This window comes from Carettochelys insculpta, chromosome 20 (genome assembly GCF_033958435.1).
Source record: "Carettochelys insculpta isolate YL-2023 chromosome 20, ASM3395843v1, whole genome shotgun sequence".
Classification (NCBI taxonomy): domain Eukaryota; kingdom Metazoa; phylum Chordata; order Testudines; family Carettochelyidae; genus Carettochelys; species Carettochelys insculpta.
In genome coordinates, this window is record NC_134156.1 from 18177188 (window position 1) to 18679855 (window position 502668).

The following is a 502668-nucleotide window of genomic DNA, read 5'->3' on the forward strand; positions in this document are numbered from 1 at the left end:
GTATTTCCTGGGCAGCTGATACCGGCTAGAAACTGCTAGCATCCTGCATCAACTACAGCACATTTTTTCCTCTAGAAATTTTTTTTCTCCATCTACAAAAATAAGAGCTAGGAGTGTCCATGATAGTATATCAGCATCTTGTGTACCCTCCCAGAGCCAACCTCCCTATTTAATTTAAATTGCAGGTGTTGTTGGTCATGGCATCTCCACAGATGTACCATTTACCCCTACTGTAGTTCTTGACTTTGGCCTTGTGTACATTGGCAAGTTACAGCCTAGTAAATCAACTCCCATTGCTGTAACTACCAAGGCACTTGGTACGCTGACTCTACAGTTGTTGAACACCAGGTAAACCACCTCAATGAGGCATAGAGCTTGCTGTTCAGTTGCTACCACTCTGGGGGCGCCAATGTGGACAGCATGGTGTACAGTACTACTGTGCTATGACAGCCCTGCAGTACCTGCCCCACAATGCTGCTTGTTGTCTCTCTGGCCAACTGTTTGAATTCTACTGCCCTGCCCTCATGTGACCAAGCCTCAGATCCACCCTCTATATTCCTTCAAAATTTTGAAAGGCCTTTTCCTGTTTGCTCAGCAATGCATGGAGAGCTCTCAGTGCATCTTTCCAGGTGACCCTGCCTTCTCCATGTATCAGATCTTCCCAACTTGGAGACATGCTGAGGTGTTGGACCTTGTCAGCATTTGGAAAAAGCAGGCTGCCCAGCCGCACTCCAGCCATGTGGTACCTACAGACATGTTAAGATCTATGACCAAAAGGGGCCATGTCCACGATGCACTGCTGAGTCAAAGCAAAGGTGCTGCAAAATGCCAACCAGGAAGTGTGGGAGGCAAATCTGCCACTCCAGTGCTTTGATCATAACTTGTGAGTTCTACAGAGAGCTGGATGACATGTGGGGGTGATCCCAACTTTGCTCCAAAGACCCCCAATGGATACTTCAGGGTCCCAGAAACCATCTGGAGTGGATCGATCCATGAGGAGGCTAGGTGCTGAGTGAGACTCAGAGCCAGAGAATGACTTGGCATTCACAGAGTCATGCAGTCAGGAGCCATTTTCAACCTCAGAGGGTGTGAACCAGTCACAGCAGTCAGAGGTTGGGGAAACAAACCAAGGATGCACCTTTTAAGTGGCTTTAATTTCTGGAAGCTCAAAAGCAAGTTGTTGAGGATCAGAGGGTTGCAGAGACCAGGCTTGGTCTATGTGGTGCTAGTACCCACAGGGCTAGTCTGATGCAGAACAGCATTGATGCAGTCTCTCACCTCACAACCATTGGCTTCACAGATGAGGGGCTCAGGGATGGGACAGAGGATTGGGGTGCAAGAGCTCAGGCTGTGGGGTGTGGCTAGAGCAGGTGGTGAAAGGGAAGGAAGCTCCTGAGCCAGAATGCTTGCAGGAGGCAGTGGGCTATGACAGGAGATGTCTCACGTGGGGGTCCAGGCTGCCTCAGCCTCCCAGACCGCTCCAACCACATCTGGAAGGAGATTGAGTGGGAAGAGAGGGGGCAGTCTGGAAAAGAGAGTGCTAGTGCCCAGGCCACTCGAGTAAGATAATTGGCCTCCAATTCACAAGCTCTACACCTTTAATAGTGCTGTGCATACATGGCAGCACGTAGCCATCTGCCCCCACCCCCAGTGGAACTATACTACATATATGCCCCCTCCCACCTAGAACCCCACAAAATCCTTCCTGCACCCTTAGAGTACAGGAGGAGGCTATCAGCTGCCCAGTCCTCAAATTTCCACGCCCCAGTAACCCCCTCCCACACACTGAACCTCTCATTTTGGGCTCCATGCCAGAGCCTATGGAGGCCTCACAAAACCTTTTAGCCCCAGGTCACCAGAAGAGTTAATCTGCAGGGCCAGTGGGGAAAGGACCCTGAACCTTGGTACTCCCCCCTCAAGGGCTGGAGTTAACGGGAACACCAGCACCTTCAAGTTGCATGGTGTTCTTCCCCCTCTTCTCACTTGAATATGCCCCAACTTGTTTTTCTATAGGTCAGTGCCCCTCCACCCCAAGAGGTTAAGTGACCCCTGCTATAGAAGCAAACATTGTCAGCAGACTTTTAAACAGCCAAAAGCACACTCCAGTCACTCTGCACCTGCTCAGGTTGTTGAACTGCTCCTTGCTGCCATCAAGGCTCCCAGTATATGACTTCATGAGCCATGGCATTAAGAGGTAGGCAGGATCTTCCATCATCACAATAGGCCTTTGACTTCCCCTACAGTGGTCTTCTGGTCTGGGAATAAAGTGCACACTTGCAGCTTCCTGATCAGGTGAGCGTCCTGAAAGATGTGCACATTTCTGGACCAGGCTGTGATAAATGCTGATGACACTAAGTGACTGAAGAACCATGGAGAAGCACCCCTCCCAATTAATGAGCTCAGAAACTAGGTGCACACATTCAAATTCTGGCAGCAGACTACCCTCTATCACCCTTTCTGCAGTTAGGGAAGCCCCTCTGAGCACAGCCAGCCAGAATTTCTTGCCTGTTGCCCAGAATCACTCTTTCACACAAAGATACAATTAACAGTTCTTTACACTTCCTAACAACTCCAACAGTTGATTTTATCGTGGAGAGCTACCAATTAGCTGCCAATGAGTGTGGAGCAAGAGCCAGCTTTTACAGTGCAATCATCATGAGTTTTTCCATAGGCAGAGCAGCTTTCATTCTTGCTCCCTTGCACAGCAGGGTGGGGGTAAGCTCACCACAGTCCCATGAAAATGGCTTTCCTCATCTACAAATTCTGCAGACTCTGCTCATTACTCCAGACTTGTATGACAGTATGATATGAGCACTGTGAGGCGGGATCACTAGCCCCAAGTTGCATTCCACCATGGGCAGCACCTTGGTGAATGCCACAAGAAGCCAGCATGAGTGGGTTAAGTTTTATTTGCAGAAAAATTTTGTATTGAAGTCACTAAGGAGCAGGTTACTTGTTTTAAGAATTCAAGTCAGCTCTCCCCATTCTCCCCATCGCCACCATCTTGGGAGTGTTATAGTCTACCCAATGCACTCAATTATTACCTCTTTTAGAGAAGAAGGTTGAATAGAATAAAGAGCTCACTCTTTAGTGGATGCTACAGCTCATTCTTAATTCAGGCTATTTCAATAACAGGTTCTCTTCCTCAGACTCAGAAGGCCAAGGAAGCTATCATCTGGCTGGCCCTCCCATCCTTCTCTCAACAGCATCAACATGAGCCTTTTTTAAGGAAGCCAACAATGACCACCACACAAGGCACATCAAGAGATTAATTAGAATGGAGGATTCCTAAAGTCGACTTCCTTGAAAGTGTGTGTGAGCCAAATGATGAAAGTTGCTGTGCTCAAAACATGATCTTATGCACATGCAAAAGAGATTACAGGCAGGACAAGTCGATCTAGTTACAGATGTTCACCAACCAGTATAAGAGGGTCTGATGTCCAACTAAAAGAAGAATCAAGTCAACATTACCAGCTTTGCAGAATTACTATTGTACAACTTCCCTTCCCATCCCCAAAACCACATCTGGGGTTTTTAGTAAGCATCTGGTCACAGGCTGCCACTGCTTCAGCACCATTTCTTAATGCTGAGAGTTGGAGCCTTATGGTATGTCTCTTCAAATAGGACTATCTTTGGGGCAAGCTCACCCCCACATTAGACAAGAGGAAGTTACAGAGCAGCACTTTGGTGTGAGTAGCAGTATGCACTGATGTCATCTGACATGCAGGTAGCAGTTATGCCTGCTGGTATCTAGCATCTCATTACACTCTTGAAAGGTGCTACTGGACAACTGAGTGAGTAGCAGCAAACAAGCAAGCAGCATTATAACAGTGCCACATTATGCAGTAATATCTGTCAGCTACAACTGTCCCTAGGATTCTAGCCTCAACTACTCTGAAGGTTAAGTGCCCTGGATTCAGGCAAACAAAAAACAACCCTTCCACAATTTAAGGCTTGCATTCATCTTGTGGGCTAGGAACTCTCTTCTACTCAGCCACTAAGAGTGACAAACTGGTTGATTAACAGAATTATTACTTGTCCTCTTTCATACATCTTGTCTGTTACATTTTTCCTTTGAAAATAAAGAGCTGGACCATTTACACTGTGTTCTGATAGCATTTTATTAAATTCCGAACAGTCTTTAAAAACCCAATTCACAGTCCGTTGATGACTTCACTGCAATGGGACATGCATACACAGCAGTGGTTCCTGCTCTGAGAAGGCTGCATGAGTTCACATGTACATAGATGTGACATCAAGACAGACAGTCCTGCAATTGTGCCATCTTATCTTAAACAGCATGAAGGGTATAGCACAGGCCTGCACTGAAATCACAGTAAGAGTCAAGAAAGAATGGAAGGAGAGTATTTACATGTATATTTCAGTAGAAAGATTAAGATTTACAGGTAGTAATTCACACAGTATGTACAGTTTTCAACTGTTCAAGTATGTTTCAGTTATACAAAGTGCTGGATTACAAGTCACATAAAAACAGTAAAAAAGATAGTAGACATTAAGACAAATAGAAGGCAGTACTCAGAGGAGTACTAAAACTTTTGAGGCTGTCTGGAATGTATAAAAAGTCTAGAAGTTGAATGTGTCAGGAGTACTTCCCTGAATCTGGAAGGTGTAACTATCAGCAGTGGAGTCTGGCAAAACATTTTGGTCTTCCTCTTCCTAAAGAGATGGAAAGAGGTTTGAGAAAGAAAGATGTTAATATTTCAAGCTTTAGAACACTTGATTGTATTGAGTGGCAGAGTCAAAACCTAGGTTCCAGGTTTAGACCTTATAAAACGACAAGGCTCTTCCCCTGTCCCCAAAAGCAGGCAATGTGAGCACCAGCTACTCACTATGGTTGGTGGCAGGGAGAAAGCCCCAAGCCTCTCTGGCAGCATCAAGAGAAGCTGGAGCCTGTGGGCTCTGCCTGGCACATAAAGGAAGCAGCTTTGCACACTGCAGGGCTCCCACTCCCTGCCTGGCTTTGGGTGGGGAAAGAGAGGGAGAGCAGTGCCAGCCTAAAGGTTTTAGCTCCCCATAGCTGTGATTCTGGCAAATGGGAGCAAGGGGAGGCAGACATACCCGTGCCACACTGGGAGCTGTGCAGGTAAGCAACTTGCCACCCCCTCCGTCTCATGCACCCCTCCTCCTGCCTAGATCCTGTACACCTACTCTCAGCCCATTCCTGCACACATGCCACCACTCCTCCAAGCCTACTCCCAAACACACTGAACCTATCCTTTTTTGGCCACACCCCAGCCATGGGGGGCCCACATCACTTACTAGCCTGGGCTCCTAGAACTGTTAGTTGGGTCTGGCACGTGGATGGAGTGAGATGTCTCAGTCAGGGGCCAAGCAAGTGAGGGAGCAGAGGAAGATTCCCCACCCATTTTAATCCTTTTGTTTACTCACCTCTGCTGAGAAATACTTCTCAATCAGGTTTGAGGAGGCCTTATACACTTGTTCATTTTCATGGGACTGGAGAGCTTCAATTTTGTCTAAACCACCACACTCTTCAATCATAAGACACAGTCTTTCAGTCTCACCAATTTTCTCAGCAGCCTGCCAAGAACCAACCATATAAGGTTTGTGCTTTGAGAGGTTTGTTTACTTACTGGAGCACCACACATTTACCACACAGTGACTAAACTCTGCAAGAGCACTAATGGTTTGTCCTTGCTTGGAGCATGTAAACTGACATTTTAAGAACCACTAAAAGTAGCTGGTTAGGCGTACAGATACTTGGCTACTGAATCTACTAAAATACAAGGTACTGCAGCTAAACTATGGATACCAACAATTCCTGGAAGCAACAAACACTTGAGATTCCTGAAACGAAACATGATGGGAATGTTGGCAGTAAGAAGCTCCCTTACAATCATTGGCTATTCAAGATTGGTTACAGATCATTCTTGCAAACAGTGGCACAAATCTTTGCCTACTTACCAAAAAAATGTTAGTAATGGCATCCAGAATAACCAGCACTGTTTTGCTGTCCTTGGCTGACAAAAGGTTCAATAAGGGCTCTACAACACCAGCCTGAACGAGGTATACAACTTGCTCTATTGTTCCACCACTGGTGTAGTTGGTCACAGCCCATACAGCTTCTTTCTGTGATTTGAAGTCTCCCTACATTAAAATAAGAGCAATTTATTTCAGCATCAGCAGTAATGAGCAACCACTGACTAGTAGGTCAGAGATCTTCTATACTGAAGATATATATGTGCTCGTTTCTATAACTTAACCTTAATTGCATGAGCAAAGTTCACAGCCTAAGAACACACAAAAAGCACATTAAAAAAAGTCTGTTGGAAACGTGCTTCTATATTAAAGGCCTGAATTTTCACACTTGATTGCGGAACCTCTGGGCGGGGGGTAATGTCACAGTGGTGTGTGGGGGAGAAAAGACTGAATTTTTACCTTTTTCAGTATTCCAATGAGATATGGAATCAGCCCATGATCCACAACTTGCTGGATCTGGTCCCGACGGCCAGCAGTGATGTTGGACATGGTCCATGCTGCTTCTTTTTGAATGTTATTTTTGTGGTGAGAGAGCAGGCTTGGAAAGACAGTTAGTGCTCCTGAATCAATAACAATCTGTGTTTGTTCATCGGTCCCAGTAACAATGTTTCCTATAGCTCTTAATGATGGAGTCTGAAAGAGACCGTGCAAATGATCAGTTTAGGACATATTACTACATTTCCACTAACATAAGTGTTCAACAAGCAGCCCATAACCTCCACAAGCTCTTCTGCTTTATCCCCCACAGCTACTAAATGGACTTTTTGTTCCTCAAATGAGAGGTCTAGCAGTTTACTGAAGTGGTCTAGACAGTACAGCTATTTTGCTATTTCAATTTACCTATTGCAGAGTGGTATAGATAGAATAAAGACTCAACCCAGGACTCCTAGAACCCCTTCTCTAACTTCTGTGTAACAGAGCCCATTGCCAAGTTGCGTGTGTTGTGGACTGACGTTATTCATACTTTAAACTAGTTATTTGAAGAGACAGTGTGAAAAGACATATTTGATGGGAGGTATAGATAAATGACGGATTCGTAAGGCGAGACAAGCTGGGTAAAGTAGTCTCTTATGGGGGAAACATTTTCAAGCTTACACAGTGCTCTTCTTCAGGTCATGATTCATAACTCAACTGAGATCAGAGTGATGCAATTAGACAGTGTTAAGCTACTAAAGTTACTGAGAAAAGGTTCAGTGACATAGGTAATTCATGGGAAATCTTCAGAAAAGGAGATCTTGCAGGTAAGCTTATTTCTACTCAGGGACCACACACAGTATGTTATGGGTCTTCTTAGACTACAAGAAATGGCTACACACCTTTGTAGCTATTTTGTTTTCCATAAACCACTCAGACAAGAGAGAAATACATGCAACAGTAATTTCTGTGTGTCACCATCTTACCATTATTGGCAGCTGACCACATCCCAGGAGCTTCACAAGCTGCGGAACCAGTCCAGTTTTCACTACTACTTCAATTCTATCATTAGAACCATCAGTAAGATAAGAGATTGCCCAGCAGGTGTCTGCCAAAACCTCATGGTCATCATGGTGCAATAGACGAACTAGAGTAGGAAGGATCTGCTCAATGGCTTCTATGGGTGGTGCAGGATTCTTATTGCGACACAGGTTTGAAAGGGTCCAGGTAATATTGCGTAAGTATCCAGACTAAAAGAAACATTGCAGTTAGCTCCTTCTCAGCTGGGAATTTAATGATTTGTAATAGTTTGTTGCTACTGTTGTGATTTCATTTGTGATGCACACTTACTGCTAGAGAAGATATATCAGGCACAGCGAGGAGAGCCAACAGTGGGTCAATAGCACCATACTTAATAACAAGGTCTCTGTAGGCTGAACCATCACCTGAAAGCCAGAAGAGATTTATGTCAAGAACAGGAAACTTCTAACTGAACAGCAGGATGCATATAAAAAACAGGCTTTTCTGAAATTCAGTGACAATGATTAAGAAGCACAAACATTGGTGGGCCACAAAGGAAGAACTAGTATCAGTGTAAGCCACACGGAATACAATTTTTCCCCTCCCCACATTAGTGCAAGTCTCAAAGCCAAGCAGTTTTTCTCCTCCTTAAGGTCTAATGGAAACGTGAATCAATGCCACATCCTTTTATAAGGTGTACTTGACCCTGCACTGAACCTGGAAGGTGAAAGCTGTTGGTTCTATTTGGAGGAAATTTCAGAGTAAATAGATAGCATAATTGTCTTTACTAAGTGGGCATTTTAAGATGGTTCTAGTTGAATTCACTTGTTGCTATCATGCATATTAAAATATGCTGACAACAGCAAGTGATTTAGTGTTATTTCAAAACACATGCAGAGACTAAAGTTTTTAATTCAGATTTGATTCAAAGTAAAGACCATGATTGAAGTGTTTTTTAATGAAAAGCTATTTTGTCAGACTGCTTCCTTCCCCCCCACATGTAGTAAGCAGTAACAGTAACACCAAACAAAAAATGTATATAGTTACTGCTAGAAAAAATTGCCTTTATTGCAACGAGTAGTGTTGAATCCTAACTTATCCCTACACTGTCAAAAATAACTGCACCACAGTGTTGGATGAAAATAGTGTTCATGTGCTCCTACAGACCATCCTGGAGCAAGGATTATTTCTTCAAATGCTTGGATTTTACTTTATGTAAATTATCAAGTACATTTGGAATTTTGATTTCACATGGCTGAGAAAATAAAAACAAAACACATTCTGTGGTTCTCCTTATGGAGCCACCATGCTGTGGCTAGTTGAAGGATTTAGATTTTAGGGATCAAAAGAAATTACTTCTGTGTAATCTCAAACCTTCAATTGAAGCTGAAGGAGTGGAGAGGTAACCTAGAATCCCACCACCTAAGCCATGCAATATTTTGAATAGCAATTGTAGGATTCAAGTACTAAAATAATTGTTTCCCGTAATCATGTGATTTGCTATATCTGATTTTATAAGCTAAAAATTCAAGAACTAGATTGAACAACAATTATAACTAGGCAAATACTCAAAAGCTCATTGGTATCAGACCTTCTCTCCCTCCTCACAAACACACTGATATACCTGCAATATTTCCTAGAGCCCACACGGCCTGTTCGCTGATGTGAGTATGAGGTGAAGCCAACAGGGATATAAAGGCTGGTATAGCCCCACCATCCACAACAGCCTTGGTTTGCTCTGATGTGCCAGAAGCAATGTTGGTAAGTGCCCAAGCAGATTCAAACTGAATAGGGCTACAGTCTGTTCTACCCAAAAATGAGACAAATTTTGGAATCAAGCCAGCTCGGATTATATGGTCTATTGGGGGTTGCTTCTCTCTGGACAGTAGCTTCCTAAAGAAGAAAAGAAATAAGTTATTTTTGTCCACTAAAATCTTTAGGGTAGATGTCAGCTTAGTCAGCAAGAACCAAATAAAACAAACAGTCGAAAAGGAAAGCAGGACAATGTACTAAAGGTGTTCAGTTTAACTACTAATCATTAAGAGGGGTACATTCTAATGTACAGAGGCTGCAAAAAAGGTCTGCAAGATCCTTCCAGTAGCGCATGAGCGCTCTTGCTCTCTCTCTCACACACTTTGATGAAGTGGGTTCTACCCATGAAAACTTATGTCCTAATAAATCCATTAAATCTCTGAAGTGCCACAGGTCTGTTATTTTTTACGGATACAGATTAACACAGCTATCCCTCCTAGCATTCCTAGTTGAAATCATTATGGAACCATTCAGAAGTAAGATCACAGGATCCGCTTTGCACTTGCGTATAGTAGAAAATTTAGCCCTAACCCAAGGGCCCAGTTCTTTACCTAACAAGTACATAAAATGTCAGAATTATTTATTCTATAAAATGACAGACATCTGTGTGCCAGCCCAGAGTTGGAGAATTAGTACAATGGCTTGGATATGACAGAGTCCAAGTCTCATAATCAGGTCACCTCTTTGGTTATTCAATATTATACATGACGCTGGGTTATAATTCCATTTGTCCCTAGTCTACACAGTCTATAGCATCAATTTAAAAACTGTTTATTTGCCAAACAGCAGATTATAGATACTGGCAGTATTTATAAAGAACTAGGCTTCTAGTAAGTGTGTGTTTTGACAATTGTACTCTCATTAAAGGTTCAGCTAATTCCCAGCTACCTAGATTGAGATAAACTTTGCCTATTGAAGGTTCTTACCTAGCAGCCTGAGTTGCCTGCAGCTGGAGCTCCAGGTTGTTACTGTTAATTCCTTTGACAATTTCTTCTACAGACCAGTGTGCAGTGGCCTGCACAAGAAATAAAGATTTGTTAAGAGTATGTTGGAAAGAATACGTGTCCATATCGCAAATTAAGGGCTGGGGGAAAGAGTGGGTTGAGACGAGCACATGGATCAGACAGACATCTTACGGGAGGGTCTTTGAAGAGGGATTTTCTATGTTTTAGTAAGAAGAGGATTGAAGATGATAAAATATGGGTAAGATCAGATGAGAAACAAACAAATGAAAAAGTCTGTCAGGAAAAGGCAAACAGAATAGCGAAATTTTTAAAGTACTTATGCACAAATACTAGAAGTCTAAACAATAACTTAGGTGAACTAGAGCGCCTGGTATTAAAGGAATATATTGGTATAATAGACAGCACAGAAACTTGATAGCATGATGAAAATCAATGAGATACAATCACACCATGGTACCAAATATATTGGAAGGATAGAACTGGTTATGCTGGTTGGGAAGCGGTATTATACATGAAAGAAAATGCAGAATCCAATTAAAGTTAAAAAAAATTAAATGAACCAAAATATCCAATAAAATCTCTATGGCTATCGTAATTTCATGCTCTAGCTCATGAGAGAACAGCAGTAGGGATTTACCAACCATCTGACTAGGATAGCATTTCATAGTCATTATCACTAAGTGAGAGGAGAGGCTATCAAAATAAAAAAAACCCTCAATTATAATGGGTTATTTCACCTATTCCCATATTGACTGGGTACATGTCACCTCAGCACAGGACAGAGCAATAAAATTTCTTGATACCTGAAATGACTGGTTCCACAACCAGCTGCTTCAAGAAGCAACAAGGGGAGAAGCAATTTTTGATTTAGTCCTAAGTAGAACGCAGATATAAATCTAACTGAACCCTTGGAAATAGTGATCTTAATGCTATAAAAACATAACATCCCGGTGGTGGGAAAAACACCTAAGCAGTCCAACACTGTAGCTTTTAATTTCAGGAAGGGGAACTACAAAAAAAGACAAGAAGGTTAAACAGAAATTAAAAAGGTACAGTGCCAAAAGTAAAATCCCTGCAAGCTGCATGGAAACTTAAAAAAAAAAAAAAAGACAAATAAATAGAGGTCCAATTTAAATGTATACCCCAAATTAAAACCAAAACCCACGAAAACCACAGTAAGAGTGCCAAAAAAGTGGCAGCATGGTTTAGCAACCAGGTTAAAGCAGTGAGATGAAAATTCATTGTTTAAAAAGTGGAAGTTAAAGCCCAGCGAGGAAAATAAAAAGGCACAAACTCGGGTAAGTGTAAAAATAAGAAAGGCCAAAAAGGAGTCTGAAGAACAGCTAGCCAAAAAACTCAAAAAGGAATAGTAAAATGTTTAAGCACATCAGAAGCAGGAAGTCTGCTAAACAAGCAGTGGGGCCACTAGACAACTGAGATGCTAACAGAGCACTCAACGGCTGTGGCCACACTAGGCCAAAACTTCAAAGTGGCCACGCAGATGGCCATTTTTAAGATTACTAATGAGGCGCTGAATTGAATAATCAGCATTTTGTTAGCATTAGGATGCTTCCGGACACAGTGCTTAGAAAGCGCTGCTTTCGAAGGCTTGCGGCTCGGCACGGCTACACAGGGGTCCTTTTCAAAAGGACCCCACACCTTTCGAAATCCCCTTATTCCTCTCAGCAGAGCCGTGCTTTTGAAAGCGGTGCTTTTGAAGCACTGCGGCTGGAAGCATCCTAATGCTAACGAAGTGCTGATTATTCAATTCAGTGCCTCATTAATAATCTTCAAAATGGCCATTTGCATGGCCATTTCGAAGTTTTGGCCAAGTGCAGCCACAACCAAAGACAATAAGGCCATTGCATAGAAATTAAATGAATTCTTTGCTTTGGCCTTTACAGTGGAGTATATTTGGTTAAGATTTGGAAGTCTCCCTTTTTCAGTGAAAAATTGAGGAATTATCCCGGATTAGAGGAGCTTTTGGAACAAATTTATAAGCCATGTCTACACAAGCATTCCTCTTTCAAAAGAGGCATGCAAATAAGGCATACATTTACATATCAGACCTCATTTGCATGTTCTTTCAAAAGGAGAAAAGCAGTGTAGACATGGCTGTTTCAAAAATAAACTATGTTTTCAAGAGAACCCTTATTCCTTTAAAAAAAAAAATTAGGATTAAGGGTTTCTTTGAAAACAGGCTTTATTGTTGGAAGAGCCATGTCTACACTGCTTTTCTACTTTTGAAAGTATATGCAAATGAGATGCCAGATATGTAAATCTGAACCTAATTTGCATGCCTCTTTTGAAAGAGGACTGCTAGTGTAGACATAGCTTTAAAGAGTAACAAGTCACCAGGACCAGGATGGCATTCACTCAAGAATTCTGAATGAATTCGAATGTGAAATTCTGGAACTATTAACTGTACTTTGTAACTTTTCCCTTAAATAAGCTTTTGTACTTAATGACTGAAAGATGAAATGCCAATATAACTGTGATGCCAACATTTAAAAAGGGTGATCCCAACAATTACAGACTAGTAAATCTAACATCACTAGTAGACAAGTTAGTCAAAACTTTAGTAAATAACAAAGCCGTCAGACACAGATGAAACATAATTTGTTGGGGAAAGTCAACAAGGTTTCTGGTTTCATGCCTTACTAGAGTTCTTTGAACAGGTCAATAAGCATGTGCACAAAAGGGATCCAGTGGATACAGTGTAGCTAGATTTCCAGAAAGCCTTTGACAAAGTCCCTCACCACAGGCTTTTAAGTAAAGTAAATGGTCATGTGATGAGAGAGAGTGGATCCTCTCAGGCTTGATAACTGGTTAAAAGATAGGAAATAAAAAGGTAGGAATAAATGGTACATTTTCAGAATGGAGAGTGGTAACTAGTGGTGTCCCCCAAGGGTCTGTGCTGTGACCAATACTATTCAACCTATTTATAAATGATTTGGAGAAAGAGGTAAACAGTGAGGTGGTAAAATGTGCAGATACTAAACTGCTCAAGATAGTTGATGACAAAGCAGACTGAAGAGATTCAAAATAGTCTCAAAACCAAGTGACTGGGCAACAAAAGCTATTTAATGCTGATAAGTGTAAAATAAGGCACATTGGAAAAAATAATCCCAACTATACATACAAAGTTTAGCTATAACCACTCAAGAGAGATCTTGAAATCATTTTGGATAGTTCTCTGAAAACATCCATTCAATGTGCTGCAGCAATCAAAAAAAAGCAAACAAAGTTAGAAATAAATTATAAAAAGGGATAGAGGGCAGTAGGTGGGATTGAGGTCTATAAAATAATGACTGGTGTGGAAAAAGTGAACACAGGAAAGTTATTTATTTTTTCCCCATAATGTAAGAACTATGGGGTCACTAAATGCAATTAATGGGTAGCAGGTTTAAAATTAAGGTAAGGTTTTGCTCCCCCACCACCCTTTATCCAGCAAGAATAGTAGGCCTGTGGAACTCCTTGTTGTGAAGGCCAGAACTTCAACAGGGCTCAGAAAAGAGCTACATAAGTTAACGGAGGCTAGGTCCAACAATGGCTATTAGCTGGGATGGGTAGCAATGGTGTCCCTAGCCTCTGTTTGTCAGAGGCTGGAAATTGATGACAGGAGAGGGATCACTCAGTTGTTTCACTCCTACTAAGGCATCTGGTATCAATCACTGTTGGAAGACAATACTAGGCCAGATGGACCTTTGGTCTAACACAGTATAGCCATTATGTATATCAAAAGCTCCCTTATAAGCCCACAAGGTGCAGTACTACAAGAAAACACATTTAATGTAAAATGGAGCATTGTGCAATTACTATGGGATTCCTGAACGTTGCCTGACAATTTTACCTATCCTGGGAAAGTCATTAGTTTTGACAACATGAATTTTAATTCATGTTAGTAAAATCACTTAGCATTATCTTAGATCAGTGTTTGAAGCCATGTTCTCACTGTAGAGAATTATCCATACTGTACCTATTTGTTCCTTTAGTCTGAGGCTATACAAAGAGGGATTTGACACCATGTTCTCTGTTAGACAATATCTACACAGAAGAGCTATTTTATGATACCTCAATATCCCAAAATAGCTACTCCATGTCTTTGAAAACATGCCCATTACTTCAAAATATTATTTGAAATAACAGGTGCACTATTTCAGTATCCCTGTATTCACCATTGCAAGGAGTAAGGGATGCTCTGAAATACACATTAGACAGCACCAAATGTTGAAACACACAACGGCAATTGCCAAAATAGCCTATTATGAAATAAACTCCAAATATGCAAAGTGCAAATCTTATTTCGAGTTTAGGGTGCTGTGTAGACATAGCCTTATAGTTGGTAACAATTATGCAGCTCCATGGACATCCATACAATCATCCACTGATGAACCTGGGGGACTTAGTTACCTGATTATTCCGGTTTTCCTGAAGGGGTGAAGTAGCATCGTCTGGGAGAGTGCTAACATTTCTTCTTTTAAGCATCTGATCATCTTTCTTAGCTTTCCTTAGCTCTACATTGACTTCAATGCGCCGCCGCCGCATCTCCTGAGAAAGGTAAATGTGCACTCATGATGAATGCTATTTTTTTTAAAAAGGGCTAAATTATGCTAAAAACAAATTGATCTACTAGCATCTGTGCTCAAGATACTCACTGTAGTGTCTTTTCCCTTATTCTTGAATCTGTTCAGACGGGCAACTGTGGAACTGGCATTCTCATTGGTAGACATCTTTAGGAGTCAGACTTCAGGCAATACCAATGAAAGATGGATCTGAAATCGATCTAAGATTAACAATAAACCTGTTCAGCTTTCAGATTAATACATGCACTTGAAATCAAGACTGAGGTTAAAGATAGTGAAACATGTCCAGATCTAAGGTGGAATCATATGCAAAACTAAATAACTAGTACTGACTCACACTTGAAATGGGATCTCATTCAGTTATCTTTTTTTTAATTCTTATCTCAAGTGACACCTAAGTTTATCACAAATAAACAAAAGAAAAACACATTTTAGGTTTCTTGCAGCCTTCACTGCATAGTCACATGAGTTATATCTGCAAATATCATTTTTCATTTAGGCCCCGCCACCAGGAAATTTGTCTCCCCTCAAGCCCAGGAAAAAAAAAATAGTGATTACAAAACCACACAGATTGGCAAGTTGACTCGCGGGGAGCAGATAGCTGTAGATCTTGTAGCCTATTTCAACAGATTTGACGGAACTAACTACATTTCAAGTTGATCATGGCCTTTCAAAGGGAGAAATCCGCTTTGCAGACACGCCCCAAGCACAGTGCGGCCGCTGCATTTATAACAGGGTGCAGATCTTCGCTCCTTTGCTGACTAGAGGGAATCAATCCCCAAGACTGCAGCAGCTACAGTCGCACTCTCGAGAACGTACCGCCCAATTCGAAGTAAACCAGCAATCCAGTCAGGAACCTCCCTGAGAGAGAAGCGGCTAGAAACACCCCCCCTCCCGATGCAGCCACACTCCAACGGGGCACCATCCACGTTAGCGGCCCCTCAAACAGTGGTGGTGGTGGGAGAACGTATATTCCCCCACCCCTTATATTCCCCCAGAGACTCCCCCCCGACTTCACTTTATCCTCTCCACCTACAGCCCGTCCTCCCTGCCCCACAATCACCCCGCCCTCCTCCCCCCCCACAATCCAGCCTCCGGCCCTCTCTGAAGAGCACACAGCCTTCCCCCTCCCCCGCCGTAAACACCCCATCGCATTTCACCCCATTGCCGCTCCTCTTCAAGCTTGAAAGCTCCCGAACTTCCCCCTTTTCTTCCCCCTTCCCCCGTTCAATGCACCACAGACGACCCCCACACCTACAACAGAAACCGCTCCCCTTCCCTGCAGCTGCCTCCGCGGCGCACTGATTGACTCTCCCACGCCAGCCACTAGCTAACACATTGCCGCTGTCCCCGCCCCTCTTCTAAGATGTCCCCGCCCCTGGCGGGATTTAAATTTCCCGCTTCTTCGCTCTCCGATTGGTTAGTTCGAGCCAAAGCACCATTATCATTGGTCCATTTGAAAAACTAGCTCTTCTCGCGAGGGAGAGGTGGGCTGAGCATGGGTCTCACGAGAACCCCAACGGGATCCCTGAGAGAGCCGATGACACGTCACAGAGCGTGCCAAGCACCGCTCTCACTTCCAGGACTAGCGATCCCAGCACACAATGCGCCACCTAGCGCCCGGAAGCCTGAAGGAAGCTACCGCGCTCATCATATGGGCCTTGTTCCTTCTCTGCGCGAAGGAAGGCGTATGGGATGTTGGGATTCGTGGTCCCGGGGGGCTGTTCTTGCTATGGGCGCCTCAAGGGTCCAAAATAATCCGAAAGCGTCTGCTTTCAGTAGACGTGAGACTGGAGATTGAGTGAAGCTTAAAAGGGGAAGTAAATAAAAATAAAATAAACGGACGCTGTCGCAGGTGTGCCAGAATGTCTGCCATCCTGCCTCTTCCCCTGAGGTCCCTACCCCTGCTCCTCCTCTTTCCTGAGGCCTTACACTGTTTGGGCCTCTTCCCTGCTCTCACAGCAGTTTGCTGGTCTTCCCTTTTCTTCCCCCTGCACTCCCCGACCCCTGCCTAGGTCAGGAGGGAGCTGCAGCTCCTGATCCTGGTAGGAGGCCACCCAAGGTGAATAATAGCAGGTGATGACTTGATGCCTTCCGCAAAACACTGGAACCAGACTTTAGATTTCTGGTCAAAAGATCTTACTGGACACTGCCTGGTCCCCTTTTCCACCAGACTTTCCAGTCAAAAATTGGCCCCCTGGACACCCTAGCCAGGACCTACATTGCTTTCCACACTTCACCTGCTCCATCCATTCCCCAAGTCCTGCTCCTGCTTCACCACTAGACAACTGCTCTGGCAATTCACTACGTGTCCCATAATCTCATGAGCTGACTTCCTTTGTTCTCTGGTCAGTCAAGTTTGGTGGACAGTCAGATTTTCTGAAACTTCACAATGAAGAAAAGGTGACAGCACCCATATTTGGGGGGGGGGAGCTAGGAAATCTGGGGTACGGGTTGTTGGATGTGGGCCTATACGTAATACAGTGTAGAAGCTGGAGCCTCAGGCTGGGTGCCAAGATTCAACAATTCTAACCTGAGATTACAGACAATGTTCCCTCTAATTTTTAACATTCATGTGCAGAACAAATTTTGTAATGTGCACTGTGGCATGTGAACCACTATTGAAGCACATTAAGTTGGCTGTGGGTGCTCTGTTAATCAGGGGGGCAGCACTTGAAGCTATCCTGAGTGGCTGCCCAAGAGCTCAAGCTTACAGGGAACACTGGTTAGAGATGAGTGTGAATGCTCAGGTCCCAGGTTAACAAACCCAGGGTCAGCCAACTTGAGTCCTAGTAACCCTAGGTTTACATTGCTATGTAGGGCACAGCTGCGCAATGATAGATAAATATCCATGGTGAGCCTGTGTCAGCTGACTTAGCTTCTTTGGTCTTGGGACTGTAAAAATTGGTGACAGATATTCAGAGTCAAGCTGGAGCCCAGACTCTGGGATCTGGTAAGGATGGAGCAGCCCAGAGCCCAAACTCCACCCTAAACCTGAAAAAAAACAGTACCAGGTGCTCTTTACTGGGATTTAAAGCAAATCAATTGTCAGTACACTCACTGAATACTAAAAAACCAAATCAAAAGAGCAACAACCTACCCTCATGTATTACTCTGGCCTTCAGGCTCCAAATCCAAAATCTGTAGGTCTTAGTTTGCTAAGAGCTCCTGTACACCCTCACAAAAGTGAGCTCAGAAATAAAGGCTTTGCGGCATGCTCAAAAGATTTAACAGATTTGGGATATTTAGAATCAAGAGCAAAAATTCCAAAGTTGAAGGGAGAACACTCTGCTAGCACCTCACTCTGATGCAGCTAAGGAGCTTTAGGTCAAGTTGAGTAGCTTCCCTGATGAAAACTACAGCAATCTGGTGCAGGGTGAAAAATAGTGTTTCAGGTAACGAGGTCTCAAGCCGTAAAGGATTTTGATTTCTAAGCCATAAGAATGGCAATGTGCAGCCTGTGGGGGACAAATATCACAGCATCCTGATACCACCTTTCAGGCTAGCTTCCTGTTCTGGGAGGACTGAAAGTACAGCTCTATGAAGACCGCCTTACAGTATTTTAGGCTAGAAGTGATAAAGTCATTAACCTTTCTGGGAAGGTTGACATTTGAACATTGGTTCTCAACCATAAGGTACGCAAAACCCAATATACCCAAAGCAGTCACCTCACAAACTGTAGGTATATCATCAATACTTCTTGGTTCACAGGTTAAAAGACAAATGATATGGATAACATCATCAGGGCCACCTGTTATTCAATTCATCTCCAGAAGAAAAGCATCAATCAACACGTCTATATGCTATACTTACTTCTGAACACTACTGAACAAGGATCAACCAAGTGAGTGACACAGAGAAACTGTGAGTTGTCTTGGTTAGCTGATTGCAAATCTTAATACAAAACAGTTCAAACTCATGCTTTTTTTTTTTTCAAAAAAATTATATTTGGCACCCTGTGTTCTTCAGATACGTTGAAAAACTCACATCCACTGCCTTGTCACAAGAAAGGCAAGGATCCAGAGCACAGGCTATATGGTATTACATTTCCCTCAAAACACCTGGACCCCCAGTGACATCAGCTGAAACTCAAGCACTTCAAACCCTGTGACCACTGTTCAAATTTCAGACCATCAAAGGCAGACCATCAAAGGTATAGCTATTAACTATATTATTATTTTTATAGAGTTCCATAGATGCATATGCATATTGATAACATCTTCATCATCTGGACCCATGGGAAGGAGACTGGAGGAATTCCACCAGGACTTCAACAACTTTCACCCCAACATCAACCTCAGCCTGGAACAGTCCACACAGGAGATCCACTTCCTGGACACCACGCTGCTAATACACGATGGCCACATCAATACCACCCTGTACCGTAAACCCACTGACCGCTACGCCTACCTTCATGCCTCCAGCTTCCATCCCAGACACACCACACGATCCATTACAGCCAAGCACTAAGATATAACCGCATTTGCTCCAACCCCTCCGACAGAGACAAACACCTACAGGATCTCTACCAAGCATTCTTGAAACTGCAATACCCACCTGAGGAAGTGAAAAAACAGATCGACAGAGCCAGACGTGTGCCACGAAGCCTCTTACTACAGGACAAGCCCAAGAGAGAAATCAACAGTACACCACTAGCCATCACCTACAATCCTCAGCTAAAACCTCTACAGCGCATCATCAGGGATTTACAACCCATCCTGGACAATGATCCCCCACTTTCACAGGCCTTGGGAGGCAGACCAGTCCTTGCCCACAGACAACCTGCCAACCTGAAGCAAATCCTAACCAGCAACTATACACCGCACCACAGTCACTCTAACTCAGGGACCCATCCACGCAACAAGCCTCGTTGCCAGCTCTGCCCACATATCTACACCAGCAACACCATTACAGGACCTAACCAGATCAGCCACACCATCGTGGGTTCATTCAGCTGCACATCTACCAATATAATTTATGCCATCATGTGCCAGCAATGCCCCTCTGCTATGTACATCAGACAAACTGGACAGTCTCTACGTAAAAGAATAAACGCACACAAATCAGAAATCAGAAATGGCAATATACAAAAACCCATAGGAGAGCATTTCAATCTCCCAGGCCACACAGTAGCAGACTTAAAAGTAGCTATGCTACAGCAAAGAAATTTCAGGACCAGACTCCAAAGAGAAATTTCTGAGCTACAATTCATCTGCAAATTCGACGCCCTCAGCTCAGGCTTAAACAAAGACTGTGAATGGCTGGCTAAATACAGAAGCAGCTTCCCCTCCCTTGGTGTTCACACCTCCAGATCAACTGCTGGTAGTAAGACTCACCCTTGCTGACTGAGCTAACCTTGTTATCCTCAGCCTTGCTCTGGCTTATTTATACCTGGCCCTGCAGATTTCCAAGACCAGCATCTGATGAAGTGAGTCTGTGCTCACGAAAGCTCATGCTCAAAAATTTTCTGTTAGTCTATAAGGTGCCACAGGACCCTTTGTTGCTGTTATAGATGCATATGGTAGCTTACAGGCCTATTTGAAGACAAGCTGCTCACCACGACGAACGTACAACACAACAAATTAAGATAACAAGCAATGTGGGAGAGACAGGAAGGTCCCTTCAATGACATTTTATATAGCGTTTGGTTTTGTTTGTAGTTATCTTGCTTGCGCTGATCTTTATAAAGAGAAATATTAATGGCACAAGAACATGGTTAGATGGAAGTGTGGGAGTAAAAATTGCTGAAATAGGTGGTAGAGATATTAAACTAACCAGAAGCAATGAGCGCTGAGAAGATATTTCTAGGGGTGAGAAAGAATGGATGCTTGGCACTTCAGAAGATGGAAGCTGTCATAGGCGGAGAAAAAGTCAGTGTGTCACAAAAGGGAAGGCTCTAAAAGGCACACTGAGAGAAAACGGGATAGAGGTGGAGAACAAAGCACTCTTGCAGCAGCAGAGTCTATGGCTGAAGAAAGTTAGCTGAAGTTCTTTTGCTACATGAAAGCGAGACCTTAACAGCATTTGTCTGTCTGCCTACAATGCCACTGTTTTTGAAAACTTCATCTGATCTTAATTTTAGGGACCCCATCAATGGGCAGAACCCAAATGATTCAGGTAAAAACTGGGAAAAACCAAAGTGCCTCTTTGATACTGCAATGGAAACTCTCTGATGAGCTCACCTTTGGTTGTTATGCATCCAAGCAGCAGCCTACTAAAGGCTCAAATAGATTGCATTGATTGGCAGAGCTATATAGCCAGATAGCCTTTGTCGACATAACTAATGAAGCATGCAACCCACCAGTGTGGAGCCCTGGGCTCAGCCAGGGCACTGCTGAAGTAATTGTGGTGTTGGGGTGGGGGCAAGCTTGCTGGGGTGGGGAGGGTCCAGCTGTAGAGGACATTTCTGTAACTGAGGAAGGAGCCAAACCTGATGGTACCAGTGTTTTGACAAACATGAGAAGTCCTGCAGCACCTTAAAGACTCCAGTCCACAAAAGCTTATGTCTGAATACATTTATTAGCCTTTAAGGTGCCACAGGATTCTTCATTGTTTTTGCTCAAACAGACAGAAGGGGCTACCCGTGTGAAGCTTGTCACACTGTGAGGGTTTTGCCAGGAGGGATAAGAATGGCCTCACCGGGCCAGACCAAAGGTCTATCTAGGACAATATCCTGTCTTCCAACTGTGGCCAACGCAGGTCTGAAACTCCACAGTGAAGGAAGGTGATGACAGAGAGCTTAGGGGGAGCAGCCAGCACTGGGCAAGCTACTCCCAAGGTAGGCGGAACATGCTGGTACTGGGATGCCCAGGATGGGACAAATGTGGGGCGGGGATGGGTGACACAGGAGGCCTACGTGGGGTGAGGGGACGGCTGACAGGGCTACGGACACAGAGGGCAGTGCTAACGCTTGGGCGCAGCTCTGGTGGGGCTGAAAGATCTACGTCCCATACGCGCGAAAGGGGACCGTGCCAAAGGCCACGGACAGAGCCAGGGGTGATACTCGGGCTTGGGGTTGAGAGGCAACATAGCGGGGCGTGCGGAGAGGAAGGAGTTAACGTCCCCCTCGCTATCTCGGGGTGCGGTCCCTACCCAGGGCCTGTGAGAGCTGAGGCGGGGCTTAGCGCACCTTGCGACGGAGAAGGCGAGGCGGCGGATGGACTCAGAGCTCGGGCTTGGCGGACCACCGTAGGCTGGGCGGGGCCTTGGTGTGAAGCTGAAATCTAACACGGCAGACTGGGCTTGGGTGGAGCGTGTTGCGGCCGGGCGGGGCTTTTAGAGCGCGCCGCTCTCCACTCTCACTGGATGACCCAGTGGCCTAATGGATAAGGCATCAGCCTCCGGAGCTGGGGATTGTGGGTTCGAGTCCCATCTGGGTCGTCACAATGACTTTTGTAGCGAGCCGGGACAGCCTGGTACAAATTGCTGACCGGAGGCTCCGGTTGGGCTCCTGAGTTGCTTCCGCGCTATTGACACCCGCCGCGGCGCCGAAACCCTTTTAGCCATGCAGCCCTTCGTCCGCGGCAGCGGGGTGTGGGTGGCGGGTGCCTGTAGCCGGTTTAGAATTGCGTCGTGCTGCAGCCTGAGGCGGACGTTCACCGGCCCGCGAGTGTAGCGGGAGCGCGCGCTGGCCTGAGTCCGGGCAACGGCTACCGGCTTCTCCCGCCCCGGCTGCACGGCGAGGGGAGCGCGGGCGGCCCCGGGGACCCGCCGGGATCTGTCAGCCGAAGGCAGAGCCTGTCGGAGACAGGGCGCGACGGCCGCTTAGCCAGGGGACTGGCTGCTGTAGGTTCCCGCCCGCAGCCGCGCCTCAAACGCCGTTGGCCGCTCCCTGAGGTAGGAAAAGCAGCGCGCTGCCTGCGGCTCTGGCCTGGGCCCTGTATTCTTTTGTCCCCTCCTTGCCCGCCGCGGGAGGCGCCCCTTGGCTCGCACTGGAAGAGCGAAGCGGGCTCGCGGTTAAAGGCTGATCCAAAGCCCAGGGACGTTTACAGGAGCCCGGCCCCAGACTCCGGGGAGCAGGAGCTGAGCTCTGCCCTGGCCGGTGCAGCGGGCTGGCTTGGTATTGGGCTTTTTGGCCTTGCCACCCAGGCGCCTTGGTGCTGCCGGTGGAGCGTCTCGAAGCTGTGTTGTGCTCTGTTTGCGGTGGGGCTCGGGGGGCGGGGAGGTAAACCTGTACCTCAGCTTGGATTTCAGCTGGGGGCCTTTCGGGGCTGTCCAGTGACCCCAGGGAAGCTGAAATGTTCACGGAGGGGAAATGTGAGGAGAAACAGGCATAGACACGGATTGACTTGTATTGCGCACTACTTGTATCTGTGTAAAGGCCCCCACGCGTCCGATGCATCCCACCTGTGTTCTCTTCACGTCGATATAAACTGACGCCAGAAACATATCTTCAGGAGCGCTGGCACAATTTGCATAATGGGGGTGTTGAGAGCCATTGAGCCAAACTGTCTGGTAGCACCTTAAAGACTAACACATTTATTTATTAGGTAAAAGACTTAATAAGTACTGTTTAAGGAGCTGTGGGACTGCTTGTTTTTTGTGACACTATAGACTTGGGCCAGCTTTATGCTAGACCTTAAAGTTGATTGTAGATATGCAATTCCAGCTACTGTAATTGCATAGCTGGAATTGACATCTACAATCAACTTCTCTGGTGATCCTCACCAAGGGAAGTCAACTGGGGAAACTCTACTGTCAACCTCCCTTAGTCCTCACAAGATTGAGAACTACAGGGGTCCAGTATCAACCCCTGATAGTTTGAGTTCATGCATCCTCACTAGGCACGTGAAATACCAGGTCGATCTTGCAGGTAGTGAAGACATACCCTAATATGGCTATCTTTCTGGAGCAGTTGAACTAAATTGTAAACCATGTATAGAATGAAAATCACTTCAAGCCAGGGGGTGCTGCAGCATACTCCTGCTCCTAGTTCCAGTACCTGGGCACACCTTCACATATTGTGCTTCACATTCATTCTCTCATCTTGCCCTACACATCCCCTACATAAAGAAGACAATGCTGCCTCAAGAGAGAACATATGCATTACACTTTTGTTTGACTGGTGTTTGAGTAATTGGTGCTCTCAAATAACCAGCATAACTCCTGTGCTGTCGAGGTCTGTTACCCTGGTGGCCGATACAAGATACATTGGAATAAGCTGGCAGCAATAAAATCTCATTGGTTTAATTGGAAGTGGCTCAAACCTCACATTTGGGCATCCTGTTCCCTAAAGAAACTTCTGTCACACGGAAGCTCATCACCTAATAAATTATTTTGTTAGTCTTCAAAGTGCTACATGACTGGTGGTTTGTTAGTACACAGACTAACATGGCTGCCTCTCTGTTACTAATGAGACATGCTTAATCTAGTCCTACTAATCATGTAGTTAGCTAGCAATTTAAATAGATAACATGCACTAACTGGGGGACTCTTGAACCAAATTGTAACCATGTGTGAGCAAGCAGCTGCCTGCTCTTAAAGGGGAAAGCTGGCAGCTGCGGAGCTAGCCGGGGCATTTTGGAGACTGCTGCAGCACCCACTGCAGTGCCACCTCCCCCCCACCACCCCTGCTGTGGAGCTCTACCTTGGAGGGCTTTGCAGAGTCCTGGGTTGGGAGATGGCAGCTGCAAACCTGCCTCCTCCTGCCCAGGCCCATGGCCATCCTACAACAGAGCCAGGAAGAAAAGTACAGGGAACCCAAGCAGTGGGTTTGTGTACAGCCCCTCCCTGTGAGGAGCAGGTGGGGATCCCACTCACTCTCTGCATCCCTTTCTGCTGCATGTGAGTGCAGATGGCAGGTGCCTCTGCACTCCTAGCCAGCATGAGTACTGAACTGTCTATTATCCAGAATATTAGATTATCTGGCAACCTCCCAGTCCCATGGTTGCCAGATATCAAAGAGTTTACTGTACATTTATTTGTTATTTCTTAGCCTCCAGGGGGCATCAGTTCATACCTTTCTTAGTGTTCAGACACTACTCAGCTGACTTGCTTACTATTAGAGGAATTTAAATAATAGTTTAACATTTAAACAAGCAGAACAAATTCACTTTATTATTTGAAGGTTGTATTGTTCCTTGGTTGTGGTCGCACAGTTCCAAAAAAGCATGTTAGATAAATATTACAGAACATTTCATCTAATCAACACCATTGCTTTTTCTGGTGCGTAGCCCCTCATTATCCCATCCCATCTTATGAGAAATGGAGAGGAATGCACTTGATGAAACAACGCCTAAACAGCCTAAGTAATAAAATATAAATGGCAAAGATTTCTACAATGTTTTCCCTCATGTTAATATACTTTAAGAATTAAAACATTTCAAAGGCATGTTTTTGCATCAGAAGAGAAGGAATTAACAGATGCAATGTGAAATTAAAGCATAAGGTCATACAAGTTACAATTCTCTAAATGTTGAAAATCATTTTAGATCTATAAACTGTAACTAGGTATTTGAAATAAGACTTTGCACTGCTGGCAAATTTGTTAGAATATATACTTTCATGGATAAGGTAATCCAGCTATAAAGAAATAGCAAGTATCTACATTGGCCAGAGAAAATAATTTCCACTAATTGGTAGCAAACAAATTTTCATATACCTATATTACTTGAAATAACTAAACAGAATGGAAGTTTTCCCAACCGTGCACTATGTTGGCTGTAACAGCAACGAAGGGTCCTGTGGCACCTTATAGACTAAGAGAAAAGTTTTGAGCATGAGCTTTTGTGAGCACAGACTCACTTCATCAGATGCATCTGATGAAGTGAGTCTGTGCTCACAAAAGCTCATGTTCAAAACTTTTCTCTTAGTCTATAAGGTGCCACAGGACCCTTCGTTGCTGTTACAGACCCCGACTAACACGGCTACCCCTCCGATACTATGTTGGCTGGTAAGAGCAAGCTGACAGGCATATTAGATATCCATAATGGCTGGGTCTACAAATGTCAGATCTTCCTGAAGAACACAGGTGTCTTCTGGAAGATCTGGAAAGCATCCACACACGTCAGGCGCTCTTCCAGAAGGAATCTGGAAGAACACACAACTTCTGGATCCCAAACACCAGTTCTGTCAGGGGAATAACGCCTTCTTTCTTCTTCCGGAAAAAAGCACGTGTGGACACTTGCGGACTGCTTCTGCCAGAAGACGCAGTCCACCATGGCAGCTCCCCGTTGGAGCCAGGAGACAGTCTAGCAAGCCCCTGCGGCTGCTATGGTGCCTGCTTCCAGCACCAGTTAAAGCTGCAAGGCCCTAGAAACCCTGGAGCAGGAAGCAGGGGCTGACAGGCTGGCAGCAGATGCTGGACCACAGTGCCCAGCCCACAGCGATCCCAGATCCGATGGCCAGCAGCTGGAAGGCCAGCAGCCAATGCTCCCCAGGGCAGCCCTGGCGAGTCAGAGGATGGCAGCCCAGAGGGGTAGCGGCCCCGTAGGAAGAGGGCCTCTGCCTGGGCTGAGCCAGAGCTGTGGGACCTTCTCTCACTCTGGCAAGAGGGAGAGGTCCTTAGGGACACATCGGGGCACTGGCAAAACACCGCTGCCTGCACCTGACCGGCCCTGGCTGCCCGTGGCCATTCTGCCCACACCACAGACCAGGTCCGGTGCAAGATAAAGGAACTGCATCAGGGATATACACAGGCTTGGGACAGTTGCCACCACTCTGGGGCTGGCCCAGCCAGGTGTCCCTATTATAAGGAGCTGCCGGACATCCTGGTGGGCGATGACACCTTGCCACCGCGCCACATCGTGGATATGGCAGCTGTGGACACCCTGCCGCAACTGAGGAGGAAGACGGCAGCTCCTCCAAAGGGGCTGGGGAGAAGGGCCAGCCCTAGGGGGACCCTCAGATGATTCCTCTGTGGGGTCCCTGGTGACAGCCCTGGCCTTGAACCTAAGCAGTCGGACCACACCCAGCTGGGCATTCCCGGACCTGTGTGAGATCACGTCAGGTAAGTGCACGGCCCAGGACAGCCCCCAGTGGAGGCACATGCACTGGTGTCCCTATTATACCCGCCCCCCACCTTCACCCCAGTGCCCCACACCAGGGCTGCAGGCGAGCTGCAGGGCACCCTGCACCCCTCCCACCCCGAGCCCCTGCACATGGAGGTCTGCACAGGGGAGAACCCAGGGTACACAGCCATGCTCAGCCTACCTGTGCCCTGTGCACGGTGCCCTCTGTGTCTGTCTGCACTCTCTTCACCTGGTATCCTGTTCGCAGATGGGCCCCTTTGCAGGCGGCAGCATCCCTAAAGTGAGGGCTGCCCGGGTCACCATGCCAGGGCCATGGCCTGCGATACAAAGGCCTCCTGGGCCTGGCTGGGGAGGTGTGTCTGGGGGGCCAGGGGACTGCCACACGGGGCTTGGCTGGGGCCCTAATCCTGCCTTTCCCCCTTCTTGTCTTACAGCAGCCCCATCCCGGTGATGGGAAATGCGCCAGAGGAGCCTGGGCCCAGCTGGCAGTGCGCAGGCTGGAAGTGCTGGCAAGCCCCCAGGCAGAGCGTGACTAACGCTCATGGGTGCAGAAGGCCTGCCACCAGAGACTGGTGGAGGAAGCAGCAGCATATGCAGCCACCCTCTGCCACCAAAAGGATGTGGCGGAGAGGTGGCTGTCCCTGAAGGCAGAGGACCTCTGGTGGCACCGAGAAACCTGAGGGGGGAGGTGGTGGGGATGCTCTGACAGGTGTGCGGGGCCCTCATGGCACTCAGCAGCTAGTGCAGGGAGGGGCTGTTGAGGGGCTCTTTGGCAGACTGCGTAGCCAGTGCCCGGGAAGTGCTCTCTGGCCTTGTGACCCTGTCTGAGGTGTTTACTGCACTGTTCTTCTGGAAAAGCATCTGCACATATGTGGACACAATCTTCTGGAAGAGTGGGCTGCTCTTTCAGATGCTACTGTGTGTAGATGCTGTCTTCCAGAAGATGATCTTCTTGAAGATGGCTTCCTGAAGATCTTCTTCCGGAAGATCTGACACATGTAGACACAGCGGCTGTCTCTCCAGATGCATGCTAATGAGCTATCTGGAAATTTTGGGGAAGAAAGGGCTTCTGGAAGGAGGGTTTCCTGCTGGAGGAGCCCTGTGGGCCACACATCTGCATATGTACTTCAGAGTCTGGAAGAGCTTCTTCCGGACTTCGAACCACATGCCGATATGTGAATGAGGCATGGAAAATGTGCAGCCACACCTCATTAGCATCTTCAAGATAGCTCATTAGCGTGCAGATGACAGCCAGACAGTGTGTTTACATATATGTATTACTGATGCATTTAATTATTCTTAATAAACTATTGATGATTAAACTACATGGTAAAACAATTTTATTGAAGCTAGTGTGGAAAAGTATATAGAACATAGATTAAGAAAAAGTTTCTGTACAGCTGGGTATCATGTTTGGATTATCTACACATAATTTTTCTTCAGGGTCATACAATACATATTTTGTATAATCAGGAGTAATTGAGCTCTAGGTGTGCTTATACAACCATACTGTTTGGCTATCAGCACTCAACTATTCAAGTACATCACTCATGTACAAAGTTAATTGTGTAAAACAGATATCTTGGTGAGTGGAGATTGTCCCTCAGTAAATCAGTTACTTTCCTGGCTGTGCCTTTCATCTGTGCTCCTACACCAAGCAGCAATCATTTGGGGCTTACTAATACATAGCTTTTCTCTGGCTGTAAAGATTACCTTCAGTAACCAGCCTGCAGGATATTTCTAATGACCTTTAACAATGCATGTATAGTGCTTTTTTTTTGGCTACATGTACACAAGCTGCCTCTGTCAAAAGAAGTCACTGTTGGAATGGATTTCCTGGCAAAACTTCTGTTCACCGATTGCATGTACACATAAAAGATTGAAAATGCACTCTGCTCTGTCAATAGGGAGCAGCCAGACTGCCCAGCCCTCTTGACAGAATGGCTTCAAACAGGGCTGCCAGGGAACTGGAAGCCCTGTGTCGACAAAAGGGCCCCGAAGAGTCTATGTGCCTTCTTTTGTTGACAAAACACTGTTGAGAAAAGCATTATACTGGACCGGGGAGAGGTATAACACTGGTGGCGGATGCATTGGGTTTTGTCGACAAAGGGCCTTTTATGTTTAGACATGCCACAGTTTTTCTCCACAAAAGCACAGTTTTGCTGGGAAAAGCCTCTCGTGTAGACATAGCCTTTGTGTTTAAAGCACTATGCAGGCATAAACTAACTGTTTAAGCCTCATAATAGCTCATATCAAAGAGTGGGAGAAACAGCCTCAGTGAACACCTTGCTTGGTAATTGAAAAACTCAACTGTTTAAGATGGTTATATAAGACCAAGCATACCGGGCTAAATGAAGCCGACATCAGTCAGGTTGCACATAAATGAATTTGGCTCAGTGTGTATAAACTATGAGAGGCTAGATACAGAGAACAGCAGATTGAAAAATGGACAAAGACTCTAAAAATTGTAAAGGCCCCATGAAATCAGGACTCATATAACCAAATGTACAAATTAGCTTACCTTAAAAATATGCTCCCATTGTAACTGGCTTGGCATAAATCCTGAGGTCATCCCTCCCTACAATAGCTATTGACATATAGTGGTAATGTGTTCCCTGAGTCTCTATGCGGCATTTTAATACACTTCTTTGTATCCAATTATGCATTGGTATGTTTTGTACAATTGGTGCTCAAAGGTAGGAAAAGAAAACAAGCCCCCCCCGCCCCCCAAAATCCCCACCACTTTGTTTAACAAGATCGGTTCAGGGAAAACAGATTTAATCAGGCAAAGAGAACTGACATTTAGCCATTCAGGAACTTGTAGCCAACGTGGTGGTGGGGGGGGGCTCTAGGCACATTTCTCTTAGGAAGTAGCAGTGGGAGGCTTGCAGCAGCTTGGTCTTGCTCCAAGGGTTTGTCCAGGGAGTTATTCGTGTTTCCCCTAAGGCTGCCTCTCATTAGCATGAACGGAAGGTTGGGGGGGAGCGTATAAAAGACTAGCTCATTTACAGTCTGCAAAAGGGCTCCTTCAACATGACAGTCAAAGCATGCTGGCTCCTCTGTTTTATCGTAGGATCATCGTCCAACTTGGTGGCAGGTAAGTTTCTTAAAACAGAAAAAGGTAGATTTTCTGTTTCTATGAGGGAGGGGAGAGGCTGAGCATAACTCTTTCCCACAAAGCCTGGATGCTATTGCCAGTTCTTGCCCTGAGAGCCCTCTCCAGCTGCCTCTGTTCCAGCATGCTGCAGCAGCAAACACAAGAGCCAAGTAAAGGTGCATTTTAATGTGTTCGTTGGTCAAGAAAGCAAGCAGAGACACTCGAGGTGTCAGAGGGACGTGTGTTTGGGGAGGCTCGACAATACCTGCAAGAAACAGAATCTGCTAGTGCTATGAATCTTGCGTTAGCCACTGTTAAACAGTTCTTGTATTTAGTGGTTCACGTGTGACTTTTATAGTGCCCCCTCTAAACTCCATATGTTCCAAATCTGTGGTCTGGTTCAGCTGTTTGGAGCGTCCACTTGTGCCTTTTGCATGTCAGTCTAAACAGATTTGTTACTGCCTCCTGCAAGGGGTGGGAAGTAAAAGGTGTATTTTTCCCTGAGAATGGAAAAGATCAGACATGCTGTTGCAGTTCTATTTTCTTGGTCTCTGGCAATCTGAGAGTGGAGTTTTGGGGAGGGTCTGAAAACTGGAAAGCTGGGTCATGAAAAAAATGCTGAATTTCTCCTTAGAAGCGCTGCGCTTACTGAAAGTGTGTTTCAGGTAAAAATCACAGGTGGGAGTTGTGTTTGAAAGCATTTGTTTAGGTGCCATTGCCGCAGGCAGTTCAGCTCCAGGCATTCTCGCATATCACTATCTTCAGCTTGTACGCCCACCCTTCATGGAAATTTTTGACTTTTTATGCATTCAGCCAAAATATCAGGCAATCTTTCCCATGACAACAGCTGGCCAGAGCAATGAAGTAGTAATGGTGAGGTCAACAGTTGAGAATCAGAATTTGGAGATAAACCAGGACTTTATTCATCTGTGTCTGTTAAATGCTTAACATAAGCAGTTAGGATCCTACACACTGTTAACTGCAAACAATGAGCAGGCAGACTTGGTGTGGGGGTGTGAATTGTTTTTAAATACTTTGTGTTGGCAAATTATCAGCATGGCATGAAGAGGATGAAAAGGAAGAGGGAACCATAAAGTTGAAGGGTAAAACACTGCAGGGGGAAAGGAAAGTCAGTTTGCTCTGTGAGGTTGAAAAGAGGAAGGGAATGATGTGACATCTGGAAATTTTCCCACTTGGCCTGTACTGGGTTGTTAACCTGCCTGTACCAAACACAGTTATATTTTAACATAGTAATTTCTTAATTTTCATTTTGAAATTACCCCAATCCCACCTTTCTGGCAGCAGGAGCAAACTGCAAATGACCATTACTTAAAAGCAATGATTTTGCTCCCGAACATAGGCTCTTGGGGCGCCTTCCCAGCCCTGTTGCGCACAGGTCAGAAATTCAAAATTCTGGATAAAGATCTTTTCAGCAGGCGTGAAAGCCCACAAGCATTGAAAAGTCCAGAAGACATTATCAATAAGGCATCCCATGGATGGGAAAACAAAATAGTTCTGTTGTCATAGTCTTTTAAACAATCAACCCAAGCTGCAGTGTGACTCCTGCTCCCCCGGATGCTCCCTAGACTTTCAGTGCTCTTTAGGGAGAAGGGTTTGTTTATAAATCGTGTTTTTAATTTGTAACAATAATAGTAAAAATGCAGCTTGCCCAGGGTTCAGCTCACAGACAGCTGGGCCCAGTTCTGTACTGCGGTTATGAGGGTCTGTTTGAAATAGGAGCTCGATTCCCCTCAAATCTTTCCTGTGTTTCTGGCCCCACCACTTTTTTTTTTTTTTCCCCAAGAGATTGTTTTGTTGCACATATCGTTTCAACCCCAGAGCATTTTGGAAATGAGAAGCTAAATCAAATTTTTTCCCACAAGCCCTGATGCCCAGAAAGGCAGGTGCTATCCTTAGTTATGTTGGGACAGTGAAATCGGATCCCTGTCAGATCTGGGCACGCTGCTTGGTTCCCATAAGTGGACCATTTGTTGTTTATATTATGATAATGGCTAGAGGCTTCAGTTGGGCCCCCTCTGTGCCAGACCTCATACTTACAAAGAACATCTCTGCCCCCAAAGAGGTTACACATCATTCTACTGCCACATGCAAGTTAAAGCAATTCTGCCTCTTCTGTTTGTTTGTACACAGAGTCCCTGCCCTATCTTGGAAAGCCCATTCAGGCACTCAGCAAGGATGGGTATAGAGCAGCAGACTCCACACCAAGCCAAGCTAAGTTCCCATTAAGAAGCAGCAGTGTTGTGAAAGAAAATCGCACAGAGCATTGGTTGCTGTCTCCAGCTAACCTGCAGTGGCCAAAAACTGCCAACATCCTCTCAGTCTCACCAGACAGAAAAAAAAAGGCCAAGACCTCAGTAGAAAACAATACAGGGCTGAGGAAAGAGTCTCACCAGGATGGCAAAGTGCTGGCTTCTGAGAGCCACAGGGAGGGACCTCCTCCTGCTTCCTTTGACTTCAACCATTCAAATAGAATGCATGTAGATAGGCTTCAGTCTGAGTCAGCAAACAGCATCTCAGCACACTTCCACTCCAGAGAATTTTCCCATTATAAAGGCAGATCCTTGCCTTTTGCTGAAATGCATCCTTTGCAAGACACCGGGGCAGATGATCCCAATATGGTGGTTCACCTCAACCGACCTGGCAAGATGAATCCCAACAAGCATGGCCCTCTAAGAAACATTACTAAACCCTCTTGGGTCACCAACCGCCAGTCATCTAGCCTGCTGTACCACTTCAACTTGCCAAAGAAAGGTAAGGAGGCACCTCTGTAAAAAAATACTTCGTTCACTCTCAAGGCAGAACAGGGCTACTTAGGTTCACTCCTGATCTCCCTCCAGTGGGCACATTGCGTTAATGCAGCACATTCACAACACCTGTGTCTGTTGCAGTTCTAAATGCTGACAACAAGGAGAAGACATGCATGATCGACTGCAGGAGGGAGAGGGACGAAGCAGAAGCATTCTGTGAGAGTGAGTTCGGTAAGACCATTATCCATATAAGCAGGGCTGGCAGAGTCACTCATAGGGCTGTGCTACTAGTGCACATATTTCCTTTCTCCCTCTTACAAAGCCTTCCTGGGCATGCTCTAACTTAAGCTAATAATTAGTTTTAAGGCAGCCATCACAGATGTTACTATACTTAGAAAACAAAGAGCACCAGTGATGTTTCTCTGTCTCATTCCCTTTCTGGCTGTCTGGCATTAGCCCTCTTTGTGCCTCCAGTCCATCCAACATGTCACTGAAACTACTGAAGCCATCGCAAGAGCTGTCAGTATGATCGTCTGTTTCTTAATGCACAACTAGATACCTGTCTCTCCCTCTCCCTTTGTAGCTGCATTGTTTAAATGCCATTGCTTGGGACACAATTTGGATGTAAGACCATGCCAGATGATGGCCTAACTAGCATTCTCTATGTATTAGCTTCATAGAACCTCCACCTGCTACAGTCAGTCAGGTTCTGATGGCTGGTTTGTCTCACACAAACAAGGTAGAAAATAGTGAAGTTTTGGGTTAACTGCACAGGACATTGAAGCAGCAGTTTTGTGAATGGGGCAATGTCTCATTATGAAAGCAGCAGCAATGGGAGTTTTCTCAATATTTACAATTGGACAAGTAAAATATCTGCATATGCCAGTTAACAGATGTTTCTAGTTCCAGAAAATAAGTATGTTATGAGGTATCCGTTTAGCCTCACTGGAAATTAGGCTGCGTTTTCTACAAATATAAACATTCCTTAGTTTCATTCAAGTAAAAAATCCTAAGAATGATGCCCAGGATATAGATCCTTGACTGAGGTCTTGTACTCACTCACTGCTTATTTCACCTTGTAATGATTAACAATTTCATTTGTTCTTCAGTTTTAAAAAGATGCATATCTCTTAGCCTGGCCAGAACAAATATTAATCTGCACGGCCATAGTTCCCCTAGACTGATCACAAAAAGAGCCTTACTCCTCATGAATTTGTATCTAGAGATTAAAGACCTAGTGGCTGCATCAAAGAGAAGTTTTCACTCCATGAAGCAGGTATGGCCTTGACTTTTGTCACAGAAGTTTCCTAGCTTTACCTCTCTTGTGTGTTTATCCCTGTCTGTTTAGAATACATGCAGTGGATTTTTCCAGCCCCTTGGTTAACTCAGCCCAGTCCTGAGTCTCTCTCAGGCAGAAATGGTATAGTACATCTCCATATCATTTGTTAAGATTAGCACTCATGCTACGTTATCAGCCTGCATTGCAAGGGCATGGACCATCGATTTTCTCCTTTTAAATTAGATAATGCTAATAGTGATATAGCATAATGCCCCAGTCAGTGCTTCATTTTCTTCTCCCTTTCAAGTTAATATTCAATCCCCCCACCTGACTTTGTGGTCCCCTTTTTGCAACTTTCACAGTTATCTAACAGTACAGAAGACTCAACTTTGAAGTATTTTATAATCTTTGTTCAGTGCAGCATTCTTATTCATTGGAGCCCCCACATGGATCATGGGCTGATTATGAGTATTCCGTTAGCAAGTGTACCAAGTGATTGTTCTTCCTCTCTCCCTCTTAAAACAGCAGTGAATGGGATTGTTCATGATGTGGAAACACTGGGGAAAGGAGTCCAGCTGGTTATGCTCTTGGTAAATAGTGACGGATTATACAAAATGAGTCGCCTGTATATTGCCCCTGATGGCTTCTTCTTCCGAGTTCACGTTCTCATTGTGGATGCTTTAAACTGCAGTAAACCATGTCCAGCTTTTAAACTTGGTAATGAATCCCAGCTCAATCCAGTCTTTTTCCTTGTTGTGTTGTAGGATTTCAGTTAGCCCAGGTTTAACTGGGATTCAAGGGACATTTTGGTAGAAGAATGATTCTATGTAGGAGCAGGGGGTACATAAACTGTTTTCGTTCTGGTTTCCCCGTATCTACAATAAAGCCAAACTGTCTGCAAGGTGGATTGATCAGCCATTCAGTCCCTTGAAAATACATTCTGTAGAACATTTGTCCTGCTTAAGATTTCACCTGCAAGCAGATCTGTCTTCTTTTATCCAATCCCCAAAGTCAAGGTGAGGGTTGGGAAGAGTCTCCTATCAGGTCCATTTTTACCTCATTATTTTAACAGAAAATATGAGTAAGCTATAATCACCCAAACTGGAATAGACTTTATTTTTTCTAAAAAGAAATAAGTAAAAGGAAATGAAACAAAAATAAACCAGCACAGTAAACTATGTTATTTTGCAGGAAGTAGATACATTGTTATGGGTCAGATCTACCACAAGAGACGGCAGCTACCTGCACCTCTGCTGCAGTTTCTCAGAGGACGTCTGAGGCCAGGAGATGGGCTGCTAAGGAGCAGCAGCAACTACATAAAAAGATTCAACAGGAAGAGGGATCATAAAATACAAGAGGCAGCTCACAGCAAGTGTAAATGAGGCTACAGAACTCCTTTACTGGGGCTTAAGCAGCACTGGCCTTCTGCTATCAGTACAAAACTGGTCTCTGCTTTGAGACTGACCTTCTCTCCAAAGTAAAGATTCTTGTAGAGTGACTGCAGCTCAGCTCTTGCTTTATTCTGTCTCCAGTAATAATGAGCAGCTAGTGTCTCATGTGATTAATAAAACAGTCTCTTTCACAGGTTTTGGTTATGTACCAATATAGTACGCAAAGAAAAAGAAAAAGTTTAGATATCTGCTATTCATGCTCTGTAAAGAACGTGAACTGGTTAGTGGATTTCCTTTTAAATATGTTATCAAAATAGTGAGCTATCCTTTTAGCAATACACAATTTATAAAGTTTGGAAAATAACATTATTTTTAGAGAGAAATTCTTTTGTAAGTACTTCTTATGAACATCAGGAATAACTGAAGAGCAGTTGTATCTCCTTGCTTTGTTTACTATTTAATACTAGTAAATATACAGTTTTGAAGTTCTCAGTGCAATGAGATTTAAAAAAGAGCATTCAAACCCTTAATCTTTACATTGCACAATCATTTGTAGCTCAAAGGTTGCACAGCATAATTATGTTGACATTTGTTTTGAAATAAGTAGTCTCAATATTATTCAATTATTGGTGAGCAGCCAGAGTAGCTGCCTCCCCTGGGGCCCCGGGGCAGGAGTGCTGGCAGCTGGGGACTGCCTTATTCACAAAATTCAACACGGAACTCTTGTGAATGTTGAGACCCTACTGTACACTATCAAAGACTTTACCAAATGAAAAAATCTGACAAAATAAGTAAAAATTTTTGCAGTGCTTTGATTTCCTCAAAGTACATAATACCGTTCTTTAAAATGAGAACTATGAACACAGTGTATAACTATACTAATATAGTTATACATATCAAACATAAGGCACCAGATTTTTTTCTTGTCAGATATATGTTCAAATATATTATCAGCACCCTTATTTGGGCTTACAAGTATGTTTGTAGATGGAATCTACAAATGGATCAAAGATTGGAAGACTCATTGTGATCATTTAAAATTCCAAAAGCTTTTTCTAAAACATTCAGTCTTTAAATTGGTCAGTGATGAATCCACCATGCCCCTTGATTGGTCCAATATTTAATTACCCCATTCGAAATGAGCACCTTATTTTATTAATCGAATACAAAGCATGTACAGCCACTTAGTATGTGTACCATTACCAATTTGCTTGTACAAATTATGGTATGAGAGATGCAAATCAATCATGCAGTTGCATACACATTTTGCATGCCTAATTACATTCCTGGAATAGATGTTCAACCCTGAAACTACTGAATGTATTTGCTGTAATTTTTCTGTGATAACAAGTGTATGAAGTTTGTATTTGCAGAACAGTAAAGCTCCCTTTGGAATAAGTTCTGTGTTGGACCTGACGTTTTACTTTTAAAGCCCTAGAGAGACTTAGGCAAATATCTTTGACATTTTAATTTCTTTTCGGAGATGCTGGTATTAAATATTCCTAAAGAGCCCCCAAATTCTCTCAGATCCAACTTTTGAACCTTTTGACCAGTTTTAACCATCTCTACTCTTTTGGCAGAAGCTTAAAAATGTTCAGGAAAGGACCCAGTGAAAGCTCCCCCACCCATTTTTTTAAAAATTAACTTGCTTAGCTAGTAATGAAATAGTTATTTTAAAACAGCTTGTGGGAACATAGTTTCTTTACCAGGGGAAAAAAATAGCTGCCTTTTCAAAGAGCACTGACTGCAAACACTGGTACCACTTCTGAAACAATGTATTTTTGCTGCACATCAGCATTTGTTTGCATTGCCATATGATAAAAGGATGATAGCATATGGGGCTGTACACAATAGTTAGCTTTTAGAATCAGAACAGTTTTATCGGAGGATTGAGGTACCTGCAAAAATGCATGCTCCCTTAGAACCTGTAGCTTGCATCTACCAGAAGAGGTCATGGTGGCCTTTTCCACTACTATAATGCTACATTTGTTAAGTGAAAGAACAGAGTTGAGTGAGCACTGAGTGTGACACATTTACAATTGAGATGTCTGTTGAAATTTTCCCCAAGAAAATTTTAATGAGGGGCTTTGACTTTGGCAGAATAAGACTGTTCCTGGCAGTAATTCAGTGCACTGGAGGAAGAGACACAGGCATGTTGCAAAGTTCTTTGGGCTCTCCCTTTTCAACTGATGATGCTCGCTGATGAATGATGCTCAAAGTTTTCCTTTTATCCAGATTGAGCAATGCACGCTTCCTTCACCCATGGCACTGAACAGTGGCCCAAAGCAGGCATCTGGATTCAGCAGTAAAGGAGGGTAACTCCATTGCCCTGGCTCATTTAGTTGTTAATCATCTCAATGAGACAAATAGGGATATCCATGATGGACAGCAGCTGGAGTAAGACCACTAGACTAGGACAAGCCAACATTTGACTACCACTACATATTTGACCACCACTAGATTTAAGCCATTAACCTAGAACAATCTATCTATATATAAACTTTTTTTAGGCAAGTTGAATTACACAATGGAATTTATTTGGGGCCAACTCTTACTTCGTATATGTCTATTTTTGTATTTATCTCCACATGGACTAGCACATCACTATGTTACTGACAGTGGGAAAAGCAGCGCAATCTTCTCTTTTGCCTCACAGTCCTACCTTCTTTCAGGAAGAGGTGAAATGCCTATTTTTCACTTGTTGGTAAACCCAGCCCATGTTTTAATTGGTGGTGTATGTGTAGACATTGCATATTACAGAAACGTTTATAAATCTTTTGGATTGCTCTTCCAGAATCTCCGACTAAGATTACACTATTTTCAAAGCTACATCTGATTTTTCTTTTTCTTCAAGAGGCCATTAATTACGATATTTGCCTTACAAGCTCAGGTGGTGAGGTGGCAAAATAATTCTTCCAAGTTGCAACAGATTATTAATGTAGAAAGAGTTGAAAGAAAAAAGTGAGATTTCCTTAGTGTTTTCATTAAAGATCCAAACATTTCATATTCAACTACATTAGCAGTCTTGCAATTCTTAGCCAGCACAGGGCAGATTATTAAGAATATAGAAAATGTACAGGAAAGTACACATGCAAAAGAAAACTTGTCGATAGTCCAGCTAGCTTTTCATCCGTTGAGTCAATTTTGCTTTACACAGATTTTAATGATTTCAATGATATAATTAAAAGACTTTACATTTTTACTTTCAGCTTTTTTCTGGTGCTGGGATAGCCAATGAGATCCACATATCAGGTTACAAAATTATCTTCATTAAAGGGACACTGTCATATTTAGTTTGTAAACTGTTACAGAAATGTCCCTCCAGTTCTGAAGTCCCTACAAAAACACCCTATAGTCCAACAAGCACCAGCAAAATGGCCAAATGCTTAATTAAGCAGGCCTTAATAGGGTAGTAGCAGTAATGCGCAATGGTACAACAGCAAGGATATTAATGTACAGACAGAAGTAAACAAATCTAACTACATGGGCTACAAAACAGTAAAGTTTAGATAACTAAAGGACAAATCTGGCAGGGATGTCTTTTCAAATGTGTATGTTTTATTGCAAACAATGAAGAGCAAAAAGATTATAAAAGTAGATGATAGTGTCCCTTTAGAGTGTAGTTGCCCCTCAACATTTCTAACAAGAAATTGTACAGGTCTCGTAAGAAAATTAACTTTTTAAAAGAACAGGACTAATATGAATATTTTGCAATACACTGAGCACATGAAACACTACAGTCCTCTAGTTATTTACTCAGATTTCTTATGAACACATCTTTCTACAACATTTTGTAAGAATTTAAATAAGCATATGAACTAAATCCCTATACAAGGACTAATTACATTGTCTCATGTTTGTCTGAATATAAACACTGATAACATAGCATAAAGGGGAAAAAGCCTCAACTACTAACAGCAACGAAGGTTCCTGTGGCACCTTATAGACTAACAGAAAAGTTCTGAGCATGAGCTTTCATGAGCACAGACTCACTTCTTCAGATGCTGGTCTTGGAAATCTGATTTCCAAGACCACCTATCTGATGAAGTGAGTCTGTGCTCACGAAAGCTCATGCTCAAAACATTTCTGTTAGTCTATAAGGTGCCACAGGAACCTTCGTTGCTGTTACAGATCCAGACTAACATGGCTACCCCTCCAATACTCAACTACCAAGTTAGTCTGTCACCAAAACCCAAGTTAAAAGATAATTCAATAGACACTCTGCAATTTACATGGCAAGAAGAGTGAATAAAAGGAAAAAGGTCACTGGAGCAACATAGCAGGTCTCAAGTGTTTTGAATTCTCAGGCTTTTGAAAACTAGGTTTAGGTATGAATTTTTAAGTACTTGTACAGGAATGATACTTGTATTGCAGATATGTTCTCTTTTTAAACTATATCACTCAAAAAAAAAAAAAAGACAATCCACAAAACATTATAGCTGATAACGTTAGAAAACATCCCCATACGTTTCCAGACAAAAGAAGATCTTCCACAAAAGACGTCAAGAACGTGAAAATGTACATATGAGATTAACTTTTCCTTATCAAGAGAATGATTTGTGTGACAAATTTCTAAGAAGTTATATGAAATTTGGCAATACCAAAAGCTGCATAATCAACCAATGTTTCATTAGAAACTCCACCAAATCTGATGTCAAACACATTACTTTATTTGTCTAGGATGAAATGTCCTATTACGTACAAAAAAGTACTCTTCCGTTTGCCACAACTGTTAAAAACATAGCAATCTATTGGCTACAGGTAAGAAAGATTTTTCGCATTAATTTTCAAATGACATCATATATATTTATATATGAATAAATAGTACAGAAATACTGTGTAGTTGTGAAGGGATGCAGAATATTTTCAGAACTCATTAAATTGAGAATTTTCCTTGTATCAAACACAATGCATACAATATGTAGCATTTCTCTTAAGAAGTCAAAGGACAACATGATCTAAATGCAACTACTCTTCTTAAAATTATAAGAAGCATAAACTGATTTGGTTTTTCACATTGAACAATGAATTTTTAGTTTTCGCACATAGGTTAAATGACAATATCTATACAAAAATGCAAGGGTTTTATTACATAAAATTAACCCAGAAGAACCTGTGCACCTGAGCATATGATTGTAAGAAAACTGTGGTCAGTAGCAATGTCTTACATCTAAGAAATTAACAGGAAGGGTTCTTGCATAGCAGGGTAAGGTTAAACCCAAGGGAAGCTTATCCATAAACCAGGTAAATCCCAGATCACTGTAGGACAAAGCTAATTGTGAATTAGTGCAAAATCTAGCAAAATGGTTGTAGAACCGTATAAACCAGCCTTGGCTGATTTACAGGAGGCAGTTAATATAACAAAGTCAGTTACATAAGCAATGTGCAAGTGATAGATCAGAGAGAGGAGAAGGAAAAACAAGCGTGCATGTCCCATCTTCCTCTGTCGGCTTCCATTTACTGGGCATGATAGCTTTCCACTGAGAATGCCCTTCAGAGAGATAATTACAAATGTGGTACATCATTCCTGGATGTGATTTTGCCTTCCATTTTCTAATACAGAAGTGAGTAATTAAATTTTTCATTACTGCCTTTTTTGTCTGATGCAGCAATTACAGCACCACAGTGGAACTGTTTTTTTAAAGAGATAGTAGTTGCTTAATGAAAAGAAAGAAACACCATTCTTGCAGTGTCAAGTTGTATTTCCCTTTTCTTATTTTTTCTTTCCCCTACTACTTTGGGATATTTCCACTTTAGAACTGACCCCTCCCCTCCAAAAAAACTTTACAAACATATTAGCACACATTCAAAGACACCTACATCTGTGGGGAGAAAAATTATCTCCATTTATTTTGTTTCATTATACATCCATGTCTTGAATTTTAATACAAAAAGAAAAAATTAGAATCTGACAAATGTTTACAAACAAGATACCTTCAAATAGATTTTACTCATTTCAGTCTGGTGCAGAGTAAATGACAAACTGTAGTTATATTCAAGGCAACAGTCTGTAGTCTGTGACCAGTTAGCCCAACTTTTATGCAATCTTGTTTCTATCTACCATGAACGATAAACTCATTGTTGATTCCCAGTTTTTGTGTGTGTGCACATGTGTACATAGCAGCTCCTTTCATAGAAAGAAAAGACATCTAGAGGTCTTCTTGTACTTTTACCTACAGGAATCATGTTAAGATACAGAATGGATTACATGTAACCAGGGCCAGATTTTATAAGAAAAAATAATTAGCTGACAAATGAGGGCAGCAATAAAAAAGCGTCTTTTTTGCAACAATAAATAAATACAGTCAAAGTTTTCTGTGTGGACTTTAAACCAGCTTCTTCACTGAAGAACAGACGTGGCATTTCCATGGAGTTAAACTTGACCCCATTTACTGTATCTTTTCTTGCTTGCTAGCTCGTTCTCTCCAACAAAACAAAGTTTTCTTGCTTTTGCCACAAGAGTACAACAATTTGATCTTGACAAGAAAGTGGTGCTGCTGATTTTTATTCCTTTGTCCTTTGGACAAAATAAGCCAAGAATATAATTTGACTGCTGTGACCAATAAAAACACAGTTTACATCGTCTTGTCAGGATAACCTGACTTAAAAACCATCTGGCTTCTTAATTAAAAATTTTCAGACAACCAGATTCTTGCTGTGTGTATGTTAGGTTAACACGCTGAACTCTAAGAAGCTGTAGACTGCAGTTTGTTGTTATGAGACCTGCAGAATACAGAAAAAAGTGATTAAGCACCCTTCATTTTTGAGAACACTGTTTCTCTGAGAGGATGCCAAGGGTCTGTCACTGGGAGAGGAATGCAGCCATGTTGTATCTGTTCATCGTTTGCAGACAAACACCATTTAAAACAAGCATCTCTGAACTTGTCAGAAGTTTCCAGCTATAGAATAAAAAAGTTCCACTGTGTACAAAACATGATGCTTCATTAGAATATCCCAAAATGCCCAAAATAAAATTTTACTAAGATAGTCAACAGTATTCTACAACAGGGAAGGCATACAGACAATTCATAAGTTATATTTTGTATATTTTACCAAGAGTATTATCTAAGTTACATTGATTTGGGAAGTCTTTGGATAAATTATAAATTTAAGAAACTGAACAGTAAGAGAAATTAATACCATATTTTTGCTAATCAGAGTTCAGCGAATTCACTTTCTTAAGTTCACAGTTTTATTAGTGGCTGCAAGTAATTAAAATACATAGTTTCCAAGATTAAATTATTTGACTTTGTTTAAATACAGTATTCTAAGGAACTGACAGTTTCTTAATACATTTTTGTTTTCCAGCATGGCTGCTGACAAAATATGGTTTCCATTTTAAAAAGAACACTTAATATTTGGACATTGATCTGGATTTTTAAGGCAGTTTAATATCATGGTACTGTACAAGAAAAGAAAGAATGACCCCAACATCCAGTTCTGATTCCAGTTAAAAAGGTCAGACTAAAGATATCACAATCTGCAAGAAAAGAAAGAACATGGATGGTGTAAATGAAGAAGCACAACAAATAAGATGCAGCAATGAAATTAGTATGCAAACAATGAATATCAGATAACCAAATATGACAGGATGAAAGAAGCGAAAGCCAGTAAGGGCCTGATAAAAGCAGGTAATAAGGAATTAAATTAAGAGAGTAAAAACATGATTTCTTCAGATGGCCACATCTATACTTCCCCTCAGTTCTGCCCTTGTCCCATTTGGAAAACTGGCAATTTCCACAGAGATGGATGCAGGTTCTAACAAAGTTAACTGCAAACTGATTTAATCCTGAATTGATCTAAGCCTATCAGAATTCAGGTGTAAAAGTCATGTTCATGAATGTACCAACTAACATACATAAATGGAATTCTGATTAAAGCTGAATTTAATGAAATTAATATTTGTAATTAAGTCATAAGTAGTTTATTTTTGGGGTTCCAAATCTGCAATATACACACTAGTGTTAATGGGTAAAAAAGATCTCTTAACTATAGACATAACTATCACTTAACAACTCCATGGTTTCATATAAGTACAAGGCATATGGATTATAACCTGAAATGAAGTTGGCAAGCTCTATAGTTTATGTTAAGCAAACTGCATATTTGTAGGAACAAGGTTCCCAGATGTAATATCCACTATTAGCCTTTTACTACAGAAAAGGAGCTTAAAGCTAAATTTTTTTATTTTTTATTTTTTAAACTATGCATTTCAATGTTAAATTTTTATTATTTCAACAGGATGGTTAATTTCTTAAAATGAGGGTGAACAGATTCTATAAATAATGCAAAGTAACAAGAAAAGATGGAAGGTCACTAGGTAGGAATAAGGAAATGTTTACTTTTGCATTTTCCTTAGATTGTAAGATCTTTGGAGAAGGGTGCATCTTTCCTTTCAGAGTTTGGAAAGGACCTGACACCAGTGCCACAGTAAGTAGATAATAATAATACATAATGTGTATTCACAACAGAAACTGATATACTGTGAAACCCAAATCAAGGGTAAGTGCAAAAGGTCTTATCTATTTCAATATCTGGTTTCTTTATAATATCCATATTGACATATAATTCATATTTTAAACTAAAATTATAAAATACTTAAGTGGGATCAGATTCATGCCCAGACAAAAATCATAAGTTGAAATGTACTGACAGTAGAGGTTTTATTTCAAAAATCTTGCTACAGTGGTATGTCTGTGAGAAGAGGCAGACCTTTATATGAGTGCAGTAGGATATATTTAGAATAGTAGAAAGATTTTCTAAAACAAAGCCAGGTTACAGTCAGAGTATCAATAGGGGAACACTTTGCCTTACCTGCTTGCCTTGAATCCTTTTAGCTTCTGTACAAAGAATGATTCAAGAACCTCTGCACATTGGTAAAAAGGGGAGTCACTTGGATTGTAGTAACGACAGTTATCAAAAATTTTGGTCATATCTGCCACAAACTCTGTCACCTTTTTGTAGTAACGTTTCAATATTCTTTCTTCCATGGTAGAAAGGTCTTCAAAGAAAAAACAGATCAATCCATACCAGTTACTTAAAATGAGACATCATTAGTTTCCCAGACACAAGTACATTTATATCTTCATTAAATATTATAAAAAGCACAATTAGCATGGCTATATATATTCTGCAATGTTGCTCATGACTTGATGCCATGAGTCTCATTCAGAAGCTAGGTTTCCTCCTCTCACATGAATTTATTACTTTTATTACACTTACTCCTTATGAAGAAATGGCATCACCATTAGCAAATTCTGATACTATTATTTATATTTTGTATTTTTTGTTTTTCCTTTTTGTTTAATACTATGATCAATACATAAACATACACCTGAATTGCAGTTCATCTGCTCCTACTGATTATCCATATTTGAATTCATAACCTTTAGAGACATCAATTAAATGCCATTTAGATGTACAAATTACCACACAAAAGGAGAAATGACTTCAAGTGCTTTCAGACTGTAAACTTATAACACAAACACCACAATCAATTTATTTCAGGGACTGTCCTACGCATTCATAGCTGTAACTGTTCTGATGTTGGGGAACATGAGCGACATACGAAGTTCCTGCCAACTCCTCAATGTCTAGCCAACAACTGGTTGATAGCACCCATTAATGGCTTTCAGCATAACAATACTGAAACTCTTCTGTGCTCGTCTTTCCAAGAGAGCCTTTTTACATCCTGAACCACTTATCTCCTAGACAGGAAGAACAGTAATGATGGGGAGGACTGGAGGTGCACACACAGGTATCTGGGGAATGGGAGAGGGGACATAGTTCCTACTGTGGATGAAGGGGGAATGGGCACACACACAGCACATGGCCAGGCATGGAGAATGTAAATCCTGGTATGGGAGTAAGGGAGGCACACCAAACCCCCGATGGGTGGGACACAGGAAGACTTGCAAGAAATCCTGGAAATAGGGATGCATAGGAGAGCGACACACAACAAATTTAGGGTGGGAGAATGAAAGAATGCAAGGAGCTCCTGGTGTGTGCAATAAGCTCATTTTACATATGTTAAAGTGTGACTCCCTAGCTACAAACAAAGAAAAATAACTGTGATCCTCTGAAGCTGGCTGAAAAATATACAAAGGAATCACCTGCCTTAAAAATATTCCTTCTAAGGGCTTATTTTGTAATCCCACCAATTGTCAAAACATTTGCAAACATGGACATTGATGTGGATTACTCATCCAGAAAAGGTGGTCTTCCTCTCAGTTACAGGGAGAATGTGCTAAGTGTAACCTGATATACTGCAAATTCACATACATTAACACAGGAGAAAATTTGTGTTTTGTAAAGCATATAGCCATTTTTTTCTGTGAAGCTTCCACCCAACATACCAGAATTAACATCCTAATTTTTGTGGAAAGTACAGGAGGACAAGTCTCGTGTGACATCCACAATTCAGAAAGTTCAGAATCAAGCACACTGACCGCAAGAATTATGAAGGGTCCAATAGTGACTTTGTAGGAAGAGGATTACAAAAGTTTGCAACAATTTCTTGCAGCAGCTGGGTTTTCCTTACAAGTCTCATTCAAATTCTGATGCAGCCCACCATCATCTGAGATTCAGTAAGATCACAGCGCACCATAATATAGCTGTAGATCATTATACAACTACTGTATCTGCCTAAAATGGATTTTCTTTCTTTTCAAAGAAGCTTTCAGTCTAATCAAAGAAACTGAAGATTATTTTACATCTTTCCATCCTATTTTACAGAAATTATGTGATTATATAATCGATTTACTAAAGTAAGCTTTTTCTTTAACATTCACAAGTAGACACACTTCCCTCACTGGGAGGTGCTGAGTGTGTGAAGAGAGGAAAGGATAAGGTTTGGTGGTATGACTCATTCTGGCACTTTTTAGAGAATTACAGAAAAGATCAGAAAAAAATATTTCTGTAAGTCTGCTACACTAAGTGGGACTTTTATAGGTTCCCACTTTAGCTCTCCGCATAAACTTATGTGCGGATTAAGCAAGTCACCATCTTCTTTCACTCACATCTGTAATGGACAAAGCACCCAAAGATCTTCAGATGACGCCACTCCATATCTGAAATTTTAAATCTATATTAACTAACAATCATCACTCAGCCAATCGTGCTACTAATTGGAAATATACTTACCCATAGGCTCTTTGATAACACCATAATAATCTGGTGCATCATTTGGATCTACTGGTTCTAGGAAGGGCCATGCCATTTTGTGAGCCTGACAGGAAAAATGAGGCATTATCAGTTTCAGAAGAAAACATTCATATATTCAAATTATATGTTCAAATTAACTAGGACTTGATTGCTGTTTATGTATTGCTTGAGATAGGCATCTGATTCTAATTTTGGCCACAACTAAAGTGTTATTTGCTGATCTTGCTCTAGTTCCAGCAGATAACTGTATCCTAAAAAGTGTCAGCTGGCATGATGAGCAGCTTGTTCTCATCATGAGAGGCGAACTGGAATTGAGAGACTGCACACAGCCAAATGCAGGCAGTACTCCTGAAGAATTCAGTGGAAGTTGAAGGGGATGCATACCTCACAAAGTTGGGCCATTAGTGTTTTTCATTTACATTAAACCTAAATTAAACTTGTCATCATAAAAATACCCATTAAGATCTCTCAAATCAAAGAACTAGTAACTCGCTGTGCATGAAATATTGCACTAGCCTGCTCTTCTATTACTATATGGGATTATTTCTAGCTGATGGCAGTTTAAATATCGCTTTGCAGCCATCAGGGATGATATTTACACTAGCAAAAATTCTAACTGGACCAACAGCTTGTCATTTTTCTCAGCAACATAGTCATTTGCATCCTGAAATCAATCTTCTATGGTGATCTTGGATTAAAGAAAATTTAAATAATTTTTGTAATCTTTAAAAAGTCAGCCTTACAATTTAGTTGAAGTATATATAATTACAAATTGGAAATCAAAGAGGCTTCCCAAAACCCAACTCTGTGCTTTATGTTCTGATGAAATTTGCTTCTTTCATGCTCAGAGATGCCCTCATGTATTTAAAAAACAAAAACCTAAATATCCCAGAACCTGGAAGAAGGGACATTTTCTTCCAAGCTACTATACTAATGTTACTCAAAGTGACAATGCTACTAGAGAAGACTGTGGCCACATACTCATCCCCTCACAGAAAAGGCATCTTATTACGTCTGTTAAGAAAATCATAATCTTTAACAAATTGGAGAAATAGAAAGTCAGTGTTACTCCCTAAGAAAGACCTCTTGAATGAACCTCTGCTGCACCTGCATTTTCTAATTTCAGTAGGGCATAGCCTCACCTGTAAAGAACGTAGTACTCTTCGTAATCCCTCATAATCTTTATCAGTCAGTGGACTGAGTACTGTCATGGCATCTTCTGTAGACTGACACTGTGGACAGACATACTCATCAATGAGATCTGCCTCACTTTGCAAAATACCAACACAGCGCCCGTGATACCAGTTTTGACATCGGTCACAGCCAATGTAAAACCTGCAAGATTTGAAATAAAAATATTAATGACACTATCTTTTCCATTTAAAACAAAAGAATTTTAAAAAACCATTAGTCTTAATTTGCACTCAGTAGCAGTAGTTCTGCATGATGTAAAAAATTTTATATTTAAAGATGAGACATTTTAGTTTTGCATATGCTAATTAAACCATGCACGCTAATTTAATATTCACAAATAACTAAATTACCTGACAGTTTTATTTCATAATCATCAGCAGTGCCTAAAATTAGAGAATTAATTCAAGGAAACAAGGTTTCAAAAGTTATCAGTTTTAAAGATCAAAGTAACAGTGTGATGCCAGAAGTTTCATTCGACCAGTGATACAAACATTTTACACATCTAAACAGGACTACTTTCAAGGGCTCCAATTTCATCCTGTTCAAACATTTTTCATACAGAAACCTGAGTCCTGTGGTTGAATATAAAAGGGGTATTCTAGTGACAAAAAGCCTTATGAAAGTTAAGATACCACCCAATTATCCCATACTCAAAATAATTGTTCTATCTAATCTCAATCAGACAAGAGACTAATGTCAAACACGAAGTCCCAACTAATACTCAATTTTGTTTTAATCTTTCTAGCTCTTCCTTGTTAAAATTAATCCCAATTTAAAATTCTTCATCTTATTTAAAATCACATGAGGCCACCTTGAGGACTTCACTTTTCCTATACAGCCAAAATATTCACTTGAAACCAACATTTGGGGGAGAGAGAGAAATATTGAAAATGAATTTGTAATACCAGGGGATACAATATATGCAGATTTTTTTCTCTTTTTAAGGAAAAAGTAACCAAAGTCAGAGCAGTTTGCTACCTAGATATCAAATAAGAGGTTCTTATCAGAACTCACTGTGAGTCATCATAAGGTGTTCTGCAGATACAGTACAATTCCTCACTGCTGCCCTCTTGTGCCCGTTTACAATCATTACAGATGTACACATCCATTTTCTTAGCCTCCTTTTCTGTGATGCCAACACATTCTCCATGAAACCAGTTAGTACAAAGATCACAGCCAATATAGAACCTAAAAGTGTTCACAATGAAAATGACAATGTAATTGTCATTTCAAATGGCATGGCACTTTTCCCTGCATTTCTGTTACTAACGCACTATCTTGCTGGCCTGCTTTCTGCATTTTTCTGATTCAGTGTCCCTGTCCTCTACCATTCTATCCTTGCAAGGTCTACATCTGACACTGCAGCTGCACTATAAAGTCACTTGAGTCAATCTGGATACAGACAGTTTAGTAAACGTGGGTCAACCAATATCTATCTACAAGATTTTGAAAAAACTGGACTAAAAATGTGATCTCCAATATGAATGCATATGTGAAAAACTTGAAAAGGCACAAAAAGACAAGGCCAAAGAAAAAGATTTACATTTTCAAAACTATAGCTCAGAAGCCAGTTAAGTTTCAAGGCAATTTCTTGAGATTTGAAAATGTAGCTCTCAGTTAATTTTAAAAACAAAGCAAAGCACAAACACCAACTAGAAGTTACAAGTACACTACAAGGAACATGCATACCAGCCATGTGTAGAATATGTATTGGTATAACATGATGTAAGGGAAAACTGTTGAAGAACATGTGTTGTAATTTTAAAATTTCTAGGTGAGGTCCTGAAAACAGAGCAATTCAGCTAATCAGAATTATAGCACTTTTATTGTAATTGGAACACAGACCATTCTTTGGAGAATATATGTCTATTCTCAAACACTAGATGAGAGAACCATGATGTATGATATAAAGTGAAGGAGAATTGGATAAGGTATAAAAACAACTTAATTCCATATAAAATAATGGACCTTGCACTGAATGTTGTGATGAACTTGTAAATTAATATGCAAGGATGTTAAACACTAGTTTGGGTATGGATGCTGCCAAAGCATGCCTATGACTAGCAGAATCAACCATAGGGACAAGACTTTAGGCACCCAATCCCCCTCCCTCTCGAACAAAAGCTAGCTGATTCCAGTTCTCATCCTTCCTATAATTTAGTGAACATCTTACAATTTACCACCTGTTACATACCACATGCTGATGCCAGTTTCTGCTAATATTCAGAACCAATCACTGGGTAGACAAGAGGAGGAGGACTAGGCTATACTAGGATGGCTAGTGATATGTCACACCAACAAACATTTCTAATTTCTACTGAACTTTTGAACTAGAAGCCTTGGTATGTGCACCCAAACTTCGTATCACATTACACCTCACCAAGACCACTTCTGCTCATTTGAGAATTACTTCATTTCCAAAAGGTACCTCCAAAATTCTGTTGGGGACCCAGTATCTGCCATGTCCATCCACCTATCTAGTATCTGTTTTTTCCACTGCTTCTTATTTCTGATCAGCCAAATCTCAACTATCTGATGAAGTCATCTTTCTGCACAGAAGAGCTATATGCACCTCTCTCTAAACCAAACCAACACCAGTTTAACTTAGCAGAAGATGTTTCTTCTGCTTCTTACACAACAAGGACAGACAATACCATCTCCACAGTGCTGCCAGTTTCTGCTGGCCTGGAAGCAAATTCAGGTCCAGAACTTTGATTCTTTACTTTACAAACAGTTTTATTTTTCTATTCCCCATGTATTGGTAAATCTTCGATGGATACTCCGATTAACCCATAACCTCCATCTGGAATAGAGTATGACTGAATCCCTAACATGCTTCAATGTCATTGATGAGCAAATAAACATGAAAACCTACAGGAAATAATAAATGACTTAAGCAAAGAATGATCTTAGTGAATCAAACGCATTATAATAAATTTATAGAGTTCCTCATCTCACAACAGGTTGTCTCTTAGAAGCAGTTCAGGCTACAGGTCTGAAAGCAGCACTTCTATCCTGTCTGAACTGCAAATGAGGCACAAGCCCAAAAATGTATCTGATATCCACATACACGTATTTAACCCCTCCCACTAAATAATATAAGAGAACAATGTTTTCAAAAGTTACTTCTTCACAATCAGGTAGTGAAACAATTAAGCTCAACAACACTACCCCATATATTAAAACCTGTGAGGTTCAGAATATATAAGCAAGGAAAGTGAACTGAATCACGCTGTTAAGTTACTTTCTATATGAAATCTTATTTTCTGTGCTTAAATATAATCTCTGTTCACTATGTTAGAATATGCTGTCATGTATTATCTATGGCTCACCCTAATGGCCATTGAAGTCAATGCAAATACGACCGACTTGAACAGGCATCAGATCTAATCCATGTGTTTATGTAATCTATTTTTGTGATAACCCTTCCACTGCTTATAAGAGACTGAACCGGTATGACTGGCCTGTGCTCAGTATAACAAAATGAGGACAGGGCATCCTAAGTTTATTAAGTGACAAAAATCCAAATAAATTGCTTACTCCCCGCCCCCAGTGGTATTTATCACTTACACAATAGTGGCAGATAGCCTGGAAATGTAAGCCCTCTATCCCACAGAATGACTGCAGCACAGGAAAGCAGTCTAAAATTCCCAATAACGACATGATGGCATAATGACTGGAATTATATAAATACCCAAGAGACAGAACTGAACCCTCTCAGCTGTGATTTGGAGGGAGCACTGCAGGAGTGGCAGCTACACCATGGCTCATTTCAAATCTTGGCATTACTACTGAAATCCCCAACAAAGATGCTAATTAGTGCTTTCGGAGCGAGTGATTTTTGTCAAGTGGACATCCTGAAACTGTACATACCAACAGCTATGAAAAGGTAACTTTTGATCATTACTGACTTAAGCAAAATTAGAGTCAGTAAAGTAGAAGAGAAAGGCTCAATTTGTCATTTGCAATCCAGTCATTTAGTCCACCACTTAATTTCTCCATAAACAATTCCTTCCTTCAGTGGAAAACGCAGCACTCTTCTTTCTCTCTTCAGTTAGAATCTAAACCACATATTGGATAATGTCATTTTCATTTTGTCAAAAGCTTAACACTTCCAAAACATACTAGAGTTCGGCAGAAAGGTATGGGGTTCTTGCTTGATTTGTACTTCTTTGGGCTTGTCTATACCAAATGGGAGATTGATCTGGTTAGGGTCAATCTTCCGGAGTTCGATTTTGCACATCTGGGAAGACGCAGCAAAACTGATCTCTCTGGGGTCATCAGTGGAACCCTGTACTTCATGATACCGCATAGAGTTGGGGGTGCGGGGGCAACATGAGAGTACAGAGGCTAGGTCTTTACTGGGGAAGTAAGTTGATTCTGATATGTTGATTCTAGTTATGCAAATGCCATACCTAGAACAGCATATCTGAAATCAACTTACTTCCCTAGTATACACTTAGCCTTAGTGTATCTCAATGAAAGTCTGGTGTTGGCATGGATCGGTAAATATTCATCAATGAAAAAAAGAAAATATATCTGGAAGCCACCTGAAAGTAAAAACATTGTCCAAAAAGAACTGAACCCTAATAGGGTAGTATCTCTTGTTAACTACTGAATTCCAGAAAAAAATTATATATGGGGAAGACGGTGCCAAGCCTATCTCCAGAGAACACCAACCATCTGTTCATAAGAAGGAAGACAAACATACAATCATTTGCTCCCAAAGCAGAGGCAAAAAGGCAAAAAAACAAAGAAGAGAGCGAAATAAAGAGTATGTGCATGTGAGACAGAAAGATCATACAATGGAAACATGCAAACAGATAAAAACATAAGTCACAAGAATGACTAGATTTGTAATTGCCATTGTTATCCAGGCATTATTTATTCTTTAATAGTTCATGCTCACTCAGTACCACCTGATTTTTTACCCCCATTTCTAATAACTATCTCAAGACTAATAGCTAAAAGCTAAAGCTGAACCAAACAATGCACAGGACAAGCACGCCGCATTCACCACTCACTTTGAGTCGTCATAAGGGGTTTTACAGATGCAGTAAAGCTTTGTGTCCTTCTTGGTTTCCTTTGAGGTAGTAGAAATCATTTTCTTTTTCTTGGACTTGGAAGCTGAAGACTCTCTCTCCTCCTCTCGTTTTCTCTTCTGGGAAGCTACTGGCACCGGGACTGTGGTGGCAGATGTGATGCTGGTTGCAAGCTGAACTGGTGGTGGTGGTGGAGGTGGAGGTGGTGGTGGTGGAGGAGTTGCTGCTGCAGTGGCAGCAGCGGCAGCTGCGGCGGCGGCGGCAGCAGCGGCGGCGGCAGCAGCTGCCTGTGCCTTTTCTTTTTCTTTCTTAATTTTTGTCAAGTCTCTCTTTAGTTCTTCCTGAAGCGCATTAAAAAAAAAAAAAAGACACCTTATGAGTATGTTCTAGAATGAGATCAGAAACCAGACTCAAATCCTGTTTTGTTTAAAAAAGACAAACCATTCAGATAATTTACTCATTCAAGTACAAATTCCAAGATTAACATATGTCAGCCCCAGGCTCCTTTAATATTAACTGCCTAAGTCTGATGAGAAGCATCAGGGAACATGGTTGTCCCAAGGGCTCTGTGTGTCTTGTGGTGGGCGGTAAACGTGTCACAGGGCAAACCACCCCTATGCAGTCCCTGCCGCACCTTGACCCATCCCCAACCAGCTTGGCTGGGGATTACCTGGGGCAGAAGGCAGACAGTGGTGGTAGGGGACAGGAGAAGCAGGAGGTCTCCTTCCTTCCCCACACACTGTGCAGTGCGAGTAGCAGCCTGCTTCTCTCTGCCGTGTCCTCCCAGCCTGCTGAGCACTGTTTCTCTGTGGGCGATGGGGAGCAGAGGCCGGCTCCTGCTACCACACAGCAATGGGGCTGTATAGGCCAGGAGGCTGCGGCAGAGCAGAGCAGACTGCCACTCATGCCCTATGACAAGTGCAGAGGGGCAGGGCAGTGACCCCCTGCTGCTGCTGCCACCCATGCTCTGCCCCTGGTAACACTCCCATCCATCAGATAATTGGGGCAGCTTCCCCGGGGTAGCTGCTCCACCTCATCCTACAGGTGAGACAGTTCTGCCAATGAGGCAACCCTACACCTAATCCTAGTGGGGGAAAAAGGGAGGATTTTCAAGAATTTCTTAAGAACACAGAGGACCCATGTGTGCTAATAAATTGGTGGTCAGTCATAAAATGCTGAATTAAGGCTGAATCTGGTCCTCGTGATTGAAAATTACCTAGATTTTTGTACTTTTAACAGTAAGAAATACAATTTAGTAGTATTCATACAGGATCTGTACCATTCAGAATGAAAATAACATCCATAAAGCCATTAACATATTAATGAAGTCCCACATGGGTAACTGCATTGTAGTGTGGAAAACCTGCTCAATTCCGAAGCCCTAGTTATCACTCCTTGGACATGTAAAAGGCGATTAGGGATATTCAACAGTAGACCTTCTAGCAAAATTAAGTATAATGTCAGATGACACAGAAGGTAGCTTCCCCATCCAGAAGTGTAAATCCTCGGATACAAAGTCTTGTGTATGGGAAGTACACAGAACCAGAATTTCCCCAATGATAACCATCCACCAAAATTCTCACTACTGATTTTCACTTCTTAATGGGAGAATGGTGTAATTCCCACAACTAGCAAAGTATTCTGATCTAAAAGCATGGCACCAGGTTTAAGTGCTGTTCTCTGGACATTCCAGTTTCTTCTGAACCATGATTGGTGAAGTCACTCTTTGTTGGTAAGTCTTTACATTGCTCTAGTCTTCCACACAATCATGACATAGTCTTTATTCAGGGTTCCTACCTGGCAGTTGGTTCCATAAATTGTAAGTTAAATTGTGCCTTAAGTGCTCCGGCACATTTATGTTGAAATTTTATGTTTGTTTCTTGGAAATCTGAAGCCTTTACAAGGAAGAGTTCCACAGACAAAGAACAGGACCAGCCTTAGGCTTTGTGGGGTCCCTCACAAAATCATGTCTAGCACAGCTTCACTCCCACTTCTAGAGGTATATCCCCCCTATGAGAAAACCTCAACAGGAGTGGAATCAAATGGGCCACATTTCCTTTGAAAGCAGAAGGAGGAACAAAGACTAGGGTAGGGGGATTTCTGACCATTCTTTAGCTTTTTTAGTGAAGCTGCAAGATTCAGCCCTTTAATAGGACAGACATTGTTTTAGGAAACCACATGAGCTATTAGGATAGATTAAATAAATGCTAGATGCAATGAAGTAAAGTGATCTGTGCAATCCACAGAGACACAGGCACCTTGCATGCTTCCTTAAAGATTCAAAGGATAAACTGATAAATACAACAGCATTTTCACCAAACTTAAGAAAACCCACCAGGCTCATTGAGAAGAGCTGTTCTTACCTGCACTTCGATTTGCAGATCTTTGTCCAAAAGTGCTCTTTTTTTCAGTATTTCAGCTTTAAGCTGTTCTTTATGTTTGAAAAGCAGAGCTGAGAGTTTGGTAGCATTCTGTTTACTACGCTTCTGTTCCACACTCTCTTCTCGCTTCCGTTTCTTAGCTGCCTGTTTTTCTTCTTTATCTATCTTATCCAAAATATACTTCATCACCTGATTACACACTATCATTCTAAGGAAGGAACACAGAGAAGCATATTGTGTAAAGTTGTCTCATAAATCACAACAGTATGATTTGTGTAGGTTTTAAAAATAAATCAATTTTAATCTATGATGGTCATGCAAATGCTGCTATTGTGGTTAAATCTATGATGCAACCAAAAAAGACTCGTACGATATAGCCTGGTGGGTGGAACAGTAGTCTGGGATGTGGGATACCCAGTTTTAAGGTCTTTCTCTGCCTGAGTACAGAAAGAGCACGAGTCTCTTGTGTATCAGAAATGGCCAGTAAACCCTGCACCCAAAAATTCCCAGATCAAAAAAAGCTCACGTTATAATCTAACATTCAGACATTATGACACAATTCTATTTGTGCAAAAACATCTGAGGTTTTGTTTTCATTCCAAGGCAGACAAAAATTTCAAAACCTGAAAACTTGCTGCAAAACAGGAATCCCCTTTTCTGACAGCTCTGAACATAACTAAACTTTGGTGCTTCAGCAAAAGAAAGAACAAGAGTATTATTTTCTCTATTAATAAAGATCCCCAAGCTGCTGTTTCTTTGAAGCACCCCTTAAGGTGGATTGTTAAATGAAAGGTTCCTTAGTGTATGCCCCCTTTATGCGCCACAATAGCTGAAACTCTCTCTTCCAGGCTATTTTCTATGTGAACTTTTTTTTTTATAGTTGATTTTTTTTATTTAGACTTTTCATTCCTTTTGAAGTTTCTGTTCCTGCCTCTGCCACTTTTCACCAAAAAGATTAAATGTTGCTTGGCACCAGGGTAATCTAACTGGCAACATTCCGGAAGCTAGGCACAGTGAAACAGGAATAGAAATGAAAAGATGGGACAAGCAGCTGCTGCAGAGCATGCATGACAGGGCTGCTGGAGAAGTAGGAATAGAAAACGAAGGGGTTTCAGGAAGCCACATGCTATTTTACTGAGAGCTGTAGGAGTATACTGCTTATTTGGCAGGACCATATGATATCAACCATTCCACTGCTCTCCACTGTCACAGCCACATGGTTAAACCTGGGTTTCATTGTTAAAACACTATACTCTTTGGGAAGAAAGATGATAGTACCACAAACAACTTACCAAACACCATTAAGTAAAATAGTTAAAAAAACAACAACAAATTTAGGCATTTGTAAATGTTAGAAGTGCAGTCTGTGCCAAAAAAATTTTAACCGTTGTCAACTCGTCACTGTGTATTTACTATTAGTTTCTCACACTATAAATGGACATCTAAGTTGCATAGTATTATTCTTGTACCTGATTTGGGGTTCAAAACTTTATAAAACAGGAATTCCTTTTTCTAATCACAGCATTATTTGATAAATCAATTATGCAGCTAACAAAATTGTCAGATTAACAATGGAAGAAAACTTAAAGCCCATATTTCAAACATGAATTTGCCAGCTCAAGGGATGAAATCAACAACAATTTATAAGTGACACTGTCATCAGGTCTCCCTACTTTTGTTTGCTGGTGGGGAGGTAAAATAGTTAAACAGAAGGTGAGCGCTTGCCAACAAAGGGAACGAAATTAAGAACACAACCTGGAGTGCTCAAAAAGAAATGAGAAACAGGCTTAGCTACAATGGAGAAAATCCTTTGTTTTCCTTTTGTTAGCTCCCTCAAAGTTATTTATCTGTCTGAACTGATGAACTGTGGCTAGCACTAACCACATGCATCATATCACATACCATATGCTGGGCAACAAGTGAAAAAGTCAATGTTTATTTTTATTACAAGGGAATCATGCTGCTCATAATTAATTAGGAATGTTACTTTCAAGCCATGGATTTGTCACCACTATTTGTATATTTTTTAAGTTAGCTTTAAAACCTCATACAACTAAGCTTTGCCAAGCCCATGACAGAAGGCCTGACTACATAGTGGAGATATACACACTTCCAGGATGCGGTTTCGAAAGCACACTGCTGGGCCCAGGCCCCTTGAATCACTGCCACAGCCCCATGCAGTGTGTTCTGGGCAGCACTCCAGGTCTGCCAAGGAAGGTGCAGCATGCTCGCTCTAGGTAGGGCTAAGGTCCTGGGGGAGGCTAACTCCAACCCCACTCATTTCGCCTTAGGTCCTGCCTCTTTAAGGGCATGGATCAGCCCCCCACTTCTTCCTGCCAAGGCTGCCAGCCCTGCTGCGCTACATTAAAGTGTACTAAGGAACTTTCAGAGACCACTAGCACTATCTACACTGGCTATTTAGAAATCGTACTCTGCACAGTTATCTTACAGCTCCACATAGACAAGCCTTTATTTTGTAAAACAGACAACAATGAACTCATTTGTGCCATGCCTAATGAGACATCATCATCATATGCTCCTACCTCTGATTTTCTTCTCGTTCAGCAGGAGTCAATGTCTTTTTCTGTTTCAAGTGTTCTATTACAGCATTGTGTTTCATCACCACCTTGAACACAAAGTCCAAACAACATTTGAAAACTTCAGGTACTGTCTGATAATACTTGGAAAAATGCAGACACGTGCCAACTTGTCACATTTGAACAAATAAGTCTTAGGTTATTTACACTATTTTGAAGATATTAACATTTCATACTTAAAATCTTAAGTTTGACTAAGGAATTTAGAGATTTTCATTTTTTTTGGAGAAAAAAAATAAGTGAAACCAGATTTACTTTTGAAGTCAGTCAACTGCACTTTTCCAAGGTCCTACTGCTAAAATGTTTTAGTTGCCAATGCTGACAACTGTTTTTCTTGGACTTTAAAAATTATGGAAAGGCTTCATAAAAGCTTGTTTATACCAAATCTAAACACTGAATCCAATATAAGATGACAGTAACCCTTTACAGGAATTTAGATTTTATGTTTTGGCAGAGGCCACTACTTGTGGAGCATGACACTAAATTCCACTATATTTAGAGTTTGTCCATTTTTATTCTCCACAATCCATCCCGCTGTAGTTAACAGCATAATACTTAATATAGCTCTTACAGACTTTCTATAACAGGAAATGAAAACAGAGAAGAGGTGCTTCAAACCACCAGTCCTCACATTTTCTGGACTAACACCAAAGACTCATTTCTCCCAAGAAACAATGACAATAAATCAAGTCCAAGTGCCAGATAGAGTGCACAGAACAGAAGTGTCTTAATGTGTTGAATTAACTTAGACGTGTTATTAAAGTGGCAAAAATAATTTTGCAATATTGTTTAGAAATAAACATCCCAGAGGCTCAATGCAGAAATATGATTAACAGAAATGTGTGTTTAGCATGGTTTGTATTTACTTTTGACAATTTTACCTGTTTCTGGATAATGTCACTTTGATTAGAAGCCTGAAGAGTGTGTTCGCGTTTAATTTCTATTTGTTGCTGCTTTTTCTTTTGCTGCTGCTCCCTGAGCTGTTGAACCCTCTGCAGCTGCTCTTGTACACTAGCTGCTTGCACTGTTACCACATTCTGAATTTGGTGAGCCTGCACTGGGCTGGCTTGTTGAATCTGAATAGGTAACTGAAGCTTAATTTGTTGGGGCATGCCACCTTGCTGGGCCTGTATCTGAGCTACAACATGAGATTGAAGCTGGGAGAGAACTTGGACTTGTTGCTGAAGTTGAGGTACAGTAATAACTTTTGTTGTAGGCTGCTGGATCTGCAGTTGAGGGCGAGTTGGAGATTGTACAGTAACTTGATTTAAATTCTGTGCAGCTGGAAGAGTCTGAAGTGAAGTCTGAACTTGGGGTTGTGACTGCTGCTGCATCTGAGCTTGTATCTGTATAGAAGCTTGGGGTTGCATCTGCATCTGTTGCTGGGTTGTGGGCTGCACCTGAGCTTGTGGCAGAGCTTGGACTTGGGACGGAGCTTTTGGAGGGCTGGCAGTCTGTGGTTGATTTTGGTCTTGAATGTGAGACATCCCTTGAACCTGGGTCTGTGGTGGAGACTCAGCTGTGACTGGAGTTTTAGACGATTGTGCCATGACAGGTTGTGCTTCAGATACAACTGGAGACTGAGCTGATGTTGGAGACTGAGATTCAGGCTGCGTCTGATCTTCAGGCTGAAGTGAGGGTTGTGTTGTCTGTGGCTCGGCTGGGGGTTGAGGCTGAATACTCTGGGTTTGCACCTGTGTCTGAGCTTGCAATTGATTCTGAGGGTGGGGCTGAACTGGTGGCAATGCTGGTTGCGTCTGTGCTTGTGACGGTTGTTTCTGTTCACTTGTACCTATGATGGGTAAAAATAAAGTATTCCACTCATTCCAAACAATGCGTCTACAAATTTCATTAATTTGAACAATTGGGCCTTATCTACACTTCAGAATTTTGACAATAAAAGTTACACTGCTTTAATTTAACTGTTTTAATTAAACCACTGTTGCAAATCTACACTATGCTCCTTGTGTCAGCAAAGTGCATCCATGCTAGCAGCTCCTGCATCGACAGAGCAGTACAGCGTGGGTAGCTATCCCATTGTACAACTGACTGCAGGGTGCATTGGGAAAGGTTTGCAATGACTCAGGTGGTAGGTACAGCATAAGGATGCAGGCTTCTCAAGCCTCCTACTAGACCATGGGTGTCCAACTTTTGGCTTGCCTGGGCCGCACTGAATGAAGAGGAATTGTCTTGGGCCACATATAAAATATATAATATAGTTAATGTATATAAATCACATAATAATGTTAAAAGTTTACGATGGGGCCTCATCACTAACTGTCCAGGGCCACATGTGGCCCGCGGGCCGGACATGCCTGTACTAGACTGTCAGATGTTTTTCAACTGAAATAGGGGAGGGAAGCCTGAGGGAAAAGAGTGTGAGACAGGCAATGTATGTGTAAATGGAAGTGGGGAGAGGAATGTGCATGTTGCATGCTGTCTCCATGTTAAGACAGCAGCTGAATTGGGGTAGACTGACACCTCAGCATAAGCCACCACCTCCCTCCTCCCACTGTGTGCATAGTGCAGCAGTCTCTCTCTTTCTTTAACACACACCTCTGCCTCTGCCTGCCTGCATTGTGTTCCTAGTGCCTGGATGTTAATAATTTGGTGCGTCAGTGGAGCTGCATGCTCAGAGATCAGAACTTTCCAGAGCTTCAAAAGGGGAGGGGCATATACCTGTATATGTCCAATGCAGGGCTGCTGAGCTCAAAACAGTGAGCAGAGTGGTCACAGCAGATGTTGTGGGATACTTAGGCAGGTAACATAAATGGCAGCATCTACATTGATGCTTGGTCACTTTAATTTTGCTGCAAGAAGCTTTATGCCTCTAGTTAAGGTGGTTTTGTTTTGCCAACAAAAGTCGTAATGTGGTGCATACACCACTGTTTTGTTGGCAAAAGTTGGCTTTTTTCTACAAAACCGTGCCGTGTAATCAATACCTTAGGTTTTCTGAAGGCAAGGAAGCATATTTCTTCTTTGGTTTAAAAAGAACAATGATGCTTTATATAAAATCTTCAGCTGAAGCTCTAAAGTCTAAATGCTTTTAACTACGATATGTTAATGAAAGGAACTAACTCCAAATATATATTTAGAAAAATTGAAAACTACCTTAATCCAATCATCTTCTTTTGAACACAGAAAAACCTACCTGAAGTTGAACTGGAAACTGTCGTAGTAGTTGTGCTAACTGTAGTAGCTGATGATGATAATGGAGTGAAAAGGAATCTTTGAATTGTACCATTTGGCATAGCTGCTTGCATCAGCTGTTGTCCTGGACCTGGTATTACAGTCACACCTTGAGGTATCAACTGTAACTGGCCAGTAGTTTGACCCTGTCCTTGAATTACCACAGTCAACCCCTGACTGCCACCCTAAAAAAAACAACACAAAACAAGAAACTGATGTCCCAATGACTATGCAGTAATCAAGGAAACCTAGGATTATGAATTCTGGGATTCAACACCTGAACCGCTAAGGTACATATTATATCTATGATGCTTGAATTCAGTTTAGCAGAATTAAGAAGTTCTATGACAAACATACAAATATTCCAGTAACTAAATTTCAGGTCACAAGATGGTAAAGTACCTGGCTCTTTATGAACAAATCTAACTAACTATCGCTTGCACTGGTTTCAGCCACGTCCATTTTCATGAGAATACTGAAGCAGATTTGTCATAGCAAACTGTTGTTATGATTTTGTCTGTCAAAGGTGCCTAGATTCTTGGCCAACAGAATCTACAACTGAGCCTACAATGTCTCTTTAAAATGTATAAATTAAATAATAAATTAAATAATAAATTCAGGTGTGTGGTTACTTTTGAGCATATTAACCACTTCCTGACCAAAGACCAACGTCAAGAGTCCCAACAACAGCCTGTTCTCAAGGTTATTCATCACTAAAATAAAACAATTTTCTAACTGCTTATTGGACATTAACCAGCTGTAAACTGTAAGCATTGACTAATTCTCCAGATTGTCAGCATGCTCATAAAGAGAAGTTACTCACTGTAGTAACGATGGTTCTTCGAGATGTGTCCCCGTGGGTGCTCCATGATAGGTGTCAGGCTCGCCCTGGCGCCGCAGATCGGATCTTTCCAGCAGTTTCTGCTGGACCGCACATGCGCTGGCGCGCGCTGCTCCTTTACACACTCCCAGCCACGTGCGCGATCCGGTCCCTGCCAGTTCCTTGACCAACCGCCTCAGATGCTCCTGAAAAACACTAAGCAAAGATCCGAAGCGGGGAGGATGGGCGGGTGGTGGAGCACCCACAGGGACACATCTCGAAGAACCATCGTTACTATGGTGAGTAACTTCTCTTTCTTCCTCGAGTGTCCCCGTGGGTGCTCCATGATAGGTGACTACCCAGCAGTAACCCAAGAAAGGAGGTGGGTAATCGGGTTATGTGCAACTTGCCCCCGAAAGGACCGCTGTCGAGAGACGGGTATGCTCTTGGAATACCCTGTGTAGGGCATAATGCTTGGCGAAGGTGTCATAGGATGACCATGTCGCCGCTCTGCAGATGTCTTTTAGTGCAATGCCCTTGAAAAAGGCTGTTGATGCCGCCACCGCCCTGGTGGAGTGAGCCCTAGGCGGGCCCAGTAAAGGAGTCTTTCTAAGCTCGTAGCTCATTTTTATACAGGATACGATGTGCTTCGAGATTCTCTGCGAAGAGAGACCTTCTCCTTTTGATCTGGGAGCGAGAGAGACTAGGAGTCTATCCGTTTTTTGGAAGGACTTAGTCCTGTCTATGTAAAAAGCCAGAGCCCTCCTCACGTCCAGGAGGTGTAGGCACGCCTCTTTGTTGGAGTTATGAGGTTTTGGATAAAACGAGGGTAAGACTATAGGTTCGTTAATATGAAACTCTGAAGAAACTTTTGGAACAAAGGCTGGATGCAGCCGTAAGGTTACCACCTCCTTCGAAAATACAGTGCAGGATGGCGTTGCCATAACTGCCGCGAGCTCGCTCACCCTGCAAGCTGACGTGATTGCAAGAAGGAAGGTCGTCTTTATCGTAAGGAGACGGAGGGAAACCGTGGCTAAGGGTTCAAACGGTGGTCCCGTTAGCACGTTAAGCACCAGGTCCAAGCTCCACGAAGGTGGAAGCAGTTTCCGAGGGGGGTACAGGTTTACTAGCCCCTTCAGGAACCTGTATTTAGCCTTAGATGGAGTTTACCACCCGCTTTGGGCTGCATTCCCAAGCAACCCGACTCCAAGACCACCTGGTCCCAGTGCGCTGGGGGCCGCTACCGGCCTCACACCGTCCACGGGCCAGCCGGCGCGCTCCGGCCCTCACCTTCATTGCGCCGTGGGCTTTCGTTCGAGCCTCTGACTCGCGCACATGTTAGACTTCAGGAACCTGGTAACCATGGGATGGGTGAACACCGTGGGCTCTTCCTCTTCGTGTCAGAAAGCCGATATAGCGGCAAGGTGGACCTTCAACGAGGATAGGGAGAGTCCACCTCTCTTGAGGTCCAGTAAGTATTCTAATATTACAGGTATAGGCACGGCAAGGGGAGCTAATTGCTTGGTAGAACACCATGCAGTGAATCGAGTCCATTTCTGTTTGTAAGTCTTCCTGGTGGAAGTCCTTCTGCTACTTTCTAGGACTTGTTGCACTCCCTCCGTACATGTGCTCTCTAGGGAGCTGAGCCATGGATTAACCATGCTTGCAGTCGCAGGCCTCGGGGGTGTGGGTGCACTATAGACCCCTGAGCTTGTGAGAGCAGGTCCGGCGCCACCGGAAGGGGCATCGGTGGGCGGTCCGACATGCGCAGGAGTAAGGGGAACCATTGCTGTCGATCCCAAGTTGGGACTACTAGGATCATGCGGGCTCTCTCTCTCCTGGCTTTCTGCAAGACCTGGTGGACAAGCACTGTGGGAGGAAATGTGTAGAGCCGGGGACCCTTCCACGAGATCGCGAATGCGTCCCCCAGGGACCCCTGTCCCAGTCCTGCCCTGGAGCAGTATCGTGGGCACTTCTTGTTGCGATAAGTGGCAAACAGGTCTATCTGGGGAAACCCCCATGCATGAAAAATCGGTCGTAGCAGATCGGAACGGATCTGCCACTTGTGTGAGTGCGAAGTGCCTGCTCAACTGGTCTGCCTGCACGTTGTGAACACCTGGTAAATACGAGGCTTCAAAGTTATATTGTTGGCGATGCACCAGTTCCACAGGCGGACTGCTTCCGCACATAAGGCACGGGACCGAGCTCCTCCTTGTCAATTTATATAAAACATGGTGGAGGTATTATCTGTATTGATCCCGACTACTTTGCCTTGTATATGGTCTCGAAAGTGTTTGCAGGCGTTGAACACTGCTCTGAGCTCCAGTATATTTATGTGCAGCAACTGTTCCGTAGGGGACCACAGTCCTTGCGTCACCTTTTCGCCCAAGTGTGCTCCCCATCCTATGTGGGAGGCGTCGGTGGTGAGAAAGATAGATATTTGTGGTTGATGAAAGGGTACCCCTGTTAGCATGTTCTTGGGGTTTACCCACCATTGCAGGGATCTGCGCACCTCTGTCGTGGGCGACACCACCCTGTGGACGGTGTGTGCTGCCGGTTTGTAGACGCTCGCCAGCCAGTGCTGCATGCTGCGCATATGCAATCTGGTGTTCTGTACTACGAACATTGCTGCTGCCATATGGCCTAGCAGCTGTAAGCACGTTAGAACCGGCACCGTGGGGCTGAAGGTGATGACTTGTACAAGGGAACCAATGGCACGAAAGTGGGCATCTGGTAGATAAACCCTTGCTGTGATGGAGTTTATGCGTGCCCCTATGAACTCTATGTCCTGTGTGGGGTTGATCTTTGACTTTGCCAGGTTGATGATCAGGCCCAGCAAAGAGAACGTGCCTGCTGTAACTCGTATCATGAGTAGTACCTCGTCTTTCAAGGCCCCTTTCAGCAGGCAGTCGTCCAGATATGGGAATATGAACACCCCCTGTCTGTGCAGGTAGGCTGATACCACTGCCAGGGTCTTGGTAAATACTCTGGGGGCTGAGGAGAGGCCGAACGGCAGAACCTTGTATTGGAAATGTTCTTTGCCGACCATAAACCGTAGAAAACGTCTGTGAGCCGGGTGGATTGTTATGTGGAAATACGCGTCTTGTAAGTCGAGGGCTGCGAACCAATCTCCATCGTCTACTGCCATAAATATAGAGGCGACTGTGATCATCCGAAAGCGTTGTTTGCGCAAGTACCGACTGAGGCCTCGAAGATCTAGGATGGGCCTCCAACCTCCTGTTTTCTTCTCTGTAAGGAAGTATCTTGAATAGAACCCTTTCCCTTGGAGTTGCTCCGGCACTCTTTCCACTGCCCTATAAGCATAAGATGGTCCACCTCCTGCTTGAGTTTCGCTTCGTGGGACGCGTCCTTTAGATGGGGCCTGGGTGGAGGTTGTGGCGGTGGGAGTGACTGGAAGGGGATCACGTAACCCGTGGCTATGACCTCCAGTACCCATTTGTCTGTGGTGATCTTTTGCCACTGGGCGTAGAATGGTCGGAGGCGACGATGGAACATTAGCTTTGGATGACATTGCGCGATGGTGGCGATAGTGCAGCCCTCGATCTGTCCGTCAAACTTGTTGCCTTTGGCCTTGCCCCGAGGAGGCACGGCTCTGTTGGGAATGTTGCCTGGGAGTTCTGTACTGTTGGTGCTGTTGATGCCGCCCTTGCTCGTAGCCCCTTTGGTAGTGAGCACGCTGGGGTTGATACGGGTATCGTCTTTGTTGAGGGTAATACTTTTTCTCCCTGTATGGAGGGGTATAAATCCCCAAGGTTCTGAGAGTAGCCCTTGAATCCTTACTGGAATGAAGGACCGAATCAGTTGATTCAGCAAACAACTTCTGTGTGTCAAAGGGGAGATCAACGATCTTCGCCTGTAGGACCCTCGGGATACCCAATGTCTGAAGCCAGGATTCCCTGCGCATGACCACTGCCGTAGCTGTTGAGCATGCCGCCGTATCTGCTACGTCGAGGGCGATCTGAACTCCTGTCCTCGAGGCTGCGTAGCCTTCCTGCACGATGGCCTTCAGTACCGGCTTCTTATCCTCTGGAAGCGAGTCCATGAGGGAAGTCAGCCTGGAGTAATTGTCAAAGTTATGGTTCGCTAAATGTGCTGCATAATTTGCCACTCTCAACAGTAGGGTAGAGGAGGAGTAGAACTTTCTGCTGAATAACTCTAACTTCTTGGCATCTTTGTCCGTTCCCCCAGTCTTGTACTGAGAAGTTTTCGACCTCTGTTGAGACGATTCCACCACCAGAGAATTTGGTTGTGGGTGACTGAACAGGAACTCCATGCCCTTCGCCGGGACAAAGTATTTCTTATCCGCTCTCTTGTTTATAGGCGGAGCGGACGCAGGGGTCTGCCATATCGTGGTAGCGGACTCCATAATTGCTTCGTCGAGCGGAATAGCTATTTTGGAAGAGGCCGGAGGTCTCAGGTTTTTGAGGAGCTTATGGTGCTTCTCCTGCACCTCTGCTGTTTGGATGCCTTGCGTAAAGGCCACCCTTTTAAACAGCTCTTGAAACTGTTTGAGATCGTCCGGGGGGTGGACGTCCCCTGGTGCCATAGCCTCGTCAGGGGAGGATAGAGAGGAACCACTAGGTTAAGCCTCTCTGGATCCCTCTGGGTCCTGTTGATGGTGATACATCTTCTCGCTGGAGGCTTGCGAGGGGAAATCTCGGGGTTCCAGAATTGACTCCCCCTGAGATACTGGCGTTTCCGTCCCTGTCCGCGATTGCCCTTGGGGATAGTGAACCGTCTGAGGGGACCTGTCCCTGGGGGTATGCCTATGGTGTCTATGCCCCGCATGATAGGGGCGACCATGGCAACACGGGCACGGTTCCTGGGAGGGAGACCTGGACCACTCTCGAGGCACATACCCCCTGCGTCTGGGGGAGCAAGATCGCCTAGCTGATTGAGACAATGGTGAGACTGATTTGTGACAGTACTCCAGGGGGTCAAATCCCAGAAAAGGCGAGGGTGGCCCGAGCCATGGTGAGGCTGGCTGGAGGAACGGGGAGGGAGGCTCAGGGTAGACTCGGGGAGACCCCTGCCTCCTTGTTGGAGTTCGCAGCATAAAGGGAGGGCTTAGGGAAAGCAGCCCTGCAGCCCTGTCTGGAGAAGGGCTGCGGTGCCGGGTTTTCTCTGCTGCCTTTCCCCTCCCCTATGGGGCTGACTCCGCCCCTTTCCGCGCCGGGGATCTCGGCCCCGCTGTCGGTGCTGCACGGGTAGTCTCCCCCGGCGCCTGCAGGCCGCGTGCCTGTGAGCTCTGCACCGTCAGCGCCCCGGGGGTCTGTGCCGCTAGCTGCGGTGCCACCGGTTCCGGCGCTTGCCTGGCCGCCGCTCTGCACGCGGTGCGGGCCGGCTGTTTGATTATCGGAGGCTCAGCCTCTGCCACGTGCGCTTCTGCGCCACCGCCACTCGTCTGTGATTGCGGCTGGGGGCTATGTGCTGCACCCGTCCCGCTCGCTGTGGCTGCCGGCAGGGATCGGGCTGGCAAGATTTTCCTCCGTTTCTGCACTGACGGGGTAAGGGAAGCCGCCTTTCTTTTATGGCCCCCTGCGGGTCCCTCTTGTTGGGGCCGCTCTGGCACGTCTGGCTGGAGGGCCTTGTCAAAGAGCAGCATTTTTAGCCGCATTTCTCTGTCCTTCCTTGCTCTAGCTGTGAGCTTTGCACAGAAGGGGCATGTTTGGGTGACGTGAGATTCCCCCAGGCACCTAATACACTGACTGTTCCCATCGGAGGCCAGCATAGCTTCGCGGCATGACACACACTTCTTGAATCCTGAAGAGGACGTTGCAGTGAGTCTCTGAGTTGTTAATAGGGTACTTAGCACCTTTCTGTGCGTGTTCCCCTCTCGGACCCAGCCTCCCGCGGCAGGAGGCCTAATGGCCTTACGTCCCCGTACCTCCGCTGCTCCTCTTATTACTAAGGCTTTTATATACTTTTTTTTTTTTTTTTTTGCACTAAGAAAAATAACAAGCTAACTTAAAGACTGAAAGACTGAAAAGAAATTCTAAAAACACTTAAAACATTAAATACGCTGACTCTGGCCGCAGCCTGAGCGGATTCCGTCTGCAGCCGATGGCGGTTAAGAAGGAACTGGCGGGGACCGGATCGCGCATGTGGCTGGGAGCGCGCAAGGGAGCGGCGCGCGCCGGCGCATGCGTGGTCCGGCAGAAACTGCTGGAAAGATCTGATCTGCGGCGCCGGGGCGAGCCAGACACCTATCGTGGAGCACCCACGGGGATACTCGAGGAAGAATAGAATGTTACTGTGTAAATTGTTCACCTTTTTGGAGATATTTAACAGAGGCGGAAACATCCCAGTTTTGCAGACCAATCAGAAGGACAGATCTAACCCTCAAGGTGTTTCCCCATGTCATGCATGTCTCTAAATCAGGCCAACTAGTGGCGGCTCTTGCCTTCGACTGATATCCGACCTTCTCCACATCCTCAGTAATCAGTAACCTTTCAATAACCTGTCTGCCTGAGACACTTAGTCACAAGTGTATTTTGACACTTAAACACAATCCATTTCTATTGTTGTTATTATTACTGTAGTACCCAAATGTCCAAATTGGGAATAACTGCTGTATAAACACAGAAAAAATGGTCCTTTTATAGGTTAACAGTTGAAAGGATTTATAGCCAAAATTCAGCATGAATAAAAAATACGTGCACCAACAGACTCTCATGGTCTAGACAGAAGCAATAAAGAGCGCTATTTTTCAATTCCAAATGATGTAACTCTGTCCTTTCCAAGTACTAAAGCAAGCTTAAAGACAGCTACAGTGTTCTTCAGCACCCAGCCAAAGACAGTGGACAGGCATCAACAACACATTCTGAAGGTAACAATATAGGTAGAAAAAAGATATTTAGAAATAAATCTTTATTTTCTTAATTACCATTTGATTAGTGCGTAGGTGACAGGTTTCCCCAAAAGTAAACAACATGAAGTATGAAGTGATTTACTAGAATACTAAGTTCTTAGCTAAAGTTTGAACTTCTTACAAACCCTTGTACAGACTGAATCTCTCTCTTCTGGCACCCTTGGGACCTGACCAGCGCAGGATGAGAGAATCTGTCAGACATTATCAACACTTCCACTGCTTACTGGGTTTTGAAATGACAGTTGGGGTAAATTACAGTTAAATAACAGTACAGAACAGGAATGGTGGCTGTAAACAAACTTATGGGACCATGGGAAACTTGGCCACACCCACAATAAGTGGCTGTCCAGCTAACCAAAATCATGCTGGATGAGTAAGTCGCTGGATGAGAGTGCGCAGGATTAGAGTGGTTCAACTAGTATTTATGAAATCAAGATACCAGCATGGGAATTTTACATGTTGGGTCTATAAAAAGAACTGCTTACCTGTCCTTGAGTTAGCTGTGTGAGTTGGGCCATAGTAAGTTTCACTTGTCCTTGCTGGGGACGAGTGGGCTGTGGTGCTGTGGTTTGTGGCTGTATATTCTGTGGAGGTGTTCCTGAAGTAGTAGTTATCTTTTGTCCGGGACTTGAAGAAGTTGTGCTAGCACTAGTCACTGCAGTTGAGACAGGCTGACCTCTAATTATCTGAGTCACCACCTGTTGAGTCTGACCTGTTAAAAACCCAGATCTGTTATGTTAAAAATACATCTCCAACACTTTTCATTATAGCACACAAAACTTCTAAGCCTCAGCTACATAAGTTAAGCAAGCATTCCTGTTTGCCACTGAATATCTATTAGTCACTTCTCTACCTGACTAACCAAGAAAAATATGAATCTGATTTCAAGTAGTATAAACATTTTGCAATCTACCTACAAGATACGTTAAATACCTAGATTTCCTCTAATTACACATAGGCTGTGTATCTACACTACAAAAATAACTTCCAAGTTGCTTACTCCTAAGTATAACTTCGCAGTAGGGCACTACTCCATTCCCAGGAATGGAGTAAGGACTTCAAAGTTGGGCTCCCTACTTCTAAGTTAACTTCGAAGCTTGGGGGGGGAAAAAAAAAAAAAAAAGTGTGTAGATTCTCTGCTGGCTACTTTGATGTAGTGCTTAACTTTGAAGTTAACTTCGAAGTTAATTCCTAGTGTAGACACACCCATGGTGTTCTCACAATACTATGAATTCCTACCTTTCTATAAATAGATTAATAATTTTATATTTTAATTATTCATTAAATGGTTTATACAAGTTTTTTATTAATCTTGGAAACTCTGTTCTTTGAACGAAAGGCTGGGTCTACACTTGCCTCAGAAGACCAAATGCTTAGGTTCGATCTTCCAGGGTAGTGTTTCATGAATGTGCAAAATGGCACATTCCAGGGTCAATGCTGACCCCGGAACTCCTTGCGAGCAGCAAGAATTAAATGAATGCTGATGGGAAGAGTGCTACGTTTGCCATTCTGCAGTGGAGACAGGGACAAATATTGAGAGATGCAAAATTGATTTTGGTATGCAACTGCTCTACCAAAAATTGTGTAGCAGCCATAGATATTCTAGGTAAGTGTAGACCCACCCAAAGAGTTACGCTTCAGTAGACTCTCATTCAGAAAGCTTGCTTAAACACCTCACTGACATACAATAATTGTGGTGATAGGGTGAATGATACATAAAATGTTTATGGAGAAACAAACCATGATTTTTCATACACTGCAAGTTTAACGTTAAAATGAACCTACTGGATGGAAGAATACCTTGCTGCACTACTACAGGTGTTCGAATAATGGCCTTTCCTAATGTTGATGGCTGAAGTGGTGTCCGTATCACGGTCATACCTGGGCGAAGTGGTGTCCCTGGCATTACCTAGAGACAGCAAAAGGAGAACATGTAAAACTTTTCAAAAAGGGCATACCCTGATCAAACCTAAATTCTTCACAAACAGTGAGAAATAAAGGGATGAAAGCAGCTCATATATTTCTTTGTTGCACGCTTGAAAATTCTGCTAAAACTGACTTGGGCAAAATTTTGTCCTGTTTATTCTCCTGACATTTTTTTTTACCTAGGTTATCAGGTCCTATATTGTAGAGACCAGCGAAAAGCTAAGGAGGACAATATGGAAGTGGATGTTTGATGGGTTTAAAAAAAAAATTACACACACACATGCATGGGTTTCTCTTCCCACGCTGATCAAATGCGAATACCAGCCTAGGAAGTGGGGCATTGAATACAGGAATTATATTAATAAAGGCTACAGGGATCAGTATGATTATCTAATTTGACTTCAGCATAACACAGGCCAGAGAACCACACTCAGTACCACTTGCATCATGCTCATAACTTTGGTTTGAGATATGGCATATTCTTCAGATGTCCAGTCTTGATTTAAACACTGGACTAAAGGAGAACCCACCACATCTTTAGGTAAGTTTTCTAATAGTTTATTTTCCTTTGTGTTAAATTTTCCCATTACTATTTGTATTGCTAAAGTTCTTATCCATTTTAGCCATGGATCAAGACTCCACTGTACTAGGCTAAGCACTGTACTTTATTTCTAGTCTGAATCAAAATTCACATAAAATTCAACCTTTGAAAACGTTAGCTGCTCAATAATTCTAAAAAACAAATCTTGTTTTGATATTCTAAGCATCTATTAGATTTTTTTTGTACATCTGCCTGTGCACTATAGCGCATAAGCAGTTTAGTTGCTATGATATAACTCTGCAGGCCTTTAAAGCCAGGTCTACACTAGACCTTAAAGTCAACTGTAGATATTCAATTCCACCTTTGGCAGCTGTGTAGCTGGAATCGACTTATCTGCAATTGACTCACCTGCCTGTCCTCAATAACGGAGGTTGATGGGAGAAACTCTCTCATGGACCTCTCTTATTCCTCACAAGATTGCGAAGTACAGGGGTTGACTGTCAACCCCAGATAGTTCAATGCCACATGTCCCCACTAGGCACACTAAATGGAACCCCAGAAGAACCCTGACTGGGTTGATCTTCCAAACAGTGAAGACATATCCTAAGATTATCTTAAAAACAAGACAGATTTACTGGAGACAACAACATATTAATCTCTGTGGATTAAAAATATACGTAGGATCCTGCTCCTGTGTTTGCTCATATGCCCCCTCCCAAAGGATTGTCAATATAATTGATAAGCTCGAAAAAACATCTTACTTGTGAAGTACTTGTTGTACCTAGTGTCCCTGTGGTATTTGGCCTAATAGTTACAGTTGCTGTTCTTGGCTGGAATGAAGTAAATGTCTGTTGATTTGCACCTGTAGTTGATGGAATGATACCCAACACTTTTTGCTGAACTTGAACAACACCTAAAAAAAAAAAGAGTTAACTCATGAATGCAAAAACTGTAAAGGTAATAAATCATAGGAATGCAACACTGACATTCATTGCTCACACTAAGTTTTTATGATACTTCTGTTAAGTCTCTTGGCAGATACTTCACATTCTCTAGAGAAATAGCATTACCTTTTCTGTTGCTTGTAAGATTCCCTCCACAGTGTCAGTCCACAAGCACATATTTTTTTAAGGATTTGGACAAAGAACGGTATTTTAGAGTTGTGAATCTCTTTACTGGTCTTTATGGCGAAGCACTTGCCCACACGTAGTGCCATAGACAAGTGCTCACTATTTACACACATTTAAATAAGTCCAGCTTGTGCCTCCCTGCTTCCAATGACCTATTTAAAACAACTGAAATTTGTGGAGCTGGAGAGCATAGATAAATGCTTTTCACCTAAAAAAGAATCATCAAAAGCTAGCAGTTTCCATGATTTTATTATATATTAAAGTGGAGGCAGAGGAATGAGTAGTGAAGAAGCGATATGCCATCCGCAAGCTCACAAATCATCATGTCTTTTCTGATCAAAAGGAAGCAAAAAGGTTTACACACTACTGTCTTGATCAATAAAATGAATGACACCAGCTTCAAAGGGAAAACTATTTATAACAGTTAGCTCTTGCATCTGGTTTGCAATAGTTTTTCAAAAAAAAAAAAAAAAACCCTTTTGCTGACATCTTACTCTGAAAAAGAGAACTAGTGAGCAGGCTGTCAAAAGCAGTCAGAGCTTCTGACAATAGGACTTAAGAGTGCAAGGCCCATGGTCACTAGTAAGAGGAGGTTGAAATTTAAGATGCAAACCTACATTTTTTGCGTGAAAACAATCATTGTTTTGTAAGGAGCAAGAAAAAGCTGTAGAGACTTATTCTGGTATATTTTAAGTCACATTTTATTTCACTGTGAAAATAATGGCAATGCATTCTGAATTTTAAAAAAAGTGAGAAAATACCCATTTTCCCCCTACCTCCTTGGGTTGATGGCACATTGACGGCAACAATCTTGCTATTTGCTGGAAGTGGCAACTTTGTTATCACTTTCCCTGCCATCGTTACCGGACTGCCTGCAATCTGGAAGGTCTGACCTGTGCTGGCAATGGTTGTTGCTGATGTAGTAGCTGTGCTAGTAGCTATTGAAATAAGAAAGTGAACTTTTGAACTTACTTGCTAGTAGTAAATATGACTATTTCTTAATTATAAAAAAGTAAAACTGGAAGGTTACTATACACCCACTTTTGAATGTGTCATTGCATTGTATGTCTCATATCATCTAAAGGTTTGCTGAAACAGCAAATTTATGCCCAGAACACATTCACCATAAATGATAATAGATAAAACTTGCACAGATCAGAATCAACCTCACCTGAGTGTCCAAGAAAAATATTGGCCTAAGGAGGCGACACTGATCTTTAGATAAAAGCAATTGTTCCCCAGCCCCCTCCCAAACTGATAACAAAAGTTAACCACGAAAGATCACAAATTAAATCCTAATATCACTATATTCCAGAGAAAAAGATAGTGTGCTACAGAAGCTACAACTAACAAGTTTTTTTGTGATGCCCAAGCCATTTACCTGCTGAGGACTGGCCTTGTTTAACCCAAGTAGCAAACGTCTGGTGGAAGTTCTTGTTCTGCTGGAATGTTACAGTAGCTGGAGAGCCCACTTTAGTAGTAAGCACTACTTTGGTTCCAGTAGGTACTGGGCCTGCTAATGGGCCTACCACAACCTTCTGTGGAGTGGAGGCAGTGGTTGAAGTACTGCTTGCTGTAGTGACTGTAGAGGCTGTTGTAGGTAACTGCTTCTGTTGTTCTAGTCGTTTCTATAGAAGTTAGCAGAAAAAAAAATCAATAAATGAACAGTTAAAATCTGTGGGTTCTGGAAGAAATGAAAATATTTTTACCATTGAAATATAAGGTATGAAAACAGGCTCTCGAAAATCTAAATCCTTTAAGCAGACTATAGTACAGATTGCTATCAAACTATCATAATTAAAATGCACATGAAATATTTTAATTTCAACAAAATACTTTCCCAATTACAGATGTATAAATTCCAGTGTGATACAGGCACAAAATATTACATATATTTCATCTTTTGAATGCTCTATATAATCAATCCAGTGTATTTATTCACTATCCTCAGACTAGTAGGCAATAAGAAAGCTCTAAAGGTAGATTTTTTTTTTTAGTATGATAAGTTAGTTTGAAGATATATGCCCGTATTTTGGGTTTCAGTACGTGCCCATGAGTTTCATCAGTTTCAGTGATGGATGCAAACCTATATTACATATAGCTCAATTTTTAATTATTCTTGGCTTTTGGAATTTACTGTGGGCTGCAACTTTATCTTGCTAAAGGTAGCAAAATATCAGAACGTGAGGGTATCACTACTTCTACTTTATCTCACTTATCAAAAGAGTATCATTAAAGTTTTTCTTCTAACTGTAAGCCAAACTCCAGCCTACTCAAAACCATATTCAGCAATCCCTTACACACAGGTTTAAATGCTTTACTGTCATAAGCAATGGTGCTTTTTTACTTGAGAGATGGCTATCTGCAAGCAATTCAATAATGCCAACTGTAATTTGCATGTTTTCTACATATTTCCAGATCTTTCATGATGAACAGGGCCCTTTATCAATTTGACTCTTGACTACAAGAGTGGGAAAAGTGGATAAAACTGCTTATGTACCAACATTACTTCTTTTTCATTATTTACAAGTGAATAAAAATACCAATGATTTAAGATATAAAGGCTACGTCTACACGTGAAGCCTACTTCGAAGTAGCTTATTTCGATGTAGCGATGTCTACACGTACTCCAGGGCTGGCAACGTCGATGTTCAACTTCAACGTTGCGCAGCACCACATCGAAATAGGCGTAGCGAGGGAACGTCTACACGCCAAAGTAGCACACATCGAAATAAGGGTGCCAGGCACAGCTGCAGACAGGGTCACAGGGCGGACTCAACAGCAAGCCGCTCCCTTAAAGGGCCCCTCCCAGACACAGTTGCACTAAACAACACAAGATCCACAGAGCCGACAACTGGTTGCAGACCCTGTGCATGCAGCATGGATCCCCAGCTGCGGCAGCAGCAGCCAGAAGCCCTGGGCTAAGGGCTGCTGCACACGATGACCACAGAGCCCCGCAGGGGCTGGAGAGAGAGCGTCTCTCAACCCCTCAGCTGATGGCCGCCATGGTGGACCCCGCAATTTCGATGTTGTGGGACGCGCAACAACTACACGGTCCCTACTTCGACGTTGAACGTCGAAGTAGGGCGCTATTCCTATCCCCTCATGGGGTTAGCGGCTTCGACGTCTTGCCGCCTAACATCGAAGTTAACTTCGAAATAGCGCCCAACATGTGTAGCTGTGACGGGCGCTATTTCGAAGTTGGCACCGCTATTTTGAAGTAGTGTGCACGTGTAGACGCGGCTAAAATGACAAACATTAGAAAATAAAGTGATGGAGACTTGTAAATTAACTTATGGTTGACATTTTATTTTATGCTTAGATAATTCTCAAATATTATTTGTGGTATCAATCACCACCAATAAGAAACATATTGTCTGTAGAGAAGACAAAACAAACGGGAAAAATTAAACCATTCTGGAAAAATTGTACATTTTTTCATTGCAATGTATTCAGGGTGCAACATCAACCTGTGATTAGGCACCAGGTATTATTAATTAGCAGGTTAAAACACAAATCTCCCCTTCTGTGTTTGTACCTAGACGAACTCTTATTCAGAAAAATTAGAAGTTTTGTGCTAATTTTAGCACGAAAACTAAACTGGACCGTTCCACAGTCAACTGTGATTTGAAGCTGCTTTCCATCAGATGGCGAAATGATTCTGATCTCACCTGAAGGCTGCTCTTCCACACTTGCCTTTTTAACTAACCCTAAACTGGACAAACAAGACTGAGACATAATTACAAAAATCCTTGTTACAGCCCACTACTTCAAAATAATGAATGTATAATAAGTATAATGTATAATAATGTATAATCAGTGACAAAGTTTAATATCTCAGTGGGCTCTTTCCAGAATGTTGAGTTTGTCTCTATATTGCAAAAGTTACAATTATATCGCGAAAGTTACAATTATATTTAAAAACAGCATTATATAATCATATTTTATTTCCTTTGTTTGGATGTATGCAGACTAACAATATGAGCTTTTTGACAGGTGGGACTACTAATGGCTCCCCCACCTGCTGGGCAGCCAATCGTTGCTGTTTTAGTTGAACCTCCATTTGGGCCTTGAATTCCTCAGCCTTCTTCTGTTCACTAACCTTAGCCTGCTGCTCAACTGCCTGTGCCTTTTCTTTCTCCACCCTGCCAAAGACAAGCAACCAAAGAGAAAATTACTACTATACACACACACAAAAAAAAAAAAGTATTTCATTTTATCCAATTAACTGATTTTATGAAAATCAGTCCAGCCTCTTAGACTACCTCCTTAAATATTCTAAAGCAAATGAATGCAATGCCTTTCAAATGAATGGAATGCCTGTTAGTCAAAACTGTGATCTATAACTATTTTTCAGAGACAGAAAACACCACCTTTTGCATAACACCAACAGCTCAAAACAACAGCAATTTGCTGGGTAAGCATTATAAAGATCTAGTTGTAAGTCTTCCTGTAAATGTGAAGCACTATGGATATTCCTGTCATGAATGTGTATTTTGAGAAGTAAAGGATGACTAATGTTTGTTTTAAGGAATGCATTTCCTTCATTCAAATTGTAGAATGATTTAAAACATTTCTACTTTTAATAAGTAAGCTGCATGTCTGAAGGACTCATGGTGCACTAAAATCATCCGTTGGCACACAACAATGTTTATGTCATAAAGCTGCCAAATAGCAGTTTGCTTAGATACAACAAATGAGATTAAAACAAAATTAGGGGTCAGGCTTACAGGTCTGCCACAATTAAATTAGTTTTTGCTATCACTAGTAACTTGCTCTTTCAACTTTGTTTGCCCCCGCCCCCTTTTTTAATTACAGAATGGACAAAGACAACATAAAAACCTCAATTTATTTTGGGTATCACCCATAGCTCGTACAATCTGACTGGATCACTTATTTAACAATGTGAATACAAAAACCTAAAATTCTTCATTTAATTTGTGTCATCTTACCTTTCAGCAAATGCCCTGATCTCCCACAATTCCAATTCCTCCTCTGCTACCCAACTTTCAATGATAACAGGGCCTGTTTGCTTGGGTGTTTCTGGCCTCTTTGGCCTCAGTGCACTTGATCGAAGGCCCTTCCTCTGAGGTGTAGGAGTTTCTTTAAAGAAAAGTCAAATACTCATTAAAATAAATCAGGAAATAAAATTAAGATTCAAATTTAAGGTTATTTTGATATTTTTCACAAAAATTCTACAGTTTTTGCAAATGGGGATTATTCAGAGTAGTATTTTCAGAAAACTCCTGATGAATTAACTGGGAGCTTTGTTAGGCCAAAATTTAATATGTTCGAAAATTCGACTCTAACTGTTAACAAACAAATCTGAGTATCATTATACTCCATGAACCCATAATAAACTAAATAAACCCGCAAGCTATTGTTAACAGGAAGGTAGAAGCTGGAACTGTTTTTAGGAGGGCTATTAGATTTTATGAAATGTGTGGAAAAATTTAGCCATGTCTACAAGTTTAAAACTCTGTAGGGGTTGGTTCATTTTAATTTATTTTGTGTGAACACATGTCTACTGAAAATTCTGAGATAGTACTTACACATACATACACACACACATTTATATGTATATATAGGCCTACATGAATCTACAATATCACATGGTATATTAGATGTGGAGTTGACAACTTTTTCTGAGCTGATAATTTTCTTTTAGCATTGTAAGGACAGGACATCCCGCTTACAGAGAAGATTTACTGAACATCACTCCATTCATTTTTGCTAATCTTGTTTTAGAAACAGGAAGACCTTTGGCTTTAAAATAATAAATTTAAGAGACCGACTGGATTTGTCCAATACAACTGAATGGGGAACACATACTTACCTCAATTTGTGCAATACCACCCATTCCTGAGATAGTCTGGGTTACCATGAACGTCTGGTTAAACATATTTATTAAATTCATGATGAAGTTTGAAAAACTATAAACAAGCATACCTTTTGGAGCCTCTGGTACACCAATAGGGCAAATGATTTTTCTTATACAGTACTCTGAACGAATTCCGTAAGGACCAACATCTCTTCGCTTGATTATTTCAGTTGTCGTAATTTCAGTTTCAGATGTTTCTATAGTGATTTAATCCCAATATGATTTATTAATTATGTTAAAGAATGAAAAACAATAAATTTGTGAAAAGTAAAGACAAGAAGTAGTGGGGAAATAACTTTATAAAATCCATTGAGTTTCAGAGGTTCAGATTTTCAAACTTGGATTTTTGCTTGTACATGCATAAAGGCGTGAGTACACACAACTCCTGACTAATGCACATGGAAGTAAGGCATGCACAAAAGCATGCAGGCCACTTTGAAAATATGGGCCACAGTGCGGAAACTGAAGAATGCCACAATTAAAAATGGTATAAATAACCAGAAAACAAAACAAAATAAAAAACACCAGAGAAACATTTTAGGAGACAGCCCATTTGCAGAAGCACAGGCAGTGTAATATCAAAACTGACTGCCTACTTCACACATTGCCCAATTTTGATGATGTCAGAGGACTGTATAAACGCCACCCTTCTGTAAAACAACACTATTACCAGGAAGGTGGTGTAAAATCTTGTCATTACAGACAGACATCAATGGATTCAGGATTTCACCCAAAGTGAAGGAAATTGTTCTTAATATCTGGAACTAACAGTTTAAAAGCAACTCTGTACTTTATTTCTAGTTAGATTTTTGCAAAATCTAAGAGAGAAAAGTAAGCTCTGTAGACTGAATGGATTCATTTATTTCTCTAAAATGCTCAAAGTAAGTAAAATAGTAATAAGCAGAAACCATGTAATGTTAATTTTGTAGGATTTTAAGCAACTGAAATTCATGTAGTATATTGAACTTTTCTAAATAGAATCTCAATGCCGATATCCTGAATTGGCAATTCAAACTGTTTGTTTATTTAAAAAAAAGTGAAAGGTTATAAAAAAAAAAGCGCTTTGTGACTTTGTCCTCACCCACAACTATTTCACATTTGAGGACAAATTATACCTTCAAATCAGTGGTACTGCTACAGGCACCCACATAGCCCCACAGTATGCCAATATTTTTATGGCTGACCTGGAACAACACTTTCTCAGTTCTTATCCCCTAGTGCCCCTCCTCTACCTGCGCTACCTTGATGACATCTTCAACATCTGGACCCACAGGAAGGAGGCTCTTGAAGAGTTCCACTGTGATTTCAACAGTTTCCACCCCACCATCAACCTTAGCCTGGACCAGTCCACACAAGAGATCCACTTCCTGGATACTATTCCTCTTCAACACATCATCAGTGATCAGCAACCCATCCAGGACAATAATCCTTCACTCTCACAGACCTTGGGAGGCAGGCCAGTCCTCAACTATAGACAGCCTGCCAACCTTAAACAAATTCTCACCAGTAATTATATATCACAACACAGTAACTCTAAACCTGGAACCAATCCCTGCAAACCTTGTTGTCAACTCTGCTCACATATCTACACTAGTGACATCATCACAGGACCTAACATCATCCATACCATCAGAGGCTCCTTTACCTGCACATCTACTAATATGCCATCATGTGCCAGCAATGCCCCACTACAATTTACATTGGCCAAACCAGACAGCCTCTGCATAAAAGAATAAATGGACATAAGTCAGACATCAGGAATGGTAATGTACAGAAACCTGTGGGAAAGCACTTCAATCTCCCCGGACACTCAGTAACAGATTTAAAAGTAGCAGTCCTAAAACAAAGACATTTCAAAAATCAAACGGAGAGAGAAATCTGTGAGCTGCAATTCATTTGCAAATTTGACTCCATCAACGCAGGATTAAACAGAGACTGCAAGTGGTTTGTCCCTTACAAAAGCAGCTTCTCTGTCCTGGGTGTTACTATCTCCCCATTAGACCCTGAACATGGGCCCACATCCCCCTGTCTGATTTGACTTGTTTTTTCCTCTTTTGATACATACTGATCACAGGCCACTTCCACCTTGCTGAACAGACCTTGTCAGCTTTGGCCCTCCCTTTTACTGGAACCCCACTCTTTAAATACTCCTCTGGAAACATGCCCCCCCTCCCCCCACACTCATGCATCTGATGAAGCGGGTCTTGGCCCACGAAAGCTTATGCTCCAAAATATCTGTTAGTCTATAAGGTGCAACAGGACTTCTTGTTATTACCTGTACGGGTAGTTCCTCCGCCAGGTGGAGGTTTTGCAGCCATATCATCCCACCTTAAACATGCCCAGAGTAACCGCAACATAAGGCTAACCCCAGCCAAAGATTTCACTGTTTGAAGTCGGTATCTGAAACAAGCCACCAAGGAAAAAAAAAGTTACATTTTAATCTGATTACAGTAGATAATGACGAACCCACCCACAGACGTCAAGGGTTTTCATTACACCTCTTCACTGTTTAAACAACATGAATGCTTCCAATTTATTCAGCTTCTTGAAACTCTTAGGAATTTATACTAACCGTATGCAACTGGGGCAACCAAAAGAAATTAATGGGTCACCAAAAGAAATCAACAGGTAGCAGGTTTAAAACTAACAAAAGGAGTTTTCTTTTTCCCCACACAGCGTACAGTCAATCTAACTCTTTGGCAGAGGAACTTGTGAAGACCAGGACTTTAGCACTGTTCAAAAAAGAACTAGCTGAATTTATGGACGTTAGGTTCATCAATACTTATTAGCCAGGATGGGTAGGAATGGTATCCGTAGCTTGCGTTTGTCAGTGGCTGGAAATGGACAACAGGAGAGGGATCACTTGATGACTACCTGTTCTGCTCACTCCCTCTGAGGCATCTGGAATTGGCCACTGTCGGAAGACAGAATACTGGGCTAGCTGGAACTTTGGTTTGACCCACTATGGCTGTTCTTATGCCCTAGGTCTCCAGAAGATTTCCCATGGATATCAGTGTGTATTGCAAGTGTGTATCGAGGCTGGACACATGGCAGAACCCTCTGTATATTTCATGGCAGAGAAGGGTAAGAAATACCCCTATATTGTGTAATGTTAGTTTGTTGTAGCCTACAAAAATATGTTTCATTGCCCTGGACCCCAGCAAAAACCATGTGTAAGAAACATTACTATCTCTATGTATTCTATAGTATTACAGAGTAGAATTATCTTTATCACATGACATAAGGGGTCAAAATTAGGACAATTTAAAATGAAGATCTTCACTTTTCTTCGTAAGTAATAGTCATGTGTTTAAGTGGCCTAGAACAAATTTGCAAAGTAAAAACCTGCATTTTCTAAACTTAGATTAGTAAGTCATAGAAGGATGAACAGTGTTTACACTTCAAACTCTTTAATCTAGCAACCCTGGGAATTAGTGTAGGCCCCATTATGGAAGTTTCTGGACCATGAGGGGGCTGGGGTGCTTACCTGGCTCCCCACTCCCATTAGCGCACATGGCTCTGCTCCCCACCACCACCACCACCCCAGGCACCATCCCACACTGCTCTGGGAGTGGTGGGGAAAAAGCCTCCAAGAAAGCACTTCACTGTACAGCTCTACCCTGAGGGGAAGGTGGTATGGCAGTGCTGCTTCCTCCTCCTCCTGCCAGGGTCCAAACCACAGGTGCTCCCGGATCAGGGATACAATGATTACGGAGGTTGCCGTGTATTTATTATGGAAAAAATCTGCAGAAAGGCACAGTCACCGAATATATTCTGAATTCTCTTACGAAGTGCGCAAAGCAGTGTTTCTTAAACTATGTTCCGCGGAACACTAGTGTTCTGTGAACAAGTCACAGGTGTGCCACGAGTGTTTGGGAAAAATACATTGATGGTATATTCTCTGTTGTTGAAAACCAGATGCAATATTACTGATTAAATTACTTCCTTTTGGTTTTGCTGTGTACATTGCGTGTTTTTCAGGGCTTTTTTTTTCCTCCCAAGAAAATTTTTAGGTTTTCCACATAAAAAACACTGTTTGGTGTTCCATGGTCTCAAAAAGCTTAGGAAACACTGGTGTAAAGGAGGTGTGTTCACAAATATACCTCATCTTAAACTCATGAGTTGAGAAGTGGATGATAGTTTAAACATATTTTAATAAAATAGAGAGAATTTTATCAAATTATTTACGTGCCATTCTAGGGATGCCACTCTGCAGCAGGAGGAACATGCAAAAAGGAATCCCTCCACCAAATATCACTCATTGGAAAAACACACAGAATTGAACATTCAGCACATACAAAGGATAGTTTGAGTTCTCAGCAATGTCAGAGAGTGCAGTAAGGATTTAGATTTAGCACCAAGTGGTTAACAGTACACTCATCCCTCATTTAATGAATAATTGACTTACGAGTACTCAACTTACGAGTACTCGCTAAAATGAGGGAGAAACATACCTACCAATGTTGACTAGATGAGTGAACTTCCCCCACTAATACGAGCCAGCCACAGGTGGGGGCAGGAAGACTAGTAGCCCCGCAGCTGGCTCAGCTCCAGCCACTCGGTCCCCAGCAGGGGATGGGGGTGAATCCAGCACCCCACAGGGTCCCTGGCAGGGGAGGGGGGCAGTGAGTCCCACAGCCCCCCAGCTGTCTGCGCTGCAACTGCTGGGTCCCCGGCGGGGGGGTGTGGCAGCAGAGAGACCGGCAGCCCTGTGGCTGGCTGTGCTCCAGCCATGGGGTCACCGGTTTGGCGGGGCACGGGGCAGCAAATTTGGCAGCCTTCTCGGGTCCCTGGCAGGGAGGTGGAGCAGAGAGACTGGCAGCCCTGAGCTGGCTCCACTCTAGCAGCCGCGTTTCCGGGGATGGGGGGAGGGAGGGAAGTACAGCAGCCCCATGGCTGGCTCCGCTTGAGCCACAGGGTCCCTGGGGGCAGCAAGAGCGGCAGCCCCACGGCTGGAGCTGAGCCAGCCGCGGGAAGACCCGCAGCTGGAGCTGAGCTGGCTGTGGGGTCTCTGGCCAGAGTGTGGGTAAATCCACAGCCCACCCCCTGCACTGTCAGAACAGCCCCCCCAGCCCACAGCTCCCCACACAACCCCCCCCAGCCCACTCCTAACACCCACTCCATCCTGTTCAGTTCCAAACCCCCTGGCCCCCCCGCACACCCCAGGCACCTCTGGTGCAGCCAGAAGGAACAAGCCACCAACACTTCCACCTGAGATGCCTACAGGTGTTAACCCACTTTCCCTCTTGCTCATGGCCCCAAACCGTCCCCAGCCTTTAACCCCCACCCAACCCCAGGTTCACTTAGTTTTCAAAAGCAATGCCACTTGCTGCCCCTCTCAGCGTTTGGAACCAATCAGTCTTTTACAAGTATTTTAATGGGAATTTAGTGTCCCTCTTATGAGTTTTCACCTACGAGCAAAAAGTTAGGAACCAACTGTGCTTTTATAGTGAGGGATGAGCGGAATTTCTGAAGATGGGGATTTTAACTGAAAGCAATTTAGGGACAAAATTAGGGGCCCTCTCACAATAAACTCAGCTGAAAAGTTAAATGTTTCTGTAGGTCCATAAACTGCAGTGAAGATTTCCACAGAAATCTGCAAATCCCTCCCCACAAAAACATGTAGTTTTCAGTTGTTTTAGAACAATGCTTATTGTGATTTCATTAGCAAAGATAAAATATCAGTTCCTGATCACAATACTGAAACTTTTGCCAGGAGCAGTGATTGATTGTTCATAGAAACCAACCAAGCATGAATAAAAAAAACTTTCATAACACCATTAGGCACCAATTAGTGCTGTTTTGATATAGATAGATTTTCGTCACATTTTAAGGTGAAGACAGAGCAGTTATTTTGTGGCTCACCGAGATGAAAGAAGGCCACTCATATGGGCCACTCGCTAGCCTAGGTTGTCCATCACTGCCCTTAAACATGTAAGTTGGAGTGGACATGCAGAGGAAATACACAAAATTATGTAAGAGCTTTAGCAGGCACCTGTACAGCACACCACAGAACATTAAGTCCCAAATATACAAAGGGTTTTGTGCTAAAAAGAATAAATGTTCACAAAAAACTAAGGGCACTGGCATATTGAAAGGTAGATTTAGACCCTATATCTGCATATATAAAACTATATATAAACATGGTTAGGGCTGAACATTTATTACTGCATAACTTATATCCTAGGGTCTAAAATGTAAGTTTATAACTATATTTTAAACTTAATAGAAACTGTGCCTACACTAAACTTTATTACATCCCCCACTGCTGCATCTTCACCTATGCAAATGCTAGCACATTTTGGCCTCTATTTTTAAGCATCCTAGCTAGACAACACTACTGAAAAGAAAAATAAGAGGCTTAAAAATGGTTGTAACATTCCCTCCCCATCCCAGCACAAAAACACTAGGAAGGAAAAAATGCAATTGAGCCACAACCATGATTAAATATGGCTATTTCTGCATAACCATATCAGAATTATTTTGTTCCAACAGGTAAGCTTTTCTTCTTATTCCCTGATTATAGGTAATACTGAGGCTCCTTCACCATTGGCCTTTAAAACAGAGACTGAAAATCAGCTCCATTTAAACCTATTTTACCACTTTTGTGTAGTGTGGCCAAGATAACTTCTTTCATGGTAAACTTTCTATTACTCTACTTTAAACACTGGTTCTGTGTCAGTTGGAAACCCTCCAGAAACTGGCAGCTCAGGGCTTGTCAATGTCAGAACTGGCACATAAATAAATAAGGGCTTGTCTATACAGCAAAGTTAGTGCACAGCAAGCTAGGGTGCAAATTTACAGTGCACTTGCTTCTCTGGCACTATCTCCGTAAGTAAACATTCTTACTGAGCACCAAAAGCACCCAGGGAAGCAGCATCAGAGTAGCTAGCACGCTGTAAGTTTACACCATGGTTTGCTAGGCACTGACTTCCCCACCAAGATAAAGCCTTATGTCACCTGTAATTTATACCTTCAGTGATTTCATGAAGGCCTGTTTATGGATGCTTATTGTATGAAATAAGAACGTCCTAATCTGATATACTGTAAGTTAGTAACAAGTTACCCTTTGCATGCATATTGTATTGCTTCCATTTTTACAGTCATCTTCACCCCATCCTAAATTCTCTTTTTAAAAAAGATAAACATTAAGTATGTACCTCCAAGTGATACCAAAAGTTGGTCTTGGGGATGGATATGGCCAAATATCCATGGCAGGTTTTGCACTGTAGTTGAAATAAGGAACCTCTCTGATCCCTCCTCTTCTGGCCAACTTTTTCAAATCATCATTGGGTAAAACAAAGATGCTCTTTTTACTGCTTTTGGTAACAAATTTTCTGTAAGATGGCAATGCAGTTCCAGAACGAGTCTTTTTGGGTCTTGAAAATTTCATCAACTTTACTTTGTCCTTTGTGGAATATTCTTTGCTCACGGTCATGGAAGTCACCAACATGCCCCCAGGCATAGTTAAAGAATCAGTTACTGTTGTTGTGATCACAGTTTTACTGTGTTCCTGTACAGAGATAATGTCCACATTGCTGTCTGCAGCAGGCGTGGTAAGCTTAGTTACTGTGGTGGTAGTAGTTACAGTGGAAATGGCACAGTTTTCTGTAGACACCGTTGTTTGTTTATCATCGCTGAAGGCTGACAGCTCTGCTACTTTAAGCACAGTTTTGGATTCTGTAGAAAGAGTAGATGTGGTGGTGGTGGTCACTTCCGTAATAATAGTTTTTGTTTTATATTCTCCATTGATATTTTCAACTTTACTACATGTCTGCAGGCCATTCGGATCAGTGAAGTCACTACTCAAGCTAGATTCCTCACAAGAAGTTACTGGGGAGGGTGCAGTTTCCTTATCCTCCATGGTTTCAGTTTCCATGGATTCTGTTTCGCTAATCACATTGTTTTCTTTACAGAAAACATGTCCTTGTGTAGAAGCAATATCAACAAAGCTGGAGCTTTCAAGAGAATGCGGCTTTTCTCCAGTATTTTGGACACATTTGGATATTTTATCTGGAGGCAGAGGATACTCTCCAGATTCAGCACCAATCTCTGCTGAACTCTGAAAACATAATTTAGTATCCAAATCATTTTTTAAATCTGCATCTTCCATGGTGATATCACCATTCATGAATGGCTTTCCAGAGGATTCTTTAAGAGTCAATGGTTTTATTTCATATTCAGGAATGGATTTACTAATATTATTGACTTTAGGTTCAATATCACTCCCTGTGTTAGTATCACAGCTATTGTTCATTAAGCATTCATCCTTTGATAATACCTTAATCTCACTGTCTTTTCCATTAATTTGAAATGCCACTGATTTCTCTTGTTCCATTTTTGTCTCTATTTCTCCATTTTTATTGTTCATTTTGTCAGTCATACTTTTTAGATTCAGCTGATCGAGACATTTGTTTATGGTACTTGCTTCCATTTTTTGTTCCTGTCCTTGTTTTTTATCATTGGGTTCAGTGACAGAATTCAATAAATCATCACTAATGTTTAGTCCAGCCAGATGTTCAGGAGTTCGGCTTTCAGGAGTTTTTTCTAAGGTTAGCTTGTTTTTTAATAAATGTTTCTGATCAAATAAAATCTTGTTTTCACTTTTACCGTTAGCCTTTTTCTGAGCAATATCTTTTCCCCCATCATCATAATCTTGTGAGGACACTAGTTCATAATGGCTTTTTGGCGTGTAATTATTTTCTGGGTCACAGACCTGTTTTTCAGATTTTTCTTCTGATGTTGCTTTTTCAGCAGTGGGCTGCATATCTGTTTCATCGCTGCTGTCAGTTGTCGTTGGCTGCAATGGGTTTTCACATTCACTCCGAGACAATATGGTATTAAATATTTTTTGTTCTGTAGTTTTTTCATGGTTTTCTAAGGTCCCAAATGTTCTTATATCTTCTGTATTTGTTTCTCTTAAATCATTCATGAGGGGATTCTCACTCTCTCTTGTTTTAAGAGCCTCTAGTCCTTGACTATTATGGGTAACAACTGGCTCAGAATCATCTTCTTCAGTGATACTCTGAACTGAGTTTTGAATCTCAAATATATCATCCAGTTTTCGGCCTTCTCTTTTTGACAGTGTATCTATGGAAGGCAAAGAAGTCTGATCTGGTTCACTGGTTTTGGTACAAGGTGTACTGCTGATTGGCAAGCAGTCCTGAACTGAATCTTCAGTTTGGATCTTACCTGATACATGGGTTCTGTCTTGGAGAGATGTGTCAATCTGGCTTCCTTCTTTTGCTTTATTTGTTTGTGGCTCATCTATGTTTTTCTGTGGACTCACAGATCTACTTTCTACAGATTTAGAACTAGCCTCTAGTTTCATCCTTTCTAGCCGCTGTTTTTCTTCCATTGTAAACTGTTTTACTCTCCTTTCAAGTAGTCCATCTAATTTTGATGTTTTTACTTTTCTTTTGTAGCAAGTCCTTAAGTGAAACCCCTCACTGACATTGATTAAATCTGCTTTAGGGTTAATACCCTCATTTTTTGTGGATTCAGTTTTTACATCATCTACCTCCATAGGTTCTTCCTTGATGGATCTATTTTCACAATCAACTTCTCTTTCCACTGTGAACAATAAATAGCTTTGTATCAGTAGGACTTCTCAGTAATGACATAAAACAGTAGATAACTTTCATTTCCATTAAGTTTTAATCAATAACTGCATGTGGAGCACTATGCATATTCAAGGGTCTGTATAAACATTAACTGTATAGGAAAAAATGAAGCAGAAAACTGAAGACATTTGCGTGCAGTAGAAACTGTTATACAGTAATAATTTGACTATGCAATTTACAAAAAATCTTCACCTGAGACTCTCAAAACTGAAAAGTATGTGTTAGAAGATTACTCGTGCTTGAGCATACCTAAAACATATAAACTAGGTAGTGTATGTAGACTGCATCCCTGAATTTACTGACCCTACACACGGTTGTAATAATCTTTATACAAGACATGACTTGTGAAGTATCACAAGACAAAGGAAAAGCTGTTGGATTTGGGGGTGGGGTGGGGGGGACAGCTCTTACTTGAAGACTCTGGTCAATAGTGGAGCTGGGAAGCACATGGTAAAAATTTTTACTTGAATCTAATATAGCTTAAATTTAGCTCAAGAAAGCCAAATCATTTATTTTTCTTGTAACCATTTCTCATGACGCCTCATTCCTTGTACTCACTTAAAATTATTGTACTGTCTAATCCAATGTGTTTTAAAGAGAGTCTGGGTGACACCAGTTAGGGCAGTAAACTGGTGTATATTATTTCCTTACAAGAATAAGGGATTTTATATAGACAGACTCTCCAGGAAAGGGCTGGGCAGCATAAGGCCTCATCTACACTAAGCCTGCTGTGGATCTAATCTACGATACTCAGCTACACCGTTTGCATAGCTGAAGTTGATGTACTTACGCAGTGGTTGCTCTCACATTCTTCTCATCCTGGCTACTCTTTGCATCCTGGGGGAGTACTGGTGTCAACAGCAGAGCATTTAGACATCAATTTATCACATCTAAGCAGACATGATAAGTTGACAGCCAGTGCATGGATCACTACAGTGTTGATCCCTAGTGTAGTGGAGATAAGCTCCAAGACATATTTCTGCAGAAAAATCCAGGACTGGGAGTGTGTTGGTTACTCTACAGCATAACCAAGGCTGGTGAGAGGCAGAGTGTAACACAAGTGTCACTGGCAGACTGCAGTTACACACCCATACTTAGGGTGTGACTTGCATGCTAGAAGGCTGTTTGTGAGCAGCCCAGATGGGAGGCGTTACCACCAAGGTACTGTATGATACCCAAGTTTGTGGAAAAATAGGAAAGAGCCCTTTATTAGTCTGGACTGCACCCCAGTATGTCAAATTCAGGTCTGAAAAATGTCTATATTACCTTCATCTTTTATGTGATCTAAGTTTTCAGAATTCATATCAATTTCCACCTTTTCTTCACTTGTTTTATTTTCTTCCTTTACTTGGACTCTCTCCAACATTTCAGCAGTTTCTGCTTCGTCCTTCTCTTGTGGAACTTGAGAATCTTTAATTCTTTCTTTAGAAGAGTCTGATTCTAGTTTTACTTTTGCTGGACTTTTTCTTTTGTCTGATTCACACTGATTTTCAGTGGTTACATCATTCTTTTCTATTAGCAATAGATTAGAAAAGTAGAACATTTTCAATGTTCTGACTTGCTCAGAATAACTCCACACATTTTGTTAATGACTTACTTTATTTCTAGCATTTTACCCTTTCAGCCCTCCTGCTAGCAAAATTAACCATATTTTATGATTACTATGTCCAACAGTTCAGTGATACACTCAAATAAGGGGCTCAAAATATTGAATATGTACACGTATGCCATTGGCCCAACCATAAAAAATGGTAAAAATTCCACCTCTTACAAGCTTAGTCTCTTTGGACATTTTTTAAAAAATTCAGACCAGTGACTTCTGAAGCCTGGTGTGAGATATCTGAAAAGGACCTGATTGCCAGATAGAACCAAGCACTCACCGTCTAAAATCAGGTCTTGTTTCAGTGTCTCAAGATGGACCTACCCTCTATGTCCCCAGCTGGCAAATACTTTGTGCCTGATTGCCACTCTACACTCTATGAGGCGATGGTAACCCTACTCAGCAATTACAAAGGCAATTCAAAGGCTTTGTAACAAGTAATGCAGGAGATGGAGCCTGCATGTTTTTCTGGATTCCAGAAGAAGTTTTTCAAAATTTCATAGCATTAAATTCATCCACAGTTTTCTAAAATGTGAAAGGAACTTTACAATTAATTGCAAAACTACTATTCTAAACAAAAATGCAGCCAGTTTTAGAAGTCAGTGCTATCAAATGGAGTTAGATCACATGCACCCATAAGACTGCTTGTCAACAAAAACTGAAGACCCGTATCATGATTTGTGTAGAGAATGGCTTCCTAATCAAGCTGGTTAATGGCACAGTATTTGATTAATACAGAAAATATTTATATGTCTACAATAACTAGACTATGATGCACGCTATTCTCAAATACTTCTAACTTCCTCAACTTCATAAAAGAGCCAATTTAACATAACTGATCAATTTCCCAGGACAGCTAAAATACTTGCTATATACAGAAAAAGGCAACAGAAAATTCTTAAAGTTTACATGGAACACTATTTAAAACAAAGACTACTTATCTGTAATGTTTTTAAAGCAGTCTACTAAATTCAATAAGTATCATTAATTCAAAATATAAAAAATTTCAGACACTTACTTGGTAGCACTTTTCTGTAATTAACATTAGTATTTCCAGGTAATTTAGGCACAAACCTATGAACATGTGTTTTACTAATCCAGCTCCAACCACCATATCCTGTTACTCTATATTCCTCTCCTTTTTGCTTCCAAACCTGTTAAAATTTTTACAACATTTCTTTTTAAAACATTATTTACTGAAACTTTTACAAATTGGTTTAAAGAAGCATGGCAAGCCACCATAAGACTATTACTTTACATTTACACAGAAATTTTTATGAGTACAATATTTTAGGGTGAAAGAAAATTTTCAGGAAATAAAAATAGTTCCTATGAGTCATTCAAATTAGTTAGGTGACGGTAGCTTCTGAGGCTACTTCTTGTCTTGTATGATCCTGTTTTGTTTGAGGGACTCTAGTTTGCAGCACCCTGATTTAACAGTGCTGGAGGTTACGTGCTTTCAGCAAAAGGTCACTGACTCGAATTTGTTTTCCACCAAAACCCAAATTTGTTAATCCTCAGATCAAACTGTTTTCTGAGATTTTATGTAGAGAGAAGAAAGAAGTTAGTGGATAAAAGGATGATCTAAGAAAGTCTGGGGCTCTTTGAGGCATGAAGGGAGAAAAACTACCAACAATTTTAGTTTTTGGACACTGATTCTATCTATCATTTAGGGTTTATAAAGATTATGCATATGTGAACATTACTGCATAGGACCTTTTTAATAAGGTGAAAGAAGCAATTTCGTTAACTTGTCCTTCAAATCAGAGAACATATATTGCAAAAGGTATTCCAAACATAAACTGAAAATATGGTCCAGGCTTCCTATAGCAAAATTCTAACAAATGTTAGCTTAAAATAAGACTGTGAATTCAAGATATCATTCTAGTTATATTTCACAGTACAGAATTTGAGCAACAAAGCCCAAGGCCCTGAAAATATTCACAAGCAAATGAAACCAAGTCAATTCCATGAATGAATCTTCACCCTACCAAATTCACAGCCCATTTTGGTTAATTTCATGGTATTAAAATTTTAAAAATCATACATTTCATGATTTCAGCTATTTAAATCTGAAATTTCCTGATGTTGTAATTGTAGGGGTCCTGATCCAAAAAAGGAATTGGGGGGCAAGGAATCAAAAGTTATTGTAGGCGAGGTTGCAGGACTACTATTCTTATTTCTGTGCTGCTGCTAGCGGTGGCACTGCCTTGACAATTGGGCAGCTGGAGAGCAGTGGCTGCTGAGATCCCAGCTGTGAAGGCAGAGCCACTGCCTGTAGTGGTACACTGCCTTCAGAGCTGGGCAGCTGGTCAACAGCTACCACTCTCAAGCCACACAGCTCTGAAGCCAGCACAGACATAAGGGTGGCTATAACTGTGAGCTCTCTCCCTCCCACCCAACAAAAAACACAACCTTACAACCTCCCTGCAACTCCCTTTTAGGTCTGGACCACCAATTTGAGAAATGCTGGTACTACCTATTACATTTTTGTAGTAAAGGGTAAAAGCACACAAAAGACCAGACTTCATTTGGGTGGGAGAATGGACTGTACTGTCCATGAAGCATTTTTCATTGCAGCTAATTTGACAGAGCCCTAATAGCAGCCGTTCATGTATAACCCTCGTATTTCAGCAATCAGGTTGTTTTCATGTCTCAGTGCAATTTAGCTAAAAAACATTTTTTTTTTCTATTTACCATACTCCCCTTTTCATCTAACGTACTTTAATTAAAAATAATCAGATATTTTGTATCTTAAATAAGAAATTATAACACAGACCACCTCAAATGTTCAACTCCAGAAATAATGGCTGAATAATGTCCAGAAATTTAACTCAGACCAAATTCTGACTCTGACTGATGGAATAGAGTGAAAAATGAAGTTATTAACATCTTCTAACAATTAAGTGGAAAACAGATCTGTATAAAGGACAATTGCTACAAAAATGAATCCTTTTATTATTCCTAAAAATAGAAAAAAGAAATTGCTAAGCAGAAACATTACCTGATGTTTGATAGGAAAGGTATATTTCACCCAGGTAGCCTGTTGCATTGTTTCTTCCTCCTCTTGTTTCCTCTCTTTTTTTTTCACCTTCTCCTTTTCTTCTCTTTCAATAGCTGTCATTCTGTGTAATCTAACACATGTAAATACAAGCAAATTTTATAAATAAATTTAAACACCCTAACAATGGCATATACTACACTACTGAGATTTACATAGGGGAAAAACTACCAATGAACAATATTAGGTTAAGGAATTCATATTGAACATATATATATTTCTAGGGATAAATGTTACTTTTTTGAGCATTTACACAATTGTAAAAGCAGCTGATGGCAAAAATAGTCAATATCATCGATGTTACTCCTATGCTTATCTCAGTAACGTCAAATCTCAACAAATACAGGTTTTTGAAAGTTCTTCACTGTGACGTCCTTAGACTTTCTCCACTGATGTCACTTGAGACCATGACTTTGGTAAATCATTGGGCTTCACTAAGTAAATATTTGAAGGAAAAGACCTTACTGGAAATGCAGTGATAAAATAGGAAACATTGCCAATGAAAAGTCTTAGAGGTGTAGGATTAGTCTGTATCTTCACAAAAAAAAACCAAGCAGTCCTCTAGCACTTTAAAAACTAAATTTTATTTATTAGGTAATAAGCTTTCATAGGTAAGATCCAATTCTTCAGATTCAGGTTAGGTGCTTTAAGGTGCAACATGACTGCTTGTTTTTATTGTTCATAAAGGATTTCAGTACCATATGGTAACGGGGAATGTTGACTGATGTCTTGAATGAATTCTTGTCAATAATCTTAATTGCAGTTTTGGTTCAACCAATGCTGCTGATCACTGTAAAATTCTCATGCTTTACATTTCTAAAGATTCTCTCACCTAGTGTGTCCCAAGGACTCCCGCCAAATTGGGAGCATGACAACTGGTTTAATTGCACACTCCAATATAGCCAAAGCTAGTGCAAATTCTCTGGGTTTGCTACACATTTGAACAGCCTTAATCCAGTTAGACCTACATTGGAAAGAAAGCAAAATGCATGAAGTTCATTCCACAGGCATTATGTCAATAGGATTTGAAATGTAGGCTAAAAAAAACTATACAGAAATATCTTGGCTAAAGCACTGCACACTTTCAGATATGTATTACATACCACATTTATTTCAAGTTTCTATTCTGATAGTATTTATTGTTCAGGAGAGAGACGTGACTAGACACCACAAAACATAGGCGCTGGAGCACCCAAAAGAATTAGCTGGTGCCATAATCAGCTGTTCAGTGGTGTGTAGGAAGCCGTGGTGAGCAAGGGAGAGGAGTCCGGAAAGTTTGCTGGGATGAAACAGAGAAAAGAAGTGGGGTGAGAGCAAGAAGAGGTGGGGCCTTGGGCAGAATGGGTGTTAAGCACCCCTAGGGAAAGGAGGAAGTGGGCACCTGTGCCCCAAAGTAATGTTATATAACATGGGAAACCAAAAGTATGCACTATTTCTTTACCTGTGGGAGGCCCAATTAGGATGGAGGAATGATGCAGGGATGTTGTTCTCTAGCTGAATGATAGTTAGTCTCAGAGTAGATATGGTAAGAACCTTGGACCCATGTACAGACCCGTTCCATTTGAACTCTCCAGCAGGAGTCAGACAGAATTTATGGGCAAGGTGCCGTCTCTTGTCGTGGTCTTCTCTGTGCTGGTGTTTGTTCAGTGCAAATGAGTTGGTGGCATACTGGTTGTGATAGACACGATACTTCCCCTCTTGACCTAACTTGAAATAATTGCTGATGTTTCCTTTCATCACTATTTCTTTCTTGGTGTTTAACCGGGAGACTTCGCCTTGGGAGTTAACCACCAGAACCTTGTTAAAGAAGTAAATTTTTTTTGTTTGAATTAAATGATTTAAAATCGTAAAAGATTTCTATTAAGTTTCTCTTTATGACACATTCAACTTTCAAAGTAATTTCCATTCGCTATGAATTATATATTGTATTAGCTTCGTCTAACAATCCTTTTTAGCCTTCAAAACATTTTAACAGTACTAAATTATCAACAGTATTACTAAAGTTAGGGTCCAAGTTTTCTAATGTAGGTACCCAACTTGCTCCCACAAAAGAGGTGCACAAAGAAGTTGGAATTTGTGCATGCAAATAAGCAAATTAAAGGTTATCTTAAATTAACTGCAGTACTTCAAGATGTGTGCTCTCTGTTTGCCACTGAGAGACTTGCAATGCTTCATGTGCCTAACAATTAATAGTTCTTGCTAGCAATGTCTATGATTACATGCCTGCTTCCTTCTTCTCTTTGTGCTCCAAACTTAATGAGCAACAGACAGCTTGGACAGACTGCTCTCTAGTTACCTTCTTATTACAAGTAACCTTACTATAAGGCTCTGCAGCAGAGGAAAAGGAGGGTGAATACCGGAATAGTGATAGGGACCACATGTCTCAAAGAACACCAGTTATCATAAGGTAAGTACCTTTTGAGTGATCCACAGACATATATGCTACTGAGGGTAATTCCCAAGCAGTATGAATTGAAGAGAAGGGTAAGAGGACCCTGACTGTACCACCAATTAGAGGATTGCGCTGCCAAAGACTGGTCAGCTGTAGAAGCTTAAATTGGGCATAATGTCTACTAAAAGCACAAAGAGTCCTGCGGTGCTGCCCTGTAGATTCCCTTGAAGCAAGGCCACTGATGCAACCTGACAGCCGCTATGCGTGTCCAAATGGATTTAACAAGTAGACATGAAGTCTAAGTAGAGCAGTTATTCCAAAGAAACTGGGATACTGGAATATCCTGGAGCTATTCCAGCTAGCCAAAAATTCAAAAAACGATAGTAAAATGTTTTTTAAATACATTAGAAGCAGGAAGCCCGCTAAAAAAGCAGTGGGGCCCTTGGATGATAAAGATATAAAAGGAGCGATCAAGGAAGACAGTGCCATTGCGGAGCGATTAAATGATTTCTTTGCTTCAGTCTTCATGGCTGAGGATGTTACAGAGGTTCCTAAATCTGAGCCAGCCTTTTTAGGTGACAAATCTGAGGAACTCACTCAGATTGAAGTGACATTAGAGGAGGTTTTGGAATTAATTGATAAGCTGAATAGTAACAAGTCTCCAGGACCAGACGGCATTCACCCAAGGGTTCTGAAAGAACTCAAATGTGAAATTGCGGAGTTATTAACAGTGGTTTGTAACCTATCCTTTAAATCCACTTTGGTACCAAATGACTGGACGACGGCCAATATAACACCAATATTTAAAAAAGGCTCTAGAGGAGATCCTGGCAATTATAGACCGATAAGTTTAACATCAGTACCAGGCAAATTAGTAGAAACACTAGTAAAGAGTAAAATTGCAAGGCACATAGAAGAGCACGAATTGTTGGGCAAAAGTCAGCATGGTTTCTGCAGAGGGAAGTCGTGTCTAACTAATCTATTAGAATTCTTTGAAGGGGTTAATAAACATGCGGACAAGGGGCACCCAGTGGACATAATATACCTAGACTTCCAGAAAGCCTTTGACACGGTCCCACACCAAAGGCTTTTATGTAAATTAGGTGGTCATGGGATAGGAGGAAAGGTCCTTTCATGGATCGGGAATTGGTTAAAAGACAGAAAACAAAGGGTGGGAATAAATGGTAAATTTTCACAATGGAGGAAGGTAACTAGTGGTGTTCCCCAGGGGTCAGTCCTGGGACCGATCCTGTTCAACTTGTTCATCAATGATCTAGAAAATGAGGTAAGCAGTGAGGTGGAAAAGTTTGCAGATGACACCAAGTTGTTCAGGACAGTCAAAAGCAAAAGGGATTGTGAAGAACTACAAAAAGATCTCAGCAAACTGAGTGATTGGGCAGCAAAATGGCAAATGAAATTTAATGTGGGTAAGTGTAAGGTAATGCATGTTGGAAAAAATAACCCAAATTACACGTACTACATGATGGGGTCAAATTTAGCTACGACAGATCAGGAAAGGGATCTTGGAGTTATAGTGGATAGTTCTCTGAAGACATCCACGCAGTGTGCAGCGGCAGTTAGTAAGGCAAACAGGATGTTAGGAATTATTAAAAAAGGGATCGATAATAAGACAAAAGATATCATACTTCCCCTATATAAAACTATGGTACGCCCACATCTCGAGTACTGCGTGCAGATGTGGTCTCCTCACCTCAAAAAAGATATATTGGCATTAGAAAAGGTTCAGAAAAGGGCGACTAAGATGATTAGGGGCTTGGAAAGGGTCCCATATGGGGAGAGGCTAGAGAGACTGGGACTTTTCAGTTTGGAAAAGAGGCGATTGAGGGGCGATATGATAGAGGTATATAAAATCATGAATGGTGTGGAGAAAGTGAATATAGAAAAATTATTTACCTTTTCCCATAATACAAGAACTAGGGAACACCAAATGAAATTGATGGGTAGTAGGTTCAAAACTAATAAAAGGAAATTTTTCTTCACACAGCGCACAATCAACCTGTGGAACTCCTTGCCCGAGGAGGCTGTGAAGGCCAGGACTCTATTAGGGTTTAAAAAAGAGCTTGATAAATTTTTGCAGGTTAGGTCCATAAATGGCTATTAGCCAGGGATAAAGTATGGTGCCCTAGCCTTCAGAACAAGGGCAGGAGATGGATGGCAGGAGATAAATCACTTGATCATTGTCTTCTGTTCTCCTTCTCTGGGGCACCTGGCATTGGCCACCATCGGCAGATGGGATGCTGGGCTCGATGGACCTTTGGTCTGACCCAGTATGGCCATTCTTATGTTCTTATGTTATGTTCTTATCTGACAACATTGGCACCAGCCCAAAAAATCTTTTCACTTTAGAACTGTAGAATACGAGAATTGGAAGGGACCTCAAGAGGTCATCAAATCCAGTTCCCTGCCCTCAGGGCAGGACCAAGCACCATCAATATCAGCCCTTGTTATGAATCGCTCTCTTGCATTCACCTCCTTTACTGTTAAGGAGGTAATCAACTGATCCCAAGCATGTCTTCTCTAGAGTCATCATCCAGTCAAAATGCCAGGCTTTCATGCTGAAGGATGCTGGATAGGGGCAACTGATTTTGCCTCTGTCCCTGAAGCAAACAGACCTGGAAAAAGTTGAATACAACTGTATGGACATTAACATCTGCAGAATGTTGGGAAACCAGCACCATCTGGGACAGCTGAAGCAACCAGAATCACCAGCTTGATCCTTCTTGGAACATGAGTGATGAATTGAAGGTGTGCAATAATTGAACTGACCAGAAATTTGAAATGCCTCTCCTCTGGATTTGGATCTTCAGTTCCCTTTGCAATAGCAGACTGCATCTCAAGAGAACAGGAAATGCTCAGAGAGTCCCAAAATGGGATCCCAATTGTTGAAATATGTTCTGTATTACTAAGTTGAGTCATTCTCATTTGCTGTCCATGGAGAAGTGCCTGCAGAGGCTATCTTGTACATTCCTGGGATATGCGCTGAGAGGATAATCTATTGACAAATACACTAGTCCCAGAGATTGATCATTTCTAGACAGAGAATTGAGGACCTTGGTTGCCCTTGTTAAATCTAGCACGCTGCTTTCATGTTAGATGTAGCACACGTGCTTTCATTGTCATAGAATATTGCATGCATGGGGTCCCATAAGTACAGTGCATGGAGTCAAATAGGAACTAAACTACCCCCCCATTGAGTAAGGTACTATAGTACCTAAGGTGCATAGTATCTCCTACAATATGAGGATGGTGCCAAGAAACTCTGGATCCTCTGTCTGGACTACCCTTATGCCTCAATGGGTGTTCTGACATTCTCCAACACAAACCTGACTCAGAGCACGCGGTAGCTTCGGATCCCATGAATCTATTGGTATTGGAGGACTTGATATGTTCCAGCTTGAAGATGATACTAGTTAGTGCCTCTCCCTCTCTTCAATCCCTTGGATTGATGGTGTAGTGACCCCCCTTCCCAGGATCAGTTCTGACAGGATCAGACACTCCAGATTTGAGAGGATCATAAAGTCCTTTGGTATGATGTATCAATCCCCAAATACACGAGTGCAGAGTAGACAGTCTTAGTCTTATCATGGTCTTTGGTATCAACATCTCACTATCACAGTATGATGGTGCCTACAATACAGAAGGATCCACTTCTGCTTCTCTCTGACTAGTAATGAGTATGATCCTGCTCCTGTGATTAATGCCAATTTTGGGGCACCTTGCTCTTTGGAGCCACGAGACAATGCTAACACCTAACTTGCAGGATGCCAGAGAAGAGGTATTTCTTTGGATGACTACCTAGAAGGGGATTTTTCTTGCTTATCTGAACATTTCTTACCCCTCTTATGACTATCTGGAGGAGTTCTTAGCTCTGTTCCTAATAACCTCCACAGACACAGAGGTCACAGTGCTCTGGCAGACATTTCTTGATGCCACTGCCTGGTGTACTTAGGGGTCTGACAGTCCAGGGTTGAATGGAGCCTCACAGCACTACTCATTAGGAATCTTTAGAGGCTATAATCATGTATGACAGGTTCATCTTGGGAGAGATTGGCTAAAATTGCACATGGAGGGCACATGAGCTTCCCTAAGGCAGTAGAAGCAGTTGAGGTAATTACCGCTGACTGGAAAGGCCTAGCAGTATGAAACAGTTCTATAATTCATGGTTGTTGGACAAACTGGTCACCCTGTAAGGTTTGGGTCTCCAGGTAAGGGAAGACTTCCCAAGGTCCTGACTGCTAAAAACTATACCTAAGTATAAAAACTCTGTAAACTGTGCCTAAAAGTTATTTATAAATATTTACAGTTTGAGGCAGAAGCAACTAGCAAACCCTACACATACTGAAAAGATTCCATCTCAGACCACGGGTGACAGAAAGGAACAGGAGAAATTGTCGGTCTTCACTGCCCATCATATGCCGTACATTCAGAGCATGAGGAGAAGGGCACAGGCATGGACCAATAGTTATTGGGAGCAAGAGTCCTGTCTCAGGATCATAGCGCACATGCACACCCCTCTAAATACACAAAGGCACATGACAGTCAAATATGACAAGAAAGTACTAAGAAGTTTTAACTAGAAAGAGAATTTTGACATCTGATCAACAAAAATGGAAGTAAAAATATAACTAAACAATTGATGTGTGTTTATCATGCTCACTGCATCACCCTCCTGCAGAAAGGAAACCAACAGAACGTGCTTCACACTCAAGAAGTTGACTATAGTAGTCTCTTGATTTACGTGAGGGTTGCGTTCCCACGCACCCTAGCATAACTAGAATTTTCCATAAGTTTGGGGGGAAGTAGCAGGAGCACCTGGAGCTCCTTTCGAAAGGTAAGTCCTGAGGTGCGGGGAGCGAGGGGAGCTGGGAAGGATGAAGCCTGGCAGTGGAAGGGATGCAGGGAGGTTAAGCCTAGGGTGGTTAGGGCTGCAGGGTGGGGTGGAGTTGAGCTGGAACCGCATGCGGAGGGTGGGAGTGAGCTGGAGGTGCATGTCGGGGATTTGAACTGGGACCCGGGGGCGGGGGAGTTGAGCCAGAGCTGTGTGGGTGTGGGTGTGGAGAGAGAGCACGCGCGTGCACCAGGTCCCAGAGGGGTTGAGTCAGGACCTGGGTGACTGGGATATTTGAGTTGCACTTAACTCACGTTAATGCAAGTTAAGCGCAACTCAAAATTGTACATTTTAAGAGAAAGAGGGAAGAATAAAGAACAAAAGGGAACAATCATCTCTGATATGGCAATCCCACCAACTTGCGTATGTTGCATGCTTCTGCTAACTGTGTACCTGACCCTCATTTTGTCAAAACTGGAGCAGCAAAAACATTTCCCTTTATGTAACCAACATAATTCTATATTTCAAAAATTCTCAAAAATGAATACAAACCTCTCTGCCTTCTTTAAATAATTTATTTGCTTCATGTGCTGCAGCAGCAACCTGCTGGCTTTTCATCTGGCTCAGCTTGCTATCTGGATTTCGTAATCTGGTAAGCATTCGTGTTGAGCCTGAGGTACCTTTCCCAGTGCATGGAGAATCACTTCTTTCACCGTTGGATTTCTCCCCTGCCACAACAAAGTAATTTAAACAATGAAGAATGAATAAATTGCTAATATCTTAACAACATATCAGAATTATAAAATTTTAACAATCAAATTTAGAAAGAAGCCCAGTGACATTTTGGTCTTTACCCATTTCCTCTGAGGTCTGGGATCCTCCTTCAACATTTTCAGCATCATCAGATGTCTTACTGGAGTCACTGTGCATAGAATTAAGCTCGCTGCTGTTGCTGTTTTCAACATTAGACTGGAGGGGTGCAGACGATGCACTAGGACTGATGCTGGGGATCATCAGGCCAGTTTCTTCTATAAAAGAAGGACTTTATTTTTAGATTGTTAAGACTGCATCATTTCAGCATTTTCTTTAAGTTAAAAATCCTAAGAGTTAGATAAACTACCAAAATATCAATAACTCATTTATAATGGGAGAATCGGTGGTTTTATTTACCTCAAAAGCTCTACCAAAAATACCTGATGTTTTAAACATACACTCCTACTGAAAAAGATGATCTTCCCAAGCAGCTTTCAAATAATTTCAAACTGTTCAAAATATCTATGGCCAAATTAGCAAGAAAAACAAGACGTGACCATTTTAACCCTAAGAATTAAACAGATAAATGTCTTCATAAATATTGCCAATACCTCATTTGTCTATATATAGACCATTACAAATTTTTCACTAGTTGAATCCTACAAATGAAAAATTAGTTAAATCATTATTTTTGTTCTTTGCACTTAACTTCTCCAAGATTTCAAACAGGATTTTCTGCCTACCTAACCATTCAAAATAAACGTTCTTCACAACTTGATATTCTGAAACTGATTATTAATATTGCCAAAATATATGTTCAGCAAAATACAAATTAAGAGTAAATCAGAAAGACATACTAATTTAGAAATTATCCATGCTGTCAAACTTGCAGAAGAAAGACAAAATTTAGTTTTCTTACTGGACATTCTCCTGATGTGGATCTAATGCTCTAGACAGATTTTCCCTGTGTTTGTCTAGTATTCTACAGAGGATTTGTTTAGTGACAGATTTTTTTTTTATTTTCAACTCAGAACAAGAAGGAATGTTACATCATGCTAAAAGAGGATGTGTTGACAATTTAATAGTTGAATTTCTTTAGCTTAAGTTTTTTCTTTTTAAATTTTGCTTCTTTAGAAACATCTACTGAGGAAAGGGGTCGTTAATTTAGCAAGCACAACTGCAAGTGATTATATTTCCAGGTCTTGGAACTCCTCCCCAGGAGTTACGACTTCTTTCCAGAATACTGGATCCACCAAAGAAGAATGCTTGTATTTTAAAGTCGGCTGCTACAATTTTAGAATTCTATGGCTGCATCTACACTATAAAACAATGTCAAAAGACGCTCACTTTGAAGTAGGGTGTCTACACACAAAAAGCGCCCTGCCTTACTTCAAAGTAGGCTCCCCCCTACAGGGTCCGTTGTTCTCAAAGTCTACTAAACAGGTCCGTAAAATCACGCGTTTACTAGAGAATACGAACCAAGAATTGAAACAGACTAGTTTGCTTGTCATCCAAACTAGGGAGAATGCAAATATTGAACATTAGCGATGACTTTTTTTTTTTTTTTTTTAACATATATAAATTTTGTCTATTTTACTAGTAACATTATTTTTTAACTGACAATGGTCCATAGATTAATTCTTTGTAATCTGCATTTTATTTACCTCCCACGGGTAAAGAAATAGTGCATACTTATTTACCAACTCTGAATCAGAAGTAAATTGATCACTCTCGTCTGTAGTTGTATTTAAAATACAGATCCTCCCCCATCTCTCAGAGATGAGCAACAATTTCACCAAGACAATGAATATGCACATAAACTAGGGCGATCAAGCAATTAGAGAAAATGAATCATGATTAATCATGTTGTTTCACAATAATACAATGTAATTTAAATACCTGAGGATATTTTTTACAATTTCAAATATATTGATCTCAACTACAACATAGAAGTGTGTAAACTGCTCACTTGATTGATTAAATATTTGCATTGTAAAACACAAAAGATAGTAATTTTTCAGTTCCCTCATTACAAGTACTATAGTGCAATCTGTATCATGAAAGTTGAACTCACAAATGTAGACTTGTGTACAAAAATGACATTAAAAAATAAAACTGTTAAAACTTTAGAGCCTACAAATTTGTTAACATTTACTGCAGATGTTGCCTGTTTCTTGCTTATAACATCGCCTGAATTCACATGGCACTACTGTAGCCAGTGTCACCAAGCGCAGTAAAAAATTCTTATGCCTTTCATGCTTTAAGCACCACTCCAGATGACATACTAATGAGTTCTGCTTGATAATGATTCGAAACAGTGTGGACTCATGCATGTTCATGAAAGGGGGAGCAGCAAGTGCTGTTGTTTTCTGAGAATCAATCGTAAGTGTGTAAAAAGTATTTGACTGGACTGATAAAAATTTACACTGCAGAAGTGTTTTGGGAAGTGTTTATACTGCAGTAGTATTTGGGGAAGTTTAAGCGATCGATCACAAAATGTTTGCAAATCCCCACTTGTAGCCTGGCTGGTTAAAAGAAGGAGGGGAATTAGATCTCACTCCAGGAATTGTCTTGCTAAGGTATAAAACCACTGGTCACAGCATGGCCGAGTAAATAGAGGGAATCAGTATTCCACTCTGCCCTACTAGCGTGGGAAAAATTAAAAGGTGCCATACCCTCGGTTTTAGACAGGCTGAGCCCAGAGAACGACTGAAGTTTAGTATCTTGAATCTACCGCCTACTTTGTAGGGGTACTAAGGGTACAAGACACACTAATTGCATTGTAGGAGGCAGGAATTGTCCTGCTAAGGTATACACACCATCAGTTGTAGCTTGGCTGAGTAAATAGAGGGAACTGGTATTCCACTCTGCCCTACTAGTGTGGGAAAAATTAGTAGGCATCCTTCAGTCTGCATAGACTAGCGTGGGAAAAATTAAAAGGTGGTATACCCTCTTTTCATCATCTGAATCAGAAGCCACCAGCAGAATGTGATTTCTTTTTTTTGTGCTTTTGGTATGTAATTTCTGTATCTGAATGTTGCTCTTTAAAGACTTCTGGCAGCATGCTCCACACCGTGTCCCTCTCAGAGTTTGGAAGGCATGTCAGGTACTTAAACCTTGGGTTGAATGCAATAGCTATCTTTAGAAATCTCACATAAATACTGTCTTTGATTTTCCCAAATGCACAGTGAAACTGTTCTTAAAATGAGCCACACGCTAGATCATCATCCAAGACTACTATAACATGAAACACATGGCAGAAGGTAAGAAAACAGGAGACATAACTCTCCCCAAGAAGTTCAGTCACAAATTTAAGTAACACGTTATGTTTTTGATGAGCATCATCAGCTTGGAAGCATGTCCTCTGGAACAGCGGTCAAAGCATAAAGGTGCATACAAATGTTTAGCATATCTAACAGGAAAAGCTAGCAAAAGCTGCTACAAAAGTGCCATGAGAATGCTATTCTCACTTTTAGGTGAATAAGAAGTGGGGCAGCACTATCTCCTGTAAAAACAAACTTGTATGATTTAGCAATTAGCTGAACAAGAAAGAGGATTAAGTGGATTTTTAGGCTCAAGTTTTATGTTGTTTTATTTGAGTGAAGATATGTAACCAAAAAAAATCTAATTTTGGAAAATTACATGTTCACAATAAAGGGATTGTATGATGTGAACCAAAAAAGTACTATTTTTTTTTTTTTTTTTTTAACAGCGCAAATATTTTCAATAAAAATATAAAGCTGGCAATATACTCTTTGCACCCTGTCTTGTAACTGAAAACAAAATAGCTGAAAATTCAGAAAAACATCTAAAATATTTACTCAATTTCAATCATGATTCTATTAACAACGGGATTAAAACTGATTGAGCAGGATTAATATTTTTAAGTTAACCACCTGAGTGAACTACAATTAATCAACAGCACTAATAAGAACTTCTGCTCCACCTGGATGAACTGCTGTTTTACAATTAGCCTACCCATATGTACAGAAAATAAATCTCTCCATAGACTAAGTTACTTAAATAGCACAAATGCCTGTAGTGTTTTAAGTGCCAATATGAAGTACAAAGACCTTCAACCTAATACTTGTAACATTTGTGAAGGACATTTTGTACAAAAACAAAAGTGAACAGTTCTGACAGTTACAAAAGAAGAGTAATTCAGAATTAACATCTATACCATCCTTAATGCAACAAGATTTGATTATGTTTTCCTTTTACTCCACTGGCTTTCTGAGCATTTTGGATTCTGAGAGTTACATTTTATCCACGTTGTTACAATCAACAAAACCAGAGTAGATCCTGGAAGAACATGCTTGATGGTTCTGATATTCATGCCTGCCGACTGCTTTGTCTTTTTGACCTATAACCTACAATGGACAAAATCTTTAGGAACTAGGAGGAGTCTGGAAATACATTAAGTATCCTAATGAAGTAACTGGTCAGCTAGGAGATACTTTGTGATCCATCCTCTCATTTCTAACAGAAGAGTGGACTACTCTTCCAAAGGGAAGGTCAAGAAGTTTGCTTCCCTGGCACAAAAACATTTTAGTTAGTTTGATTGACTCTGCCAGCTTGAGCCCATTCCTCAAAGTTCTTGAATGACAGGATTTATGGAACTTCATCTAATAGGAAGACATAAGAGGACCTGTGCAATCCTGGTGAAAGAAAAAGGAGGATAAAAGACTAATGGGACTCCACTGGCTGTCCTGAACCTGGAAGCTCTAAGCAGCTTGATTCAAGGCCTCCCACCTTTAAAACCAGCAGTAATGAATTTCACTATCTATATCGCTCAGCATCTTGACCTTAACCATGAGCTTACTCATAAGTAGAAAGGAGATGAAGGTTCAGATATCTAAGCCGACGACCTCCAACAAGTCTGAAACCTAGCAGGCTGGTCCAGATCTTTTTGTACTTCTGATGTGCTAGAGTCTATATTCAGAAATTGGAACTACACTGCTGATGTTTTAGGGCACAAGACTCTGGCTGAACCTGTCAAAATGGTTTGGGATCACGTCTGTGATGCCTCCTGAGCTCAGATTCTTACAGGGTAAAAAACCTCCTCCATATGGAGCTCCAAATTAGTGACAAGGCTGCCCACATGCAGGAAAGATTCCTGGGTCTCACACTATCTCTTAAGCAAGCACAAAACAGAAAAGCTGCAATTGGCTGTAGAGCCTGGGAACTATCTGGCTTATTTCAGGATCCCCTTTTTCTGTGATAATCTTGAACAAAGGTCAGAAGGTTGGAGAAGGAGAAGTAAGCCACCCTACCCAATCTAGATTCACATAAGAAACGGAACTCCAGAGAACATAACTGGGAAGAAATAAGGTAGATTTTTCTGTTCCACATATATATCTCACCTTCTGCTCTCCCTATCTGGGGAAGGATGCATACCTACTTTATATTATAGGCCTCCCCTCCCTTTTAAATGAAGGTCTCAGAAGCTGACTCAGTAGTAGCTGCATATGTATCACTGTATCAGAGGGGTAGCCATGTTAGTCTGTATCCATAAAAACAATGGTAAATCCTATGGCACCTTATAAACTAATAGCTTTATTGGAGCATAAGCTTTCATGTGCAAAGCTCTGATAAATCTGCTAGTCTATAAGGTGCCACAGGACTTCTTTGTTTTTATATAACACTGTGAGGCAGCAAAATTTAGGGGAGATTGCTAACAGAAAAGCTTAGCTGAATGCAACCGGTTACAACCATCTGCAAAAATGTAACAGTGAACAGCAGACCAGAGTCCGGTCCAATAAGCATCTCCATAAGTCAATTTTAAAACAAAATATAAGATCAAATTTTGAACAAACAAGCCTATGTACTTCAACTAATATCCTGTAAGAAAAGGTTTAGTTCTTCATTAACTCTAAAAGGAAATATATACTCAACAGGTGATTTGTGAAGAGTAACTGAAAAAGAAATTATGTTTGAGCTACCAATCCTAAACAAAACATATATGCTTTTTGTTCTAAGCACATGCAGATTTTCCCTGTTGACATACATAAAACTGGTAACCTAATTATGGAGCTGGCTACTAAAGGTAGAAAATAAATTGATGATTGAGAATACCAAGGGTCATTTAATAAAAAAGAAATGTACCCAGTAATATTTAAAAGTTAAACCACCCTGACTCATTATACCAACTACGTACACATGCAGACATTTTACCTGTTTCTGAAGTACAGAACACCAATTTTTTCAATGAGTTATTAAGAACCAGTTTTCGAAACTAGAGTACCGAGTGCTTTCCCCCCCACAACTGCAGTACCTTATTTGTAATACCCACTCAAATGAAAATACAACTTTCCCAATCTTACTATTAATGCTATGAGTTATTCAAATTAACTTCTGTTGCTAATGTAAGAATATGGTGAAGGAGTACAATATTCTTTTTTCTAAGAAAGTATTAGTATTGTGTCAATGTACTAATTAATGCTCCAGACCTAAATAAGTTACACTCATTCGTCAGTTTCAAGAAAAATAACTATTTTTTGGAGTAGCAAATTAGGTTTCAATGAAATAAACATCTCAAAATAAAAATAACTTTGTATGTACATTGTTACACTTGAGCTATTAGATTTTGAGATAGTGCAAGACTTTTCTCTAGATAACTGAATGCAAGAACCCACATGAATAACAGCAAATACTTATTTTCTTCTAGGTAGTACAGTACAGGTAGTACAGGTTAAATGATTTAAAAGTCATTAGCAAATAAGAGCTTGATATAAACCTTTGCAGGATGTTCAGCATCACTATGGTTTGCAATGAAGAAAAATAAAAATGTATAGTAAATGGAACATGATTAAAGCTTAGCCACAGTAATCTTTGGAGAGTGCTGAAGCATTTGCTAACAGCAGGGAAGACCACATTTAAAATGTTTAAATGTTAGATGACAATGCAGCAGTAAAGAATGGCACTGAAAGCAAATAGCATGAATGAATATACACTGAAAATGGTTTTAGTTGACAAACCAGAATTTATAAGAAAAAAATCTTAAAGGTTCCCCAAATTACAGAGGCATTGATACAGCGCCCTCTGTACCTGAGAGATCCTGGGGGAGCTCTGATGCCACTTTCTTCTCTGCCACACTGTTGCTATCAAAGGTTTCTGACTGACACCCCACTGCGTTCTTCCCTTCAGAGGAAATAGTTTCTCCTGCAGAAGGATTTGTGGTGCTGCAGTCTGTGCTTGATGCCACAGAGTTACTTTTATCCCCAACGTCTGTTGGTTCTACAGTAAAATGCACAACAAATCTTTAAGGATATTCTTAACATTTCCTCAGGATGTCATCTGACCTTACCTATGGTAAGCAGGTCCTCGTATTAGGTCCACTTTGTAGCATCAAAATACATTGAGTGTATTTCTGCAGTAAGGATATTGTCTTTATAGAATCAGAGCACACAAACAGTTCAAAAGTAGTTCATGCTAATTAAAAAGAGTGTTAGAAAAAAATCCTTTGACATTGGTGGATGTGCACACATTGACTGCCACCAGTGAGCTCTGTGCCAGAAAAGCTAGCCATCTCTAAGCAAAAACACAGTCAAACTAAAACAGCAGGAGGGAAATGAGCTATCAAACTTTACTATAGAGAAACAAAATTATATATAGCCATAAAAAAAGCAAACTACTACTATTTCCTCAAAAGCAATTTTTAAAAAATCTTGCCAGTGTAAAGAAGTACATTAATATTTCCAGAAGTTAATGGTATTGTAAAAGGATATTTAAAACAACAAAAATATTGCTAATACAAGGTCAGCTTCTTTACCTTCTGTTTTTCCTTTTTCTGAATCGTGCTCAGGTGGCGTTTCTTCATTTTTTTCCTGTTGCTGGTCTGCAGGTTCTTCCTTTGTTTTTTCAGTATCTGTTTGGTCATCATTTTCAACATCATTTTTGTCTTTATCTGTTTCATCAGCTGCTTGGCTTTTATCTTCCTCTATTTCTCCTTTTTTTACTCTAATTGATTCCAATATTTCCTCTAGAGTAGGAAAAAAAAAAGTAAAATTCAAGCAATAAGTATCAAAACACCTTTTACAGAGCCACTAATTTGAAGTCTTAAGTCAGAAGTAATTTAAATAGAGATGGTCTTCAGTTTTAAAGCATTACCTTTCACAAACACAACACAAAAGCCGGGTGCTAAGAATAAAAATTAACATCCAATTTTTTATTCCTTTTTCCATTTTCAGATATATAGCAGCATGAATGCTCGAGCACTCTATTTCTCACAATTATGTTATGCAGAACATACCACACCTTTTTACTTAGTTCTTCATTGTTCCAGAGCAAAAAACTGAGTTTCAGCTCACTGTGTCATTCCACAAATGTCAGTGTTTTGCTGAAAATGTTTTCACAGCCAGCGTTATATGCCTGTTGCTTCCTGGCCTTCTTCACATCGGGGTCTGCACTAACATGGTGGAAATCTGTTCCCTCAGTTTTCCTCTCCCTCTTTTTTTTTTTTTTTTTTTTTTTTTTTTAAAAGCGGTTTACTTGGTGCTCCCTTTTGTCTCGTTCCCTTGGGATTACATAGTTATATGCCAAAGACCAGCTACCTGAGACAGAGCTTAACCACTTACGTACAGTGTAATTTCTGTTCAACTGCTTCTATAAAAATCTAATTTTTCAAGACATGTAACTCCGTGAGAGTTGAGCAGAGGCATTGAAGGTTGGCTCCAGATGGCAATTCACATTCTCTGTTTTAACTTTTGAGTATTGAGTAAAAGTAGTAACTATGGAATCAGATTTATCTCCAGACAGGTCTCTTCAGGATTTTTTTTTAAGAACACTTACATCCACTTTAAGGCCCTATCTGACCAATAAGCCTTTGAAATACTGATCTTGACATGATTACTCTAAGTGATAACTGGGAATTAACTGAAGATGCTTTCTACTGACTATAATTCAGATTCCATGTGACTGAATTCTCACTAAGACAATTCCTTCTCCATGTCATGCCATTCTTACCTTATCTCACTTTGGCTTCCAATAAAGTGTAACTGATTTTAGTGTAAATCATTGACAATAATATTGAGCTATTCTGCCTCCTACTTTTTTTGTTGTACTCTTTTGAATAACAAGAATAGGTGCTTTGCTTACTATGTTGAGTGAAATCTTCCTAAATTTAGAAAGAATTCATAATTTCAGCAAGCATACCTCATAACATACTTTAATCAAGATCTAAAAATATGAATTGCTCAATTCATTAACTTAATATGGCTGTACAAAAAAAGGATTGAAAAATACTGCAGACCGCCGACTTACACGATTTTGACTTGCACATTTCTTGTATTAACATGAATCGAAATCACAAGCACAAGAAATCCCCGGTTGTGAAGTCCTGCCCTCAGCACAGCCACAGATAGCAAGTCTGCAGCACCGCTCTGCAGCTCCCCCTGCTCTGCCACCGCCCCCTGGCATCCGGTCCAGGTTGCCTCCTCCCCACAGTAGGCCAGCTCCCTCCTCACCTGCCCCTCCCTCTGTTTGTTCCTGGGGGAGCTGCAAGTGCCAAGTCGCCACCCATACCATGCACACTGGAGGTAGGGGTGCCCACACTAGCACATAAGGCACGTGGCAACACAGCTGCCCAACCAGGGGAAGACAGTGCAGTGCCATGGGGAAGGGGAGGGATGCATTTCTCTGTGGTGGCTAGTCCCAGCCAATTGTGGTGTGCGTGACCCGAGCAGCTGGCAGGGAAAATGGCCAGGCCTCTAAGGTCTGCAAGCTGTGTGTGAACCTCCCACCCCGGACGAGGCTCAGTGGGTGAGGGGAGCCCCCAGCAGTGGGCAGGAGGTGGGTAGGCCTAGCCACACTCCCTCGGTGGGGGCGGGGGGTGCAGCATCCCCAGGGCTCCTGGCTCTCCCAGAAGCTCCCCCCTCCCCACCACTCCATCTCCTCCAGGCTGCTGTGCTCTCGTGTCCGGCCCTGCTGTACCTCCGACCAATTACAGCATTGCCCTGCTCCTCTGCCATCCCTGTGCAGACTTCAAATTGCACAAAATCTACCTTACACACGGTTACCTAGGAACGCAACCCGCGCGTAAGTCAGGGGTCTAGTGTATTGACTAAAAAAGTGAAAGAATTCTTTCCTCAAGAAGACTAAATAGACACAAATCATTAGCTTGTGCACAGCATGTAAGCAAATTAAGACTCAGACATGGCTTCAGTTTTGCTGATACTTTTGTTTGGTGGAACAGTTGGCGGGGGACGACTGGTATTTCATTTTGCTTTCTCCACCTAGAATTTCCATATATTTTGTACTTTGTCAAAGCTATCTAGGGCAAATAGACTATACCAACTGCTAAGTCAAACATCCACATGGACTTAAGTCTTTCATATCACAAAAGATACATGGTCACTACTTCTACTACTATTCCATATCCTTACAATGCTTCTAACTCATACAAAACATGTAATTCCTTCCTTTACTAGTATCGGTAACATTATATAGTAAACTTGGAGGCGTATTATGTGCTTCCCCCGTTTAGTAGCATTTAATGTTTACTTTAAATAACGTAGAAATTCTAATTGCCAGATAATTAGAAATTCTGAAATTTAACATTAGGAAATTTATAGCTTTGGCACTCATTTTGAATGGACTGTACAGTAAACTCTTTTATATATGGCATCCTATTTTCCAGAACACTCAAATAACCATCATTTTAATCATAAGTAAATTTTAGTTATGTTTTCCATAAGTACAGTATAGTGAAAGTAAATACAAATAGAGCAAGTACAGTATCAGTTTACAGTACACAATACAGCTGTTATTGGTAAATAAAGTACTCCGCATACGTTTTTGTTTGTTTCTTAATATCTAATCATCATCATCATCATCATCTTCTTCTATACTGCTAAGTATACTTCTCTATTATTCAGAAAATTTGAAAATCTGGCAACCTCCCAGTCCTGGGGCTTCCCGATATGAAATAGTTTACTGTATTTTGAGTGCAGTATACAATATTCTATTGAAGTGCATGGCTCGGACGTCAAAAAAAATTTTTTTTTTCACAAGATGTTCTGCAGAGAAATGAAATTTTAGCAAAAATGTTTAATTAAAACTAAGCTAAACAGCCCTCCCAATTCTAGTGTCAATGTTTACAGAGGGCTAGACAGGAAATTTCTCCTGACTTCCTGATAATCAGAAAGATACTGGAGTATTAAATATGTGGCCTTGTGGATGGAGAAGTATAGTTCTCTAAACAAAACTCAGACCTAAAATCAAAAAGGCCTATTCTTCTGAAAATTCAAAATTTTATTCTTCCCCTTCTAAGAATATCACCTGCAGACACAATTAATAGGAAAGATAATTCTGTTTTGAACCTCTGCCACTAAAAATCTCCATGAAATCCAAAAAGTTTACGGATTTGGACTTTTTTCTGGAGTGGTTATATCACCGTATCAATTCAGTTAACAGGGTACTTAACCCTTTTACTAATGAGTGCACCCCTCCATCCCTCTTCCTACCACATTCTCTCTCTTACAGGAGACATAAAATTAAGTCTATGGAAATTTAGGACATAAGTACGTTTGGAGGTAATAGAGTATTTCTCGAGCATTTAGCAAACAAGTCAACAAGACTATAAATGTCAAATCCAGGAAGAATGCAAGAAACTTCAAAAGTTAGTAACATTGCTATTGCCAGGCAGACTGATGTTACAAAGTTATTAACAATAAATATTTTAAAAATTGAGTGCATAAATCTTCAGGGGAAACATTAATTCAATGTTTAAAGACTGAAGTAAAACCATAATATCAATGTGTTTAACATTCATTCCCACAATAGACTGATATTCCTACCATTTGCTGCAGCAAGGAAAGATTTGTTGCTGCCCCGTGCTTTGTTAGTAAGATCTTCTGTGATATCCATATGCCGATGAATCTCTTGGCACATTTCTTCAAGAGTTTTACAAAGATCAGCTTCCCAGTAATCTTTGTCCAAGCATTCAATTAACTGTGCCAGCTGGACCTTTGTGCTATAGTACCAGAGTTTTTTATCCTTCTCGTTGTCTGAATCTTCCTCTCTGCAATAACAGTTTGAGAACGGTTGCTTTTATATTATTTTAGAAAGGCAAGGAAATTTAAACAAAATGAGCTTCTGTCCCCTGCCCCAAGACAACATCAACCGATAAGGGAAAAATAAGATTAACAGTTTAGATTCAACACTGTTAAATGAAAGCCATTCTCCCCACGCTCTCCTAAAACAATGCAATATTACAGCTAAAATTTTAAATATATCAAAGTCAGGAAATTTAAAGATGACCAATCCCACAACCACCATGAAATGCTTTACCTGTGAGATAACTAACTTTTGCACAAATACACTAATGTGATAAGGAAGGCACAGCACGGGCCCGAGTATACACTGCAGAGGGTCTTTGTTCAGATTCCTGTAATTTGGAGATTTTGGATGCACAATCCTCTACTCCTCCTCTCTACCTCAACTCCATCAGGGAAACTTGCTGAATTTTCCTCACTGTCAGACCTTCCCTGTGGTCCATTACCAATTCCCCCCAATGAAAGTGGATGATTTGGCTTTACACATTCAGGAACACAAGCACCTTTAGTTATTTGATTAAATTTATCTACATATTGAAATACTTTAAATTAGGATTCTAAAGCAGGCTGAAGAGTCAGTTACTTTTCTCGACATTATTCCAAACAGAAAGCAGTCAAGTAGCACTTTAAACACTAGAAAAATAGTTTAACAGGTTTTTGATTGGCTAGCAGAATCTGGCATACTGCAAAGAAATACTACCTTTTCCATTAAAAAGGACTTGGAGAAATCTTTGTTTATGGAAGGCAACTGATTCTAGTTAACTTAATTTTTCCTCTAGTCCAGTGATCTCCATAATTTTCACTTGGGCCCCCCCCACCCATTACACCTGCTCAAATCAAACCACCAACACCATCCTCCAAGTGTGAGACTGCAAACACAACCTGGTTGGGTAGGGTAGGGCTGGGAGTGGAGCTCCAACTGGAATAGAGCTGGGGCAGAGTTGGGCTTCATGGCACTCCCTTCCCAAAAATTCCTCCCCACCCCACTTGAAGGGGTGTGCCCCACTTCTTGTGGGCCTTTTTTAATCTCCATCTGATCTTAGTTGATGGTGTATTCTTACACTTAGCCACCCATATGTTTTTCAAACAATGGTTGAGCCCTATTTCATCTAAACAAAGAACAATTTCTGCTAGTATATGATATGATTTGAAGCATTTATCATTGAAGGGACTGAGGAACTACTGGAATATAGAGAGAAAAAAGAGGAGGTAAAAACTCAAGAGGAGAAGGGAGAGAAAAGAACACACAAGTGACATTATAGCTTATTCAGAGAAAGGCAGAACAGACTGTTAATCAAATAACAGATAAGAGAAAAAAGTAGTAGAAAAGACAGTAAGAGAAAACAGAATACTTGTTTACAATGTATTTGTTACTCTTGTTTTATATCCCTGGATGTATTATATACCCCTGCAATGATGGCAGTGGAAAAGGTTGGAAGAGCTATTGTAAGAGCTAGACAGTCACATTGCTGTTTACTAACATTGTTAAGTGCATATAATTGTTTATAAGCATTATACTTTTATGAAGTTAATTACTTAGCAGTGGACATGTTTTTCATCATCAAACCCTCCTTTTTTTTAAAAAAAAAATCAGACAAGATTATTGGATAACCAATAGGGAATCCCACTTCATCTATGTTTCTTAGCTACTTAGAAAACTCTTATTACCGAAGTGTTTGAGTGCATCTCAGTTTCCCCTGTATTTAACCTCAACACCTCTGTCAGTTGCGGAAAACCTATTTATCCTCATTCTACAGACTGGGAATGGATGCACAAAGAACCTGTGACTTACTAAGATTTTGTCTGTGGCCATCAAGCAGATTTCTCCTCTGACCTCTTTTCTTCCCACCTAGTGTCCTACCAATCAATCCAAAACGCGACAGATCAAGTCATATTTGTGGCTCTGACCATACAGTTACCCAGCCCCGACTACTGCTCCCCACCCTCCACCCTCCTTCTGTTCTCATTTATTCTCGTTCTAATGTCACGGGGATACTTTGGGCCACCCCCTGTATGACAACAAACTCATCTAGTAGAGTTCTCTTCCCATTCCATGTATAGGGACAGAGAGCACAGAGTCTACCCTGCCATCTACAAATTGCCATGTTATCACCTGAAACGCAAACAGAATCCTGAGCCACCTAGAAGGATGAGACATCACAAAGTGATGCTATTTTGTAGGAAGAACAGAGGTAAACTACTGGGATACCAAAAAATCTCTAATCATTTCATGACTGCTCTGTTCACGTACAGGAAAATGACTGAAAGTCAAGTTTTTTGGGATTTTTGAGTGCGATTTAATTTCTTCATAGGGTTTCACTGGGCATGGTATTTCCCTTGAACAAACAGGCTCCTTAGAACATAAGGACAGTTACACCGAGTTTATCTAGTCCAGTATCCTGTCTTCTGACAGTGGCTAGTGCCAGATGCTTCAGAGAAATTGAACAAAACGGGGCAACTTATTGAGCGATTCATCCCATTGTCCAGTCCCAGCTTTCGGCAAACAAAGGTTTGGAACACCCAGAGCATGAACGCACATCCCTGACCATCTGGGGTAATAGCTATCAACCAACCTATCTTCCAATAACTCTTCTAATTCTTTTTTAAACCCAATTATACTTCTGGCCTTCACAATATCCCCTGGCAACAAGACCACAGACTGACTGTATGCTGTTTGAAGAAATATGTCCTTAGATCAGGCTACTGTTATGGTAGATACTAAAAGCTCAGGATAAGAGCCAATCGTCCCTCCAATCTTTTCCATCCATGTGTGGAATAAATTGTTGTGTGTGCTAAGACATGTGAAGGTGCACCACCAGTAAAAGTAACCTAGTAGTAGGTACTCCACTAGTCAGCTAGACAGCATTTAACTCTTTTCTGGGCATCAGCATAACTGTACATCTTTCAGGGAACAATGATCAGAGTTTGCCTTACTGCCTTGAAACCACTGCAGTATAACCAAAACACAGGCCACACAAACTGGGTGTTGAGCACATGAAGGTAATGAAGCATTACTGACCAGCTGAAGATTAAAGACATGATGCAGTTACACTTCAAGAGCAAAGTGAAATTCCCAGAGGGATTTTTTTGCTTTTGTTTTTTTTTTTGGTAGGGGGCCTAAGGTGTTCGTGCACAAAAAAGAAAAGACAAACCTTGTCTAGGCATATTGTTTTCTCTCTGGGTCAGAGGACTCTACCTTTCCTCTCTTGAGGAAATCAGAGATCAGGCTACTACTGGAGGAGATGAGAGGATCACCATCAAAAACAAAACTGCTGACCAAATGCCACTCTGGAAACTAAGGTAAACTGCAGGCAGCAGACTGGGTAATCTCAGGAGAGGACTGCATGTACTTAGTCACGAGGGAGGCCAATTCATCCTGAATACAACTAAAACAGGAATCTATCCTACTTCTTTCTGTCTCCTGTGCTCCCAGGAATGGCTCAGAGGAGTCACTGGAAAACTCTGAAAGCAGGAGACAAGGCATCATAGCACTATGAAACTGAAGCACAAGACCTTTACAAGTCCACCCTGTTATAAACCAGAGATGTCAGAAGTTAGCAAGCAGAGACAAACATACAGATGAAAAATGTTAACTGCATATAAGCCACAGACAAAAGCAGAGCAATCATTTTGGATAAATAACTCTAAGGCTAAAACGCACAGCAAAAGAAGTTGAAGTAATTTGCTTTAACAAGCAAGGAACTTGTGCTATTTTCCTGTTTTGCACATGGAAAAAAAGCCAGTGAAAACAAGGGGAGGGAAGGAACAACAGGTCTCGCAATTCTGATACAGTTGAAAGTTATGCCTGTAATGAAAGGGTCTGAGTTTCCTTGTGAGATCCTGGATAATGAATGGCTAGAAACAATTTTGTTCAGTTTCAGTGCTTTTCAATAGACAAAAACTGATCCTACCAAAGCAAACATGAGTTAAGTTTGAGGTCTTTGTACACTGACTGAGCCACAGGCTGTTCTGAGAAACCACACAGCACAGGAATCGATGGAGACTGAACTGGTCAAAAGGAGAGAACTAAATTGACAGGCCTCCTCAGAGTCTAAGATTATAGCTGGAGCATGGAATTGATAATGGAAATAAATGAAAATGTAAATATGCATAGCTGCCTATAAGGAAATGCAACAGCATTTGAATCCCATTCAGAAGGATCCCATCTTTCTACAGAGATAAAATCTTCTCATGTTAAGAAGTGCTATTAGAATTCTTTGGGGATCAAGAAAAACCCTTTTTTTCTAAAAATCTGTAAAGAACTCATATAGTTTAGGGGGGACTCTGCTAATGGTTGCTCTTTTCTAGATTAAAATCTACTCTTCCCAGGGGATTTTCCTGTTTTGGGATAAAAACAAAGAGAGATTGGAAAGGGCATGTGACTTCAAAAGACTCAAATAAAACAAGGACTCAAGACTGCTGATGCCCATGATCAAGACCTATTTGGATCCTTACAGAATGGGAAAGATAGGGTCTGGAATTTGTGTTGACATGGCAGAAGGGAAAACCTTACCAGTTAAAGAAGATGTTTCAACAGAAACAGCTGGTATTTCTGGGCTGAGTGAAAGTCAGCACTGCTCCTTGCCTATGTCTACAGTAGAGCAATCTGTCAACAGAAGTTTCTGGAAGAAGAAATCTTCCAACAAAACTTCTGTTGACAGGTTGCAGCCAGACTGTCAAGCAGACTGAAAGAGCAATCTGTTCTGTCGACACAGAGCGATCGGAATGCCCAGCTGATCTCTTGACTAAACAGCCAACCAGAAGTACAGAAGACAGTGCTGCCCATTGTCGACAGAGGGCCCCCGGAACATCCAGACGGATTTACTGTTCAAAGAACACCTTGGGAATGTGGACACTCCAACAATTTTGTTGACAAAACTCTAGTGTAGACACAGACCTTGAGAATGGATTAGGACAGACAGTGGAGGATAGAACCAGAAAGAAAGAATGGGACCCAGGACTCTTGCTGCTTCTGGTAGCTTTGGGGAAAATAGATAGGAACCTGTTAGACCAAGGATCAGTGGAAAAAGACGGTTACCTGTTCTGTAACTGGTGTTCTTCAAGATGTGTTGCTCATGTCCATTCCAATTTGGGGTGTGCGCCAAGCACATGCCCAGTTGCCGGAAGTTTTTTGCTCTAGCCGGTAGCCCTTGGGTTGGTGCGGTGCCCCCTGGAGTGGCGCCCATATATGCACCGCCCGGCCCCCCCCCAGTTCCTTCTTGCTGGCTACTCCAACACAGGGGAAGGCGGGAGGGTTTTGGAATGCACATGAGGAACACATCTCGAAGAACACCAGTTACAGAACAGGTAAATGTCTTTTCTTCTTCAGGTGAGTGCTCCTGTGCATTCCAATTTGGGTGAATGCAAACCAATGTCTAAGAGGCAGGGTCTGAGCCCCAAAAGGAGAGGAGGATGGCCCTGCCCACCACAGCGTCTTCCCATGCATGCTGCATAACTGCGTAATGCGCTGCAAACATGTGACTGGAGGACCAAGTGGCCACCCTGAAGATGTCCTGGATAGGGACCTTGGCCAAGAACGCCGCAGAGGATGCCTGTGTCCTAGTGGAGTGAGCTTTGATCAGGGGAGGGGGAACCCCTGCCAGTTTGTAGCACTCTCTGATACAGGCCACTATCCATGAGGAAATCCAGTGAGAGGAGACCGGGTGCCCCTTCATCCTGTCTGCCACTGCAACAAACAACGGCTGCAGCTTCTGGAAGGCTTTGGTCCTGTCCATATAGAAGGCCAGTGCCCTCCAGACATCTAAGCTGTGTAGACTCTGCTTCCTGGGGGAGGCATGGGGCTTTGGGTAAAACACCAGTAAGGTGACGTCTTGGTTAATGTGGAAAGGGGAGACCACCTTAGGCAGAAATGCCAGGTGGGGATGCAGCCTCACCTTGTTTTTGTGGAACACTGTATAAAGTGGGTCCACTGTCAGGGCCCTGAGATCTGACACCCTTCTGGCTGACGTAATGGCCACCAGGAATGCCCCCTTGTAGGAAAGGAACAACATAGAATAGGAGGCAAGAGGTTCAAATGGGGAAGCCATCAGCTTATACAAAACCAAATTAAGGTCCCATGTTGGCAGGAGGGCCTGAACCTGTGGTTTGACTCTTTCCATTCCCTTCACGAACCTTTTTACCACTGGGTCTGAGAAGACCAAGAATCTCCCAGTCCCTGGGTGAAACGCTGAAATGGCTGCCAAGTACACTTTTAGGGAGGAAAGTGACAGCCCCATCTGGCTTAGGGCCAGCAAGTAGTCTAGGATACATGTATTGGGGCCTCTCCTGGGGACATCCCCTCCTGGATGGCCCATATGGTAAACCTTTTCCATTTGGCTACATATGTTACCCTTGTAGAGGGTTTCCTTCTGTACAGCAATACTTCCCTGACAAGTTCAGAGCAGGCCAGCTCGACCGGTCTCAGCCATGGAGCCTCCATGCTGTGAGATGCAGCGCTTGGAGACTGGGATGCCGTAGTCTCCCCTTCTCCTGTGTCAGCAGGTCCGGACACAGCAGAAGCACCTCCCGGGCGTGAGTGGACGTCTCCAAGAGGGTCGAGTACCAGCGCTGTCAAGCCCAGGCTGGGGCCACCAGGATAACTAATGCTCGGTCTGACCAAATTTTCAACAGTGTTCGGTGGATGAGTGGTATTGGTGGGAAGGCGTACAGCAATGGACCCAGCCAATGAATGCTGAAAGCGTCTGCCCAAGAGCTCAGACTTCAGTTCTGGTAAGAATAGAACATCCTGCACTTCGCATTCAGATGCATGGCAAAGAGGTCTACCTGGGGACGTCCCCACCTCTGGAAAATTGAATTTACTACTTCAGTGTGTAATGACCACTCGTGGTCCATGAAGGACCTGCTGAGGTGATCCGCTAGGGAGTTGTGAGCCCCAGGCAGATAGAACGCCCTCAGGAGAATCTGGTGCTAAATGCAGAAGTCCCAAAGCACGGGGGGCCTCTAGACACAGGGGCACGGAGCATGCACCCCCTTGTTTGTTTACATAGTACATTGCCGTCGTGTTGTCTGTGCTGACTGCAACACACTGCCCCCTCAGTTTGTTCTGAAAGACTTCGCAAGCCAGCCAAACCACTCTGAGCTCTCACATGTTTATGTGGAGCTGAGCATCGGTCTTGCTCCACAGGGCCTGCATCTGGTGGTCCCCCAAGTGTGCCCCCCAACCCAGGTCCGAGGCATCTGTGACCAGAGAGAGGGAGGGTTGCAGGGGATTGAAGGGCACTCCCATGCCGACGGACCCAGCTTTTAGCCACCAGTGTAATGCCATTAACAGTCTTGGGGGGACTGTGTCTAACTTGTCTATGTTGTCCCTGACAGGTCTGTATACTGAGGCGAGCCACAGCTGAAAGGGGCGCATTCATAACCTGGCACGTTGGACTACGAACGTGCATGCCGCCATGTGGCCCAACAGTCTGAGACATCCCCTGGCCGTTATGGTTGGGAACCTTATTAGATCTTGGATACAAGATGCCATAGGTTGGACCCTGCTCTATGGCAGGAAGGCCCCGACTTGCTCTGCATCTAGTCGTGCGCCCAAACACTCCATGACTTGAGTCGGGGCTAGCACAGACTTTGCCTCGTTTACTAGAAGACCTAACATGTCAAACATTTTTCTTATCAGCTGTACATGTCTCGACACCTGTCTCTGTGACTGACCTCAGATCAGCCAGTTGTCTACATAAGGGAACAGGTGCACTCCCTGTCTGAGTAAGAAGGCTGCTACTACTGACATACATTTGGTAAAGACTCTCGGGGCTCAGGAGAGTCCAAACAGGACTGTGAACTGATAATGGTCCTTCCCTAGCACAGATCTGAGGCACCTCCTGTGAGATGGATAAACTGCTATTTGGAAATACGCATCTTGTAAATCGAGAGTGGCAAACTAGTCCCCTTGTTCCAGCATTGGGATAATTATGCCCAGGGATATCATATGAAACTTTATCTTTTTCACTAATTTGTTCAGGTTTCGTAGGTCCAAGATTGGCTGTAGCCCCCCTTTCACTTTCAGGATTAGAAAACAGCGGGAATAAAATCCCTGTCCCTGGAATTCCTGGGAAACTTCCTCTATAGCCCCCTTTTGACGGAGGGCTCCTATTTCCTGCCTGAGAACAATCTCATGAGAGGGGTCCCTGAAGAGGGACGGGGAAGGGGAGGTAAGAAGAGAATTGGATGGCATATCCCTTTTCTACCATGCGGAGGACCCACTGGTCCGAAGTTATGCTGCACCATGCATGGTAGAATGGAGATAGGTGGAATGAAAAACACTGAGCTGGAACTGTGGGTGTGGCTGGTATGTCGTTCCTGACTGCCCCATCAAAATTGGGGGTTAGACCCTGGTCCTGTGTCTGGCGACCCTGACGCCTCCTATTACGACAGCCCCTTCTCCTGTTCCCATCCTGCTATTGTTTTGAGAACTGTCTGAACTGGGGCCTTGGTGTAAAATGTCTTCTTTGGGTCACCGGTGTGTACAGACCCAGTGAGCATAGCGTGGTCTGTGAGTCCTTCATACTATGCAGTCTTTTGTCAGTTTTTTCCGACAACAGAGAGGGGCTCTCAAAAGGGAGGCCCTGAATGGACTGCTGCACCTCCCGTGAGAGTCCCGAGACTGAAGCCATGACCCTGGTGACTGCATTAGGCTGGGCTTGAAGGCCTTGCAAATAGAGCAGTACTCCTGGAAGTGAGTTTCACCAAGGCAACTGAAACACGCCCTACACGGGTCACTTTTGGACATACGTTTGCCACATTCTAACAGTTTTTAAACCCTGGGGAGCCAGGGGACCCACATCAGCTCACTAGGTGCTAAGAGGAACTATTTACCTAGGAAAATAACTATCTAAACTATTTATAATTAATTAAAACAATAAAGGCTACCAGCAAACTCTCAACAATGAGGGAGCTCCAGCAACTGACAGCACAGCAAGAAGGAAGTGAGGAGGGGGCAGGGCGGGCGGTGCATATATGGGTGGCCATACGGGCACCACTCTAGGGGCGCTGCACCGACCCTAGGGCTAGTAGTAGGCATCCTTCAGTCTGCATAGACTATGGATCGTGCCCTTTAAAGTTTCAATTGAGGACTTCATTTACAGCGTCTATTGTGACTATAAAGACCCACACGAGAGTGAGAGTCCTTGCTGCATCTCTTACAGATGTAGCGGGTGTCTGGCAAGTCCTTATTGTGCTTCCTGCGCGCTCGCTTCTCCTCTGCTAGCTGTCTGATCTTCAACTCGCCCTTCTGAAGGCCCTTGTGTAACCCCTGCCTCCATCTGCTGCGGTGGTCTGCTAGCTCTTCCCAGTTGTCCAGCTCGATGTCTACCTCTGAGGTCTCTCTTGCAGACATCTTTGTAACGCAACTGGGGGCGTCCGGGAGGTCTTTTGCCAGAGGCTAGCTCACCATACAGGATGTCTTTTGGAATCCTTCCACCATTCATCCTGTGGACGTGGACAAGCCAGCGGAGTCGACGCTGCCTGAGGAGGGTGTGCATGGTTGGGATTCCAGCTTGCTCGAGGACGGCAGTGTTGGTCACTCTGTCCTTCCATGATATTCCAAGGATGCGCCTGAGGCAGCACAAGTGGAAGATGTTCAGCCTCTTTTCCTGGCAGGCATACACGGTCCAAGTCTTGCTGCCATAAAGGAGGGTGCTGAGGATGCAGGCTCTGTAGACTTGCATTTTGGTGTGAGTGTACAGCTTGTTGTTATTCCACACTCTCTTGCTGAGTCTGGACAGAGTTGTGGCCGCTCTTCCGATTCTCCTATTTAGCTCAGTGTCCAACGACAGGGTGTCAGTGATGGTGGACCTGAGGTAAATGAACTCGTGGACAACCTCTAACGTATAGTTGTCAATGCTGATTGATGGGGATTCAGCAACATCCTGACCGAGTACGTTCATCTTCTTTAGGCTGACGTGCTTAGTGCTGCTATAGCGCAAATACCTGCTCGTGAACAACTGTACATCTTGGGTGACTTCAATGCAAGAGTTGGAGCTGATTGGGCCTCATGGCCTTCCTGCTTAGGACACTTCGGTGTGGGAAAAATGAATGACAATGGACAGCGTCTCCTTGAACTGTGCACGTACCACAATCTGTGCATCACAAAGACATTCTTCCAAACGAAGCCACAGCACAGAGTGTCGTGGAGACACCCACGCTCGAAGTGCTGGCATCAACTAGATGTGGTCATCACTAGGTGTAATAACCTCAAAAACATCCTTCTGACACGCAGCTATCAAAGTGCTGACTGTGATAGAGATCACTCGCTAGTTTGCTCCAAGCTCAAGCTGAGACCCAAGAAGCTGTACCGCTCTAAACCTGCTGGAAGGCTCCACATTGACGCCAGAAAGACGGCAAACTCGGAGAAAGCTGAAAAGTTCAGAGAGACCCTCCAGGAAAATCTGCGCAGCGGCCCTGGGGGCATCGATGTGACATCCAAATGGCAACATCTGAGGGATACAGTTTACAACACGGCCTTGTCGGCGTTTGGAAGAAGAGCTAGAAACACGAACGACTGGTTCGAAGCTAACTCTGATTAGATGATTCCAGTCATTGAAAAGAAGCGCGCTGCACTCCTGGAGTACAAACGCTCACCGAGCCAGAGTACCCAGCAAGCACTTAGAGAGGCCAGAAGAACAGTACAGCAGACAGCCAGGCGCTATGCCAACAACCACTGGCTCCAGCTATGCAGCAGCATTCAGACCTGTGCCGACTTTGGTAATCTCAGAGGAATGTATGAGGGTATGAAGAAGGTATTAGGACCCACCCAGAACAAGATGGCACCTCTGAAATCCAAATCTGGTGAAGTCATCGCTGACAAAGCCAAACAGATGGAGCACTGGGTTGAGCACTACTCCGAGCTGTACTCATGCGAGAACGTTATGGTTGACGCAGCTCTCGATGCCGTCGAGCTCCTACCAGTAATGGACGAACTGGACCAAGAGCCGACTGTGGATGAACTGAAGACAGCCATCGACAGCATTGCAGCTGGAAAGGCCCCTGGTCAGGATGGTATACCACCAGAGGTAATCAAATGTGCCGTGGACACACTCCTGGAACCCCTGCATGAGCTACTGTGCCTGTGCTGGAAAGAGGGTGAGGTTCCACAGGATATGCGTCACGCTAACATTGTAACGTTGTATAAGAACAAAGGAGACAGAAGCAACTGCAACAACTACCGTGGAAACTCCCTCCTAAGCGTCACTGGTAAACTGTTCGCTCGCGTCATCCTTGGCAGACTCCAGAAGATTGCTGAGAGGGTGTACCCCGAATCGCAGTGAGGATTCCGCGCAGAGAGGTCTACCGTTGACATGGTCTTCTCTCTAAGGCAGCTGCAAGAGAAGTGCAGGGAACAGAGAAAGCCACTCTACATAGCCTTCATCGACTTGACCAAGGCTTTTGACTCGGTCAGCAGGGATGGTCTGTTCAAACTGCTCCACAAGATAGGCTGTCCTCCACGGTTACTGAAGATGATCCAGTTGTTCCACGAAAACATGAGAGGAACCATCCAATATGACGGCACATTATCGGATGCTTTCAGAATCAGGAGCGGCGTCAAACAAGGATGCGTGCTTGCTCCGACGCTGTTCGGGATTTTCCTCGCACTCCTCCTGAAGCATGCCTTTGGATCTTCAACAGAGGGCATCTTGCTGCACACAAGATCTGATGGGAAACTGTTTAATCTTGCAAGGCTGGAAGCTAAGTCTAAGGTGCGAGAAGTCCTCATCAGAGACATGCTGTTCGCAGACGATGCTGCTGTAGTGTCTCTCACAGAAGACCAGCTTCAAAAACTGCTGGATCGGTTCTCCAAAGCGTGCTAGGGCTACCAGCTAGGGCAAAAAGCTTCCGGCAACTGGGCATGCACTCAGCACACACCCCAAATTGGAATGCACATGAGCAATCACTCGAAGAACTTCCATATCTTGGGCATTTTCACTCCTCTGGCCAACCGGATATTATGCCCAGGGAGTAGGGAGGCAGAAATCACAATTAAAAATGGATGTGAATATATTAAATGTCTGTTCCTGCTTCAGTAAACAGGCTTCCAGCCCTTCTCAATGCTGCCACTGAGCAGGGGAGGCCACACATACACAAATGAACAGGAGCAGAGTCCTCCAGTCTACAGAAACCACAACACTACCGGCTTCTCAGTCTTCATTTCAGGAGAAAGCTATCTTCAAATTTTATCTTTTGCACTGATTTAACTATTTTAGTTTCACTTTTTGCCATTTCTTTTCCTTAGTTATTGTTAACAGGTTACTATTAAAACAAAAAAGCAGTCCAGTAGCACTTTAAAGACTAACAAAATAATCTTCAACATCTGAAGAAGTGAGACTGTCCCATGAAAGCTCATCACCTAATAAATTATTTTGTTAGTCTTTAAAGTGCTACTGGATTGCTTTTTTGTTTTGATAGTATATAGACTAGCACTGCTATCTGTGTTACTATTTAACAGGTTACTATTCAGCACAGTGCATGCTCAATATCAAAATATGCACCAAAACGACAGCTATATTGACAAAATTTGACTTTTAATTATCGATGGCTGTCAGTTGCAAACTGAAAAGCAAGTGCTGTAAAACCTAAAAGCTGTGCAGATGATACCGGTATATTTTTTCTTGCTCTTAGGACAGTTTACTGGGGATTTTTAAGATTTCCATTCAATTGCATCCATTCCATGGTAAACCACAATTTCAAATTGTACCTGATAGAGACTCTATGTTAACACTAAAATAAATCACTGATAAGCATCTGCAAGCCTAGATAATAGCAAAAAAAACTTACAATTTCAGTTTTAATAGTTTAATGTTAGTACTACAAGATTTCTAAATTATTTAAAGCTGATACACTGTAACCTTTTTTTTCTATATCAACATAACCAAAATTTCTGTCAGTCTGGATTACATTAGACAGATCGGAGAGGGCCCTGCTAATTGCAGGGAAGAAAAGTGGGGCCTACCATAAAAAGTTTGCTCACCCTTGTTTTAGAGGAGAGAGAAGATAATTAACATTATCTGAACTTATGTTAGCTGTTTTATGCGTAACAAATCTTTAACCTAATTGGTTTCACACTCTGGTTCTCACATACACCAGTGGTTTTGTTCATACTTGCAATACTACAAGGGAATATTTAAATCCAAGGAAACTCTTGCTCCAAAATGTTGGGTTTGCCTCCTTTTACCCAAACAAATTGTATTTTGGATCAGAGGCACCTGACAATGAACATTTAAATTAAAAGATTCCTAGTTAAGCAGCTTAGATAACAAACCATCTCAATTTAATTTTCTTTTAAAGTAACAGAGGTAGCCATGTTAGTCTGTACTCCAACAAAACAAAACAGCAGAAATGTAGCACTTTAAAGACTAACAGAATGATTTATTTGGTGATGAGCTTTCGTGGGACAGACACACTTCATCAGATCAATCTGATTTCCACTACAGACTGACATTTATAACTACAGAAGGCCAAAAAAAATTGCAATAAAAACCGACAAATCAAATACACAGGACTGAAGGAGGGGGATAAGGGGCAGAGGGGATGTTGACTGTTTAGAGTTTACTGTTGTTCACACACCAATCAGATCACTACTTCCTGTAGAAGTGCACTTAGGTATAGTTTTCAAAGGTTTGATTTTAAAAAGCCACACATGAAACATATATGGAACAACATTTAGAAATACAGTGTCCAGCCGAATTATCTCCTAGAAGACAAGTGGAATTCAGGGGCTGCTCTAAAGCCCATGGAAAGCAACAGCAGTTATCAATGACTTGCATGGGTTCTAGATTAGGCTGAATAATAGGTTTAAAGAGAAAAGGGCAAGGGGATGCTGCTAACTGAAAATAAAATGGAGTTGCTCCCATTTGACTTCAGTCTTGGCAGCAATAAGGTGATGGCAAGATGTTCCTATGGCTCAGAACAATTCAAGTATTTCAATAGAAGCACACTGAAACAATGAAGACCTGAAACTTTCTTTTTGCTCTGCAAAGAACATTTAAGAGAAGAAAGTGTTCACAAACATCACTAGGTCATTCTATATTTTGAGCAGTGAAGCAAGGCTTTAATTTATTCTTAAATGTTTCACTATTCTTTTATGACTGAAGTGGAAACTCATTTTTAGCACTGTATTTTCTAGCCTCCATTTATTATGGGGAAAAAGGAGGTGCACTGAAAAAGTCAGACATCTGATCTTCAGTGACAGAGAGATAGCTGTGTTAGTCTGTATTCTATCAAAACAAAAAAGCAGTCATGTAGCACTTTAAAGACTAACAACATAAATTATCAGGTGATGAGCTTTCATGGGACAGACCCCGTTCTTCAGATCAGTGGGTTTGTCCCATGAAAGCTCATCACCTGATAATTTATGTTGTTAGTCTTTAAAGTGCTACATGACTGCTTTTTTGTTTTGATCTGATCCTTAGCGCAAGTTTATGGCAAAAAGAGACATTTGGAAAAAATCAAAATAATTCAAATAGGAAAAAAAATATTTTGAAAAAAATCTTTCCTCTGAGTAAATACAACTTAATTGTTCATGAACAATTTTCTTCTTTATTCCCCTGCAAAGACTGAATAGGCTTGAAAAGAGAGCAGCAATCCTCCTTCAAGTTCTCCAATTATCACCATTTCCAAGCTTTTTTTGAAATGCTTGCTTACCTCTTTCTAGCCTACGATGACTTAAGAGTGTACCTGTACTGAAATCAGGAGATGAGTGCTGAATGGGCAGACATAATGCAAAATAGCTTGTACTCAGCTAGGTCAAAACTAGTTTGAATTACAAAAGCAGTGTAGAGGCAGCAGACTAGGTTAGCTCCTACAGTACACACCCAAGGGCCTAGACAGGGTTATATTATACTAAGCAGGATAACCCCTGCCACCACGGCTACATTGTTGTTACTTAACATAGGTTTGATCTCACTAAAGGTTGAGCCTCCATAATCCAGCACTCTCATCTGGCAATATCTGTACTCAGTACAATTTTAGTTAACTGCACGACCTCATCATGGGTGTGGCCAAGTTTCCTACGGTCCTATAAAGTTTGTTTCCAGCCACCAGTCCTGGCTTTGTGTTCTGTGCTGTTACATAGCTCTGATTCACCTCTAAATGTCTTCTCAGAGCCCAGTAAATAGTGTTGGCAATGCTGCTAAACAATACTGACCGCCCATGGTCACACAGACTCTCTCATATGGCACCAGTCAGCTCCTGAGGATGCTAGACGAGAGAGGTTCAACCTGTAGATTAAAGGCAACTCTGGCATGTTTTCAGGTGCTATAATTATACGTCCTGACTGCAATGTAGACATATCGTAGTCTTCTCCAAGTCTAAGAAGAGATGGACCCTTTTCCTGCTCTCTAGGAGAGTGCTATGTCACTATTTCCTCTTATAATACAAACTTCTTCATGTGTTGTGCTGAACATGATTTTCTTGATAATCAGAACAGTAAATCTAGCTTTTAAATACTCTGAAAAGTACTACCATAGATTACTTACAAGGGTGGGACACAGTGATCGGTTTTACCAAAAGTAAGTATTTGAAACTTACCTATTTCAATTATGCTTTCTACAATAGTTTAGCAAAATCTATTACTCTTAAGCAACATGTAGATACGTTCTCTTTATGGATACGAGCACATAAAAACTGGGTAATGCTAATAAAATGTGGGTTTGAAGAGAAAGCTTTTTAGATTTAAAAATATATGTGTCTATTGTAGTATTTAAACCAGCTTAATTTTTAAAAAAATTATGCTCATACACCATGTATTAGAGAAAAGATTAAACTCATTAACTGGAAAAATTACTTTGAGTACAAATTAATATTTGACAGATTTTCCACCTCAAATCCTGCCTACAAGAAAAAGATGTCTGCAAGTGCAGACAATATAGATGGGCAAACTCCCAATTTGAAACAACAAAAAGGTTCTTCCTTGCTGTTACTGAAAAAAAATGCCTTTTTTGTCACAGACCAAGTTCTTAGTCTGAAGATGCTCATACTACCAGAATACTGAATATTAAGGCATCTCAACAATGCAGGATCTCTGATCATGGAGTTTATATTTTTCCACTATTTCGCTGAAACTTTCCCAGTTTCTCCGTCTGAGCTTGTAGTAAAATAAAGATCTTGTGATTTACGATTTCATGCCACCATAGAAACTGATACCAAATTTGTACAACATGACTACTAAGCCCAAACTATTAGTGAATGACACTTAGGGTTTGGGTTTAAATGCAGGAGTGGGAATTCAGAAGAATAAACGTTACTAATGAAAAATGCTCAGTTCCAAAGAGTTGAAGGAACAGCATGTCCTATAGCCTCACAAATCAGGCTACATAATTCATCAGGAATCAACAGAGGGCAGCCCTCATCTGATTGAGGATACACACACAAAATTAAGATGACGGCGAGATCAGGCTGATCAACCTGAACAACACAGAAGAGGCTGCAGTTAGCCCCAAGTATCTTATGGAAGATTAAATGGTAAAACTCTGGTTTTTATGATCTGGGGATATTAAAAGTAATTAAAATGTCAGGACAAAACCCCATACCTGAGAATTACTGGCCATGAGAATATTCTCTGTTAACAACTTGAAGTTATACCCTTTGTAGATTTAACCTCAAGTAGTATTCAATTCGTTAAGTATCAATGAATAATTCTGCATTAATGCAAACAGAAATAGACTGTACATTCTGGACTGAAAACGCAAGGTTTGGCTTAATGTCTTGCATATGACAATCATACTAACAGCACCTCCTCTCAGACATTCTAACTAAAATTTTTAATTTAGTCATTACATTTTGTTAAAATTGTGCTAAATGAGAGTGACTATGGCTATTCTCTGAGGCTTGACCGCTTTAAGGAAGATGGTATGAAAAGATAAGATCATTGTATTAAGCATTTTATTTTTCTCCTTCATAAATTTCCATTTCTCTTCCCTTTCTATAACTATTATGCTTGACCAGACTTTAAGAGTAGCTAGAATTTCACTAGTTTCTATTAAAAAAGACGACCTATATATAAATCCAAACTTAACCTCCGTGGGGCAAGGGGAGATCAGAGTACACTGGGCTATTATAAAACATTCATGTATAATTATTAAATCACATTTATGACAGTAGTACTTAGAATAACAAAAAATGGGCCCCACAGTACTAGACACCGACAAACAAAACAACAGCTTGAACTCTTAAGTGCTTGCCATTTCCTTTTGCTTTATACCCTAAAGACTTACTTCATTTGTACATGCTCTCCTTCTCAGCAGTCAAGGCTAGAAGCAATACTGAGTGATCCAAGACAATTACTAATCTAATCAGGCAAAGATGCACCATTAACAAATCACCAATATTCAACAAACAAATCTTCATCAGCATGGAAAAACCAATGTGCAGAGGTTGTTCCTAAATACTGGTTTTTATGCAGCATGCTGCCACGGTGGCAACTGCCTGGATCCAGCTTAAGTGAAGTTAACAAGAAGATTAATATTTATAGAAAGGACACTAATGTTATTTTGCATATTTTACTGTCTATCAACTCTGGATGCTCAAGACCAAAACACAATCCCTACTGACATTTCACTTCCCTTACCCACATTCATGCCACAGTAAACCCTCAATTTAATGAGGGTAAGGGGTGTCTGTTAATGCTGAAAGTCAGTTATATCCAAATGGTTATACTGTATGACGATGCACTGACCTTCCCAGCTTGTCCTCTGCCTCCCCTCTTCCCTTCCCACCTTCTGCCCCATTTTTCCCTTCACACTTCCATCCTTCTCCCAATTACCAGGAGAGCAGCTGAATGCCACTGTGGCTCCTTCCACCTCCTGCAGATATCAGTGCTTTGGATTCTCCAGCCCCAGCTCCAAGTTGCCTGTGCAAAGGTACAGCATGTCCACCCCCAACCTACCAGCAGACAGCAGCCTCCCACACCATAGCTGCTAATCAGTGCCACTGCAGGTAGTGGTGGCTGGGTGACGAAAAGCTCCATGCAAATCGTGCTGTGGAGGAGCACTCCTGCGTCCCACCGCACTCTGCCTCCCACCCCAGTGGCCCCAGCCGCTACCATGGCCCCTCCAGCCCCAGCCATTCTGGCAGCTCCTCCTGCCCCAGCAGCAGCTCTGGTGAGTCCCCGGCACTTATTTGAAAGGCGGGGGGGTGGGGGGGCGGGCGGCAGACAGACAGCGTCCATTATTTCCGAAGTCTGTTATATCAGAGTCCATTAAATCGAGGATTTACTGTACACACTGATTTCCTTTTTGCATATGAGCACTGAGCTGAAGATATTAATGTTCTCTGTCATACATAAAAGAGTACTGTTTTGGATAAACTACATGGATAAATTACACGGACTTTGGAAACCTACACAGAAAATTTGATCTTTTGTTACAAAAAATATACTTTCATGATTAAAATAAAACAAAGAAAAAAGGTCTTAAATACTTAATACCCCAATGTTCTTCAGAAACACTGAAGGACTGGATTTACTTACATAATAAGTCTTCTGTTCAGGAACCAATATTTCCGTCTGTTTCTGTCATATCCAATGGGTTCATGTCGAATGTATGGTTTATTTTTTTGGATTTCAGCAACACAGTCAGTTACACCAGGCACCTTATGTGCTACACAGACCTCACACTGCCATTCGTCCTCTGGTACCTCTTCAAGAGGTGGTTTTACACACTCTAAATGGTACACAGCTGAGCAAGTTTCACAGCAAAGTAAATCTCCCAGTTTGTGACAAACCCTACAATGATCATCATATTGGATAACACCTTCGGACATTAGCTCCTCACGTGCAATGTTTGTTGTAAGAAACTGATCTACTAAAAACTGTAGAACTTTGATTTTATTCTCTACTGGTCCATAAGGATAGTCCTCCGCCTCTTGATAAGGAAGAACATGATGGTATTCCTTGTCACTTTCACAATATACCCGCAGAACCTCTGGCCATGTCATCCCATCTATGAAATATAAAGTGGAATTAACGCTATCTTTGAGGTCAGCAGGTCCAAAGGTAGTATTTGAAGTGTCTTCTTCACGTAAAACTGCTTTTAAAAGCACTATATGCATCTCTGCCATAAGTGTGCATTGCTCTTGACTTACCAGAGCAGCACAGAAGTCCTCAAAACGAAAAGGAGACAGACGTAAAACAGTGCCAAAGTTCCGTAGTACCTCATAGATAGCAATAACATTCATTATATGCTCATTAGGCACCATTAGGTCCTCTGAGGATTTAGGAAATTCAAGGAGTGGTATGTCTTTTTCTTCCAATATTGGAGAACGAGGACGATGCACTCTTTGTCTTCTTCTACCTGCAAACAAAAATGACAGTAAGAGTTTTGCTAATCATAATTCAATAAACTTGAGTATGCCTCCCATGAACTGAATTAATTTGTAAAATTTTCCCTCAGAGCTCCTGGAAACGAAACCTTCCTGTTTTATCAGGAGCTGTACTCAGCTAAATATAGTATCTCTCCAGTTATGCCAGTATTTTCACCCCACCTCTATTTTTAAGAGTACAAAATAAATGTCTTCACATAACTCTAGATCACAAGAATCTCTAACGACTCAGATTTAGCTTCACACGTTATTACACTTAAAACAGTTTCATAAGTAATCTAAGTTGGGCATCCAATTCTTAAAATTAAATGCAGAAACTAGGTTTTAACATTCAAGCTGACAAAGTAATCTGAATCAGAAGCCCACATAAGCTGAAAAAAGTAAACACACAGAAAACACTGACAGTTTCTTATTTTCATTCAGTATGACTAATTTTTTTTTGCCAAAGCTTGAACTGAAATTTTTGTCTCAGAAGGCTTTTAATTCTTAACTGATTTTTATACTCATAAAATTCTTCAAATTTAACTGGAGTACTAGTAACAAATGGTGTTACTATTTATATCCATAGCAATGGTGTACAAGCACTTTGTAGCAAGTGGCTGTCTTAAGCCATCAATTTCTGCAGAAATTTTTTTTCAAATTAAATTTCCAGATCACATGATTGTGAAGGAAAACTTTCAAATAAGTACTGATGTTCTATCTTCCCAAATTTTGAGACAGATCCAGTGCTCTGCTATTTTGCCTGTCTGTGATCAACTAAAGAGTAAAATTAACAGGACTTTGATCAGCATCTCTATTACTAATGGAAGTCTGTGCCCCTCCTGAAGCTGATAAGTATGTCAATTTCACTGCAGTTGCTTGAAGACAGAAATACCAGAGATAAATACTGAAGACTACTTACTGAGGAGGCTATCAAGAGAGGCTAGGAAAGGAACAGATTAGCAAAGAGCCATCCCTAACTCTCAGGAAACTCTGGAGGAGAGGGCTTTATGTAGTTTTTGCCATCAGGAAGATTGGGATTTTCAAATTTACTGCAAATGAAGCCCCAGTCAGAGCTGATTTAGAATACCTCCCATTTTACAAGTGGGAATGGTGGATAAATTTACTTTCTAACCTAAGTATTCCCTCTGGACATTGCTGGTGGTTCTTTCTGGTCTCTCTCCGTCCACATGTGCACATACCTCCTAAAATAAAGATCTAAATCTGATCGTCACTTCTGATTTGTATCTGGCAAATGTTTAAAATACAATAAAAAAGGGCGCCTTAAACTATTCCCATCATGAAAGAGAGACTTACATGCAAATGCTCCTGAAATATACTCTTATGTCTAAAAGTGCCTTTCCCAATTATCAGAAGGCAATGCTGATCCTAAGAAGACCAAAGCAATATATCAGTTTCCTTAGATTTAGAGGGAAAGTAGCTCCTCAGAGAAGCATTTCTAGAAACCAAGTGCAGGGGAAAGGATGAGTAGAAAATCCATCTCTCCTACCCTATCAAAACAGCTATTTTGCTAAAACTGAAAAATAGGCATAATTAGCAGAGCTTTCTAGAAAGGAACAATGTCAAGCTGTGTCCCCAGCAGCCCTTCTTCACAGTGAGAGCTACTATAAAGAAGGATGGTGCTAGATCAGTTACTAAAAAAAAAAAAAATAAAAAAAAAAATATACAGATATCATGTTCAAAGTTTACTGGGCTAATTTAAAAGGCTTTAACTACAGGTTGAACCTCTCTAATCTCAAACATTCTCGTCCTACAATATGCATAGTCTGGCATGATTTTACTTAGATGACCACTTATCACAGGTCTGGCCAAGTTTCTCATGGTCCCGAAAAGTCTGTTTACCACCACCAATTCTGGCTTTCAGCGTGCTGTGCTGTTATTTAGCTCTAGTTACCCCTAAATTTGTTTTAAGAGCCTAATAAGCAGTGGAAGTGTTGGTAATCTGCTTAACAATAATGACTTCTCCTGGTCTGGCAAATTCTCTCATTTGGCACTGGTGAGGTCCCGAGAGTGTCAGGTTAGAAAGGTTCAACCTGTACACATAAAGGCTACGTCCACACTAGAAGCATCTGTCGACAGAAGTTACTGTTGACAGGGAAATCTTGACAGAACCTATGTTGACAGATTGCTGCCAAACTGCGCCACCCTTTGGTGGCGAAGAGGAATGGCAGCTCTGCAAACAGAGCTGCCTGGCAACCAGAAGCCCTCTCTGTCGACAGAAGTGTCTACACTGCACTTCTGATGACAGTCATCTGTCAGTGTGTTATTCCTCAAATTTTTAGAAAGAGTGTCAAGACTGTCAACAGAACACTTTGTCCCCTTCTGTCAACAAAACTCTCCAGTGTATTAACAGAGAGAAAGCTGTGCTATATACTATCAAAACAAAAAAGCAGTCCAGTAGCACTTTAAAGACTAACAAAATAATTTATTAGGTGATGAGCTTTCGTGGCCTGCCCCACGAAAGCTCATCACCTAAAAAGTTATTCTGTTAGTCTTTAAAGTGCTAGTGGACTGCTCTTCTCTAGTATAGATACAGCCAAATTGTTTGGAAGCTATCAGATTGAGTATGGAACTCACAAAAACTGTTAAAGCTTTTTAACTCAGTAAAGGGCTAGATATTCTAACAAGTGAACGTTATTTTAAAGATCAAAAGAATGAAGTAAAAATCTACTTTAAAATTTTTCTTTCTTCATTCAACATACCAATCTTGTAATCTTGCTATATTTTATTCAATAAATCAGAAATAGTCAATACATAAAAGGAACAGTTTGAACTGTTGCGAGAGTTTCTTTACAGGAAAAATCTAAACAAAAATAACAAGAAAGTGAAATTATCCATTCCTATTACAGGTAATAAAATTAGATGCATTTACCAATGATCCAATTAAACAGACAGTGCCAAATTAAACTATATAAAGTTTTACTTCTAACATTAAACCTCATGGGCTAAAATCAGAGTTTCAAATTGATCCAAAATTTCCAAGGCAGGATGGATTCTTTCCTTCCTGTGTACTGCTACCAAAGAAAGATCAGGCTGAAAGAACTGGGGTGTAGGGGGTGTCAAGGGAGGGATAGCACCTCTGGTGTGGGGACTTGTCGTGTCTCTTCGGGGGCAGTTCATGCACCTTTGGTCCCCACCTGGCACCCAGCTCTCACCTGTGGCTCCAAGAAGCTGTAGCATGCAGCAGCCACACCTCAATAAACCGCTTCAATGGGTGGGCTAAACCAGGTGAGGGTAGCCGGCTGTTCTGAAACCTAAGGTGAAATAGGGAATTGCCTATCCCAGCATGCAAAGTCGGCCCCGGAGGAAGGGGCGGATGAGATCAACAGCAAGATCCAATGACCAGAAAGACGGTTCTGCATCCCTCTGTGGAGATCGAAGGGCATGACAAGGCACCAAAGGCGGCATGGCCATCCACTGCAGCCTAGGAAGTCCCGGCCCTGACGACTTTTCATACCACTGGAACCAGGCTTCTAAGGTTGAGAGAGTAAAACTGCCCCTGTGCAAGGGTTTTTCCACTTTAAACATTATCCTGCATAGGTTCTTTGCACATTCTCATCACTTCTGTCGACCTCAAAGTCCTGCGGCAATGGCGGAAGGGCAAAGCAACAGGTGGAGGTGACCACTGGGAGTCAGAGCTCCAAACCCGCATGTAGGCAGTCTGTGGACTTTGGTCGCTCAACTCTGACCCCGGGATGACAGAGTTCGGCAGCATCCCAGGCGACTGAACAGGCCTTTTTAGGAACAGCACTGCTCACCCTCAAAATGAGGGAGGGGACTCGAAAAGGTGTCCCAAAAATTGCTCATCCCAACCAAAATGGCCAGCATGCTGCAGCTGGCAGTTTTACCCTCACAGTGGTCAAAAAACAGTGAAAAGAAAGATGGTATTGGCAGCATGGAATGTTTGCACCCTCTCGGGCAGGAGAATGCTATGAGGCCGGAGAGAAGAATGGCCCTCGCAGCAAGAGAACTGGCATGTTATAACATTGACATAGCTGCCCTGAGCAAGACCAGACTGGCAGAGGAAGGACCCATCTGTGAATCAAAAGGAGGTTACACCTTCTTCCGGAAAGGCAGGCCAGAAAATGAAGACAGAATCCACAGAGTGGGACTCGCCATCAAGACATCACTTCTGCACCAGTGTCCTGACCTACCAACTTGTATCAGTGAGCATCTGATCAAGCTCCGTTTCCCCCTCAACACCTCTCGCCACGTTACAGTCATCAGTGCTTACGCCCCCACACTGACTAGCAGCAACAGAGCAAAAGAAAGTTTCTATGAGGACCTTGACCATCTTGTGAAAGCAACTCCTCCTAGTGACAAGCTTCTTCTGTTGGGTGACTTCAACGCCAGGGTCAGCAAGGATTGTAGGACCTGGAAAGGGGTGCTGGAGCATCATGGTGTTGGTAACATGAATGCCAATGGCCCCTTCTGCTGAGCTTGTGTGCAGAAAATGACCTGACGATTACCAACACTCTCTTCAGGCAAGCCAATAAATACAAGACCACATGGATGCACCAGAGATCGAAACAGTGGCACCTGATTGACTATGTCATCAATTGCAGGTGGGACATTCAAGATGTTAAGATCACCAGGGCCATGCAGGGAGCTGAGTGCTGGACTGATCACAGACTCATCAGATTAGTCCTTATGCTGCACATCACACCACTGCACCACAAGAAGCTCAAGGTTGTCAGACCCTCCTTCAACACTGGCAAGCTGCAACATACTGGTCATCATGAAAAATTCGCAGCCCGCCTTGATGAAGTCCTGATGTCCCATGGACCTCTGACTGGAGACCCAACACAAAAGTGGGACCAGTTCAAAACCCTGGTGACGGAGTCAGCCAAGTCAACACTAGGACTGAAAAAGAGAGTTCACCAAGACTGGGTTGATGAAAATGATGAGGCCATCATGAAGATCTTAGAGGAAAAACAGAAAGCATTTCTGCTATGACAAAACGATCAGTCCTCAATCCCCAAACGTGATCATTTAAAACAGATTCAGAGCCAGGCGCAAATGGCACTTCGCAAAATGCAAGATGAGTGGTGGGAGAATAAAGCTGATGAAGTCCAATACTACACTGACGCCAAGAACTCCAAGATGTTCTTCAGTGCTATCAAAGCTATATACGGACCTTCAAAGCCAAGTACTACACCTTTCCTGTCTGCAGATGGCATGACCCTTCGGAAGGAGAACAGCATCAACAACAGGTGGAGAGAGCACTTCAGCAACCTTCTCAACAGACCCTCCATTGTCAACCCTGTGGCCCTAGACCGGATCCCTCAGAAACCCACAATAGACAGTCTTGACCTGTCCCCTACAATGGATGAGGTCAAAAAGGCAATCAGCCGGACCAGCTCTGGCAAAGCCCCTGGGATGGACGGTATCCCTGCTGAAATTTTCAAAGCGGCAGGAACAGTGTCACTTGAAGCCTTTCACAACATCCTGATCAGCATCTGGGAAGGAGAAAACATGCCCAAAGACTTTAAGGATACCACAATCATTTCACTCTTCAAGAACAAGGGCAACAAAGCTGACTGTGGAAACTACAGGGCATCTCCCTTCTCTGTACTACTGGGAAGATCTTGGCTTGGGTCATCCTCAACCGTCTGATCACCAGCATCTCAGAGGAGAACCTACCACAGGCACAGTGTGGTTTTTGCCCAGGCCGCAGCACCACTGACGTGATCTTTGTTGTTCGTCAGGTCCAGGAAAAGTGCATAGAGCAGAACTTGGATCTGTACACTGTCTTTATAGACCTGACCAAGGTGTTTGACACTGTCAATAGAGAAGCCCTGTGGATTATCCCGTCAAAACTTGGCTGCCGGAGAAGATTAGTTAACCTTATACACCTTTTCCACGATGACATGACTGGCTTTGTTCTTTCAAATGGCAAGTCCTCACATCCATTTGAGAAATCCAATGGTGTGAAGCAAAGGTGCATGCTGGCTCCAGTGTTATTCAACCTCTTTTTCAAGTTTGTCCTCAGCCATGCAATTAGAGACCTGGACCACAGAGTCTACATAAAATACAGACTTGACGGGCTACTTTTCGACCTTCGTCGTCTGAATGCTAAAACCAAGACGTTTGAGAGACTCATCCTCGAAGCCCTTTTTGCTGACAACTGTGCACTTACGGCACACAAGGAATCTGATCTCCAGCTCATCGTCAACAGGTTTCCTGATGCCACTCGCCTCTTGGGTTTGACCATCAGCCTCGGAGAGACCAAGGTACTGTTTCAACCTGCTCCATGATCTGCTGCTCTCCCCACTTCAATCTTTATTGAAGGAACAGAGTTAAAAACAGTAGAGGAGTTCAAGTACCTTGGCAGTGTGATAGCCAATGATGGCTCCCTTGACAAAGAAATCAATGCCAGAATCTGCCAGGCCAGCCGGGCACTAGGACATCTGAAAGTGCGAGTGTTGAATCAGTACAATAGCCGCCAATCCACTAAAATGAAAGTGTACAAGGCTGTAGTCCTGACCAGTCTCCTGTATGGCTGTGAAACCTGGACCTTTTACAGAAAACATAAAACTGCTGGAGCGCTTCCACACGCGCAGCTTGAGGTCAATACTGCACATTTGATGGCAGGACAGGGTTATGAACCTGGAAGTCCTGAACAGAGCAGGAACCACGAGCATCAAAGCCATGATTCTGAAAGCCCAGCTTTGCTGGGCAGGGCACATCATACGAATGGAGGAATCGAGAATCCCTAAGCAACTCGTCTACAGTGAACTCTCACAGGGCAAAAGGAATCAAGGTAGGCCTCACAGGAGAGATAAAGACTGCGTGAAGGCCAACATCACTCATGCTGGTTTAAAACCAGATCAGCTAGAGCAGCATGCAAAAGACCAAACAGGCTAGCATGCTCTTGTACGACAAGCGTATAACAACTTTGAAGAGCAGCAACGCTTATGCCTCATTGATGCTCGTGAGAGGAAGAAAGAAACAGCAGCAGCCGTACCGACAGAGCCAGGACATTTCCCCTGCCCCCACTGTGAACGCCCATGCCGTTCCAAGCTTGGACTCCTCAACCACATGCGAATCCACAACCAATGAGCTTGTGCAAGCTCAAGAAGTCATCGTCGGACACAATGGACTATCTACGAATTGAAAGAACTAATCCCTAACAAATGTGGTGACAAAAGCAGATATCAATCAACCTTAGGAACTGATAGACAAATGCTTGAATACACAAAAAAAAAAGATCTGTTGATTTAGAACGGGGTGGGGAACACACGGTCAGCAAACCACATCCTCCCCAAGGCTTGCCTTGATCAGGCCTGTAAAGCTTAGGGCTCTCTCTGCCTCCCACAGCAGGACGAGTAAGCACATAGTGGCATCTAGCCACCTGCGCACCCTGGCACCATTGTACTTGCACCAGATAGGTGCCCCGACCCTCAGCTCACTCCACCATCCTCCCTCCTGCTCAGATCCTGCATCCTCAGCTTGCTTCTGCATTCTGCTTCCCACCCATACCATCAACATGGCTGCTGTGCCCTACCTCCTGCCAAAACCCTGCTCCGCCACCCCTTCAGATCCCCCTCACTCATTCTTCATTTCAGCTCCACTCCAGAGCTTGAGGGCCCCATAAAATCTACTAGCCCTGCATGTTGCCGTAATCCACACCAACCACCCAGGCTGGAGTGCAAGGGAAACCCTAGCATCCTGACTTGGATGACTGAGGTGTCTTGTTCCTGTTTATCAGTTGGGGCTCCGTCCATGATGTTTCAGTTTTTGTCTGTTTTTGTTTTTGCTTCACATGGCCCCTTTTCTGTGGGTCAGTAACCCCCAACCCAAAAAAGTTTCCTCATCTCTGATTCAGAAAGTGCCAGTTTTACAGTTTTCTTCAGAGCAGTATGCATTTTAAAGCAACTAGCATACTTTACAGTCTTACTAAACAGAAAAACTCACTATTAACAGAAATAAAAAATAAAAAGAAGAAGCATTATGATCCATAAAAGGTATTTTGACAGATGATTTCATACAGGAGTAACATATCACAGGTTGAGCAACTATAGAAAGAAAATATTAGACAGAAAACAATTACAAAATTAGGTAAATTACTTCCAATCTTGAAGTGGTTAACCTAATTTCAAATGTAATAAATTTACTGTAAAAGGTAAATTAAAATCTTATTCAATACTTAAAGTACACACTCTGAAGGGATAACAGCACAAAGATTAACTGCCAGATGTTTCCATTATAGAAGAAATGGATAAAGATTGAGCAATGTATCAGAATAAATTTCAAAGTTTACTTAGCTATCTTTGTTGCCCTGTGAAAAAGAGAAGTAGGGCATACAAGAATTCTTTCAGTACACAGCTGCACAAGTCAGTGGAAAATATTTAAACACGGCAGGCAAACTAGAACATAAAATTCATTCTGTCCATGGGTGGAAAAAAAAATCAGCAGGAACCCTGGTGATGACTCTCAGAAGAGGTTAAATACCTGTTACATTAACACCTGAAGAAGGTGTGGGAAGTAAACTGAGCTCTTCACTTCAGGACGTAAGTTGCAAATAGCATTCAGGTATCTTCTGACTACACTTTGTCTCTAGTTTGCCTTAGTATAAAGCAGTGAAAGCTAAAATACAATAAATCTACAGGGTAGAAATGAGCCAAGATGTCGCATTATGTAATAAGATATGCACACACAGTACGCAACTAATTAACTTCCTGTTACTTTTATACATTGCCTGTTTATAGCTTGTAAACTTACTTCCCCTTTAAACTTCAAATCCTACTCCAGCTAACGCTATTGTAAAATTCACATTATTTTACAGCCTTTTCTTAAGAGCTCAATGGCATCTCTCTTAGCAAGCTCACCACTTTGTTTTAACTAATTCAGCAATGTAAACAGAGTAGTTTTCAGAACCAGGCAAGAAAAGCATACACAAAGGTGCAAAATATGTTATAAACTAACACTACCCAATCATTTCTTATATGAGTGGCTTACATGCATGGTGTTTTGGCCAATCTTGTGCTTTTATATTTTATGACGGGTGTTATACTCCAGAATACCTGAAGAGCATGAGACAAACACAGAAGACAAAATGCACTGGAAAATAGAGAAGACAATTTTCCATGTGTGTAAATGTATTATTGTTGGTGCATGTAGCAAAGAACTGTAATAAATCATTCACAGAAAAATTAACTAAATCTAGTTTCTAATGAAGAATATATACTCCTTGGATAAACATGTCCTAAATTCTGCAGCACTGTCGCAGTTACATTTAAACTAAGATTAATTTGTGATTTCACATGAAAGCAAACCAGAAGCAGCATTTAAATGATAAGCCACGATTTCAAAGCACTTGCATATCTCCCTCTGGAATGAGATTTCTTACACTTATTCCCAAACTAAATAGATAGCTTTGTAAAACTGTTTGGCTGTTTTCTAAAGATGATTTCACAGGTAAGTTTGCAGACCCCGAGATCTGATCATTTACTTTTTTTCAAACCAAGTCAAACTTGGTATGTCTACACTGGGGGTTAAGTCAAACTAACTACTGTGCTCAGGGCATAAGATTCTTCACAGTCATGAACCGTGTAGCTACATCAATCTATTTTTAAAATGCCTACAGACCTTAGGCTTTGCCTATAAAAGAAAGCTACTCAACTCGAAAACCAAGATTTTAGATTAATTTAGTTAAACTATGCAAATGGGTGTGGACACTAAGTTTACACCACATTTATCTAGGTTTAACTTTAATTAAGACTAAACCTAAACCAAAATAAGCCCCACACTTATATACATGTTAACAAAAGAAGTGCACACGGGCAGCTGTACTCTTGACAATTACACACTGAAACACATGCATGGGCCCTGGTTATTTTCACGTATCACCAAACACATACACACCACATTCAAATTGCCATCACTTTATGTACCATTTCCATTTCAGTATTTCCCTTATAGTCAATTTACAAACACTTTCTCACCTAGCAACAGAATGGAATATTTTAAAAGATAGATAAGGTGATCATAAAAAATGCAATAAGCTGTCAGAAAGGCTCAGAAGCAGGTGTAATACTTAAGAATACTTCTCGATTTTTATTTTATTTGGCTAGATTTCAAGCTGATGGTGTCTAAATTTATACTTAACACTTAACCAAAAAGTCAGTATTGATGGTTCTGGCTCCCAGAAGTATTTCATGAGTACTGCATCCTTTCGCAGCTCATTCATATCCTTTTACCTTTTCCATGAAACAAAATTTCACATGCCAGAGCATTCTGACTGAAGCCCTCCTACTTAACTCATGTTCCATGGCTTTCTAACAATCTAGGGAATGGATCAGCAACCCTTCCACCTTTCCAAGGCAGAGTGCTGAAATTTGACCTTTCAACCTCTATTATAGTCCAAGTGCCATTGATACTTTTTACAGTCACTAATAGTCCTACTTACAACAGCTTCATTAATATACCAAGGTGCAGAGCTTAACCATTTAGGTGGCGGTTGGTAGCATGGCTGATCTTTTGTTAATCCACAAGCCGCATGGCTTTAAGCAAGCTCCCCGGCTGCATGCAGGAGGAAGAGCACGGCTGAGCTCCTGCCTTGCATGCTGATGAAAATTGTCCTGTGTGCCCTCTTGGCACCCATGCTGGTGGTTGCTGAACAATGATCTAGGGCATGCTCGAGACCCTACCACTTAACAGTAGTTTCCATATGAGCTAGTTGATTTACTGCCCTTTGGTGACCGATGCCTCTCTCCCTATTTCCTTTCATCTTTCCCTGTCCAGTTTCTGTAGACTAGCTCTGCATCAATCTACTACATCATCTACCCATTCTCTGTGGGGTCTGCCTCTCCTATTCAAACCATCCATTATGCCAAATACCAGGGTCTTGATTTTTCATTCATCATTCATTCCACAAATACGCCAGAATAGCTGTAACTTCCTTTGTATAACCTTCTGCAGTAGGTTCTCTTTCAGCTGTCTCTTCCTATATAATTCCACCTTGGTGACCTTCTGCATCCATCTTATTCTCAGGATCTTTCTATAACAACAACTCTTGAACGCCAACATTCTTCCCTTCGAATCTTTCATTAACACCCTTCTCACATCCATACATCTTCCTTCCTATTTCCTTATTTCCAAATATCATTGGGTTTTGCTTTACCAATGTTCATAATCAGTCTGTACCACTTCCATTCCTTGTTTAGCACCTACAGTGTTCTCTCTAGCTTCTCTTCATCTCCCTCGATGATAACTATATCATCTGCAAATCTCAAGTTAATTATCAACCATGCACTGATATCCCTTTCACCTCTTCAATGATCTCGTCTATCACTCTCTCTAGATGCACGATAAAGATACTCAGAGATATCAGCTCCAGTTGTTTCGTACCTCTACTCATTCTAAACCAACTTCCCAAGTCTCTGCATGATCTCACCGCTGCCTCTGTCTTATCATTGATATCCCTTCAACAACAGTATCAGTCTGTTATCCACTCCATACGATTCCAACAAAGCCCAAGTCACTTTCTGATATATACTGACTTCTGAAAATCAACAAAGCAAGTGTCGATGTTCTTGTTCTTTTGTTGAGCTTTCTCCGTGATCAGTCTTATGCCAATATCTGCTGTATGATACTTCTATCTTTCCTGAACCACGCTTGACCATCTACTAAATGTTCTTCTATCTGCGATCTTAGTTACTCCATCTGTATCACCATCAGCACCCTGCCTAGATGACTTCTGAAAGCCTTTAAAAATAACTCTTCAATCCAAGAATGTAATTTCGTAACACAGACACTTGATCCTGACAATCCTTGGTATGAATAATGTAAGAGAGGAACCCAGAGGAGACATTGAGAAGCAGCTGTCACCCCAGAGGCAGACTTAGAGTTTATTGGTGCAGCAGTTTATTAGCTGGCTGGGGTTAAGATTTGTTTAGTGTTAGCTGGCTATTCCTATAGTATAGGATTGTGGGACAGTAAAATGTTTTTGCACAGTCAATTTGCTACCTTTGCTGTTGCCTAATGAAGTTAGTCACTGGAATTTTATGTTAGAAAGCAACAAGCACTCCTTTGCCAACTAGTACAGAGAAACTATACAGAAATTTTGTCTAACCATAAAATATCCCAACATAAGAAGGTCTATCTGGGGATAAGCTTTTTTACGGTCATCCAGATAATACATTTTATACCAATTACCCAAAGGGCAAATGAGTGGAACAATCTGAAATTAGCATTATAATTTTTCCTCAAAAATGACACCACAAGAGAAATTTCCAATTACCTTTCTCCAATTCTAAAAGATCCTCAATCTATCAAGGAATACTGTTGTCACAAATATCACAAATTAATAAAACTAATCATCAGGAAAAATCCAAGTATGAGGTGGTTGGAATAATGGAGACTTAGTGGGATGGCTCACAAAACTGGAGGATGGTCATGGAAGGTTATAACTTGTTTAGGAAGGACAGACAGGGCAGAAAAGGAGAAGGAATTGTGCTATATGTGAGGGAGCAGTATGATTTCTCAGAGCTCCAGTATAAGGAGGGAGGAAATCCAGTTGAGTGTCTTTGGGTCAAGCTTAGAGGTGGAATTAATAGAGGTGAGCTTGTAGTTGGTGGCTGCTATAGACCACCCGATCAGGGAGAGGAGGTAGATGAGGATTTCTTCAGACAGCTAAGTGAAGCTTCCAAATCACAGGCCCTGGTTCTCATGGGAGACTTTAACCATCCGGACATTTGTTGGGAGACCAATACAGCAGCAGGCAGACAATCCCATAAATTTTTGGAGAATGTTGGGGATAACTTCATGGTACAAGTGCTGAAGGAACCAACCAGGGGCCATGCACAACTTTATCTGCTTCTCACAAACAGGCAAGAACTAGTAGGAGAAATAGAAGCGGGTGGAAACCTGGGCTGCAGTGACCATGAGAGAGTAGATTTCAGCATCCTGACAGAAGGAAGAAAGGTGAGCAGTAACATACAGACCCTTGATTTCAAAAGGGCAGACTTCGACTCCTTGAGAGAACTGATGAGCAGGACTCCTTGGGAAACAAAGATGAAGGAGAAAAGAGCTCAAGAGAACCGGCAGTATTTTGAAGAAGTCCTACTGAATGTACAGGAACAAACCATCCTGCTGCATAGTAAGAAATGCAAATATGGTAGGCAACCAGCTTGGCTTAACAGGGAAATCCTTAGTCAACTTAAACTCAAAAATGATGCTTACAAGAAATAGAAAAGTGGAGAGTTGACTAAGGAGGAGTATAAACATGTAGCTGGAGAACGCTAGGGAGTAATCACAAAAGTGAAAGCACAACTGGAACTGCAGCTGGTAAGGGATGTGAAGGGTAACAAGAAGGGTTTCTACAGGCATGTTAACAATAAGCAGGTTATCAGAGAAGGTGTGGGGCTGTTACTGGATTAAAGAGGTAACCTAGTGACAGATGATGTAAGAAAAGCTGATGTACTCAATGCTTTTTTTGTCTCAGTCTTCACGGACAACGACAGCTCCCACACTATGGTGCTGGATAATGCAGTAAGGGAACGTGGACAGCAACCATCTGTGGGGAAGGAATGAGTTATAAGCTATCTAGAAAAACTAGATGTACACACATCCATTGGTCTGGATTTAATGCACCCAAGGGTACTGAGGGATTTGGCAGACATCATTGCCACGGCTTTGGCCATTATCTCTGAAGACTCTTGGAGATCGGGAGAGATCTCAGATGACGGGAAAAAGGCAAACACAGTGACCATCTTTAAAAATGGAAAGGAGGACAACCCAGGGAACTACAGACCGGTATGCCTTACCTCAATACCTGAGAAAATAATGGAGGGGATCCTCAAGGAATCCATTTTGGAGCACTTGGAAGAGGGGAAAGTGATCAAAAGTAGCCAACATGGATTCACCAAGGGCAAGTCATGCCTGACCAATCTGATTAGCTTCTATGATGAGGTAGCAGGCTCTGTGGACATGGGAAAGTCAATGGATATGATATACCTCGACTTCAGAATAGTTTTTGACACAGTGTCGCACAATATTCTTCCCCATAATTTAAGGAAGTATGGATTGGATCCTTGGACTATAGGACTGATAGAAAGCTGGCTTGACGGTCGGGTCCAATGGGTAGTGGTCAGTGGCTCAATATCTGGATGGCAGTCTGTTTCAAATGGAGCGCCGCAAGGCTTGGTTCTGGGGCCAGTGTTGTTCAACATCTTTATTAATGACCTGGAAGAAGGACTAGATTGCACCCTCAGCAAGTCTGCGGACAACACAAAGATGGGGGAGATGTAGATATGTTGGAGGATAGAGATAGGATCCATAGTGACCTAGATAAATTGGAGGATTGTGTCAAAAGACATATGATGCGGTTCAACAAGGAAAAGTGTAGAGTCTTGCCCTTGGGACAGAAGAATCCCAATCAATGTTATAGACTGGGGACCAACTGGCTAAGCAGCAGTACAGAGGAAAGGAACCTAGGGGTATGGTGGATGAAAGGCTGGATATGAGTAAACAGTGTGCCCTTGTAGCCAAGAAGGCTAACCGCATATTATGGTGCATTAGGAGGTCCATTTTGAGCAGATCCTGAGTAGTAGTTGTTCTCCTCTATTTGGCACTGGGTGAAGCTTTTGCCCCCCCCCATATAAAAAAAAGATGTGGATGTGCTGGAGTAGGTTCAGCGGAGGGCAACAAAAATACTTAAGGGGCTGGAGCACATGAACTATGAGGAGAGACTGAAGAAATTGGGCTTGTTTAGTTTACAGAAAAGAAGACTGAGGGGTGATTTAACAGCAGCCTTCAACTTCCTGAAGGGGAGCTCTAAAGAGGATGGTGAGAAACTGTTCTCAGTGGTGCTGAATAGCAGAACAAGGAACAATGGTCTGAAGTTGAAGAGGGAGAGGTGTAGGTTGGATATTAGGAAAAACTACTTTACCAGGAGGGTGGTGAAGCACTGGAATGCACTGCCTACAGAGGTGGTGGATTCTCCATCCCTAGAAGTTTTTAAGTCCCAGCTTGACAAGGTCCTGGCTGGGATGACTTAGTTGGGGCTGATCCTGCTTGAAGCAGGGGGCTGGACTAGATGACCTCCTGAGGTCCCTTCTAGCCCTATGATTCTAAGTGACAACCTTCCACTGAAAGACTTTAATGCAAAAAGTTTGTATAGCTTTTCTCAGATGGAACCATTATACTGAACCATGAAGACTGACAGTAAACCTGACAGACACAAACCACCACATCCCCAGCTGAACTTTAAAGCTTAATTTTGCACTACCATTATTAGCAAGTGAAATCAATCTCCAAATGTTCAGAATGTAATTGTTTCATACCCACAGAAATCTATTCAAAACTGATCCCAAGAGTTCCAAGATTACCACACAAAAATGTCTTGAAGATAAAAACTCTGGCCATTTAGCTGGTCTGAAACAAGACAATTCAATCTCTCTTATTTCAAACAAAAAGAGCTCATTTATGCTATTTCCTTTCACAGAACTACTCCAAAGGCAAGGTTAATACAGCACAAGCAGACATGTGTCCAAACAATACCTCAGAAATACAACATTTGGAGGAATAAATTCCAGTCAGAAATTTGCATCTTAACACCCTTCTTCTCCAAAAACCTGTCGACAATTTTCACACGAATTTAAGTAAATGGGTTAAAAATTTACTTAAATTAGTGCAATTCCCTAGTGTACATACAATTCCACTGTTTGGAAGGAATTTTTACTTAGTATAATGTGTTTCAAAAATCCTCACCCTGACATCCAGATCAGATCTAGGAATAAAACAGCCATCTCTACCAATTAATCCTTATTTTAGCTGAGATCTTCATCAAAGGCTGTCATTAGTACTAACTTTAACCATCAAACATCTACAACACAAAATTCACCAACAGCAGGAAGCAAACTTATTTTACAGTGACCAATTAGCAAGCAAACAATTCTGGTTACTGCTCACTTGGTCTGGATTCAATCCACAAATCTATACATCAGGTAACATATAACAAAACTAACTAGGTAAATATTTGGGACTTTAGAAATCTGCATTGCAATAACTTGAAAAGTGAACTCTCATTGATTTAAAGAGGGCTTTCAAAGGTTTTTCAAGCCCACAACTGACTTCACAAGGCCTTTCGGAATTTTCCCTCCTTAACTGCTTTTCTCACAAATATCTACAACTCACCTTCCCTGTAACCAAATAGGAATAAGGGGATTTAGAAGAGTGCAGGGTCCTTTCGAAAACGACCACACGTAGTCGAGCCAAGCGCAATCAGAAGTGCTACTTTCGAAGTGTCACAGCTGCCATTATGCTAATGAGGTACTGCATATTCATTGCAGCACCTCATTAGCATATTCCAAAGTGTCTCATTGGCCATGCCTTTTCGAAAAGGGGGGGAGGCTAGTGTAGACATAGCCAGCTAGTTTTAATTTCTCTCCTCCAAATCCTTCCCCTTAATTTTCATTGCCAATAGAAACAGCCAGGCTTAAAGGTAAGTATTAAATTCTAATCCTTCACTTATTTTTCAAGACATGAGTTCAAGGTTGTGTTATATCTGCAACTTTTGCAGAGATCAGGATACATTCAAAACACAGGGAACAAAAGGACATTCCCTGTGCTATTTAAAATACGAACATCACCAAATGCTGACCAGCCCCCCAACCTCAAAAAGCAAAAAACCCTAACTCCATATTCAAATCTTAACAGGTGAAGAATTTTGCATCTCTAAGCAGAAGAGATTACTTATTTGTACTTGGTGTTATGGCCCACTGAATCTTTCAAACAATTTTATTCATACATAAACCAGTCTGATTGGTTATGTACTAAAATAAAAACTGGATTTTATTGCAGATTTAAGGGCCTGTACACAGATTCTTCAACATGAAGGTTTATTGCCAAATCAATCATGTGCTTCTATGGAGGCATGAGGATTCCCTAGAAATAGGTACCCTCCTCAGCACATACTTAACAGGCACTCTCACTTTTGACTACACTGCCAAGCGTAGTCAAAGAGGTTTTTTTAAATATTTTTTTTCAAACAATGTGAAAATAGATGGTTTTAGAGATTAGTTGACTGCTACATTTTATATTATTTTGAGTTACCCAGCTTTCAGCTGAAAGTGCTGAGCCACAGAACTTTTCCATTGTTTGAAGAGGTCTGATAACTAGAAGTAGGCAGAAACTGGATTTTCTATTTCCAAGAAAATTAAAAAATGTTGAGCCTTTTCCCCTTTCCAAAACGGAAAAAAAATATATATAATCTTAAAAATTGTTTTGGGTAATTTATATTTACTTCAAGTGTTCATGTTATAAAATAAAAATAAAAATATCATTTGAAATGGAAAAATGAAACGTTGGCTTTGGCCACACTTGGTCAAAACTTCAAAATGGCCATGCAAATGGCCATTTCGAAGATTACTAATGAAGTGCTGAATTGAACTGAATATTCAGCACCTCATTAGCATTAGGAAGCTTCTGGCCACGGCGCTTTTGATCCCTTCCACCAAGAGGAATAAGGGGATTTCAAAATGCATGAGTCCTTTCGAAAATGACCCCCAGATAGCCACACCGAGCCATGTGCGTTCAAAAGCAGAGCTTCTGAAGTGCCGCGCCTGAAAGCGTCCTAATGCTAATGAGGCGCTGAATATTCAATTCAACGTCTCATTAGTAATCTCCGAAATGGCCATTTTTGCATGGCCATTCCGAAGTTTTGGTCAAGTAGGGCCATAGCCAATCTGTTCCAAGGAAGTCAAAATGAAATGCTTCAATCTCCTCTAAACACTTTTTTTTCCATTTCTTTCAAAATGAAATTTCATCCAGCTAGCCATGTTTTTAAGAGATTTCTTTCCACAAATTTTCCAGGAAATTTCTAACCAGTTCAATTCACACCTATGGGACCAGTCTGCATTTTGCTGTGCAAAACATATGCCTGTTCCAGTATACTTACATTCAGTATTCTGTTTACTTATATATATATACATATATATGTATACACACGCACACACTGTTCCTAATATTAAGCTGATTTGCGATCACAAGATACAAAAGCAATCAGTGTTATTTTTTATTTGTCAGTTTTCTTAGAAATTACAAATTTATAAAAACATAAAATTTAAAAATTATTCCATACTTAATTTGTTTTGTAGTTCTTTCTCCATAAAAACATTTTTTAAGCTTTGAGAAAGGACAGTCCTTTTTTGAACAATACTGTCCTTTCCACTTTTGTATAAAATAATGACTCTAACCACCCTTCTTTTGGCTGTAAATTCATGTTTTGTTTTTGGTTTGTATTTAACTTTTATACTAAATTATAGGGTTGCTACCCATCCTCCTATTGAAAGGACATTTAGTTGTTCATTCAGATGATTTTTCTCGTCTTTTTTGTTCTTTGTAAACTAAAAGACATTAAAAACACTAATTTTTAAATTCATTTTTGAGCATTACATGCGGCATTGTGTCAGTATGAAGTCCTACTTCACCACCACCCCTCCCCTGCGTCAAGCATGTATGCATTCCATCAATATATTGCTAGCCCAAAAGCGTCGTGTGGCCAACACTGCACTAGACCCACCCCAAACATTCACCCTCACTTCACTTAACATTAATGGGACATGGAGTTACTTTGGCCTTTTTTTCTGGGCATCAAGGACGCCAGCACACTTCTAAAAACAGTAGGTGTTAGTTGCTTCTGCAACAAGCAGAGATACACTGGTTTCACATAAGTTTAGTTTCTAAAAGCGGGACCATCTACAAAGAAGCCACATGGGACCCCGCCAAATACCAGACAGCTAGAAAGATAGTATTATCACCTAAAATATTTCCGACACCTTTTCAAATGTTTTGGTCAATAGTGAGAGGTATAGCAATACCTAAATCAGGTATGGCCTTTCTGAGAGGTACTCAGTCACCTATAATCTTAGCAAAATTCCAACCCCGAATCCAATTTTTTTCCAACAAATAAGGATGACAGCTTCATTTTATAATTGGTGGAACAATTATATTCAGTATGTGTAAACATAATTTAGGAATTAAAGTAGATTTACATTTCTTCATGAAAATCTTCCAAAAATTATATTTACCAATAACAATTATTTGTCTGTATGTTAGTGCCATGTGACACTAAGGTCACATGTCAAATCTTAGACTGTGCTGCAAGTCTAGAAGAAAGTTAAAAAGTAGCTCATATGAGATAAACAACAAGAAGTCCTGTAGCACCTTGTGGACTAACAGATATTTTAGAGCATAAGCTTTTGTGGGCAAAGACCCACTTCATTAGTTTGAGCATGAAAGCTTATTCTCCAAAATATCTGTTAGTCTATAAGGTGCCACAGGACTTCGTGTTTTTGAAGATACAGACTAACATGGCTACATCTCTGACAGTATGAGACAATGTTCAATTGCTAAAAAGCTAACGATGAGTCCAGATGCAAATATTCACAAGAAGAATGCTCCCTTTTTTAAAATTGATCCCAACAGGTCACAACTGTTTAGGTTTTTATTTTAAATGGCTTTTTTAGAAACACATAGGCTACGTCTACACTAGCCAAAAACTTCGAAATGGCCATGCAAATGGCCATTTCGAAGTTTACTAATGAAGCGCTGGAATACCTATTCAGTGCCTCATTAGCATGCGGGCAGCCGCGGCACTTCAGAATTGACGCAGCTCGTCCAGACAGGACTCCTTTTTGAAAGGACCCCGGCTACTTCAAAGTCCCCTTATTCCCATCTGCTCATAGGAATAAGGGGACTTGGAAGTAGCTGGGGTCCTTTCGAAAAGGAGCCCCATCTGAACGAGCTGCGCGGCGGCAAGCCACGTCCATTTCGAAGTGCCACGGCCACCAGCATGCTAATGAGGTGCTGAATATGTATTTCAGCGCTTCATTAGTAAACTTCGAAATGGCCATTTGCATGGCCATTTCAAAGTTTTTGGCTAGTTTAAGCACAACCATATAGATGTATAAATTCTCTCCTTTTGGTAACAGCTGCAAGTCAGTGTAACAAAATTAACCACAAGCCCAATCACTTGCTCTTTTTACAAAACTTTTCACTAGGGATATGCCTACAGTTGCACTTGACAAAGCTTTTGTCATTCATAAAAAACCCCATGAATGACAGTTTGCTGCAGCACATGAAAGTGTGAATGCTGCTCTGCCGGCAAGTGTACTCTGTTTTCAACAAAATGAAACCCCCTCGTTGGGGGTGGAAGTATTTTGTTGACAAAAGCGCTTACAAACAGTTCACACGGCTGACTTCATCAACAACTTTGTGTTGACAAGGCTTGTCACCAAAAGCTGTGTAGTGCAGACATACCCGAGGACTGTCCCAGCACCCTCAAGTTCATTCACAGCTGGTGTGATGTCCTGATGACATCCCCTCTACATCAGTACAACTCCAAAACAACTAATTACAGCATGGTTTCCCAAACTGGAGGGCATGAAGAAATTCCAAGCGGGGAGCGAGGAGACGCAGTCTTTTTCCAAACCCCAAGAAAGAGCCAGCCTTTACTTCTCTCTCTGATACCCTGCCATTTCACATGGGCGACCAGCTCAGACACTATAAAAAGCAGGCAGCTGGCAAAGGCCCACATGGAGCTAGCTGCTTCCTGCAAAGGTGAGTGAATGTGGGTGTGGGGAGGAGGAGGAGAAGGGGCTAGATAGGGGGCTGGCGATGCCTGGCTTTGAGGGAGGGGAGGGCCTCAGGCAGCTGGCCAGCTTGGGCTACACCAGGCACCCGCAAGGTGGGGCCGGTGCCATTACCGTAGATGGTCTATAATCGGTCTCCTAGGATTTCCCAACTTATGAAGAAAATGCAGCAGCATTTTTCACATTAAATTCATTTGTTTCTGCTGTCTGATGTTAAATTATGTTTTTATTAAAATTTTGGGTCAAGAAAAACTGTGCTTATTAATTTTAACTAACATTTTTATATCAAGATTTTATTTATTTTAAATTACAAATTGAATTTTTTTGTTAAAAGGGGGGTTGGATGATAGTGAAGAAGTGGGAGGTCTGAGGGCTTCTCAAAATCAAAAGGGGGCATGATGGCAAAAAGTCTGGGAAACACTGAGTTAGAGACTGCCTCAAGAGAACCCATGACAGGTTTCATTTAAAGCCAGGTGCATGCTAGGTTAAGACTGGGTGTTTAGTCAGTGCTCCTACAAAGATGATGAGATCAGTGAAGTTCAGTTTATGTACCTCAGTACCAAACCATAGTGCCTTCTAAATAATCCCCAGTAGTTTGAGACAAAAATTAGGCAATAAAAATGACAAATGGTTAACAAGTTTCAAAAATGTACAATATTTACAATTCTCCAACCGTATAATCCCTTTTCAAAAGTAAGATTCTGATATAGTTACTAGTTTCAAAAGCAAATAATGACAGCTTGTAGCTGCATGCACTTTCACACTGACAGAATCCAAATCAAGAAATTTAATCATGTGTCTATACATATAGTCCCCTGGTTCATCACAAATCCACTACTGTAGAACTGTCTGCAGACAAACTGACATTTAATTCTCTCAGTCCAATTAAAAAAAAAAAAGAATTTGAAGATATGCTACAAGAATAAACCACTTTTCCCAGAGTTTTGTGGGAAAAGGAAGAAATAACTCAGAAAGAGATAGATGGTAGGATGACACTGATTGCTTGGCCATCTTGATTAACCATGGGGTTTTAAATTAAAAATTGTACCTGAAGCACTGAATATACATAATTACATCAGAACATGCTTACAGTAAAAGGTTAGCAAGGACAGGCGATGGCAGTAGTGTTTTGAAACACAACACACACAGGATAACTACGAAAATTTGCTTGCCAAACTAATGCACGTTAAAGGCACAGTACTGCAGAGTTGTGATACTTGGATCAGGAGTGTGTCAAAATAGTCAATTTGCTGAACCAGTCAAAGTCCTTCTACCAGATGACTGAAGGAACTCCACTGGTGGCTTTCCCTCACCAAAAGAAAAGCATCTATCACATCCTTCAAAAGCAACAAACAGCCATAATCAATGTGCTAACAAGCAAACTGTATTAATTGTCAAGCTTTATATCAAAGATGTAATGATAGTCCTAAAACGATTTTTTTAATTTCTTAAACCTAAAGATTCAAGTACCATCAAAAGCAGTACGTATCCCAATATGCACATTCAAGAGACTTCACACACTTTCCAGTAGAGCACAAGAACTGAGCCTTAGTTGGCTATGGGCCATACCATCATGTTATCTTTCAATATATTAATTTGAAAAAAAAATTAAAATGTATTTCACTAATGTAAATTGGTCATAAGTTTTGTTTAGTGTTCACATGACTCATGAATAATATCCCCTACACCTCTCTGCAATAATGCTGCAACCATGAATATGACCACACCTCCAATGAGAGTGTAGTGCAAATACCATGCCCGAATCTAATGAGAGTAAGATGCCAGTTACTACTACCTTTAAGTGGCAGGGCTTGTGACATACATATTGCATCAGGTGAACACAGACTAATAGCTAAAAGTTTTTACTTTAATGTTGTTTATTGCAGATGATGAATAATAATCACTTGCTTTTTTCTTATGAATTTGAGAGGCAACTTAACACACAAAAATATTTAAATAATTTAAAAAGTAAATCTTTCTGAACATCACTAAAATACCAGCCATGCTACAATCCAATTTTTCTTGCCATCAGCTGGCAACTCAGAGTATACATACATGATATTTTAAGATGTTATCTTTTAAGGTATGGATTTTTAAATTTGAGAAATAATCACATAAATTTAAAGTTCTACGAGTTCTTACAAAACATACTATTGTAGTAGCTGGCACTTAAATAACACATACATTTGTGTATAAATATAGTGACAATATATATCCATACACATGCCCAAAGATATCTTGTTGCTTGCCAAAATACAGTATTTAATCCCTTTACTTAGGTCCTTTTTCTCAGAACTTGAGAACTTCTACATTGTATTCTGTATAATGGATCTTACACATGGAATTTTGGTATCAAAATATTTCACATCATGACCCTATGAAGTCATGAAACTAATTCTTCCTTTGACCAAGCAGGAGATGGGCAACTATGAAAGTGCTCTCGTATAACTAAATGGAACTTCAATAGTTAAGAAAATGCTGAAAAATAAGTTTCAGCCTTTGGGTCTGAATCAGTACAACAGTTCATTTTTAAGGAAGAACTTTTTGAAAAAGATGTCAAACTAATCAAAGTACTATCCTTATAGATGAATTAAATATTTTTTTCCAAAATACGATCTCTTTGGAGATTGTATTATATTCAAAATGCCCTGCAATTCCTTCTAAAAAACTACTCTACTGCATTTAGAACCCTTAGGATATGAAAGCGGTGCCTTTTAAAAAAATTCTACTCCTTTAAGAGTTTTGCAAAACCCCATAATGTCATTCATTTCATAAGTCCTTTGACTTATGAAATGAATGACATTAAGAATTAAAACAAATAAGACATTCTAGCAACCTGGACTACCTTTTCCTCCTTCTCCAAAACTGTCTACAAGTTGCACAAGACCACACAGCTATTTTATTCAGTACAGTAAATGATTTTGCACAAGTAGACTATTTTTCCACCAATACCAAACACATGTCAAATATTTAGATTGCGAGTGTGTTTACTGCCTATGGAAATTCATCAAGATAATTTAAATTTATACATGGGCTTAAATAGGTCCTTGAATCAGGACCGCTTAAAAAAAATCAAGCCTAAACTGCACTAGAATGAAAAAGTAGTGCAAAAGTTCATGTATCAATATTTGAGAGAAATTTCAAAAACTGCTAAAATAAACCAAATTATGGAAAAAGAGGAGCACAGGGTTTAAAAAGGCTTGCAAGCCCAAATTTTTATTAATGATGTAAAAAGAATAATTAAAATAACCTGTGAACAAAATAATCAAAGTAAGCCTCAAATAAACAAACACCACTAAATAATCCCAGTTTAATGTCTGCCACATCTTAAAATGCACATGTTCTGAAGACTTAAACCTACCACACTCTTCTAGTTTCACCTTTCTTAGTTCAATGTTTGTGGGTGAGAATGTTCTTAAAACACTCCAGGGGCAAAAACTGGATTTAAAACAGTGCAATTAAATCCTGTGAATTTTCTCCCAAAACTGCAACAAAGCAATCTCCATTTTGAACAATGCACCTCCTTTTCCTTCTAGTAAAGCTAGTTTTGTTCTGAAGCAACTAGACATGTATGCATGTCTACCAAGCACACTTTAAAATCCAGAGTTTAATTTCTGAAAAAAGACCTCAGGTTGCCTGCAGTTCCCTTTCTTGTGTCTGCTAGCAGAACTTGATGTTACAGGCATCCGTGCCTGTATGGATTTACAAGGACCTTATTATTATGTATGCATCCCTTTGCCTTTATAAAAGTACCAGCGGATGCTCCATACAATTCCTCCACCGCTGTTTACGAACACTTTCTGGTGTAACATGTGTCTAGGTTGTTGCAAGCTCCCTCTCTCTGTGTTTCATTGCATTCCTACCCTGCCCATATTATTTCTCCTTCCCCGTGTGAGTTTATAACCACCTTCGTATTCTCCACGCATCTGTGTAGTTGCCAGCACCACTTGATTTGCATGCCTCTTTCCCCGCGTCTGCTACCAGGCATCCCTTACTATTGCTTGCCTTACCCCTCCTGCGTGAAAGCTAGAGAGAGCATGTGGGGCGCCCTCCCCTTTTTTTGACAGTGCATCCCGTGGACTCTATACCTGGGGTGCTGCTGTAGGTGCTGTGGCTCCTGAAGCTGCTCTCAGTGCAATAGCTGGCATCATCCTCATCCTCCATCTCCTCGGGATAATCGGAGTCGTCGTCGTCCTCCTCCTCCATGATCTCCTCCTCCTCTTCTTCCTGCTCCTCAGAGTCCTGGTTCTCCTCGGGGTCTCCCTCCTCTTCCTCTTCGGACACCACGCTTTCCTCCTCCTCTTCGCTCTCATGATCATCGTACACCACTTTGCTGATGCTCCTCCTGGACGAGGCAGCCCTGCCTTGGCTGCTGCAGCTGCCTCCTGCGCCTCCTCCCCCTGCGCCTCCAGCCCCAGCCCTGCCCCTGCCCCGGCTGCTGCTGCCTCCCCCACCAGGGGTGCTGCTGCCACCGCTGCCTCCCTTCCTCTTGCTGCCCCCTCTGGAGGAGGCGGTGGAGGAGGAAGAGGCCTGGGCAGCCCCGACCCCCCTCGGCCTGGGCCCCACCGCCTCCACCTGGGCCGAGGCCGCCCACCTGCCCCGACTGCTACCCCGCTGCCGGGACCTCAGGCCCCCAATGGGGCCCGGTGGGGCGGGAGGAGCCGGGGAGCTCGCCTGAGCGGGGGCCGCCGCAGGCTGCTGCTGCTTGGGCGGCCTGCCTCGCCGGCCCCGCATCTCTGGGCGCTGGCCGAGGGGGGAAGGGAGGGGCGGGGAAGGCTGGGGCGGGCGCTCGGAGTCCGGACAGGCGGCTGCGGGGACGCTCCCCCCCCTGCGAGGGTTCCGGGTCGGGGAGGGGGGCCGCCGAACTGCGAGGGCCGAGGAATCAATCCGAATTGCCGGCGTCCCGCTCCGGATCGCTACCGGCCGCCATCTTGTTTCTTCGTCTCTGCCTCGGCTCGCTCCGCTCTGACTGGGGGAAGCGGTGGCGGCAGCAGGCCCTGAGCGCCTCACGTGACCTGCGGGGCAGCCCAGCTCCGCCAGGGGGCGCTGCGGCGGCGGCTGCGAGCCTGAAGAGCCATGTTGGAGCTGCGGCGCTCCCCACCCGCGAGCCCGCCGACGGGGCTCTCATGCCGCCCTGCTGCCGCCCGCAGCGCCAAGGGGCTCACGAACCTCCCCTTGACCCACGCGGGGTTCCCGGTGGTTATAGCCACCCTGTTGGGGTGCCCCCACCCAGGGCTCTGCTCCCCGGAGCTACCACCTGCCACAGGCTCCCCGCCCCTACACCCCCTTCTGCTCCCTGTCATAGCCCAGACCCAGGGCTCTGCTCCTTGGAGCTACCACCTGCCACAGGTTCCCCCAGAGTGGCCGGCCACAGGGCTCTGCCCCCCAGAGCTACCACCTGCCACAGGCTCCCCGGCCACAGGGCTCTGCCCCCCAGAGCTACCACCTGCCACAGGCTCCCCCAGAGTGCCCGGCCACAGGGCTCTGCCCCCCAGAGCTACCACCTGCCACAGGTTCCCCTCAGAGTGCCCGGCCACAGGGCTTTGTTCCCTGGAGCTAACACCCGCCACAGGCTCCCCCCACACACCCTCTGCTCCCCGTCATAGCCTCAGGGATCTCAGCAGCTTTCTGGCCTCTGCACTTGCCCCAAGGTTCTCCTCACTCAGCCAGCGCAGGGTCTTGCCATGTCGTAACTTTAGTCCTGCATGAGGACTCCAGCTGCTCAGTACTTGTGGCTCCCAACAGGTTTCAGTGTGGCCACCAAACATGGTCACTGTTAAGAGTTGCCAGGATCCAGGGCAGAAAACCAAGTACCGCTGGGCAGGGCTGCAGCCTGAAGCCCTGATCCCCCCCACCCTGGCCTGAAGACAGTGCCTGCCTAATCAACTTAGCTTTGCGGTGCCCCCTGTAGTGTGGGCTCAGGGCAGCTTCCTTGCTTGGTGTCCCTGAAGGCCAGCCCTGTGTTTTATATTCAGAAGAATAAGTGTTGTGGCACAGGTAGGCCGTACAGTTTTTATAGTGAGGCAGGTGGGGAGGAGGTGGGCTCAGCGAGAAAAAAGTTGAGAATCTCTGCTTCCATCTAAAGTAGAGCATCAGAGCCATCTCATCCATAGGACAAGGTGGGGCAGCAACTCCCAGCCCTGTGCTATGGGCCATCCCAATGGATGGGAATGGGGGAGGATTACCATTACCCAGGGCAGGGAGGGGGCAATGGAGGCAGGCAGTGAGTGGCAGCAGCTGGGGGTTGCCTCCAGTGCACTAACAGAATGGCACAAGCAGGAGCCTGCTCTGCTTCCCCACAGCCTCCTGGTCCATTAAGCCCCACTTCTCCGTGGTAGCAGGAAGCACCCTCTGCTCTCCCCAGAGCAAGTGGAGCCAGGAGGGTGCAGTGATGTGGAGCAGGCTACTGATGGCCCCATACGACAAGTGGGTGGGGAGAAGGAAGGCTGACCGGAGGCAACCTGCTGTCCACCGAGCCCTGACCCTGGTAATCTGCAGGCAGGCTGGTTGAGGAGGGGGACCAGGTTGAGGGGGTAGAGAAGAGAAGGGGCAGGGCCTGAGATACAAAGGGGGTTGCCTGTGGCCCTCCCCGCAGCTTCAGGACAGCCCTGCCTGGCATCCCTCTATCTCTTTGTAACTCCAGTCACTGCAATCTTCTACATCCACTCTGGCCCAGTCAGGGCATAGGGCTCTTCCACCTCCCTATAACTGCACAGGCCAGCCATAAACGCCTCCTCAAACCCCATACCTTCAATAGGTATTCTCTCAGCTTTACCAGGCAAACCCAGGGCTATCCTCAGCGTTATCCTTCTGTAGAAGCTGGGAGCTGTGCTGTTCCCTGGCAGGCAGCAGGGGTTGGATGTAGCTGCATCCAACACCACTCAATGCCAGCCAGCCAAGTAATATGTCCCACACTCCTCAGTCTTCATCCCTGTTGTGTGCATAGCTAATAATAGCTATACTCCACCCTGTCTAACCACAGCTGAGCAAGCAGACCACAAGGTTTGTCCCAGTCTGCATTGTCTTGTCTTCCACCTTCAAACTGCAACCCTTACTTGCAACTGCTGTACCCACACTCCAGTCTTGTTTGGTAGAAAGCATGGAGTTGGGCTTAATCCGCTTTCTCACATATCTCAGCTGGGCGCTTCATCTATATTATATTGATTTCCTAGAGAGTACGAGAAGTAAGAAAATTCTGCAGAATCCAACCACAGCATCAACTTCCTATTTTCAACATTGGTAATTAGGAGACATTCTATTCAAGTCAATTGAGTTATCCCACTGTAAGAGAGAACACAATAAGGACCCAGGCATGCACATCTCTTAGACTATGTCTATGATAGAGTTGTTGACTTAATTTACGTCAACAGTTATAAACCACTGTAATTACATCATTTGTGCATGTTCACACCACACTCCTTACTTTAGCAAAGTGGACCCATAGTTGTTGCTTTTGCACCAATAGAGGGTATTATGCTATGTTGGTCACCACCTTCTGCTGCTAGGAGTTCTGGGAATGGATCACAATGCAGCACAGAGATCACCATCCCATAATGCAATTTTCTCCATTCCATAATTTCAAGGGCTTCCAAATACGTTTGTAGCATTTTTCAGCTGCCTCTGTAACCTTTGTGCCCTTCATCTCTGCTCACCAGTTTTTTGACAAGTGTTATGAACACAACGTATTACAGTATATCATGAGCTGTGAATCGGAACAGGAAGCTGTGGTGCCTGCCCTGCTGAATGCCATGAAAAGAAAAAAACTCAAGATTGATGTTGACATTCACAGAGCAGCTTATTACACTAAATGAGGACTGTTGGGCATGGGAAACAAGCACTGTTTGGTGGGATCAGTGTGCGATTCAGTATGGCATGACAAGCAGTGCCTACATAAGTTTTGCATGCTCAAAGCCATCTTTCTTGAATGGTGTGCAGAGCTTGCTCACACCCTGCAGTGCAGAGACACCAAAATCAGAGCTGCCCTAGTTGTGGAAAAGCAAGGGGGATCACTATGTGGAAGCTGGCAACACCAGACTTCATAATGGTTACTACTGAATAATTTGCTAAGTCCCCCAAAAGAGTTGCAGTCAGGGCTGTCCCTACCAGTGCTGTTCCCAATGCAGCCCAGCATGGGCAACAATCCATACAGAGGAGTGGTTGCTCTGTTACAGAGAGGGACTGTGGGTTGCCCCAGACCAGATGGACCGTTTGCCATTTGTGTGCTTGCGCAGCCATCAAAGAGAGCTTCAAATGTCGCTCAGCTAATTAGCAGAGCTTCCACAGCCAGCAGCATGTTTTTCTACTGGTGGTACACAAACATGCCTCGATGCCCATAACAAAGTTTATTGTGCACATGGATGGGAAAAAATCAGAGGAAATATTGGCAGTGAGCAGCACAACCATGGGCCAGCAGACTCCAGAAAAGGGTGGTGGCTGTGCAGCTGGCCAGAGAGAAGCGGTGCGGGGGGGAAACAACTGCTTCTCTCCAGCTGAACAGCTGCCCTCTTCTCTTCCTGAGACCTTCAGCCTGTGTGCATGCTGCTTACTGCCACCCGGTGAGCCTGCGGTGGGAACGAAGGGGACAGATAATGGATGGGGCTTGGAGCTGCCTGAACTGACCCAGAAACCACAGGGCTCATGGAGGGGGCCTCTGGAGATGGCACTGAGACTGCAGGGGAATCAGATGGTGGGGCTGACATTGATTCCATGGCAGAGAGCATCCAGGGCATTGCGGCTGCCAGAGCCAGTGCTGAGCCCACCGGGTGGGGAGCAGCTGGAGCTTTGGCACTGAGCCCATGAGGGAGGTGGCTAGGGTGGGGCTGGAGGCTGCCAGAGCTCTGGCACCGAGCCTATGGGAAGTTAGCAGGGAGATGGGGCTTGGGGCCACGTGGGCTGATATTGGGGCCATGGGCAGGGAGGGACAGATGGGAATGGGACTGGGAGCCACCAGCACCAGCATTGATCCCACAGTGGGGAGATGGTTGGAGCCCTGGCACTGAGCCCATGGCAAGGGGGTCCCTGCTGGAGACTGGGCTGTGAGCCACCAGAGTCAATATGGTGTACACAGCTGCTAGGGCTCCTTGATATTTGGATTAATTTGGTACCCCCAAGTTTGTGCTGCCTGTGCAACTGTGTGTTTGGCATATTGCTAGTGATACAAGTGTGCCGGGACCTTAATTGGATAGCTTTGCAATGGTGGAATTCCCTAAGTGTGGCAGAGTGATAGATGGCATGCATATCCCAGTTTTCATCCCAGACTATCAACAGAAAAAGGCACTTCTCTGTTTTATTAGAGGTCCTGATACATCAGGGGAATCATTTCACTATCAACACAAGGTGCGTGATGCTGACTTGTATAGAAAGCTGCATGCAACGACTTTCTTTTCATACAAGAAGATTCCAATCAGGGATATGAAAATTCCCACGATTCCAGGAGACACAACCAATCCCTTAGTCCTGTGGCTCATGAAGCTTTACATCGGGAATTCTTAGAGCAGTAAGGAGCAATTTAACAACAGGTTCGACATATGAAAAAGGACCACTGAATGCGTTCTTGACAAATTGAAGGGTCACTGGTGCTGCCTTTTTGGCAGGTTAGACCTCAGTGATGAAAATATTACCATGGTCATAGCAACCAGCCGTGCTCCATATAACATTTACGAAGCCAAGGGGAAAAAATTGCCCAGGGTGGAGTGTTGATGTGGATTGTCTGGTGGCTGATTTTGAACAGCCAGATACCAGAACTCAGAAAGGCTCAACAAGAGTTATTTGAATCAGGGAGGCTTTGAAGCAGCATTTGGACAAGACCCACTAGTATGTGTTTCTGTAATGCATTCAGCCAGATGTTGTTTACTTGTTACTTTGAATGATCCCTGTAATAATTTTTGCCTGAGCATTAATTGTAATCTGCTACTGTGCCACTTGCCATTATGTATACATTTCTGGTGCAACCACCTTATCGACATTACACATAAAGAACCAGTGTCTTTTTAAGATTAATTTTTTCTAAACAATACCCAGATTAACGTTTCTTACGCAGGGCATGGCTCTGAGCAGCACTCTCTCAAACAAGGATTTCACAGCTATGTGTGAGCACAGCTGCTGATATGGAATATATCCCTGGGGGGAAGTGCAAGAGGTTCTGCAACAGACTGGGTACAGGTGTGGGGAGTTTGGGGCAGGCAGGGAATGCAGTCCTATATGGACTACATCAGGAGTTAAGCATGCATGCAGTGGAATCAGGGACCTGAATGTTTCTGTTTAACCCTCCATGAGTTTTAGCATCTACTCCAGCCCTGGTCTCCTCTCTGGGCTATCAATTTCCGTGTTTTTGTTTACTGTCTCCTTCCAGCTTTTGTGCTTGCTCTGGGCCTGAGTGGATGATTGCATCCCTTCTTGAAACATGTCTTTCTTACTCCTGCTTATTCCCCTCTTTACCCTACTGAGGCCTTCCACTGATGTGTAAGAGCTTTGGCTCAAGGGTGTACCCGCAGAATCCATGAGGCTTCTGAGGTGGAGCCAGGGTAACCTGCAGCTCCTTGTAGAAAGGAGAGGTTACTCGCCCTGTGCAGTAACTGGAGGTCTTCGAGATATTTTCCCCATGAGTGCCCCACCTTTAGGTGCATCAGTGCTGCTACAACCATGGGACTTGTGTGTAGCAGTGTACATTCACCCACCCCCACCACATGCAGGGCACAGGCACAAGATGCCTGTGACACTTACTGCAAATGCATGGGCAGCTGGTCCCTCAGTTGTTCTCTGAGCTGTAAGCCAAAGCAGGAATCCAAAGCAGAGAGGAGGAGGGTGGGTGGTGGAGCACCCACCAGGATACCTTAAAGAACTCCAGTTACTGTATGGGGGAGTAACCCTTCTTCAAGGGTTCCCATGGGTGTTCCACCTTTACATGACTACCAAGCAGTGCCGTTGCATGGAGGTGGGTCCTTTGGATGATGCGCATTGGCTGATAACAATACAGCTCAGTTGACTGCAGTCTGTACATCAGCACAGGTTTGTATGGCACAATGCTGAGTGACTGGGTAAGCAGATGCCCACATGGCTGCTATGCAAATGTTGCCAGTGGACATGCCTCAGAGGAGGGCTACAGAGGTCGCCATTGCACATGCGGAATGGGCATGAACGCCTGCCAGAGGTTTTGTTAAGCTTACTGTAGGTGAGTCTTATACAGCCCGAGATCCAGTTGGACAGCCTCTGCTTGGAGACAGACATACCATGGGATCTTTCAGCTGAGGAGGATCTTTCATCTTCTGAAATGTCTGTGTTCTCTGCAGGTAGAGGGCCCAGTGGATGTCGAAGGTATGCATGGCTCTGCCCCTATCCTCAGTGTGTGGTTTAGGAAAGAAAATGGGTAAGTACACTGGTTTGTAGCAGGGGGAAGAGGTAAGTACTTTAGGGAGTTAATTTTGTGTGGGTGCAGGGAACCACTTTGTCCTTGTAAAAGGTTGTATATGGCGGCTCTGACATAAGCGCACTGATCTCTGCCACCCTTCCTGCCAAGATAATTGACACTAGCAAAGCTATTTTCATGGACAAGTGCAGCGAAAAGCAGGTGGCCATTGGCTTGAATTGGTTGCCTGCTAGGGCCCTGAGGACCGCTTTGAGGTCCTATGCAGGCATCAGCTCCTTGATTAGTGGGAAGGTGTTGTGGAGGCCTTTAAGGAACCGCTTGACAGATGGATGGGTGAAGACTGAATGATCTTGGATAGGTGGATGCAAAGCCAATATGGCTGCCAGGTGGACCCTAATCATGCTGGTGGAAAGATGCATTTGCTGGAGGTGAAGTAGGTAAATGAGCTTATATGGGATCCCTGCATGAATGGGATTGCATGGTGGGGGGAGGCACCAGACTATGAAGTGTTGCCATTTTTGTAAGTAGGTCTCTCTCATTGCAGGTCACCTACTATTCTTGAGGATCATTCAGACCTGAGGTGGACAATGCAGCTCTGCATCTTCTGAATCTGTCAGCCAGTCAGGAACCACATGGGGAAGCGAAGGAGGTTGATGGCTGGGTGATGAATTGACCCGTTCTGCTGGGTTAGGAGGGAAGAAAAGGGAGGAAGATGACATGGAGGATGTCTGGACAGCTGTAGAAAGTTTGGAAAACCAGGTCTGTCTGGGCCGTCTGCGTGCTAGTAGTATGACCCAAGCCCTGTGCTACTATATCTTGACCACAACCCCCTGTATGAGCGGGATTGGAAGGAGTGTATATGCTAGAGGTGCATTCCATGTGAGCTACGTCTACACATGAACGCTACATCGAAGTAGCTTATTTCGATGTAGCGACATCAAAATAGGCTATTTCGATGAATAACGTCTACACGTCCTCCAGGGCTGGCAACGTCGACGTTCAACATTGACGTTGCGCAGCACCACATCGAAATAGGCGCTGCGAGGGAACGTCTACATGCCAAAGTAGCACACATTGAAATAAGGGTGCCAGGAACAGCTGCAGACAGGGTCACAGGGCGGACTCAACAGCAAGCCGCTCCCTTAAAGGGCCCCTCCCAGACACAGTTGCACTAAACAACACAAGATCCACAGAGCCGACAACTGGTTGCAGACCCTGTGCATGCAGCATGGATCCCCAGCTGCCGCAGCAGCAGCCAGAAGCCCTGGGCTAAGGGCTGCTGCACACGATGACCATAGAGCCCCGCAGGGGCTGAAGAGAGAGCGTCTCTCAACCCCTCAGCTGATGGCCACCATGGCGGACCCCACTATTTCAATGTTGCAGGATGCGGATCGTCCACACATGCCCTACTTCGACGTTCAACTTCGAAGTAGGGCGCTATTCCCATCCCCTCATGGGGTTAGCAACTTTGACGTCTCGCCGCCTAACGTTGATTTCAACTCAAAATAGCGCCCAAACACGTGTAGCCGTGACGGGCGCTATTTTGAAGTTGGCGCCGCTACTTCGAAGTAGCGTGCACATGTAGACGCGGCCGTGATGTTGAATGCATCTCCCAGTGAGTTACAGCTTAATCAATGTTTGGAGCAATCATGGGACATTGTATGTTTGCAGCTGTAACAAACAAATCCACGGTTGGGGAACCCCATTCGTGGAAGACATGGTAGACTGAGGATCTGTTGATTTTCCTCTCCTGCTCAAGAGGGAAATTGCAGTGGAGGTTGTCAGCCAGTATATTGTTTCTGCCTGGTATGTAGGCTACCACCAGGTGGATTTGTCAAGGGATGCACCACTCCCACAGTTGGACTGTTTCTCGGCAGAGTTGTCTTGAGTGTTCTCCACCCTGGTTTTTGAGGTACTGCATTGTTGATATATTGTCCTTTATGTGGACTGTGTTGTGGGAGATCTGCATGTAGAAGTGTACGCAGACAAAATGAACTGCTCTCAGTTCTTGGAGGTTGATGTGCTTGAGCTGTTTGTCTGCTGACCATGTCCCCGGGACCACATGTTCCCCTAGATGGGCTCCCCAGCTGAGTAGGAAAGAGTCTGTTGTAATCATGATAGTTGGAGAAGGTCTCTGGAAAAGAACCCCCTTGCATACATTCTGAGGCTGTATCCACTGAGGGAGTCCCTGACTGAAGTTGGAATGATCAGTGTTTTGTTCAGAGGATGGACACGGGGTCTGAACACTGCTCTGAACCAGGCCTGCACTGGTCTCCTCTGGAGGCGTGTATGGGGCACAACCAAGATCACGGATGCCATGTGGCCAAGACGACAGACATTGTCTGGCAGTTACACTGGGACTGATCTGCAGCATGACAACGAGGTCTCGGATTGCCTGCAGTCTGTGTAGAGGAAGCGAGGTCTTGGCTGTCTGGCAATCCAAACATGCCCCTCTAAACTCGAGTGTATGAGTTGATGTCAGGGTGCACTTTGGCAGGTTTACACATAAACCCAGATCAGAGAACAGCATTCTGGTCAAAGCTGCTGCTCATTTGTTTTAGGCTAAGGAGAGGCTCCTTATTAGAGCCTCTAAGTAAGGAAAGATGGTTACTCCCTTTGTTCTTAGGCATGTGGCCACTACTGCCAGGACCTTTGAGAAGACCCTTGGTGCTGTGCAGAGGCTGAAGGGTAACACGCTATGTTGGAAGTGTCATTTTGCTATGGAGATATACCTATCTCACAGAGCTGGAAGGGACATTAAGAGGTCATCGAGTCCAGTCCCCTGCCCTCACAGCAGGCCCTATCACCATCCCTGACAATTGTTTTTTAATCAATTTGCCCCAGATCCCTAAATAGCCCCCTAAAGGATTGAACTCTCATACCTGGGTTTAGCAGGTCAACCTCAACCGTGGTTTGGACATACCTAGGAAAACCGGACAGTTGTAGCCTGGACGCTCGCCACATGACCACTGCTGATGCTAGGGACCCGGGCGGGGGCGGTATCTGCTGCATCCAGTGCAGATTGTAAAGTTGTCCTTGAAATAAGTGAGCCCACTCCCATCAGGGCTTTGTATTGATCTCTTTTGTCCTCTGGAATTGTTTCAATAAAGGTGTGAAGTTGGCCAAAGAAGTGGTGTGTATTTTGAAAGTAGTGCCACATAACTGGCAATACAAAACTATAGACTGATTGATGAGTATGCCTTTTTCCCCGCTGTATCCAGACTTTTCCACTCTCTCTCTCCTGGGGTGAATCTGGTATTCTGCTATCTGCCCCACCCCCTACTATCAATGAGTTGGGGGAGGGGGGTAGGAGAAGAGGAACTCAGCACCTGTTGAGGCCACATAAGACTTTTGATCTAGCTTCTGTGATGGGGGTGGAATGGAGGCTGGAGTACTCCAGAGAAATCTGGCTAGCTCTAGAAGGGTTTCGTTAATTGGCTTTGCCACTCTTTTCTGGGTGAACAAAAATAAGATATTAGTCAGCTTGCGGTGTGTATCCCTGGGGATCGAGAATGATATCTGAAATCTGCCCAAGACCCTCCTGAAGTGGTCTTGAAAAGTCCTGGGGTCATCACCCAAGAGAGAGGTGGATGGCTGCACCATCAAGGTTATGGATGATGAGGAAGAGAATTGTGATGAGAGTGGGGAATTTGATTGGTCATTTCCCCTAGTGTAAGTCCTCAGCCTTTGAAACTGCCAACCTGTCCAGTGACTGAATGCTTCGGGATCAGGATCTACTCAGAGGTAGAGGTTGAGAGGGATGGGGCTGGTGTCAAAGAGCCACCCACAGATCCCAGTAAGGCCAGCTGGGTGGCATGAGTGGGCTTACCCACTGCAGTTGCCATTGTTGTAATTGGACCCGGTTGGCTGAAGATTTCCCCATTGTTTACTGAGGAGAAATTTCATCGTCTGACTCAGAGGATCTTGCTGAAGCTGAGGCTTGAGTGAGTGAGTGAACGTGAAAGTCTGAAGCCATGTAAAGAGCCTTCACTAAGCAGTGGGGGAGAGCCAGTACCGAGGTGACAGAAGGCTCCCCTGTGGCGATATACTGAGGCATAAATGGTGGAGGGGACATGATTACCGGCACCCCCTGCATTGCTGGTACTGAGATGCCAGAAGTGGCTGTAGCTGTGCTAAGCAGTTTTGCATGCTTTCCTGGTGCCAGCTTACCAGCATTAGCAGCTGCCAACACCAGTGTACTGCTCACAGCTGTTTCTTTTTCTTCACTGGTTTGCTCTGTAGTACCACGATTGTAGCTGTTTCAAAGAGCTGCACCGTCTTGTGTGAGGAGGGGTGAGACCTCTCCTGTCACCTTTTCGGTGAAGCATTCAAAGATGTCACCTTAACCAGAGGGAGGGTGGCAGAATGGTGCTTGGAGCTGGTCAACTTCACCACTGGGGAGACAGACCCTGAGGTGGTGTGAGATCTCTTCTTAGCTCTAGGGGACTTCTGCTTACCTCTAAGGCTTGTATAGGAAAGCCCTGTCAGAGATCACAACCTTCTGTGCGCTATGCCTGAAGGGGGTGTCATTGCAGGTCACTGGTGTGAGACTCGCACCATCTGCAAGATCCGAACCTGTTGCTGCCTCACTCTCCTGGACCATTTTGTTAGTTTTCTACAGTGTGGGCAGCCTTCTGTGTTGTGGTGCTGACTCAGCCACCACATGCAGAGAGAGTGGCCATCAGATATTGAAACAGAGAGGCCACAAGCAGAGCACTTTTTGAAACCTGGCAAGCTGGGCATAAGTGAAACTGACGAGACTGGCTGAACTATGGAGGGGAGCTCCCGAAACGTGGTTAGAGCTGCTCAGGAAAAACCATCTCTGCAGCTTTCCATCATTGCTTGTTCCTTGTTTGAAATAGTTCTTTTGCCTTTGATTTTTCTTGTTTTTTTATGTTTTTCAGGTGAGTTGCTTGTGACCGAAGCCCAGGGCTCATGCAAGCGCAGTAAGTGTCACAGGCATCTGGTGCCTGTGCCCCTGCATGCACAGATGGTCTGGGAGAGAGACACTGCTACGCCCAAGTCTTTCGCCATGGGCACAGTGGCACTGATGCACCTAAAGGTGGAGTAACCATGGGGACCCCCGAAGAACAACTGAAGCATTGCATCAGACTAGAAGCTGGGTTCTCTTACCTTGCGGTACATCTGTCTCACCTATCTGATTTCAGCACAGCATTGTTGTGTGCACCTTCTCACCCATAAGCAATCTGCTCGTGTGTGTTAAAATTTCCCATAACTGGACTGGAGCTGTGACTGTACAGCCTCCTCTTCTCACCAACCCAGTAACTTAGCTATACTCAAGGCAGGAGTATATTTGCTGTGGACAGCTGACATGATCAGCTGGGAAGATGCAATGCAAGCTGTTCATGTGGAGCAGACAGGAAGTGGAATTTCAAAAACTCCTGGAACTTTAGGGAGAGAGAGGTACCTACCCGCATGTCCATCTGCAGGCCAGAAGAGTAAAAACTGCTTACCAGCATTATCACAATGGGCATTGTGGGCCACCCAGCAAGCACAATGCCTATGCTGACACTGGGTTGCTCTGACTTCATCACAAGAAGCTCTACACACCTCTTGGAGGTGGTTTTCTTATGTGGACAAAGCAGGAAAGCTATACTGGCAAGGAGAATCACTGTGTATACCTCTCCACTGTTTTGTTGCTGAAACCTGATTTTTGTTGGTCAACCTGCGCAGCATAGACAAGGCTGTAGTCACATTTTAAGATGCCTCCTTGTTTATATTGAGTCCCACTCCTCTAAATGTACAGTTATAAACAGCTTTAGAACCCTGTCAGACTCCAAAGCCCAGTGATAGCCTCCCAAACACAACCAGCTTAGGCTCCTGTGTTATTACTTTTTGGGTGCATCTCTACTGTATGCAATTACAGCACTTCCTGGCAATCCTGCTTGGCCCAAACCCATCAGACCTACCCAGAGGCCTGTCCTTAATTTGCGCTCGTCTATGCTCAACTTTTCATTTCTTTAAAAAGGTGCCTCTTTTTACGTTAACCTGCTGTACCATCAGAGGGCTCTGTTAGACCCGCAAACCTGCTCACTGGATTTGGGAAAGAAGGGAATGGTGCTTTATAAAACATTACTAAAAGCAGAGCAGAAAAGTGCTTTCCAGAAGGAGAATGCATTTTACAAATTTCATAACATTAATTCTCATACAAATACTGCAGCTAAAACGTTCACAAATTAACTGCTGATTGGTCTTTTGATAGTGACCAAATTCATCCTTAGAGCAAGCCCAAAGATTTTACAGCATTTGACTCATAACTTTTAAAATCTGAACCAAACGTCCATTATGGAGCCCAAAACCACAAAATGCATTGGGTTGTTTAATTATAAACGCCATGTTAAACTTTTAGCATGAACTTAAGCCAGTTTGTAATTTTGATGCTAAACCAGGGCAAATGTACCTTTTTTTTCTAATTTGCTTTGAGGTCAAACCTGAAACTCAAAGGAATAAATAAAAAACCCATGCAAATTGAAATCAGAAGAGCTTGGCATTAATGAAGTCTCAGTATGCCAAAGCTATTAAAACACAGGCAGCTCCTGTTATTAACTTTTGTCTCAATTGCTATCTAGAGCCAGAAAAACACATTCTAGCACAGAGAGGTAGCCACGTTAGTCTGTATCTTCACAAAACAAAAAAGCAGTCATGTAGCACTTTTATCAGGTTATGAGGTTTTGTGGGGCAGACCTACTCCTTCTGTGATTATCACCTTACAAGAGAAAGTGCGCGTGCGCACACACACACGGAAAGATGTTGCTCTAATTGTGCAGAGTACAGATATAGTCAAGGGACAAGACCTGCACTTACAATAAATGTGATTAGGTTTGAACTCAGGTGATATTTTAATGTGTTATTTTTAAAGATAAAGGCAAAAATGAGCATAAGAACTAAGTGTAAATACACAAAATTTACATGTTACTCAGGGGACAATACAGCTCTCTTGATAGGATAATCAGCTAGTTGGATCCTAAACTATAATAAATGTACAGTGCTATAAAAGTTATCAGAAATATATAATTTACTCCAGTAGTATTATACCTCTATAGAGGTTCAGAGCCCTTTTGTAATCAGATTCACCACCCATACTAGTTAAACACTTTTTTATTTTGCAAATAGTCATCAAGTTATGTTTTATTTAATTGAGAAAAAAAAATCTATTTTAGATTTAAATGGCACTCATTGCCTCCTCCTCCCCGGATATTTCTATTCAGGGCCAAACTTACAAAACAACCAAAACCTACACCAATAGTTAGGCTCAGCTCTATTATCAACTGTCACCAGAGTTTTGATCCTGCAGAAGGAGGGAATATTAAGACTGGTTCCAGCTCCAGTGTCCATCATGTAAGGAGAATGTTGATTAATTTGAAAGAGTTCAGAGAAGAGCCACAAAAACTGGAAATGAGATGTAACTCATCTAGCACAGCAACTGGCATTCTTTGAGATATATCCTTCAGTTGGTGCTCACTTCATGTATGCATGGGGCCTCCGCATGAAGATTTTTGGGTTTGGTGCCCAATTGGCATCCACATGCATCCTACCTCATACCGAGAATCTACAAGTCTGCATGGGTGAACGGCCCCCCACAGTTCCTTCTCACCCATGAAGTCCCACAGAGGAAACTCAAAACAGAGGGTAGATAGTGGAGCATCCACAGTGTCACATCTCAAACAACTCCAGTTAGTGCACAATTATAGTAACCTCCCTGTCTTTAAATAGCACTTCTGGGAGAGCTCTGTTTCAGATGATTCCCTAGAAGTAACTGCTTAAGGCAGTGGGATTTTTTCAGAACAGAGTCCATCAGAGAAGAACTGCAGGGTCTGACCTTGCAGCATGAACCAAAACATATGCACAAAAGACTAGGTTCCAGCCCTGCAGATTTCAGTAACTGGAAGATCCTTGAGTAAGGCAACAGATGTAGACTGCCATCTGCTAGAAGATGCAGTCACTCACGGGAGAAGTTGAACCAAAGGTGATCCCTAACAGGCAATACTGCATCCAGAGACCCAGCAAGTTTGAGTGGAGACAGACGTTCCCCCTACACACAGCCTGCAAGAAAAAACATCTAAGCACTTTCTTGGCTGAATGGCTTATGAATGAATGGTTCTCTGAACATTTTTATCAGTGTAAGTCAGTCAGATTACTGTGTAGGACTGAGGCAGTTTAGGGGGAAAGAAAAGGAAGGTGAATAGTTAATGCAAAACTCAAGAAGCTTTTCTTAAAATTTTTGGATGACTTTGTAATCTTTTCCTCAGAGAACACTATAAAGTGGAGGGCCTGCCATCTGAACCGCCAACTCTGAGTAGAAGTAATTGGCCACCAATAAGATCCTCCTCTTAGAGCTACTGAGCCATTAGCCACGTGGTCACTGTTACAAGAGCAGTTTCATGGCCAGTTAAGAAGAAAGATGAGCTCACAAAGCAGCACGGGGCTCTAATCTATGGGAAAAAATTCATAAGACCTTCCATAAATCTTGTTGCAGTGAGATGAGTGGCAACTGAGAAGCTTTAAACTAGCATGTGCAAAAGCTGTTATTGCCACCAAATGAACCCACTAAAAGGCCTCCCATTTTCAATTCCAGCAGGCAATCCAAGATTATGAAAAGATGACTGGAAAGGTGAAAGATGGTACTGGTTGTACCAGAGAGAATCTCTTCCCCATTTCTGAATATAAGTGTACCATGTAAATTCCCTGTATGCTATTTAAAAGTACATTTGGTATTCATGAGAAGCTGTCCAAGTCAGAGAAGCATTTATTGAGGAATCAGGTGTGTAGCTGCACAGCTTTCATACTGAGGTGAAGCAACAGACTTGCATTCTGAGACAGATAACTGAGGTTCGGTTGAGAGCCACCACAGAGAAAGAGAAGTGAGTTTTATAAAGGAACCAAACATGTTAGCTAAGTTGGTGCAATCATAATGACCTTGCTTTGGTTCCGCTTATTCTTCATGAGGATTTTTTAAAAGCAATGGAGCTGGAGGATATGCGTCTTATCTAGGTAATGGTAAGAAAGCTTCACTCAGTGACTGAGTCCTGGAACAGAGTTTTTTGCACATCACATTGGCTGAAGTATCAATAGATCAAATCTATAGAAAACTCCAGGGTCATTTTTGTTTTTTTTTTAAAAGAATTTGAGAGTCCAAATCCCACATGTAGAGACCTGCAAGGATATACAATTTGAATCTGTATCCACATCCATATCTACTAAAAGTGAGCTGCAGATACCCACATCCACGGATGTGGATATCCACAGATATAAAATAGATATCTGCACATTTGTGGGTTCTATACAGTAGGGTCTCAATATTTGCAAACCTTAGGTTTGCGATTTCAATTCTTCGCGAGCAGCCGCTTCCCTTGAGACCCCGGGCAGGGAGTGCCGGCAGCTGTTGCTTCCCCCGGGGCTCTGGGCAGGGAGTGCAGATTTGCAGGGCTTTACCCATTTTTAATTTAGGGAGAAGGGTCTGCTGAGATCATCTGCCACTGGTTTTTGTACACCCGGGAGACAGAAAGGTGAGATGACTATCTGGTTTTCCATTAATTAATTCCAAGTTTATTACTTTAGTGCAGAGCAAACAGGAATGGGCTGTGGCCTGACAATTTATAGAACGCAAGCTCTGATGTTTGTCATGGTCTTGATGGACTTGTTTTTGACTAGGGATGGAAGGTACAGGCAAGCATTTCTGGCAACTTTTCACATGCACAACAACCTGTTGGGAGTTTACTTCCTGTTTTGATATTTGCCTTGGACTGTTTGAGGACCCAGTTGAGTTCTTCACCCCAAGAGGAAAGCATCTGATGTTAGCATGACCATACATTACATCTGTGGTTGAATGGGACTCCTGTGCAAACCTTAAGATTTTTTTCCACCAGGTGAGTGATGGTAGGGTCCAGTTCGTTACAAACAGCTGTTTGTTCATGTGTTTTTTGGGTACATGACTATAAAAATGTCTTGGTCACATTCTTATGAGATCCATGAGTCACGTCTTAAACATTTAAAAAACTTTAAAATTTGTTTTCACCTGGATGGTAGCTGACAACTCTGCACTATAAGGAAGTTTGGAAAACCAATGAAAAAAGTTCCATTTAATTATCAAATTTGCAAATAGGCAAAGAACAAAAAAGAAAAATGCTACTGGAGAATTTAGAGTCCCTTGTTATTGTATATAAAGACGTAATGAATGCTGCATGAGGCATGTACTTACAACTCTGCCTAAACCATTGGTTCCAGTGTTAGCAAAACTGGAGCTGTAGAGAATTATGCAGCATTTATAAAACTAACTTTTGACTCTCAACATCTACCATCACTATATAATGGTCTGTCTCTTCCCCAATATGATTTCCCATAACTAAGAAAAACAAAAATATCTTGAAAATAATATGATCAAATTATAGAAAAACCTAGCCAAAATTTTGCCAAATTTAATAAGGGTGGCAATCTGAATCAGAGTTCCGTATTCTGAATTAACTGCTGCAAACAGCACAACCACCACCCCCCACACCAAAAACAAACAACCCCTCCACCAAACGCAGTTCACACAAAATACCCACCCCTCAAGCCTCCTGGGAAATGCATTCCATTTAGCATCAGCATTTTAAGATGAGAATGACATTCTGAATTTTATGCAAATAGCAATGGTAGTCTCCAGGACAATGAATTTTAGTACAGTGAACCCTCGAAATGCGTGATTTCAAGTTGCGCTTAATTCACATGAACACTATTTAGGCGCAAGTCAAAATCCTGCTCCCCCCGTCCTGGTTCAGCTCCCCCAGCCCCAGTTTAATCCGCCCTTCCAAGCCCTGCTCACCACTGGAGCACAGCTCTTCCTCACTACTGCCTCCGACTGGGTTCAAACTCCCCTGCCTGGGTTCAACCCTCCTGCGCGCAGCTCCAGCTCAACTGCACCCCCCATCTCCCTGTAGCCCTAATCCACGCCTCCAGGCTTGACCCCTCTGCTCCCCTCCCACCACCCAACCCAATGCCAGGCTTAACTCTCCCCAACTGTCCCCTCAACCTGGGACTTCCCTTTCAAAAGGAGCTCCAGGTGCTCCTGCTGCTTCCCTGGCTGCAGAATGTGCGTTCCGCTGGAGAGAAAAGCCGCCCATCTCCTGACTTACGTGAAATTTGAGTTCCCACGTGCCCTCGCATAAATCGAGGCACTACTGTAATTTGAGAACTCAAGACCAGCCCACAGAAGAATGGTCCATTTTCATAGGTAGCTGGAATTCAAATGGGTATGAATAATTCATAATTTACCAGGACAGACCCTAAAATGGGACTTTGGCCCTGGGAACAGGTTTGCTCAGACATGTTTTGGGAAAACAGTACATTGGAGTTAATCAGGGGTCTGCCACCTGCGTCTCCAGAGCTGCATGTGGCTCTTAAAGGACTTCTTTGTGGTTCCCAATGCTATAATTGCAAAGTAAAAATAGTTATCCTGATTATTTTCAATATTTCAGTGGACATCTAAAAGCCAAACAATGAACAACTCATACCTAAATAGCAAAGGATATATGATCTCAAAACTTTGGGTAACTCTCCCTTTAATATATGCGGTGCATTGAGAGATGTGTGCGCGCTCTTCTTAAAATAGGGGTTACAAAACGTACCGAATTCAAAAAAAAAAAGCAAGCTCTTCTTGCTCTTTTGGTTGCTGATCCTGGGTTAGGTCTTCACATTGAAAGGGCTTTTGACATTTAGGGCTATCAAGGTTTTAAAACGAAAACTTGCATTCTACAGAATTAAAGTTTGTCAGATACAGGTGAGGGGGTGAATTAAAAAAAACAAGAAATTTCAGAATGGCTGCATCTACCGATGAGGCAATTATTTTTTGTACAAAAAAAGGGGATAGAAGAGGTGCTCTTACTTTACTTTTGCATAACACAAGAGCAACAGAACACCCAATAAAGCTAACAAACATTATGTTTTAAAGCTGGTCAGAAGAAACACTGCAGTTAGTGCATAATTAGCTTATAGATCTTAATGCCACAAGCTCCCTTGAATCCAAGACCTTATGATTAAGAAAAGCAGACGTTTATACGGAGGAGAACTTTTACACTAATGTAACCAAAAAACCCACAACCAACCTTCCATAAATATCAGCACTGGCTGAGGCTGAAGAGAAGCCGTCTATGGGAACGTTATTTTGCCTGTCGATGCAGGGACTCTTGCACACACCGTTAAAAATCTGGAACCCAGCGTCTGTTAAGACAAGATGTTCTTAACATTCTCTTCTTTCTCTCTCACACACCCACCCACCTCACCAGGGGACTAGAGAAAAGTTGCATATAGGTAATTATATTTAACCCCACATACATTTGAAACTGTATGACCAAAGTTGTAGAAGAGTTGTAATCAATCCCTTTAATCACAATTATAATATATTAAGCTGGTATTAGTCTGTTGCAGTATGGCAATTCTTATGCAGAATCTGAGTAAATACTTTAAGCTCACTCAATCAGAGGGTCTTCTAGGATGTAGGTTTGGGTACCTATGCAAACTTTTATGCTTAAAGGCAGACACCACCACTGTGAATTTTGTTTCAAGCCTAAACTGTAATAAGTCGTAGGGCGTTATTTGTTCAAAGGCAGGTTCTCCAAGCTCTACGGACCTCTCAAATCTAGTTTCTAAGCAATTTCTACTTATCTTTCTCCATGACTGCCAAACTTGATAATCCGCCTATTTTAAAACTTTCTAACTATGGCCATTGGCTTGGAACGTACCCATGATGGTGAACGCAAAGCATCACAATCCTTCCAGATTTAAGAAAGCTTTGGAAGAACAGTTAAATATGCATTAATCTAGTAAGTCTTGCATGGATTTATGAAAGGGAGACAGTGTTTTAGGCCCTTGCCTCTGGCTAAGAAATGGATCTTCTCCTTCAACTCAAGGGTGTTTTACTACTTCAGAGATAACAACAGCCTTCATGGACAAGTTTTCCTTATTAAACAACATAGTATTACATTCAACACAGTATTACTTTCTGTCCAGAAATCCGACCTCTTCTCCGCACAACTTTCTGCTCTGCAACTGGAGTCATCATGTAGGGGGCATATCACAAAATTTCCAATTACAGCAATACTGGGAAGACCTAATTGAGATTGGGGACCGGCTATGTCAGTCTCAGTATACAACATTCCCTGCTCCAAGAACTTACAATCTGAGTAGGCAATATAGACAGCATGGGAGGGGAATCAATAGTATAGAAAGGTGAAGTGACATGCACTGTGACACAATGGGCGTAAGTAACAAAGCAGGGACTAGAACCCAGGTGACTAAGGCTATGTCTATATTACGAGATAAATTTAAATTTAAGGCAGTTAGCTCGATATTAGAACATCACTGTCTTCACTGTAAATACCATTAGCTCAAATTAAGGAGTGCTAATATCAACATACCGTTGTCGGAACCAACTGGGCGTAGCATCAAGTTCAAATTTAAGAGTTCAAATAAAGGCCAGTGTGGAAGTGTCATGTCGCTGAATCGGATTCATTAGCCCCCAGAGGTGTCCCATATGCATCCCCCAATGCCCCACAGTGCTCTGTTCTGTCCACCTCCATCTCAGCTGCTTTCCAGGTCCGCGGGAATCAGGTAACGGGAAGCCTGAGAATTTGAGTTCGGCACCAGGAAGCCCATGGCTGTGGGGTCATGCTTGAATGAGAGGCTGAGAAATCTCTCTCTTTGCTATTAGTTCAACTATGGTTCTGTCTCCAACTTTGTTAGCTGAGTGCTTGTTTTCCTTCCTGCACTGACACCAGCCCCTGCTCCGCTGCACCATATGGCAGCTAGGCTTTTGAGGGGGTCAGGCTTGAATGAGAGAAGCTTCTTTTCTGTGCTTTACATTTGTGCGGGCTCCCCCACTTTCCCCACCCCACAATCAGGGTCTTTCTCGTGCCCAACGACATCACGTGGCTAGCCTACCTTCATGCCTCCAGCTTCCATCCCAGACACACCACATGATCCATTGTCTACAGCCAAGCACTAAGATATAACCGCATTTGCTCCAGCCCCTCCGACAGAGACAAACACCTACAGGAGCTCTACCAAGCATTCTTGAAACTGCAATACCCACCTGAGGAAGTGAAAAAACAGATCGACAGAGCCAGACGTGTGCCACAAAGCCTCTTACTACAGGACAAGCCCAAGAGAGAAACCAACAGAACACCACTAGCCATCACCTACAGTCCTCAGCTAAAACCTCTACAGCGTATCGTCAGGGATTTACAACCCATCCTGGACAATGATCCCCCACTTTCACAGGCCTTGGGAGGCACACCAGTCCTTGCCCACAGACAACCTGCCAACCTGAAGCAAATCCTAATCAGCAACTATACACCGCACCACAGTCACTCTAACTCAGGGACCCATCCACGCAACAAACCTCGTTGCCAGCTCTGCCCACATATCTACACCAGCAACACCATTACAGGACCTAACCAGATCAGCCACACCATCGTGGGTTCATTCAGCTGCACATCTACCAATATAATTTATGCCATCATGTGCCAGCAATGCCCCTCTGCTATATACATCGGACAAACTGGACAGTCGCTATGTAAAAGAATAAACACACACAAATCAGAAATCAGAAATGGCAATATACAAAAACCCGTAGGAGAGCACTTCAATCTCCCAGGCCACACAGTAGCAGACTTAAAAGTAGCTATCCTACAGCAAAGAAATTTCAGGACCAGACTCCAAAGAGAAATTTCTGAGCTGCAATTCATCTGCAAATTCGACGCCCTCAGCTCTGGCTTAAACAAAGACTGCGAATGGCTGGCTAAATACAAAAGCAGCTTCCCCTCCCTTGGTGTTCACACCTCCAGATCAATTGCTGGTAGTAAGCCTCACCCTTGCTGACTGAGCTAACCTTGTTATCCCCACCCTTGCTCTGGCTTATTTATACCTGGCCCTGCAGATTTCCATGACCAGCATCTGATGAAGTGAGTCTGTGCTCACGAAAGCTCATGCTCAAAACTTTTCTGTTAGTCTATAAGGTGCCACAGGACCCTTCGTTGCTGTTACAGACCCAGACTAACACGGCTATGCCTCTGATATATGGCTTGCCCGTGACTCCCTAAGAAGATGTGCCTGCTGCTCAGTGTGGACCATGCTGCCAGGCAGCACCATATCCTGGCTTGTGCACAACGAGGACTCCAAGGGCGAGAAAGATTTCTGGGGGCTTGCTGCCGCTGGGTGGGTGGAGCAGGGAGGGGAGAGTTCCCCTTGGCAGCTAAGACTTGTGGGGCCTTGCAGATGCTGTGGGGACCTCTTCAACTGGCTCTGCGGTCACAGACCCCAGACCCCTCCTGCCTTAAATAGATATTTGGGGGCTTGCTACTGGGCTCAAGGGACTGTGGGATAGGTTCCCACAATGCACTGCTGGAACAGTAGATGTTTGGCAAATGAGTGTGGCAGCAGTAAGTCGAATTTGTGGGGAGCTCCTTGTGGGAAGGTGAGAGTACTTAAACTCAAATTTATAAAACCCAGTGTTATAAAAGCCATTTTAATAAATTTGAATTTATGTCGTAGTGTAGACTTAGACTAAGTCTTGGTCCAATGTTCTATCTACTGGGCCATGCTGCCTCAAGGCCAGCAGAAAATAAAACTAGACTTGGCTGTTCGAAACGTCTTCTAGTATAATATGAAAACAATTAAAAAACAGGAGATCAAGAAAGCACACTATACTTAGCTATGAGCTGAGTACATATATATTGATTGGGGAAAACAGGAGCTTTATGAAATACCAAATCTGAGAATTCAGCCGTCATAAAAAAAGATCAGAGAAACACATCAAAATGATTGAAACAAAAAAGCAGTCCAGTAGCACTTTAAAGACTAACAAAATAATCTTCAACATCTGAAGAAGTGGGTCTGTCCCATGAAAGCTCATCACCTAATAAATTATTTTGTTAGTCTTTAAAGTGCTACTGGACTGCTTTTTTGTTTTGATAGTATATAGACTAGCACGGCTATCTCTGTTATGTCAAAATGAGCATTCCATGCCTCCAAAGGGGAGGTTGTCATTTAGCACTTTTCAGATCTGCAGTTGCTAATGGTCCCTTCCAGAAGCTTTATCTGTTTATCTACCAAAAATCTCAAGCTAAAAAGGTAATAAAAACAATAAAATGAAAAGGCTGCAAGAAAAAGTATCTGTTCAGCAGGACAATGCCATTTGATCTACTGACACTAGAGGAAAGGACAGTTTCTTTTCTCAATTTATACTTTGCTAGAGAAGGGCTTATTCTCCATCTTTTGGAAAAGTAAAACTGCCAAATGTTAAAGACCAATTGAAATTTTTTATTCTTACTCCAAAATATAATCTGGTTTGTGCACTGTGCAGTAAATATTACCAGCGTAAGACACTTGAGGGAACCAGACAGATGGTGTTAAAATGACCTTCCATACAAACGTATGCTTTTGAAGCTATTTAACCCATATATAAGCCAAGTTTGCATAAATTCAAGTTGCTATTTAGAGTATTACTGAGGGTGATTACTCTGATGTCATGTGATATCTTCAGAATGTCATCTGGTGAAAATGGGGTAACTTTATATATAAGATTCAAACTTTTATCCCTCAATGTAGTTACAGAGTCAATCATTTTGTCCTGCATAGAAAAGTTCATAACCCCCTAATGAAGAGGAAATAAATCCTTGTCAGAGACAGGAATAAATAAAAAATAAGTTTATGAAGAATGCATATCAAATTCAAACAAGTTCCAACATTTCAATAGAATATAAGCCAAAGTCTTTTTGGGGTTTTATTCTTTGTAGCTCTTGCAAACTTCCTTCTATCTTGTTGAGTTCAGAGTAAAATCGTACCTAAAAAAGAAGAATTAAGATGTTTGCGATATAAAACTTATTAAATGCTTTTCAAATGTGGAAATAGTGAAAGAATTGCCCATCTATATGATGCACTCACTGCAATACTGGGGCTATAGCTATTCAATCCATAACAGTAGCAATCTGATGCAAAGCACAAAGCATGTAAGTAGCAAACAAATATATGTACGGTTGAACTTCTGAAATCTGGAATACTCTGGTTCAGCAACATTCAGGCAGCCACATCCGGCAGTGCTGGATCAGAGAGCCCTGGTGGCAAGGAGCAGGGGCCAGATGGGAGTCTGGCAGCCAAGAGACATCAGGGCCAAGCAGCCAGAGCTGGACAGCCAGCAATGGCAGCTCAGGAGCCATAGCCAGCATTGGCCAGAAAACCCCAGTTGGGCCAGGAACAGGTGGGATGCTAGCAGTCAGGGAACTACACAGGGAGCCTGGGCTGGGCCAGGGAAGATGCAGCCAAGTGGGCAGCATGGAGGCCAGAGGCTGGGAGCCCTGCTGGACTGGGAGTGGAGCCCAGTGGCTGGGAGCAGGCTGACGGCCCAGAGGGGAGAAATGACCTGTGCCTGGTCCAGTAAACTCCCTGGTTCGGGACTGCTCAGATCCCGGACCAGGGAGGTACAACTTGTATATTACTGAGTCTACTTTATTTTATTTCTGACACGCCACTCTGAGATACTACATCCATACTCAAATGAGTTGAGTATTGTAGGAAGTGTAACTTACTTGTGCTCTCACAAACTTATGCAAGCTAAAAAGCAATCCTTTTGCTTCTGGTAGCATCACCACAACAGTAAAATGAGCATCTAGTACCAGGCACATCCAATCCATAATCTGAAGAAACACAAATAAATCAGTATGACCCAAGTACGTACTGATATCTGACTGTCTTAAAAGATTACATTCTCAAAGGCTGAATGGGACATTTTTATTGAAAGTTTAAATTTCTAGTGATTTAAAATAAAACCCCTTTGTACTCAAGTCTTGAAGAATTTATCTTTTCTCAAGCCATTTTACAGAGATATTAATACTAAATAAATCCACTACAATGCAGAACTGATCCAGCTACAAATGTATGACATTACCAACTTTAAAACAATATTTAGTGCTATCTTCTCACCTGGTTTATGGTTGGAGAAAACATGCAAGGAAGATGCATATTTACTTTCTCACTGTACTTCATATACAGATAGTGCAGATACCGGAGAAACAGCTAGAAGGAAAACAGAATCAGACTTCTACAAACACAGACTCTTAAGCTATTTTTCCCTGAACATGCCTCTATTTGTAAATTTTTATATACTGGTTTTCAGCTACCTATGAACTTGTCTCTATTATTAGTCTAAAGACCTTTTGATACCATCTGTGAATTAGAGTGAATTTTGGAAACCAAAGAAAAAACCAGCATGGTCATGATCATGCTCACATTACAAGAAGAAATTCAACATTAACCATTGTATTGACAGACCTAATTTATTGTTACTTGAGACAGACACCAGACAGATCATGAACACAGGAGAACCTGGTTCAGTGAGAACAGATTAAGAATTACTGTATCAGCACATGAATAAGCATACCAGGTGAGGAAAAGAAAACAGATTGCATTATTTGTTGTTAAACTGTATTGTATTCATCTCATTTTTAGAGATACTGTCAATTTGGAAATTAGTCAGTTAAAAGAAAGTAGAGACTGTTGATCGGTGATTTTACAATTAACTGAAATGTTTCACCATTTTGACTACGAAAAGCCACAGGGGAAAATGTGACTAGACGAATTGCTACTGAAAATATATACATACATACATTATATAAATAGAGAGAGCGAGAATGAGAGACCGAGAGATTTTACTTATAACAGATTCACATTTTTAGACCAGAACATGAAGCAAAGTATTTTAGCAATAATTTTCAAGAAAGAGGCAGTAGTTTAGTTACACCTGTCTTCCGTGAAAATTCACTGAAATTTCATAACTTCAGAACACTTCCTACCATTTATCTTTTACCATTTATAGTTGTAATTTGAGATCTTAAACCAATACATGAAAAATAAAGATCTATGCAACTTGGAATCCAAGCAAAGAATAGATTTCTGGTTTATAGTTAAGAGCTAAACTGACAATTATTTCTAATGTGTCTAATATACTTACAATGACTTGCTGAGCTGAAAGGTCTTTCAGATGAGGCAAGAGAAATGTTTCACTATAGGCTGAATGAAGAATAGCATTTCTGTGCAGGATTATTAAGGGAAAGATTCAAGAACTATCATTTCTACAACTGGTTCAGTTGATCTTAATTTTATCAAATTGGATTCTACACTTCTTGACAGAAACGCTGTTTTGATTTCTGACTATTCTGCGCTCTGATCCTTGTGGTTACACCATGATATAAAAGTTCTCAGTGACTGAGTGTAGCATTTTTTTTTTTAAAGACAAGTAATAGTTACATCGCTAGGAGTTCCTTTTACAGCTAAACACTTAACACCAATTTCTCCTTCTGTGAAGGTAACATTTTAGAACCAGAGGAAACATTGATCAAAACTAAGTATCACTATTTTACAACATGGATGTGAACAGTGCCTAATCACCTTTTGTGTAGTTATGACCAATTTACCACAATAGACAAGCAATGTCCCCTCTAATTTTTAAATAGTCACTACAAGGACAATTACTCCAGCCAGGACAGGTTAGGCATTTTAGAACTCACTCATTTAAGTGAAAGAGAAAAAAAAAGTACTATGGACATGAATAGACTAATCAAATAAAACAACACACTGAAAAAATACAATTTCAGAAAATGCATGTGCATTGCAGGAAGTACCAAGAAGTAAAAACAAGTATGGGTTTGAATGTTTGAAAATTGTGTGTATGTGAGAGAGACAGAGAGAGGGGGGAAGACTGTGTGCATGTGTGTTTTGGCTGTCAAGGCACTCACTGAAAGCTTTTCTGCTTCTGATTGAGCCCTAGTAACAGAGAGAGAGAGAGCCGTGCTAGTTTATATACTATCAAAACAAAAAAGCAGTCCAGTAGCACTTTAAAGACTAACAAAATAATTTCTTAGGTGATGAGCTTTCACAGGACAGACCCACTTCTCCAGCTCATAGCCATACCAGAACAAACTCAATATTTAAGGTGCAGAGAACCAAAAATAGTAATCATGGTTAATTATTATTTTTGGTTCTCTGAGCCTTAAATATTGAGTCTGTTCTGGTATGGCTATGAGCTGAAGAAGTGGGTCTGTCCCACCTAATAAATTATTTCGTTACTGTTTAAAGTGCTACATGACTGCTCCTCTGTTTTGACTGAGCCCTGTTTCCCTGCCTGCACTCTGCCAAGATAGGGTATATGGGCAGGAGGGACAGACTTAGAGAAAGAGACTGTGAGAGCTGGTTGCTGGGTTAAGTCTGGAAACACTGTGCACTGTCTCTAAACCACGCACTCACCACGTGAATGGCTCATTCCAAGCTCTCTGCTGCTTTCTCCTCTGCAGAGATGGGGTACAGGGACAAGGGGATACCTTATCAGCTCCCTGCACAGCCAGCAGGAGGATCTCAGGAGCAACATGGCTGCAAAGCAACAGAGATGGAGGCACCTGAACACACAATGCCAGATGTGTGCCGCTCTGCTAACAAAGCATTTAACACTTTATCATTCTGGGTGGCCTCAGAGATTAGAGGAAACACAACTGACAAGCTTTTTAAGGTTAACAAAATGTTAAGACAGACTTTGGAACAGGGCTTTTTTTCTGGCCACACACAGTGGAACTGTGTTCTGCCACCTTTTTTGCAGGGCCACCATTTTTAAAAGGTGGCTGGGCAACTCTGAACCACACATGGCTCTTCAAGCAGCCACTTGCAGCTCCAGCCACTCCGTCTCCACCTCCCTTCCTGCCAATGAAAGAACTGGACTCACTTTAAATTGGTTTAACGGCTGGCATAGCGGGTTTGGGCCATGGGGGAGAAAGGAGGGTTAAAGCCAGCAATGGGTGGGGGCCTGCGGGCTGTGGGGGTCAGGCTGCGACAGGTTGAGACCTTGGGGGTCAGGGAGTTAAGACTGTGACAGGTTGGGACCTTGGGGGGGCGGGGGGGTGTTAAAGCCTGGCTGCAGGGGGTGGGGGTCCAGGGGGTTAAGCATGGCAGTGGGTTGGGGCTGTGGGAGGGGCGCAGGGCAGGTAAGCCTGGGGGGGGGTTAGGGCTGCAGAGGGGTGGGGAGTTGAGCTGGAGCCACATGCAGGGTTTGGGAGGGTGCTGAACAGGGGCAGGGGAGTTGAGCTACAGCCATGCATGGGGGTGAGCTGGTGGTGGGTTGTGCCGGTGGGGGGTTGTGCCAGAGCTGCACACAGAGGGATGCTGAGCTGGAGTTGCATGCAGGGGGTTTGAACTGGGGCAGCAGGTTAAGCCGGAGTGGTGTGCAGAAGGGTGGTGAGCCAGAGCCATGCTCGGGTGGTGAGCTGGCGGGGGATTTGAACCACGACCGGGGGTGGGTGGGGTTGAGCCAGAGCTGTGTGTGAGGGGTGGTGAGCTGGAGCCAGAGCCAAGTGCAAGGATGGTAGGTGAGCTGGGCTGGGGAGAGGGCTGAACTGGGACTATGCGGGGCTGGGTTCGGGGGTGAGCCAGGGTCAGGAGAAGTGGAATTTTGAACTGCACTTAACTTGCATTAATTACACATTGAGGGTTTACTGTATTTTAATTCAGTTAGAGACAATTAATGCTGTAACAAAATTAAAAGGGCTTGAATGCACCAAAGGATACAGTAGTGCTGCCTTTTGTGGTCCAACAGGGCATAATTCTTCAGTTTCCTTTGCACGGGGTTTCTGTGTTAGCTGAATATCACAACTGTCCTCCTCCATCAATTCAGAATTGAAGCCATTCTGTAGAGTTTCATTTTGTTTTTCTATTTGATCATTGGGTGCAAGATCAATGTAACTGATGACTGAATCTAAATTCACATTTGTCCCTTCAAGGCTATCATCATTTATGCTAGAGGAAGAAAGGGCAGTTCCATACACAGATTATTACACACTGTGTGTGTACATTCTACGTACAGTCAACAACACTACCAATCTTTTTATACAAAAACAATGTGTGTTAGCACTTTGACATATGAATACAGATGGAAAAACAGAAAAATCCATCTAAAATATTTCAGAATTAACATTTACAAAATGTATACTGGGAACTGTAGCACCACAAATTTAATTACAACGCCACCAGCCATTCTATGCTGAAACCTATATAAAGATTATAATCCAACTAAGTTTTGACCATATGGTATTATGTAGAGCTATATAATTTTTGTCATTAAAAGTTTACAATTATTCCAATGTTTAGCATGCAAGCTAAATCACACAACACACAAGCATGGCATTATTTCGGTCTTTGAAGTAATTTGCTAACTAACAAGGTGTTAAGTAAAAATTCAAGAATAAATACAATTTCTGGTTCCTAAAGGTTCTTAAATTATTGTCCAGTTCTTGATCTGGAAATAAGCTTAGAACACTAAAATGATGTTTTGGGAAATATATTAAAACTCAGTCTTCAGGTTAAATTAGATTAATTGAAGGGAAATATATTGCTAGCTTTCTGCTTACCTCAAGAAAGCCTTCAAGCAAGCACAGATAACTGCTTCAGGAATGTCAGGAAACTGCTGTAGACAGAGTTGCAACAAATGCACATCTGTCTTCTCCAAGGCAACTGTGATTAAGTCTGGGCATAAACTGAGGCAGAATCAAGAAGTTAGTCCCCATATTTAGACCACATGTGAATTACTGAAGCACTGATTTTGGTTTAGATTAAGGAGAGGAAGGCTAGTCCAGTGATTAGAGCACTAGTTTAGGACTTGAGACCCAGATTCAACTCTCTGCTCTATCAAAGACATTGGGCAAGTCACTCAGCCTCTCTGTACTGCAGTTCCCATTTGTACAAATGGGGTAATGGGCAACCCTACCTCACAGTGTCAGAATGATTAAATTACGAAGCACTTTGAGATATATTGATAAAAGGTGCTATATTAGAGGTACCAACATTTTTATTAGCAACAAAAATCTTATGGGTCTTTTTGTAAGAAAAACAGATCACTGTTTCTGGTAAAGGTCTCCACATTTAGACCGACAAGTAACATTTCATAACTTCACATAAATGGCTGAGTCACCTTCAAAAACTGGACAAAACACTATCTTTATTTTTAAATTAACGAAAGAGCAACATCCAAAAATGCAGGAAACGTAGATGTTGAGAGTCTCTGGGTTAGGTTAAAAGGGGTTAATAAAAAAGGTGATGTCATATTAGGGGCCTACTGCAGACCACCTAGCCAGTTAGAGGAGGTGGATGAGGCTTTTTCCAAGCAACTAACAAAATCATCCAAAGCACAGGATTTGGTGGTGATGGGGGACTTCAACTATCCCAACATACGGTGGGAAACTAATACAGTAATGCACAGACTATCCAGAAAGTTCTTGGACTGCATGGATGACAATTTTTTTATTTCAGAAGGTGGAAAAAACTACTGGGGGAAGCAGTTCTAGATTTGATTTTAACAAATAGGGAGAAACTTATTGAGAATTTGAAAATGGAAGGTAGCTTGAAAGAAAGTGACCTTGAAATCATAGCGTTCATGATTCTAAGAAACAGTGCAAGGGAGAACAGCAAACAGAGACAATGGATTTCAGGAAAGCAAATTTTGGTAAACTCAGAGTGCTGGCAGGTAAGGTCCCATGGAAAGCAAGACAGAGAAAAAACACCTGAAGAGAGTTGGCAGTTTTTCAAAGGGACATTATTAAGGACTCAAAAGCAAGCTAAACTGCTCCATAGGAAAGATTGAAAGTATGGTAAAAGACTCTCATGGCTTAGTCAGGAGATCTTGCAGGATCTCAAAAATCAAGAAGGAGTCACATAAAAAGTGGAGATTTTTAAGAGCAGATTAGAGAGATACCTATTAGGGATGGTCTACACAGTGCTTGTTACTGCTGAGAGGGCAGGGAACTGGACTCGGTGACCTCTTGAGCTCCCTTCCTGTTCTAGTGTTCTATGAAAGAACGGCATTCACCTGTATGACAGTCCTTGTGTCTGGATCAACTGTACCAGGCAATTCTGAGGGTAGAATGTTGGCTCTTTTTTACACCTGTCCACGAGACCTGTTATTACATATCCAACAGTAGCTTGGAAATCTGACATCTGTGCATTCGACAAGAACTGCCTCAGTTCCTCTTCAATATCTTTCTCAGAAGAATCCTAAAAATAAAACATTAACCAGTTCAAAAGTACAAGATGATCACTACCATATTATTACTGATCAGACTACAGCGGAAAAAGAATACTTCAGAATGTAAATTAGTGACATGCAACGTAGATGTATCTGTGTTAGTCGTATGATATTGGAGACAAAAGGTGAGTGGGTAATATCTTTCACTGGACCAACTTGTGTTGGAAAGCAACTTTTAAGCCATAGAGAGCTCTTCTCTGCAAGCTAATGAGGGTAAAGGCACAAAATTGGAAGTGAAAAAGCTGAGATTTTAAGGTTATCCTTTTTGTCATAGTGACCAAAAGATCTGATCTAAAACTGGAAGTTATAACCTTTATAATCAGATGGGACAGCTCTCTTTCAACCCTTACTCAGTTACTGTTTCTTCATTAGTTACTACATTTGCAAGGATCTTTACTCAATTTCCAATGAAACAACTTGAGTTACACCACTAAGGTTGCCCGAACAAGTTTAAAATTAATGTATTGCACATACCAAAGCAAAGAAGAGGGAGAACAATTTTTATCTCACACCCTTTGCAACAATTTCTAGGAGTGGGGCATGCAGCCAACTACAATGCCATTACCTCATCAGTTTGGGTTCACTTTAGAAATTTAAATACAAATAAATTAGATGTACAGTTCCCAAACTGCAGCAGGATACGGCTTAATTTGTTTCTAAATTGATGTGCTATAGTGAAAATGATTAGTTTTGACATAAGTATTGAATGCAATCCTATGTTTTAGGAATAATAATAGGATGGACTCTGCCTTAATTTTAAAAAGAAAGTAGCTTGTTTTACATTGTATCAAAAAATTAAGGTGTGAAGATTTAGGAAGAAGGGTTTTATGTTGCAGTATTATTGATCAGAGTGTCTCAATCCTCCATAAAAAGGTCTTATTTAAATAACAAAAAAAATTAAAATATTTCAGACAGAAAAAGTTCCACAAAGGTACAAATGTTGCTTTCACTCAGAATTTAAGTCTCACCATTTACTTCAGAACATCTACTGCCTTAAATTTGAGACCCACATCTTTGTGCAAGGTTACAATATTTAAATTATCCACATGCTGCACAGTGAATTCCTAAAACTACACTGAAAAGACATCAGAATAGCTCATTTGTAATACTTCTTGCACAATAGTTATATTGATAGATTAATCCTAATTATGTCTAACTCCTACAAGTATATGTATCAAGCAGTCAGGCTAGGAAAGGAAGAGGAGAAATGACAGAACCTGATCTGTCATTTCTGTATTTATTTATTGTGAGAGTTTCTAACAGGTTAGTAAAATATGAGACAAGGATATTTTATTTACTTACCTTTATATCTGATAAAAGCTGTTCAACTGTAAGGGTGTCTCGCTGCACCTTTGCAACACTATTCCTCCTTGATCTTAACTATAATTTAAGAGAAAATTTTTAAAAAAAGGAAATTATTCTTAAAGTCCAAGCAGACAAAACAACATAGTTTCATCAGGATAAATAGGAGCAGCATAAATGTTATCTGTGCGCCGAAGCAACAGTATGCAGGGTTTGAGGCACTGTTTCCCAAACCAGGGGGCACCCCACCCTAGATGGGCGTGGATAAACATTCAAGTGGGGGTGCACAGCAGTACCCAGGTCACCCCTATCCAATCTGGGGAGGAAGTGCCATGCCACTCCCTCCCTTGGTACTGCTCCACTTCACCCCTCGGCTGTCACTATGCCCTCATTCCCTCTCCATCTCCAGGCCAGCTCCAACCCCATACTGGTTCAGCCCCTGCCAGAGCCAACTGTGCAGTAATGGAGAAGGGCGCAGACAGAGTCCATTAGTGTAAAGGGGAGTGAAAGGGAGGGAGAAGAGAGGAAAAAAAAAAAGTTTGAGCACCACTGGCTTAAAGTCACCAGACAAACAATGTTAAGACTTCAGATCAGTTTTAAAAACATGGCTACCTGCCACAGCCAACACTCAAGTTTTGAAATAACATGCACTTATAATGCAAAGAAAAACCAAGGAAAAAAGACAACTATGACACTTACAGTTCTCTTTGATTCATTTTTAGCAATTACAGGTTGCTGTGGGGGTGGAGACGCCAGATCTTCTTCTTGAAGCATATTCCAATTTACGTATGAAGACACAGTTCTCATACCTGTGTAAACAATTATATTAAACCCACATAAAAGTTACAAGAAACTGCATTCACTAAGAACAGAAATAAATCAAGCTATTTCTCTCTCAGATAATCTCTACATTAATTTAAAATATTAACTCATTCCGTGTAAATTAAAAATCTGTTTCAATTCCATTAACTGTGTGAATAAAATTAAAAGAAGTTTATGATTAGCAATAAGTTAAAAAAAACCAAAGTCAAAACAGCTGCTGTATCAATCAAGATGAAAATAATGCATCAGTTGCTCTTAAATTGACCTTGACTCTATCCTAATATTTAGGATTAGATATCTACTTTTAACAATATTTTACAGGTCCAACAGCTGGACTGATGTTAAACTGTCTCCACAATACCCTATTTTCACAGAAGGCTGTGCTAAGAACAAACTCTGAGCCAAAAGAATATCAGATGAAATCTGAAAAGAATGGAATCTGTATGTGGGGGACTGGGATGGGGAGAGAAAAACAATGTATGTAAAGATGCTTTAAAATAAAGCTGTCAATTAAACTTCATAAGTAGTTTTATTAACAGAATTAATAAAAGTGTAACTAGCACAACAAACAGTACAGCAGCATGCTGGATAGTCAAGTTACTCCTCTTGAAAAAAATATATCCATACAAATAAATGAAGTAAATGAATGCCCAACGTTAAATATATTTTAAGGAGATTCACAATTCATAAGCACCAATGCACTTTACGATGCTTTCAGCTTTAGTGCATCCATACTACATGTAGTGTCACTGAAGTACATTACTTCATGTTTTTGCAAAAGGAACAGAATGCAAAGTTAAGTCGCTAATCAAACTATTTAGAGCTCAGCTATTTTTCTCTTATATTGGTCCTTTTCTCTTTGAAGTTTTCCCCAACGGTATGCTCTTGATAGGAGGTACGCTAAAACTGAAAGCATTCACTAAACGACGTTTGGAATCCAACTCTTACCTGAGGGTTGAGTGGCCTTGAGTTTTCCAACAGCAGCTGCCAAAGATGAAGTTTCACACTTGTATATGATTACAGTTAAAAACTTCCCATGTGTTAAAAAAAATTTCTCTCCATAACACCACAACTGCAAAATATTAAGTGCACCGTTAATTAACAGAGCACTTAGAGAAACTAATTTGAACCGCGGTACAAAAATCCATTCAATTAATAGTCTTTAAACACCTCTCTAAGATATTTCTTTCCATCTATCCTTATGCTCTTCTAGGGGACCAATGGATTCTACCTTATCAATTATATTAAATAGGAAAGAGAAGTGCTTCTTGGTGGACTTCTCAAAGCCATGTTTCTGTTAAATCAATTTATGATTTAACAAGGCTGCCTCCCCATGCCTTTTAGATAGCCCTGTAGCAGTTGTGGAAGCTTCTTCCACACAGTCTTAATGCATAAGCCCAGCTTGCCTGAGGAGAAGTGGTTAAGAGCTCAACATTTTCAAGTATTTTATCATATCATGTGTCCAAAACTTTAACTATGGCTTCAACAAGTTATTCCCCCCAACCCCTGCAGCCCACTTGTCTCATTTCAACAGTGAGATAGAAATGCCATGTTTGTTAGATTGAAACCTACACTGCCATAGGAATCAAACACTAGAAGGTACAACTTACTTGTCCTGAGGTTCCCTGGGGTAATTCTTTTGAAGTCTGCAAAGTTTGAAATTTTGTATTCCATATAGTTAGGCACCCTAGAGAAAAAGGAAAACACAGGTACATTTAAGTTGAAACTGACAGAAACATGACATTTCTCTGTAGTTTTTGTGAAAGAGAGACTTCCCAAAACAAAATGAAACGGGATTTCAGAATGTACATAAGTTATTCAGTGCTGGGTGAATTATTGCAACAAAAAAGTCATTTTGGCAAATCAAATGAGGTTTTATTCTTACTTACACTTGCAGACACAACTAATTGAAAAATTTCCAACAGGAGAGTAATTCCACAGAAACTTAATGGAACCAGGCCATGCAGCTGGCTAATTGGCAAGCAAGCTCCATGGCCTGCCCTGCTTTGAACCTGGTAAGCTTCTAGGTTGTCCTCTGTTCCTGTCTAGCCAAACCAGCAGCCAACGACTGCAAGAAGTATATCGGATTTCAGAAACAATGACATGCTCCTGGATGTCTTGCATTTCAGCGTATACTAAACCAAAATTGTTTTAGATCTTGCAGAAAGCTTCAAAATTTCATTCCTGGGGTCATTTTGCATCAAAAATTTCAAGATCTTGTGCACAATACTTTAAAATTCTGCATACTCTTGTTTCAATTGTTTCCGTGATTCATCTAAAAATACAACACATTTGACAGAGAATGGGAGAGGGAAGCACTGGAGAATATCCCCAAACTCCTTTGCCTAACAGTAATGTAGCTAGGTTTAACTCTTTATTTCTAGTGTTAAACAACAAATATATGCATCCATATGTTTAGTGTTACAGGCAACTGAAACACAAGCGAGAGCTCGGGAACTAACAATTTTAAATTGGCTATTGATTGTCTCCAGAAAGGCCAGTAGCAATAACTGTTCACAGAGCAGTTTGATAGGAGATTTTTATTCCAAATATTGAGATCAGTTCTAATCACTAAAGCACCATAAGCATTTATATGACCATACTGTCCTGTACACCACAAAGGAGCCTTAACACTTTTAAACCTGTTTTATACTCCAGGGAGAATTAAAGACAATGAGAACAATTCACCAAGCAGGCAGGATGCTACATTCTTCTCCACCTGAGGTGACACGTCTACTTCCTCAGAAACTCCTTGAAGCCCTACCCCTCCACAGTGAGCATGCTGCTATAAGTGAGCAGCTTCCCCCACCCACCAAAAGTGATTTACATCTCTATTGGCTACTATGAGAGTCTAAATCAACCTGTCTCCACTACTTTGTGGCCACCTTTGCTTCCACATAAGTAGTAATTTTTCTACAGGTAACCACAGAAAACTGCAGGGGACGTGTATTTTGCGCAGCTGCTGTGATACACAATTTCTCTGGGATTAAAATTTGACCTTTTCATTCTGATTCAGGACAGAAAAATATTGTGGAAATTAAGCCTGCCCAAGGACAGAAACTTTATTTCCCAGGCAGCTTTACTTGCAGTAGAAGTAGATAAATTCTCCTTTTGTATACTGACAAATTATTAAAACATTTGAGAGCTAGTCCACTATATTTTTAAATTATTTGCAAAACCAGGGTAGGAATACTGCAGTTTGAAGAGAAAGTCTACAGGAAAAATAGTTTCTAGTCTTAGGTTTGACTGAACAATTTACAGTTACAATCCATTAGTCACATTCCTTCAATATATAGATTACAGACCGCTCAGATGCATAAATTCAATTAAACAGTAGTTTTCAACAGTGAACTAACGTTCTGCCTGAAATTCAGTTTCCTTACCATTCCTACTAAATAAGCGAGGCTTGGACAAAAGTTAGAATGTCTAAACAGGGAATTTAGAACCCAAGATCACTCTTTCCTGTGAAGTGACCACAAAAATAATCCACCAATGAGTCTACAGGGGTAAGTGAATTTTGTCTTAGAAATTAAACAAGTCACTTCAAAGTTACCTTTAGCAATATTAGATGGAGAATCCAAACATCCCAACACTGCAATATGGTCTTTATCGAGGACGGCTAATGAAGCTGCTTTTAGAACAGTGTCAGACACTACAGTTTTGAGCAGCAGCGATTTGGACAGAATTAGCTCTTCCTCTTGGACGTTTTGTTGCAGCGACACCACAGTCTTATAGACACATCCATTAGAATCTATCAAAAGAGAATAGTGGCACTAAAGTTAAAGTTAACAACTGTGACAAACATCTCTACTTTTTCCTAGGTCTTCATACATACACCTAAGGTTAAAAAATCTGCCCATGAAAAGCGAACCTAAACACACTGACTTAAATTACGACATGATCAGTTCAGAAAACAGTGCAAATGCAGAACTTTCTTAACATCTCCTCACTGGGCACTGTAGTGAAGTGCTGCAGTCTCCCCTGACTCACAGGCAGAGGAGGCTGCTCAGAGACCCTGGTGGGTGGGCCCGGAGCCAGAGCACCTGTGCCCCGCCCCTCAGAGGGCAGTGCCTGGAGCCAGAAGGGCCAGGGGCGGGGCTAGAGGCTCATTAAAGGCCTGGCTTCCAAGCAGGGCGGAGGGCTCTGACCAGGCTCCTGGGCAGCAGGACTGGGGGACCCACTGCCAACCAGCCAGTGGGTGAGAGCTGCCCAGACCAGCCTGGGCAGAAACAGCCAAGCCTGACCTTGGGCCAGTGCCCTAACGGGGCCCTCGCGCCTGTGGCAGGCCCCCTCCCGAGGCCCTGCCAGGGCTGGGGAGACTGCCCGTGGCCAGTTACCCGGGGGTTCCAGAGGAGCACAGTTCCGGAGTCCTGCCCGACACCCGCAGCACTGAGGCCTCCGACAGTCTGAAACCCACGGTCCTGCCCCCGGGGGACTACCCAAATGATGTCAAGACATCTGACTGGCCAGACCTATCAAGGGCTACCTACCTGGAAGAGACCCACCAGCCTGGACCTGCTGATCAAGCTGACCAGTACCCAGCACTGATGGAGGTCAAGGTAGGAAGTGGCCTGGGGAATGCTCCCCCTGAGCCCATGGTGGTGTGTTGTGGTTTGGATCCCCACTACCAAGCTCAGGGTGAGAGCAATCATTAAGGCCCCGGGCTGGGACGCAGTGGATTGGGAGGGCCTGCGTCCTGCTACCCTACCTCCCTGGAGGGGCAGCCCCTCGCCTCTCCTGAGCTGCCCCGTTTGGTGGCTAGCTTGCTTACCTGAGGCCCTGCCCTGAACTGATAGCTGGGCTTCCAAACTGTTTGTCTGTTGCCCTGCCCTGAACGGAGGGTCAGGCTTCCTGCCTGCAGGCTTGCCTCCAGCCGTCCCTTAAAGGGAACAGGAACCCAGAGTCGGCTGGACACGGAGAGGGCAAGCTGTGGCGGCCTGTGCCGCCTAAGAGGTGGGGACTGCCACTGACAGAGGTTGTTACAGGCACCCTATACCATGATCAGGAGTAAGACTAAAAACATGTTCTAGTTACTATTTCTACCTTCTGATATTTTATGCAACATTTAATATTAAGAAGTTACTAGACAACTCAAACAGCTGTAGTTAGCTTATACATTTCAACTAATTGCATACATTATAAAATAAGACTTACACAAACACAGGAGGGTGAGAACCTTGTTTTTTGTAAATGCTGTAAAACACAGTGGATGGAATGATTCTTCTTGTTCAAGCTTGTACTTGTATAGGCTATCAGGGTTAATCTTCTGCAAGTACAAAAAGTAATTCCCATTCTAAAAAAATAAAAATAAAGATTATGGCTATTTTACTGATAAAACAGACATATACAACAGCTATTTTTGTAACAGACTACTCGTAGTGAAATAACATCTCATTTAGAATTATGAACCTATGCTTAACTGGCCATGCTGCAAAAATAACTCACATGAAACAGTTTGCAAAATTCATGCCAAATAAAGTGACATTATAAACTAATACAATACAAATGGATTTACGTGAAAGATGATATGACAGTGGAAAAAGCCATTATTGTAGAGAATTACTTTCAGCCAATAATCAATAACATACAAAGAAGGAGTCAAAAGCAGGGATGTAAACATCATTCAAAAAGTCAACTGATTAGTCATTTAAAATTACATAGTTTAACTGAGATCACTTGGCCCAGCCTGGCTGCTGAGCCAGGGCCCCTCTGGATGGCCTGCAGGCATTTAATCATTAAGGTCTGTTCATGGTAAGCAGAATGCTTATTAGTTGACCTTTTACATCCCTAAAACTGATGCTCAAGAAGCCATTTCACTGGTCAAATATGAGATATTTTAGGAAGCTGCTGGGTTATTTGTGTGGAGGGAGGAAGGGGTGAGTCTTCTCTATCCCAAGACTGGGAATTACTTATGACGGTTCTCTTTAACTTAGTATTTTCCAACTTTTGTTTTAAGATTTCAAAACAAAGAATGACTGGTGCTTGTAGGCACTCAAGTACAAACTACTGCTACTACTACTACTGTTCTCATTTTAATTGCTCTCTAGATTTGTACCAAAACTAATTTACCTCCCTGGAAGCAAGAACATCGCAGAGTTAAATGAGTCACTTTGTAGAGATATGTACAATATTTCAGATAATTATACATGAATTCCTCCCTCTTCACCAAAATGACACTGAGGGTCACCGTTGTAAATAATTAGTACCATACACAGCACAACCTCAGTTGCGAACACTAGAGTTATGAACTAACCAGTCAAACACTCATACAGGACTGTAAGAACATAATCAGGCAGAAGCAAAGACCAAAAACAACCCCTCTACCCTCAATACAATGTGATACCGTCTTAAAATAAAGAGAAAGTAGCATTTTTGTTCTGCATAGCAAAATTTCAAAGTTATATTGGCTACGTCTACACTTACTAAAAGCTTCAAAATGGTCATGCTAACAGCCAATTTGAAGAATACTAATGAGGCGCTGAAATACATATTCAGTGCCTCATTAGCATGCCACTGGCCGGGGCATGGTTTGCTCGCCAGTGGCTCGTCTACACGGGTTGTTTGTGAAAGGACCCCGCCAACATTGAAATCCTCTTAATCCTATCAGCTGATGTTTTGATTTTGATGTTGATGGGAGTCCTTTCGAAAATGACCCCCGTCTAGATGAGCGATGGGCGAGTGAACGACGGCACGCTAATGAGGTGCTCAATGTGCATTTCAGTGCCACATTAGTATTCTTCGATTTGGCCATTAGCATGGCCATTTCCAAGTTTTTAGTAAGTATAGACACAGCCCTTAAGAACTGCAATAATATTTTGTTCACTTAAACATTTCAGAATTATGAATAACCTCCATTGCTAAGGTGTTTATAACTCTGAGGTTCTACTTTATGCAAAAAATGTAGCTTTAAAGTTATAGGCCGCACCAAGATTTATTTATTTTCTTTTAAAGAGGTCACCACTTTTCTTCATTATAATTAAAATGCCCTGACTCTTCCTCATCCCTGGAGTAATGAGAACAAGTTCACAACTCCTGAAAAGCTAGAAGACATTCTGTAGATTTTTCAGCTAAGTCAGACTAATCATTACAAGACAACAACACAACTGCAGTATGGATTCAATTAAACAGTTAAGAGAAATTACAGTACTTTATATATAGACATTTTATATTTAAGACATTAAGATTTAAAACCCTGTTATTTCATAGATTTGCTGTAACAATTTTTTTTTTAAAAAAAACACTTACTTTCTCAGTAGTAAAAATTAAAATGGGCTGTTGAGTTTCCATGAAAGCTTCACTCCACCTAAAATTAGAAAGTTGTAGGATTATTTTTTGTTACAAGTAAGAAGAATTGAACATTTGTAAGTGGCAATCCACTAAAAATGCATAACCAATAGGGTTTTGAAGTGTTACTTCAAAAGTATCTAAGTATATTCTTTTGGATGCACTGTCAATTGAACTGATGGCTAACATTATAATCTTCAATAACCTAGACACATTATATATTTGTACTTTAAATTTATACACATTCTCACTTTAATATGCCACAGATAGAAGTTCTCACCTCTGCAGCACACACAAGACAGACAATAACAGACTTAGAACTTGATTCGCATATGACTGTCAATTCTTTTGATTATGAAGCTACCTCCCAAAAATCGTATCACTCACCTAATGACTTCATCAGAGATAACATTTTCAATTTCTTGTTGTGGTGCTGCCAGCAGAACATCCAAGGTCCGCACAGCGCCCCTACTGAATAGCACAACTGGCTCTGTGTGGGGTAGTGAATGTATCCGATAAACCTCTGCTGCCAGCTGCAAGGAGAGATTTCTCTTTAAAAGCTTATTTTACAGTTACAATTCTTTGTCCCCAAGATTCTTACATTTGATTTCTTGATTTTCATTTCTACAGGTTTCTTATAAAAATTGACGAGCAATAGAATGCTGTCAATGCAGAATTCCATATAATGGCATCCAAACAAGTTCCATTTTTCAGAAAAAATGATGCATCATTTCACTGTTGAAGGATGCAATTGCTAGAAAAATTCCAGTTGCAATTTAATCAGTATCACATTTCTGAGTCACATGAAGTAAATTACAGTCAAGTGACACAAGCAATATCTACCAGCCAGGCCTCATAAAAAGCACAAAATGCAAATAAACATTTTCTAATAGAAAAACTTCCCTTTGTTTTGGTAATGTCTCTTTTACTCACAGCAATAGGCTAGGAAAAAACCTTACACACTGAAATTTACTTAGCCCAGCGTCCCTTTCAGAAAATCCCACATCCCACAAATTCTATTGCTTCTAAAGAGTTATAGTGGTCCTAGCAGCCATTTTAAGTCTACAATATGCCAGAAAGATATTTAATCCTAAGCATATGGGTGAATTAGAGGTTAAACCTCTGGTCCAGTATACTCCCATCTGGTAACAAGGGTAATCCAACACAATGTTAGTTAGCCGGACAACCACTTTTCATGGGTGTGGCCAAGTTTCCCATGGTCCCATAAAATTTGTTTACAGCTACCACTCCTGACTTTCAGTGCCCTGTGCTGTTATTTAGCTCTAATGAATCCCTAAATGTCTTCTAATAGCCCATTAAGCAGTGGAAGTGCTGGTAATGCTGCTAAACAATGATCTTCCATAGTCTGGCAAATTCTCTCATTCAGCATCACTCACGTCTCAAGGGTGCCAAACTAGAGACATTCAATGTGCAGTACTATTCTGTACTATTGTAAAACAAATTAAAGGCAACAACTGAAAAAAGTCAACATTTCTCTGCAAAGCTAACATCCTCTCTTCCAAAAATTCTAATTTACAGTTAATGTATATTTTCTCTGAAAACTTACTGTTGCTTTGAATGCTTTATCCAAATTAACGTCTTCATCCTTCCATATTCTTAAAACCTTTAAAATATAAATGATTTTATAAAAATGATGGAACAGTCCACTTGCTATACACACAAATTGGCATACAAGATCTGTGCTTGAAAGCAGATATATCAAGAAATTCTGAATGAATTCGGAATTCACAAGGAATGACCTTAATCAGAGCAATCTTATGAGAGTTTGTGTTGAAGAGACAGCTAGAGGACCTAAGAAGGAGAGAGCAGGAATTCAGCACAGCCTCAAGATTACATTTGAAACAGTGGTTGGGTAGATTTTTGAAAACAGAATATTACAGTAGATCGGATTGAAGAAAAACAAGGTAAGCCATAGGAGGATATACTGAAAAGAAAGAAGAAGAAAATTTCAGGTGAAGGGAGTTGGGAGGGGATATGATCTAGGCTACTCTCTACCAGATGAGGACCCAGGCTGGAGAAATATAAGGAGGGTACACTAGTACTAAATATAATTCACAGACATAAAGAAGTGTATGACATGTAAGGAAACAAACCTGTGGTTATTTATCGGAAATATAAATAAGTACCAGCTTTTTTCAATTATCCATTCAAAAGAGGACAGCAGAGAGATACGGACACTAACAGAACAGGAGATGTGAAGGTGTGAACTTACTGCAATCATCTTAATGGGGAATTGATACAAATCTCACAAAATATTTATTACTTTACAATTTATCTATGCTTATGTATGTCAGCTGAAAAGACTTTATAGTAAAGAACCTGTAAGTTTTTTAACGGAAAATAACTGAATACGGTGCTTTCAAAATGAGGTATTTTTTTCTTGTTTCCCGCCCCCACGTGTCCATTCCCAATGCCGCATGCCATCTACTTCATTACACATACAAAGATGGAATAACCGAGGTGCTCCGAATTCTGATGGTGTGCATCTTGGGGTATTCCAGCATTTGAGGAGCTCCAACAGAATAAACAGCATTGATTCTGGAAAATTCCAGACTTTTCCAATGCTTCAAATAGCTAAATCACAATCAGTAATTACTTTTAACTTATTGAGAACTGCATATTATCAAATACTGAAAAACAGATCTCTCACCTTATCATCATGGACAGCAATGTATTCCCCAGTTTCAAAGTGACATACAGCTGGGCACGTAATAGTCTGCTCTTGTTTGACCGACCAACAACCCAGTGGCTTTTGGTCAGAAACCTAGACAAGTGAGAATAATAAGTAATTTAGATGTCCATGCATGAATGCAAACATAATGCCAAAAAGGGTAGAGTCGAAACTAAAGCAAAGTTCTATCTGAATATGGAGTTTATATTAACACAAGAACTGACACTCTGTATCAGATGTGAGGTCCATATAGTCCTGGCTCAGACGGTGATTGGTATCAGATGCTTCTGAGAAACATGAAAGAACTTCGTAACAGGCAAATGTGTGGCAACCCTCCTTCCCTATCAGGTTTCAATCCGGTCTCTACATTTTGAAAGACTAGTCTTTTCTTGCACATTCTGCAACTGCAAGAAGTCCTGTGGCACCTTATAGACTAACAGATATTTTGGAGCATAAGCTTTTGTGGGCAAAGACCTGATGAAGTGGGTCTTTGCCCATGAAAGCTTATGCTCCAAATATCTGTTAGTCTGTAAGGTGCCACAGGACTTCTGTGTTCTCGAAGATACAGACTAACATGGCTACCTCTTTGATTCTAGAACAAGTTATTCCAAGAAACCATCACAAACTTTGCATGAATAATCTTTCAACTCTGTCCCATTGTGCCATTTGACCACTTTATGTGAGTAGCTGTGGTACACCATTTTCATTGCTCTTAAATTTTGCTTCCTTTTTGTTCTCTCTATACTGTGCCCTCAGTTATCTTTTCCCTCAATGGGAGACCAGTACTAGAGCTCTAACACATTTATACTGCTACACTTTGTGATTTGCATCCCTCTGTTAATCATGGAGGAATTACATAAAACCTAAAAATCCCAACAGAGATCAGGGTTGTATATGCAGCAAGACGCAGTCCCTGCACCAAAGAGTTTTCAGCAAGCAAAAAATGTAGACAATGGATGGGAGAAAAAAAATTATTAGATCAGTGAACTTTTTTACTTAGGTCTGTCAAAATGAAATGATTTGCATGCAATGTTATACCCTTGTTGATACCACGAACATGAAGAGTTCTCTGTAAGATTGTTTCTCACACCAACAAAATTTGGTCCTCGTGAAAGATACTTGATGAGTAAAGTTAACTACGGGGTTTCATTATTTCTTGCTTCCAACACCAGCAGGCAATGGAGATTGTACAAAGTGGTAAACTGTCATGCTTCATGACAGTTCGCATAGGGTCCGCAAATAAATGATCTACACTGCCAACCACAGCACTGTGCAAGAGACTAGGTATGCAGCAAAGCAGTATGGCTGAAGGAAGTGTGTGTTTTTTCCCATACCCTGAAGCTATGTCTACACTAAAACAAACTCAATTTTAAGGCACTTAGCTCAATTTTACAATGTGCCTGTCTTCACTGCAAATACCATTAGGTCAATTTTAATGGATGCAAAGGCTGACTTTCTTGCACTGAGGCAGCATAACATCAAGCTTGAATTACTGCTAGTGGGGAAACAGTGTTACTTTAAAACAACTTTATTGGCTTCCAGGGTGGCCCACAGGTATCCGACAACGCCCCACAGGTGTCTGTTCAGCCCGCTTTCATTCCCGCTGTTGTCCAGGTATGAAGGAAGTAGGTAACAGGAAGCCCAGGAATTTGAATTCATTTTCTTTCTGACGAGAAGGGATAGCGCAGCTCAGGAGCCATCCATTGCATCTAGCCACCACATCAAGCCATCATGGCTATTCAGAGTTCTCAGGATTTGAGTTCTCCAGGTCAAAAAGGAGCTCCAGCATGGAGACACAGCGAGATCCTGGATCTCATTTATGTGTGGGGTGAAAAATCAGTGATGAGCAGACAGACTGGGAAAGTGAAATGCAGACATTTATGACAAGATTTAGTGGGATATGATCAGGATAAGATATGCCTGAGATGCTCACCAATACCGGGTCAAGGAGCTCAGGCAGAACTAATCACAAAGTAAACTGTAAAGTGTGGGGGGGGGGGGGGGGAAGTTTCTTGGCAAAATGAGAGAAGCCAATAGGTGATCTGGATCATCTATGGGTCATCTCTCAAAATGTGTCGCTACAATGAGCGGCTGGACACCATTCTTGGGAGGGAACCCTAGTCCCTGAAGCTAACAAGGACTCTTCTGGAGACCATGCTCAGGACTCTGGTGGGACCAGAGAGCGGGAGCAGGAGGCCAATGAAGAGGACAATGCTGACATTCAAGAAGCACCTGAGGAAGCTGATTCTGGCAGCCTGGAGCTCTTCAAGCTCGACCTTGAGCCAGTCCCCTCTTCACTGATACCTGAAGCTCCAGCATCCAGCAATGGTGCAGAGTGCTCTTCCGGCAAGTATATTTTTAGGGTTGCAGTGGGTTGCAGCTGGATTAGGGTATAGGTTTACTTCTGTGGAGCACATCAGCACATTTTCTAAACTGCTACAAGCAAGTTGCAGCTCAAGCTTGGTGGATCTATGTCCCTTAGAACAGTTTGAACAGCTTGTTAATATTTCTGGGGATGGCATGCTTATCCTTTTCAGAGCTCTCCATAAAGGTCTCAGCCAGGTACACTTATTTTTCACAGAAAGTTTTGGGTGAGGCTTGACTTATTGTGGCTTGCACGATGGGACCCCTTGCCAGACCAGGCAACCAGTAAGTGATCGGGTATGATGGCACCACACAGCATTCCAAATTTTCCAACACTGTGCTCACACAATATGAGCCTATTTTCTTTTTCACTCTGTTATTCTTAGGAGACTGACATCTCTTTTTACAACCTAAAAGAGGCATAGGAATTTTGCTAAGAATTTTTCACACTGCTCCCTGGCCTATTAAATTTTTAAGGACCACCCTGTCTCACCACATTGCTGGCAGGCTGTGTGTCTCCCCCTCCACGTGGCTGGCAGGCTCTCCGGTTCTTATCCCCTCCAGCCACACTGCTGTCTTTCTCCCCCTGCACAGAACTGATGAGGAACTGCCAAGAAACTTGTCCCTCCCCCGGGTTACAGGGACAACCCCCTACCCCTTAGTCCGCCATGCAGCCAGTGGGCTCAAACCCTCCACACCACCACGCAGCTGCTGGGCTCTACGGACGCTGCTCCTGGACACCACCATGTCCAGCGCTGGCTTTCCATTCCTTAAATGTTTTTTCCCCTGCATAGGATTGATGAGGAGCTGCTGAGAAACGCTGTTTCCACACTTCAGTTTACAGGGATGACACTCCCTCCCCCACAGCCCGAGCAGCTGCCAGGCTGTGCTGCCCCTGCAGCCCCAACATCTGTAAATCAACAAGCTCTTACCACATCCGCAACCAAATTGTGTGGATAACTAATAGCTTCTGTTTTGTACAGATTGATTCAGTATCATCCTTAAGACGACAAAAGTGGCCTTGCAAAACAAAAGTTGCAATGATTGTCAAACAAAGACCCATTCATTCAATGGGTAAATGCTCTGTGACATTTAAAAACTGTATCTAAATTTTGACCTTCACTGTCTTCAACAGGCAGCATGTGCGGGGGAGATAGGGTTACTGCGATGAGGTGAAAAAAGAGATCCAAACAGGGCATCATCCTGCAGTAACTTGAAGAGGCTGACAGGGAGTGAGCCAGAGCTTCTGCTAATCAGAAGTGGACAGAAGTGGCAGCAAACCATGGTCCAGTGCACAAACAAGGGCTCAGCAGAACTCCTGACAGCTGACAGGGAGGAAGCCAGATACTGCATTCCATGCTGGAGCTGCAAAGGGATGCCTACCACAGGACTCATTATGCAGCCTCCATACCCTGTTGCCCAGCCTCCACTTGATATGGTTTGACCCCCGCACTTGAAGAGGTCCCTGAATGTGGGGAGGGGGAAGAGCAAGGACAGTCTCTCACTCCATGCCCAGGACCTCTCCAGCTGCAAAAGGCTCACATTCCACCACATGCGATGCCAGGATTCCCAGTTTCTCTTACCTACCCCTTCACCCTCCCACCCGGTAAATAAAAAGAATGTTTTCTGTGAAAACCACAGTGTTGTTTATTGGCTCACGTGGGGGTGGGGGTTGCAGTTGGACATGCTTTCAGTAAGGTTAAGCACACATCCTTGCAGGGCTAAGAGTGGTGTCACAATAGTTACATGCAGCAGGTTCTCATAGTTGTCTGCTTATTCACAAAGCTATTTTTCAAAGCCTCCCTGATTACTGTTGCTTTTTCATATGCACTTGTGAATGCCCTTGTGTCCAGCTTCACATAAGCCCTGCTCATGGCATCTACCTCCGTAACCAAGGCTGACTGGAAATTTTCCCCCTTTGATTCACAAATGTTACGAAGCATATAACATGCTGCAATCAAGGTGGGGATATTGGATTGGTAAAGGTCCAAATGGATCAAAAAGGATCTGAATCTGCCTTTTAAACGCCCAAAGGCACATTCCACTGTTATTCTGCACTTGCTTAGTCTGTAGTCAAAGTGCTCCTGGCTGCAGTCCACGGTGCCCGTGTATGGCTTCATGAGCCAAGGGAGCAGGGGGTAAGCAGGGTTGCCCAGTAACATTATGGGCATCTCCACCACACCAATCTTGCTGTTCTGATCTGGGAAGAAAGTCTCATCCTGGTGTTTTCTGCAGAGACCGGAATTTCCAAAGACTTGTGTGGTGCACCTTTACTAACTATCCCATGTTGGTGAAACCGCTTTTGTGATCCCACCAATGCCTGCAATGCCATGGAAAAGTACCCTTTGCTGTTTATGTATTCTAAGGCCACGTGTATGATGAGGCTGTGTGTTCCATCTATTACTCCACTGCAGTTAGGAAACCCCATGGCAGCAAAGCTGTCCAATATATGCTGCACACTTCCCAGAGTCATGGTCTTCTGTGTCAGACAGTCACAGATTAAACTGGCTCCCTGGATCACCATGGACCTCAGTGTAGACCTGCCCACCCCAAATTCATTTGCCACTGACTGGTAGCTGTCCAGCGCTGCAAATTTTCACAGAGCAACTGACACTCACTTGTGAATTGTCAAAGCAGGTCTCAATTCTGGTATCATTGTGCTATCAACCAAGGGACAGCAAATCACAAAGTTCCATGAAAGTAGCCTTGTGCATGCAGAAGATCTGCAGCCACTGCTGGTTGCCTGAGACATCAAAAATAATGCAGTCCCACCAGTGTGTGCTGGTTTCACATCTCCAGAACCCATGCTCCAATGCAAGCAATGCATCCAGTGCAGCCAGTGGCTCTGCATTCCTGTTCTTCAATATCATCTGCATCCATCTGATCCTCTCACTGCCTTTCTCTAATACAATACTGTATGACACTTTGGGAAGTAGTCATAGCACACTGTGCAATAGTTATAGACTGTGCAGGATCCATGCTAGTGCTGTACAGCAGCATGAGCCCAGGGCAAGCTTTTGGAAAATGGCCCAAAAATGGCACAAAATTCCCTGATTCTGCCCTTTGCTTTCCCAACAGCAGGGGGAATGGGGGTATTGCACTCTAGGATGATGACATCAGACACCCACAAGCACTTGCAGCACATTTTCCCCCCATAACACACTGGTACAAAAACCCACAATACAATGGGGTTCGAGGCACTGTGGAATAGGTACCCACTATGCATTGCTGACACAGTTGAACCTAGCAAAAGCAATAGAAACGAACTACATTGACTTTCTGTTCCTTTGCAGACACATCTTTGACTGTATAAAATCTAGTGGTACAAAGACCAATTCAATATCAGACTACATAAGCTGTAGAACAGCGAGTTGCAGAGTGGACGGCCAGGCTAGTGCTATGTGCTGAGCTATCAGACAGCTCACCGCAGCTGTTTGAAGCCAAGGGTGGGTGCAGAGGTTACTGCTCACACAGCTGGAGAGCCAGCTGCGCTGGAGATGACGACGAGCAGGAACACAGAGCAGGAGATACATCCCCGCAAGCTGCGCAACCGTTACCCACCGCTTCCCCACGCTCGGCGCCCGGCAAGCAGAGAGTCAGAGCTGCTCGAGAGTAGGCGGGGGCGCGGGGAAAGGCAGGCGTCGGGGCTGCCCGACAGCAGGCAGACAGCAGCCTGAGATGAGCTCTGCACAGCTGCTCCGTGCCCTGTATGTACAAGCGAGACAAGCCGGCCTGGGAGACGGGGCTGGTATCGCTACCGAGGCAAAGGAGGCTCCGCACAGGGGTCCCGCCTATGAGCACGAGGTACAGTGGAAAATCGCACTCGGGTCTCACGCGGTCCCGTCCCATAACGGAGCAAGGTTCCCCCGAGAGAGCGGCCACGTCGGCCGCCGAGCTGGGCCCCCACCTGGTAAAGGGTGGCCATCCTGCCTCGGTCGGTAAGCAGCACCCGGTCGGGATCCGGGCCGGGCTCCAGCCCCAGGAGAGCCTGGCCAACTCCTGCTCCACCACTGGCCGTCAGGCCGCACAGCGTGAACTCCTCACACAGCACCGCCATCTTGCTCAGCCGTCGTCTCTCGCGAGACTTGGAGAAAGGACGCAAGCAAGGCGAAGCTCTGAGAGAGAACCACCTGGGACAGAGGGGAGTGGATTCGCGCGCATGCGCACGAACAGGCAGCGCATGCGCACATATCCAGGAGGACGCACGCGCGCTTTCCGTTACGCGCGTTGAGGGAGTGGCAGCGCCACCTACTGGGAGGGGGGAAGGCGTTTGATAGCAGGAGGCTGCTCTGCAGGGTTCGTGTCGATGAGCACCTTGTGGGTGCTAGGGCCCCTGCTCCTTCTGCCACTGGTGTACAGTGAGACCTTGGGCAAGGCAGAGCCTTTTCAGGCGGGGAGGTTTTTACCCTCTCTGACTGGTGGGAGCTGCGGGTTCAAATCCCGCTCGGCGAGCTGAGCAGCACTTTCTTCCCCCGTCCCAGCGGACGAAGGGCGCTGGTAGCCTCTACGTGTTGAGCCTTTAGCCTCTCAGCGTGGCACCTCTCCCGCTTTTATCCCAAGTTTGGTATCTGACTTGACGCCCCAGCTCCCAGCAAGAAGGATCTCAAGCTGCCATTTAAAAACTTGAGTTTCTAGTCCTCCCGCGTGCAGAGAAAAGCTTGAAAAATGCAACCCAAGAGCAGCTCAAGGCTCAGAATGCAGCTCATAAAAAGGACCCCACACTTATCATGCAAATCTGATTACAAAACAAATCTCATCATCTGTGTTGGGGGGGGGGGGGGAACGGACTGGAAACTGGCCAATGGAAATGAAGGAATTGTGATGCGCTGCGTCCGTGCCCAGCAAACTCTCTCAGCTTGCACTGGGCCCTTTGGCAAGCTGCTCCCCGCACCACCAGTAAAATCTCTGAGAGCCTATTGGATGGAAACTGGCCAATGGGAGCTGAGGACTACTTGCCTCTACCCTCAGTAAAATCTGTCAGCTTCCATTGGCCAGATTTATGTGCTGTCTCCACCCCCAGAAAAATCGGCTGTGATTGGCCAGAAATCAAGTGGGTGAAACTGGCTAAAGGGAGCTGTGGGGGATCACAGCCTGCAACATACTGTAATGACCTTAGGGAGGGTAAGTACATGAGCAGCTGGGTCAATGCTTTTATGCTTTCCTGGATTGAGGCTTGTCACGGATCAGGCAGCAGCAGCAGCAGCAGCAGCAGCAGGTTAATTCAGCACCTGGGGCTAATGAAGCACCTGCAGCCAATTAAGGCCTGTGGCACCTTTTTGTAAGGTTTCCCTCAGGTAATGGGGGATGACACCAGAAAGGAGGGGAGAACTTCAGAGGAGAGCCTGTAAGAAGGAAGGGCAGTAGATGATACTGAGGAAGGTGTCTGGGGAAGTCATGTAGAGAGGAGGCTGGTGTACTTTGGGCTGAGGGAGACAGCCCCTCCAGCAGCAGCAGCTACCTGTGTTCCCTGGGTTGGAACCCAGATTGAGTGGGAGGGAACCAGGTCCTCCCCTGCAGGCTGCCCCATACCCTCTGGGGCAGTTTGGAAGGGGTAGGGGGAGACCCAACATCCATGAGGGGCCTTCCTCCATTTGTGATTATGCTGATGATGAGAAGGGTTCAATAGGCTGTGCCCTGCCCCTGGGAAAACTGGGAGGAAGAGCAAAAAGGGAAACAGTGAGCTTCTGAGACATCTCTTTGGCTGCCACAAAGCATAGGACCCATAAAGAATACCTCAGGACTTTGTCACAGAGCAGAGTGATTTTGCTGGGGGTAGGAGCAGTACCTGAAGCTGTCCCCCTTCTGCAGCTGGAGAGGCTGCCATGGGCAGGACTAAAAGGCTTGATGGACCAGATCCAGCCTGGCTGGATCTTGCCTTCCCCTCCCCCCCAGTCTAGGACAAGTATCTTGAGTTATTCAGTCCCAGAAAATATTTTCCTTATTATTGCTAATATTTGGAAATAATACCAGCATACTGAATGTAGAAGCAGAAAAATAAAAAAATCTCTGGAGAGAACAGCATTTAGGTTTTCTTTGTATTCCTACCGGAATATTCTCACTCTTAGGGAAATCACAGCTCTGCTCTGAAAAGATATATGTGTCAAAATAGCATACACTGATTTGTGTCCCACGGATATTGTATCAGGTTTATTTTCAGAGAAACATCAGTTCCCCAAACATCTTGGGATCCAATAGCCAAGCAGTTTTTTTTAAGCTCATGCATCAATATAAACGGTAAAATTCTGTAGGGTACATGCTACACTCAGCTACACCTGAGCAATCCCATTTTGCTCAAGTTATGCCCTGACACCCATACAACCCAATTGTTCAATTGTGGGAATATATGAATGTACTTGAGGCATCATTTGAATACAATGGCTTTACGCAGGAGGCCCAGTTACCAGAAATTAGATGTTAACTATGTTGTGGATATGCATACCAGACATAATTCAGTTTGCACTCTTAGAAATGGGTTGGTTCTTCACAGGAGTGAAAAATCTGTAAAACCTTACTATTGTCACTGAAGTGAATTTCAAAAGATTTGGAGATTCTAAGGGCTAGATTCAAAAGGGAAATTCAGGTTGACCATTACAGCACCTAAGGTTTATGTGTCATGCTGTCAAATGCCTTTAGCACACTCTCACCCACATGCACTATCCAATGCATGGTGAACGTCAGGTGTCTGAAAAGGGATTCACAAAAGACAACACATGGAGCCACTTTAGGGCAGGTCCACACTAGGGGATAAAGTCAACCTAATTTATGCAACTCCAGCTGTATGAATACTGTAGCTGGAATCAATGTATCTTAGGCATGAGTAAAAGTAAGTTAAATTTGTTACTGGTACAGTCATGTTGCAACTCCTCCCCTGCCCCGCCCCGCCCCCCGGGGCATACCCCTCAGGGCAGGAAGGGAGTTGAGATACAAGAGTATCTGTAAAAAATTTAAGAGTGAGGTGGAGTGCAGGGGGTGGGGGGTGCAGCAGTCAGGGTTGGGGTGAAGAGATGCTCAAGGCAGGGGGCTGAAGGTGTGTCGGGGTGAAGGAGTTGCGGGCTCAGGGAGTACAGGAGTTAGGGCATGGGCTAGTGGTGTGGGGGGCTCAAGGCAGGGGGTTGTGGTTGGTGTGCCTATGGGGGGTATGTGGAGAGGGGAATGAACCCCTGTCCCCTCAGAGATTTGTACCAGGATGCTGCTTGCTGTTCCCCTTCCTGTCCCAGTCAGAGAGTAAGAGAAAAGTGCACAGCTCATCAACCCCTTGACCTGCCCAGCCAAGGGGAGAGGAATTCACCAAACTGTGCACTTTTCCGTTGCTCTTTGATAGTTATGAAGGGATACAGCAAACAGTGTCCCAGTATGAATTGGGGTAGGAGCTTTAGAGATCCACCCTCCCTAAATGGCACTTGGAGAGTGGGAGGCTCAGGGCTGCAGGAGCCCTGGATAAGGAGGCATGCCCCCAACTGTCCCCCTTCACTTGTATGGCTGCCTGCTGCATAGTGCGCAGACTCTAGCAGAGCCCTGGGAGCTGGGCTGAGAGCACGCCCCACCTTGTGCAGCAGAGAGCCCCAACCATCCAGCTCCAAACCAAAGCAGATTACTTTCACCTCTGCTCATAATTCACCTGTGAGGTGGGAGAGCTAGGTCCACCCCTGACTCTGCATCAGGCAGATTGGAGATTTGTGTGAGGGGGTTAGCCATGTTAGTCTGTATGTGCAAAAACAAGAAGTCCTGTGGCACCTTATAGACTAACAGATATTTTGGAGTATAAGTTTTTGTGGGCAAAGACCCACTTCATCAGATGCATTGGAGTGGAAATTCCTTAGGCAGGTATAAAAATATAGGCACATAAAAAGAAAGGTGCACCAATCAAGAGGAAAGCCACAGTTAATGAAGTCAATTCAGTCAGGGAGGATGTGGCCCACTTTCAGCAGCTGTTATGGAGGTGTGAACACCAAGAGAGGAGAAACTGCATTTGTAGTTGGCCAGTCATTCGTGTCTTTGTTCAATCCTAAATTGATGGTGTCAAATTAGCAAATGAATTGTAGCTCTGCAGTTTCTCTTTGCAGTCTGTTTTTGAAATGTTTTTGTTGCAGAATGGCTACTGTGTGTCCAGGGAGATTGAAACGTTCTCTTACAGATTTTGGTATGTTACCATGCCTGATATCTGATTTGTGTCCATTTATTCTTTTATGTAGCATCTATCCAGTTTGGCCAATGTATGTGGCTGTCGGGCATTGCTGACACACAATGGCATATATTACATTAGTAGATGCGCAGGTGAATGAGCCCCTGATGATGTGGCTTGCTGTGGTTGCATCCTGTAATGATGTCGCTGGTGTAGATGTGTGGGCAGAGTTGGCACCGAGGTTTGTTGCAAGGATTGATTCCTGAGTTAGAGTTACTGGGGTGTGGTGTATAATTGCTGGTGAGAATTTGCTTCAGGTTGGTGGGTTGTCTGTAGGTGAGGACTGGCCTGCCTCCCAAGGACTGTGAGGATGAGGGAGCATTGTCCTGGATGTGTTGTAGATCACTGATGATGTGCTGGAGAGGTTTCAGCTGGGGGTTGTAGGTGATGGCCAGTGGTGTTCTGTTATTTCCTTGTTGGGCCTGTCTTGTAGCAGGTGGCTTCTGGGTACACATCTGGCTCTGTTTTCTCACTTTCTCAGGTGGTTATTGTAGTTTTAGGAATGCCTCGTAAACTCCACCATGAAACCTCTGGGGGTTCCATACCAGTCCCAAGCCTGTATAAAGGAGGAGGGTTGGTCAGATGAGTGACGATGCGCTGACTGTGAAACTATATGAATGAAATCTGATGTCAGTATGGCTCGGACCTTGCCCAGATAAACAAGGTCTGTGACACCAATTGAGCAATCGGGTTTGGGGTGATAAGTTGGCTACTGAAAGAAAATTACAACTAACGCACATTCTATCAATTGGAACATGGAACATCTGAACACTGTGGGTGACTGGAAAATTAGAGCTGCTTTGGAAGGAATTGGAGAGATACTGATGTGATATAGAGAACAACAAGAAGTCTTGTGGCACCTTATAGACTAACATATTTTGGAGCATAAGCTTTTGTGGGCAAAGATCCGCTTCATCAGATGTATGAGTGGAGGGGGGGGGTGGTTTCAGAGGGGTATTTAAAGAATGGGGCCCCAGAAAAAGGGAGGGCCAGAGCTAACAAGCTCTATTCAACAAGGTGGAAATGGCCCATTATCAATAGTATATATCAAAAGAGGAAAAAACAAGTCAGATCAGACTGGGGGATATGACCCTTTGTCAGAGTCTAATGGGGAGATATTAACACCCAGGGCACAGAAGCGGCCTTTGTAAGCTGTGAGCCACTCCCAGTCTCTGTTTAATCCTTGGTTAATGGAGTCAGATTTGCAAATAAATTGCAGCTCAGAGATTTCTCTCTCCATTTGATTTCTGAAATTTGTTTATTGTTTATTGCTTATTGTTTGCATATGATATTCTGTGTAGCAAGGAGAAAGATAATCTAGAAAATGATCTTAATAAGGGAAGAGATGTGTTGGAGAGACATAGGCTCAAAATAAAAAGAAGGAAAAATGGAGTATATGGTGTATAATTTAAATAATATGAAAACTGAAGAATAATCCTTGAAACTAGGTGGGCCGTTTGTCACAGTACTATTTGCGGTTCCTGTCTATACTACTAATTCTGGGTGATACTATGAAATTGTTACTATAAAATTTCAATTGTAGGAAATTTGTCTAGGTCAGCATAGACACCATTGCTGATAAGCTTTTAAGCACATTCCTCTGAGAACAGGGACAGCAGATTATCATTAAAGGACTAGCACCACCTGGCCAGTTCTTACCTGTGGAAAACAAAAAAGTGACTCATCCTAGGGTGAAACCAGTTCCAATAAACACCATGTGAATATTTTTCATCTCCAGTTTTGCCTATGTGCGCACAGTATTAAAACCATTAGATTGCCAAGCTTTCCATTAAGAATTAGGAAATGCAGAGTCTTTGCTGAAGGTCTGCATTGTAATTTAAACAGTCAACAATTTACAGATGAAAAGGAGAACCTGAGAGTGGTGTGTGCTTTATTTCACCAGACATAATAGCGACACTATGGCTACGTCTACACTAGCACACTACATCGAAGTAACCTATTGCAAAGTAAGAACATCGAAATAGGCTACTTCGACGTGTATCGTCTACACATCCTCCAGGGCAGGTGTGATTTCGAAGTAGCGACGGGGAACATCGAAAGGAGCTGCCCTGGAAGGAAATGCAGAGCATCCACACACACACGTGTTCTCTGTTGAAATAAGGGGCCAGCAAAGCCTGTGGACGGGGTCACAGGCTGGACTAGCCCTTGTGGGGCAACAGCAAGCCGCTCCCTTAAAGGGCCCCTCCCAGACACACTCGGCCTGCACAGCACGAGGTCCACAGAGCTGACAACCAGTTGCAGACCCCGTGCACACAGCATGGACTCCCAGCTGCAGCAGCAGCAAGAGCAGCAGCAGCCAGAAGCCCTGGGCTAAGGGCTGCTGCACACAGCAACCACAGAGCCCTGCAGGGGCTGGGCAGTGCATCTCTCAACCCCTCAGCTGATGGCCGCCCTGGAGGACCCCGCTATTTCAATGTAGCGGGACACGGATTGTCTACACACATCTTACTTCAACGTTGAACATCGAAGTAGGGCGCTATTTCCATCTTCGGATAGGAATAGCGATTTTGATGTCTCGCCACCTAACGTCCATTTCGACGTTGAAATAACGCACGGCGCGGGTAGACGCAACGTGTGCTATTTCGACATTGTGCCAGCTACTTCGAAGTAGCTGGCTAGTGGAGACGTACCCTATGTGGTATTGGAGAGCAGCTTCCTTGGGCATCATAAGCTCTGAATGTCCAGCTACAGTTTCATTTCCTTGTGCCATTTATTTCAGGCTTCTGTGCAAATGATATCAAGAAACTGCTTTAATCAGTGAAAAAAATAGCACAGACTAATAAATCTGAACATTGTCACATACTACAGATGAAAAGAAAACAGGCACACTTGTAAAGAAGATTTCTTGGTAGTTTATTTACAATAGAACATAAGGAAAGGTAGGTTATTAACAGTAATAAATAACTGAAAAAACAGCAACTGAGTGATATAGATGACAGGTGAGAGAATAACATTCTTCTGCTTAGCCTTGCAATGTTTAACATACAGCACATTTCAAAGCTTGGTCCTTCTCTGATGGCAGTGGTACATTCTCTAAGCTAAATGTCATAACTCTAAACCTAAAGCTAGATGGTAAGGGTTAAAGGGCATTCAAAGTCACATGGAACTTTCACAGAAATGAAGTAAAGACATTAATCTGTATTAGCAACACCCCAAAAGGAGAGGAGACTGCAATTCAATGACAATGCTGTCCATTTAAAGCAAAAATATTGTTAGACTCAGTTGACCTCAAGCATTTTTGGACTTTGACAACTAATTTGTCTGAATTATGGCAGCTAAAAAGTTCTGATTGACAAATTGATGAATTCTTTCCTATTGCACTTATTAACTCATAAAAAGCATGTATGCTCAGCCTCTTTTAAATAAGAGCACATTAAATTTCAGCAAACCCCAATGCCTCATTAAAGATTGAAGCTGTCTTATTACTAAATTAAAATCAATAGACAAATAGTTCCATTTCAGAATATCTGAATGCCTTATGTTCTTTAAGATATTTGTATGACACTACTAATGAATGTGAACTGTGCACTTAGTGTGAACTGTGCAAAATCATCACTCAAAATCTCGATACAGTCAAAGAGCCACGGAGTAAGATCAAACTATGTCTTTCTGTTGGATTATTTTGTAACTCTTACCTGTGTGACAATTTATCACTATACTGACAAATCCCACTGAAGTCTATTACTAAAGACTATTCAGACAAATAAGTGTGTCAGGACAAAGCCCTAGCAAGTTTATACTCAGAAAAATTTCTCTTTTTATTCAGTAGGGCTGCGTCTGCACTAGCAAGTTCTTTAAGAAAATCAGACTCTTTTTTGAAAGAACACATGCCACTTCCATGCACAAAATGCACTTTCAATGGGAAATCAAAAGAATGGGGCTCTTCTTCCAGACGCCCTCTTCCATTTCTGGATCAGGAAGAGCGCCTCCTTTCAACAGCTTCTTAAAAAAAATGTGTAGACACTATGCAGGCCCTTTTTTCAAAACAGCAGTCCTCATGGCGCCAGATTTCTCCATCTCTGGCCGTGTGGATGCTCTCTATTGAAAGAGCAGATCGATTCGTGTGTGGAGACGTTCTTCCCAGAAGATCATCTTATGAAAGATAGCTGTAGTGTAGATGCAACCTACATGTTTTACCTGTGGCAGGACTGCAGGATTGGGCCCTCATTTACAAGCATTGTTCTGCAAGGTGTAATTAATCTGGAGGAGATACCTATAAAGTAGGAGCCGGGTGAGGAGGAGGATTTAAAAAAAAAATCAAAACCAAAAGCAATAGCATTATCAGCTTCATTGTGCTCCTTTTGATGATGATTTTTTGTAAAGACTCACTATGGTTGTATTATGTAATTCTCCAGTCATGGCAGCAGAGGAGACCGAGGCTACAGAATTATTAAGTAACTTCAGTTTTGCTGGAGTGCATTATATTTTAAAGATATGCCTAATAAAAATATTTTTTTCCACAAAAGTCAACAGCTTGTGCAAAGTACTCTAATTTTAACACCTTCCCCTCAGCCATATCTGAAAATTCCACAGACGGTACTTTTACAAAACCCATTCTCAAGTGCACAAGGAAATTAAAACATTTTTTTCAAAACACATTGCTGAGAGTGTATGTTTGTAACATTGTAGAAAACAGATATCCGGCCATGACCAACAGAAAGTGAAATCCCATTAAAAGATTATTTTTGAGAGCATATTTAATGGTACAAACATCAGGGAAAAGCAGAACAAAGCATAGCTTGTGCAGCCTGTGAAAAGCATGATGCAAAGCAAAGAACCCTGGTTCTTTCTCATCCAAAGCAGTGACCTTATATGGACCTTTTTATTTACTTCCATTAGGATCTGTGTTCCCCCTAATTTTTTTCCATCCATGCACAGAATAAATTTTGTTATGTGCACCAAAGAATGTGTAGATGTACACTACCAATAGAAGCACATTCTGCTGGCTGTGGGTGCTCTGCTAATCAGTTGGGTGGCACCTAAATCTCTCTTGGGCAGCTGCCCAAGCACTCAGCTTACAGGGAACACCAATGAGCACTTACATCAAAAGCAAGTATGGATTGTACTGATCCCCCTTTTGGCTAGTGGTGAATTAGACAGGTTAGTTGTCCATTCAGTGAACATTATACTTCTATAATACAGTACTGGTGAATGGAGCTCAGTGTTGCAGCATTGCATTGCATACAGAAGCATAGCATTAAGGATTCATTAGTTTTCCACTGCATGCTCAGTCAGTGCTTTTTCTCTTTCCTAAATATCCACCATGCAGCTATTTAACTTGAATTAGTCAAAGATATTTTAATAATTTTCATACATTCCTGATCCCCAAATCTTCATATGATAATGCTCTAATCCACAAAAGACAGGAAGTTTGAAACTTAAAAATAAATTAATAAGTAAAGATACATACGCTTTGTCATAATGATCTATGTGAAACATTCTGAAGCAAATAAAAGAATATCAACATTTATTCTATACATATATATATATATATATGCACAAATTATAATATTTCATTAGTGCACACATCTGTTAATTAAAGTCCTAAGCTGATGTAGAGTATGTTAGCACTTGATACCTGTGGCATTACACTTTCTAAACTCCCCACCCCCCAAAATATCAATCACCCATTAATGTACTAGGCACATGGCATTGCTGGCCTCGAGATGAAAGGAAAGCAGAACATGGACAATTTATGAGATAATGGATGAAGTCATACTGTAAACTAACATAAAAAGAGCTACTGGATTTTGTTAGCCAGGGGTTTTAACTTTCAAATACATACACAGTTTCAGTGTCATCTGACAGTGGGATTCTTCCCCTGCCTCTCCTGTTACTAAAACTAGTCCATGAAAATAAGACATGTACCTAAGGATGTACTACTGGACATGGAGCCATTCAGACAGTCAAAAGATTTAAGTTAGTGAAATTTTCCAAAAGTGAAAATCATGCTACCAGGCTCAGAAGATGGTAAAACATGTCCCACCTCAGAGGAACTCTATCCACAAACTGATTTGTCCGTCACTGATCTGTTAACCCCTTGAGATCCATCTCTGTTCTTCACCATGTGTGTTGTAATTGACAATATTAAGATACCATCTCAATACGAATATGTAATTCAGATAATATCCACCTTTCACTGGGCATTTCACAATGACTTAAAGTCTATAACAACAATGATGGGGCTAGATTCTGATGTTAGTTAAATAGCATCACAGAGGATTAAATACAATGGTAGCACTGCGAAGGACTTAAGCCCATTATGTGAAAGTCAACAATGTGCCCTGTGCCTGGACATCAATAGAAAAGTTTTCTCCATAAGGCAGAATCTTAAGAAGGAAGGAAGTGGCTTTGCATTCCCTCCTGCACCTCCTTTTAAACTCCTGGCTTGGGGAGAAAATCTCTTTTCTGAATTTTATTCCTGAGACTGAAGGATGTTTTCACTATCAGGCAAGGGATGTTGCTCTCCTTTCCCACATGTCACAGTACTGTTACTATTGCCGGTTGTCTCCTTTATCTTTTGTAAGTCACATCTTTCATTCCTCTTGTGTTTAGAGACCAATGGCAAAGTCTGAGAGTTGCTTCTTGTAGTCACTTAGCATGAAAAGAGAGGGAACCCAGCAAAGGTAAGACCTCTTTTTCCCTCAGGAATCTGAGAGGATCCTTGTATTTCCTTCCTCATCACCTATGAGGTCTCCTACCACAATTACAATCCTTCTGTCCAGTGAGGACAGGATGGAACTCATCAAATCTGCTCCTTAACTGGCTAAAGTGGCCACTGCTGAATGACTCATCTTTGTTCACATGCTGCCTCTACAACATAATTGTCCATTAGCCCATGAAGTAAAAAACTGAGACTGGGATTTGAAACTGAAGCTGAATATGTAACACATCAGTGCAGAGCAAAGGTTGAGGCTGAAGATCCTGAAAGAACTTTTCAATAGTGGACCTACAAAAATGTTTATTTTCAGAATCTTTACTCCTGGGTGCTGTTCCAAAGCATCGTGGCCTAGTTGTTCACTATCCACACTCAGCCAACAACTAACTATTCTGTATCTGACAGAACACTATAGCATAATACTCATTTGGCTCTGAACAGTGAAATCTATACAGGAGGGTACCTTTAATAGGCACTCACTTCTCTTAAGGTATTCCCAAATGTATTAAGTATGATTCTTCCCCACCTTTAGTAGAAGACCTTCCTCATGAAGCTCCAGAGTTTTTCAAGTCCCCCAAGTATTTTTTAGGGCCTCAGTCAAAACCCATTGAAAGCAATTGGGAATCTTTCCACTCACTCTAGTGAGAGCTGGATCAGACCCATAAAGCTAGTTTCATTATAATTAGCCAAGAACTCCGAGGATGAATGGGACAGCTTCATTGGGAGAAGACCTTTGCATTATTTGGATTCTTTCAGCTATTTAGCTGCTTCTATTTCCAACATTTTTATACTTGAAGTACGAGTCACAAATACCAGTACACACTTGAGAGATCACAAGAGGACTGGGGAGAACTTGTAAAATACACTATAAACAAGAAATGGGTGCAATTGTTTACAAATTCTGTGAAAGGTATAAATAGTCAAATGGCCTTAAAGTCAGTATTATTAATTACAACTGGAGCCTTGGTACATTGGTTATTTAGTTTTAAAAAGTTTAAAATTTGTGTTAGCTAGGCCCCAAATCCTGAGTCATATTAAGCAACATCTGAATTTGAATAATTGCTGATGGTGTTCAAGTATCAATGAATAGCAGTTCAAAGAATTATGATTAGACATGATAAGCCTGAGAGGAGAAAGACTTTTAGAAATTTTAATATAATGGAAAATTGGATTTTTGCCTTTTTAACTTAACCTTGCACCTAAATTGACATTAGTTCCCTTCAGAAATCCTTGCCAGCTTTATTAACTACCTACAGCATTTCCAGTCACAATTGCAGGTTATTCTCAGACTATTTAATTTCACAGTAATAGCATGTGCCATATGGCTTTGAGCTTTACTTTGGGAATCAGAATATATGAACTATGTTCTCTTGCATGCATTTATTTAAGGGATTTAAGGAACAAGTCTGAGTAAAGAAATCATCTTTCTAGATTGGTAAAATCATTAAAAAAATGAACAAACCACCACTATGAGCTCTGTAAATGTTAAGTTACTCTTGTTCTGGCAGACATGGCTTGTCAGAAGGAAACATGCAGTGTTAAACTTAAAGTGTTTTTTTCTCTGGATCTGGAAGTGTGAGGGTTTCCGGAGCAGATTTTTTCCGAGGTCGGTCTTTGGGAACTGCTAGGAATTCAGGAGCATCTGAGGATAGAGGAGTGGATGGAGCACTAGAAGGAGCACTACGGGTTGACGAAGGCAGGGAGATATTAGAGATAGCTATTGCAGGTGGGAAAATCCCTATTTTCTGGTTGGTGGCTTCCTGAGTTGCACGTTCAAATTCTCGGACTTCATCCATCGTCATGTCTTTAATGAGAAAAAAGAAAGACAAATGGAAAGTTAGAATTTTTTCAAAGATGATTTGAGTAGCTCCATTGAAACTATTGTCATCCATATCTAAAACAAAGGGTGTGTTCTCGTCCCATTGCGAGAAATCACGTATTGAAATTTCACTAGAGTTAATAGCTGCTCTGGCCAAAGTTTTTGTAAAAGGTCACTGATTATAGGTGCCAGGATTGATACACCATTAGGCCTTATTATTAGTGGTACTGAGCACCCATAGCATATTGAGTCCCTAGGCAGAAGAAAATGCTTTATGTCTTTCAACAGGTGCTAGGTGTCAAATTGGACATTCAAAAGTGAAAGCACCTAGAACAAAGGGCCACTTCTGTAAATGCAGGCTTATGCGGAAGGTCTTTCCCAAACAAAAGGCCATGTTCTCCACTGCTTTGAATTGGGTAGTTGTACACACCTCTGGAATTAAGTGTAAAAATGGTATGAAATCAAAACTAGGAGCATTACACACCTGCTTTGCACAAGTTTAAATGATGGCACAAGGTGCTACATAATGGAGAATCAGGCCAAAAGAATGCTTCCCAGTTACCAGAGAGAGCCTTCTCACATGGACATGAGTGAATGGCTTGGATACACAGACATTACTGCATAGGTCCACAAGAGGGCAGAGTACACCCAGAATAAACATGTTCCAGATAGTGATGCAAAATTTTTCTAATAAAATCCTAAACCAGGTGTGACTCATTTGGTTTTTCTGTACAAACTCAGAAGTCAGGGCAGGTTCAGCAAAAGATCAGCAAATCTTTTCTTAAGCTTAGAGTTGCTTTTGGAGTGTCATGTAGGGGTTTACTGCTGTAATTCAAAGCAAAATTGAAATGTTTCTACCAAGTTTCCTTTCGAATTGTAGGTTCAACTGAAGGACTGAAACTTAGCCTGAAATTCACAGGATGTAAACCCACAAGAACCAGCACAGAAAACAGGCTCACACAAAGCTCCTGCAAACTGGAATGGCTGAGTTTTGCACAACTCTAATCCCTAGCTCTCTAACATATATACATATAATATATACATTTCAAGTACTTTAAAACTTCCCTATAAACATTCTGCAGGATATTCTATTACACGTGATGATAGTTCCATGGAATACATATTTAAAGACTGCTCAGGAGAAGGGTTTATTTGTGCTGCTATGGCATATGTCTATATTACTGCTACTGCTGTTAGCCTCCTGCACTGCTTCATACTAAGAGTATGTCCACACAGCAGCTGTGAGCTGTAATTTCCAGCTCATGCACAAGTATATTTGCTGTCTTTCCTCAAGATCATGCACTAAAAACAGCAGTGTGGCTCTGTCAGCATGGGTAGTGGACGTTGTGTTAGCTGCACAATACAATCCCACTTGACCACTCGCCTGCTAGTTTGTATTCAGGCAGCTTGCCCAAGCTGCAACCCATGCCGTTGCAGCCACAATTGTTAGTGTGTTCTAGCTCCAGTGGAGCTAGTGCTTGTACAACTACCCAAGCTGGGAACTACCCCTCCCAGTTGCTGTGCAGACATATTTTAAACAGCATATTAACAAGATGCCATGAAGAAAATGGTCCTCATAGCCATCTGTGAGGATGGAGCTATGCGGCTAATTAATTAACACATTCTGTTACAGCCATAGTTAGAGAACCCAAAAAGTTGTTACAGTGTTTATTGTATTTCTACAATGGAGGAGCAATCAGATACACTATTTTATTTTCTCCTAATGGTTGTATGCTATCTGGTCACAAAGAAAAAAAACATATTCTCGTGACCAATATTCCCTCTAATTTTTTCCATCTGTAGGCAGAATGAATTTAGCTATGTGCACTGAGGCATGCAGATGTGCATCACCAATAGAAAACACATGCTGCTTGCTGTGGGTGCTGTGGGCACTCTGCTTTTCAGCTGGGCAGCACCTGAATTTCTCCCGGGCGGCCGCCCAAGCGCTCAGCTTACAGAGAACAGTGCTAATGACACAAGGTGACCCCCCTTATTTTCATGTTACACCACTGCGTGTACATGGCCTTGACTGTAGAATGTTTCTTGACGCTGTTGTATGAAAGAGGCTTTATGCTGCATTGTAGAATCCTGTAAAATAATCAAAGCCACCTCCCCGCCATTCTGTGCCAGTTTGCCTGCTCTTCTCCAAACCGAGTTTATTGTTCCAGGGGCATATTCAGTCTACAGGCAGCTCGTATTCCTGGGAGTGGAAGATACTTAAGCCACGTTCACCCCTGAGGTAAGGGGGTGAGATATGCTGATGAGCTCAGGGGAGCCCACCCACTTGCACCAGGAATAATTTTGGCCCTGTTTTGCTCATTTATGTTTTGCTTAATGTATGTTACGTTGCTAGTAGGGTTTCTGCACTTAGGGCCTGATGCAAAGCCCACTGAAGTCAATATGAGTCTTTACATTGACTTCAGTGGGCTTTGGATCAGGCCTTTGACAAAGAAAAATAAAACAAAACATGGCTTCACTATGGGGAGAACTGTAGAGAGGAAGATTCCTCAGTAATTTGCCCTCAGAGTGGAAGGCAGACCAATGAAAGTCCTACTGTGTGCCCATCCCAGCACTGGCAATTTTAGGGGCAGAAGGGGGCTCATCCCACCTGCTCTTAATGTTTGGTTCGTAGTCTATACTTGCCTCATGCTGATAAGCGATCAAGTAAAACCAATCCTTAGCCAGAGCTAAGAAGGGCTCATGAAGATATGATTTCAGACTGTCATTTTATTATTACCAAAGGCCAAATTCTGCCTTGAAAATACTGGTAGTTTTGCCTGAGTAAAGTGTGAAAAAGGACCAGATTTTTTTCTATTGAAAGACAAAAGGACCAAAACTGGAGGTCTTTAGTCTGAGCCTGATTCTAATCTCTCTCACTGCTGTAGACATCAGGAATAATTCCGAAAAAATCAATGGGAATTCACCAGTTTAAATCTAGAGTTGTATTTGTGTAAATTTGGTATAAGAATCAGGCCCTCTGTGTTTGCTGAGAGGAAGTCCTGAAGCCACTGAGAGTTTTGATTGAATGAGGACTGAGCAACGACTAGCCTCCACATATTTATTTGGAGGAAAAAAAAAAGCAGCATTTATTCCCGTGGATTTTGACTTGACTAGAACTGCCAGAAATACGAACATTTTAAAACAGAAATATCACTGTATCTTCTCTTTCAGGCTCCTACTTTGCAGCTTATCAAAGGCAACATTGCAAATGATCTTGAAGGCAAATGAAAAACTCATTTAACCTTTTTCTTAGCATTACAATTTCATCAATACCACAGAACTTTTCCACTCCCCATGTTCCTGGCTGTTTGACAAATGACATCTGAACATTGTTCCGACTAAAATTCCTTCTCGTGCACCCAACATAAGTTTGAGGATTTTGTTCTCCCAGAAGATGGGGAGTTACGAACCTCATCCTGCCCTCTTGTAGCTCAATGGGAATTTAGGGTGCAAAAAAATGCAAGATTACATGCTACGGCAATGATTCTGATTCCACTAAACATCAAGTCTCCTGTTCACTTCAGTATGAGCAGGATCATATTTACAGAACGTGATTCTCCTCTGATTCATGAGAGCGCATTAAGTGAGGGTGGACAGTACGTTTTTAAAAAATGACATACACTTGATTTGGCATGGCTCTCTATTTCATCCACAGTAGATGAATGTTGATTGCAAACTTTAATGTTGGTTTTTTCATGCATATTTTTCTCGTATTCTCGAACATCATCCATAGTCATATCTGCAAAAAGTTCAAAAAGTTGGCATGTTCCATTAATTCACTGCAAACTTTAATTAAAAAGGAAGGCGTGAGGATAGATGGTCTGTCAGCGGAAGCCAAAGATTAAAAAAAAAAAAAAGCAGGGAGTAAACTATCTTTATGAAAGCCGACTCATAAAGGTAGATAAATCAGCCAAGGAAGGTTTAAAGGGGTTAAGTCAAAGGGAGTCATAGAACAGGGAGGAGTGGAAATTGTTTAGGAGTTCTATGTGAAGTGAGTTAGGCAAAAAATGCTGGAGTGCAGGCTCTTCTATAGGAAAGATCTTCTAAAATGACTTTAGAGGATCCCCTACAATAAACAACACGATATTAAGAAATATATGGATTTACTTACCTTTCCAGGAACTTTCTAAAAGAATTCTATAGCATTAACTTCAATATTGCATAATACGTTTCAAAAAAAAAAGAGACCTTCATTGCTGAAGCATACCACGGCTGTTTCAGAAGGTAACACACAATTACCACACTGAACAGTTTACCAGTGAAAACTGTAATAATTTTGTGTCCTCAGACCTTTGGAAAGACTATCCAAATCTCACAATGCAAGCCAATCCTTAACACCAGGAAAAATATAATTGTGTGAGTATGTCTGGCACTGTGAGTAGTATAAAGCTATTGAATAAAATGGTATGTAATGGAATTGCAATACATAGCCTGACAATCTGTCCTGTATTAGGGGGGACAGTCCCGTATTTGGGATGTCAAAAAGGTGTCCCTATTTATTTTTTAAAAGGGACTAATTGTCTCATATTTTGGCCCTCCCCCCAACCTTCCACCAAGCCGCGGGGGAGTGTGGGTGGCTGCTGCATGACTGCCACTTCGCCGGGGCTCCTGGGGAGGGTTGGCAGCTGCCGCCTCCTTCCCAGCTCCCCAGGCTTGGTGGAGCTGAGAGGAGCAGCTCCCCCGCACCGTATCTCCCTGTCCCAGATTTGGGACAGGGAGATATGGTCAACCTAGCAATACATGGAAAGTCTGTTCAACGTTTTGTGCCCTTATTGAATTATTTAAATCCTGCTTTACAAGAGCACTATGCTTTCATATTTCCATATGTGCCATTTCCAATAAAGAGATGGTTACTGAAGTGTAGACAGTAGCTACAGAAAATGTAGCAATTTACCAACTACCTGAGTAGAAATAAATTGTGTTTGGGCTCTTGCTGCTCAAATTTTTCTTAAGTGTTTTGCATATTATTTGGATTTATAACTTTTTATAACTTGCCATTTATTATATAGTTTAAGACTTACTTCATACGTCAAGAGTATGCTTTTAAGATATATCATTTATAACAGCAACAGAATTCAATACCATATTACTAGTGGATCCTTTTTCAGGGAGAATGAAAGACTGCTCAGCAATGATCAAAGTGAAACATATTGCATTACATTAAATGACCCATACATTTAACCTGTTCTTTGTCCTAGTAACAGAAATGAAAACAAAACTAATAAGCAATGTAAATAGCATGCTAAGAAGCATTTTTGCCAAGCAAAGGACATGCTCTTTATTAGTAAAGTTTTGAGTTAACAATACAGTAAAAAACAATTTTAATTCATAATGGTCATGTCTACACTGGCAGCCTCTGTTGAAAGAGGTTACGGTCGACAGAGAAACCTTGGCAGGTACCTTTGGTGACTGATAGCATCTACACACAAAAGTAGATTGAAAGATCAAGCCTCTCTGTTGACAGAGAGTAGCCAGACTGCCCTGCCCTCTCTCAACAGAATGGCTGTCTGGAAGCTCTGCAAACAGGGCTGCCTGAGGAACTGGAAGCCCCCTCTGTCAACACAACTGTCTACACAGGCACTCTGTTGACAAAACATGGTCAACAGAGACACTATTCCTGATCAGGAACAAGAATAACACTGCCAACAGAACAGCTGAGTGTTGTTGATAAACTCTTGATAGAGCATTTTAGCCATGTAGCTGCTCTGTGAGTTTTGTCGACCAAAGCCCAGTTTTGTCAAAAGAAGCTGCCCATGTAGATGTGGTCCATAACACTAAATACATTTCAGTAAAATCAATAAGACATATTAATACGAAAGTTAGTAAAAACTGCTATTTTCCTTTTTAGTAGCTGAGTCTTATAAACAGTGGGCTAGATCCTTAACTGGAATAAATTGGTGTAAGTGCATCAAGCTAATTTGTCTCCTTTGAATTATGCCATTTTAGGATCTAGATCAAAGCTTTCAGCTTAAAAATTAACACGCGCATCAAAGGGACACTGATGGTTTAAAATTTATATATTTTCCTTATGTTTCTAGCAATAATGAAATAACTAAAAATGTAAAAGTACTTTTTACCATATAGTATGATTGTTTACTTGTGCATTTCACTCAATTTGGTCAGTGAACCAGTCATTTAGCAATCAATTTCACTTTCTGATTCCTTCAGCTTAGCGTAGTGCTTCAATACTTGGATTGTAAATCGTGCAGATAAATATTCAAATTCTCCTCCAGGGCTTACTATTTTTTTAAAAATAAAACTTTCCTGCTAATATTAATTTGTAAAGTCATCACATTTATTTTGCTAACCCTAGATTTTGGGCTTAACCTGCCTCATAGAGTCCCTTGAAAAACATACCACATAGTTTCATAAAAACTCTGGTATTATGAGTAAAAAACTAAATAACGGTGTACATTAATAATTTGTTTATTTCTGAAAACAGTATTTTCAATAGGTGGTTTTGAGGGTACAGTATGGAAATGTGTGGTTAAATTATTTACTCTTTTTTTTTCTTTTTAAACTTTTGAATATGTGTATAAGTGCTTTGCTGAAGAGGTGGGATTCCTCGCAAACTGAATGTACACATTTACACTTTTACCTGAACTAAGGCCCAAAAGCTGATGGTTTTGGATTCCTATTGACAGTCTTGTGACAATCTCTCCTGTGAACCTACATCTACAGAAACCTATCTACTTGTAACAGCTATCCTTCAGGTAGAGTTTCTGATATGGATTCTTTACTACACTTGATCATGAAGTCCTAATTTAGGCTCAATGCTCCTTTTGAAGTTAAAAAAAAGTTCACATCCTTGGTGTGCGTATACTGATGTAGCGCCAGTAAAATTAATGGACTTACGCTGATTTATTCAAAAAGAGGACCTGGCCTGGGAAAGTTCTGTCCGTGTAAGAACTGCAAGATTGTTTCCTGTCATATACCAGTCTTTGAGCTTACGCTAGCTCGGCATGCTGTAATTTAAACAATGCTAACCAGATTCTAATTTTTCTTTTTCTTTTTTTTTTTCTTTTTAAGTTAGATGATAAACTTCAGAGAACACAGAAACAGATGGGCCAGCCTTAGCAGGGATGTACTAAGCACTGTATATGGGCTTGATCCTGAAAGCTGATGAACATTCCAGCCCTGATCCTGAAAAGCCCTTACGGCATATGAGTAATCCCACTGAAATCAGTGGAGTTACTTATATGAGATCAGTCTTGTAACTTGTTGAATGACCTCTCTCATGCTGATACAGCAGGCATGTAAATAAATGCTTAGCTTTACACATATATGTGGTATGGCGGCAAGATGAGGGCGGAGGGAGAAATGTGGATCTGTAAAAGGTAAATGTATCAGAACAAGAGTTTAAAGATAAATGTTTCCTTTCATCACGTGGCATAGTTTCATCTTCCACATCGCAGCAATAGCTGAGATTAAATAGGAGGTGGAATATGAATGAAGCAAGCTGGAAAAATATGATATCCCATGCATTAGAAAACTATGGTTTTGCCAGTCCAAATGGGGTTTACCTAGTAACTAACAATCCACATGTGAGTCAGGAACAATGAAGAGTGTTAAAAATGCATTCACAAGCCACAGATTTCATTTGATAGTTAAGACTGTCATATTTCAGAGGGAGGTGTGCTCTATGATGTCAGGAGCTGGCTAGCTTTCCATGTATTTTTAATGGTCCATCACCTCAGCATCCCTGTGCCAAGATTCCTTGAAATGATGGGTGCTAATTCTGGCTCAGACACTAACTCTCCCTGTGGTCACCTTACTTAACCTCTTCCCCTTCAAGGTCTTATCTGTAAAATGCAGATAACAGTACTTATTCCAGAGTATGTTTAGAGGATTTATATTTGCTTTGAAGATTATCAACCTTAAGGAGTATTATCCAAGTCTTTCCGAATCTTGTAGCTCTCTTCTGCTGTGTTTGCTGATTTTCTCTCTTATTTTGGGGGAGCTTTCTTCTTTTGTGTCTCTGATAATTAGTAAATTCAGTTTATCTTAATTATGATCTTTGGGGCAATCTGCTAGGATTCTTCCTCTTTCTTCTGAATTGTCTTCTCAGTTTCCATTGTTTTGTTTGTGACTCTCTCCCCAGCCCCTCCAGTCTCTGTGTGAGGTTTAAGTCGGGGACAGGGGGGAGCAGTTTGAGGATGAGTCTTTCCCCTGCCACAACTCAGATTAAGTATAATAATAAACTATAATAAATAAACTGTTATTATTTTATTAATGTATTTTCCCTTTTTAATGGAATAACTATTAATATATAAATGTGAGGGGGCACAGTTTTATATTCTTGCCTCAAGTGCAAAATTAGCTAGTTACTACATTGCTTCTCCCCCATCCCCCTGTTTTTGAATTGCCTTGGGTCACCAAGACTTCCTGAATTGTCAGAATGGGTCCCCATCTGGAAAAGGTTGGGAACCACTGAATTAGAGCTTATGAAAGGCAAACCGAACTCTAGTGTTGTGGAAATTGTTAAATCTTATAAGAAAAATGAACACTGTTGATCTAGTTTAAAGAAATAGGTGTTAAGACTGGAATCTGGAAAACTCTGAGAGGGAACCCACTGGAAAATATCTCACATTTTAAGTTGTTTTTCTCCACTTCAAAAACAAGTAGCATAGGTGTGCTCTTGGTAGTGATAAAGAACTGGTATAGACAAAAAGTCTTTGGTCTTATGAAGGCATGCAAATATCTCACACTGACATGACAGGAGGAAACACAGTGTGAAATAAATAGCAAACACCAGAGCACCATATTATAGGTAAGAATTGAGAGAAAAGCGGATGGATGTGTTATTGTCAGATCTGCAGTACAATGAAAACATTGGTACATTGTCTTTTTTTCAGCACAGCTGCAACGGTTTATTCATTTTGAGTCTCTCCTTTCTTCTGAACAATGTATAAGAATGCAAATTTCTTGACTGAAAAACAATTCACTTGAAAATTTAGTCTCGATGGTATAGAGTACCATCATAATTGTAAATATGGATTTAGCCAGCACTTTTAATTGAAATACATGAATTTTTTGCCAGGAAATTATAAAATGAATTCTGGAAAAAAAAATCTAAAGGTACAGACATAAAGTTCATGAATCTTGCATATGCTTCTTGAGTATTATCTGACTGATTACCCAAAAATTCCATAGAAATGCCCTCACAGTATGGCTACGTCTACACGTGAAGCCTACTTCGAAGTAGCTTATTTCGATGTAGCGACATCGAAATAGCCTATTTCGATGAATAACGTCTACACGTCCTCCAGGGCTGGCAACATCGATGTTCAACTTTGATGTTACGCAGCACCACATCGAAATAGGTGCAGCGAGGGAACGTCTACACGCCAAAGTAGCACACATCGAAATAAGGGTGCCAGGCACAGCTGCAGACAGGGTCACAGGGCGGACTCAACAGCAAGCTGCTCCCTTAAAGGGCCCCTCCCAGACACAGTTGCACTAAACAACACAAGATCCACAGAGCCGACAACTGGTTGCAGACCCTGGGCATGCAGCATGGATCCCCAGCTGCAGCAGCAGCAGCCAGAAGCCCTGGGCTAAGGGCTGCTGCACACGATGACCATAGAGCCCCACAGGGGCTGGAGAGAGAGCGTCTCTCAACCCCTCAGCTGATGGCCGCCATGGCGGACCCCACAATTTCGATGTTGCGGGACGCGCAACGACTATACGGTCCCTACTTCGACGTTGAACGTCGAAGTAGGGTGCTATTCCCATCCCCTCATGGGGTTAGCGGCTTCGACGTCTCGCCGCCTAACGTCGATGTTAACTTCGAAATGGTGCCCGACACGTGTAGCCGTGACGGGCGCTATTTCGAAGTTAGTGCCGCTACTTCGAAGTAGTGTGCACGTGTAGACACGGCTTATATGAACAAAAATGAAAACAATCATGGCTTAATTTTTGTCTGTCTATATTGAACTAAACATATCAAAAAGCAACATAAGCGTTTCAGCAGTGTCTTCTCTGATTTGCTTGTGTAAATCAAGTACTTGTGACTAGAACCTGTTGTACAAACAACACTACATATGTAATGCAACAGTTCAAGGTACTGAAGGAACAATAAAATATGCATTAGTTGCTTGTTACTAGCAATTAACACTTTCTCATTTGTAGCTAGGGAACACAATCTGAACACAGATATTGTGTGTTTTACAAAAATGTATGAACACTGATCATGGCGTGAGGATCTGTGGAGATGTGGGCAGTGCACCATATAAGGAAGTAAAGCTTGCTTTCATTTGATTAAAGATGCAGAAGCCTCTTACTAGTTTATGTGTCCCTAAATTAAAAAAAAAAGAAAGAAAAATAAAAAGAACCATTTTCAGTCTGCCAGTATTTTATGGCCACTACACCACAGCACCTACTTCCTCACGCTTTATCAAAGCTGTACAATAAGTTAAGCTGTGATTTCAAAAGGAAACTCTTCTCTACTTTCTGATAATCCATAGCCCAGATTATGCCCAGATATTTTTCTGGTGTAAATTGGTATACTTTCACTGAAGTCAAAAGAGTTATCCCATTTTACACAACTGAAGATATGTGATTGGATTTTAAGGTTAAAGAATATTTCTGGGCACTGAAGAAGGATAAACAACATGTTTATGTTATGGAGACTGGACTAGCCTTATGGTGTAGACACAGCCTATGCTGACAACACTTCCTCAAATGAAGTTAGGCCTTGTCTACACTTGAAATGCTATAGTGCCACAATTAAATGGCTGCAGCTTCAGTGCTAGAGTGCTTCAATGTAGATACTATCTATGCTGACAGGAAGGGTTCTCCCATTGGCGTAGATAATCCACCTACTAAAGAGGCTGCAGCTAGGTCAAATTCTTCCATTAACATAAGGGCCATCTACACTAGGGATGGGAAAAGTTGGTTGGCTTAATTGCACTGCTCAGGGGTGTGGATTTTTCATACTGAGCAACTTAATTTTCTAGTGGAGACCAGAGGCAGGCCTACACTACAGATTTACACTGGCACAGCTGCATTGTAGCATGTCTGGTGAAAGCGTTATAAGACACAGCTCTACTGTTGTCTTAACACCACTTCTATGAGAGACAGTAGCTATGTTGGCAGGAGAAGCTCTCCTGCTGACATAGCTCTGTCTACATTGGGGGTTAAAGTCAGTTTGATTCAAAACGCCTGTGCAACATACTTATACTGAAGTAAGTATGTAGAGTGAACCAAATCTTAGCTATGTTGACAGGGGCCTGCCTCTTCCTGCCCCTGCTCTGCCCCTCCCAGCTCCCACTTCACTCCTTCCCCAACCCCCTGCTTTGCCCCCACCATACCCCCATTCTCCATTCCACTCCTTCTCCCAAACTAGTGCCTGGCGCCAGCAGCAGGAGTCAGGCCCACCCCTATGCTCACCAATGGCAGTGGGAAGCAGAGCAATCCAGCCCCAGTCCACTCTGCTCTGCTGGTTTCCACCTGTGTCACTCAGGGGCAGGGGGGAACCACCCCTGCACTCACCAGTGGTTGTAAAAAGCAGAGCAAAGTGCTGGCAGAGTGGACTGGGCAGGGCTGAATCACTTTGCTTCCCACAGGTGCTGGTGAGTAGGAACATAAGAACATAAGAATGGCCATACTGGGTCAGACCAAAGGTCCATCCAGCCCAGCATCCCGTCTGCCGACGGTGGCCAATGCCAGGTGCCCCAGAGAAGGAGAACAGAAGACAATGATCAAGTGATTTATCTCCTGCCATCCATCTCCTGCCCTTGTTCTGAAGGCTAGGGCACCATACTTTATCCCTGGCTAATAGCCATTTATGGACCTAACCTGCAAAAATTTATCAAGCTCTTTTTTAAACCCTAATAGAGTCCTGGCCTTCACAGCCTCCTCGGGCAAGGAGTTCCACAGGTTGACTGTGCGCTGTGTGAAGAAAAATTTCCTTTTATTAGTTTTGAACCTACTACCCATCAATTTCATTTGGTGTCCCCTAGTTCTTGTATTATGGGAAAAGGTAAATAATTTTTCTATATTCACTTTCTCCACACCATTCATGATTTTATATACCTCTATCATATCGCCCCTCAATCGCCTCTTTTCCAAACTGAAAAGTCCCAGTCTCTCTAACCTCTCCCCATATAGGACCCGTTCAAAGCCCCTAATCATCTTAGTCGCCCTTTTCTGAACCTTTTCTAATGCCAATATATCTTTTTTGAGGTGAGGAGACCACATCTGCACGCAGTACTCAAGATGTGGGTGTACCATAGTTTTATATAGGGAAAGTATGATATCTTTTGTCTTATTATCGATCCCTTTTTTAATAATTCCTAACATCCTATTTGCTTTACTAACTGCCGCTGCACACTGCGTGGATGTCTTCAGAGAACTATCCACTATAACTCCAAGATCCCTTTCCTGATCTGTCGTAGCTAAATTTGACCCCATCATGTAGTACGTGTAATTTGGGTTATTTTTTCCAACATGCATTACCTTACACTTACCCACATTAAATTTCATTTGCCGTTTTGCTGCCCAGTCACTCAGTTTGCTGAGATCTTTTTGTAGTTCTTCACAATCTGTTTTGGTTTTGACTGTCCTGAACAACTTGGTGTCATCTGCAAACTTTGCCACCTCACTGCTTACCTCATTTTCTAGATCATTGATGAACAAGTTGAACAGGATCGGTCCCAGGACTGACCCTGGGGAACACCACTAGTTACCCTCCTCCATTGTGAAAATTTACCATTTATTCCCACCCTTTGTTTTCTGTCTTTTAACCAATTCCCGATCCATGAAAGGATCTTTCCTCCTATCCCATGACCACCTAATTTACATAAAAGCCTTTGGTGTGGGACCGTGTCAAAGGCTTTCTGGAAATCTAGGTATATTATGTCCACTGGGTGCCCCTTGTCCGCATGTTTATTAACGCCTTCAAAGAATTCTAATAGATTAGTTAGACACAACTTCCCTCTGCAGAAACCATGCTGACTTTTGCCCAACAATTCGTGCTCTTCTACGTGCCTTGCAATTTTATTCTTTACTAGTGTTTCTACTAATTTGCCTGGTACTGATGTTAAACATATCGGTCTATAATTGCCAGGGTCTCCTCTAGAGCCTTTTTTAAATATTGGCGTTATATTGGCCATCTTCCAGTGATTTGGTACCAAAGTGGATTTAAAGGATAGGTTACAAACCACTGTTAATAACTCTGCAATTTCACATTTGAGTTCTTTCAGAACCCTTGGGTGAATACCGTCTGGTCCTGGAGACTTGTTACTATTCAGCTTATCAATTAACTCCAAAACCTCCTCTAATGTCACTTCAATCTGAGTGAGTTCCTCAGATTTGTCACCTAAAAAGGCTGGCTCAGATTTAGGAACCTCTGTAACACCCTCAGCCGTGAAGACTGAAGCAAAGAAATCATTTAATTGCTCCGCAATGGCACTGTCTTCCTTGATCGCTCCTTTTATGTCTTTATCGTCCAAGGGCCCCACTGCTTTTTTAGCGGGCTTCCTGTTTCTAATGTATTTAAAAAACATTTTACTATCGTTTTTTGAATTTTTGGCTAGCTGTTCCTCAAAATCTTTTTTGGCTTTTCTTACTACATTATGACACTTAATTTGGGAGTGTTTCTGCAGGGCCCCCCAGAACCCAGGGCCTGGGACAGTTGCCCCAAATTGTCCTGTGGACAGGACATCTCTGGATATGTTGATCAGGGTATGTTTTTTTTCATATGCCTGACTGGCCTAGCTGTGCTGATAAAACTTTTCAGTGTAGACCAGGTCTTAGAATCTCTAAAGATTATTCGTTGAAAGATTAAGGCAATATTCCCTTGCACCTCATGGTAGTTCTATGTATATCATTGTCTCTTTTAAATACATTTCTATATTGCAATCCTACATTATAAGAATGTTTTAGAAACTGATCTACAGATATTTAGGATAGTGCTGACCCTCTACCAAAAACGAATATAAAAGACACAAAATCTACAGTTATTACGCAATAAAATCGTATCAACTATTTTGATGTTGAAATTACCCAGTAAAATTTGAAGTGCCCATTCATACAGCTGAAGCATGGATTCAATGGGAGTGGTTTGTATACAGCCATTGTTGAATCAGACCCAGTGGAATTTTAGTGTTTCAGGATGGGTTTTAATTGTTTTGGAAATAATACTAAGAACTTGCAGGTTACGCACATCTCACAGAGCTGGAAGGGACCCCAGGAGGTCATCAAGTCCAGTTGGCAAGGATTGTACATTAGTGCTATGAAAGCAGCATCCATATGGGCTTGTATTCAAACCTATGCACTTTCCTTCATGTAGATTACTCTTGACAGGGGCAGCACTAAATTGCTGAAGATGTGGAGTGTGGGTCTGGGATGTATGTGCTAAAATACGTGGCCCAGGTACTCTGCTGCCATCTCCTGGCTGCATCTTACATGAGAGTGGCTATAGTGGCATAAGCTTATAAGCAGAGTAAGGGGGTGAATGAAGGCTCTGTATATTTATTTCTCATCCAAACTCCATTAAAGCCAATAAAAGTCTTTCAGTTTATTTCAATGGGTTTTCCATCAGGCTCCTTCCAAGGCTATTTTGTAAGTTTGTGAAGATGACTTACCGTACCACTCATCAACCCAGGCAAAAGCCTGTCGGTGACCAATCATTAATATATCTCTGACCACCTATGAAATAAGAAAAAAAGTTAAAAGTTTCATGTAATAAAACATTATAGAAAAATAAACTATAGCGACATCATGGTCTCTCTGGAGGGTAGAAGGACATAAACACACTAAAGTTTTGAGACTCTACATCAGTGTTTCCCAAATGATGTTCCATGGAAACCCAGGGTTCCACAAAGTAAACCTGTCCACCTGCAGAGTCACATGAGGCTCTAAGGAGTCATTTATGGTTCTAGATGCTGCTGCAGCTGACTATTCTGCAACTCCCTGCCCTGCTGCTGCTGAAACAGTAGAACCAAATTTAATTGGTTTAACGGCTGGCAGGGCAGCGGGAGGGATCCGGCTGTTAAACCAACTGAATCTGGTCCCATTATTATCCATTCTGCGGCAGCAGGGCAGAGAGTCGTGGAGAGCACCTCACTCAAAGTAGTTGGCATGCTCACAATGGGGACAGGGCAAAGGGAACCAGACGGGTCCTGAGGTTCCTGCGTCATCCTTGCCTTTCATTGGCTGCGACTGGCCTCGCACGTTGCCATAGAGCAGCCAATGAAATTGGGCCCTCGGGACTAGAATCAGTACTCAAAGAGCCAGGGTAGGGAATCAGTAATTAGACTGAGGTTAGAATCAGATTCTAAATCTAAGGAGTGGGCTGAGACTGCTAGCGTTTTTGTCCTTCATATTATGAGACCGGCTGATTAGCATAATGAGAATTAATGAGCTTTTACTGCACACAGATAGATAACTATTAAAGCCAAGGGAGCTGTCAGATTGAAGTAATTATTTGGCCTCACATTCTGCTCTTACTTTCAGTACTTAGGAGAAGCAGTGGCTAAGCTAAGTTCTTCCACTATGGTGGGTGATGTAATGGGAGGAGCTAACTCAGGCAGAGTTTGTTCAGGCAGGGGTAGGCTAGGGGCCTCTTTGAATGGATGAGTTAGTCCTGGGGGCCAGTTTGGGGGTGAGGTGGGTTAATCCTGGGGATGGATTGGGGTGAGTTTGGGGCTGAGAGGGGTAAAGCCATATGTAAGACTATTATTAGGGGGTTCCACAAAATCATTTCAAGTTTAAGAGGATTTTGTAGCCAAATAAAATTGGGAAACATTGCTCTACACTGATGTTTGGAGACATACGCAAGAAAAAGACATTTGGGAACTGTACAATTATTATATTAACCTTGGAGCAAGCAGATTGGAGCTCCTTTCCCTTCCATCTTAAAATGGAATCTGTTAGTTCTTTTCTTCCTTGCAAGGTCAATAACCTTCCAAAATTCTACCATTCTCTGGACATTAAAATACAAGGAGAAGTCCATTTGATAATTGTATCATTGATTAATTAATATTTGGACAAGTGGAATGGATAATTGTCACACCACTTGTAAGAGCTCTAATATAATTTTGATGTTATTCTGTGAAAGTTACTAATTTCTAATGATAATTGTTTTAAAAAGTCTTGAAAAATAGAAGATACAAAACTTTGGCAGGAGAATATATAGAAAATCCTGTCCAAAAATGATGAGTCAAACCTTCATGAAAAATTCAGGCATTTTTCAATAAAAAAGGGATTGAATTCTAAGGGCTTTGCAAAATAGGAGAAGTGTTTGCAACTGTGGCTTTATTATCTTGGAACTCTGTGTGTGCTCAGATGCCTGGGTTTTAGAAGTCAAAATCACATAGCCAATGAAACTGAACACATATACACTTGAGAGCTAAGCATGCTGCACTTCAAGAAATTGGATGGTGCAGTAGGCATCAGAAAATACAATTATTGCAGTAAGGCCGTCTCAGTTGTAAGGAAACTGTCATTGAGTGATAGCTTAACATTACTCTAAGGGCCTCATTCTGATCTAATTTACACTGGTTTCTGAAAGGTGTAGCTTTGTTGACTCTAGAGGAGACACTCTTGATTTACATCTAAAACAAAAAAGCAGTCGTGTAGCACTTTAAAGACTAACAAAATAATTTATTAGCTGATGAGCTTTCATGCACAGACGCATTTCTTCAGATCCGTCCCACGAAAGCTCATCAGCTAATAAATTATTTTATTAGTCTTTAAAGTGCTACATGACTGCTTTTTTTGTTTTGATAGGATACAGATTAACATGGCTATCTCTCTGTCACTATTGATTTACATCTGTTATGAATGGGAGCTGTAAAGGAAATCCTAAACTTACCTGGAGAATTAGGAAAGGTTTAAGCTAACCTGCCTCTAAGGGAAAGGGTTTGGGGAAAAGCAGCAAAGCGCCATTAGGAACTAGAGGAAAAAATCAGGAAAAACTGAACTCAGGAAAACTTTTCTGTCTTGGGGAACTGCAGAGACAAGGTCTAGTAGTATTTTGTTTAACTAGCCAGCTCCCACTACCAGCACTCAAAGTGCCAGGGTACAGAATCAATTGTTGAACTGAGGTTAGAATCAGATTCTAAATCTAACGGCTGAGACTGCTAATGTTTTTGTTCTTCATATTATGAAATTGGCTGATTAGCATAATGAGAATTAATGAGCTTTTACTGCATCCAGATAGATAACCATTACAGCCCCGGGAGCTGTCAAATTGAAGTAACTATTTGGCCTCATGTTCTGCTCTCACTTTCAGTAAATTGGGAGTAACTCCACTGATGTCAGTGGGTGTAAAATCAGAGTGAGGGAGGTCAGATCAGACCCACAGGATTTATTTAATAGTGGTACCATTACATGAACAGCTAATAAAGTGCAATACAGACTTTAAAAGCTCTAAGGTACGAAATGACAGGAAAAAATATTTCAGTCTTGAAAGATTGTATTGTATTCATCTAACAGCTCAGAATTTTCATGATAAAGCTGTTGTCATTGGCACAAATGTTATTTTACCAGCAGTGGAGGCCTCTTGGGAAAGGATGTTGTTGTTCGTTCTGCCCACGTGAGGATCACAGTACGCGAGATGTTATTGCTGGCTGTACTTGAGATGGGAGAGAATCTAAGCCTTGGATCTCAACAATTGGAGCCTTTGGGGAAGTTTGTATCCAGAGATGAATTTTATACCCAGGCTTCATCTCTGTCATTTACAGAAGAAAAGCCCCACGTCCAATCAGCTGTGGCTATTAGAGAGGATTAGAACAGATCTAAACTTGAACTCCCCAGCACAGTCCTATTCACGTGCAGGTGAGGATAATGGTCTAGTTCCACTTGTTCTCTAGCCCTATTCCCATACTGGGTAATGGCATATCAATTCACTCACCTTATGTACAAATTGTTCTACTCTGGTTTGAAGTCCCCAGACTTCAAATTTCACAGTCACCAGTTTGTAGGAGCACATGATCGGCTGGTGTGTATCTCTCCAGCCTTCTTTTAACAGACCTCTCCCAGTCTTCTCTGACTTGAAATATTTAGGATCCTGTAAAGCAAGAAGACTCAAAATTGAAAAACTTTGGTTGTGAAGTCCCCCATTTGCTAACGTGTCTGTTTTAAGGCACAGTGGAACCATGCTAATAAACACCAAGTAAAAATAACACAATTTGCTTAAAAAAATGAAGCCAAGTATTAGTCTGATACACAACAGCCAGTGAACTGATGAAAGCATTAGGTACTTTGTGATGCTGTATGTTCATTTGGTACAAAAGATGTGGCATAGAACAGGGGTGAACAAACTTTTAACATTGGGTCTCACTTTTCATTCTTGCAATTAAAACCCTGGCCCCCATCCTCCTCCCCCCGCAACCTGTCTAATGTAATCCAAACCAATGGAAATTTTGGTTATATTCATATGAAAAAAAAACATTTGGCACATATAAGAAAATAAGTCTGTAGAATGTGAAACCTTTATCAATCGGTATATAAATGTGAATACACATACGTAAAACCAGTAACGTATTTCAACATTTTGAATTAGATGGATGAGCCTAAGACCCAGCAGCTGATAGTGCTGCATCCCTCCCTCTGAAATTTCATGCCCCACCAAGGGGGCACACTCCCTACTTTGCGCACCTCTGCCATAGGGCATGATGCTACAGTTCATTCTAGCACAATACACCGCTAAGAGTTTATTGCTCATGGAGCAACAGGTCTTCTTCCAATGAGACCTTATGGTGTGTTCTATGTTTGGCAACACACATATACACCTGGTTGTGGACCAGCCACCCCCATTCCTGAAAACTGTCCCTTTTGGCACATCACACCCACACAGCATGACAGATATGCCAGCACATGCTTGTGGGCCACCAAGGGTGTCAGGTGGACAGCCCTTTTGAATGCATCACTTGCAAAACTCGTGGCTGATTTTACTATTCCTCTTCTATACCCATTGCAGGTTAGCTCAGTATAACACACGGAAGTGAAAATGCAGGGAACGGAACAGTTTGGAGTAGTATGGTGGCTGGACAGGATAACTCCTGTTGAATCCCATCCTGAGCTACACACTAACTATTGGATGTTTAGAGTAAATTTAAAGGCAGAAGGGGGAAATACCATCCAATGTATTTCTTTGGAGAATTACAAAAACTCTTGTACGCATCATGAGTAAACTAGAAAAGGAAAGCAGAGGTTCCACTGTGCTGTATGTCTGCACTTTCGAGCTGGAGTGCTAAAAATAAAAAGAGCAGTTTTGCAGTGCAAGTGGCAGGATGGGTTAGCTGCCCAAAGTATATACCTGTCTAAAATATGAAGCACATACTCAAGCTTGGCCTTCACTAGGGCAGGTAAGTTGACTGCAGATAGGCAATTCTAGGTATGGCAACTGCAACAGAGAGAGGTCAATGGGACAAATGCTCCCATCAACCTCCTTTACTTTTTGCAATATCAAGGAGTACAGGAGTCGACTGTTGATTCCTGATAGTTCAATTTCACGTGTCTCTACCAGATGTGTGAAATCGAGCTCCAGAAAACTGACCCTGACCAGGTCCATCTTCGCTGTAGTCCAGACATATCCTCAGGTTGGCTAGCGCCTTCTGTCACTCACATCACTGTGGCTAGATCTCGTCCATTTGGGAAGTACACCCCACAGTTTGAAGACACTGTGTATGAAAGTCCTGCCTGCATTTTAGTCTGGAACCCTCTCTGTTCATCATTTGGATGGAAAATAAACAAGACAAAGTCAAGAGTAAAAAAAAAAAACCAGCAAACAAACAAACGCCACAGCTGAGGTTCTTTATCAATGTCTTAGAAACAGATTCGTTCACCTGTCATTCCTGTCCGAATTTATCAAAGGCAGTATCATCTACTGCCTTATACACTGTGTACTCATTTATAACTGTGCAAGGTGAATGCAACAAGCCATAAAATGCTGGTATCAATTTACATGCACTTTGAGCAGGAGTCAATGACAAGCTGAAGTAGGGTCTTAACGGGAGCATTGGAAAATTAGGAAGAACTCTGTCTCTGAAATTGAGGAAGCAAGTTAGATATATTTTAAGCCTACCAGAGATCCACATTATGGATTTAATGGAAAAGCATATAAGCACATCATCTCTTTTAATGGACTAATAATGCTAGCATAAATTCTAAACTAACTTGAATATTGCCAGTTGAGCATGAAACTCTACCAAGTTGAAACCTACAGTTAAAACTCAACCATGGTACCGTTGGAGAAAACCTGGAAGGGACTGTAATTTCAAAATCACCTATTTGGTTTTCTAATAAGTCAAGGAAAGGTGAGAAGTATGATAATGTCAGTGAGGTCAAGGCAATAAGTTCTATTGAAAGCACAGATATTACATCCAGTCTTGATTTTTAAAATTAAATATCTTTCCAAGTTCTTAAAACTTACTGCACATGTAATAAACTACATTTTAAAACAGGGATGTTTTTGAGATGTGGCCATGAAAAAATAGCCAACTTGTCTTCAGAGTTTACTTTAAGGAATACAAAAGGATGCCTTTGGTTTAGGTAGGATTGCTAAGAACTTAGAAATTAGTTGTTTAATTGCATTAGTCTCTTAATTTTAATGTATCTGATCTTATGTCTCTACCTGCTAAATGTACCTTGTCAGTCTCTGATAGGATTTACCATTCAATGTTCATTTTCAAGTGAGCAAGGACAGCGAAGTAATTGTGAATTTATAGAGCAACTCTTTAAATCTATACTCGAGATCAATTTCACCTGTGTCCTACTCCCTGTTGCCTTGATCCAAGAAAACTTGTGCTGGAGTCTGTACTCTTTAGGAAAGCACTTAAACATACACTTCACTTTAAACATGCTTCAGAGATGTCTTGAATGAAAGGCTGAATGAGGATGAGCTGGGAAAGAGTCAAGCTGGTGACACAGAATTCTTATAGATGGATCACTGAATTCAGAAACCGTGTACAGCAACAATGTACAATGATTTCAAATATTCTGGTACAATATGCATGTATAAGCCCAATGCACTGAGACTGCTGACAAGGGAGAGTGAAGTCTCCGCTCTACAGCCTCGGCCAGGGGTCGGCAACCTGTGGCTCCCAAGCTGCATGCGGCTCTTTAAGGAGTCATTTGTGGCTTCGGATGCTGCCACTGCTGAAAGAGCAGAACTAAATTTAGTTGGTTTAATGGCTGGCAGGGCGGCAGGAGGGATCCGTCTGTTAAGCCAATTAAATTTTATTTCCATTATTTCAGTGGTGGCAGGGCAGGAAGCCACAGAGAGACCCTCACTTGCCACACTACCCAAGTGGCCACACCCTTCCGGTGGGCATGGCTCAACTTATGCTGACCACTGGAACACCTCCACCAGCCTTCCTTCCACTGGGCACACGTGGCCGCCCAGCATAGCCTCATCATCATCCGAGCACTCCTGTCCCCCTTGGGTGTGCTGGGAGGGCTGGAGCCAGCTGCTCTGTAGTCCTTCCCAGTTGTAACTTGGGCAAGGGTCTGTTTTCAGGCTGGCTGCATAGGCTCCCTCTGCCTTGTACTCTCAGCACAACCTGGAGCAGCTGGCTCCACCACCTGTGCACTGTGACCTCTTCTCACCCGGAGGGCTGCAGCAAGACCTGGGGTTAGAGATATGGGGGCTCTTCTGTCCTGCCTGCTGTCCAGTCACACTGCCGTATCCAACTTGCTGACAATAAATAAAGCCAGCACCATGGAGGGGTTAGTCCTGGGGGCTGGTTTGGGGCTGAAGCAGGTTAATCCCGGGGACAGGGGTGTGTGTGTGTCTTTGGGGCTGAGAGGGGTTAATCCTCAGGATGGGGGGCAGGTTCACAGGATGAGGAGTAAAGCTTGGGGATGGGGGGAGGATTTGGGGGCAGAGGGAGGGTAGAGCCTGGAATGCGGGGAGCATGGAGCATTGATGTGAACATTGCTCCTTCCTGCTTAAGAACCGATTCCCAGGCACAGTGTTTTCCTTGGCCTCATTTGCTCTCCAGTCCAGGGGTGAAAGTAACTTAAACTTTCTAACTGGTACAAATCATTGTGTGTGCTGTTCTCAAAATAGAGGTGACAAAAAGCACGGTTTGACGTTATTTACTAAGGAATGTCTGTATTCACATGCATTGTGGCTCTTGAAGTATTGATTTTGTAATGGAATTTGAAAAAATGGCTTGTCTCACTATTTTGGTTGCAGACCCTGGGCCTAGGCTGAGAGCCAGCTGGCTTTTAGCTGACATGATAGAATACACGGCGTTAGTCCTGAAGGTTGAAAGTTCATTCCCTCCTGCCAACCATGCAGATCTGTTAGCCTGTCCATCCATGAATCATTTGTTCAAGAATTCCTCCTAAATGGTAAGAGCTAGGACCACCAGATTTGGTATGCAGCATCCTTTTATCACATCACTTAAGGAAGGTCAGGGTTTGGTTGTGCCAGGACAATGGGAGCTACTTGGAATGTGATTGTTTCACATCAAATGGAAAGTGAGGGGTCTGGCAGCAAGGACAGATATACCTCAGAATGATCACGGGGGGGCAGCAAACAAGTGCATCCCAACAGCCCTTGAGAGCCACAGAACAGCTGCTGGCCATGCAGCATGGCCCGCCGGTGCCCTGGGCCATCCCCAGGGAGAAATGCCGGTGACTGGGCAGCATGACACCTGCCACTCTGAGCCAGCTCCAAGGAGCAGCTACTGGCTGTCTCCACTGCCTGCCCTGAGCCCTGCACCTCCTGCCCTGACCCCCTCCCCCAATACCTCCCAAACACCTGACCTGACTCCTCCATCTTCTACACCCACAGCCCACAGTCCTGAGCCTCTTATCTCTAAGTTCCTGCCCTGACTCCTGCACCTCCCCACACCGTTAGCCTCCTGCCCTGAAAAAACTGAGCAAAGCGATTTAAACCTTCTAGGGTTGTGATAAATTGAACATAACTCCTAATATCAGGAAGTGCTAACAGTCACACTGTTCCATACATTAATCGATAATTTTAAGCCACAAGAGTCATCTTGGTTCATGAGGAAAATGCAGCAAATGAAGATTTCTCAATTACAGTTTCCTGTTTTTAACTATATACTTTGTATTACGTCATATATTATTTTCCAGCAGCAGGATGCCTTGATCCATGATCAATTTTCTTTTATTAAACATTTTTTCAATTTAGGCATTCTATGGTTCTTGTTTGCAGCATGGATATTTCTTTGACATCAATGAGTAACTTCCTGCTCTCATTGAACTAAAAGTAGACCACTGCTGATTGCTGTGAGATGAAATGTTCAGGTAAGGTCTGTCTGACCTGAATAACATCCGATTATTTCCTGTAATACTTCTGATCCAGAATTTTCAGACTGATAAACAACTGGTTTCTGTGTCACATGCAGTTACCGAGTCCAGAAGTTACCCTACAGAACTCTGTTGTCATATAGTTAAGACTGTGAAGCAGGGATGATCTTTTCATTTTGTGCATGTAGAGTGTCTAGTATAATGAAGCAGTGGTTCCGATTAGAATTTTTAGGCACAATCAAATTCCAGTAATATAGGTTTTAAATATTATTTTATTTTCCCCATCCAGCAAACTTAGTTTCCAAATCCACCCTGAAGTAACTCCACTAAAGCCAACATAATGACGCCAGCAACAAATCTGGCTCCATATCCAAGTTTCCACAGTTTATCAAAGGAGACTAAGCAATGACTATCTGCATTGCTTGAATATCTAATCATGTTTTGTTCAAACGATACCAGTTATGAGGAGGTCAAAAAAGTCATTTAGTTCCTTTGGAAAGTTAACTCAGCACACAACTAGAATAGTAAGGAAGAGTCTTCTCAACCATGGATATCCATTGCATTGCCCCTGGCTGTCAGTCTTTTTGATAATGATCACAGTGTTCTCTTGGCTCTCTTTACTCATGATGACCTGTTTGAAGGACCAGTCATAAGTGAGCTGGAGCGCTTAGAGAATAGAAGCCAGGCAATGATAGACCTGGACAAGCAACCTACATAGCTCAAGGAGTGCCAGATCTTTTACAGTAAATCCTTCCTTTAAGAAAACATTAACATACAGATATCACATGGCGCACATGATGAGAAAGGTAAAGACTCAGTGGAGTATATTTCCATTATGCTACATTGAAAATAAGGGGCCAAATCCTAAAGATATTATTCAGCAATTACTCAGTCTTTACTCAAGCAAGCTGGTATTCAATTCAGTGGGAGTTTTAAATAGGATAACCATACTTTGCTACACTAAATATGGAACACTTGGTAAAATTACTTGTATTCAAGTGAGTTTAACAGTGATAAAGCACACAAACATTCAAATTAACATCAAGCTGACTGAGCGCCCCATTAAAAAGAAATACTGGGCTTGTCTACACTACCACCTTCCTTCGAAGGAAGGATGGTAATTAGGGTGTTGGGAGTTTACTAATGAAGTGCTGCCATGCACAGGTAAAATTTTGAGGAGTAATGTGGCTAGATGCATGCCAGTACTTCGAAGTTTAAAACTTTGAAGCGGCTGTGGGGGGGAATTTGCTTAATGAAGTGCTACCTATGCACGGCAGCACTTCATTAGTAAACTCTCAACACCCTAATTACCATCCCTCTTTTGAAGGAAGGTGGTAGTGTAGACAAGCCCACTGTGTAGTTGGATTATTTTTATTATCTTATTTTTAAGTTTCCAGGGTTCACACAGGGACACACCCACACCCACTTCCCATATACACATGGGGAGAGGTCTCACACACTCAGGCTACGTCTACACGTGAAGCCTACATCGAAGTAGCTTATTTCGATGTAGCAACATCGAAATAGACTATTTCGATGAATAACGTCTACACGTCCTCCAGGGCTGGCAATGTCGACGTTCAACATTGACGTTGTGCAGCACCACATCGAAATAGGCGCTGCGAGGGAACGTCTACACACCAAAGTAGCACACATCGAAATAAGGGTGCCAGGCACAGCTGCAGACAGGGTCACAGGGCGGACTCAACAGCAAGCCGCTCCCTTAAAGGGCCCCTCCCAGACACAGTTGCACTAAACAACACAAGATCCACAGAGCCGACAACTGGTTGCAGACCCTGTGCATGCAGCATGGATCCCCAGCTGCAGCAGCAGCAGCCAGAACCCCTGGGCTAAGGGCTGCTGCACACGGTGACCATAGAGTCCCCCAGGGGCTGGAGAGAGAGCATCTCTCAACCCCTCAGCTGATGGCCGCCATGGCGGACCCCGCTATTTTGATGTTGCGGGACGCGGATCGGCTACACGTGCCCTACTTTGACGTTCAACTTCGAAGTAGGGCGCTATTCCCACCCCCTCATGGGGTTAGCGGCTTCGATGTCTCACCGCCTAACGTCAATGTTAACATCGAAATAGCGCCCAACACGTGTAGCCATGACGGGCGCTATTTCGAAGTTAGTGCCGTACTTCGAAGTAGCGTGCACGTGTAGACACGGCTTCAGGCAGCAGAAGAGCCAAGTATTCTGATTTGCATTCAAATCCATTTTGCAATCACAGATTGCATCTGCAGAAAGGGAACTGGGTTTAGGCCTGTTTGAAAAGTATCCCTCTTGGTGTAAAAGGGAGGCTTCTGCTCAGAATTTTGCCAGGGAGGGAGGGACAACATTAACTGCTTGGGGCCAGATCACTTGCCTGGTCTCCTCATACCTGAATGATATTGCAACTGCATGCGCCAGATTGCAAAGCCACTCACTCTGAGGGAGGATGACAGGGCCGAACGTCAGTGACATTTTGGTCCTGTGTACTAGATCACAATGTAACTCAAACTTGGCTCAACGACCTGTCTGTCATATCAGGAGGGAAGAGGCTCTGTGGTTATACCACTCCACTCTGGTAGAAGAGAAGCCCTGGTCCCTGGGTCTAATAATAATAGTGGCAACCTTGCTAGTATTCATTGCCCAAGATATCCAGAGAGCTAGCTGAACAAAGTAAATTCTACCAGATTAGTTCCACTCTCAGTTTTGACTACAAAAGATAATAATGGACCAGGAAAATGTCTTGCTATTGGAATGCGTGGTTTTTTAATAAATATTAAATTAAGCGGATACAAACTAAGAGTGTTCTTTTCAGTTCTTCAGGCAATCACTCCTGTCTGTATGACACCCTACAATGCACCATCCTAAAATGCTGGGCAAATATAGGCATTTGATAATATTTTCAAAAGTGCTCAAGTGACTTAGGAGCCTAACTTATTTTCAAAAGTACCAACATTGATTTTCAAAACTCCCATCATTTTTCAAAAGGACTTAGGCTCCTAAGTGACTAAAGCACCTTAGAAAATGGGAGTTAGATGCTTTAGAAAAACTGTAATCCTTGTGATTAAATGAATGGAATATTGTGATGAACTACAGCTCTGTAGCATCTCTGCTTCAGGTGCTTCTACAGTAAATGTTCTCAATATTCTAACTTATCTTTCTGTTTTTCAAAATCAGTGCACCTCATTGGCGGCGTCTGCACTACAGCGATCTTTCAAAAGAAGTTCCTCTGGAAGATCTCTTCTGAAAAAACTTGTTTCAATAGACAGCGTCCTACACAGCCCCTGCTCTTTTGAAAGAACTGGACAGGGATCGAAAAATCCAGTGCCATGAGGACTACTCTTTTGAAAAAAGGGCTTGTGGAGCACCTACACACATACTTTTTCAAAAGAAGCTATTGAAAGGGGGCACTTTTCCTGATCCGGAAGCGGGAGATGGCTTCCAGAAGAAGAGCCGTGTTCTTTCAATTTTGGATTGAAAGAGCACATTTTGCATGTGGACACTCTGCATGTTCTTTCGAAAAAGGGCCTGATTTTTTGAAAGAACTTGCTAGCACAGATGCGGCCATTCAGAAAGATCAGTAATTCCTCTGAATATTTCTTTGGCACTACAAAAAAAAGCTCTTTCCCAAATTTAATTAGCAATTGATTTAAAACATGCCTTGAAAGGACAATCATTACACTCTTGGGTCCATGTATTTTGTATCCTAGTGTAAATCAAGAACAGAGGCCGCAATATTTTTGCTTTGTTAGCACTTGATACTACAGTGCTGTTTTTAGAGCACCATGTACTTGGCAATACAATGTACTGCAAACACAAAGCGATTTGTGCCTTTCCCTAGCAAAATGACTTTGTCAGAGGAACATGCCTCATAAATTAGATCTGACAGGCATTGTGAGGAGTACGGCTAGATTTTCTAAACCAGCCATATATTTTTGTTGACGAATGTCCTAGAATGGAACAAACTGAGGCACTGAATTCTGAATGTAATATTTGACCTAAGGTTAAATGGTTAGATGACTTCAGTGTTTAAGGGAACAAGGTTCATACAAAGGCTTTGCTGGGCTGAAATGTACACTATGCAATTTTTGAACCAAAGAATCCTTTTGCTATTGGTGAAAAATAAATCCCAGATTTCGGAGGGAGTTCTCAAAAGCCATATTGTTGCAAAACTTAAGGTCATCATTAACTCACAAAATTGTCATGGCTGGATCAACCCAATAAAACATCTGCACGGGTACACTCTGACATTAGACTAAATGGTCAGGAATAGGAAGAGCAGATAAAATATTAAGCACTACTGTGAGAAAGCAGGCCTTAAAAAACGTTGTCTGTACTCTTTATATTCTTATCCCATAGACCCAACGGAAGAGTAAAGTGACTTAGCAGCAGCAGCTCAGGGGAGGGATCACAAGTTAATTCAGACACTTCTCTGAAATGAAGTCCTTCTACTGGCTGTCAGGAAGACATCAGATCAATTTTAGATTTTTCTATTCACCTACAAGTCTTTATGTGCAAATTTATCCATGCAATTTGCCAGTGCACCAATCCTGGTCTGCAGCACCCTTTGGTGGGCCTCTCAGGTTCTGTCAGCTCTATACGAGAAACGTTCCTTCTATTCTAGTCTTGGGACTCTCAAGCATTAATTATTCTTTGTATGGTTGTTCTGTAACGTGGAAAAATATTCCTATTGGGTTTCAGGGCGACCACATTCAGCTCCTATCCACTGTGATGTACTAGCGTTTGGTCTTCATAAGTGGGCTAATGCTCCACTTATCTTCCTACAAGTGACTTTGGATGCTTTCCTTACCTCCCACCTGACCCTCCATGCTCTATAAACGCTAAGTTCTATTTGTCTACTCCAGTCATCCGAGGACATGGGTCTTACCCACAAAAGCTCATGACCGAATAATTTTTTTAGTCGCTAAGGTACTACAGGACTTCTTGTTTTTTATGGAGGCCAAGGTAATCCAGCCAAGCATTCTACAAGCTACTTAGCTGGTGTTAGTATTTAAACAGATATTTTCACTTGGTTCTGCTTAACCCAAGTTGAACTACTGTACTGACAATTTAACACCCTTTCACTGAAGCAGCTGTATTATTTCAAATGTCATTCTCTCTGCCTGGGGTGTAATGGGTGTATAGTTATTCTAAAAGCACTTGGACAGTAGCAAGTCGGACCCATTAAAACACAGCTCTCTTACACTAAACAAAATTGAAGGAGAAGTGTGGCAGCTGCATGACATCTTTCTATTTGGATGTAATTTAAAAGACTTACTCCCTCTTCCCAAACCTCAGCCACTTTGCTATAAACAGGAAGTGAAACATCTTTAATTTGAGAACTTAAACTATGGTGGCAAAGAACATTTTGTGTAATAGTTCATACCTACGGTAAATGTTTTGCTCACGTGAATGGCTCACACACAAACATACACAAGGAATACATGATGCTGTGACATAATTGGCATGAGTTTGGATTGGTCATGTGACCTCAAAAGTGTAATGTGAGGAGCACCCAATGCTAGTGCACACCTCCTCCTCCTGTATTCGGGATAACAAATAGATATAGATTAGACCATGCACACACACACACAAAGCACATTATGGATATAACGACTGCTAGCCACTAAATTTGGATATGGACCCAAATTTCCTCAAAATTGAACCTGACATAGAAACAACTGCTGCATTAACAACATGCTTTGGTTTGGGTTTTTTTTTAACTGAAACTTTCATTATTCCATCACAGGCTTGCAAACTAGAGAAACAAAATTTATTTAATATTTTGATATAGCACGGAATCTGCTTTTAATAAGTCAATGTTTATGGGATGGTTTGTATAGGTGGATCTTTATTCCTGTGCTAGTGTGAAAACTGCACTAACAACGTTCTTTTTCTTATTAAGGTCACATTTGTGACTCTAGCAGTTTATTTTTAGTTCTGAGGCATGTAGCTTTCCTTCTCCCCATTTTTGTAAACGGTCTGTATCAATATCATAAATATTTCAGGGGACTCTGCATGAAAAGCCCTCTTCTGCAATTTGATTGTGACCTTTCTTTCAGTGTCTGCTTTTGAATCAACCCAAGGATTATGGACCAGTTCAGAAAAGCTGGACCTCTTTGTTTTACACATAAAGATTTATATTCCTATTAGTATTAGTATCAGTATTGCAGTAGTAGCTAGGAGGACCCAGTGACCTTCCCTGCTCAACAGAGCCCACAGTCTAAAAGAGGTATTTTATTCTAATGTACTTGTATGGATCTATCCGACAAGTTAAAGAGGTTGTATTTTCCCTTTCACGGCACATCACATAGCAATGATTTTCAGTAAGCAACTGGGCCAAAGTTACAAGACAGGCTGCTCATTTACATACTTTTCCACTGGTGTCATGCTTCAAACTAGCTTCTGCTGTAACTAAACACAGGAGACATCTTTTGTGAAAACAGAACAACGACTGAAGCGGGAGGAATCACCATTTATGTAACATACATCTGCTGCCCTCCTCTTCCAAGGCAACAAATAGAAGCCACAAATTGAAGAGCCAAAGATGTTGGTTCGTAGGGCCACACATGCTGAAGAACTGTTACCATTTCAGTCAGGAGTGATGTCTTGGTCAGAGCCATCTAAATAATCCTTATCCATTTAAGAGTGAAGGTCTCTTCCTTCAGTGTTTGAAAAAAAGCACTTAATTACTGAAGCACAGAAGGATTTTACTAACAATGGCTGATCAGCACCAACTAAGGACCTGGCCTTGAAAAGGAAGCACAATTGTTTTTATTAATGTAAAGCACCCATGTATTTTAGGGATAGGTGCAAACAGAACTTTATAAATGCATAAAATGGCTGAGGTATAATGGATTATGTATATTAGACATCCATTGGATCAGCCAAACATCCACGATCTTCACTTCCTACCTTATCTGCATTCATACACTGACACCTTAAATGTCTTAGGCATCTGAAGAAGGTCTATCTAAACCCACATGAGCCTGCACAGTCACAGGGACTGCCCTTGCACACAATTCTGTGGATGCAAACATGGAAGAAAAACCTTGACACTTTGAAATGAGAGGTTGGGCAATCTCATGTTTCCACCATAAGAAAATAGATTGATATCATTCCAACTGTAACTCTTAATGAAAATGAAAGGGCAAAATTCAGACTGGGTGCAAGTAAGCACAATTCTAAATGTAAACATCTGGAAGTCCAGATCCACCCTTAGTGGCTGGCAAGCCTGGATCCAGACTTGGCTGCTAGGGCTTCTCTCTGATGTATAGATATGGAGATATAGGACTCAGTCCTGCAAGGTGCTGAGTGCTCTGAGCCTGATTCAGCAAAGTACATCGGAACATACTTAGCATGTAAGCATATCAACAGTTCCATGAAACCAGTGGATTGCTCACATGTTTAGATTTTTTTGGAATAAGAACCTGAGTGGTTAGCATCTTTCAGGATTGAAGCCTTAAATGCTCAGGATCAGATTTGGCTCTCTATTTCCCTGGTGTAAATTTGGAGTAAATTCACCAAAATCAGTGGAATTACTCTGGTTTATCGTACTGTGAATGAAAGCGCAGTTTGGTCTATAGAGTTTAATTCACGTATTCTGATTTTAAATTGGTGTATTTCCACATGAGTTTCTTCTGATTTACATCCGCATAAATGAGAGGAGAATCGGGTCTATAGGTTGTAAATCATACAGAAAAATCTCTCTGAACAACTCAGAAAATTTTATACCTATCTCTTTTTAATAGAAACACTGTTACTTGTACTATGAAAAATACAAAGGGCCACTTTCCCATTTACACCTAGATCCCTTTATGCTGAAGGAGCCTTAAGAACTGGGCAGAAGTTACACATACACCTTCTTTAACACTGTTTTACACTGCCAGAGTAGATTAAAGATCCTTTGTTTAAATAAGAATCTGGCAGATATACTTCAGACAGGAAGCAGAAAAAACAGCTTGGAAACCTTTCAGGTTATTGAATTGGGCTTTATAAATTCATTACCAATGACCAAATACATACTGTATTATTTTCAAACGAACAGCCTCCTTCCAAATATTAACTTTTCCCTTAAATAGGAATGGTGGACCTCTTAGTATTTTTATTAATTGTACAAGAAATTTATGTGGTCTATGCATAAATTATGTTCAAGCACTGCGAGAAACAGAACAGTTATTGGGCTATTTTTGTTGTTTAACAACATACAAATAAATCTCAATATAGTTGGAATCAGAGTCTTAGATTTATCCTTGAAATATAACACATGGTCTTTGAAAATCTCCACTGAGTAAACACTAAGTTATTTTTCTGCTTTGTAAAATAAACCTTATCAAAATGAAATTTAATAGATGGCTATTAGGGAACCATAAGAAAAGCTTAAAAGCTATTTGCTATCTTTTCTGTTTATAGTATATTGATATGCATATTGAGATGAAAAAAATACAACTAAATTTCCATAAAACACAGCTAACTACTGGATAGTTTAACTGCATGTGTGTTCTCTGTAGCTGTTATTCCTAAATGGTACTGGAAGACCATGGGATAGAGTTAAGTTAACAGAAGCTGGTGAGTCATTTCACAAGGTGACATATAGCATGGATTTCAGTACACAACAGATGGCTTTTACTGTACAATAAATTTATTTTTCACTCTTAGAAATAGTTTTTCACTGTCCATGTTACAATTAGTAATGTATTATAAAAATTTTAACAGGAAGTATAAATAGGAGAGCATAACATATGGCTTTCCCAGTATGAAATACAGATTTCCTATCTTGTACAAATATTTCCACTGGTAGAGCTTCGTTTTCTCTCCTAAAAATGTTTGTGCGATCTTACTGTGCACTGTTAAACAGCCACTGTGCTTCACCCCTGCAGTGAGGATATTATTGGGTCCAGCCTCCCTTTCTGCAGAAGCAAATTGTGCCTCCACACTGGACAGCAGGAATCAATCTGCATAGTTCTCCCTCTAGCTACCTGTTGAGAGTCTACAGCTGGGTAGTGTGAAGCTAACATGCACACACTTGTCACTGAAACTGAATGTTGTATGTTAATGCTGCAGCTGCAAATCGTAGCTAACTAAAGGCAGAGCTGGCAATGGACTTCTCTGGGCCCTAGGCAATCTGGGCTGGGATGGGGATCAACTCTAGGTCCCCCAGAAATGTGGGGTCTTGGTCAGAAAGAGGAAGGGTAGGGGGCAGCCAGCACTCAGTACTATGTTGTACTGGGCTCAGGTATTGATTTAAATGAACCATGGCTCCAGCCGCTGCCACTGTTGCAATAGTGGAGGTGACAGCTCTGAGCCCTTTAAATTGCTGGGCCCTGGGGCAACAGACCCCTTTGCCCCACCCCCTGCCATCAGTGGCCCTGCTTTCAGGCATACTTTACATAATTGGAACTCAAAAAATTTTCAGAGAAGCTTAACAGAGTTAGGCACTCAATCTTAATCAGACTTTAATTAAGTTTGGTGCCTAATTCCCCTAGGCTTCTTTGAAACTCTCAGACTATATATTACATAGAAAAATTATGTTAGGAGACCATTATTTAGATTTTTATGTGGAGCACTTGAGTGTTTGGAAATGCCAGATCTATGGTCGCTCATGCAAAACTAATTCATCCCCTTTGTGGTTTGAACTTGGGCCTTGAATAATACAAGAATCCAATGGAAAACATAGTGTGCTATCAGATAACTAAATTCTTCACTATAATGCATATGAAGTGCACAAGAGGGCAAAATTAAGCTTGCCCTGGCAACTGTCCCAACTTTCAACTGTTCTAGTTTGCAAGAACAGCAATATTCTTTTAGCATAGCTCTTTTATACGTAATTATATTATGTGCATAATAACAACATCTTCAGGATGCATCATTAGCAAAAGTCATGAGCCTGATGAAGGAATTACTTGGCAACCTGTGTTATTCAGGAGGTCAGACTAGATGATCACAATGGTTTCTTCTCGCTGTTAACATCTATAAATCAGCAGCAGCCTGAATCCTGAACCTTCAGTACCACAGCACAAGCTGCTGACTCCTAAGCTTCAGAACTTACTACACTAGCAAGCTACCTGCAGCAGCTGTGGATGGACAGAAGCCCATGTAGTGGATGTAGGGGATGGCCAAGAGGCTGAGCCTCGCCCATCGATCCCTCTCTTTTCTCCACAGTGAGAACTGGGGAACTTCCAGCCCCATGAGGTGCCCCCAGTGGGGTGCAGCTATAGGAAGGCCTGAATGGGCCGTGGCCCATCCACTTTTCATCCAAACCCCCTAAATTGGTTCCAGAGCCCCCCCGAGAATCCACAGGCTGGGACTTCTGATCCCATCTGGGGTCTCCAGCCCCAACTCTAGCCCTGCCTGAAGTTTGCCTTATGGGGGAAGGTCTGGGCAGGACTAGTGCTGGAGCCAGAAATGGAGGCAGCAGCACATGGCATGCTGGCAGGAGAGCGAGTGAGCTGGGGCTGCCTTGCTCTGCTTGCCCTGCAGCTGCTGTTGATTGTGAAGATGTGGGCCTGGACCACTGATGTGGGGTGCCAGGCCTGCCCTGCTAGTCCCTGTGCTGGCTGGCTCCTTCTGCCCATGGGTTTTGGGGGGCACATGACCCTTCATGCTGGGTGTCACCCCTGCCTGCTAGGTAGAAGACAGGAATTCTTGCCTAATGTGGAGGGTGACCTGGTTCACTGAGGTCATAGGATGGGCAAGCAGGAGGCAGAGGAGCCCAGCTCTACCGCTCTTCCTCCCCCTAACCCTGCTCCCAGGTGTTTGCAATAAAGCATGTGCTCTTAGCAGCAGGAGCAGCCTGGCCTTAGAACGCTGGTGTTAGCTAGCATTTAGGCAGGCTGCCAGTGCCTTCTGAGGCTGCAAGCAAGAAAAAGAAAATAGTGATTTTTAACATTTCACAACTATGGAAGTCAAACGGAATTACACAGAACAAAGGCAAGGCACTTTTCCACTCTGAGAATACTCCCTCTGTTGAATATTAAAGCCCTGTTGCAAACAGTGGGAATATAGGCACCTTTTCTAGATCCCGCTATAATCTATAGCTCTAGTTCTTATTTTTAGTCTAATGACCAGTGCAATTTTATTTGAAAATACAAAACTAATTTGAATGCTAATACTTTCCTACCTCTTTTCTTTCATATGTCTGAAACAGCACCATTAAGGACCTCTTGTAATTTATAGGAACATCTTAAAATCTTAAAAGAGATCTACATATTTTGTATAGGCGTGCCATGTCCAACAAAAAACAACCTGATGCGTGTCTGTGCCTGTGAGTAGATTCTGGTGCAATGCATGTATTGTTTATAAGCCTTCTCTGGTGCTTCACAAGAAAAAGAACGTATTTTTGAAAGTAAAAGAGAGATCTGGATAATATTTTAGCATTGTAGTTGGGGAGTCTCTGAAGCGCCTAATGCAGTGGTGTCCAGAAGAAATTGAATGGATCACCCTTTCCCCCTGCCCCCGAGTGAGGTGCCCCACCCCGAGCCAGGTGTCTCCCCTCCCACCTCTCCCCCGATTACTCACTGGAGCTGCACTGCGCGAGCCATGCCACCCCATATGTAGCTGTCCTGAGCTGCATTCACCACATCCTGCTACCATGTGGTGAACAGGGAGCTTATTGGACACTACAGCATTTTGGTTCTGCAACAGGTCACAGTGATGTGGAAAAAAAGGCTACCAGTGACAAATGAACTCCAGGATACATCTCTTGTTCACTTTTTATATTCATACCTCTGATTCTTTGTAATAGCGTTCCGGGATTTCGTCACAGGCGATATCGATAAAGCAGACTTCTCGCTCAAGATCTTTGGCTTCATTGTCAAAAATCTGCAAGATTTAAAGAAACGTTAACTTTATGATGGAACAGTTATAGGTGTTGCAGTTATAGGTGTTGTGAGGGGCTGAGCCAATGACCTGTGGAGCAGCAGAGCACGCAATGCAGAAAGCATCTGGGCTCTTGTTTGGAATACTTGCAGCAGCAAGTTCACTGAATTCACAGCTCCACCCCAGAGGCCCTGTGCATATGCATATGTCAACCAAAAATGCAAGAAGAACCATTTTTTTTTTTTGAATTCAGTAAAAACCTCAATAACTCAAGAGCTGCAGTGCATGTGAACACGAGATGCTCCTTGATAAATAACCTCAAACCATACATTTTGTAGCCCCATTCTACAAAGGGTGCACACGTATATCCCACAGTGCACTGCACATATTAAAGCGGGGGTTATCTAACGTTTCGAGATCACATATCATTTGCTATTTAGATACGAGTTGTTAACTGTTTGGCTTTCAGACATTCACCGAAATAGCGAAAATAATCAGGAGAGGTTTTATTTTACTTTGCAATTGTACCATCAGGAGCCAAAAAGAAGTCCTTAAAGAGCTGCATATGGCTCCAAAGCCGCAGGTTGCAGACCCCTGTGCCAGGGTACGCAGTCAGGCACCAGGGAAACAGTGGGTGTGGCTGAGGAGGCAAACAACAAGCAAACACATTCCTAAGCAGGACCCAGCTGCTCCTAGAGCAGTGTGCAGCACCAATTGTTCTGGGGGTAGTTAATCACTCCTGCTTCAATCAAGGAAGCATTGGACTGTAGTTAACAATACGTCCTGCTGAGCACCACCTGCTGCTGCTCAGTCCACTCCTTTCCATGTCCCTGTGCGGCCCTTGTTAGCACTGGGTAAAACAGATATTTAATCAAAGGACTATTTTTTGATATTGACTTCTCTAATTCTTGGGCCAGATATCACCATCCAGGGAAAAGCTGACTTTCCAAACTCAAATATCTGTTGTTCCTTCTGGGTGAGTAGAAGAGTTACTCTACTTTCAGGACAATGATGAACCCCACCTGAGCATGCATACAAAATGCGACAAAGCGCCCACTCTGCTGTTCTAACTGAGACTCAGGAGTCTGAATCTGACAGATTAAAAGGCTGAGGAAACTGCAAAGTCACAGGATAAAGTTCTAGTCTCAGGCATGTGCATGATGCTCTCATGGACTTAAAGCCTTTAGGGCCAAGTGTCAGAAGGCCAGCCTCCATTTCTGCACCTTGCACCTATGTACTGGGGAGCGGGGAGATGCGGGGAAAGGGGCGGTGCACAATTTTGGAACCACAATTATTTGCATGTACAATTTAGGCAATTTCTATGTCTAACTACTAGGCTGTGCCCATAAATCAATTACATAGGCATCTGACGGACATACGCTGCGTCTGCAATGTTTTGTGGGCACAAATATGGTGGCCAAGTTAAGGCAGACCTCAAATCAGGAAAGCCTTGCAGATTATGGCCATGAGTGCATTTTATTGATGTAGGACCATTCTGTTAGGCTACTGCTTTCAGGAAATAGAAATATCCCTTGCTTGGAAATTAAATTTAATGAACATGCAAAAAAATCAATCTCATTTTGTTTCAGCCCAGTGGGACAACGCCAGCATTACTCAATAGCCAAACTGCAAGTTTGGCATTTCTTCAAGAAATATTATCTTTCAATATACAACATTCATAATGAAAGAAGGACTAGAAATGGGCAAGTATAAGGCAGGCGGTTAGGTGAGGCCAGATTGTAAATTCTTAAAACGTTGCTATTAGTACCACAGGTAAACTTTCTTTAAAAATATGTATTTTAATCTGACATTGTCCATTTGGCTGCATACATGAGCTGCTGCAGGCCCAGTCTTCTACAGGTTGAACCTCTCCAGTCCAGCACCCTCAGGACCAGATCAATGCTGAACGAGAGAATTTGCCAGACCACAGGTGGTCAATATTGTCTAGTACATTACCAACACTTCCACTGCTTACTGGGCTCTTAGGAGACATTTCAGGGAGTAAACGACAGCTAAATAACAGCATAGAACACTGACATCCAGTAATGGTGGTTGTAAACATATTTTATGGGACCATGGGAAACTTGGCCCATGGTAAGTGGTTGTCCAGATAACTAAAATCATGCCGAATTACAGATGTTGCTGGACATGAGAGTTCTAGACTAGAGAGGTTTAACCTGTAATAGAACCTATAAGTTACACAAATATTTTATTTTTTCTCCCTTTAAAAACAATTTGAAAGAGATCAAGGGGACAGATACCAGGAGGCTGTTCAATTAAATGGCCTTTTTCTTGTTTTTCAGCCAAGTGGTTAGAAATGCACATAAAAATGTAAAGTCCTCAGAGGGTTAACTCAGGAAGGAGAGATTATTTCCCATCATTCTCCAGCTCTATTACTCTTCCACCCCATACCAATATGTCACTAGAACAGACCATTTGCTTAACTCCATAAACTGGCTACATGATGGTCTGGCAGCCTGGCTCCCTATTACCAGACTCAGTTGTCATCTAATCATTTGTCCATGTTCCTTTCTTAGACTGTCCTCACAAGATTTGCAGATGGAGATTTAATCCTCTAGTTTTAGCAACAGTGGAAAATAAGGAGTCATTAGAGCACAAGATTGATTTCTTTTTTAGGTCTAATTCTCTTATTGCCTCTTCTAGCCAAATACTCTGGGATATTTTTAAAGCCCACATTGGGGTGGGGTGTGGGGAATGGGTTGATTGTTTTTGCAATCAAAATTAAGCTGCTGGAGAAATTAAAAAGTTTTAAAAAAGATTAAAGCCCACAAAAAAGCAACATAAGGCTCCCAATCTGTGCAGCTATATTTACAAGTGCACAGTGAATAGTAAGAATACTTCGTGTCCTTAATAATAAAGAAGAAATTGGAAAAAGGCTGAATGTTAACTATTATGAAATCTGAAGGGTAATTTTGAGAAAGAAAGAAAGAAAGGAAGGAAGGAAGGAAGAAAGAACATGTTACTACAATATACTAGCATGTATGCACTTCCATTTTCCAAGAGGAATGAAAACTGCTCAAGAGAAGTTTCCCAGTCAGATAAAACCACTACCACAATAATAGAAGAACAGTCAGGAGATATAAATTGGGCTATTTTGTATCAAGATGAAGTTATTTGTTTTGAGACCAAATAAAAATGCCAACCCTCTCCCCCATGCACACCCTGGGATGATGTTAACAGAAGTTTCTGATGCCCAGAGAGAGATCACACAGGGGCAGTGAAAAAAACAAAACAAAACAAAAAACCCGAACAAGTGTTATTCAATTTACCCCCATTTCTTTCTACTATATAATGCAAGCTCTATCACCTTGCAACTGGAGAACCAGATGCACCAATATGCTCTTGACAGAGACTTCTCTTTCATCTTTGGCCAGTGCTAGGATAGGAAGTCAGCCTATGGGGGTAGGGTACATTAACAGCAATGTCTCTCTCTCCCTGTACATAGCTTTTCTCTTTTAAGACTTCTGGCTCAAATCTAGCCCAGGTCATAGTGACTGTCCGTTTCTGCCATCTGACTGTGATTGCATAAGAGCACATGTTCACTACAGAGTTAACTCAAGTGAGCGACACTTGGGTGTCAGCACCTGGATTACTCCACCTGGGGAGTGAGCAGCTAGATTGCACAGCTCTACTCAAGTGTGCTCACTGAGTGCAGACTGGATGCAGTCAGTTCAGGGAAGTAGGACCTCTGGGGTCACTTCCTATGGTTCTTTGTGCTGCTTTACACAGAGCCATAGGTGACATATGTGGGTACACAGGGAGCCACATGAACCCGATAGAGTTAACCACCCTCCCACACTCAGCATTCACATTGTGCTGCTTCCTGGGTGTGCAGCAACAGTCCCATCTCTTCCCTGCAGTGATGAGGCCCAACAGCAGGGAGCGGGCGGAGACAGGGTGGTGTAGAGGCAGGAGGGGGCGGAGCCTGGGCAAAGCATGGGTGGGGAGGGGACATGGCAGGAGCACATGACCAGTGTCCCACTTGGAATTCCCACACTAGCTGCCTCTGCACAGAGCTGAGTGGGTTGTGGGAGTACTTGTCTGCCCTTCTGGGCACAGGAGGAACTGTGAGAAATCACTGCAGGGCTGTCATCATCTGAGTGGTTTATCCTGCCTTCTACTGCAAAGTGAGTGGTTAACCACCAGCCTGAGCAGTGCTCAGGATTTAGCCAACAGCCCAGGAAGGGCCCCAGAAATGTCGATTCAGTGGGGCACAAAGTGGCACCATGTACAGGCCGGGGGATGTGTGTGTAAATAGGAGCTAGGCTAAGGACAACAGGTAAGTAGAAGTCAAAGGGAACTCTGCAATGAAGATGAGCCCTTAGAGAGTTTAGCAATCACATGGCCAGTGAGGAAAGCTGAACTCAGTATTTTGAAAAAGAAGCAGGATTCCAAAAAGGGCATGTTTCCTTTGGAGGCCAGTTAGTCTCATCCATTGTCTGGTTTGGGGCAAGGAAGGAGCTCCAAGTCTTGTTCATTTTCAGACAGATAAGATTCACGCTGCCTGCCACTAATTGTGCAAGGAAATGAAAAAGAGTATCTTCAAAATAGACTTGGATGCAGAAAAGCAGGACAATCCTAAATCATTTACAGGTCAGGTCAGATGATTGTAAATGTGGTTGTTATGTGCATGCGACCCTAGCGCACCTTGAACTTGCATAAGTTGGGGAAGACTTGGGGGTGGGTTGGGGCCCTGGGAGGGGAGCAGGGGACGCCCACAGCTACTGCTTCCACGGGGCTCTGGGCGGGGAGTGCCTGTGGCCCTGCTTCCCCAGGGCTCTGGTGGGGGTGGGAGGGAGCGCCTGCGGCAGGGAGCTGGAGCCCTGCACGTGATGGGGATGAGCTGGGGCCACAGGGGGCTTGAGTCGGGCGGGGAGGAGTTGAACTGGGTGAACGGGGGTGTGACCTTGGGCCGTGTGGGGTTGGGGCCCAGGCATGCGGGGCGGTTGGGGCAGGGGGATTGGAGGGGAGTGCAGCTGTGTGGCTGGAGCCCCCAGCTGGGGGAGGTGAGCTGGGGCGTGCAGGAGGGGTGGGTGAGCTGGGGCTATGGGGGCAGAGGAGTTGGTGGGCGCTCTGGGAAGGGTGTTTTAGCCTGCCTGGCTGCCCAGAGTGGGAGGCAGCTAGGCGTGCTAAAAGCCTTCCTACCTTCCCAGAGTGGTGCCTAACACCTAGCACCACTCTGGGAAGGCAGGAGAAGGGGCTCTTAGCCTGCCTGGCTGCCTGCAGCTGAGGGGAGCTTGGCAGGCTGACAGTCTCGCAGCTTCACAGCCTAGCAGCGTTAATGCAAGTGTCACTCAATGTGAAGCCATGTAAAGCGAGGGTTTACTGTACCACCTCTTAGCCTGTCTACCACACAATCTTGCACCTGTAAGATTGCTGTATATAAGTGCACAAGTGGGATAAGCACAAGGGAGGGAGAGAAGTTATTTACGTTAAGGCTCAATGTTTGGCAGAAGTGGTGGACAGAGCTCTGGGCCCCTTTGAAATGCCACATCAGTGCTGCTCCAATTGCAGGAGGCTGTCAGGGTATTGTGTGTGTGTGGTGGTGGGGGGGAAGCGCTATGATCCGGGTGGTGCTGAGCACTGACTGCCCTCAGTCCTGTCCCTGCTGCTTTTGGCCATGCCCCTTCCAGGGCATGGAGCTGGGCCCCCTTCCCATCTTGCTCAGGGGCCCACTGCAGCTCTCGGAGCCACTGAACAAAAACAAACGGCTTTAAACAGATCATCAAGATTTAAATCAAAACTTGAGGACTTCATTAACTCAGCCAGGAGTTATGGGTCTATTATATCAGTGGCTGAGTGAGGTTCTATAGCTGCAAAACATACAGGAGTCAGACTGATGATCATGCTGATCTCTTCTGGCTTTAAATTTATGAATCTGTGAAATGACAAGACTAGTCTCAATTCACACCTAATGTTTTTTCACTGAAAATTTATGTGAGGGTACTCATTGCAAAATAAAAGTGTTCTATTTCAATTAAGTTTATTCTGAAATAAGAATGTGCACACACTTGCATCAAAATAATAAAACATGCAAATTAAAACTGATTCAGTTATTTTCATTCAAGTATCTGTTGAGCAGCCCATAACCAATAGATACAGGGTCTGCTCTGGCTGTTTTGAGTAAATGGGAGTTTGACCACTCTTTTAAATGGATGTGTCATCAGGCCTTTACTGCACATTACAAAATTATAACGTAAATAAGAAAGAAAATAAACCAGAGCAGAAAAGATTGTTTAATCTGGAGTATAACTGTTGCTCTGCATGCCTCAAATAAAGTCAATGTCCAATCTAATTATTAGCCCATCTCTGACCTAGTAAGAAATTTCCTGAAGTAACCTCCTAGAAGATGTATCATGCCATTTCATAAACTGTCAGAAGTGCATGGCAAGCTACAGGCACTGAATCACTACGTACATTAGATGCTTGTCTCAAAGGTAGCAATTCTCTTACTAAATTAAGCAATGAGGTTCAGATTGTGGGGAAAAAATACAAGACTTTTTCCCATCATCTACAAACTCATTTTTCACTTCCTCCCCACAATTCTAGTAATTTTATTATTATGGACAAAGTGACAATTAACAAACTCCTGATTTACACTTCAACCATTTTTTTCTATTCTGCATCCTGCAGTTTCTCTCCTTATACATTCATTTGCACTAAGTTCTGGAATTAAAAGAGAAGCAAGTCTAACAGGAAAAACAATTGAAGATAGTTGGCATTTTTTTCCAAGAGACATTATTAAGGGCACAAGAGCAAGCTATTCCACTGCATAGGAATGACAGACAATATGGCAAGAGACCTTTCTAGCTTCACCAGGAGATTTTGAATGATCTAAAAATAAAAAGAGTCCTACAAAAAGTGGAAACAAGGTCAAATCATAAAGGATGAATATAAACAAATAACACAAATATGTTGGGGTAAAATTAGAAAAGCAAAGGCTCAAACCAGCTAGAGACATAAAGGGTAACAAAAACCATTGTACAAATACTTTAAAAGCAAGAGGCAGATCAAGGACAAGGTAGGTCCATTACTCAATGAAGAGGAAGAAGTAATAACAAGCTATGTGGAAATGGCAGAAGTACTTAATGAGTTCTTTGTTTTGGGTTTCACCAGGAAGGTTGGTGGTGATTACACACCTAACGAAGTGAATGCCAGTGAAAGCTAAAATAGGGAAAGAATAAGTTAAAATTACTTAGCTAAGTTAGATGTCTTCAAGTCATCAGGGCTTGATGAAATGCATCCTAGAATACTTAAGGAGCTGAATGAGAAGATATCTGAGACATTAACTATTATCTTTGAAAAGTCATGGAAGACAAGAGAGATTTCAGCAGGTTGAAGAAGGGCAAATATAGTGCCCATCTATGAAAAGGGAAATAAGGGCAACCCAAGGAATTACAAACCAATCAGCTTAAGTTCTTTACCAGGAAATATAATGGAGCAAATAATTATGGAATCCATTTGCAAACATCTGGAAGATAATAAAAAGATATGTAACAGTCAGCATGGATTTGTAAAGAACAAATCTTGTCAAACCAATCTGATGGGTTTTTTTTTTTTTTGGACAGGATGACAAGTCTTTGTAGATGGAGAGAAGTGGAAGACATGGTATACCTAGACATTAGTAGGGCATTTGATACAGTCTTTCATGGCCTTCTCATTAACAAAATAAGGAAATACAGCCTAGATGGAACTACTAGTAGGTGTGTGAATAACTGGTTGGATAACCGCTCCCAGAGAGTAGTTATCAATCATTTGCTGTCATGTTGGAAAGGCATAACAAGTGGTATTCCATGGGGATATGTTCTGGGATTGGTTCTGGTCTGTATCTTCATCACTGATATAGATAATGAGATCGAGAGTAAGCTTCTGAAGTTTGTTGATGATACCAAGCTGTAAGGGGTTGCAAGTGCTTTGGAGGATGGGATGAAAATTCAAAGTCATTGGGACAACCTGAAGAAATGGTCATAAGTAAATAGGATGAAATAAATCCAATAAGGACAAATGCAAAGTATTCCACTTAGGAAGAAATGAACAAACAAAAGAAATAAGAAACAAAGGAAAAACCCCAAATGAATAGGAAATGATTGCTTAGGAAGGAGTATTGTGGAAAGGGATCTTGTGGTCATAGTGCTAAATATGAGTTAACAGTGTAACACTGCTGCATGAAAAATAAACGTAATACTGGGATGCTGTTACAGGGTGGACTAGGCCATGAGGGTCCTGCTACACCCTGCCCTGGAAAAAATACAGTAGAGTGTTCCGCCAAGCAGGCTAGAGTGGCTGCATGGGGGAAGCCACCAATCAAGCGCCAGGGTGGCTATACTAAAGGAGTTTCAGAACAGAACAGCAGTTAGTTGCAGTGGAGAGCTCAAAGAGTGAAGACTGGCTGTAAGGGTGAATAGCAGTGTTGTGGACAGCTCAATGTGAAGAGCACATGGCAAACAAGACAGAGCCCTGAGGTAAGGGCAAAGATGGCACAGGGCTGTGGGAAGAGGCCCAGGGGATTAGAGCATAGAACGGACACTGCAGACTGCTGCTATCTACTGGTAGCCTGGGAGGCAGTCCAGACTAGAGGGCAGCACCAGGCCACCCAACCCCCTATTAGCCACTGGGGGAAATGGCCTGGATACTGAGGCATCCCTATGCATGAGGTGGGGGAATTATACTACAGTAATCCAGACAAAGGACTGAAACAAGAAGGGCCCTGAGAGGGTGAAGGTGCTGTCTTTAGAAAGAAAGACTTGGGTGCACCCTTCTTGTACCCCAGAAGTGTTTATTTTATTTTGCACAGACTCTGTGTTACCTAGCCAGAGGGCTGAGCCACCAAAGGGCGTCCATAAACAGAGACAGAGTGCAGGGACACCCACTTGGCTGGGGGTGCTTGCAAGAGGTACTTGCAAACCCCATTACATATGGATTAACAGGAAGGTAAGCAAGACATGAGAAGTAATTCTCTGCTCTGCTCTGTGCTGATTAGGCCTCAACTGGATTATTGTGTCCAGTTGTGAGCACGACATTTCAGGAAAGATGTGGAAAAACTGGAGAAAGTCCAGCGAAGAAAAACAAAAAAGATTAAAGTTCTAAAAATATGACTTATGAGGGAAGACTGAAAGAATTGTCTGGAAAGAAGGCGGCTGAGAGGGGACATAACTGTGTTCAAGTATCTGAAAGGTTGTTACAAGGAGGAGGGTGTAAAATTATTCTCCTTAACTTCTGAAAATAGGACAAGAAGACATGGGTTTAAATTGCAGCAATGCTGGTTTAGGTTGGACATTAGGGCTGCGTCTACACTATGAGATAAATTCAAATTTCAGGGCTTTAGCTTGATATTAAAATGTGACTGTCTTCACACATAATACTTCTAACTCGATTTATTGAGCCATAATGCTGATTACAGAATATCGATATTACAGCACGGGTATAGTGTCTATCTTGAATTTAAAATCTCAAATCAAGGCTCGTGTGGAAGCACCAGGTCCTTAGTTTGAATTTGTTAGCCTCCAGAAGTGTCCTGTCTGTATCCCACAAAGTTACGCAGTGACCCTCCAACTATGGCCGCTTTGTTGTGCACTGCTGTCAGGTGTGTAGGAAGAAGATCAAAGTAAGCCTGCAAAGTTTGGATTGGATTTCAATGAAAATTTGAATGGGAATTTAGTGGCCCAGCCCTGAAAATAAAGAGTGTCCATTATGAAAAAATCCCTTTGCCCATTGTGTTGCATTGCATTGGTAGCCATCACACTGCATAGGTAGCAATTATCGGTAGCCCTGTGCTGAAATCATGAGCACTGAGGGTAGTGATCTGCCTAGCACTCCTCAGGCTCACAAGAGAGCCCCAGCGTGGACCCACCAGGGGATTCTGGATCTCATTGCCATTTGGGAAGAACAATTGGTGGCGAAGAGACTTCGGGTGGCCAAGAGAAGCACGGCCATCTATGATCAGATGGTACTTGAGGTGGCAGCCCGAGGTTATTCCTGGGACTTTATGCAGTGCCAGGTGAAGGTGAAGGTGAAAGAACCCTGGCAAGCCTACCAAAAAGTCCAGGAAGCCAATCAGCAGTCAGGGTGGCTCCACGGATCAGCGACTATTCTCAACAGCTCCACCTGCTTACGGGGAATGATCTCACCATGGAGCCCGAACTGAATTATGATACTTGTGGAGGCTCTGGTATGGATCGGGCTGAGCACAGTGGACCAGAGAAAGAGGGAAATGGACAGGAGGAAGGGAGCAATGAGCAGGGGACAAAGGAAGTTTTTCTGGATAGGCCTGAGCTTTTCACCATAGACCTGGAACTAGTCTCCTCCCCAGCAGGCCCCTCCATGGCAGTCCCCTCCATGCCGGTTACCTCCACACCAGTCCCTGAGCCCTCTGGAGCAAGCTGTTCGGGTGAGTGTTTATTCTGCATGCTAGAAATGGGTTCAGGGTGGGTATAGCTATAGGGTTTTGCATAAGTACAGGTTTGCTAGCTGTGCTTCTGTGCCCCTCAGAACAGTGTGTTAATGTTTCTTGGGATGGAGCGGTTCTCCTTTTGGAGATCTCCTTGAAGGCCTCATCCAGGCACTCTTGTATTTCTTACATGTGATTCTTGGGTAGGCCCGATTTGTTGCAGATTCCGTGGTAGCACACCTTGCCATGCCAGGCAACCAGACAGGGATCTGGTGTCACGGAGCCACACAAAATTTTAGCAAATTTCCAGGCTTTTGGTCACACAGCAGGAGTAGCTGTTCTTTCTCCATATCTCTTAGTTTTAGGAAGGTGATGTCTTCTTTGGCAACATGCAGAAGTATCAGAATTCACATCTTTTTTTACATGTTTCCTGCCCCTTTACATTTGCCTGCAGCAGCTGGCTGGTGCTCTGTTCCTCACCTCACAATGTGGTTTGCAGGCTTTGGGCGGGGGGGTTCCAGCCTGCATGTACCTTTCCAACCAGCATTTCTTCTAATTTTTCATGCCCCACCCCCACCGGCGCCACACAGCTGCTGGGCTCTGCTGGGCATTTTCCTTCCTATGTCTCTTACCAAGCACCATTTTTTTTCATTTCTCAGGAATCCCCCTGTGCCACGGAGGAGGAGGACTCTGCTGTGCTTTTCCTCTCCCATGTCCCTTTACATTCAGCCCTTCATTGGATATTTTTTTTCTCTACATTATTTTTATTGTGCATCGAAACCCCACACGCAGCCATCCATTGTCACTACCACAGGACATCTGGCCAGGACATCTGGTGTCTGTGCCTGCTTTATAGACCTTCCCATTCCCACCAACAGAGGACAATTGCTTATAACTTACCATGTCTACAAAGCAATGTGCTGGAGAACTGATGGCAAGTGAGGTATTGTGAAATGCACCCTTTCAGTCCCATCCTTAATAACCCATGCATCCTTCAAAAGTATACATTCAGTGATAGTACACAGAAAGACCCATTCATTGCACTTCAAAGCAAATTATATCAATTGTATCTTAATTTTGATCTTCAGTTTCCAGACCCGGTGCCCAGCAGTGCAGAAAAAACTAGGAGACACAGGGAAGCAAAACAAGATATGATCATGCAGCACATGCAAGACACTCATGCAGAGTGTAAGAAGCTGACAAAGGACACTGCCCAGTGGCGTCACAGTACAGCTGAGTGCCATCAGAGTCAGGTAAAATTCAGTGAGAAAATGCTTGACCTGCAGCAGCAGCAATTGTCCAAAATCAATGAGGCCACGGCAAAGCATACTGATGTCGCAGCAAAGCAAACTGAGGTTGCTGCACAGCTTGTAATGGCTGTTATTCAGCAGATGGAGGCCCTGTGCCCTGTCCTTGAGTTGCAGAGGAACTCCCAAACCTGCAGGGCATCAACTGATACCCGCTGCTTGGAGTCCCCTGAGGAGAGGGCGCCTACCCCCTGTCGTCACAGTCCACCATCATCAGGGTCCCCACACGCAGGGAAGGAGGGGGGCAAGGCAACCCTGCCACTCCAGCCCCAAGGCTGTTGCAAAAGGCTAGTCAAGGACCCTTGAGAAGGCTTCTTTTCCCAGCCACTTAAATATCTCCTAACCCCAACCTAAAATCATTCCTTTGAGCTTGGTGTGATTTCTTGTCCTGCAGGAGTGTGAGGGCCATGGGGAAGAACCATAAATCAAAATGGGTGGGTGTGGGGAGAGTGAGTGCCACTGAAGGCACAGCTGCCCAGTGATACTCCCTTGTTTGCAGCAGATGTGCAGCTGAGGGAACTGGGCAGTGTGGAGGAGGGTGAGTGCTGCTGAAGGCACAGCTGGGCAGTGAAACTCCCTGGTCCACAGCAGACGTGTGACTGAGGGAACTGGGTGAGGGGGGAGGGGCAGTGAAACTTCCTTGTTCCACCACAAAAGATTTGATTGATTTATTGGCATTATGGCAGAGACATACAAAGGTACCATGTGCATTGCAGATCATTCAGAAAGCTGTTTTTTAAAGCATTCCTTATTGCTGAAGCCTGAGTGTGGGTGCTCGTGGATGGCCGTGTAGACGGCTGTGAGTAAGCCCTCCCTATTGCCATATAGATGGGAAAATCTCTTGCCTTGATTCATATACGTTGTGCAAAATAGTGCACGCCGTAATAACAGTAGGGACATTAGCTTCAGAAATATCCAAATGGGTCAATAAACATCTGAATCTCGCTTTCAAACGTCCAAAGGCGCATTCCTCGATCATTCTGCACTTGCTCAATCTGTAATTAACGTTTTCCTTGCTGGGGCCCAGGGCTCCTGTGCAGGGTTTCATCAGGCAGGGAAGCAGAGGGTAAACAGGGTCGCTCAATATAAGAGTGGGCATCTCCACATCACCAATCTTGATTTTCTGATCACGGAAAAAAGTCCCACCCTGAAGCTTTTGGTACAGTCATGAATTTTGGAATATGCACATGTCATGAACCCTCCCTGAGCAGCCAACTTTGACATCACTAAAACAACTTTGTGATTTACCAACCCCTGTATGACCACGGAGAAGTACCCCTTCCAGTTAATATACTCCGATGCCAGGTTTGCCGGGGCCAGGATGGGGATGTGCATGTCATCTGTTGCCCTACCACAGTTATGAAAGCCATGGGTAGAAAAGCCATCCACTGTGGCCTGTACATCTCCCAGGCTCACAGTCTTCCTCAAGAGGTGCTGACAGATTGCATGGGCCACCTCCATCACCATGGACCCCACTGTTGATCTGCCCACCCCAAATTGATTTGCCACTGACCAGTAACTGTTGAGGGGTTTGCAAACTTCCACAGTGCAATTGCCACTTGCTTCTGTACCATTAAAGCCTGCCCCATTTTAGTGTTGCTGTGCTTCAGGGCAGGTGCCAGTGCATCATAAAGTTCCATAAAGGTAGACTTGCACTTGCAAAAGTTCTGCACCCACTGCTGGTCACCCCAGGACTCCAAAATGATGTGATCTCACCAGTGTGTGCTGGTCTGTTGAGTCCAAAAATGCCACTCCACTATCATCAATGCATTCATGGCAGCCACCAGCTCGGTGTTCTTAGTCCACAGTTGGCACAATTGCTGTTCCAAAACACCATCCTCCTCCTCCTCATCAGCACCACTAGGATAGACAAGCACCATCGAGCTTTGGAATTGAAGGACACATTGTGTGACAGCCACTGTGATTGCCGAAAATATCTGTGCTATGATTTGGAGCGTTCGTGAATTCATGCTTGCGCTAGAATGCTGCAGCAGAAAATGGTGTGATCTCCAGTTCTTTTTTGGGTGGTTACTGATGCACTGAATTATGGGATAGTGATTTGAAGTCTGGGATTCCAACATGAAACACCCACAACCAACCGCAGCTAAGGCACTGTGGGATAGGTACCCACAATGCACTGCTCATGCTGTCAAACTTGCATGGGGCACTGGGGACGCAGAGATTCAAGATGGACCGAAGGTGGGTTGAATTTCAAGACGCTTTGTGGACACTCTATTCAATTTCATGATATCGAGATTAAGTATTCAGTTTTATTACATATTGCATTTATCTCATAGTGTAGATGCAGCCTATGAGAAATCTTCTAATAGCCATGGTGGTTCAGCACTGGAGAATTGCCTAGAGAGTTTGTGAAATCTCCAGCACTGGAAACTTTTAACAGCAGATTAGATAAACACCTTCTCAGCAATGGTCTAGATAATACTTAGTTCTGCTATGAGGGCGGGGACTGGATTCAATGACCTCTGCAGGTCCCTTCCAGTTTTATGATTCTGCATTATTATATAGCTAAGTTCAATGACATGCCACTTGAAATCAAGAGAAAAATATATAAATGTAACAAGTGGCCAGAAGAATCCCAAATCCTGAGTTACTCCAGCTTCTCGATCATTTTAATGTGAGGGAATGGTCTCTGTGTTCCCTCTCTTTTTAACGACTTTGCATTTCATCCTTGCACAGGAGCCACGCTAATCTCTGTTCTAACTTTAGTACACGTGCTCTTGAAGTGCAGCACATTGAAGTGCAACAGTTCTTTCCCTACTTGTAAAATGAGAATAACAAAACTCACCGATCGCTGTAAAATGTTTTAAGATCTCAGGAGGTAAAGGGCTATGCAATATTTATGGTATACTTTATATAGAAGCCGTGACTGATGGAAGTTTATTTTTAGCATGCAGGTGTGTTTAAATAGATGCTATGCTTCACAGGAATTTAGTGAGCTTTTGGTAAGCTTAGATATGGTACAAAATGCAGCCTTTTTGTAGCATATCTTCTCATGATTTATCATCTATGAGATTGTGATAACACCACTTCTTTGCCTTTGTAATGTCCTTGGAGATTCTCAGATAAAAGGCACTATTTGTTATTGTTGACTGATAGTGGACACTTTTGTACCATCAATTTACAAAAAGAATTTTAGGAGCAACACGCTAAAGACACAAGGGCTAACTAAAAATATTTATAAGCACACAGAAGTGGGAAGTCTGCCAAACAGGAAGTAGGGGCACTAGGTGACCAAGGTGTTAAAAGGAGCACTCCAGGTCATTGCACAGAAGCTAAATTAATTCTTTGTATTGGTTTTCACTGCAGAGGTTGTTGGGGAGATGCCAACACAGAATTATTATTTTGGGGTAACAAATTTGAAGCAAAGTCCCACACTGATGCCTCCTTAGACCAGGGTTTGGAATAGATTGATAGAATGGCAATAAGTCACCAAACCCAATGATACTCACCCAAGAGTTGAGAAGGAATTCAGATATGAAATTGCAGAATCACCACTCGTAGTGCATTACCTCACAGAAATAAACCTCTGTTCCTGGTGACTAATGGGTAACTAATAAAATGCTAATTTTTAAGGAGATAGTGGAACTGTAAAAGGTTCATAAAAGGGTAACAAATACGATTAAGGCTATGGAATTGCTTCCTCATGAGGAGAGATTAAACAGAATAGGGCTACTTGTCTTAGAGAGATGACCAAGAGGAGTGGGATAAGACAGAGATCTATGTAAGCATGAAAGGGAGGTTTCAACAGAATGAACCCTTTTTGCTAAGCCCAAGGAGTGTGAATTTACTAGTTCTGACATCTTTTCAGGTCACCCTTAAACTTCCCCACTGCTTCTCAGATTACTGATACTGGTTGATTGGTGATTGTTAACCAATCGTCACTTTATTAATTTACCCAGCTCACATTTATATATACATATTCAACAAACAGTTCACCACTCGACAGTTGACCCAACCAATTTGCGTTTTACACAGACAATGCAGTCTTGCAAACCGTTATCAGACACTAGAGTTGTGGGTCAGCAGTTATATCATGGAACAATGCAGATTACCAACTTTTCTTTGTTATTTACTTAAGATAGTCAGTTCTCAATTCTTTAATACTGACACATTTACCATACTCTCTTCATTTCTTCTTGTCCTGTTTTTCTGGGCAAGCCAGAGGAGAGTCTTTTCCACACAGTTTGTCCAGGCATGTGTTACACTTGGCTTTGCAGCTCCTTGCATTCAATCAACTCTACTGGGCACACGATGACCTCTTGTTATATACCTTAGTTTCAGGGCGTATAGGAGAGGACCAACTTCTTATTCCTTTTGGCACATGCCAATTGAGGTTTTAGGTTTTACACAGACAAGGAGGGGGAGGTGATATCTTTTACTGGACCAACTTATGTTGGTGAGAAAGACAAGCTGTCAAGCTCACAAACTGGAAGAAGAGCTTTGTATAGCTCAAACTTGTCTAAGAGGTTCGTCCAATGAAAGATATTACCTCACCCATCTTGTCTCTGCTTAGCTTTTAGCTTTCAGTTTTTTCTGCTTCCATTGTTATCCAGTAGATGGCACTAGTGTACAATAGAGTTCTTCAATCCTTTTCTTACCGGAGGCTTTTAAAGTTTAACTCATTTCAAGGTTTGTATTTCATTATTTGCCACCTACTATCATTTAGCCTTTCTTCCACTTTTAAACAATTTTCCTTACTATCCCAAAGTTGCATCCTAGTTGAGATTGTGTAACATTTGTTCTTTTCTGTGCCTGCTAATTCCTAGTACTTGTCAAGTGCAACAATTTACAGTGAAAAACAAAATCAATAATATCTGTTACATTTGGAGAACATCCTTTGTTCTTTCTACATGAGCATTTTATCTTACATTTGTGACTTAGAACAGAACCAGACATTCTTCACAGACAGGAGAATGCAAATCTGACTCACAAGGCAAACAAATGTGCAGACATAGACAGTTCATGACCACTGATACTGTGGGTGGTACAATCTAAAAGGGAGGAGGTACCCAATGTATTTTTTCTTTGCTGTAAATATTGCCTTTTGGGAGTTATAAGAAACATGAAATTGCACTGTAGAATAAATTACTATCCATGTATGACAAATTCAGCTATTTCAATTTATGCCTGCCCCTCACACAATTGAATTTTCTCCTCAACTTGAAACAATGACTGCTCCCTGACAAAGGAGATTCCTCCACCCTTTGTTGAGAATTAAAAGTTTTGGGGCTTGTGGATTCTTTTGGAAAAATGAGTTAAACATGATCCTAAACAGAGCACATTCTGCAGACCAGGATATCACTCATGGAGCCTTTGAGACTTTATTTTAGAACTCACAAACTGATAGCACAGCACAACTAACCATATGCCAGCTTTTCTGCAGAAAAAATCCGGTGTTCATCTAAATGGTGACATATAGAAGAAAGCTCTCAGTGCTCAGATAATATATTAGATTCTGGGCTCAATTCTCAGTAACATTTAGGCCCTTCTACAGTTGGTGTAAGTGTGTGCCCTATACGCAGCCAGTGTGGTGTAAAAGAGCCCTGGTGTAAGAGAATGAGGTTTTCCATGAACAACAGTGAGTCTGTGTAACTGACTTGGGAACTGAATGTTCCTTTGTCTACTACTACTTCATAAGCAAAGCCTATCTTAGCTCCAAATCTATGTACCATTATAAATAATGCAACCTATGTACAAGTGGGACAAGGTTGTATTTCCTGACAAGTAGGAATTTACTTCTTCCTAATAACAATTCATTAATGAGGAAAAAAAAAAAAAGATGTGGCCAAGATCCTTATCTGCAATCTGGCCACTGCTAGGTAAAAGGGGACCAGATCTGTGTAGGGGGCTTATTAAGCCCCGATCTGGCCAGGGGAGGACTTCCCCAGCACAGGAATGGCAAAATCCAGACACAGGCCCACTTCCAAGGAACTCCTCACAAGCCCTCACACAGGGGACATACCAAGAGTTTTGGGTGCACAGCTGCAACATGCAGCACTGCCGAGATACTGAACATCACAGTGGCCCCCAGAGCCATTCAGGATCAGGAAGGCACCCAGGCGATTTAAAATCATCTTAGCCCCTGCTTTTCTAAGCTGCGTCTTCTGTGCTGCTCCTCTTAGGAGCACAGGGGACAGACTCTCCCTATGTGAACGTGATGTTAACTTTTCATATGCCTCCAGGTTTTATGTAACTTTCTTTAAAATTGCTGTTTAAATACAAATAAAGCAATTGGACCTTATTATCAGACCCTGTGCTAGGAAATTGACTAGAGGAAAGGATATGGCCAGGACTGGGACAGAACGGTGATAACTGGCAAGCTGAAAAAGGGATTAAACATTTCCTTACATTTCATTTTCAAGCAGGTCCTTTACCAACAAGGAAGCAATCATGTTGTTGGCCTCAGTGTTTGATGACAATTCCTCCACCAGCAAATAATCTCAGAGGTATATCAGATACTCATCTTAATTACATGCATATTTTAATGCAAGCTCAACCCAAATTGACGAGTTCTCTTTTACAAGGTCTTAGTACCCTCTACGAATCTAAGATGAAGAATAGACTCTTCCTAGAATTGAGCAGGAATAGGGATCCTCATTTTTTTTTTTTGAAAACTCTACTTTGCCTGAAAGGTAAATAAACTCAGAAAGCTCCAGGCTATAGATTCAAGCCCTGCTTGCCTTATTCATTTGAGCAATCCCACTCAAATCAATGATATACCATACTGTGAGCAGGATTCATCCATTAATGACTCAGTCTTGGGCAATTTCTTGCAAGTCCTCACCATGCAATTTGCATAGACACGCAGGAGTTTGCTAGGGCCCAACTACTCTCTAGGTGTGGTTTTGGAGATGTGATATGCCAGTCATCCTTACCAACAGGACAGCTAAGTTTCAGTGAGTTGCGACAATGCCTACGGGTGGGAGCAGAGAGAAGAAAAAATGTGCAGAGTCTTTGAAACTGTCGATTGAATTAAATAGCATCCATTCCACTTACAGCAAGTGATGATGCAAACTACTCAAACACAGGGAGAAAAGGGTCAAACACACTGAAGGATTAGGGGCAGGAACTAGATCATTTTAAATGCATGGAAATTACTATTGTTTTCCCTTAAGAATAAACTGATGGTGAATTCTTTTTCAGATTGCAAGGCAGAGTTTCTGCTAGAAAAGGATGAAATTATCTTTAGGGAAAACACTCACTGCTGCACAGAAGGGTCCTGTGGCACCTTATAGACTAACAGAAAAGTTTAGAGCATGAGCTTTCGTGAGTTAACTCACGAAAGCTCATGCTCTAAACTTTTCTGTTAGTCTATAAGGTGCCACAGGACCCTTCGTTGCTGCTACAGATCCAGACTAACACGGCTACCCCTCTGATGCTGCACAGAGGGGCCAGTACAAGGTCAGTACAGCACTTAAGTCCCATTTCTGCCCTCAAATAAGCCTTCAGAGGGATTTAAGTGGTGCACTGGCCCTATTCTGGACTTCTGCACAGGGTGAATTTCACCTAATATAATTAAAGGCTAGATGATATAGGAGTATGATAGAAAAACTTTTAGCTATTGTTGATTGGATTTTTGTAGATTCAAAGGCATCCCACCTGTAAAACTTGGGGCCTGATTTTCAGATGTGCTAAACAGCTGTAAAGTGAGATGGAGTCCAAGGGAGCTGTGGCTGCTCAGCACATTTGTAAATAAGGCCCATGGGTGTGCACTTGAAAATGAGACCCCCAAAATTTGACCTGGAAGTTTATGAAAAACCCTGAGAATTATAAGGCATGCACATCGGTCTCCACAAGGCAGCTCCATCTGCACGTGTTTTGCCATTCCCATTTTCATTTATTTATAACTCTCCCTACTTAGGCTGAAATATTCCAGGCCTCATATCTGCTTGAACTGATTTTTTTTAAGTTGCAGCAAATGCAGCTCAACAATTTTTAAATATGAGGAATGTAAAAAATAAACACTTTCCTCATTTGGAAAAAAATCTTGCAGAACACAAATTCTAGTATCAAAGTGGCTCAGGAAAGAAAACAGAAATTGGGCCTACAGGAGGAGTGTGAGTGCTCCAGTGAAACCTGGCTTTGATTTGATCCATTTATAACCCATTGAAAATGACTTTTTGCATTCAGAGTACATTTTACACAGCATTTTCTCACCCATAAAGCTGACACTAAGGAAGGATGCATTGCGTCAGCCTGCCTGGCTCACTTAGTTATGGTTATTATTTGTGCTATAACAGAGCTTAGAGTTTCCATTGTGTTGGATGTCAAACATACCAATAGTAAGAAAACCCCATGTCAAGAAGATCTTTTCATCTAAACAGGCATGGCAAAGAGTAGGAAGGGAAACTGAGACACAGAATAACACCGAAGGCTTCTGAAAGAGCCTGGACTAGAATTTCTGATTATTAATCAAATACTCTATCCAAAGGACCACACTGCAAAGTAAAAATGCAGTGAGGGTGCTCGGTGAATGTCCGGAGGTGCCCTTGCGTGACTCACTATGCACCTAGAAGTATAAGAGGTAAACAGCTCAAAAAACTTGTAACACAGAAACTTCTGCCTCTAGGGCTACATCTACACTAGCACACTACGTCGAAGTAGCCTGTTTCGAAGTAAGAACATTGAAATAGGTTACTTCGACACGTATCGTCTACACATCCTCTGGGGCTGGTGCCATTGACATTCAATGTCGAAGTAGCGACAGGGAATGTTGAAAGTAGCCGCCCTGGAAGGAAATGTGGAACGTCCACACACACAAGCACTCCCTGTCAAAATAACAGGCCAGCAAAGCCTGTGGATGGCGTCATAGGCTGGACTAGCCCTTCTGGGGCAACAGCAAGCCGCTTCCTTAAAGGGCCCCTCCCAGACACACTCGGCCTGCACAGCATGAGGTCCGCAGAGCTGACAACTGGTTGCAGATCTCGTGCACACAGCATGGACCCCAGCAGCAGCAGCAGGCAGAAGACCTGGGCTAAGGGCTGCAGCACGCGGTGACCATAGAGCCCCGCAGGGGCTGGTCAGAGCGTCTGTCAACCCCTCAGCTGATGGTCGCTATGGAGGACCCCACTATTTCGATGTAGCGGGACGCGGATCATCTACACACGCCCTACTTCGACGCTGAACGTTGAAGTAGGGCACTATTCTCATCTTTGGATAGGAATAGCGATTTCGACATCTTGCCATCTAACGTCGATTTCAATGTTGAAATAGCGCACGGTGCACGTAGACACAAGGCGTGCTATTTCGACGTTTTGCCAGCTACTTCGAAATAGCCGGCTAGTGTAGACACACCCTAGATCTCATAAGACGTGTGACGGTCTGTTTTGGTGCTAACTTGGTTCTCTTTCTAAGATACTCATTTTGTTCACTGCTCTGAAATTTCTTCTCAGCTAGCAGCGCCACCTTCCTTTAATGCACTTCAAGGGATGAGACAGTTAACTTCAAAGCTACTTCAGCTGAAAATGTAAATGGCCTGTATGGCTGTGTCTACACGTGCCCCAAACTTCGAAATGGCCATGCAAATGGCCATTTCGAAGTTTACTAATGAAGCGCTGAAATGCATATTCAGCGCTTCATCAGCATGCGGGTGGCAGCGGCGCTTCGAAATTGACGCGCCTTGCCGCCGCGCGGCGCGTCCAGACGGGGCTCCTTTTCGAAAGCACGCCACCTACTTCGAAGTCCCCTTATTCCCGTGAGCTCATGGGAATAAGGGGACTTCGAAGAAGGTGGCGTCCTTTCGAAAAGGAGCCCCGTCTGGACGCGCCGCGCGGCGGCAAGGCTCGTCAATTTCGAAGCGCCGCTGCCGCCCGCATGCTAATGAAGCGCTGAATATGCATTTCAGCGCTTCATTAGTAAACTTCGAAATGGCCATTTGCATGGCCATTTCGAAGTTTGGGGCACGTGTAGACGTAGCCAGTGTGTCAGTTAATTTCCACCAATTAAGTGTTATGCTTTATCTGTAGTGCATTGTGTAAGATGGTTTCCGTGATATAAATAACTTATGAGGACTCTAAGGCGTACACAGAAAAGTACAAATTACTACAAGATGCTATGATAGGATTTCTAAGCCACTAGGAAAAAAGTTACCCAAGGAATAATAGATGATCATTGGCTGTATTGAGATGGATAAAACAAAGGAGCAGTGTTAAGGTTACAGGCTTTTGAGCACTTTACTCTGCAACCTTAACATTCTCTAGAGTAAGTGCTATCAGAGGAATAATAATTGTTATTGTCATGTTGCTCTGTGAAGTGCTAAATATGGGGCCATAAGTCTGGTGCAGCCAATGTTTCTTCAGGCCCAGAGAATGAGTGTACCGGACCCCTTTCTAACTTTATTACCAGCCATGTCTTCTTATTGCCAGTTACTGGCTCTATGCAATTAAAAAAAGAATTGGCACAGGCCCAAACCATTTAAGAATTACAGAAAATTATATTTAGTGTTTATTATTAAAAAGGAAGGGAACAAGTTGTACCATCCTTATGCAGCAGTTGGTTTTTGCTCACCCTGTGAGAATTTTTTTTCTAATATATTCTAAAACAATGTGTGCTAACACCCTCACCAGGCTCACTTGCTCTAACTGTGTGCCAAAGTACCACCAAGCAAGCTAGCTTCCATATAATTCTTCTTTTCAAAATGTCCTTCGCAATTACCACTCCTGAATTCTTGTGAATATTATTGAATTAGCTGCACTTGCCAAAATGGAATGAAGTCCAATCCCTGGCTTTGATCCTGGATTCGACTCCTGACTCCATCTTCAAACCCCTGCTGTGGTTTCCTGATGCCTAACTCGGACCGCTAGGCCTGACTGTCTCTGTCTTGCTCCTCATACTCATAAGACCAGAGCCCCACAATGGAGATGGGATACCAACTCTGTACAATGGGACTAATATTTTGACTACAAAGGGATAACTGCAGAGAGCAGTGCAGCTGCTGTCACCAGCGTTGGGATCTAATTTTTGTAGGTTTATAAAGACATAAGCCCACTGCCTGGGCAAATTTTGCCTCAAGCTAGGGTCCCTCTGAGGCTGTGGATTTGCCCGTCTTTTGCAACCAGCCCTACCACAGAAAGAACCTTTCTCTCTGAAATACCACATTTTGGGGGGATTTTATCAGTAACTGGCAGTCTTCTTTCACTCGACAGGGCCTTGATGCCTTAGCAACTGCTAGAATGGAACCTCTCTTCTTTATTTAGTCAAATATTCTGGTTACAGAGCCTTTCCACGGCTTAACATTTGTTACTGTTTTTTCTGCTCCTTGGAAGAGGAACAGCAAGTGCTTTGATAACTGGACTGAAGAGGTAATTTATTTTCCTGAAACTTCTCCAGCGCCTTTGTATCTTTTGCTGAAATTTTCCATTTTGTTTTTTCTTTGTCTGTTTAACATTTGTAGGTGAATTTAGTACTTCATGAATGAGCCAAACTGGCAGTTCTGAAGGCTCAAATCTCCTATTCATCCAGAAAAAAAAGCATGGCTGCCTGCCAACTCGGTAGGAGAATGACCACTTCTAAGGAATATTTAATTTCTATGGCCAGCTTAGTCGTAACTCCTTCTTTGAGACCACCAACATACATCAATTAGCCCTGGTTGGCATGGTGAATTTTGTGATGTGGGTTCTTGTCCATTAGGAAGTGATCTGAGGCCACAAACTCCTTTAACATAAATTTCCAAGCTGCCAGACTGATGGCTGTTGACCACTCCTGCACTGAGCTAAAACTGAACAAATGCCCTAGATGTAAAAACACTCCCTTCCTCGTAGCAAATCATCATCATCATCATCATCAATAACCGTGGGCTCAGTGCCCGTTGGTGTCTGACGCCTCTCTCACTATTTCCTTCCATCTTTCCCTATCCAGTGTGGAGTGGCTTAGTTTCTGTAGACTAGCTCTGCACCAATCTACTACATCATCTATCCATTCTCTGTGGGGTCTGCCTCTCCTATTCAAACCATCCATTATGCTGAATACTAGGGTCTTGATTTTTCCTTCGTCATTCATTCTGCAAATATGTCCAAATAGTTGTAGCTTCCGTTTTATAACCTTCTGCAGCAGGTTCTCTTTCGGCTGTATCTTCCTATATAATTTCTTATTGGTGACCTTCTGCATCCATCCTATTCTCAGAATCATTCTATAACAACTCCTTTTGAACGCCAATATTCTTCTTTTCGAATCTTTCGTTATTACCCATGTCCCACATCCGTACAACATGCTGCTAAATACACACGTTTTCAAGACGCCCAGTTTCATTCTTAAGCTAATTGCTTTGCTTTTCCAGATCTTACCCATCGCCTTCAAACTTGTTCTTGCTTTCGCTATTCTAGTCACTGTTTCCTTCTTACAGTCTAGATCATATGTTATGTTGCTCCCCAGATATGTGAACTTCTCTACATTTTCTAGTTCAATACCATCCACACTGATCTTCCTTCCTATTTCCTTATCTCTAAATACCATTGTTTTTGTTTTATCGATGTTCATAATCAGTTCGTACCACTTCCCTTCTTTGTTTAACACCCACACCATCTTCGCTAGCTTCTCCTCATCTTCCTCAATGATAACTATATCATCCATGAACCTCAAGTTGTTAATTCTTTTCCTGTGCACAGATATCCCTTCTACCTCTTCCTTGATCTTGTCCATCACTCTCTCCAGATGTGCGATGAAGATACTTGGTGATATTGGATCTCCTTGTCTCATACCTCTATTTGTTTTAAACCAACTTACCAACTCCTCGCATGTTTTCACCGCTGCCTCTGCATTATCACTAATATCTTTCAACAACCGTATTAGTCTGCCATCCACTCCATATGACTCCAACACTGCCCAAGTCACTTTCTGATCTATACTGTCAAATGCCTTTTGAAAATCGACAAAGCAAGTGTATACGTATTTGTTCTTTTGTTGAACTTTCTCCGCTATCAGTCTTAGCGCCAATATTTGCTGTATGGTACTTCTATCTTTTCTGACCCTGCTTGCTCGTCTGCTATATGTTCTTCTATCTGAGATCTTAATCTCTCAGTCAGTATCATCATCAGCACCTTATCTAGATGACTTGTTAGGGCAAACATTCTGTAGTTCTTGTACTCCAATGTATTTCCTTTCTTGGGTATTGTCACTAGCACAGATCTCATCCATTCCTTAGGTGCCTTCCCTTCTTTCCATGCTATATTACATAGTCGGTGTATTTCCTGAATAATGTTTTTTCCGCCATATTTGATCATGTCTCCCATGAGCTTATCATTTCCAGGACTCTTGTTGTTCTTTAGCTGTTTCACCGCTTTTTCCACTTCCTCCTTTGAAATATCATTTTCACTCTCAATGCTCAGGGGAGATATCTCTTTCAGTTCTTCAATCAGTCTCTCTGAGATACTTGGGTCCAACTGTGCTTTGTATAGATCAGTGCAATATCTCATCCATCACTGCACAATCTCCTCCCTGTTCATGAGCACTTCTTCGTTCTCATCTTTGATTGCCATCTGCTTCGGTTGCCATTTCCTATTATTATTCCTATTAATTTATTATATTAATTTATGTATATTAATTTATATTAATAATAATAGTAGCAATAGATTGTGCTATTATCTAGATTGCTATTTTGTAACTTCTTACACCAAGAAGAAACTCAGTGACTCTTTGCTGATATCGTTATACCTCCTGCAGCAATAGCGCCCTTTGAAGACTATCTACTCCTCTTTCTCAGGCTTTGCCTGCACTGCTGTAGGCTATCAACCTAATTATGCAACTTCAGCGACATGAACAATGCAGCTGAATTCAAACTATTTAGATCAGCTTACCATGGTATCTTCACAGTGCTAAGTGGATAGCTGACTTCTCCTGTTGATTCTGCTTACTCTGCTCATTTTGGTGTCCTATCAGAGTCAATGAGAAAGTGCTCAGTGATCAATTTATCTTGTCTATACTAGATATGATAAATCAATCCCTGCTTCATTGATAGCTGCCCTTAGCAAAGGCATGCTCTTTAAAGCAATGAAAACCCACCCAGACACTCTGAAGCGACACAAACACATCTATCCTAATTCTCTGCCCTTGGGCTTGGTCCTACTCATATATTCCCTAAATTGGGATGGCCAACCCTGGGCTCTTGAGCCACATGTGTCTCTGTGAGCCAATAAATGTGGCTCCTCCTCAGAGCTGCACACTGGGAGTGATGTCCGCTGCACCGTGCATGCACCCTAGCACTTGGTGGGACAAGCATATGGCGGCAGTGGTGGTGGTGGTGGATCCAGTCAGTGGCTGGCATCGAATAAGAGGGAAGTGGACTGGGGGAGATGGCTGGCTTGTGAAAGCGGGGAGCACTGAGTTAGAGTGGGGGGAGGTCGGGGGTGCTGGCTTTAGGGGAGAGAGAGGGCACTGAGTTAGAGCAGGGGGGGATAGGGTTGCCTGGAGGAGGGGGAGAGCATTGAGCTAGAGTGGGGGGCTGGGAGTTACTGGCCCTGTGGGTGGAGGATTACGTTACCGAGGGGAGTTGGGGATGCCTCTCTCTGCAGGGGGAGCAGGGCATTGAGCTACATATTATATATTTATTTGTATCTAGCTATTGACCAATCAATAGATAAATATATAATACGAGGCTCTCTGTGCTCTGTCCATGTGGCTCTTAGTCCCTAACTGGTTGGCCACCCTTGCCCTAAGCAAACAGAGTTCCCATTGATCTGAATGAGAGATTGGACTCAAAGCATAAACCTAAAATGAGGCTACACAGATCTTTAGAATGTCAGCTAAATGAATGCTTGTTAACACTCAACAAATGTTTTTATAAGGGCATATGAGGAGCTGGGAAGCTCTCAAACCCCACTGAAGTATATTGCTAACATCCATATGTGAGCTTTGAATGAGTCTGAATATACTGTATAACTGTAGGTATGCTGATTCGTGTTTGTAGGGCATCCTTTATCACTGGCTACCACTCCAGAACAGACACAAAATATTAACACCTAATTGTATCAATAGTTCAATCAATCCCATTCCTCTCTATATAGACCACCAGCTTTTTGTTTGTTCAGATGCTTATAAACTGATTAAATACTTGGCTTTAATTTAAAAACATCACCATTAAAATAGTATTCTATTTTTTCCTTGTGACCTTCCTTTCTAAAATGCTGTCAGCCTATTTGGTGGTCAACACTCCCATATCCTGGTTGTTCTCATTAGAACTAAGTTTCACCAAGATGTCCAGAATATGTCTATCAATCTACAGAAGTCATTGAACATCCCCAGGCAATTCAGAAGTAAGCCTGTAAGGGCAGGAGTTTCGGGAGGAAATGGAAGGAGGGAAGAAAGTGAAAATTAACAATTTTATGAAACAAACCACAAGATGATGTGTCTTATTTTGCGACCTTGGAAAAGATGTTTGATTATTTATAAGCAGTGGTATTACTGTAATAAGAATTGTAAATATGCACATTTCAGTTTTTCCCTTTTAGAAATCTGCCACAAAACTCTCCAACATGTAATTTCAATCTCCTTTGATTGGCATAAAGCCAAAACTGTTGGCTAGTTTCCAGTTTAATACCACACCATCCGACGGCAGCTTGTGTCATCATTTCCATTACAAACTTCTGTTTTCTGAGGTTTGTAGGATGGCTTTAAAAAAGATTGATTAAACCAAGCCTAAATTATAAAAAAGATCTGTTAATTTGCTTGAATGGGAATTTTGCCTGAGTACGGATTGCAGGATTTAGTTTATGTTGCAGTATTTGTTCACTCAGCAATAATTATCTACATGTACACATTGCCAACCATGTCTTTCGGTAGTGGCAACCACATTTAAGGCAATGGAATTGCACTCATTTATATCAGTTGTAAATCTGGCCCATTGAATGTGAATGAGTGACAACACTCTCTGCTATGGTGTGAACTTCAAAAGACAGTTGTATATTTATAACCTCCCTCTACCATTTTAATCTCCGTGTCAAGCCCCCATTATTAGAAATTGTGGCAGATCACAGTCTGTAGCCGACAGGCACCTGGGAAAGGGGAACATTCTGGGCATTGGAGGAGCCCCTTTTTGTTCCCCTTGTAAGTTCCCAGAGAGGGCAGTCCTGCAGCCCACATAGACAGCTGCAGCTCAGCAGGGGTCAGCCAGCATCAGGCTGGAGTGGAAGCACCTGCGGCTAATGAAGTCCTTTAGGCTGTTCTATAAATGGCTTTCCCCAGGCAGCAGGAAGGGAGGGGTGTGGTGCCCAGAGAAAACAAGGCTGAAGGTGTGGAGACCTGACCCGACCCAAATACAGCACAGCACAGCGGCACAGTACTGGGGAAAGGTCTCAGAAGGTGGTGGTGGGGTTAAAAGGACCAGGGAAGGAGAGCTATTGTGGGGCAGGGGCGAAAAGCTCCACTGGCTCCCTCCCTGCCTAGGGTCCCTGGGCCGGAGTCCAGGCCAGTGGGTGGGACTGGACTCCCCTCCCCCCACCATGTGCTCCCTGGTAGTGCTGACCAACTGGGGTAGGGCCAGAACAGCTCGAGGCAGGAGGAGAAGGGAACCTCCTCCATCCCAAATTTGGACTAGTCCATGATAAACATGAGTCCATAAAGGGAGACTGTTGCCTTCGGGAAGTCCCAGGGCAATGAGAGGAGCCTCCCTGAGTCTCTGAGGCCCACAAGGAGCCGCCTAGAAGCACAGGACCCTTTAGGGGTGGTTGAGTGCTTTGTCACAAAGTGTAGTTAGATTTCTCCAGCTAGCCAGCGCCTGGGTGGAGGATCACTTTCACAAAATTATTGAAGTGCCCCAGCCTCCGCCACTACTGTTTATCAGTGATTAGCTTTTGAAGGTACAACCACATCTGCCTGCATTACCAGGGACTGAACTTGCCATGTATTGGCCCCCTACTATTTGTCAAAGCTTTGGAACTTAGATACTAGATGATTTTTGTTTGGTTAATTGCCGTCTATTACTAGGGTCTCAATTTTGTTTTCCAGGAGCCTATGTGTGCACTTGGAACTAATTATTTCTAAAGTTTAAGCTGTCTTGTAGCACCATATATGGAGATGCTCCAAATCTGAAGAAGTGGGTCTTACCCACCAAAGCGCATTACCTAATAGCTGAATTTGTTAGTCTTTAAGGTGCTTATAGGACTGCTTGTTTTTTGTGAAGCTACAGACTAACACTAACTAAATTGTAAATCCTGTATGTGATGGAATCTACTTCAATACAGGGTATAGAGCATCCCCAGTACTCCCAGGCTACATCTACACTACAGTTATTTCGAAATAAGATATATCGTATTTTGAAATATCTTATTTTGAAATAACACAGGTACACACAAAATGTATTTCAACACAGCACTCGGCTCTTTCAAAATAGCATTTCTGGACACATAGTGCTATTTTCAGATGATGTCATTGGACGCCATTGTGGCTTATTTCAAAATAACGTCTATTTTGAAATAACGTGTGTGTAGAGTAGAAGCTCACAAACTTATTTCAAAATAACAGCTGTTATTTCAAACTAACTCTGTATTGATGTAGCTCTAGTTCTACTGCCTATTGTTCAGCAAGGTTTGGGCCCTCCGCACTGGCTGAATTTCAGCCTAATCTCCCTGAATGTTTGCTTGTGTTGGATAGTAGAGCCACTAGGTGGCACTCTCCTCACAATCAAGAGGTTTCATTGCAAAGCCATAAGGCATAAGTAAACAGTGCAATTAATAGTGTTAAACATTATCAACACAGTGTAGATAAAGTTCTCCTTAAAAAGAACTTATAACGTGATCAAGGCACATTTTGCAGTGATGTAATAAGAGGTGTTCATAAGTAGCATATTTCTGTTTTGTAAATGCTCATCAAGGCTAAATTCGAATAGAACTGATCATCCTCTATTAAAGACAGACGTTCCCACTAGCACAGAAATCATTTTAAGTTTAGTTGAACTTTACGGAAGAAAGAGTTGGCTATAACTAAGTTACACTTGCTATAGACTGCAACCAAAAAAATAAAAGAGCAAAACCAAAAACAGCTTTGCTTGTCTCCCTCATATTTTAGGTAACACTTACAACTTAAATTTTACTCCAGCTTCATTTTTTATATGGCAACAGACATGTCAAAGATGCACATTAAAGATGAAGGGCCATATTTTTAGAAGTGTAATGCTACATTGTACAATCAATCACTCCCCAGCACTGCAGATCAGAACTCATAAGTTAGAAAAATTTGTCTAACTGTAAATGATGACATGCCAATGTTTTGAGGCTAAATATCAAACAATATCTGCCTATTCTCCACTATTTTTAGTTCATTATGGCTACTAATTTGCTCAATAATACTGCAGTTATTCCTTAGCATCAAAGTTATGTACATGGCAGAATCACCTCAGTGCTTTAATTTGACAAAGGTTCTATTCTGAGACAAGGTGAGTGAGGTAATATCTTTTGTAGGCGGGGCAAAAGTAACAAAATTTCTTACGGGTTACTATCCTATTGCCACCCAGGTCCCTGCCAGCTGTTTAAATAGCTCCCTCCTGGATTTTTCTGCAGCTCATCCAGCTCTTGTTGGTACTGTGCACCAGAGGCACCAGGGACGGCCACGGTCCCCATCCAGGAGAGGCCCATGTGTGGGGAGCTCTGCATGTGAGACCATGGACAGCCACACAGGGCACGTGGCATGGTAGGACATGGGGTGGAGGGTGACCAAGCCCAGCGTATGTCCCACCCATGCATATTTCCCTCCTTGCCCAGGATGCCCCAGGGCCTCCACTCCCACAGGCAGGGAGGGATGCCTGACAGGGATGGGGCACTGCCTCACACGGCCGGGTCGCTCGACGGATGGGATGCCCCCTTCTTTCCTTATGTCTTTATAGCCTTGACATCTGTGAGCCAGCCCAGCCCCCTCGATGTCTCAGGGAGCCCTGCTGCAGCTGGCAAGGGGAGCGGGGGAACACCCCAAGGACCGCGCGCCATGCTGGGCGGGCACGCTGTTGCACCTGCCCAGAGTACCTCATAGCGGCATGCATGGCTGTGTGGCGGGAGCAGAACTGTCTCCTGCAGGAGTGGCTTTCGATGGAGTGGGAGGCCTGGGACCAGGTGGTGGGCTCCTGCCCTCACCCAGGCTGTCACCAACTGGCTGGCCCAGCTGCCTGCTCCACTGACAGCCCCTCCCGTAGCCCCTCCAGCCGCCCCCCCAGCAAGCGCCCCCCAGCCAGCTGCCCCTGCCCTTGCTGCCCTGTTCCTACCTCACCTCACCCTAGCTGAACAGGAGGACCTGGTGTGGTGGCTGCAGGCAGGAGGACTCACCCCAGGCATGGCTCCTCTGGCCCGCTCCCACTGAGGCTGAGGTCACTGCTCCCCTGCCATGCCGCTACCTCCCTGTGGTCCCAGCCCCATCCCAGCCCTGCAGGGGGGTCTGGGCGCAAGGCAGTTGTGGCTCCCACGGGCGCTGCAGCTCCCATCCCCCAACCCCAGTACAAACTAAGGCTCCCCAGCCCCCATTGTACGTAGTTGGAGAAGAGATTCAATTACTCAGTTATGTTCAAGTAAATGAAGTTATTTTATTTCTACAAGTGAACTACATGGTGCCTGTCTTGCTTTGGGTGGGAGCAGTGAGATATGTGCATGTGGGCGGGGGTGATGGTGGGGCAGTGGTGAGGGCTGGGTGTGCAGGAAGAAGGTGTGGGGTGCAGGCTGGTGGCAGGTCACAGGGGGCTCCTGGGTGAAGGCCTCCTGGAGGGCCTCCCTCACGCACACCCCGTCCTGGTGCGCCTGGTGACAGGGGCTGTAGCCAGCTGCTCATAGTGTTGTAGGGCCTTGGCTGCCCACCGCACCACAAACAGCTTGTGCTTGCTCTCCACTAGATTGTGGAGAGGCACACTGGGGAGACCGACCTCCAGGCATGGCAATAAACACCTGAAGCATGCCTTCAGGTGCCCAAACACCCGCTCAATGGTGTTACGGGCCTGTTTGAGCTGGGTGTTGAAGCGGTCCTGGCTCATATTTGTGTGGCCCACATAGGGCTGCATTAGCCAGGCCTGAAGGGGTATGCAGCATCAGTGACTATGAAGGGGAGTTCCCGTGGCGGGGAGGTAGGTCCTGTCCTCCATCCTGGGCCCAAGCCAGGAGTTCCCGAAGATGCAGGCATCTTGGACCCTGCCCGACCAGCCCACACAAATATCCATAAATCACCCACTGGTGTCTACAAGGGCTTGGAGGATGACTGAATGGTGCCTCTTCTGGTTGATGTGCCTTCCACCACTGTGTGGTAGGGCCCGGACAGCAATATGGGTGCCATCCAAGGCACCAAAACAGTTGGGGAACCTGAGCTCCTCAAAGCTAGTCATGGCAGCATCCAGATCCCCCACATGGATGAGCTGGTGCAGGAGGATGCTGTTGATGGCAGTGATGACCTGCCTGGGATGGAGGGCATGGGACACCCGGGACTCCTCCCCCGTCTGCATCCCCTGTCCCCCTCCCTGGGACCTATCCCCAGGGCCCCTCCCCCACCAGGACCTGTGGTGTTTGGGTGACCCAGGCTGACTTACTTCAAGGAAGACAACCCTGACGGTGGCATTGCCCACTCAGAATTGGTGGCTGACTGAGCAGCTGCTGTCCAGAGCAGCCAGCTTCCACAAGGCGATGGCCACCCTCTTCTCAAGGGGAAGTCTGGGCTGCGTTCCTGTGTCCTGGTCCTGGAGACTGGGTGCGAGCCACTGGCACAGCTCCAGGAAGGTGGCCTTGTTCATGCAAAAATTGCACAGCCACTGCTCATCATCCCACTCCTGCATGACACTGTCCCACCATTCCCCACTGGTGGCATACCGTCAGAGGCAATGGCAGACCTGGGGAAGGAGGTGCTCCAGTTGCACCATGTGGGGGACCTGCAGGAAGTTGGACATGTGGTGGGCCATCCGGAGCCACAGCTGGACAACCGCAAGTACAGCCCTCAGGCTGCCCATGAGCTGCGGGAATTCCTCGTCGGCCAGCTGCTGCAGATCCATGGTGAGGAGCGGTACCAGGGCTGAGCAGGGCTCTGCCGGTGCTTGGCTGGAGGACACGTGCTGTACACAGCCTGGGCCCTCGGCATGTGCACAGGGAGGGTGTTTGGGAGGGGCTCCTTAAGGGAGAGGCTGGCCTCTGCTCCTGGAAGGGCTTGTCAGCCATTCAACCCTTTCTGCGCGATTTCCTGCCCCTTTATTTCAAAAGGAAGCTCTGCGCTGTGTAGTCGCTCCCTTTCGAAAGGACACGGGTACCTTTTGAAAGGGCGGATTGCAACGTCGATGTGCTTTTTGTGTGTAGTCGTGCTGTTTCGAAAGGAGAAATTTCAAAATGGTTATGTGGAATTTCCCCTTTCGTAATTCAGAGCTCGTGTGGTCACAGCCTTGGTGACACCGCATTCTGTTGGAAAGTATTCTTCCCTCCACCCATTTATGCTTGTGGCTGCTACTGTAGCAGCGTTATTATTCAGAACTACACACACACAGATGAGTATGCCTCTATATCTTTGCTACTGTCTGGTATTGTCCTTAAGAAGATTGATGTATTTTTGCTAACAAACACTCCACACCTCTCTAACAAATGAAAGGGTGTCCTGTTATAGTGCTCCACATATTAAAATCTTTCATGGTATTCTTCAATGTAACAAACCAGTCGTCTTCCTAAGGGCACAGGCTTTGTATTACAAGCAGCACACGGTGGTACGATATTTATATATAATACATTTCTATTGCACAAGCTATTCAATTACTTTTAAGTACAGTACTTTTTGTTCCCCACTGTCACCAACCAGGCAGTAAAATTAACTGACCAAGTATCAGGAGAAATGTATTCTAGAATAAAAAAGAAGCCTGTCAAATATAATGAGAATTCTGCAACCACTGTGAAAAGGCCAAGAAAAGTGAAATGTGTATCTGTGACAATCATTTATTTTTATACCATCTGCCCACATGTACCTACAACTAGAGTTTGCCCTAGTCTAGAGTAATTTTCACCTGGCCCAGAAAGCATATGTTATACAGAAATACAAATCTAAAACCAGCTCTTTTGATATCTATGCATGTTACACTCTGGTCTTTCCCTTCATGTATTTTTATAACAATTTAATGCTGGTGTATATTTATAATGAGGTTAATATCAGCTTTGAACCCACCCACAAAGGAATTTGTGTAGCTGTCTGACATAGCTTTGGAAGATAACAGTGATGTGTAAACATAACAATGAGAAGCATATATCTGAAAGAGTCAACAATTCTATTTTCTTTACATGTGTGTGTTGTGAGAATGTTAAGACATCAGACTCACTTGAAATATCCACTTGCTATTATTTGACTTGTATTCTGAAGAGAATGTATTAACTTCAGATGAGAACAACCTATTACTTGTAGATATGTAAAGGTTTGTGTAAAAAACAGGTTAAACATTTTGTTCTTAGACCAAGATTTAATTCATTTATATATACTCCTTGGACTGCATGTAAGAAACAGATGCAATATAAATTGACTTTTAATGAATGGATTATCGGGGTGGAGATGTTTTAATGATTTAATATAAGATCAGTGGGATTGATACACATCTCAGAAAAGCAAAGAATTCACTATGCAAAAGATGACATTGTGTCTAAAACATTGCTATTGCTTCGAAAACACAAAGTTTGTTCACAAATAAGGGAGCAGAGGTGGCTTTCCCTGTAGCATCTGTGGTGCACAGCAAGAGATGTGAAACCAGTAACATTTTTTCATGAAAGGTTTTGCTATTTCACTTTGGGTGACTTTGAGCCAATTTAATTTCTCAGTGAAATTTTACATAAAGGTTATTTTTGTATGGAAAAAAATTCAGAAAATCTAAAATTCCTTGGCTCATTTTTGAGTCATAAATTGGTGGACTGTAATTTTGTGCTAAAACGGGCTATTTTTTCATTCAAAGTGAAATGTGAAAAGATTTCTCAGATTTTGAGCAATTTTGCCTTTGTATTTTTTGCAAGTATTTTTCCCTCACTGTTAACACTAACTTCCCCACCCCCTATAGATTGTATGCCCTGGAACAGTACATCATTATGACAGTATGAATGGAATGAGGTTATCTCCAAAATGGAAACAGGTTGGAAATAGCTTTCTTCCCAACCCAGAGCTTAGCTGAGGGGGTGTGGAAGCTTCCCTATACCAGAGTTATGTGGGGCTTTGGCACATGCAGAGCTTGACTTCTCCTAGCCAGCGTCCTGAGCCAGAGTGTCATAGCTTTCTGCAGCTGCCAGCCCAGCCAGGCAGTAGGGGAAGGAAGGAGCCTGCCAGCCAGGTGTTGGTGGGATGAATGATCCAGCCAAGGGCTGGTTCTCAGCACAGTGCTGGGAGCAGGATGAGCAGCTGGACTGAGGGGGTATATGGACATAGCAGGGAGAGGACACCGAGAGGGAGCACATTGGAAGAGCCGATGGGTGAGTAGCAGATACCTAACCAGCCACCACATCAAGCATCTACTGCTGACTGGAAACAGGACGGGGGCAAAGGGGGCTGGCTGTCCAAGAGGAGGCTCCCAGGAGTGACTCCACGAACAGAGCAGCAGGGGGAGCAGCCAGCTCCGCACACTGCAGCTTTGCACGCATCCACACCTATGGTCAGCCTCTGGAGAGTGCGTGGGTGGCAGAAGAACAAGAATCTTCCCAGTAGCAGGACCCATTAATGCTGATGGGAGGGAAGAAACAGAAAATAGGGGATAATTTCTGCATTTTTAAGAAAAACTTGGGACACCCACAGGAGTCCTTAAATATGTGACCCTCTTTTTAAAAACACGATATCTGGTCTCCTCTATTTCCTGTCCTCATTCCACAGGCAAAACTGCTGGGAGAGGCAGAACTCTGGTGCTGGGGGGTGAAGCCGAGGCAACAGCTGCTGAATGACATGCTGCATCACTGCACTTCCCATCAAGCTCATCCATCGCCCAGCTCCAGCCAATTCATCCATTTCAGAGGCTGTCCTGACCCGTTACATCTCTCGCTCCACCAGCAGCTGCTTTGTGCTGCTGTCATCTTATCCGCTGGTGGAGTTTGCACCAGAAGGGTGCACATTACCATTAATGGGTATAAAATAGGCCCCAAATACTATTTTCCAGTTTGCCTAAATACACTAAAATAAAATAAAATGTAGATACACCTCTTATTCACTTCATTCAGGAATATTTTGACTGAGCTAACTAAAATAATTATCTCTGGGATCTATACACTTTTTTTTACTAAGTACAGCAGGGATCCTACTGACCCCAATCCTACCAGCCTGCAATAAGACAATCTTACAATGATGACTGAGGGAAGAACAAATGTTGAATATTTTCTCTGGACATTTTTATTCTCTCCCTTGGCTCTCATGGTGTTGCTTTTCCTTCTACATGTGGGCCCACCCAGCTGGTCTTGAAGAGGATCTATTACTAAGTGAACTCTAAAAACATAAGCAAACCTTAAAGACATCTGTGTCAGAGCTAAGTGCCTGAGGAAATGTGTCTCATTCTCTGAATGTTCATTTACCACATCCCTTTTTATTGGCAAAGCAGGAACAAAGAACATACTTAAATGAGTGGTGCAGCCACTGAACAAGGGTTCACCTCATGCCAAGTTTTCTGATAAGCAAAAGCCCTTCGAGGAATGGTCCAAATTCTGACATGTCAGTTACTTAACCTGGAGATTCCACTCACTGGATTTACAGGATTCAGCTGTGGACAGCCAGCTCATTCACTCCCCTCAGACTACAACTGCTTGAGGTCAATCGATATCTTCACATACACATCCCTTTCTGAGAGATCGTGTGCTATCCCACAGCACAAAATGGAGTGGATATGATCTATTAGGAGTAACTGTTACCCTCAGAGTCAATGGGAACTCTATCTCCAAGCGAAGAATTTGGTTGAAAGGTGTTTTATATTTTCATGGAAAATATTTCTTGTACTATATCAGCTGATGGGCAGGAGAAAGACAAATCCATTTAAATTAAGTTGGATGAAATCCTCTGCCAAAGCAGAAAGACATCTAGACCCTCAGAATCCAACGTTATCTACCTACAGTTTAGGCCCATCACGGGGCAGGGCTCCCTCATCCAGCACTTCTTATTGCATACAGCCCTCACTGACACCTGTACAAGCTCCACATCAAATGTTTAATTTACAGTGTGCTACACAAGTCCTCGTTCCCCCACAACATAAGGCGTTTACCATCTCCCTAGTCACAGGGAAGGGGGCAGGGAGCAATCCAGAGAGGAGACTTTGCCAGGCCCTGGGAAAGGGGGTGGAAAGGACAGAGCTGGGGGCTAACTTTCCTCAGCCAGTGCTTCAGCACCCGCTGGTATGTGCCGCACAGGGCTCCAGTGGCAAATACATGGCTTTCACTGCTTCTGGTGCTGCTGTAGCAGCAGCCGGGAGACCTGGGCCCTTTGAAATCACCAGGCCTGGAGACAGCTGGGCTGACAGAAGGGGTGGGCCCAAGTGCAAAGGGTGGGGCTTGTGGCAGTCAGCTTTGGGGCCCCCAGACTCCCTCAGAGCCATGTGGAGCAGCACACAGCCCTGCCACAGTGTTTCAAAGGGGCTCAGAGCAGAGCTCCAGCTGCTGCAGCTGCTGCTTTGGCACCAGTGGTGGCTGAGGCTCTGGGCCCCTTTGAAATACCAAGGCCCAGGACAACTGCCCCCTTTGCTTCACCCTGTCAACAGTCCTGCCTGGAGAGATCTCATCTCCTTGAGAACCTGGACATTTCTGGCCCTTCCTTCCTGGTTTCCTCTCTTTTTTAACTATCCTCTGCTGAATCCTCTTGTTGACTAGTACTTAATTAGCACATCACTTGGTACTTAATTATCTCATCACTTTTGCTCATGTGGGGAGGCTTCCAACTACACAGAGAAGTGAGTCAGCCTGAGACTACTCACCCACTGTCACAGGCCCCCATCACCAACTTATATATTTATCCTCACAACTCCCCTGTGAGGAAGAGGCGAACTGCTTAGTGGGTGAATTGAGGCAGAGAGAGATGAAGTAACTACCTAAGATCTTGTGGAAAAATTGTAGCAGAGCAAGTCTCCAAAACTTTAGTGCTAATACACTGACCACTGGGCCAGCCTGCTAAAGAATGAAGCACTTGTGGAATATCCTATTTACATTCGTGTGGGGGAATGGAGAGTGGCAAAATGGAGCATGTTTACCTTAAGAGTCTTTGAGATAGAATCCCCTCACTGTCTTGGTTTACCCCCAAGATAGTGATTGAAATATCAGAGCAATATAGCTGGCCTTAATGACCATCAATTAAATGACAAACATTGGATAAACACTGTAAAAATGGTCATTTTACAGTCCCAAACTCATAAATCTAGTCACAATACTTAATATTTATACCTATTTTGCAGTTCACAGACTTGGTATATTATCATCTTTTTCAATATCTAACTCTGGCTCTGGCTCTTTTGAAGTGTAAATGAGAGGACTGTCAAGAAGACATCTTTCTTATAGGGATTGCAACTTATTAAGGTAAATCACAGCTATTGTAGACAACCGTTTTACTAATCTGAACCTGAAAACTGAACCAGCACCCGCTCTCCACACCTGTAGTTTTGCCTAAAAACAAAGTGAACGCTTTTTTCTCCTGTTATCCTCCAGTATAGGCCATTTAAGGACTAGACAATTGGGTTTGAGTAAACATAGGTGCTTTCATCATTAGGGAGGCTGCTTTTTAAAACGCAAATTCACTCTGAGCTCATGAATTAAATGCAATGTACATTCTTATGGGCAGCACTTCAGAAATAGCCTAGCGAACAGTTTATCATTTGGGTGTCAGTGTTAATGTCATTGTACTGTAATAACCAACAATTGTTGCAAGTCTAGATGACTTTTATAATAACAAATCTACAGTGCGTGGGCCCCCTTGGAGGGGTCATGTTACCAGCTGAAGGATTGCTGAGGATACCGTCTGTGACCAACAGCTCATCTGTGTCTGGCCACAATCCCTAAAAAGTACATAATAAAGTCTGATGGTGGGTACTTCTTGGGAAAACCAGGCTGTTTTCTAGCTCACCTTTTCTGGAGCAAAATTTATCTAATATGAGACTCAAGAAAGAAACCAACATCAGCCTAAACCAAGAAGTGAAGGCAACAATAAGGGTACACATGCCTTTCCATGGACACCAGCACAATCCAGTCAATCGTGAGTGAGCAGCAAGTCATACCACTCACATGTATGAATATACACAATTTAGGGGGCATCTACACTAGCCGGCTACTTTGAAGTAGCCGGCACAATGTCGAAATAGTATGCATCGTGTCTACACATGCCGTGAGCTATTTTGATGTTGACATCGACGTTGGGCAGCGAGACATCGAAATCGCTATTCCTATCTAAAGATGGGAATAGTGCCCTACTTCGACGTTCAACGTCGAAATAGGGCATGTGTAGACGATCCATGTCCCACTACGTCGAAATAGCAGGGTCTTCCATGGTGGCCATCAGCTGAGGGGTTGAGAGACGCTCTGTCCAGCCCCTGCGGGGCTCTATGGCTACGTCTACACGTGCACCCAACATCGAAATAGGCTATTTCGATGAATAACGTCTACACGTCCTCCAGGGCCGGCAACGTCGATGTTCAACTTCGACGTTGCTCAGCCGAACATCGAAATAGGCGCAGCGAGGGAACGTCTACACGTCAAAGTAGCACACATCGAAATAGGGATGCCAGGCACAGCTGCACACAGGGTCACAGGGCGGACTAGCGCTTCCGGGGCAACAGCTAGCCGCTCCCTTAAAGGGCCCCTCCCACATACACTCAGCCTGCACAGCACGCGGTCTGAGGAGCCATATAGGCACACAGACCCCGAGCGCCGCAGTCATGGACCCCCAGCAGCAGCAGCAGCAGCAGCAGCAGCAGCAGCTAGAGGTCCACCCAGCCCTCCCGGCAGGAGCAGGGCTTGCCCTGGCTCATGTCATGTTGGGGGCAGCTCAGCACCTTCTTGCCCCAGGGGAGGACATGCCCCCAGGGCAGCACGGCTCAGCCCCTACCCTTGCAGCACCCCGCTCCACCCCCCGCCTCACACGCCGGCGGCTATGGAGCTACCCCACCAGCACCGACTGGTGGGAGCGGCTGGTGCTTGGGGAGTGGGACGACGACCACTGGGTCCGCCACTTCAGGATGACCCGACAGACATTCCTGGAGCTGTGCCAGTGGCTCAGCCCCGCACTCAGGCACCGGGACACTGCCATGCGGCGTGCCCTCCCTGTGGAGAAACGGGTCGGCATCGCTGTCTGGAAGCTAGCCACTCCGGACAGCTACCGATCCGTGGGGCAGCAGTTTGGCGTCGGAAAGGCCACCGTCGGGGCTGTCTTCATGGAGGTAAGAGAACCCACAGGGGGAGGCCAGGGCAGGCCAGGGGGGCCAGGGCAGAGCAGGGGGGCCAGGGCAGGGCAGAGCAGGGCAGGGGGGCCAGGGCAGAGCAGGGCAGGGCAGGGGAGCCAGGGCAGGGCAGGCCAGGGGGGCCAGGGCAGGGCAGAGCAGGGCAGGGCAGGGCAGGGCAGAGCAGGGCAGGGGGGCCAGGGCAGGGGAGCCAGGGCAGGGCAGGGCAGAGCAGGGCAGGGGGGCCAGGGCAGGGGGGCCAGGGCAGGGCAGGGCAGGGCAGAGCAGGGCAGGGGGGCCAGGGCAGGGGAGCCAGGGCAGGGCAGGGCAGAGCAGGGCAGGGGGGCCAGGGCAGGGCAGGGCAGGGCAGAGCAGGGCAGGGGGGCCAGGGCAGGGCAGGGCAGGGCAGAGCAGGGCAGGGGGGCCAGGGCAGAGCAGGGCAGGGCAGGGGAGCCAGGGCAGGGCAGGCCAGGGGGGCCAGGGCAGGGCAGAGCAGGGCAGGGGGGCCAGGGCAGGGCAGGGGAGGGTAGGGGAGCCAGGGCAGGGCAGGGCAGGGCAGGGCAGAGCAGGGCAGGGGGGCCAGGGCAGGGCAGGGCAGGGCCATGCACACCCTGCTCACCCCTCATTGGGGCTGTCCCATGTGCTTTCTCTGCAGGTCGTGCGTGCCATCAACTCCATGCTCCTGCACAGGCTCGTGAGGCTGGGGGACCCACAGGCCACTGTCGCCGCCTTTGCCACCCTGGGCTTCCCCAGCTGCTTCGGGGCTGTGGATGGGACTCACATCCCCATGCGCGGCCTGGACCACAGTGGCGGCCGATACCTCAACCGGAAGGGCTACCATTCAGTCGTCCTGCAGGCCTTGGTGGACAGCCGGGGACGGTTCCAGGACATTTACGTGGGCTGGCCTGGCAGCACCCACGACGCCCGGGTGTTCCGGAACTCGGGCCTGTGCCGCCGGCTGGAGGCGGGGACCTACATCCCCCAGCGGGAGATCCCTCTGGGGGACACCACCATGCCCTTCTGCATCATCGCGGATGCGGCCTACCCCCTCCGGCCGTGGCTCATGCGCCCCTACACGGGCCACCTCTCCGCCAGCCAGGAGCGCTTCAACCAGCGCCTGAACCTTGCGCGCCAGGTGGTGGAGCACTCATTTGGCCGCCTCAAGGGACGATGGCGATGTCTCCTCACCCGCCTGGATGCCAGCCCCAACAACATCCCCCAGATTGTGGGTGCCTGCTGCGCCCTGCACAACCTCGTGGAGAGCAAGGGGGAGAGCTTTCTTCAGGGCTGGACCGCCGAGGCCGGCAGGGCACACCTCCAGCCACCTGCTGCCCCCAGTCGGCAGGTGGACCCAGAGGGGACCCGGGTCCGGGAGGCCCTGCGGGCCCACTTCGACAACCAGGCCGCGGGGTGAACTCTGCCCAGGCCCCCTACTGCCCGCCCCTTCCTCCCCCACACTCCTGCCCCAACGCCCACACCATGGAGCACCCCACCGCCCCCCCCCCCACTTGTCCAGGAGAAATGACAGCACGAACTTGTGGGTGAACGTAAATGTTTTTTTTGTCCTCACGAATTTTTTTTTTTTTTAAAATAAAAAAATATATATATGTGAGACAGAAACCAAAAAGGAGGGACAAACATTCAACAAAACCAAGATGGGCACAAATAAAACTATGTACAACAATAAAAATGAAAGCACTGTGCGCCATCAAAAGAAAAACAAAAAGCAGGGAGGAGAACGGGGAGAACTATGTACAGGGGGGGACGGGGCAAACAGGGGAAACACCCACACCACCCACCCAGTCCCCAAAGTCTGTCCAACAAGGGGGGGGGGCCACGTCCCGGGCCCCTCGCCCCTACAGCCCAGCAGTGGGCGTGCCCGGCCGGGAGCTCCGCCGGGCCTGCAGTCTGGTGCGCGGCTGGGTGGGAGCAGGCTCCACCGGAAGGTAGCGGCGCCGGCGAGTCTCGGGTGGCTCCAGGGGTCCCTCGGCGCGGTGGCCCTCGCGGGGAGGTGGTGGGGCGACAGCGGACGGCCCGGCGAAGGCTGGAGCAGCCGGTGGTGGGGCTGCAGGAGCGGGCATGGCGGGCGGTGGCGCGGCTGGCGCGGCATGGGGGGCCAGGGAATCAATCAGCCGATTGATGGTATCCAGAAAGGCCCCCCATGCCCCTCTGCGCCAGGCCAGCGCCTGCTCCTGCAGCCGGAGGTGCTGCTCCGAGACCTCCAGCTGCCGGCGGTGGATGGCCAGCAGCTGGGGGTCTGTGGCCGCCGCTGGTAGCAGGCGCGGGGTCCGCCGTCTGGCCCTCCGCGGGGCCGGTCGTTCCTCGGCCGAGGGGCTGCCCTGGAGCGAGGGTCCCGGAGGGGTCTCCGGGACGACCGATGCCTCGCCGGCGCTCTCTTCCGGTCCTTCGGATGGTGCAGGTGCAGGTGCAGGACACAGGAGAGGAGGGGGGAAAGAAGAATGGAGACAGGCGTTAGTGTGGGCCCCGAGCCGTGGCCTTTGTCCCCCCCGCCCTGTGCTGCAGGTTCCCCATCCCCGTCCCCTGGAGATGCTGCTGTGATGGATGGGGTTCAGGGGTCCCCCTGCCCTGCAGCCCGTCCCCTGGTGGGAGCGACTCTCACTTCACCCCGCAGGGTCTGAGAGCAGGAGAGGTTTCTTAGGCCACAGATGGCCAGTTTCTGGCAGGAGTGACAGCACCAGCTGTCGGAAGAGACAGTCCTTCCAACCCGTCGTGGGGAGAAGACCCCAAGGGGGGCCCCTCTGGGATGCAGCTTTCCCCCTCCTCTGGCTGGCTGCCTACCAGCTCTCCCTTCCCCTAGCCTCTACCTGTGGCCCCCGCCCTCGCCCCCCAATTCCAAGCCAGCTCGGCTCCTCCCTCCTGTTTGTTCAGGGCAGAGGTGTCACCTGCCAGCTGTAGCGCCAGGATCCTCCTTTGGCCCTGGGAGCTCCTCGGCTCGGGTGGCTCATATGTAGCCTGAGTCTCCCTTTGGCACACCCCCCACTTCATCGCATGCTGCTGCTGCGGGGTGTCCGACCCCCTCCGCCCGGGGGCCCCTCGAGGTTCCGCTCCCCCCCGGCCCAGGGATGGGGCATGGCACTGTCATGCAGGGTGGCGGGGGGCAGGGGCTGATGGCTGTAGTGCTGTGAGGGCCATGGCCCTGGTGTCCTTGGGGCCATGGCCATGTGAGCGTGTGGGGGGCCCTGGACACATCTCTGTTCCCCCCGCCCCTCAAGCCCTGGGGTGTCCACCAGAGAGGGGTACCTACCTGTGGGTCCGCTCCCATGGTCCGGAGATCCCCGGGGGTCGGAGGCCCTGCTGCTGCTCCGGGATGGCAGGAGGAGGATCTGCAGGCTGGAATCAGTGGAGGAGGAGCCCCCCTCCTCCTCCTCCTCCTCCTCCTGCCGCGATGTCCCTGGGATGGCCTCCGGGGGGGGCCCCCGGGGTGCGGGGCTTACCTCCGGGGCGGAGCCCGGCTGCAGGGCCTGCTCGGGCTCGTCAGCCGAGGTGTCAAGGGTGGCCAGAGGGGGGGAGGTGTGCCGGGAGCCCAGGATGTCCCTGAGCTCCCTGTAAAAGGGGCAAGTGACGGAGGCGGCCCCAGATCGGCTGGCCGCATCCCGGGCCCGGGCATAACCCTGCCGCAGCTCCTTCACCTTACTCCGGATATGGTCCAGAGTGCGGGCAGGGTGACCCCGGGCAGCCAGGCCATCGGCCAGCCGAGCGAACGCATCCGCGTTCCGCCTCTTGCTCCCCATTACCTGGAGCACCTCCTCCTCGCTCCAGAGCCCCAGTAGGTCCCGCATCTCGGCCGCCGTCCAAGAGGGGCCCCGCTGCCGCTTCCCAGACTGCGTGGCCCTCTGGCTGCCCTGGCTGCTGTGGCTCCTCTTGGGGGGGGTCCCCTGGGGGCGCTGGGGGGGCTGCTGGGCAGCCATGGCTGGTGTCAGGGGCTGAGGGCTGTGCAGGCTCGCCGCCGCGTGTGCAGGCAGGAGCCTGCACGTTGCCTCAGCCTCCTGCAGTCAGGGCGGGGGAGGGGACCTTTAAGGGGCCGCTCCACGCGGCCACCAGTGAGCTGCGGGGCTGGAGAGAGCGTCTCTCAACCCCCCAGCTGATGGCCGCCATGGAGGACCCGTCAATTTCGACGTTGCGGGACGCGGATTGTCTACACTGTCCCTACTTCGACGTTGAACGTCGAAGTAGGGCGCTATTCCTATCTCCTCATGAGGTTAGCGACTTCGACGTCTCGCCGCCTATCGTCGAAGTTAACTTCGAAATAGCGCCCGACGCGTGTAGACGTGACGGGCGCTATTTCGAAGTTAGTGCCGCTACTTCGAAGTAGCGTGCACGTGTAGACGCAGCTTATGGTTGCTGCGAGCAGCAGCCCTTAGCCCAGGGCTTCAGGCTGCTGCTGCTGCTGCAGCTGGGGGTCCATGCTGCGTGCATGGGTCTGCAACCAGTTGCCGGCTCTGTGGATCTTGTGCTGTGCAGGCAAGTGTGTCTGGAAGGGGCCCTTTAAGGGAATGGCCTGGGGCTTTGCTGGCCCCGTATTTCAACGGGTAGCACTTGTGTGTGTGGACGCTCCACATTTCCTTTCGGGGTGGCTCCTTTCGACGTTCTCCGTCACTACTTCAACATTGAATGTCGACGGCACCAGCCCTGGAGGACGTGTAGACGATACGCATCAAAGTAGCCTATTTCGATATTTTTACGTCAAAATAGGCTACTTCGATGTAGTGTGCTAGTGTAGACATAGCCTTAAGGAATTAGAAAACTTTCATAAGCCCCTTCCATCGTATGTGTGTTATTAATCAATGCAGAGCAGCCATTCAAAACAGAGGTTTTATATATGCATGTAGCAATCTCTTGTCTTGCTGATTTTAACTTATGGGCAAAATAAAAATGAAATATGCACATTATACGATATTTCTCATGCAATCAGTGAGAAAAGATGGAACTGAGCAAGGCCTGTACTTGTCTCATCTGTCAATGTTCATGAATGGAGCCCTTGTTGTAGGCATTATTACTTATTATTATTGTTATTAATTACTATTCCCCATCATGAAGTAGGACCCCACCGTACTAGAAATTGTATTGATATAGTTCCTCTCTTCCAAACAGGGTCTTTTCAACTTTGGTTCCTGCTCTGAGTAGCTAAAAGCAGCAGATGTTGCAGTTGACTTAAAGATATATAAGGGAGGCAATATTCATGATTAACTGAAAAATGCTGACTTGGGACCATTTATATTTTATACAACATTCTTATTTAAAAATATTACCTTCTAACTTAAAATAAAAACTCCACTTTCTGAAAAGACCCGTAAGCAACAATGCTGAGTGGCTTGTCTCATTAGCCCAGTTTCAAACACCATTAATGATTCTGTAAAACTACGGTATAACCGTGACAATATTTGATGTGCTAACATATTCATCCAACGTTGAGTTTGTTTTTCCAAAGGGAGAGTTATTATGTGAATAGCGAGTTACTTCAGCTGTTTTGTTGCACTAGAAATCACAAGTGGCTGGATTTATGGTGCTGCACCCACTACCACCATGCATGCAACCCTCATAAGAGTATCTAAACAAAGAACCTCCATCTCCAGTGCCTTGCACCTGCTGCCATTGTTTACACTTGTGCAAATGCAAAATGACAGGACCACAAGGAAGCTCACGGTAGTGGCTTCTGCAACACCCTCTTGCAGGGCTGTGCCTCGCTCCCCATTCTGGGTGCTGTGACTTGGAGCATGGGGTTTAGGGTGCAGCTCAGATTTGGCCTGGCCACGTCTCTCATGATGACAGAGGAACAGCTGGGCCAAACCCAAGCAGTGCTGTGACGTGCACACACTAGGTAACAGTGCAACTCACTCAAATTTGCCCCCTATACTATTCTGTCATGACCCCCATGTGTTAGGCTGCAACGCCTGCAGCAGGCAGGAAGCCCCAGCCTCCCCAAGACTGGAACAGTGTTCCCTGTAAGCTAGGCGCTTAAGCCGTCACCCAGGAGAGAGTCAGGCACTGTCCACAGTGGGCAACAGGTGTTTCTATTTGTGCTGCACATCTGAACGTCTTGGTGCACATAACAACGTGTATTCTCCCCATGGATGAAACAAATTAGCGGGAACACTGGACTGGAGCCAGAGGAGCTGCCACTGCTGGGTGAGTTTATTAAAGTCGTGGACACAAAGACAAGTCACAGACAAATGAGAAAATCTCAGTATCCATGTCTCTACTGTGACAAATCTGCAGCCCTAAAGATGAAACAAGGGGTAAGGCAGGGAAGACTTAGACCCTTGGTATAATTTAAAAATAATTCTAGTTCATGTTGTTGTCTCTCACTAGTTTCCGACCATTAGTTTTATTTTAAGAAGAAAAATCAGGAAGGCATTTATATCTAGATGTGTTACTGGAATTAGACAGAACGCTACCAGATAATGCATCATGTTAAGTGAAGTAAGAATATTAATTTACTTGCTCACTAAATGATAACAAAAGCCTGAAAGCACTTACATTGCTTTCAGCCACTGATCAATATAATTATCTTTAGCTTCCTTCAAGTTAATTATTGCTTCTCACAATCAATATCCATTTCATTAAATCACATGCAACTGAAGAAAGGATCAGAGTTCAAAGAATAATTTAAAAAAAATCTGCACAACCTCAAGGAAAGCCTGGAAACAGCCTAGCTAAAGTCACTCCTGCATTATTTGGACAATAATGTATTTCTAACTCTACTTTACTATTAAGGATGATTCAACACATTCTGTACTGAAGTTACAAAATGTATGAAAGCATCTCAGATGGTTAATTATTTCTACATTAATGGTTGGCAGTTAAAGTGAAGGAAAACACAGCATATCTTTGAATGCAACCTGATGCTGCTAATTCACCAGATGACTACAGGTAACAATGTTGTGAGTACAATTCAGTTAAATGCTACATTTGCCTTTTGCCAAAGAGGGTGGGGTGAAGGGAAGAGGTGGACAGGAAAATAGAAAAATATTATGATTTTAGCTTGTTGAATATTTAAATAGGGTCAAATGAAAAGTTTAACACAAAAAGGAAAAATTGGAAAAATTGTTTTTCAGTCTGTTACTGAAGAAAAATATGTTCACATTTAGCCTGAGACTGGCTGCAAATTTTGCAATAAAATAACACTTTGATCCCAGTGAAAACTGAGTTTTTAACCTGCTCACTTAGTTCTGGGTGCATTAATGGGACTTAGATTAGGTTCAAAGCCCATTAGGTCAATAGGAGTCTTTCTAAAAAGTCCCATTGGCTTTGAAACATTCTTTTCAGCAGCAGAAGGTCTGTATTTATTTCATCATCATCAACCATGGGCTCAGCACCCGTTGGTGTCTGATGCCTCTCTCACTGTTTCCTTCCATCTTTCCCTTCCCAGTTTCTGTAGACTAGCTCTGTACCAATCTACTATATCATCTACCTATTCTCTGTGGAGTCTGCCTCTCCTGTTCAAACCATCCATTATACCGAATACGAGGGTCTTGATTTTTCGTTCGTCATTCATTCTGCAAATATGCCTGAATAGCTGTAACTTTCTTTGTATAATCTTCTGCAGTAGGTTCTCTTTACCTCCCTATATTATTTGTATCTTCCTATATTATTTCTCATGGGTGACCTTCTGCATCCATCCTATTCTCAGGATCTTTCTGTAACAACTCCTGTCATAAGCCAACATTCTTCTCTTCGAATCTTTCGTTATCACCCATCTCACATTCACACAACATGCTGCTGAATACAGACATTTTCAAGACACTCAGCTTTGTTCCTAAGCTAATCACTTCTCTATTTTCCAGATCTTATCCATCACCTTCAAACTCTCTCTTGCTTTTCCTATTCTAGCTGCTATTTCCTTCTTACAGTCCAGATCATACATTATGTTGCTCCCCATATATGTGAACTTCTCTACATTCTCTAGTTCAATCTCATCTATGCTGCTATTCCTTCCTACTTCCTTATTTCTAAATACCATTGTTTTTGTTTTATCGATGTTCATAATCAGTCATAATCAGACGTAAGAGCATTGAAATAGGCTACTTCGACGTGTTTCGTCTACACGTCCTCCAGAGCTGGTGCCATCAACGTTCAACATCAAAGTAGTGACGGAGAACATCGAAAGGAGCTGCCCCAGAAGGAAATGCGGAGCGTCCACACATACAAGCGCTCCCCGTTGAAACAAGGGGCCAGTAAAGTCCCAAGCCACTCCCTTAAAGGGCCCCTCCCAGACACACTCGCCCTGCACAGCATGAGATCCACAGAGCTGACAACCGGTTGCAGACCCCATGCAGGCAGCATGGACCCCCAGCTGCAGCAGCAGCAGCAGCAGCAGCAGGAGCAGCAGCAGCAGCCAGAAGCCCTAGGCTAAGGGCTGCTGCACGCGACACCCATAGAGCCCCGCAGGGGCTGGACAGAGCGTCTCTCAACCCCTCAGCTGATGGCTGCCATGGAGGACCCCGCTATTTCGACATAGCGGGACTTGGATCATCTACACATGCCCTATTTCGATGTTGAACGTCGAAGTAGGGCGCTATTCCCATCTTTGAATAGGAATAGCGATTTTGACATCTTGCCGCTTAACGTCAATTTCAACATCGAAATAGCTCATGGCACGTGTAGATGCGACGCATACTATTTCGACGTTGTGCCAGCTACTTCAAAGTAGCCGGCTAGTGTAGACACACCCAGACTGTCTGGCTGCAAAATTTTCTATTATACTTACCTCAACAGGGAATGCTGTGCAAATTCATGTTTATAAAGAGCTTGATTTCAATGGAGAGATATCAGTTCACACCATCTGAGGATACCACCCATGTCTAGTTCGCCTTACCATGGATTTGATACTCATTCAGGGCTTGACTCAGGGATATTTTTGCTCCAGAGTTGACAGCCTGAAAATACTTGGACCACCTATTGGTTGGATAATAAACTTTTCTCATTCCATGCTACATGGCTTCTTACTGCCAACTGCCACTGCAGTCTGTGTTAGGACACTATGTCCCTCCCATCCATAATACCTATCCGTAAATCATGGCCTTTCTCCTGAATTAAATATACCTAAGGCCAGAAAAGTGGGAAGGAAAATTTTAAAATCTCTGAAAGAGTCCAGCAATTGATAACGGCATTTACAGTGTCTCTACTTCTAAGTCACTGGTTTGAATTTAGCTCAAGTAACTAGTGACTGAAAGATTGTGGCCTCAGTCTAGTTCTCAATGGAAAAGTGCCAACATCACAAAAATCATGATTAAACCAAGACTATAGTTATTTAATGTACAATTATTATACACTCTTCCACAAGCAATTTAGCAGTGAGGCCAAGGAATGTGTGGCCTGAACTATTTCCTCACAGCCAGAGCAGGTTCCATGACGTCAGGGTAGGGGCAATGTATTTCCTGGGTGGGTGAAAAAGGTGTTCAGTCTCCGGAGATGCGATCTAGCACCCAAGTGGTAAGACCTGTGTTGTAGATCCTTTGCAGTCCACCTCAAATGCACCCCTCTTTTGACAGGATTTACTTACTGTAGCTAGGGTGAAACCTCACAATTTATTCACTCAGACTGGAAAATGGATACAGTCCCTTGCCTTTCTCCCACCCTGTTAACACAATCAGCCCAAGCACTTGCAAGAAATTTCCCCCTAGAAACTTTACAGCCTGTGTCCAGCAGCTAATTAAAGTGACTCAAAATAGCTTTTTCCAAGTAAACATCTTGTTTATTCACCCAAAGATTCACAGCACAGAAGTGGGTTAAAATAACAAAAATCTATATGCATCTGGTCTTACTTAAATTCTACTTTTTCCTTACAAGTCTAGGAAGGTTCACTTTGTCCTAGCCCTGGAGTTAGGGGCTCTGGGTTGATAGAGGTTACATCATTCAGTCTCTGTCTCTGTGTCAGTGTGTCTCCTTCAGAAGTCACTGTCCACGGACCCACCTCTTCCTAGAGAGAGTTTTTAACTCTTTATGGTTCTTTTGATTTCTAGACTCTGGTCTATAGAAAACAGCTGTTTAACTTTTAACTGGTGCCTGGGAAGAGCCCAGACATTGTTCTCTTGAAGTTGTTTAGCCACATCTGTTTTATTTCTGACTGTTTTGTTTCCTCTTTGTTTTTACTACCAACCCCTATTAATGCAGTTCCACGTAGTCATAGATAGTATCAACCGAGATAACCTGACATACATCTCTTGCGTTCTCCACAGTCCTTCATGAGCACTAAATTCCCACTCATGGATTAGGCTGAGTTTAGAGGAGAAGCCTGGAGGTAAGATAGGAGGCACAAACTCTTTATGCAATAGTACTTAACATAATTCTTTTGCAAGATGCACAACCTTCATGGAATTATAGAAATGTAGAGCTGAACCAGGGCTCAAGAGGTCCATCCCTTCACACTGATGAACTGTCTATTCAGGTGCAAAGATCAAGGATGGCTGAGCATTCTTTTCCAATTTGTAAACCAAGCAAGCTCCAGGAATATTTCATGATTAACAATGGCCTGACACAGGTTCAAAAACTTATTTGTCAAAAGATATTATACTTACATTGTCGTTGCATCCTTTGTTGTCCTCATATTTTGTTTCTATATGAATGGAGAATTTAGGCAAAAAAGAACACTGCAAAGAAAGCAAAATGTATCCAGATCAATTAAAAATGTAGATTGCTTCATCAGTTCACATATTCAACAAATCCTCTTTTCTTGCAGCCTTCCTATTCTTTTTCCTGATCACTGGAAGAAATGGAATTAATATCACTAGAAATCCACAACTGCAAAGTTTTTAAAAAAATTATTCTGAAAGACTCTATTGATTCTATCCCAAAGTTTAGCACTAAACCAAATTATAAAATTAATATTCTACGACAGTTAATTACAGCACTCCATTTATATTTGATACATACCAGTGGCTATATTGTGAATGGTCCTCCACTACTCTCTGTCTTAAGTATCTCTGTGTTTTTAAGAGCTTTTGGGCTGTTGTCCTATTGAGTTCTTGCTTTGGTGACTAACATTTCCAGAGCAACGCTTATCTGCTCTATGGAATAAATCTATGGAAATTCCACCCAAATACACTATCACATCAACCCATCCACACAGTGCAAGAAAAATTACAATCATAGAAATGTTTTTCCTATTAACCAGGAACAGAATCTGATGCTGCTACACTCATGTTGGCATATTCTCATATTAGATTCATACAACTCTATTGACTTGAGGGTGTTCGCACATACTCTTCATGTTAAAGTCTGCTCTCACACTGGTGCAGATCCACTGGCTTTACTTATACAAGACTAGTTTTCTTTCTCTGTGGATTGTTTCATTCAGTTGGTTTCCCAAGAGTGGAATTTGTAGTGCTAGACAACACAATTTCACTTCAGAGACTAATTCAAGCATCTCTCTAGCCATTTTACACTCTTGCTGCAAATTCCATATTTTTGGTTAGCCTTGAATAGTATTAATTCAGCCACTTTAATATAAATGCATCAAGTCTTTTCTTGCATTAACTGCCAGAGATACTGATGTGCCAGTTCTTTGCAAGACATTTAATTTATGCCCGATGGCAAAGAGTCTTTGAACTGCTTGGGACTGTTTCAAACTTTATGCATTGAGATTACATAATGAAGAAGTTTTGATGCTTCAGTGCTCACATTGCTACTGGTCCAATTTTGGACTTGATCAGAGTTGATTCTGGTTCCCCTAACAGGAAGGGAGGTAGCGAGAGCCAGCTGCTGTGGAACAAAGCTAAAAGGGGAAGCAGATTCTTCCTGAGACTAGAGAATTACTATTTTCTGTTCCCTGGACTACAAAAAGAGAAACTATTGATTGAACCTCTAATTTTGGCCAAGTACACCTACTATTCATTAGCAACAGCTGAGCACTAAACATGGACCACTCAAACCTTAGTGCACAAATGAGTGACATGTTTGTGCCAGAACAGCGCCCTGCCATGGATTTAGAGAACAATTTTTACCAAACATTTAACACAAAGGGTACCAGCTGTGAAAATATCTTGGCCATCCACTATGCATCTTATTTAGGATTAACAGTAGACCAGTGATAAAAGCAATGCACAGAAAAAAAATCAGCAGTGTGTTCAATGGAGGATGGAATGGCTTCAGAGATGGCCCAGTAGGTGCTAATTACCCATATCTTTGGGACCAGGTGTTATTTGGTATGTGTATATTAGTTATTCATGAGCAGTCAACCACAGCTGGAGCTAATGCAGTGCAGTGCAGGCTAACAGATCAGAAACCCAGACAGTGTTTCAGCTGATCCCAACATACAATGCATTTTATTCCTGTTCCAGATCTTCCAATCTGATCTTGGATTCTTCCAAAAACACCCCTGTTTTATTTCCCCAGGTGTGTCAATCGTAAATCCTAAAAGAGGCTCCCACAGAAGGGTTGATTGTTTCCAACTTTCTGCATTACAGGTTTACTCAGCACATTGTGGCTGAGCTGCCCTCTTCTGCCAGGCCACACAGACCTGGCAACATCACAGCATGTGTGCTCATGTTGGGGAAGGCGCCAGATTGCTAGGATTGGATTAGCACTAAGAATTAGCAGAAGTTTGTGTGTCGTCACTAGTGCCTGCTGGGAAGACTATTACACATAAAAGCAGGAAAATGAAAAGACCAAGCAGATAGACAACACAAGACTTTCAGGATGCTTTGCTGATTAGTTGCGAGCTGGGCTGAGCATGAAGGAGATTTTAATTTTGCTTTTATTTAATTACAAAGTGTTCTTGCCACCTTTATTTTTGGATGTGAAAGCTGGAAATACATCAGAGGTACAGATAGTTGTCTAAAATGCCTACAAAAGCAAACATATATCTGTATCTATATCTCTATGTCTATAGATCTATATATCTATATATTCATATATCTATATCTCACAAATGCCAAGAGTCATCAAAGAATTCAACAGCGCATCTCCAAAGTTATCCAGAAAAGAAGGTGTAAATATCTAGGACATGTCAAGAATGAAGCCAGGGCATCTGTTGTGGCAGATGTGTATGTGGGTAGCTAGAGGAACATGTAAAAGGGGCTGACTGAAAGAACCTCTCTACCACACAGGACTTAAAAGAAATATAGGACTTAAGAGAGAGAACATGCAAAGAGTGGCCCAAGATAGGAAAGGACAGCAGAGTCCTGTTTGTGCCCTAAGCAACATCTGATGGTTCCAGAAGGCTTCAGATTATTAAGAGTAAAGAACTGCATCACAGAGGGCATGCTTGTCTTGTTACACTAGTTGTTTCGTGTGTGTGGGCAGGAGGATCATGGATAAAGCAAACTGCGACAGAAGGTAGGTTACATACAGCAGATTTAAAAGAAAAAAATAGAAACAACACAAACGTCTTGCAGTGCAGAATTTTTGGAACAGCTAGAAAATAAGGTGGTCAAAGCCCGGCATATAGAGTTATCCTGCTGCCCATGTCTCCTGTGACTTTTAATAGGATGGTCTGTAGCCTGCCAAGAATACAGGTCTGAGCATGAAATGCTCCAACTAAATTCAAGCTGGAATCCTGCATGCTGAGACGTCTACCAGGAAACATCATGTAAAAGATGAGGGCAGCAACAATTTGCTGCATGTTAGAGATAGCACCTGACAAGTTGCCAGTGTAGTTTTGTGTGCATGGAATCTGAGTACGCCTGACTTTACTGGGGTTCAGTTTTTATTTTCGAATTACTGGGTTCACCAAAAAATTTTTAAAAGTAGTTGTTTCAAGAGTGGCTAAATGTTTGAAGCACCTGGTAGGAAAAGAAAGTTCACTGGTGTTCCATGTGCATGTCTTCAGGCTACTGTGTTTTCAAAACCAGCTCCTGTGGGCTGAGGATGCAAATTTAGTTATTTCATTTGCACAACTTTTAAGAAAAGAAAATCCGGTAAAAGTCAAATCTAACAAACAGCAGAAGTTGTAGATGAAATATATGAGCAGGCAGCTGGTGCAGTCACCAGCTCATGTATGGCCTGAGCAGATCTGTCCAACCTGGGAAGCCACAAAGCTGCTTTCTTAAAATACACAGTACCTGTCTAGTGCTTTGTCCAAAACCTCACCACCAGTGCTTTTTTTGTGACAGTAATTGCTGGACCATGGGACTGCCCCACGGTCCATTCCTTGTTGTGGTGAGGTGACTTTTGTGTCTCAACATCCCAGAGAGCTATACCAGCGGGAGCTCTAGCTCCTGGAAAGGTCACTGAAAGTGGACAGGTCAAAGGGTAAAGACTAGACAAATTTGGCTCATCTCTCTCTGAGGTAAAAGGGTTAACAACAGGGCAACTATATTTCCCTGGGACAGGGAGATATGGTGGGGAGGGACAGCTCCTCCTGGCTCCACCAAGCCCCAGGTAGCCAGGAAGGAGGCAGCAGCCACTGGCCCTCCCTGAGCCCCGGAGCAGCGCCAGCTGCTGGCCCTCCCCAGGAGCCCTGGGGAAGTGGCAGCCACTGGCCCTCCCCAGGAGCCCTGGGAAGCAGCAGAGATACGGCAGCTGCCCATTATCCCCCACTTCCCTGAGAATCAGGCGGAGGTCAATGGGAGGAGGGCCCAGATACAGGACAATCAGTCTCTTTTAAAAAATAAGTAGGGACACCTTTTTGGTGTCCCAAATACACGACCATCCTGCCTAATATGGGATGGATGGCCACCCTAGTTAACAACCCTATCTGTAAAAAATCCACAAACGTTACAGAAACATCTACAAAGAAACCTACAACTACACAGTTTTCGAGAGGAGCTGGCAGTCCGCACAGATTGAGTATGAAGTGTGGAAGGGAAAGTTGAAAGGAAGCTGCCCCACAGAATACCCTTCTCTCACTCAAGACAACCATCCAGTTTGGTACGTGGACTGTTCAGACAATGTATCAAGCAGGGAAGACAGCAAAGATTGCAGCAGAGATGAAACAGTACAAGCTTGTAGTTTGGGCATGCGTGAGGCAAGATGGACACAATCTTGGCAGCTGCGCCTGGCAACAGGTGAAACCCTCATCTACTCAGGACATGAAGAAGAGGATGCACCAGACACAGAAAAGCAGCAATCGAGAACAATGAAACAAGAGCAGCTCCAGCGGAAGCTCAGAGATTGTATTCAGAAGCCAATAGAGATGTTAAAAAGGCTGTAAAATGGGACAAGAACTTCTTTGTGGAAAACCTTGCACAACAAGCTGAACAAGCTGAAACTTGAAAGAGTGTATGACATCACATGGAAGCCAGCTGGGTCACAGTGTACACTGTGGATCAGCCAGTACAGGATAAGGAGGGATGTGTGTTAACAAACCCAAGAGAGCAGCTCAGTAGATGGAAGGAATGCTTTAAAGAGCTACTGAACCACCCTGCCAACACGGAACCTCAGGAATTAACACCTGCAAATATACCTCTGCAAATTAACTGCAACAGACCTACAAAAGCCATTGCCCATCTGAAAAGCAGAAAAGAACCTGGTTCAGACAACATCCCCACAGAAGCAATCAAGGCAGGTAGCGAGACATCAGTCAACATGATGTATAATTTATTTGGGAAAATTTGGGACACCAAGGAGATCCCACAAGACTGGAAACTGGCTACTTTATCAAGATACCAAAGAAAGGCAACCCGAAGGAATGCAAGACCTGGAGGGGCATCATGTTACCGTCTATTCCAGGAAAAATGTTCAAAAGGATTCTCTTGGAGATACTGAAGACAGAAATCGATAGACAGCTCAGGGAAGAACAGGCCAGCTTCCAAAGCAAGAGATCTTGTACTGACCAAATAGCAACTTTCAGAGTGATCACGGAACAGTCGCTTGAGTGGAACTCCCCTGTACATAACCGACATACACTTCGAACAAGCCTTCAGCAGCGTTGATAGATACACCTTGTGGAAACTGCTGCAACACCGTGGCATCCCATCCGAAATTATTAGCTTGATGCATTCAAAATATGAACTCTTGACATGCCAAGTTGTTCACAATGGTGTCTTGACAGTATCCTTCAGCATACTCGCAGGAGAGTGACAGGGTGCCTATTGTCACCTTTCCTGTTCTTGATCATAATGGACTGGATAAGGAGCAGGATAACAGATGGCCATCAATGGGCCATTCAGTGGACACTTTTCAAGCAGCTAGTGGTCACTGATTTTTCTGATGATGTCACCCTCCTTTCACACCGACATGAATGCATGGAAAAAAAGTTTACAACACAAGACAAAACTGTCTCAATGACAGGACTGAGCATTAACAAGGGAAAGACCAAGACAACGAGGATGAACCAGACCAACAACAGCGCCATCGCGCTGGGAGGGGATGACCTGGAAGATGTGGAGCAGTTCACCTACTTGGGGAGTATTATGGGCAGAGACAGAGAAACAAACAAGGATATGAATGCCAGAATAAGGAAACTAACAGCTGCATTCAAGACTTTTTGTTCCACATGGAGTTCACAAATATCTACAAAGATGAAATTGTGCATCTTCAGCACAAATGTGAAGAGTGCACTCTTATATCGATGTGAGACCTCGCATACTAAAAAGTCTTCAAATCACAAGCCACAGACATTCATAACAGATGCCTGAGGTACAGCCGTTGCACCAAATGGCAAGACTTTGTCACAAATGAGGAGCTTTGGAACAGAGCAGGACAAGAACCACTTGACATTCAAATCAAGAGGAGAAAGTGGGGAGGGCTAGGCCACACTCTCAGAAAACCATCAACCAGCATACTCCGTCAAGCTGTCAGCTGGAACCTGCAAGGACAATGCAAAAGACCTCAGACAATGTGGAGAAGATCTACTGAAACTGATGGACAACAACTGGGGTCCTCCTGGAGTCAGCTAGAAGTTTTGTCCCAAGACAGAGTGAAGTGGAAGAAGACTTGTAGGTGACCTATGCTCCACTCAGTACAAGGGTTTAAGTCAAGTAAGTCACTTGCCAGTACTGAGTATTGGCACTTCAGCAGCACCAGCCAGGGGATTAGCTAGGGGTGGCAGATGGGGAGCTGGCTGAGTACCGGCACCTCTTTATTTACAAAAAAGGCACTGCTCAACACTTACGTAAATCACCCTTGCCTCTTGGGCCCTAACAGCTGTGGACAATGCAGCTGATGCCACAAGAGTACTGATGCTGCCATATTCCAGTTACCCTGATTGCCACAGGCAGTGGTGCTGCCATCATACCCTTCATTGCTAGGTTTTCGCTGCTGGCAGAAGGAGTTTTGTCCCATCCACTTCTATGTTTTTGGTTGCTATGCAGAAATACACCCACCCACCCTGCCACCCACCCACTGATTTTCTCATCCCTTGAACCAGTGGAAGGAGTCTTCTGTTATCATCTGTCAAGTCCCTGGAAGTGCTGGATAGAACATATTTTCCATATTATAAACACCTTTTTCCTTCACTTGTTGAAATTGTTTCCTCTGGGTACATCTACACTGCAAACATTCTGCAGTTGCAGCTTGTGTAAATGTAGGTAGAGATTAAAGCTATTTTGGGGATATCGAGTGGAGCTGCAATCATACCCCATAACTTCAGTGCAGACAAGCCCCCGAAACACCTGCAACCTCAAGATAAACAGAGAATAGCAATAAAATCATTCCCTCTGCCTTAGCAGGCTACAGCAAAGCTGCAGGTTCAATACAATTCTGACTCGTGATTAAACATGGATAATTGAGAGGATTTTTAAACATCTGGGGCATGGCCGTTTTTTATATGAGTATTGGATAAATCAGGCAACACTATAACAAGCTTCTTAGTAAATGGCAAACACCATATTTAAGTCTTGTTTAAGGGGTATTGTGGCCATCTATATACAGGCAAAATTCACCTCCAGTATTTTAAGTCACCTGAAATAGAGGCCTAGGAAATGTTCACTGCTGTGTAACACAGACTGATTCTTGTTCTTTAGACGATCATCTCCACAATATCCTCACAGTTTGGAAGAAAGTCCATATCTGTTTTCACTTTTCCTCCGTGCCCATAAATATAAGATAGTCTCACTAAGCAACTGTTTGTGAGCAGCGAGGCAGATCAGAGTGCTTCTTAACACAAAGCCCAGCCATTTCACATACTGCACTCTGGGTTGCCTCGGGCCAGCTTGCAGCAGCTTGGCAAGCCACTGCTTTCATGAGGTGGTTATTTCCTGTGTTCTGAATCCAGACTCTGCTTAAAGTTCAACCCCCCAGGATTACAAGGAAATTTTTTCAAAATACTGTTCATATGTAAACAAAGCAGTGATGCTCTGCCTGGGTCTGCAGACAGCCTGAAACATTAGCTGTGAAAGCTGTGACCTCTTCCTGCTCGTTTTAATGGGGCAGTAACTCTGCAGCCTACTGACTGTGCTTTAAGGGTGGTATTTTCAAAATGCTCAGTGATGGCTCAACTCTCTCCCATCCACGTCAATGGTGGTCTTCTTGATTTCATTGGGAGCAGAATTAGGCCAACACTGAACATGCTTGGAAATAGCTCCTTAAATTTCAGTGTTTTAAACTATTACGCTGAGGATCAAAGCACACGAGAAAGGAGACTGACAACGTTACAACGATTTGGAGTCTGGAATGAGTGCCATCCCATGTTGGTCTCAATATTGGGAAAAGATATGGAGAACAGCATTACTTATTTTTTACCTCTTGTGAGGTGGTCACCCCATTCCAGGAAGATAAAGGGTTAAACCCAAGCCTGGGAGAGGGCTGAGACCGTGGAGCCAGCAGCTGAGGCAATTAGCTTTCAATTAGGGCCCAGCTTGGGCTGTATAAATAGGGGCTGGAGGGAAGACAAGGTGGAGGATTCTTGCTCCAGCTGTGGAAAAAGAAGGACCTGGCTTCTAGGGAAAAGTACAGAGGCTTCTGGAGACAAAGTAGTGCTGGGCAAAGGCAGGCATGGCTGGGGAGCTCTGGTGTGATTCTACGTCCAGGCTGCTGGGCCTGAGACAAGGCCTGAAGATTGCAGGGAAGCAGCCAGGGCAGGAGAAGGCAGCAGGTCCATACCCTGTTACTAATGATGAGTGGCCATCTCAGACTGCAGTTTACCCCTGAAATATGGGCTAGATGATAACTGGCAGCGGGTCACTGAGGCTACGTGGATATAGGTGTTTAGGAGCTCCCTGGGAAGGGAGAACCCCTGAGTGTGGGTCACTGCCCTGGGGCAGTATCCTGAGGGAAGGGCAGTGTGGTCTGGGAGGGATGTTATAAATTGGTGGAGAACAATCTGGTGACAGAGTGAGAGTGCCAGGAGAGAGTGCTCTGGAGGCTAGACTGAGCTAATTCCCAGGGGACTAGCAGGAGATGCAGTGGCCGTGACTCATGCCCAGTTACACTCCCCCAAGATCAAGCCCTGACCATATTAAGGACACTTCATCATGCTGTATTTTGCCACTAGATATCCTGTTTTATTGCCTTCCTGAGAAATAATAGGCTGGCATGGAAACACTGGTCTATTTCACAAGGGCTGTGTGGACACTACACTTTGCAACTTTGTAAGCAACTTCGAAAAGATGAGCATCTACACACACCCTACTTTGAAGTTAAACTTTGAAGTGGGGCACTACTCCATTCCTAAGAGTGGAGTAAGGACTTTGAAAAAGTTCTTAACTGTCAGGGTGGTCAAACAGTAGAATAAATTGCCAAGGGAGGTTGTGGAATCTCCATCGCTGGAGATATTTAAGAACAGGTTAGATAGATGTCTATCAAGGATGGTTTAGACAGTACTTGGTCCTGCCATTAGGGCAGGGGGCTGGACTCAATGGCCTCTCAAGGTCCCTTCCAGTCCTAGTATTCTATGGTCCTATGATTCTATGAAGTTGGGCTCAAAGTTTGGGAGATTGTGTGTGGACTCTCTCTTGGCTACTTCGAAGAAGTGCCTAACTTTGAAGTTAGTTCCTAGTGTAGACGCACCCAAGGTGTTTTAGCAGGTGTGGCTGGGACACTTATGTCTTAGAGCAACTCTATAGGGCATTTTGAACCAAGTGCAAATGAGCCTCCAGGGTAGGTTAAAAGGTTTGGGCTGGTAGTGCCCATGCTAGCACTCTGAAAATGGTGCTTAGACAGCACTCTGAAGTTGTAGCTTAGGCTCTGGAGCTGTACAGGAATTTTAAGAGCACCAGCATGACTGAGGCTGCAGATTTGGGCTGGCAGGCTAGCTCTTGATAACTCCAACATGCTGTGCAGACACATGTTGGAAGTTCGGTGCTTGCCAAACCTAATTACTAAAGAGGCACACTTGAACTGCATCAAGTGATCCCCCAAAGAGCAGCAGCAAGCTGCCAGGGGAAAGGGAGGGGCATAGGAGACAGTATGGAGGCTGCAGTGAGTGAGTGTGCTGCAGGAGAGACCCTGCGCAGGGTGCCGGAAGAATTTTTGTAGTATGGATGTTCCTAATGGAAACCATTTATTTGGTGTTTGTTATTACTACTTCAAGCCAGCACCAATGGCTGACCCTGAGTCCCAGGGAGTTGCCCCAGCTAGGAAGCTGCCACCTAATTGAGGGAAGCCCTCTGGGAAAGTAAGTCAGTTGCAGATACGGAATTCTAGCTACAGCAATTGTGTAGCTAGAATCAAGGTATCTGCAACCAATTTACCAGGCAGTCCTCACTGAGGAATGTCTATGGGAGAGTTTGTCCTATCGACCTCCCTTGCTCCTCATGAGATGTGAGGAGTACAGGGGTCAAGTGTTGACCCAACAGGCCAATTTTGCGCTTTCCTACCAGCTGGGCAAAGTTGAACCTCAAGAGATCAACCCGCTCTGGACTGATCTTCTGGGGCAATGTAGGCGTGGCCTCTGATACCCAGGGATATTGGGGCTGTGCCTGGTTTAACACTGGAGGAAAGATCTTTTGTGTTTAATTTTGAACTTTTAGTTACCATGCCAGAGTCTAAGGAGACCTTGTGAAATCCTCTTATTTGAGTTTATTGAGGAAACTGAGGGGCTACATGCAGGGCTGCCCTGAGGCCTCAAAGGGGTGCCCTGAAGGAGGCCACAGGTTGAGACCTAGCAACCAACAACCTTAACTCTCCATAAGCCCCAATGAGCTAGGACATTCCTTTGATAAATTATCTGTTAGCAAAATACCAAGTCTTACAAGAAAATAAAATCCCTGTGGAATCCCAGCATTGTCCTGAAACCATAGCTTCAGCAGCTGTGCATGTGGTAAGAGAGCTGCAAGAACTATGTCTTTGTCATCTGCCTGGGCCCTCGTCTAACAGCTTGTTTCCCCAAAGAAACATTATGGGAAGATTAAAGACTGAGAATCTGAGTGCCATTTGCCTCATAAGGTATAATGGGAAAGAAACTAGGAAACCATATGTTCTGCCCAGCCACCAAGTTCCAATCTAAATGCGTGTGTAGTAGTGTATGCATGTATAAATCTTATTGAAACTAAAAATGGCAATGGGAACTTAACCCCCCCACCAAATACTAAAATCCACCTACAGCTACTGGATTGTCAATATAACTCTTAAAATCATTTAACTTATTGACAGCTGTTGTTGTAGTAGCATCGGCTTTCAACAACATGTAGGCCAGGTCCAGATTTTTTGTACAAGTCACAGAATGTATTTTGCGATTAATCAGATGCTCTCTGAGTAATTGGCACAGAGCTCTGGCAGAACTAGGGAACTGTTTATGAAGCTCTCAAAAGGCTTTCTTATTCATCATGCACAAAGAATTTTTTTCCCCTCAAAGAACAAGAATTAGGCAAGAACTAAAATCAGACACAAAAGAGAAAACAACGAAATGTTTTTTTTTTTTTTAGTGTGTAACACTTCATGGCACCACTCCTTCCTACCCTGCCTTCCTTAGGGATGTATTTCAGCAGAAACCTGGCAGCCGATTGATACACAGGACACGCACTGGAACGTGTGGGGCAAGCATTCCAATTTTCCATTTCAACATCTCCAGGGCTTGCAAGGCACCCTCAGAGAAAAACAAGCAGCAATTCCAAGCCAGCATATTTCTATGTAATTTTTTCACAAATCTTACATTCTGCAGAATGTGTCTATATATGTAGGAGTCCTCTGGTCTTCTATAACCTTTAATCATAAAGTTTATTCCTATACAACTGTCTTGACGGTTGACTTCTATGCTGTGTGTATCTAATTAATGGAAATTACATTATAAACTTCCTTTGACTATCTCTAGTATTCTGCAAACCAGTGATATCTACAACCAGATGTGTAGGAAGAATGCAATGCACATGTTGAAATACATTAGACGTTTTCTTTTTGAGGCCGCGGGGAGATTTCACAGCAGAAGAAAGCAAGTAGTGAAACAAATGCATCTGAAAGAATAATTACCAGATTTAAGCAGGAGTATTCCCATATTAAAGAAGGGGGATGTGGAAGCAATATATGGAAAATACATATCACATTTGGATTTTCAATTCACTACAGACACTCTCTTGAAAATGAAAGGACTATTTTTAGAATGTTGATTGATTAGTGTTGCCATAGCAATAAGAAGCACTTACACGAACGGGATAAAATGTAAGCAAGCCAAAACCAGTGCCAAAGCCTTAAAGGGACAGAGTCAAACACATATGGCATTTTACAGGCAATCTACAGATAGGCCCGTAAAAATAATCCTTGCATAGCGATTACTGTACCATCTGAAGTGGATGAAGGGATTACAATGGTTTGGAATAAAACTGTTGGGCAGACGGCCAGAGAAAAAGGTTCATTCACCCTTTGTAACCTATACAGGAAGCCGAAGAGGGACGGTATTTTAGCTAGATCCAAAGAAGTGATTATTCGGCTTTGGTGAGGCTGCATCTGGAGTACCGTGTCCAGTTCTGGGCCCTCAATTATAGGAAGGATGTGGATACACTGGAGACGGTCCAGCGCAGGGTGACCAAAATAATTAGGGGGCTGGAGCATATGACTTATGAAGAAAGGTTGAGGGAAGTGGGAGTGTTTAGTCTGCAGAAGAGAAGACTGAGGGGGGGACTTGATAATTACTGAAGGGAGGCTGCAGACAGGATGGAGAGAGGCTGTTCACAGTGGTCATGGATGGCAGAACACAGAACAATGGTCTCAAGTTGCGGTTGGGAAGGTCCAGGTTGAACATTAGGAAAAACTTTTTCACTAGGAGGGTGGTGAAGCATTGGAATGTTCTACCCAGGGAAGTAGTGGAGTCTCCATCCCTGGAGGTGTTTAAGTCTCTCCTCAACAAAGCCCTGGCTGGGCTGATCTGATGGGTTTGGTCCTGCCTAAGGCAGGGGACTGGACTTGATGGCTTTTTTCAGTCTCTTCCAGCTCTATTGTTCTATGATTCTATCATTCTAGTGTCATTGGCCATTGAGGGACCTTTTGCAGAAAATCCAAGGAGCTGCTGGAGGGTTCATCGGTGCACAGTACCTCTCTACATTCCTCATGAATGTTAATCTGGAGGCTGTGGAAACTATATGTGGATTGCCAAAGTTAATCTTGCTCTTTGATAGTGTGGCTGAGGCTTATTCTGTTGAATCTTAGTACAAAAGCTAGGGGGCCACAGTCATTTCCTGTGAATATTTAGCCTGGCCACCTCTCACTTTTCAGGCATAGGGCTTTCTTCTGTAATCACATCCATGTTTTCTTGGCTGTGAAGTTAGAGCCAGATCCTGTAAGGAGCAAAGTGCCCTTGACTCCTAGGACTGGGCTTTATGGACAAGCTTTTTAGAGGAGTGAAGTGAGGTTGCCCTGAGAAGCAATGTCGTTCACTCGACTGGATGGCATTTCTTGGTAATGCAATAATCTTTGAACCCCACAGCTGATCAATTCCATAATTTCAGGGAATGTTCTAGGTATCAATGGGCAGAACTCTTGATTTTGGTGAAAATCACAAGGGAAAAATGGATGACACACAGGGCCCAGGCATCTGGTTTGCATGCACAGCAGCTTCAACCAGCTCTGTCACTGTCTATGGATTCCCAGATTCTAAGGCCAGATTGTGTTTATTTAGTCTGACCTCCTGTAAAATGCAGGCCTTAGAAGGTCCCCAAAATAATTCCTAGGGCAGATCTTTTAGAAGAACATACAATCTTGATTTAAAAATTACCTCCCTGACAGAAATAAATAAAAATGGTGGCTGGGAGGGGGAAAGGAGCAGGAAGCTTAAGGAGTGTTTCCTGCCAGCACTGGTTAGGACTCTGTAAGAGAGAAGGGCAGGGTGGAGTCAAAAACATTGACCCAATTGCTCTCTCTCTTGTGCCAGCCAGTGGAGCTGGACAGCCACCAAGGGAAGCGAGTGTTACATGCCCCGAACAGCTGAAGCAGCCGGCATCCTCCCCTTTGAGGCCTAGGAATGCCATGAGACAGCAATGCTGCACACCTTCCAACCCAGGGACGTGACTATAAGCCACACAGCAGTCCGTAGGGTGCAGCTAGGCTTACCGGAGCAAACCAGAATCAAACCTGATGGGCCATCTGAATGTGTCTTACTGCACAGACCCACAACTCCTCTCAGCAGACTATGTTGTGATGGGAACCAGGGGTTCTGTAAGAACAGCATGTGGCCTCCATTCAGCCTCTGGGGATCTTGCAGAATTTGAACCTCTTTTCTGTTCCTCAGAGAGATAAAACCTTTCCCCATATCTAGGTCTCATTTCAAAGCCTTTCTTCACTCCCATGAGGACTAGACAGGAGCAACTCATGTCTGGGAGAGGGAAGGAGGGCAGGAAACAGCATTCAAAGGGGGAAATAGGGGAGCTGTGGGGGCAGTTAAAATTTTGGTGAGGACATACGGGGCTGGTGCACCTTGCAACTGCTACCATGAGGCACCTATGGGATTAGAAACTTTTTAAAAATAGAGATGTACCCCACATGCCTTATCCTGCAGCATGTTGCAAAAAAAGCAAACAATGCTAAGATGCATTAACTGGAGTGTTGCGAGCAAGGCATAAGAAGCAATTCTTCTGCTATATTCTGTGCTGATTAGGCCCCAACTGGAGTACTGTGTTCAGTTCTAGGTACCACATTTCAGTAAAGATGTGGAGAAATTTGAAAGGGCCCAAAGAAGAGCAACCAAAAATTATTAAAGGTCTGGAAAACATGACCTGTGAAGCTAAGTCTACACTAGGGATATAAGTTGATTTCAGATATGCAATTCTAGCTACTGCATTTGCATAGTTAGAATCAATGCATTGGAATCAACTTATTTCCCTAGTACAGACGTAGCCTCTATACTCTCCTGTGTACCTCCCTGACTCCATGTAATAGTGTGGATAACAGGGGCTGATTGGCAACCCTAGAGTGATCAATTTTCCCATGTACTTACCAGACACGCAAAATCGAACTCTGGAAGATTGACTCTTACCAGACTGATCTTCCTAGAAATATAGACATACCTTGAAAGAACTGTATTTGTTTATCTCGGAAAAAAGGCTGAGGGGGACTTGACAGCAGTTTTCAAGTATCTAGAAGGGCATTATAAGGAGGAGAAAGAAAAATTGTGCTCTTTAATCCTGAGGGTAGGACGAGAAGTAATGGGCTTAAATTGCAGCAAGGGGCGTTTAGGTTGGACATTAGGAAAATCTTCCTAACTCTCAGGGTGGTTAAACACTAGAATGAAATTTTCCTAGGAAGGTGGTAGAATCTCCTTCATTGGAGATTTTTAAGAGCAGGTTAGATAAACATCTATAAGGGGCATACTTGGCTTAATCTAATTCTTGACTCCCTCCCACCTGCCCCTCTACTCTGTGATTTGCTCACCTTGATAATTTTTTTTCTGATTTGTCAACCTTGATTACTGTTTTTGGTTCTCTATGCCTTAAATACGGAGTCTGTTCTGGTATGGCTATGGTCTGAAGAAGTGGGTCTGTCACATGAAAGCTCACCTAATAAATTATTTTTAGTCTTTAAAGTGCTGCTTTACTGCTTTTTTGTTTTGATAGTGTATAGACTAGCACAGCATTCTCTCTGTTACTAATCTATAAGGGGTGATCTAGATGGTGCCTGGTCCTGCCCTGAGGGTTTAACCTACACACTGTGGCAGAGTCAGGCCAGAGGACTCCAGCACAGTGGGAGACTGGCAACCTACAAGTTGAAAAAGACTTGCTAAATACAAGGAGAGAGCAGTAGGGCAATCAGTAGCAGCTGGGAGGGAGCTGGCTCAGGCAGATGGGTGCCAGCTAACTCCACTGCAAGCTTGATGATGGCCTTTTACAAACCTTCCACAGTTGATAGAGAGGGAGAGAACTGGAGGAGAGGTATAGGAAAGACAGAGTTAGGGAGCGTAAAGTGAGAACAAGGCAGACCAGCTTTGGGTCAGGACAGCAAAGGAGGGATCCACTGAAGCAGTGGCCGGGCTCCCTGCCCTGGAGATCTGTTCCAAGCCCCAGCCCCTGGGGGAAAGAGGGTGAGCGACTGGAGAGACTAAATTGAACTGTGGTCTGGAAACTGTTGCCCTTGCTGCAACACCTACTGGGTGTGGTTCTCTGTCCCATGTAGTGGCACTTAGATGAGTTACACAGAGGAAGAGTCTCTTCTACAGCCTTAGGTGAGAGGCAGATGGCTTTTAGCTCAAGCTGTAGAGGCTAATGCCCTAAGCTCCAGAGGTACCAGGTTCAGTTCCATCTGTCAGCGGTTATGAGGGCGGGGGCTGGACTTGATGGTCTCTCGAGATGTCCTCCAGTTTTAGTATTCTATGATTTGCTCTGCAGTTCAGAGAAAGGCACAGAAACAATGGGGAGGAGATCTGAATACTTTGTGTCTCTGCAGATGTGTAGAAGACATGGCAGAGCAACTGAGCAAGAAGAGACCAGAACATCCAGGAGTAGGGTATGCCAGTTACTGGATGCTGTTCAGGAAGCTTTGCCTTGTAGGCTAACCCTTTGGCAGGTCACAGCCATTCTTGCTCTGAATGCTCAACCAAGCTGAGCACAACTGGTAAGGAAGGTAATATATACAGAAGTTATGGACAGTTCTGGACCTCAGTGATGCTTGCAGGACTAAGAGATGCATCTGATATGAGAAATCTGTGTCCCACTACTTGTTCCTGTAATAGGTACGTGCTCTTCCAGTTTCTCTTATTAGAGAAGCTCTTCATTATGATAACATTTGATGCCCTCCTGTGTGAGGAAAGGCTAATGCCTTATAGGAATCCAAGGAATGGACATTTATATGCTGATTCCAATACCTGTACTGCTCTGGGCTACAGATTTCTGTTTCACAAGCAACTGAGGCCAAGTCAATGGAGTTTGTTTTCTGACAGGGTTCTGATATTTGGAAAGGAACTGGCTTTGCTTACCAGATCCGAAGAGACAACACATATTGTTGAGACAGAAACTGGAGAATACTTACGAACCCAGGCATATGAGTGGAAATATTGTGTTTTAAAATATATGTAACAGTAGCAAAGGGGGAAACGTGTACAAAGAGTACCAACAGATTTACTGCCTAATAGCTTAGGTTTGTGGTATTCAGAAGTATTCTAAATCCTTTTCCCAGTGCAGAGTATGATTTGTAATGTTTTCTGTGCTCATTAAATGGTCATTTACCAAGAAGCTGTATGGTACTGCCTCATCTAAGCTTACTGGGAACTATGAACACCTATTTACCAGGGTTTTGCATGCAATAGCCCTGAGGTTTAACTCTCTGGAATGCTTTTAGAAACGTTGGGGGGAAAAAACACAAATCTAGGCTGTGCTTCACCAAAGAGTTAAACTGAAGTGCAAGAGGGCATAACAGAGTTGTATAGAATATTACTGCATCATCCTCCTATCCCATTACAAAAGCTCAGTCTGGTTTAGTCACATGAGTCCAAAGACAGAAGCCCTGACATAAGCCCATGTCCCAACCTACCCTTGATTATAGAAATGAAACATGAAAAAGGCCTACTGGGTTACTTGTCAAGCCCTGGAAAATCAGGGATTGTTCTCTATAAAACATTTTGCAGTGCTTTTATAATGGCATTTCTTGCACCTGTATGGGAAGAGCCCAAAAATCTGTTTATTTGGTCAGAGGTTTGCAAATCTCTGATGCAGCGTAACTGATTTTTTTTTTTATGTCTTTGTTAACGATATTTCATGGTCTCCAGAGACAGGTATCGAGTGAAAGAAGAATGGTGTGAAGAGCTTGGGATAATTATCTTCCACCTGCTTAAAAACTCCTGTAATGTCCTATGGAAAACTTACTTTCCACACTTGATTGTCTAAAACCTCAATGACTGTTTTTGGTGCAGAATGTCTGCACACCCCAGGAGTGGTGGGTGCTCTTTTGTCACACAGTGATTCTCAGACAGGGAGGGCCTGATTCTGATTCCACTGAAACTGGTATTTACACAGGGGAGACTTCATCAAAGCAACCCTTGATTTACACATTAGTTTGTAAGGTACTCTGGGATCTTTCAGGATAAAAAAGTCTGGTCTAAATATAGGCTGTTTTGATTCATTTTCACAAGTTTATGATGGTACAACATCCTGATGGGAGATATCTTCTAAAGTGGGTGAAAATAAGTGCAGCTAGTGTGTAGGAGGTGACATTTAGTCAGTTATGGGCCTGATTTTTTTTTGTTAAGTCAATTGCAGATAAGCAATTTTAGCTATGGCAATTGCATAGCTAGAATTGACTATCTACAGTTGCTATACCTGGCCATCCTTACTGAGAAAGGTCAATGGGAGAGTTTCTCCTGTCAACCTCCCTTACTCCTTGTGATAGGAGGGTTGACTGCTGACCCTGACAGGTCGATTTTTTTTTTGCATGTTTCTACCAAGCACACAAAAGTGAATCCCAGAAGACTGACCCCGAGTGGGTCGATCCTCCATGTAACGTAGACATGGCCTTATTCCAATGTCCATCTGCAGTAACTCCTCTAATTTCAACAATTTCACTGTATTTACATCAATGTAAAAGAGACAAAAATTTGGCTCAGATAAGTAGGTCTTTATGGCAGTTCAACACAGAGCTGCAGGATTCACCACTTCACCACAATATGTTTGAAGTTCTGTTAACTTAAATTTTGCTTCAAATGACTGAAAAGCTCATCTAGTTTGCTGCCAACTGTCACGCTCTGACACCACTTTTACCATGAGAGAGGCAGAGACCTTTGGAAGTATTGTACTAATAATTTACGAACAGTGAAACTCATATCAAGTGTTCACTCAGGAGAAAAGAAACAACAAAAAATCTTGAGTGGGCAGGAGAGGTTTCTTAACCACTGCCTACGCCTGCCAGACTTGGGCTTAAAATCTATTTTTTCAGACTAAGATAGTTACAGCATCTCAGATAAAAATAGTTGTGGGGGTTTTTTTTCCCCCAATTAAGTCCCCTGGAATGCTGAGTACCTGCCAGGCACTCATTCCCTTGCAGCACAGGGTGAAATTCTTGCTGCACTGAAGTTAGCGGGAGTTTTTCTGTCAATTTCAGTGGGGCTCAGGATTTCACTCTGGTAGGGGAAGAAGTCCCCAGCACGAGTTGCTGTTTCCCGCTTTTCATTTCTGTGCTGCTGGCCTTTTTTCCAACAACAGATTTCTTGCAGAGGATTCCCATTCTCTACTGTCACAACTCTTTTGGTGTGCTTGTGCATCCAAAATGCCTGAAACTGAGGGTGTACCTGCATTACTGAGAAGTTTGAGTTCACATACCTGGTCCACTCCTGTAGCCCTAAATATTGCGAGGAATAAGAATGGTTGATGACAGGAGAAACTCTCCCAATCTCCCTCTGTAGGTAGCCAGGTAAGTTGTTTGCAGATAAGTCAATTCTACCTATGCAATTGCCATAAGTAAAATTATGTATCTGAAATCGATTTACCTACCTAAGGTAGATTAAACCTCATACTAATGCAAAAGGCACAGTCCAGGTGCAAACACAACACTCCATACAGCTATTAAACACACTGCATTAGAGACTGAGAAATTCTACCTATCAGTGAAGGCAGTTGCTTCACAAAATGCTTTTTGGGCTAGAGCTATGTTTGAGTCAGAGGAAAGGTCATGGTAAAACTGCAGGGCTAAAATGCCCATGCAAAACACAGCATTTACTCCAGAATGTCTAAGTGGGTGGAAAATAGATTTCATCAAAACAGCTATTGGATGTTGGAAGCTACTGATGGTGGGACACAAATTCTACTTGCATATGCAAACAATTTCCCCTGCATGTGCCTACATTTTGTATGTTGAAAGGTTGATATAGTATTAGATATACAGCAAGGCCCAGTTTTTTCCTACTATTTTACATGATCCTTTTACTTCTTAGGGTTTGGCTGGAACTCACCGCTTTATAGTCTCTGCACTCAACATTTTACATTCTGCATTAGGGGTTCTGTAATATTGATGGTGTTTTATATTTTTTTTCTGGCTGCAGTTTTAAAAGGATTGTAATATGAAAGCAATCAACTATTTTATTGATGTACTAAATCCTAAAAAGAGCCAAGAAGTTATTGCACTTGGGGCCTGATCCTCCATCACTGACGTCAATGAAACCATCGTAGGCTTGGACTCTAAATGGACTAGGGTCATAAGGGGATTTTTAGTCTGTAAACAGCCAATAAAGATCTGATTTCAACTCATTTTAAACCTCTCATTTTCATTAGCATACAGTTTGTGCTCAACAAAAGCTAGTGTCTGTAAATGAAATGTATCTGGCCCTCTTAGCAAAATACTAATCAACTACAGATTGTTTAAGCATAAGGCCAACATACCATGTGGATCTTAATTCTGCACTGTGATCCATGAAGTGGATTGATTACTTTATATCAAGCACTATTTATTTCAACAAGGTTTTGTGGGGCTATCGCAGTCTGCATAGGCTGATCACCATTCAGAATTGGGCTAGTAGGTTGTAAATGCAACAGGCCTTGTTATAGCTCTCTGAATATCTGTTAAGTATCTAACACAATTTTGTTACCAAACACAAAATATAACCGTGTAGAGCTTTTTAAAAAATATTGCAAAGATTGCATCTTAAGAATGTATAAAACTTAACCCAATTCATCCAAAAGTGGCAGTTGCTGAACTTGATAGATCAAGACTGTGTCTGTTTCTTTAAAGAAGCTGGCTTGCCGTGTTATAGGCCTCCAGAAAGTCAACAGGAGTCTCTAGCTCAAAGACTGTTTTGCAAATGCAAACTCTCAGGTGGAAATTGTCCACGTGATATGGTTTTCTTCTGCCTCCTCCTGCATCTGGATCAGGGGTCAGCAACTTTTCTGAGGCGGAATGCCGAAATTTGACCTTTTGACCCCTATGTACAGTCGACGTGCCGGTGATACTTTTTAAAGTCACTAACAGTCCTATTACGATAGCTTCATTAACAAATATGTTAGGATGCAGAGCTTTACCTTTTAGGTGATAGTTGGTAGCACTAGCTGGTCTTTTGTTAATCCACAGGTGGCATGGCTTTGAGCAAGCTCCTGGCTGCACCGGAGAAGAGAAGTGGGGGCTGAGCTTCCGCCTCATGTGCCAATGAAAATCAGCTCGTGTGCCACTCTTGGCACTCATGCCAGTGGTTGCTAATCCCTGGTCTAGGTAGTCTCTAATAGAATTTTCCAGTTCTCTTTGCATAAATAGCCTACATATTACTGCCTACATTTAAGATTCTGTGCACAGAACAGGATGTGAACACACAGTAGTGCCACTCAATAACAACTGCTTATTGCATGCAGTGGCTTTCTTTGATCAGAATGACAAGTATGTTCTTTTTATAAGATGTTATGATCATGAGCAATTGTTCCCTCTAATCTGTTCCATGCATGTGCGGAACATATTTTTTCCATCCATGTGCAGAATAAGTTTTTATGTGCATTGAGGCACACGTGAATTGTGCACCACAAGTTGAAACAAAAAACTTAGCTTTGGACACTTGGCTAAGTCTGGGTGGCATCTGAATTTCTTCTAAGTGGCTGCCCAAGTGTACAGCTTACAGGGAATGCTGGTCATGAGGAATGGAAAATGGACAACTTGGTAGACTCATGAATGCTGTGACTTTCCTGCTGTTTCTCAGTCCTAGAAAAGCTATACATAGGTCATTTGGTGAAATGTGCATTGGAATCAGTGACAGGTTCTTCCTTCCTGCAGGTAGCAGGACAATCCGTTTAACTTACAGTCATCCAACAGCTCTGCCCAAAGTTGCAAGAGAGGAAAACTTTATGGCCAGCTCCAATATGCTTCTCGAAGTTGACCAGAGAAATGCAAAGATGTGAAGGGCAGGGCATAGCTGGGGTTATGAGACAAAGGAGAGAAAGCGATGTGAAACAAAGTATGGAAGGTAAGGATTGGGAGAAGGGCAAAGTGGGGAAAAGTGCCGTAGGGAGGAGACAGTAGCAGAGACATGAAGAAAAGTAGCAAGGAAACAACAAAGGAAAGCTCAGAACACACAGACAAGGTCAATAGGAAAATGTTTGTTTACATCACTTGTGCAGTCTAGGAGATGACACAAAGAAGGAATAAGCTGCCCCTAACCACTCTCAACCTGCCATTGATGTCTCTGTTCATTCATGCTGGCTCTTCTTGTTCTCTGACATGCAGGAACAGTAACATGCTGAGAAAAAAAGAGGGCCAGAAGTGAGACAAGGCAGAGCTGATAATGAAAGCAGCAGTGTCTCCTGAAGTGGGGCTGATTTGTAATAACCAAGTAGGAGAATAAAGGAATTCTCCAAGGCAGCCTGATAGAACCTACAAAGGGAAGATTCAATACGATTAATCTCTTAAAGATGGAAAACAGCTTTAGACCCCTGTGAATTTGACAGGATTCACATACAGCCAGGTTGATAAACAGAAAAAGGAGCAAACACAATATCATTTTATATAGACATTGAGAACCCTGACATCCCCTAAGACTTTAGAACCCATCAAATTGAATCATAGAAGACCAATGGAATTGTTACAAGCTACCCTGGGTAGGGTTGCCAACTTTCCTGATGGGACAAACTGGAGGCCATTTGTGGCAATGGTGCCTGGTCCATACAGTCAGGTAGAGTTGGCAACCCTAAACCTGGGTCTTATACCTGTAATTCAATTACCACCTCAATTACCATTCACTTCACAAAGAGTTTTGGTTGGACAAGCCCAGTGTTAGATCACTTGGGGTCTAACTAGCCAAGCCCAGCTGATTCTTCCCATAATACATTCAGAGGCAGCCTGGCAGTTACCAATTGGGATAAGTAATTGAGAATTCCGAAATAAAGTGTTTGCTCATTAACTTGTATTAGGTCCCAGTACTGCAACTGACAGCTGCTATTGCTTACATCACAAACAGAGCCTATTAGAATGTCCATTAAAAGGATATTGATAGGATGCATTCAAAATTCAAACAGTGGCCCTCAAATAAGGGAAACACCAAGAAACTCCCCCTTCCCTCCAAATTTTTTGAAATTATCTGAAACAAAATTCTGCTTCTTAGCTCCACTCTGCTGCTTATTAAAGTAATCACTCTACTTAGTAACTTTTTATGGATAAATGAGCAGCTGATTAAGTGAAGTAAATAACCGGTCTGCTCTTAAAACTAGTCAAAAGGAGCAAGTCAATAATGGGACATTTAACAACTATCACTTGATGCATACTGCACTATATTCTCCATGAGTCACTCTCTAGAGGAAAAAAATATCACTGGGATAGCTCATCCGCACAAGATCACTATATCATGCCTTTTCTTCAGTAACTGTCTTTTCATAAACACTTCTACATTTAGATTCTGTCCTCACTGAAGTCCAGGGCAGGAGGAGGACAATTACTTTCTGATCTCAGCAGGTTGATCATCCTATGCCACTTAAGCCTTCCATTGACCCACCATCATCTTAGCTTCCATCTTTAGTGGTCAAAAATTTACCAGTGGTCTGCTTTGAAAAAGCATTTTCCAGCTGCTTTTAAAACTGAAGATCCAGTTATTTAACTCTTGCTGGGACTATAGAAACTGACTGCAGAAGTATTCGAAATTAGCTTTAATGGGGTGATTGGACTACACATGTGCACTAGCAAAAGGTCTGCTTGAATTCTGATTTCATTAGCTTTTTGCTATTTTCCCCCCTTTCCTCTTATCAGGATAGCTGTAAACTGGTTGAGACTCATTTTCAGTGTACTTTGAACAGAACAGGACTGTGTTATACAGCACTGGTGACCTGGTTATTTGTTTATTTTGAAACTTCTATCTTGTTTTCCACTAGCTGAACTTTCACTTTGAACAGGTCCCATGAGTATTTGTGGTGTGCTCCTTCATGGCTAACATCCTCCTCTTACAGGTAAAGTAGCCCAGCTCTACTAAAGCCATTTTTACTTGGTTCCTTGGGAGCTGAGTGGGCGCATGTGTTGTTTTACATTTAATTTTCTTTGGCCAACCTGACAAATCCAGAAAAGAAAAATCTCTTTGGGATTTCTTTGCATTTTCTACTCTGGCAGACACAGGCCTATTAAGTTTACACAATTCCCTTAGTTGTCTGGGATTGTCTTTGATATTTAATATTTTTCCTTACAACATTCTCAACCGTGAGAGTTGTGGATACTCAGTCACTTTTCACGTAGGTGTCTCAAAATGCTTTTATTAGCTAACTCTTGAAATCTACTTTGGAAAACGTTGGCATATACTTTTAAGTGAACCATCCAAATTGGACACAATAAAATAGGTGATGGGCAACTATTATTCTACAGGCCCTCATAATATTGTCTCTGTTTCCATTCCTGTATAATGCCCCTTAAGCTTCTACAAGGGGCTTTCATCACTTTTCTCAGAAGACATTGTGTAGTCGTTCCATTAAGAAGTTTTAGTTGGCATCTGCCTGAAATGTTCTTTTCTTCATTTTGGCTCAGTATTCCTAATTGTGTGTCCTGGCATCACCCTCAATAATTAACACTCTCCTTCCATTTGTAGTTCTTATTTAGCCAAACATAAATTTACAGTCACTTCTAATCTTTCTTCATAAGTCAATTCCCCCAGCCTCTTAATCACTTTTCATTGCTCTTCTTTGAAGTCTCTAGCTGGTGAGGATCTCTCTTCTATGAAGATTTATAGAACTGAAATGCATGTCCTGTCTGTGAAGGACCATCATGACTCTGATTTAGATTCGTTGTCAGACTAATAATAATACTGTACCTAACTTTTATATATTGTTTTATTTTTTTGGAGTGCCTTACAGCATTGCATTTCAAATTAACATGTCATTTGTTGTCTTCTATCAACTCTAATCTCTTTCAGCGTATAAAGTCAACAGACTGAGGTGGCTGGTGGGAGGGAATAAACCTGCAACCTTGAGGGCTAATGCCATGTGCTCTATCACATGAGCTTAAAACCAGATGACGTTCAGCCAAAGCTGTAGAACAGAGACTGTGCTCTCCCTTGTCAGTGGTCGCAGTGCCTCTGGGGTTACAAACATTCCTAACTGTCTCTCTCCGACTATTGTCTTTCTCCAGATGTAGTCACTTGTGTGTAAATGGGTCTTGGTGATTTATTGCAGATTTTTTTCTTTTAGGTGGCTCCCTATTTTCTTCCTTAGTCAATTGCTATTAGCAATACAGTTTAGCTTTCTGTATGGAAAATGAATTCTTTTTCTCTATTACAGAGACTGGTCCAAAAGCTTATATTTAATTTAGCCATTGTCTGCACATCACCATTAGCTCATCTTTTGCTGGTTTGCTCCACTATTAAAATTATCTTTTAAGAGGTGAACAGCTAATGCAAAGTTTTCAGGGTATAAAACATAGCATCAATAATGGATGCAAATGTCAACTTCCTTATACAATTTAGGGAAAAGTTCTGCTCCTGAATCCACACAGCAGGGAGACGTTCCTCAGCTGGCATAAAATGTAATAGACCCGCTGGAGTTAATGGATCGGTGACAATACACAGCAATGAACAATCTGCCCACAGGTCACTATTGTTGACTCTGCCTTCACTCCATGTGTGGATTACCATTTATGGCTGTAGAAATATTGTGCATGATGCAAATGCAGAACATGCATCAAAAAATATGTCGGGCAACTTGGTGAGTAGCTTTGTTCTCCAATTTTAACTAGTGCTTTTCTCTATGTGACCTACCTGCCTCCTGCCGGCTTTCAGCTCTGTACCTTTTCCCAACTATCCCTGGGTTTCTTCTCCTCCACTTTCATCACTTTAATCTCTTGCTCATTTGAAAAACTCTGCCTAAATATTTTAAATGCTGTACTATCTATACAGAAGGGATGGTACCACAGGAGATGCTTGCCTGTCGTGCCACCTGTTGGCTAGTAAGGTTCTGCTGAGGCCTGCCTCAGTTTTCCCTTAATTCAGGTTTCCTTAGATAATCCACACAGGCATGATGTTCTCAAAATGATTCTACCACAGTTCCCAAAGAGTCCAATCTATCTTTTAAAGTTTTTTTTCTGTCACCACAGTCCCAAGCTGGGCACAATCCCTCCTCCCTGAGGGTCTGTCTTCTTCTTAGCCTCCAGTGTCTCTTGCTTGGAGTTTGATCTTCTCCACACAGGCTTCCTTGCTGACTCAGCAAACATCCTCCTCCTCCTCCTTGTACTCTCTGTAGGCATCTCTTTACTGCTTGCAGCTGTTTCCCACTTGATAAGGCCCTGGTGTGCAGCAAGTGCAGGGTATCCCCATTCCCTTTTAAAGGGGCCAGCCATGCTGTGGCAGATGGGTTTTCCCTGATCTTTGCTCTGCGGGTCATTCTAACACAGGAGAGCCCGGATCTTCTCAGTTCTAGGACCCTGTGCCTGCAATTTCCTCCTTGAGGACGTTCACCCATATTTCTCTCTCCAAGACTCAACTAAAGGTTTTCTATGCAGGCTCCTACCTCTGTAACCATTTTGATAACTTATGTTATTCTTTTGCCCAGCTCTGTTTGAGGGAATGACTTTTTTCTGGGCTTTGGACCCAGCTTTTGTTTAAGTCTGTCTACAGATGGTACAGTTTTGGAGATGTTATACCCAGACATGAGCACTTCGTAAGGGTTAAAAAAATAAATACAATAAAATCTGTCTCTTGTCTCCAGGTAAGGACCAGGACTTTAAAAATCTGGCTCTTTTACAGAAACTCTTCTGTAATAGCTACCGACTAGTGAAATATATCCAGGCATTGCCAAGTTACCAAAATAAGTTAAATAATATATGAGTGCCATAAAACACTTCAAGTTAGTGTCAGTGTTCTTGAACAGTTACATAAAGTAAAGTTCCAGTATCAAATCTGCTGAGCATTAGTGTGACAGCAAATGAGCCAACTTTGGATTCTACCCGTGGATTTTACAGTGATCTTATTTTCAGAATTAAAGAAATAAATAGTAAGGAAAACTTACCGTGTATTCTGGTCCCAGTTTGTCCATTGGTAAGAGAAGGCAAGAAAGAAAACAAAAGTAGAATAAAATAATGATGCCAATTATGTTCAATAAATGCAAAGGTGTACTAATACATTTGGATACAGCCCCATAGTCACTCCACCCATCAGCTCTTGCAAATCATTTTTTCCCTCCTATGAATCAGGGAGAAAAAGAGTGTTCTGTGCAATCCCAATGGAGTCTATGGGACAACATGGGTTACCAGTCAGCATATTTAATATACAGTATTTAAAGAGCTAATTCAGAAATGTAATGGGGGAGACAGTACCATAAAATAACATTTCCCATCTTTTCCCATCTATAGTTTCTGCATATTACTCAGATTGCTTGGCAACAGCAATTGAAGGGAAATAAAAATAGGCAGTGGTTACATAGGTATTGCTCAAATATTTTAAAGTCTGCCTGTAGGTATGTGACATACAGCTTTCAAGATAGACAAAACTATCCACAAAAAGCTTCTAATGTTTTCGGTTTGCTTTGGGTACTCACCTGTAATTGTATAAGGGTAATAATTCCAAGCCTTCTCTGTAATGTAAAATATTTTGGGAACAACTGCTCTGGCCCAGCTAGGTAGTTTGCTGCAAAGAAAGGAAATCACAAATTAGAATATTTGACTTGCAAGAATCTCCCGTTACATTTCTCTAGCTAAGAAGAAGATTCAAAACATGGGTTTGTTGAGTCAATGCATTGGTCATGTGAAGAATCAGCAAAGGTCATAACACGCAGCATGTACTTTATTGTATTCTTAGCACAAGGAGATAGCCTTTATTAAGGGTAGTGGGCTGGCCAAGCCATTCTGATTCTATTCTGCCTAGGGCATTTCTTGCTTCATATTCTCTACTGATGCATAAACTCTTGCACTCCATTAACCCCAATCCTGATTCTGAGACATGATTTTTTTGTGTTCTAATAATATTCTGTAGCAATTCTAAAGAGTTTCATATTCAAATTAACTATCCCTTGTGAAGTTGGATTACAATGGTCATTCTGCAATGGGGAGATTGATCCAGAATGATAAAGAGACAGATTTAGAATGAAGGCCCTTTGACTTCTAGCGGATGATTCAGTCTGCCAGGCAGTTTTCTAAAATGTTGGTCACTACCCTAGTAGACTCAGAAAACTTGTAGATAATGAGCAGTGGGGCCAACAGCCACTGCAGGTTCGGGGATAAGACGTGTGTGTGTGGGGTGGGCGGGTGGAATCTGAATATCCTGGAAGGGACAGGGCTGAGGACAGAAGGGGAAGGACTGACAGCAGTGAGAACTTAGTGCCACCTCAACTGTGTTGCTGGGCCCCACCCACCCCCAGCCCTCAGAGGTATGCAGTGTGGTGCTCCAGCAGCAATTCAAAGGGGCCTGGGCACTAGCTGCTGCTGCTGCTGCTGCTTCAGCAGCAGCAGCAGCCAAGAGCTCCACGCCCCTTTGAATTGTGGGGCCTTGGAGCAGTTCCTCCCTGACCCTTCCATCAGTGTGCCTGAAAATGAGAGAGGAAGAGGACATGATTATTCATTTTCAAGGAACCTGCCCCCTCCACTCCCATGCAGAGATGGAGATCAACTATGCAAAAATACCACTGACACAGTGACAACCCAGATGGAGTGAGGACTGCTATGGGGTTGTAACAGGCAAAAGCCAATGCAGCATTCAGTTATTACCTGCGTTATTGTAATACTGAAGAGCTCACTATGTGCTGTACAAACACAGAACAAAAAGACAGTCCCTGCCCCAAAAAGCTTACAGTTCACTAATTGCTTTGGAATACTCATATGGAAAGATAAACCATCCCTACCAATTCACAGAGCTCAGAGAACCTCAAGTTATTGTGGAGGTGACAAAGCTTGGGGTTTAAAAAGAAAGAGAGCTTAGATACGTTTGCTGCTCAAATTTTCTCTTGTAACATCAGCATCAGCCACCAGAAGTGGTGGTGATAATAATGGGGCCCTGGTCAGTAGGAGAGAGGCAGAAGTTAGGAGGTGATAAATAGAAAGTCTCAAGTCTTCATTTAAAGTACTCTTGATCAGACCAGGGGATGTTAAGATTACGTGGCTACTTAGATGGAGTCTGAACTGAACCACACCAGGTAGTTTCAGAACTCAACTCTCCACATACAAGGGAAAATCAATTACCAGTAAGCTGAACAGTTCATGAGTTAGAAAACTGAGGGAATTTTCAATACCACTTACAGGTCAGGGATAAAAGAGGGTTTTGGATAATTAAAGAATGTTTGATCAAGATTTTACTCAATATAAGTCTTTGCATTTGTGCAAAAGCCAAAATGCTAAAGTTGCCACATCTAAACCCACAAGTTTTCAGGTAAATCAGAAGTTAAACGCATAGATTTTTTCACTTTCACAATGCAACTGCCTAAAGGTTTGTTTGTTTGTTTTGTTGCTTACCCCAACCTTTCTTGTGAGCAAAACCCTACGCAGCATTGGTGGGAGAACCTGCACAGCACTTTTTTCCTACCTATGTCTTTTGCTAGACTCTTGCTGCTCCTTCCCCCACCTTTGTTGATTTACACATCTGTTGTTTTACATGTCAAACCCATGGGATAATACAGCTTGCAGCTTGTGAAGCCAGCATGCTGGGAACAGACAATAATTTTGATTGATCAGCTAAATGTAATCATTGAAGGGTAACAAACACCTTTCCAAAATCATGGGAGTGTAATGGGATTGGAAGGCTGAGGAATATCTAGTAAGCTGTGCCCTGGCTTCTGCACTTCCTCAGGCTGAATCTGTAGCTCCACAGCCACCCTGTGTATAAAGTTGTCTGGTGGAGATGGAGAAGATAGAGTAATTGCCTCATTCAGTGACGGTGACAAGATTGCTCCTGGAACATTCAGAACAAGTAGATGTGGCTCACCTTCCCCCTCCAAATATTCTGATGGGACCAGTTGTGGATATCCGGGTGAAGGCAAATAGGATTTCTCTTAGAATCATAGGGCTGGAAGGGATCTCAGGAGGTCATCTAGTCCAGCCCCCTGCTTCAAGCAGAATCAACCCCCACTAAGTCATCACAGCCAGGACCTTGTCAAGACGGGACTTAAAAACCTCGAAGGATGGAGAATCTACCACCTCTCTAGGCAACGCATTCCAATGCTTCACCACCCTCCTGGTGAGGTAGTTTTTCCTAATACCTAACCTACACCTCTCCCTCTTCAGCCTCAGACCATTACTCCTTATTCTGCCATCTGACAACACTGAGAACAGTTTCTCACCCTCCTCTTTAGAGCTCCCCTTCAGGAAGTTGAAGGCTGCTATTAAATTGCCCTGAAGTCTTTTCTTCTGTAAACTAAACAAGCCCAAATCCCTCAGCCTATCCTCATAGGTCTTGTGCTCCAGCCCCTTAATCATTTTTACTGCCCTCCGCTGAAACTGCTCCAGCACATCCACATCCTTTTTGTACCGGGGGGCCCCAAAACTGGACACAATATTACAGAAAGGCGTGCTCGCTCTGGCTGTGTCTACACTTGCATTCCTCTTTCGAAAGAGGCATGCAAATAAGGGAAATTGAAAATGCAAATAAGGTGCCGATTTACATATCTGATACCTCATTTGTATTTTTTTTCAAAAGAGCTTCTTTTGAAAGAAGAAAAGCATGTAGACATGCCTCTTTCGAAAGTAATCCCCATCTTCCAAAGAACGCTTCTTCCTTTTTTTTTAAACAAAAAAGGGTTCTTTGGAAGATGGAGATTACTTTAGAAAGAGCCATGTACATCTACACTGCTTTTCTTCTTTCAAAAGAACCTCTTTTCCTGGTCTAAACAGCCCCTATTTCAAAATAGCTCTATTCCTCATGCAATGATGTTTAACAATTTTGACATAAGCCAACCGTTGTGTAGATGCTAGGATAGTTATTTTGAAATAACAGCTGTTATTTTGAAATAACTTTGCTGTATACACCTAAGTTTAAAAGTTTCCATAGAATTTAATGGAGCAAAACAAAAAAAGCAGTCCAGTAGCACTTTAAAGACTAACAAAATAATGTATTAGATGGTGAGCTTTTGCGGGATAGACCAACATGAAAGCTCACCACCTCATAAATTATTTTGTTAGTCTTTGAAGTGCTACTGGACTGCTTTTTTGTTTTGATAGTATATAGATTAACACGACTATCTATGTGTTACTATTTAACGGAGCAAGGCAGCATGATCTGAAGTTTCAAATGAGAAAGAAGCTTGGTTGGGTAACAGGTTTTTCTGTGCTTCAAGGCAGCTGTGTTTGTTTTTCACAGGAACAATAAAATTTCACATGGCTGGAAAGAGCCTTCCTTTAAAAAAAATAATTATTTGATTAAAGACTGTTGCCAGTAGTGACATTCACCTCTGTAGACTTCTGACTGGCTGCACTTTTGCTCCAGGAGCATTTATTTTTCTATCAAACATTTTGTAAAGAAAGATGAGTTTAGCTGAACTCGGTGGATTCATTTCATTTGACCCTGCTCTAATTAGTCCAGGACTGAAGTTCTTAACATGAAAGCCAGATTCAGAAGCACCCGATTAACATTTTCAGTGATAAACAATTTAAGGATTTTCTTTCCAGCATCCCCAGTGGGACTGTTCCTTTGACCCTAATCCCATTTGGTATGTAATTATCTCAGTCCTTCTTAACAGAATAAATATTTTTTTTGAGGCATAAAATATTTATTGCTGTTCAGCAAAGGAGAAGAAACTATATTAGTCCCTGTCATGGTAGGGAACTCTCTGTCAAAGGCCCTGAAATAGTAAGGGCTACATTTTTCCACTTTCCGCACCCTGCTGAACCCACCAAACTCAGTGTGAGGGATGATGCCAGAAGTAGAGGAGGAATTCCACACATAAGGCACCAAGTACTGAGGAAGCCACTCCGCTGTTTCTACTCCAGCTATAACAATGCCCTGTCTCTCTCTGCCAGTGAAGAAAGTAACTTAAATTTCTTACAAGTACTTTCACATTGCACCACCCTGCGGGGGCAGGGCTTGGAGCAGAGGGTTGCGGGGTGATGGGGTTGGGTTATGATAACACTTGTAAGAAGGATGGTGGGGGGTTCTGGGCTAGGCTTGGGAAGTGGGAGTGGCTCATGGCAGGGGGTGTGGGAATGCAGTAGCCTAGGCAGGGGTGGGGGTTCATGGCAGGAAGTGGGAGATTCAAGAGTCAAGGTGGGGAACACAGGGCTGGGAGTGGGGGGTGTAAAGCAGGGGTTGGAGGGGGATGGGTGGGCTCAGGGCAGGGGATTGGGATGTGGAGGGGACTCAGGAAAGGGGAATGGGTGTTTGTAGGGGGAGCCTAGGGCCAGCCAGGACCATGCTGCCTGAGCACCAGGGCTGGAGCCTGGTTATGCTGTGGCTTCATTGCCCAGGGTGCCAGCAGCATCCAGAGCCCCACCTCCAGCCAGCCAGTCTCTTACTGGTGCACTGGTTTATTTTCACCTTTTGCTCTCAGCTCTGATGTTCGTGCTCTTGCAGGACTGGGGAAGAGCTGTTGGACTTGTGATGGAGGCAGACCAACTGATCCCACCTGACTGAACCTGGAGATATGGGAAGGAGTCAGCTCCCGAGTACTGAGGATTATGGCTACCTGTGTTACTGTGTAGCATTCCCAAATCACTTCCTCTCCCACAGCCTCCACACACTACAGCCATACTGAGTCCACTGCCTTGAGGTCCTTCAACAACCATGAGAGCTGTTCCTAAGGAAATGTCTCTTTTAATCAAACCCAGTTGTCAGAGAAAGATGTCACTGGGGTCATTCTATCCAGTTCAGTTAGAGGGTTGCAAACACAAACTCAGGGACCCAAGGACACAGCTACATGGAACAAGTATTCCTGGGAGAGATCAGGCTGCCATCTCTATCCAAATCCTGGAACAGAGCTCTGAGGAGCAAGGTGCTTTCTCCACTCTTCTCTCAATCAGAAAAAAGAAATCCTAGGAAGAGTAGTCTCTCGGCTGCTAGCATTTATAAGTGTCTCCAACAGGCCCTGCTAGCCAGCCTCCTAACCCAATGGGGTTGCTGAAAAAGGAAGATAACTGTTTGAACTTCTTTTCCAGATCTCTAGAAAGCATCTGGAATCCATCAGGAATATCAGGAAGACACTCCAGGGAGCAGCCCTTTGGCTGGGTTTTATTACTTGCTTATGTAACCCTCCATACTCTCCAGATCATCATCTTGTCATGCTGAGTGGGCTTGAGTGTCCCAATGAACCCGTGAGCGATGCCACAGAGAGTCCTCAATGGCAGAACAGGTGGAGGATAGCAAAGGTAATGCTACAACGGCTATGAAGACAGATGAAGGGTGCAACAGGCAGGAGACTCCCGGTTGTCGTGGACACCATGTCATTTAACCTGAGTCTTCTATCTGTCAAGAACTGTGTGGCAACTGTAGTGAAACAGTCCCCGATGTTAAAAGAAGTCACACACAGGCATCTTCCTCTGTGTACCACTCTCCTAAACTTAAGCCCTACAGCGACTGGTGAATGGCAGTGGGAGCAGGATTGTGAAATCTGGAAGCTTTTAGCCATGAACCAGCATGTAGGTGGTGGACGTATGTATCAGTTGTTCTGTTCTGAGGACTGAGGTGGTAGAACAGTCCGGCTGCCACATCCATAACTGAGCAGCCCTATTAAGGATACGTTCTGCTCACCCCACATGGGGAGGGGGCTAGAAAAGGTGCCCCAAACATAGTCCACCTCAATCCCCCTGACTGGATAACTGCATCCAGTGGGTTCACCTCCATGCAGTTGAAATTGAACAATAAATTTTGGAACATGGAATATTCGGACTCTAATGGACAACCCAAAGAGTTAGTGACCCGAAAGATGCATGGTAATTATCACCTGCGAGCTGAGATGATTCAATATCAATATTGCTGTCCTGGAAGAAATGCATAGACCAGAAGAAGAATAGCTAAGAGAAAAAGGCAGAGGGTACGCATTTTTCTGGAAAGGATCCCCAAAAGGAAGAAAAATGAATTAATGGAGTAGGATTTGCCATGAAAACACTGAGAGATCTTATCTGAAGTCCCTATCAGCATCAACAAGTGACTCATGACTCTCCACTTAAAGCTTGCCAAAAACAACAGGCAACTGTCATCAGTGCTTATGCACCAACTCTAGACACTACAGATGATGTGAAGGAGATGTTCTACACTCAGCTGGACACAGTCCTGAAAGACATCCCCAAAGAAGACAAGATTATATTCTTGGGGGATTTCAATGCCAGAGTCGGAAGAGATGTGGATCTCTAGCAGACTACCACTGGGAAAGGGGGAGTCAGCAACAGAACTCCAGTGGAGTGCTCCTCCTTACAAAACGTGTGGAACGCAAGCTCATAATGAACACCCTGTTCCACCAGAAAAACAAATTTAAGACCTCATGGCAACATCCTTCATTGAAGCACTGGCACCTCATAGACTGTCATCGTCTCTGCTCGGGATCAGCGCAATGTCCTTCTCACATGTGAAATGACTAGTGTTGATGATTGCTGGACTGATCACCACCTTATTTGATCCACAAAAGTGATTAGGATTGTCACCAAATGGAGAAGTCAGTGGAAACAGATCCAATGAAAGATCAATGTACAAGGCTTGAAGGACCCCATCAGATGAAATGACTTCCAGATACAGCTTGAAAGGAAGCTGCCAACAGTACACCCTGAAGACATGGAAGAACACTGGTGTCAACTGAAAAATGCCATCACGGGAGCTTGTGGGGAAACCACTGACTACCAGATCAGGAAGCATCAAGACTTGTTTGATGAGAATGATGTGGAAATTGAACGCTTGAATGAGGCAAAAAGGAAAGCCTTTATGACCTGGCAAAGTGAGATCAACTGCAAGATGAAGAGAGAAGCACTCGCCAAGACCAAGGCAGAAGTCCAGCGTAAAACAAGGACTTATAAAAACCAGTGGTGGACTAAGAAGGTGTGAAAAATCCAGCATCTCATAGACATCAAAGATACAAGAGGTTTCTTCAATGCTACCAAAGCTGTTCATGGACCAAGAAACCATGGAATCAATCCCCTGAGATCAAAGGATGGTACCCAACTCTTGAAAGACAATGAAGCCATTGCTTCTTGCTTGAGGGAGCACTATAATGAGTTCTTGAACCGCCCCTCCACCATGCTCCTAGAATCTCTTGACCAAATCCCTCTGCAACCACCTAGAAATGATCTTGCAACATTTCCTTCCCTGAGTGAGATCCAGGCTGCCATCAAAGCAAGGAAGTGCAACAAGGCAACTGGACTAGACATAATCCCCATCAAAGTCTTCAAAGAAAGTGGGCCAGAGCCCCACAAACAGCTCCATCTCCTGATTCTCAAGATCTGGGATAGAAAGCAGATGCCACAAGATTTCAGAGACACGCTGATTGTCAGCCTTCTCAGAAAGGGTGACAAGTTGGACTGTGAAAACTATTGTGGCATCTTCCCTCGTGGCAACGGCAAGGAAAATCTTAACTCGAATCCTCGTGAACTGACTCCTGCCAATCCCAGAAGAAATTGTTCCAGAATCTTGGTATGGCTTCTGACCATTCTGAGGAACACCAGACATGATCCCCCTGGCAACTGCAAGAAAAATGTTGTGAACACAAGGAACAGTATGTATGAGTTTCATTAACCTGACCAAAGCATTTGACTAAGTCAATCATAACACCCTGTGGACCATCCTCTCAAAAAATTAATTAGCATTTTAAGGCTGCTTCACGAAAACATAACTGCCATGGTATTGAGCAACAACAGATCCCAAAGCAACCTGTTTGAGGTCAAAATGGGAGTTGAGCAAGGCTGCATCATTTCCCCATCACTGTTTTGCATCTTCATTACAACGATCCTTCACCTCATTGATGGCAAGCTTCCAGATGGTGTGAAGATTGTTTATAGACTCAATGGGAAGCTTTTCAATCTCAGGAGATGGAAGGCTAAAAGCAAAACCTCCACCATCTCCATCATGGAGCTCCAGTATGTGGATGGTAATACAGTTGTTGCTATTTCTCCCACAGCCCTTCAGACCATCATAAGTGCCCTCACTGAAGCACAGGAGAATCTTGGCCCCACACTGAACATCAAAAAGACCGAGGTGCTCTACCAAACTTCACTGACAGGACAATTTTACTTACCTTCTATTGAAGTCCATGGAGAACTGCTGGAAAATGTGGATCACTTCCCATACTTTGGAAGTCATCTTTCTGCTAAAGTCAAGATTGATGCAGAAATCCAGCATCATCTGAGCTGTGCAAGCTCTGCTTTCACCCACCAGCAACAAAGGGTCTTCACGAACGAGGACATCTATCACAAGACAAAGCTCCTTTTACACCACGCAGTGGTTGTTCCAATGCTACTGTATGTGTGTGAAATCTGGACAACGTACAAGTGTCATCTGAAGACACTTGAACAATATCATCAACACTGCCTCAGAAGAATCCTAAATATCTCTTGGGAGGATAGGTGCATGAACACTAGTGTCCTGGAAGAGTCAAACATGACGAGCATTGAAGCCATTATCATTCATCAACAACTTTGTTGGACTGGTCACATGGTTCAGATATCTGACTGGTGCCTCCCAAAACAGGTTGTTTTCCCAATTGGAGGATGGACAGAGGAGTGTTGGGGACCAGCAGAAGAGATATAAGGACATGAAGAAGACACACATGAAAGTGCAGCATCGTTGTTGAAACTTGGGAGAAACTTGTCCAAGACTATCCCCAATGGAGAACAGAAATCTGTGAGAGTGTTTTTTGCAGTTAGAGAGGTCTCACCACAGTGCAGACAAGGAGATGGGGAGGAGAAGAAAAGAACATCAAAAACTGTCCTACGCCACTCCAACAACTACCAATCACCAGCCTCTTCTGTGATAAGATCTGTGGCTCCAACATTGGATTGATCAGCCATCAACAGACTCACAAATAGGAGGGTGACATGAAGTGCAGCTATAAATTATTCTGCTTATATTTTAATTTTCATTATTTAGCAGAAAAATGAGGATACACACATCTCATAGAACTGGAAGTGACCTAGGGAGGTCAGCGAGTCCAGTCCCCTGTCCTCTTGGCAGGACCAAACTCCATCCTTGACAGATTTAAAAAAAAATCTATTTGCCCCAGACCCCTAAATGGCCTCCTCAAGAATTAAGCTCACAACCCTGGGTTTAGCAGGCCAATGTCAAACCACTGAACTAGGATCTGTTTTCTCTTTTTTGTTCTTTGTAAGATTAGCTGCTACATCAAATGCTAAATTTGACTCTTGACAGTTATTAGGGAACTAATTTAGCAGAAGGTCTCCCTTTACTTTCCATAAAAATTCTGCTCACATAAGATGGATTCGTTTAAGTAATGGAGACAAAGTAATACCATATACTTCTATTATATTCTTTTGCATTTTTAATTTGATTAGCTAAAGCACTATATTTTTCACTTCTATTTCTTGTATTTCTTAAAAATCTGGCATTTTGCAATTAATTATGATCACTTGTACCTTTACAATTCTGTTTAGTCAGATTGTTTAATCTTTTGATCTGGAGTTGTGAGATTTTAATACATTGCACTTGTAAGCTAGGGCTACTCTACACTGGTTCTTCAAAATAAGTTCTTTCAGAAGATCTCTTCCAGAAAAAAACTTCTTTTGAAAGATTGCAACAGCACACAAAAAAGTGGATGGAAAAATCCGGTGCCAAGGAGGACTGCTCTTTCAAAAAAAGGGCTCCCCGGGTATCTACACATGTTTTTCCTGAAAGAATCTTTCAAAAAAAAAGACACTCTTCATCATCTGGAAGTGGAAGAGGGCTGCCAGAAAAAGTGCCATGTTCTTCTGATTTAATATCGACAGAAAGCATTTTGTGTGTAGACACTCCGTGAGATTTCTCGAAAGAGGCCTAGATTTTTCAAAAAAAAAACAAAAACAAAAACTCGCTAGTGTAGCCATGGTGGGGTCAGCATCCCCTGAACCTGCCCCCACAGCCACATACAGACAGGCTTCTGTAGTGCCCTGCCAACAGTTTCTGCCTCACATGGCTTCTTAAACAAACCCCAGACTCACTTTTCTTGTCCGTTCACCATCCTTTCCCTTAAATAAAACTCATGATCCTAAAACACAGCCCACTGTGTAACCTCTTGTCAGGTCTCTCCCAGGTCTTTCCTGCCTCTTGTCTCAGTGGGGAAATCGTACCCCAGGTCTTTCTGCTGGACCTGCTCACTCTCAGCAGTTTCCAACTCACATAACTTGCAGGCCTTCCTGGCTGGGGACCTTCCTAGTTTGCCAGCCCATTCCCAGGCCCTACCTAGCTAGTGCCTCAGGCTTCCAGCTCTGGCTTCCAACCTGTTTGGTAAGAGAGTTGGAATGGAAGGACCCTGCACTGAAAAAGATCCATCCCCACTGTAAATCATGGGAATTGTCTGTGAGCAGGATGATTAGTGATATGGAAGTAGGAGTCCTGGAGGTCTAGAGCAGCAAGCCAATTTGCTGAGGTCTAGGAATAGGATTATTGAGGCTCATGTCACCATCTTGAAGCATTTCTTGCACACATGCTGGTTCAGTAGACATAAGTCCAGTATTGGCCTCCAGCCACTGCTTTTCTTCTGCATGAGAAAGTAGTGGGAGTAAACCCTGAAGTGGTGGGGAAATCCTTCCACTGCTCCTATAGAAAGGAGATGGTCCACCTCCTCACACAGCAAACTCTTGTGAGAAGGGTCCCTGAAAAGGGACAGGGTGGGAGGTGGGATGGAGATGGATGGAATGACGTAGCCTGATCCTACGATCTCCATTACCCACCCGTCAGTGGTGATGGAGACTCACTGATGTAAAAAGGGCCTCAACCAGTGATGGAACACACTGGGAGTCTGTGAGGTGACAATGGAGACTTTGCTGCTCTTGATCCATGAGTCAAACTTGCTGTCTGGCAGACTGGGAAAATCGATTACGTCCACCTTGCTTTCTGCTCCTTTGCAGTCTCTGCAGAGAACAAGGTTGATTGTAAGGCCTGGTCAGTTGACACGATTGGGATTTATAGAAGCTGGTTTCGTAGAGCCTCTGGTAGGGGTGACAGTGTCGTCTCTTGTAAGGAGGGGTACACATCCCCAGAGTGTGCAGTGTCGTATGAGAGTCCTTACTAGAACGGAAGACGGCATCCGTGTTTTCAACAAACAGTTTCTTTTCGTCAAAAGGCAGGTCTTCAATTTTTGCCTGCAGCTCTTCAGGTATGGCAGCTGCTTGTAGATATGAAGCACGCCACGTGACAACTGCCATGGCTGTGGCTCTCGCCACAGTGTCAGCTACATCTAGGGCAAGATGAACAGCTGTCCTGGGGGTGGTATAACCCTCCATAACCACCGACTTAAGGATAGGTCTTTTCGATTCCAGCAGGTGCTCTAATACAGGCATTAATTTGGAATAGTTATCAAATCATAGTGTGAAAGAAGAGCTGCATAGTTCACTATGCAAAGCAGTAAAGTGGCTAAAGAATATTTTTCTGCCAAGGATATCAAGCCATTTGGCTTCCTTGTCCATTGCCGCTCCCCTAAACTGTGGCGTGTGCGATCTATGTAGCGCAGTGTCAACTACTAAAGAGCTGAGTTGTAGGTGAGTGAATAAGAACTCCATCCCCTTGGGGGGAAGAAAGTATTTCTTCTCTAATGTTTTATTGGTAGGAGGTACAGAAGCAGGGGTTTGCCATATTTCATCAGCTACCTCTAGGATGTCCTCTTCCATAGGTATGGCTACCCTGGAAGACTGTGCTAGCTGTAAGTTCCTAAGGAATCAGCGTCATTTTTCCTAAACCTTGGTGAGGAGGACATCCTGGCTAACAGCCACCCTTTAAAATAAGTCACTAAATCGTTTTATATCATCTAGGGGCATAATGTCCCCTGCAATGACAGCTTCATCCGGAGATGATGCTAACTGGCCAAGAGGGGACGTGGCAGGTTCCTTTTCCTCCACGTCTGATGCTAGTGTCATCTCTGCTTGCAACCACTGGGGTAATGGAGCCTGCATTGGCAGAGATGGGGCCAAAACATGTGATAGTCGAGGAGAGGCATGGCCCGACATAGAGCAACCTCGTGATCGAGACCTATCAAGTGATTCCTGGCTGGGGGAATATCGACTAGGAGAGCAGTGATGGTGGTGGCAGCTGCTGAAGTGGCAGGAAAATAGTGATTTGTATGAGTATTTGCACCAGTCCCAAGAAGAATCTCTGTGATAGGAGTAAAATGATTTGCAGGACATGGTAGAAGATGGAGATGGCAAAGGGGATAGATGGTGGTATACTCTGTCATCATATGCAGCAGATACAAAGGGGGAGGGCAGTCTGCATAGCTCGTAATAGCGTGGACTACGCCTTTCCCACCATCCCAATAGTGAAAGGGGCAATCTCAGGGCTGGGCACCTTGGAGGTAGAGAGAAGGCAAGTAAAAAGGTTAGTGACGGTGAGTGTGCAGAAGGACTTTGGTGCAACGCCTTTGTCGGTGCCTTTCTCTGTGCAGAATTGCGAGGGACCTCCAGTGCTGGTGGTGGCGTTGCCGAGGACTGGCATGGTGAAAGCTGTGCTGGTGGTGCCAGAGTCAGTGCTGTTGGTGCTGTTATTGGTACAGTAGCAGTAGTCGGTGCCAAGGAAGATATCAGAGCTGGCAGGCTAGGAACGGGAGTGCTTTGAAGAAGGAGTGTGCACCCTCGGTTCCGAAGGCTTCACGGGCTTAGACAGTGGTGCCGTGGACTTCAACACCTTGCTGCGTGTAGCCAGCTTAGGCTTTATAGAAGCAGTGCCGGAAGTGCCAGGCTTCATTATGGCCACAGGAGTTCTCTGCAATATGGCAAGCAATGACCTGGTCGGCGAGGTCTTAGATTTCTTGGAGGGCAAAGTAGTTGAGGAGGAGGCCCTGTGTTTCAGTATAGGTTGGCCTAGGCACCGCTGGGCTCTTCAGTAGAAGGCTGAAGAAGAGCCTTGTCAAAGAATATAATTTTCAGGTGCATTTCTCGATTGTGCTGAGCCCTGGCAGTTAATTTCATGCAATGTGGGCATTTTTGAGGATATTACTCTCTCCCAGGCACCTTATGCACTTGGAGTGACCGTCCGAGGCAGGCAATGCTTTAAAGCATTGTTTGCATTTCTTAAATCCTTGTAAGCCTGACATGGTGCGGGGGTTCCATGTAATCAGTATGTTAGTCGAAGTTATGCAACCGTTAACAGTAAACTAGTATAGATAAGGTTCAATGAAACTTAACTCTAAAGCTTTAAGTCCCACAACAATAACTTTAAATTTTTTTAAGAGAATGACAAACAGACAAGGTAAAATACAACTAGAACTATATAAAGAATTTGGAAAGAATATTCCATCTCATGACATCAAGTTGAAGAGAGGCAGTTAGCTCCGCCTGCAGCCTGGGGCAGGTGAAAGGAACTGGCTCAAGGCGGTCTGCACATGTGATCAAAAGAGCACAAACGGAGAGATGCAGCAGCAGTGCATGCACAGACCCACCAGATACAGCTATGAAGGGTCTCCGGTCTCCAGCACCAGGATGAGCCCAGCATCAACACTGAAGCATCCATGGGGACATCACTCAAAGAAGAGTGCAATATTAGTAGAACTTACTGATAGGCCAGGTTTGCCCTAAAATATATCATTGCCTCTCCTTTTGCTGATAACTTACAACAAAATTATCAAATGAGCTGTCCAGGAATGACAGATGGGTGAAATATTCTCAGAGAAACCAGGTGAAACTGGTTTCTAGCTTTGCAACAAATTTGGGTCTTAGACAGTTCCACTGCAAAATTCATTATAGTTCTGGAATATTTAGAGCCAAGCTGCATCTAATTTAGACCACACACAGATCTATTTCCAGCTGAAACCTCCCAAAATATCACAGTTGTGCTTGGCAACTTGTGCTCAGGAGCACTGTGAAAACAAGTGAAAGCCATCAGTTTCTACTGAGTTCAGAACCCAAAAACTTACAGCAAAACTTGCAAGGTACATTGACACCCCAGACATGTAGCAACCTGCTGAATCTGCATTGATCTAGTTGTCAAAGAATACAGGAATGCTCCAGCTGCAGAACAATAGGTCATATTGAGCCAATTTACACTTTTTGCAAACCCTTTGATTTGATGACAACACTGCATCTAGAATGGTAAACTAAACAAGACATGCTGAGCAGTTAGGTACAGTCAAACATTTAGAATACCAGAGGATGAAATCCACCCACTTCCCCGCTTAAATTCAATAGCCATTTTTCCATTGCCTTCAATGGGACTGTGATTTCACCCTAAAAGTGAAGTCCAGGAAATATATTGAGGGATGGACTTGGCTTGTCAGCAGGAGAGGGAGCAGTGAGGAGGGGCTTTAAGACTGGTTGAATCAGGTTACATTTTCCTATATGGCAGCCATCTTGGACATTTATCCATATATTTTAGAAGTGTTTTCGGCCTGCATCAATTTTATATTCCGTCTTCTGACAATGTCACAAATTACTGAATTCTGAACTACTGAGCAGCCGAGTACTGGGCAAAGAAAAAAGATCCTTTTAGTGCTAATGTACATAAATCATTTTTCATCCAAAGCGTCTAAACCTAGATTAATATCAGATACTTGATAAAAAGCCAGTCAAATCAATGTGGTTTTGCAATTGTTCACCCTTGAAGACACAGGGTAAAGTCCTGACCTGCATTAAAGTCAAAGGGCCAGTGTTCCAACCCAGGGAGCAAGGATTTTAACCATAAAACCTAACACATGATGTCAGAAGGGCTGACAGACTTACCAGGCCTCTGGGCAAGTGTGGCAGCTCTGCATTCCTGGAAGGGATGGGGCCCTGGGTGGAAGTGGGGAGCTGGGGTCTAGTCTCCTTCCACCCTGGCAAGCCCTTCAGCAGCACATGGAGCAAACCCCTCAGGGCTCTTGTGGTGATTTAAAGGGCCCAGGGCTCTCGCTCCTGCTGTTGTAGCAGCAGAGGCAATCAGCAGAATCACCAGGCCCTGGGCCAGCTGTCCCTTTTGTCCCACTTTGTTGGTGGGCCTCAGTGATATTTTTGAGCAGTGTATGAATTTATTCCAGCCCTATATTTATGACTCACAATATTGATGGCTTGTCCACAGAGTACCATCTTTTATGAATGTAACTCATAAAATGGTATTTATGGCAAGCTTTTTTTTCCCCATTATAATGGAAATTGCAATTTAAAGTATTTATGGACTGCAGAAGTGGAGCTGTCAAACCAACAGATCTGGCCATCAGGCAGCACTCTAAGTAAGAAACAAACACTTTTTTCAAAGGCACTTTCCTTTCTCAGTTAAAGAAGACATTGAAATCATTTTGTGACAATGGATCAGGTACAGTACTTTTTGGACAGAAAAAGACTTATCAGAGGAATTGATCTTTCCCCTCCTCACAAAAATGTGGCTCTCATGGGGGCAAAGGGAAGGAGAGTGAATGGAAAATTGCCCTGATATTGACAGAGTCTGCATGAAGGTGCCGAGATCTGTCCTCGCCATTTCTCCTTCCAAGATGGAAGTAAACATTTCAGATGCTTTCTCTGCATGGGACTGAGATAAAACTAGCCATGAAAACACTGGAATTTATTTGATATGAATCTTTAGGACAGTTTTCAAAGTCATGTATCGGAGGAGTAGCCGTGTTAGTCTGGATCTGTAACAGCAACGAAGGGCCCTGTGGCACCTTATAGACTAACAGAAAAGTTTTGAGCATGAGCTTTCGTGAGCACATCTGAAGAAGTGAGTCTGTGCTCACGAAAGCTCATGCTCAAAACTTTTCTGTTAGTCTATAAGGTGCCACAGGACCCTTCAAAGTCATGTAATTTTCCGGGGAGGAGTGTGTGGGTGGGAGGGGGGCCTTCAGCATTGCCAGGCCCTTTGGCAAGATGTGGGAGGCCTGACTGCATACTCCCAAAAAGCACAGGCCCTTGGGTGGAATGGGTAGGGTTGGGACAGAAAGCTTCGGCGCCACCCAGAGTGCACCATGCAACCCCTTCCCACCAGGCTTTAGTACTGCCTGGAGCATATTGCACAGCAATGTAAGCGGCTCTGGCCACTGCCGTGGTGGTGGCATCCCAGAGCCAGAAGCGTTTTTGAATAATTGCTTCCCAAGGGCAATTGCCTCTTCTACCCTGCTGTCAACAAGCCTGATTCCATTTGCACACTACATTTTGCACATTTATGCATGCCAAGCACATTTGTGTCAACACTGATCTCCTATTGAGTGACAGATAGTAAGCTTCTAAACAGTGAACAAGGCCATCAACAGAATCACAGAACACTAGAACTGAAAGGGACCTCGAGAGGTCATCAAGTCCAGTCCCCTGCACTTACAGCAGGACCAAGCACCATCTAGACCAGTGTTTCTTAAACTATGTTCTGCGGAACAAATGTTCTGTGAACAACTCACATGTATGGTGTGGCGGCGTAACAACTAGCATGTATAAATCTAGAGATGTGTGGCGCATGTATAAATCTTCTGTTATTAAAATCAGATACATGTTACTTCTTCCGTGCTATGACACCCGATTAAACTACTTCATTTTGTTTCTGCTGTATAGGTTGCTGTTAGTTTTCTTGTTTTATGGTCTGACAATTTTTTAAAGAACATTTTCATAGGTTGTTTCACATTAAAAATATTATTGTTTGGTGTTTCTGGGTCTCAGAAAGTTTAAGAAACACTGATCTAGACAATCCCTGACAGATATTTGTCTAACCTGCTCTTAAATGTCTCCAGTGATGGAGATTCTACAACCTCCGTAGGCAATTTATTCCAGTGTTTAATCACCCTAACAGGAAGTTTTTCCTAACGTCCAACTTAAACTTCCCTTGTTACAATTTCAGCCCATTGCTTCTTGTCCTATCATCAGATGTCAAAGAGAATAATTTTCCTCTCTTCTCCTTGTAATATCCTCTGTCTTCTCTCTTCCAAACTAAACAAACCCAGTTCTTTCAGTCTTCCCTTATAGGTCATGTTTTCTAGACCATTAATCATTTTTTCTGCTCTTCTCTGGACCCTCTCCAATTTCTCCACATCTTTCTTGAAATGGGGTGTCCAGAACTGGACACAATACTCCATTTGACAGACTTTTTTCATAAGTACTATTACGTGTGGGTATGGAATATTGCTGGTAATTCTGTTGTTAGGCTGGGAAAAGGTCAGATCTGTCAGGATTCCAGAGGAACATGCAGTGGCGTAATTGCCACAATATTGCTATATCTGCTTCTACGGATCAGAGTGCAGAAAACCTTAATAAAGGAAATAGGCCTAAGGGAACAGAGAAGAATTAGAAAAGCAGCAACATTCAATTAGATCAGTAGAAATAAAAAACTTCAGCTGATTAAGGAATATATTTCATACCACAGAAATATATAGGTTTCAAAATGAATACTGGCCTTTAAGTCAGTGTGGAAGCACTGACCTCTAACTCTTTAATTTCAGCTGCGGAAAAGACTCATATTCTGTTTTAGAAAATGATGGGGCTGTCCGGAAACAAAAGCAATTTTTCTCATTGTGTCTTTAAGCCTGCCGCTTTGCTGCAGGAGGTCACTGATATACAATTGTAGTGGTCATTCATAACGTCAGCTCACTTGGCTGAGACAAAGCTTTTGTTACCCAAATGGGTCATTGACTTTGCGCAGTTCTTAGGAAGTAGCTGTAGTCGGGCGTCTCTACCGGAACGGTGCTCGGACATCCAATCTGCTACCTTTGATGTTAATCACTTTGGCTGCGTGCGTGTGCTCTCTTTGGACAACAGTGTAGACCCTGCAGTTAGCTGACACTGCAGACCTCGGAGAGCCCTAAGAACCACAAATCAAGCAAGACACGAAGGCACTGGAGCCAGGTTTACTGTCATTGACTTATGGTCTCCAACACCCTGATGAGTCTCCAATATGACTCAACAGTTTACAGTGGTACATGCATGCGCTGTGACAATGGACACAACTCAGTTGATGGCAAGGGGGCACCATCATCCCCTTGGTCACTCGACACAGTCCCTGTTACACACACTTTTATAGAGAGATATAAACAAGTTACATATCCCAGTACAACCCCCTCATTGTAATACATGGACACCCCTTAATGTAACTAGATCTAACCATTAATTTGGGGGAAAATGGTGGTACCATCAAAACAACTCTATCCATCATGCTGTCATTATGACCTGTTCCTGAACTTGGGTCGGAATGTACCTGGTGCTAAGCTGTTATCTATGGGGAGGGTATGGGGAATGCATAGTACTAAGCAGGATGTGGTTATGTGTATCACTAAGTGCCTAGCTCTGGGTGCTTTTAGGTGTTTTTATGTGCTTTTAAGCCCTGTGATTTATCAGCTCTGTCTCTTGCTGCATTCCTGTGGGCAGAATCTACCTAGCACAGTTTTTGTTTTAACCTACTATTGTTCAGGCTTGAGGCCGATAGCTTTGCTGTATATTAACAAAGTGTTCACTGTTCTAGGCCTTTAGCCTTACACCAAGCCTCTCATTACTACAGTAGGACTCCATCTTGCTGCATCAGCACCCCGAAGGCTCACTGCTACCCTAAGCCATTCTCTGCTAAGCATGGGGCCAGAGCAACTTTTTGAAGGCAACTGATTTTAAACAGAGGAGACATGATTAACCTCTGTGCCATTTCAGGCGGGTACCTACTTGATTTTAGCTGAATTATGGTGTTAGGAAAAAATCTCTCGTTGATCTAGATTTTGAAAAGACAACAACTTTCCTTTAAAGAAAAACTGTAGAGTGTTAATTTTTTTGTGCTTCTATAGTACTTGCCATCAGAGGTATCACTGAACATTAACTAATTAATTAATCAGAGGTATCACAAACATTAATTAATTTAATCTCCAAACAACCCTGCAGGAGAGAACCATCATTTCTGTTCTACTGTTGGGGATGAAATAGAAGTCCACTGTGATTAAGGACATCAACGACCTTAATTAAAATAAATGGAAGTTATTGGTGCTCCGTGCCTCTGGAAGCCAGACCCTCCTGGACTCTCACTAGATTGCATGGACAGGAGCAGAACCCACCTCTAGCGACCTCCTGTCCTTCTGGCATACTGGGTTTCTCTTACACAGATCTCCCTGTCTGTTTCACCTACAGTAAACCCTAGATATTATGGACTCAAATTTAGTGGACTTCAGGACTATGGATGTCCACCAGTCCCACCCACCCCCTGTTGTTCCTGGAGCCCACTTAATCGGTGTCCATAAAATCCCAAAGCCTGTCCTCCACCATCCTCCTGCAAAAAAGGAAAGGGACTTCCTGTGGCTGGAGAGAGGAGCACCTGGTGCCTCCAGCGTGTCAGAGTCCCCCCAGCTGCACAGTGGTGGGGTCCCAGCCGCGGCATGGTCCCACGGAGGAGTTGGCAGCTCCAGCTGTGGTAGTGGGCTTCGGCAGCTCCCCAGGCTCCTTTGGTGAGTTGCAGGCATTTTTTGGGGACGGGGAGCCCTGGGGTAGCCTTGCAGGGGTGGGTGGGGAGTAAACCCTCGATTTAACAGCCTTTCGGCTTTAAGAGACACCCCTCCTCCCATCAATCTGTTAAATTGAGGCTTTAATGTATTTTGAAAAATGGGGAAGTGTGAAAGAAAACAGAAACGTGCTGGTTTTCATCACAGCCTTGCCTTCAAGTTATCATTCTCTGTCATGGAAAACATGCTCTAAAGCAAAAAATGTTGCTATTTCAAATAATAGAGCTCTTCCACTGCCCCTTTCCTTGAAGTTGCCAGTAACTGGCCTGTATTCAATATGTAATCCAGGAGCACTGAGATTACTGACAACGGAAGTCTGCCTTAAAGCCTTAGCTAAGAGGCAGATGGCTTTTAGCTCATGCAATAGAAACACATGGTTTTAGCCTAGGGGTCAGCAACCTTTCCAAGTCAGAGTGTCAACATTTGACCTTTTGACCTCTTTGTAGGGTCCCAGTGCTGGTGATAATTTTAAAGTCACTAACAGTCCTACTTACAATGGCTTCATTAATAAATAAATAAAGATGCAGAGCTTTACTGGCTAGGTGGTGGTTGGTAGCATTGGCTGGTCTTTTGTTAATCCACAGCCACCATTTCTGAAGCCCACAGACCCAGTCATCAGAAAGTGGGATTAAACCTGGGACCTTAAGAGGCTAACACCATGAATCTCTATCACATGAGCTTAAATCCAGCTGTAGCAGACTTCATGCTCCCTTCTCATTGGTCCCGGTGCTTCTGAGTTACAAATGGAACACACTACATTTGAATCACAAAAGCTATTTCCCAAGAGAGATGTCATGCCCTGCAAATTTTCAACACTGTGCATGATGGGAGAGGAAGGCAGCATGGTGCTCAGGGAACCAGCTGCATAATACTTGCCTGTTGAGATAGACACGTTTTTCTGTTAGCTGGCCATTGCCATGGTTTGGATCTTCATAGGGTTCATTCTGCACGACTTCCACGCCCTCCCCTCGGTCACTCTGCTCGTGGCTGTGTTTGCTGATCATGTACAGTTGTCCAATTCTATACTGCAAAACAAAAACAGGAGGGAGTTTATTAGCTGTATAAAATGGAAGAGCATCCACAAGCCAAATCTCAAATAGTTATCTAGGAAAAGTGCAATTTAAGGGTAGCAAGCAGGAAGGGAGGGGAGGGATAGCTCAGTGGTTTGAGCATTAGCTTGCTAAACCTGGCGTTGAAGCTCAATCCTTGAGGAGGCCATTTAGGAATTGGGGCAAATAGATGTCGGGGATGGTGCTTGGTCCTGCCAAAAGGGCAGATGACCAGACTAGATGACCTCCCAAGGTCAATTCCAGCTCTAGGAGACAAGTATCAACGTCGAAGTAGGGACCGTGTAGACGATCCGCATCCCGCAACGTCGAAATTGTGGGGTCCTCCATGGCAGCCATCAGCTGGTGGGTTGAGAGACGCTGTCTCTCCAGCCCGTGCGGGGCTCTATGGTCACCGTGTGCAGCAGCCCTTAGCCCAGGGCTTCTGGCTGCTGCTGCTGCAGCTGGGGATTCATGCTGCATGCACAGGGTCTGCAACTCGTTGTCGGCTCTGTGTATCTTGTGCTGTTTAGTGCAAGTGTGTCTGGGAGGGGCCCTTTAAGGGAGCGGCTGGCTGTTGAGTCCGCCCTGTGACCCTGTCTGCAGCTGTGCCTGGCACCCTTATTTCGATGTGTGCTACTGTGGCGTGTAGACGTTCCCTCGCTGTGCCTATTTCAATGTGGTGCTGTGCAACGTCGATGTTCAACATCGACGTTGCCAGCCCTGGAGGACGTGTAGACGTTATTCATCGAAATAGGCTACTTCGATGTAGGCTTCACGTGTAGACGTAGCCAGAGATGCCAAGAATGGCAGACTGGTAAAAAAAATTATACCAACTCACAGACATACTGGGCCGGAAATAATGACTTAGCCATGATCAGTCATGACCCTAAGGTGCCCTCATGATGCTTGGTGTGCAGCAAGCTAGTGGCTGCTGCTCAGTGTCAAGTGGATACATGTCTACACAACAATACTGCCACTATAGCTGACACCCTTATTAGACTCCTCAGAAGAGTCAAGGACTAAATGGGTCCTAATAACTAGCCTCCATTCTTTTGGCTACAGGAGGTCCCTGCAGGGCAATTGTCAGGCATTCGCATCAGTTTGCAGAAGCCTGCACTGCCATCCTGCCTCTGGGCTTTCAATGAATCAAAGGTTTTATTATTCAAGTTTGTTTATCAATCCAGCACTTTCAACTGCGCCAGAAAGTCTATAAAGGAGGCTAAGAAATCGTTCATTTTCTTGAACGAAAAGGTATTTTTCCCTATCAACCCCTCAACTGACATTTTCTGTGCAACTTTCTGATTCTGCTCTGAGATTCAAACGAATGTCTTGCACACCAGGCAGATTCATTCTTATTTCACTGTAGTTTTATTTTTGTCTCTGTGCATTTGGAGAATAAGAGAGCAGTTGAGAGCCGACAGCTCTCTCTTGGCTTTGCTGGTTCCTGGATTTTTTTCTTAGCTTGGACAAGCCTTTTTCTGATGTCGCTGAGATGGGAGGATTGATCTCTGCTAAGAAACACAGCAGACATCCGACAGACAATTCTGATGTATTCTGAAAGGCAGATTTTTAAATGATCTTTGTGCCAGGTGGCTGATACACTAACTGAGTTACTTTCATCACTAACAATTAAGTGATACAGAATGTGGCTTATATCCTCAAGTGCCATAAAGCAGGGCTGGTGTTTGGTACTTGTGTGCTAGCAGCTATATTATGATTTCAAAGTGTGCCCATCATGTTCTGACAAGGTATCAGTTTCTGAGACACTCAGCACAATAGGAATTACATTACTGTGCAGTACTGGAAGTTGTAATTCTCTTCTCCCGGGCTACTTTCTTTCCTGGAGAACTGGAAATTAAAGGTCTGATCCCACCTTGATGCAGAACTGGGTCCTGAGAACAATTTCAAACAGCAGCCAAGAGAGAGGAGGAAGGAAGATGCTAACACTGCAGTTCTGGGGGAAGCCTTGATGGAGGCTGTTCAAATACAACCTGTACTAAATTTAAAATGCCTGCCAGAGTCAGGTGTATGTGAAATAATTCCCTAGGTGAAGATAGGAATAGGTGCATCTGATGGATGGAAATCTGATTTCCAAGACCAGCATCTGATGAAGTGAGTCTGTGCTCACGAAAGCTCATGCTCAGAACTTTTCTGCTAGTCTGTAAGGTGCCACAGGACCCTTTGCTGCTAAGCAAAGCAAGTCAACTGCAGATACACAGTTCTAGCTATGGCAATTGTGTAGCTAGAATCAATGTATCTATGCTCGGCTTATGTGGCTGTCCTTACTGAAGAAGGGCAATGGGAGAGTTTCTCCCATCAACCTCCCTCACCCCTTGCATCGTACGAGGAGTACAGGGTCAACTGTGACCCCTGAGAGGTCAATTTCGCATGTTCCTACCACACGTGGGAAACCACCGGTTGATCTTTCTGGCTAGTGTAAACATAGCAAGTTTCTCCTTAATAGTGGGTCCCAACCCACCAATGGGTCACCAGAAGGTTCTAGAACAGTGATGGGCAGCCTGCATGTGGCACACTGACCTCCACCTGTGGCCTGCGCCCCCTCCTTCTTCCTCCAGTCCCTCACATGCCTCTCACGTACTAATGCACTGGGGCCCTGCACTTCCTACTCCTCCAACCCCCAGCACTTTCAGAGCGCCACAAATCCACAGATTTGTATTCTGTCCCCACTACTCCCCCTGCCCCTCAGAGCTGGAATGCCAGATTCGTGGTGCTCCAAAAGTGCTTAGAGGAAGTGGGGGGTAGGAAGTGGGCTGGTGTGGCCCATTGAGATGAAAGAGGATCACTCATGTGCCCCTCTCACTCTTGGTGGTTGCCCATAGCTGTCCTAGAGATGGATCATCATGTCTAGGGCTGGATTAACCCATCACGGGGTCCTTATGGAGCAATGGATGGTTAAATCTGAGTGATGAAGCAAACCTGAATACCAGGTTGCAATGCCTGGAGCAAGGAGTTGGGCCCAGACCCAAAGGATAGAAGACGCTACTGTGGAGAAAGTATAGGGTGGGCTTCTTCTTCAATCCCCCTCCGCACCTAAGAGCCTTCTCTCTGCACTGGGGTGAGATTAGGACGGCGGTGCCAGGGCAGAGTCTGAATATATGTAATGGGGGGTTGCAAAAAAGGTAGTAAATCACCATAGTAAGAAATATGAGAACCACTGCTTTAAAGGAGCTGCTGCGGAAATTACAGCAAGGGTTCTGGAGTATATGAGTATTCTGGGTTTGTCACCAATAGAGAATAGTTTATTATAATAAAAATGCCCAAATTTTCTATAATAGTTCATCAGTTTAGAACTGTCCCATATCAGAATAAACTACTAAAAAGTCTGACAAAGCTTAGCAGAATTTGATCTGGACAAAACTGAGATCAGAAGGCTGGATTTGGACCTCCTGTGTAACTTCTGAAGTCAGTAGAATTGCTGTGAATTTTCTGGTGCCAATGAGATCAGTATCTGGCCTGCCAATCTTGTAACTGTTCGTATTTAGGAGCTACCCAGCCATTGAAACACAGCCCGCTAGTGCCTAGGTACCGTTAAGTGTACAGATGCATTTCTAGCATGGGATGAAGTTTATAATCAAACCTTGTTGCATTGGATCACAGGAAGGAAAAGTGCACAGCAGGAATTGCTTCAATGGAAGGCATGAAGTAAACCAGCTGGAAAGTTTTCAAATACTATCTCTTCAAGTGGAAGAGAAACACAATGTCCAGGACTATCATTTACTAACAATCAACTGTCTAATAAGCAATGTGATCACTAAGACGCTACTCTTTTCCATGAGCTGTAACAGCCAGCATAGATTGGCTCCAACATGTGTGGGACACTGAGCAAAGTGAGGTGTGACATGCCTAAAGCTCAGTCAGACTTCTGAGTACAGCTCTAGCCCCAGTCAGGGTGGGGATACCTGTTTAATATTAGACTTTTAGCCCCAGCCTTCAGAGAGATATCTAAAGCCCCCAGCCCTCTCAGCATGGTCCATGGGAGCCACAGGTACTGTTGCTTCCGGCACAGTGGCAGTGCCTGTGGCGTTCAGTACACGAGGGGAGGCCAACCCATCCTGCCATCCCGTGACAGGCTCCTTGTAATCCCCTGGATTGTGTTGCTTGGGGAGGTGGCTTTGGCAAGGGGCAGGGTGGGGCAGAGCTTGGGAAACAGTGGGGAGGATGGAGCAGAGGTGAGGTAGGACAAGACCTGCAGTGGAGGTTGCCCCAGGCCTTGTGCCCCCTTAGGCACAGCCCTGACCAAAAGGAAGAAACTAAAACCAATGCCACCAAAAGCCTGATGCCATTATGAGTTTGCCAGATCTCGGACCAGTGGATAAGACCATGGTCTGTGCCACCAGCAAGGTTACAAGTAAGAGTCAACACTACAGACAGAAATTGCATTTTCCATCGTTGCTGTTCTTACACATCCAGACCATCTCAACTAGTTTCTCTTTACCCCAAAAGAACAGTCATTACCATCTTTACTAACATCTAAGAGACTATCAAACAAGGGTTTTTTCCTTTGAAGACTCTCTACAGTTCAAGGGAAGGGGCACAAGGGATGTTGTTAGATAAAAACCTTTCTTCATACATAACCTTTCAAATGCTTTAATTGTTCTTCCTTCTTTTTCTAGGTCTGTAATAAAAAAGTTCAAGGGACTTTTGATGGTGTTTACCTTGGTGCTAAGCTGACCTCCTGCCCAGGTCTCTGGCCCAGGAACAACCCTGGTCCTGCTGAAAGGAGATATGTTGCCAAACCAGAAAGTGCTTTTTTTTGGAGGTGCAACCTATAGATGGATCTTTGTTAGTGCCAGCCATTAATTAACTGGGACTGGGACAAATGAGGCTGTGTCATGAAACCTAACAAAGGAGCTGTCCCTAAAATTACATCGCACATTTTAAGTGATTTTTCATGACTCAACTGCCCTTTGTAACACTGATGTAAAGTGCACAAATCAAGACCTCTCCCCAAATGCATTATGTAATTTGTGGAAAACATGAACAGACCTCTGGTTTTATACAGTCCTTTAAAACCACAGGCCTCAAGTTATCCGAAAAAGCCAAAACCCAGGCAGGAGATTGGTCTGGACTAGAAACGAAGCATGTCTGTTCTGTTTAGAGCAGAATGGGGTTGCTACCTGCTTGTAGAGAGGTAACAAAGGTCCCACATAACTTGAAAAAACAATGCGGATTTGTCAATATCTCTATTTTCAACTTCAGAGCAATTGCCAACCAGTTTTGTAAAACCTATTGTTACAATTGAGTGTGTTTAGGGAATCCTCATTAGAAACAATTATACTTAAAAGCTATGCATACTGAACTTTAGCTATTGTCAGAACAACAATCCAATATAATTGTTTGTGAGTAGGCTTCTAAAATGAAGAGGTCTACAGACAGTTGCAATTCAGAAAAGTCTGGCATGATTTTTAGTGAAGGAGAAATTACTGAGAAAAAACCCCCTTCATTGTTTTAATAGAGCCTATAAGCCTTAAACTGTGTTTTGGCAAATGTTATCATCAAATTCTTTCTATTTTTCTTTAAGCATTTTATGTGCTAAGATTTGTGGTGTTGCTATTGTTTAAAGCCACACAAACAAGAACACACTATTCATGCTGGTATTTAGGTGCAAAATCTGTTTTGCAGTAGGTTCACTTTAGCATTGTACATAATAACCAATTTTAAGCTATTTCTATGCAGAAAGTTTTCCAACAGCCCTTATTCATGCAAAATTGTCATTGTCATCAGACACACTTGCATGTGCACCTGCAAAAGTTATCTGTGGATCTCTGCATCCACATCCATGGATGCAGATGTCTCAGGATATAAAGTGGATAACCACAGATTTGCAGAGATCTAGATATGTATAAGGGAGAGCATGACATAGACTGTCCTATTTAAAACTAGAAAAGTGTATTGATAACCTCTTTAATTCAGATGAAGTAGGGAGCATTGACACTGTTGTTGACGGTCTGAATGCTTCCATTTCTCATCTACTGCGTGGTTGAAAGGCACCTTGAGAGGTCATTTAGTCCACTCCCCTGCACTCAAGGCAGGACTCACTATTATCGACACCAGTGTAGGAGGGCCAATAAGTTTTGATGGAGACTACTCCAAGATTTTGGTAAGCAGTCAAGGGCCACACTTTTGTATGATATTAATGGAGGAGGTGCAGCATCTGGGATGGAGGTTGGGTGAAGGAGGAGTGCAGGGTAGAGAACTGGGATGTAGGATGGGGTTCATGGTCTGGGAGAGGGTAAGGGGGCAGAAGAGGATTCTGACCTGGAGGAGGAGTATAGGAGAAAGTGCAGATCTGGAAGGTGGTTGTGACCTGAGGTGGGGGGGCAGGAAGGGGTGCTGAGGTTTGGGTTGTGACTTGGGGCAGGAAGTTTGGGGGAGAGAGGAGGCGAAGTGCCATATGCAGGCTCTGGCTTAGAGGCACTGCTCCCAGCCAGCAGCCCAGAGGGACCCTGAGGTAGGGTCTCTGCCTTGCCCCAGTACGTCACTCAGAGTGGCAGATTGCTGGGCCCATGCATGTCTTGCACAGGTTTTTTTCTTGGCTCTGTGGAACCCTGGATAAGTCACACTCTCTAGTCTTCAGTTTCTACCTCTGTAAAATGCGCCTAATAATGCTCATCTGAAAGGAGGATTGAGGCTTAGTGAATTTGCACATAGCAGTTTGAGATCTTCCTAGGAAAGTGCTAGATCAGCATAAAATGTTATAAACTTTGATACACAATCAGTACAAGAGTCTGCCTAAAACATAAGTCACTAGAATTCACATAACTAACATGGAGGATTGGTCTTTCTGGGCCATATTCTTTTTTCATTGTTGGGTGCACTGGTTACAGATTTTCCCTTCCCTTAGGACTTAGAGCAGAATTCAGCTCTATTGGCATCTCCTGTATTATAAATAAAATCAACTTAAGAAAAAGAAACTGGCTGTGCTCTGTATTTACAATGTGTTATATGACATTTAACAATATATGCAGCTGTTCCCTTCCTGCCGGGTAAGGGTTACATTTGTTAGTCTTGTATTTCCCTCTGACACTAAGAGAAAATACAATGAGCAGTCACATCCCTAAAAGTCCTAAGATGCTGCTTCTGTTCTTCTACTGTTTATCTCATAGCTCAAATTATTTACTGACAAACGAAATTGCAGAGACAAAGCCCTTTAGAGCATCTACCCTGGCTCTTGTTTCATCTGACAATAAGCTAAGCCCTGGCCAAAACAAATATATCAAAAGGGACGGTATCTACCGTTTGCATTATATTTCTTGGCAGGAATATCACCTCAGGCACAAAATGAAACAGCCTGAGAGTGCTCGCCTCAGTGGAGACCACCCTCGGGTCTCTCTGAGAGGCAGTGTTGCATTAGTGAACTCTTTTTTCTCTAATTTTTAAGGGCTGACAATGCACCCAGCATGGAACAAGGCACAGTTAGGGTTCTGCTCTGAGGAACTTATAAGCTAAAAGGACAGGACAGGTAAATTTGTATTTTGCTTCTTCTTTTCTTCAAGCATTGTAACCCATCTTCAATTTTGGGGTGGAGCAAACCCAATTCTATTTTCAGTAGAATTCTAAAATGCAGTGCTACTGAAGAACCCCAGTTGGAAGCTACTCTGCAGGGCTTGAGTCAGGCACTAATTCTCTGTCACCACCAGATGCCCAGGCAGAGTTACTACCCAGAGGAATTAAGATTCTAACTCTTAAGCCCTGCAAGGGGAAGGGCAGCAGGCTTACATGGTTCTCTGATTGGCTGACACTCCCTACATAAGTCAGGGAGTCATTTCCAGGAGTTGCCTCGGCAATATGGACCTCGGGTGTGTTTCTGCCTTAGTTGCTGCAACTCAGACATAGCCCAGACACTTGGCTCAGGATCTAGGCTCTGCCCCCAACTCTGATTTTCATAAACGCATAGACTCATAGGACTGGAAGGGACCTCAGGAGGTCATCTAGTCCAGCTCCCTGCCTGAAGCAGGATCAACCCCAACTAAATCATCCCAGCCATGACTAAGTCAAGCTGGGACTTAAAAACCCCTCCAAGGCATCCTTCAGTCTGCGTAGACTATGGATCTCGCCCTCCATAACTCCATTTAAGATCGTCATTTGCAGCATTGACTGTGACTGTGGAGGCCCACACGAGAGTGACAGTCCTTGCTACATCTGCTGCATATGTAGTGGGTGTCTGGCAGGTCCTTGCTGTCCTTTCTACAGGCTTGCTTCTCTTCTGCCAGCTGTCTGATCTTCATCTCACCCTACTGAAGGCCCTTGTGTAGTTCCTGCTTCCAGCTGCTGTGGTCGTCTGACAGCTCTTCCCAACTATCTGGGTCGATGTCTACCTCCTTGAGTTCCCTCTTACAGACTTCTTTGTAGCACAACTGGGGGTGTCCGGGAGGTCTTTTGCCCTGTGAGGCTAGCTTGCTGCACAGGATGTCTTTTGGGATCCTTCCATCATTCATCCTGTGGACGTGGCCAAGCCAGCGGAGCCACTGCTGCCTGAGGTGGGTATGCATGGTTGGAATTCCAGCTTGCTCGAGGATGGTGTTGTTGGGCACTCTGTCCTTCCATGATACCCCAAGAATGCACCTGAGGCAGCGCAAGTGGAAGACATTCAGCTTCTTTTCCTGGTGGGCATACAAGGTCCAAGACTCGCTGACGTAGAGGAGGGTGCTGAAGATGCAAACTCTGTAGACTTGCATTTTGGTATCCATGTACAGCTTGTTGTTGTTCCACACTTTCTTGCTAAGTCTGAACAGAGTTGTGGCTGCTTTTCCAATCCTCCCGTTTGGCTCAGACTCCAGCAACAGGGTGTCGGTGATGGTGTACCCGAGGTAAGTAAACTCATGGACGACCTCTAGTGTGTAATTGTCAGTGCTGATTGATGGAGGTTCAGCAATGTCCTGACAAGTACGTTTGTCTTCTCTAGGCTGATGGTAAGCCCGAAGTCCTTGCATGCTTTGGAGAACTGATCCAGCAGTTTTTGAAGCTGGCCTTCTGTGTGTGTCACTACAGCAGCGTCGTCTGCGAACAGCATGTCTCTAATGAGCACTTCCCGCACCTTAGACTTATCTTTCAACCTTGCAAGATTAAACAGTTTCCCATCAGATCTTGTGTGCAAAAAGATGCCCTCTGTTGAGGATCCAAAGGAATGCTTCAGGAGGAGTGCGAAGAAGATCCCGAACAATGTCGGAGCAAGGACGCATCCTTGTTTGACGCCACCCCTAATGCTGAAGGCATCCTATGATGTGCCGTCATATTGGATGGTTCCTCTCGTGTCTTCGTGGAAAGACTGGATCGTCCTGAGTAGCCATGGTGGACAGCCTATCTTGTGGAGCAATTTAAACAGTCCATCCCTACTGACCAAGTCAAAAGCCTTGGTCAGGTCGATGAAGGCGACATAGAATGGCTTCCTCTGCTCCCTGCATTTCTCCTGCAGCTGCCTCAGAGAGCAGATCATGTCAATGGTAGATCTCTTGGGCGGAATCCGCACTGGGATTCAGGATACACCCTCTCAGCGAGCTTCTGGAGTTTGCCGATGATGACACGAGTGAACAATTTACCAGTGATACTTAGGCACCTGGCTCAGGATCTAGGCTCTGCCCCCAATCTCCTAGAGATGGAGATTCCACCACCTCTCTTGGTAATGCATCCCTCCTGGTGAAATAGTTTTTCCTAATATCCAACCTACTTCTCTTCCTCTCTAACTTCAGACCATTGCTCCCTGTTCCCCCTCAGTCTTCTCTTCTGCAAACTAAATAAGCCCAAGTCACTCAGCCCCTCCTCATAGGTCATGTGCTCCAGCCCCCGATCATTACCGTTGGTTTACTGTATCTGGCTTAAGACTACTGTTGACAGATTCTAGCCCAGCTCTGGCTCCCACCTCACAATCTCAATTTGGTAACCAGTGGGGCTGACAGCCACAACAGGCACCGGGGCCAGATGTGTGAGAAGGGAGCTACATGCCCCTGGAAGGGGTGGGATCACAGCTGCCCAGAGTGCAGTGTGGCCCCCTCCCCACAGCCTGCAGAGCCAAGCGAAGCACCTGGTGCAGTGCTCCAGATACAGTTTAAAGGGGTCCAGGGCAAGTGAACCTTTGAATGACCAGGACCCAGAGCAATTGACCCAGCTGCCTCCGCACCCTGCCATTGGCAGGCCTGCTGGTAACAGACTCTGACTCTGGGGCTTTGACTTGGCCTAGCTCCAAAGGTGCTGACATCGGGGTGTTCTAGGGCAGGGATGTACAAAGTGGGGGCTGCTCCCTCAAGGGGGGTGTGAAATTTCAAAAGGGGGGTGCAACACAGTTGACTGCTGTGTCTCAGGCTCATCGATCTCATTAAAGATGGTGAAATATGTTACTGTTTGTTATGCATTTGTATCCACATTTATATATCGATTAATAAAGTTTTTACATTCTACATATTTTCTTACATGTGCAGAAAGGGATTGTATTTTTTCATATGAACATAACCAAAATTTTCATCAGTTGGATTACATCAGACAGCTTGCGGGGGGATGTTCTGCTAACTGCAGGGACAAAATGTGGGGCCCCACTTAAAAAGTTTGCTCACCCTGTTCTAAGGCTCAAGCACCCATGGGAAAAAAATAGGGAGTGCTCAGCACACACCCTGGGACTGGCTGCTGATCAGCTGGCGGGAGGTGGCTTAGGTAGGGTGGAGAGGAGTGAGCAGGTGGAGGGCATTGGGGAAGGGGGGCAGGAAGACCAGAGTAAGAGTGGGGGTTGGGCCTCGGCACAGAGCACCCACTGGGAAAAATAACAGAGCCTCTATCTGTGTCTGTAATACTGAGCAGATCACCCTGTGCACATAGGCTGCACAGGACCTGTCCCAAACAGCTATTCAGTACAGAGCTCATTAGGGAGCCAGTTCCACTGACTCATATCCTTAGCCTGTCTTGTAAGCACAGCCTTGCAACTGCCTTCCTAGCTACCTATTTTCTATTACATCTAGAGCAAACATGCAAGTGCATGCATCTTTACGGGTCCGCACAGATCCTCCAGTTCCTTTATCTGCAGCAGGTCTTACGATATTGTCTGCTACCATCACCAAGAATTTTGGTTGGGACCAGGTGATGTAATGTGCTAGTCTTTTGGCCTAGATCACAGCTAAAGAGGATCAGTGGATGATACTATGGAAGGTATAATGTGGAAGTTAAAAAAAAAATAGAAGACTCCATAGCTAGCTATCAGTTTGGTTGTTTTGTCTCAATGCTGTTTATTTTAGAATTTGTCAAATCCTATTTTTAACCAGTCATAAATCTCATACTGTGCTAGCATGGCCATGTCCTTTTCAGCTTCACTGCCCAGAAGGAGGCATCCAAAGAGTGATTGTCCACCATGTATCCAAAGAACTGAAACAAACTTGAGGCCTGCTTTCACTTCTGTTGTTACGTAAACAGGATTGATTTTAATGTTCGTGTTGTTAGAGTTCTAGAAGATGAAGTGCATTCTTGTGAGAGCAGAAACAAATGTGCTAATATGGAATATTTCAGAAAATGTTGCTGAAGGGAGAGGGTCAATGTGGTAGAAGAGATATTTAATGAAACTTGAGCAGTTCATAGCGAGTAACTTATTCAAATAACGTTGCTTCCTTTTCTCTTTGAAAATTGGCTGCCTACAACATAATCCCACTTTCCTCTGTTGATCGTCTATTGCTGGAAAATGTCCTTTTCAGAATAGTAATTAATCTGCTTTTTACAGTTCCTGATGGAAGGGTGTTAAACTAGGAGACAGCTCATTCTCTGCTTTGCCTCTGAGTTTAAAGAGAGAGGTCTCAGAGTTCTTAGACTTCTCTCAAGATAAATTCTGCTCCATAGCAAATATAAATTAAAGACAGATTAAAACCCATCTGTCACAACAACCCCTTCAGGTCCCTGTTAATGTCAGCTGATTGCTGCATGAGTGTGTTAGAGCATTTACAAGTAGCAATAGATTAAATTGTTTAATAAACGGTATAAATATTTAACACAGAAGCACATCTTCAGTTACAAGCTAATGGACCATAGTCTCTCATTTGAATTTGTGCAAACCCATTGAACTCAACTGACGTGTGCAACACCATTGCACAGATGTAATTAAGAGACTAATTTAGTTCATCCTTTCACAAATAGTGTACTTAACTTCCTGAGAGTACAAAGCAGAGGTGGACAGATATTGAGCAGCTCAATTTATTTTGTGATTCACTTGTATCTCCCAAATGCTATCCTGCTTTTTGGGAGGGTACCTATGTAACTCCTACATAAATAGGGTTAATCCTAAGTAACTGTATAGGCTGGTTGTTGTCACCCTACCTGCTTTTGTCACCTGCTTGTTTTTACCTCAATTTACTGTCTGATTCATGAAAGTCTTGTGCTGTGTGTACCACTGCTCACCTGAATGTGCCCATCCAAACCAGTATGAATAATCACATATGAAGGCATTTGAAAGATCAGGATGTCAGTCTTATTTGCGCTAACAAAATTCTGCTGGTGCTGCTGTACAAAACATCTATACCAGCAAACCTTCTGGATACAGAGTTTATATCAGCAGAAAGAGCTCTTTTGTCTGTATAACTTATATCAGTTCTCCAGCAAAGGCTATGTTTTGCAAGTGTCACCTGCTTATACTAGGGGTTTTGCCAACATAGAAATGTTAGAGGTAAAAATCTGTGCTCCAACCAACATCACTATACTGGTAAAAGTTTCAGATGTACTCTAATGTGAAGTCTGTAAATCTTATCACGGACTTCATTTTTGCATTTAGCAATTTATACACTCACAGGGCTAACCACGGGCAGTCAGACAAAGCTCTTTGGACATATGTAGTCATTGCTACATTGGTCCATTCCATTCCTAGAGCAATGGAATTAGACTTAGCACACTGAAGAACAAATAATCAATCTCCCCCACCCCCACAACTCTCTCCCAATTTAGTGAACAGAACAGCTGCTAAAGCAAAGCTGTAAACTAACTCAACCAAAGTAAACAGAGAGATTCACGTGGTTTGAACCAACATTAACACATGGTTTGAACCGAGATTGGAATTTTCTGGGTCACTATAGGGGCTCATTTGCATACTTGACAATCTAATTCTTGGCTTTCCCCCCACCTTCTGCCCCTCTACTCTCTGATTTGTTCACCTTGATAATTTTTCTTTCTGATTTGTCCACTTTGATTACTGTTTTTGGTTCTCTGTGCCTTAAATATTGAGTCTGTTGTGGTGTAGCTATGGTCTGAAGAAGTGGGTCTGTCCCATGAAAGCTCACCTAATAAGTTATTTTGTTCGTCTTTAAAGAGCTACTTGACTGCTTTTTTTTTTTTAAGAGAGGTTTCATGATAGTCGGACCTTTAGACACCTCTATTATGGCTATTACATACAGTAAACACGAATCTTATAACAAGTCTAAATGAGCCACAGAACCATAGAACACTAGAAATTAAAGGGACCTTGAGAGGTCATCAGCTCCAGTCCCCTGCCTTCCTGGCAGGACTAAGCACCATCTAGAGTCTCTAGACAATCCCTGATAGGTGTCTGCCTAATCTGCTCTTAAATTCCGGTGATGGAGATTCCACAACCTCCCTAGGCAATTTATTCCAGTGTTTAACCCACCCTGACATTGGAGAAATACATCAGAGTCCCTTCCAATAACAAGGCAGTTTGCATTAGTCCTAGTGAACGTAACCATACACACTGCTCAGTACTGACAGGCAGAGAGAAGGTCCATGGAAGAGCTTTGTGGAGGCAGCTTGTCCAAAAAGTTTCTGCACCTGGTTCTTGCTTGGTGGATTTAGAGGACACTTTGTACAGAGTCACCTTTGTGAGAGGGAAGGTGAGTTTGCAAAAAGGACTATGGGTCACCCTAATAAAACCCATCTTGAAAACTGCTTCTGTACTTTTAAAATAAAAGTAAAAACAGGTAGCTTGAGAAGTTCCATTTAATATTCAAATGTTCGCCAAGCTTAACAATTTTAATTACAAACATTTCGTTACTAAATGAAGTAACATCATCAGTTCTGGAACAAATCGCGCTACCAATAATTAGACCAAGTGTTGTGCTCACTATTGAAAAGGAATGCAATCAAAAACTCCTGTTTTTTGATGTACTAGTTAACCGCAGTGAAACGGGGCACCTTGAAACACTGGTATATAGAAAAGAGACACGTACAGACCAGATTCTTAACTTTTTTAGCAAGCATCCTGTCAGCCATAAAAGAAGCTGTGTAAGACCCCTCTTTGATAGAGTTAATACGCATTAGCCGTGTCTACATGTGCACGCTACTTCAAAGTAGCGGCACTAACTTCGAAATAGCGCCCATCATGGCTACACGTGTTGGGCGCTATTTCGATGTTAACATCGACGTTAGGCGGCGAGACGTCGAAGCCGCTAACCCCATGAGGGGATGGGAATAGCGCCCTACTTCGACATTCAATGTCGAAGTAGGGCACGTGTAGCCGATCCGCGTCCCGCAACATCGAAATAGCGGGGTCCGCCATGCTGGCCATCAGCTGAGGGGTTGAGAGACGCCCTCTCTCCAGCCCCTGCGGGGCTCTGTGGTCACCGTATGCAGCAGCCCTTAGCCCAGGGCTTCTGGCTGCTGCTGCGGCAGCTGGGGATTCATGCTGCATGCACAGGGTCTGCAACCAGTTGTCGGCTCTGTGGATCTTGTGTTGTTTAGTGCAACTGTGTCTGGGAGGGGCCCTTTAAGGGAGTGGCTTGCTGTTGAGTCCACCCTGTGATCCTGTCTGCAGCTGTGCCTGGCACCCTTATTTCGATGTGTGCTACTTTGGCGTGTAGATGTTCCCTCGCAGCGCCTATTTCGATGTGGTGCTGCGCAACGTCGATGTTGAACGTCGACGTTGCCAGCCCTGGAGGATGTGTAGACGTTATTCATCGAAATAGCCTATTTTGATGTCGCTACATCGAAATAAGCTACTTCGATGTAGGCTTCACGTGTAGACATAGCTATTGTAGTACAAACTTGCTATGTGAAGTGGAAGAGAAGCACCTTAATTATGTATTTAAGTTGAATGGTTATCCAATGAATTTTATTAGAAGGTGTTTATATAAAAATCAAAAACCTATAACCATGGAATCTCCAGTTAAAAGAATAGGATTACTATACATTAGAAATGTCTCTGAGATGACATTGAGGTTATTAGAACCATTTGGGATTAAAGTTGCACACAGACTGACAAATATTGAGGAACATCTTATCCAAACCAAAAGACTCGACTGAACATACTTGTAAAACTAATGTGATTTATAAGGTCCAATGATCAAATTATTCCAAACATTATGTTGGACATACTGGAAGGAGATTAAGTACACATATATACAAACATCAAATGGCTGTAAAACGGCATGATCCCTTACCATTGATTTCACTGTACGAAGATAACACTTGCCATAAATTTGACTTTAATAATGTGAAGGTGGTAGGACAAGTTGGATCTAGGCAGGGAAGAGAATTTTTGGAGGCTTGGTTTTCTGGAAACGATGCAATTAACCAGCATATTGACTTGTACCTGGTGTTTGAACCCATGAGATCGAGAGAGAATAGAAGAAGAAGAACTAATGAGAATGTGGTCATTGGCAATCAGTTTAAATTGGAAGGCATGAGTAACCAATTAAGAACCAATCATTGATTAGGACTATGAAAAAAGGACTATATAGAGACCGGTTTTAGAAGATCTCTAACTAGGCACTAATGATGTTACTTCGTTTAGTAATGAAACGTTTGTAATTAAAATTGTTGAGCTCGGGGAACATTTGAATATTAAATGCTGCTGTACTCTTCAGTGTACCAGATATGTCAGTCAAAGTGCTCCTCCAGTCCCATCCTGAGTACAGCAAGTACTCTCTCTCATTCCAATGGAACACACCTGCTTAAACATCACTTCATCTGACTGCCAGATACAAACCATGGCAGGATACTCCCTACTACTCCCCAGCAAAAACCCAAATATCTGGAAAACTCATTTATTCTGTGACTTGCAGAAGAATCATTTGCCTGGGTTTGGGGGGTGCGGTTGGAGGTGTCAGTATTTATATTTCTGCAGTGAGAAACCGTCCCAACCTTCTGAGATCTGGAAATTGAGTGTCTCAAGACATTAATGGAGCTTTAGGACATTTTTGCAGAAGTACATCACCTCCATTCTGCTTCCTGCATCTCCTTCTCATTAAGCTTGAACTTTGCAGCCAAATGTCTCATCAAATCATCAATAGTCCTTATTCTGAAAGAGCATTTGCCAGCATAACAACCAATACTTAAATACATACAAACAATACTTACATACGGCTTATCATCCCAAAGTGCTTTAGAAGTGTACAGAGTTCATGATCCATTGTAATGTGTTTTCCATTACTTTCTCCCCAAATTTACTGTTCCTAAACTTCACGGAAGTGGTGGAGTGTGGGATGATTGGAAGAGAAGATATGGCTGTCTTTAACTCAGTGACTTACTAGAGAAATTGGTCAAAGTTCATATGACATCTGTAACATTTACAGGTCAGTGAGACTTCTGCATAAGTGCTGGTTGTGCAATTTAAAGCTGCCTGGAGATTTGTTTAATTTACACACAAAGTATTTTTATCCCCCTTCGCTGCAGGGAATAGCTATAGCCTCCTCTTTTATGAGACCCATCATTCTTTTGTTTTACATCCTATAGCCCCTTGGAGACATCACCTTCTCACTACTTGGAAAGATTCCTAAGACACAAACCTAATATTAAGACAATGAATCAGGAGCAGCGTCAAACAAGGATGTGTGGCTTGCTCTGACATTGTTCGGGATCTTCTTCGCACTCCTCCTGAAGCATGCCTTTGGATCTTCAACAGAGGGCATCTTGCTGCACACAAGATCTGATGGGAAACTGTTTAATCTTGCAAGGCTGAAAGCTAAGTCTAAGGTGCGGGAAGTCCTCATCAGAGACATGGTGTTCGCAGACGATGCTGCTGTAGTGTCTCACACAGAACACCAGCTTCAAAAACTGCTGGATCAGTTCTCCAAAGCAGGCAAGGACTTTGGGCTTACCATCACCCTAAAGAAGACAAACGTACTCAGTCAGGATGTTGCTGAATCCCCATCAATCAACATTGACAACTATACATTAGAGATCGTCCACGAGCTCGTTTACCTCGGGTCCACCATCACTGACACCCTGTCGTTGGACACTGAGCTAAATAGGAGGATTGGAAAAGCGGCCACAACTCTGTCCAGACTCAGCAAGAGTGTGTGGAATAACAACAAGCTGTACACTCACACCAAAATGCAAGTCTACAGAGCTTGCATCCTCAGCACCCTCCTTTACGGCAGCAAGACTTGGACCCTGTATGTCCGCCAGGAAAAGAGGCTGAACGTCTTCCACTTGCGCTGCTTCAGGTGCATCCTTGGAATATCATGGAAGGACAGAGTGACCAACACTGCCGTCCTCGAGCAAGCTGGAATCCCAACCATGCACACCCTCCTCAGGCAGTGTCGGCTCCGCTGGCTTGGCCACGTCCACAGGATGACTGACGGAAGGATTCCAAAAGACATCCTGTATGGTGAGCTAGCCTCTGGCAAAAGACCTCCCGGACGCCCCCAGCTGCGTTACAAAGACGTCTGCAAGAGAGACCTCAGAGAGGTAGACATAGAGCTGGACAACTGGGAAGAACTAGCAGACGACCACAGCAGATGGAGGCAGGGGTTACACAAGGGCCTTCAGAAGGGCGAGATGAGGATCAGACAGCTAGCAGAGGAGAAGCGAGTGCACAGAAAGCACAATAAGGACTTGCCAGACAGCCACCACATCTGCAAGAGATGCAGCAAGGACTGTCACTCTCACGTGGGTCTTCATAGTCACAGTAGATGCTGTAAATGAAGTCCTCAATTGAAACTATAAAGGGCGCGATCCATAGTCTATGCAGACTGGAGGATGCCTACTGACCAGTGTAATGTCACTTCAAATACAAAACTAAAAATAGGCACATTCTCCATTCTCTCTATTGGACATCCCCTAGACGTATAATATGCCCCTTTCCAGCTGTGATCTGTGATGCAGCATCTGCTCACAGGGGCCCCCTACAAAGCTTAAAGGCTGTGCCACAGACAGCCAATAGGAGGATGGATGGGAAGACAGCCAATAGGAAGGAGGACTGAAGAATAACCAATCCGAGCCAAGCAAACCCTGTATAAAAGGAGCTAAGGCAGGAGTCAGCAACCCCCAACATGGGTGCCATGAGTGGTACGTGAGCTGATTTTCATTGGCATACGAGATGGGAACTCAGCCCTGCTCTTCCTCCCACATGCAGCTGGGAGCTTGTTCAAAGCCATCCGGCGTGTTGATGGCTCAACGGTAAAGCTCTGCTTCTTAATTTATTTATTAATGAAGCTGTTCTAAGTAGGACAATTAGTGACTTTAAAAAGTATCATAGGCACTCAGACCGTACATAGAAGTCACAAGGTCAACCTTGGAAATGTTGCTGACCCCTGACCTAAAAGATGGAGGAGTTCAGTTCTCTCAAGGTAGCCTAGGCAGAAGGACCTGAGTGCTAGCAGGGAAGGTAACCATTAGCACCATGGAGAGGGTGGTGCAGAGCAATTAGGTGACTGATAGATCAGGGCTCTGAGGTGAGGGCAAGGAAGGTGCTAGAGACTACCACTGGGAAGTGGCCCAGGGAAGCAGAAAGGAGGGGGAAATTGGATGAGGGCAGAGAGAGTATGCCACTACATATCCCTGGCCATGGCCCAGAGTGGCCCCTTTTTCTCCCCACACTTGCCAAGGATGAGAATGGTCAAGTGAGACTGAAGGTTGCTCCTGGAGCTGCAGGCTAGACTGACAATTGCTGTGGGCCACTGAGATGAGTGACAGGACAATGCATTGCTATTGCCCCAGAAGGGGAGAGAGATAATAGAGCATAGCACAACCTGAGGACAGGGCGTGGAAAGGTGACACTATGGTACAGGGAGAACTGTGAGCCCAGAAGTGAAATGGTGACAGTGAGACCCCACATAAGGATGGAGCTAATTCCCTGGATGTCCAAGGGGGATGGGAGGTCAACATGGGTGGGTGAGTCTACCTTGTCATATGATCACTAATATTATCTTCATTGCTTATCTGAGTATATCAAAGGTATCTTCAAATCCCAGTCTCCATTGGATTGTCTTTCTCCACTTCATCATGTTGACATTTCTTGTCCTCATTTTCAAGACTACACAATTCTCTTCCTCTTTTCCATATCTGACTCTTATGTCCATATTCACCTCTTCCGCTCACTAGTGATGGCAAATTCATAAATTGTTACAGTGATTGCATTTGACAGGGTATTGCAGGAATGGCTACTTCCATTTAGTCCTTCTCATTTTTATTCATTTTCATCAGTGAAATATAGGTTGTTCTCCTCTATATCCATCTCCTCCAGAACATATAGAGACGGCTGTACATTCACACAAACAATGCATCAGTGGATTGGACCCAAGCAATAGGTTGTTATGATATGATGAATCAAGCGTATTAGCTAGTAATAAAAACCACATGTTATGCTGACACGGATCAACACTCTCTCGTTGATTCTTCTGCTGTACAAATCCCTTGGCACAATGTCAAATCATAGAGAATGTCAATCAGACCCAGACACATCTTGCGAATAGCTAATCTGCATATTCACTGAACAAAATGGTAGTCCCTTAGAACTCCCTCCATAAATGCAAACCTCAAGTTGCACAATCAGGCTACGTGTACAAGGCAACACTATTCTGAAATAAGATATTTTGAAATTACAAGTCCACACACAAAGTGCATTTTGAAATAGCACCCAGCTATTTCGAAATATTTTCAGGTCCATAGCACTATTTCAAAATAATTCCATTGAAGCCCACTACAGCTTATTTCGAAATAGCACTATTCTGTGTCGTTATTCCTCATGAAATGAGGTTTACTGGAATTGGAATAATTCATCCTCTCTTTTGCTTTTATTTCAAAATAGTGTACGAGTTGTTTGGACCCTGCCAAAGTTATTTCAAAATACTTCCGTAATTTTGAGATAACTTTGCCTTCTATACCCACCCTCAGTTCTGAAGAAGTGTTCTGTCAGATATATCCAGTTGCATACGATCTGCTTTGAAACGCAGATCACACAGGGCAAATGCTGACCCAGCCTCCCTGCAGTGCAGTTAAGAATCTTTCCCCCTGCATCTTTATCCATCTCCAGTCAGGCTTCTGAAGCTGAATGATGAGGTTAGGACTCACACGAAACTGGTGTTCCCTGTAAGCAGAGCATTTACATGGCCACCCAGCAGAGATTCAGGTGAGGCCCAGCTGATTAGCCGAGCGCCCACAGCACCCACAGCCAGCAGCCTATGTTTCTCCTGGTGGTGGACATCCCCATATGACTTGATGCACATTACACAATTTATTCCACCCAAGGATGGAAAAAAGTAGAAGGAACCCTGCCCCAGACTGCACAAAACAGAAGCAATTTATTTTTTAAATTTTGTGGCCCCAAATACAGCCCAGTTACTGAAGACGATGCTGCAAAGTTCGGTCAAGGGTGACTGGTGCCTTGCAGGGAGGGTATGTGGGGAGGGTCATGTAGAGGGGCAAGGAAGCATGCTGGAGCACCCCACTTAGCAATTAAAATGTTGGCAGGGGCAGAAGGGGCGGTGTACCTTCCCAGTGCTACCACAAGTCACTTGTGGGTTCGGCAATATAGAATTGAGATGTTCTGTCCTAGCCGCATTCCCTGGCTTAGTGTCTCTCTGTTCTAACGACTGGAGTGATTTTGAAAGAGTACAGTCTGGGCTGTGCCACCCTGGGACAGAGCTGAGGAGGGAGTGTCTCTTCCCCATATCAGCCTCCTTTGGGACATCCAGCATTGACTGTGACTCCAGGCACCTTCCATCTCTTGGGAGTGCAAAGACTAAGACCGTGGCTGCCCTCTGCCTAGATATGCACAGGGGCAATCTCATCCCAAATCATATTTACCAACATGAATTTAATGAAGGTAAATGGTTTGGGTTGAATCATGTTCTGCATTCCACTACAGCAGTGCTATCCCATTGCATTCAATGGAATTGCACAGATAACTGAAGGCAGAGTAGGGCCCAGTGTTATAATGAGCATGGGCAAATATAATGAGTATTGTACATTCAGAGGAACTATTACTTCCGTCTTCTGAACTCACAAACTTAATTATTGCCTTATAATGTGCTGCAGGGGAATTCATTATGGCTACAATATCATTCATGGATGAGTACTTAATTATGCAGTGTTTTTATTTTATATGTGCTCATTAGTTACACAAGGTCCTCTCTTTGCAGAATCCTATACTTTTACAAATGGGTGAAGAGGGAGAATGCAAGGTGTATGCTTTCTTCCCCGATTTCTTGAGATTTGAACGTAATTAAACTGGGTCTTCCAAAAAGGTTTGGAGTTAGATATTGAATCACTGCAACTATTAAAAATAGACTTCTATTGGGGGCTAGTAATTTTGTTTACAATAATATTCATTTAATATGCCATTTGGATTGTTGTAAAAATAATTGGCTAAGTAGTTTTTCATTTACTGAACCTTTCTGCTGTTTACTTTATTGGTAAAGTCACAGTCTCTGTAAACAATCTGTTGATTTAGATACAGTTTGAAGAGGAAAACAACAGATACACTGGATGGATGGATAAATAGATAAATGTGAGTTGCATGGAGCAGCGCAGTTACATTTTGGCTTCATCTTCATGACAGTCTTGTTTTCACTGTCTAATTGCCATCTGATAAATTACAGTTTGGCTCAGAGCCCACGTTTTGTTTTGTTTTTCTTTTCTCTTTTTCTCGAAGTTTGAGGAAACCTCCTTCAGCTATTTTTGAGTGATTGGACAGTGAGGAAATAAAGAAACCCAAACATATTCAAACTTAAGATATTTTTCCTCAATAATAACTCAGCAACATGTGAATGGCTAATAGTTCTTTTTATACAAAGAGTGTTTACTGGGCAGAGGGCACTTTGCTAAGTAATGGGGGTAGGAGTTGAAAATACCAGAAGCAAATGACAATTTCTGAGAATAAAGCATTTGCTCAGAAAAAGTTGACTATAAACTGAGCTGGCGCCAGAGGAGAGGGATGACCATACAGGTAATTTATATGCATGGGATAGGCCCTGATCCAGAAAAGAACTTTCACACGTGTTTAATTTGAGAGTATGCTTTGAGTATGTGAACACTGTGTAAATACAATGGGACTGTTCACAAATGTAAAGTTAAGCATGTGCTTAAATGCTCTGCTGAATTGGGATCTTGTACAGCAGGATTCAGCAGAATTAGGTTATTTGATGGTGATTCTCCTAGACATCCTGCCTATCTTGCTATCCACATATTAAACCCGAGCCATTAGGAGACGTTCACAAAGCTTTTTTTGTTTCCAAATTGTGACCAGAATAAACAATGTTATTCTACATTAACCTCTCTACTGATTTTCTTCCCCAAAATGCAATCTCTTTTTAAATCATCCTCATCTTGCAATTTAGTATAACTGTAATTCTCAAATGTTTGTCTTGTGAAAACTTGCAATCTTATATCGAATGACAAGTCATTTAAAAATACAGAAACACTTATTTTAAGGCTATAGTTTAAAAATTACAAGTCCTGGTTTTTCATTACTTTCTTCCTAATTAAATACAATATACACACAATGTATTACTCTATAATAATTTTATTTCTTGATTCCAAAAAGGAGCTGTGTCAAGTGCTTTTCCAAATCGCCTGCATCCAGTAGTTCAGCTATGAAATCAACAGCATCTAGGAATTCTAACAAGGCAAGGATTGTGATACTGTACTTCTTGATATGTATTATATGATCTGCACTTTCCCTGAAAATAGAAGAGCTGCAGTAGTTATTCAGTCTGTATTTTCCACATCTCCTCCATTTGTGCTCTTCAGGTAATTCCTGATGGTTTTTACAACACATTTGTCTACAGGAACTGCTCTGTAAATGGGGCTTTTTGTCCTTCTATGTTAAATGACAAAATCACATGCTTTTCAAAAGCAGAAAAGCAGCAGAAACACAGTAATTATTTGAATGTTCTGTTCTTATTTCTCTCTGGACAGTATTCTACTAGGAACTACACTGCTACCAATAACTCTACTTTTACTTGACAAAAAACAACACCATGTTGTGCTTTCTGTAGCACCTGTTTGTCCTTAAGTAGCATATAGTGTTTTAGCCTTATCCTTTTGCAAAACCAGAACATTTCATTCCAGGGCAAGGTGCCAAAGGATTCATTTTACAACATTCTAACACTCTGATCAAGACACAAATGACGTGAGTTTCTCTATGATACCATTTTGTGAAAGGAACACTTCATTATTCTCTTTCTCTTTATTGACAAGTACTTGCCAAACCAAACATACACATTTTAAAAGCCTATTCTATCTACAACATAAAGAGTCTGGCATCCTCCACTGCAGATTTTTACAATTTCCATCAATACTGTACTGAAATATCTTTGAAGTAGAACAGTATGGCAATGAGTAGAAATTATTCCTACCAGTATAGACTGACGTATCTGTATTATTGTTGTCCTAGTCAGACTGTGAAATTGTGTCAAACAGTGGCATAACTTTTCATATAGAAGGAGTTTGGGGGCAAGACATGGGGGAAGTTAGTGGAATTTTACTTGCTCACCCCAGGTATGCATGTAGCTCTGGAAAAGCCCTGCTTGTAGTTTTGGTGATATTTGAAAATCTTCAGTTTGCAGACCAGTATAAGTTTTAACAAAAACACATTTCTAAAAAAACATATACTTAGCTATCCAATTAAAGCAACACAGCTGTACAGCTTGAATCTGCATGATTCAAGTAATGGAAGTTTTTTCTATTGTCCTGAATGAGAGCAGGATCAAGCTTTGAGAGAAGCAATGTGTCTTTTATTCTAGTGGAAACTGTTTCCTGCATCCTTGGGTGCAGGCCTTAATTTCAAATTAATCGTAGTTTTCCCTGGTTCACCAAACAGTGTTTCTTACAGGACATATTCATGAATCACTGCATAATGTAAATTACTGTCACAGAACTGGCATAAGTGGCAGCCACAAGAGCCTACAAAGCGTAATGGCAATGCCATGCAATATTAACTGGTAACCACTTAGGGCAATTTTTGCAAAGGTTCCTGCAGGTGGAGGCCACCTCTGCACAAGCAAACTTTGTAGCCATAAATTTTTGGTGGCGGCAATAGTGGATGAACTATGCAGTCACAGCTCAGGCATTGCTGTTTGGCAGGATAAAAAACAGATACCATTTCCCATGATGCATCACAGCAAAGGACACGTAGGATGGATGAGGTTGCTCAGCCAAAGGGAAGATCATAGTGCATTATGGGAAATATAGTCAGATCAAGAAGCTAGGTCTATAGAGGAGAAGGGAGTCTGCCCCACCCTCATCCCCATTATAGTACTCATAAGGCACCCAGAGAAGCATTTCCAAATGTTAAACAATTGATTCTCAACCAAATAATGTTGGTCCAAATATTTTGATTTTTACCAAAATGTTGTCACTGAAATTTTCAACAAGGAAAAAACGCAGCCATTTTCCATCTAGCTCTATTCATTATGCCTCCCAATGCTTCGGGGTTGCAGTTAATTTGTGGTTATGGTCGGAAAAGTGACTGTGTGATACTAACATCTTTTCCCTTAACAGGTCTGCTTCTTGCACAAAGCCAACTTCACATTTACTGAGTAAAATACATTTTTATTACTTCTTAATCCTGATAGCTCTCCAGAGAGTTGGATTCTATTCCTGGTTACATGAGTAATGACTGTTAATTAAAAGAGACCTAATTAAGGCCACTTTACTGCTAAATGAGTGTTTTCATAGAGGGTTAAAAGCATTTTACCTAACCCACTTAGAATATGCACATTCAGTTAATATGGGTCATGTAGACAAACCCTAAATTCAACAGGCACAATACCTTTCATTAATGATCTGATCTGGGAGCCACATGAAACACGGTTTGACTTTTAAATTCCAATCTGACTTACAGAACTAGCCTTTAGAAAAATCACTGTTTTGTTTGTAAACTTATAAAATTTATCATGGGGCAATAGTTATGGAATTTACAAAGCCATTGTTACAGGAGTGCTTTCACAGCAGAGGCTTACATGTTCAGTAATAGTATACTGGGGAAAGGAAGGAGGACACAGTTTTAAGGGACTTGAACCTAAGTCCACAGTGGCAGAGCCACCAATAGAATGTAGGGTTGTTGACTGGCAACTCCCTATTGGAGAGGGTCCAGAGGAGAGCAACGAGAATGATCAAAGGTCTAGAGAACATGACCTATGAAGAAAGGCTGAAAGAATTGGGCTTGTTTAGTTTGGAAAAGAGAAGATTGAGGGGGGACATGATAGCAGTTTTCAGGTATCTAAAAGGGTGTCATAAGGCAGAGGGAGGGAACTTGTTCGTCCTTGCCTCTGAGGATAGAACAAGAGGCAATGGACTGAAATTGCAGGAGGGGAGGTTCAGGTTGGACATTAGGAAAAAGTTCCTAACTGTCAGGGTGATCAAACACTGGAACGAATTGCCAAGGGAGGTGGTAGAATCTCCATCACTGGAGATATTTAAGAAGAGGTTAGATAGATGGCTTTCAGGGATGGTCTAGAAAGTGCTTGGTCCTGCCATGAGGGCAGGGGGCTGGACTTGATGGCCTCTCGAGGTCCCTTCCAGTCCTACTCTTCTATGATTCTAAGTACAGTCCTTCCTGAATAGCTCCAAAAGAAAGATCCAAAATTTTTGCTTGAAAAAATTTTTGTTTTGAAAAAAAGTCTTTTCATAGCTCTATTGCAGGTCTGCAGTGAACAAAGAATTCAGCTGAAAATCCTTCAGGAGTAGGCATTTTATAAGCTGGCAGCAGTTTAATAGCTTTTATCAACCTCCTTAACTGCCACACTCTAGAGCTTTTTATTTAATTAACATTACAGTAAGGCCAAAAGTCCATGTGCCCCAGCACAAGTAAAACTGATGCAATGATCTGGCAATGGGTTTTTAATTCCAGGGCCAAAGTTTTCATACTGGCTATAGTTAAACTACCGTGATCTATTGACAGAAGTCACTGTCAGATGAGATTTGCCAACAAAACTTCTGTTGATAGAGTGCGGCCACACGCAAAAGCCAACCGGGAGAGTGCTTGAGTCTGTTGACAGGGTGGCTAGACTTCCCAGCCGCTCTCTTGACAAAACAGGCACCTGGAAACACAGAAGACCAGGCTGCCCCTTGTTCTGGACACCCTGTCTGTCAAGAGGAGGCCCCCCCACAGCATCCACCCAGCTTTTTTGTCAACAGAAACTGTCAACAAAAAGCACTCTTCCTCATCTGGGGGAGGCAGAAGTTTGTCAGCAGAAGTGCCAACTTTGTCAATATATTGTTGACAAAATGCATTTGGTGTGTGGATGTTCCACCAGTTTTTTTGACAAAACCCACTAGCGTAGCCATAGATGATGTGTTTCAGCATTTCAGGTGGACACAATATCAATACAACAGCCAGCAACAATACCGAAATTGTGCCATACTCATAACTCAGTAAAATATTCTCAACTCCCTTCTCTGTTTGCAGCTGGTAACTGTTAGACGGTAACACCACAGTGAAGGGCCACATGCGTGTGTCAAAGGCATGAAAAGGCCTGAATGAAAACAACTTTACATTTATATAACAGATTTTCTTCAAACCACCTGGGGGATAAGGGCTTAGGATGGAGTGACAATGCACAACACCTCTCTCCCTGGTTCACCAACAGCAGCAGGATTCCGACCTACAACTCATGATGGCTAGTGGCACTAGCATGTCTACATTTAGGCAACAGCACTGTGCCTTGTGACCCTCTGATCCACTTTGCACCCTTTGGTACAATCTGTTGATTAGGGAGCCTGCTCACACACCCTGTACCTGCAGGAGTATAGAACAGAAGCATGTACTAGAGGTAGGGTGGCCACCTTTTCAAAAGGAAAAAGCAAGTCACATGCACGAGCCCTGTTCCCTCTGTGGTCCTGTCCCCTGCTTCCTGCCCCCCTGCCACTCAAAACCCCACCCTCCTAGCCAGGCCAGAAGCCAAAACCCATGATAAGCACCATGCAGGGAGCCCAGGCTGCTGAAGGAAGCTCCTGGCCCACCATCCAGCTTGGGCAGGGGCCTAGAATGCCTCAGAGCAGCCAATGAGCCACAAGCCCTGGTGCTGCAGCTGTACCTGGCTTCAAATGGTGTCCATCCTACACCAGGTTTATAGTTGGTTCAATAGTCTGGTTCAATGTCCCTCGGCAGCCCCACTATACAAATTGTTCCAGCACCCCAGCCCCAGCTTGTCTCCCTACTCCACATGGTGTACCACCCAGGGCAGGTGGGGGGTCCAGTCTCTGGGTGGCTCTTAAAACTAGCCAGTTCCAGTTTACGGCCTGGAGAGGGGGCAGGGCTATGCGATACAGGAGAAGCAGGGGGTGGGGCTCTAGTTTGCCACAGCCACCTCCTAGTGGGAAGGGGCTGGTGCCACCCACGAGCCTCAGGCAGTCCCAGAGTAGTGCCACAGGGAATCCAGGACAAATGTTGCTCTGGAGTCATTCAGCCTGGGATCAAGACTTGAATTCTTCATTTCAGGACTGTCCTGCCCCACTCAAGACATATGGTCACCCTAGCTAGAGGGTGCCTGTCGCTGCTTTGCTTAAAGGTGTAGCAAAGTGTGCCCCCCATATTCCTCCTGCCTACATTGGACCATTGTATCTTGAGTTGGTTGTTGAGCTCTGTGAAAGTATACACAGCCAGTCTTCCCATTGTCCACATAGCATAGCCCTAAGGCTTTATCCTCAATCAACCTGTACCAAAGCCCAGTAAAATTGAGGACATGTTGCCTGATATTCAGAGGTACTAAGCAATGATAGTGCTGACTGAAGTCAGTGAAGTCTAAATAAACCGGGTACCTATTTTAGGCCCCCCGAAAAGGTTAGCCTGTATATATCGTTAGCCTATAATCCATAAATAAATAAATAAATAAATATTAGTGATGCACATCACAGAGCAGCAATGGGAACTTATAATATATAATGAAGCCCATATAACTGCACAACACAAACCCCAATCTGATAAACCACCAGCTAAAACTAGAAGTGCCAAAGAAATAAAAATAAGGGTAATATTAGGACTTCATCCTCAAACTCATGTGAGGGCTTTGTTTGGGCTTTCGGAACAAAAATCTGCCCATGGCTGTACACTTTTGACCTATCAAGTTCCTAGGCCTGCTGGGGCAGGAGGTGTCAAAGTAGACAGCTGCCCCAGAGCCTGCTGATTTAAAAAGGGCCTGGGGCTCCTGGCCGACACCGCTGTTATAAAGGCAATGGCAGTGGCTGGAGCACCACACCCTTTAAATCGCTACTGAAGCCCTGGGTAGCACGTGCCAGGAAGCACTGGGGGTGTGGCTGGGGGAGGCTAGCTCCCAACCCCACCCTCCTATTCCACCTCTTCCAGGGGCACAGAGCCGAATGGGTCCAGTGAAGTCTGGTGGCTGTCCTAAAAGATCCACTAGATGGGGGCAAGTTTTGAAACATTTTCTTTTAAATCAAAAGAAGAGCTTTCATATTATTATTTCAAAGATCAAGCTTCACTGATTTTAGGGGCTTGGGCTTTCTCCAGAGGCTGAAATGCAGCTTTTAGGCTGGACTCACTAATGTGTCTTTACTCCTTGTGGGTTAGATCGGGGTGCACAAAGTGGGGGGTGGGCACCTTTGGAGGGACATAATATTTCATAAGACAGGTGCAGCATGATCAGCTGCTGGGTCTCAGACTCATCCATCTCATTAAAAATGTTGAAATATGTTACTGTTTTTATGTCTGTGTATTCACATTTATATACCGATTAATGCAGTTTTTACATTCTACATATTTACTTTCTTACACGTGCCAAAAGAGAGTTTTTTTCATATGAACATAAACAAAATTTCTTTTGGTTTGGATTACATTAGACAGGCTGAGGGGACCCTGCTAACTGGAGGGATGAAAAGTTTGCTCACCCTTGGGTTAGCTGTTGCCTCAGTGAGGACTTTTCTTTTCCCTAAATAGGCAGATGGCATTTGCATAGTGACATAAATCTAGTCTCCCAGGTAACTGAGCTTCTGTTAGCAACAACATAATGAAAGTCAGTTTGATTCTGGTCTAAATTTAGAAGTCAGACTAGATTTTTTTTAAAGCATTCTTTGTATAGGTGCACACGTATCAATAAAGGTCAGTCTTCAGCAGGTGCTCAGAGTGACTGGACTTGCACAAAGGGCCCTAAGTCAAGCACAACTGCATCAGACAACAGAACAAAACTGGTTTTAATACAAGACCTCCCCGAAGTATTTTACTGTAATGATCTGCAGAGGAAGGATGGCTTTGTGGTTACTCACTGGACTTGGATTCGGGGGGACAGAAGGTAAATTTCCAGTTCTGCACAGATTTTGTGTGATCTTGGGCAAGTTACCTTGATTATGTCTATACTGAAATGTAAGCCTAAGGTTAGTAAAATTTGAGTTAGCAGACCTGGGGTCTGTTAACCTAGGAGTTTGAATGTTTACATTCATTTGTAACCCCAGATTAGGAATTGTTACATCCCAGGTCTCAGCCTAGACCTCCAGTTGATATACTGCATTATGGAGGCCTGAGTTCAACCACCCATATCTCAGGTTTCCTAGTCTACGTCTACATGTGAAGCCTACATCGAAGTAGCTTATTTCGATGTAGCAACATCGAAATAGGCTATTTCGATGAATAACGTCTACACGTCCTCCAGGGCTGGCAATGTCGATGTTCAACTTCGACGTTGCGCAGCACCACATCGAAATAGGCGCTGTGAGGGAACGTCTACACGCCAAAGTAGCACACATCGAAATAAGGGTGCCAGGAACAGCTGCAGACAGGGTCACAGAGCGGACTCAACAGCAAGCCGCTCCCTTAAAGGGCCCCTCCCAGACACAGTTGCACTAAACAACACAAGATCCACAGAGCCGACAACTGGTTGCAGACCCTGTGCCTACAGCATGGATCCCCAGCTGCGGCAGCAGCAGTCAGAAGCCCTGGGCTAAGGGCTGCTGCGCACGGTGACCATAGAGCCCCGCAGGGGCTGGAGAGAGAGCGTCTCTCAACCCCTCAGCTGATGGCCGCCATGGCGGACCCTGCTATTTCGATGTTGCAGGACGCGGATCGTCTACACATGCCCTACTTCGACATTCAACTTCGAAGTAGGGTGCTATCCCCATCTCCTGATGAGGATAGCGACTTCGACGTCTCTCCGCCTAACGTCGAAGTTAACTTCGAAATAGCGCCCGACGCGTGTAGCCGTGACGGGCGCTATTTCCAAGTTAGTGCCGTTACTTCGAAGTTGCGTGCACGTGTAGACACGGCTCTAGTGCCCTCACAAACTATGGCTGCCTTAGCCCTTTGTTTATGGTGCAGTTTGAAAAACCTGACTGTCCAGGGAACCTGTGGGACTGGGAATATTTTTGGCAGACTTCCAGAGCATAAGTCCAATAGTGCTGTAGCTGCCTGGCAAAGCAATGGGACTTGAACTCTGTAGCTTAACTCAGGCTCAGACATGCCACCTCCATGTCATCTGAGCCTGGGCTAGTGCAGTTTATGTGTTGAAGGGCTATTAGGTTTGAGCCTCAGTTTGAACTCTGGATTTACAGTGCATTGCAGACACACCTTTAGAGATTCATTCTCTTTTGAGATCGTTGGGGCTCTTTTCACTGGCTTCAGTAGACTTTGGAGCAGGCCATAAATCTGTGTGGCCTTAACTCCTCATTGCAAAACTAGTGATAATACTTCCACCCTTTGTTTTATCTATTTGCTATAGCCTGAAAACTGTTTGGAGAAGGTATTGTTTCTCACCATGTATATGTACAGTACCTAATACAATGTGGCCACAGTCTTAGTTGTGGCCTCTAGCCTTTGCTTTAATACAAATAATGAATTCTAATGAAGAGTAGAATTTGGAAAATGCTGCAACTGGTTTTCTGGCAATATATAAATTAGGTGCATTTCACTGAAGTTGTGTTTTACTTGTGCGTTCAGTTTCCACAGCCATTTGTTACTGTGGTTTGCTGGCACAGTTAGCAGAAAAATCAAAGCCATAGGTATGGACACTGAATTGCAGAATGGCACATGACTATTTGCAACGAATGTGCTTGTGAGTCATTTGACTATTCACAGTGAACCAATACAACCCGATCAGCAAATGCTCAGGACTTTCAGAAGTCAGACCAAAGTTTAAAATATTTTCAAAAAAATAACTCAATTCTAAATAAATCTGAGGAAACCATGATCTGCTCGGCGATATCCCACCAGTGAAAGCAAAGCTAAATTTGTCAGTTAAATCAAACCAGACATTGGCTGAGAAATATCTGCCCATATCAAGTAAACATTAGAACCTTACAGTGCCCATTTGCTGTCGGCAAAGGAAGCAGCCATTATGCACTTAACAAGACATTAGAGCCCACTGTACTGAAAATAGATATAGCAAATAATTTTCGTGGACTGTAGAAAGTATTAGTCCTCCTGGCTCACTATTATGCCTCCCTTCTATTTCCTTTCCTCCTCGCTCCACCTTTTTACCTCTCTGTGGGTTTTACACTAGACAAACAACCAATTGTGTGTGCAAAAGGCAATTTGGGACAGAAAACCTGGCCTTCCATATTTGCAAAAGTGTAGGAAACGGTAAATAAGAGCATCAAGCAATAAAAAATTCTAGACACAGTAAACTCTTTCCTATTTGGCATTCTGTTATCTGGAAATTTCAGATAACCATCATTTTAATCATAAGTAAATTTTAGTTATGTTTTCCATAACTACAATATAGTGAGAGTAAATACAAATAAATGCAGCAAAAACAGTATAAATTTACAGTGTACAATGCTATTGTTGCTGGTAAATAAAATACTCTGCATACATTTTTGTTTGTTTCTTAATATCTAATCCCGTTTTTTCTTTAGTGTTATGCATTGCTAGGTATACCTCTCTATTATACAGAATATTTCAATATCTGGCAACCTCCTGGTCCCGAGGCTACCAGATATGAAAGAGTTTGTTGTACCTGTTTATTGCACTATGAATCACCTTTAAAGCTGAAGATCTTAACAAAGATTGTCTTGATTGAGGGAAAACAGCTGGATGGTTTTAGTATCTAGATTGCAGACAGAACAAAAGTAATTAACTTGATATCTTTACAATAAAATGTGCTCATTTATAATTTCTGGTAACTTTACACTAGTAATAAGTTAATTATGTAATGGCCCAGAGATTTAATGGTCCAAATCCTCCCTGAGATCAACAAGTCTGTACAAGGGTAACCAAGCACACTCCTATCATGCTCCTTTTGGATTCAGTATTGGTTATGCACTGTAAGCAAGAAACTCAGCTGACATAAATTGCCATAGCTCGACTGACATCAAATTATCACAGTCTATAGAAGCGGGAGACCTAACCCTCATGTTTTTAAGGTGCTTTCTTGGGATGTGTGTGCCTGAGCCTTCCAGCAAAGGAAACAAAAAACAAAAAAATAAAACCTCACATCTGAAATAGTAACAAAATAACAGTAACTTTGTACTATTTTACTGCTTCCACAATGAGATATTTTTTAGCGAGATGATGCATTATGGTGGGAACTTACAGAAATTTTGCACAATTACCATGTGCTTCCTTGGCTTTCCCTGTCCACATGATAAGTGCCCATAGTAGATGCAGATCTTACAAGGAACATGAACCCTGTATGAAAGTAATGAGGTAGGTAACAGCCTTGCATCCCACTCATACGGAGGGCTTCTTCTGCATGATCAGGTTCAATGCTTGTTTTTTAAAACAGGCATGTCTCTCCTTAGGCAGGCCATCAACATTCTATCTCTACATTGGTAGCTGTATTAATGTGTTACATCTATATGTATAGGGCAACCAAATCTCCCAAATATGGGACAGGGAGATATGGGGGGAGGGGCAGCTCTTCCTGGCCACACCAAGACCCAGGTAGCTGGTGCCTCTCCCCTGCTCTGGCGAAGTGGCGGCCATGGGCGCTCCCAGACCCAGAGCCCTGGGGAAGTGGCAGCCGTGGGAGCTCTGTGCCTGGAACCCCAGGGAAGTGGCAGCCTTGGGCGCTCCCACCTTACCCTCATCCCCTGAGGGCCTAAATACAGGACTAATCATCCCTTTTAAAAAATAAGTCTGGATGCCTATTTGGTGTCCCAAATATGGGACCGTCCCACCCAATACAGAATGGATGGTCACCCTATATATCTATATCTACAGTACATTAATACAGTGTGAGTTGGTAGATGCTGATACCTATATACTACCTCTCAGGGACAGTCTCTTTTTTGAAAGTTCAAATATGGTAACCCTACAGTACAGATGTAGCCCCACTGGACTTGCATGGTGTGAATCCATCAAAAGTATTCAACAGGCTGACTCTCCTTGTTTTCTGGAGAGATCTTTGGTGGATAGCCAGGTTTTCTCAAACTGCACCATGAAAAAAGGGCTAGAGCAGCCACTGAGGAGGGCACCAGGAAGTCTGGGATATCGGTTGTTGATATCCAGCCCTCATAATGCAGTGAAAGTGCTGATCCCCAGGCTGACACCCCAGGATCAATAATTGCTAACATATGATTACAAATGAGTGTATATATTCAAGCCCTCGATTAAAAAATCCAGGGTCTTTTAACTAAAGTTTTACTAATCCTAGGCTTGCATTGCAATGTAGACATACCCTCAACAGCCTGTGCCTAGTCATATGCCAGTTGTGGTGAGGCCAGCATCTCTTAATAAAAAGATATACATGCATACTCTTTGTACTTAAAACAAAGAGCTGAGTATCAGATTTGGGGTTTATTCCTGTCTAATTGGTAGACTTAATAAAGTCAATTTGCATGTCTGCCTCAGTTTCTTGACCTGAAAAGTTGAGATAAAGTCTCCGAGGATGTTATGAAGGTTGTTTCATTAATATCTGTAAAGCTTGTTGAGATCTTTGGATGACATTAGATGACTGGCAAGCAGTGTTCCCTGTAAACCGTGTACTTGTGTGGACACCCAAGAGAGATTCCAATGCTGCCCAGCTGGTTAGCTGAGTGCCCACAGCTATGTTTGTGTTTCTCCTCATGGTGCATATTCTTTGGTGCACATAATAAAAATTAGTCTGCACATGAATGGAAAAGATGAGAGGGCATATTGCTGCCAAGTATAGTTATTAGATTATGGTAATGGCTGTTGGAGAATCTACAAATATTTAAATTGCAGTATATTTGTGGTTAAATCAACAGTCTTTGAGTCTTTAGTCTTGTGCAGCAATATCTGATTTAGTCATTAACTATTCCATGTACCAGTTACAACACAACACAATGTTTTTTATATCTCACAAATTCATTTAAGAATTCTAGTACATAGCTGTCCTAGACAAGCTGCATTAAAATCCAAGTCACGCTAATAAAACCCAGCATCCTCGTCAGTCCAGCAAAGCCACCTGACAGTTTGCCTGTTGCCATTTTTTTTGACCTACTGTTAGTCTCATCTACAGTCATGACACAATTCACACTGAGAACAAAATTAGCGTTCTGAAGTGTTCTAAAGCAAATCAGTGGGGGACAATACAAATGGCATGTCAGACTCCAGCATAGGTGTACTGTTGGAAAAGACATCCAAGGTCTTTCTTTTGTTAATGAGTGTAAGTGCTCTCCACAGACCAGAATCTTGTCCTATCCTTTTGTCTCTAGCTCCTTGTGGATTACTTATTAGAACTGTCACAAAGCCAGGTTCTTTCCTCAGATGATTGGCTGCCTGTTCTACAAGCAAACCACGATCTGTAACAAATACATTTAAAACAAATTACACCTGCTCTGACAGAATCAACAGGGAGGTCTCCAGCATCAGCATTGCAAAAGATTTCAGACAAAGCTAGCACTCAGACAAGACTAATGTTCAATGATCAGCCTTTTTGTATTCAGTGCAGAAAACTGCCCTCATTGCGGCACTTCCTATCCCCCAGTAACTCAGAGGTGATGCAGCAGAAAAACTCAGCTGACGGGTCTCAGCCTGGCGGGAGACTTTTGCAATAACCACAAGACAAGTAGGGGAGGAAGGACAGTTAGGTGAGGTAGCCATTATCAGAGACACGGAAATGGTATGGACTGGAACTGTGAAAGTTCCCCTCATGCACAAAAAGAAGTGGGAATTGTGGGGTGAATTTTGCAAAGAGGGCAAAGAACTGCCTCTGCACGCAGCAGTGGAACCCTCTGTATGAGAATAAATGAGTGTTTGTGCAAGTACATGAGGTAGCCACATGCCTAACTGCCCATTTTTGCAGCCACACTGCGTACAGATACAGGTTCTCTCTGGAGAAGAAAAGCAAAAGTGGTGGATGAAATATCTGACCAGAAGAGTGAGACACCAAAGATATAGAGTAGGGGTCAGCAACCCCCAGCATGGGTGCCAAAGGTGGCATGCGAGACCATTTTTGTTGGCACACGAAGCGGGAGCTGAGACCCATCTGTCCTCCCACATGCAGCTAGGGGCTTGCGAAAAGCTGTGCTGCCTCTGGATTAACAAAAGGCCAGCTAATGCTACCAACCACCAGCTGAGCTCAACGGTAAAGCTCTGCATCTTAATTTATTTATTAACGAAGCTGTTGTAAGTAGAACTATTAGTGAATTCAAAAAATATCACTGGCATGTGGACTGTCCATAGAGGTCAAAAGGTCAAATTTCAGCACTCCGCCCTGGTAAAGAGGAAGAGGCAGAGAATGGAAATCCATCCCATCAGAAACAGCACTTCCCAATTACAGTCAAGAAGTGCTGATTTCAGAAGTGCTTCAGGCACTTTCCAGATCACTTATGAATGTGTCAGCAGCTTCAATTTGCTGGGTTTGGATGGACAAGCTGGAGGGAAATTTTAAAGACAAAGCAGAGAGGAAGGGAAGGATAGCAGAGAGAAAAGATCACATTCATTTCAGCACTCCTGCAGGCTTTGGTGACATCCAAAAAATCCAGGAAATTTGATTCATTGACTTGTACTGGCACCTGGGAGAACTGGGATAGTAGCAGGAAGCTAAATACTTTATAGTGAAAGCAACAATTCCAGTCCACCACTTCTCATTGCAGCAGTGAAATGGCAAATATATCCTGGTGCTATTAAAATGCTGTATGCTGCACTGGATTAGCTTAGTAGTGGCATTTTAGGTACTGGATACAACAGTATAATTGCGATGGGCAGGCCTCTTCCAAAGCCCCGATTCTTTGCGTACAGATGCAAGTGTGAGAGCAGTGAGACTACAATGCAGCCACGAAAGCAAAACTTCTTTGTTTCTCAGTATTCAGCCATCATTGCTCGCGTGGTTCCTTCTATGCTTCCCAGTTTGCATTAGGAGGTAGGTAGGATCCCTGAAAAGGGTAACTCGTTTTGAGGGAGACACCATCCTGTTGTCACATTCAGAAAGAAGAAATGTCAGACACATACATAAACATATTTTGCATCAATATGGTTTTGTAAAGAGAAATCACGCTTCACCAATCTACAGGTTGAAGCTCTTTAGTCCAGCACTCTCTCATCTGGCAACATCTGTAATATGGTATGATTTTATTCACCCAGATGACCATTTATCATGGGTGTGTCCATGTTTCCCAGGGTCCCATAAAGGTTGCATACAGCCACCAGTCCTGGTTCTCAGTGTTCTGTGCTGTTATTTAGCTCTAATTTACTCCTAAAAGTCTTCTAAGAGACCAATAAACAGTGGAAATTTTGGTAATGCTGCTAGACAACACTGACCTCTGGGTTGGCAAATTCTCTGGTTTAGCACCAGTTAGATCCCAAAAGAGCTGGACTAGAGAGGTTCAAACTGTATTAGAATTCTTTGAAAAGGTCAGCAAGGATGTGGACAAGCAGTGGATATAGTATACTTAGACCCTCAGAAAGCCTTTGACAAGCTGCCTCACCAATGGTTCTTATGCAAAACAGGCTATCATGGGATATGAGGGAAGGTCCTCTCAGGGCCTGGTAACTAATTAAAATGTAGACAACAAGAAGTTCTGTGGCACATTATAGACTTAACAGATTTTTTTGGAGCATAAGCTTTCATGGACGAAGACCCACTTCAACAGATGTTTGTCATGCTTTTGATGAAGTGGGTTTTTGCCCAGGAAAATTTATGCTCCAAAAAAATCTGCTAGTCTATAAGGTGCCACAGGACTTTTCATCGTCTTTGCGGATACAGACTAACCTGGCTACCTCTCTGATACCTGGTTAAAATATAGGAAAAAGGGACAGGAATAAAAGGTCCATTTTCAAAATGGAGAAGTAAATGGTAGTGTCCTCCTGGGTCTGTTTTGGGACCAGTCCTTTTCAACTTATTTCTAAATGGTCTGGAAAAATTGGTAAACAGTATAATAGCAAAATTTGCAGATGATACAAAACTACTCAAGACAGTTAACTCCCAAGCAGGCTGTGAAGAGCTTTAAAAGGCTCTCACAGATTCAGCAACAAATTGATAGATGAAATTCAGTATTGATAAATACAGACTAATGCATACTGGAAGGCATAATCTCAATTATATATATAAAATGATACTGCCTAAATGAGCTCTTATCACTCAAGAAGAGATTGGATAGTTCTCTGAAAACCTCCACTCAATGTGCAGCTGCAGTCAAGAAAGTGAACAGAATGTTGGAAGTCATTAAAAAAGGGATAGAGTATAGAACAGAAAATATATTGCCTCTGTATAAATCTATGGTATGCCCACATCATGAATATGCTGTGCAGATGTGGTCACCTCATCCCAAAAATGACATAGTAAAACTGGAAAACGTTCAGAAAAGGACAACAAAAATGATGAGGGTATATAGAATGGCTTCTATATGAGGAAAGATTAATGTAACTATGACTTTTCAATTTGGAAAAAAAGATGCCAAAGGGGGTTATTATAGAGGTCTATAAAATCTTGACTGGTGTGGAGAAAGTAAATAAGAAGTTGTTATTTAATCCTTGTAACACAAAAGCGAGGGGTCACCAAATGACATTAATAGGCAGCAGATTCAAACAAACCAAAGGAAGTTTTTTTTCACAAAATGCAGAGTCAACCTGTGGAACTCTTTGCTAGGGAATGATTTGAAAACCAAGACTGTAACAGGGTTCAAAAAAGAACGAGATAAATTCACGGAGGACGAGTCCATCATTGGCTATTAGGATGTGTAGGAATGGTGTCCCTAGCCTCTGTTTGCTAGAAGCTGAGAATGGGCAATATGGGATGGATCACTTGATGGTTACCTGTTCTGTTCATTAACCCTGGGGCACCTGGCATTGGTCACTGCTAGATGACAGGATGTTGGACTAGATCTCTATATAACAGAACAATACATGGTATCATCCTCTTCAACTACTACAGACCAAAGCCCTAACCTTTCTTCTCCCCACACTTCAGTTTTAGTCATAAGTTTTTGTGGAGAAACGGGTGTGTTTGTATTAATGAAGAAGACAAGGCTGTAAGTAATGGCATGTGTTTACTTACAACAGAGAATGTATTCTAGTGTAGAAATGATGTAACACATGTAACATTGAACTGATATGCACTGTATGTTAGAATACAGAACTTGATCTTGAGAGTTGCTGAGCAACTTTCACTGCCAGTGAAGCTAATGGGCATTAGAGGGATACAGGACCTCTCCAGATCAGGCCTGTGGGGTTTTGGAAGATATGATGTGCAGAGCTTCAGCATAAAATAATCTATCTGATGCAGGGAATGCTAGCATTTCCAACACATTCACATTTTGCACAGCAACTTTTATTTAATTCACCTAATGTGATCAAAATTTAATACAAACAAGCACCCTCCACCACTCAAAGTTAAACCTCTTTTGCTGAAAACAAAGATTTATAAATTATAGCAAAGTAGGAATACATTAAGAACTCTTGTCATTTGCTTTCAATTCTCTGTTGCACATTACTTCATTCAAGAGAAGGGAATTTGAAACTATTAAGTAGTTAATTCTCTGCGAGAGTTTATTATATGTCCACTCTTCAAAAGCAGGAGACAGCACCATGGTTATGACATTTTCATCATGAATAAACTGAATAATAAAATAAATTTGCTCTTGTTACACTTATACATAAAATGTTACACACTGGAATTTTTCCCTGAGTATGGATTTAATCAGGAACAGAAATGGGGTAAAACTAGAGCTATAAAGGAAATTTCAAAATTTCAGGAAACGTGAATTGGAATTTTTTAGTTATAGATTCAAACCTTGCCCAGATGGTTTGAGATCTCTGTATAGAAGTTCCTAAACTTGCACACTGGTTTTAAATACCATCAAAAGTGTATCTTTTCCTTTTACACTATACCTGAATTAACAGCTGTATTTCACAATGGGTCTATATTTGTACCAGATGATCATCTTTGAGGCACGTGGAGGAAGGAGGAGTGGAGGAAAAGAGAATTTAATACTCAGATCCAGAACTGAATTTTGAGATTCAGGCCCATCCATCAGTCTGGGCTTGTTTTCCAGAAGCAGCCAAGGTGTCACAAGATAGCTGCTCTTGAAATGCTAAACTGAAGCAGGCTACGTCTACATGTGCACGCTTGAATAACGTCTACACGTCCTCCAGGGCTGGCAACGTCAATGTTCAACTTCGATGTTGGGCAGCACCACACCGAAATAGGCACTGCGAGGGAACGTCTACACACCAATGTAGCACACACCGAAATAAGGGTGCCAGGAACAGCTGCAGACAGGGTCACAGGGCGGACTCAACAGCAAGCTGCTCCCTTAAAGGGCCCCTCCCAGACACCGTTGCACTAAACAACACAAGATCCACAGAGCCGACAACTGGTTGCAGACCCTGTGCATGCAGCATGGAGCCCCAGCTGCAGCAGCAGCAGCCAGAAGCCCTGGGCTAAGGGCTGCTGCACACGGTGACCATAGAGCCCCGCAGGGGCTGGAGAGAGAGCGTCTCTCAACCCCTCAGCTGATGGCCGCCATGGCGGACCCCGCTATTTCGATGTTGCAGGACGCGGATCGTCTACACAAGCCCTACTTCAACATTCAACTTCGAAGTAGGGCGCTATTCCCATCCCCTCATGGGGTGAGCGACTTTGACGTCTTGCCGCCTAACGTCAATTTCAACTTCAAGTTGGCGCCGCTACTTCGAAGTAGCGTGCACGTATAGACATGGCCGCAGTGGAAGTTTCACCAACACAGGCAACTTTATGAGTCATGCACACTTTGGAGCTGAATCTTGCTAGGATAGCTTGTGAAATTTGGGTGACCCTGAGTATAAATGTGGTCCAGATTTCCCATCTTTGTTTTTTGAGCAAAAACTCCAGCTGAAAAACCAGCTTGGATTGGTTCCAAATTCTGCCTCCTAGTCTATCAATAATGTGCGCACCTCTCAAAGTTTTGTTCTTCCTTCATGGTCAGAGTACAGCTGGTAAAGTACAGCCTCCTGATTTATGAGCCAGGTTCAGGTCTATTTTCTCTTGTCATCAAACACTATAAATAATGACCACATTCTGCCCTGACTCTATACGTTGCCCACTGATTTCTACGAGATCATTCAGAGTGTAAATTAGGAAAGGATTTGCTTTCATGACTGTAGTTTTGCTACACATTGAATCCTGAAGTCCCTACTCTATCATAATATTTAAACTGAGTAATGGAATGGAGCTCTAAGTCTTGAGGGTAATCATCAGATTGAGGGACTAGAAAACAGGTTAACTCACAAAGAAAATATCAGAGACGTGCTATTTCAATTAAGCCCTTGATTCCTAAGCCAGAGAACTCTGAGCTTTGCTGTGCATTTTAAATAACTTTATTTGAGTCAGATACGTTGGCCAATGAATGAGATTGCACATTGTACACTTGCTATATAATTAAATATGAGCCATCAGTCTGCAGTTAGATATGTTAATCAACTTAATTTCTATTTGAGGAAAAAAGAACAATGCACTGAGGAACAACTAAGTTTAATGGTGGCAGAACCAGAATTACTGAGACAGCTGATTGAACTTAGGCATTTTATTTTTCAATTGTGAATTTTAAAGGAATACCTCGTTTTGAAAAATTAATCAAAGCTTGAAATGCCAACTACACCTGAGGTACCATAAATCTGGACTTCAGCTAAAAAAAAAAAAAAAAGAAACAAAAAAGAAAATATTAGCAGTATTAGAAAGAGCAGTCCAAATGTAAAAGGACACAGTTGCAACAATGCAATAGACGAGGATTGAAACCCTTGCGCTTCAGAGCATAACCAACCACTGACGCACAGGGTTGGGAAGGAACTCTCCCTATGGATAGGTTATTGCAATGTTGGCCAATTCTAGATTCTTGCACCATCCTGTGAAGTGTCTCATTTTGAAAACCAGCAGAGACAGGATGCTAGGATACTTCATCTGGCAGTGCAATTTCCATTATTCAAGTAAAGGTTAAACTCACTGTGAATTCTCAGATATACATTTGTTTTCATATAACTGGAGCAAAGTACTTGGGATTTATCCCATGCTATTATCACCCACTGGTAAGCAAATGTTTTAGGCCCCTCCCCCGTGTGCTGATCTACAGAGGGTATGAATCATCATGGCCCTCAGCTAATTGGCTTCTTTAACGCAAGCTATGGCAGCCCCAAAAGTCCTTGGTTCAATCCTCAGTGTATTCGCAAAGAGGGAAGCCCGGATATTGTTATTTCATGCTAAGCAACTAACAGCTCCAACTGGTTACGTCCCTCCCTGCAATTAAGAGTCCTGATTCTGCAAAGTGCCAAGCACCCTGTAGGCCTATTAGAATTAATGGTTGTTGAGGCACTTTGCACTTCATAAGTTTAGACTCTGACTGTATCAGATGTTTCTTATGCAACAATTCATGCTGAAGCTAGTCAATAGCTTCCAGTCCTATTCTCAGGCAATGACAACTGGTGGATGTAGAAACAAAAATCAAAAGCAGCATCAGAACGGGAGCAAATGAATCAGTCAAGTACTTCAATTGCAGACTGAACTTCTGCAGAGACGTCGACAGGAGTTTTGCCATTGGTGTCACTGAGGTCAGGATTTCATCCGGGATCATACACAAACAACTGGCCTATCCACCTCAACCAATAACACTTATGCAACAACACTGACAGCAATGCAGGGTGCACCAAATGCAGCAGTGTTATACTCTTTGTTCATAGGTAGCTTGTGATCCACTATGATACCAGTTCCTGGTCTTCAGTACTCATCCCTAGATAATGGCTGCTGCTACACTACCACTCTGCTGTTGGAGGTGCCATGGTAATGAGGCAATTTAAAGCAGGATAATGAGGTGCTAACGTGCATATTCAGTGCCTCATTAGCATAATAACAGCCATGAAAATTTCAAAGGGCAGACTTTGAATTGCAGATTGACAGTGAATATGGCGGCAGCTTCAAAACAAGTTCCCCACTTCGACATTCCCTTATTCTGATCTAGTTCTGTGGGAGTAAAAGAAAGTCGAAGTGGGGCATTTATTTTGAAGCTGCCCCCATCTTCACTGTCAATCTGCAATTCCAAGTCTGTTTGTGTGGCCAACATTATGCTAATGAGGCGCTGAATATGCACATTAGCACCTCATTAGCCTGCTTCGAATTGCCTTATTACCATGGCACCTTCGATGGCAGAACAATAGTGTAGTAGCAGCGCAAGGATGTATGCAACTGATTGTTCCTTCCTAAGTGGAGAACTTGGATTTCTTTCTTGAACAGCATCCTATTTACTTCTGACCATTTCTCACATTTGTCCACGTAATTTTGAATTATAATTCTATCCTTCAAAGCACTGGCCATACCTCCCATCTTGGTATCATCTGCAAACTTTGTAATTATACACTCTATGCCACTGTATAAATCCTTGACGAAGATATAGAACAGAATTAGATTCCTGTGGGACCCCACTCATTATGCCCTTCCAGCTATACTGTGAACCAATGATAATTACTGGGAATGGCCACAGAGAGGTAGCCGTGGTAGTCTATATCTTCACAAAACAAAAAAAGCGGTAATGTAGCACTTTAAAGACTAACAAAATAATTTATTAGGAGATGAGCTTTCATAGGACAGGACACTTCATCAGATCTTCAGAATTTCCAGATCTGAAGAAGTGGGTCTATTCCACAAATGTTCATAGACTAATAAAGAATTTTGTTAGTCTTTAAAGATCTACATAACTGCATTTTTGTTCTCTGGGAATGGTTTTCCCACCAATTATCCCTCTACCTTATAGCAGCTCCATCTAAATTGCATTTCCCTAGTTTGCTTATGAGGTCAAGTGAAATGGTACCAAAAGCCACACTAAAGTCAAGATATACCACATCTTTGGCTTTCCCCGATAAACAAGGCTTGTTACTCCATCAAAGAAAGATGCTAGATTGGTTTGACACAATTTGTTCTTGACAAACCCATGCTGACTGTTTATTACCATGTTATCTTCTACAGGTTGGACCTCCCATGTCCGGCGCTCTCGTGACCAGACTGATTCCAAATGAGAGGATTTGGTGGACCAGGGGAGATTGCCTCCCACTGGACCCTCGCCCACCTCTGGCCTGATTCTAGCTCACCTATCGCTGGCCTCAATGCTGCCTGTTGCACCGCCCTGCAGGTGGCCCCACTGCCAGTGGCCCTGGATCCAGCCATTCCATTGCCACTGTGGAGGGCTGTGGCACCAGCAGCAGTCCCTGCTGAGGGTTCTGGCCCTAGCTGCAGTCCCCTTTGCCTACCAAGGGCTCTAGCCCTAGCCAAGGCCCTGCTCCCACAAGCTCCAGACTGGGTTGTCTGGTCCAGGAACATCTGTGGTCCTGTCAGACCATGGATGTTGCCAGACCACAGAATCCCAATTTTGAGAGGTACAACCTGTAGATGTCTGCAGATTGACTGCTTAATTATCATCATTCTGGGTACTGATGTAAAACTGACTGATCTGTAATTCGCCAGGTTGTCCTTATCCCCTTTTTATAGATGGGCAGTATATTTGCTCCTCTTCAGTCCTCAGGAATCTTACTTTTTAAACATAATCTCTAATGGCTCAGGTATCTCCTCATTCAACTCCCTGCATATTTTTGGATGTATTTCAGCAGATATTTTCAAGTTATCGTGGCCTAACTTATCTAAGTAATTTTAAATTTGTTCTTTTCCTATTTTAGCCTCTGATCCTGCCACGAGACATTCATTTAGTTAGATGTCCAATTGCTACTAAACGTTTTGGCGAAAAAAGAAACCAAAAATCATTTAGCACTTCTGCCTTTCCCACATTTTCTTTTATTGTTCCCCCTGCACCACCAATGAATCATACACCCTCTTTTTTCTCTTGCATTTGTAGAATGTTTTCTTGTTACTCTGTACATCTCTAGATAATTTAGTCTCATTTTGTCCCTACACACGTTATTTGTTTATATCCATCCTTTGTAATTTGACATTCTTTCCACTTTTTACAGGCTTTTTTTTTTTTTTTTTGAGTTTCAGATCATTGAAGATCTTCTGGTTAATATATTTCTGGACAGTCATTCAGGGAGTCATGAGAGTTCAAAAACTACTTCTAAATCTCAATTAAACTCTTACATATGATGCAGACAAGTTGATAGCATATTCAGCTGTCGGGGGCGCAGAGCATGTTATTGGCTATACTGGTGTAAGTATGAAGTAATTCCACAAATATCCTATTATATCCCCTAGATACCTTAATAATGACTCAATGTTATATTTTATTGCGGATATAAGTACAGGTATTCAATACTTATATAGGCCGTGTCTACACAAGCCCAAAACTTCGAAATGGCCACGCAAATGGCCATTTTGAAGTTTACTAATGAAGCACTGAAATACATATTCAGCACCTCATTAGCATGCAGGCGGCCGCGGCACTTCAAAATTGACGCGCCTCGCCACCATGCGGCTTGTCCAGACGGGGCTCCTTTTCGAAAGGACCCCACCTACTTTGAAGTCCCCTTATTCCTATGAGCAGATGGGAATAAGGGGACTTCGAAGTAGCCGGGGTCCTTTCAAAAAGGAGCCCCGTCTGGACAAGCCACGTGGTGGTGAGCCGCGTCAATTTCGAAGTGCCGCAGCCGCCCGCATGCTAATGAGGCGCTGAATATGTAGTTCAGCACTTCATTAGTAAACTTCGAAATGGCCATTTGCATGGCCATTTCGAAGTTTTGGGCTAGTGTAGACGTAGCCATAGTGATTTATGTGTTCAGGGCACTTTACCAACACCTAACTATTTCTCCAAACAGCACTATGATGCAGGAAAGAATTGTTATCACCAGATAAGTTACATATTGAAGGATGCATAGGGTGTTAGTCCCAGAACTGAGACTAGAATTCAGCAGCTGGTGGTTTCCAGTTGATGTCTCTCTCTACATAAATTGTATTAGATACTTTGTGGCTAGAAGTACTTACTTAAGTAGAAGTCCAGGTATATGTTTATTATGTAGGATGTGTAAAGATTTTTCTTTTTTTGTATTACAACAGTACCTTGATGCCCCAGCTAAAATCAGATACTCCTTGTACCATCTGCTGTACATATACATAATGAAACACAGACCCCTTCCCTGAAAAATCTACAATCCAAATAGGAGACAGATTAAAAGAATTAGGGAAGGGAAACTAAGACAAAAACTATATGGCTACATTATTGTTGCTACAAATGTATCCTGCAATAGCAACTTCATGGCTAAACACCGTGCTTGACATAGCAGCGCTATTTTGAGTGCGGTATTTTGGTTCCGGTACTCCTCATTGCATGAGGTGTAGTGGAAACTTCAAAAGAGCTGCTTATTTCGAACTTCTGTGCTGCGTGGATGGTCCCAAGGTCAAAATAAGTTAACTTGAACTAAATTACACAAACAGGATGTCTATGAGAACTGAACCCAAAGCTTTGAAACTCCAGCTCAGTGCTTCAACCGCAAGACCAGTTGTGTGGATTTTCTTCTTCTCACTTCTGTTTTTACTTGAACAGAAATGACCTTTCATTTCCACTCACTGATTTTAAATCCAGCAGCACTGTTATTGTTAGTGGACATCTCCCTCCATCCATCGTCCAAAATGACAAAGTGAAATGTACTATACTCATCTGAAGGTTAATACAAAGCCTGAAACATGTCAGCAAGGGTAACATAGGCTGATAGAGCATCTAAGCGTGCACTGTAACCAATGCAGTTTGTGAAAATGATGATTCATAGCAATTAAGAACAACTTGGGAAAATATCTGTCATGACATGTGACCTCCAGGTTTTGAGAGAGCTGTTTGTTTTCCATGTTATTAACATTCCTAATTTGGACTCAACTGGCAGAGAGAAATGTGCAATATAAAAATCCAACAGGAGCCAATTCACAGGCAAGAGAATGAAACCCCTCAGTAGTTTTAACATATTTTACTCACCATCTTAATTCTTTCTGAAAGGACACAGTTTATGAACGCGAAAATGAGTACGCAATATAAGATTATCCATTGCAAGAATAAAGCAATATTCAAACTCTGAAATCTGATGCATACAAATGAAATTTGGAGATTCAAAAATTCAACTGGATTATTTTCTACCGTAAAATATATGGCTTTCTCCTTGTTTGGAAAGCTGCTTGCAGGAACACAATACAATGCCTCTCACCATCGTTGAGAGCGTGGAAGTCTATCTTATACCACTGTTGTATCAGCCTTGAAGAAACAGTTAAACTCCTGAAAAAAATGCTGGGTTATTAAACTACCAAATAGATTGGGGTGACATGAGAAGATTGCTACTGGAAAGTGAGGATAGAGCACAGGCTTCTGAAGACTAAGAGCAGGTCTACACTATAGGGCAATGTTGACCTAAAGTATGCAACTCCAGCTATGCTAACAGTGTAGCTGGAGTTGACACACATAAGGTCAAATTGCCACAGGGCCTCCACTGCAGGGGTCAAAAAGAGAAACTCTTCAGTCAGCTTCCCACAAACTGCTTGTTCCGGTGGAGCACCAGAGCTGACAAGAGAATGACCAATGGTTGATGTAGTGGGTCTTTATTACACCCACTAAATTGACCCCCCAGGGATCAACTGCCGCAGCACCAATCTCTAAATAAGTGTAGTTCTGAACTAAGTACAGAGAAGTCAATATCAGTTGTCAAACGATGTTGGAATGGCTGTCCTTGTGGCACAGGTAGGAAGAGAGGATTCCAGAACAAAGAACATTTTACTAAAATAGTGTCCTCCAAAGCAAGAGTGTCTCTACCTATGCAAAAATCTCAGTCTTATGATACAAGACATGAGAGTGATTCATTAAAAGATCTAGAACCCATTAAATTTTCTATAAGCCTCACTTTATCTAACTACTGATTATTATTGAGACATGCCATAGTTGAATCCCTGAAGTTAGTTATATATAAGATCTTTTCTAACCCTCCATACCCCAATTCCCATTTATGGTGTTTTTGATGAGTTCTAAGCGTATTTAAGTCTCATGCACAGTTATCTTTGGTTTGAATCCTATTAGAGAAGCAGTCTTGAGAAAGAAAAACAAGCCAAGTCCACTTGTATCATCACATCCTAATCTCTGAACACAATCCATGCTTGGTTGCAAAAGCAATTGCAGAGTGGATCAAGTGATTGAAAATTTAAAGCGCTTTGTGCAAAAAGAAACATTAATATACAGTTATCTGAAGCAGAATACAAATTTGGTTGTCCAATGTTCCCATCAGTAATTGCAAATAAAATAAAATCTTGGAAAAGATGCTTATCCTATGAGCTTGGGAAAGAGCTTATAACATAGCTTCTAAAGTGAAACAATTGTAGGATCTGCAGTACCAGCTGGAGGGCACTCCCTAGAGAATACTTTGCCTCTAGCCACTGAAGTTCAAAGTTGGGAACTTCAAGCTAGAGCATTCCAACAGATCTCAGCTGCCAGGATGGTGTCTCAGAGCTGGGCACATAACATTTGAAATAACCAAATTACAGGGCACCTCTGAAAATTCAGCTCAGTAATTTACTTATGATGACAAGACAAATCAGTGGCAGGGTCAGAAAGAGAACAAGATGTATTCCTGAGGCTCAATCTCCTGCAAAAAGGTGAAGGTGAGGAGGGGCAAGGAGATCCACTTGCAGATGTTAATGACTGTGTGAGAGGAAGTGAGATGAGGGGATGTAGCCAGAGTCCAGACTGAAGGAGGGGGAACAGGAGACCCCAGAGATAACAAAGTATTTGTGGAAGTGAGGCTTGATGGTGAAAATCAGGACAGAGCTCACTAGCAGCTTTACAGGGATGGGGAGATGGAGCGCTACAAGGAGTGGAAGATTTGTGTGAGTGAAAGCAGAGGATTTCAGAGGATCTAGTTTTACTACAGAAGCACAGATGATTTCCAAGGATGTCATTCCTGTTTATGCTGATGACAGCTACCTTATAAATCCCTCCTATGTAGACTGCACCTTATAGAATACAATATTTTAATCTTGGCAGCGGGGCTGACAGCTGTGCAGGGCTGGGGACAAGGTGGGAGGGGGGGCCCTGTTTCCCACCCTGTTAAGGGGACTGGCCAAAGGTGGAAGGGGCAGGACTTAGGACAGCCAGCCCTGCCTCCGCCAGCCCTTGTTCCCTCCTAGCCATACACAGAGCAGCAGCACAGTGCTCTGCCCCTTCTCACCCCCATGGGCCTGAATCTGGGCACATGATTGAGCAGTCAGTCATAGGCTGATTGTTTGTGCACAATGGAAAGGGGATGGGCTAATCATAGCTGCCCCATTTGTAACCACCTACCCCTTTTTTCATTTTTCACCTGAAGAAGTGGGTCTTACCCACAAAAGCTCATGACAAATAAATCTGTTAGTCTCTGAGGTACTACAAGACATCTTATTGTGAAGGTACAGATTAACATGGCTACCCTTCTGAGACTATTCATTCAGCCCCTCGTGTAAATTAAAGCTTTAAGTGAGGAGAAAGGTGGTGTAAGCTTTAACCTACATTATTGGCAGAAGATCTGGAATGAATAATGGAGGTGGCCTCTGTCTGAACTTGCATAAAATAAACAGCTTGACGTAAACTTTTGTAAGGAAAAGAGCAGCTGGATAAACAATTTTTACATGAAGCTTTACCTAAAAGAATATTAAAATCTGAGTTATAAACACCTGACCCCTGAGCTTTAAAATGGAAATCCCCACATAAATGAACAGATTCTGGCCACTCCTACAATAGCTGTGTAAATGTCACTTCCCCCAGTCACGAATGAAGAACCTGTCAAGTTTAATTTTTGAGGTGACCTTCAGACTGTTTCTTTTCAATGAATTCTTGCATGCTTCTGTCATTTTTGCTGCAATACACATCAGGCAACTTTCAGTTACATCATCAACATTTTTTAGTATTGACCACATTCATGAGAACTTTTTTTTTTTTTTTAGCATAATGAATAAACAGTGGCAACAGGAGTAGCTGGCTTTCACATGCTGTGAAGCTGCTTGCTTTGCCTTTCTGGACAAAATTAAGCATCACTACATTTCATAATTCTGCTAAGCTTCCTGTGTATTCAGTCAGTGGCAACCAGAAAACAGGTTATCGAGGAGGAACAGGAGCCTTCTTCAGTGTTTTCAACGAAAGACAGATGATCTATTCTAAATCTTGTAGAGGCATCTAACAGGTTAAAGATCTTGTGACTGCTTATTCTGAAGTCAGTGGGAACAGTGTTGGGCCTCTGATTATTGGGTTCAGAACGCAGGTATTTTTGAATTTGAATTGAAATGAAAATTGGCTTGCAAATTCTCAGCTTACATGTAGATGTGTTTTATCTACAGTAGCTTACATCCTGTTTTGATGCTAGCTATGTATATGTCCATGCCTGCTGACAAGTACAAGCAAGGTACATTGGGTGTATAGGCTGGCATAATATTTCAAGAAATGCTGCTCTTCGCAAGCAGTATCCTGCACTGCAAATTCCGTCACTCTGTAAGTTGCTTATATTTTAACAGTTTAAATGCTATTTAAACTATGTCTTATAAAATGCTTTAGAGAATTTCCCTATGGGGGATAGGAATAATTTTTCAACAGACTGTCAAAAGATTTCAACACTCTGCTTTTGCCTCACAGTTCAGGCAGGGACAGAAAATCTAGAAAAGTAGGTCAAGCAGCAGCCCAGTAGGATGCTTCCAATAGTAGACAATCACAAAAACCTGCACATATGTGGCCCTCGTTTCAGGGAAATAAAGGTCATAGGATATCCCAGATGGAGGGGCAGACTATAGTTTGATCTCAGACAGTAATTACAGCAGCCCAATGCAATTTATAGTAATCATTCCGATAACTAGTGAATTGACGTGACTGGGAAGGCAAACATGGTATCCAGTGTGTTCTCAGCTATATTTCACACATGGCCATGGACACTGATGTGTCATTCTTTGTTCCACTGAAGTCAATGGGAGCTTCGTTACTAAAATGATGATCCTCTTAAAGTCAAAGCCTTAGACCTTTCGTCGGTCATTTCCTCTAATCAGTTAAATCTCCAACAGTGTAGCTTCTTCTGTGTAATACTCTGTTCACGCAAGATGTGGGTTAACAACAAAACCCAGTGTCATGAAAGGCTAATGGCATTCTATAAATACACTGTATTTACATTTATGAAATACTGGAAGATTAGAATGAAGATAAGAACACTTGAATTGAGACTATTTGTGTTAAATTGCTGCATTCAGCACACTCCATTCCTTTTACTATTTTTCACACCCTTTGTGCTATATTCATGTATATTGTGTATCTGCCTCTCAATCAAACCACAAAACACATTGTAGCTTTAAATGCATCCCATTGCGTTTCAGCACCATAAACCTCTGCATTACAGATTAGGCAATATCATGCAACAGTATCAATGGTCTACTTGTGAGTTTTAATACACAAAAGTGTATTTTATTTGTTTAAAAAATCAGAAAACTCTCAATCAAAAATTCATCTTTTCAATTAATCTAGTCCAACACCTGTCAAAAACATATTGATTAAATCTTGTTATGTTTCATCTTAGTATGCAGTACAGTGAAGGAAAACGAATGGATGCAATTCTTTTAGAAGAGTTTGATCAAGTTTCTTAGTTATCCCAACCTCTAATTGAGGTTCCTGGAAAAAGCTATTTCCAGCTGAGATAGCTGCAGAAAAGTCACAGTGGAAAAAGTGTAGGCTTTGCCCTGGTGACTGTTGCTAATCTGTCAGCAGTATGTATTGGCCCTATATATAGGCTGACACTTGAATCCATTTTTCTTGAAGTGGAAACTAACATTCTGTATGAGAACTGCTTCCACAAGCAAACATGACTGAGCTCTGGAAAGCCACCTCAATCAAGCTGTCAGTAGATGAGACTGATATCATCAACACTGTAAAAGCAAGAACTGAAGGACATGAAAGACTTGTTGAGCCAAGTCATCAGGGAATCTGACACTTTGCTGCCTTAGATACCTTAAGCTCGTCTTTCGCAGGTTAACAGATTCTCTTGATTAAATCAGGCACTTAAAACTCTGTATGGGTCTCTCAGTAAACTAAAATCAGATTCATAAAATAAAACTAGCCGTTAGTATCATTTTAACTTTAGACGCATTTCACTGTTGTCTAGAAGCAAGCAATCCTGATGAACGCGGCACTATATAATGCTAAGCAGCAATGGGCCTGATCCATAAACTGAGATCTGGATGTGAAACCTAATTTCTCCAACAAACAGGGGATCTTTGAACCTAGAGTCTTTGTTCAATTCATTCTATTAGAAATAGCATCCAGCTAGGTCCTTCTGGTCTGTGTGTCTTTCTAAAATCCTCTAGCATTCAGGGTGTGTAAATTTGGGTGTGTGTTCAAGACCCACGTCTACTTATAAGGCAGACAAAACACACATACAGAAATGACTTCTCTCATGCTGCACGACTAATGATAGTTACTTGATTTATGAGCAAGCCCTTTTTTTTTTCTTCAGGCTACCTTTTCTAAGTTACTTACTGCTAGTAACTATTATGATTCCTCTGCAATTTCTAAAATCCATCTCACACCAAAATGCCATCGTCCCAGAGCAGAATATTTGATGTTTTTAGAAAGAAAACACTATGTAAAAATTAGAGCTCAGAGGTATCGAGGTGGCAAAGAGGAGTTTCATCAGTTTTGTTAGAATCATACACAGCAATAACACATTGACAACATTTTGTGTCAAAGAAGTGCCTTATGACATATCCAAGAGTTCTCACAAATATGAAAAGGGAGCATGTTCTTAGGTTGTCAAAGATGGAACTGAAAAAAATGATACTATAGTCAGTGCTAAATGCTTACACTAATTCACATGCTGAAGATTCAAAACAATCCCTTTTTGATGTTCTATTTAGTACATTCAGAAGATGGTGTAAAATGGGCAATTTTTATATGGCTTCCAAGCCACACTGCATTTGTTACAAAGTGACATTAAATATTTGCATGGTCTGCAAGAATCAAGTTAGTGGAGTTTAGAGACATTTAGCCTATACTGCTAAGTAATCTTATAAAATGAAAAAAAGTTGTTTTGTTTTGTTTTAAATGCACCCTTAAATTGGCTCTGTTATCCCCATCCCCACCAGTCTGTACAACTGCAGGAGAAAATAACTGAAAGTGCAATTTTGTGGTAACAGGTATTTGAGGGTATAGTAGCAGCTATGCAGATATCTCAGTACCTGATTGGCAGACTAGGCAGTGAGTGCGATAGGGTGCTCTGAGATCATCTGATGAAAGATGGTGTCTAAAAGTGTAAAAAAATTAATTACTGTAAGACGACACAAAGCAATAACATGCTGCAATCCTGAAGAACAAGTAAAAGACGACAAGAGTAGGTCATTTCAGTACAGGAAAACACCCTGAGAACAGAAGGTTCTATTCTGTAAATCTGCATATGAGAAATATAATCCTAGAAGAAATAAGTGGCTCAAATACAAGCTAATCAAATGTGCAAAGATCATATCGATATCTCTTGACCCTACAACCTTCTGGACACACACCAATTTGCTAATGAACTTGGTAACTACAGAGTGGGTGGAAATCTATTTACTTTCTGTTGACATGGAAAATCAAAAGTGCAGCCAAGTCAACTTTAAGGCAAGAGGGCCAAAGATGATTACAGAAGATAATCCATCTATGATGGGAGAACGGATGACAGGAAGGCAATGATTGCCGGCTATCTCTTAAGTTTGCTAAAGGAAATGAATTTGGCCCCTTTCATTAAAGGGCTTATAGCAGTATTATCATTAGTGCTCATCATATAACATCCTCATGAGCTACTTTGAACCTGCTCTGTGCAGCATCATGCCCTAATTCTGGAAGAGCACAACAATGTAAGACGGACCTTTGTCATTTAAAACATCCTGGCTGGTCCAGGTGCCTCATTGTAATAGTTACTTCTAGAGTATTAAATCATCCCACATGAGGAGATGAAAAGATTAAACCATCATTTAAGCAGCATTTTATCTTTACCAGGCATCCAAATATGTATTAAAAATCCTGCAGCCCATTCCTCAAAAAAATAACCCAGCCTCCTTTTACCTATATAGATTCTTTGCAGGGTCCACTAAAAACTCTGTAGGCTGACATTATACTAAGGCATAGTGTATATCACTGTTCACGTATGTTCTACTAGCAGATGTACCTGGCATTGCTTGGGTCCTTAAATGAAGGTTTGTTTTTTTTTCTTTGCTCCTGGCCCTGGCAACTCACCTGTCCCCAGGTTTGGAGATTGGGTGGGCACCAACTCCCTTCCTCACCACCTGTCCTCGGAGATGGGGACCAGTTTGAGCGGCAGCTCCTGGCCTTCACCGACTTCCCCAGGTTGTGGGGCCAGGTCAGGCCCTGACTCCTGGCCTCTGCTGCCTGTCTTTGGGGTGCGGTGTTTGAGCTGTGTCTCCCAGTCCCCTCACCCATCATCATGAGGCTGGAGCTGGGCAATGGTACTGGGCTTTCTCCAGCCTCAGAGTGAAATGAGGGGGGCTGAGTAGGGCTGGGATTCCTAGCTCCAGCATGTCAGGGAGGGCTAAATGTGGGGGGGGAGGATGTAGGAGGAGCAACAAGGCTTCACCTGTGGGGTGCCAAGGGGCGCTTACCCATCTGGAGACAGGCAGGGTGGAGGGCCTTATCCCATGGGCCACTGTATTCCTGCTGCAGCTTCACCCAGTGGTCACTCTGTAGCATTGTTTTTCTCTGTGCTCGCTACCCCAGTGGTGAATCTGAAGTATGTCATCCCTCCTGTCAAAGCCCCTCTCGTTCCATGCTTCGGGAAATGGTGGGATTTCAGGCGTTTCCCCCTTTCCAGGCACAACCAAACCCTGGACTTGGTTTAAGTTAGGTTAAGAGGAACCTGCACACCAAATTTTGTGGTCATAGCTCACATGGTTCAAGAGGAGTTCTTGAACAAACAGAAAGACACACAGATGCACTCTAAAATATATAGGAGAGAGAAGCTTAATTTCACAAAATAAATCTACAGGAACAGTGGTTGGCAAGACCAGCCTGTGTATAGCTCATTTAAAAAACAAAAGGACACATCCAATTTATAATTTATAAATATGCACCCAGTTTCATACACACAACATTTTCACACTTCAGAATGGATACTTACCAACACACACACAAAAGCAGAAATTCCCCACTTTAGATGGGTAAAGAGGCTTCTAATCCCAGTAGAACCAGTGTGGTTATACTGATAAAGATGAAAGGGGGTCTGATCTGGAGAACTTGCACAACGCCATCCTATGCTACAGAGCCCCCAGGTAGTTTTCTATATTGGGGGTAGATGAGGCATGAGAATCAACAACTTCCATAGGCAACTGCCCAAGCAGAAGGAGGGAAAGTAGGCAGAGTGCAAATTAATCCAATGCTAAGACTAGACCATAAGTAGTGGAATGGAGTAGGTATAGCTCCATGTTTGACAGGGAGACAATTTCCCTCCAGCAACAAAAAATTCTCTTGTTAGCACAAACCCTACGTGCTCAATATTCTACTCAGACTAACTGCCTCCACATTAGTTGCTGACAACCAGTTGCCTCATTTTTAAGATTATCTTTCAGGTAAAGCACTTCATGTTATAAGGCAGCACCAGGGGAATAAAGCTGACAAAACAGCCAAATATAAACGTAATAGGTCTGATAGCTTTAGGGATAACCTTGTTTTGGTCTCCATACTCATCCAGCCTACGGTAAAGTACTCCGGAATAAGTATTTGATTACAATTTGTGTAAGAACTTCAGGCCATATTCTGATGTCAAAGATACATGTATAATAAGGGCAGAAATTAACTCAAATACGTCACGTAGATATATTAGAAAAATTCAGAACAGCAGGGACAGGAAATTTATTCAGAAGACTTTCCCCTAGGCCTGAGTGATGAGGAAGAGAAAACAAGATTCACTCTAAAAATATTACAATTTAACTTAATTTATATTGTTTTATCAAATTGTATCAGTGTTTCCCCTTGTGCTACCATGTGAAGCCTTATAAACCAAAGGACAAACTCTAAACAAGTCATTTGGCTCACAGGCCATACCCACATTGCTGATGGCAATCCACATGAAAGCTCGTTGTCCAATACATATACCTTTATTAGCATTCACAAAGAGCAGGTACCAAAACCACAAACTTGTTGCATGCTGACAAGCCTTGATCTTCATCTATAATGCCAAGGGCTTGTTCAACAAACCTCTTACTTTTTATAAAAATAAATAATTCAACGGAAGTTCATGCAGAGTCCTTTGACATCTGTTGTTTGTGTGGTTGTGAAATATTCATCAGTTAGCATAAACGGTTTTAATTAAGGAAATGCACTGGAGCAATCAGTAAAATATTAATGAAACTTATTAAAGAAAATGCCCAAAATAAAGCTCCACTTGCAGTTCAATTGTCAAGATCGTCAAAGTGACAATACTTAAACGATCAGCTCTACTACTCTTGCCATTTATAATGCAGCATGCACATTACCGTTTTTATATGAGAGTTCTAACACTGTCTGCACATTTTTAGTTCTTGTTTAAATCTACTCTAAGTACATATGCAGACTGAACTTCTCTAGTCTGTCATTCTGTCATCCAGCAACCTCTGTAATCCAGTACGATTTTAGTTTGCCAGATGACTACTTACCATGGGTCCTTTGTTAATCCAGAGGCGGCATGGCTTTGAGCAAGCTCCCAGCTGCAGAGGGGAGTAGTTCCCAGTAGTCCCATAAAGTTTGTTTACAGCCACCAGTCCTGGCTCTCAGTGTTCTGTGCTGTTACTTAGCTGAAATCTACCCCTAAATGTCTTCTAAGAACCCAGTAAGCAGTGGAAGTGTTGGTAATGCTGCTAGACAGTACTGATCTCTCATGGTCTGGCAAATTCTCCTGTTTGGCACTGGTCAGTTGCCAAGGTTGCCAGACTAGAGAGGTTCAACGAGCATTTAAATTCATGTTTTTACATAAGAGAAATTGCTTTAGTCTGAGAATGATACATAATTACCATTTTGTTAATTACAATGAGCTGCATTTTTATGGGAATGTCCAATGTGTGTGTTCGGTCTTATTTTGTCACGACTTAAACATAGGAAAGAAGAATGTTAAAAATTTGCCATCTAATAAACTAACTTGATCTATGGGATAGCATGTAGGCTCATGATCCCTCATATTCCATTCCTAGCCTGGCTTCTGACCCTCCACATGTCCCTGGGCAAGTCGCTTTAATATCTGTGCTGCAGGTCTCCTTTGCAAAATAGATTGTGGGAGAGTTGACAATAGATCCCACGATTAAATGGCCTGATACTTTTGGTTTCAAAAGATTCTTGCAACCTCTTAATTTTGAGACACTCTCAAGCCTCTATTGTGGGGAGATTTCTATGGCTAGTGTAGACATAGCCAAAGTGTCTGACTTGCCCTTGTCTCAGTACTGCAGTGCTCTGAGAGCTTTCTGTACAGGGCAGATAACTCAGCTGATCTTAAAAAAATCCACTACTATCTTCCTTCTGGTTAAAAAGATATTACTGAGAAATTTGCTCCTTCGGGTGATCACAATCACCAATGATTAATAGTTATCACTTGGGCACAGGGAGAAACCTGCAGTGATATTCCTGCAATGTGTGGAGCCAACTGTTGGCGTTGCTGTGGGCAACCATGCTGTGAAACTAATCAGATGTAATGGCAGAGGGCAAAAATCAAGTTATAACAGATTTTTTAAAAAGAAGTAAATCCAATCATCTACTTGTCCTTTGAGACTCTCACTGGCCGCCTAATGCTATAAGATTTGAGCAGGTATTTAGGCAAGCTACATCACATGTCTACCTAGGGTGTCTGAATATACTAATAATAAGGCAATCAACGTTTCAGGTACTGTGATAAGATACCCACAATATTGCTACTACATGACCTGGTGAAAGCAGTAGATAATTCGGTGAGTTTTAGCATATTTTTTTACCTATTAAAGCCAACATAAAAATGGGATGAAACCAGCTTTGTTCTTGTAAATATATTTTTAACTGAACATGAAAATAAATAAGTCATATTTGTAAAGATTTAAGACGTTTCGAGAGGTCTGAAAGAAATCACCTAAGACATAGGATTTATTGTTGAAACACATCGCTCATTTAGGGACAGGAAAAGTGAAAATCCTCTATATTCAAGACAATGGAATGACTATCCAGGAATGTGGTCAGTAGGCATCCTTCAGTCTGCATAGACTATGGATCGCGCCCTTTAAAGTTTCAATTGAGGACTTCATTTACAGCGTCTATTGTGACTATAAAGACCCACGTGAGAGTGACAGTCCTTGCTGCATCTCTTGCAGATGTAGTGGGTGTCTGGCAAGTCCTTATTGTGCTTTCTGTGTGCTCGCTTCTCCTCTGCTAGCTGTCTGATCTTCAGCTCGCCCTTCTGAAGGCCCTTGTGTAACCCCTGCCTCCATCTGCTGCGGTCGTCTGCTAGCTCTTCCCAGTTGTCCAGCTCGATGTCTACCTCTCTGAGGTCTCTCTTGCAGACATCGTTGTAGTGCAACTGGGGGCGTCCGGGAGGTCTTTTGCCAGAGGCTAGCTCACCATACAGGATGTCTTTTGGAATCCTTCCGTCAGTCATCCTGTGGATGTGGCCAAGCCAGCGGAGTCGAAGCTGCCTGAGGAGGGTGTGCATGGCTGGGATTCCAGCTTGCTCAAGGACGGCAGTGTTGGTCACTCTGTCCTTCCATGATATTCCAAGGATGCACCTGAAGCAGCGCAAGTGGAAGACGTTCAGCCTCTTTTCCTGGAGGACATACAGGGTCCAAGTCTCGCTGCCGTAAAGGAGGGTGCTGAGGATGCAGGCTCTGTAGACTTGCATTTTGGTGTGAGTGTACAGCTTGTTGTTATTCCACACTCTCTTGCTGAGTCTGGACAGAGTTGTGGCCGCTTTTCCGATCCTCCTATTTAGCTCAGTGTCCAACGACAGGGTGTCAGTGATGGTGGACCCGAGGTGAACGAACTCCTGGACAACCTCTAACGTATAGAGGTATAGAGCTCCTATAAAAAGGGAGCTCCCAGCGAACAAGGGGTGAGCAGCGAACAGGGGGCAGCAGCTAACAGGGAAGGGAGTTTGCCTCTGGGCAAAGCATCCTAGAGGAGCTTGGGTGAGTGTGGGATTTGGGGGGCTGTGTGGTGAGCTGGTGGGTGAATGTCTGTCTGTCTGTGCAGCTATGTTACTTTGCAGAGCCTGAGCTTGTGCTGTGCAGAGAAGAGCAGTTTGCAAGGTGTGAATTGGGGGAGTTCCCTGCCAGGTGAGCCTTCAAGGGCTGAATAGACTGGAGGCAAGGAATGTGGTACTTTCATGTCATCCTCCCATGGCACTTAGTGAATTAAAGCAACAGTAACCAGGAAACAATTTGTTTTATTTAATTCTGTTCACTGATTTCTAAGACCCACACATATTAGGAACCATCAATCCACAATATAGACATTCTTGAATGTGGCAAATAAGCTGATTTTCAAAGAAAGTTTTGTCATAGAAAGGGGGGCCTAATTCAGCTTACTTTGGTGCAAGGTCAGATATTTTCTCCTAAAATTCAGTGTTCTCCCTTACCAGCCTTCTTTTGAGATGCTGAGAACATCAGAACCCATGACATTGTTTTCATTTCACCTAAGAACAGGGGTCAGCAAATTCTGGCATGGGGGCCAAGAGTGGCACCGGAGCAGATTTTCATCAGCATGCAAGGTGGATGTTGAGCCCCGCTCCTACTCCCCCATGCAGCCAGGAGCTTGCTCAAAGCCATGCTGCCTGTGAATTAACAAAAGACCAGCTAATGCTACCAACCACACCTAAACGGTAAAGCTCTGTATTTTAATTTATTTATTAATGAAGCTACTGTAAGTAGGACTATTAGGGATTTTAAAAAATATCATGGGAACTCAGATCATATATAGAGATCAAAAGCTCAAATTTCAGCACTCTGCCTCAGAAAGATTGCTGACCTCTGCCTTAGAGCATCTACAATCTTAACACTTTAGGCTAGGGGGTGGAGGACAGCAGAAGTTAGAGGATCAGCATTAGATGGAACAGGACAGGACAGATTTTCCTGCACCATCTATCTACTCTGCTTTGGGCCAGGAATTCTCCTGGCAGAGTTGAACAACTAGAAGTCCTGTGGCACCTTACGGACTAACAGATATTTTGGATCATAAGCTTTCATGGGCAAAGACCCGCTTTGTCAGATGCATGAGTGGGGGGAGGGGGTTCAGAGGAGTATTTAAAGGGGGATACCAGTAAAAGGGACGGCCAGAGCTGACAAGGTCTATTCAGTCAGGGTGGAAATGGCCCGTTATCAGTAGTATACATCAAGAGAGGAGAAAACATTATACTACTGATAACGGGCCATTTCCACCCTGACTGAATAGACCTTGTCAGCTCTGGCCCTCTGTTTTACTAGGACCCCCCTCTTTAAATACTCCTCTGAAAACCCCTCCCCCCACTCATGCATCTGATGAAGCAGGTCTTTGCCCATGAAAGCTTATGCTCCAAAATATCTGTTAGTTTATAAGGTGTCACAGGACTTATTGTTCTCGAAGATACAGACTAACACAGCTACCTTGCTGATACAACAACAAGAAGTCCCTGTGGCACCTTATAGACTAACAGATATTTCGGGGCATAAGCTTTCATAAGCAAAGACCCGCTTCATCAGATGCATGAGTTGGGGGGGAGGGGTTTTCAGAGGAGCATTTAAAGAGGGGGGTCCTAGTAAAACAGAGGGCCAGAGCTGACAAGGTCTATTCAGTCAGGGTGGAAATGGCCCGTTATCAGTAGTACAATGTGTTTTCTCCTCTCTTGATGTATACTACTGATAACGGGCCATTTCCACCCAGACTGAATAGACCTTGTCAGCTCTGGCCCTCCCTTTTACTGGCATCCCCCTCTTTAAATACTCCTCTGAACACTGCCCCCAGCTCATGCATCTGACAAAGCGGGTCTTTGCCCATGAAAGCTTTTGCTCCAAAATATCTGTTAGTCTATAAGGTGTCACAGGACTTGTTGTTCTTACTGGTACCTGGCAGAGGAGAACTTCCTGCTGCCATAAACCTGGTGGAGGTGGCTCTTGCATCAGGCTCTCCCCACACCCATTATAGGGTACATGCTAATATGGGAAAGGAAGTGTAGAGGGTCAAATGGGGGCATGGTGACTTGGAGTTCTTATCATGCTGATCCTCCACTAACACAAGTTGGAGCACCTTCTGGGTTGCAAACTGGTGCTGAGGTTGGGCTGGTTGAGGATCAGACAGCTTTAAATGGCTATGTGAAGACCCCCTTGCTCTCCTGTTTGAAACAAATCGCAGATAGAAGAGAGAATTGGGCTCACTGTTTGGTATCTTAACGTGGCCATATTCTTCTCCTAAAAGGGACTATTATTTTTCAAAATCTAGGGGTTCAAACACAATAAGGTTGAACAAATATAAAAGTTGATCTTCAAGAGATATAATGGGTTACTGCTCTTCACTTGCTGGTTTCAAATTCTGGACTTGCAACATCCTTTACTATTCATATCCTGTATCTCCCAGATAGCCCTTGCAATGCATGTCTGTCCTGTCATACAATGGGCCCATAGCTATGCCTCTAAAAAGTTTCCTTTGGACAGGGATGGCCAAAATCACCATTTGTGAATATGGCAGTACCCAAATACAAGTGCCTGCTGAAGACAGGGGTGTCTCCCCACCAGCCCCAAACCCCAAACATTTTCACTGTGCACTTAATGCTAAGATTTGAACCCAGGTCTGTAGATATGAAAAGCTGATTCAGTAACTCACTGCACCTTGCAGATTGCCCAAGAGCACTGATTTTCCACCTTTTATTAAAAGAGACAGGATAAAACAGTAACAGACAGTTAGCCATGTTAGTCTGTATCCTAACAAAACAAAAAAGCAGTCACATAGCACTTTAAAGACTAACAAAATAATTTATTACGTAATGAGCTTTCATGGGGCAGACCCACTTCTTCAGATCTGGAGACAGTGCTGTACTAGAAATGGTGCTGAAAGTGAATTGGCTTGCTGATTACATAAACAGAGATACAAATAAAAAAAGCTGAAAAAAATCTGACAAATCAGGACAGAAGGGGGGGTGCGAAGGAAGGGGAGGAGGAGAGAGAAAATTACTAACTGTAAGAGTCTATTGAGTTAAGTGACCTGAGAATATCAAAGATGGGCAAGCTGTCTTTGTAATATATAAAGTAATTGCTACCTCTATTAAGACCAAGTGTCAATATATTGAATTTGAGCATAAGTTCCAGGTCAGATGTTTCCCTTTGTAATCAGGTGTTAAAGTTTCTTTGTTGTAAGATGCATATTCTCAGGTCTGTAACAGTATGGCCAAGTCCACTGAAATTCTCACTAACAGTTTTATATGTGTTCAGATGCCTAGTGTCTGCTTTGTGTCCATTCATTCTTTGAAGAAGTGATTGTCCAGTCTGTCCAATATACATAGCAGAGCAGCATTGATGGCACATGATGGCATATATAACATTGGTTGAGGTACAGGAGCATGAGCCCCTAATCCTATAACTAATATGGTTAGGTCCAGTGATGGTGTCTCCAGAATAAATATGTGGACAAAGTTGGCAGTGGGGTTTGTAGCATAGAAAAATTCCAGCATTAGTATTACTGTGGCATGGCCTGTAGTTGCTAATGAGAATTTTCCTGCGGTTAGGTGATTGTCTGTAGGAGAGAACAGGACTCTCACCCAGAGCCTCTCAGAGTGTAGCATCATGTTCCAAGAAACATTGTTCTAAGTCAACCATAAAAATGTTAGCATACTGTGGGACCATGCGGGTGCCCATAGCAGTGCCACTGATCTGGAGGTATAAGCTGTCCACAAATTGGAAACAAATTTGGGTGGGAACAAAGTTACATAGGTCAGCTACCAGATTTGCTGTGGTAACATCAGGGATGGTGTTCCTAATCACTTGTGCATCTTCACGTGGAATATTGGTGTAGAGAGCTTCTACATCCCTGGTGGCAAGGACAGTGTTGTCAGGAAGGTGTCTGATGTTTTGTTATTTTCTCAGGAAGTCAGTACTATCGCCAAGTACTGGTGCTGTAGAGTTTGAGGAGGGAGTCTACATAGCTGGATATTCCGGTAGTAAGGGTGTCAATACCTGAAATGATAGGGTGTCCGAGGTTTCCAGGTTTATGGATTTTGGGAGGCAAACAGAATAGTCCTCGCCAGGGCTCAGAAGGTGTGTCTGTGTGAATTCGGTTCCAAGTAGAGGCAGGGAGTTCCTCAAGAAGATGGTGTAGTTTCTTTTGGTATTTTAAAGTGGGATCAGAGGAAAGAGGTCTGTAAAATGTGGTGTTGGAAAATTGCCTTTGTCCTAGGTATCTGATTTGTCAGTTTTTATTTCAATTTGTTTTGTTTGTATCTTTGTGTGATATAATCATTATGCCAATTCACTTTTATCAACATTTCCAGTACAGCACTATTTCCAGATCTGAAGAAATAAGTCTGCTCCATGAAAGCTCATCACCTATTAAATTATTTTGTTGGTCTTTAAAGTGGTACATGACTGGCTTTTTTATTTTGTTAACATAAATCAAAAATGCTAAACTCAGTAATGCTAAAACTTTTCAGATTTCAGAGCATTTTAATTCCTTTTTTAAATGTATTCCTTTGGCAAAGATTTAACCCATAGGCCGACTGCCACTTCTTAGAAAACTGGCTCCTTTTATCTTTGCAGCAAAGGTATTTGCAAGACTGATATGATTCAACTTTCCACATTACATGATGTTTGTCCTGTAGTTAATTTGAAGATATCACTTTGTGGCATAACTTCTTTATCTTCGTCAGGAGATATATTCATCTAACCACCGAGGGCACAATCTGCACTGCCTTGGGTACAGTCTTACAAGAATACAACACGAAAAAAATAAAGACAGGCTTATTTCTCCAGATCAAGGGCTTCAATAAAGCTATCTGGCCAGTTTTTGTCCATTACAATGACACAAAATTTGATTGATAAGAGAATTTATAGGTAACATGTGATCTAACTCTCTCCTCTACCAAAGTAAAAGCATTTAGAAACACAAAATGTTTTGCAACATAACAAAAATTGGCATAACCATGATCACCACAAGACATATATATATACCTATAGCACATGTGATGGCATGTGAACAAGTTTAAGTTCTTAATATAAGGTTCACTCATTAGTTAATTAGGCAAAAACTACCTGGAACTCTGGATGCAATTAAAAAAAAAATGATAACACTGCTGCTACTCTTTGCACTAGGATACAACAGCATAGAGAAAAGTCCTCTGGATGGCGGATGAGAGCAGTTTGCCTTGGGGAAATTAAGAAGAGTTGCATCACATATTACAACATAAGGTATTGTGAACCAGCTGCATTTAATAGACGGGCCATGCTTATCCTCTTTAGCAAGCCTGTCTAGAACCTCAGCGTTCAATATGCTTCCTGTTTGCCACATGTGGTGAATGGAACACCGTGGTGTGGCAAAATGGAGCACCATCAGCCCACTCCATGCATGCACCCCACCATTTGGTGGGACAAGCATGTGGCAGCGGCGGCTGCAGCGCGGAGCCAAGCAGCTCCTGCAACCGCAGCAGCTGCAGCCTATCACAGCTGGCCTGGCTCTAACTGCAGCACAGCTTGGGGGGCCCAGCAGTTCTCATAGTGGTGGCAGCTCTGGTGAGTTGCTGGCAGTTGCGGGGAAGTGTGTGTCTCAGTCTGGAAGGGGTTGTCTGACTCTGTAGGGGTCTGTGACAAGCCTTAAACTTCTATTGGACACCACTGATCTCAAAGGAAAACTCGGAAGGCACGTGGATTAGGGTGGAACCACTGATACTTGTTCTCTGCAGGGTAACAGGCTGTGAGTTCAGGACTGGCCTAACAAGCCATTACATGTGAAACTCATTTGTTATTACATCAGTGCTGCAAGCTTGTAGCCTACAGGTAAGCTGAAGGTATAAGGGTAGTATTGTAATGAAAACTACAAAGCTCAAGGCTGCAAGCTATTGCTTAGCTAAACCAATCCAGGTATAAGGCCCAAAAAGATTTAGCTTAAGGAGCTAATCAAGAGCAACCCTAGACCATAATGTATCACAAGATAGAATACTGTAACACACAACTATGACTAAACTGATGATAGATAACCACAGGATGCTAGTTTATACCAGTGTGATGAGGTGAACATACCCTGCATTAGGCCAGAAGGAGTTAACCCCATGATATGGGTGAAGGAAGTCCCACCCCTCTGGCTGTACTAGCATGCTCAAAGTCCTGGCTCATTGTAAAGGGAAGCATCTTGGCTCAATCTAGGCTGGATGCTGGAGAAGGAGGTTGGAGCTCTACAGGAGCACCAGCCCCGTGCCCCAACAGCAGGACCCAGAGATCCAGGATGCTCGGATAATCCAGAGCTGGTTGAACCTCAAGAATGGACTAGTGTGGCAGAACCCGAGGACCCCAAAGCTTCCTGGATCACCCCACCAGCAGGGAAGATAGGAAGTGACTCACAAAGGGTATGTGAGTGGTATCACCTATCTGATGGAGCTCAGCATGTTTCACTGGGATTCCCCTCAGATCTAGTGGTGGACCACTCTATCGCTGTCTTGGCCCTGGGCTGAGGCCCAGTGGAGTCAAGTGGATCCACACACCCCTTCCAGGGCTGCTGCCTCACTCCTTTATCTAGCAACAATCCCTGTGACTCTGGCTACCATGCTGCCCTCTAGGGAAGGGCTGATGTACTAATTCTGGCCACTAGGCCATGCTGCTCTGTAGGGAAGGGCTGATGTACTGACTTGGGCTATTAGGCCCTACTGCCCTGGGACACTTGTGCCAGAGCCCCTGCCATTGGCCTTATTCTGTGGAGGTGGTGAGGCCTGAAGATCATGCATGGGGAGCTGTGGTGTCCATATAATCCCTAGCCATGCGTAAGTAAAACTGCAGGTAAAATTCTCACCTGAGTCCTTCTGAACCATCTCCTTCCACCGGCAGAAGGAGTTCTTCTGGAGTCACAATGTGGCTTCTGACCCAGGCAAGGAATGACTGTTATGATCTTTTTTGCCTGCCTAATACAAGAGAAGTGTCAGGAGCAACATCAGTGTCTGTCTATGGTGTTTTTCAATTTGATGAAAACATTTGAGTCTCTCAACCACGAATCCTTCTGGAAGATCCTGTGCCACTTTGCCTGTCGGCCAAAATTCATCAACATCATATGCTTCTTACATGACAACAAGCAGGCCATGATACCCAACAATGGTGACACAACTCAACCAACTGACATAAGGACAGGAATCAAGGGTGTATGATAGAACCTACACTATTTAATATCTTCCTGGCAGCCTAGCTCCATGTTATTGGAGATGACCTCCCAAGTGGAGTTGAAATAACCTATAGCTTCAAGCCTAGATCAAAACCACAACAACATCAGTGGTACAACTCAAGTATGCCAATGATACCAAGCTCAGTGCTACCTTGGAAGACAGTCTACAAACACTCATCAACACTTTTGCCATGACTTACCACATGTTGGGACAGACTCTCAACACAAGAAAGTTCAAGGGTCTCTTTCAGCCAACACCCATCATTCTGTTGTCTGCAACCACCATCATGTCACATGAGTAAGTGCTGTAAAATATCAACAGCTTCCAAGACAGGGTAAGCTATCTGTTCAACAATGCTGACATTGATGATGAAATCCACCGCCGAATTCTCAGTGCCAATGCAGCTTAGGGACATTTACGGAGGCAAGTCTTAGATGACTGCGACATCAAGACACAGACCAAGACTGATGTCTACAGTGCTGTATTTATCCCAGTGCTGCTAAACAGAGCTGAAGCTTGGACTCCCTCTAGATGTCATATAAAAGATCTGGAGAAATTCCACCAAAAGTACCTGAGGAGAATATTGTGCATCATATGGCTGGACAGATGGACCAACATTAGTGTCCTCACAGAGGCTGATTCCTGTAGCATCAAATCAACAATAACCCATAGACAGCTGACATGGTCTGGTCACATGGTCAGGATGCCTGACAGACATCTGCTTAAACAGATTACCTACACTCAGCTGAGGAAGAGGGAAAGGTCTCATGGTGGGTGAAGGAAGTGCTACAGAGATGTCCTTAAGAACACCTTGCAACATTAGTGCTGACACCTGGGAGAGGTAGGTGTCCAACGCTCTGAGATCAAGCACTGGCTGTATGAAGAAGACCACACAACCTAGCATAAGAAACATGCCCAGGCTAATGGAGACAGGCCCTCACATGCAGCAACTGCCAGAGAGTGTTCCTGGCCAGAACTGGCCTGATTTCTCACTTCCACGTTCATTAGGTATAGGCCTCCAAGGGAAAATCTTATTCAACACGAGGGATCCCACAGAAAAAGAGAGAGCGAGAGCCATGCCTGAGTGCACTCAGGAGGTGGGTACGTTTTGACAACCAGTGTCAGCTATTTTAAAGTTAGGAACATCAGCAGATGTGCAGCCACAAGGATACTATAGTAACTAATAGATGTAACTTGAGGTTAAGAGGATTAGCAACCTCTGCAAGATGGACATCCCAAAAATAGAAGGGTGAGGAAATATAAAGGAGGAGAAGGGGATAGACTGCTTGCTAAATAAATATTAGGTCTCATGGTGTCAGGGTAACACATCATAAAATTAGTATCACAGCTTGTGTGCCTTGGACACACCAGGCTGAGGACTACTGGTGGTGATGATGGAACACCAATTTGGGTTCTTTCACAAGGAACAGTGCGAGTATATGGCTGCTCAGATGCACATTCTGTACTCAGTCTACCTTGCTAGGTTGGAGTTTTTGCAACTCTGTGAAATGTGTTAATAAAACTATCACAAACACAGCAGGTTTTCCTCAGAGTGAGTGTTAGAAATATGCACAGCAGAGTTCCCAACTGAATAGTAATTTTAATAATACTGGACCTGATTCTGGGACAAGAACCTCCTAAACTTCAGTTATTAATTAGGACACAAATCAAGAGACCAGGAAACAACCCAGACAAGGAATGAATGGAGATGCTGTACTGCTCCCCTCATCTGTAAAGTTGCTCTGGGATGAGAAGAACACTCCTAATATGCCACACTTGAAGAATTCTGATTATCCTACCACAGAGCAGGGCCACTGACAGGGGTCGCAAAGGGGGCAGTTATCCTTGGGCCTTGTGATTTAGAAGGGCTTGGGGACAGGCTGTGCACCAAACTGGCCCCAGTAGCGCTCACGCTAGCCACAGAAAGCGTACGCCGTGGGCACTTGCCCTGTAGTAAATGGCAAATCAATTATATCAGACCGCTACCTCCATTGTGCTCGTGGCTCTATGCGCTAACCACCGTAAATACCTATACTAGCCTGCTGTTTGTACATCCCTGCAAGCATGCGAACGCTGCTGCTATGCTTACGGCACTCACCCAGCTCAGCAAAAGGTATGGCGTCCCCCTAGCAATACAAAGTAATCAGAGCATACACTTCACAGCCCAACGTGTCCGTAACTGGGCGGCCAACCTACACGCAACTTGGACGTTCCACATGCCATATACTCCCACCGCAAGCGGGCTAATTAAGTGGATAAACAAGCTCCTAAAAAAGCAAATATGCAAACTAACACCCACAAACACCCTAAAAGGCTGGGGGGAGGTGGTGCACCGTGCTGTTTTCCTTCTTAACAACCGGGCTGTTGAACCCACTACTCCCTATAAGCACCTGCGCCTTGCCCCTGAGCAAGAAGTCATAGTACGTGTCAGGCAGGCCTCACTCCCAGGCCAGGTGCAAGTAAAAGAACACCGGGTGGTGCTCATTGCTGGGACTCCAGAGACTGTAGCACTCCTAACCATTGCCAAACACTAGGCGGGAGCGGATGTACTTAAGCGTACCCCCAAAATCCTCTTTGCTGTTAATACCCAAGTACCTGTGTTAAGTTGGGTCCCAACGTACTGGTCAGTCCCTGGCCCACCACTGGCTAAACTACGGTGTTACAACCACACCAACCAGCCGATTGTCTGGGAAGTGGGGCAACCCCTAGTCAAGCTGGTCCCTATAATGCCCACAATGGCACACATAAAATGTGCCCCTGCACCAGCAACCAGTGCACCTCTGCTTAGTGCCTGGCACCGTGGTGCACCCTCAAGGGCTATGAAAGCAGTTACTATCCTAGCAAAAGGCTCGGGCATGGCCATGATCCTCCCTAATGGAGAGGACTATCCTCACTGTGTTTCTTCCCGCAAACTAACGCTACAAACCCTGTAACCATGGCGTGGCTGTGGTGCTGGTACCTCTGGACTGCTGTAGCAACGGCCTCAGAGTGGGGCCCCCATATCAGTAACAACTCCAATGTATAGTTAACGTTGGCCCAAACTGCCATCAACGCGTCTGCCTTTTGTCTGCCCCACAGTATGGCTGTGGGACAGCTCATAAACACATGCTTCATAGGTGTCAGTGCTACTCCTGCTCTCTTGCAAAACTATATCCTTTTGCGAAACTTTGCTTTCACTGCTACCTTTGCCAACCTGTATAATATGGGAACTGTGTTGGCAGCTCCAAACAGTTGCACATATGCGTTTCGCATAGCAAACGTAACGCAAGCTACACATTGCATGCTTTTTATTAATGCACCAAAACCCAAGTAAACCTTAATAACACCAAGTTACATGTACTCAAACCCAGCTTGTCTCGTATGCCCGTAACCCCCTTTTGCTGCCAACAGGGTGGTTCTTGTTGTGTGGCTGTGTGGCCTGCACATATGTACCTGCAAATAGCTCAGGCGGCCCTTGTACCATTGGCAAAATTGCGCCCCTTATCAGCCCTTATCCGTCGCAACACAAGGCCCAACGCCATTCGGCATGTGACCTACAAACCCTGCCCCTACCACCCACTTGCAACCCGAGGGTGACTTTGGCCACCAAAAAAAAGGCAGCAGCCCTAATCTTTGCTTTTAAAGGTCCTTCCCGTCTCTTGGGCCATAACTATTATGCTGTAACCCACCTTGTGTGTGCCCTCGCTAAAACTATCAACCTCATTCTCATTGCAGCCCTCAATCAAAAACTCGGGGAGGTGCGCAAAGAAGTTATACAAAACCGCATAGCTATAAATTACCTCCTTTTGCAACATAAACACAAGTGCACTAAGTTTAAAGGTATGTGTTGTTTCAACATCACCAATGTCAGTAACACCGTAAAAACCAATTTAAATTGCTTGAAGGCCCTGGCTCGGGGCATCCAACAAAGCCAGGGCAGTAGCTGGCTTTGGTCCTAGTTAGGCTCACTGTGGGGCTGGGTGTCCCACTTGGTGCAAATCCTACTCCTTGGGCTCTTATGCCTCTGCGCTGGGTATATCGGTCTCATGCTGTTTTGAAGTCTGTTCCACAGGCGCACGCTATATGGCCAAAAGCCTTGCTAAAGGGGCATCAACCGCCTCACTCAATTCCTACTAGCCCCAAAATTCACAAAGGGGTCGTGGGGAGGAGTGTAGGGTGCGAAAAGATTTTGTAACGGTCAAAAGTGCAGTCCGACCCCTCTGTGAACCCTCAGAGGAATCCTAAACAAACCAGTCTGTGTAAGGTAAAAAGCTGCAAAACAACTAACCCTGCCATAACAACACCTGTGAAACAAAGCACACTTGCCAACACTTCAAGGCTACGCTAGCAGTAGGCCACAAAAAATAATAATAATAATGCATAGGCAATTTTAAGTAATCATATGTTAATAAGTTAAAGCTTTATCAGTTAGTGTTAGGAGGCCTGTTACAGAGCCTCTCCCCAAGCGAAGCTCCGACGCGTCGGGTTTTCCCCCACTGGTGACTGCAGCGTCTCCAGGGCTCCCGTCGCGGGTGTCACGCGCTTTCAATAAACCAAATATAGCACTAGCCTTCTGGGTGCAGCCTCGTTTCTGGAAAACCCAAGCCTGGTTGGTTATAGGCTGTCACCACCATCACAGCAGAAGCAGCCAGAGGCTTGAGCCCTTTTAATCACCACCAAAACCCCAGGCACAGTTGAGGTGGTGCTGGGAGCTGGGTGGTGGGGGCATGGCATGGTGTGTGTGGCACTAAGGGCTGTCTGCCTCTAGCCCTAACCACTCCTCTTAAGTAGGGTGACCATATGTCTCGTGTTAGGCAGGACGGCTGCGTATTTGGGACGGCAAAAAGGCGTCCCGATTTATTTTTTAAAAGAAACTAGTTGTCCCCTATTTGGACCTTCCTGTCCCCTACCTTTTCGCTCATCAGCTGTGCAGGTGCAGCTGCGGGCAGAAGCCACTTCCCCAAGCCTCGGGGAAGCTGGGGGAGTGTGGGCAGCTGCCACATCCCTGCTGCTTCCCTGGGGCTCTGGGGAAGACCAGCGGCTGCCACTTCCCTGGGGAGCCCTTGGGGCTACCATTTCCTCAGAGCTCCTGGGGAGTGCTATGGGCTGCCACTTCCCCAGGCTCCCCAGGAGAGCTGGGAGCTGCTGCTTCCCCAGGTCTTCTGGAGAATGCTGGTGGCTGCCACCTCCTTCCTGGCTCTCCAGGGATTGGTGGAACTGGGAGGGGCCACCCCTCCCTTCCATAGCTCCTTGTCCCGTATTTGGGACAGGGAGATACGGTCGCTCTACTCCCAAGGCCCCACGTCTCCCAGGTGGCCCAGAGCCAAGCCCACCCCTCACACACATTGCACAAGGGCCCAGCAAAGTCCATCAGCAAAATCTCAACTTTCACATGAAAAAGAAAATCTTAAAAATGTGACCTGAGATGATAGATATTGCTCTGAGTCTGTGAACAGCCTAAGGCTGTAGTTCTGAGAGGGGTGACTTGTCCTATGTATCCCAACACAAAATTAATTCCGAGACCCACTGTACTGGTGGTGCCCATCAACAATATCCCAGCAAAGGATTCTGCCAAGAGGAGAAGAATACAACAGACCCAGACTGCTGGGAGCTCCACTACTGCCATGCCTCCTCTTGCTGCCACTATGCCAAGTTTGTGGGTGGGATCATGGGGCATAATGGAGCTCTAGGGGCAAATCCTCAGGGGGCTCAGTGCTGTGGTGCAGCTAGGACCCTAGCTTACCTTATTCTAGATCCGTCTATGATTTTTAAGGCAACAGAGATTTCGAGACTAAAGTAGATAGGCAATTACAGGAGCCCACAGAGGAGCAGGACTCTCATCCTTAATGTTGAAACAGAAGTATAAGTAAACTTGGCAGAATTCAGTTTTTAATTTAAATGTGATGTTATTTTTAAGTACTTTTTTACATTATCTACTGAAATCTTCACAATTCCCCAAAATTACAGGAAGCCCTACAATAATTTAATGACAGTAGAAGTGGTGATTCAAAAAGTTAAAACTGGTTAAATACAAATTGTCAATATTACATGTCAAAATATAAAAAGTAAATATTCATAAATGAATAAATCACACCCCTATTGTTACTATGCATTTATTAATCTAAATTGTAACAAACCTAATTCAAAAGTCTAAATCACTGGATTTTGAGTAATAAATTCTCAGGGCATTTTTATTAATTTGACTATTTGTAAATTTTTATCTCTATCACTGGAATTTTTGTTCATCTTTGTTATGTGTGCCATGTAACTGACATTTCCAAACATATCTGATCCTTCGAAGTTTGCTGTCCTTCCACAGAGCTCTGTTATTTTGGTAGATGCACTATTTAAGAAATGAAGAACATTCCAGTATGATACTGGGTCTAAACAGACCTGTGGTGCTGACAACTTCATGGGAATGAGCAGTCTCGCAATTGCAAGTGGCTGCTCATTAGCATAATAGCATGACTGATTAGCATAACTGGATGAGATCTCCCTGCTGGCAGAGGCTGCTTCCGGCAGTAAACAAGTCAGGTAGATGTGCCTCTGCTGGCAAAAACCCCCTCTCCTGCCAGTCCTTTATTCAGGAACAAGTGAGACTGCTCATTTCCACTGAGCTGCTGGCACTACAGGTCTATGTAGACCCTGCCTAAGAAAGAGGCATAGTTTGGACCCAGGTTTGTGAGCGGCCTCGCAACATCTCCTTGTCCTTTTACTTGAAAAAGCAGGACACCAAACCCACACCTCCTCTCCCCAAATTTATTTCACAGAGAATGGCTCTAAAACCTTAGTAGACAAAAACGTTCCTTTGGTGCATCTTGGTGTGTACTGGGCACAACACGTGGGGAAGAGGCCATGAAGCAGCCAGTTACAGCTTCTTAATATTAGGGACATTTCAACACTGGTCTAATGTACTTTAGAGCAGTATTATGGAGATCCAGCCAGTTGGTGGCTCCATTGTGCTTCTGAAGCAGCGGACAGAATGTGGCCTACTGAACTGATGATAAATGCTTCAATCTATAGAGGGGAAGGAAAAAAGTGTTCTTGGTCATGCCTAATGTGAACCTTGCCAAGCAGAAGTGACTAGGGAAAGTAATTTCATTTTCTTGAGTTCTACGATATAATAAATACACAGTATTTGTCTAAAATCCTACAGATGTCACCCACATCTAAATACAAATTTCCCATCCCTCTTTAAAGATGTATTTTTTTTCTCGTTTCACTTTGCCACTGTTCAGACTAGGACCCTTTGTTTTCTAGCCTGCACAATTCTGAGCTTCTAATTACGTAGTAGCCCCTCAGGAATGGGAAGCCCATGTATTAATCAAAGAAATCATGTTCTTCTCTTCTTCTTCAGAAAGTCATTGAAATATTGATGAAGCCCATCTTAAATAGGGGGGCATTCAGAGGACACAGTCAGTTTAAATACCTGTATGAATAACTATTATGGCAGAAGTGCAAAGAAGTGGAACCATCTTACATTCCCTTGAAATGAAAAGTTAGATTTAGAAAAGGATATAGATACAGACCAAGAGAATGCAGAGTGGAAATAGGAGTTCTGGGTCTAGCGATAGTTTACCTAGGATTTTAATGCGTCTCAAATGGAAAAATTAAAGCCATTTGGGTTTGTGGCCAAAGGCTGTGAGAAAAACTAAGAATATCTCACTAGAAGGACATCGGGGAAAGAGCTTATTTAAAAAACCAACAAAACAGAGATAACAAACTATGTGAATATTATCACCCTACACCACTTCATTCATATGTCGTGAAGGAAAGAGATATGTCATACATGTCCTGTCTACCTAGGACCCAGTCCTGGAATTTTCCGTGTATGGACTGACGGCTGCCCCTTGCAGAATCTCACTGATTGATTTCAATAAGGCTTTGACGATACAAAATGCTAAGCATTTTCCTTAAGTCTTCCCCCTTTATTACAGGCCTGGTCCATGCTGAATGCTCCTGAACTTCCTCTGACTTCACTGACATGGATGGTATGCAACACTGGTGGATCAGACTCAATATTTCATGAGCTGCTGCTAATTCAGCTGATTTAGTGACCATATTACTTTTAGCAACAATATTACTCCTCTAGCAATAGGCCCATGGAAACTACATTAGTGACTGTTTTGTGTATTTTAGTAGCTGTACTGTTTATATTACGAGCAATTATGTTGATACTGTAGCAAGTCATTACCAGCCATGTAAAAAGAAAGTTTATGTTACCATCAACTGTTTGTTTTAACACTGACATGGGCAGCCCAACTGTGTATGTAAGTAGTAAGAATTTTAAGTTACTAGACTTATGTTTACAATTTACAGTCAAAATAATGCTGGCATTTAGAATCACTCATTTGAACATATGGATAATGAATGATAGCAGTCTTTGATATCAGCATTATTTTTTTAAGTTCGGCGATGAAAGCAGGTAACGTATGTACTTCTGTTCTATGTAGGTGTGATGGTTCAGAGCTACCAAATGGAAATCATGTCATTCTCTGTTATTTATACTTTTAGGAAACAATAGGTATTTGAATAGATTTGGTATCCTTATAAGCAATTATATTATAGTTAATCTGTGTTCGCATAATACAACAATTTGGCTTAGAAGTCAAAACTTTAGGACAAATTGAATATTAGACACACAACACTATATTTCAGATCCTAGTAAATTAAGGCATCCATCAGCTTCCCTTATGCTTCTTATTCTGGTGGAGCACTGGAGTCAACAATAGCACAATCAATGGGTCAATTTTGTGGGTCTTTACTGGACCCATTAAATTGACCTCCAGGGGATCGACTAACACTGTACTGATCTACCAGTAGGTGTAGACCTGCCTTAAGACTGGTATGGCGGGGACTGAATAGCTTCACTAGCAAGAGACAGAGCCTTTCCTTTGTAGAAAGTCCGTTTGAAACCAGCCTGGGTTAATAGCAGCTGAAGGCTGTTTGGTAGCCTTCGTAAAATGGTCTCGGTCAGTGGCACGACACACGACCCTCCCATGCCTCACCCCTCTCTGCCTCACTCCTGCAAACCCTGCCCCCTTCCCACCTCTTACTGCAAAAGTGCCAGGCTGCTTCCAGTGCACGTGGGGGTTGTCCCTTCCCACTCCCAGAGCATCATGGGTCTAGAGAAGTGTGAGCTAGTCAGTTGGGGGTGGGTTTAAGACCCTGCACTCACTGGAAGCGTCATAGCACTGAGGCGGGGGCTGGATCCTGGGGTATGTGTGCATGCAACTCCCTGTGCACCACCCATACATCATCCCCGGCTCAGTCCAGTTTCCTGTGAACATTGCAACTGGCTTATTTTTGGGAGTCTCTGTAGATAAGTCAAGAATCTAATATTGACTCTGAATGGTAGTCTTCAGAGAAATGTACTTCCTCTGTCTGCACTGTACCCATTCCATGTATTAGTACAAGGACATCAGCCTGCCAGGCTGTCAATCCCGCACCTGTCAAATGCATTTCACAGTGTAAGAAAGGTGGGTAGACATTCTGACCCTTTGATACCATTGTTTGAAAATACCATGTTGGTTGAGCCACTTCAAAACTTCTTCTTTTTTTTTTTTTTAAATTAAAGGAGCACAACAGAGCTTCTGAAACCTTCTTGCTTGAAGACAGAATACTTTCGTAAGAAACTTCATCCAGGAGTGAAATTTCCAGCTACAAAATAGGGGTTTGTAGTGAAAATATTGACAGGCCCATAATTATGGAGGCATTAGCAAGCACTGATAGAATACTACAAACAATGGGCACACTACTTAAATATGATCTGCGGCATCAGAAGATATTAGTGTCTGTTCTCATTAAAAGCAACAGTTGAAATTCATTTTTATCTCACTGACTCAAACTCCTAATTTGGTGTTCAGAAGGACATGTGCGCTAAGACGTACACGTTCTAAGAATCCTAGCGAAAGTCTTTAATACTGATTTGGCAGCACTGAAGTCTGGTCTAAATTTAAAGAAGAAGTGATGGAAATAGCTATAATAAATGATACGAACTCAAACATTTCATTTTACAGGAAAAAACTGGAGAAACAGAAGATTAAAAATGTGCATGGTAAACTATATATAGAATGGATTCTCTACAATTATAAATGTTGGATTTATATAACTCAGTTGTAATGTTTTGCATGTGTTACAGCAGCACTATATTTAAGTGAGGATTATGCTTTTGAATGCTTCTGAAGGCAAAGTTTTCCACTCCGATACACACCATGGCTCATCTTAAATGATTAATTCTAACTACCTACATAGATCTTTCAATATCCATGAGAATTCTGGGCATGCAGAGAAGAGAAAATCTTTTATGCAGATTTAAAAGTACAACTGGGTCCACTGCTTGATAAACTAATCAGTAAATTATACATCTGCAGATTACATGGAGATTTAATTCTGCTCTTAGTTTCACTAATTGAAGACCACTAAAATTCATAGGTTTCCATAGTTGTATGCAAAAGCAGTAAAACTTCAATAACTATTATTTCACAGTTTGCAAGCATGAGCATATTGTTGCTGTTATTGTAATAAAGTGCTGAACTTTCATCATAACATTACAGTGCATAATATTCTCTAATTTCCAATGTTTACATATGTGTTCTTTGAAGGATGATAACTTTGAATTATTTGTAATTATGCGTTCTACATATAAAAAGACTCATTTCTTTTTATTCCTTAAAAATGATGCTTCAAAACAAACAAGCAAGGGAAGTCCTGAAACCAACTACCAAAACATATTCTTTTTGGCTAAATATTCCTAAAATTAGATCTTTTTCAAACAAAATTCTACTGCATGGAAAATGAGGTTACATGGTTTTGAAAGCAAGGTATGTAGCTCCTATGAAGTAAAAGAAGACAGGCTTCATGTTCGATGGACATTGGCTTATATAGAAATGGTTCTCTCAATGAAAAGGTAGAGAAATAAAATATTCCAGGCTGAACAGAAAGTGTTTTCCCATGGAAAGTCAGAAAAGTATTATTTTGAGCAATGTCTTAATTAAATGTAGTGACACCCGCTATTTGTCACTCACACAAATGTGCTTTTATGGCTTTGTAACTCTATCCCACCAAAGGCTACAATAATGTGTTATTGCAGTTTACAATATTATTATATTTAGGGCTTCTACTTTTAGGTTTTATCCAATCACAGATCAACAACCCCCCCAAAAAAACAAATAACAAAACTGGTGTTTAATAAATATCAGTAACATGTCAGAAATGGTATCTAGGACTTGTCTACACTGAGAAATAGTGCAGATTATAGGGGGCGTGATTTCTGAAGCACACTAACTTATACCACATTACTTGGTTCAAGTAGATCCTGCTCCTGTGCATTAAAGGTTCTCTGGTGCAATTTAACATAGTGTAGTTTGAAACAGTGCTGTGTCAAGGCACACTAGGATGGTGCTTGAAACAGTTCTCCATTAAGACACCAGGGAACATTACAAAGAGATTATTTCTTAATACAGCACAACCCTTGAATATTTGGACATCTAAATAAACCTCAAAATTGCTAAACATCAATCTGAAAAGAAAAAAAAGGAATTTTATACTGCCTCTTCACTATGAATAGCAACGGCTCCCAAGGGAAATGTCTAGAGTAGCCCTTCACCTGCCTTACTGGAGCTGAAAGATCCTGCCACATAATTAGCATAACACAGCTGGAAATTCTGGATTTGTGGGAATGGAATGTTATAATTTGTTTAGGAAGATTCAGGTTTTAGAGATTTGTACTCTCAGAAAAGGCTGAAATGCCTTAATAAGTTCCAGACCAGAGGCTTACTCTCAGGGGAAATTGCTTTATTTTCTCTCTCTAAACTGCCACTGTTCATTTTGGAATCCCAGTAGCGCAATCAGAGCCTAACAAAAACCAGAAAGCCTACTTGTAAATGCTACATATCCGTGCATGGTGAAGTCTCCTGGTAAAGAAGATACAGTGATACAATGACAAGCACAGTAACAGTAAAGTACTATTAAGGCTTAGTGACCAACACTCATTTCTGATATATGTCTACTGAATTTGGCCTCATATTGCGAGATGAAAGATCCACAATGATTTAAGACAGTGATGGGCAACCTAGGCCAGCAAGTGGGACACATGAGTGACCCTCCATCACAGTGGTCCACAAGATTGTTGTGTTCAAGGTAGCTTCCAAGGAGAGGGTAGTTTTGTTAACTACCCTTGAGTTCCTAGAATTTGCTGGGTGGGCTTATTAAACCCTAGCAGTGATTTGATTGGATGCAGAGAGACCACATAGCTCTCACAGTCAACGTTGTGTGCAATCAGCATGCACCTCATTTCACAAGTGTGTAATTTTAAAGTACCAGTAGGGAAAAAAAAACCCAAAAACCCCTACTTGGGTGTAAACCAGAAGAATCTGGCAATCCTGCACATGGGCAACAGTAAATAAAATGTTTTGTGGGCTACACACAGAACCCCAAAGAGGCCTGTGGACCACAGGATTACGACTGACTTAATACTATTTTGTCATTTTTACTTCTATTTTATCACACTGTTTTCTTCATCATGTGACTTAAAAATCACAGAAAACTATGCACAGAGCAATGGTTGAACATTAGAAAGTGACGTGGCCTTCGGAAGAACACAGTGAATGCTATGGCCACATGCTAAGATGTGCTGTGATACTTCATGAGAAGAAAAAAGACAAAAAATAGGTCTGGTGGTTGTTTGAGGTAGGAAAATCATACCTGGCATTTTTCACCACAGTGTTAAATGTGTGCCAGTGAGAGAGTTCCTCTGTGTTCTGGCAACTTTCCGGATCTGCTTTAGCGGCTTGATGCAAACCTCATGACCTAGAGTTTGTTAATAGTCATGAACACAACTGAGGCTGACATTTGGTAGAGCTCCATTCTCTTTAAAGCTGACCAGCTGCTGCCTTTCATTGTGCTCTTTTTCCAAGTATGTTCTGTTAAAAGCATCTGACACCACTAATATACCTGCTACATATGTCTAGAGCAGAGATACAACTTTAGCATGGGTAGATGACAAATTTGGTTTAACAAAGCTATTAGTATGGAAATTTTTGTTGATGAATTAAGGGTCATGGTCTACGAAAGCATATGGCACTTCTGTAGCTGGCACTTGCAGAAACTATAATTTTTTTTTTGTTATAGATATTGGCTTAGAAGATCTTTTTCCTGGGTTACTTCTTATTACAAAGTTACCTAGTTAGGTTACAGTGTTTTCGTAACATCACTGATATAACTGGGTTTACTGATTACACTTTAGACTGACTGCGTGCATTACTATAAATAGCTGGAAACATACTTGAGTTAGTTCTGCTGAACGATAATTCACAAAATGCCAGAGGTTCCTTGACTTGCCTCCTTGCAGTGAAACTACTGAATTTTCATACATTGCTTTTGCACTACAATTCACAGGGGTTGCCCAGGGCGTCAGCACAGAATGTGTTTGAATTCAATATACAGTTTTTTGTTGAATGAATTATCCCTTCAGGCTCCAATTCTGCAGTCTGAGCAGGAGCAAAACTCCCACTGACTTTGTTGAAAGCAGGATCAGGCCTGAGAAAGACACTAATTTTATGTATCAACATGCTATAGGAACACAGTCAATTTATTAAATCAGAAGTAAATGCTTGATGATGGACTGTGTACATATTGTATTCTGCGTTTACTGATTTATAATTGGAGGAGGAGAGTTTAGGCAAGCTTGAAGGAAGAAATTAGATATGGTCATGGAGAGACCCTCTTTATTTTCAAGGCTGTCAAGTCTGTGTGCAATGGACATGAAGAAACACTGTGACAATGAAATGGCAGCAGAACGTTCAATACTGACAAGGACAAAGTCTAGACAAAAGAATTATGCCTCATGATATAATATCCTATTAGCTTAACTGATACACATCCTAAAAAGGGCTTGCATTTGAAATACACCAAATGTTTAGAGCCTGTGCAGACACAACATTTATAGCCAAAACAAAAAGCAGTCAAGTAGCACTTTAAAGACTAACAACATAATTTATTAGGTGAGCTTTCGTGGGACAGACCAACTTCTTCAGACCATAGCCAGACCAGACCAGACTCAATATTTAAGGCACAGAGAACGAAAAACAGTAATCAAGGAGGACAAATCAGAAAAAAAATGATCAAGGTGAGCAAATTAGAGAGTAGAGGGGTAGAAGGTGGGGGTGTCAAGAATTAGATCAAACCAAGTATGCAAATGAGCCCCTATAGTGACTCAGAAAATTCCCATCCTGGTTCAAACCATGTGTTAATGTGCCAAATTTGAATATAAAAGACAGTTCAGGTGTCTCTATATTTATATTTATATTTATATTTAAACCCCTGAGGTAAGTGGGGAAGGAGGACGAAACAAACGGGTGGGTTTCCTGGGTGAAGAGGAGAACGTGGCCCAATCGGCCCCTTCTCTAAAATGCTTGTACACTAATGCCAGAAGCCTGGGGAACAAACAGGAAGAATTAGAGGCCCTGGCACAGTCAAAGAAATATGAGGTGGTTGGAATAATGGAGACTTGGTGGGACGATTCGCATAACTGGAGCACGGTCATGGAAGGTTATATACTGTTTAGGAAGGACAGACAGGGGAGAAAAAGAGAAGGAGTTGCGCTCTATGTGAGGGAGCAGAATGATTGCTCAGAGCTCCAGTATGAGGAAGGAGAAAATCCAGTTGAGTGTCTTTGGGTTAAACTTAGAGGTGGAAGTAACAGAGGTGATGTTGTAGTTGGTGTCTGCTATAGACCGCCAGATCAGGGAGAGGAGGTAGATGAGGATTTCTTCAGGCAGCTAAGTGAAGCTTCCAAATCACAGGCCCAGGTTCTCATGGGAAACTTTAATCATCTGGACATTTGTTTGGAGACCAATACATCAGCACACAGACAATCCAGGAAGTTTTTGGAGAATGTTGGGGATAACTTCTTGGTACAAGTGCTGAAGGAACTGACATGGGGCTGTGTGCAAATTGACCTGCTGCTCACAAACAGGGAAGAACTAGTAGAAGAAACAGAAGTGGGAGGAAACCTCAGCTGCAGTGACCATGAGATCATAGATTTCAGGATCTGGACAAAAGGAAGAAGGGTGAGCAGTAACATACAGACCCTTGATTTTAGGAGAGCAGACTTCGACTCCCTGAGAGAAAGGATGAGCAGGATCCCTTGGGAAACAAAGATGAAGGGGAAAAGAGTTGAAGACAACTGGTAGGATTTTAAAGAAGTCTTACTGAATGCACAGGAACAAACCATCGCGCTGCATAGTAAGAAATTCAAACATGGTAGGCAAGCAGCTTGGCTTAACGGGGAAATCCTTAGTCAGCTTAAATTCAAAAAAGATGCATACAAAAAATGGAAATGTGGACAGTTGACTAAGAAGGAGTATAAACATATGGCTGGAGAGTGCCGGGCAGTAATCAGGAAAGTGAAAGTGCAATTGGAACTGCAGCTGACAAGGGATGTGAAGAGTAACAAGAAGGGTTTCTACAGGCATGTGAACAATAAACAGTTATCAGAGAAGGTGTGGGGTCGTTACTGGATGAGAGAGGTAACCTAGTGACAGATGATGCAGGAAAAGCTGAAGTACTCAATGCTTTTTTTGCCTCAGTCTTCATGGACAAAGTCAACTTCCACATGACGGTCCTAGACAATGAAGTATGGGAAGGTGGAGGGCAGCCATCTGCAGGAAAGGAACAAGTTCTGAGCTATCTAGAAAAACTACATGTTCACGAGTCCATGGGTCTGGATTTAATGCACCCGAGGGTACTAAGGGAATTGGCAGAGGTCATTGCTGAACCTTTGGCCATTATCCTTGAAGACTCTTGGCGACCAGGAGAGATCCCAGATGACTGGAAAAAGTCAAACATAGTGCCCAGCTTTAAAAAAGGAAAGAAGGACGATCCAGGGAACTATAGATCCATCAGCCTTACCTCAATCCCTGGGAAAATAACAGAGGGAATCCTCAAGGAATCCATTTTGGAGCACTTGGAAGAGGGGAAAGTGATCAAAAGTAGCCAACATGGATGCACCAGGGGCAAGTCCTGCCTCACCAAACTGATAAGCTTCTATGACAAGGTAACAAGCTCTGTGGACATGGGAAGTCAGTAGATGTGATATACCTTGACTTCAGCAAGGCTTTTGATATGGTCTCCCACAACATTCTTGTCCATAGGTTAAGGAAATATGGAGTGGATCTTTGGACCATAAGATGGATAAAAAGCTGGCTTGAGGGTCAGGCCCAATGGACAGTGCTCAATGGCTCAATATCTGGATGGCAGCTGGTTTCAAGCGGAGCGCTGCAAGGCTCGGTTTTGGGGCTGGTGTTGTTCAACATCTTTATTAATGACCTGGATGAGGGACTGGATTGCACCCTCAGCAAGTTTGCGGATGACACAAAACTAGGGGGAGAAGTAGATACATTGGAGGGTAGAGAGAGAATCCAGAGTGACCTGGATAAATTGGAGGACTGGGCCAAAAGAAATCTGATGCGGTTCAACAAGGAGAAGTGTAGAGTCCTGTACCTGGGGCGGAAGAATCCCAAGCACTGTTACAGGCTAGGGACTGACTGGCTCAGCAGCAGTATGACAGAAAGGGACCTAGGGGTTATGGTGGATGAAAGGCTGGACATGAGTAAACAGTGTGCCTTTGTAGCCAAGAAGGCTAACGGCATACTAGGGTGCATTAGGAGGAGCATTTTGAGCAGATCTAGAGAAGTAGTTATTCCTCTTTATTTGGCACTGGTGAGGCCACATCTTGAATATTGTGTACAGTTTTGGGCCTCCCAGTATGAAAAGGATGTGGATTTGCTGGAGCAGGTTCAGCGGAGGGCAACAAAAATGATTAAGGGTCTGGCACACAAGATCTATGAGGAGAGGCTGAAGGATTTGGGCTTGTTTAGTTTACAGAAGAGAAGACTTAGGGGTGATTTAATCGCAGCCTTCAACTTCCTGAAGGGGAGCTCTAAAGAGGAGGGTGAGAAACTGTTCTCAGTGGTGTCAGATGGCAGAACAAGGAGTAATGGTCTGAAGTTGAAGAGGGAGAGGTGTAGGTTAGATATTAGGAAAAACTACTTCACCAGGAGGGTGGTGGAGCATTGGAATGCGTTGCCTAGAGAGGTGGTGAATTCTCCGTCCCTTGAGATTTTTAAGACCCGGCTGGACAAGGTCCTCGCTGTGATGACTTAGTGGGGGTTGATCCTGCTTGAAGCAGGAGGCTGGACTAGACGATCTCCTGAGGTCCCTTCCAGCCCTGTGATTCTGTGATTGTGGCAGGGCCAGGGCGGAGGGCCTCCTCGGAGGGAGCCCAAACAAGCAGAAGGGCCTGCGGAGAACCAGCAGGGCAATCACAGGCAGCTGGGTGGGAAATGGATCAGCCTAATTGAGGCCAGCTGAGTCCATGACTGGTGTAGTAAGAAGTTTTAAAAGCCCTCCACAGTGGGAAGGGTGGGGAGAGAGTGTGAGAGGCGAGTGGAGAGAGGCAAGGAGACCAGAGTAATGGAAGAGACCAGGTTTGAGAGGATCCCAAGAGATGATCAGGAACACCAGAAACCACCGCGGGAGAGTGAGGAGCTTCAGCAGCTCAAGAGTGGGGAGACTCACTACTGCTGCAGCCTGGAGAAGGTACCGGGAGAATTGTCTGGGGAAGTGGCCCAGGGAGAAGAGCTGCTCCACCAAGGGCTAAGGGAGTCAGCCCTTCCCAGTAGCAGCTGCATAGGGTCCCTTGTCCAGACCCCGGCATGAATGGGCAGGGACCAGGCTTCCCCCAGATCACCCCTCACCCCAACAAGGCAACTTAGCCCTTAAGTGGAATCAGTGGACTGAATAGAAGCCAAAAGCCTGGGAACAAGACTGACTTTGTCACAAGATATAAAATGGACATCCACAAATTTGCAGGGTTCTAAGATTCACAATTTGTACCCTCATCAATATCTGCAAAAATGAGCTGCAGATATTGGCCTCCACATTCACATCCACTGACACCTGCGGATTCAAAGTGGATAGCTAGAGATTTGAAAGGCTCTACAAATGTTGCTAATACATATAGGAAACAAAGGGCAAGTAAATGTGCAAAGCATCAGATGAAAGCTGAAGAAGGCTGTCTGTTTTGCCAAGAACTGGTTAATATCTGATAATCCAACACAGACCTGCGGTTCCACGTTCCTCACTGTTTGCCAAAAATGGAGGTAAACTTCAGTAAATCACCAATAGCAGCAACAGTTGCACACTTCACCTCTCTAATTCTCATTAAGAGGTCACCAACCAGCCCATGGTTTCAGAGGATAAACATAAATACCCAGCTGTTTAAAATCCTTCTAGAAGAGCTGTGTCTATTGCAGTGCCAAACAGCCATGTTGCATTGGTATGTATTTTGAAGTCAGTGGAGTTGAGCCTAATTTGACCACCTATGAATTTATCCCAGTATCTTACATTGGAATTAGACACAGATTCTACAGTTTAACAAGGTAAAACAGCACTTGTATTAACAAGCTAGTATAAAAAAGCTAGTTTTCATGTACCATTATTAACTCAATACGCTGAAGAGAAAACAAATGAGAATAAAAAACAGTTTCTAGGATTAATCAAGTTACTCAAATAAAAAAGTGAAAGATTCCCAAACAGCACAGAGAATGAATTCTCCTCCTTAGTGTGCTGTGTACTTGTATGCGGGCAAAACATCTTAGTTTTAGGGAACAATCTATCAAAGCAGGATGGAATGTTTGTTTTGTAACATTATTATGTAATTAACAGTGCTATTTTAAAACCACCACATTGTTAACATTCCTTTATCTATTACTAACCTTCTAGGATTCAACTTTCTTAAATCCAGCTCAGCTCAAAAAAATCAATAGCTGTGAAGATAACATATTAAAACGAATAACTAATATAATACAAGAACATGAAGTGATTTAAACTCAACAAGCATAGAAAAGCTACATTGCTGTAATTACCCTCCTACAACATTGATTTAAAACAAGGAGTGGGAGGCATATAGTAGGGAGAAAGAGACAGAGAGAGAAGGAGAGAAAAGTATGTTTTTGAATCATGTAGAACTATATTCAGTGTCTTTATGATTAGGCCAAACTAATTTTCATTTGTGACTTAATTTTGAACCCTGATAGCATTCCAACTCACCACAGTTTCTTGACTGGAATGAAAAGGGCCTTTTTAAAAATTTTTTTAAGTGACTTGTGTTCTCAGTGCCAAATTTGAGACTCCTTAGAGAGACTGGATTTTACAAAAGAGCTGAAATCATACCCTCTGAAAGTCAGGGCCCTGAACGTGTCTCAAAATGGGTAACCAAAATCTGAGATTTAAATCACGTAAGTACTCTTGAACATTTTGGCTAAGGTATAAAGATAGTGTATGTAGGAGACATCCTGTGAAAGCAAATTTTCTACTTTAAACATCTACTAAAATACTCTGCAAATGTCTATTAAGTTAAGTGGGATGGCTGTGGTCACTGAGAATATCAAAGGTGGGGAAACTGTCCTTGTAATGCGTGAGATAATTGATATCTTTGTTGAGTCCGAGGTGATAGGTACCAGACTTGAATATAAATTCCAATTCATATCTCTCCCTTTATAATCTGGTGTTAAAATCTCTTTGTGTCAGAATGCACAGCATTAGGTGTTGAATGCTGTGTCCTGATAAAATGAAATGCTCACTTACTCGTTTATGTGTATTCAGATTCCTAATGTCTGATTTGTGTCCCTTCATTCTTTGGTGAAGTGATTGTCCAGTTTGTCCAGTATAGATGGCAGATGGCCACTGCTGACACACATCACATTAGTGGAAGTGCAGCAACATGAGCCCCGATTGTGTAACTGATGTGGTTAGGTCCTGTGCTGGTGTCTCCAGTGTAAATACGTGGACAGAGGTGGCAATGGGGTTTGCTGCAAGGAAAGGTTTAGTCAGTTACGGATTAGTATTTCTGTGGTGCAGTGTGTGGTTGCTACTGAGAATCTTCCTGAGGTTGAGCAGCCGTCTGTAGGAAAGAACAGGCCTGTCATATCTGAATTGGAATTTATTTTCAAGTTTGATACCTATCACCTCGGACTCAACAAAGATATCAATCATCTCACGCATTAAAAGGACAATTTTCCCACCTTTGATATTCGCAGTGACCGCAGACATCCCACTTAACTTAATAAACACTTGCAGAAGATTTTTCTCTTCCCTTTCCCCATCTCTTCCTTCCACCCTGTCTAGCTGATTTGTCAGGGGGTTTTTTTATTTCCTTTTTTTTACATGTTTTTCTTTAAATTCTCTCCCTCTCAATTATCAGTTATCAGAATTCTCCAGATCTGAAGTGGGTCTATCCCATGAAAGCTCATTACCTAATAAAGAATTTTGTTAATCTTTAAGGTGCTACTGGACTGCTTTTTGTTTTGTGATGATACAGACTAATATGGCTACCTCTCTGAGACCTTTCTGAAATGTAATCCTCTCTGAAACTCTCTGTAAAATTATTTAGCAGGCAATTCTCTGTAAATTGTTTGGTGTGACTGGAGGATGTGTGCATAATTAAGGATAAGTGTGAACGCCATCATGAATGCGAAGGTGATCGAGAGGTGAGAACCTTGAAGAGACCCAGAAGCATCCATTATGCTTGATGCTAGAATTAAATTAGCAGAAGTGACAAAATCTGGAGAATAGTAACAGAGAGACAGGCATGCTAGTCTACATACTATCAAAACAAAAAAGCAGTCCAGTAGCACTTTAAAGACTAAGAAAATAATTTATTAGGTGATGAGTTTTCGTGGGACAGACCCACTTCTTCAGATCAAGAAGAAGTGGTCTGAAGAAGTGGGTCTGTCCCACTAAAGCTCGTCACCTAATAAATTATTTTGTTAGTCTTTAAAGTGCTACTGGACTGCTTTTTTGTTTTGATAAAATCTGGAGACTGTCAGACCTCCAAGAGTGTAACAACAAACAAGATAGAAAGCCTGACAATAACCATCAATGGATAACTGGGGAAAACCCGGCCATTAACACCATATAAGGATTAATGATGTTAGCATGACATTGCAAAACCCACAAACTCAACTGGGAACTCACAAGTATAAAAATGGGGTGCTTTGGCCAGGGAACTCTGGGTTTAATCCTGCCTCAGTGCATCAAATCATGATTGATAGAGAGCCCAGCTACTCACTCATGTCTAATTAGCCACTAGATTGATCTCACTACAACAGAGTAGTCACTAACAGACTAACTGTCATCACCTACAGCCCTGCAATGCATCATTAAAAATCTACAGCCTGTTCTGGATCAGGATGCTACATTCCAAAAGGCTGTAGGTGACAGGCCTGTCCTTTCCTGTAGACAACTTCCTAACCTGAGAAAGATTCTCACCAGCAATCACAGCCTACACCACAGTAATATGAATCCTGGAACTTTTCCTTCTATCAAACCCCTCTGCCTACTGTGTCCACATATTTATTCTGTGGATACCATCACTGGACCTAACCATGTTAGTCACCAGATCAAAGGCACACATTCTCATGCACTTCCAACAACATTATATATGCTATTATGTGCCAACAATGCCCTGACACTATGTACATAGGACAGACTGGGCAAAACCTTCACCAAAGAATAAACGGACACAGAGCAGACATCAAGAAACTCAATACACATAAGCCTGTCAGTGAACCCTTCAGTGGAGTGGGCCATTCTGTTGAAGACCTGAGAATCTGTGTCCTGCAACACAGATAATTTAACAATAGATTAGAGCATGAGATTTTTGAGTTAGAGTATATTTTCAAATTCGGCACATTAACACATGGTATGAACAGAGACATCAACTACCTCAGGCATTACAAGGACTGCTTCCCTCCCTTTGATGCTCATAATTATCTCAGACAGGACAATTAACATCCCTCCCCCCACCTCTCACGTCCTTCCTTCTATCCTATTTGCTTTGTCAGTTTTTATTGCATTTTTTTTTCTTTTTGGTCCTCTGTATTTATATGTCAGTCTGCATTGGAAATGAAATTGATCTGAAGAAGTGGGTCTGTCCCATGAAAGCTCATCACTGAATAAATAATTCTGTTAGTCTTTAAAGTGCTACATTTCTACTGCTTTGTTTTGTTGGAGTACAGACTAACACGGCTACCTCTCTCTTACTACTGCAGGACCTGTGTGTGTGAGAGAGAGTGACGCATATGCAGCTTTTCTTGTTGTATTTTCAATAAATACAGCATACTGACTTTCTTCCCCCTAAAAAGATCCTGTATGCTTCTTATAACCATAACACAGTGACAAATTTATAATAATGTGGACATTTTCCACTTTCTCTTATACAGTTTGTTCTCAGCAAAGTAACAAAGTGCATTGGTATGGAGGGCCCAGTGGACTGCCACATTTTCAGCTAGGTGCTACCATTGCATGTTTACTTTTCCATTTAACAGGACTCAGATGTATTTGGTGTATGCAAATATCAAGGTGTACACCCAAATCAGGTATCTGAGCAACCAACCATTTCATTACCCACATGAAAATAGGGTGAACATCTGCTTTACTTTGAAACTCTCATATGAAAGATGTCACAGAAGTGCAACTGGAAAATAAGGGCACATAGAATAAGCTGTAGGTGAAATTGTGACCCAGTGACCCAATAACCATTTACAGAAATAATTTCACTGGACTTCTACCAGCATAGTTGGGAAAATTCTATGCTCATTTATACCTGTCAAATCCTAGTGACTTCAGTGGAATTGCTTCGATAGAGCCCCATAGAGAGAATTGTGCAGTCACTTGTTCTAAAGATCTGTACAATCTCATTCCCTAGGAGACTACATCCATATTAATCACAGGGCATTATTACATGGCTATCTATTATAAAGGCCAGAAAAAAACACCTCCAAGTCACTGGCATTATCAGGTCCTGCTGTATGCATTTGAGACTAGTTCTGAGGAAAGAAGGGAGAGTGAAATTTATGTGAAAGTGCCATGTGTATGACAATAAGATTTGGGGAAATCAATACATGAAAGAGAAGAATTAATAACATAACCCTGTTAACCATATTTCTTCCTAACCTCTATGCTAGCAATAAGAAATGCCACTTCCCTAGACCAAATGATTCAGCACATTTTTATGACACAGGTTATATAACCAACTAGTTCAAAAGCATTGGCAGAACTATACACTTTGCAATAGTCTTCTCTTGTACTGTAGGGCTCTATATATTTCCAGTTAAAAGACAACAAAAACCTCTCTACCATTGTCAAACAGAATACATGGATTTCATCAGTCACTTCTCTATGAACCTAATACCATTGCAGCATATCTTGCTCTGAGGAATCTCTTATGATCTATTCAGGGCCTTCAGAAAACCTATTTTTGCCCCAATTTACACTACTACAATATAGTGGACGGGACAGCTACTACTCTATTTCTATATACCACAGCTGTCCTCTCCAAGTCCCCACCTTCAGGGGAGCCAAAGTTCTTCTAGCGGAGACAAACTAGGCATGCTGTAAGCACATTCACCAATGAAGCTCTTAAGAGAGCTATATTTTCTACCCTACCCAAGGATACCCAAGTGTTAAAAAAACAGAGCACTAGTGAAACACAGGCACCTCTGCAGGGACAGGCATGCACAACATGATGCATAGCATATGAGACCCACAATTATAAAATAGTCAGAGCTAGAATCCTGCAGTTCCTATTCCATCCAACTAGCTAACAACAGCCTGCAGACTAGTTTCCATTGTTCAGAATTACTGCTATTCCTGTCTGGAGGATCTAAAACATTGAATTTTCTTCCCTCTCTTACCATTAAATATGCATGAATATTTCAAAACTAGTGCTCAGCTCAGTACTCACCTTACTCCACAGTTTGTCCGCAGTCCCAGGGAACAGTGTGAGTTTTTCTGTAATAGTAAAATTGATCCCTGGACGGGAAGACACAGGGGGAAAAAAGGATCACACCTCACTTGGAAGCCCAAAGTCTGTCTTTGTTACCCCTGCAACAGGGCTCTAGAACTGAGTACTGCTATCCAAGGAAAGGAAAGCAATAGAGGCAGCCTTGTGAAAAGATTTAAAAACCTCCTAGCAACTTGCTTGGCCCTCAGTCTTGCCTAGGTCATAGAGTTATACTGCTTTAATTCAAGGTGTTAGTAGAAATAATACATAGAAACAATATTTCAGTTTGAGTTAGTTAAATTAATGCTGTGTGCATTAATTTCATATTACCTTAAGCTCAACCAGAAATAAACCTGGTTTAACCCAAAACAAAAGGGTCCACACAGTCTTTTGCACCAGTTCAATAAACCAATTTAAAAAACAAATTTCCGTTGAACCTCTGTGTATGGACAGGCCTGATATAAGTGTCCACATCAAGAAAGCAGCATGCTGGCTATACGGGGAAGGCAGGAGCAGAACTGGAAGGAAGAACAATGAGAAATAATCTGGATGGAAGTAAATTTTAGGAGCAAGGCTACAAACACACACAACAAAATTATCCTTGTGGCAAAGATCTGTGCATATTCTACAACACAATACCGCATAAAATCAAAACAAAAACTAACAGACTGATTGACTGAGCCTCTGATTAATACAAAACTCCATCAGAAGGAATATACTGATCCCTGAGAGATGCACGTAAGCTAAAAACATCTAAACCAGGAGACCAATATATGGAACTTGTGCAAGAGTCACTGACTCATTTTTATTGTACACACAATTCTGTCAATTAATTATGTTTTGTTTCATTTTATTAAAACATATTTTACAAATGCCTTTCAAGCCAGCCTGTAACTGGACTTCTGACCTGTAGTGATGGCTTCTCTGAATGCTCCTACACAGCTAGTTTAGAGTCTTCACAGGTATGTCAAACTCAAAGCCTACTGAGGGCAACACAAATGAAAACTGATAGCTTCCAGGGCCACCAAAGAAAATGCACTTCTATCAGAAAGTCATATTTACTTATTATTATGGATTATGTTTTAGATATATTTTATAATATTTTTTCAGGTTTTGTTAGAGTATAATACAATAATTTTAAATGAGAATTTAATACTTAATATGAATGTTATTGTTTAATAGTTCATAAAATTTAATGTGCAAATTATTTGCTCATATATAACAACTTTTCATCTAAATATAAATTTAAGGTGCTGGAGGAAAAAGGGAAGGAAGACATGTTGGGGAGACAGTATTAATAAGAGAATGAAACTGCCAGAATAGAACAAGCAAAATGAAATAGAGTCAGTAGGGATATGGGGAAAATGCAATGATGGTCTGGACACACGGGTGTTCAGATGGAGGGGCTGGAGAGGGTGGAGAAAAGGTAAGAGAGTGTGTTGTAGAGTCAGGGGCCATGGGGATGGAGTTGGGGTGAGGTGCTGGTGGAAGGCAGAAGATAAAGTGTGGATGCAGCTTTGAGCTAGAAAGTGAAATGAGAGAAAAGATGATTGAACAGTAGTGGGGCTGTGGGAGGATGGGGCTGGGGAAAGAGAAAGTAGGAAGGGGTCCCAGCCAATTTGGAGCCCCCATATAAATAGGTAGCATTGTGACCAAACAGCTCTGTCTGCCTGGCATTCCTGCTGGCGAGTGGGGCATGCCCCCATACCGTGACCATATCTCCCCGGCAGGAGTAAAAATTTGTGTGGGGACATATTCTGGCCCAGGACCCTGTGACCCGCTAATCTACCACTGATGGGGAGATGGTAATGGGGGGAAGGTGGCAAAAGGTCCAGAAGAGCAGTAGCGGGGGAATGCAGTAGGAAGAGGCAGAGGGGCTCCCTGCCTTACCGAAGAGGCTGTTGCTGAAGCCGTCCCAGAGGCAGCTGGCTGTGCCCTGGGCCCAGCGGCAGTGGAGGCTGATGTTGAGCAGGGTGGGGGTGTGCAGGTGCATACAGTGTACAGTATCAGCACCAGCAGGTTGTGGCACAAGTCCAGAATGCCAATGGTGGTGATGAGCAGCACCAGAAGCTCATAGGTGCTAGGGCTGAAGAGGGGCAGGTACCCACACTGGTAATCATAGAATCATAGAAGAGTAGGACTGGAAGGGACCTCAAGAGGCCATCGAGTCCAGCCCCCTGCTCTCATGGCAGGACCAAGCACTTTCTAGACCATCCCTGAAAGCCATCTATCTAACCTCTTCTTAAATATCTCCAGTGATGGAGATTCTACCACCTCCCTTGGCAATTCGTTCCAGTGTTTGATCGCCCTGACAGTTAGGAACTTTTTCCTAATGTCCAACCTGAACCTCCCCTGCTGCAACTTAAGTCCATTGCCTCTTGTTCTATCCTCAGAGGCAAGAAAGAACAAGTTCCCTCCCTCTGCCTTATGACACCCTTTTAGATACCTGAAAACTGCTATCATGTCCCCCCTCAATCTTCTCTTTTCCAAACTAAACAAGCCCAATTCTTTCAGCCTTTCTACACAGGTCATGTTCTCTAGACCTTTGATCATTCTCGTTGCTCTCCTCTGGACCCTCTCCAATTTCTCCACAACCTTCCTGAACTGCGGTGCCCAGAACTGGACACAATACTCCAGCTGAGGCCTAACCAGCACAGAGTAGAGGGGGAGAATGACTTCTCGTGTCTTGTTAACAACACACCTGTTAATGCATCCTAGAATCATGTTTGCTTTTTTTGCAACAGCATCACACTGTTGACTCATATTTAGCTTGTGATCCACTATAACCCTTAGATCCCTTTCTGCTGTACTCATTCCTAGGCAGTCCTTTCCCATTCTGTATGTGTGACACTGATTGTTCCTTCCTAAGTGGAGCACTTTGCATTTTTCCTTATTAAACTTCATCCTGTTTACCTCAGCCCATTTCTCCAGTTTATCCAGATCCTTTTGAATTATGACCCTATCCTCCAAAGAAGTTGCAACCCCTCCCAGCTTGGTACCATCTGCAACCTTAATAAGTGTACTTTCTATGTCAATATCTAAATCCTTAATGAAGATATTGAACAGAACCGGTCCTAAAACAGACCCCGGCAGAACCCCACTAGTTATACTTTTCCAGCAGGATTGAAAACCATTAATAACTACTCTCTGGGTACGGTTATCCAGCCAGTTGTTCACCCACCTTATAGTAGCCTCATCTAAATTGTATTTGCGTAGTTTATTGATAAGTATATTATGTGAGACCGTGTCAAATGCTTTACTGAAGTCTAGGTATACCACCTCCACCGCTTCTCCCTTATCCACAAGGCTCGTTATTCTATCAAACAAAGCTATTAGATTGGTTTGACATGATCTGTTTTTAACAAAACCATGCTGGCTGTTCCCTATCACCGTACCACCTTCCAAATGCTTGCAGATGATTTCTTTAATGACCTGCTCCATTATCTTTCCTGGCACAGAAGTTAAGCTGACTGGCCTGCAGTTTCCCGTGTTATTCTTGTTCCCCTTTTTATAAATGGGTACTATATTTGCCCTTTTCCAGTCTTCTGGAATCTCTCCCGTCTCCCATGATTTTCCAAAAATGATTGCTAAAGGCTCAGATACCTCTTCTATCAGCTCCTTGAGGATTCTAGGATGCATTTCATCAGGCCCTGGTGATTTGCAGACATCTAATTTTTCTAAGTAAATTTTAATTTGTTCTTTTCTAATTTCAACTTCTAAACCTACCCCTTTTTCACTAGCATTCTCTATGTCAGGCATTCCTTCAGATTTCTTAGTGAAGACCGAAACAAAGAAATCATTAAACATCTCTGCCATTTCCAAATTCCCTGTTACTGTTTCTCCCTCCTCACTGACCAGTGGCCCTACCCTCTCCTTGGTCTTCCTCTTGTTACCAATGTAGTTGTAAAAAGCCTTCTTGTTTCCCTTTATTCTTGTAGCTAGTGTGAGCTCATTTTGTGCCTTACCCTTTCTAATCTTGCTCCTGCATGCTCGTGTTGTTTGCCTATATTCGTCCTTTGTAATTTGTCCTAGTTTCCATTTCTTATACGATTCCTTTTTTAGTTTGAGATCATGCAAGATCTCCTGGTTAAGCCAAGGCAGTCTTTTGCCATGTTTTTTATCTTTCCTATGCAGCAGGATAGCTTGCTTTTGGGCCCTTAATAATGTCTCTTTGAAAAACTGCCAACTCTCCTCAGCCATTTTCCCCCTCAGTTTAGCTTCCCATGGGACCTTACCTACCAGCTGTCTGAGTTGACCAAAATCTGCCTTCCTGAAATCCATTATCTCTATTGTACTGTTTTCCCTTCTACCCTTCCTTATTATTGTGAACTCCATGATTTCATGATCACTTTCACCCAAGCATCCTTCCACTTTCAAATTCTCAATAATGTCCTCCCTATTTGTTAAAATTAAATCTAGAACAGCTTCCCCTCTTGTAGCTTTTTCAACCTTTTGGAATAAAAAGTTGTCTGCAATGCAATCCAAGAATTTATTGGACAGTCTGTCCCTTGCTGTATTAGTTTCCCAGCATATACCTGGATAGTTGAAGTCCCCCATCACCACCAAATTCTGGGCCCTGGATGATTTTGTTAGCTGTTTAAAGAAAGCCTCATCCACCTCTTCCACCTGGCTAGGGGGCCTGTAGTAGACTCCTAGTAGGACCTCATCCTTGTTTTTCACTCCTCTGAGTCTAACTCAGAGACTTTCAACCTGTCCATCTCCACCTCTATCCAAGTGTGTACATTTTTAATATACAAGGCAACACCTCCTCCCTTCTTTCCCTGTCTGTCCTTCCTAAGCAGGCTGTACCCTTCAATACCAACATTCCAATCATGAGTATTATCCCACCAAGTTTCTGTGATGCCAACGATATCATAGTTGTATTCATTTATTAGTACTTCCAATTCTTCTTGTTTATTTCCCATACTTCTTGCATTTGTATATAGGCATCTCAGACATTGATTTGGTCTTGCCTCCCAGTTTTGCCCTGTCCCTCTTTTTACTCTCTCAGTGTAGCCCATACTCCCTCCCATTTCAAGTTCATCTCCCAGGTATCCATGCTCTGCTGCCCCAGGCCAGGTGCTGGTCTGGGGTCACTGCTGTTCCCAGAGTACGTGGCTCCAGGACTGACAGCATGCAACTCCTAATGCCCAGGAGCACCTCCCAGCCAGCTCCTCAGCCCGCCGCTGCCTGCACCCATGGGACGAAGGGGAGGAGGAGCTGCCGCCACCCCTGACTGGACACTCATGGATCCCTGCGGAGGCACAGGCTGCACTCACATACTTTATCAGCATGTAGTTGCAGGCCACAAAAAATTCGATAGGGCCATATGTTTGACATTCGTGCTTTAGAACATGCTTCTTCACTGCCAGCAGGAAGAGGAAGAGGACACTGATAGTTTGAATGATTTCATACCTCACAGAGAAGCAAATACAATGAGAAGTCCTGCGGCACTTCTTTTTGCGGATACAGACTAACATGGCTACCCCTCTGATACTTGTCACCATGGAGTAGCAAATCTGTACCTGAAAAATCTACAGTTAAATATGCTGTCTCATGTTGTGAGCACCACGGATAAAGTAACAAAGAGAAAAATAGGAAAAAGGGGTTTAATGCAAAAATACACAAGTGACATGATGCTAAATGTGATGTTGGGGTCAGAACAATAAAAATCCATTCTCTGCACTAGTGCAAAAGCTTTGGACTTCTAAACTGCTACATAAACAATCAAAGACAGAAGACACCTGGGCCAAACTTCCACTCATACTTTGCAGTCACAGAGATTACTTGACATGTCTGAAGCACTGTGATGAAGTGGGGTGTGTGAGGATTTTATTCCCCTTGGTTAGACGGTACATGTTTCCTACTGTCCTGTAGTAACCCGAGATGGATACCTCAGTTTTCCTAGGCACAGCATCGGTGCATAGTGGTTATAGGAGTTTTGGTGTGATGAGTTCTCATGCATAGGCAATGGACCTCCGTGTTCTTTGTAACCTAGACAACCAGGTGACACCTTTCTTCCCTGGGAAACAGGACAAAGGAGGGAGGAGGGGCCTGGCTGGTTTGAATTGAAACTGGGCTGTTGAGTGGGGCAGTCTCATCTTGCTGGAGAAGGAGGAAGGAAGGTCAGGGCCCTGGCTTGGAGACCTCTTCTGGGTCCCCTCTCCCCAAGATGGATTGTACAGACTGCTTTCGGTTTCTGTGCTAACAACTCCCTGTCAACAAACAAACCTTCTGTTCTCCCTTCTCAATAAGAGTCCTACCTGACTGTGGATGGGGGTGCAGGGTCTAGTGACCCCCACACTTTGTGACAACCACAGTGGCCTTACTATGCTGGGAGAGGCAGGATGCCGTGACTATATTCAGGGAGTCCATAAACCATGTACACTATACTGTCCTCACTTTCATTAGAGCTCCCAATGTGATTATGCTCAGACGTGGAGGGGCTGGACAATCTCTCTCTACAAAGATCACCTGGGGACACTGTGTGTGTGTATGCACATGTGCGAACAAGAGACTGTGAGGGAGTAGTATTCTACCCCTTTGGCCTCGCAGAGCTCCCTACATGACTAGCAAGAGGCCAGATCTGGACCTATTTTCCAACTGTGGCCTGCAAGATTGTCCTGCCACCTGCAGCATACTTGAGGATGTCACTAACACCACATGGATAGCAAGGCACTGAAGTCACTGAGCAGGCAAGACTTCTACTGACAAACAAAATCTCTTCATTCCTAGTACCAGTGAGCGACAACCTAGTGGCCCTCTTTCTTCTCAGCAGAGTGCAAGATTGTCATAACCAAGATGGTCTCCCAGGACAGGGCAGGGCTGCTCACTGCACTATGGTACCTGGAATTTGTGGGGTGTGCCAATTGAACCATAACAACACTTGGACTGGATGCAGAGAATGCTCATGGCTCTCACAATGTTGTGTGCAATCAGAATGCATCTCGCTCCAGGTGCCTTTGCTTTACATGCATGTCACTTCAGTAATACTGGTAGGAAAAAACCCACTATGCAGATGAAAGGCAGCAGAATCTAGCAACCCTGTGCACGGTCAACAGTAAACAAAACATCTCATGGGCCATACATAGGAATCCAATGGGCTGCATATGGCCCTTGGGCCACAAGTTGCCCACCACTGTGCTAGACTTTTGAGACACCTTGCAGTATTTTAACCTATGATTCCTATAATCACATGGTTAAACCCCATCCTGTTTTTCAGGTACTAGCCAACTACTACCAAGTCCAATTAAAGTAATTTTTCAAATATCAGCACTCACAGTACAAGAGGGACTGAGCATAGGCATACATCAGTAATGACAGAGAGGAAGCCGTGCTAGTCTATACACTATCAAAACAAAAAGCAGTCAAGTAGCACTTTAAAGACTAGCAAAATAGTTTATTGGGTGAGCTTTCGTGGGACAGACCCACTTCTTCAGACCACAGCCAGACCAGAACAGACCTTAAATACTGAGTCTGTTCTGGTCTGGCTGTGGTCTGAAGAAGTGGGTCTGTCCCACGAAAGCTCACCCAATAAACTATTTTGCTAGTCTTTAAAGTGCTACTTGACTGCTTTTTGTTTTGATCAGTAATGACATATTTGTCTATTCCTTGATTTGAAATAATGAATTTAAGAGACTGGCTTCTAAACCAATTATGATGTGAGCAGTACAATATTTTAAACCCACAAATGTTATAATTATGGGGTTTACCAAATAGCTTTGATCATGCCGACTCAATGTAGATCAAAGCATACATGTAAGAAACATCCACAGGGCACCTTTACGTTCTGCAAATTTCACTGCTGTGCTAAAGAGGAAATGGACTCAAGGGCTGTTCCAGAAATCCGTTGAATTGTTACATCACCACAGCCCCACTAAACATAGTGGCCATCATTATAATAGAATAGAATTGTAGAATCCTAGGGCTGGAAGGGATCTTAAGAGGTCATCTAGTCCAGCCCCCTTCCTACAGTAGTCATTATGTACTCATTTCAGTAAAAAAACATGTCATAGCTATTACAGAAAAGGTCAACTACTTCTTCCCCCTTGCCCACACCCTTCCCTTCATTTGTGTGTGGAAACACTGTTAAGAGCTGAACTCACAGCCATCACGTACATAAACTCCCACTGACTTTAATGGGAGCTAAGGGCAAGTGCTACGTGTAGAGATACACCCTGGATCCCTGTAGGGAGACACCCTGGTTCCCTTACGTCAACAGAAGCCCAGGAAAACACATGACCTAGCTGAGCCTCAGAACTTTAAAAGCACAAGGGAGATGCTGAACAGGTTGGAGGAAGAGAATGGCGAAGACGGAAGAGGAAACATTAAAGATGAGGAAGAAAATATGAGGAAAAGGTTGTTGTAAGGGAAACTATAAATGAGTGAGAAGATAAGGATCTACAAAAATAATTTTCACTCTGTAGTGAGGTCTGTGTGAATTTCTTTCTTCTTCTCTACTGACGCAATGCATTGAAATTTGCATTTTCCAAGCAGCTGCTCCTAAGCAGAGAACAGGCAGCAATATTGCCATCCATTGCCTTCCCGTGGACTAAACCAGTGCATATCATTGATGTTCTTTAGTCCACCTGTGAATGAATGAAATCCAACTTTACAATAATTCTGAGCTCAAGCATTTTCTGTAATTCTGTACCACTGAAAGATTACATGTCACTTCTTCAAACTAGAAGATAAAACAGCAATACAACAATACATTTCTGAATATTCCCTAGTGAAAAGGCAGAATCAGAGGTATCAGCCTGTAATTTACTTGTATTGAACTCATTTCACGACTCAAAAAAAGTTAACACCTGTTATGCTGTTATTTGGGAGAGAGTATCTATTTTCAGTAACAGCCTTTGCTCTGATATGCATCCCCAAGTATGACATGGAACACCATGGTAACATAAACAGGGAGGCTGCTTGAGAAAGTTAAATTATAAATAGCAATGTATGGCCCATGAGGTCTTGGAAATAAACTAACTTGAAAAATTAATACAGTGGGGCTTATCCTGCTCCAATTAAAGTGAATGGCAAAAGTTCCTCTGACATCAATATTAAGCACATTCTATTATAGAATGCCACCTATTCCAAAGCTTTATGCTTGGAAATTTTTTATTCCAAAAATATCACAACAAGCTTCTCTTGATTTAGGAAAGCATGTTGGTTTTTTACATTCAATTACCCTTGGAAAAAATGCCTTTGGCTTCAATGAGAGGAAAACAGTTTATAGGCACAGTACCTTTTGCTAGCACATCCTGGTGTGCAACCCGCCCCTGGAACAATTCTGAGACTGGAAATATTTGAAAGACTTCAAGATTCTAGAAGGACTTTTGAAAAGAAAACAATTGGCAAGATTTACTTAGGATTTACAGACATTGGCTAAAATCTCTTGTCAGTTACAGTGACATAATGCCGGGGTATCTACAGGAACAAATGGAATTACTTTGGAGTTACAGTACTGCAGCTAAGTGATTTGGTTCCCTGTCACAGCTACCCTTAAAAGGAACTGTGACTTCTTACCCATGGTGGGTGAAATCTTCTTGCCTTTGAAGTCAATGGCAAACCTCCCACTGACACCAATATGGCCAGAATAACACAAATGAGTGATTTTCCTTTCACTTACATTGGCATAAATCGAAAAGTCCCTCAATATTATACCAATTTAAGCAAGAAGAGAATCAAGTTGGTTATCTAGTAAGTCGCATATAACTGTGATTGAATATTATTATTTATAAAGATTAATTTTATACAGGTAAATTAGTTCTTTTTTAAAAGTTGACAAAAGCAACACTCAAGATAAATAATGAGGCAGCTCTAAGGAAGCTCAAGGTTATCTATCAATCAATAAATCATGGTTTTTTTTTTTAAAAAGAGGATCCAGTACTTAGCCAGCTCCCTCCTCCTCCCCCGCCCTCCAGCCAATCCCAAGGCTGAGGTTGCCAAGTGTGTGTGTGCATGCACACACACAGGTATACACACATATGCACACATACCTACACCACACAATTCATTGTACGCAACTATAAATTAGAGTATTTAAAATTTTCCTAGTTCTTATAGAGATTTGTATTCCCAGATTATCAACAAAAATTCTGATGAGGTTTTTGTTACCTGACTCCTGGTAACACTCTTAACACTACAATTATTGTTGTTTTAACATTTCTGGTAAACAAGTTGTTTTGTTTCCCATGGTGCTGTGGCACGGTAACAGCATTTCAAGTAAGGTGACTTATTCAAACTCGGATAAATATTATTGTACTTCCAAGTAATTGACATAAAAATATAAACAAAGCAGGTGTAATCGCACACAGCTCCAAGTCCTGTTTGTACTTGTCCTCATTGAATGAATGTTAGTCGGGCACTTGGGTATAATGCTGGCTAAAATTGGGCTTTATACTGGACTGACATTGTTAGATAATTATTTTGTTATGTGTTGTGAAAAATCATTATTCAGGGCCAACAACACAAGGTCATCAGCTGTGCAATATAATTAGGCCTATGCTGAATTCAAACCAAGAACTAGTGTGATGGAAAGGAAACAAAAGACATTCACATTTACTACATTATTGCTTCTAAGTACAGAAAACAGTCTGTTCTTCCATAGAACCTAAACGTTCCCAAATTACTCAGGCACAATCTTAAAGAGAAAAACATCTAGATATTTTTGATTGCACTACAGATAAAATGTACAACTCCACTGCTAGATTAAGGCTCCAATCCTGCACACATTTATGCACTTGAGCAATCCAATTTATCTCAAATTGGCTACTCTTGCTTAATGTTAGGTAAAATTCCCACAGAAGTGTCAACTACAACCAACAAAATAGGAAATATGGTAATTGTTAGGGTTTCAGCTCAGAGGGAGAGACAATCTTAGCAAGAATAAGGAAAAAGGGGAAAAGACAATATTTGAGGGAAACAGAATATTGATTTTCTTTATTGAGGTCTTTGAGGCTGCTGTAATGCAAATAAATAAATTTAGTCCAACCACAATCCCACAGTAGAGATCTAGAGGACTTGAGAAAGATTGTCTAAGAAATACCATTGAAATGGCAGCCTTGTAATTTTGTATCATGCAAAACTCAGAATATGTTCTAAAAGTAAAACCTAATTTTTTTTTATATTTTTGGGAATTCAAATTTCCTGATTACCTGTCCACTGAAATCTGGGAGAAAAATTAAACAAGGAAAAGATTTAAAGGAATAAAATCTAACATTAGATTAAGAGTTCTGACCCCAAAATCTTATTTTAGTAGAAATTAGCCTTGACCTGTAAGGGTTCATCTACACCAAAGAGGTTTGTTGACAAAACTAGTGTTTTGTCGACAAAACTCATGGAGCATCCACATTACAAGTGCATTCTGTTGACAATTAAGCAGCTCTCTGTCAACAGAGCAGATTGCTTTTTCAATCCGCTTTGCTGTCTGGCCACAATCTGTTGACAGAAGTTGTGTCAGAAGGTATCTTCCAACAGTAACTTCTGTTGAGAATCGCTATCATGTAGACATAGCCTAAGAATGTGGTCGAAAGTGCAGTAAGGTAAATGGGTCTTTTAAGTGACTTCAGTGGGATTTGAATCAGGCCTTAAAAGTTTGCTACATTTCTTTAAAGTTTTGGTGACACATCTGACTGAAATTTGTTTTCCTACCACTCTCAAAGTATGACTGAGCATGTAAGATATTTGGTGATGAGTAAAATGAAAGCATATGACAATATCTGTGAAATTTGTTATATACTAAAATGAAGTCAGAATTTGTAACTTCCTGGAGAACATATTAGCACCAAATTAAATTTGTGTGTTATGATGCCTAGCTACAGCTATATTAAAATATTAAAGAGCATTTGACAAACAAAAATCAGTTTTAACATAGCTCAGATCACATGATTGTCCTAATCGTTATAACAATTAGCATCTGCATTGTGCCTTTCACATTGACAGTCCATTACAAGCTTTAATTGGTAAATGTCCCTGTAAAGTAGATCACAGAATCATAGAATTCTAGGGCTGGAAGGAACCAAAGTATGATCCTTCCCATTAAGTTGGGGAAAATGAGGCACAAAGAAATTGAGGCATTTGCCCAAGGCCAGATTGAGAGACAGGGTCAAGAGCTAAGCTCAAAAGCAAAGAGCTACTGGTTCACAGTTCTGAGCCTGGACTATATTATCCTCTCATGTGATAAGTCTGGGCTTCAGCAATCATAGAGAATATGATACCTCGGCAAATAATATCCTGGCATAACAGCTGCTAACTAGTTAAGCCCTAATTTAAACCTAGTTACATGCCAGTTGACACACTGTATAGTTTATTTTATCTTGACAGTAACAATAGTTCCACTGACATCCTGGAAAACATTAAGATGTTCAGTGGTACAAATTAGCATAGCTCCACTGAGTTCTGTGACGCTACATTAATTTAAATCCTTTGAAGATGTGGCCCAGTGTCCCCAGTACAATAATACATTGTATAGCAAACAATACAACAGTCAGCCTTCACCATCTGCTGGCCTAGCTCTAAGTGGGCATTGTTAATTTCAACTAAAGACAATTGTTCACCATGATTGGCATTTGTAGCCAAATGAAAGGGGCTGTATTCTACTCTCCATAAGTGAAGGCTTACAGTGCTGCAAATTAGATGAGACTATAGCTAATGTGTCTCAACAAAGTGTACAGCAGGGAAACAGTTTCACAGCTTTGGGGCAATAACTGATATAGAATTCCTAAGTGCACAGCGAAGGGGTCATCCACTCACGGCAATAACTGATATAGAATTCCTAAGTGCACAGCGAAGGGGTTATCCACTCACAGCAAAACTGCAACAGATGATGCATTCTGCTCTGTAAGAATTTTTCCTTTAATGTAAGAAGATGTTCAACGTAAAGATCAAGGTGGCAAATGTTACAAACTCTATTGCTGGTCACCATGAATGCTGCTGAGTTATGTGTGAACCAGGAAAGAAGACGCGTAATGGGGGAGAGAAATTGCAAACAATAGCTTACTGGTTTTTATTTGTTTTTTTACTGACAGTTAACAAATGAATTTTTCTTTTCCATACACAAGGATGTAAAGACGCAGTTCATGCCTTGTCTAAAAGTATGGAATATAACTGAATAGCCAGGCTGCATATTCAGATCAACTACTCCCTTGCCAACAGTATATTAGTGCTATTATATTATTAGTAAATCCCTGATGATTTACAACCCATCCTGGACAATGAGACCCCCAATTTCACAGGCCTTGGGAGGCAGACCAGTCCTTGCCCACAGACAACCTGCCAACCTGAAGCAAATCCTAACCAGCAACTATACACCGCACCAAAGTCACTCCAACTCAGGGACCCATCCATGCAACAAACCTCGTTGCCGGCTCTGCCCACATATCTACACCAGCAACACCATTACAGGACCTAACCAGATCAGCCACACCATCGTGGGTTCATTCAGCTGCACATCTACCAATATAATTTATGCCATCATGTGCCAGCAATGCCCCTCTGCTATATACATCGGACAAACTGGACAGTCTCTACGTAAAAGAATAAACGCACACAAATCAGATATCAGAAATGGCAATATCCAAAAACCCGTAGGAGAGCATTTCAATCTCCCAGGCCACACAGTAGCAGACTTAAAAGTAGCTATCTTACAGCAAAGAAATTTCAGGACCAGACTCCAAAGAGAAATTTCTGAGCTACAATTCATCTGCAAATTCGACACCCTCAGCTCTGGCTTAAACAAAGACTGCGAATGGCTGGCTAAATACAGAAGCGGCTTTCCCTCCCTTGGTGTTCACACCTCCAGATCAATTGCTGGTAGTAAGCCTCACCCTTGCTGACTGAGCTAACCTTGTTATCCCCACCCTTGCCCTGGCTTATTTATACCTGGCCCTGCAGATTTCCAAGACCAGCATCTGATGAAGTGAGTCTGTGCTCACGAAAGCTCATGCTCAAAACTTTTCTGTTAGTCTATAAGGTGCACAGGACCCTTCGTTGCTGTTATAATTCAGGAGGGGTAACAATGTTTGATGGGGGGCTCTCTAAGATTCTGGTGTGTGGTCAAGGGTCTCACTTATCCCACCCACCTCTGCTCTAGATGGTGCTCACTTCTGCTGTGCATGTAGGGGACTGGACTCGATGACCAGTGTTCCCTGTAAACTGAACGCTTCGGCAGCCACCCACGAGAGATTAAGATACCACCCACCTGACTAACAGAGCACCCACTGCCAGCAACATGTGTTTCTACTGGTGATGAACAACTACACCTGCCTTTGCGCACATAACAAAATTTATTCCGCTCATGGATGAAAAAAATTAGTACCAGAGAGGAAGCCGTGCTAGTCTAGAATCTTCTCTGGAAATACCATCACTGGACCTAACCAGGTTACTCACAGAATCACGGGCACTTTCTCATGCTCCTCTACTAACATCATATATGCCATCATGAACCAACAATGCCCAGATGCTTTGTATGTTGGACAGACTTCTAACTCCCTTAGACAAAGGGTCAATGGGCACAAAACATACATCAAAACACTCCAGATCCACAAACCAGTTAGTCAACATTTTAATGGAATGGGGCATTCTGTCAATGACCTCAAGGTATGTGTGTTACTGAAGAAGAATTATCGCACCGTTCTGGAAAGGGAAGCAGCCGAGCTGGCTTTTATATTCAAATTTGGCACATTAATACATGGTTTAAATCGTGATGGGAACTTTCTGAGTCACTATAGGGGCTCATCTGCATACTTGGCTCAATCTAATTCTTGACCTTCCCCCCCATCCCTCCACTCTCTGATTTGCTCACCTTGATTATCTTCTTCTGATTTGTCCTCCTTGCTTACTGTTTTTGGTTCCTCTGTGCCTTAAATATTGAATCTGTTCTGGTCTGGCTATGGTCTGAAGAAGTGGGTCTGTCCCACGAAAGCTCCCCCAATAAACTATTTTGCTAGTCTTTAAAGTGCTACTTGACCGCTTTTTGTTTTGAAAAAAAATTAGAGTATGCACTGTTGATGACCTCTCGAGGTCCCTTCCAGGTTTAGTATCTCATGATTTTATGATCTAGGCAGAACATTTTGTCAAGGGGAAGACCATTCCTAACAAATATTATCTGTATTAAAACTTGCTAGACCAGCTTGGATGCATGCCCTCACACAGGCTGAGGTGCAAATTTTCAAACATAACTATCTCAGTTTGTGACATGGTGGTGCTCACAGCTACAAACAGATCCCTTGGGAGGCCAGCACCCTAGTCCCCTAGATCAGTCCAGACACTAGGTATGGTTAGAGGAGGAGGGATTTAGGGAGCATGACTGGGTTTGGAAGGACAAAAGGAATCACTCGTAACTCTATGGAATCTGAGGAACTAACGGGGGTATTTAGTTTAACAGCTGGGGAAGCCAGGGTAGAAAGCAAGAAATATAAAAGGCTGGGTGTAATCAACATGCACTTCACTTCACATGTGTAAATACCCTTTAATAATACTAAAGGAAAGTAGGAAAAATATTATGCAGATGGAAACCAGAGGAATGTTTCAACCTTGGATATGGACAACAGAAAACAAACTGTCTTGTGGGCTACACATTGAACCCTGATAGGCTGCACGCCCACGATCCACAGGTTACCTACTGTTGGGCTAAGGGGAAAACACTGAAGTTAAGGTACTCAGAATAAGAGGCTACTTGTATAGGCCTTAATCTCTCTGTGCCTTAGTTTCCCTACCTATAAATCTAATAAATACTGACCTACCTGACAGAGCTCTTGAGAACCCATCATTTGTAAAGTGCTCTAGAGCTCTCTGGATAAAAGGTACAGTAAGTGGAAAGTATGAATTTGCAGCTGTTCCTGTATAAGCAATCCAGAGTTGGGATTTAAATTCTCTTAAACAAAATCTTCAAATAAAAAATGTAACAGGATTTCAACATTGACGGAAATACTCATTGTTCTCTGTTACTCACAATTGTATGCATACAGACAGAGCTGCTTGATTAACATCTAATCTTTGCCGCTGACGATTTCTTATTAACAATACATTTTTCAATTAATCAGCATAGGCTCTTCCAATAACACTCATTTTCTTTTACAGTATTTTGCTGAAGTGTGAGAGTTTGATCATCTATTTGTAGAAGAGTTCAGTTCAGATAAGCCATCTGTACCATATTGTTCTACTTCTGCCCAGTTCTGTAGGTAGTTTGAGTGAAGGTGGCATAGAGGGGACAAGTACAAAGCAAGCCAGTCATTCTCTTCCCCCTTTAAAACATATCCTTCCTGGCTTCCAATCATTTCTTCTAACTACTAAACTATAAATAAAAATAAAACAAAAACATCTACAGTTATTACTAGAAGTCAATTTATTTCTGGCTCTTTCCAGGACCTACATAGTAGTAGCTTCACATACTTTAGCTGTTATATGGTTACAACTGTTCTCCCTAGCCTGTAATCATCAAGGTCGATCTGAGGTCATGTTCTTATGAAGGACTTATGATGTAAGCAGATATGACTGACTGTCCAAGAGATATCAAATCAGATCTGCTTGTCCAAATGACTCTCTTCTAATTCTTTCCTTTGGACAGTAAAAAAGATGTGCAATGCAGAGGCCAGGAGAGTTTGTGCTAATTAATGAATTCATGTCTGCCCAGCACATCAGTGCTTCAGTAGATTAATTTGCAGGAAGAAGATAAAGATCATTAGCAAGGTTCTGTTGAGCAAGGATGATGAACATTTTTTTTCTGTTTCCCATTTCAATTTAAAAGGTGCTGCAAGATCCTTGGAGGAAGTCACAGTAAGATGACCGAAGCATGATAGTCTTTCCATAGCTAGGGCTTCAGTCAGGTTTCATTATAAGTTTTGATTTCTGCCCCCCATAACTTGGCCTACAAACTGCCAGTTTTACTGTATAAGGATAAGAATAATTCTTCTATAAAGTCTGCAGAATTTGGTCAGACTGTTTTTGAGTTACAGGTTATTAAAAATGAACAATCTGAAACTCTGACATATAGCTAATGTTTATTTGTGCTCCTCTTGCTTACAAACAACTTGTTGCTACCCATTGAAATGTTCTACTGAATTACATCTTATTGAAAACATGTACATAGGTTATATCTGAATAATAAACTAAACAATTATTGATTATTTTATTAGTAATTATTACAGTATTGCCCCCTGGTGGCAAATAGTTTAGAGAAAAAAACTGTCCTTGTATAGTTCATCACCATAACTGAGATTTTCCTGTTGATCATGTAAGGAAGTGGTTTTGGCACTGCATTCCCAATCCAGCAAATAATTAAGCACATGCATAAGTACTGTCAGTTAATTCTCTGTGCGTACAAATACCCTTCCAAATAGTTTCAGACATCCTTAAATATCTCCAGCTACCTTGCTAAAAAACTGCCCTTTGTACAAAGAACAATCAACAGGATAGGAAATCTCTTCAGGATTAGATTTCCACAAGTACCTTAGAATGCAAATATAGGTTGCCAGCGTATAAAAGTGGTTGTTCAACTGTTTATACGTAAATAATCCATATCTGGGGGGAAAAAAACCCCTAACACTTGATGTCAGGGAACAAGACATACTTTTCATGAGTACTCCCATGTGAATGCTCTAAAATCCTGATTCATTAAAATTCTGAAAAAGTAATTATCTTTAAATAAAGTTCAGTCTGTATTTGACAATGTTTTGCCAGTCACTGCTTGTTTTGTATTTGCAACCATACGCCTGCTCCTATATACTTTCTACATCTACACAGTGATTTGGTTTTGAAACAACATATGCAATTTGCACTAAACAAATTGAGTAAATTATTTTGAAATACCTTATTCTGAACTTGGTGCCATCTGAACAGCACCAAATGTTGGAGTAAGGGGCTATACTGAGCGTTCCATTACTCCTCATACGACGAGGGGTACCTGAATCGGAATAGCGTGCCTGAAACAGTGCTATTTTGGGTGCTGAGACAAGCCATAGCATTGCTATTTCAGGATGCTTTTGTATCCTAAAATAACACCTGATGTGTAGACATAGCCTTACCAGGCCAAATTCAGCTTGGATTCTTTGCAAAGTAAATTGGGAATAGCTACACTGACTTCATTGGAAATGCTCTTAATTGGCACCAGAATAAATAAAAGCAGAATATGTCCTTTTTTTTTCACTGTGTGTTTCTTCAGAATAAGGAGTTTAAGATCTGGTCCTATATACCAACACTAGGGCTATGAGAACTGCTGATAGTCAGCCCATTCCCTGGAAAATACTGAGCACCACTCACATTGTTTTACATGTGGCTTCCAAACGCTGGTGAGCTATGACTTCACATTTTCTCTAATATTTTACTTAATTAATACCTCAGTCTTCTAAACTGGAAGGAAATGGTTGCAGTCTCCCCTTTCCCTGCAGAGCAATCACTCCGCACACAGTTCTCAGGCCCGGTTTGCACAGCAATCACAGTCGATCCCAAATATGTAATTCTAGCCACGCTATTTGCATAGGTAGAACCGACTTTCTTCCCCGGTGTGTATCAGGGATCTTCAGGCTTGTGCAGATGTCCCTTACTCTGTGCATCAGTCTGGAGTACCAGGGTCGACAGTCGAGCCCAGAGAGATCATTTTTGCTGCATCTTCACACGCAAAATCAATCCCCAGTAGACTGATTGTGGTGTGCCGCCCCCCGCCCGCCCCCCCGTAAGTATAAACAGACCATCAGAGAATTACCACTTAGGTGTAATGCTTCAGCTGTTGCCCTTCTGCCTCGCAATTTACAAGTTTACACACACACGAACCCACCATATTGTCCCATTTGCACAACATTTTCAGACAATGGAGTTGGAAGGTATTAAAGTCATGTGATATTTTCTACAAAGCAATAAGGAAAGGATTGTGTTCTATACCTGACCATAAACCTTTCTGAATCTTTTTAATATCTTCAGGCAAAACACTCTTCAACTGTTTACCAAGTTTTCTGAGCAACTTTGGTGCTTTAAAAATTATTTAGGCTCTGTGGTATTTTCTGATATGGTATGATATAAACATTCCTGTTTGTTAAAATGAACACATTAAAATGTAATGGGAAAGAAAATTCAGATCTGGAATGGTTGCCTGGGCTGAGGATTGGAAATATGTTCAACACAATTGCTTCCTGAGACTCTAGTTTCCTTATCTACTACTGAAAAGAAACTACTTTTGCAATTTTCACAATTTAAAAATGCCAGCAGAGAGACCCATTTGGAATTCTTTACGCAGGCACCACAAGATTAGAAACCAGGATGACAGAATTGGTATGTGGCTGGCAGTTGAATTAGGAGGACTAGCCCAGCAGCGTTTATATTTTGGTTAAATTGGCAAAGTCTTGAGTGTAGTTGGGTTTATCCTGGGAAAGTGGTCAACAGGACACTTCCCAGACTATTACTTAGCTAATAAGAGTTTCCAGTGCAATACTTGAAAATGATCCAGACTTGTGGCAACAGAAACAGAGTTCTCGCTGCAATTAAACACCGTGGGTGGCCTGTGGCAGCTGAGTCAGGTTTGTGCTTGAAAACTGCAATGTAGACACTTGGACATAGGGAGGAGTCCAAGCTCTGGGACACTGCGAGGGGGGAGGTCCCAGAATTCAGGCTTCAGCTCAAGCCCAGATGTCTAAACCGCAGTTTCACAGCCCCACAATCTGAACTAGCTGATATAGGTCAGCCATGGATGTCTAACTGGAGTATGGACATATCCTGTAATGATTTCCCTGTAACATTTAGCAACAGCTTTGAAGGTGCAGGAGGAGGAGGGCATGGAGCAGAGCATCCTAGCAAGAGCTCAAGAAAGAACTGAGATTTGTAGTATAAGGAGAAAATGTGCAAAGATTTACTTCTTTCTCCTGTACTTCACCTTGTATCCTTGCAAAAAAGCCAGGAACAATCGTCCTGTTAGGGCAAAATATATGTTTGATAATGTTTCAAGGAATTAATTCTGCAGAGGTACAGAAAAATCTTTCACTGATATTGCTGTGTGTTTTCATTGCATAAGGATGAATTTCAACTGGCTTTAAACCTGAGTATCTTCAATGGCATCAGCATGAAACTAGCTGTCCTTAATAGACCAATTGGAACAGTTATGGAGAAGATACTACATGGGAATCAACTTACATCAATGGCAGAACCCTTCCAGAATACGTGTCTTCATAAGGACCTAGATACGGGACAGTATGAGCCTTGGTTGTTGGCTCAGAATCCAAAATAAAATTTCAGGGGATAACTCTTAGATTCAAAAACTTGATGAAACTGCTGTTCACTCCAATGGAAGATTTGCCTTTGAAAGGGCAAAAGTTGGCCCCAGCACACCTTAATGAGATGAAAAAGGTCTAAACCTGAAATTAGCACTGCCCTGTCATTTTGAGATCTCAATCTTCCAGTTTAAATAAGTTTCTCCTTAACAAACAAGACATCCTGTGGCATCTTATAGACTAACAGATTTATTGGAGCATAAGCTTTTGTGGGCAAAGGCCCACTTCATCAGATGCATCAGTGGGTGGATGCATACCTGGCCTTTGCCCATGAAAGCATATCCTCCAATAGATCTGTTTGTCTATGAGGTTCCACAGGCTCTCTCACTGTTTTTGCAGATACAGACTAACACGGCTACCCTACTGATGCTAGTTTCCCTTGAAAGACTTATTCATCAAAGGAGTATTGCAATAACTGCTATATTTGTGTGTGCAGATTTTACTTCTGCACAAAGCAGGTCAACATTTAACTACAGGTTGAACCTCTCTAATCCAGAACACTCTCATCTCTCAAACTCTGTAATCAGGCATGGTTTTAGTTAACCACACGACCACTTACCATGAGTATGCCCAAGTTTCCCATGGCCCCATAAAGTTTGTTTACAGCCACCAGTCCTGGCTGTTGGTGTTCTGTGCTGTTATTTAGCTGTCATTTACCCCCTAAACATCTAAGAGCTCAGTAAGCAGTGCAAGTGTTGGTAATATGCAAGAAAACAGACCTCCCATTGTCTGGCAAATTCTCTTGCCTGACACTGGTCAGGTTCTGAGGGTGCCAGATGAGAGAGGTTTAACCTGTACTTAATTTAAACACAGAACTCCATTTTCACACACAAATTCCTATTCATTTGTACGAACAAAATTATGCACACAAACGTAGAAGCTCGTTTTGAATAAAATGGCTTATGCTGTCTGACTAAACCCTTGCCCTTAATTTACCTATCATGGATAGGTATGCCAATGCTTGCTATTGCTGCTGCTTCCGCTGGAGCCACCGGGGCTGGAGGAGCTGCCGTTGCAGTTGGGTCCGGAGGAGCCACCACCATGGCTGGGGCTGGAAGAGTAGCTGGGGCCACTGGGACCAGAGGAGCTGCCACCGCAGCTGGAGCCAGAGGTAGAGCGGGTGTGCAGGCAGGCTGCACTCACTCAGGAGGAGCTGCATTTAAAGGCTCCGTGAGCCACATGCAGCTCCAGAGCCAAACTGCCATAATGCAGTGTCCCATTCACCACGTGTGGCGACCGGCAACTGTACTGGACGCTGCAGATGTATAAAGTACATAGGCTCATAGCCAGAAGTGTCAGATGGGGATCAGAATAGTTCAGTAAGGTTCTCAGTAAGGAGAGTGGCACAAAGCCCTATCAAAAAAAGCTTAGAGGGGTAGCCATGTTAGTCTGTAGCGTCACACTTAACTAACACTCCTGTAGCACCTTAAAGATGAACAAAATTTATTTATTAGATACAGTAAACTCTTTCATATCCAGTACTCTATAATCTCAAATAACTGGCGTTTTAACCATAAGTAAATTTTAGGTACATTTTCCATAACTACACTACAGTGAAAGCAAATACAAATACAGCAAATACAGTGTAAGTTTACAGTGTACAATACTACTGTTGTTGATAAAGTACTCAGCATACATTTTTGTTTGTTTCTTAATATGTAATCTTATTTTTCTTTAGTGTTATGCATTGCTGGGTATACCTCTCTATTATCCAGAATATTTGAATATCTGGCAACCTGGAGCTGAGGCTCCCGGATCTGCAAGTTTACTGTAATGAGCTTTCTACAAAAGCTCATTGCCTAATACATAAATTTGTTTGTCTTTAAGGTGCTACAGGACAACTTGTTATTTGTGAAACTACCAAGACACTCCACTGTGCACACATCTCCTAGGGAGAGGATAGGAGAATGCACACATGCACCAGTCGCATTGCTCAGTACAGTACAGGATCCTACTCAGACACTAGAGTGATGAGAGAAGCAAAAGAAACTCTACAGAACAGAAAAGAAAACCAAGCTCCTCTGTAAGATAGAAATGGTGCATTTTTCAACCACAGATTGAATCTCTCTAGTCCAGCACACTCTGTTCCACCATGATTTTAGTGAGACAGGCGACCACTTATCATGAGTGTGGTCAAGTTTCCCATGGTTCCATAAAGTTTGTTTACAGCGACAGGTCCTGGTTTAGCGTTCTGTGCTGCTATTTAGCTCTAACGTACCCTAAATGTCTTCTAAAATCCTGGTGAGCAGTGGAAGTGTTGGTAATGCTGCTAAATAATATTGGCTTCCCCGGTTTGGGCAAGTTCTCTGGTTTCATACCAGCTAAATCGCAAGGGTACCAGACTTGAAAGATTCAACCTGTAATTACTAATCTCCTAATTCTGCAAGGTGCTGCACGCCCTCAATCCCTATTGAAGACCACAGGATCTGAGGATACAAAACATCTTGCAGTTAGATATCTCAGAGCTTTCAGAATCTTTTTTAGCTCTTGGAAGATAAGCATCCCTCTCCACCATGCATCAGTTTGGAAGTAGACAAACTGTCAGTAATGCATATAGACAATGGTTATATTAAGTATGTGTATAACTAAGCTCTTGTTTCTGGTATTTCCATATAAGGAGAGATTAAAAGAAGGACTATTCAGGTTGGAAAAGAGAGGACTGAGAATAAGGGTAGGATTTGATAGCCGTCATAACTGGTGTGGAGAAAGTGAATAAGGAAGTGTTATTTATTCTTCACGTAACACAAGAACCAGGGGTTTACACAATGAAATTAATAGGCAGCAGGCTTAAAACAAGCATAAGGAAATATTTCTTCACACGAGGTACAGTCAATCTGTAGAACTCATTTCCAGCCGATGTTGTCAAGGCCAAAACTATAACTGAATTAGAAAAACTTGTGGTGAACAGGCCATGATGCTATAAGATGTTCAGGGATGTAACCCCATGCGCTAGCATCCATAAACTTCTGACTGTTAGAAGCGGGCACTGGACGACAGGAGATGTATCACTCAATAAATTACTCTGTTGTATTATGGAGATACACATCTCATAGAACTGGAAGGGACCTCTGGAGGTCAAGTCCAGTCCCCTGACCTCTGGGCAGGACCAAGCATCACCCCCCTTTTTCTTTTTTTAAATCAGTTTGCCCCAGATCCTTAAATGGCCCCCTCAGGGTTTGAGCTCACAACCGTGGGTTTAGCAGGCCAGTGCTCAAATCACGTGTTCACTCCCTCTGAAGCACTGGTACTGGCCATTGATGGAAGAAGGGGTATTGCACCAGACAGACTGTTGGTCTGATCGAATATGGCCTTCTTGGGTTCTTATAAAGTATTAACACTGTCAAGAGACAGTTAGAAATGTGGTAAACAAGTGTATTAAAGTGAGAGAATTATTTGGGAATCCCTCTATATTTTTTTAGTGTCTAAGTGACATCACAGGAACTCAAAATATCATTGATGGTTAATTTCACAAATTTACTTTAGTTCATTATGTAGTTAACTAGCAAAATATTATACATCATACCCATCTCCTCTCTCCTTCACTGACATCGCTCAGCTGTGGTTCTTACATGAAATAATGGATGACTTAACACTGGAGAACAATCTGCAGCAAAAGTGAATACCCTGATTAATTCAGAACATCATATACAGGACAATAGATTTTCAACCTAATCTTGCTCACCTGAGTCTCCTGGAACAGAATTCGACCCATCCTATTTTAATTAAATCATTTATTTATATTACCACAATGCCCAAGAGCCTTAGTTACAGACCAGCGCCTCAATGTGGTATGTGCTACATAAACTTTATCGGGCCGGGGGGGTTGATTCTCTCTCCACCCTACAAAGCTCTGTAACACTAATTTTTAAGAGGAAAAGGAATTTGTTTCCTTTCTGAACACATAACATACTGGTATTAATTCACTGTGATAGTATGAAGGCAGCTTCAGTTCAAAGAATTTTGACTTTGACAAACTGCTGCTTCAAATAAAACAATAAATTGAACAAGTTAAGAGCTACAGTTCAACATGACATCTTATTCTATTTCTTCTTTGAAACACTTGATGCAGTTGACACACATATGGGCAGACGAATATATATGGCTTTCTTAGGAGCTCAAGATCTTGGGCCACTGACTTCTAGGGGCACAGGACTGGACTCTTATGATGAAACCAAACCAGTAATTCAGCAAAATACTACTTTAATTGGCCAATTATGTAGATCCATACGACTATTCCCAAGGGACTGTATACAGATGTGTGTGCTTACTGACATGATAACAGGGACCACCCCAATGGTATGCATGGAGGAAAAAAGTTATCTAAAATGGGTAGCAAAATATTCCTCTGAAAATAATAATATAAATAAATAACATAATGGACACTCAGACCTGCAAAGTAAACGTATTTTGTGGCTATCTTTCATATTTTAGCAAGGAATGCTTACAATCAGTAGCTTCTGGGAACTCTTAGTATGTAATAAATATTTAGCAGTCAACCATTGCATTCAAATGCCACAGAGGTATTATCATCAATGGCTAAATCCTACATCTCTAGGCTACCCCAGGCTTCCCCTGATTGCAGCGGGAGTTTGTAGAGTGCAAGATACACAGGACTACCAATGTGTTACTTTACAGTGCGTAAATACCAGAACACAAACATTACAATATCATTGAAGTCCAGCAGACTTCCAAATATGTACAGACAGTGCAATGCTATATTTAAACTATGCGATCCAAATTAACCACAATAAAAGTATTAGTATTCCTGTTGCCTTTATACCTATTTCTGCACCAAGGAGAGAGGGGGGATGGGTAAAGGAAAGCTGACAGGAAAAGAAATGTATTCAAAGCGCCCCCCTGTGGCCCAGAAAGGACTTAGAAACCAAATGATCTTCCGCATTGATGAAGGTAAAAGTAGTAAAAGAAACTTTCCAGAGCGTGGCTGTTTGCAAAAGAAATATGTGATGCACAATCAGGTTTTGATTGACCTGAAGAAGCACTGTCAAATGCCTGTTAGTAAAGGGACTGTTGTTTGTCATACTTTCCAAACAGTATCTCCTCTCTTTTCTAGTGTCCACCCAGCAACTTGAATAACAAAACAGCATCTAATCCTTGTATTTGTGTGTGGCACTGTGCAACAGAAATCTGCATCACTATCACACTCACATAGGTATGCATCAGCAGGCCTTTAGCTGTCCAACTATCTACTACACTTACAAACATACACTCACAATATATGTACCTATGTGTGTATAAACAATGTATTACATACACATATTTTAGTATGCATACTTTGCCATAAACGTGTATGGTACTTTGCAAGAAAATAAAAATACAGTGTCCATGACCCAGAGAGTTTAGTCTGACAGACAGAAAGCAACGTGACTTTAAAATACTTTTTTCAATACTAACTGCTAGCTTATTGATTAGTAATTTTATCAGTGAGCTACATGTTGGTAATTGTGAAGTTTAAGGCCATTTTGATTAATAAGGATGTAAAGGGCATCCTGAAGTCTAAACAAGGAAGGTTTGCATGCATTTGGAAGTTGGGTTTATTGGACAAAGGCTTTATCAGATTCTAGATCTCAACACACATCAGCCCTTTCAAAAAGTTTAATTTCTAAATTATTTTAACCAATACTTTGATGTCAGTGAATTTGCTCAACTTATTTTCGCTTACACAAAATCTCCTTATTTTGCAATGGAAATGTGTTTTCCAAACCAATCACAGGAGGAAAAAGTTCATTCTATAAAGAAAAATGATTTAGTAAAATAAACACTGAATAACTAATATTTTTCTAACTTCCCTTTGAGCCATCATTTGGGGTCTGGTAGTGTGGGACAAATAACACAATATAAGTATTATGAGTGAATACACCTACCTCTTCAACTGTCAAAGGCATACAGATCCGGTACTCCTTCAAGAGCATATTTCTGCTGCCTTAATGCAAACCAGCAAATCTTGAGAAGAGCGGTTATTTCTGCACTCTGATCACGGCAAAAGCAAAACCACAGAAAAATGAATCAAACCCCTTGTCGTATGTGCACTTCACAATGTGTTCAAAAGAATCCAACGCTATCATCCAGAAGGGATGACCCAGCAAGAAGAAAAACCAGTACAACTGATCCTTTCTTCCAATTCTTCCTCCTTCAAACTGAGATCATGTGCATTTCACACACATACATACACACAAAGAAGTCTCAAACATCAAATATGATCTTTAGAGTCAAAGACATCCACTGGAAACGTATTAAAATGATAGTTCCTTTTCAGCTATATCAAGACATGCCTGGAGCAATCAAAAATAAAAAAACCCAAAAAACAAAACAAAAAAAAATTAAAAAACCCCAAATAGTCTAAAATAGTAATGTCACCAGCAGCAGCACATTGGAGCAGCACAGCACCAAGGATGAGATGCTTACTTCTAAGACAAAGGCTTTATAACGTTTCCTTTCCAGGCTGATAAACAAGGCTCCCTCTTCCTCTCCGAATACAGCTGCTATTATGCATGCAGCGGTTCTGCACTGTGGTGGAGAGATTGGACCTGCCGCCTGATGTTACCTCCCCCCCCCACACCTTTGATCCTTCCCCAGGCTTGGGTTTCCCCCGCCACAGCTCTGTGTGCGTGAGTTGTAGCTGGCAGAACTGAGAAGTCTCTGCAGCAGCAGCAGCCTTAGCTCCGGTCTGAGTGTGTCTGACATCAGCAGCCACAGCAGGAAGGATGGCCCCATCCGGCCAATGGGGAAATGGCACAGCAAAGAATGTGGAGGATTTAAACAAAACAGCATGTCTCTCCTTGAGGGCCAGCAGCCAGCAAGCGAAGTGAAGGAGGCAAATAGACAACAAAGAGAAATGAAATTGGCGGGGCACAGTAGGTTCTTTTTTATTGAAGAATTGTTTTGGTCATAAAGGAATACGTAACTAGTAGTAGGGAATGAAAGTGAGCTTTGGGAAACTAAGAGGACTGCTGTGTAATTGTCACTTGAGGGGAGCGAAGGAAAACCCTTTGCCTGTGATATTTAAAAATAAGACTGTACAAAACACTAGCATTACCCTATTTGCACCTTCCAAAAAGAAGATACTCCTGTGAGAGAGTGTATCAGGATCTACCAACTCACATTGTATTTATGTACTAGATATACTATAACACATTAATACAATGTGTGTTGGTAGATACTGATACAGATACACTACCTCTCAGGGGTGTCCTCTTTTTATATGGTAATATAACATGGAAAATGCCCTGTAAGGAGAGCCCTGCACTGGCAGGGAAACAGTAAAGATTATCTAAAAGATCTCTTCAATTTCTAACTCCAATGCTTTATTTGGTATTATTACAGAAATAGAGCTATTCCATTTGACCATTTCCTAGCATTTTTTAACTTCAAAACACTTTAAAAACATAGGATCTGGACTTCACCAAGACTGCCCACCCTGGCCTTTTCCTTGTGATAGTTTACAAGATCAGGCCATATCAAAGATACTACAAGATGGCCTTCAGGAATTGGTGCAAGGAACACAAAGGAGATTTAATAAACACAGGATGTAGTAGCCTCACCCACTTCCCTTTTGGTTAGTCTTTCATTATATATCTGCAGGCTTTGCAACTTGGCTAAAATTGTTTTTCACGTCACCTAACTTAAAACAGTGGCATAGAAAGATCAGTGCAGATGTGTTTCTCATTACTATTTTAGTCATAACAGCAGATACCATTTAAATAGGCACATATGTGAAAAGCAGCAATCAGCAGAACAAATCTTTAATTTGCTTGTTTATAAATGTATTTTTCAGTTGCACTTAAGGATGTAAAGCTAATGCTAACGTATTAATTAATATGTTAATATTAAGAGTAATGTTAATATGCTCAAGAGTCTCTTGAATTCTAATATTGGCTGTGAAGCTGGGCCTTCAATTCTGTACCTCAGTTTTCCCAACTGTAGAATAGGAATAACTATACTTACCTATCTCAAAGAAGTGTTATTAAGGATCATGTGAAAATATAAAGTGTCACGTAAGGGGTAAGTAAGAGTGCAATATGTTTGTACTTCTGCATTAAATGTAAATAATTTACAATTTTAAAAAGTGATACAACATTAGGTTTTTGAAGGATAAGTATACATTTAACGTCTAAAATGAGATAGGTATGCCATAATGAGGGACAGGTAATTTTAGCCCAAAGTGAACTTAGTGCCATCTACTGGACCAAACCAAACACTTCTTTATTCACTTGCATTGATAGCAGATTTTTACATCTACTTTGCCCTCCTTTTACGCAGGTGTAAATAACTGCATAAGTCAATGGAGAATCAAATCTCTAAGAATTTTATGTAGAAGTGTGTCTCACAGTACTTGAGATTCCCAGTTTAAACATATGAACAATGCACTGCTTTTCTTCCTTATCTTTCTATCAAATGAGTCTCCTAGGTCAATCCTGGTAATAGCCATCTGTAAATATCAAGCTGTAGTCATGACTCATATCAGTGGTTCTCAAACTGTGGGCTGTGACCCCATTGTAACGGGGTCACCGGGGCTGGCTTAGGTTTGTTGGGTCTCAAAGCCAGTAGCACTGCCTGGGGCAAAAGCTTCAAAACTTCAAACCTAGGTGGTGGGGCTCAGGTTACAGCCCCCCTTGCCTGGAGTGATGGGGCTTAGGAGCGCTCAGGCTTTCGTTTGTCCTCGTGGGGTCATTCAGTATTTTTTGTTGTCAGAAGTGCAACGAGGTTTGAGTACCTCTGATTTATATCCTTGGTATTGTACGCCCAGAGTAGATTGTTCCAAAGACATATCACCCAATATACTGATGTCAATAAGTAAGTCAGGGCTCAAGCCTACAACTCCAAACCCTATCATCCTGTAAACAACTTACTCCTACAGTGGAGGATGGGTGGGAGTGATGGGTTCAAAGGACCAGTCATACAAAAATAAATGCATTATAAAATTGCAGAAAGGACAACATCATGTGACACAAAACAACCAAAGAGGATTGCATGCAGAGCAGTCCTCAGGAGAACAGTACCCAGGACATCACCTCTAATTTGGAAGAAACTCACTATGTAATCTTAAAATTAGGGTTACATCCTACCCCATTTGAAGTTAATGGGTGTACTGCTACTAGCTTCAGTTGGAGACATCTCATGTTCCTAAACTTTTTGTACCTCTAACCCAGCTGGAAATTTATGTTAAAATTGGCTTCCCATTGAAAACAAACATGCTGTTTCTGAGCTGAACTTTCCTACACAAAGCCCTGATCCCATAACTACAGCCAGTGGGAGTTTTACCATTGACTTCAATGAACTCAGACTCAAGCCCTAAATTAATTTTCTACCCTCCATCACAAACCAACCAAACATTACAGTCCCAGTTGATACACCATAGCCCAGAAGTGGTGAGGGTGACAGAATTGCTGATCCCCTGGACAAGGTGTGTGAGTGTGGGTGGAGGTGGGTCGATGTTGTGCTCCCAGAAGGAGCAGAGCCTCAGGTGGAAGGGGTGGGGCTAGGACCATGCCATGCTCCTCCTGCCCAGCCAGCCCTTAGCTCTACCTTGAGCTCACTGCCTGGGACTCTGGCATTGTTTGGAAGAGCCCCTGACCCTTTGAATCACTGAGCCCTGGGTCAGCTGCCCCCTTTGCACCCCTGTCAACGGGCCAGACCATAGCAAAACACAGTCTCAAAATTTAGTAAGCCAAATTCAGAAACTATGTGAAGCAGTCCGCAGCATGGGCCCACATAATGGCTGGCTAAATACAAAAACAGCTTCCCCTCCCTTGGCGTTCACACCTCCAGATCAACTGCTGGTAGTAAGCCTCACCCTTGCTGACTGAGCTAACCTTGTTATCCCCACCCTTGCTCTGGCTTATTTATACCTGGCCCTGCAGACTTCCAAGACCAGCATCTGATGAAGTGAGTCTGTGCTCACGAAAGCTCATGCTCAAAACTTTTCTGTTAGTCTATAAGGTGCCACAGGACCCTTCGTTGCTGTTGCAAACATAATATTACTGTACACTATATTTAAGGCTGTAAATGCTGGTTTAACTGGTTAACTGTTAAATGAATGAGGCAGGGGGCCATGCAGGTGCTCTGGCTGGGCTGGAGTGCCCCCAATCTGCAGTGTGCAGGGACTGGGGCTGTGCTGGCCTGGCTGGAGCATCCCTGTGAGCAGCGCTGCCCTGGGTGAGGGAGCTCCAGCACAGCCACAGCACCCCCTGTCCACAGCAGCCCAGCCCAGGAGCACTTCAGGTAGGGGTGCTCCATCCACAGCGCCTGTCTGTGGAGACTTGGGGCATGCCACAGGCTATGGGCAGGGGCATCCACCCAAGCCAGGGCAGCCCCCAGTCCACAGCAGCCCTGGATGTACCACAAGCTAGGATGCTCCAGCTGGGCCAGAGCAGGCCCGGTTCCTGGCACCCCAAGTGTGCTGCAGGTGGGGACACTCCAGCTGAGCCAGAGCAGCTCCTGTCTGTGGTGACCTCTGGTACACCATGGGCAGGAATGCTCGAGCCAGGCTGAAGCAGCCCTGATCCCTGTCCATGGCAGGGAGCCACTGCAGCCTGGCTAGGCTGGAGCAGCCTCCCCAGCAGCTCCCCACCCCTGGCTGTGCTGAAGTGCCCCCACCTGCACTGGGCGAGGGGCTGCTCCATCCCCTACCGGTTAACCGTAACCAGTAAGACTCATCCATTTACTTAATCATTAACATCCCTTACTGTATTCTGGAAGGCAAACGTCTTATGCACAGTTCTGTGCCAGCAACAAATACTGTTGCCCAGACTATTTTCAGATCATGTGATGTTTACACATAAGTACACAGACCCTATCTACTGAGCGCTAGCTCCACCCAGAGCATCTCTCTACTGCTACTGTCTCTGAGAGCCTGTGAAGTGTCCTTAGCAACTTTTTAGGGAGCAGAACAGCAAACAAAACTTCTACCTGAATTTAGGCAGAAACTTCTGCCTGAAGCAGCGTTTGCCTGAATCTAGTCCCATATTTTTTCCAGTATCAAACATCACTCAGACCTACCAGAAGAGAAGAACTTCTTATCTTCATTGCAGTTTTGCTCTACAAAAAAAAAAAAAAAAAAGTTAAATCCACTGGATACCCAACATAGCTGGGATTTGTGATATAAAAAAAAGTTAAACTGTCTTTTCAGATTTTGTGGGTGTAACGATTACTTAATTAAGGGAATGGCCTGGTGGATTCAGGTAGAGAGTCAAATTTGGAGACCAAAGCGGCATCCTCTGGTGTCAGAATTGCAAGTTTGATAGGATATCTTCCTCTCGTGCAAAAGAAATATAGTCTGAATATGAATTAATTTTCTCTCCTCTCCCCTTAAAGCCTGATCCAAAGGCACTGAGGGTCAATGAAATCTTTTCCACTGACTTAGTTAACTTTGGATGAGTTCCTTGGTTCCTTAAAAGCTCTCTCCCACTATCCATTGAGTCTAAAGCTATGCCTAAAGGAAGTATTTCTTCACTATATACACAATCAGCCTGTGGAACACCTTGCCAGAGGATGTTGTGAAGGTCAAGCCTATAACGAGGTTCAAAAAAGAACTAGATAAATTAATATAAGACAGGTCCATTAATGGCTATTAGCCTCAGGATGGTGTTTCTAGCTTGTATTTGCCAGCAGCTGGGAACGGGCAATGGGATGGGTCATTTGATGACTACCTGCTCTTCTCATTCCCTCTGGCATACCTGGCACTGGCCCCTGTTGGAAGACACAATACTGAGCTAGATGGACTTTTGGTCTGACCCAGTATGGTCATTCTTATGTCTACATTATCATTTATGTAGACAAAACTTATGTCACTCAGGGGTATGAATATTCCACCCCTCCCCACAAGGGCAATAAATTATGCTGGAATAAGCACTTGTGTGCACAGCGGAAAGAGAAGTTCTCCCACCTACATAACTGCTGCCACCCATTGAGGGGTAAATTAAGCATGTTCTGGATAAACTGGAGAAATGGGCTGAGGTAAACAGGATGAAGTTTAATAAGGACAAATGCAAAGTGCTCCACTTGGGAAGGAACAATCAGTTTCACACATACAGAATGGGGAGAGACTGTCTAGGAACAACTACAGCAGAAAGGGATCTAGGGATTATAGTGGACCACAAGCTAAATATGAGTCAACAGTGTGATGCTGTTGCAAAAAGAGCAAACACGATTCTGGGGTGCATTAACAGGTGTGTTGTGAACAAGACACGAGAAGTCATTATTCCGCTCTACTCTGCACTGGCTAGGCCTCAGCTGGAGTATTGTGTCCACTTCTGGGCACCACAGTTCAAAAAAGATGTAGAGAAACTAGAGAGGGTCCAGAAAAGAGCGACAAGAATGATACAAACCATAGGAGAGCACTTCAATCTCCCAGGCCACACAGTAGCAGACTTAAAAGTAGCTATCCTACAGCAAAGAAGTTCCAGGACCAGACTCCAAAGAGAAATTTCTGAGCTACAATTCATCTGCAAATTCGATGCCCTCAGCTCAGGCTTAAACAAAGACTGCGAATGGCTGGCTAAATACAAAAGCAGCTTCCCCTCCCTTGGTGTTCACACCTCCAGATCAACTGCTGGTAGTAAGCCTCACCCTTGCTGACTGAGCTAACCTTGTTATCCCCACCCTTGCTCTGGCTTATTTATACCTGGCCCTGCAGATTTCCAAGACCAGCATCTGAAGAAGTGAATCTGTGCTCACGAAAGCTCATGCTCAAAACTTTTCTGTTAGTCTATAAGGTGCCACAGCACCCTTCGTTGCTGTTAAAGAATGATTAAAGGTCTACAGAATACGACCTATGAAAAAAGGTTGAAAGAATTGGGCTTCTTTAGTTTGAAAAGAGAAGATTGAGGGGAGACATGATAGCAGTTTTCAGGTATATAAAAGGGAGTCATAAGGAGGAAGGAGAGAACTTGTTCTTCTTGGCCTCTGAGGCTAGAACAAGAGGCAACGGGCTTAAACTGCAGCAAGAGAGGTTTAGGTTGGACATTAGGAAAAAGTTCCTAACCGTCAGGGCGGTCAAACAGTGGAATAAATTGCCAAGGGAGGTTGTGGAATCTCCATCACTGGAGATATTTAAGAACAGGTTAGATAGATGTCTGTCAAGGATGGTTTAGATAGTACTTGGTCCTGCCATTGGGGCAGGGGGCTGGACTAGATGGCCTCTCGAGGTCCCTTCCAGTCCTAGTGTTCTATGATTCTATGTTGACAGGAGCTCTCTCTTCCATTGGCATTGAGTGGCTACATGACAGATCTTACAGCAGTGCAGCTGCATCAGTACTGCTGTGCCTTCTGAAGCTCTCTAATGTGTAGTAGTAGTAGTAGTAGTAGTAGTAGTAGGCATCCTTCAGTCTGCATAGACTATGGATCGCGCCCTTTAAAGTTTCAATTGAAGACTTCATTTACAGCGTCTATTGTGACTATAAAGACCCACCCGAGAGTGACAGTCCTTGCTGCATCTCTTGCAGATGTAGTGGGTGTCTGGCAAGTCCTTATTGTGCTTTCTGTGTGCTCGCTTCTCCTCTGCTAGCTGTCTGATCTTCAACTCGCCCTTCTGAAGGCCCTTGTGTAACCCCTGCCTCCATCTGCCGCGGCCGTCTGCTAGTTCTTCCCAGTTGTCCAGCTCAATGTCTACCTCTCTGAGGTCTCTCTTGCAGACGTCTTTGTAACGCAGATGGGGGCGTCCGGGAGGTCTTTTGCCAGAGGCTAGCTCACCATACAGGATGTCTTTTGGAATCCTTCCATCATTCATCCTGTGGACGTGGCTGAGCCAGCGGAGTCGACGCTGCCTGAGGAGGGTGTGCATGGTTGGGATTCCAGCTTGCTCGAGCACGGCGATGTTGGTCACTCTGTCCTTCCATGATATTCCAAGGATGCGCCTGAGGCAGCGCGAGTGGAAGACGTTCAGCCTCTTTTCCTGGCGGGCGTACAGGGTCCAAGTCTCACTGCCATAAAGGAGGGTGCTGAGGATGCAGGCCCTGTAGACTTGCATTTTGGTGTGAGTGTACAGCTTGTTGTTATTCCACACTCTCTTGCTGAGTCTGGACAGAGTTGTGGCCGCTTTTCCAATCCTCCTATTTAGCTCAGTGTCCAACGACAGGGTGTCAGTGATGGTGGACCCGAGGTAAACGAACTCGTGGACGACCTCTAACGTATAGTTGTCAATGCTGATTGATGGGGATTCAGCAACATCCTGACCAAGTACATTCGTCTTCTTTAGGCTGATGGTAAGCCCAAAGTCCTTGCACACTTTGGAGAACCGATCCAGCAGTTTTTGAAGCTGGTCTTCTATGTGAGACACTACAGCAGCATCGTCTGCGAACAGCATGTCTCTGATGAGGACTTCCCGCACCTTAGACTTAGCTTTCAGCCTTGCAAGATTAAACAGTTTCCCATCAGATCTTGTGTGCAGCAAGATGCCCTCTGTTGAAGATCCAAAGGCATGCTTCAGGAGGAGTGCGAAGAAGATCCCGAAAAATGTCGGAGCAAGCACGCATCCTTGTTTGACGCCGCTCCTGATTCTGAAAGCATCCGATAATGCGCCGTCATATTGGATGGTTCCTCTCATGTCTTCGTGGAACGACTGGATCATCTTGAGTAACCGTGGAGGACAGCCTATCTTGTGGAGCAGTTTGAACAGACCATCCCTGCTGACCAAGTCAAAAGCCTTGGTCATAGCCGAAAATAATGAAGACATTGTCCCAAAGAGCCTCAGTTGAAAGCACTGAACACCATGACTAACATCGATTTTTTTTTATTCTGTAAAACGCACCTTGAAGGAGAATCCTCATGCTTCAAGATACTTGGGATTACCAGTTCAAATTAATGAACCAATCAAAAGAGTGGAATTAGTTAAAATCAGCACCAGTACCTCCTTTTGTTTTGACTGGAGCAGGTGTTAAAATAGTTGTTTATTTAAGGGCATATGAGGCTGCATTCAGTTTTCATGTACGCAGTTCAAGACAGACAGTTATACAATGGAGAGGGTTCAGTGAAGCTCCAGGGAAATGCTTAAAGGATTGGAAAACCCACCACAAAAGGGACAGACTCAAGAAGCTCCAACTGTTTAGTTTAGCAAAGAAAAGGTTAAAGGGTGATTTGACCACCAGCTATGTCCTACTATATGAGGAGCAGAAATTTTAATAGAGAGAGATTTTTAATTTAACAAAAGTATGACATTATCCAATAGCTGTAAATTGAAGCTTGACAATTTGAGACTACAAATAAGGCACCAATTTTTAACAGAGAGTAAATATAACCATGGGAACAATTTGCCAAGGACTATGGTAGACTCTCAATTACTGGACGTTTCTGAATCAAAATTGGATTTTTTGCGATAAAATTCATTTCCTAGTTCAAACAGGAATTAATTCAGGGAAGTCCTATGGCGTGGGTTATCCTGGAAGTCTGACTAGATGGTCAGAACATCCTTTTTTAGCATTGTAGCATATGAATATATAGTTCTATCAAGACAACATGGGTTGGATTCTGATTTCTAGATACAGTGGTGTTAATCCAGGGGTAGACGATAAGTCTGACGGTTCATCAGGGCTAGCCCCAGCACTTTATTTACCTGCTGGTTGCAGGTACAGTCGCTTGCACTCCTGCAGGTTGTGGATTGCTGCCCCCAGCCATTGCAAGGAGGGGGAAGCAGCTTGGACTGGAAAACCACTGCATCTGGCCTGCAGGCCACTTATTGCCCAGCCATGTGTTAACATCAAGTAGCCCCACTTCAATCAATGGCGTAACTCTGGATTTACACCAGTGTGAGAAAAATATTTGGCTTTGTCATAAAGGATTGGAAAAGAATCACCTTTTGACATAGGTGCTATAGAGTACCTTTCAATTAAATGTTGTCCCTTGATAAATACTGTTACTTTGTATAATCATGGAGTCGTCTATCTTGAGTTGTTCCTGGACTATTTAATAAAGAGCCAAAATCATGATGAACTGTCTGTCTCAAGCTCTTTCTCTGTTGTTTGCCCATACACTTCATAGTCTCTGAATTCTCTATTAGATCAAAGGATGACAACACCATGATTACACTGGAAACTTATTTTGGAATATTGCAAGGCAATGTGATGGCATTGTACCACCATATCTCCACAGTTATCAAACTGTGTGGGACCCCAAAGTGGAGCAGAATACCCATTTTAATGGGGTTGCCAGGACTGACACTAGAAAATGATTAAGGGGCTGGAGGACATGACCTATGAGGAGAAGCTGAGGGATTTGGGATTATTTAGTTTACAGAAGAGAAGACTGAGGGGTGATTTAATAGCAGCCTTCAACTTCCTGAAAGGGTGCTCTAAAGAGGATGGACAGAAACTGTTCTCTGTGGTGACAGATGGCAGAACAAGGAGCAATGGTCTGAAGTTACACAAGTTGAGGAGTAGGTTGGATATTAGGAAAATCTACTTCACCAGGAGGGTGGTGAAGCACTGGAATGCGTTGCCTAGAGAGGTGGTGGATTCTCCATCCCTAGAGGTTTTTAAGTCCCGGCTTGACAAGGTCCTGGCTGGGATGACTTAGTTGGGTTGATTCTGCTTGAAGCAGGGGGCTGGACTAGGTGACTTCCTGAGGTCCCTTCCAGCCCTAGGATTCTATGATTCATGTTGGGGCTAAAGTCCAAGACCAAGCCTCACTGTCCCAGGTTGCAGCCGGAGCTCCAGTGCCCAGGACCAAAACAGAAAGCTCAGTCTCACTGTGAGAGGCTCAAGTCAAAGGACCACGATCTTGGGCTGAAGCTGTTAAGCTTTGCCCATGCTCCCCCACACAGAACAGTGGAGCTTGTGCTTTGACTCCCCCAACGCACAGCAGCTAGGCTCAGGCAAGCTCAGGCTTCAGTCCCACTCCTGAAGTTGTACAGTAGTTTTTGCTGTTGAAAGGTAGTCATGATGTAATTAAGTTTGAGAACCTCTGCCATATGAGCCTCGATCTGAGTATCACTCCATGACAGCGCTATCATGTTGAAACATGCCACTACTACTAGCACCACTACTTTAATATGCTAAGTGAAGAAATGGTGACAAAATAACACCACCCTTAAACACCATCCTCTTTCTACATCATGACAGAACAGTGTACAAGAAGTATTGTACCTTGGGACAAGACATTACAGCAGAGTGATCTCACGTGACAAAAAGACAATGTTACATTCAAGGTACTATTCAGCTTGATACTGTTTTCTAGGTTCATTTGTCTCTTAAGATGTTATTACAAACAGCCATTATTGTAATGGAAAGGGAAGCTCATGCCAGCCCAGGCAGTGCATGTGTACTGGGGGAAAGCTGATGATGGCAACACTCCTTATGTAACTCAAAAATGGGGGGAAAGGAAGTATACCCAAACTCACCAATATCTTTTCCCTCCCTTCAGCTAAAGTTTATTGATCTGCTGCCCCGCCCCAACTCCCAGAGCCTGGCTACTGCCCTCCCTTGCCTACTCTCTCCCCCAGCCAGCCCTTGGCTCTGCCCTTCCCCTTCGCCTGCTCCCTCCCCCTTCCAGCCCCTGGGATTGCCCTTCCCCACTCCATCCCTCCCTCCCTTCCTTTCCCCCCCATTGCCCTTCCCTTCGCCCGCTCCCTCCCCCTGCCAGCCCCTGGCACTGCCCTTCCCCCCTCCATCCCTCCCTCCCTTCCTTCCTTCCCCCCCCATTGCCCTTCCCTTCGCCCGCTCCCTCCCCCTGCCAGCCCCTGGCACTGCCCTTCCCCCCTCCATCCCTCCCTTCCTTTCCCCCCATTGCCCTTCCCCGTCGCCTGCTCCCTCCCCCTGCCAGCCCCTGGCACTGCCCTTCCCCCCTCCATCCCTCCCTTCCTTTCCCCCCATTGCCCTTCCCCGTCGCCTGCTCCCTCCCCCAGCCAGCCCCTGGCACTGCCTCTCCTTCTGACAACCCTGGACTCCGCCTGCCCCCACCCCGTCTCCCTGGTCAGGGCTCTGCTACTGCCCCTCCCCCAGGCTCGCCCCGCCTCTTGCCTTACCTCCGCCCCGCCAGGCAGGTCCCCGCGGCGGTGGTGGGGTGACTCCGCTGGTGCCTGCGGGGTCCTTCCGCGAGCAGGCTGCCCGGCAGCTGCCTGAGCGGGCGGCCCCGCTGGTTTCCGGTGTGTGTTTGAGGCCGGGGGAGGCGGCGCGGGGTCGAGCCGCGGGGATGGCGGAGGACGGCGCGGAGCGGGCCGATGGCCGCATCGTGAAAATGGAGGTGGATTACAGCGCCACGGTGGATCAGCGCCTGCCCGAGTGCGAGCGGCTGGCCCAGGTGAAGGGAACCGGCGGCCGCGTTTGGGCTGAGTCATGGCGCGGCCCGGGCTAGGCCTCTGGCGGGGGAGACGGGCCGGGGGCTGAGGGAGGTGCGAGCGCGGGGCGGGAGAGGCCCCTCCTGGCGCGGGGCGATCAGCAGGGCCGGTGTATCCTGCGAGGGGGTCGGTCCCCACTCCCGGGGGCGGGTGTGGGGCCAGGCCCGCCATGGGCTGCCCCCTTCCGAAACAGGGTAGCAAGGGGAGGTGAGTGCCGGGGGAGTGGGACGGAAGTGCTCCTGTCTCGATAGAGCTGTGTCGTGATCGATCCCCTGCTGCTGACAGGCCCTGCTCCTCCCTGCTTCACACGGCCGCCTGGCCGGGCATGCCTCCCATGTCCCCCAGCTTGCGCCCCGTCCTAGAGCCTGCGCTTCACAGCGACCTGCCCTTTTCCGGGTATGCTTGGGTGTGGGGTGCTTATGGGACAGAAAGGAGGAACCAGGCTCCCCAGAAAGATGCACAGGGGATCTGGAGAGAGAGGCAGGCAGCAATAGGCAGGCAAAGGGTGATGCTTTATGATGAAGTCCCTGGAGGAAGATAGGAACCAGGTAAGATCAAGTGTTCTGTGTCAGACTAATGAGCCATTTAGCCCAATATCCTGTTTGGCTACAGTGGCCCATCCCAGGTAGTTCTGAGGGAATGAATGGAAGAGGCAGTCACTGAGTGATCCATTCCCTGTCATCCATTGGCAGCTTTTGGCAAACAGAAGTGTGTTCTTGTGTGTAAGGAAAGGCGCTGTCTCAGCATAGATAAGCGTGGATCAGGTTTGCCACTGTGTATGGTAGAATCCCAGGGGAGGAGCTATGGACTCTTAGTGTAGTGACAAAACTGTACTTCTCTTAATCGTTTTACTTCACTGTAGCTAGGCACAGACTGACTAATGTGGCATACATTTTGGAGCAGGCAGTCTGAAGCCTTGTTGTTTCAGCTTCTTCTTTTCCAATAGGTGTGTGCTGCAAAATTGCGTAGGGAGGAGGTGGATTGATGCCGTGTAGGACAAGTGTACAATTGTGGTGTACAAGAATTAGGAAACCAAAGGTATTTCCCTGCAGTGTAGTCAGTCAGACACAGGCTGGGTATGTCAGTGTACTGTTTAATTCTGTGATTGTAGGGGGGCATATACTAGGCAGGCCATAGTAAACAGTTTGAAGGGGCTTAGCTGGGATAAAAATAACTTTTGGAAGCAAATTTCCTTATCTGTATTACCAACAACTGAAATTTTTATGCTTCAGTAACCTGGTACTGCAGTGTTTGTATCAACATGTCTATTAATAGTAGCTGTTGCTAAAACCCTTGTTTGGAAGTTTAAAGGTTTGGATCTAAAGTTTCTTACAACAGCTTTTAAATCCCATGCACAAAATATATGACATGTCATTCACAGTATCCAAGGAGTGCAGACATCGTACTCCCATAATTAGGGTGTATATGAAGCACAGAGGCGTGTGTCGTATACTACTTTGTTGAATATCAGGAGAGAAACTCAGTTTTTTCCCTAGTCTAAATGCAGGGTAATCTTCATAGTTTAATTTAAATGGTCTTGTTCTAACCTAGATTAGAATTTGCCTGACTAAATCAAATCATAGGTGTTCTCCTTCATCTTCATTTTGAAGAAGGTTGAGTTTAGGAACTTAAGTCTGCGTTATCTAGCATGTGTTCAAACTTGACTGTGCTTCCTTGTCAAGATACAGTCATACTGTGTGTCACGTGATAATGTAGGATTACAGGTGTACTAGAAGAAGAGAAACACGCTTACATGGTATTAAAATTAATATTTATGATCCTGCCTTCACCATGCTATTTAACTTATGGTAGTTTTTAGCTGAGGGAATTAATTCTGTTTTCCTCTCTAGTTTTCTTACTTTGTGTTATAGTTAAGTATACATTTAAACTGGCAGCTTTTTGAAGTCTGTCTGATTCAAGTAGCCATAGTTTGACAGGCTTGAGAGCATTCATAACTCCAGGTTCCTAATGTGAAAATGTGTACCACTGTGAATGAGTGCCCGTTCTGGTGGAGGGAGTTATTCATACGGTTCTGTGAATTTCAGGGAAAACACAGATACTACAACAACCAATTTATGTGTAAAGTGAGAGAAGTTTAAATATGCCCTGCCTTTCTGACACATCTTCTTTTAGGGGTGGGCAGGGATTAGGCTCCAAAGAGGTAGCAGCGAAGATGGTGTTTTTAAAACTTACATAAATAATTAAAGCGTAGACATTTTATCGGAGAGACAAGGAATAGGTTCATGACTCAAATGTTCTGGAAGTATTCCTGGCTCAGTCTTTATCTTCAGTAGCCACAGGGAGGTAGCTGTGTTAGTTTGTATCCTCACAAAACAAAAGAACAATCTTATAGCACTTTAAAGACTAACAAAATTATTTGTAAATTATTTTGAGTGGATAATTTAACAGATAATTTCAAAAGTAGCTTTTGATTTTGTGCATCTCAGTTTTTGGGTGCTGCGTTTTGGACGCACACAGCCCTGATATTCGAGTGCTGAACTGTGATGGATCCAAATTAAGTCAGTTAGATCAACATGTGATTATGACCTCTGAACATCAAACCCAACATGTTTCAAATTAGGTACTCAAAACCAAAGACTATGCTGTAATTTTCCCCCTTAATTTCTGTATATGTTTGCCCATCCGTAAAAAGAGGGTAGCAGTACTTATCCACTTTTGTAATACTTTGAGATGCACAGAAGAAGTACTATATAAATGCTAAGTGTTCATTCATATCTTCTCTGTCAAAGAAATAAACCACACTGAAATTAATTTTTCACCTCAACTTTCCTGTATGCTTTTCTTTCTACATCAGTTGTAGTTACTCTCAGTTTAAACTGTGTTATGTTATTTTCAATGTTATATAATAGTGTCTCTCATATTAGGAAGGAAGACTTCAAGAGGTCATCGAAACCCTACTCTCCTTGGAAAAACAGACGCGAACAGTAAGTAGACTGTTCTTTGCAACATATATTTCTGGGGTGTTTTGTTGTGTATTCTACCTTTACTTGGTAGATAGTGGTGTTGGTGAAACACCAGACTGCCTGACTGCCATTTTCTCCCTTTCCATTGGTGGGGGTGGAGTGGGCGGGGAGTTTGTCTCTGTGCTGTATTTCCCCATTCTTTTGAAGGTAGAGGGTCTGGAATTATAATGAATGGCTCTCTTCCATATAGTGTCAAGGCTCTGTAGTGGTACTGGCTCAGTAGTTTGTTATATGTGTAATCAGTAATGCCCTGTTTGTTTGTTGCAGGCCTCTGATATGGTTTCCACGTCCCGTATCTTGGTTGCTGTAGTAAAAATGTGTTATGAAGCTAAAGATTGGGATGCTCTTAATGAAAATATTATTATTCTGTCAAAGAGAAGAAGTCAGTTAAAACAGGTGACCCTAGCTTTTTTAAACAAAGAAATTCAATTGTTTGGGAAGGAAATCCATGATGTTGCATTTATAATTCCCTGACTATATAGTGTCTGTGCTGTATATGTTTTATATCCTGAATATACTAATGTAAGCCTCTGTTGCCACTTCCAGTAGCTTTATTCTTTGTGGTTTGTGTGCTTAGTTCATCCCACCATCATGCACATTAACCTACTGAAAAATGCGTATATCCACTAAGGATGTAAAATATTAAAGAGTTAAATGGTTAACTGATATGTATGAGTCTTACCATTAATATACTGCAGTTAATGTTTAAAACAGATTGGCAACAGCCCTAGACTCCGACCTACTTCCAGGTGGTATCAGGCAGCAACCATGTTAACAATTAAATGGTTAACCAATATCATTTAAAAAGTTTAAACAGGTACTTGTTAAACGATTTGTATATCCTAATAAACATGCACTCATTCAGGCTTATTTGCAGCCTTCACTCATGTTGTTTCTTGGTTTTTCTCTTCTGTACTTTTGTTAGGTTGTCAGTATTCTTTGGGGCAGACCTTATGGCTGTGGCCACACTAGCCCCTCCTTTCAGAGGGGCTACGGTAATGTGGCTCTTCAGAATATGCTAATGAGGTGCTTCTGTGAATATGCAGCACCTCATTAGCACAATGCAGGCCATGCGCTCTTTGAAAGTGCCGATTTTTGAAACGCACGCAGGCCATGTAGCCAGGGGCCTTTTGAAACGGGCCCCTGATTTTCAAAAGTGCCCCTTCTTCCCATTTGGTTTTGGGAAGAAGGGGCATTCGAAATCGGTGGGGGGGTTGTTTTCAAAAGGCCCCCTGGCTGGGCAGAGTGCATTTGGAAACCAGTACTTTTGAAGTGTGTATGGCTGCCATTATGCTAATAAGGTGCTGCATATTCATAGCAATGCCTCATTAGCATATCCCCATGTGCCAAGTTACTGTAGCCCCTCCAAAGGAAGGGGCTAGGGCTAGTGTGGCCAAAGCCTATGTCTAATATTTTCAAAAGTGATTTACGCTTCTGAGTTTGTGACAGTCAATGGGCATAGATTCCTACGTGCCTGAGTTGCTTTTGAAAAGTATTACCTTTGTCTTCAGATCTGTTTAAAGCAGGCATGGGCCAGACCCTGCCTCCCATACCTTTGGATCCAGCCTGCTGGCTCCTTGCTTAAGGGTCCCCCACTGGGCTGCTACCTAGGAGCAGGGCCATGCCTAAGGGGGTAGAGGGCTTGGGCAGCCCTCCCACCATCCCACAACTTAGGGCCCCACCTGTGCCCCGCTTCTGCGCCACTCCATGACTTCCTCCAAGCCGTGCTCCTGCTTCACCCCTCTTGCCTAAAGCCCCACTTTTGGCACACTTCTAGAACTCTAAATATAGGGTAATATTTTGTTTTCCATTGTTTATACCAGGCAGTTGCTAAAATGGTCCAGCAGTGTTGTACTTATGTTGAGGAGATTACAGACCTACCAGTCAAACTGCGATTAATAGACACGCTGCGTATGGTAACAGAAGGAAAGGTAAGGCTTTGTTTTCAGACTGGAACCTTTTGATGTTTAGTGGCATGATAAAAAGGAAATTTGTTTTCCTTAATCATATCTTGTTACGATTGTTTCCTTTCTTCTGACTGAGAGAAAAAGCCAAAATAAATTCTCAAATTAATCTGGTACAGAAATCTGCATATCTCTGTTAAAAATACCTCAGTAAATTACTTTCCTGTACTTCTCATTAAGTAGGTTGTTAAAATACTTTTTTCCAAGTCTGTATATTCATGACAATTTCAGGTATTAAAGCTGAGAATTCAAAATATTCCATTTCTTTTTCACTATTTACTAGTATTTGTTTGCCTCCTGCCTTTCTCCTTTTAAACAATAAAAGCAGACCAGTCAGCTTTATTTCCTTAGTCTGAAGTAGGGATGGGTAACTCACAGTCTGGATCCAGATTCTCAGACTCAGGGCTCCTTCCCATAGAATCTGGCCCACGGTGGAATGGAGGGTGCAGAGCCCTGAGCTCCATAGTCTGGATCAGACAAACCACAGGCTCAGATCGAGGCCAGGAAGCAGTTGCAGGCTCCAATTTTAGTTGCTGATGTCTGGGCATCCTGCCCGGAGGCTTCCTTCTACTGCTCTGATTGGCCAGAACTCTAGCCAATCAGAGCAGCACAGGGCAGTGCCTGGAAGCAGGGGGGAAGGGGCACAGAGCCATGTGCATCCAGGAGTGCTCAAAGGTAAGTGCATTAATGTTTTGTAAAATTTGTTTTTAAAAATGTAAATGCTGAGTACAACTGGACCCAACCAGATGTTTACAATTTATTTTCAGTATTTAGTGTTCACTATAAGATTTATAGTTGTATGCATATCATCAACATCATCATCATTGTTATCAAGGCCGATTTGAAAGGGACATATCTTTCTTTCCTATTGACTGCCATCTAGATAGATATTTGCCGTGTTTCTTAAGACAATATCTAGTCTTTCCATTACTGGCAATCTCACTGCAACAGTAAAGGTTTTGGTGGCAATCAGATTGCTGACAGTGTAGCAGCATCCCTTTTTTGTGATAAATATTTCTGTTAATTTTCATAAAAAGTACAAAAAGGTAAGTGACTTACACCTTGTATATCTTACTAAATACTGCAGGATTCAGATTATTTCTCATAAAACTATGCAATCTACTCAACTTTCAAACTTTCCAAAGTTGGAAGACACTACAATACAAAATCAGACAATAGTACACAGATGTAACATGTTAGGGATACATAAATAGGCATAAAAGGGAAGGTAGAGACTAGAGAGAAGTGGACAAGGACAAAAAAATGGAGATGTCTGATGGAATGGAAGGCTGGCATTGTTTGATCCATCTCAGAATGTTTTGTCCAAAAGTATATCAAGATATGGAGTCCATCTCTCATTGCTTTCATATTGCTATCTACATTAATAAGCTATGCTTTTGTTCACTGCCAACTCATACTGGTTCAGTATCACTGTTTTATTCCAGTTATAATTCTGCTTCTCCGTTTTTAACATCATCCACTTGGTAATCATTGCAGACCTCAAGAACCAAAATCTTTGTGGTGGAGTTAAACCAGCGTAGTAGATACATAACCTGAGACATAACTTCCAGCTGAGGTTTGGCTTCTGAAGCCAAGTGGTATTTTTCACTAATGTCTACCTCTTTGCACAGTTGTTTGATTGTTGGACAGTGTCACAATGTGCAATAGGGTTCCTTTTTCCTTATTACAGCACCAATAAACCACATAGGACAAAGTCCCCATCTTGCTAACCTTTGTGGTCACAGGTGCAGGAGTTAGGAGTATGGGTAGTGGAGTGTCGTAGCAGCATTCCCCCCTCCCACTTTTGTGGACGGTCCAGTCGCCACCTTGCACCCAGAGTTCTGGCGCAGCTGACTCTGCACCTGGGGCTCTGTTCCTGGCCCTGCATCTCAGGTCTGAGCTGTAGGATTGTGCCTGCAGTTCTGTTTTTAGCCCTACACATAATATCTTGGTTACAGGACCTGTGCCTGGAGCTCTCTTCCCATCTCCACGTTCAGGGCAGGGCTGTACAGGTGAGGTCTTGGCTGCTACTGACCGTGAATGCAGAGCTCTGTTCATGGCTCTGCACCTGGAATCCATACACAGGGTCCTGACTGCTGCCAGTGCTGCACCAGTACCGCCGCTCCCAACCTCTCATGGCAAGTGTATCTTTGGCCCCCTTATCCCTGTCCATGTGCTCCCCCAACAGAAGCCACGGCCCCACTCCTCGCCCCAGCTCTAAGTGGGGGACACATGGGCAATCATTAAGGGGGTGTGAGCTCAAAAGTTTTGGGTATTAACATCCTCACTGTAAAGAATGTTCCAGTGCTACTGTCTGGTATCCAGTAGATTTTGAGACTACACTATTTTGCTGTATCAGGCACAGCCTGAGAATCACAGGAGCATTTTTAACATTCCGTAATATTCTCTGCCCTGGGATATTTTTTAAGGGGTGTAATGATGTCCCTTTCTATGTTTTGACAAAAACTGGATCAGTGAAGGTCCTTTTCATTAGTTAAGCATATTTAGTGGGCTAAGAATAAGGAGTTATGCAGCATTTCCAAGATTCTCAGTTGCTCTGGGGCTTCTGGCAGTTCCCAGGAATCTGGATTAAATTGATACATTAATAAATGTTTTAGTTGTAAGAAAATACTGCTATTCTGCTGAGGGTGGCAGATCAAGTTGTGGTGATAGTGTTAGAACAGAGACAGCTCTCTTCATTGACTAATTGAGAATTCGATATTATAGACTTGCTCAGTCAGTTCTTCAAAATCCTTAGGTCTTTCTTTCACCAGTTTCCAAGGCTGGGGGAAATCTCATGTTCTTTTGCATGACTTTTAAGAAGACATTTATTCCTCTTTGCTAGGATCACCCAGATTCTTCATGCAACCACCAGAAGCATTTCTTGATAAATGTGCTTTGTAATGTGGTGTTCTTTCTGTCCTAATGTGTCCAAGCGAAGAAAACCATTGTAAACACATAGGACTCACCACCATGACATCTCTTGCTGGCTGTTCTGGGAATTAGCTTGCCACCCTCACTTCTGCAGTCTCGACGACTCTGGGACCTGCGTCACTTCCTGGACGATCGTGCCCTCTTTTGGGCACGGCCCGCTAACTTTACAGCATTCTATTATCTCCCACTTCCAGGAGACTCAGTCCCTAGCCCCGCCACTTGCCTCAGTGGCCACCTACAGTCTAGATCGGGCACTCTCCCCTTTGGCAAGTAGGGTACAAAGGTGGGAGGGCGACTTGATCCCACTACCACTCCAGGTCCTAACCCAAGGACCCTTTAGGCAGCAGCCACTAGCTGCATCTCCCACAACCCTCTCTGTCTGGTTCCCTGGACCATTTTCCCATAGCCCCTAGCACCTCCCAGCCCTTTGTATCAGGGTATCAGTCTGGTAGTCCTCAGGGTGGAGTTCCCTCTTGCTTCCCTGATTCTGCCCAGCTGTGCTCTATTTGAGGTGCTTCTCTCAATAGCCAGTGCACTTTCCTGGTACTGCAGTGAGACTCTCCTTCCCTGAGCACCCTTTTTATGGCCCTCTCTGGCACTCCTACAAATCTCCTCATTGCCTGTCTTGATAAACCCTTTTCCTATTGGTTGATGTTATGCACAGCCTCTCCGAGGACTGCTTTAACCCCCCCATTATCTCTATGGTGTAGCCCCCACCACCACAGTCATCATAGAATCATAGAACAATAGAGTTGGAAGAGACCTAAGAAGCCATCAAGTCCAGCCCTCTGCCCAAGGCAGGACCAAACCCATCAGATCAGCCCAGCCAGAGCTTTGTCGAGGCGTGATTTAAACACCTCCAGGGATGGAGACTCCACTACTTCCCTGGGTAGACCATTCCAATGCTTCACCACTGTCCTAGTGAAAAAGCTTTTCCTAATGTTCAACCTGGACCTTCCCAACTGTAACTTGAGACCATTGTTCCATGTTCTGCCATCTGTGACCACTGTGAACAGCCTCTCTGCAACCTCCCTTCAGTAAGTTGAAGGCTGTTATCAAGTCCCCCCTCAGTCTTTTCTCTTCTGTGCACTAAACAGACCCAATTCCCTCAACCTTTCTTCATCGGTCATATGCTCCAGCCGCCTAATTATTTTGGTTGCCCTCCGCTGGACCCTCTCCAGTGTGTCCACATCCTTCTTAAAATTGGAGGCCCAGAAGTGGACACAGTACTCCAGATGTAGCCTCACCAAAGCCGAATAAAGAGGAATTATCACTTCTTGGATCTACTGGCAGTGCTCCTCTTGATGCAACCTAAGACACCATTAGCCTCCTTGGCTACAATGGCACACTGTTGACTCATGTCCAGCTTCTGGTCCACTACAACTCCCAGGTCCTTTTCTGCAGAACTACTACTAAGCCAGTCTGACCCCAGCCTGTAACTATGCTTGGGATTCTTCTGGCCCAGGTGCAGGACTCTGCGCTTGTCCTTATTGAACCTCATCAGATTTCTTGCGGCCCAGTCTTCCAATTTGTCTAAGTCACTCTGGACCCTATCCCTACCCTCCAGCATATTTACCTCTCCCCTTAGCTTAGTGTCATCCACAAACTTGCTGAGGGTGCAATCCCACCCTTTGTCCAGGTCATTGATAAATATGTTGAACAGAACTGGACCCAGAACTGAATCTTGGGGCACTCCACGAGAAACTGACCGCCATCTTGACATTGAGCTGTTGATCACTACCCGTGGGGCCCGACCTTCTAGCCAGCTTTCTAACCATCTTACCGTTCATTTATCCAATCCACATTCCTTTAACTTGCTGACAAGAATATTATGGGAAACCATATCAAAAGCTTTGCTAAAGTCAAGATAAATCACATCCATTGATTTTCCCCTATCCACGGAGCCAGTTATTTCATCGTAGAAGCTAATCAGATTGGTCAGGCATGACTTGCCCTTCATGAATCCATGCTGATTATTCCTGATCACTTTCCCCTCCTCCAAGTGCCTCAAAATGACTTCCTTGAGGAGCCCCTCCATGATTTTTCCAGGGACTGATGTAAGACTGAACTGAACCTTGCTGAAGGATTGGTTGCTGGTTCAACTATAACTATCCTCATTAAGTGGCAGGAAAAGATCAATAATACAGAGCAGCTGATGATGAAAATGAGAATTGAAAACAGTCTTCTATTCAGCATTCCCATAGCTCACGTTTTGCTGTCATAAAATAAAGTGCGTAGGACCATGATGTTGTATATGTGCTTCTTAGTAGAAAACTTGATGTCATAACATCTCTCCAGAGGCCACTGAGAAGTCCAGGGTATGACAGGGACACCTGCTGATTCAGGTTTCCATATTTTTTGAACATTCTCCCATGACTGTCTGATGCTTTCCCATGTGTTTTATGATATCCTGCCCAGTTAATATGGAGCTACTTGTAATCTAGAGTTAGAGGCTACATGCTGGCACTGGCTAGGGGACTTACTTTAGTCTGGACGGATAACCAAACCAGTGCGTGTGGCTTCTTGCGCAGGTAGGTTGCCCGTCAGTTGCAGTGATTCACCATTATTTGTTAACAAGGCAATGTCATTGGCATATCTGTGGTCTTGAAGCCAAATGGTGTTCGGCCAAATCCTAACAACAGCTGCTTCTTCAAGCTTACCCATCAGCCAATCTATGCTGATATTACACAGTGGTGACAGGATATAGTCTTGCCATACTCTTACGGTACAGCCTTGTCTTCCTTGGACAAGAGGCACTGCACAATGCACTGAACAGAAGGTATGAAAGAGATCTGTAAAAAGTGCTGCACATGAATTATTGAATTCAGGACTGTTCTCAAAAACCTATCTCAAGATAAAGACCTGCTTATTAGTGGAATTATCAGGTCTGAAACAGGACAGCCTTTGTTGATTCAAGACATTAACATGGAAACAGAGACTTTTCCTGGGACTGATCATAGTCTAATAGCTCAATAGTTACTTCCTTCAGCCTTGTTGCCCTTTTTGTTTGAATAACACCCTTCTTGAAGACATCAAGGAGGAGCCCATGCAGTTACAGTAACAAAACTCACACCTGTTTTCAGCAACTGAAGTGGGATGTTACATTATGTATTTTTTAAAGTTATGTTGTAAATGTGTTACTCTTACTAGGTGTGATAGAAAATTAGCAAAATAGGAAGTGTTATAGAGAACGACACAATTGATGGCTGAATTGTCCTTAAGCTTCTTCTTAGCTTATGTACTTTCTGAGGAGTTATGTCTGTGTTTATACCTTTTACCAATTCAAATCAAAGTTAGGCAGCTGGGGTAAAAAGTTCTTAAATGATGGCTGGTTGGAAGTGTTTGTAAAAGGAGGTGGCCTCCATCCAGTTTGTGGTAACCAACCATTCCTGTGACGAAATAAACTATCATTGTTTACTTCACTGGAAATCTTGGTAGAGAGGTGAGTGAACTATCTTATTTTTAGGTGCTGTCCTTCCAAATGAAATTTGAGATTCAACAACAAGGGGAGCTTTGCAGTGTTAGTGCCCTTGCTGTGTCTCTTATCTGAATTTTCCAGTCTACAGCCCCTATGGTGAATGGTAAATTCACTAACAAAATATTGAAAAGTAGCGTTTCCTGTGGTATTTTAGTTTTCTAAATATAGCCTACATACTGTTTTTAAACTTAATTTCAGTGTCCAAACGTTAAATTCTTATTTTAGCAGAGAGAAAACATCTATGGAAATATTTCCTAAAGCAGGTGTAACATAATTTAGTGCTTTACTCATTTAAAGTGTAGTGGAGAGATTCCAGTGAGACTACTCAGAGGTGTAAACTTATGAAAATATGTATATCACAGCCGTAAATGTAACATAGTTTTATTTAGCAAAGTAAGTTCAAATGTTGGATTTTAATTTCAGATCTATGTGGAAATTGAGCGTGCTCGTCTTACAAAGACACTTGCAACAATAAAAGAACAGAATGGTGAAGTGAAAGAAGCTGCATCAATTTTACAAGAACTCCAGGTAAAGCATCATATGGTTCATAAGTGTTTCACATAAAGAACACCATTTTCTCAAGACCTCATTGTTTAGAGGAAGATTCAAAGTTTAATTAAGCACAGCTACCCAGGAACCAATTAACTGTCTTCAGTGAAAGTTTTAAATGCTCTAGCTCTGCTAATTTGGTTGATGCTGAAAGTTACTGGAAATATTTCCTTTTGTGAAGGGGTTTCTAATATATTAGGTGGTACAGAAGGTTTAGTTCTATTTAATCTTTTGACTTCTGGAACTCTATTAAGCCACGGGTATTCTCACTGATCTTTCCAATCCACGTGCAGATTTTTTCCATCCATGGGCAGAATTAACTTTATGTGCACCAAGATATGTACAAATGTGCACCACCAATAGAAACACAAAACCTAGCTGTGGGCCCTCTGCTAATCAACTGAGTAGTAGTTGAATTTTTTCTGAGAGCCACACAAACACAGCATATAGGGAATGCTGAAGGCCGCAATTAAAAATGGAGTGTTCTTGAATCCACTTGTTCTTTTTGAGTTTTTGCATGAATTTGTCATCGGGAACTGGCTCTTGCTGTGTTTGGAAGGAATTCTCTCCCACATTCTTTTCTGCTAAAAGGGTAGTGTTTGCTCCTTTGAGTACAAGGAGTCCTTAGCATTAGATTGCGCTGAGGATGGGATAGCCAAAGAGAACCGTAAACTTCTTTTCACGTTCCCTCTTTCTTTAGAGCCTGAGAATTTTGCCACATAACAGCCAAGATTTTGTCATCTAAAAGGGGTGAATACACTTCCTTCAAAGCTGATGAACATTGTTGTTTAGTAGTTGTTGGTCAAAGGTAGAGACCTCTGAGTAAGATAGATGCTTGGATTACAGTGCTTTTTCTTAAGAACCTCTTTTGGAAACAAGGAGCAAATGGCTAAATGTGTCTGTGCATAAATGAGTTGAGGTTTGTGTATAAACGTCATGTAAGTATAAGCTGAGTTATGCATGTACAAATGCGTACATAAGGCAAGATTTTTGGGGGGGATTTTTATTTGGGTAGATACTTTTTGGATCATTTTAATGGACTCAAACCGTATTGTTTTGTCCTCTCTTATAATATATATATGATGATCAGTAAGTATGCGTGGTAGAATTATACATACATCAGCTTTGAGGTAAAGCTAAATATTTTATACCATGCAAACAAAAGAAGTGTGACAAAAAATCTTTGCTAGAAGGGCATGCTTTTCTTCTCTAACATTATTAAATAATGATCCATAGTGCTACAACACTTCACTTTCTCTTTTAGGTGGAAACTTACGGTTCAATGGAAAAGAAAGAGCGGGTGGAATTCATATTGGAGCAGATGAGACTCTGCTTGGCTGTTAAAGACTACGTTCGGACCCAGATTATCAGCAAAAAAATTAACACCAAATTTTTCCAGGAGGAAAACACAGAGGTAAGGTTGACAAAAGCTTTTTCCCTATGGCTATGTTTACAGCGATCTGTCAACAGATGTTACTCTTGGAAGATATCTTTTAACAAAATGTCTGTCAACAGATTGCAGCCAGACTGCAGAGCAGGTTGCTCTGTCAATGCACTCTGTCGGCAGAGAGTGGCCAGTCTGCCCAGTTGCTCTCTTGCCAGAACAGCCAACTGGAAGCACAACAGACAGGGATGCTCGGTGACTGAGAAACCCTGTCTTTCAACAGAGAGCGCAGCCTCCCCCCCCACCCCCCGAGCATCCACACAGCATTTTTGGTGACAGATTGTGTTGAAAAAGGCATCCTGTCGCATGGGGGAGAGACAGAAGGCTGTCGACAAAAATGGCATGTTCTGTTGACAGCATGTCAACAATGCATTTTTAATGTGGACACTCCCTGAGTTTTGTCAACAAAATTCTCTAGTTGAGACATAGCTTATCAGTCTATGGCATTCATTCTTTTCATGCACAGGAGGTTTTGTAGTCATTCTTTGGAATCTAGTTGTATGTAATTTGCGAGATTAGTGGGTCTTTTTTTAACTTTGACATCTGTTTGAAATTGTTTCAGAAATTGAAGCTGAAATACTACAACTTAATGATTCAGCTGGATCAACATGAAGGCTCCTACCTTTCAATTTGTAAGCACTACAGAGCCATTTATGATACTCCTTGTATCCAAGCTGAAAGTGAAAAATGGCAGCAGGTAAAAATATTGCAGATGAAACTGAAGAAGTTCATAGTGGCAAATACTCATTTTACTGTATTTGTTGTCTATATTATAGATGAACAGGGATCATTGAGTCTGTCTACCAGTATATGAACATTAACAAACTGTCTACATAAGGAGGACTATAATAAAAGCAATGGTGTATTTGACAGCGTGTACTGTCTTTTAAATTCTGAGGATGACTTAACTCGTCCATTTTTCTTAATTTACAGGGCTAGCTTTGAAACTGTATACATATTGCAAATTCTGCAAACTCAAAATGCTTTTCTTTTATATGCTATTATCACAAATAACTTGAACTGACTCATCCAGCCTTTTAATCAAAATGTAAAAATTGTGCTTCTACAAATTTGATTTATTTGTTTTTATTACCGTATCTGCTTAATAAAATTGAGCATTACAGAACGTGTATTGTTACATGTAAGTAGATTAGGTGCACATACAGGTTAGTCAAACTCTTGAAAAAAAACCTGCTTTTACGTTGATATCAGTAGAGTGCTGTTGTTTTTTCTGGATATTTTTTTGTACTGGAAAAACTAACCATTTTTTTTTCTTTTGAATAGGAACTGAAGAATGTTGTTCTTTATGTTATCCTTTCACCTTACGACAATGAACAGTCTGATTTGGTACACAGAATAAGCAGCGACAAAAAGCTAGAAGAAATCCCTAAGTATAAGTAAGTGTATCTTTTGAATAGTCCACTTTGACAACAGACAAAACAGAACCTCCCTTTCTGAAGTGTTTTGAAGGCATAGGGGATTCAGCTATTGTTATTCTAATATAAATATTTCCTATAGAATTAATGTGATGTGGAAGAATGCTAAAAGATTATTTCTGTGAGTGTGCAAGTCAGAATTAAAGATGGCTCATACACAGTCATTACATGCATGTGACAATTTATATATGTAACTCTTTTTGTGCATTAGATGCTGAGTACAAATCAAGCATGAATTTATTTTATATCCTTAAATGTTGTTTGCACCCATGGATGTACATACAAGTTTTGCATTCAGAATTGCAGATTAACAAAAGAAGCAGGATTGATGATAACCCTTTCCAGTTTAGCTTCAAGTATCTCTCTCTCCCAAAGCCGTTCCATGCACCTTGCGCAGCTGTGACCACACACGCTTTGGTAGCGATTGCACAACTTTTGGTGGGTGACAAGATAACATATGATACAAAGAAATGGAAGTTGAAGCCATAATATATATCTGTGTGTGTCAGTCAGTAGTAAGTGTAGAAAACCTTCCTGTTGGTAGATTATACATTTTGAAGTGATGTGTATAAGTAAAAGTTTATGGTTATTAGTGATTAAAATCAAGCACTTTGCTAGGGTTTTTGTCTGCTAGCAGTATTTTTAATACAAAAATCGAGTTTTACTGCTATACAATTGTAAACTGATTTAATTAAACTGTTGACAGAGATCTTTTAAAACTATTTACCACTATGGAATTAATGCGCTGGACTGTCCTAGTTGAGGAATATGGAAAGGAATTAAGGGAAGGAAGTCTCGACAGTCCTGCCACAGATGTCTTTGGTTACACAGAGGAAGGTGAAAAGAGATGGAAAGACTTAAAAAACAGAGTTGTGGAGCATGTAAGTATCCTTTTTAAGCATTCTTACCATGTATGGAATTTCTAGAATTGCTAAAAGTGCTTTTTGATTATTTCATTTATAAAGAGGACAGAAGAGAAGATATGAGAGATGTTGATAAGTTGTCTTTTCTTCTTTCCATAATGTTCTACTTCTTCGTTTGCTTTCCTGGTGTGTCTGTTTTGTAAGTATGTCTTTCACCAGCAGCTGATGCTGTCCCAAAGAAGTAGATGGGGTGCTCCAAGAGCGATGCACATTCCCCCTCTTTGGTGCACAGAAATCATAAACTAAGTTTTGCATTCACTTTAACAAGTCGGGTTATACAGTAAACCCTCGAGAAACATGATTTCAATTTGCGCTTAACTCTCACTAACGGGAGTCAAGTGTGAATCAAACCCGCCTCTCCACCCTCATCCCATGGCTCCCCTAGCTGGGGAGCCCAGTGAGTGCACAGCTGCTTGCAGCGCGATTTCTCCCAGCTGGGAGAAGCCAGGGGCCACTTGGCTTCCCACCTCGACTTCCCCCAGCTTTCCCACTCCCCCAGCCAGGGGAATTCCAGGGATCTCCCTAACTCCCCCAGTATATGCGAAATTTGATTTATGTGGAGGTTGCTCAGGATGCAACCTCCATGTAATCGAGGGACTACTGTAGCAGTTTGTACAAACAATGAATTTCTAAACAAAACAGCACAAATGGAAACAAGTATTTAAGTAGTGTTCATATAATTTATGAGACTAGGCCTTCTGAAGTTCTGCTTGGGCAGAAACTTGAAAAGAGCATTATTTAATATTAAAACTGTAGTTAGTGGCTGACTTCATTAGTTTCTAGTTTGAGAGTCAATGTCTTGCTTTTGTTATGTGCAGGAGAATTGGGTGTCCAAGAAAAGACGCTTTCTTTGTTTGCATGCTTTTTTTTCTCGATAAGCCATTGCAGTAACACCATTCCTAATCAGTTTTTAACATTGACTTTTATAGTTTTGCAGCCTGCATCAGTTATTTTTTTACACGTAATCCTCTACTTTGAACTTTTTTATTCCAGAATATTAGAATAATGGCAAAATATTATACCCGAATTACAATGAAGAGGATGGCACAGCTCTTGGACCTATCTGTTGATGTAAGTGTTGCTCAGGATATACTGAGTGTTCTTTTTTAGGTATGTCCATGTGGCAGAGAGCTCAGTGTTCAACAGAATACTGCTTTGACTTTATTTGCATTGGGTGCTTAAGCTTAAAAAATATCGAAGTCTGTTACAAATAGTGTTTAGAACCACCACGCATCCAGTGCAGAAAGAGGAGGTAAAAGTTATACCACTTTGATTTAAAGAACCTGGTGAAAACATCTTTCTTTGTCCTGTTCACACTTATAACTGTAGTATCTGAGTGCTTCACAACCTTTGATATATCTAGCTTCACAACAGTCATAAGATTGCCTTTAGTCTCTGATGTCCATCCTTTTGCAACCAATGCTTTCAAGCCTTTACCATCAGAAACTAAATGGAAAAACTGTATTAACTCTCAGAGAGATACCAGTAACATTCATTGGTTTTGCTTATATTGAGAAACTGTTTAAAATCCCCCAGGAGTAATAGAATATTTTTGATTTTGCTTCTGATAAGCTAATTATAGGATAGATTTTACACACTTGACCATTAAAGGTTTGAAAGAATTTTGTATTGGAAAACAGAACTCAAGTTTTTATGAGGCAAAGAATAAACACACAAGGCAAATAAAATCTGATGCAAACACTCATTCAGGTTTCATGCTGTACCTAGACGTTATATTCCACCGTTCAGACCATCAGCAATACATGGTTAAAACTGGTTTATAATATAGTGTTTCTTATCTTTGAATTCCCTGTTTTATGGATTTGACACTCTTTTTGCACATAGTTCTTTTATTACTAAGTTTTCCCAATGGATCCACGCAAAGCTGCATATGGCATTGGGAAGGCAAATTCAGAGCTTGTTAAGAGTATTTGCTTTAAGGTGCTTTAATTGCACCTCCTGTTCTGCACAGAAACATCGTTTACCTCATCTGTGTTTGTATAGTATAATTGGTGTGGAATTTAGCAATAGAAAGCATGTTCTGGAAGGTCTTTAAGTGCTCCCAGTGTACATTAAGAGGCTTTCAGGTGTAACGTATTTAACTTATGCAGTTTGAAAGGCATTAGATGTATCTTGAAACAAAAACAGGTGTTAGCTGGTTAGTGTGGCTAATATCAGAAGCTTGTTCACCCTATGAAATTTGGATGCTACAATATAATTCCAATGCCAGAGGCAATAATGTTAAATATTATGGCAACTAAGTATTGTAATTCTAACCGTGACTTTACTGTTCCTATTGGTAATTAGTTCTCAGTCCTGCTGCTATCACATTAGAATATCTGGTATTTTGTTAATTTCAAAGGCTCTTCTCTTGATTCAGTGCCCTTTGTCTCCTTTACAGGAATCGGAGGAGTTCCTGTCCAACCTAGTAGTAAATAAGACCATCTTTGCAAAAGTAGACAGGTTGGCAGGAATTATCAATTTCCAGAGGCCCAAGGACCCAAATAACATACTCAATGACTGGTCTCACAAGCTGAACTCATTGATGGCCCTAGTTAACAAAACCACACATCTTATTGCCAAAGAGGAGATGATACATAACCTGCAATAAGATGCCACAGTATACTTAATGCTTTTGAAGAAAGCATTAAAACTTGGTAATAGACTATTATTCCAGTGTATATTTGGTTTATTTTGTCCCTACCAAATGCTCCTTGGTCTAAAACTTAGAACATGAATAATAACTCTTGAAGTCTTGTTGGCCCTTGTTTATTCAGTTAATTGTTAAACATTTTTTGCTACAGTTGGTGAAAATATAATAAAACCGTATTGCCTGTATTATCAAAATTAGTCTTGTGATTTATCCCAGTAGGTTTTTTTTTTTTTTATAAATCTGTAGATGTTTGTCTTGACCATCTGACAAATAAGTCTGCGCTTGTTTCCTTACGTGGTTACTTTTGTGAAGACATATGGGGCATGCTGTGACATTTTGGCAAGTGTTTTACAAATATGGTGCACCAAGGTAACATGCAATGATAAATATTTAATATGTCAAAGGTCTAACTTGTATAAAGACCTAGAAAATGAGGTTTAAGACTGATGTTTCATTTTTCTTTTTGCTTCAGTACTTCAGAGGTTTTAGATCCCACGCTTCATCTTATAAGGGTAGCTTAACTTTCTCATCCATAGCTCTGAATTTCCTTACTTTCATGGGTATGGGCCAACTCCTTAATCTAACTATTTCATGAATTGTAATTTGTAATGGCACCAGTAGCACATAGTTAACATGATTATAGCTACAAATCCATCCTCTTGTTCTGTTCATTTTTGCCTTAATTATATTCCAGATAGGAGAGACTTCTTGCTTGCTTGATTTGGTCATAAGAGAGATGATCAGGGGCAGAGTGTCTTTCCAGATGCCAAGAGAAGCCTGTGATGAATCTAAAAAACCCAAAGATGATGTTTGTGTCAGTTTATGGAAATCTGTGTAACAACACTGTGAATGGCCACACCTGGTATTTAGAGAGCCACACGCTACATATTCGATTTTGGTGAGGGTTTTTTAATCAATTTTATGCCTCGGGAGTATATATTACTTTTGTAAAATTCAGATGGGCCAATGGGCAAAATTGGAACTGGAAATTTATTCTTGGTAGTAGACTTTTCTAAGACAGGTTTGATTTTTTTTCACAGGTAAAAGCAATTAAGAGGCTAAAAGGGGCACTCTCAGGCTAAAACACTTTGAAAATTATCTCTCTCTTATAGTATCTTAGACGCTAAGACTACTTAAAATATGAATTCCCTTTTCATCATTTAAGCTGTTGCTCTTGTATTTAATTAAGCTTGGGCAATGAAAATTAGTAGGATTTAAGCACATTGCTAAAGTTAAGAATGTAATTTGAGTGCTGTCCTGAGCTAGGTTGTGGCCCTGAGCGAAGGTCCAGTTCAGTACTAAAATTAATACTTAAGAAAGTGCCTTGAAATCTTTTAATGAAAGAAGCTATGTAAGTGTTTTAGGCTGAGATTTGTTTTAAACCAGTGGGAGTGAAAAGTGGGGTTTTGAAAATCCCATTGGACACCAACATAACTTAAAATTCTGAAACTAAGTCATTTAGGAGCATAAGTCACCTTTAAAACAGCACTTAGGTGCTTCTGAAAATTTTATTCGGTATCAATCATTTCTGAAATAACTAAGCATGTAAGCATCAAGTTCAATTGCTAGATAGATGGAATGAAGAGTGCACGGGAGGAAGCAAAACACAATATGAAGGTATAAAGTGCGTATTCTTTTATTGCTGTTTTAAAGACTGCGTTAATGCCACATCTTTATGTTTATCATTTGTGTAATACACTGAAATATACCAAGAAGAATGCGTGTATGTTAGTGGCTGCTAAGAGATTTAGTGCTGCACTACAATCTATATATTTACCCAGAAAGGAGATACAATTTCTAGTGCCTGCGTTGGGGAAAAAATAAAAATCTGTTTTTTACCTAAGTTGCCTAACTATTTTCCTTACCCTGTAAATGTTAATGTGAACTGTAGATCCATAAGGAGAACAACTGAATGTGCTGTGCCAAAACAGAACCTCATTTTTCTCACATACTGCATTGTGCTTAGCAGGATACATGAAGCTCAGAGGCCACCTGTAGCTGCAGGGGAGGAGGTGTGTGTGGAGCTTAACGGTAGGGCAATCTGGCTTCAGCAGTTTAAAATATAGGGGGGCATATGACCCATCTAGAGGAGCACATGACTTCTCATTCTCTCTCCCTGCTCTCCCTCCAGTTCTGCTACCCCAACACACACACATACACTTGTTACTTGTGGTGGAGCTTCATAAAACTCAGCTATGCAACCAAGTGATTTTGGTAGCTGTAGTTTCCAGTGTTCAATGTTTAATAAAGATGCTGCAGGGTAGGATGGTTAAAGACTGAAGAGAGAAGTGGCAGAGAAGTATTAAGTATATCTTTCAAAGTGATAATTTAGAGAAATGGAAACAATTCACAGAATCATAGGGCTGGAAGGGACCTCAGGAGGTCATATAGTGCAGCCCCCTGCTTCAAGCAGGATCAACCCCCACCAAGTCATCCCAGCCAGGACCTTGTCAAGCCGGGACTTAAAAACCTCGAGGGATGGAGAATCTACCACCTCTCCAGGCAATGCATTCCAATGCTTCACCATCCTCCTACAAGTTTAGGAATCTCTGTGAATAGGAACTTATTTTTTATAGTGATTTCCTAATACCCATTTTTTTGCAGAAGCAAAAAAATGAAGTAGGCAACTATGCTTCTACAACAGATGCTGGAGAGTCAACAAGAAGCGAAAAAGGCATCTGGCCATTTTCGCACCAAGCACAGCATGGGAGTTTGGCTCAGAGGCCTTTCATTTGCCTTCACAGCTTGGAAGGAAGTTTAGAAAAAGTGTCCAGTTTCTGGTATATTTTCATTAAAGTAAATATTAGCCTTTGTGAAAGGCACCAGACTGCCAGTGACAGTCCTGTGTTTAAACCACAGCGCAAGTGGTGCAGCATGAACACTACTGTGATACAAGGACATAGGCACACCCCCATTCAGCTCCATGCCTGAAGCCTGACCAGAGGGAACAACTTCAACAGATTAATATAGACTCCACATCCCATCAAGCCTTGTTCTGACCTTACAGTTTAGCAGCCTTGTTGGAAGTGTAAGGTGAATATTTACCCAGCATGACCTCAAATGATGACTTTAATTTCTTTTTCCATCAGCTACCAAGCAGTCTTGAAGTATTAACAGACTTCGCTAAGTTATGATCAGTGGTAGAGTTAGGTGAGTGACCTGAAAGTAAAAGGCATAGATTTCAATTACCAATCCCAGCTTATCTTGTGTTGGCAAACAGAGCAAAGCAGCATAAATATAGCACTTTAACAAAACGATTTATTCGGTGATGAGCTTTCGTGGGACAGGCCCACTTCTGCAGATCAATTTCATTTCCAAAACTGACTGACATAAGTACAGTTAGCAAAGTAAAAGAACTCTTCAAAAATGCCAATTTTCATACTGGATACTGATTATTGCCATTCAGCGTGAAGGATGTACCTCAGGCACCTGTTTATGAATGTTTGTAGCTTGGTCAGGAAAGATTTCCAGTTATCAGCTAAAGTGGGAATGTTTGCCAAATATATTGTTCAGTAAGTCAGCCTATGCAAAATTTGTTGCATGCGTGTGTGCATGCACCTGTTCTGT

At 42.9% G+C, this 502668-nt stretch overlaps 6 protein-coding genes, 1 long non-coding RNA gene and 1 other non-coding gene across 28 annotated transcripts; 4 read left to right on the forward strand and 4 right to left on the reverse strand.

The window, feature by feature from the left end:
- Positions 1-4112: 4112 nt before the first annotated feature.
- KPNA2 (karyopherin subunit alpha 2) lies at positions 4113-21963 on the reverse strand. 4 transcript variants are annotated; one of them, XM_075014255.1, is made up of 11 exons: positions 21945-21963; positions 14888-15015; positions 14643-14780; positions 10191-10279; positions 9077-9345; positions 7783-7877; positions 7419-7682; positions 6418-6651; positions 5944-6126; positions 5410-5559; positions 4113-4677 (listed from the first exon to the last, which is right to left on the reverse strand). In XM_075014255.1, the coding sequence occupies exons 2-11, from the start codon at positions 14960-14962 to the stop codon at positions 4585-4587; spliced, it is 1590 nt and encodes a 529-aa protein (XP_074870356.1). In that variant the 5' UTR covers positions 14963-15015; positions 21945-21963; the 3' UTR covers positions 4113-4584. The 4 variants fall into 4 exon arrangements, with proteins under 4 accessions (XP_074870356.1, XP_074870352.1, XP_074870354.1 ...); XM_075014251.1 differs by lacking the exon at positions 21945-21963 and adding an exon at positions 16074-16159; XM_075014253.1 differs by lacking the exon at positions 21945-21963 and adding an exon at positions 16052-16061.
- Positions 21964-22122: 159 nt separating this feature from the next.
- Positions 22123-22195, forward strand: TRNAR-CCG (transfer RNA arginine (anticodon CCG)). Its single transcript has one exon. It is a non-coding gene; the product is annotated as a tRNA-Arg (tRNA).
- An 89-nt stretch (positions 22196-22284) lies between these two features.
- Positions 22285-36711, forward strand: C20H17orf58 (chromosome 20 C17orf58 homolog). Of its 7 annotated transcripts, none has more exons than XM_075014460.1 (5): positions 29713-29881; positions 32033-32653; positions 32791-32880; positions 34454-34645; positions 35120-36711. In XM_075014460.1, exons 1-5 carry the CDS (start codon positions 29818-29820, stop codon positions 35308-35310), a joined length of 1158 nt encoding a protein of 385 aa, XP_074870561.1. In that variant the 5' UTR covers positions 29713-29817; the 3' UTR covers positions 35311-36711. The 7 variants fall into 7 exon arrangements, with proteins under 7 accessions (XP_074870568.1, XP_074870561.1, XP_074870562.1 ...); XM_075014461.1 differs by having other exon boundaries at positions 32791-32871; XM_075014467.1 differs by lacking the exons at positions 29713-29881; positions 32033-32653 and adding an exon at positions 22285-22651.
- Positions 36712-39423: 2712 nt separating this feature from the next.
- On the reverse strand, positions 39424-156660 carry BPTF (bromodomain PHD finger transcription factor). 12 transcript variants are annotated; one of them, XM_075014336.1, is made up of 32 exons: positions 156421-156660; positions 130885-131707; positions 112149-112372; positions 108125-108334; positions 107401-107514; positions 100455-100628; positions 100153-100328; positions 93801-94156; positions 93192-93323; positions 92303-92432; positions 90317-90452; positions 88965-89210; positions 85236-87648; positions 80351-80475; positions 78144-78272; positions 77147-77297; positions 76216-76339; positions 73576-73822; positions 72971-73132; positions 71826-71977; positions 70383-70506; positions 69083-69309; positions 60848-61070; positions 58578-59488; positions 57643-57725; positions 55082-55307; positions 52701-53059; positions 48691-48864; positions 47625-47817; positions 46462-46546; positions 44134-44320; positions 39424-42042 (listed from the first exon to the last, which is right to left on the reverse strand). In XM_075014336.1, the coding sequence occupies exons 1-32, from the start codon at positions 156536-156538 to the stop codon at positions 42006-42008; spliced, it is 9171 nt and encodes a 3056-aa protein (XP_074870437.1). In that variant the 5' UTR covers positions 156539-156660; the 3' UTR covers positions 39424-42005. The 12 variants fall into 12 exon arrangements, with proteins under 12 accessions (XP_074870437.1, XP_074870439.1, XP_074870438.1 ...); XM_075014338.1 differs by having other exon boundaries at positions 70398-70506; positions 76297-76339; positions 107401-107589; XM_075014337.1 differs by having other exon boundaries at positions 76297-76339; positions 107401-107589.
- Positions 156661-180062: 23402 nt separating this feature from the next.
- On the reverse strand, positions 180063-206336 carry NOL11 (nucleolar protein 11). The gene is made up of 18 exons (XM_075014476.1): positions 206178-206336; positions 199886-199999; positions 198782-198838; positions 197602-197747; positions 197176-197233; positions 195085-195223; positions 193484-193681; positions 191541-191617; positions 190879-191002; positions 189808-189917; positions 189109-189186; positions 187591-187775; positions 186137-186262; positions 185298-185525; positions 182698-182776; positions 181671-181763; positions 181277-181384; positions 180063-180535 (listed from the first exon to the last, which is right to left on the reverse strand). Exons 1-18 carry the CDS (start codon positions 206325-206327, stop codon positions 180422-180424), a joined length of 2184 nt encoding a protein of 727 aa, XP_074870577.1. The 5' UTR covers positions 206328-206336; the 3' UTR covers positions 180063-180421.
- A 12472-nt stretch (positions 206337-218808) lies between these two features.
- PITPNC1 (phosphatidylinositol transfer protein cytoplasmic 1) lies at positions 218809-469070 on the reverse strand. The gene is made up of 10 exons (XM_075014752.1): positions 468336-469070; positions 352468-352616; positions 331669-331757; positions 331141-331148; positions 304549-304620; positions 253900-253995; positions 236811-236966; positions 233539-233602; positions 222571-222689; positions 218809-218935 (listed from the first exon to the last, which is right to left on the reverse strand). The coding sequence occupies exons 1-10, from the start codon at positions 468381-468383 to the stop codon at positions 218930-218932; spliced, it is 807 nt and encodes a 268-aa protein (XP_074870853.1). The 5' UTR covers positions 468384-469070; the 3' UTR covers positions 218809-218929.
- LOC142023618 (uncharacterized) lies at positions 241201-245574 on the forward strand. The gene is made up of 3 exons (XR_012648271.1): positions 241201-241258; positions 242067-242182; positions 245353-245574. It is a non-coding gene; the product is annotated as an uncharacterized LOC142023618 (long non-coding RNA).
- Positions 469071-480505: 11435 nt separating the features above from the next.
- Positions 480506-499295, forward strand: PSMD12 (proteasome 26S subunit, non-ATPase 12). The gene is made up of 11 exons (XM_075014754.1): positions 480506-480699; positions 483622-483681; positions 483988-484116; positions 485544-485651; positions 492520-492624; positions 493910-494059; positions 494652-494786; positions 495374-495486; positions 496232-496406; positions 497442-497519; positions 498850-499295. Exons 1-11 carry the CDS (start codon positions 480592-480594, stop codon positions 499057-499059), a joined length of 1371 nt encoding a protein of 456 aa, XP_074870855.1. The 5' UTR covers positions 480506-480591; the 3' UTR covers positions 499060-499295.
- Positions 499296-502668: the final 3373 nt, after the last annotated feature.

Bases quoted from the DNA above. Each gene is read 5' to 3' on its own strand.
- PITPNC1 (XM_075014752.1), bottom strand. From the start codon at position 468,383: ATGCTCTTGAAGGAGTACCGGATCTGTATGCCTTTGACAGTTGAAGAG. The intron at 352,617-468,335 runs GTAGGTGTATTC...TTTGTTTTGCAG, and splicing joins TGCCTTTGACAGTTGAAGAG to TATAGAATTGGACAACTGTA. The intron at 253,996-304,548 runs GTAAGTATAATA...TAAATCTTGCAG, and splicing joins ACAAAGGATGCAACGACAAT to ATTTTTGACAATGAAGCCAA.
- C20H17orf58 (XM_075014460.1), top strand. From the start codon at position 29,818: ATGACAGTCAAAGCATGCTGGCTCCTCTGTTTTATCGTAGGATCATCG. The intron at 29,882-32,032 runs GTAAGTTTCTTA...GTTTGTACACAG, and splicing joins ATCGTCCAACTTGGTGGCAG to AGTCCCTGCCCTATCTTGGA. The intron at 32,881-34,453 runs GTAAGACCATTA...CTCTTAAAACAG, and splicing joins ATTCTGTGAGAGTGAGTTCG to CAGTGAATGGGATTGTTCAT.
- PSMD12 (XM_075014754.1), top strand. From the start codon at position 480,592: ATGGCGGAGGACGGCGCGGAGCGGGCCGATGGCCGCATCGTGAAAATG. The intron at 483,682-483,987 runs GTAAGTAGACTG...TGTTTGTTGCAG, and splicing joins TGGAAAAACAGACGCGAACA to GCCTCTGATATGGTTTCCAC. The intron at 497,520-498,849 runs GTAAGTGTTGCT...TCTCCTTTACAG, and splicing joins TCTTGGACCTATCTGTTGAT to GAATCGGAGGAGTTCCTGTC.
- BPTF (XM_075014333.1), bottom strand. From the start codon at position 156,538: ATGGAGGAGGAGGACGACGACGACTCCGATTATCCCGAGGAGATGGAG. The intron at 78,273-80,350 runs GTAATAACAAGA...AAATCACTATAG, and splicing joins CGGAGGAACTACCCGTACAG to AAACATCTGAAACTGAAATT. The intron at 47,818-48,690 runs GTGAGTTCTGAT...CAAATCTTGCAG, and splicing joins ACACCTTATGATGACTCACA to GTTTTACATTGGCTGTGACC.
- NOL11 (XM_075014476.1), bottom strand. From the start codon at position 206,327: ATGGCGGTGCTGTGTGAGGAGTTCACGCTGTGCGGCCTGACGGCCAGT. The intron at 181,385-181,670 runs GTGAGAAGATAG...GTGTTTCTTCAG, and splicing joins TTTCTCCAACCATAAACCAG to ATTATGGATTGGATGTGCCT. The intron at 180,536-181,276 runs GTAAGTTACACT...CTTCTTTTTTAG, and splicing joins ATAAGTTTGTGAGAGCACAA to GTACGATTTTACTCTGAACT.
- KPNA2 (XM_075014255.1), bottom strand. From the start codon at position 14,962: ATGTCTACCAATGAGAATGCCAGTTCCACAGTTGCCCGTCTGAACAGA. The intron at 7,683-7,782 runs GTAAGTGTGCAT...TGTTTCTTTTAG, and splicing joins CTGATATATCTTCTCTAGCA to TCTGGATACTTACGCAATAT. The intron at 6,127-6,417 runs GTAAAAATTCAG...ATTTTAATGTAG, and splicing joins TCATTGGAATACTGAAAAAG to GGAGACTTCAAATCACAGAA.